Here is a 435,581-nt window from a genome sequence, read left to right on the forward strand (position 1 = left end):
AGTACACTTTACAAGTTCAGTGATTGATTGATTGATTGATTTATCCTTCTGTTGGCGAAACAAGTGTCGGCTGGCATATATTCAGAAGAAAAAAGCTACATAAACAACGTGTTTGTTATACTACCGGTGTCAACTTTAAATCTCTCAGTACCAATACTGTTTATTTTTACATGTGTGCCCAGTACCTGCTATATATTGTTCTAGTGACTAGGGTGCCCATCCTCAGCTCACTGAAGAGGTTTAGGGTTATTCCTCTGCACTGGTTGCACCGTGAAACTTGTTTCAATTACTACTCGATAACCACTTACACTACTGTTTGAGCCGACTTTCCTGCCCGCTTCCAAAAACCCCACGCAGGCCTTTCATATTGCTTACGTGTAACATTTCCATATTTTCAGTGTAATTATGAGTGACATTCAACAAATATGAGTGACACTTTCTCGCAAGCAAAATCAAGCAATAAAGAGAAGAAAAACTTACAAACATCAATAATTACAGCTATTTGACTAACGAAACTGCTCCAAAGCACAGGGCAGCTGTATCTCATTTTGGAGACACCCAGCCGAAAAACCTGGTAGTGGCTGGGTGTTAGCAACATGAGTTACAACTGCCCTGAAAGTTTGTCATTAACCAAAGACAGTTATTGTGGGAGGGTGGCTAGCAAGGCTTCAAAAATCATGGCCGTGCTATTCGCAGTAAATTCAAATCAGTGATGAAGGATTCAGAGGAGGCGGTGGCCGGCCGGCAGGGCCGGTCCTAGGCCTTCTGAGGCCCCGGGCGAAAGGGAAGATGTGAGGCCCCTCTAATTGCATATTGTGTCGCAAGAAGTGACATCACAGAAAGTGACTCCGCAGGACTTTTGATCTTAGTTATTTGGCATCACTGAAGCATATTTCCTTTTAAGTGCATTGATTTATCTTTTGCAGGCAGTGTTTACAGCATTGAAACATGATAGGCATTCAATTATGACAGCATATTTATCGGTTAAATAAATGTGGAAATATAGTAATTTCAGCTTCATTTTTCCACAAAACCAGAAACAAATATGGATAAATACAGATAAAATTGGCAACAAATAAATGTGGATAAATACAGACAGAAATGGCAAAAAAATAAATACCATAAAACCGGGAGCCCTATTCATAATGTACCACATCATACTGGAGAAAAACACATCTCACACCAAAACCCAAAACTAAAGCTCCTAGGCTCACTAGGTTACTATGTTATTTGGTTTCTGCAGTGATTTGCCATGGAAATATATATGTTCACAACAAATTAATTCGTGAGAATGTATGGCAAATCACCAACATACTCAAGCACCAGTGGCACACACTCATCTTTTTCCTCATGCACCAAAAGCTACAAGCAAAGAGGTGTATTTATGACATTAGTGGCCTTGGGACACCTGCTTAGCATTCATCATGTTCCACAGTCAACTTCATCTGCAAAGGATACACCATTCGAAACATACAGTTGGTATATCATGCTAATAAATCTATACATCATGAGCCTGCACTCTTTATGTCTAGGACACTGGGTATGTCCCCGAATCCCCCTTCCCTCAAACTGGTTTCCTGCATTCCATCCCCTCTTGCCTAGGCACGAGAAGCCAGAGACATTGATCCCTGGTCCCTGTCCCCCCCACGCGCTCACTCTGTGCAAGAAAAAGAGCAAAGAGGAGCATATGGCAGCCTATAAATGCCATGCCCTGCCTGGCTGAGCTGTGCCTCGCCAACGACGATGGCATCTGGGAGAAAGGCTGTATTTTTATGACACGCAAGCCACGAGCCATGCGACTTTCTTATTCATTTTGAAATGAATCAGCAATTAGATAATGGGTACAGGATGATGAATAAATAATCGGCGAATCCGGCGATGAGTGAATGCCTGGATGGATGCACGAAGAAACGCAGCAAGGATTTCAGGGCTTAATGTAGAAACTTATAGGACCTACACTGCATGCAGTAGTACCTCTTAAACTGCATCTTTACAGTATGCAGCACTGCCCCCTATACTGTCTTGACTATATACACCACTGCCTCCTGGGATTTGACAGCGTTTGTGAGCGTAGCCCTCAAAGCTAACACAAGCAAAACAACCCAGTCAAAAGCACGAAGCTAAATATCCAAACCCCAGAGAGGCCTGTGAGTAGGAGAATCGTTTTTTCTTCACTTCAGATAACCTATTTAAGGATTCCCCTGGAATGGATGAAACGTTTAGTATAGATTTTGAAGCAAGGTTCATTTTACTCCTCGAAGGAAGGGATTGGCTATGAAAGCTTAAAGAGCGCAATTGTGCTGACAGAACATTCCAGATCATTTAGTGGGCCCAAGACTCTCTTGGCTGGCCTATTTATTGTTAGTTCTCAGGAAGGTGAAACATGACACACATGCTATTTCGACAACTGAACAAAGCCTGTGGAGCATTTTAGTATTCATGCTTCAGGGTGGGTGACACATTTGATACCCTTCGAGGGCAGTCAGCGTAGCTGCTGTATCTAATAACCTCGACATGCGCCCCCTTGCATAAATAAGGCTTTTTTGTGTCTCAACCCTCTGTTTTGTCTGAAAATAATGGCTGAAAATAGGAGCGTATTTACAATGATGAATCAACGGTATGCGAGTGAAGGCGCTTTTAATGAATATTAGAGGGAAAACTGATTCCCGAAGGATTTTCAGCTTATTCGTAACAGACTGCGTTGCCTTTAGTAAATGGCTCCTTCGCAACGCGAGTCCTTTTCAATTTATCAAGGTCCCTTTTTAATGATGTCTAGCAATCAGAGGAAAAATATGGTCGCTCTTTGTACAGTGGTGAGACTCGCATCTTTGGCTGTGGATCCCAACTCGCACGGTGCCACAGGCTAACGCACAGTACCCCTCCCCCCACTCTCCCACTTCACAGCGTCTCTTGGAGAGGAGCAAAAAACACGTGGTGGCACAAAAGATGAGCTTGAAACCCCCCGAGCGGGGTTAAAGCTAGCCTTAAAAGGGCCTGCACAGCCCATATCTATTATATTACAGGGTGTGAAACTTAGTAAAATTATGAAACTTCCCCAGGGTATCTATAGCTTGGGGCTGATTAAAGTTGAATGACAAGCGATGGTGGTGGATCAGATCAGGAGTCTCTCTATCATCATGTATATATAATATAGCAGGACTGGAGGTCTCACTTCTTACTTTAAGACGTCACGTTAACCAACTTGTTATGCCAACGAACAACGAACGGGGCCCGTCCGGAACGACTCCCGACTCCACCCTCCTCCTGGCCAGGGAGCGCGCGCCCAGTACGGGGTGCATGCTGCGTCACAGACAGTGCTGTTAACTGCAGAGCGGGGCTGGCCAAAATGATGTCAAGGGCCGTCATTGGTAGCGCTTTCGCGCGCAACCAGATTGACGGCCCTGGGACCCACATGGCGCCCGCGCACTGCGCACGGCATCAGCCGCACCACCACCACTAAGGCACCACCACCACTAAGCTAGGTGGTCACTAAGCTAGGTGGTGGGGTGCGTGATGCGTGCACGGTGACTGACGGACTGCCTTACTGTAACTTATTGCCTCCGCTGCGCAAGTGCGCGCGGCGCTTTTTTACCTAATTTGACGGTCCGGCGGCGGCCGGCGGTGGGCCCCCTGTTCTGCGATCTACTGCGGGGCCGGCGGCGGGGGCCCCCAGGAGCGCGAGGCCCTGGGCAGCTGCCCATACCGCCCATGCCTAGGACCGGCCCTGAACTGTAGCTGCTGTACATCCCACGGAGCCTACATCTGACTGTGTCACTCAACATAAGTCAGTAAATTATTGCCTCGCACTCCTGCGCAGGCAGCAGTCAGCTTCACTCAGACTTGTGTTCCAGGGACGTGAGGTCACATCCCCCCACCAAGGCACCACAGAGCCCATAAAGGAATGACTCTGCTGAGGGCAGGCCCCGCCCGGGTCTCCCCGCAGCAGAGGGCAGATTGTAACATTGAAGCATGGCACTGAGAGATCTTTAACTCTTACCGAGCCAGTGCTGGCAAGTTAAGTCTGCTGCGGCCTGGGCTGGGCCCACGGCACACAGGTGTCAGAGGCGCCGGCGCCCGTGCCAGCACCTGGGGTAGCGTATGCAGCCACTTTCAGCGCTGTTAGCAGAGTGCTGTCAGTGGCAAAAATGCATGACAATGCATTTCAGTGCGGTGATGCGGAACACCACACTGAAATGCGTTATTGTCACACCTGATGCGTGATACTCGGCAGGCCTGGAGACAGCCTAGGAGACAGCCTGGATAGTGGCTCAGAGTGCTCACAGTGCCTAAAGAGCCGAGATTGAGGCATGTACGAAGTTTTGAGACACCAGCATCCTGACCAGATATTTCACCTGATACAAGCTGGAGTGATTACAGAAGCACCCTGCCATGATTGCAACAAGCCAAGCCAAGCCAGCTAAGAAGGACAGCAAGAGGTGAGTGGTGCCGCGGGGGAAAGGGTGAAGCTCGATTGCACCACGTTATCTCATAGTTCCGCAACTTTGAGCCATGAGTAGTTGCACTGTAGGTCTGTAGTTGGTCTGGAACATAGAGACTTGGTGCTTGCTTGCTTGCTGGCGTGTGTGGCTCCCACCAGTGAGTGACCGCCGAGTGCATACCTCCGAGGTGGCCCGGGCTAGACTGAGGTCTTCAAGTTGGTTCCACTTGCCCTAAGGGTATCTGGGGCACAACTCGGGGTCGCCCCTTTACTATCTACCCTTGTCCTCCGAATAAGGTGATGCAACAAGCTCACCTAATAACAGCATAAACACCAGCATACCATCACTTTGACCATTATTCAGCTCTCAGATTGGCAAAAAAACAGACATAAATTAGAAATTTCACCCATATCGACTTAAAATCATCAAAACACCTCAAACATTTTCAGGAATAAGGAATAGAACAAAGTATAAACTAAGGTTTGAGACTAATGTAACAATACCATCAACATTGTTAATAGGTAGCATGCACTCAGGAAAAGAAAGAGCCCCTGGTCCTCACATAAGAAGAGCAAAGAAAATGCAGGCTTCAAAAGCGAAAAAAAAAGTAAAAGCAAATACAGCTGGAGGGAACCAAGCGCTAATTTCACCAATTGCACGTATGTTCAAAATGTCTATGAAAATCCCACATAAGTTTTTTTAATGAAAAATCCCCTTGGAGCTATCAAGACAATGGAAACGGCGACAGAAGCAACCAACATTCAATCTCCGAACAAACCAATCAATAAGATGCAAGTTGCCTGTCAAGATCTAGGTTCACAGGGCCCGATTCACAGAACTAACTTTAGACAAAATCCTAAACTTACTACTTTTGGTATTCACAGAAGTTAACTTAAAACTTAAGACAGACTTAAGACAGACTTAAGTTTTGGATTTTCTCTTAAGTCTGTCTTAAGACAAACATAAGACAAAATCCTAACTTTTGTGAATACCAAAAGTAGTAAGTTTAGAATTTTGACTTAAGTTAGTTCTGTGAATCGGGCCCACAAAGTTTGAACACGTGTACTCAGTTTGGGGACAAGTAAAATGTAGGCATGACAGAGGGGAATATCACAGACCTTGAAATGCTAAGCATAGTACCAACAATGCAAGAGGAACAAGATGATATGGATGCATTAGAAATACTTCAGAAAATGTGGATAACAAGGGCTCCACCACCCCTGGAGGTCAAAGTAGAAATTAAGAAGAAACAAAATGAGATGGAGATGGAGTCTATACCTCCACTGCCGGTTGTCATCCAGGTAATTCAAGAACCATTAGTAGCTGGTTCCCAGGCAACACAGTCCGGAGCGAATAGAAGTAAGGCCTCCTTGGGTACAGAGTCAGAAATAAGACCGGATATGGAGAACAGCGTACCCTTCAACATCATACAGATGAATTAGATGACCATCAAGGAAAAAAAGGAGAATTAGGAATAAAAGAGGATAATATACAGCTCTGCAGTAATCTGAGCATCAGGAATATCTGTAGTGATAAAAATATCCCTAGCAACACTAAAAATGCAGATGAAGAGCAATTAAATCCCCTAGTGAGTTCTGTTAATATAACTCAATGTGATTACGAATTCCAGCAAAATCAGAAGTTCCCAGCCGCAGGCAATCAAGATTTGGGGTCAATATGGGACGTCTTCTATCGAACGTCATCACTGACAGTAGGAGCTCTGACATTTCAATTGAATAAAATGGAGATCCAAATTGACTTTCTTAATGTGATGGCAAATGCGGTGGCTGGAATAGATCAGAAATTGGCTAGGTTAAATAGCCTGATAATAAGAGCTCAAACCCAAGATACCGCAGCATACCTTGACTGTACATTTTCCCAAATAACTAATCAATTGGTAACAAAACTGAATGTAATGAACTCAATACTTGAAGATATAAAACTGAGTCTTCAAAACGGAAAACACAAGGAACAAAGGGAAAATAGAAAAATAAAGGACACTGGATCAATTAATAATATGATGCTGTCCAATTGAGAGCCCCAAATGAAATGGTAAGCACAGATAACCCAACAACGAGAGCAGGCCAGAACCAAAAACAAGAGGGAAGGCTGTCAAATAGTGCAAAAAAATGACTGATCAACGTACAGAAGAAATCACTGAAGACCAGGAGGCTAAGGAAGCTGTTTCTCCACTTTTTTTTTAATTTTCAAAAACCTTTATTGACAAGATTGCAATAGACAGGTTACATACTTGCACTGAATCAGAGCACCATATACATGAATACAATCGAATATGACGAGGTTGACCAATAGTACAAATCGTCAGAAAGCAACAACATGACAGATATAACGTAGGCGCACCAGGACAGTGAACAGGAATTGATGAGAGGCACCCAAGCTGCGGGATAAGAGACGGGCCAAGCTGAAGGGACGGGGGGAGCCAATCACTGACCTACAATGGCGGCCGCCGTGGGCGGAGCACCAGCGGGGAGCACAGGAGAGGCTGCTGGGTTTTGGGATGTACGACCCAGGAGGTAAGACATAAGAGGGCCCCATATGTCGAGTGGGCAAGATGTAGCTGGCATAAGATCCGAAAATTCGGACAGTAGAGTCTGGCAGCGCGATGCATCCTCGAGCCAATGGGCGAACTTAGGTGCAGGTTTGTGGCCCTGCACATGGAAACCCTATGCCACGTGAGGACAAGCAGCATGGCAATCAATCGGCAGGAAGCATCTGGGCAGAATTTAACAAAGCCAAGGAGGCAGAGAGGGGGGTCCGGCTGGACCGGCGATGAAATGATCTCAGAAATAGCAGCACAGACCTAACGCCAGTAAGCGGAGACCTTGGGGCACAGCCAGGCAAGGTGGGAGAAGTCGGTAGCAGGAGCAGAGCAGCGCAGGCATCTATCACTGGGGATGAGTCCCAACTGGTGCAGCTGAACGGGAGTATGATAGAGCATATGCAAATATTTCAAATGAATGAGGCGCAGGCGGTAGTTTGGGGACAATCGCTTAATCTGGTTGCAACAGTAAAGCCAATCAGCTTGTGAGATTTCCACACCAAGGTCCTCACCCCATGCTTTGCGTGCACGGTCAGTGGAGATTGAGGTGGCTGCCAGCGTAAAGGCGTAGAGTTTGGCCACTAACTCTAGAGGGGAGGAAGACGAATACAGGAAATCAAGAGCGGCCATCAAGGGGGGAGGTTGGGGGAACACAGGATGTAGCTCCCTGCAGATCGCCCTGAGTTGATAATAAAGTAAAGTGTCCATAGGACCAGAATTTTCACAGAGAGAGAACAATGTGTTCTCTGGTAGAGATCCGCTACTGTAGTCAACCTCAGACGAGTGGCGTGTTTAACCATTCCGGAGGACTGGAGAGGAGGGAAAGCCGGATGGTGAGCAATCGGCATCGTATTCGCCAAAAGCCTATGGGCACTGAAAAAACGGCAAAGTCCCTCCCAGGCCCAGCGTAGGGTCTCGACTGTGTCAATCTCAGTGCATGGGAGTTTGGCTGGGGCAAACAGGGCAGTAGTAAGCGGCCACGGGGCAGCAAGATCAGCCTCTACCGCCACATGTGGCTGGAAAGGAGTGGGAAAAAGCCAAAAATGCAGAAAAGTGGCCTCAGCACACAGAGCATAGAGCTTAAAGTCCTTAAATGCCTCCGCATGACATCGGAAGAGTGAGAGTGTCATACGCGATACTGGGCTGCCTACCAGCCCAGGCCAGAGAGATAAGCAATGAGCAGACCCTGCGAAAAAAAGTGGGCAGGGAGGGGAACAGGTACGTTCATGATTCGACCGGCTAACAACAGAGGCAACTGGCTCCATAGGGGAATCTTGGACTCAAAAAAGTCTACGGCACAACCTAAGTTAGCCCTCCAGAGTTCGTCCACGTCCCTGCTCAGCCAGATACATGAATAGCGAGTAGGGCCTGACGCCCACACAAAGGGGTAGTCTGGGGTGAAAGGCGTGGTGCTGTCCGTAAGAGGGAATAGGACAGACTTGTACCAGTTCACCTGTATACCTGAATAGCCACCAAACCATATAATCTTGCGTACCAGAGGGCTTAGATTTTCTTGGGGGTTGCAGACATATGAGGTGACATAGTCTGCGTACAAGGAGACCAAGAGGGCGCGAGCTGCCAATCTGATGCCCCTCTGGGTGTGATGTTGTCAGAGTCTAGCCGCCAGTGGTTCCATCGGGATAGGGAAGAGCATAGGAGACAGCAGGCACCCCTGACGTTTGCCTCGTCCGATGGTGATTGGATCAGATATTAGATATATATGAAAAGTAACAACCTAGGCAATTATATCAACTTGTCCGTACAATGACAACTGGGAGAAGTAACACAATATCAACTATGGTTCTGTTTTTTATTAGCACAAATTATATATAAAATACATATCTCATTAAAAATCTTTAGTCCATATCCAATATAGACCAAAATGCACGATATTAATAAAACTAAATCAAAAGCAATACAAAAGAAAAAGAAAAAACAGACACAATTAGTGGCACATACAATCAAAATTTTATGTGCCACTAATTGCGTCTGTTTTTTCTTTTGTTCCCCGCCCCATACTGACCATCATTGGAATCGGCGTGTTTAACCAAAGCATGAGCCAACTGCCCTAAATATCCACGAGCAGCTTTACAAGATAATATGCACTGCTTGCCTGGATAAAAGTTGTTGTAGTCCTTATTAAAACCAGTGTTTTAACCAGCTCATGCCGCAAGAAATTGAGAAGGGCAGGGACTCGGAGAAGAACTGTTTGCTCTTTAATTCCTTGTTAAAGGCCGCTGTTTACCTATAGCCACCTTGTTAACCTCAAATCTGGAACCTGTACTGCTTAACATACTTAAGGAGGAGCAGACAAGGTTAGTTTGATAACAGAGCAACCTTTCAGGTAAGAAGCTAAAACACCACTACAACTCAGATAAGCACTGCCAACCACACGGATTACCCATGTACCAGGACCCTGGTACCAGACACCACAATGTATGTGATGTTTCCCTGTTAATTATCTCAAAAGACTTCTGGGCCCCTACTACTCGTGGAGGCTCTTGGTGTGGACCCCTTGGTCCCACCAAGATCATTCGCTGTTTCCCTGGTAATTATCCCAAAAGACTTCTGGCCCCTTACACCCCAGCTTCCTACAGTGCCCCCTTCACCTAAGTGGTGATGGTTCTTATGTATTCGGGCATTCCCCTAGTCGAGGAGAGGCTGTGAAAGCTTGCTTAATCTCCACGGTATAAGCCCACACCAAGATAATATGTAGTGTGCAGGCAAGCATCTTGCGCCCCGGCACTGAAAGATATGCGTACCCTCCTGTATAAGGCATGAATTGTTGAGGAATAGCCAAAGTACTGTACTTTCTTATGGTATCTTGAGGGACCACTTCACGCCACCAGATCCTGTGCCCCTATAGCGTTCCTCTCGTTAGAACTTGTATAACCATTGACGCAATCTTTAACACCGAGTAGCAAATGTCATATGTATTCAAACGGAAGTAACACATCTATACCTAAGTTATAGGGCTTTCAACCACCCCAGTTATTCCTGGTGCTAATTACCCCCAGTAGTTGGCATTAAATTGACCTTGGAAGGATGAAAGGCTGAGTGATCCTAGAGCGGACTCTCCAGGCTGCCATCCCGGATCATGTACGACCCCGCTGCATCCTGCCTGGACCTGTGGCCGTGAGTCATCTCCTTGTAAATATACAGTGAACAACCGACGTGAATGCGGCCACCACTAAATGTAGACAGTTTATAAAACATTTACAATGTACCTGTGAAGCTCCCCTGCTGTATTTCCCCAGAATCACAGAATGTTGATGCCTCCTGGCTAGCACCTGGTTCCAACCGGCTTTGAAGTCAACAGCGCAGGCCGTCGTGCTACATCCACTCCCGTGGATAAGTAACTATTTCATACATTTAAACTGCCAATTTAACCATACCCTGTGCTGCCCATGCTAAGTTTACAGCCGTGCCCACTGGCACTTCACTGACACGCCCTAATACCTGTGAAAGTTGGGCGATCGTGCTGCTCGTTTCAGACCCTCCTGGCTGCATCGTCAAAAAATTGGACCATGTGATTATGAGTCACCTCTATTGAAACCCAGCAAGCACCCTGGCCCTACTTAGAGAGTGTCTACCACTGCCCAAGGGCGGTATAGCGCATTATGGAGAAACAGCTCAACATGCCTGCTTTATACCAACCGATACCCTAAGTGCACCTGATACCAGGTGTGCTGCTTTTGATGGACTTCAGAAACATTGCGTGTCTACCTCCGCCGGCTGGCCACACCCACTCCAAAAATGTTGGTCACTTTCTCTGGAACTTGCTGCTGCCATCTCAGCGAGGACCACATACTGGCAAGAGAAAATGTAAACAGTACTGTTAATTGGGGAAAACACCTACATTCCTATACAATGAAAAGCACAATAGTCCGCTGCACATTCCGTGCCACAATTCTCATACCCCAATTATTATTTTCCCTGCGCACGCTTAGCAGACATTGCACTGCTCTATTTTTTTTGACAAATGCAGAAATGCGTCTAATTTTGATACATTTCACCCAAGGTGTCTGCCATATGTTTCCAAACCAGACACTATTTTAATAAACAATATATCCCGAACACAACTTTTTAAACCATGTTTATGGGTAAATGGATTGTGCTAGCATTGTTTTAAACACAGGGAAAATCACCTACAAATCTGCCATGTATTTCTCCACCCACTACGATCCTGTACCTTAAGATGCCTGAAGAAGAGGTGTCATGCCTTGTTAGGATTGATGCAGGTGCTGCCGTAGAGCTTCAGAAACTGTAAACATGCCTATTTAAAAGTGGAATACTTTGCTAAACAGGTTCCATTGATTTAAGACTACTAAATTTCAATTTTTTTGTGCCGGCAAATTTGCAAATCTGTGCTGCAATCTCCTGGGGGGGGGTCTGCTTAATGGAGCTCCCAGAGACACTGCTCGGGCCACTCCCTTTCACCCCAACACACTCATGCCCCTCCCCCAGTACAAAATATACTCAGCGACATAATCGCAAAATTCATCGCAGCGCTCACTGTGCAGAGCCAGAACCAAAGACAGTGGCAGGCTTGTTTTTCGTTTTGCCTAGGCCTATTATTTGTTCCAGTCTAAGATGTCCAATATGCAAAGTCAAAGAATAGCTTTATTCGATTTCGATTAAAAAACCATAATAGCGCATTAAAAACACATCATACAATATAATTTAAAATAAAACAGAGAATATGCTACATATCTTATTACATACTGGAATGTAGTCTATACATAAAAAGTAATAGTTTCTAAACATCAATATACTTGAATGAACTACCACATTCTAAACTTAAGCCATCGTAGATCTACATCTAATGGCAAATTTTAGGAACTTGGAAACAGCGCATATAGTCATTTCATCCTGTAACAAGAGCAACTTAAATAGAGCTGGTCTACATTGCATCAAACTCCAGATTTTCAGCAAAGGTATTAAGTATCTCTTTCTTCCCCATACATAACATTTACAAAATAATATACAATGTATAGTGGATTGCATAGAAGAGACATCGCATGGGCATTTAGTTACATTTTTTGACCAGTCAATAGTAGTTGGAAAAGTCAATAGTCTAAAATAACTACCAGTTCTCAGACGTGCTAATAGCATTCTAGTATAACTAGATTTTTCTGGCGACAAGTAGGACTGTAAGCCCAGCCCTTGGATCAGTAATTGATGTTGAATCACAGTCGACTTCTTCCCCTCTGAGCGCCAACGTTGATCCTCAAGAAAAGCAAAACAACACTCTTTCAATGCCTTTCTAGAAATTGCAGATAGTGAGGATGGCGTATCATAAAATTCTAAGTGTCCTATGTTAGTTAGACATTTTTTTACATAGGAAAGCCATTGTATATTGCTAGACCCCTCATGTTTAATGCAGTCCATAATGATCGCCCTATTAAAATCAGTTGCAGTTGAGGTCTATACCTTGTGCCATAACAGCACAGGACTCATCTTAATTAAATCGACTATATAGACCACAGCAACTTCCTTATGACACACATAAGTGGAGGTAGATTTGGGGACGGCTAACAGATAGCGTAGGAAAGCGTTTTCCTTTACTTGAATTTCTTGGGAGTCTGCCACCCCCCAAATTCCTGCCCCATAAATAGCGGTTGATACGCATTTGGCTTTATAAATATCAATCAAAATGCGCACAGGTCTACCCCCCAGTTTGTTCGCGAACTGTTTCACAGCACCAATAGCACGTGAAAAAGCTAGGTTCCTAGTAGAAATAGCCGTAGTCCAAGAGCCTCTCTTATTAAAAACAATCCCTAAGTATGAAAAGGTGCAAGTTAGTCATATCTTTGACTTTCCTAAAAATGTTTTACAAGAAATGTTATTCTTTGATGTGCAGCACATGGTGAACGTTTTCCCAATGTTAATCTTAAGGCCCCTTGATCCCATAAACACTGAAAAGCTAGTTAGTGCCTTCTGCAGACCTACTTGGGTTCTCGCCATTATGACGGCATCATCAGCATAAAGTAAAATAGGCACTGCCGTACCATCAATTTGCGGGTAGTCCACATCTAGTTTAGTTAAATGGTCGTCTGCCACCCCATTAATATATAAATTAAAAAGAAACGGCGCCAAGATACAACCTTGGCGTACGCCTTTCTTTATAGGGAATTTGGAGGAGCATTCGCCTTTCTTTCCATAACGCACCATTGCCCCTGCCCCTCTATATAGCTCTTTCAAAAAGTTAAGAATATTGACATCTATAGCTAGGTCTTTCAGGGTATCCCACAATACATCATGACTCAAACAGTCAAAGGCTGAGGACAGGTCTACAAAGGTCAAGAAAATGTTACCCTTTTTTGCCACCGTATATTTACATGTTAATAAGGCCAAATTGAGGCCTTGTTCAACGGTGCCAAGACCTGATTCAAAACCATACTGAAATTTGGAGAGAATGCCCTCTTCCTCAGCCCAAATCTGCAGTCTGTTCAACACGACTCTGCCTGCTACTTTCATCAAAGAATCTAGTAGTGAGATGGGTCGATAGCATTTGGGGTCGTTTCGATCACCCTTTTTAAATATTGGCACTACTATCGCTTCCTGCCACGTAGATGGAAAACATATGATGTTACAACTATTAAGCATGTTGGTCAGGAGCGGTGCCCATAAAGCTACATTGTCTTTATAGATGTCTATTGGGATTCCATCTGGTCCTGGGGCTTTACTATTAGAGCTCTCATCTATTGCCAGTTCTACCTCTGCCATAGAGAATACTATCTCCAAATGGAAAAAACTTAAAGAGGCAGACTCTATGTTTATCAGATCAATAACACTCTAATCTGCCCAAATCATCTTTTTTATATAATTCCGTAAAGTAATTTACCCAGGTATTCTCCTCTATGGCAATCTCTACCAGATCAGATTTCCTCTCCACAAAAAAAGGGGCATTCACCACCCTCCAGAAAGCAGTGTTATCTTTCAGGGAGCAAGCCTTTAACAATGCTTCCCAGGCGGCTTTCTTCAGTTCTTTTCTCCGCTTTTGTAAAGTAGATTTGTAAGCTACTCTGGCGGACCTTATATCCAATTTATTTTTAGGTATCTTTTTTAAAGTTTGTTTTAAATGGTAATGCGCTTTACTGCACTCGGATTTAAACCAGCCCTCAGCCTTAAGCCTCCCACCTTCCCGTGTTGACCCTATCAGTTTTTCACAAATTTTTGCAGAGATCTTGTCAAATGCTGCAATTACCGCAGATGGATAAGCATTTTCCTTCTTCTTCTTCTTTTTTGCTTCTTTTTTGCTAAGCATTTTCCTCAAGGCAGGTCATGAATTGTTTAAGATGACCTGCTACTAGATTCTGTAGAAAATTTATAGGATTAACCCTGTTCCATTTTATTGCGTATCCGTTTGTTCTGGTCAGGGAAATCCCATGACGGTACAAGTTTTCTACAACATCTGGCATTTGTCTATCACTTAGACCCATGTCAAAAAGTTAACTAATCGGGAAGTGATCGCTGAGAGCGATATCCTCTGTTTTAAACCCCAAGACACTACAATAGTGGCAAGTTGTAACTAGGGTATAATCAATGACAGAACTAAAACCCCGCCCGTTAAAGGTGGTTTGAAAGTTAACCTGGGGATTACACAACTCGTTCGCAAAACTTAAATCCCACTCATGTATTAATTTATTGAACAAGTTCCCGGGCGTAGAATGCTCAAAATGGGTACAGGGTTCACCCTTGAGATTGACCAAGCCGCAAATGTCTAAACTACTGTGAGGGCATATGTGGCAGTTAAAATCACCCGTCAGGATAATGCGTCTTTCATTTTGTTCAGGTCCTGTTCCCCTGTGAAGAGCACTGCTTAAATCTTCAAAAACCTTTATTTGATCATCTTTTGGAATGTTGTTATACAAATTAATCAAGATGGTATATTGAGTGACTCCCCGCACTACCGGAGTTACCGGAGAAGGAAACAGGTCATACGCTTGCATCAGCGCTGTATTAAGACTGATTCTGCGAGTACACCTGCACAGTTTTCATGGACTGTTCGAGTGGAGAGACCGGAAGTGCTTTTGGAAGTGCACTGGAGCGCGGCGCAGTGAAGCGGCTGCAGGAGTGGTGCCGAAGAACTGGTGCCGTAGAAAAAAGCTAGAGCCGTAATCAGAGCGGCGGTGGCGGCGAGCTGGGGACCGAACCTCGGAGGCAGTGAGCTATTGGCATTTTGACAGCCTGAGCCTGAGTCGGAGTCGGAGCCAGAGCTGTAAGTGTTTTTCATCCTGTTCCCAACACTCCTGAAGGCAGATCACGTCAAAATTTCCAATAAATGACAGGAAAATAGGGTCCTTAGCTTTGTTAAATAGCCCAGCTATGTTCTAAGATAGGAGGGCCATTTTACCCCTATAGGCTGGCCGTTGGAGTCTTAGTTCGGAAGCAGTAGAATCAGGAACCCCTTTTGGCCAAACTTCAGAATCTACATACTTTCTATCCTCCCCAACCTCCTCAACTAAGAGCTTATGGCTCGTTAAGATATTTATTTCTCCGCCACTCAGATTATTAGTCTCTACCAACTCCAGATTTCCCACTCCTGGTGTTAGTGGGCATTGCATAAGAGGCGCTACAGCCATTTCTTCATCCCTATTCTGCATGTTAGATTTTACAAATGGGTGTTGAGTAGTATGTGCTACAGCTGATTCTTGCTTCATAGTCTCCAAAGTAGATTTAAGACAGCAGTAGGACCGCTCCTTTGCTCCACTATTGGGCTTGCTAAACCCCTCGTAGTCTCCACTTAAGAAACCGTTATCTGATGGCAGTCAATCAACCATCTCTAAACAACTAAAACTATTATAGGTCGGGATGCCCCTCCAGCCTTCCATGAATGCTGCTTCTCTATTTATAATTCCTCCCTTTTCCTAGTTTGACCCAACCACGGCACCCTGCGCACCATTAGGTTCCTACTAGTCCGATGAAATGGTAATGGTCGATTGGTGTTAAGCCAGTGTTGGACTTTATTCTTTAAGGACCAACTGGGTTCCTCTGTGTGATCATTCAATTCAGGTACCCCAGTCATAACCACCACAAATAGGCTTGCTTCCGGGGGCAAATTAACAGCATGTCTCCCCCCTGGGACACCCTTGTGTAAATCCCTTCTAGGGGGGTGGAGTTAAGGGCCTAGGTGTAATTACATCCTGTCTAGTTTGCACAGTAGTGTTTGTGGGTTTATCTATTATTTTCCTCACTATGGCAGAAGGAGTCTTTGGCTTTACATTTGCCGCTGGGGCAATAGCTTTTTTAATCGATTGTCCAACTAAGTTATTTTTGCTCTGATTAATACCCTCAACCTTTGAAGCTCCAAGAGAGGAAGGATTTTTAGAGACTGCACTCAGGGCCGCTAACTGTTTTTCAATATGCGTGAGTCTAGTCTCTATCGGGAGTAGGTGAGATTTAAGAAGCTCACCGAATCTTGTTAAAAGTTGGCTATTAAAGTCGCGATTGCCACAATCGCTACCCAGGATAGTCGAAGCCTCAACATTTTCTAAAAACAAAAGCTCAGTTGATGCGTCTAAATGTATGTTGCCCTGCCCTTTCTGTAAATTAGGGTTTACATTTTTGCCTTGCACACAGGACTCCTTGGCCCCTGGTCCTTTTGCTTTTTTCTTTTTCTTAGGTATAGCACCCTCTCTCCTACCCCTGGACTGCCTAGGACTTATATCATCTTGTGCATGAATCATAACTAGTTCCGGGGTCCATTTTAGAGACAGGTTTAAGTGAGAGTCAGTTAACAGTTGTGACGCTGACAAATCTACCTTATTTGGGATACTATGTACGTCAGCACGCACCTCTAGTAAGGGGCCTGACTCCTTAGCCTGCGCCGGAGTTTTTGCTAATGCAATAGGACCAAGAGATGATCTTTTAGCTAAAGCTAAATCTTGGGACACTCTATGTTCCATAAGAATGATGCCTTGATCTATAACTTCTTTGGCCCTTGTGATAAAATTGTCTAATGGGCCAATTATTTGTGCCCCAGTTGCCGCAGTTTTACTTCTGCTGCCTCTTGTAGTCATTTTCAGGGAAGGTTACAAAAAAATAATACAATTGATACAATGTATGCTGACGAGTACCTGCTGCTATATATACAATAAATCACAAACAGCAGAAAAGGTAAAATATAGATACAAAGAGGACCACTGCGGGAAAGAGGACTAAAGAGGATGGGCCCGGCCCGGCCTTAAGCGGTCTCTAACGGGCTTAAACGGGCCCGCCCTTGGCCCAGGCTTTGCCCGGCGCACGCCCGCACGCGTCCCACGTGAGCGGATGGGGTGGAGACTAAATAGCACAAGGTGGGGCGGGAAGAGGACCAGCTGCGGCAGATCACCAGCCGCTCTGCATGCTGGTCCTCGCAGTCCCGCAAAATGCGTTACACACAAGGGCACTTCCACTCCGACCCTTATGTTCAGGTTTCCGTCCCCTCAGCTGTTCCAAAGTGCTTCAAACACGAGTGGCGCCCGCGTAGCGGGATACACGAGAGGTGGTGGTTTTCACAGCGTGGGTAAAGGGTAAATCAACAGCAGGCCCTGCAAACTCCGGGCTCTCCCCTCCAAACAACGCGACAGCAGCACCAATATGCATGTCCAATATGCATTTATTCAAAAGTAAATTACATTTCTTAAATAAAGAAATTACCACATCCTGTTAGCCCTGAATAGTCAACTACTTCATTTCTGGCCCGTTTATACTCATTCATTTATTATTAGTTTTGCCCCGTTTTGTTAAGTCTTAAAGCCTTTTGTGCCTTATTGTGTAACAAGAAACAATCCATTAATTGGTCTCCGTTGCCCTCTCATAAAAATTGGATTAACTGAATAGCAGAATTTGTGTAAGGGTTTGCTTTATCTTTTGTACATGTATGATTGTTTTATGATTGAGTGTGTTCCAATAGCGCTGATGATGTTGCAAGCATATCTGCTCTGTATTTGGAAAATGTATTTTCCTATCTTACACGCAAATCCTTCACTGCACCTTGTCACTCTGCTCCCAGCACTTCCTGCAAGTCTGAGAACGCCCCCAATTCATTTCCTGAAGTCGCCACAAAGCCAAAAGAGAAATGCCCAAGAACAAACAACAGGTGCCAAGACGAGCCCAGGCTGTATGTAGTCAGAAGGGACAAAAAAACGGCCCTCAACAAAGTTCTCCTCCTCCAAAAACACCTCCTAAAGTAATTCACGCCCTCTTTTTTATCTGAAGGAAGACCTCCCATCACTGAAAACTATTCTCCATGACTATGGAAGTGCCTTTCCAGTGTGTTCTGTTAGTTTGAGCGTTTACCATTTATTGCAGTATTATCCTTGTACCTGTGTATGGTACCCTTTTGTAACTTGCACACGTCACTTTTTTCTTGTAACACACTGCTTGCTACCTCTCACATTTTGTTTGCTGTTGATACTTGCACAAGTGCCACCATTGCCTACGTAAAGTTTGTTCTTGTGCCTCTGGGTATAGCATATTTTGCAGTATAATACCTCTAATTGTACTTTGTTTTCTCTTATAACCTGCACACTTGTCACTTTTTCCTCCTGTATTGCGCTGTTTGCTACCTCATGTATTTTGTTTGCTCACAATTGTCACTTTTACCTCATGTAACTTATCGTCTGCTTTTGTAATTTTGTTTATTTGTAATTTTCTGTTCCTATTGTGAAGCGCTCTGACGCCTTCGGGTAAAGTTCGCGCTATATAAAAACGCATAAATAAATAAAATAAATAAACAAAAAGAAGAACCGACACCTCCCCCCCCCCCCCCCCCCCCACACACACACACACACACACACCTACAGCCTTAAATACCTGCTAGGTTTCGTTTCTGCTAAGTTTCATTTCTCCGGCCGTCACGATGACATCACCACCTCAGCTAGCCAACCCCCTTCCTTGCCAGGGGCCCCAGAGGAGGTTCAGCAGCCCCATGAAATAGCGGAGGAGGTTGGATACATATAGAAGAAGTATGTTCTATAGCTGCCTAGATGCCAAGACAAATTCCAAGAGAGAATAATACATTCAGCAAAGTAATGTTTCTTCTAGAGGAGTGAACGGGAGAAAGGGGAGAAGTCTAGCCTTTCTGCTTTCACTTTCGAGGACCTGATATTCAAGCTCATCGAGGGACAATTTCCAGTAATAGCTACGGAGGTGCAGCGGAGAGAAGGAGTGGGACTTTCTGATCGGCACTGAAGCCACCTCAGGCTCAGGGTACAGTGTTCCTCCCCCTCCCTTATCCACAAGCAATTTCAATTTGTAACCACTGGATTTGCACCGCATCCCCGCTCCACCACCTGCTCTCTCGAGCCATCTGTGTGCCCCGTCACCTCAGTGTGTCCATCTCCTTCACCCCTGTAAACACCGCGCCACTACGTCAGGGAACTTGCACACGTTGCCAGCATGGCAGAGCCTGGATTTTCTATTCTTGCTACAGCCGAGGCGGCTTTAGATGAACAGCAGGTGAAAGTTTTGTACAGACACCTGTCTGTGCGTAGGAATGGAGGAGGGGAGTGCGAGGTGACCCAGCTCAGCCCGACAGAGTGCAGGATCACCTACACCTCAAAAGACGGTAAGAAGTCCAACGACCCTAAAAATATGACATTTTACCTCTAGTTATCGTAAAAGTGAACTGCAATCACAAGAGCTGCCCTGGGGCGAGGGTGGCATTTATCGTACCTCGCATTCGAAATGTATTATTGCACTTGTTCTTAGTTTATGGGAAAAACATGCAGAGTTTGGTAGTAAGTGTACAAAAATCACTGTTACAACCAATATTGTACTTTTTTTCTCTGGTAAATCCCGGTACTTTGACCATCCGAAATTTACCGTCGGACGTGAAATTTAAAGCACCGAACTACTTTACCCTTAGATATACTCCTCGGAAATCCGGAAAAAATAGCGTACATAGGACAGAAAAGTGCTTTCCGGCTCTGCAATTTTCCCACCTATTTAAACCATGTTTGCACCTGCGGAGAAAGGGCATTTAACTTAGCCTCATGAAAATATTTTTTTGCAAGGAAGGTGGGGAAAAAGTGTGGCAAAATAGCGACTTTATCTTCCGCTTTTTTATCGTACTTTTTCTCTTACCTCTCATTTATACTTGACTTAGTATGATATGTATCAAGGTACCAATTTGCGATTCTGTAATTGCGATTTTTAAAAAATCGCAATTTCAGAATCGCAAATTGGTATGTATCAAGAAAATCGCATTTTATTAGCGATTTCCTAACATTCCTTATTTGCGAATTCGCAATTAAGGAATACTTTCCCATTCATTTCTATTGGCCAGGAGGCCCCTTGGAAGGAATGGGAAATTTGCGATTCGCAATTTGCTAATCGCAAATTGAGAAGAATTCCAAGGGTGCAGGGGTGTGTCAAAAACACCCTGCAGCACCCCTGAAAATGACATGTGTGCGCATATGGCGCACATATGAGCGTTACATGGCACCATTGGATTTTCAAAAAAAATGTTTTTTTACAAGAATTCGCAACTTACCACCAACTAGAAGTTGGTGGTAATTTGCGATTCCTTAAGGGCATTTTGGATTTTTTTTCCCTTGATACATTGCATTTAAGGAATCACAAAATGTGCGATTCCTTAAATGCAATCGCAAAATAAGGAATGGCAAATTTTGCGATTCCTTATTTTGCACACAAATTGTTTGATACATACCATTTTGCAAAAATGGGTTCGCAAACGCCGAAATTCTGCAAATTTCGGCGTTTGCGAACCCATTTGACCTTGATACATATGGCCCTTAGGGCCTTACTATGACTTAGGCGGTCTCGAAGCGGAGCCACCATGCTGCCGCTGCACTCCTAGACCGTCAAAGTCATTAAAGACCACCCCCCCAGAGTACAACTTATTTTTACTCCTACGGGTGGTTCTTTGGTGGTCCCACTGAGGTGCCTTTTTAAAAGGCACCCCAATGGGAGCATCAAAGGCAGTTCCTGCAATGCATAGACTGTCAAATCCATGCCCTGCAGGAACTGGGAGTGCATGCATACAGGGGGCACTGTGCCCCCTGAATGCACCCCATAGGGAAGAGGCAACAGGGGCCCTGTGGGGCCCCCTTTGTTTCCTCACCGCCACACTATTCATGGCGGTCGAACTGCCATGAAAAGCGTGGCGGTGAGGATACTCCTAATATGCTTGATGGTGCAGCTCTGGTGCCAGCATATTAGGGGCCTCAGACCACTGTGCCACCTCCAGGGATTGTGGATCCTTGGTGGCAGCAGCGGTCTTGTTGTGGTCCAACCGTCATAGTCCAAATGCGGCGGGCGGACCACCAGTCTGGAGATCCATAGACCCCATAAACAAACAACTAGAGAGTCAGGGTTAGGGTCACTCCTGTACCCCTTGGTTAACTTATTAACAACAACAAAAGAGTGACATAAATATTGAGAAATCAATCGTACATGATTCCTTCAATTAAATTGTCACTTTGAAGAAAACCATAATTGCCACAAAATAACTCGGGTGAAAAAGGAAAATAAATATTTTCTTTAAAAGAACCCTCACTCACCAACCTGGTTGGTGACATGCTTCATCATTGGGTTCGCACTGGGGAGACCGAATGTCCCCCCAGTGATTTACAGCGGAGCTGGTTCTTTTCGTTGTGAAAAAGTTAAAAAAAGTGATGATAATGTGAGTGATTTAAAACATGCCTGGTTGTAACCTGTATTCACTTTAATAGAGGGCCAACCAGCATCGGTTAAAAACAAGTGAAAAGGACTATTCAGAGTTTATAAATTGAAACCCCGTGTCCTACAAAGTGGTGGTCAACATGTTTCTGCTATGTAGAGCATGGTTCGCTCAGCATTCTTCAGGACCTCAATAATGATCCTCCGATGGAAGGTATGTAACTGTTACAACGCGTTTTTTACCACGCATACTGTTACCACGCATACCATTACAACGCAGGATCCTTTACAACTCATACCTTTACAACGCATAACATTACATCGCAGATACTATTACAACGCATGCCATTACAACGTAAGTATAGGTAAGTATATCATTTTATTTTACCTTTTTTTTAATTACCAAAATATTAAAAATAATTTAAATTAATTAATTTAAGTAATTTTATATATAGTTTGGGTTTTGGGGTACATGGGTATTTTTAGGGTTCAGGGCTGGGTTTGGGTTTTGGGGTACATGGGTATTTTTAAGGTTCAGGGCTGGGTTTGGGTTATGGGGTACAGGGGTGATTTTAGGGTTCAGGGCTGGGTTTGGGTTATGGGGCACAGGGGTATTTTTAGGGTTCAGGGCTGGGTTTGGGTTTTGGGGTACAGGGGTAATTTTAGGGTTCAGGGCTGGGTTTGGGTTATGGGGTACAGGGGTATTTTTAGGGTTCAGGGCTGGGTTTGGGTTTTGGGGTACAGGGGTATTTTTAGGGTTCAGGGCTGGGTTTGGGTTTTGGGGTACAGGGGTAATTTTAGGGTTCAGGGCTGGGTTTGTGTTTTGGGGTACAGGGGTATTTTTAGGGTTCAGGGCTGGGTTTGGGTTATGGGGTACAGGGGTAATTTTAGGGTTCAGGGCTGGGTTTGGGTTTTGGGGTACAGGGGTATTTTTAGGGTTCAGGGCTGTGTTTGGGCTATGGGGTACAGGGATATTTTTAGGGTTCAGGGCTGGGTTTGGGTTTTGGGGTACATGGGTATTTTTAGGGTTCAGGGCTGGGTTTGGGTTATGGGGTACAGGGGTATTTTTAGGGTTCAGGGCTGGGTTTGGGTTTTGGGGTACAGGGGTAATTTTAGGGTTCAGGGCTGGGTTTGGGTTATGGGGTACAGGGGTAATTTTAGAGTTCAGGGCTGGGTTTGGGTTTTGGGGTACAGGGGTATTTTAAGGGTTCAGTTTTTAAAAAATACTTAAATTAAATACATTTATTTTAGTAATTTTAATATTTATTTTAAAAAGTATATAGACCACTCTTCACACAGCTTTCCTTGCGGTGTCCCAATTACCAAAGGTAAAGAGAGACGGACTCCAAGAAATTTTCTTTTTACCGCAGTTGCAGGTAAAATTTATTAAGCATTTTTATCAAACGTGCATATTCCGAACAGGAAATCCAAACGCGTTTCGGCGTTCTCAGACGCCTTGCTCGCTGCTATATATATAATTTTAAAATTACAATGACATTAATGAATAATGTATTTAATAAATAAAAATAATTAAATATTTATTAATGTCCTTTTTAAAAAAAAATATAATAAAATTTAAAAATAATATACTTACCTATACTTACGTGGTAATGGCATGCGTTGTAATAGTATCTGCGATGTAATGTCATGCGTTGTAAAGGTATGCGTTATAAAGGGTCCTGCGTTGTAAATATTGCGTTGTAATGGTATGCGTGGTAAAAGTATGCGTTTTAACGTCATACATCCGCACGCTAAGGCGCACCTTACCGTGAGGATATGTATGTGAAAAAAACGATATTACTCACGGAATTACCCGTGGGGGCTCACCCAGACATCTCTAGGGCCCGCAATCTGTAGAGAGGAAGGAAGGAAAATGGTAATGCGCAGGACAATATAGCATGAAATATCAACGGTTCTCTTGCGAACATACTCTCATGTTCATCAATATGGTCCTGTTATCCGTAAGCACCCATTTAAACCATTCAGAAACACCCTTATGTGACAGAACAATAAAACAAATAAAACAACTGTCGGTCTGATTGTAACAGCAATTCATAACCCCATACATGCTGGGGTCCAATAGTGCCAAACACCTGAAACTCTCAATGTGTTTGTAAAGCGCATAACAACTGTTACTTTCGTTTTTGCGCTACCGTGTGCCTCTATGGCTAGGAGTACACAGATAGTAAATATCAAGTTTAGAATTTTCTAAGCAGTACATGCCCTTGTAAGGAACAATCAAACCCTCAGAAAGTGATTGTGAATGGAATGGAAGTTCATGGCCAAAGCTTAAAAGGACTCACTGTAATCAAACAGGTTCCCCGTTACATGGGCTCACACGGCAGGGGGGTAATCTTCATGCCGTGCTATGTCTAGGTAAAATAAGCACACCAGCAAGAAACGGTCTTAAATTAGATGTCTACGCCATTTTGTCAAAGTATACAGGTTAAGAAACTCGCACAAGCTCTTACTTGTAAGCCGACGACTCCCCGTGGACTACCTATTCCGTAGCACTTCTGTGGCCCGAATACAACTGGGACGCCAGCGCGATGCCGGAAAAATACCCAGCTGGCTCCGGTCACTTATGCACTCTACTGAGCAGCGTCCTTGCGTTGAAGGAAAATTTAAAGGGGAAGTGTTGTTTCTCGTGTAGGATGTCGACAAATTATTATTGGGGATAAGTGTGAGAGGTACCCCTTAACTGAAGTCAAGAGAAATAGGGTTAACTAACCAGTGAAACAAAAGGGATTCCCTTGTACTTAACTACATGGAATGAGCCAAAGGGTCAAAAAACAATTAAACAATACAAATGTATATTAAGAATTCTTACAATTTATTGAAAATACAAAAATTAAAAAAGAGTGGACCAATGAGAACCCACTCAACACAATTAAAACAATAAAAAAAATGTTGTCATAAACATTCAATATTGGCCAGCAAGATTGAAACACAAAGACAGAAAAGACTGTAAGACATAAAATGTGTACAATACTGATCGTATATTCGGACTCTGTTTTAGACATTATTAATACAATTCCTTGTGTCAATATGTAACATGATATAAAAGCTTAAAATGATTAATTGTTTTTTGACCCTTTGGCTCATTCCATGTAGTTACGTACAAGGGAATCCCTTTTGTTTCACTGACAAGTTATTATTGACATTAATTAAATACCAGTTCACAAGAAGTGTACTAATGTCATCTGATGGCTCTTCATATAGTCATGGTCGTTATGTACGGAGCACTAATAAACGCAGACCTTAGCCTTTATCGCAGGCTCATTCCACATTACGAACGTTTTTTTGTATATGTGTTAACTTTATTGATATGCGCGATCATAAGAGACAGACGGACTAACTAAAGGAATACTTATTCTGCCCCTCAGACCGCAATCCATACCATGAGCCGCCGTGGTCGAAAGTTATCTTAAGGACATATTGGGTGCACCTGAGATACAAAACACATGCTCCTTGCCCTAGTTGTTATGATAACGGGGCAGCTATAGTGTGTGTGAGCTCATCCTTGAATTGAGAGAGGTTCTCAGTGTATAACCATTAAGGTTCCTCCAAATGTGGTCTTAAATTCTAAGCAGGCACCAACGGACATTGATTTCAAGAAAGGCTTTCAGTACATTGTGCCAGGGGTAGCTAAATCCCTCCCATACTGCTCTGGGACAAAAGCAGAGATATATTGCACTAATTATGGCGGTAAGTCCAGGGCATCCACATGAGGGGTGATTTAGCGTCTCATTACTGACCCCCAGGGGATATCATCATTCAAGCCTGAAAGATGAGTGAGGGTTCTTTTAAAGAAAATATTTATTTTCCTTTTTCACCCGAGTTATTTTGTGGCACTTATGGTTTTCTTCAAAGTGACAATTTAATTGAAGGAATCATGTACGATTGATTTCTCAATATTCTTCCACTTAATGTCACTCTTTTGATGTTGTTAATAATGATCCATAGACCCCACCATGGGTTCATCGGTCCATTGGACTGCTGAGCTCGTAATAAGGGACGAAGACACCTACAGGATGGCGGGGAATGCCATTAAAATACTGCCTGGGTCAAGTTAGTAGTTTTGGCTTTTTTAAACACATTTCCCACTTACCTGCGGCTGACAGACTGGTGGTTGTGACCACGTGCCCACCTGTTGCCCCAGAATGCAAAATACGACACCCACCCCAGAATCAGGGGCGCAACTAGACCCAAACTTCAGCAGGGGGCTAAGACTTCCACCGAGTGCAAGTGATGATGGTGGCAGTTACAACAGTCTTTTTTGGTGCTCTCCTCCCCATATCCTCATTGTCCATGATTTCCCTCACTGGCACTCTCCATCTCTCCGTAGCCTTTCTCTGACGTACATTTTTTTTTATAATGCTGCTCAGTTTGCTCACACATCAGTTCTGTGATCTGCATGGTACATGTTCTTTGCAACAGACACATGAACCCCCCATGCTACTTTACGATGAGTCAAACTTGCAACTAGACAAAATTCTGAACTCTTACTGGTAGGAACATTAATCACCAGTTATTTTGATATTTTAATTGTTGCCTGAAAACTACCTTATGCACGAGCAAGCTTGTGCTTTTAAACCCAAAATATTTTTTTAAAACAGCATTCTACATCTAAGTCAACTCCAAGTGCAGCTGCACCAGTAGCACCTCCCTAAAGCCAGTGCTGCTCCCAGCAATGGGGCAGGACAAGCATTTCAAGAAATGTGGTGAGAGCTAACCTCGTACCAATTATATAAGGAAAAAGATCTATGTAAGTGTTTGGGTGTAATACTTCCCCAAATTCCGGTAAGCAAAACAAGTCAACAGATTTCTTGTAGATTATTTAAGGGAGAGTAGCCTCTCCCCTGAGAATGTTTTGAAACTTTTGGGATCAAATTTGCTAAAAGCCAGCAAACCCTTATGGACATTCATGAAATATTCCAGTACTTTCATGGTGAACCAGGGAACCTTGGCCTTTCCTAGGAGTGGTGCAAAAACAATAGTCAGAGCAAGACGCCGGTAATCTGAGTGGGGAGTACTCTCTGTTGCTCTAGTTTTGAAATACCTAGTGTGGTTATTCTATTGTCTTGGATAAGAGGACTCTAGAAGACTGTTGAACATACATCTGCTTAATACAAGTTTTTGAACATCTGGATTACAGTGGATTTATGAATGGAATTTGGATTAACTTCTATAAACCCTGTCGAAGTCAGAGATGCGGAGGCATCAGAACTGATTAAACACGTGTTGGATATGTGTGATCTGGAGAAGATTTTTATCATACCTCAAGAATAAAATCATTGTGAATAAGAAAGACTGATTGGACTTTGATTTCGTGATACACATGGTGTTGTGCTCAGAACAATCTATTCTTTTGCTATTCGACTGGTTTACTACTCCTTTTCTGGGGGTATGAGTGGCTGTCCCCTTCCTTGGAGCACACAGTAAAACTAGTTTGTACCAGTTTGAGGGGAACACTAGAAAATGTTTTGCGCCTAAGAATCCTTGCACTATCTGCATTGTTTTTCCAAAAACAATAGTTGAGGAACATAATGTAGCACTATGTCATACATTCACCCCAGTGCAGAGATCTGGGCCTAAATCATCGTTTTTTTGCTCACCATGCCATTCCAGTTTGAACCCAGCTTATGCAAATCAGTCTTGACCCGGTGCCTCATGGGAACAGTCTAGCTCGAACTTCCAAGCCAGTTCCTCCCTGGACTGGAAATAAGCATACTAGGACTGGTTTCGGGGTTTCACTCCTCTTCAGCCAGGATAGCTTGATTCCAGTGGCATGGAGGGCACGGGACCCACATCTGGGCCTACCCGTCCCACTCGGGGTGGCAAATGCAAAAACAATAGTTGATGGACAGAATGTAGGACAATGTCATACAATCACCCCAGTACAGGGATCTGGGCCTAAATCCATTGTTTGTTTGCTCACCATGCCATTCCAGTTTGAACCCAGCCATATGCAAATCAGTCTTGACCCTCTGCCTCATGGGAACAGTCCAGCCCGAAATGCCAAGCCAATTCCTCCCTGGACTGGAAACAAGCATCCTAGGACCGGGTTCGGGGTTTCACCCCTCTTCAGCCAGGATAGCTTGATTCCAGTGGCATGGAGAGCACGGGACCCACATCTGGGCCTACCCGTCCCACTCGGGGTGACAAATGCAAAAACAATAGTTGATGGACAGAATGTAGAACAATGTCATACAATCACCCCAGTACAGAGATCTGGGCCTAAATCCATCGTTTTTTGCTCACCATGCCATTCCAGTTTGAACCCAGCCATATGCAAATCAGTCTTGACCCTCTGCCTCATGGGAACAGTTCAGCCCAAAATGCCAAGCCAGTTCCTCCCTGGACTGGAAACAAGCATCCTAGGACTGGGTTCGGGGTTTCACCCCTCTTCAGCCAGGATAGCTTGATTCCAGTGACATGGAGAGCACGGGACCCACATCTGGGCCTACCAGTCCCACTTGGGGTGGCAAATGCAAAAACAATAGTTGATGGACAGAATGTAGAACAATGCCATACATTCATCCCAGTACAGAGATCTGGGCCTAAATCCATCGTTTTTTTGCTCACCATGCTATTCCAGTTTGAACCCAGCCATATGCTAATCAGTCTTGATCCTGTGCCTCATGGGAACAGTACAGTCTGAACTGCCAAGCCAGGATGTAGAAAAATGCAATACATTCACCCCAGTACAGAAATCTGGGCCTAAATCCATCGTTTTTTTGCTCACCATGCCATTCCAGTTTGAACCCAGCCATATGCAAATCACTCTTGACCCAGTGCCTCATGGGAACAGTCCAGCCAGAATTGCCAAGCCAGGTCCTCTCTGGACTGGAAAAAAGCATCCTAGGACCGGTTTCGGGGTTTCACCTCTCTTCAGCCAGGATAGCTTGATTCCAGTGGCATGGAGAGCACGGGACCCACGTCTGGCCATACCCGTCCCAATCGAGGTGGCAAATGCAAAACCAATAGTTGATGGACAGAATGAAGAACAATGGCATACATTCACCCCAGTACATCTGGGCCTAAAGTGGCCATGTCTGAACTGGGGTGGCGGAGTTAGCTAAAGAATGATGATGGATTAAACCCAGATCAGTTGAAGGTGGTGAGTGCTTGCAATTTTCAGCACTCTGTCCATCATCCCCTTTGGTTTTGCTTTGTTCGTCCTAAGTTGGCAGGGTATGCCCAGACGTGGGTCCCTTGCTCACTTTGCCACTGGATTCAAGATAGCTTGGCTGATGAGGGTTATGAACCCAAAACTGGTCCCGGGATGCTTGTTTCTGGTCCAGGGAAGACATGGCTTGGCAGTTCAGGCTGAACTGTTCCCATGAAGCACATGGTCAGACTGATTTGCATATGGCCTTGTCTGAACTGGGGTGGTGGAGTGAGCTAAAGAATGATGATGGATTAAACCCAGATCAGTTGACTGGGGTGAGTGCTTGCAATGTTCAACACTTTGTCCATCATCCCCTTTGGTTTTGCTTTGTTCGCCCTAAGTTGGCTGGGTATGCCCAGACGTGGGTCCCTCGCTCTCTTTGCCACTGGATTCAAGATAGCCTGGCTGATGAGGGTTATGATTGGAAACCGGTCCCAGGATGCTTGTTTCCGGCCAAGGAGAGACATGGCTTGGCAGTTCGGGCAGGATTGTTGCGATGAGGCACAGGGTCAGACTGATTTGCATATGGCCATGTCTGAACTGGGGTGGCAGATTGAGCCAAAGACTGATAATGGATTAAACCCAGATCAGTTGGCTGGGGTGAGTGTTTGCAATGTTTAACACTCCGTCCATCATTCCCTTTGGTTTTGCATTTTCGCCCTAAGTTGGCAGGGTATGCCCAGACGTGGGTCCCTTGCTAATTTTGTCATTGGATTCAAGATAGCCTGGCTGATGAGTGGTATGAACCCGAATCTGGTACCATGATGCTTGTTTCCGGTCCAGGAAAGACATGGCTTGGCAGTTCGGGCTGGACTGTTTCCATGAGGCACAGGGTCAAACTGATTTGCATATGGCCATGTCTGAACTATGGTGGTGGAGTGAGCTAAAGAATGATGATGGATTAAACCCAGATCAGTTGACTGGGGGTGGGTGCTTGCAATGTTCAACACTCCGTCCATCATCCACTTTGGTTTGGCTTTCCTAGGAGTAGATCTTATTTTTTCAAATATCTTAAGTCAAAAATTACTTCTACTATACCAAGGTAATCGTATTTAGGTCTTGGCTAGGCAGTGCATGTGCTGTCTTGTCGAGAGATGCTGTATACAGTATAGCGGGGGAAGCTCTGCCCACTTTCTACCTATCTTCTTGATTGGCTGAAATCCTAAATGCTGCAATCTGATTGGTTTTCGGCAACTTAATCCTGCCTCCTGACGGCCAAGTCGTAATTTTTCTCCTTCCATTGCTATCTGTCCCTTTACTTTTAAAACTCTTTTGTTCCCCTGCCTCCCCCCAGTCCCTCCCGCAGTCTATAAGTTCTCTGCTCACCACCACCAGAGAGGTCTTATACTTCTTATGAACTATGTTATTTCAAAGTTTGGTTGGGGGTGCACGTAATAAGAAAGAGTCCAGAAAGAGTGGTATTTGTATGCAAAAAGTATCTTATTTATTCAAATTTTTTCTTTTTTCAAAAAGTTCCACATTTGTCAACAAACATCAGCCAACGCGTTTCTCTCCCTCACAGGGAGCTTCCTCAGGGCAATTGAATTTATAACGAGCCTTCAGAATTGGAAATGCTTGTAGTATATTGAAAGTCTAACCGGACAAATTGTTCTTGGCCCAGAAGTGGATAGATGTCAACCAGCCGAAGTCTTGGCTTGGTGATTTACTTCTGCATTTAGACCGTGCAGAGATACGTATTCAATCTCAGGCAGCGGTTTGTCGATTCCTTTTGTTGAGGGTCAGTCTTCTATGAATTACTGACAGCAAAAGTGATTCAAAAGAGGTCAATCCTTGGTTACAAGGGATCCAACAGGATGCTACCTTGTAGTTCTTCCTATGCATGCGTAGGTTGTCTCCAACCCTGTCCCATATATACGAACCGAGTTTCAGGATCAAAAGTCTTCCGAGCGGCGTATCGTATGGTAACGTCTGGGTCCCGCGTTCATTCTTCTTATGAACTATGTTATTTATCAACGCAGAGCTGTGGGCGTTCTGTACTGCAAACGTATGAACATGACTGTTCAAATTACTGTAATCCAAAACTATGTGATATGAACCGTCCAGTTTCGGAAAAAGAGAATTATTCATTGATGAAACACAGGGTTCAATCACACCCTGATATTCCAGTTGGGTTAAAATGTCGTTTACGATTCTTTTACCTCACGCTTGATTGGATATTGCACTTGTAGCTGTGGCATGGATCGTAAAGGAATTTCATGCACCGGTGAATCTCTATCCCAGCCCTCTTGATTTCGATACACAGCTGGCACTAGGGCTAATGCCCTTTCTGATGCATAAGCTTGTTTCGCCTCCTTCGAGACGTAACGGGAAAAACTCAGGAGTATTACGCCCCCCCCCCCAGGAGGAAGCCAAAACTAATGGAGGAGGCCAATTCGCCTCCGCCAACAAAATGTCATAAGATGAGGTAAGGTTGTCCCAAAAGACTGCCTTAATTGTCCATTTCATATCACCTTCAATTTGGAGGACTATCTCATAAAGCCTATCCGGGTGTGCAACTCGTGTATCTGCTGTTTCCACTGTAATGAAAGTATCAGTTGCTCTCGCCTACAGACAAGGATGGAGTGCCTCCCGCACTATGGTAACTTCCGCTGCGCTGTTGAGGAGTGTCACCACCCATCTCCAATTGAGAAGTAGGTTTCTCACCGTCTGAGGCATACTTCACCATTAAAGCAGCAACTTTCTTCTTCTGAAACAGGGCACGATAAGGAGGTTGTCCCTCTGGTTTGACTTTTTGACTTTTACGTCAAACTGGTGTGGCGGATCACATCATTGTTGAGTGGCCTAGTTTTGTCTGCGATCCTGTTGCTCCCCTCCACTGAACTGTTGATCCGATGATTTGTGAAAGGAATGAGGAGAGCAAGGATCAGGAACCTGATACCTCTCCAGTGTCTTAATTTTAGAGCAATCACACAAATCCTATCTACGTTCAAAAGTTACAGGTGTCGGTGGGCATGCACGTGAACCTTGCTTCAGTTGCTGCCGCTGATTTCTATTCCAAGCCTTTTTAGGGAAGACTGGACGCCCCTCCTTATCAGGTGGGGGCTTATTCTGTGTCTGAGTAAAAGGTCTAATTCCCAGAGTATTACGTCCCAAGGATTTATATTCGTACGCAATCATCTTCGGCAATTCACATTGTTGATCTACATCAGGCACTGCCTCTAAATGCTGACGCACTTGAAAGCTAACTGCTTCCCTTTTGATGTTACCATGTATCATGTCGGAGACAATAGGGAACATGCCCACTAATCTCATCCCCAATTCCAGGGCAGCCTCTGCCCCATGTCCATCCTGAACCTTCCTGAGAACCATTGGAAGCACGGTCATGAAGGGGGTGCCAAAACATAGCAAATAAACCACCGCTAACACCTTCCCCCAAGTGGTGCAATCAGGCAAATTGGAAAGAAGTCCTTTCCAATTTATAATTGTGAGGATTCTGTGTTTATCCACAGGAGGAGTATGTGGAAAAACAGCTTCGAGTTGCTCAAAGTTTAGGCCAACATGAAAGGAAAATCATCTCTATTCTGAGGACGTTTCTCCGTCACTGAGTCAAAGATGTGTGCAATATGTGACGCTCTGCATGTGTAACACCAAGATAATTTGGATGAGGTGATAAAGGGGCGAGCTAGACCACTGCAACAGGGTGAGGAAGGGCACCATGAAACCATATGGTATGCTTCCAAGCTGACAACGGAACTTCAAGTAAACAATAAGGATGGTAAATTTGTGGAACCGCACCATGTTCATATTCATGAAAGAAATCATCCATTCCATCAACAGCTGAAAACTTAACCCAGGAGTAAAAAACTTTGAAGTGGAAAGCAGCATCCACCTCCATGACAAATATAAAATCTGCTTCAGCTACCGGGACTCCATATTGGGTCAAATGCACAGTCACTGAGGCGCAGTTTGATGCAGCAATGTTAATTGCCAATATAGATACTGTATTGTAACCACTGTTCCCTCTAGAGTGCACGCCTGGGCAACGCTCACATTACCATTTATCGCCGCGCAGGGGGCCCTTCAGAGCGCGCATTACAAAGGGTCCTAATGCTGATCAGCAGGAGAGATCTTTATGGGCGTCTGAAAACCAACAAAGATACGGGCGCCTGCAATAACAAGCATTGGAAATGCAATAGGGCTCGCATTAGGAAAGTTTGAGCTATTGGTCTTTAAAATAAATTTTTGTTTATTTATGTGTTATTTTTGAAAATAGCTAAATTAATAGCTTTGTCATTTACAATGCCAATAGTTATAACTTTCGTAAATGTGACACCTATAGCATTTCTAATGCAATATGTGTTGCATTTACGTGACTTAGATGTATTGATATTACAAATAACAATGGCTTTTAATTTTTTTAAATAATTAATACTTAACCCCATGCGCGCTATGCGTTTTCCCGCTGCGCGCGGACTTTTTTAAAATCCTGCGGTTCATGACGAGCTCAGCTCGTCATGAGCGTACGACAGGCGTAACTCATGACGAGCTGAGCTCGTCATGAGCGTCGAAGGGATTAAATAAAAGTTATTGTAATTTATAATGGCAATAGCTTAAACTTTTGTAAATAACTTTTGTGAAGATTATGTTCAGTGCATAATATTGTGACGAAAATCCAAGAACATAAGTGAAATAGTAACATCTTTTTGTGACATTTGTAATAAAGCTTGAAACATTGAGAGAACATATTTGAACCAGCTGTTGTTGAATGGTTGCACAGATTGATGGTGTGGTGGCGCGGAGTGATGTTGTGGTGGCGACGAGTGATGCTGTGGCGTTCAGTGATGCTGTGGTAGCGCATAGTGATGTTGAGGTGCCCCTGAGTGATGCTGCTGAGTGATGCTGTTGTGATGCGATAGATAGAGTGAGGGCGATAGATAGAGGGAGAGCGATAGATAGATAGAGGGAGGGCGATAGATAGATAGAGTGTGGGCGATAGCTAGACAGATAGATAGAGTGAGGGCAATAGATAGATATAGAGGGAGGGCAATAGACAGAGTGAGGGCGATAGATAGATAGAGTGAGGGCGATCGATAGAGTGGGTGTCACTTTTCTGAACTTCGCTTGAACCCCACTAGTGCGTGACTGGAACGCAGGAAAGACCCTGTATTTAGCTGGTGGAATAGAAACATGCGTCAGTATGCCTTACAGTGTGGTGACACCACTTCTATCCCACCTGCCCACCCCCTTATCTACTCTTTAAACCCATTGACTCAAGAGAAAGAAAGAAAGAAAGAGAGAAAGGGAAAGAAAGAAAGAAAGAAAGGGAAAGGGAAAGAAAGAGAGAAAGGGAAAGGGAAAAAGAGAGAAGGAAAGGGAAATAAAGACCGAGAAAGAAAGAGAAAGAAATAAAAGAAAGACATAGGGAAAGAGAAACTAAGAAATAGAGAAAGAAAGAGAAAGAAGAGAGAAAGTAAGAAAGAAATAAGGGAAAGAGAGAAACAAAGAGAAACAAAGAGAGAAAGAGAGAGGAAGAAAGAAAGAGAAAGAGAAAGAAATAAGGAAAAGAAAGAGAAAGGGAAAGAAAGAGAGAGAGAAAGAAAGAAAGACATAAAAAGAAAGAAAGAAAAACAGAGAGAAAGGGAAAGAAAGAAACAAATAGAAAGAAAGAAAAAGAAAGAAAGAGAAGAAAAGAAAAGAAAGGAAGGAATGAAGGAAGAAAGAAAAAGGAAGAAAGAAAGAAAGAAAGACATTGGTGTGGTAGCTAGTATGTGCTGAGTGACAGAGAACTTAGATGTCTGGTAAAACAGACACCCACGTGGGCAGCTGGGCCGACCTGGTTTCTGTACACAGAGCTCAGGGGAACAGCCTCAGCAGACTCCAGGTTTCACTGAGGGCATTTCAAAGTGCCAGACTGCATTTTAACTCGGGCTGACGTCATTTCAATTGAAAGGCAGACATTCGGGGAGGCGCTCGTCTCCTCGCTGTACAAATTACTATGTGACTCTACCAACAAGTCGAAACAAGCAAAAGAAGACCTCAAACACACTTACAGTCACATATCACATCCTAAACAAAAACACGAACACACACACCAACGGAGGTCACCACAGATACCTGAAAACAAACACTTTCAAAGAGAGACAAGTATACATATACGCATACACAAAAAGTTAGACCGGGATACATACTTATGAGCACAAGCTTGACCTAAAAAAACTGTAAATATGTTGTGTGTCGGCAGCATTGATGACGCTGTAAGTTCACAGTGCCTCTGCGCCACAAAATAAAATATCTCCTGTACTTCTAAGACTGTTTTAATTTTGCGCCTGGTGCACATGAAAGAGCGCACAAACACACATCAATAAACTTTTGTACACAGCAGAGTTGAACAGTTTCTAATTGTGTACTTTGATCCAACTGAATACTTTTTTCTGAAAAGAGGCCTTTGACGCTATGCAAAAGGGCTCCTGAAAAAGCATCTTTCACTAAAGTGCCCAAATTCTAAATCGGTCCCTCCGCTGCTCTAACCATGATCACCAGCCTGCACTGAGGCTTTAACTGCGTGCGTGAAGCACACTGTGTGATTCGTTTAACCTGTCATTCTTTCATGTACTTATTTATTTGTAGGTGTTTGTTAGTTGATTCACTCATGCATTCAAAACGCTTTTCTGTCAACAGCTTTGCGTGCACTGAAGCGCTTGAGTTGAGAGTCGTGCGCAATACAAGACCAGTGTTTTACAATCCTGGCAACCCCACTCGATCAAAGTGTGTGATCCCTGGTAAATCACTTCATGTCCTTGATTTCGCTTTTCTGTCAACAGCTTTGCGTGCACTGAAGCGCTTGAGTTGAGAGTCGTGCGGCTGTTGAACAGAGCATTTGCCATCCCCCTCAGCATGAAAATAATTTAAAAATACATTAAAGCTGTTGCTGTGCTTAAAGTTAAAGCGGCGACCATCAGTATGAAAATAATTAGAAAGAAGGGAAGAATAGGGAGAGTAAGGGGAGACGCACAAAATAATTTAAAAATACATTAAAGCTGTTGCTGTGCTTAAAGTTAAAGCGGTGGCCATCAGTATGAAAATAATTAGAAAGAAGGGAAGAATAGGGGAGAGTAAGGAGAGACGCACGGGGAGCAGCAGCCTTTGATGTGCCGGCCGGCCGTGGGCAGTGAATAATTAGGGGAGGAGAAATGCCAGAGCACACGCTGGGGAAAGCTTGTGGGAGGAAGGCTCGTGGCTTTGATGCTGTGCACGCGCTTTTTCACGGGCACACCATCAAATCGCCCCTTTGGGTAAGCTCTGGATAAGTCATAATATGTCTCGACATCTGCAATGCTTGCGCATTGGCAGAGGTCGAGCCCTAAAAAGGACAACCTGGGGCTGGTTTTAGTTAAAGCACAGCAGAGTGGGCAATATTTAACCCCTTTGGAGGCTGATTACTGTGGGTTGCCTTCAAATGCTGTGACATTTTTCTGTTGTGCTACAGAAAAGACTAGAATTTAATAAAAGAAAACACATTGAATCAAAGGTATTAACACATCACAAAGAGTAACTTATTTCGGCAGAGACTATACTCAGTTTCTACCTTTCTGTTCAGATGCGCTCTTAATTTTAGCTCTTACCCAGTGTTTCCTGAAACTTTATTTATGGTGCTACGTCCAAGCTGTACATAAAGATGCCTTTGAATTCTGTGTTTATTTTGTCAAGTTTGCTGCACGCTTCAAACATGTAGGTCAAAAACTCAGGTTATGTTGTTTGTTGCTTATGTTTTGTTTTGCTTTTACACAGAACCAGTGTTTTTAAACGTCTCTCACTATGCAGTGAGGAGAAAGAATAGCAAAGTGAATTATGTGCCAGTCGTACTGGGGTATATGAAGTGTAAAAAATGGAAAGGCTGTAGGGTGTTGTTTTTTCATAGCACAAACCAAGCATGTAAATACCTGTAAATAAACTATATAAATTCAGCAGCTATGAAACTAAAAATTTAAAGCACATTTCTGAATAATTCTGAAGTGTGATTGATACAGATTTTAATAGGATCAGAAGAAATTAAGACCCTCAAACAATATTCGCTGAACCCCGATTTCCACACATTATCATGTATGTGCAAAACAGTTTCAAACTGTATGTCTGTGTAAGTTTAGTTGACCATTTAAATGGAAATGCACTATCCGTAAATGAAAATGCGCTAACACACCATTCTTTAGTTAAATTAAAAAATTGCTTGCCTCATGTCCATTAAAGCAAGGTAGGTTGCAAAACTTTGTCCTACTAAAAAGTGGTCTGTGGTACTAAAAGGTTTGGGAAGCACTGTACTAAACACCAGTGATAGCAGTTAATTTACTTACAAAAAGTACTTTTACTAAATATCTTGGTCCACATGTATGAAGCACTTGTCACAAAATACTGGTCGCATTTTAAAACCAGTATTTTTGAACCATTGTGACATTTTGCAAACCAACCTATGTATTAATAGGCCAACATGATACCAACTATGATTCACAGCCATCACAGGGAGAGTGGCCTGCTTGGGTCAGCAGATCACCATGACTGTGATTGCTTTAAAAAAAAAAAGCAATAACATATATTTTTTCAATGCAGCCCATTGTCCTAAAATGAAAACGGTATGCATTTACAAGAAAACCTAATAAAAGAAAAGTTCAAATTTTTTTCAATAGTAAGGAGGGGACCACCGCATACTCTAAGAAATGTTTTTGTGTAGTAAGTAAAATATTAATATTTTGAACCTGATTTTGGCTGCAAAAATATTTCATCCCATTCAAAATTGGTATTTAAAAGAGCCGCCCTAAAAATATAATTTACAAATACTTATTTGGTATTTAGTAGCAAACCCAAATTGGGATTTGATCGCATCTTACTGTATTGAACTTTGGATTTGCTACATACCATAATTAATTTTTGAAGGTCCAACCAGTCCGATATTGCAAATCAGATCTTTTGTGAACACAAAATGTCTTTGCATAACTGGCCCTTGTTCTTGTTAGCCCTTTTTTCAATATCCACCGTTTTCAATTCCATTAATATGCTGAAAGTTGGATTTTCATTTAACAACCATGTGCAGTCTAGGAGGTTTGCTCTCAGTTTATATGGGCTTATCCATTTTAGCTAAGACACCAGGAAACAATCTTCTTCCCACAATTTTGTATAGTGCAACCCAGGTCCAAGAACCTTGGACGGCTTTATATGTGCACCAGAAAATATTACCCATTATTTAGGTTTTGCCTAGGACAGCTCATGCCAGACCTCTTTTTTATATACAGTGGACTTGGAGGCCACCTATTACTTACCATTGGTTGGCTTCGTTGTCACTTAGCCTTGGTTGCATCTTATTGGTCGGCTGCCATAAGTTTCCCTCATCTTCATTTGTTTGTCTCTCCCCTGGAGTTGTGATGCATTACTTGCATCCTTCAACTGCTCATTTTATTAGGTGCTACTTTTTTTTATAGGTTTAAGCACTCTACCAGAGGGGGTCTTCTACATCTGGCTCCCTCATCTACTTCTCCCCTTCCTGCTGTCTGTCTAATTGCTTTCTCCACCCACTGCTATCCGTGTTGTAGCTTGTCCCCTCCCACTTTATTCCAGCTCTCTGTGTTGTTGCTTGCTACCTCCCACTCTCCGTGCTGTTACGTGCTTGTCCCCAAATGCTGTCTGTGTTCTTGCTGGTGCCTTACCACTCTCTGTGTTCTTGCTTGCTCCCTCCCTCTCTCCTCTTGCTGTCCATGTTGAGCCTGTACCTGCCATAAACAAAAGAGAGAGATATGGTGCTGCCAATGATGGCTGCATCGTAGCACTTATTTAAAAAGAAAACTGCATCCCGCCTCCCATTTTATCCAAAAATTAAAGAGAGGTGTGCCTTTCAACTTTTTTAGAGGTAGCACTCTCACTGCGGTTATGACGCAGTTGGGCAGACAGCTCAGAAAAGTGTGCAAATAGACACACCATTGCCGCACGGAAAAAAAATGTATTAGAGGGAATATTGATTGTAAGCAATGAAAATGGTAGCGCAATACCGGGTTAAGAACAAAGAGAACGTAACCTTTTAAGATTCAAGCTTGAAAAACCTATAAAATCTCCTCCGCACAACAGACTTCTCCGAAAATGCTGAGAGGGTATTGTGGACAAGCACAAGCGCTACTGAGGGGACTTGCAAATAAGTACCTGACCAAATGTTGGTGGCTCCATGTTGCAGGGATTCTGCACATACACAGAACTATGCGCAGGATGATTGGACTTCGGTGTATAGGGACTGTGCCTTCCTACCACCTTAGTGTCCACACGCCCAGGACCGACTAGCTATAGTGTCTCACTCGCTCTCCTACACACTCAGAGAGAAGCAAATGCTTCGACATTCCAGAACAAAACACTCCTGGATCTTTCAGGAATTATGGTAACAAGACACACCTTTTCGCTCACACTCTCATACCTATCCACAATAAGATCTGACTGAGACACGAATATAGTTTAAAATGTTTATTTTAACTATCGTGCTCTAACATGCAGTATACATGCCACACAAGAAGAAACATGCATAACACACATATAGTTAGCATTGCAGCTAGGCCATACATCATAAAGGGAGATTTCATATTATAAAGACTATGGAGAAAGGACTATAGTGCCTAACCTCCCACCCCTTGGCCAGGTGAAGTATTGTTATACAACAGAAGATCTCTGGGCTTAGTCAGTAGAACCCCACCTTAGACCATGGGTACTCACATTCTTTATCTGGGGGCCAAAATTGCAGACTGGATTGTGGCCGAGGGCCGCACAGATGGGCCTGAGCGATAGGGATTGGGTCGGTAGGAGCGAAGGGATCAGTGGGGTCCGGGCTACTATGGTAAAAAAAAAAACCTTTTCAAAGCATCACAAGACAACGCTGTATTTCGAAATGTATGTTCCCCGAATAAATACAGTCAATATTTTTTACTTTTACTGGTATCTGTGTGTTTCTGAGCATAGTTTTCCATCTTTGACTTTTTTTGACAAGCACCCAGTTCCCTGCTCTTAGGCTCTCAGTTAGACACACCCTTCATTTGTCTCACAGAAGACACAACTCATACCCCTGTGCCTCTTAAAGTCATCCGAACACCTCTTAATGGCCCTGTTGAGAGTTTACAGTACCAAGCCCCAAGATCATCCAGCAAAACTCAGAAGCGTACATGCAAAGTACATTGACAGAGGTAGATTACCTGTCCTCTGTCCTGCCCGTTGTACAAACCCCAGCTCATGAAACTTACGACATGCATGTAACCCCAGGCAATAAAAGCATCAGTGACAGCAGGCTGCCATATTCTTAATGGACCTAGACAGTACATGCATAAATGGTCCCATGCTGTAATGTGAATGCATGTGTGGCCCACATAATACATACATTCATGTACTCAGGCTGTAATGGCTCAATGACCGGAACGATTGGCAAGAGACCTCTGCCTTCTCACACTGCCTTCTCCAAGTTAATGAGCTTGCCCAACAAATCAGCAGAGGTATTGTAGTGTCATCTCCTAAATGACTATCATCTCAAGTAGGTGCATTTCATTTCATAATAATGCATGTATCAGGCAGTATGTCTGCTACTAATCTTCCCTGAGCCCCACACTCAATGACTCTGCTCATAGGCTCTGCTCCTGAGGCCCACACTCAATGACTCATCTCCTAGGTTCTGCTCCTAAACCCTACACAACCGCCTGCACTCTAACTCTGACCCTACCATATGACTGTTTCATGCTTGCCATATTCCTGTACTTTACCTTATCATCCTACTTCTACCTACCACTTTGACCGTAATCATTATTTTTTCAACCTACGCCTAACCTCTCATTGCACGTTAATGCACTCCTCTACGCCCACCCTCTTGGTGTGCCCTATTGCGTCACTCGGCACCTACCCACTGATTGTGCCTGTACACCTTCGCTCTACTGAAGGATTACTCTACTGATAAGCCAGTCCCTTTGTCCTGCCTGCAGTTCTGCTTTACACCTTCACTTCACTGCTTCTCTTCAATATGCTTCTAGCTCATAGCTGTTGCTTCCATTATTGTGTTGTAATCCTCACTATTTCTTTGCCAATGTCCCTGACTTAGCACTCACCTTCCATCTATATTGCTCAATATAGTCCTTATGTGTAAAGCAGCCCACTCTTCCTGTCCTTACTCTGCTCCTGCCCCCTCACACTCCTCATAACCTGCAATATCTGAAAGAGACACATTATTGATAGATTCCTTACCTTAGAATAATCCCCAGGCGCAGACTGGATCCTGAAAGCTTTCGTCAGCAGTACCCCTGCACGTCGATAGGTGTCGTTGTACGACTCCACGTGCGTCATAGGCGTTGTATTCACAAAGATGACGTCACTGGAGCTACTTAGACGCGCCTATGCACGCTGACGTAAGTTCATTCTTTTTCCGCACCACCTTGCGCAGATCCAGAGAGGGCAGTACCCCGCCACATGTTGACTAAAGTATTTGTTTGATATAATTTGTAAGCAAAATTACTCTTGGTGCATAGGGATGCCCGGTTTCAAGCTTTGCGAGGCCTGTCTGCGCAGGACGGACCTGCACCGTGAGTGTCTCTTCTACCTGGGACGTGACCACGACACAGAGTCATGTTCCCACTGCCGGGCCATGGCCCCGAAAACTTTGCAGTAGCGGTTCCGAAAGTGGCTGGAGGCCTAGGATTCGGCCCCACATCATTCGCAGAGCAAGTACCACCATTTGAAGTCTTCGCACTCAGAGTCAGGTAAGGCTAAGCACAAAAATTCGAAGAAGCGTCGCAGCTGTTCGTCCTCCCTTCCCCTCGCCGGTCGTGGGACACGGCTGCGGGGGGCAGGTGGCACCGCCCCTGCGGCGCCTACAGTGCCTGAGCAGTTACCGTTGGCTTACCCAACTTTTCTGGGTCCATCGGCGACGCCGGCTGAATTGCAAGAGTTTGTGTCTGCAATGGCACGTATCTTCCCATGCAACCCCGTCGGATCACCTTCGGGCCGCACGGGCCCCACTGTTCCGCGTTCCCTGATGTCGCCAGCTCCGGCCCAGACGTCGATGCCCAGAGGCCTCCATGGCTCCAGCCAGGGCTCTCCGTTCTTGCCGGTGGAGCCCGTACGGCCCCCACCGATATCGAAGTCGCCGAAGCCGATTCCGGTGGCTCCGATACCGCCGGCGCCGGCGGCCGACGCCAGCATCGACTTCTATTCCGATGCTGAACTGGTGCTGGAGGGATGTCTCCCGATGCCGATCTCGATGCCAATGGCGGACTTTTACCCTATTCTTCACCCACGTCCTCGTCCACTTGTGGAGAAAGGGGAGGACTGGGAAGGGTTTGAAGACCCTCTCGCAGCACGGTGCGAGTCCATCCCCCACTGGGATGAGGAAGCTGAGGCCGGTGGTCCGGATTACACTCCGGTACCTGGTTCACTATTCCCTTCAGCTACAATGGAGGAGAGTGGTTCCTTTTCCACGGAGCTACGTAGGGCAGCCAAGGCTCTTGGCCTCGAGCTCCCTACAGTGGCTGTCAGGACCAACCTGTTGACTGAAGTGCTTAGGCCTGCTTCTTCTTCTATAGAACCACTGTTGCCATTTAATGATGCACTTACTGATGTGCTTCTGGGCACTTGGTCCCGGCCCAACACAGGGGCCCCTGTGGACAAGGGTGTGGGCCTACGCCATCACCAGGCTCCGGGCGACCCTGCCTTCCTCACCCAGCACCCTACACCTGAGAGATTGGTGGTTCAGGCCTCAACGTGATCGAGTGCGTTTCCTTCTGCTCCACCAGACAAGGAATCCAAGAAATTGGAGCAGTTTGGCAAGAAGATTTATTCTTCCACAAGTTCTGGACTGCGGTCTGTGAATACTGCCTGTTTCTTGGGCCGCTATTCCCAGTCTGTATGGGATGTGGTTGAGCAGGTGCTACCTCAGTGTCCAAAGGTGGCCCGGACAGTTATCACCCGAGGTCTTAAGGAGGGGAGAGATGCGGCCAAGTTCACTATACATTGTGGTCTTGATACCTCTGATTCGCTGGGTAGGGCGATTTCCACAAAGGTGGCGCTACGTCGTCATGCCTGGTTGAGGATGGCTGGCTTTTATGCTGATTTCCAGAATACTTTGATGGACATGCCCTTCAATAGCACCTGCCTCTTCGGTGATAAGGCGGATTCCACATTGGAGCGTTTTAAGGACTCTCGGGCCACGGGCAAGCCCTTAGGCCTTTCGGCTGCACGTACTCCTTCTGCGTCTAACTTTCGTTCCTTTCGAAGCTCCGGAAGAGGCGTGCAAACACGTTCATTTCATAACAAGCCTGCGCAGCAACAGTCTCAACGCAGCCGTGGACATGGGGCTTGCAGAGGCGGGTCACAGGGCCAGCGTGCAGGTCAGTCCACCAACACCCCCGCTACCAGTGCCTCCAAACCTTCCTAGTCTGGTGTTGCAGACCCACCAGACACCTATGGGGGGTAGGATTCATCATCACCTCCGCCACTGGCGCACCATTACATCAGACAGGTGGGTTCTAGAGATTGTTCGAAGGGGGTACCCCTTCCCCTTTGAGTCTACCCCCGAACTGCAGTTCCACCACTTGTCAGGGTATGATTTGGCACTTATCCAGCAGGAAGTTATGGCCCTCGTGGCCAAGGGGGCCATCGAGCGTGTTCCGACGCCAGAAGTAGGTCGTGGTTGTTACTCCCACTACTTCTTGGTTCGAAAGAAGGACAAGGGTCTACGTCCCATCTTAGACCTTCGCAACATCAATCGCTTCCTCCGGAAGGAGAAATTCAAAATGCTCACTCTGGCTCAGGTCTTGTCTGTTCTCGACCCACAAGACTGGATGGTGGCGCTGGACCTGCAGGACGCCTTTTTTCATATTCCCATCCTGCCGGCCCATCTGCGTTACCTGCGAATCATGGTGGACCAGGAGCTCCCCTTTGGCCTTACCAGCGCCACTCGGGTGTTCACAAAAGTGATGGCGGTGGTCGCAGCTCATCTGCGCAGATCAGGGGTTTCAGTCTTCCCCTATCTCAAAGACTGGTTGTTCAAAGCAGGCTCGTCCAAGACAGTCATCTCCTACCTCCAGACTAAGGCCGACCTCCTGCATTTGTTGGGGTTATCCATCAACGTTCCGAAGTCGCACCAGCTTCCCTCCCAGAAGCTCCTCTTCATCGGAGTGGTTCTGTACACCGGGCAGTTTCGGGTTTATCCTCCCGAACAGCAAGTCTAGGACATTTGGGCTATGATTTCAATCTTTCAGCCCTTGTCCTGGGTTTTCGTCAAGAAGACCATGAGGCTGCTGGGACTCATGGCCTCCTGCATCCTGCTGATCAACCATGCCAGGTAGCACATGCAGGCTCTGCAGTGGGACCTAAAGTTTCAATGGGCGCAGCATCAGAGGAAGCTGTCCAACTACGTCCAGATCTGGGAGGGCACTGCACTACAATTGCAGTGGTGGCACACGATTCAGCATTGGGTCAGTGGCAGATCCTCTCCCGTCCCCAACCGGAGCACACAGATCCGTCCCTCCTGGAATGTGGCGGCCACATGGGAGAGGCCTGTGGTCTCTGGCTGAGTACCGTCTCCATATCAACCTTCTGGAGCTTCGGGAGTTCCTCCTTGCGCTGAAGGCATTACTTCCCTCTGTCAGGGGAAGGATGTGCAGGTGTTCATGGACAACACCACCACCATGTGGTATTGTAACAAACAGGGCGGAGTGGGGTCGTGGACCCTATGTCAAGAGGCTCTGCGCCTCTGGACATGGCTGGAACGTCACAGCAGGAACGTCACGGCATTTCCTTGAAGGTTCAACACCTGTCAGTTTCTTTGAATGCCAGGGCAGACAAACTCAGCCGTCGGTGTCTGATGGATCAGGAATGGCGTCTTCACTCGGAGGTGGCGCAAGGACTCTTTCAACAGTGGGGAGAGACTTGGTTAGATCTATTCGCCACCGAAGAGAACTCGCAATGTCATCAGTTCTCTGCGTTGGAATTTACAAGGCAGCACTCGCTCAGCAAAGCTTTTCGTCGCGAGTGGAGTTGTGGTCTGTTGTACGCCTTTCCACCTATACCACTTCTGCCCAGAGTGCAGAAGAAGATCAGGCACGACCAGGCCCAAGTTATCCTTGTGACTCTGGACTGGGCTCGAAGAGTTTGGTATCCCGAGCTATTCAGTATGAGCTTGGATCCCCCGATCCGACTGCCTCTGTGGGAGGATTTTCTGTCACAGTAGCAGGGGACGGTTCTCCACCTGAACCTGCCCAGCCTCCACCTACATGTGTGGTGATTGAGCGGCGACAGTTGATTCCATTTGACTGGCCTCCCGAAGTCTGTGATGTCATTCTGGCAGCCAGGCGTCCCTCTACTAAATCGGTATACGCCTGCAGATGGAACAAATTTGTGGCATGGTGCACAGCCAAGACTGTGGATCCCCTTTCTGTCCCTCTTTCTGAGGTTCTTTTGTTGATTCTTTCTCTGGGCCGGCAGGGCTCTGCTCTGGGCACTATCAAGGGATACCTTTCAGCCATTTCAGCCTTTCTGAGGCTTCCAGATCAGCCTTCTCTTTTCAAGTCCCCTGTTGTACAGAGATTCTTAAAAGGCATTACTCATATGTTCCCTCCTGTTCCTTTCATAATGTCTCAGTGGGACTTGAATCTTGTTTTGACTTATCTCATGTGCGCTCCCTTTGAGCCGTTTCACAATTGTCCTTTATGTCTTCTGACTTTGAAAACTGCCTTCCTGGTGGCTATCACCTCTGCCAGGAGAGTGAGTGAGCCTCAGGCTCTTCCTTGTAAGCCTCCTTTTCTGTTGGTTCATCCGGACAAGGTTGTACTTCGCACTCGTCCTTCCTTCTTGCCAAAGGTTGTCACTGCCTTCCACATCGGGCAGACTATCACCTTGCCCACTTTCTTTCCGCCTCCCTATTCTTCCAGAGAGGAGGAGAGGCTCCACCATCTGGACCCTAAACATGCGCTCTCCTTTTACCTGAATCGCACACAAGCATTCCGGGTGGATGACCAGCTCTTTGTTGGCTACGCAGGTGCCAAGAAGGGCCGGACTGTACACAAGAGGACTATCTCCTGCTGGTTCGTCTTGTGTATCAAGGCCTGTTATTCTATGGCTAAAAAGGAACCTCCGGTGGGGCTGTGTGCCCATTCTACCAGGGCAACAGCAGCCACTACGGCTTTGGGAAGTGGTGTCCCCCTGTAATACATCCGTCAGGCTGCAACGTAAGCTTCACTGCGCACTTTTACAAAGCATTACTGTCTTGACAGTCAGGTCCGGAGGGACAGCTTTTTTGGCCGTTCCGTTCTCCGTGACTTTCTGGTGTAATCTTATTCGCAGACCCACCACCAGGGTTGGTATTGCTGGGATATCTATTCTAAGGTAAAGAATCTATCACTAACGTGTCTCTTTCAGATACTCAAGTTACTACTTGTGTAACTATACATCTATAAGAGACATTAGTTAGTGATAGATTCCTTACCGCCCCACCCATCCTCCCCGTTCTGCAAACTGATTTCTAGGGTTAAGGTCATCCTTTCGGGCCCTAGTTTCTATGCACCAGTGGTCAGTATCTTACATGGCTCTGCGTTCCTGTCACAGAAAGTTGTGTACAGAACTGACGTCAGCGCTCATGGGCACGTCTAAGTAGCTCCAGTGACATCATCTCAGCGAATACGACGCCAACAACGCACACAGAGCCGTATGACGATGCCTATCAGCGTGCAGGGGTACTACTGACAAAAGCTATCCGGATCCAGTCTGACGCCTGTGGATTATTCTAAGATAAGGAATCTATCACTAACTAATGTCTCTTACAGATATATCGTTACACAAGTATTAGCTTGTGCACCCTTACTCTGCGCTCATATTTCACATTGCTCCTACTCACTCTCTTCTGTTAACTCCTAACCTTTCCTTACCTCCTCACTGCGCTTCTCATTCTGCTTTTCTGCTTTACTCATACAGAGCATTGCCAATCCCTTTGTTTTTCCCTTCTCTGCTCCTTCCCTCTAACCTTTCATTCTATCTCTGCCCATTCATCTCTATGTACACACTGTGCCCCTGCCACCTCTGCTCTGACTCTACCTAATACATGCCATAACCAAATTGCTCCTACTCACTCTCTTCTGTTAACTCCTAACCTTTCCTTACCTCCTCACTGCGCTTCTCATTCTGCTTTTCTGCTTTACTCATACAGAGCATTGCCAATCCCTTTGTTTTTCCCTTCTCTGCTCCTTCCCTCTAACGTTTCATTCTATCTCTGCCCATTCATCTCTATGTACACACTGTGCCCCTGCCACCTCTGCTCTGACTCTACCTAATACATGCCATAACCAATAACTATTTGCTGTTAAATTCTGTAGCATAAAAAACCTGATGCCGCATCTGTACCACGACCTAGACGGGTAATGTTGGATGACTATAAATTCATACACATTCTTAAGTAAGGCACAAAGCAAGCAGAATTGCCTGTAATAAATGTTAGAAATATTGTCTGCACACACGCACATAAATGTTGCACTCGATATCGCACAATTTAATTCAGTAGGGAAACTGGGAAATACATTGGGATTAGACAACTTTTTTTTGTCATTAACCAAGCACTTTAAATTTGGAGTTTTTTGGGATCATCATGAACACGAATGGCAATGAGTTACAAAAAATCTCATTGGTAATTTCTTGAATAAAATAGATCTTGAAAACCTGAATATTCAAATTTGATTAACCTTCAAGAATAATACATAGAAGCCTACTGGTTAGGGTTCCAAGCAGTGCAAATAGGAGACGGACCCCAGAGGGGAATTCTTCATGAAGCTGGGATTTATACATAATAATCCTGTTGGGCTGCTTCAAGGCACTTACCTTTGTATATAAACTGCATCTCCCACAATTGCACCTGTAAACTTTCCATGGGCCATGACAGCCTGTAGCATCCTATGTACCTAAAGTCAAGCCATGCCATAAAACAAAAGGCTAGGCGCAGTCCACGGATCCACGTGAGGACATTGGTGGATCCCTATTTTATTTATTCTGTTTACACCACGTTAGTCCAGGCTCCGCTGAATCCCTAACCTGGGGCCTTAAAAAAATAAATGTCACTACAGAGACAGCTCTGTTTTAGCAGCATCAATTGAGAGATTGAAGAGGAAACACTGTGAGCAGCACGTACAGGCAACACAGTCAATACACTCAATAGCAGGGTAAACAAGTGACCCTAGAGAGGCAGGTGAGGGCGTGGGGCTACGGTTGAGCATACGAGACAATGGTTGTCATCACATGCCCGTTTCATGCTTTTCCCAGCAAATGCGGCCTGAGGAATTACAACAGTCAAAAATAGTGCAGATTATGTTCCTACTGATGTCCTTGGGGGCCGCATGGAATGGCCTGGCAGCCTTAGACTATAGATGATATTTCTACATCGTAGGTGCGTGTTCCTCTTCTCCCTGGAAAGCTCCCTCTCCAAGTGTGTGTCACCTAAACATGTATCCCCATAATATCAAAGTACGAGCTTCCAGCAGCAGCTGCGTTAGTGTGTTTTGTCTAGGTACTAGGGCCTGACCAGAACAGATGAACAAGGGGTTTATTGACATTGTTCACCATGTTCCGACAAAGCTCCATGAACAGGCAGAGAATGAACACAGCTGACTTTACTCATGTGAAAGGCATAAACAGAGTCTTGCAAAAATATAGCTATGTAATAATGTGCGCAAAAGTGGCATCATGGCTGCAGGGCTCATGCTAACTGAGTAATGTCAACAATGTACCCATCGGCCAATGGGACAAGATAGGAAAATAAAGTTTGATATGCCAGAACTCAGAATGTTAAAATTCATCTTTTAGTGAGAAATACCACTTTTAGAAAGTATGTATTTTCCTGCCTAACCATGCAGTGTGCCTCTGCTAGGTTTTGTATAGACTGTCTGGCTTTGGAATGATAGGGGTTGGGGATGTACATTTTGTTCCTACAGTCAATTGGGGTGTTAGGTCTGTCCTGCCTTAACAGGGTGAGTCAGGGCTGGGCTGAATGGACCTGGGCTGCATTATGAGTAGGGGGAGGAGATTTCTTTCACATCTGAGTAGGCCTGGTCTGCCTTAGACAATGACCACCTCCTGCCAGAGAGACAGAACTGGTTTTGGCTGGGTAAAGAGCTTCTCTGCCACAAAGAACAAATCATTTTGTATTATAAAAAGAGGGTGGCCCCAGACCCCAGACTTTTAGATTACTTTTGAGACTCAAGAGGAACCTTTGCCAAGGATGAGAGCTGGAGAAACTGAGGACGAGTACTGCCCCTTTGCTGTTTGCTAAATGGGGTTGGCCTGCAGTGGCTGTTTCTGCCAAGGAAAGTACAAGGACTTTGATGTGTGCTGTGTCCCCTGCTTGAGGAAGATCTCCAAGGGCTTGAAGTGGAGCTTGTCTCCTGTTCTGAAATCTCAGGAACACAAAGACATCACCACCAGATCCCCTGAACTTCCTCACTTGGAGTTCTGACCGGCTAAGAGGTGCCTGCTGCTGTTTTGGACCTCTGGAGGCTGTTTGCCGGTGCGAGCTGGAAAAGTAACGTGACTAGGAGAAACGCGGTGCTGACGCATCGCTGCAGAAATCAATGCAGCCCCTGCCCGCTGCTCAAGAAATTGCTGTACGCCGCATTGATTGCACCGATCCACAAAGGCCAAGATCACCACACCGAATCCGACGCAGGCCCTGTTGTGCGGCTGCAAGAACCAACTCATCGTGGGACCGCGGCTGTCGCTGCATCCCCATCGAGAACCGACGCCTCCCCGATCGTCACACATTGCATGGGGACACCACGTCTATATCAACGCTGAGGCCGCAGTAAGAAACTGGCGCATCACCTCCTCCCGCAGTAAGAAACCGACGCATCATCTTCCCTTCAGTAAGGAACTGACACATCCCCTCCCCTGCGTGGCAGTAAGGAACCAACACATCATCTCCCCTAGAGTAAGGAACCGATGCATCACCTTCCCTGTGGCTGTTGGTTCTTGATTTTGACTCGCACATCTTACAATTTGCTTTGAACAGAACTATTTCTACCTTTTAAAAGCCATATTCATAATACTCTATTGTGGATTTTTGTTGTTTTGGTCTTGTTTGGTTTAGATAAAGATTACTTATATTTTTTAACTGGTGTGGTGTCCATTTGTAGTATTTTTACTGTATTACTGTATGTGTTCACAAATGCTTTATACACTGCCTCTGAGATAAGCCTATCTGCTTGTGCCTAGCTACCAAGGGGGTGAGCAGGGATTATTTTCGAAGTGTATCCCCCTTACCCTGACTAGGAAGAAGGGTTCCTATTTGGAGAAAGGTGCAAACCTCTGCCAACTAGAGACCCCAATTTCTAACACCACTCATACACTGATACACACATTCTCTCAAACACATTCTTACTATGGGCCTGATTATGAGTCTGGCGGCGCGGCGGTCCAGCCCTCGGCACACTGGCAGTCCGACCGCCCTATTAGGACTTTGCCTGTCAGACCGCCATTGCACAGCAGCAACTGCCAGGGAACCGCATTCCCTGGTGGTCCCACAGCAGTCTGAGGGTCGCAATATGCTTACAACCAGACCTACAAATTACAACCTTCCTCACCGCCAGTGGTGTCATGGAGATCCTTCCTCCATGTAACTGCTGGTGGTGAGGAAAGAAAGGAGACCCTACAAGGCTCCCTCTTGCCCCTGTGCATGGGCGAACATGTTGTACCCCCTGTTGTTTTGCACCCCCAGTTCCTGTACAGGAGGAATGCATGACATGGTGCATTTCTTCCTGCGCAGGATCTTGCACTGGCGGTCCTGCAGCAGTGCTGTTTAAGGCTCACGATGAGCCTTTAACCAGCACTGCCTCTGGACTGCCATGCCTCCCACCCATCAGACCACAACATTTCTTGTAATTCGGTGAGCAGCAGTGACTCTTGGTGGTGCTGGGGTGCGACGGTGGCATGCCACCACTCCTGCACTGTTAAAAGTCAAAATCAGGTTCTATATCTCTTGCACTCTTTCGTACATTTGTTCTCTGTCACACTCACACACAGACACATTGTCACTCACACTTCCATTAGTCAATTAGCCTTTGTTGTGTTAGAAAAGCTTGCCTTGCTGCTTCTGATATACACTTGATAAAAAGTTGAAAAAAAGTTTTCTCTATACTCTATTAAAAAATGATAATATATTGCCTTGTCAACGTTTGTTGCAAGTATGATGTGAATGAAGAGTACACTTCCAAAAAATAGCTGTATGGGGCTTACATTTGGTACCAGATGTGTATCAAGCAGTTACAGTACTGGAAATGAACTAATCCACATTCTAACATGTAATATCACAGCATCCAATTGATCCTATGAAATGCTTGACTTTTTGTGCAACTATGGTAACACTTTGCATTTTGAGGTTTTTGAGATCCTACTTACAATGCAAAAAATAATGACACGTCCCGAAATGAAGCATTATGATGAATGGAAAGCCAGGAAATACTGAAGGTGTCACATGATCAACAATTCATCACCATACACCAAAGCTTCAGCCCTAATCTCCCTCCTTGCCCCATCCCACATTCTCAGTACACTCTCCCCTCTTGCAACAGCCCCATTTATGCAGATAGAATTAAGTAGCCATCTAGAACTACGGAAAAAGCAGGTATTCTTTGGGTGCCTGGATAGAAATATGTGAGTATTCATGAGAGTTGTGTAATTTCTATATGTAAAGAGTAAGAGGTGTGCTCATGTAAGTGCTGGGTGATGGTGAATAGTGTGAGTGAGTGCAGCATAAGTGGTGCGAGTGCAGGTAGAAAAGTTGGCGATGTGAGAATCGGGTGAGCTGCATGAATGCAATGTGAGAGGAGGGCCCATGGGAGTGTCAGATGAGAGGAGTGTGTGTAGAGTGAGAAGAGTGAGAGGAGTGAGTGCAGGGTGGCGTGAGCGGTATAAATGCAGGGTAAGTGGTGTGCTTGGTGTAGTGCAGGGTGAGCGGCAAGAGTGAAGGGTGATCTGTGAGAGTCACTGGTGAGTGCATGGTGAGAGGAGTTAGTGTAGAGTGAGTGGCAGCCTATTGTCCCTGTGTGCAAGCAGGTTGAACAGAGTCCCTGTATAACTGCAGGCTGAGAGGTTTGTCCATGTGAGTGCAAGGTGATAGGAGGAAGTGCAGGGTGAGTGTTGTGACTCCAGGGTGAGTGCTGTGCTTGTTTGTGTATTGTGAGTGTAGGGTGAGTGCTGTGCCCATGTGAGTGAAGGGTGAGCTGTGCCAGTTACAATAGTGCATTTGTGAGTGCGCAGTGAGCAATGTGACAGTGAGAGAGTAGGGTGAGATCAGTGGCTGCCAGGTGAGTGATGTGCATATATATGAGTTTGAGTGCAGGTGAAAGTGCTGAGTGGGAAGAATTAATGCATGCTGAGTGATGTGCTTGCAGAGTGAGCAGTGAGAGTGACAAGTGGGTGAAGTGTCACGTGAATGCAAGGTGAGTAGTGTGCTCGTGTAAGTGCAGGATGAAAAGTGTGAGTGCATGGTGAGTGCAGTGTGATCACTGTGAGCGAAGGGTGAGTGGTGTGCTCATGTGACCACAGGTTAAGTGGAGGCAGAATGCACCACACATAGAAAGAGGAAAAACACAGAGGAATAAAGGTATTTCTCCTCGTTAGGTCTCCCCTGAGGAAGCATACAGTTTTGACACATTCCCAGGTTTACAGAGCCTTGTAAATCTGGAAATGTGGCAACACCTGTGGTTGTTGGGTGGAAAGACCCACTGGAACACCCATGGAACATCCCTATGATGCAGTGTAATGTAATGTAGCAACTTGTGCTGCGTTGCCATACACTATATCTATGAGGCTATGAAAATCCATGCAAAGTGGTATTGGGTGGCGACATAGATAATGGGTCTGCACTCTGCGCTGCCAGAGCATCATTAAAAGGGACACACCGGCGGCCATAGGGGCTTGTAAATATACCCCACTGTTTATAACAAGCCTTATCTGACAGCTTTGGCATTGACCTCATGCTGGTCAAAGGTTGGTTGGTTTTCTCACTATAGGCCAGATGTAGGTAAGTTCCATTTACCGATTCTAAAATACAGAATTTTACTGATTCTGTATTTTAGAATCGGTAAATGGTATGTAGGTAAGTATTCGGTAAAGTTTACCGAATCGGTAATATTCGGTAATTACCGATTCGGTATATAACAAATTGGTAATTCCCATTCATTCCTATAGGCCTGGAGGCCTATAGGAATGAATGGGAATTACTGAATCGGTATTTACCATTTCGGTAATGGGGGAACACATTCAAGGGTGGCAGGGTGTCACATTGACACCCTGTTGCACCCCTGAATAGTGCATGGGTTCACATGTGGCACACATACATGTCAGCCACATAGCACTTTTGAAAAAGGCACAAATTTGCTTTTTTAAGGTTTTTGATATTTACCACCAACTTTTATTTGGTGGTAAATACCGAATCCTTAACCATGCAATGCACTCATTTGAGTGCTCCCTACATTTCAGATTCGGTAATTTACCGATTTGGTATTTTAAGGAATTTGTAATTTACTGATTCCTTAAATTACTGATTCAGTAAATTACCGAATCTGAAATGTAGCCACCTACATCTCAATAGCCTAATACCGGTCGGTATTTTCGGCTGTTACCGACCGGTATTGGGCTGCCTACATCTGGCCCTAAATCTCTAGGGTACCAACCACCACTGCTTAAAATTCTGACGCTTGTGGTGGAAAGTTCCCTCTCACTCACTCTCTCTCTCATAATTACAAGTGGTCTGGTCTTAGGCGTGATCTTTATTGCACCTGATAAACAATACTGAGCATGTTATTAATTGGGGTATGATTAATGGCCCCTATTATGAGTCCCCACTAAAATGGAGCATGACATGAGGATTTTGGTCCTTAGCACAACAAAAGCCACATATGCCAATAATTGCGGGCATTTTTCTCCCTTTTAAGTTTTAACAGCAGTAACCTGCCAAAATATAGCAAATGTGTGCGTTTTTTATCACATCTAATTTATACTAGCTGTGATAAATGAAAAACTCATAATTCCAATACCTGCAGTAACAGGAACTATTCCCCTTATAGGTAATTATCGGCCAAATCGTAATGGGGGGGCTTTTGAGTGTGCAGTTCATTTAAATTAGTATGGTTTTTTGAGAGGATCATTAACCTAAGACAGTTAAGCCAATGTTTTTAAGTGGAATAAAAAAGAAGCAGGTTTTGTGTAATATTTGGTATCCCCATCCGATCATTTACCCCCTGCTCCTCTGCATTTTCCAGAATCGAAACTCCATCCAAGCAGGTTCAGACAGAAGCAACCGATCGCAGCTAGGGCTGGATTAGGGGATACAGGATTCAACTGGTTGCCAAACTCAGCTCTGACTATAAACAGTGCTTTAAATGAACACCGGCACTGTCCGGTACGGATGTACTAGAACTATTTTATTTTGAGCGGGTGAGTACCAGCACTTCTCAAGAGAAATGTTATACTTTTAATTGGTGAATACCAGCACTTCTCAGAAACAAGAAGGTACTCTGTTACAGAGTACCTGCACTTCTATTTTTCCAATTCAAGCACTGGCTATAAATCACCTGTAACCTGTCATTGCAGCTTGACAATGCTGCGCGAGTAGAGACAGACAGAGAGTGTGATAAATACAAAGAATGAACCGTCATATAAAGGACATTTAAGTTAATATTTATAATGAAAGAAAAAGGAAAATATTTGCTGGGGTGTATGGCATCATAATGAAATAAACACAAGGGGAAGAGCATGAGAGAGGATAGAAACTACAGCAGGGGCTGAAATGAGAGGGAAACCAATATCAAAATGTGCGAAAGATTAAAGGGCGAAGGCAAAGAAAGGCAATGAGCAAAAGCAAGATAGTAAAACGGCGAAATAACGTTTTTTGTTGTTTGTATAATGTATATGTTACAAGGTGTTATTGACACATCTATAACTTGCACAGTAAGTTCAATAACAGTACATGCTTAATTAGATTCAGAAAATCTTGTTGTCATTTTAGCAGTCTGCCCTATATTTTTGTGTCCATGCTAACTGAAGAAGCATTGGCAAAGCCAAAAGGTTTTGCCTTTGAGAAATCTATTGGCTTTGTCATGGGTGATTTAACATATTTTTTACATCGCTTAAAGTAAAATGTAAAAAATGCTATAATGAGGCCAGCATTGACTGCGTCATAGCACTTTTATTTTATTTTAGCTTTAAGCCATGTTGCAAAGCTGCTCATCTGCTGTTCAACATGTAAAAAACCCTACCTGTGAGCTGCAGTGGAGTTGCGGTGTGTTGGGGAGCCTTTGCACGTCCCGTTGACCCAGGGACTGTCTTCTTGTTCCAGCCGCTGCCCCTCGCCGCACCCGCTCCGCGGGTGCCGCTTCGCGGATTCAGGAAGGTGAAAGCAGCTTCTAGGCGCTGGGCTCCAGGAGGCGCTGGGGGCAACATCGAACTGGCGTTGGCGTTGTAGCAGGGACTCAAAGATCCAGGAGTCCCTGCTCTCACAGGTGCGCGAGCGGACGCGCCCACCACCAGCCACGCCCCCCGCCTGGCCAGCCAGAAAAGGCGCGTGACTCCTGTGCTCCCCGGGACCCTACCTGTGAGCTGCAGTGGAGTTGCGGTGTGTTGGGGAGCCTTTGCACGTCCCGTTGACCCAGGGACTGTCTTCTTGTTCCAGCCGCTGCTCCTCGCCGCACCCGCTCCGCGGGTGCCGCTTCGCGGATTCAGGAAGGTGAAAGCAGCTTCTAGGCGCTGGGCTCCAGGAGGCGCTGGGGGCAACATCGAACTGGCGTTGGCGTTGTAGCAGGGACTCAAAGATCCAGGAGTCCCTGCACACACAGGTGCGCGAGCGGACGCGCCCACCACCAGCCACGCCCCCCGCCTGAAACGCTCTCTGATTAACGCTCTGTCAGGCGCTCCGCGGGACGCGAGCGGGACGCCGAGCGAAGCCCGAGCAAAGGGCGGGCAGTCTGTGGCAGTCAGGGGCTGTCAAGGCTGGGCTGGGCCACCTCCCTTTCCTTTCTATCAACAGTGAGAACATACGCCTGGTGTGTCTCCCTGTTCCGTTTCCCGAAACCATGTCTACTCGTTCTGGGAAGCTTCTTAGGAGCGAAGCCGAAAGGGGGTCAAATGCCGCGAGCCCTGTTATAGGAACTATGGACCGGTTCATCACCAGGGTGGCGGCGGTGATTGAAAAGGAGATTGCTATGTCTGAGCGGCGTTTATCTGAGGTTTACCTACCCTCAAGACGTTCATCCCTGGGGGCTGCCGCTCAGTCGCTTACACCGGCCAGTGTCCGGGTTCAATCTGTTTCCCCACCTAGTGTGCCTGGTGTTTTCACAGACCCCCCCCAGTTGGCTGGTATAGAGCAAAATATAGATAGGCTGGAAAACCTGGCCGCTCTTCTCCCTATAGCTACAGTGGAAGACGGTGGCCTTAGTAAGCTGTCCACATCATTATCACCCAATCTCCCAAGCGAAGCCACCAGTGACCCTGCGCCCCCAAACCCGCTCACTCCCTCCATAGTTATATTAGAAGGGGAGTCAGCTAGGGCTTCCCCCAACACTCAAACTCCCGTAACTAGGCAGGAGAACAGGCCCTTAAGCAAAAAGCCACGAAATCGCAAAAAGGGTAGGCTAGTGAGACAGGCCGCTCTTTACCAAAGAGTAAGAAATCCTTCTGGATCTGGTACGAGAACCATAAGGGGTATGCCTATAGTGAATGAAATTGACATAGAAGGGGATGTTTCGATCTCTCCCAAGGGGCTACACCCAGACTCTAACACTGCCAAGGTCTCGAAGCTCTCTGACTCAGTAACAGTTGAAAATATCTTTGAAAAGGTATACAGCCTCTTGAAACCGTTACTATCACAAGTCAAGGGTTTAGGGGAGAGGATAGACAAATTAGAGCAATCAACCCTTGATGGGTTTCACTCACTCAAAACAACATTTAAACAAATAACCAGAGTGACTGAAAATAAGGACTTGGGCGCAAAGGGGAACGAACCTCCATCTCATAGAGACCCTAAGCCCCCAACATGTCTAAACAAAGTTGTTCCTAAAAGCCCATTAATTCCAGCTCTTAAATCTCCTCCCCGTCCCAAAGCAGGGCCAAAACACAAGGGGCCATCAACAGACTTAGAGCCTGAGAAAAATAAGCCTAAGCCTCTTTCACAAAAACAGCCACGGATAGCTAGTGGCAAAACGGAAGACTCCCAAAAACCAGGGGCACGCAGCAAACCCAACGGGTTAGCGTCGGGGAAAGCCCTTAGGTCTGTATCCCAACCTACTGCCCCTTCTATCCCCTCACCGGTCCCCAGTATTCCAGTGCGATGGATCCCCCCAGTAAACCTCCCACCAGACTGTCAACCCTTTGTTGCTGTCATGGTTAACGTGCCCCCTTTAAAGGAAGGCCAGTTGGAAAACCACCAATCACTTAAGAATAAGTGTATCCACTGCCTGAAGGCAAACAAGCCAATCCCGATGGGTGTGGATGGTATTATTCTAAGTGTCCGCAGAGTGGGTTGGGTAGGGCAGGGGAAAAAAACGCAGGAGGGGGATTGTATAATTATAAATTTACAAGACCCAAGAGTAGTACCATCGATTTGTACTCCTATTAAAAGTATGGGGGCTCCGGGGGTTAAAGTGGTAGATCTTTCTTATTTCTACCCCAGGCAAATTGTTAGCCCAACTGGAGGAAGTTTAAGTTCCCCTATTTTTGGCCAAAACTGGGCTGGGGTCTCGGGGGGTACTAGGGAGAACCAATTGTGGGCATCAGGGCCTTACTGACTGGAAACTGGGAGCAGAGTAGAGCCAGCAGGAGCATCACCCACCCAAACAAACCCCGCAAATGGAATAGGAGTCTCTATAGCCACCCCACAAGATCCCTGTTCCCCTCAGATGCCTCCGAGGAGGCCCACTGATAGGGGCATTCTAGCGCCCAACGACACTTCAGCTGTGACGGACCTAGTCTTTAAGGTTTTCAGCTGGAATGTCGCAGGGATTGCAAGAAAACTGGCTCTACCGGATTTTACTGCCTGGGTTGATGAGCACTCCCTGTGTCTTTTTCAAGAGACATGGAGCTTGGTGCCGGTCCACAGGGTGGGATTTTCTTCCTATTCCTCCCCTGCGCAAGTCTCGGAAACAGGGAGAGGGCGACCTTCAGGTGGCCTTCTCATCTGGGTCGCGGCTTCTTTAGACTGCAGAGTAGTGGAGTTTCCCACAGGTTCCCCGGACATACAAAACATCACCCTAATAGATCAAAGGGGAAGAATTGTCTTAAATGTTTATAATGTTTATGCCCGGGGAACCAAGGGTGGGAGAAAGTCTCCTGTAATATCTCTCCTCGAGACCTTGCTAAATAATACCCCATATAAGACACGTACATTGGTTGCAGGTGATATGAACTGCACGTTCGAGCCCTTGGGCTCGGACATCTCCCTCGACCAAGACGAGGAGGATTCCAGGTTGGGGATCCCGGTACTGGAAATCCCACCGATCAGAAGGTGGACAGAAGTGGTGCTCCAGATATACTCCCTGAGCCTCGAATTCAACTTAAGGGCAGCTAATGGGAGGACACCCTCGGATAGGGGGGGTGCCCACACGTACAATAGACCAGGACACACCTCTAGGCTAGATTATTTACTAATAGATGTATCCTTATGGTCTTATGTAAGGGACATGCAGGTGGTCCCCTCGACTGAAAGTGACCACAATTCACTCTCCTTAAGTATGGTCCAGTGGTGGCGCCCCTTAAAGAAGGACAATATTAACCTGGTAGCCGCACCCCCGGATGAGACTGAAGTCTCCCCTTGTGGTAGACGGATAAAATGGGCGAAACTGGTTTTATCCGAGGCTAAGGTAGGGGAAATTCAATCCCTTTTAAACCAAGCGGTAACAACCCTCGGAACCTCCTTAGAAGGGGTGGGTACAGCGAGTGGGCTTTTTGTCTCCCTGGTAGAAGCCTTAACTAACGTGTTTACCTTATACCCAAACAAGTCGGGCAACAAAGAATTTAAAAAACCAGTCGATGGTTGGTATACCCAAACATGTAGGGTCCACAAGGCAAAGTTAGTTGAGGCCGTTAAACTCAAGTCCCAAAGTGTGATACAGGAAGCAAGGAAGGCCTATAATAAGTCCCTTAAACTTGCTAGGAGGGAGTGGGAAGACAAATTCTGGGAAGACCTGCTCCAGGCTAGTAAGACTAGGGATTCAAGGGCCTTTTGGAATCTCATAAGCACTCGGAATAAACCCGATGCATCTGTGAGACCCTGCAACATTCCGCCTCAAAGCTGGGTAAAACACTTTGGGACCCTATACCTCCCTCCAGATGGGGAACTGAACGTGGGGATGGACCTTACACGAGAAATTGAACCTCATGCCTATGATCTCTTCACTCCCTTAGAGATTGAGGGGGTTATAGGTTGGGTAGCGCCTCGCAAGGCAGCGGGCCCAGACGGCCTTCCGGGGGACCTTATGAGGGCATTCCCAGTGGAATGGGCAAGGGTCATAGCAGCTCTCCTAAACGATATCATGATGGGAGGGGCAGTGCCAGAATCCTGGAAAGGGGCGGTGGTGGTCCCGATTTACAAAAAAGGGTGCAGGGAAACACCGGGGAACTACCGCCCTATAAGTCTGATAGACTCCACCCAAAAGATAGCTGGTAAAGCTATCCTCGGAAGGATTCTCCATTGGGTGGAGGAGAATAAAATCTTATCAGACTTTCAGGCAGGTTTTCGGGCTGGTATGGGGACAATAGAGCAGGTGTTTAGGCTGGCACTACTGGGGTGGAAGGTGGTGGAACTAGGCAAGGGTAGTCTTTATTTGGCCTTTATAGACCTGAAGACTGCCTTTGACCTGGTCCCCCGGGAGGAGCTTTGGAGGGTGCTCTATTGTGGAAAATTAGTACAAGCTTGGTGAACATTATCTGCGCCATCTTGCCCCTTTTCGAGCCCATTCGTGCGCGTAAGCGGCAGCAATTTTGAGCACCATGGCCCCCCTGCCCCTCGCTGATAGCCAGCGCGTCTCTCTCTCTCTCTCTTAACCTTGCAAGCATCTCCCGCGCACTGACAACCCCCGCTCTCTCATGCCTTGGGTCATAAACCCCCCTTCAGCGCAGCTTCACCACTGAATCCCATCCTGTTCCCAGCGCGACACCTCCCCTCATTCCTCTCATGGCCTCAGATCCTTTTGATGCAAACCCCCTTTTTCCTGTGTCCCCGTTTGTCTTCCTTGTTCCCAGGCCGACACCTGGCCCTGCGGATACTGTTTATTACCCCGTACAGTAGGAAGCTTCCCCTCCCCATCAAAAGACCCACGAACCGATCAAAGCCCCCACCCTATGAGATCCGATCAACTCCACGCATTCCGTGAATCGGCGGAATGCCCTGCTGCGCGACAACCACCACCTGTTGTGACCGGGGTGGGGAATCCAACTGTAAATGTATGTGGGAACGGGCCTGAAGGGGAGATTCCGAGGATGTTCTTTCAACTATCAATGTGTTGCGAGAATGTGTTATGTGCAATAAAGGTCATAAACCCTAGTATAAGAGGCCAGGCCTCAGAGATGTGGCTAGAGCACCTCGTGACGATACTTGCTGTCTGAATTGATGTGTTCTCCTCCGGAGAGAATAAAATCCTCGTTTCCTGCCTTCCAGTCTCCAGCGCCTGCTTCTTCATTGATTAACATTGGTGGGTCATAGAGGCGATACCGCCGGGCAACATAAAAAGGGTCTTTGGTTACTGGTTGTCTTTGGAACCCTTTTTTTACAATTGGCGTCCCAAACGTGGTGCCCATCAGCGACTCGTGGATCCAGTGGGAGAGGTCCTGACGACAGAGTGAACGACTGCAACGATCGGAAGGTACCCTGTCCGATAGACCCTCGTCTGACAGCCGATCACCCGAACTTCACTGGTTCCGAACAGACCTCTCTCGAGTGATCTGCGGTCCTGACTGGGAACCATCAGGAGTGCCACGAGAAGTACGAAGAGAAGAGGACGATCGGGCGCTGGATTCGGAAGACAAGAAACTGTCCATGCGGTCCGGGTAAGGTCGTGTAAACACGACGAATTGCGAAAGTGATAGATAATTGAAAGTGATTGATAATTGTTGAGAAAATACTAGTATTACTTTTTGTTAATTTATTGGAGATTCACTGTCTACAAACGGAGAAACAACAGGCTCTCCCTTTATAAACAGCGAAGGATAGGTACGCACCCGTCGGACCTATCTTTCTCCCCCACTGAACAATTGCCCCTCCCCCCATTGATTAACTGTTATAGATTGTTTTCTGGAGATTCTCTGTCTGCAAACAGGGAAAAATAGGTCCCCTCTTTACAGATAGTGAAAGAGTAGGTGACGCGAACCTTTGCGAGCCTACTTATTCTCCCCATTGACCATATTGATTTTTTATTTTTGACCTAACATTGATTGATCAAAATTGATTCATGAGGTATTCACTACGTACAAACAACGTAGAATAGAAATATTCTGTCTAGTCTTTGCACGCAGTGATAAGATAGGTAGTGCTGACTATTATCCCATTGTGATCCGTCATGCCTGTCTTCTCCCCACTGGTTAATAGCCTGTTTAACCCGGACCGCTTATTAGAGATGAACCATCCGGCTCCGCTGGAAGGCACCCCTAATAAGGACATGTTCATGAAGCATGGATTGATCGCTATAGCCTATAGTGAGCTGTGGCATAAATATACGAAAAAGGATCGAGAAAGTCAGTGGCCACTGAGAGGATCCTTTGATCTTGACAAAATAGAAACGGTAGAAATAGCCCTTCGTAGGAATGAAACAACACCTATTATGCTCGATAGTCTCGGTATGTGGCGCAAAGAAGCCACACGACAAAGGGAAGGGCCAACGATGGCACAGTCCCGAGGAGTAGATATGAAAAGAGAACGGTGTAAAGGGGTGTGCCGACAAGTCAACCCCGGAACACAACGACCCGAAGGTAATCCCCCGACACTGCGCACAGGACGAATAGATTTAAAACAGAACCAATGTGCTTTCTGTAAATGCCTCGGGCACTGGAAAGCCCAATGCCCGACTTTGCAGAGCATAGGTAAGAACGGAGGGTCGACAGAAAGGACAGACCGACAGAAAGGGAAAAGGCGCGAAATAAAAACCAATCAGACTAGTGCGGACAGGACAGATAGAACCACCCCGTTTGATTATGCTCGATGGCACAGGTTTCGTCAGACCAATTTTAACGACATGTTAGAGTTCTGGGACTGATTGCTCTCTGTTGCCCCCCCCCCCCACTCTGAAAAACAAACACAACTGCAGGCCAGTGTAAACAACCCCCCGTTAGAGAAAGGACTCAAGGAAGCCAAGCGTCTATTATATAACTTAGGATTTAATTACGGAAAAGAAAAACACACAACCAACAGTAAATAGAATAACTAGTAGAACTCTCTAAAAAGCTAACTTGACTAATAGGGAAAATACAAAACATGTTATGCTCACTCCGGAAGTCCTCGAAATGTAACAGTTCGATGGTCCCGCCCATCCGAAACACATAGCACGTGTGGGGCGGGGCCTACCAGCAACCATGGGCCAAAAAGGAGATCGCTGGCGAGAAGGTCCTGGAGGCTCCACCAAGCAGGCAATGAAATGGTCTTCCCATACTACCCTTCCAGGGATGGCGTCCCCCGGGCCGCGAGTAGGGAGGGGGCGGCTGCAAATGACCCCCTCCCTCGTATCTCCTGGTCCGGCCATCACGAATTCCTCCAGCGAACGGATGCAGGGTGGGCAGGGAGGAAGAGGCGACGCGGACGAGCCCCTTCCACCTCCACAGGTAGGAGGCTTCCCTGCCCTGGTCCGGCGCCGATGTCCTCCAGCCGGGCGATGGCCATATACCTGCGCTGCACAGGACACATAATGCCCGACTGGTATATTTCCTTAGCACGGGACATACAAGACCCAACTGGTATACTTCCATAGCACAGGACACACAATGTCCGACGGGCATATTGCGGAGCACCGGATGTACAGTGGTCCCCCAAGAGTCGGAATCAGGGGTGTAGGGTGGTCATCATGTGCGCCCCTGATTCAAAGGGGCGGCGTAGGATGCGCCGGGAGAGGAAGGCGGCACGGACGAGCCTCTCTCACCTCCCCAGACGAAGGCTCCATTGCTGCACCCTGGCGCCCCGAACCAAAATGTCCTGCTCCAGCAGCATGATGCTCTGTCCTTCGCCATCACAAGAAGTTTCTTCCACTCCCGATGGATACGACAAAGGTGGCTGCCACAGGATCTCAAAATGACGTCTGGGCCCTCGAAAGGCGGGTCTAGGCCGCTGGAGTAACTTTGTCCGAAATTGCAACTCGGGCACTTGCCCACCTGGGCGCAAGCCCCCACCATCGACAAACATCCCCTCGACTTTGAAGATTCTACCAAAGTCCCAAGAGCCCTCAGCCCCTTCAGGCTTCCGGAGGGGAACAGCTGCATTGATCACTAATGAAATAACCACGGCACAGCAACAAGATGGCGGTGCTCTCGTGTCTGCATCAGCTTCCGTCTGAACCACCCAGGAACATTATGGGCTAACGAACTCGAGTAAGTTCCGGCTGAGCATCAACGTGACCCGGTAAGAAAGACTCTACCCCCTCCCTCTCTTGATTGACGGTCCACACCACCAGCCCCTCTGTTAGCACAGTTTTCTTTTGAACTGCCGAAAGGGATCCTGGTCCAACCGCCAATCGTCGAGGATATTTTTTCCTCTGGTGCTACTTCCGGACTAAACCGGCCTCGCCCAAAATGGCGCCGGTATCAATGGAAACTAACGGACGCCTCGTGGTGTTCCTTAACTAATGAAACTTGATGTACTAAGATATATACGAACCATTGTGCACTCGAGGGGAAAGGGAGGAGGGTTCACTTGGCGAACGTTTGAGAGGGGTTCCGTAAAAATGTTGATTTCAATGAACGATTTATTTTTTGATATTTATTGTAACTGGTACATAACGTCGCTTATGATGCACACCCACGGTTTACATCTAGGAAATACGATTCCTATGAGCTTGACTGTGTTTCCATTTATGAACTAAATTGCCCCTGATTCCCTCGTCACGCAATGAAATATTTTTAGTTACTTGCAAATAATAAATTAGGCCTTTTTACATGTTCTTGTGTTATAAAATAACCCCCTACTGTATGTGCCTCCATCGACGACATATCAGGCCAAATTATGATTGTGCTCTCACATTTTACGTACTGAATGATTATACAAATAAAGGTCTTAAAAACTATGAATAGGCATCGCATACTTTTGTAAATGTGGGTATCGGTGGGAGGGTTTTTCTGTGCGCAACCGTTCTGCTCTTTTTTTAAGGTTATCCGAGAAATGATTGTCCGGCCCCGGATTGATGATCGGATCCCAGGTATGATACGTTGCCTCCAAAATATGCGACTAAGCTCAGGGACTGACATATGAAGAAGGACCTCGACCTCTGAGAATGGGTAAAGTAAAGCGGGGTGATTGATAAAATGTTATAAAGATATGGTGGTCGAAGGTACTGAGGTACCGGGTTGAATGAAGAACTGATATGCCTTAGGACCTCACAGCTTTGGGAATGATTTAAGGATCCCGATGGCCGGATACATCTACAAAACCGGGTGCCTCACGCTAGGCACCTCTGATTCCTTTTTTAGCGTCCCCCTACACACGATCCTTCATGCCATCCTCGAACCCCCCCCCCATGAACCACCTATCACATTGCCCGCCCCCCTTGACTGCAGAGACAAAGACCCTAAGGATTATATCCCGAAGAGATAAGTACGAGTATGCAGTAAGTAAAGGACTTTCGTGCCCGTACATTTGATGTGTTCAAATGTTGTTCCCCCACCTCCCCCTTTTTCCCTCCTTTTCCCCTCTGCAGATTACATTGGGGTCCCGATTAGGGTACCGTAAAGGATCTGGAGCCACGTCACGCCCGATGCATGAAAACGGACTACCGCCGCAAGACGACACAAAAAGGACGCCCTACCCAATGCACGACCTTTTTGTACCAGATCTAATGCTCTTCTGTCCCAAAACTGCATGCTTTCTACATCCTAACACAGACCTGAAACGTCTAACGTTGGGTAACGCACTGAATAGCCCAAACAATACACGGTCATTCTCCATGTCCCATGTGTACCGTTTGGCCTATTGTCTCTCTCTCTCTCTCTCTCTCTCTCTCTCTCTCTCTCTCTCTCTTTCTCTCTCTCTCTCTCTCTCACTCTTTCACCCCTCCACACTTTCCCTCTTCCTAGCGACTGGCACCTAATTGACGAACCTGGTGCACCTCCTGATTGGCCCCAAATACCATAAGTATTTGCACAAATTTGTCCAAAATAAAATTGTATCGGTACCACGTTACTACCTCTCCTTTTCTGCTAAATATGGATGAAATTTAAATTGGCCAAAAGGAAAGGGACAGGTAAGACGACTGAGGTTCCCTAAATTTGACCCACAGCCAGGGAACCATTTGTCAGTGGCTTCTATGATAAAATATGTCTGTGGTAATGCGACCATCCCCATTCCAAATTGCCTCTACACCCCGAACAGTAAGAAATGATCGAGACACCTCCGTCTTCCCAAAATGCCCCCAGTTTGGTGTCAGCTGCCCTGAACGAGAGCCTGAAAAACGCCCCCTGCTCTAATTCACTGTGTCCCTAATTGTTTTCCATAAGATCCCTCCTTCCCCGAGGATAAGTTCAATAATTACTGCAAACCACCCCCCGAGTTTTTATAGTAACCAGGTTGCGAGGATTTATATAGAAAGTTAGAAAGATGTGTGCAAAGTTGAAATTTAGATCGAAAATCGAAAGAACTTGTTGCAGTAAGCCTTGTTGTAAATAAGATGTTTTTATGTAATGCAGACTTGTTTAGCCTATGTTCACCCCTCAGAAGGATGCCTATCAGACTATGGTGAATAGCACGTTGCACCTTTTTAAAATACAAGGCCCTGAAGACCAGCCTAGCCTTGCAAGACTCGTACTAGGGAAATGGGTCTCTACCAGAAGAACTGACATCTACTATAATAGACGTATGCAATAAATGAGTACCAGACCTCGTACCTATTACAAATGAACGTAATAACCATCAAAGCGCCAAAGAATTAGCCAGCAAAAGGAAGTTGTAAGGAATCCAGCAAACCCATCATCAATTGTTCATACGTTAGCCGCAAGAATCTCCAATGTAGCGAGTGCTTACCCCAGTTGCTTGGTGTTGGGAGAGAAATAGATTTATGTAATTACCTTCTTCTGCAATATCTCTAAAGACTGTTTTTTTCAAAACTCATTTAAGGGTATCACTGTCGGGGGAGAAAGAGACCGGATGTGGGAGCACGCGGCCTGACTGCGGATTGTGGAACATCAGCGACGGAGGCCGAGGCGAGATCACAGCAGTAAGGAGACGCAGGACGGGGCACTGTCTCAGACAAAGTTAAGGAAGGGGCTGACCTGAAGCCCCTGCTCTATGATCAACGTGTGCCAAAAAGTCCCCGCCCTCTGAACATGGTTACGGACCCGCCTGTCGCAAACTCTCCGTCCCCCTGATCTGTTCCCGACTTGGCCCTGCTCCATCCCCTCCTCCTCCGACCTACCATAAGGACTGTTCACACCCACACCTCTCCACCTGAACTTCCAAGTTCCTCCAAAATCCTACTGAGCTACCCAGAAAGGGGTATTTCCTGCGTCAAAAGGAAGGAAACTCCGACCGAGTAGACCACGAACTATGTTAATCTCAGAACGGTGATCTAGAACTCCACCAAGGATCACCCCTAAAGAGAAGATGAACGAAGTATGTGGTTCTACCCGCTACTGAACGCCTCGAAGGTGATGGAAGCAACAGGAAATACCCACCACAGAGACTCAAGAAACAAACAGATCTCACAATTCAGGAACAATCGCATTTTTATTGCAAATCTATGCTCTGCGTTACAAAAGAAGATGCACCTGCTCCAAAACCATAACACATTGCTCCTATGAGGTCTGGCGAAACAAGACAAAATGTACCCCTGCCCGCAGACCTCCAACGACTCAATCCACATGAACATTCCTATTGACAGACCGAATTGTAATCCAGGTGCTTAACAGTGCCAACAGAAGACGACAAAAGACAACGAGAACTCTGATATCTTCTCTATATCTCCTTTCTCTCCCAATCACCATTGGACTAACAATGCACCCGCCGAATGCAAAAAAAAAAAAAAAGGACTTACTTATATAATAACTTACCAGCTCCTATTTCGAATGACCATAAGTACCTATGATCTGTACCCAACGCCCTCGCTACGTAATTCTAGTCTGATATTGCATTTCGATGACTTTTTCTGCAACCAACTTAACGATGAACCCGACTACTAGATGATGAGATTTTTCAATATGATGTTTTTAATGTGATGTTTATGTACAGTTCTTTTGCCTAAGTCCACACTTCCTTACTTATGATCGCTGCATATAGGTATAGATAGGAAATAGGCCAGCAAGATGTCTTGGAAATGTTAAAGGGGGGACTGTGGAAAATTAGTACAAGCTTGGTGAACATTATCTGCGCCATCTTGCCCCTTTTCGAGCCCATTCGTGCGCGTAAGCGGCAGCCATTTTGAGCACCATGGCCCCCCTGCCCCTCGCTGATAGCCAGCGCGTCTCTCTCTCTCTCTCTCTCTCTTAACCTTGCAAGCATCTCCCGCGCACTGACAACCCCCGCTCTCTCATGCCTTGGGTCATAAACCCCCCTTCAGCGCAGCTTCACCACTGAATCCCATCCTGTTCCCAGCGCGACACCTCCCCTCATTCCTCTCATGGCCTCAGATCCTTTTGATGCAAACCCCCTTTTTCCTGTGTCCCCGTTTGTCTTCCTTGTTCCCAGGCCGACACCTGGCCCTGCGGATACTGTTTATTACCCCGTACAGTAGGAAGCTTCCCCTCCCCATCAAAAGACCCACGAACCGATCAAAGCCCCCACCCTATGAGATCCGATCAACTCCACGCATTCCGTGAATCGGCGGAATGCCCTGCTGCGCGACAACCACCACCTGTTGTGACCGGGGTGGGGAATCCAACTGTAAATGTATGTGGGAACGGGCCTGAAGGGGAGATTCCGAGGATGTTCTTTCAACTATCAATGTGTTGCGAGAATGTGTTATGTGCAATAAAGGTCATAAACCCTAGTATAAGAGGCCAGGCCTCAGAGATGTGGCTAGAGCACCTCGTGACGATACTTGCTGTCTGAATTGATGTGTTCTCCTCCGGAGAGAATAAAATCCTCGTTTCCTGCCTTCCAGTCTCCAGCGCCTGCTTCTTCATTGATTAACATTGGTGGGTCATAGAGGCGATACCGCCGGGCAACATAAAAAGGGTCTTTGGTTACTGGTTGTCTTTGGAACCCTTTTTTTACACTATGAGTTGGGATTACCCCCTTACATCTTGTCCCTTCTCATTAGCCTTCATGCCCATACCTTTGCACAGGTCCGTTGGGGTAAAAACGGAGAGCTCACTGAGAAGATACCAGTGTCCAGGGGCGTAAGACAGGGCTGTGTCTTGGCTCCCACCCTATTTTCACTATATGTGAACGGGGTGGTAAAACATCTTCAACAAGAACCAGCCGACGCCCCCTGTCTCGGAGGAGTCCGCATCCCCACCCTACTTTTTGCGGACGACATCCTCCTCATTTCGAAGACCCCACAAGGCCTGCAGAAATTGCTAACGCGATTCCAGGAGTTCTGTGCTGCAAAAGGCTTAATAATAAATGTGGACAAAACAAAATACCTAGTCCTAAATCCTCCTAAGAAACTGGGCCGCCCACCTACACTTAACTCGATTCCCTTAGAGAAAGTAGCCGAATTCGATTACCTCGGTATTCGGATTACGGATAGGATGTCTTGGGCAAATCATATTGACAAAATGGTCCTCAACCATAGGAGAGTAGGAGGAGCTCTCATGAGGGAGTTCAGGGCCTCACCTAGGAGATCACTTACCCCAGTAATTGATATCTACAAGGCCAAAGTAGTGACATCAGCCTTGTATGGGGCAGAACTGTGGGGCCACTGCCGAATGGACGCCCTAGTGTCAGCGGAGAGCAAGCTACTGAAATCCATTATCTCCATTCCACTGAGCACACCATCTGTACCAGTGTGGTTGGACACGGGCTGTAAAAACATCAAAGATCAGGCCCAGCTTCGCCCGCTCCTGCTATGGACACGAATCTGGAGGGGTGAAGAACTAAAATCCTATGCTGATGCACTGAGGGAAATAATGAGTCTGGGGGGTTGGGCTAAGATAAGATGGCTAAGAGAAACTAAAAAGCTCCTGGAGAAGATCGGACTAGGAGACTGTTGGTCATCACGTTCAGCCCCTCCAAAAGAAGTTGTCAAGGCGCTTTACTGGAAATGGACTGCGGAGCGTCTAATTACAAACTCTAACCACTGCAAGTCCACTGTCGCCTTTTTACAAATCAAAGATACTGTGGCCTTTGAACCCTACCTGGACCTGATCACCCTCCCCTTTGACCGAGCCCTTTATTTTAAATTTAGAGTTGGATCCCTCCCGCTAGGTGCTGTGGTATCGAATTGGACATCAGCGGCCCGTACATCTCCCAACTGTGCATGTTGCCCGAGTAGGGTTGAGTCCATTGCGCATGTCCTATGTGAATGCCCGGATTATGCAAGGCCTAGGAGTTCTTGGTTGAAACCTCTTTGTCGAAATATGGGCACACGTAGCCACCTAGTAGCCTTGCGTATCCTAACCACGGACACTTCCCCCCCTATAGTGTGTGGAACAGCAAAATTTTTAAAGCAGTCTTGGCTCATTCGTTGTAAGAGATTGTCAGTAGCTGTTTAATTCATTTTTTAGCTAATTTATTAACGGGCAGTTCATGTCCTTTTATCTTTTCTAATGAGTTTTATACTGGCTTCTTGTAGCAATGTTTTTTTTTTTGAACACTGTAATGATTGTATTTTTTAATGTGCTTATAAGATATCTTGCATATCGAATAAAAGCTTATGACTGATTGACTGACTGTAAAAAAAAACATTGTCAAAGCCAATAGATTTCTCAAAGGCCAAATCTATTGGCTGTGCCAATGCGTTTTGATTTCAAGCGCGGAGACATTAAAGTGTTTTGGTCAGAATCATAATATGATGAGTGGCTGCTTTGACTTGAACCTGGTTTTGTACTTCCATAGTCGGCAGCATTGGCCATTATTCCACATCATCTGTGGAAGCAATTTGCCCTTTCGAATACATGAGATGCTGTGGTATCCTGAGTGCATATGTGACAGCGTGCATAAATGGGCCTTTGTGGAGCTGTTTGTTTTCATTACTCTGGTAATGTCTTCGATGCCTTCTTCCCTAAAAGCATCCTAAGGCAGCATTGTTGTTTCGCATTTACCGGTTTCCGAGTCCGGACAAGGCGCTTTCTGGTTCTTCAAGAGACAGAGCATTAAGGGCAACTCCTTTTCTCACTGCTGTCACGTACAATATGACCCCCACTTCTTGTCAATTAAACGAAGTCACAGACCCACCAACCTTCCCCAAGATATGTCAATACAGCATATTTGCGTGAGGGACAGACAGTGAGTGTAAGTCAACGAGAGCCAGCAACATACCTGTATCACTGGTGTGATTATCTCCAGGGCAATTTGAGGTATCAGGAACTATTATTTTTTAAATAGGATTAAGTGCTTCGTCTTGCTACATTCCAATGCACAATTATCCGGCAGTTATTTTTCCGCTAGAGCAAATCATGAATATGCTGATATGAAAGTAAGCACTCAAGGGTATATGTAATCATCCCACATTGTCATGGAGCTATTTGTCAGTAATGTTAAACAAGAGGGGGTTGAAATTGTGCTGTGAGTCCACTCTCTTTAAACAATTTTTGGGGGGAGCGAGGTCTTGCTGCAGATGGGGTGAGACGCATGCGTTGGGAGCTCCGGCCGGCCGCTGCCTTCTCTAGCCTCTAAAGCGGTGCTGGGGCAACATTGCTGACTGCCTGGACTGCGGAACCGACGGGCCACTCCCTGGCACAAAGACACTTCTCTAGGCTGTTCCGCTGCGGGGCTGGTCCCAGCCTCCCTCTGTTGTGGCGGTCGAATCTCAGCAGCCGCCATCTTGTCCGCACAAAGCCCCGACTCTCCTTTGTCACCGGAGGCTGCTGAGGCCCCTGTTCATCGCCTCTGCCTGCTGGTCTTCACATCTGGGGCTTCGGAGCAGACGGCCGTTGTTGCTGCTGGACGGAGGACTCTGCTCCGGCGCCCCCCATTTTGGGCCTCCCGCCCACGACCCATGGGCTTGGGGCGGTCGATGGCCCATGTTGCTGTGGCAGCCCGCCTGAGACGCTCTGGCCGCTCAAAGCTGGAGGAGGCCCTGGGCAGCTTGTGGCACCCCCTCACCTCAACCGGAGACACTCTCTGCTAGATGGGACCGGCTGATGCTTGCCTGCGATGAGGCCTGAACCTGTGGGTGTTCCGTACCTGGTGAGTCCCCCATTGAGCAAGTCCCTCTCTCCTTTCTACTCACATTGTCTGGGTGCGCTCTGCTCTTTCCTGGGCTGGGGGATCCCGCCATTGGCCTGAGTTTCCATGACGCTATCCTCCGTTAGCGGACCCGCATGGTGGTGGTGAGCATCACGCTCTGGCATCTTGCGGGGGTGTCTGCTGGGATCTCTCAGCACCCCCTGGCACCCACTGTGGCGATCCTTCTTCCCAACCCGCCATCCTCCTGTTGAACATTCCCCACTGCACGCTGGTGCCGTCCTGTCCTTGGTGTGTGTGAGGAGGGCCTGCACACCCCTGCTCCTTTGGCAGCGGCATGGGGCACAAACTCTGCCTGATTCCCACTCCTGCACCCTACATCGTGGAATAATCTTGCATCTTGCCTGGGCCCCTGAACCTTCTTTTGCTCACCGCGGTGCTGGACCACACTGCTTTTTGGCCTGTGGATTTGGTCCTTGGTAGGGGCCATCTTACCTCCATCTACTTCAGCCGCATTCTCCCAAATGGACTTTGGCTTCTCCTCTCGGGGGGCTATTGCTGGCTGCTGAGGTGAGCCCGTGGGGTCATTGGATTCTGGGAGGACGGCTTCTGCACCTGGGGTATGGCAGCTTGTTGAGGGGCCTCTCATTGACCTAGTTGCACCCTGCCGGCCATCACTCCCCCTCTTGTTTGCTCTAGGTAGTCTCCTCGTGCGAGCTCACACCGGGGCACCCCCGCCACATCCCAGAGGATGGCCTCTCTTTATTCTCCTCCCCCGCCTCATGTTGTCTCACCTGCTGCAGCATGTGCCTGGCCTCATCCCTCACTAGTCATGACCAACACACCCTGCATGAAATTCCTGTCCCTAATGTGAAGGGGCTTAACTCCCTTAATAAGCAGCATCAGGTATGGCGCTATTTCCTACAGCTGAATCCTGATATAATTTTTCTTCAGGAGACTCACCTCGTTAAGGTGGATGTAGCCCGCATGGCCCACCCTTGCTACCCTCTCCAATTCTGGGCATCTGCTCCTTCTAAAGTTGCTAGAGTGGCAATCCAGTGCCGAGCTGGCATTGAACAGGGGGAACCCAAAGTACTTTGCACCCCTGATGGCAGGTTTCTCAAAGTGGCAGTCGGAATCGGTCGTAGGGCCATCACTCTCTGTAATGTTTACACTCTAATCAGGCTCAGGACCTATACCTCCGAGAGGGGCTGCAGGAACGAGTGTCATAGGGGGTGATTTTAACTTGGTGTGGGACGCTAACGTGGACCGGAGTGATAACTCCTTTCATGGGGCGGGGGCTATTTCTTCCTCCCGTAAAGAACAATAGACGGACTTAGGCTTAATTGATGCCTGGCACTACCACTCTCCTGACATGCGCGATTATTCGTATTACTCCCATATCCATTGCTCCTACTCGCGCATCGATTATTTCTTCATCTCACATTCTTTAATCGGAGAGACGCTCTTGGCCTCTAAGTCGGACATCTCGATCTCTGATCACGCTCACATTGAACTTCTCTGAAAAGTTCTGTCTACTCATACTAGCCTCCTGCCGTATTGGCGGCTCCCTCCTCACATTCTTCAGGACCCGGTTGATGTTGTGGAACTTAGAGCCGCCATTATCTCTTACTTCGAGACAAATGATTTGCCCGAGACTCCTTTCCCCGTGGTCTGGGATGCCTTCAAGGCCACTATCTGCGGGCACTTCACGTCCATAGCGAGTACTAGGGCGCGGGAGTCGCGCCTTTTTGAATCCACTCTCTCCCGCGACATAAAGGCGCTAGAGAAGCTTGATAAGGATCAGCCACAGGTTACTTACAAACGGCGATTGACCATGCTCCGAGGTCAGTCAGTGCACACCGCACCAACAAATCTGAGCGGGCTCTTTTAGCTCTTAAGCAGCGCTACTATGAAGGAGGGGACAAAGTGGGCACAGTTCTAGCTCGGCGATTACGGGTGCGAGCGGCCAAAGCACACATAGCCAATATTAAGTGCCCTGATGACACTCGAACCACCACTCAGGAGGCTAAACTTGAAGCCTTCCATGCGTATTACTCATCTCTGTACGCTAAAGAGACGCCCTTCCCGGAGCAGATTCAGACTGTCCTAGATACTGCCCCTGGTCTCCGATAATTCTGTACCATGCGCAGCTACTGGAGGATCCACTCTCTCAGAGCGAACTTGCTGGTGCTCTGAAGGATCTTCCTCTTTGAAAATCGCCGGGTCGGGACGGATTGCCACTTTTCTTCTATTGTGTCTTTCTTCCTCAGCTTCAACCCCATCATCTTCAACTTTTTAATTCTTTCACGGACATGATAGGTCCCTCTTCATCCATGGGACTGGCCGAAATAGCCCTCCTCCCTATGCCAGGCAAAGACCCCACACTCTGCTCCTCTTTTTGCCCTATTGCTTTTCTCAACACGGATCTCAAAATATATACTAAAATCCTATCCAGCTTTGTTCGGCAGCGACAGGGGGCAGACAATGTATGACGAGTTGCTCATCTTGTCTGGAAAGCCCAACATTGGAATATACCTGCTTGCCTATTATCCCTTGATTCGAAGAAAGCGTTCGACCGAGTGGACTGGACCTATCTCTGAGCGGTTCTTTGCAGAATTGGGCTAGCCCTTTGATGTTGTCTCTCCCCTACGACTCAGGTTCGGGTTAACAGTCAGCTCACCAACCCCATCTCAATATACAGAGGCACAACACAGGGTTTCCCCCTCTTCTTCCCCCTTATGGTGGAGCCTCTCGCCATTATGATTCGCCAGGTGCCAGACATACATGGCATCCACTTAGAGGCCACCAGCACAAGTATCATCTTTTGCGCTTATTCGAGCAAGCATCATGCCTTAAGGTTAACCATGAAAAATCCTGGGCCCTGAATCTCACCATTCCGGTAGAGGAGCTCCCGACGCTCCACGAGCTTGTCTCCTACAGGTGGACCCCTCACTCCATCAGATATCTTGGGCTTAATCTGACTCCTACCTTTACCACGTGGTCGCAAGCCAACTGGCAGGAAAGCAGATGGTCAGTGCTAGAGGACTTACAAACTTGAAAGCATCTTTCTCTCTCGTGGCTGGGCGTCTCCATGCCCTTAAAATGTCCATCTTACTGAAAATGTTGTATGTATTTCAATCACTCCCCACTCCTATCCCACAACACCAGACCAAAGCATGCAGCGTGAAATCACCAGGTTTATCTGGTGGGGGCCGCAGACCACGCTTTTCTAATAAAATCCTCATGTTGCCTCGGGATAGGGGAGGCCTGACTTGCCCCAACCTGATAGAATACTGCAGAGCATCGCACTTACGCTTCATTTCCGAATGGATGGCATGGAAAAGCGAGAAGGTGTGGTTCCATATGGACAGGGCGGTGACTGGGCACTCTATATGGGACCTACCATGGCAACACCAGGCCTCTCGCTCCCGCAGTGCGTACATATCCATTCCTACCAAGACTGTTCTTGACATCTGGGACAAGGTAGCCATGTCCAAAGGCCTTACTACCATTCCATCCCCCCACAATCCCATTACTGGCAACTCCCTCTTCCCACCTGCCCTACATCCCCCCGTTTTTGGCTGGATGGTGGGTGTAGAACGATTGGGGACCTTTACGTAGGGACCACCTTCAAGATTTTTGAACAATGTAAACTGGAGTTCCAACTCCCCGAAGGAGCTCGTCTAAAATATTTGCAACTTCGACACTGGCTACAAACCGAATCTCTGGCGCAGGCAGCAACACGTGCCCTTAATCCCTTTGAGCGGCTAGTTCGTTCGTTTGATAACTCTAGGGGCCTTATCTCTCGTACGTATCACATTTTCCAACACCCGCCGCGGATAGCCCTACATCCCTATCAATCTCGATGGCAATCCGACCTATCCACAGACATCATACCTGCACAATGGGATCGCCTTTGGCGCGACATTCCAAAGGTCTACAGTTGGGTCTCCCAGCGGAAAACTGCTGTTAAGGTGATGACCCAGTGGTACTACACCCCTCACAGGCTACATAAAATGTTCCCTACATCCTCTCCTCTTTGCTGGCTATGCTCGAATTCTCCCGGAGATTTCCTTCATATTTGGTGGACTTGTCCACTTCTGGCCAGCTACGGGAACGAGATCCTCACCCACATTAAATTGGTTCTTAGTTTCCCCCTGCCTGAAACCCCAGCTACGGTTCTCTTGGGTATCAAGCCTGACAATCTGCGCGCTCTGACACGTAGAGACTGGCACATCTGTCTTCATATGTTGGGAGTGGCTAAACAACTCATAGCCCTATACTGGAAAAAAGCGGAGACTCCCCCAGTCACTATTTGGTTCACTCGATTGTGGCATACCATGGCGATGGAATTACTCACTACGCGCTTACAGTCCCGAGACACCCATAACACCAAACTTTGGCAACCATTAATAGATCATTTCTGTAGGATAGAAAATGCTCGTCTTCAGGCCCCGAAACTCCATTCTGTATGCCTTTTTGAAGAAACAATATACCTTCCTATCTCCAACACACTCCCTTGACGACAACATCAATACTCAGCAATTTGTCCTCCCGGCCACGCTCTCTGCAATAACCACCCCTCATGCCCCACCCTCCCTTTCTCTTTTCTTTCTCTTCGTCTCTTTGTCTCTCTTTTTTTCTCTGTTTATTTTATTTCGTCTCACTCTATCAGGCACATGCATTAAAGCATTTTGCGATCGCAAACGGTGCGAATCGCAAAAATCAGCCGTTTGCGTTCGCAAAAATTGCTTTTGGAATGCATGAAACAAGAAGCCCCTCGCAATTTAAGAAATCGCAAAATTTGCGATTTCTTACATTGCGATTGCATTTAAGGAATTACAATTTGCGATTCCTTAAATGCAATGCAAGAAAGTAAAAAGATTTGCGGTTTTGCAAATAAGAATCGCAATTTACCATGACTTGTAAGGTGATGGTAAATTGCGATTTTCTTGAAAAAAGCATCAAAGTGCATTTTTAAAAGTCCCATGTTACGCACACACATGCCCCTAGGGCATGTGTGTGCGTAACATGGGTGCACATATCAATTTCAGGGGTTCAACAGGATGTCCTTTAGACACCCGTGCACCCTTGAAATCGCATTCTCCATTTGCGAATCGCTAATTGCGATTCGCAAAATGAGAATGTCTTCCCATTCATTTATATGGGCCTCCAGGCCCATAGGAATAAATGCGGAGGGATTCCTTAATTGCGACTTGCAATTTGCGAGTCGCAATTAAGGAATGTTTAGAAATAGCAAATTTTACAGCGATTTCTACATGCATAGGCATTTGCGATTTCTTAATTGCGATTCCTTAAAATCGCAATTAAGAAATCGCAAATGACTACAATGATGCATGTACCTGTATATTCTCTAAGAGTCTCGGGGGCTCATCCCCTCCTCCCACTTCTCTTCTTTGGTGTGCATATTGTTTTATGTTTGAGTCCATTTGTTTGTTATTGTCATCCCATTTGGAGAAGCCCTAAAACCTGCACCTACCACATATGATTGTCATGATAATGGCCGGCCCTGCTTGGGTTGTAGGGGACTTGCTGTGTAATCCAATTTCCGTGCATAGCCTCACAATGCCACAGCATTGCTCACTGCTTGTTCACCTCATCACGCGGCCGGCCCGCCTAAGGGTTGTAGGTGACATTCTGTGTACATGTTGATTCTTCTTCCCTTCCCTAATAAAGCAGATTGATATGAAACAATTTGAGGGAGGAGGGCAGAGGGCTGTAGTTGTGGAAAGAGCGCTTCTATAGAAACGCAGTCACAGAGCAACCTGCAAGATGACTGGCGCTGCTTTGGAACGCAAAATAGAAATGGTTATTAATTGTTTGTTCCAAAGGAGTGTCAGCCATCTTCTTTGGTGAGTTCAATGTCCACAGAGAGGAGAGATGATGTGGTTTTTGGACTGGAGCAGCTGATCTTGAAGCTGGGCAAGCAGGTTCAAGCCTGGGTGGGAGGATCAAAATCCTGTAATTCTTTGCAAATTAATTAATCTCTCTGTGAATTGGAATGCATGCTATTGCTGGGGTATTTGAGCAGTTTTATATGGTCCTCAACAAAGGTGAGAATTACATGGAGGAAACTATGCAGAAAAAAGAACATGGGGGCATTGCAAGTCCAAACTTAAATCAATAGTGTTGGGCTTTCTAGTTAAATAAAATAGGGTCTCTTCTTCTAGAAAACTCTGCCTTCACCCCACTTTTCAAAGCTATGACGAAGAGTTTGCCCATGGAGGGGGACTATTTTTTCCTTACACCCAAAGTATTTTAAAAGGGTTAGGTTGAGGGTATTGGAGGCAGCTTAAAAGCTTTGGTATCAAGTCAGATTAACATTAGGAATACCATATTACAGTAGCTCTGCACCAATATGGAACCCTGCGGGGACTCCCAAATGTCTTCAGGACAAGTTTGTCAACTCTTCTGATAGAAGAAGGAGTAAATAAATGGTATCCAATTATGGAGGATGTCGTCTAAGATTCTAACAAATTGGAGTATTATTTGCGGTGAACGACTGCCCATCTTAAGGAATAATCACAACTCAAGACAGGGTGAACCTTCACAGTCACCAATTAACCTGAGCGCCACCACCTGATAGCAATGGTGGAGAGCTGACAGGCTTAACTTAGGGCAATGCATGACATATGTATCCACTGTCAGAACAGTAATAACGTCAAAATACCAAACATTAAAAGTCCGATACCGAATTAGAAAAATAGAGTAAAATGTAATTAGTAAAATGACACCAAAACAAGAGCAATCTATTTAGGAGTCCCAAAGATATGAACTTCTAAAGATAAATGTGATAATAGCACCAACAACAGTTATGCACCAATCACAGTCAATGGTGGTATGACAAGTGCAGTTAGACACAGACCAGGTTTCAGGCCCAGAGGAACAGCACTTGGGAGTCAAGACTCACTCCAGCAGAGGTCATCAGCAGGTTCCAAGTCATTTTTAGTTCTTACTGCTCAGCTGGGCACCTAAAGGAAAAGTCCTCTTGCTGCTTGTTGTGGCCCTGCAGCTACACATATCAGCCAGCTGAATTTGGAGTCCCATTTTTTTGTCCTAGCTACAAGGGGAAGCAGGTCCAACCTCAAGGCTTCTCTCTGGTTACAAACATAGGTCAATTCCTCTTCTCTTCTTCCACGGGTCCATAAAGTGTTCAAAAAAGGATTTCTGGAGGTACCATATTTTTGCCTGGCAACAACTAGTGTATTACTCCTTGCTCCTCCCAAAGGGACTGGGTAAAAGTTCTCAGAGGTAACCCTACCCGATTTTGAAACTATTCCTGTTTGCCCTTCTGTAAACTATCCCACAGTTCCACCTCACTCTCAAAATCCAGGATGGGGGAAATCCTTTTCTTTTTATGATGAGCCTTTGTGCCCACCCGGATGTATGACCAGGTAAATAAACACTCTCATTCTCTGAGGTCACCCTATACCAGTTCTGGAGGTAGCTTTCCTGCCACTGCATTTGGGTTTTTAAAGAACAAGGGAACCCTTAAGGTTATCAAGGACCTGGGGTAATAGTTTAAACAAGCAACAGTGGTCCTTAATATATTACAATGCTTAAAGACACAATTAAATTAAAGACAATGATCTGTACTATAAGGAAGCATGTGTCCAGCCGGACACTAAGTTATTCAATGTAGAAGCATACATAAAATAAGGTGAACAATTATACAGTGAGATACAATCCTGTGTCCAGTACACATAACACATAAGAAACAAAACATAGGGTAGGAATTTGCAGGCAATTGGGAAGAAAGGAAGGCGCTAGTACCAGTTTAAAGTTTGTCTAGCTGACCTCATGTAGTATACACAATTAAAGTAACGGCATGGGAATGGTTGTGTCACTACATTAACTGTCAACAGTGTTTCGATCCTACAAACAATAAGGGATCATCATCAGGACTAACGATGAATTGCCTGAATGTGCAAGCCTGTTGAGAGGGAAGTAAAAAGAAAGGGGATATGGTTTACCCTATATCCTGCATAGCGTTGTATCACTGATAGACCATGCCAAACTTATTGTGAAACCTTCCATACATGTGGAATGATGCATCAGGTGTCACGCATTCTAAAACCATGGTGAAACTTGGTGAAACTGTGACATGCTTGTAGATGTGCCACAGTAAGTGGGAAGTGCAAGAATCGCGGTGAAGGTAAGGAATAAGGGAGTGCATATGGGATGGTGCCTAGGCAGTAGGGTATCCATTGCTCCTACTCGCGCATCGATTATTTCTTCATCTCACATTCTTTAATCGGAGAGACGCTCTTGGCCTCTAAGTCGGACATCTCGATCTCTGATCACGCTCACATTGAACTTCTCTGAAAAGTTCTGTCTACTCATACTAGCCTCTAGCCGTATTGGCGGCTCCCTCCTCACATTCTTCAGGACCCGGTTGATGTTGTGGAACTTAGAGCCGCCATTATCTCTTACTTCGAGACAAATGATTTGCCCGAGACTCCTTTCCCCGTGGTCTGGGATGCCTTCAAGGCCACTATCCGCAGGCACTTCACGTCCATAGCGAGTACTAGGGCGCGGGAGTCGCGCCTTTTTGAATCCACTCTCTCCCGCGACATAAAGGCGCTAGAGGAGCTTGATAAGGATCAGCCACAGGTTACTTACAAACGGCGATTGACCATGCTCCGAGGTCAGTCAGTGCACACCGCACCAACAAATCTGAGCGGGCTCTTTTAGCTCTTAAGCAGCGCTACTATGAAGGAGGGGACAAAGTGGGCACAGTTCTAGCTCGGCGATTACGGGTGCGAGCGGCCAAAGCACACATAGCCAATATTAAGTGCCCTGATGACACTCGAACCACCACTCAGGAGGCTAAACTTGAAGCCTTCCATGCGTATTACTCATCTCTGTACGCTAAAGAGACGCCCTTCCCGGAGCAGATTCAGACTGTCCTAGATACTGCCCCTGGTCTCCGATAATTCTGTACCATGCGCAGCTACTGGAGGATCCACTTTCTCAGAGCGAACTTGCTGGATGCTCTGAAGGATCTTCCTCTTTGAAAATCGCCGGGTCGGGACGGATTGCCACTTTTCTTCTATTGTGTCTTTCTTCCTCAGCTTCAACCCCATCATCTTCAACTTTTTAATTCTTTCACGGACATGATAGGTCCTTCTTCATCCATGGGACTGGCTGAAATAGCCCTCCTCCCTATGCCAGGCAAAGACCCCACACTCTGCTCCTCTTTTTGCCCTATTGCTTTTCTCAACACGGATCTCAAAATATATACTAAAATCCTATCCAGCTTTGTTCGGCAGCGACAGGGGGCAGACAATGTATGACGAGTTGCTCATCTTGTCTGGAAAGCCCAACATTGGAATATACCTGCTTGCCTATTATCCCTTGATTCGAAGAAAGCGTTCGACCGCGTGGACTGGACCTATCTCTGAGCGGTTCTTTGCAGAATTGGGCTAGCCCTTTGATGTTGTCTCTCCCCTACGACTCAGGTTCGGGTTAACAGTCAGCTCACCAACCCCATCTCAATATACAGAGGCACAACACAGGGTTTCCCCCTCTTCTTCCCCCTTATGGTGGAGCCTCTCGCCATTATGATTCGCCAGGTGCCAGACATACATGGCATCCACTTAGAGGCCACCAGCACAAGTATCATCTTTTGCGCTTATTCGAGCAAGCATCATGCCTTAAGGTTAACCATGAAAAATCTTGGGCCCTGAATCTCACCATTCCAGTAGAGGAGCTCCCGACGCTCCACGCGCTTGTCTCCTACAGGTGGACCCCTCACTCCATCAGATATCTTGGGCTTAATCTGACTCCTACCTTTACCACGTGGTCGCAAGCCAACTGGCAGGAAAGCAGATGGTCAGTGCTAGAGGACTTACAAACTTGAAAGCCTCTTTCTCTCTCGTGGCTGGGCGTCTCCATGCCCTTAAAATGTCCATCTTACTGAAAATGTTGTATGTATTTCAATCACTCCCCACTCCTATCCCACAACACCAGACCAAAGCATGCAGCGTGAAATCACCAGGTTTATCTGGTGGGGGCCGCAGACCACGCTTTTCTAATAAAATCCTCATGTTGCCTCGGGATAGGGGAGGCCTGACTTGCCCCAACCTGATAGAATACTGCAGAGCATCGCACTTACGCTTCATTTCCAAATGGATGGCATGGAAAAGCGAGAAGGTGTAGTTCCATATGGACAGGGCGGTGACTGGGCACTCTATATGGGACCTACCATGGCAACACCAGGCCTCTCGCTCCCGCAGTGCGTACATATCCATTCCTACCAAGACTGTTCTTGACATCTGGGACAAGGTAGCCATGTCCAAAGGCCTTACTACCATTCCATCCCCCCACAATCCCATTACTGGCAACTCCCTCTTCCCACCTGCCCTACATCCCCCCGTTTTTGGCTGGATGGTGGGTGTAGAACGATTGGGGACCTTTACGTAGGGACCACCTTCAAGATTTTTGAACAATGTAAACTGGAGTTCCAACTCCCCGAAGGAGCTCGTCTAAAATATTTGCAACTTCGACACTGGCTACAAACCGAATCTCTGGCGCAGGCAGCAACACGTGCCCTTAATCCCTTTGAGCGGCTAGTTCGTTCATTTGATAACTCTAGGGGCCCTATCTCTCGTACGTATCACATTCTCCAACACCCGCCGCGAATAGCCCTACATCCCTATCAATCTCGATGGCAATCCGACCTATCCACAGACATCATACCTGCACAATGGGATCGCCTTTGGCGCGACATTCCAAAGGTCTACAGTTGGGTCTCCCAGCGGAAAACTGCTGTTAAGGTGATGACCCAGTGGTACTACACCCCTCACAGGCTACATAAAATGTTCCCTACATCCTCTCCTCTTTGCTGGCTATGCTCGAATTCTCCCGGAGATTTCCTTCATATTTGGTGGACTTGTCCACTTCTGGCCAGCTACGGGAACGAGATCCTCACCCACATTAAATTGGTTCTTAGTTTCCCCCTGCCTGAAACCCCAGCTACGGTTCTCTTGGGTATCAAGCCTGACAATCTGCGCGCTCTGACACGTAGAGACTGGCACATCTGTCTTCATATGTTGGGAGTGGCTAAACAACTCATAGCCCTATACTGGAAAAAAGCGGAGACTCCCCCAGTCACTATTTGGTTCACTCGATTGTGGCATACCATGGCGATGGAATTACTCACTACGCGCTTACAGTCCCGAGACACCCATAACACCAAACTTTGGCAACCATTAATAGATCATTTCTGTAGGATAGAAAATGCTCGTCTTCAGGCCCCGAAACTCCATTCTGTATGCCTTTTTGAAGAAACAATATACCTTCCTATCTCCAACACACTCCCTTGACTCCAACATCAATACTCAGCAATTTGTCCTCCCGGCCACGCTCTCTGCAATAACCACCCCTCATGCCCCACCCTCCCTTTCTCTTCTCTTTCTCTTCGTCTCTTTGTCTCTCTTTTTTTCTCTGTTTATTTTATTTCGTCTCACTCTATCAGGCACATGCATTAAAGCATTTTGCGATCGCAAACGGTGCGAATCGCAAAAATCAGCCGTTTGCGTTCGCAAAAATTGCTTTTGGAATGCATGAAACAAGAAGCCCCTCGCAATTTAAGAAATCGCAAAATTTGCGATTTCTTACATTGCGATTGCATTTAAGGAATTACAATTTGCGATTCCTTAAATGCAATGCAAGAAAGTAAAAAGATTTGCGGTTTTGCAAATAAGAATCGCAATTTACCATGACTTGTAAGGTGATGGTAAATTGCGATTTTCTTGAAAAAAGCATCAAAGTGCATTTTTAAAAGTCCCATGTTACGCACACACATGCCCCTAGGGCATGTGTGTGCGTAACATGGGTGCACATATCAATTTCAGGGGTTCAACAGGATGTCCTTTAGACACCCGTGCACCCTTGAAATCGCATTCTCCATTTGCGAATCGCTAATTGCGATTCGCAAAATGAGAATGTCTTCCCATTCATTCATATGGGCCTCCAGGCCCATAGGAATGAATGCGGAGGGATTCCTTAATTGCGACTTGCAATTTGCGAGTCGCAATTAAGGAATGTTTAGAAATAGCACATTTTACAGCGATTTCTACATGCATAGGCATTTGCGATTTCTTAATTGCGATTCCTTAAAATCGCAATTAAGAAATCGCAAATGACTACAATGATGCATGTACCTGTATATTCTCTAAGAGTCTCGGGGGCTCATCCCCTCCTCCCACTTCTCTTCTTTGGTGTGCATATTGTTTTATGTTTGAGTCCATTTGTTTGTTATTGTCATCCCATTTGGAGAAGCCCTAAAACCTGCACCTACCACATTTGATTGTCATGATAATGGCCGGCCCTGCTTGGGTTGTAGGGGACTTGCTGTGTAATCCAATTTCCGTGCATAGCCTCACAATGCCACAGCATTGCTCACTGCTTGTTCACCTCATCACGCGGCCGGCCCGCCTAAGGGTTGTAGGTGACATTCTGTGTACATGTTGATTCTTCTTCCCTTTCCTAATAAAGCAGATTGATATCAAACAATTTGAGGGAGGAGGGCAGAGGGCTGTAGTTGTGGAAAGAGCGCTTCTATAGAAACACAGGCACAGAGCAACCTGCAAGATGGCTGGCGCTGCTTTGAAACGCAAAATAGAAATGGTTATTAATTGTTTGTTCCAAAGGAGTGTCAGCCATCTTCTATGGTGAGTTCAATGTCCACAGAGAGGAGAGATGATGTGGTTTTTGGACTGGAGCAGCTGATCTTGAAGCTGGGCAAGCAGGTTCAAGCCTGGGTGAGAGAATCAAAATCCTGTAATTCTTTGCAAATTAATTAATCTCTCTGTGAATTGGAATGCAGGCTATTGCTGGGGTATTTGAGCAGTTTTATATGGTCCTCAACAAAGGTGAGAATTACATGGAGGAAACTATGCAGAAAAAAGAACATGGGGGCATTGCAAGTCCAAACTTAAATCAATAGTGTTGGGCTTTCTAGTTAAATAAAATAGGGTCTCTTCTTCTAGAAAACTCTGCCTTCACCCCACTTTTCAAAGCTATGACGAAGAGTTTGCCCCTGGAGGGGGACTATTCTTTCCTTACACCCAAAGTATTTTAAAAGGGTTAGGTTGAGGGTATTGGAGGCAGCTTAAAAGCTTTGGTATCAAGTCAGATTAACATTAGGAATACCATATTACAGTAGTTCTGCACCAATATGGAACCCTCCGGGGACTCCCAAATGTCTTCAGGACAAGTTTGTCAACTCTTCTGATAGAAGAAGGAGTAAATAAATGGTATCCAATTATAGAGAATGTCTTCTAAGATTCTAACAAATTGGAGTATTATTTGCGGTGAACGACTGCCCATCTTAAGGAATAATCACAACTCAAGACAGGGTGAACCTTCACAGTCACCAATTAACCTGAGCGCCACCACCTGATAGCAATGGTGGAGAGCTGATAGGCTTAACTTAGGGCAATGCATGACATATGTATCCACTGTCAGAACAGTAATAACGTCAAAATACCAAACATTAAAAGTCCGATACCGAATTAGAAAAATAAAGTAAAATGTAATAAGTAAAATGACACCAAAACAAGAGCAATCTATTTAGGAGTCCCAAAGATATGATCTTCTAAAGATAAATGTGATAATAGCACCAACAACAGTTATGCACCAATCACAGTCAATGGTGGTATGACAAGTGCAGTTAGACACAGACCAGGTTTCAGGCCCAGAGGAACAGCACTTGGGAGTCAAGACTCACTCCAGCAGAGGTCATCAGCAGGTTCCAAGTCATTTTTAGTTCTTACTGCTCAGCTGGGCACCTAAAGGAAAAGTCCTCTTGCTGCTTGTTGTGGCCCTGCAGCTACACATATCAGCCAGCTGAATTTGGAGTAATTTCATTCATTTCAAATCTTTATTTCGGCATTACGCCATAAAAGAACAGTTTAAACATTACGTTTCATTAAAAGTTACATGTCAATAACATAAGCACAATCACTTAAAAAAATAAATAAAATGGAAATGAATTGCCTGAATGTGCAAGCCTGTTGAAAGGGAAGTAAAAAGAAAGGGGATATGGTTTACCCTATATCCTGCATAGCGTTGTATCACTGATAGACCATGCCACACTTATTGTGAAACCTTCCATACATGTGGAATGATGTATCAGGTGTCACGCATTCTAAAACCATGGTGAAACTTGGTGAAACTGTGACATGCTTGTAGATGTGCAAACACAACAGGTGATGGACCGAATGTGGATCAATGTCACACACTCAACCCAGTCCAAAGATCTGGGCCCAAATCCATCGTTTTATTGCACTCCACACCACCCTGGGTTAGACAATGGCGATATGCAAATCAGCTCTGACCCTGTGCCCCATGGGAACAGTCCAGTCCGAACTACAAAAGCCATGTCCTTCCCAGAACGGAATCAAGCATCCGAGGACCGGACCGGTTTCGAGGTAACACCTCTCATCAGCCCGGCTAGCTTGACTCCATGCTTGTAGATGTGCCACAGTAAGTGGGAAGTGCAAGAATCGCGGTGAAGGTAAGGAATAAGGGAGTGCATATGGGATGGTGCCTAGGCAGTAGGTAGGACTAATTCAAGAGCTCTCACCTAATGATGGCTTGGGGGCAAGTGTCTTAGAGTAGAAGACAAGGGGACTGGGAAGACGTCCGGGGAGCGGTGTTCCTGCGTCTAAGACAAGGATAAGTAATTTTAGTAAGGAGTGGCGAAATTGGCTGGTATGTTCCACTACGGGGAGGGGGCCGATTACCTGGGATTATCAATCAATCCACAGCAGGATGTGGAGTAACGGTGGATGAGGCTGGTCTTGCGTAGTCACACCGATGGGGGCACCAGGCTAAAGGGAACATGGAACTAATTCAAGTAAAGGAATAGGAACAGTGCATAAGGTTGGCCGTGTGTAAAGGAACCTTACCGGGTTGGCAATAATTAAGGTGTAGCAAGCGGATAAGTGGTCTGGATAGTAGTGGGGCGAATCCCACCAGTCACGGGTATTTTCACCTAGCAATCTACAATGCAGGGAGGGATGGGTTAAGATATGCCCACCCTAGTTGACCGGAGGAAGGTGGAGCGTGGCAGTTGCAAGAGTGCGGAGGCTTACCTTAGTGTCCAATATGGGACATCCTACAGCCCTGCCTGGCTCGATGGCGCATGAGGGGGAACTGATTAGGAAGCAACTCAGTAGTTATAACGTACGTTGCGGTAGCAGCCATCTTTGGTGTGGCAACCAATGCATGTAGGCTCCGTGCTGAACAAGGTCGGTGGCTATATTGAAGGTGGCAATTAAACTCTAGCCTTAGAATTGAATTAAAATAACCAAAAGACCCAATTTCTATGTGTCGAGGTAGCAACAGGGTTTGGGGGTTTATTTAACAAGGCGGGTTGTCTGACGCCACTCGGAGATCGCGGAGGGCGGCTGAAGAGCATGGCGGCCATCTTGGGACAGGAAAACGGACCCTAATCAGGCGGCAAGGAGGTGTGGAGGTGGAGGGGGTAAACAGAAGGGTAGAGCCAAACCACAGGGGTGCATGTGTGTTTATACGGTTAGGGTAATAAAATCGTATTTTAGGCTTTAAATGTATTATTTACAATAAAAGAGGACTCATAAAAATGTAAAACCATTAATACATTGCAGACAAGGACCTTACACATTATTACAACAGGGATGCCCAGTCCTCATTACGGTTGAGTCCATTCTTGATGCTATCCATGAGTATGATCATCTTTAGTTCCTCTTTTTTAAGTAAAAGAGACATGACACCTCCACGCTGGGTAATTTCAAGGCTTTTAGGACAGTCCATTTGATGTCATTTTCCGAATGGCCTTCTTGTGTGTAGTGCTCAACCAGAGGGGCGTTGGGGTTTTTACAGCGGACCCTGCTCCGATGCTGCCCAATCCTGGTTTTAATCTTTTGCTTGGTCTGTCCAATGTAAATGCGCAGACATGGGCATTGAATCAGGTAAATAACATCACTGGTGTTACAGTTTGTAAAGGATTGGCACTTAATCTGTACGTTGTTAAACATGAAGGATTTCCCGTCCATCATGTAGTCACAGACATTACATGAACCACATTTTACATGAACTACGAGTGGTATTTGGTTCCAATGTGAGTCAAGTGTAAGGCGCTGCGGGGAATTTGGGAGTGCTGCCCTCACTAGGTGATCTTTGAGGTTAGAGTTTTTACGAAAGGCAAAAACTGGGCGTTCCATCTTAAGGATGCCGGCATTATGTAGGGGCCAGTGTTTCAAGATGGATTTTCTCAGGGAGTTAGATACCGGTGAAAAGGTAGTCACACAAGCCATCTTAGAGCTTGGATCTTTTTGCTTGGGGCAAAGGAGGGCCTCTCTGGGGCAGTACCAGGCTCTTTTCGCAGCCCTACGGACTATTCTATTGGGATAACCTCTGTCTTTGAGTTTGTTGGATAGTACTGAAGCTTCCATAAAATAATCCTCTTTAGCAAAACAGTTCCTGTGAATCCTCATGAATTGGGAATACGGTAAGGAGTCCCTGAGTGCTCTGGGATGGTTGCTGGAATAGCTCAACGGGGTATTCCGTTCTTAACATATTTTATATAATTCATTCTTTGAATTTTAAAGTGTAATTCTTCCAATGGCATCTGCAGAACACAGTGACGACAACAAACTAAATTGAGCTCATTCCAGACATTTTCAAGAAGGGGGCCCCATACTCCTAACACACAACACAGCTTGCAAAGGCAAGCCACCCTTAAACAAAGAGCACAGTCGCTACTCACTCAAACAAGTACTTCACAAGCATCACCACCGGTGTCAGTCCACAAACCTCATATACTCTCAAACACACAATCAAACCACAAATCAACATTACGACAAAAACAAGAGGCAGCCCACAGACTGTACTCAGACCAAACCATTTCTAAGTCATATTTACAAACAAAAGAGCTCTCAAAAGCAATCCAGAGACTGCACCAAGACAAGTAAACAGCCCAAAGACTGTTCCATATTAAAGAAGACAGGCTCTAGCCCCAGACCTTTTCCAAAATATGCTGAATTACAAATTGGCCTGGGGGAACACTCAAAAGCACTCCGTATCACCACTTACGAATTTTACTAAGTGCGAAGATCAGGATCCTTTTACATATACTTGTTCCGCTGTGTACTATACATTATGGAAAAAATACCCTATTTAATATACATACACCTATTAGGTGACCCCTCTAGGGGAGCCGGCTGACTACTTTCTAGATCCTTATGGGTACCTCCAAGACAGCAACACTTTCTACAAAGTGTGCTAGGAGCAGGCAAGCCAAAAATATTATAGTAAATATAATATTATAACTAAAGTAGTACTTATCCCAAATATAGTACATATCCCAAATATTTTAGAATTAGAGACAAAACATCTCCTCAGTACCTCCCTTTGTACATTGCAATATACAAATCAAACAAAACCAGAATCTTGGCCAAGCAAATCCAAAACAAGAGTGCCAGTTTAGCGACCTTACCAAAGTCTCCAACCTCCACCTGCCAAGCTCTGGGTTGACCTAACGGTCTCTAGAAAAAAATTACAACAAAGGAGATCTCAGTCGAGATCGGCCATCACCTGGAGGGTCAGATCGGGAAAACTGGAAAACACCTCGGTCTGCAAAGACAAAGGGGTTCCTCGTGCAGGGTACCTCGTCAGTAGATTCCTGTCTTCCATCAAGATCTCATCCTCGGTTAGCTGCATCTCCAATGAGCCCCGCAAGTTGGGCGCTTATTTGTGGGAATGAGCCTTTTTAGAGGCCCACCAGTGGCTGAGTTCACCCTTATCTGTCCACTGGTTTTTAAACCAACAAAAAAGAGATTGGCATGGAAGGTGGAATATCAAATAACGCGGTTATCAATCTCTAATGAGTGGGACTACGTCAATACAATACCCTCAGGCCACTGTAGGAGGTAGTTCACAGAATACAGAAACCAAGGCTGTTATATACTCTGCTTACAGCTGAGTAAGCATGGAGACTCAAGGAGGAGGTATAGGCATTTACAGGAATAGTTATTGACTAACATGGGCATACATAAATTGGTTGGTAAACAAAGTGGGAGGGGAGATGTACTGCTTACTTAAGTTGGAATCGCCTGACAGTTACAGTCTAAGACAGGTGCTGTTGTATAGTGTTTTAGGACCCTAGTGTAATGTTCCCGATTCATGCCCTTATATAGGTTTAAAATACTGTATCCTTATATAGGCATAAAAATCACAACCATATTAAGACTTAGCTCGAGTAGTCCTAATACGGCTTGGCTACTTCCACTAGTTCCGAAAATCTACAACGATTTCTTGGAAAAACCTGCCTTCAGCAGTCAGGGACTTCCCCCTGCATGAATATTAAGTTATCCAAGAAATCATGGAGTTTTCAGAGAATTAAGTCTCTGGTGACGTTATTATGTCCAATCTTACATCAAACTCTGCACCTTCAAGGTATAAATATGCGCACACTTGTCCAAACAAACACATGGTGGTTTCGAGCAGTTCGACGATCTACTTGCCCGACGCGCCCTGCTGCTGCAAGTGCCGAAGGAAGCCGACCCTCCAGCTGACGCACTGAGAGACGCTGTACTTTCTCCAGCTGAGAAATCCAGCTCCAGTGTTTCCAGGCTACCCTTGCGGGTTGCTGGGAGATCGAGTCCTGAGAGAGAGATACCAGACCTCCTACATTCTAAAACCAAGGTACGGAGCTGATTAGACCCTAAGAGAATTCTTCGATTAGATTCTTGGCAAAGAATACTAAAACTAAGCTACACCTCACTTACTTCTTCCCTTGTACTAGACCTAGGTTAGGTACACCGGGGTAGGCGTATTTTAGAGGCACCAGCTGAGCATTTTTAGTCATTATTTATCACTGTATGTATTTTATGCATTTTAGGTATTCTATGGCTTAGAAACCATATCATGCTTTTACAATATTATTTTATAATACTCTTCGTACTGTACGCTCTGTACTTTACCGCAAGTATTACGATTGCAGCAGTTCGTTTCTTATGCTTGAGAAAGAAGACTGTTCAATGAATACCTTTTTATTGAAAACGCCGTCTCTCTATTTCTCTGGACCTCCGGTGAAACAAAGCATGCACGATTGACTGAGTGAAATAACTATCTAATGTTTCTGTGACTCTAGAGATTGATTTCTTATTCTTGGGAAACAAAGTTGTCATGTTTTAAGCGGTTGTCAGAAATTAATCCATCTTGTTTATTCGAGAAAGTTTCTAGTGACCTCTGAGCTAGCTGGCACACACACAATTAATTTAGTATATTTGGTAGAGACCTAGTTGGCTTCAGTCCTACGTCTAAACTACAGGATACACTATTCTAATGTGCAGAGCCTATTGGGAATATAGGAACTACACTACATGGCGCCCAACGTTTGGTAAGGCGATAATTTAACGCTAGATACTAGAGTAACTCAGTCCTGCTTTTCACACAGACCCCTTTGTCCCATAAAAATACTCCATTAAACGTCTGGAGTGGGTTAAAGGATAAAATATCCGCTTTAAACTGAGTAGGACGGAAAAATCCTATGTATTAGTTTTTAGTTTGTTCAACGTTGAAGGATACAGTGTTCCAAAATATTGTCCACCTAATCTTTGGCTCCTTGAAACTTGTTCTGCAAACACTTTATATCAACAAAATGACGGAAAGTGACGACAAGAGAGAAAGAGATAGAGCTGCAATAGCAGCACAGGCAGTTTTGGATGACACAAGTCTCAACAAAATGACCCGGATGCTATACTCATCCAGGCAAACATAAGGAAAACCATTACTATAAAACCTATAGAAAATGGAATATCATCAAGAGGTGGTAAAGTAATATTTGTTATAGAGGCACATGAATATCGGCAGACAGAGGTATTCTATTAATGGATTCTGATTCTGTTTCCTGCAGCAAATGCAGCAACACATGAGTTCCACTACTACAAATTAGAGGAGTCACCAGCGGAATACGTTCCTTTCGAGGGCGTTGAAATTCCACTAACTTACCAAGAGCATCAGCTCTGGTTTAATGGCACCCTACAACATCAAAATCACATTACCAAGCTCGGTCCACTTGGTAGACCAGGAGCAACATGGCCGGTACTAGCCAGCTATACACCACATCCTGACATTGAAAGAATGACAGGTCCTGAACTATTAGTTCAGCTAAAACAGCTGATTAAAATACACAGGCAGTTGGTTCAATATGTCATGCGGACTTTAACAGTCGAGCCAGCTGTAAAAATTCCACAGCACATCCCTTATCAAGGGAACGCAAAAGAAATTACACCACAGACTATACAGTCAGTCATTGGTAAATTGCCCGCAAAACAAATTCCGTTCTGGTTAGCAAAATAAATTACTCAAATAGAGGCAGTTTTCCCTGATAGTACAGCTCATGAGAAACACTGGACTTTGACAATCTGTTTACCAATGGGGATTACACCACACGTAGAGGACTGTGGCACTTGGGGTACAGTCTTTACTTCAATCTACACTAAAACACATGGTGTCCCATCTATGGCGGTAATACCAGACGTTCTGAGACAGATTAAAAAAGAACACGGTCCAGAACCGGCCTTAAATCTGGCAAAAACTAAAAGAAACCGATATTGCTGAGCAACCGTATGAGCTTGCCAGAATTATTGAAAACTCATATGAAGATCTAGGTAGAGATAGTTTGGGTGGGAAATCAGTAAAACCCCAACTTACTGAAAATCCTAAAAAAGTTTTTATTAAAAATAATCTCACTACTTCTAAATAGAAGTGGGAAAGCACTAAACAGTTCCTAAAGAGAAGCTTTCCCAGTCCAGAGGAAGGTCTCCTCAGCAGGAGCCCTCTGAAAAAAGGTACAACCTTAGAAATAGGGATAATTTGAGAAAACCTGAAGGATACCAAGATAATGAAACAGCCTTTCAGACTTCCTTCAGAAATCTGAAAGAAGAGGACGTTCAGAACAAAAAGAAGAATGAGTGAAATCCAAAGACGAACAGCACGTTCCAAAAAATAAGAAAAGCCAATTTCCGAAAAAGAAGGTTGCAAGTCTAAAAATCAGACATGCCGAGGATCTTGAGGACACAGCTCAAGAACGGGGAGTGGGTCCAAACAATGCTAGACAGCGCAGCAGAGGTAACCATAGCTCGCAAGATCCTGAAGGATCATCTGGAAACAGTGGACTTGAATGAAAGCATCCAAGTTGAAACTGCAGACACCAGGGTTAGTGTACCACATAAGTTATATGAAGTAACACTCCGGATGGAGGGTGACAAACCAAGAAAAATTAGAGCACTCTTTTGGGATAAGCTCTCTAAGGGTTATGCCATCCTACTAGCTGAACAAGACTGAAGCTCTCTAAGGGTTATGCCATCCTACTAGCTGAACAAGACTGGCCACCTGAATTTGTCAGGGAGTGCCCACATGGCGAAGAGATAATTATGCCAGCCTTCTCAAAACACATTCCAATTCATAAAGAATACACATATGCTAGGTAATAGGCTGTAGCCCAGGCTCCAGCTCTATACAAAAATCATGTAGGATATGATGAGGATTCCCCTCACCATAAAATCCAGTTGAAAACTCAACCAACAATGCAAAGGCAATATCCGGTAAAACAGGAAGCTAAAAAGCTGGTCAGTGAAATTTTAAATCAACTTGAATACCAAGGGGTGATTGAAACATGCACCTCATCAATGAACAATCCTTTGTTTCCTGTCTCCAAACCAGACAATTCATATTGTCTAGTTTTGGATGACAGACATTTAAATTCCTGTTGCAAAACTTTTGCAGTACAAAACGCACATAGTGCAGCACTGATGAATAACACTGTGCTCAAGAAATATAAAACTACATTAGATATCTCAAATGGTTTCTTTTGTCAAAACATTGTACCTGAAAGCAGGTATTTGACCGCTTTCTCCATAATGGGGGCACAGCGACAATTTTGCTGGTTCCCCCAGGGATTCAAGAATAGTCCAGGGTTATTTTCAGCCAGAGTAACGGAGTTACTACAAATGTATGACGATGAGGCATTATCATATGTCGATGACATCTATCTTACAGATGATGATTTGGATGTGCACTTGAAAAGAATGAACACCCTAATACTTGGGTTCGCCGCTGAAGGGTATAAATTCAATTTTGAGAAATCACGAATTGCCCACCTGAACGTCCTATTTTTGGGATATGAGTTATCAAGTGAAGGCAAAAGCCTGGCAGCGACCCTTGACCTTCTGGTAGGTGGCCCCCCCCTCCACTGCAGCGCCACCAACTCCTGTGCCAGCCTTGCCTTGCCGCCTCTTCTCTGCTGACTGCGGCTCCCCTCGCTGCCTCCACTGCCGCCTTCACTCCCTGAGTGCCTGGGCCCTTAACCCTTGCTTCTCTGTACCCCGTCTGCCTGTGACCCTTTTCTCCGTGTGCCCTGTCTGTCTGCCAGCCTTGCCTGCTGCCCCCTGCTGGGAACGGAAGCAGGGAGATGCGCCGGACGTTCTTGAGGTCGCTTGGGTCAGCCTTGGACTTCTTTAGTAGGGCGTTGATCTCGGCGTGCTTCTAGCTCTCAGGCAGAGTGAGAGGTTGATGAGTTTACTCAAGTGGGATGCGATGAGGATGTTGGCTTTGTGGGGGAGAGGGTCTGAAGGGTAGCCTGAGTGGATGGTGCTCAAGGTCTTGATTATGTCTTCGGTGCTCACGTTGGTCCAATTTCCGAAAAAGAAGGTAGCAAGTCTAAAAATCAGACATGCCGAGGATCTTGAGGACACAGCTCAAGAACGGGGAGTGGGCCCAAACAATGCTAGACAGCGCAGCAGAGGTAACCATAGCTCGCAAGATCCTGAAGGATCATCTGGAGACAGTGGACTTGAATGAAAGCATCCAAGTTGAAACTGCAGACACCAGGGTTAGTGTACCACATAAGTTATATGAAGTAACACTCCGGATGGAGGGTGACAAACCAAGACAAATTAGAGCACTCTTTTGGGAGAAGCTCTCTAAGGGTTCTGCCATCCTACTAGCTGAACAAGACTGAAGCTCTCTAAGGGTTATGCCATCCTACTAGCTGAACAAGACTGGCCACCTGAATTTGTCAGGGAGTGCCCACATGGCGAAGAGATAATTATGCCAGCCTTCTCAAAACACATTCCAATTCATAAAGAATACACATATGCTAGGTAATGGGCTGTAGCCCAGGCCCCAGCTCTATACAAAAATCATGTAGGATATGATCAGGATTCCCCTCACCATAAAATCCAGTTGAAAACTCAACCAACAATGCAAAGGCAATATCCGGTAAAACAGGAAGCTAAAAAGCAGGTCAGTGAGATTTTAAATCAACTTGAATACCAAGGGGTGATTGAAACATGCACCTCATCAATGAACAATCCTTTGTTTCCTGTCTCCAAACCAGACAATTCAGAGCAGGCCTGCCTGGTTCCCTGGCCTCACTCTTCCTCCGCCGTTTCTTTGCCGTTTTTCCCACTGTTTTCCTTCTCGCCGCTGCCTTCCACGCGGCCCCCCGTCCGGTGCCTATTCGCTGCCCTCTTTCCCACATCCCAGCTGACCCTCCCTCCCCACCTCGCCCATATATGGCGGCCGCGCCGCTGGCGTGCCGAAGTCATGCCTAAGGCAAGCCCGTCTGCGCCCGTCCGCTCCTGGACCGCGCCCAACGCCAAAATCCCTGGCCCCACACTAGCGACGAAGCAAGACTCCACTACGACACCAACACACTCGCCACACTCAACCATGGACGGGCCTCCAACTGCTACAAAGCCACCCCCAAGCGCACCCACGTCCCTTTCACCTGCCGAAACTGTTCCTTCACCTGCACTAACAACGGCAAAGTACCAACTGCAACGGGACCCAACCAACTGCGATGCATCCTGCTCAACACCCGCTCTGCACTCAAGCATGCCTTCGAGCTCTGGGACCTACTCACCACCACATCACCAGACATCGCCTTCCTGACCGAGACCTGGCTGAACGAAACCTCCGCCCCAGACATCGCAATGGCCATCCCCGACGGATACAAGATCTCCCGCAGAGACCGCGCCCACGGAGTCGGAGGAGGAATCGCCATCATCCACAAGAACACCATCAAGGTCTCCACTAACACCGACGACACCCTCACCACCGCCGAACACATGCACTTCAAGATCAACACGGACCCCAAGACCACCCTCAGAGGCACCGTCGTCTACAGACCACCTGGCCCACTCCCCCAATTCTGCAACTCCATTGCCGACTTCATCAGCACGCACGCACTGACCTCCGCCAACTACATCCTGCTCGGCGACCTGAACTTACACCTCGAAAACAACAACGACAGCAACTCCTCCACCCTGGTCGACAACCTCGCCACCTTCGGACTGAAACAGATCGTCACAACCCCGACCCACACCGCCGGCCACACGCTCAATGCCATCTTCTCCTCCAGCCCACATGTCGCCTTCCGCCACGCCTCCGAGCTCACCTGGACCGACCACCACTGCATCCACTTCACCTTCCAGAAACCCATCACTCACCACCGCACCCCACAGATCCCCGCCGACGCTGGGGCAAAGTAACCAAGGAATTGCTGGAAGATCACCTCGCAATCATCCCACCGACCAGCCCCACCGACCCAGAGGAGGGGGCCCACACCCTCAGACTCTGGATAGAAAACTGCGCCAACACCATAGCACCAGTGCGACTACCCGCCGACAGAGACACCAGCCAGAGAGCCAGCTGGTTCACTCCGGAGCTCCTGGCCTCCAAGCGCACCTGCCGGAAACTCAAAAACATCTGGCTCAGCGATAGAACACCCGCCAACCACGCAGCCCACAAAGACGCCAGTCGCAACCATCACCGCCTCATCAGGACCACCAAGAGAGCCTCATTCAAAGACCGCCTCAACAACAACGCACACAACAGCAAAGAGCTCTTCAACATCGTGAAGGAACTCTCCAGTCCCAGCTCCTGCACCAACGACATCCCGCCATCGCAAGCCCTGTGCGACACCCTCGCCGCCTTCTTCCACCACAAAATCACCATTATCCACAACAGCTTCAACCCCCAGATGAACCCAACGAACCCCACTACGACGAAACACCCAACCCCACCGACCACGACCTTCTGACCTCATGGACCAACGTGAGCACTGAAGACATAATCAAGACCATGAGCACCATCCACTCAGGCTCCCCTTCGGACCCTCTCCCCCACCACATCGCCAACAAAGCCAACAGCCTCATCGCACCCCACCTGAGTAAACTCATCAACCTCTCACTTTGCCTGAGAGCTGGAAGCACGCCGAGATCAACGCCCTACTAAAGAAGTCCAAGGCTGACCCGAGCGACCTCAAGAACTTCCGGCGCATCTCCCTGCTCCCGTTCCCAGCAAAAGTCATCGAAAAGACCGTCAACACTCAGCTCACCCGCTACCTAGAAGACAACAGTATCCTGGACCCCTCTCAGTCTGGCTTCCGCAGCAACCACAGCACAGAGACCACCCTCATCGCCATCACAGACGACATCAGAATCCTCCTCGACAACGGAGAGACAGCAGCCCTCATCCTCTTGGACCTCTCCACCGCCTTCAACACCGTCTGCCACCACACATTGTGCACACGCCTCTTCGACGCAGGGATCCAAGACAAAGCCCTGGATTGGACCACCTCCTTCCTCACCGACAGAACCCAGAGAGTCCTCCTCCCCCCGTTCCAATCCGGTACCACCAAAACCATCTGCCGCGTCCCGCAGGGATCCTCCCTCAGCCCGACGCTGTTCAACGTCTACATGGCTCCCCTCACTCGCATCGCCAGACTACACAACCTCAACATAATCTCCTACGCCGACGAGACCCAGCTGATCCTCTCCCTCACCAAGGGCCCCCTCATCACCAAATCCAACCTGCACCAGGGTATGAAGGCCGTCGCCGACTGGATGGTGGCAAGCAGGCTCAAGCTGAACACGGACAAGTCGGAGATCCTCATCCTCGGGCCCAACCCCCTCGGCGTGGGACGACTACTGGTAGCCTCCATACCTGGGAACCCCCCCAGCACCGACCAACCACGCACGCAACCAAGGGGTCATCCTCGACTCTACGCTCAGCATGACCAACCAAGTCAACACAGTCTCCTCCTCCTGCTTCCACACCCTCCGCATGCTCCGCAAGATCTACAGATGGATCCCAACAAACACACGGAAAACAGTCACCCACGTCCTCATCAGCAGCTGACTCGACTACGGAAACGCCCTCTACGCTGGAGCCCCGTCCAAACTCATCAGCAGACTCCAAAGAATCCAGAAGGCCTCTGCACGCTTGGTCCTAGACGTCCAATGCAGAGACCACATCACCCCTCGCCTGAGAGACCTACACTGGCTCCCCATCAACAAAAAAATAAATTTCAAACTCATGATCCACGCACACAAAGCACTCCACAAGACCAGCCCAGCCTATCTCAACAGCAGACTCTCCTTCTATGTACCCAACAGTATAATCCGCTCCTCCGACCTTTCCCTGGCCACCGTCCCACGCATCCACAAAACCAACTCCGGGGGCAGATCCTTCTCCCAACGCACCGCCAAGACCTGGAATGCCCTCTCCTTCCTCCTATGACAGACCACAGACCTCCCGGCATTCAGAAGACTGCTCAAGACCTGGCTCTTCGACCACTAGCTCCAGCTCCCCCCCCCCCTCCCCACCCAGCGCCTTGAGACCCTAGCGGGTAAGTAGCGCGCTTTACAAATTCCTTGATTGATTGATTGATTGATCAAGTGAAGGCAAAAGCCTGGCGGCAAACTTCTTAGAGAAATGTGCGCCGCTCCAACCTCCAAAAATGCTGAAAAACGTACAGTCAATTCTAGGTTTCCTGAATTTTGGAAGAACTTATGTTCTAAATTACGCATAAAGGGTTAAACCTCTCTATGGATTAATCAAACCTGATTTCAAACCTACTAATTGGACACAAAACTACACAGAAATTCTGCGTTCAGTGCAAACAGACATGTTAGCAAAAACACAGTTACAAACACGCGACAACGTACGTAACCTAGTGATCCGAATCATCCCTGGGAGATGCGGATTCACATACCTAACCTTTAACCAAGGTGAGACGGTACCAATAGCATTCAAATCACACTTGTACACACAAGCTGAAATGAAATTCACTTCAACAGAAAAAATACTGACAGCGGTTCAGACTGCTGTAGCAAAAGAGAGAGCCCTTGCACAGGGTAAACGCATTAAAATCGTTACACCTGTACCTGCCTTAGAGGCAGTAACAAAATTTCGCATTCCAAATGCTAAAGCTCTACATCTGAGATGGATACAATGGGTTAATTCTCTTGCTGCAACAGACGTTGAATACATTTTTGACCCCTATTTAAAAACACAAGATTTCCTACAATATGAATTAGAATGTCCTCTGTCAACTGAAATTCTGCCACTTGAACATTACGGCTGTATAATATATACAGACGGATCAGCACAACCCCCAATTGGGGTAAACAAGCTTACAGTGCTGCGTGCGCGATTGTTAAAGGTCGCTGGCGCGAAGGAAAATTTAGACCCATTTAGACCCATGGTCACCAAAACTCAATCACCCGGAGACTGTACAGCTCAGCGAGCTGAACTACAGGCTTTCAAAATGGTGCTTGAAAATACCGATCACGAATTTCCCACACTCATAGTGTACGATTCATATTACTGTGTCTAGTCGTACAACGAATATTTGCAGAACTGGGTTCAGAACGGCTTCAAAGACGCTAAAAGTGGCACAATTAAGCATAAATTGCTTTGGGAACAAGTAGTTCTTTCGCAAAAAGAACTACAAAAGACTCACCTGATTCATTCACTGAGTCATCAGCGTGATGGCGTTCACGTTGAAGGGAATTCATTGGCTGATGAGGCCGCAAAGGCAGCTGTGCAAACGGGTTCCGTAGCTGCACTCACTCATTAAAAAACGAAAATAGACGGTGAAACAATGCTAGCAGTCAAAGCCTCAATGGAAGGTAGCTATGCAGCGTTCCTTCTAAACTATCCACTCACGTATACATACATAATTGATGCAAACTCTGTTCCTTTTGCTCGAATCCCTGGAGTGGGGGACAGAGTAATCCCAAACAGGAACAAGAGAGGTGCTTTGGTTCACGAAGCACATATGGGAGAGGGTCTGAGACATCAAGGGATCTTACAATCCCTAATAGAATTAGAAGAGATGTACTGGTGGCCGGGAATGAGCGTCGAAGTTTCCAAAATTGGAATCAACTGTGATACCTGCTACAGGGATTATAACTTTGAAAGCTACCAGGTACCTGACTAAAGTGTAGCCAGCCCAGTACAGACACCACTGTTAGACAGCATTAGACTATCTACACGCAGACGTCGCAATAGACGTGCGCAGTCCCACAAATATTAAGACAAGATTCATTTGGATGTGGCCCCAGCGCTCGACTGACGCCAGAACTGCACGCTACATTCTGACCAGGGTCTTGTGTTTAGCTCTCGAGCTTACAAGGAGGCCATGGCCGGCTTGGGCGTTGCATTGCGGTTTTCGAGTCCCTTCCATCCTGAGGGAAATGCAGTAGTGGAAAGAATAAAACGTGACATAAAGCAATCTATAGCAGCTAGGGTATTAGGTTTGGGTGACGGTGGGTCAAACATCTAAATAGTGTCCAAAGAAGTCTTAATAATCTGCCAAGAAATTATCTGGGGGAATCACTCCAAATGCTTATCCAGGACCTTCATTGTCAAGCTTCAGTGGTGGAACAGAAACCCTTTGATATCAAAGACTATTTGGCTGTTTTACAGGACTTAAATGAAACAAGAAGAAGTCTGAGTAACACAACACAAAAGCCGACGACCACTGAAGAAAAACCACCTGTCCCAGCAAGACCTGTCTGGATTCCAAAGATTGGGGATCTAGTCAGGGAAAAGATCACAGTAAAGAAGGAATTTGGGCCTTCTAACAGAAAAGCAGTACCTGTCTTAGCAATTCTTGGAACAAGATCAGTGTTACTAACTCCGCTTACTGTAAAAAGGGAGAACAGAACAGTATCAATTGACCTGGTAAAACTACATCATGTGGCCGATAATAAGTAGTAGGCCCAGTGGACTCCCAAGATGTAGCAGACGACCTAATCTTGCTGCAATCCAAGAGGTTCAAACTGAAAAACTTATCACGTTTGATAAACCTGTAGTGAGAAAAGAAGGACTTTGCAACACAGCCATGGAACCTGCACCTCTTGAGACCCAAATAACAGTTTGTCAAGAAACTCCTGTCTACAATGATGTAGCATCTGAATATACAAACATGTCAAAGGAGGAAGCAACTCCAGTGATCTCAAAAAATCCGGATGCGATACCAACTATTGACAGAACTGCTTCTGGCTATTTTATCAACTTCGATGACTTTTCTGAGGATCCCAGTGAACCTGAAAATAAAACTTTCAAAGAAAAAATAACAGAACTATTTCATCAACTTGAAAAAACATATCTGGTTTCACCATGGGTTGAATTTTGGATTGTGTTACGTGTACTTTTTCTCCTGATCTGGCTCATTCTGGTGTTAAGTTTGGGTAAAATAATAGATGGAAAATACAGTACAATGGACTCAGCAAGTCAGAACATCAACTTGCTCCTGCAACCTTACAAATCATCTCATAGTGAACGAAGAGACCTGTCATCAGTGAACATCACAGCCGTTCCTATACCTGGTGGTATAGCATGGGACACAACTGACTATGACATTCTTGGCCCGGTGGAACTGTTGAAAATTCTACACCAGTTTAAGGTTTCTTTAAGTGATTTTGTTTCATCAAGCACCTTTTCAGATGATTGGGACTTTGAAACAGTTATTAATATGATGTCAGACTTAGAAATGTCAGCAAAATTTCAAAAACTTGAACACTTAGAAGGTTCAATAAGTTATGAAGAATTATATTGTTATAATCATTTTGGTCACCATTATTTGCACAAATCTGTAAATCCTAGAAATGTTTTTACTTCTAACCAATGGGAACATTGTCCGACGCCGCCAAAGGGCAGCTCAAAAACATTTTATGAAAAGTTTCCATACTTCTCAGGTTTTAATGTTACAAATCCAGAAACGTTTTATTTCAAAATTGTGAATAAGACAGGAATGAAAACAATGTTGACCAACACTAAACACATTTATTCTGCAAACTTTTAAGCTCAGCTGTCTACATTAGGGTTTAACTTTTGGAAAGACAACATTGAGACAAAAACTGCCTGGGGCACAAAAGAATGGCAGGTGCAGGGTTTAGAAGCCTTGTTCAGAGCCTGCGTTATACCAGAATAAACAATATTTTTGAACGACACCGTTCAACAAACGTCATGTTTTGGTTAGCTAAGATAAAAGATTTAAAGAAACCATCCATACCTAAGGCCACACCTGACAGTAATGGCACTGCAGATGAGGAGGTAGCCGTAAAACAGATTTTAAAACACAACAGAACCAATCCTGATTGGAAACAATGGTTAATCTGGCCCATAGACATGAATAACTGTCAAGATAGATTCATGAACAAAACAGAAGGGTTCAAAATGAATAGGCCAGATTCAAGATACTCCCAGAGACAACATCCAGGGATAGTCACCACATACAGTGTAGGTAAACTATGCCTTGATTGGCTACAAAAATCCACACTTCCAGAAATTAAACAACACTTAACTTTACTTAAAGAAGGCGTTGACTTACGAGACTTCTTACTTGGGCCTCGTAAACAACGCCAAAAACGTTTCATATACGCCGGTATATGCGCTGCGTACAACGGATGAACAACAAAGCTTGGAAAATAACGCAAATGGAAACTGCAGAAAAAATACGAGAAATTGATCATATTAATTTAGAGAAAGCACTCTCTGTAGTGGACAATGGGTTAACGACTCTGTCCTCCCGAATGTATTCTTTGGACAGCATTGTACCATCTTCCATTGACATAATAGAGCAGGACTTGCTAATGTTACAACATGGCCAGTCTCAATTACGTTCTATAATGCTGCTAGGCTGGACGTTACAAAATCTCTGTTCAGGCTACGTGCCATGGCGTCTAATCAAAACCACGTCATTGTTTTCTGTCTTTAACCTTACAGCTAAACAAATCTCTTTGGCATAAAGAGGAGCAGACTATACGGTGCTGAACATTGAAAAACTGAAAAGATCACCATTAACTGTTTCTGAGAAGCCTGTCGTTGAATGGATAATAAATGGCACCATCTCAATACCAGTGACAATTTTCCAATTTCAGTATTGTCTACAGCATATACCAGCATGCCTGTATGAAAGGTTGGGTAAAGGATACATTAAGTCGACCTGGACTTTACCATACACTCACAGATGTTGGAGTGGGGGAAAGGAGGTATTTCTTAGTACAAAAAATTGTAAAAACTCACTAAGGGGTACACTTTTATGTGAAGGTATTAATTTACATGCAGCCTGCAAAGGTTCTTTACACAACCTTTCTTGCCACATGCACGGTGCTCCAGCGCCCGTGATAGAACCAATTTTCAGGCAGCTTTCCAATGGGAGCTACGTTATGCTCAATGATCACAGCTGTTGTGGCATGTTGCCAGGGAAAGCCTATCTGGTTAGTGTGTCGGCCAGGGTCACTTGTTGTATGCAAGTATTGTATCCAAAGAGTAATACAGACAGGGAGACGGCGTTATGGCCTTCACTGAATATCTCTTCTATACGAATTGATACTTTAAGCAGAATGAAAGCCATTCTTTTGCAAAAAACTGTGCCACTGACCTCGTCTAGAGAAACGTATGATCTGCAAGTTGCAAGGACTTCTGCAGAGATACATGCATTATTATCAACATACGGCCAGTACATTTCGCAGAAATGTTAGGTCAAATCTTAAATATGTCTGATACCAGTGGCATCGCACATGTATTTAACATGATCTTTTCGGGACTGTTAACACCATTCGAAGCAGTCCTCTGCATTTTTCCAAATTTGGTGCACTCTTATCTTGGGACTCGTAGCAGGAATTCTATTTTTGTTCCTTCTGCTCCGAAATGGCAAGTCCAGTCACCAACGATACCCAGACTACCATGGAACAAGCCCTCCTAGCCATGGGGTATCGTCAAAGAATTACACAGATTCTTGGCTTGGCTTGTTTAAGAGATCTGACTACCACTTGGTTCCTTTCATTCAGACCAATCTGGCAATGATTGCATCTTACCTGTTCTATGATGCCTGCTTTGCGGAGAAGAATGCGTGTTAGACATCTGTCTTACACTTACATCAGTACTGCCATCAGATGTTGACGCCTTGCTAGGTTCGGTAACGACTCATGCATCGTGTTGCCCCCAACGGCTGCCACTCCTGATGACGGCATTCATTGAGATCTCACCAGCGAATCCAGCTATTGGTGAGGTACGTGGAACAACAGGCACACAGGTACCATCTACATTGAACATTGCTAATGCGATTAACGCTGACGGCGATGCTTCACATCTATGCACATTTGATCTACTTGATGAAGTAGTTCCATTTTCACCAGCTGTGGTAGACGGCTTCTTTGCCAGCCTAGAAGATTTGATTTTTTCTCCCGACACCGAGAATAACTTTTGAAAGTGCGCACAGCGTTCCATGAACTCTGAAATTCGGCCTTCAGTTTTTCAAAACAAACCCTCTAACTTAGGAACTCTGTTTCTACAATCTACATTTGAAAACTTTTTTTCTTCATCTCAGAATAGACACTTTTCACTTGGCACAAAGTAATCTGCTTAAAGTAGAACTATTCTTAATGAACAAGAGATTCATTAGATTTTTCCTATAGACATATATTTGGCATTCTCATGCAAGCTTTAACTGTTTATATAGAATGCTGTGAAATGCTCTCGTAATCCAAACAAAAGGGCTGCAGCAAGAACGCTCTTGGACGCCCAATATCAATTATATCAAAACAAATTAAGAGCGTCAGAACACACGAAAAATTACCCCCGTAACCCGCAGTCAAAAGTCTGAACCGTGGGGAAACAAGGCGAGGAAAAGACCAGTTGGAAGGACAGTGGGACAGGTAGAGGTGGGGTAAAGCTGGAAAAAATGAGCCCTCATACACCAAACAAGTAGGTGTTTGTTCTCATCATTAGACTCTTTTTTTAAGAAAGGAAAGGGCATAAACAATCAGCCCACAGCTAAAAAGTGCAAGTTAAAAGGAGTTATACCAGTTCCCTAACATCAATTTGATAAAGGGATAGCCAACTTCCATTAAAAACAAGTGCAACAACGGACATTACTAGGTAGTAACAATGAAAACATGGTGTCCTTCGTAAAGATAAATATAAATATGGTCAACATGTTTCTGCTTAATTGAGATTCATTCACTCAAGCATTCGTCAGGACCAGTGAAAAGAAGAAAGAAATGAACAAAGACAGACACGGTCAGGGACGCACTCTAACGTGTGCCCGTTCCATGCTGTCCACACGGGTGATTCACCCACTCACGGTACTTCTTCCTAGAGTGCTTGTATTTATCGATTGAGGTGGTTACTCCTCATGGGTGCATGGCGGGGGCAACCTTCATGCTCGATATTGGAATCTATCGAGCGGCTCCCCGCTCGTAACCTACGTGGTACACGTCCATGCCCGAATGAAATGGTCTCGACCTTTTTTCTTCTGTAAATTTTAGAGCCAATTCATGACTGTCATTTCATGTTTCATGTTTCATTTAGAAATCATTTGTTAAATGACAGCCATTGCTTGTAAAATGCGTACAAGACAAATACTCATGTATGTGCATAGGCCATGTTTAATGCATTTCATGTATTTTGGGTGGAATTATGAACACATGCTTTAGTTATGTTTTATGCTTATAGATTTAGTAATAATAGACATAAAACGTGGAGTGGGTGTTGTATAGCGTTTTAGGACCCTAGTGTAATTTTCCCGATTCATGCCCTTATATAGGTATAAAATACTGTATCCTTATATAGGCATAGAAATCACAACCATATTAAGACATAGCTCAAGTAGTCCTAATACGGCTTGGCTGCTTCCACTAGTTCCAAAAATCTACATCGATTTCTTGGAAAAACCCGCCTTCAGCAGTCAGGGACTTCCCCCTGCATGAATATTAAGTTATCCAAGAAATCATGGAGTTTTCAGAGAATTAAGTCTCTGGTGACGTTATTATGTCCAATCTTAGGTCAAACTCGGCACCTTCAAGGTATAAATATGCCCACACTTGTCCAAACAAACACACAGTGGTTTGGAGCAGTTTGACTATCTACTTGCCCGACGCGCCCTGCTGCTGCAAGTGCCGAAGGAAGCCGACCCTCCAGCTGACGCACTGAGAGACGCTGTACTTTCTCCAGCCGAGAAATCCAGCGCCAGTCTTTCCAGGCTACCCTTGTGGGTTGCTGGGAGATTGAGTCCTGAGAGAGAGATACCAGACCTCCTACATTCTAAAACCAAGGTACAGAGCTGATCAGACCCTAAGAGAATTCTTGGATTAGATTCCTGGCAAAGAAAACTAAAACTAAGCTACACCTCACTTACTTTTTCCCTTGTACTAGACCTTGTACTAGACCTAGGTTAAGTACACCGGGGTAGGCGTATTTTAGAAGCACCAGTTGAACATTTTTAGTCATTATTTATCACTGTATGTATTTTATGCATTTTAGGTATTCTATGGCTTAGAAACCATATCATGATTTTTACAATATTATTTTATGATACTCTTCGTACTGTATGCTCTGTACTTTACCGCAAGTATTACGATTGCAGCAGTTCATTTCTTATGCTTGAGAAAGAAGACTGTTTAATAAATACCTTTTTATTGAAAACGCCTGTCTCTCTATTTCTCTGCACCTCTGGTGAAATGAGGCATGCACGATTGACTGAGTGAAATAACTATCTATTGTTTCCGCGACTCTAGAGATTGAGTTGTTATTCTTGGGAAAAAAAGTTGTCATGCTTTAAGCGGTTGTCAGAAACTAATCCCTTCTTATTTATTCGAGAAAGTTTCTAGTGACCTCTGAGCTAGCTGGCACACACACAATTAAGTATAGTATATTCGGTAGAGACCTAGTTGACTTCAGTCCTACGTCTAAACTACAGGATACACTATTCCAATGCGCAGAGCCTATTGGGAATATAGGAACTACACTATAGTGCATTCTAGCAGCTACAGGCCTTTCTGAGCATACGCAGTGCTCAGGCTCAGTACTGAAGGAGTTAACTATAGTTGATGACTTAAGCAGAATAGAAAAGCAGGCAACAGTGAAGACGGAAGAAGCACATGGCTAACGAAAATGGATGCCACAAACAAAATGGCTTCAGCTTAAGCAATTGGTATTTCTGCAATTTCCACACTCTTGCCTCTGTCTGCAACCCGTTTCCCTCTTTCTTTACCTTTTTTGCCTGTTTCTGCAACTCTCTTGCCTCTCTCTGCACTTCTGTTCCCTCTTTCTACACACTTCTTCACCTCTCTTGTCTCTTTCTGCACCTCTGTTGCTTCTTACTCTACTTCTGTTGCTTCTTTCTGTACCTCTCTTGCTTCTTTCTGCTCCCCTCTTCTCTCTTTCTGCACCACTCTTCCTGTACCTCTCTTGCCTCTTTCTGCACCCTTGTTACCCTTTCCTGCACCTCTCTTGCTTTTTCTGCAACTCTCTTCCCTCTTTCTGCACTTTCCGCACCTCTCTTGCCTATTTCTGCACCAATTTTACCCTTTCCTGCACCTCTTGCCTTTTCTGCAACTCTCTTGCCTTTTTCTTCAGTTCTTTAGCCTCCTTTTGCACCTCTGTTGCTTCTTTCTGCACTTTATTTTACCTCTTTCTGCCCCCATCTTGTCTGTTTCTGTACCTCTGTTGCTTCTTTCTGCACCTTTCTTGATAATGTCTGCACCCCTCTTGCTTTTTTCTGTGCCCATCTTCCCTCCTTCTGCACGTCCGTTGGTTCTTTCTGCAACCCCGTTACCCTTCCCTGCACCTCTCTTGATTGTTTGCAACTCTTTCCCCTCTTTCTGTACCCCTCTTCCCTCTTTCTGCACCTCATTTGCCTCTTTCTGCACCCCTGTTCCCTTATTTATGCTCCTCCCTTGCCTGTTTCTGCAACTCTCTTGACTCTTTCTGCAGTTCTGTTGCATCCTTCTGCAATTCTCTTGGTTCTTTCTGCACCCCTCTTGCCTATGTATGCATCTCTGTAGCTTGTTTTTATACTTCTCTTGCTTCTTTCTACACCTGTCTTTGTTATTTATGTACTCCTCTTGCCTTATTCTGCATGCTTCTTCCCTCTTTCTGCACCTCTCTTCTTTCTTTCTGCTTCTCTCTTGGTTCTTTCTGTACTCCTCTTGCACCTTTCTGTACCTCTTTTGCTTCTTTCTGTACTTCTATTGCCTCCTTTTGCACCTCTGTTGGTTCTTTTTGCACCGTTCTTCCTTCTCTCTGTACCTTTTTTGATTATTTCTGCAACTCTCTCTGCACTTCTCTTGCCACCTTCTGCACCATTGTTGCTTCTTTATGTACTCCTCTTTCCTCTTTCTGCACCTCTGTTGCTTATCTCTGCACTTCTCTTGCTTCATTTGTCATTGGGAGGAGCCTTGCATTTACACTGTGTTATGTTAGCATGAGCTTATTAAAAGTTTAAACGCCATTTTTCCTTTCTGCTGCCTTTGCACACGGCACACATTATTATAAATGTTTAGAGTCTAGGAGAGTGTTTAGCTTCACACGAGAATAATATGTTTTTGTATACTAGCAGCCTTGCTTGGTAAGCTTTGTCTGAACAGTAAGTGCTGAGGCTTTCAAGGTTATTTCAACACAGTGGTTGTTGTTCGTATATGCAGCTGTGGCCACCTCTGATTTTGGCGTGTTTAATACTGCACTGCGTAGACATGCTTACACACTTAGAGAACATTTGCATTCAGAGGAGTTGGTGCAGAAACTGATGTGATCCATTTCTGTTAGGACCAGAAGTATGGGGCCGCCCTTGTAATCCCAAGAGACCTTCTATAGATATAAAATAACCTATTAGCAAGGGTGAGATATAGGTGTATTCTAACCTTTTTTTCCAGTTAGCATTTTAACATGCTTTCTCCCTTTGTATTTTATGAAATAGCAACTATGCAGATAATCTTGTTGCTTATAATATGTCTGATTGTATTAGCTAAGATATTGTGCCTGAGAACACGGTATTAGAAATAAATATTTCAAAGTTGCATGTGTCTCTATTTACTCCCCGTTTTGGACTGGTATGAGAGTATAACGAAAGAATGTTCATGTGTTCCACATTGCCTGAGGTATTCTAAGTTTTTTTTTCACATTTGTAAAGCGCACTGTTACCAGACGGTGTCCTGGCGCTGAGTTCCATGTTCTGGGTTGTCTAATCATTGGGATTATGGAAGAACCAATGAGACGCTGATTGCTAGTCTGATAGGGGATTTTGGATACTAGAGTGAGTTTTGGCACACCCTAATTCACTGAGTTTCCAAGTCTCTATGCACAGTTCTGTGTATGAGCAGAATCCCTGCTACATGGCGCCCATACGATGGTGGTCTTATTACATGATGCTTGAGTATATACTTCTATCAGTCCTTAACCCCTTCATTATTGTTTCCGGATAACAGTAGTGTCGGACAAACCTACCTATAGTTACATAGTTCTTTTCAAGCTTGAATCTTTCAAACGGTTTCCTTTTGAATTACTACCCAATTGTGCTACTTCGTTTTGCATTGTACCTTTTCTTCTCTGTGTCACTATGGCTAACATTTTTATACCGCAACATAGTCGCATTGCGGTTCGCAATCATTTGCAAGCTTACAATGTTGGTTTGGAGGTCATGGCTGTGATTTTGGTGGCGAGTGCTGAGGTTGCTTACCCGTTTGAGATATTCTACTCATGGGTGACGTTTCCGGCAGTAGATGCGGCTACTCAGGTGTTTCACACTTACACTCACTCAGCTGTGCCCACGGAATATGTCCCTTATAGGACAAAGGAGATTCGGATTTCTGCATGGCAGCACTGCGTTTGGTTAGAGGGCGCCCTTCCCCACACTGTAACGGCGGCTAGATTGGGTCCTTTGTCCATTCCAGGCGCTTCTTGGCCGGTCTTGGCTGGATTCATCCAGCATCCTCGTTCAGGCAAATTGCCGTTGCTGAATTATTGACCCTGCATGACTCTACTATTAGTGTTATTCGGGGCCTAGTTCAATATATTACCCGCAATTTCCAGGGCAGGGCCCCTGGTGTTGTGGCCCTTCCAGCTGGACCGAGCGGAATGAGAAGTTTGACCAGCTGGAAGCAGTGTTTCCTAATTCAACTCACGTTGAAAAAAACAGGATTCTTAGTTTATCCAAAGACTTAGAACCAGAAGCCGGTGACTGTGAGTCATGGGGAAGAATTTTTGCGGCAGTGTACATGAGGTGCTTCGGCACTCCGTCAATGGCTGTCCTTCCAACGGTCATTAAGCGTGTTCAGGACGAACACGGACCTGAGGCTGCGGTTGAATTGGGAATGAGACTCCTTGGCACATTTGATGTAGTAGTCGATCTCGTCCTTTCTAGTGTAAAGGGAGATGCAGTGATTTCAAGTGGCTAATGCCTACGAACACCGGCAGTTACCGAGAATTATTACGGCGGCGTATAAAACCATTGGCCTCAATAGTTTAGGTGTCAAGCCCTTTACTGCTAAAGATAAAAGGCAAACCCAGGGTGCGAAATCTGAAACAGACGTTCAAACCACAGCTCCAAAGAAAAATTGGAACAGAAATGAAAAACAGGGGAAACAACAACAGAAACAGGATTTCCATCTCCCATCACCCGTGCCTGCGTCTACTGAGCACGGATATGATTTGCGCGACCGCACTACGATTAAGTCACCTGATAGATTTCAGGTTCCTGATCAACGCTCTCCTCGTTTGATAGATTTCAGGTTCCTGATCAACTCTCTCCTCGTTCTTTACAAGACACATCGGCCTCATCGGCTCGTGGTAGAAGCGGCAGAAGAGGTAGAGGTGGCCCTCAGAGTCGTGACCAGACAGAAAAGGCAAGCAGGATGATTCTTCACAGAAAAGGCCCCAGTTTCAGGAAAAGAAGGTTGCCGCTTTAACAGCGAGATATGCCACAGATAGTGAGAATGCAGCTTCGGAATCAGACATGGGCGCTGACATTGTAAGACAGCGCGGCGGAGATTACCATAGTGCGAGAGGCCCTGCGTCCACTACTGAAGGTGACAGCGATGGACCAATATGTTGTTGTAGAGTCAGCTGATACCAGAGTAGCCCCCCATATAGACTTTATGAAATTGTCCTTTCAATTGAAGGTGACATACAACGTACCATAAAAGGGGTATTTTGGGAAAATCCTACAACTACCTATGACATTTTGTTAGCGGAGGCTGACTGGCCCCCACCATTTGTTATCGCAGCTCCAAGAGGGGAGGAGGTGATCCTCCCTAGTTTCGCGCTCACGGTCTCAAAGGAGCATGCACTGAATTTTGCAGAAGAGTGGGCTAATGCCCTTGCGCCGGCTCCTTACCATACACACTGTGGTTGGGATAAATTTTCCCCCGCACCACGAGATTCCCTTACGATCTATGCCACAGCCTCAACCTCAATATCTCATCCTGCGTGAAGCTAAGGCTTCCGTCGCGGAGGTCCTTGAACAATTAGAATGTCAAGGAGTGATTGAAACTTGTGTGTCACCGATGAATAACCCACTTTTTACTGTGACCAAGCCTGACGGTTCGTACCGTTTGGTATTGGATTACCGACATTTGAACTTGCATTTACGTACCTGTGCAGTACAGAATACCCACGGCTCTGCTCTAGTGGATGGTTTTGCGCGAAAACAGTTTAAAACCACACTTGACATATCAAACGTTTTTTTTGCTCACAATTTGGATGGCCTAAGTTCCCATTGGACCAGTTTTACCGGTGGCGGCAAACAACGCCAATTTAAACGCCTGGCCATGGGCTATAAAAATAGTCCAGGTGTGTTTGCTGCCCGCATCGTATCTCTCTTGGAGAGAGTTGACCCGGATGCAAGTTCGTATGTGGATGACATATATCTCACAGACAACGAAATTTGGGCGCATCTGTGTCACGTAGATCGCATAATTTGTAACTTTTCGGACTTCGGTTACAAATTCAACTTTGCAAAGTCTCACATTGCAGAGTACACAGTGTTGTTCCTGGGCTATGAGCTCAACAATGAAGGCCGAAGATTGGCTCCTCACTTCTTGGAAAAATGCGCACAGCTGCGCGCTCCTACAACACTGAAAAAGCTACAGTCCTTGCTGGCATTTTTGAATTTCGGCCATGCTTACATTCCCGAATATGCCCAGCTTATCAAGCCTTTGTATGCTTTGATACAGCCTACTTTCATCGAATCGTGCTGGCTGCCTGAACATTCAGCCATTTTGTAATCTTTGCAGGCTGATCTTCTAGTATCTACATTCTTACTGACTCATTATAACCACACTGACCTGGTGATAAGAATCATCCCTGGGGCGGTGGGTTTCACTTACCTTACTTTTAACGAAGGTGACACAGTACCTATCGCTTACAAGTCACACTTGTACACTTCGACTGAAATGCGGTTTTCCACTGTGGAAAAAGGTTTGACAAGCAGTGCAAATGGCGATTCTAAAGGAACGTACACTGTCGCTGGGAAAACACATGTTGGGCGTTACCCCGTATCCTGCTCTAGAGGCAGTGACGAAAGTCAGTGTACCAAATTCTAAAGCTTTGCACCCCCGGTGGATACAATGGGCTGCATCATTGACGTCTCCGGATGTCACGTTTATTTTTGATGCCTCCTTACAGTCACAGGAGTATTTGCAGTATGAGTTTGTTCATCCTGCGCCATTGACGATGCGACCTTTGGAGGATTTCCATTGTATCATTTACACTGATGGTTCAGCGCAAGTTGCGCATGCGTCTAAGCACGCATACGTCTCAGCTTGCGCCATTGTGGTAGGTACCATGGTGAATGATGAATACAAGTCCAAAGTCGTGCACACGCAGACTTTGGGGACTGTACCGCACAATTGGCAGAGCTCCGTGCTCTGATGCTTGCATTGGAGTACGCTGATCCTAGTGTGACGACTCTTATTATGAGCGATTCTTACTACTATGTCCAGTCTTACAATGAAAACCTGTTCTTTTGGATTCAGAATGATTTTCGTGATTCCAAGGGTAGCTCGATTAAACATAAAATGATTTGGGTTCGAGTAGCTGAGCTTAAAGAGCAGTTGCCACTCGTGTATGTAATTCACACTCTTGGTCTTCAGCGCATGGGAAATCATGCTGTTGGCAATTCTTTGGCCGATGAGGCCACAAAAACAGCAGTGTTGACATGTTTGGTTGCAGCAGTTACACGTTCCAAAAGTAAGATTGATGATGACATCTTGGCGGCTGTTGCCGTGACTGAGAAGGGAAGTAGGGGTTCCCTTCGAAGTATTCATATCACTTAAGTCCTGATAAAATTCCTTATGTGAAAATACCGGACGTTGGTGAAATATTGATTCCCAACGCGGACCGCAGGTCCACGCTGATTACTGCTGCCCATGAAGGTGTTGCGCCTGCGCATGCGGGCGTTTCGGCTACAGTATCTCAGTTACAACAACGATTCTGGTGGCGGGGACTGTGCAAACAGACGCGAGATTATGTCCTTCAATGGGACATTTGCCAGCAGATTAAGCCTTCCACGGCTGCGTGTTCGCCCCAGACACAGTTGTACTTTTCTAATAAACCACTTGGTTGTGTTTACTTAGATCACTGCGGTCCTTTTTCCTCTGATACTGCATATAAGTATATCTTAGTAGCAGTTGATTCGTGCACATGTTTTGTGTGGGTGTGGCCACACTGCAGCGCTGATTCGCGAACTGTCATAAGAGACTTGCGGATCACTGAAATAATATCGACTGACAAAATATCGACTTGCCAAAATATCGTGGACAAAATATCGACAGTCAAAATATCGAGTTTGTATCTACAAACAGGTAAGTACAAAAATATTGAGTACAAAATATCGTTAACAAAAATATAGATGTAAAAAATATCGACTTTATTAAAAACAGTGTTAAATTAAATTAATATTAAATTTTAATTACTAAAATATACTTAAAACGACTTAAATTAAATTATAATAATTAAATAATAAATGAAAATAATAAAAATAATTTTTTAAAATCTTATTTGTTGACCCTGAACCCTAAAAATACCCCTTTACCCAAAAACCCAAAACTGACCCTGAACCCTAAAAATACCCCTTTACCCAAAAACCCAAAACGGACCCTGAACCCTAAAAATACCCCTTTACCCAAAAACTGAAAACTGACCCTGAACCCTAAAAATGCCCCTTTACCCAAAAACTGAAAACTGACCCTGAACCCTAAAAATACCCCTTTACCCATGAACTGAAAACTGACCCTGAACCCTAAAAATACCCCTTTACCCATGAACTGAAAACTGACCCTGAACCCTAAAAATACCCCTTTACCCATGAACTGAAAACTGACCCTGAACCCTAAAAATACCCCTTTACCCATGAACTGAAAACTGACCCTGAACCCTAAAAATACCCCTTTACCCATGAACTGAAAACTGACCCTGAACCCTAAAAATACCCCTTTACCCATGAACTGAAAACTGACCCTGAACCCTAAAAATACCCCTTTCCCCAAAATGTATCAATATTATTTAATTACAATTAATTAATTAACAATTATTTACTAATACAAAATATGTTCAAAATTATATTAATTAATTAACTAATTAATATTAATTAATTATCAATTAATTATTAATTGAAAATATTAACAAACATATATTAATTAATTATTTATTATTAAATTACTTCCCACCCTATTCCCCTATAAACCCACAACCCGCTACAGAATTACATTACGCAATTATTATAAAAACAAAATTCATTTAATAAAATATTTTATAACATTAATACACACTATTCACACATATTATTACATAAAAATACACTATAAAATATTATATATTATTAAAAAATCGATATTTTTGCTATCTATATTTTATACAGTCGATATTACTTCACTTACCTGAAAAACGATATTTTTGTAGTCGATATTATGTCCAGTCGATATTTTGTCCAGTCTATATTTAAAACTCGATATTATGTCCAGTCGATATTTTGGAGTCGATATTTTGTCTCTATACCGAGACTTGCATGTCTTTGTAGGGATTTTTGCCTGTGGCACCTTCCATTCGGATCAGGATCCTGTTTTCGCCTCTAAGGCGTATAAGGATGCCATGATTTCATTGGGGCTCCAAGTCAAGTTTTCGTCTCCATACAGACCTAAGGGTAATAGTGTTGTGGAACGAATTAAATGAGATTTAAAGCAGCCTTAGACAGCTAGGGTTATAGGCACTGGCAGGAACTGGCTGGCCCTCCTAAATAGCGTGCAGCGTGCCCTTAATAATCTCCCTAGAAGGTCTCTGGGTGGGCGGACCCCATACAATATGCACTTTGGTACCATGATGTTCGTCCCAGACCTTGACGGTCTAGACCAGGCGGCGGTTGCTGCCTCCTTTGCTGCCTCCTTTGACGTAGATGAACATTGTAATGTTTTACAGGATCTACAAAAGACGAGAGACAGTCTTGCAAAGGAACATTTGCCCTCCAAATCTGATGCTGCGTTACAGATTCCGGTAGTTGGCTGGCTACCCCAAGTTGGAGAACTGGTTCGAGAGAAGATCGAGAGAAGATCGAAAACAAGAAAGAATTTGGTCCCTCATATCGATCTCCAGTTCCAGTGCTTGGCGTGAAGGGCACAAGAACAGTCATTTTACCACCACTTCCAGGTCGGTACATCTCCACTGACAATGTCAAAACTACACAGAGTGGCCGATTCTTCTTATTATGACTCCGGCAGGCTCATGTCCATCGATTTTAAGAAATTCTGTTTCGGCCCAGCTCGTGACCCCAGGCCTGATGTTGCCCTCGAGATGCCTGCAGTTTCAAGTCCTTTATTGAGTTCACTACCTGGTGCTCACCTTGATGAGACTGAATATACTTACCCCACTGACTTATTGATGCCTGATTTGCAAACTTGTTTGGCTACAGAATCCATATTTTCATTTGGCACTGACTCACACACGTCGAAGACCCCTTCAAACATTTATGTTGTAGCAAAATGGTTTAAAAAAATGTTTTAATTCCTCCTTGGACCTATATTTGGTTGGTGCTTTTTTCAATTTACCTGTTCATGTCAATTGGATTTGTGGTGTATTTTTTCCGCCTTGTCAACGGACACTATGTTGAAGAAAGAACATGCATTCAACATAATAATGGAACATTGGCTCCCCATTCCTCATCACACAAATTGAAGAGGGACCTGGCTTTTGTTAACATTACTGCTTGGCCAGTCTTAGATGGGATTGTGTGGGATGCTATTAGATTTCAAATCCATGGACCCACGGAGGTTATTAATGTCCCAAATGTCCTAAGGGTTTCTATGGGGGATGTGATTAAACAAAATATACGTTCTGATGATTGGGATGTTCAGGCCGTAGAAGCTTTGTTTTCTGATTTGAAATATTATGCTACCTTTGATGCTGAAGATCTGTATTTAGATTCCACAAATTGTGGTGATTTATTTTGCTATCAACCTTTTGCCAATCACTACCTGCATAAAGCAAATACTAGGAGGAATACTGTTAATTATACACAATGGGAACTTTGTCCCACTCCTATACAAGGCAGTTCCAATTCCCTTTTAAAGAGGTTCACTTACTTTACTGATTTTAATCAGTCAAATCCCAATGCATTTTATTTTAAAATGACTGAAATGTCCACTTCCAAGGTTAGACTTACCCACACAAAATTATTGTATTCGAAGTCCTTTTTAAACCAATTGGCTGTTGGGGGCTACGAGCTGTGGAAGATATTGATCTTAAATCTGTTTGGGATTCTAAAAGTTGGCAAGTCAGGGCACCGAGTCTTTGCATCGTGTATGCCTCATCCCGAACCATATGTAGTTTTTGAATTCTACAATTTTGCAAATGACTTGCTTTGGATTAGCTACTACTAAACCATTAAATGCTCCTTCTTTTCCTGAATTAGAAGAATTTTCCGGTTGGAATAATAATACTAAGTTTTCAATCAGAGAATTGCAGACTCTGTTACTGACTTCTTCCTTTAAAATATCCAGTTTGGATCCTAAGGGTTGGTTGCTATGGCACAAAAGTGCTGATTCTTGTCAGCATCGTTTTCTGGGTTTAGCTCCAGGCTACACACAGGTCAGGGTGGATACCCGTTTTGAAAGTGGCCATTCTGTGACTACCTATTCTGTAGGGAAATTATGTCAGAGTTGGCTAAAACATTCCACTTTGACGTCAGTTAAGCTGCATTTATCTAAATTGACTGGGGATGTTGATCTGAATGGTTTTGGGAAAGGCCCGGCTTCCGGCAGATCTAAAAGATGGATATATGCTATTTACAACGAGGTCTGGAAACTCCCAGATTGAAGCGGCTTCCCGCATTAGAGCTATAGATCAAGAAAATGTAGAAAAAGTGTTAGCAGTTGTAGATAACAGCATTAACACGATTTCTTCCCGCATTTACACATTAGATAATATTGTTTCATCTGTTGTTGATATTGTGCAAGATGATGTGTCTGTTTTGAACCATGGTCAAAATCAATTGCGTTCTATTATGCAGTTTGCATGGACCTTGCAAACCTTAAAAGGTGGAAAAGTGCCATGGCACTACATGAATACGTCATCATTATTTGCCCCGTTTAATTTGACTGAAAAGCAACGTTTTATGTCAATGAAAGATGCAACTTTTTCTATGTTACACATTGAGAAGTTAGAACCGTTACCATTCTCAGTGGCTGAGACGAATTCGGTAACGTGGCTTATCCACGGGTTAGTAACTTTACCTTTTCCCCTTTTCAAGTTCGAAGTCTGTATAAAGTACTATGCAATTGGCAGATATGAACCTCTGGGCACTGCTTATCTTCATGAAGCTTGGTCGCTACCATTTACCTATAGGTGCCTTAGGGAGGGAAAAGAGGTTTACTTGAATGGTGAAGATTGCACTACAACGCCAGATCACCCATTAATGTGTAGGAAAATATAATTACATGGCACTTGTAACCAGAACGATCCAAATTTAGCCTGTATTTTGAAAGGTACAACGGCTCCTGCTATCATACCCACATTCACATTACTGGCAAACGGGAGTTATCTACTTTTAAATAATGAAGATTGTTGTGGGATGGCAGCGGGAATTCCTTACGTGGTTACCGTTAGTGAGCGTGTGGTTTGCTGTAAAAATGTAATGTTCCCTCCTCCGCATGGGAAGCTTGATGTTTCCATCTGGCCAACGATTCCGACCTTGAAAGCAGAGTTCAACAAGATGAGTCGCATAAGAGCTCTATTGTCCCAGAAGGAAGTTGCCCTCACATTTGCTCGTGAAACATTTGTCCTTCATGTGGCAAACACCCGCACAGAGGTGCATGCTTTATTAAATACTGATTTGCCCTTGCATTTGGTTGAGTTAATTCACACTATCTTTAATGCATCCTCCACCACAGGGCTGGCTCACTTTTTTAAAGTTATAAGCAGTGGCCTTGTGACCTCTTTTCAAACTATATTTGGTGTGTTCCCGGCATTTTTAGGTCTCGACCTGCCAATGCTCTTGTGCATTGCTGTCGAGACATATAGAGGGCTACGAGCAAATCCTACCAAGAGGTTTTGGACTGCAGATTCTCCCCAATGCATGTGAGGCATTCAAGCGCGAAGCTTCACCAGCGCGCGCTCGGCCTCACTTCTCACTCACACCCCATATGCTTGTTCCCTCCCACTTGCTCGCTCCCCTGCTCCCTCGCTTCCCATCAAACTTGAAAGTAAGCCTCTTGCACACCACCATTCCACCATTTGTGCCTCGCATTACTTCAAAGGCTCCCCCCATCAGACTTCAAAGGAATGCCTCCCCCGTCCCCGCCACAGCAATGCCGAGAGCTTGTTTGTTGTTGCAGTGACTTCTCTAATCCCGAATTTAGTTTTGTGTGCACGTTCACTTCTGCTTTTCTGGGCCTCGTACTTATTTTTTTTTAAGTGACTCCCGTATAAATCCCACATTTGTGTTCACTTTTCATTGCCACTTTTCTGGGCCTCGACCTTTTTTTATATTTTTTTTGTTGCAGTGACTCTCACGTAATCTGCACGTTTGTGTGCATATTTCATTGTCGATTTTCTTGTTACATTTCTATGTGTAATCTTTGCAATAAACAGTGGCCCAATTTGTACAGCGTTTGCATCACATCGGACACTGCTGCGCTTTGTTCTGCAGTAGCTTTACCTTTTTGAGGTGCAGACACAAGCATATGTTTTTGAAATTGTTTAGGTGCCGCTGCACAGTGATTAGCTTTTACGGCGCTTCGTTTTTCAGTGCACAGCTGCAGCGGTATGCGATTGGGGCTGTATGTTTAAAGAGGTAATATATGTTGTGAGCGGCGATATATTCACCGGACAGTACAAAGCTATCCACAAAAATTTCTTTTCCGGTAGGTTTCCCCTTTTAAAAGCGTATACACAAGCATATGTTTTTTCACTTCCCAACTTTTTACAGCGCTTCGTTTTCTTTTTTTTTTTTTCGAAGAACTTTATTGTGCGATACCAATATCATTACAAGTATGGGCCTACAACCACAGGGACCGGCCGCTAAAACATATAAAGCAATCATAAAACCTCACAGAGCAGCGACTGATCCCCTAGAGGTCCAGCAAGATACAGGATACATTTCTCTGCAACACAGGATGGAATCAGGATATAGATATTTTTAATTTTTAAAAAGGAACAAAGAGAAAAAACAGAAAAACACAACTCAAGGCGGAAAGCATTATAGACAAGGTCGAGCTCCGACGGGGGGGACCTTCGGTACAGGATAGAGAATCAGGAAGGCGATAGAGATGACCATGGGGGGGAGGCAGTGAGGAAGCCAGACAATCAGGAAAAAGAGTAAATTCTTTCAGGAACTTCAGGATCAGGGAGACAGAGAAATGTCTGGATTGTCCTCAAACGGGGGCGTACAGATGTTCCCTCGGTAGGCGTTCCATTGACCCCAAATTTTATTCCACGCCCTAGGCTTGCCCCTAGCCAAATATACCGTCTTCTCTCTAAACATACACCAGTCCATATTCTCCTTCCATACTGACACGGTGGGAGGCCGTTGGGAACCCCACAGCTGCGCAATATCCCTCTTTGCGATCATGTTCCCAAGGGCCGCCCACCGGGCCTGAGCGACGTTGTAATCATTCGGTTTCCACACATTCAGCAAGCATCTCCGAACCTCAGGCAGCAAAGCGACCCCGGTGACACACTCCATTACCGCATGCACACGATTCCAATACGCCGCCTCCTCACGGCATTCCCAAATGATATGGAGAAAGGTGGCACTCAATCCACATCCGCGCTTGCATAACCCATCCGAGGAAAAACCCATAGCAACCAAACAAGGACCAGTAACATACACCCGATGAAGAATTTTGAGCTGGACGAGGCAGAGACGGGCGGGACTGGCGACCTCTTTCGGGGAGGATAGTGCTGACTGACAGTCTTCGTCATCCAACTCCAACCCGTCTCCGGTCCAGGCCTCCCTGAGACGCACAAGGAGATCTGCCCGATTGTTAATTAATTTCTTATAAATCAAGGAGATCGTACTATCGGGAAGATGACCATCAAGTATACGGTCCTCGAGTGGGGAAGACTCGGGAACATTAACATCGGCGGCGAAGACTGACATCAAAGCGTGGCGAACCTGCGCATACCTGAAGAACTCTCTATCACTCAACTCATACTCACTCTGAAGCACCGCAAAGGACTTCACCGCACCTTTCACCAAAAGATCACCCACTCTGCTTATACCGATCATATCCCAGTTCTCAAAACCTTTCGTTGTCCAGAGGCATCCCAGTCTTTCAGAAGCATACAAAGGGGTCGCTCGTGTCAATCGATCGTTCCATCCCATGGCCGCATTTGCATCCTTCCACACATGCACCGCAATCTTGGTGGGTCCCGTTAGGTTCCTCCCAGCCGTCCGAGAGTAGAGCGCTCTATTGAAGTTACCGCCGGGCAACCGATGTTTATCCATCTCGAAAGCCGGATTCGGACCGGGTGCATACATTGCGTGGTTGATTGCGGACATCTGGGAGGCCCAATAATACCTCCTGATGTCCGGGAGCGCGATGCCCCCATCATACCAGGGGAGAGTTAGCTTTGTAAGAGCGATACGTGCACGGCCATCCCAAACGAGCCTCCTCTGTAAACCTTCCACCTCCCGAAAGTAGCTTGCCGGAATAACGTCAAACGAGTTCTGGAGTTCATAGAGAAACCGAGGCAGGGACATCATTTTAAAGAGTGCCGCGCGACCAAGTGGCGACAACGGCAATCTACGCCACCGAACTACGTCCAATTTTAATCATCTGAGAGGAGGAAGGAGATTGTACTCATAGCGGGCAGCTGGGTCTAACGATATAAAGACCCCCAAATACTTGAAGCCGGATTGTGAGATTTGAATGGGAAACCTACTTGGTAACGGGGGAAGGCCGCCCGAGATGACGTACACACACGATTTAGACCAATTAATGATCAAACCAGAGTTCTTGCCGAACAAGGTGAGAACGTCAAACAGGACGTTAAGGGATTTACGAGGGGAGGTGAGGTACAAGAGGATATCGTCGGCGTACAACGAGACTCAGTCTTCAAAATCGGGGGCCCACTGAATGCCCTTTATAGACGGCTCCCATCGGAGCCAGGCTGCAAGCGGTTCTAAGTCAAAGCAAAGAGCAGGGGAGACAGCGGGCACCCCTGCCTATACCCCTCCCGAGAGCAAAGGACTGGGACACTCTACCATTGACGACCACCTGAGCCAGCGGTTCCGTATATAAAAGTTTCACCCATCTGACAAATTCCGAACCAAAACCAAATTTCGCAAGGGCGGCCCAGAGATACGGCCATTCTATCGTATCAAAGGCCATCGTGGTGTCCAAGGAAGCCAAGATGGCCGGCTCCGGAATAGACTCCGCCCTAGCGAGAACGCCATGTAAACGCCGCAAATTGAGAGCAGTGTTCTGGTGTGGAATAAAACCGGATTGATCCGGATGGATCAGGTCACAAAATATTGTGAGTACACGATTAGCGAGGACCTTGGCGAGAATCTTAGGCTCAGCATTCAATAGGGAGATAGACCTATATGATGCACAACGATCACGAGGCTTGCCCTCCTTGGGAATTACTACGATCGTTGCCAGACTCTGGTCACAAGGGAGGGTGCCAAGATCACGTGACTCCATAAACATATCGCGAAGATATGGTGCGACTTAATCCGGGCGCAGTTTGTACAGCTCAATAGGCAAGCCGTTTGGGCCCATAGCCTTGCCCGAACGGAGAGAATGAATTGTGGTCGCAATCTCGTCTACCGACAACGGAGCCGCTATGCACTCTCGATCCTCCTCAGAAAGGCCGGGCAGCGCAATGTCCCGCAGCAATAAACGGGAGTCATCCTCGTCTCTATCGGACACCGGGGAGTACACCACACGAAAATAGTCAGCAAAACACTCCACAATCTCGCCAGGGTCAGTCACACTCACACCATCTTGAGTCTGAATCACAGGGACCACACAATTCGCTCTTTCCTTCTTATACAGCCAAGCAATCAATTTACCCGCCTTATCCCCAACATCATACAGTCTACCCTGCTGTTCCCTGTACATTGTCTTGGCAGTATCCGTGACAAGGGATTTATAGTCAAACTGCTTCAAACCAAGGGCGTGGAGTCTATCCTGGGTAACGCCTGATTCTAGGTCAGCCTCCAACTCCAGTATTTCCGCCTCTAGACTCACAACCTCCTTATTCCTAGCTTTCTTGGTCTCAGCTATTAAAGATAGGGCCTGTCCACGAATAACAGTTTTAAAGGCTTCCCACAGGGACACAGAGGACAAAACTGACCCCTCGTTCTCCAGAAAATAGTGGTCTAGGGTCTTTATCAGACTATTACGGGTCTAGGGATTGCGCAGGTACCAAGGATTGATAAGGGCGATCCGCCCCGCAGCGCGCACCCCCGTATCCATACTAAGCCACAAAGGAGAATGATCCGAAATGCCCCGGGCCAAGTGTCTGATCTCCCCAACGAAGGAAGACTGGGCAGCTGGCATAAGGATGTAATCAAGCCTGGAGAGACTCCCATGAGCCCCAGAGTGAAAGGTGTACTGACATTGTGTCGGATGCATTAACCTTCAGCAATCCACCAGACTAAAGGTGTCCAAGAAGCCACTGAGCCATGATTGGAAAATTGGGAAGATCCCTGGGGGGGTGGCGGTCCATACCGCCAGAAAGCACAGAATTAAAATCCCCACCCATAAGGAGAAGACTATCAGGGAGCTCCAGCATCACCTGGCCAACATCCGAGAAGGTAGAGGTCTGGAGACCCGGGGAACGTATACAGTAAGCAATGAAAGAGTCTTACCCTCCCACCTACCAGTGAGGGCGGCGTAACGCCCTCTGTCGTCAAGGATTACGTTATCAATCTCTAGAGGGAGAGAAGACCGAACCAGAATACCAACCCCTCTGGAACCAGTGGTGAACCCGGAGTGTGCAACCAAGCGATAACCCCACCTATTCATAGCATGACACACATTTCCCACCAAATGCGTCTCCTGCAAGAGTACCACATCAGGAGACAAACGACGCAGTTACTGCAGTACAACACCCCGTTTTATGCGATCCCCCAATCCATTGACGTTCCAAGATAGCAACCTCAACCCACTACCCCCCATCCCCACAAGTGATGCATGAGTCACCCCACAAAGAGCAGGACACTTGAAGCAGAAAAGAAACCAATACGTCGCCTTGAGAAAGAAAAACACATACACAAACACCCCATCCCACCCCCTAACCAAAGCCTGTTACAACTCCCCCCTCCCTGCACCCCTGCAGTAGACTAAGAAGCCACCCCAACATGCAGTGTGCCTGTCGCCCTAACATTCCGATTCTACAAAAAGACCCCGGAGGAGGAAAGAGGCCCGTCACCACCCGCCAACCGGATGTGGACAACAATAAAACATAATATACAAGAAAAATAGCACCCAGCTGAGCAATGTCTGGTGTTCGGAAATCAGGGGCCGAAAGGTCACTTTTGTGTAGGCTCACCACCCTTGGCAGGGTGCTCCGTCCGGTCGTTTCGGCCAGGCAGGGAATCCAACCAGTCACTCACATTGTCCGGTCGATCAAAAAAGAAAGTCCGTTCCTCGAATTCCACATGAAGCCTAGTAGGGAAAAGCATTGCGTACTTCAATCCTAAGTCCCGGAGACGTTGTTTAACCCCCTGAAAGCCCATCCTTTGTCTCTGAACAAGCTGAGTAAAGTCCGGGTAAAAATTAACAGTGGAGTTTTCAAATTTCACTGGGCCGCTCACTCTTGATGCCTGCAGGATCGCATCACAGTCCCTGAAGTGAAAAAGTTTTGCGATGATAGGCCTCGGAGGAGCGCCCGGCTTAGGCTTACCACCCGGAACACGATGGGCACGCTCCACTGCGAAAAACTTGCTCAGACCAGAAGGGGCAAGATGGTTGAGGACAAGATCTTCAACCAGGAGGTCAACCGAGTGAGTCTCGGGATTTTCTGGAACACCTATGACGCGGCTGTTGTTGCGTCTTGCCCTGTTCTCAAAATCCTACAGCCGGTGGGACATCAAGTCATTAGCCGATTTCAAATTGCCAAGTTCGGTCTGAAGTTCTGACACATCGGCCGTGAGGCTGGAAGTCTTCAGATCCAATGACTTCACCTTCTCATTGGTCTTGGACATGTCGGCCCTGATCAGGGTGACATCAATGGCAACCGTGTCAATTTTATGAGCAAGAGTCTCATATTGCTGGCCGATGGTCTCCTTCATGTTGGTGATGGCGCCCATGATGTCCTGCAGGGACAAATCAACAGGAGCGGATGGGTCCTCTCTGGCGTCCTCCGGGGTACGACTGGAGAGCCCAGGGGATCCTTTGGCTTGAGTGTACCGGCCCATAACATTGGATTGGACCGGTCCCCCACGAAGGGGCGTCTTAGTCTTCCGCTCCACCCCTGGCTGCCATGCTGGAAGATGCGCCCCGGAGGGGCCCGCGAGACCTAGTGAAAATGGCCGCCTGCGGGCAGGGCACCAAAAAACCACAAAGCCTGGCTCGCGCGGCCAAGACAAAGTCACAACTTGACCCAAGAGGCTGTGATGGTGAAGTAGCGTTCGCACTAAATGGAGGCTGGACGGGTCCCCGACCAAGCGCAACAGTCTCGCAATCGGACCATGCCAGGACCCAGAAACAAAACCGAAAGTTGGAGTAGGGCTACTGAGGAGACCCCACTGCCGTTGTTGTTCAACTTCGTCCCGGATCCACAAGTCGCCAAGTCCCCGGCTCGCATAAAGGTGGGCCTCAAAAGTTCAAATAGCTGTAATTTCGGTTTCCCAAGTCTGAATTAAATTCTGAAAAGAGTTATGGACTCAGTCGAGGTTCATCTTCGAGAATCCGTCCAAGAATTCAGGATGTTATCAGGATCAGTTGCGAAGAGTGGCGAGGGTCCGGGGAGCCCTGTGCTCACGCGACCATCTTGGATGCGCGCTAAGCTCCTCCTCCGCGCTTCGTTTTCTTGTAGGTTTTTACAGATGGGTATGCATGAGCATATGTTTTTTGCACTGTTTAGGTGCCGTTGGACACTGCAGAGACACTTTGTTTTCAGGTAAGTTTTTCAAGGTCCGCACACACAAGCGTATGTTTACTTTACTATAGCATGCCGTTCAACATTACTCACATATACCTTCTAATAGCTCATGCATCCAACTCCTATACATCCCTTTTATCCTCACAACAAAGCATTCACAGCCCATTTGCATACGGCTGGACATCACCACACCATCTTCACGCACTTCACACAATCTCCACGCATTTCCGCAACACCACTTGTCATACTCCTTTACTCCACGCATTTCCGCAACACCACTTGTCGTACTCCTTTATTATTCCAAGTAGATAGCTATCTTTTTATTGCCTACTCGTCTACTTAACCAGAGAGAAAACCTTTTTTTTTTACAATGTTACATTCTTGAATACTACGCATTTAACAGACAAGAGTCACCAATGGGCCTGAAGCCAGACAGAAAATTACAAAAAACAATTTGATAGACAGAATGTAGATCAATGTCTTACATTCACCCCAGTACAATGATCTGGGCCTAAATCCATCGTTTTTTGCACTCCACACCACCCTGGGTTAGATAATGGCTTTATGCAAATCAGCTCTGACCCTGTGCCCCATGGGAACAGTCCAGTCCGAACTACACAGCCATATCTTTCCCAGACCGGAATCAAGCATCCGAGGACCGGACCGGTTTCGAGGTAACACCTCTCATCAGCCCGGCTAGCTTGACTCCAGTGGTGTGGAGGCTCTGGGACCCACGTCTGAGCTACCCCAGTACACTCAGGGAGAAAATTACAAAAAACAATTTGATAGACAGAATGTAGATCAATGTCTTACATTCACCCCAGTACAATGATCTGGGCCTAAATCCATCGTTTTTTGCACTCCACACCACCCTGGGTTAGATAATGGCTTTATGCAAATCAGCTCTGACCCTGTGCCCCATGGGAACAGTCCAGTCCGAACTACACAGCCATATCTTTCCCAGACCGGAATCAAGCATCCGAGGACCGGACCGGTTTCGAGGTAACACCTCTCATCAGCCCGGCTAGCTTGACTCCAGTGGTGTGGAGGCTCTGGGACCCACGTCTGAGCTACCCCAGTACACTCAGGGAGAAAATTACAAAAAACAATTTGATAGACAGAATGTAGATCAATGTCTTACATTCACCCCAGTACAATGATCTGGGCCTAAATCCATCGTTGTTTGCACTCCACACCACCCTGGGTTAGATAATGGCTTTATGCAAATCAGCTCTGACCCTGTGCCCCATGGGAACAGTCCAGTCCGAACTACACAGCCATATCTTTCCCAGACCGGAATCAAGCATCCGAGGACCGGACCGGTTTCGAGGTAACACCTCTCATCAGCCCGGCTAGCTTGACTCCAGTGGTGTGGAGGCTCTGGGACCCACGTCTGAGCTACCCCAGTACACTCAGGGAGAAAATTACAAAAAACAATTTGATAGACAGAATGTAGATCAATGTCTTACATTCACCCCAGTACAGCCAGACAGAGCCATCCTGCCATCCTGCTTGATTAATGGATTTGCATTTGCACGTGAAAACATTAAACATGCCTGAGGCGCCAGCAGAGCTCAAGCCACACAGAGACATCCAGACATCCTCCTTAAGTGTTGTTTTCTTTGGGAGCCGAGTTATTTTACACGTAACTCCTAACATACAAAAGGTTCTCTTTTTTAGAAATATATGGTATCTTAAACAGTAATGTGTTTGTGCTACAATTGGAACTGCACTATGGTGGGCGCATCTTAGTATTTCCCCCTGTTAGCATTATGTTAGGACTTTTAGCCAATGTAAGTTTTTTTTTCTTCCAAAAATACTTTATTTGTTAGTCACAGGCAACGCCAAGGAGGTTTTGTATTATTTTGCTTAAACGACATTTGTATCTTATTTTAAGTTTACACAGTACACTAGATGATTGTTTCTCTTCCTTCTCTCTTTTTTTTCTGTCACGTTAGCGCAAAACGTATATAACTTTCCATTATGTATCTTGAATGGAGATTAAAATTGCTCTCACATCCTTGGTCTCTTTGTCTCACACTCTACACTTTTATTTTACACTCATTTTTGTTTCACACTTTTTCTTTGGCACACACATTACCAGTCGTCAGTGCACACTTTCACCAGGCGTACACCACCAGCCGTCAGTACACGCTTCCACCAGGAAGACACACCACCAGCCGTTAGTGCACACTTTCACCAGGCATACACACCACCAGCCGTCAGTGCACGCTTTCACCAGGCAGACACACAACGGCAGCTGTCGGTGCATGTTTTAACCAACGCACTCCTCCAACCGTCAGTGTACACTTTCACCAAGCATACAAAACCACCAGCCATCAGTGCACCATTCCAACAGGCACACACACTACTAGCCATTAGTGCACGTTTCTTATAGACACACACCACCAGCTATCATCACCAGTCAGTGCATACTTCCATCATGCACACACACCACTAGCCGTTAGTGCACGCTTCCATCAGGCACACATCACCATCCATTAGTGCACGCTTTCACCAGACCGACACACAACGCCAGCTGTCATTGCACGTTTTAACAGGCACACTCCTCCAGCCATCAGTGTACATATTCACCAAACATACACACCACCAGCTATAATTGCATGCTTCCACCAAGCACACACACCACCAGCCGTCAGTGCACACTTTCACCAGGCACACACCACCAGCCGTTAGTGCACGCTTTCACTAGGCACACGCACACCACCAACTGTCAGTGCACCTTTTAACATGCACACTCCAGCCGTCAGTGCACGCTTTCACTAGGCAAACACACCACCAGCTATAATTGCATGCTTCCACCAGGCACACACACCGCCAGTTGTCAGTGCACGCTTCCACCAGGCACACACCATCATCCGTCACTGCATGCTTTCACCAGGCATACCCACCACCAGTTGTCAGTGCACGCTTCCACTAGATACACACACCACCTGCCATCCTCACCAGTCGTCAGTGCACGCTTCCACCATGCACACACATTACTAGCCGTCAGTGCACGCTTCCACCAGGCAGACACAAACAGCCGTCAGTGCACGTTTTATAGGCACACACACACACACACCATTAGCGTCAGGCATCCACAAGCGTCAGCCATTCACAAGCTTCAGGCATCCACAAGCATCAAAAATCCAAAAGTGTCAGACATTCACAAGCGTCAGACATCCACAAGCATCAGAAATCCACAAGCTTCAGACATCCACAAACATCAGACATCCACAAACTTCAGACATCCACAAGCATCAGGCATCCACAGGCATCAGACATCCACAGGCATCAGACATCCACAAGCATCAGGCATCAGACATCCACAAGCATCAGACATCCACAAGCATCACCCATCAGACATCCACAAGCGTCAGGCATCCAAAAAGGGTCTGGCATGCACAAGCGCCAGGCATTCACAAGCGTCAGGCATCCACAAGCGTCCGGCATCCACAAGCGTCAGGCCTCCACAAGCGTCAGGCATCCACAAGCGTTAGGCATCCACAAGAGTCAGGCACCCACAAGCATCAGGCATCAACAAGCATCAGACATCCACAAACATCAGAAATCAGTCATCCACAAGCATTAGGCATCCACAAGCATCAGACATCCACAGGCATCAGGCATCCACAAGCATCAGGCATCCACAAGCTTCAGGCATCCACAAGCTTCAGGCATCCACAAGCGTCAGACATCCACAAGCATCAGGCATCAGACATCCACAAACATCCGACATCCACAAGCGTCAGGCATCCACAAGCGTCCCTTTCATCAGCTCTCTGCCATCCTCGTTAGCTTCAAATGTTTCTGAATCCTCACAAGGCCCCTCCAGCTCTCGCCTTGCTACATTTTACATTGCCACAGCACCACTGAACACCACAGCACCACTTAGCATCACTCAACGCCACAGCATCACTCAACGCCACAGCATCACTCAGCACTACTCAACGCCACAGCATCACTCAGCACCACTGAATACCAGAGCATCACTCAGCACCACTGAACGCCACAGTATCACTTTGTGCAACCATTCAACAACTGGTTCAAATATGTTCTCTCAATGTTTCAAGCTTTATTACAAATGTCACAAAAAGATGTTAAAATTTCACTTCTGTTCTTGGATTTTCGTCACAATAAAATACACTGAACATTATCTTCACAAAAGTTATTTACAAAAGTTTAAGCCAGAGCTTTCCAAACTCTGTGTCGGGACATAGTACTGTGTCGCCTGCCATGTGTGTGTGTGTCGCCTAATGATGCATAGCTGCCAAGGTTGCAGATTGCCATGTGTGACGTTTTCATAATTTCATGGTTAAGATGAGTGACATTTCAACGAGTATGAGAGACACTTTCTCCCGAGGAAAGCAGCAGAAAAGCCGGACTTTTTGTTATCTTCGTTTCCTCAAGGTGTGCACTGCGAGCGAAGGCTAACAGAAAGAATTGCAGCCGCAGTTTAATTACCAGCTCACGCATCAGTTGAGCATGTGGCTCATCCTTCCTCTTGGCGGCGCAATTGCATACTACAACTGACAGTCTGCAAAACTAACAGATCGTCTGCTGAAGTAAATCCAGTCTGTGGGTGGAAATGTCCGCTCATCCGGATTCTGTGAATCAGTAGCATTTCTTCCTGCTGGTCAGTTTTTTGTGCACATAACCGCAACTTACATGTGAGGAAACATTATAAATGGACCCGAAGGGATTTGCCCAGGATCACACAATTTACTTCAATGAGAAGCTCAGATTAGAATGCAGAAACTATTGACCGCAGTCAAAAACGACTAAATGATTTACCCAATATGTACAATTTCAGAAATAGTGACAAAAAAGGGTGAAATTCTGTATTCGACTCATCAAGCCTTGATCTGAAGGAGCATTCGTCTGAAGGATGATGCTCCTAAGAGATGATTGTGTATCTGACAAAAGCGTCTGCAGAGAGTATATTTGGGTTACATGGAGCAACATCTGCAATGAGTACACAGAGATTTGATCACAGATTTATCGAGGATAGGTGCTAGTAAGTACAGGTGGCCCTGTGAGTTAGTGTGAGCCTGCTAGCACAGCTTTAGCTAGCAGTGCCAGAGGGAAATGTTTACTGAAAATCGTTAGTGAAATACTGCACTATGCCCTTTGGCTGCTTACAGCAAAATTAAGAGAGTAAGATTTAAGATTTTAAGTTAAAGGTGTAGAATAAAAAAAAATACATCCTAGCGTTATGGGAGCTATTGTTTATGATGCTGTCCTCAAGGTGCAGATAATAATTTTGAGGTTGTGTTAAACTTTCATGAATAGATTGTTAATTAAAAAAACGTACAAAGGTTAGGGCCAGTGGAAATATACGAGTATGTGGCTGCAGTGTTGAACAATAAGGCACGGTCCTACCTTCACCTTGTCCTTGTGTCCTGATATGCCTGTACAAAGCCATTCCAGTTACTACTAGAAAAACTTGAAAGTAGATGCATTTGATCTATTTATTGATTAGGGGGTTCAAATCACAAAGGTACCATAAACATGCATTTCCAGCCTAAAACTCAAGCCATGGTTAGCCTTTTAAATTTGGGAACGCCCAAGGCTTGTACATTTGTGGGCATTCTCAAACTCCAATCAAAAGCTCTCTCACCCTGGAAATGAAATAAATAAAGCAAGGAATAAATCAGGAGACAAAACATACCAAAACAAGAAGCGAAAGAAAATAAGTGAAAAACTGATTAACACCCAGTTTTGCCAGTCACCGTGTTTGTTAGAACAGATTCACAATTGCTTTATTAACCTTCCTGCTTTCTAAAATTTGCTTGAAAATGCACCATTTGCCCATTTTTTTTTTCAAAATTTCTTTAGGTGGTTCGGGCTCGCTCGCTACACTGCTTTACCATGTCGCGAAATTATGCATGTCTAGAAAGTGTGTCACTAACATCAAAAGTTTGGAAAGCTGTGGTTTAAGCTATTGACATAAATTACAATAACTTTTATTTAAGTATTAATTATTTAAAAAAATGAAAAGCCATTGTTATTTGTAATATCAATACATCTAAGTCACGTAAATACAACACATATTGCATTACAAATGCTATAGGTGTCACTTTTGCGAAAGTTAAAACTATTGGCATTGTAAATGACAAAGCTATTAATTTCGCTCTTTTCAAAACCAACACATAAATAAAAAATGTGTAATTTACAATACCAATAGCTCAAACCTTCCTAATGCGAGACCTATTGCATTGCAAATGCTTGTTCCATTTGATTTTTTCCAGCCTGTTTAGTGGATTTCCCTTAATGCTGGCTGTGGTTGCAGGGGTACTTCTGCTGTTTTGTTTATTTCAAAATGGATGCACGTCCTGTACTGCGAGGGGATTTGTCGAGACTGTTGCTGCTCCGCAACTGAATGCTTGAATATTATCGAGCGCTGCCTCTTGCTACATTGAGTGCAGTTTATGGATTATCGTTTTGATTTTCCATCGCCTGAGTTGCGATTTCGACTGGGCCCTGGATTTGTGTCTCTGCAATACGGTGTCCCCCAATGCAGATTATGATCATCTTATGAGCCCCTTAGTTGCTCATGAATTGCTTTGTTCTGGCGGCGGGATTATGGCCTTTGCAGCGATGCATGGAGTCCTGGGACGTTGGAATGTTTTCGCAGCGGCACAAGATTTCTTGGCACGCAGCTTCATTGAAGAAACACTGAGTTGCCCTCTGATAGTGCTAGAGGCTCCGGTAATGGAAGAACATGTATGTTCTTTCCCTTTGCTGAATTGGATGGCTGACTTGTTTTCAGATGAGAACAGTGACTTCCTTTTGGAGGCTGTTGCTACATATTTTGCATATACATTGTTGGATTGAGATCTGTCATCGCTTCTCTCTCTTTCATGACCGAGGTCACAAGTTGGACATCGGATATTTGTTATATTTTTTTTCTCAGCTTCATATTTTTTTCTACCCAGACCTATTGACTTCACTATGTCCATGGCTAGAATTACTTGATTTGAAGTACATTCAAATTATGGAGTTTTATTCCCGATTTTTTCCCTGTGGCAGTTTGACCTTGGTTCTTACTGTCGTTCTTTTACTCTGCTTTCCAAAGTTGCCCGTTGTCTTATCCGTGCTCGGATCAAGGGAGGGTGTCATGGGGATAAGCCTTGCATTTACACTGTGTTAAGTTAGCATGAGTTTATTAGAAGTTTAAACACCATTTTTCCTATCTGCTGCTTTTGCACACTGCACACATTATTATAAATATTTAGAGTCTAGCAGAGTGTTTTGCTTCACACGAGAATAATATGTTTTTCTATACTAGCAGCCTTGCTTGGTAAGCTTTGTCTGAACAGTGAGTGCCGAGGCCTTCAAGGTTATTTCAACACAGCGGTTGTTGTTCGGACTGATCAGCGCACGTTCTAGACATAAAATATATACAGCGGTGGCCACCTCTGAATTTGGCGCGTTTAATACTGCACTGCGTAGGCATGCTCACCTACTTGGAGAACATTTGCATGCAGAAGAGTTGGTGCAGAAACTGATGTGATCCATTTCTGTTAGGACCAAAGGTATGGGGCCACCGATGTAATCCCAAGAGACCTTCTGTAGATATAAAATAACCTATTAGCAAGGGAGGGTGAGATATAGGTGTATTTTAACCTTTTTTCCAGTTAGCATTTTAACATGCTTTCTCCCTTTGTATTTTATGGAATAGTAACTATGCTGATAATCTTGTTGCTTATAATATGTCTGCTTGTATTAGCTAAAATACTGCACCTGAGAACACAGCATTAGAAATAAATATTTCTTGTTACTATGTTCGACTCTGCAGGGGTCCTAGGGGATCCTGTCGCAGCACTCTTCTTAGACGCTGAGAAGGCATTCGACAGGGTCTCCTGGGACTACCTTTGGCAGGTTATGAGGTGGTGCGGGATGGGGGAGCCTTTCATAAAAGCCATACAGGCTCTTTACAGCAACCCAACTGCTAGAATTAGAGTGAATGGAGGGCTGTCAGCTGCAGTAAAAATTGCTAGGGGGACCAGGCAGGGATGTCCCTCCTCTCCCCTCCTTTTTGCGCTATATCTTGAACCGCTACTGCGGCGATTCGAAGCTAATCCGGAGATACCACCAATGAGGGTAAACAGCTGCATGGTGAAGACCTTAGCTTATGCAGTTGATGTAACTATACTAACCCCGAACCCCACTCTAGCTATAAAGGAAGTAGAAGAAGAGGCCCAAGTGTTTGGACAGATATCGGGGTACAGTCTAAACAGATCTAAAACGCAGATTATAAAGAATATATATACTATATGTAATGATAATAGGGTGGTTAATTCTGCAGTGTATTTAGGGGTCTCACTAATGGCGGACCTGGATATGGTTGTAGAAATGAATTTGACTCCACTGATCGCTAAGGTTAAGGGAGACCTGGAGAGGATGAACAATCTACATCTCTCTCTTATGGGGTGTACTAACGTGATTAAAATGCTGATCTTGCCCAAATTTTTATATTTTTTTCGTTCTATTCCCTTGGTTTTTGAAGTTAAGTGGTTTAATTTGCTAGAGAATGTACTGAACAGGTTTATTTGGGCACATGGGAAAACCAGGCGGGCCTATAGATAAATGTCTCTCCCAAGAGAGAGAGGGGGATGGGGGCCCCTGACTTTAGGCTGTATCAAATGGCTGCAGCATTACAGTATATGCAGGGGCTAATTGGGGGTGGGGGACTCGACGCAAGGGTTACGACCATGTCCACGGAAGTCTACTCTGTAGCAATGGGGGCAGAGGCAGAAAACAATTTCTTAAATAGAGTTGAGTTTGGATATCACAAAAGGACCAGATTCAAGACTGTAGTGGCAGCACACAGGATCTGGAATGCCTTCCTAAAAAAGGCGGGGCTGGGAAGATATCATAGGTATGTCGGGCTTTATAAGAATAAATCCTTCCCTGCGGAAGTATTTGCTGATTCAACAATGGCGAGATGGGCACAAAAAGGGATAATACAGATTGGAGATTTAATGGATGAGGAGGGGATAGTCCAGTTTGTAGACCTCACCCTCAAGTATGGTATTGAGAGAAAGGATTTTTTTAAATACCTACAGGTAAGGAGTTTTCTTTGTCGTAAGCAGGGTGGTAGCATGGGGTTTAACAGCAATGAAATTCTGGAGAAAGTAAAATTAGGAGTGGACTGTACAATTAGATCCTTCTATGCATGTCTTGTAAAAGGGAAGATAGATGATATGGATAAAGTTAGTAATAAGTGGGTTGAAAAACTGGGGGGGAGCCTGGAAGCTTCCAAGAATCCTTGGACATGGGTCGTACTATCTTGTGCTCGGGTCCCCTGCAATCGCAGCATTACAAGACTTTATTCTCACTGTATCACATCCCCGCTAGAATAGCTAAGTGGGGAGGTTCCACTGGTATTACCTGCCCTCGATGCAATGCAGTGGATGCAGATATAATTCATATGTTTGCTACCTGCCCCCAGTTGTACACCTTGATTAAAAAAGTAGAAGATTTTCTTGGTAGCACACTTGGAATACGAATACAATTGACACCTATGCGGATTCTGTTCGGGAGAGACAAACAGGATGGACCTGTCCACAAGGAATTTATGTTTATGGCCACCGCAGTGCTGAGATTGACAATAGCAAGAGCATGGTTAGATAAGATTTCCCCGGGAATGCAAATATGGTTGGCAAACTTATTAGCTAGCTACAACCTTGAGAAAGCAATCTATGCACGCAAGGGGAAAAAGGGAAGAAGGCTAGGGTTAAAAATCTGGGAACCAATAGCGAAATGGAAAGAGAACATGGCACTGCAGGATAATGTAATATAATATGAAATATAGGTTCTATCAAATTTTTCTTTTCTTTGCTGTTTAACTTGTGCTTTATTCTTTACTGTTCAATCTCAAACCAGATAATGTAAATTATGAATGTAAAGTTGTTTGGGCAATGTACAATGTATAATATGTAATACAATGTGTATATTGAGAAAAAAAGTAAAAAATAAAATATATTTAAAAAAAAAACATTTCAAACTTGCACGTGTCTCTATTTACTCCCGTTTTGGACTGGTATGAGAGTATAACGAAAGAGTGTTCATGTGTTCCACATTGCCTGAGGTATTCTAAGTTCCATGTTCTGGGTTGTCTAATCATTGGGGTAATGGAAGAACCAATGAGACACTGATTGCTAGTCTGGTAGGGGATTTTGGATACTAAGGTGAGTGTTGGCACACCCTAAATCCCTGAGGTTCCAAGTCTCTATGCACAGTTCTGTGTATGAGCAGAATCCCTGCTACACTTTGTGTACCTCTCTTGCTTCTTTCTGCACCTCTCTTGTCTCTTTCTGCACATCTCTTGTCTCTTTCTGCATCTCTGTTGCTTCTTTCTGAACTTCTCACGCTTCTCTCTGCACCTCTCTTGCTTCTCTCTGCACTTTTCTTGCCTCTTTCTGTACCCCTCTTCCCTCTTTCTGCACCTCTCTTACCTCTTTCTGCACCCCTGTTTCCCTTTGCCTGCACCTCTATTGCCTTATTCTGCAACTCTCTTGCCTCTTTCAGCACCTCCTTTGCTTCTTTCTGTACTTCTTTTGCCTTCTTCTGCACCCTTCTTGCCTCTTTCTACACCTCTGTTACTTCTTTCTCTACGTCTGTTGCTTCTTTCTGTACCTCTCTTGCTTCTTTCTGCTCCCCTCTTCCTGTATCTCTATTGCCTCTTTCTGCACCCCTGTTACCCTTTCCTGCACCTCTCTTGCTTTTTCTGCAACTCTCTTTCCTCTTTCTGCACCCCTCTTCCCTCTTCCCGCACCTCTCTTGCCTCTTTCTGCACCAATGTTACCCTTTCCTGCACCTCTTGCCTTTTCTGCAACTCTCTTGCCTTTTTCTTCAGTTTTTAGCCTCTTTTTGCACATCTGTTGCTTCTTTCTGCACTTTATGTTGCCTCTTTCTGCCCCGTCTTGTCTGTTTCTGTCCCTCTGTTGGTTCTGTCTGCACTGCTCTTGCTTCTTTCTGCACCTTTCTAGACAATGTCTGCACCCCTCTTGCTTCTTTCTGGGCACATCTTGCCTCCTTCTGCGTGTCCATTTGTTCTTTCTGCAACCCTGTTACCCTTTCCTGCACCTCTCATGCTTTTTTGCAACTCTCATCCGTCTTTCTGCACCCCTCTTTTTCTCTGTCTGCACCCCTCTTCCCTCTTTCTGCATCTCACTTGCCTCTTTCTCCACCCCTCTTCCCTTTTTTCTGCTCCTCTCTTGCCTGTTTCTGCAACTCTCTTGACTCTTTCTGCAGTTCTGTTGCCTCCTTCTGCAGTTTCCTTGGTTCTTTCTGCACCCCTCTTGCCTATGTCTGCATCTCAGTTGCTTGTTTATATACTTCTCTTGCTTCTTTCTACACCTCTCTTGCTTATTTATGTAGTCCTCTTGCCTTATTCTGCATGCTTCTTCCCTCTTTCTGCACCTCTCTTCTTTCTTTCTGCTTATCTCTTGGTTCTTTTTTGTACTCCTCTTGCCCCTTTCTGTACCTCTTTTGCTTCTTTCTGTACTTCTCTTGCCTCGCTTTGCACCTCTGTTGGTTCTTTTTGCACTGTTCTTCCTTCTCTCTGCACCTCTTTTGCCTGTTTCTGCAACTCTCTCTGCACTTCTCTTGCCTCCTTCTGCACAATTGTTACTTCTTCATGTACTTCTCTTACCCCTTTCTGGATTCCTCTTTCCTCTTCCTGCACCTCTGTTGCTTATCTCTGCACTTCTATTGCTTCTTTGTGTACCTCTCTTGGTTCTCTATGCACTTCTCTTGCCTCTTTATGCACCCCTCTTCCCTCTTTCTGCGCCTCTCTTGCCTCTTTCTGCATCCCTGTTTCCCTTTGTCTGCACCTCTCTTGCCTTATTCTGCCACTCTCTTGCCTCTCAGTACCTCCTTTGTTTCTTTCTGTACTTCTTTTGCCTCTTTCTGCACCCCTCTTGCCTCTTTCTGCACCTTTGTTGGTTCTTTCTGCACTGCTCTTGCTTCTTTCTGCACCCATCATGCCTCTTTCTACACATGTTGCTTGTTTCTGCGCTTTCCTTGCTTCTTTTTGCACCTCTTTTGCTTATTTTGGTAACCCTCTTGCCTTTTTTTTTCTATCCTCATACATGCCTTCAAACAAAAGTGCTCAAGTTGAAATACCTCTACTATCCTCCTATAGGCCATTATTGAAAGCCACCCAGGTGGAAAAGGCCCAAGAAGGTGGCAGAGCCCTCCTAGAGACACGGCTGTATCCTTGTCCCACTCCCGTTATCGATTCTCGAGAGGCCACCATATGTTAGGGAGGACCGGACCGACAAGCCTTGGCATAATCATTGGACTGATCTTACTTCTCTCTCCAAGTCTCCAATGCTGACCAGATCTTATTAATACTAGAATTATCACAGGCCATGTCCAGTTTGCTTACCATAATGATGTTTTTTAGACAGTCCGCAAAGGTAGGTGGTGTCTCAAGCTTCCAAACTCTACAGATTTCCCTCCTGGCTATAATCACCACATACTGTACAAACTTTGAAGCTGGAACGTTCAACCCTCTTGCCATTTGATGCACAATACTTCCCTCTTTGTGCATCTCTCTTCCATATTTCTGACCTCTCTTGCCTCTTTCTGTACCCCTTATGCCCCTTTTTGTGCCTTATTTGCTTCTTTCTGTATTTCTCTTGCTTCTTTCTTCACCCCTTGCCTCCTTCTGCACCTATTTTGCCTGTTTCTGCAACTCTCTTGCTTGTTTCTGCACCCCTGTTGCTTCTTTCTAAACTTGTCTTGCTTGTTTCTGCACCCTTCTTACCGCTTTCTGCATATCTGTTGCTTGTTTCTGCACCTCTCTTGCTTCTTTCTGAACCTTTCTTGCTTATTTCTGTACAACTCTTGCCTCTTTCGGCACGCTTCTTCCTTATTTGTGCACCTCTCTTGCCTCTGACTGCATCCCTGTTCCGTCTATCTGTCTCTCTTTTGCCTGTTTCTGCAACTCTCTTGCCTCTTTCTGTACCTCTGTTGCTTGTTTATGCACTTCTCTTACTCTTTTCTTCAACTCTCTTGCTTCTTTCTGTACCTCTCGTGTACATTTCTGCACCTCTCTTGTCTCTTTCTGCACATCTCTTGTCTCTTTCTACACCCTTGTTGCCTCTTTCTGCACCTCTTTTTTCTTATTTCAGCACTTCTCTTGCCTCTTTCTGTACCTGTCTTCCTTCTTTATGCACTTCTCTTGCTCCTTTCTGTACCTCTCTTTCTTCTTTCTGTACCTCTCTTGTACATTTCTGCACCTCTCTTGTCTCTTTCTGAACATCTCTTGTCTCTTTCCGCACCCCTGTTGCCTCTTTCTGCACCTCTTTTTTCTTCTTTCAGCACTTCTCTTGCCTCTTTCTATATCCCTCTTTACTCTTTCTACACCTATTTTGCTTCTTCCTGCACCTCTCTTGCCTCTTTCTGCACTGCTCTTACCTCTTTCTGCATTTTCGTTGCTTGTTTCTGGACTTCTCTTGCTTGTTTCTGCACCTTTCTTGCAAATTTCTGCACCCCTCTTGCTTCTTTCTGCACCCATTTTGCCTCCTTCTGCACCTCGGCTGGTTCTTTCTGCACTGCTCTTTCTTCTTTCTGCACCTCTCTTGCAGATTTCTGTACCTCTCTTGCCTCTTTCTGCAACCCGTTTCCCTCTTTCCTCACCTCTTTTGTCTGTTTCTGCAAATCTCTGGCCTCTCTCTGCAACTCTCTGGCCTTTCTCTGCACTTTTCTTGCCACTTTCCCTACCTCTCTTGCTTCTTTTGGCACCCCGCTTCCCTCTTTCTGCACATCTCTTGTCTCTTTATGCACCTCTGTTGCTTCTTTCTCTACTTCTCTTGCTTCTTTCTGCACCCCTCTTCCCTCTTTCTGCACCACTCTTGCCTTTATCTGCACCCCTGTTTCCCTTTTTTGCGCCTCTCGTGCCTTTTTCTGAAACTCTTGCCTCTTTCTGCAGTTCTTTTGCTTACTTCTGCACCTCTGTTGCTTCTTTCTACACTTTGTTTTGCCTCGTTATGAACCTCTCTTGTCTTTTTGCAATGCTCTTGCTTCTTTCTGCACCTCTCTTGCAAATGTATGCACCCCAATTGCCTCTTTCTGCACCTCCTTTGCTTCTTTCTGCGCTTCTCTTGCCTCTTTCTATACCCCCTTGCTTCTTTCTGCACATTTTTTGTTTTTTTGCACTGCTCTTGATTCTTTTTGCATTTCTCATGGAAATTTCTGCAATGCTCTTGCCTCCTTCAGCACTTCTTTTGGTTCTTTCTGTACTTCTCTTGCTTCTTTCTGCACCCCTCTTGCCTTCAGCATCTCTGTTGCTTGTTTCTGCACTTTCCTTGCTTCTTTCCTACCTCTCTTACTTATTTTAGTAACCCTCTTTCCTTTTGCTGCACGCTTCTTCCCTCTTTGTGCAATCATCTTCCGTATTTCTGCACCTCTCTTGCCTCTTTCTGTACCCCTTATGCCCCTTTCTGCGTTTTTTTGTTTCTTGCCTCTTTCTGCACCTTCTTGCATCCTTCTGCACCTCTTTTGTCTGTTTCAGCAACTCCCTTGCTTCTTTATGCACCTCTGTTGCTTCTTTCTACTCTTGTTTTGCATCTTTCTGCACCCTTTTTTCCTCTTTTTGCATCACTGTTGCTTGTTTCTGTACCTCTCTTGCTTCTTTTTGAACCTTTCTTGCTTATTTCTGTATCTCTTTTGGCATGCTTCTTCCTTCTTTGTGCACCTCCTTGCCTCTTTCTGCACCTTTCCTGCCTCTGTCTGCACCCATGTTGGTTCTTTCTGCACCTCTCTCGTCTTTTTAGAACCCTCATGTACTTTTCTGCACCCCTTATGCTTCTTTCTGCACTTCTCTTGCCTCTTTCTGCTCCCCTCTTGCCTCCTTCTGCACCTTTTGTGCCTGTTTCTGCAACTCACTTGCTTCTTTCTGGACCTCTCTTGCACATTTCTGCACCTCCCTTGCCCCTTTCTACACATCTCTTGCCTCTTTCCGCACCCCTGTTGCTGCTTTCTGCACCTCTTTTGCTTCTTTCTATACCCTACTTCCCTCTTTCTGCACCTCTATTGCTTCTTTCTGCCCCACTGTTCCCTTTTTTCTGCACCTCTCTTGCCTGTTTCTGCAACTCACTTGATTCTTTCTGCAGTTCTCCTGCCTCCTTCTGCACTTCTCTTGGTTCTTTCTGCACCCCTCCTGTCTATTTATGCATCTCTGTTGCTTGTTCCTTCACCTCTTTTGCTTCTTTCTGCACCCTACTTCCCTCTTTCTGCACCTCTCATGTCTCTTTCTGCCCCACTGTTCCCTTTTTTTGCACATCTTTTGCCTGTTTCTGCAACTCACTTGATTCTTTCTGCAGTTCTCTTGCCTCATTATGCATTTCTCTTGGTTCTTTCTGCACCCCTATTGTCTATTTCTGCATCTCTGTTGCTTGTTCCTGCACTTCTCTTGTGTCTTTCTGCACCTCTCTTGCTTATTTCTGTACCCCTCTTGTCTTAGTCTGCAAGCTTCTTCCCTCTTTCTGCACCTCTCTTGCTTCTTTTTGCATCTATTGTTGCTTCTTTCTGTACCCAACTTGCCCCATTATGTACCTCTTTTGCTTCTTTCTGCACTTCTCTTGCTTCCTTCGGCACCTCTGTTGGTTCTTTCTGCACTTTTCTTCCTTCTTTCTGCACATATTTTGCCTGTTTCCACAACTCCGCACTTCTTTTGCGTCCTTCTACACCATTGTTGCTTCTTTATGTACTTCTCTTACCTCTTTCTGAACCCCTCTTGCCCCTCTTGCCTCTTCCTGCACCTCTGTTATTTCTTTCTGTACTTCTCTTGCTTCTGTGTATACCTCTCTTGCTTTTTTCTCTACTCCTCTTACCTCTTTCTGCACTCTTCTTTCCTCTTTCTGGACCTCTCATGTCTCTTTCTGCTCTTCTGTTGCTTCTTTCTGAACTTCTCTTGCTTTTTTGCACCTCTCTTGCTTCCTTCTGTACTTCTCTTGACTCTTTCTGCACCCTTCTTGCCTTTTCTGCAACACTCTTGACTCTTTCTGAAGTTCTTTTGCCTCCTTCCGTACCTGTTCCTTCTATCTGCACTTTTTTCCTCTTTATGCACCTCTCTTGTCTATCTCTACTGTTGGTCCTATCTGCACAGCTATTGCTTTTTCTGCACCTCTCGTCTAAATTTCTGTACCCCCCTTGCCTCTTTCTGCACCCATCTTCCCTCTTTTGCACCACTCTTGCCTCTGTCTGTAACCCAGTTCCTTCTTTCTGCACCTCTTTTGCATGTTTCTGCGACTCTGTTGCCTCTCTCTGCACTTCTCTTGCCTCTTTCTGTACCGCTAGTGCTTCTTTCTGCACTTCTCTGGCCTCTTTCTGAACCCCTCTTGCCTCTTTCTGCATCTCTGTTGCTTGTTTCTAGACTTCTCTTGCTTCTTACTGAACCTCTCTTGCTTCTTTCTGTAGCCCTCTTTCCATTTCTGCACCCTCCTTCGCTTTCTCTATAGCCCTCTTGCCTCTTTCTGCACCTCTTTTTGCCTGTTTCTGCAACTCTCTTGCTTCTTTATGCACCTCTGTTGCTACTTCCTGCACTTCTCTTGCTTCATTCTGCACCTCTCACTTCTTTCTGTACCTCTCATGCCTCTTTCTGCACCTCTGTTGCTTCTTCTGCACTTGTCTTGCCTCTTTCTGCACCTATGTTGATTCTTTCTGCACTTCTCTTGCTTCTTTCTGTACCTCACTTGCTTCTTTCTGCACCTCTCTTGCACATTTCTGTGCCTCTCTTGCCTTCTTTTGCACACTTCTCCCCTCTTTGTTCACCTCTCTTGCCTTTTTCTCTACCTCTCTTGCCTCTCTCTGTACCCCTCTTGCCCCTTTCTGTACCTCTTTTGCTTCTTTATGCACTTCTCTTGCCTCTTTCTGCACCACTCCTGCCTCCTTCTGCACCTCTGTTGTTTTTTTCTGCACTGCTCTTCCTTCTTTCTGCACCTCTCTTGCAAATCTCTGCACCCCCTTTCCTCCTTCTACACTTCTGTTGGTTCTTTCTGCACTGTTCTGCACTGTTCTTCCTTCTTTCTGCACCCCTTTTGCCTGTTTCTGCAACTGTCTCTGCACTTATCTTGCCTCCTTCTGTACCTTTGTTGCTTCTTTCTGCACTTCTCTTGCCTCTTTCTAAACCCCTCATGCCTCTTCCTGCACCTCTGTTGTTTCTTTCTGTACTTCTCATGCTTCTTTATATGCCCCTCTTGCTTTTTCTCTGCACTCCTCTTACCTCTTTCTGCATGTTTCTTCCGTCACCTCTCGTGTCACTTTCTGCTCCTCTGTTGCTCCTTTCTGAACTTCTCTTGCTTCTTTTAGCACCTCTCTTGCTTCTTTCTGTACTTCTCTTGCCTCTTTCTGCACCCCTCTTGCCTTTTCTGCAACACTCTTGCCTCTTTCTGTAGTTCTTTTGCCTTCTTCCGTACCTCTGTTCCTTCTTCCTGCACTTTGTTTTCCTCTTTATGCTCCTCTCTTGTCTGTTTCTGCTGTTGGTTCTTTCTGCACTGCTCTTGCTTTTTTCTGCACCTCTCTTGCCTCTTTCTGCACCCATCTTCCCTCTTTTTCACCACTCTTGTCTCTGTCTGCACCCCAGTTCCCTCTTTCTGCGCCTCTTTTGCATGTTTCTGCAACTCTGTTGCCTCTCTCTGCACTTCTCTTGCCTCTTTCTGTACCGCTGTTGCTTCTTTCTGCGCCTCTAAGGCCTCTTTCTGCACCCCTCTTGCTTCTTTCTGCATCTCTGTTGCTTGTTTCTAGACTTCTCTTGCTTCTTACTGCACCTCTCTTGCCCTCTTTCCATTTCTGCACTCTCCTTCCCTCTTTCTATAGCCCTCTTGCCTCTTTCTGCACCTCTTTTTGCCGGTTTCTGCAACTCTCTCGCTTCTTTATGCACCTCTGTTTCTTCTTTCTGCACTTTTCTTGACTCTTTCTGCACCTATGTTGATTCTTTCTGCACTTCTCTTGCTTCTTTCTGTACCTCTCTTGTTTCTGCACCTCTCTTGCACATTTCTGTGCCTCTCTTGCCTTCTTTTGCACGCTTTGTACCTCTTTGTGCACCTCTCTTGCCTCTTTCTCCACCTCTGTTGCCTCTCTCTGTACCCCTCTTGCCCATTTCTGCACCTCTTTTGCTTCTTTCTGCATTTCTATTGCCTCTTTCTGCACCCCTCCTGCCTCCTTCTGCACCTCTGTTGTTTCTTTCTGCACTGCTCTTCCTTCTTTCTGCACCTCTTTTGCCTGTTTCTGCAACTGTCTCTGCCTCCTTCTGCACTTTTGTTGCTTCTTTCTGCACTTCTCTAACCTCTTTTTTAATCGCTCTTGCCTTTTCCTGCACCTATGGTGCTTCTTTCTGCACTTCTCTTGCTTCTTTTGCACCCCTCTTGCCTCTTTCTGCCCCCTTCTTCCCTCTTTCTTCACCTCTCTTGTCTCTTTTTGCAACGCTGTTGCTTCTTTCTGTGCTTCTGTTGCTTCTTTCTGTACCTCCCTTCCTTCTATCAGCTCCCCTCTTCCCTCTTTCTCCACCTCTTTTGCCTGTTTCTGCAACTCTCTTGCTTCCTTATGTACCACTCTCTCTGTACCTCACTTGCACATTTCTGTGCCTCTCTTGCCTCTTTATGCATACTTCTTCCAACTTTATGCACCCCTCTTGCCTCTTTCTGTACCTTCTGGCCCCTTTCTCTACCACTTTAGCTTTTTTCCCCCTTTCTTCCTTCTTTCTATACCTCTCTTGCTTCTTTCTGCGCCTCTCATGCCTCTTCCTGCACCGTTGTTGCTTCTTTCAGTACTTCTGTTGCTTCTTTCTGCATCACTCTTGCTTCTTTCTGCTCCCCTCTTCCCCATTTCTGCACCCCTCTTCCCTTTTTCTGTACCTCTCTTGCCTCTTTCTGCACCCCTGTTACCCTTTTCTGCACCTCTCTTGCCCTTTTCTGCAGTTCTTTAGCCTCCTTTTGCACCTCTGTTGCTTCTTTCTGCACTTTTTTTTGCCACTTTCTGCCTGCATCTTGTCCGTTTCTGTACCTCTGTTGGTTCTTTCTGCACTGCTCTTGCTTCTTTCTGCACCTTTCTTGAAAATGTCTGCACCCCTCTTGCTTCTTTCTGCACCTCTTTTGCCTGTTTCTACAACTCTCTTTGCTCTCTCTACACTTCTCTTGCCTCTTTCTTTACCTCTGTGTCTTCTTTCTGCAATTCTCTTGCCTCTTAATGCACTGTTCTTGCCTCTTTTTGCATCTCTGTTGCTTGTTTCTGGACTTCTCTTGTACCTTTCTTGCCAATTTCTGCAGCCCTCTTGCTTCTTTGTGCACCCATCTTGCCTCCTTCTGTACCTCTGATGGTTCTTTCTGCACCCTCTCATGCCTCTTTCTGCTCCTCTGTTGCTTCTTTCTGCACTTCGTGTGCCTCTTTCTGTACCCCTCTTGCTTCTTTCTGTACCTCTCTTGCTTCTTTCTGTACCTCTCTTCTTTCTGTATCTCTCTTGCATTTTTCTGCACCTCTCTTGCCCCTTTCTGCACATCTCTTGCCTCTTTCCGCACCCCTGTTTTCTCTTTATGCACCTCTTTTGCTTCTTTCTGTATTTCTCTTGTCTCTATCTGCACCCCTCTTGAGTCTTTCGGCTTCTCAGTAGGTTCTTTCTGCATGGCTCTTGCTTTTTTTCTCACCTCTCTTGCAAATTTCCTCACCCCTCTTGCATCTTTCTGCACCACTCTTCCCTCTTTCTGTCTCTGCATATTATTTATTTATGTATTTATTTATTATAAGTTTTGTATAGCGCTAGCTGGACCAAAGGGTATCAGCGCTTCACATCAGGTACAACAATGTGCCTTAACGGCGAAGGCAGAATCCACATCTGGTCAACTTATGAGCATTGTAAATAACATTACCATACAGATCATTAGGTCCACAGGGGGGTGCTATGTTCTTCCCGTTAAGTTCAGGTGCACTCAAGGAAGAGGGCATTGAGTAAAGTCTTGAATTTCGGGGAAATAGGAGGTCATTCTAATGTGGGGGATGGAGTTCCAGATCTTGGGTGCATTTCCCGCAAAGGATTTACTTGTAGTATTGCGTTTCCGAGATTTCAATGGAATGAGAGGGAACGTGTTGGAGCTTCTGAGATTCCTGGATTGGCCGGCCCTTTTGAGTTTTGCGGCCAGGTATTCTGGTTTGCCTGTGTGAAGGGCTTTGTGCGTAAGACATGCTGTTTGGAAGTTGGCTCGTTGTTCAATTGGGAGCCATTTCAGTTCCTTGAGAGCGGGAGAAATGTGATTACATTTCTTGGTTCCTGTGGCCATTCTAGCTGCGGCATTGAGGGTGGTTTTCAAGGGGCCTAGGTGCGATTTAGCTGACCCTGTCAGGGCTGCGATTCCATAGTCCATTCTGGAGAGCACCAGTGCTTGAGTGGCTGTTGGAGGTCTTTCGGAGGAAGGAAGGGTTTTATTTTGTAGAGAAGATCCAGATTGAGGAACGCGCTTTTGGCGGAACTAGCGATGTGTTTTTTCATGTCTAGTTTGGGGTCTAGGATGATACCTAGGGACTTTACCGAGTCCTTCGGCTTGAGGGTGCCATTGAGGGCATCGACGGCTTTGAGCCATTCTTCGATTTGGGGGTTTTCGTCTCTGTTGGAAATGAGTAGCACTTCAGTTTTCTCTTGATTAAGCTTCAGGTGGTTCTGTGAGAGCCATTGTTGAACTTCTTTGAGCGTGTCATTAAGTTTGAGCATGTCGTCCATGGAGGTGGTTTCCAGATAAAGCTGCGTGTCATCAGCGTAGAGGTGGAAGGGGATGTTGGAATTCCTGAGTAGTGTGGTGAGGTAACATCAAGCCCGGTGATGCCCGGGTTTTATTGTTTACCGAAAATACACAAGGCAGCTAGACCGCCACCAGGACATCCCATCAGTGCAGGGATAGGTTCCTTACTCGAACCATTGTCGACTTTTGTGGACTTTTTCCTCAAACCCCTTGTTTATGAAATGCCAACGTATCTGCAAGCTACTGCAGATGTTTTGAGACTCCTTCCCACCATTGGTTTTGATACCACAACTGACTTTCTCGTCAGTTTTGATGTGGAGTCTCTATATACCTGCATCCCACAGGAAGAGACTCTAGAGACAGTAAGACAACTTTTGTCCTCACGGGAATTTAACTGCATTACTCCCGTGTCATTCATCATGGAATGTGCCCGCTTGGCTATGATGCAGAATTTCTTCAAATTTGAAGACCAACTTTACCTCCAGGTCTCTGGAACATCAATGGGGAGCATTTTTGCTCCCAGCCTCGCCAACCTCTATGTACATCTCTTCGAGCAAAACATTGTACTCAACCATAGCAACCCATTCCACTCGCAGGTGTTGCTATGGAAAAGATACATAGATGACATCTTGGTGGTTTGGCGAGGCTCGTCTGAGGAAATTACCCAGTTCCATGAATGACTCAACATCCAAAACGAGTTCTTAAATTTCACCGTGGAATTTAGTAATGAGCTCCTGTCGTTCCTTGACATAGCCATCTTTCCACATGAAGGACATTTGGCTAGTGAGCTTTTAAAAAAACCCATGGCAAGGAACTCTCTACTCATGTATCAAAGTCATCACCCTCGAGCATTGCGGGATAATCTCCCAGTAGGACAGTTCCAACGTCTTAGGAGGAACTGTTCCACCCCAGAACTCTTCAACTGTCATGCAGGGGTTCTTTCTAAACAGCTACAGGCACGACATTATCCAAAACATCTAGTGAAGCAAGCTTGGAAGCGGGCCTCCAACATCAACAGAGAGGCCCTTTTAGAGAGACGCCCTACTAAACCTCCTTTGGATAGGCTCACTTTTGTGAGTACATTCAGCACTCTCTCAAATCGGATCCAAAAAACCATTAGACACCACTGGGGGATATTGAATATCGCCCAAACAAGGATCCCTTTACCACTCTTTTCGTTTAAAAGAGCGCCGAATATTCGAGACAGTTTGGTGCACACTCGTCCCAGGCTTACGACATCTTCTGATATCAGCAGACTGTGGGATCTGCCTCCAGTCCCGGGACATTTTCCTTGTGGGTCCTGCAGTGTCTGCCCTCAGACATGCAAAACGGATAGGATTGACATAGGCACTGGAAAACCATGGTTCCTAAAAACACATACGAATTGTAATTCTGAACGATTGATCTATTTGATCACATGTCCTTGTGCACTACAGTATGTAGGCCATACCACCAGAAAAATAAAACTAAGGATTAGTGAACATAAGAGCAAACAATCGACGAAAATGACCACTCACTTCATCACGAAAAATCACAAGGCAGATGATTTGAGATGGGTGGTAATTGAACAGCCCTTTATCCCACCCCATATCAGCGATATATCAAGATTCCTTTTTGTTAAAGAACAAAAATGGATTTACAGATTGAGGAGTCACAGTTGTGGGCTGAATGATGACATTCCCTGGACCATGATCTGAATGGGGGACCTTACACACCACACCATACATTCTGTTTGGTTTACTAATCTCTACCTGTGGGCTGTGCATGCATGCATGACAGGTTTTAGCCATGCTTACACCTCAGTGTATATTATGTGGTCTGTCATCACTGTTGGCATTACTATTGAGACACAATAAATACACTGTTTCAGAGTCTCCCTGGTAGTCTTGATTACTACCACGTGTGATTACTCTCTATGTTTTTGATAGCGCTGAGGGCGCATATGAGTAATATAGGATCTAACATTTGATGCTCCCGTTTGCCTTGACAACTATGATAGCTATTGGGATCCAGTATTTCTGGTCCCTGATGCCTTTACATCATACATACATTTATATGCTTAGGGTTTTTTGCCACCGCTGTACCCTCTTGTCACTTGTATGCCTTTTTTAATAACACCCATAATAGGCTAGATCATGTTTAGTGCTTATAACTGAGTTCTCCAGCTTTATGCTTTTTCATATAATCCACTTAAGTATAGGTAACGTTATAATTTAGCTGTTACTTGATCATTATTTACACGGGGTGAATAACTATTACCCCTCTGTGTTCATTCAATACCATCTTTCTCGCCTTAACATTTTTGCATATATATCGGCGATATCCTTGATTAGCTTGTTGTAACGCACGCAAGAGTCTAACAAGCACGCCTGCTCGCCGTCTGAGACACTGTTCCATCACAGTGTTACCTGGCCAGCGCATGCGCGTTTCGCGTTCTATATCGCCGAGTCCGGAGCATGCGCGATTAACAGGGTGATGCCTCACTGACGAGGGAGGTTTCTTAGCTGCTTCCTCTTACGCAGGTGTGGCGTATTAATGTCCCACTTTACTTGCTAATCATTAACAATTAACCAATCGGGGCATGTATAAAACTGACACGGGGCCCACCTACCGTCACCTCCACTTCCTCTCGGATGCCGGAGAGAGGTACCGACGGATAGGTGAGTCCCTGTGTCTGCCCATGCGCTACTTTGTTTAGACTCTCTTTTCTTCTAACCTATTTCTGACAGTCAATTCTCAAGGAAATAGATACATAGATTACATGCTGCATTTAACATTACAAGAGAGCTTTTAATCTAGGAGAGACATGTTCTCCTTAGCCAGCAAGAGTTGCCATTAATGGTTTGAGTCGAATTGAGGGGTCACTAACTAAGAGAAAACCAGGTTTTATATTTGTGCACATGTTGTAACAGATTTGGAAGTAGCACTATGTAATTATTATGTAGGATAGCTACAAATGTCCCTTTTCTGTTTATGCATATATAGAGCGGGGCCTCACATACCCGAGCGGTTGCCGGTAGAGGTGAGGTCTTCACCCACAGAAAGCTGGGTGAGTATATGATATGATATAATATATCCTTTTTGATACTCACGCCCCTGCTTTAATGTAGGAGTGCTAAAAGAGGAATATCATTTAGAATACATTAGGCTTGTGCCTTGGACAGGAGTTGGATCATTAGACTCCTGTTGTGTTTGGAGAGTGTGTGTTGGGTTATGGGACAGGTTTATAGTTTGATAACGAGTAGTTTGGTAATTTTCTCCCCCCTTATTTTCTAGGTGTGAATTCGTGGTCTACTCCACATGGATACATTGGGGCTCCAAGGTCCTGGTAGTAAGACTTTATGAATCTTTGGTTACACTATCACATATTCATTATTTTTCACGTATCATTAGTTGATTCCATGCAGTAGCAATCAATCCTACTAGGTCCTGACGAATGCCGGATAGCAAATCCTCATGGCAAAAACATGTTGACCTTCCTGCACCACGCAACGGGGCAGCTATAAATTCACAACTACCCCGCGTGCTCGTTTTAACTATTGACACTGGAACATCCCTATTAAACATATTTTTGTTCCATTGCTCAATTTTTATTTATCACTTCTTTATTGCACTGCACCTCATCAGAACCACCTTTGAATAACCTCTGGCTTGAGTACACCATTGGTATCCACCTCCATACCATCAATAGATGGTCAGGGCGATGGTTGGATCCTCTTACTAATCTCATGTGACGACACTCCACCACTAAGGGTGGCCTGATGAGAATTTTTCAAGCTTGGGTTATAACTACAAAAGGTGGCACTGTATGACCTGTTCCTTTCTAGCTCCCACTCCACGACACCACTCACTGGACCCTAGTGTCCCTCTTCTTGTTGTTTAGCTGAAGTAGGGGTCTGGGACACAGAGGTCCTTAAATATTCCCCTCTTTGACCCTCATTTAATGTTGTTTTTTTGTGTGGTGAGGAGTGCCATGTAGATATTGAAGAGTTGGGGAGAGAGTAGTCTTCTTTCTGCGCTTCTCTTGCTTAGTTCTGCACTGCTCCTGCCTCGTTCTGCCTCTCTGTTGCTTGATACTGGACTTCTCTTGCTTCTTTCTGCACCTTTTGTGCCAATTTATGCACCCCTCCTGCTTCTTTCTACACCCATCTTGCCTCTTTTGCACCTTTGTTGGTTCTTTCTGCACTGTTCTTGCTTCTTTATGCACCTCTCTTGCAACTTACTGCACCCCTCTTACCTCTTTCTGCATCCTCTTCCCTTTTTCTGTACCTCTCTTGCCTCTGTCTGCATCCCTGTTCCCTCTTTCCTTACCTCTTTTGCCTGTTTCTACAACTCTTGCCTCTCTCTGCACTTTTCTTGCCTCTTTCTGTACCGCTCTTGCTTCTTTCTACACTTCTATTGCTTCTTTATGCACCTCTCATGCCTTTTTCTGTACCTCTGTTGCTTCTTTCTGCACTTCTCTTGTCTCTTTCTGTACCCCTTTTACCTCTTTCTACTTTTCTGTTTGTTCTTTCTGCACTGCTATTGCTTTTTTCTGACCCTCTCTTGCAAATGTTTGCAACCCTCTTGCCTCTTTCTGCACTCTTCTTCACTCTTTCTGCACCTCTCTTGCCTCTGTCTGTACCACTCTTGCCTCTTTCTGCAGCCCTGTTGCCTCTTTCTGCACCTCTTTTGCTTCTTTCCTTGCTTTTCTTTCTTTTCATGTACCCCTCTTACCTCTTTCTGCTCCTCTGTTGGTTCTTACTGCACTGTTCTTGCTTCTCTCCGCACCTCTCTTGGAAATTTCTTCACCCCTCTTGTCTTCTTCTGCACCTATGTTGGTTCTTTCTGCTCTTTTCTTCCCTTTTTCTATACCCCTCTAGCCTCTGTAAGCATCTCTGTTGCTTGTTTCTGCTCTTCTCTTGCTTCTTTTTACACCTCTCTTGCTTATTTCTGTACCTCTCTATCCTCTTTCTGCACGCGTCTTCCCTCTTTCCTGCCTCTTTGTGCACTTCTCATGCTTCTTTTTGTACCCCCTTCTGCCCCTTTCTGCACCTCTTTTGCTTCCTTCTGCACTTCTTTTGCCTCTTTTATTACCCCTCTTGCCTCCTGATCCACCTCTGTTGTTTCTTTCTGCACTGCTCTTGCTTCTTTCTGTACCTCTCTTGCCTCTTTCTGCATCCTGTGCCCATCTTGCCTTTTCAGCAACTCTCTTGCCCTTTTCTTCAGTTCTTTAGCCTCCTTTTGCTCCTCTGTTGCTTCTTTCTGCACTTTATTTAGCCTCTTTCTGCCCCATATTGTCTGTTTCTGTACCTCAGTTGGTTCTTTCTGCACTGCTCTTGCTTCTTTCTGCACCTTTCTTGAAAATGTTTGTACCCCTCTTGCTTCTTTCTGCACCCATTTTGCCTATTTCTGCACCTCTGTTTGCTCTTTCTGCACTGTTCTTGCTTTTTTCTGCACCTCTCTTGCAAATTTCTACACCCCTCTTGCCTCTTTCTGTACCCCTCTTCACTCTTTCTGCACCTCTCTTGGCTCTGTCTGCACTCCTGTTCCCTCTTTCTGCACCTCTTTTGCCTGTTTTTGCAAGCTCTCACTGTGGAATTTTAGTTTGCGAGCTAAACATCATCTGCGCCAGCTTGTCACCCACGTACGACGTGCACGACAGCCATTTTAGGTATCATGGTCTCCCTGTCCACGATCGATCGCCAGCGCGCCCCTCTGACCCAGCAAGCATCCTCCGCGCGCCCTGGCTCCCCCTCCCTCCCCCTCATGAGCATAACCCTTCTGCCTGACCCTGTCCTTGGGAGTCACGCCTGCGCCTGACCAGCACCTCCTCTCCTCCCTGAATGCCCCTCTGTTGATGAACCTTCCCTCCGCGCTCAATTGTCCACGCGGCATGAATACCACTCCTTTGATGACCTCTTACCCCGTGTCCGACTGTCCACACAGGTCCGAGGCCATTGCCTAAGCCGGGAGATACCATTTACTGCCCCTCATTGTATGCAATCGCCCCTCTTCAAAGGACACACTGTTGATCAGGGCCTCCCCACCCCCTGGGATATGATCAGGCGCGCACATCCTAAGACTTGGCGAAACACTCAGCTGCGTGATGACCCCCTCCTCTTATCAGCAGGTTGAGGACCTCTATTGTGAAGGTATATGGGGGTGGGATTGACACAAGGATTATGGGGATGTCTTTTTCCTTACTTCACAATGTTCTGATTGTAATAAAGAAAGGTCACATGCCATAAACCAGTGTATAAGAGGCCAGGCCTCCGAGAGGCTGTTAGAGCACCTCGAGACGATACCTTGTTGTCTGATCTGATGTGTTCTGCTCCGTCGGAATAAAACTTCTGTTTCCTGCCTTCTGGTCTCCGGCGCCTGCCTCATTGCTTGGTAATTTGAATGGTACAAAGGCGGTTAGCGCCGGGCAAATCTTGAAAAAGGTCATAGCCCTACCTTTTTCCCACAATTGGGGTCCCAAAGCGTGGGGCCCATCAGCGACACGTGGATCCAGTGGGAGAGGTCCCGACGACAGAGTGAACAACTGCAACGATCGGGAGAGCTCGTGTCCGATAGACCCTCGTCTGACAGCCGATCATCCGACCTTCACTAGTTCCGAACAGACCTCTCTCGAGTGATCTACGGTCCTGACTGGGAACCATCAGGAGTGCCACGAACATCACGAAGAAGAGAGGACGATCGGGCGCTGGATTCAGAAGACAGGAAACCGTCCATGCGGTCCGGGTAAGGTCGTGTAGACACGACAAACTGAGAAATGATTGTTTGGTTTGGATAATACTAGTATTACGCTTTGTTGATACCTCTGGAGATTCACCGTCTGCAAACGGAGAAAACAACAGGCTCTCTCTTTGCAAACAGTGAAGGATAGGTAACGCAGACTTTTGTCCCCATTGTAATCCGTCGTGCCTATCTTCCTCCCCCACTGTTTTCCCGAACTGTCCTTCGTGGATTATTGTCTGGAGATTCTCTGTCTGCAAACAGGGAAGAACAAGGTCTCTCTTTGCAGGTAGAGAAAGAGTGGGTAACGCAAACCTTTTCGTGCCCACTTATTCTCCCCACTGATTGTTTGATTGACCGAACACCGATTGTTCGGTATTGGTTCTTTTGAGGTATTCACCGCCGGCAAACAACGGAGAATAGAAATATTCTGTCTAGTCTTTGCCCGCCGTGATAAGATAGGTAGTGCAGACCTTTGTCCCCGTTGTAACCCGTCATGCCTATCTTCTCCCCACTGATTGGTAGCCTGTACAGCCCGGACCGCTTATTAGAGATGAACCATCCAGCTCCACTGGAGGGCACCCCTAATAAGGACATGTTCACTAAGCATGGACTAGTCGCTATAGCTTATACTAAGCTATGGCATAAATATACAAAGAAGAACCCTGAAAGTCAGTGGCCACTGATAGGTTCCTTTGATGAAAATAAAATAAAAACATTGGAAATAGCGCTCCAGAAAAATAAGACCACGCCCACTATGCTCGATAGTACAGGCATGTGGCGCAAAGAAACGGAACAACGAAAGAAAAGAGAAGAAGCAAAAATAGGGAAAGAATTACGAAAGGTAGCCCACCTAGCCGCTAAGCAACTAGAAGAAGAAATAAAAGAAAGAAAGGAAGCTACACAAAACCAAGAATCAGGGTCGACAGGTCAATGTCCTGTTAGGACCCCCTCTGCGCTCTACCCTGAATTGCCCTTCAAACAGCGGGCGAACGATGAGTTACTGCTAGGTCCCCCGATCATCTACATGCCCCCTCCATATGCCCCCTGCCAACAAAGCTTGCAAGCCCCGAGTGCGAGCGAAGGTGACCTTAGTGCTAGTGCACCAGTCCTCACGGCCTCTGCACCAGCCTCATTAACAACATCGTCAGACGACCCCGAGGCTAGCAAACAACCACCAGCCAGACCAAATAGGTTGAGCAAAGATGAGCGGGATGGGATCGACAAAATAGCGAAGACATTAGTAGAACGAAGGGAGAGCGAAGAATACGCAAAGAACATATATAATTCGCATGCCGACAGCCACAGACGGCATTTCATTTTGCGATTCAGCTACCACACCCTAAACGCATATGAGGATAGGTATCAAAGTAAGGGCCCCGCTAAACTAACAACGCTGTATAGGAAGATTGATGTTGGAGATGGGACTGAATGTGAGGCGACGGAGCTCTTCATGCAGATGCTTGAGGTCTTCCGCCACCTCACGGAACAGAAACCAGAAGCCAAGGTTACAGTCCCTGAAACGACCTCAGTAGAAGTAGCCAATACTATGATGCCCATCAGAGAGGCGGCCCCTTACTGGATCCCGCCACGTGGCCAGGGAACAAGCGATGATATTAATCATGCAGATGCAAAAGGGAGGGTTGTGTACAATTGGGTTTACCAACCATGGGACCGACAAGATATCCTAACCTTTAAACAAACTCTGCCCGATTTAAGAAAGAACCCGACAGCATTCTATACCGAATTAGGCACAGCCTTGGGTTCGACGATAATGACTTTAGCGGAAATTGACTTGTTCTTCGGGTTATGCCTGCCAGCTGACGTGTGGAAGCAAATCCGGAAGGCTGACCACACGGATCTGTTTGGACATACCTGGGATCAACTCGGTAAACTAGATAGACAGCGAGAGCCTGGAAGGAAACCAGTAAAGGACATACTAGAACTCCCAGACAAATTAGTTCAGAAATTAAAGACACTGATCCCAGAGAAAAAGGTGGATTGGTCGATAGTCACGGCCTGTCGACAGAAACCCCAGGAAGATGTGTCAGAATACTTCTCCCGATTTGAGACAGTGTTCTCCGACTACAGTGGCCAAGACATGACCACCGCAACCGGACAGCACCTGTTCGTACAAAATTATGTAAAGGGCCTATCACAAGAGGTCTCCCAAAAACTGCAGACGAGTGAGAGTAGTTGGGGGGCCTCCAAACCCGCAGCTATCCTTCAGATGGCTCAGTATTACGAGCACCAAAAGAATGAGAATGATAGGGCGTCCGAGAAAAAGAAGAAAGATTTAAAAGAAAGGGTAATGATAGCCCAGATACAAGGTATAGCGGTAGGACGGGAACACCAAAGGGGGAACTACCAATCGACCACCCCCAGAAATCTACCTCCTAAAGATCACACCCCAACACCCCACACTGGACGTAGAGACATTATCAACGACCAATGCGCCTTCTGCAAAGGGTTTGGCCATTGGAAATCCCAGTGTCCGGTTCTGCTAGAGATGAATAGAAATAGGGACACCAGGGATGTGGCAGGTGGTCCGAGCAATAGAGGACAAGGACGAGGGCACACAAACACCACCAACAATGACAGATCAGGGAGATTAAACACATTGACCGCCCCCGACAGAACCAATATCAGCTATCCGATGGTGAGAATGCCCCCGATTTTGCATAGGACTGCCAGGGGCAAGGGAGGGATCCAGTCGAGCTCTGTGTTGACCAGCAAGGTCCTTATGTCACCGCTAAGGTCCTGGGTACAGAGTCTCCATTCTTGGTAGACACTGGGGCGACACGTAGTGTCTTATCAAAACGACTGATTCCAAGGGCACCCTTGTCTGGCTCACACATTACGTCGATAGGTTTTGATGGAACGCCCTCCACTAATCCCCTGTCCGTACCTATCACCTTTGACCTAGAAAACAACACCACTGACGCGACATTTCTGCTCTCCTCCAACTCCCCTGACGCCATTATGGGCATTGACTTACTGAAACATTTCCGAGCTACCATTAGGTGTTCCCCAGATGGGATCCGAGTCATCCTGTACGACAACCCAGACATACCTAAATCTTGCCCTGCACGACACATGTGCCCCATAACCGATGCTGACCTGTCCTTGCTTGATACACTGCCTCCGCACCTATGGGCCAAAAATGACTCTGATGTGGGACGAATGATGATTGACCCCATTCATATAACCGTAAGACAGGATGCTATGCTCCCGAAACTCCCACAATATCGGATATCTCCCGAAGGCGAGAAGGCACTGGTAGCGATCATTCAATCTCTGGTGAATGCGGGAGTGGTTGAAGAGGTGGTTAGCAACGTCTGCAACAGCCCAATCCTACCTATTGTTAAGAAGCAGGGCGAAGGAGATGAGAAAGCATACCGCTTCATCATCGACCTGCGAGAAATTAACAAAGTGGTTGTACCCCAATACCCTGTAGTCTCCGATATCACCACCATTCTGACCCTCATCCCGTCCACTGCCACCACCTTCACTGTTATCGGCCTTAAGAATGCGTTTTTCTCTATCCCCATCCATCCAGACAGCCGTTATCTCTTCGGCTTCACTTTAAAATCTCGCTCGTACCGATTTTGTAGAGCTCCCCAGGGGTACACTGAAAGTCCCAGCATTTACAGCCAGGCCCTCAAAAGACAGCTGGACGCCTTCCAGCTACCAGATGGAGTGGTGTTGATCCAATATGTCGATGATATCCTTTTGGCGGCCGACACCGCCCCACTTGCAATCACAGCCACTGTCCAACTCCTACACTTTCTTGCAGAGAATGGCCATAAAGTTTCCAAAAAGAAGTTACAGTTCTGCCAGCCACAAGTGACTTACCTAGGCCATCTCCTGTCCAAAGAAGGGAGGAAACTCACACCCGACCGGATCCAAACCATCCTAGACACCCCCGTCCCAAAAACACAAAAGCAAGTCCGCTCTTTGGTTGGCCTAACCTCTTTTTGCAGACAGTGGTTACCTAATTTCAGCCTCATTGTAAAACCCCTACTTGCCCTATTAACCAAAGATGCCTCCTTCCCGCTCCCTTGGACCCCTGAGTGTCAAGCATCCTTTAAAGAATTACGAGATGCCCTTTGTTCAGCACCCGTCCTAGGAACCCCGGATTACTCCAAACCCTTCTCCCTCTTCACCCACGAAAGGGAGGGGTGTGCATTGTCTGTCCTAACTCAATCTATTGGTCCTAAGCAGCGCCCTTGTGCCTACTTCTCCGCCACTCTTGATCCTGTAGCCAGAGCCTTGCCTGCCTGCCTTCGAGCGGTAGCTGCCGCTGCCGTCTCTATCCGTCAGAGCGAAGGAATCGTACTTTCAAACCCTCTGACCGTGTTAGTACCCCATGCTGTCGACACCCTTCTGAACCAAACCAAGACTCAACATTTGACTAGCGCACGACTGACAGGGTACGAACTGACGCTACTTGCACCCCACATCACACTAAAGAGGTGCACGACTTTGAATCCTGCCACATTGTTGCCCCTGCCTGAAAATGACCCCAACGTTCCTCCCATACACGACTGTGTGACCCTCACGGACGAACAAACTAGGAGTAGAGTTGACCTCCGAGACACTGCTTTCACTGACCCCGATGGAGAGCTATGGGTAGACGGCTCATGCATCAAACTCCCAGATGGGACCGCTTCAGCTGCCTATGCAGTAACGACTGCCCGAACAGTAGATGAGACAGCCTGCATCACACAACGATCTGCCCAGGCAGCGGAGCTGATAGCCCTCACACGAGCCTGCATCATAGCCACAGGGACCACCGCGAACGTATATACAGACAGCCAGTATGCCTTCGGGGTGGTCCACCATTTTGGACTCCTGTGGAGGGAGAGGGGATTCCTGACGTCCCACGGCACCCCTATCCTCCACGGAGATCTAGTCTCCACCCTGATTGAAGCAGTTCTCCTCTCCAAACGATTAGCTGTGATCAAATGTCAGGCACACAAAAGGGTGACAGACTTAGTCGGACAAGGGAATGCACTGGCCGACATCACTGCACGAACCACAGCTGAAAATAGGACGGTAACACGCATATATGTGACCAGGTCACAAGCAGAGAAATGGACTGACACAAGGGAAATGATCAGAGACATCCAGTCGGCCAGCACCCCTCACGAACTGACTAAGTGGGCAGGGGTGGGTTTGAAGGATGATGAGGGCTGCTGGCGAACAAAAGATGCAAACAAATGGTTGCTACCTGACTCATGCCTGATCCCCATACTGACAATGGCTCACTCCCCCGCACACATAGGATCTGCACCCATGATCGAACTCATTTCCAAAGTCTGGCACAACGACAAAATCCCCGACTCAGCCAGACGCCTAGTCCAGCAGTGCCTTATCTGTCTGCAACACAACCCCGGGAAAGGAACTGTGGTACCCCGGGGAGGGTTTGGGATCCCCAATCACCCCTTTGAGGTCCTTCGGATGGACTACATCCAACTAGAGAGATGCCGAAGCTTGAAGTATGTACTAGTCATCGTATGTGCCTTCAGCAAATGGGTAGAGGCCTATCCAACCCGTGACAACACTGCCATGACTACTGCCAAAGTACTACTGAAAGAATTCTTCCCCCGCTATGGCCTTTGTCGAATTTTATGGAGCGACAATGGCCCCCACTTCATAGCTGAGGTTATCCAACTAATCCTAAAGGGATTGGGGGTGAAACAGAGATTCCACGCAGTCTTCCACCCCCAATCCGCCGGCCTGGTGGAACGCCATAATGCCACACTGAAGTTGAAATTGTCAAAAATAGTGGCAACCACCGGACTTAAATGGCCAGACGCTCTCCCTCTGGCCCTGCTATCGATGCGCTCTACTCCCACCAAACACCACTTGACCCCCTACGAGGTTGTATTCGGGCGACCGATGAACCTCTGGACTGCTCCCAAGCCAACCTCCATTCGTGACGTCCCGGACGTCCTACTATCTGATTATTTGTGCAAGTTAACTAAAACGTTGTCTGTCATTCATCAACAGGTGCAGCAGGCCATCCCCGATGCTTCCAGGGGCCCCGGCCACGACATCCAACCGGGAGATTTCGTTCTAATACGAAATTTCCAACGGACCAAGAGTCTGGAACCCCGGTGGACGGGCCCCTGGCAAGTGCAGATTACCACACGGACGGCGCTTCGCGTGGAGGGGAAGAGGCACTGGCTGCACGCACATCACTGCCGGAAGGTCTCTGCAAACCTGGCCACGACAGAAAGCGTCAACACTCAAGAAGAACTCCTGAACAAAGACCGACCGACATTGAACTGTTATCCTGATACTGAGGCACTCGAACTTGCAAAATTCTCTGACTCCACTGTGCCATCCAGAGAAGGGTATTTCCTGCGTCGAAAGGAGGGAGCTTCGGCTAAGTAGGCCACGGACTAAGTTGAATCTCAGAACGGTGACCTAAGCACAACCAAGGGTTGCCGGGAGAGAAGCTAAACGAAGTCTGTGGTTCTGCCCGCTACCGAGCCCCCTTGAAGGTGATGGAAGCGCCAGATAAGAAGATGATGGAAGCGCCAAATAAGAAAATGATGGAAGCAACAGGAAATACCCACTATAGAAACCCAAAGACTGACAAATTGCACAAATCAAAGACAATCGCCCTCTTTATTGTCTTCCTCTTCTGCCTCCTCCTCATGATCTCCTTCTGGATTCTGGAGGAAAGCACACCGGCTCATGAGGCATTGCTACCTACTGCACAACCAACACCCCTGAAAGAGCATCACCTAATCTCCCTGTCGCCCCAGCTCCGAGAGAGGCGCAGGGAATTCTGGAACAATTCCTTCGTGCAACTGTTGCACCAACACAACCTTGCTGCAAATGCTACGAACTGCTGGATCTGCGGGTTGCTCCCGCATGCCACTGGACACTCCATCCCCTTCATCCCTTCTCCTTTCTCAGTTCACGGCTCCTGCCTCGCCTGGTTGATCCTCATGCAAGAGAGCCACAAGGACAACGCCACTTCCAGCCAGACAGTGTCGCACTTCTACTCTGGGTTCTGGCTGAACAAAACCGGAAAGACCTCTGCTCCCCTGTGCCCTGCGCTCACAGGCGCCACCTTCCTTAAAGACATTCCAGCCAAAGAATGTGTTGAAGTACAGGTACTCCACAATCCAGCTAGACCCACCTTCTCTCATCTGCAAAAACAAACCACCGCCACTCTGACTGTGGCTCTGTCTGTTATCAACGTCACAGGTCTTGTGTGCCTCGAAGGCCAGGGAACGCAGCTGGTGGGTCACAGTTCCTGCCGAATCACCAGAACATTGGACTCAGTTGACCCCCCTTCTTTTGTCGCCTCTCCAAATATGTACTTTGTGTGTGGCACCAAAGCTTACACCTGGCTCCCGAAAAGTTGGAAGGGTATCTGTTACATTGCCTTCGTTCTTCCCCCCACGTATGTAGCCCCTGCCAACCATCACCGGCAGAGGCGTGCAGATGACATTGAACAAGCCGACTCCACTGGAGCACAGTTCCTAGATGCAGCAAAGGGACTTGTTCCTCTGTGGGGCCCAATGGCAAACAGCCGCGCTATCCGACACCTGACCCAGGCAGTAGAAACAACGATCAACATCACGGCTGGCATCCTCGCCAACAACACGGCGGAGCTTCAGGCGGTCCGCCTTGTGACCCTTCAAAACCGCCTTGTCCTAGACGTGGTCCTAGCCGACCGAGGAGGAGCATGCCGCATCATCGGATCTAGCTGCTGCACCTACGTGCCAGATAACTCGCCTTCAGTCTACAAAGCCATTGAACACCTCCACAGACTTTCCTCAGAGGTTCACCAAGAGCAGGAAGGATGGTCGCTTGGGAGCTGGTTTTGGGACACTTTGAGGAACTGGGGTTGGAGGTTGTTTTCCTTCGTACTGGTACCTGTTGTGATATTATGTGGATGTTGCTTGGGTATTCAATGTCTACCCTCCTTGTGCAGCCTTGTTTCTAATTGTATGTGCCCAAAGACTTTGGACTTCCGAAATGAGCACATGAGTCCCCTCTATGAAGTAGAAATACGTGGCCTCATGGGGATAAATCCGAACTGACAAGTTGGCGAGACATGTTAAAAGGGAGGACTGTGGAATTTTAGTTTGCGAGCTAAACATCATCTGCGCCAGCTTGTCACCCACGTACGACGTGCACGACAGCCATTTTAGGTATCATGGTCTCCCTGTCCACGATCGATCGCCAGCGCGCCCCTCTGACCCAGCAAGCATCCTCCGCGCGCCCTGGCTCCCCCTCCCTCCCCCTCGTGAGCATAACCCTTCTGCCTGACCCTGTCCTTGGGAGTCACGCCTGCGCCTGACCAGCACCTCCTCTCCTCCCATGAATGCCCCTCTGTTGATGAACCTTCCCTCCGCGCTCAATTGTCCACGCGGCATGAATACCACTCCTTTGATGACCTCTTACCCCGTGTCCGACTGTCCACACAGGTCCGAGGCCATTGCCTAAGCCGGGAGATATCATTTACTGCCCCTCATTGTATGCAATCGCCCCTCTTCAAAGGACACACTGTTGATCAGGGCCTCCCCACCCCCTGGGATATGATCAGGCGCGCACATCCTAAGACTTGGCGAAACACTCAGCTGCGTGATGACCCCCTCCTCTTATCAGCAGGTTGAGAACCTCTATTGTGAAGGTATATGGGGGTGGGATTGACACGAGGATTATGGGGATGTCTTTTTCCTTACTTCACAATGTTCTGATTGTAATAAAGAAAGGTCACATGCCATAAACCAGTGTATAAGAGGCCAGGCCTCCGAGAGGCTGTTAGAGCACCTCGAGACGATACCTTGTTGTCTGATCTGATGTGTTCTGCTCCGTCGGAATAAAACTTCTGTTTCCTGCCTTCTGGTCTCTGGCGCCTGCCTCATTGCTTGGTAATTTGAATGGTACAAAGGCGGTTAGCGCCGGGCAAATCTTGAAAAAGGTCATAGCCCTACCTTTTTCCCACATCACTACACTTCTCTTGCCTCTTTCTTTACCTTTGTATCTTCTTTCTGCACTTCTCTTGCCTCTTACTGCACGGCTCTTGCCTCTTTCTGCATCTCTGTTGCTTGTTTCTGGACTTCTCTTGTTTCTTTCTGTACGCTTCTTACCAATTTCTGCAGCCCTCTTGCTCCTTTGTGCACCCATCTTGCCTCCTTTCTGCACCTCGCTTACAAATTTCTGCACCCTCTCACTTCTTTCTGCACCTTTCATGTCTCTTTCTGCTCCTCTGTTGCTTCTTTCTGTACTTTGCGTGCCTCTTTCTGCACCTCTCTTGCTTCTTTCTGTACATCTCTTGCATATTTCTGCACCTCTCTTGCCTCTTTCTGCACATCTCTTGCCTCTTTCCGCACCCCTGTTTTCTGTTTATACACCTCTTTTGCCTCTTTCTGCACTTCTCTTGTCACTTTCTGCACCCCACTTGCGCATTTCGGCTTCTCAGTAGGTTCTTTCTGCACGGTTGGCTTCTTTCTGCACCTCTCTTGCCTTTTTCTGTACCTCTGTTGCTTCTTTCTGCACTACTTGTGCCTCTTTCTGTACCTCGCTTGCTTCTTTCTGTACTTCTATTGTTTCTTTCTGTACCTCTCTTGCTTCTTTCTGTACCTCTCTTGCATATTTCTGCACCTCTCTTGCCTCTTTCTGCATACCTCTTGCCTCTTTCCCCACCCCTGTTTGCACATCTTTTGCTTTTTTCTGTACTTCTCTTGCCTCTTTCTGCTTCTCTGTTGGTTCTTTCTGCACCACACTTGCTTCTTTCTGACCCTCTCTTGCAAATGTCTGCAATCCTCTTGCCTCTTTCTGCACTATTCTTCCCTCTTTCTGCACCTCTCTTGCCTCTGTCTGTACCTCTCTTGCCTCTTTCTGCACCTTATTTGCTTCTTTCGGCACTTTTTGCCTTTTTTGCACCCCTCTTACCTCTTTCTGCTCCTCTGTTAGTTTTTTCTGCACAGCTCTTGCTTTGTTCCACACCTCTCTTGTAAATGTCTGCACCCCTTTTGCCTCCTTCTGCACCTATGTTGGTTCTTTCTGCTCTTCTCTTCCCTTTTTCTGCACCCCTCTTGCCTCTGTCTGCATCTCTGTTGCTTGTTTCTGCTCTTCCCTTGCTTCATTTTGCAATTTTCGTGCTTATTTCTGTACCTCTTTTTCCTCTTTTTGCACGCTTCTTCCCTCTTTGTGCAACTCTCTTGCCTCTTTCTGTACCTCTCTTTCCTCTTTCTGTACACCTCCAGCCCCTTTCTGCACCTCTTTTGCTTCCTTCTGCACTTCTCCTGCCTCTTTCTGCACCCTTCTTTCCTCCTTATGCACCTCTGTTGTTTGTTGCTGCACTGCTGTCGCTTTTTCTGCACTTCTCTTGCAAGTTTCTGCACCATTAATGCCTCCTTCTGCACCTCTGTTGGTTCTTTCTGCACTGTTGTTCCTTCTTTCTGCACCTCATTTGCCTGTTTCTGCAACTCTCTTGTCTCTTTTTGCACTTCTCTTGCTTCCTTCTGCACCTTTGTTGCATCTCTCTGTACTTCTCATATCTCTTTCTGAACCCCTCTTGCCTCTTCCTGAACCTCTGTTGCTTCTTTCTGTACTTCTCCTGCTTCTTTCTGTACCTCTATTGCTTCTTTCTGTATCCCCTTCCCTCTTCCTGCACCTCTTGCTTCTTTCTGCACCCAGTTACCTTTTTCTGTACCTCTCTTGCCTTTTCCTGTAGTTTGTTTGCCTCCTTCTGCACCTCTGTTGCTTCTTTCTATACTTCTCATGTCTCTTCCTGAACCTCTCTTGCCCTTCTCTGTACCTCTGTTGGTTCTTTCTGCACTGCTCTTGCTTTTTTATTCACCTCTCTTGCAAGTTTGTGCGCCCCTCTTGCTTTTTTCTGAACCCCTCTTCCTTATTTCTCTACTTTTCCTACCTCTGTCTGCACCCCTCCTTGCCTCTTTCTCCACCTCTTCTGCTTCTTTCTGCACTTCTTGCCTCTTTCTGCACCTCTGCTGGTTCTTTCTACACTGCTCTTGCTTCTTTCTGCACCTCTCTTGCCTCTTTCTGTACCCCTCTTGCCTCTTTCTGTACCCCTCTTCCTGTATCTCTCTTGCCTCTGTCTGCACCTCTTTTGCCTGTTTCTTTAACTCTCTTGCCTCTTTCTGCACTTCTCTCGCCTTTTTCTGTACTCAAATGGGAAGTCCAAGCTGTTAAGTTTAAGGTTGGCGTGCTCTTATGACTGAGGTATATGTCTACTTGTATATGCATTGTCAGTTGTGTTATGCATCTGAAGATGGTTGCTTACTTAAAAAGCGGGTAACTTCTCCTATAGGTGGTCAAAACCTCTCTTTTTCTTTTTTTTTAAATCTGTTTTTATTATATTTTTCATCACGCACATTATACATTCAATAGTTTGTTTGCTCCACAAACATCCTTATATCAATACAGTACATGCATTTCCAGCTTTAAACAAGTCCTGGATTATTACCACTATGTTGTAATTTGATTATTCTGACACCCCACAATATTGAACCAAAATCAAAATTAAACAAAATCCAAATCACAAACAAACTCTCCTATTACCCTATCCCATCCCTCCATCGAGCTAAAGGCTCCTATATTCTTACACCCCGAGCTCTCCCTACCCTACCCTTCCTAGCATATATAGGCTTCTCCAAATTATATGCAGCTATTAGATTCGCCAACCAAATTTGCATAAGCGGGGGAGTCTTATCAAGCCAAGCCCTGGCTAAAGTTAATCTATAGACTGCCATTACCATAAATATAAATTCATTCTGTATAATATTGCTTCCGTCTGGTCCAATTTTCAGCAGAATCCAAATGGGAGTTAGGATTATCTGTATCCCTAATGACCTATCCAAAACGCCCTCTATATCTTTAATTAAAGTGTGTAGTTGTGGACAGGTAGCTAAAATGTGGACAATATCTGCTTCAGGGGAATTACATCTAGGGCAAGTCGTACCCTCAGTGCCCCCCCATTTAGCGATCCTAGCTGGCGTTTGATAGTGTGAATATAAGGTTTTAAAGTGCTGGGATTGCAGGGGAGCTGAACACAGGATAGTGCGGCCCAAGTCCAATGACTCCTGGAAAGCTTCAGGTTCTACCCCTAATTTCTCTGCCCACTTACTCCTATGTTTATCCATATCGTCCGGTTTGCCTCTTGCTAAAAACGCATATGCTGATCTAATCGTAGGCTCCCCACCAGTAATTATACTCTCCATAAATTCATTGCAATTGTACCCTGCTGGGCCCCCCTGTTTGTTGCTCAGAAAGCTCCTAACCTGTAGATACTTAAAAAAATCCCTTCTGTCTACGTTATATCTACTTACAAGGTCTCCGAACTGTACTACTCCCTCAGAATTCCTTAGATCACCAATCTGCGTGATTCCTTTATCCTCCCAGGCAGCCATTAAAAGAGCACAACTGAGAAGTTTTGACCACCTGCCTGGGAGGTGGTCAAAACTTCTCAGTTGTGCTCTTTATTCAGTTGCACTGGCACACATTTTCTATGCCTATAGGTATTAGAGAGCTCCTCAAATATACTATTGAATACCCATGTGCCTTTTATTATGAGCAGAAAGAAATACATACACCTTTTTGCACACATATTTACTGAGTATGCTGATTGAAACACAGGTATTTAAGTATTTGTATGTTTATTTTTATGTAACATGTCACTAGGTAAAAGCAGAGACAACCATGCATACCTTCACAAACTTGGTCACACTTACAACAGTGATATGCTTAGGATTGCTGTTTTATATTTGGTAGGCCTAACATTCTGAGCAGTTGAATAATAGTGAACCTTGAAGAGAAAGTGGGGTTAAACACATCTTGGGAGAAGGATTAGTGATTAGGCTTCTTAATATGAGTCTGTTGTAAGGTACAGTTGAAACAGGCCTTTTTTGTACCTCTGTTGGTTCTTTCTGCACTTCTCTTGCTTCTTTCTGCACCTTTTTTTGTCTTTCTGGACTTCTGTTGCCTATTTCTGCATTTCTCTTGCTTCTTTCTATACCTTTCTTCCTTGTTCTGCACTTCTGTTTCTTCTTTCTGCATTCTCTGGCTTCTTTCTGCACCTTTCTTCCTCTTTCTGCACATGTCCTAGTTATGTAGGCATAGTTACAAATTAGCATTTAAAAAAAACCTTAGAAATTCAGTGAAAAAAACAGAGGTTTCAGGGACGTTATAGTTAGGAAATAGCATTTAAAAAACCTTAGAAATTCACTGATGTCATTTGGGATGTCATCAGTGATGTCACTGACCACGTCATGAGTGATGTAATATGTGACGTCATCAGCAGTGCATTGCAGGGATGCAAGTTTGCCAAATTTCTCTGGTTTTGTTCGAATGAAATATCAGCCTCACTATAACGTCCCTGAAACCTGTGGTTTTTCAGTCAATTTCTAAGGTTTTTTAAATGTGAATTCCTAACTATAATGTCCCTGAAACCTCTGTTATTTTTCACTGTGATTTGTTCCTAATTTGGCGTGGTTCAGTGACAGAAGCGCAGAATTTCATTGGGGAACTCAACAAAAACAGTTTGAATCTAGAATTTACTTCATGCATAAATGAAAAGGCAGTAGTTTTTCTAGATACGGAGGTTTATGTATCAGGTGACAGATTAGCATCCAGAATGCACAGGAAGCCCACAGCAGGTAATACAATTTTACATGCCTCTAGTCAGCACCCCCGTCACCTAACTGACAGCATTCCCTTCGAGGAAATGCTGCGAATTAGGCGGATATGTAGTTCGGAAGCAGAGTGCCATAAAATACAAGATGAAAGTAAAGATCGCTTCTTGGCCCGTGGTTACTCTGTCAAAACAATACAACGTGCTATAAATAGATCTCTTACAATATCTAGGGATGAAGCCTTGACTATAAAAGAGAAATCTAAAGAAGGGGTAACTGATAAGGACAAACTGATTGCGCCCAGAGTTATTGTAACTTTTAGCAAACAGCACAAAGAGATTAGACAAATCTTCTACAAAAACTGGAATCTAATAACGGGGGATCCCGTTATTGGCAAGTATGTAGTCAAGAAACCAGACATCACCTTCAGAAAGTCCATGTCTATGTCAGACAAACTAGTCAACAATTTTTTGGAGAAACCCATCTCTGATACCTGGGGTGCTCTGGGAGGCGGTTTTAAAAGGTGCGCTGTATGCAAAGCCTGTAAAAACGGGTGCAGTAAAACTCAGTATACAGTGCCTTTTTCTACCAAACCTGTACAAATAAAAAAGCGCATGACTTGCAAAACAGATTTTGCTGTATATGTGCTGCAGTGCCCGTGTGAGCTCCGATATATAGGCAGCACTCGCTTGCCTGTGCATAGACGGGTACTGCAGCACATCAGAGCAATAGTGGGTAAAGACCAAACTTACCCGGTGGCGCGCCACTTTGAAAAGGCCCACAATAGCGATCCTTCGGGCCTTCTGTATTATGCTATAGACTGTGTCTTGCCCTTAAAAAGAGGAGGGGACAGGGATGCCAAACTCCGCCTCCTGGAAACTAGGTATATTATTGAACTTGATAGTAAGGCCCCTAGGGGCCTGAACGCAAGTGAAGATTTATATACTTGTTTATAAGCACCTGTTAAAAGACTTCACAACAGCTCTAGGATTACCATTGTAACATCTCAGAGATTATAAATCCAATAAAATGTGGCTTCAGGTTCGACAAAAAATAAATGTGTCTGCACATGTGGGAATAGCAACCAGTTTACATCTTGGTTGTGGTGCTTATATGCTGCTGTAAATAAGAAAGAACATCTTATATAAATGAATTAGGAACTACTCACCTCCCACTCCATGAAAGTGAAAATGATCATGATATCATTTTCAAATATATTAAATATAAAAAAATAAAAAAAGAAAGAGAATTTGATTATATTATTATTTTCACATTTACATTATATATGCACTTTGGTCTTTCTTTTTCCTGGGGTCACGATGAATTTTGGTACTGAGGCACAAACGAATCAATAGTTTCTGTGAAACTTGGCTACAAGACTGTTCTGTACTCATTCTTTAGAATCTAGCAGTGCTTTTGTTTATATCTTATATTGACATTTCGTGTATATAAGTTCTAGAATATAGACGGTACTATAGAAATACACAGGTTAAAAAAGTGAATGATATTTTGCACTTTACCTGCTTGAATTTGCACAATTTTGTATTTTTGTAAATATGAATTACATAGAGGATCAGTAATTTAGACACTATGTCTTTTATTGTAAATAGTATGTATATATCATGAATTTTAATTATTTATGAGACTGTATATATATATATATTTTTCCTCACATATTGTAATTTCATATGTTTGTGCATTATTTCATATTCTATTTATCTATAGAACATTCAATGTATCATATATGAGTCCTATCTGAACTTGAAATGTGAAAATTATGGCACTGCGCCATTTATTTTTGTAAAAAATGAATTAAACACCACTGTTTAACCATGTATAGAATAAGAGACAACAAGGAGTTAAGGTGGGCGGATTATTTTTAGAAAGATCCGCCCTTTTGTGGTTCAGAAATGCCTTAAGTACCCTCTTTGAGATTTAGTAACGTATCATGTGATCAAGCCTCTGGCTAGAGGCGAAACGCGTCATGCAGGACTGCTTGGGTGTTATTTTTTAATGGAATAAAACACTTATCTTTGCACAAGATCTGGGTCTGGCTTGTTCGTTTTTCCAGTTGGAGCAGAGGAACTGGGATGCTGGCAGCATCGAGCGATACAGGAATTCATATATGGGGGAAGACTTATACACATATCTGGATTAGTGGGCAGTATATGGTCTAATGAAGCAACTAAAAAGAGATAATATACTACGTAATCAGTGTATTGGCCTACACACACAAGAAATTGTCCGTATACAAAAACGAATAAATGAATGTGAGACATATAAAAACTTGTTATATAAGGTGGATCTGCAAACTATGAAAATCTATGAAATTGTTTAAACATAATTTTAACATGTTGGGAATATTAATTGTTGAATTTTTTGTCTTATTTATATGATCTAACATTAAGTTTTACAATTTTAAATGGACCGGAATTTTTACTGTTCAAACATGAAATTGGTTTTTTAAGCATTTTTTAACAAAGGTGTTTTTTTTAAAACTAATTGTGGGAATCATGTTTTAGAATTCTAATCTAGTGAAGTCCTTTTCCATTTGTCCTGTATTCCTATTGGAGTGAAAATTGCCGACAGATACAAAATTTAATATGAAAAGAAAAAATATGCAACCGCACAATGGCAATAATGAAATACAATTTAGTCACACTTGCACTTTATTATTTTTAGCACTCGTAAGCACTTTTAGTTGTAATACACTGATAGGGCGATTCATGGGTTGTTCCTGGGGAGAAGCACAATGCTACAAGGTTTAGAAGAGAATTCAACACATGTAAATATAATTATAATACAGTAGCTGCAATCTATAAGTGAAAATGTAAAATAGGGCAATAAGGGTGTATACATACATATATATAAAGCGCAATTTTGAATGTATGTATTTATACAAATCATTGCAATAATGGAAAAATGTATTTTACATGTATTATTTCTAATTGCTTCTGAAGTATGAAATGTTTTTATTGCTGTAAATAACTATTTAACATTACCTACCGTATGCATTTTTGGTAGTGTCTTCTTAGGATTGCACAATGTATTTTACATATAATTTCCGTAAACAAAATAAGGAAACAAAGTTGGAAAGGAGCTGTCAGAAAGACAGAGAAAAAAAGAGAGACTCCGATAATGGGTGAATAACTCTTCTATTTTTATTAATGGGCACTTGCACTTTAGCCCTGGAGCACCGCCCTGACACGCCCCCCTCACCTGCCGATAATTGAGGAGGAGGCGCGCTGTACTGGGCTGTGTGCTGATCAATTTGCTGCTGTGTGTTCCTCGTTTTGCCGTCTGTGCTGGCAGAGCCCCTGTTTGAGGAAAAGGGCTGTTTAGCGCTCACGTTCTGAAGCGCCTGGAGTGCCTGAAGCGCCACGGAGCTGCGCCCTTCGTTTGCCTGGAGTGCACACACCGCCACAGCTCGCGTTTCCCGCTGCGCGGGAAACACTCGCATTCCCTGGACGGCGGACTGCGACAGCTAAAAGAACTCCAAGAACCACAAACCTCTTGGCCCTGGAGCACCGCCCTGACACGCCCCCCTCACCTGCCGATAATTGAGGAGGAGGCGCGCTGTACTGGGCTGTGTGCTGATCAATTTGCTGCTGTGTGTTCCTCGTTTTGCCGTCTGTGCTGGCAGAGCCCCTGTTTGAGGAAAAGGGCTGTTTAGCGCTCACGTTCTGAAGCGCCTGGAGTGCCTGAAGCGCCACGGAGCTGCGCCCTTCGTTTGCCTGGAGTGCACACACCGCCACAGCTCGCGTTTCCCGCTGCGCGGGAAACACTCGCATTCCCTGGACGGCGGACTGCGACAGCTAAAAGAACTCCAAGAACCACAAACCTCTTGGCCCTGGAGCACCGCCCTGACACGCCCCCCTCACCTGCCGATAATTGAGGAGGAGGCGCGCTGTACTGGGCTGTGTGCTGATCAATTTGCTGCTGTGTGTTCCTCGTTTTGCCGTCTGTGCTGGCAGAGCCCCTGTTTGAGGAAAAGGGCTGTTTAGCGCTCACGTTCTGAAGCGCCTGGAGTGCCTGAAGCGCCACGGAGCTGCGCCCTTCGTTTGCCTGGAGTGCACACACCGCCACAGCTCGCGTTTCCCGCTGCGCGGGAAACACTCGCATTCCCTGGACGGCGGACTGCGACAGCTAAAAGAACTCCAAGAACCACAAACCTCTTGGCCCTGGAGCACCGCCCTGACACGCCCCCCTCACCTGCCGATAATTGAGGAGGAGGAACGCGCATCGCGGGACGCGCGCGGGCGACGCCGGGCTAAGCCCGGGCAAAGGGCGGGCCCTCTGTGGCCCTCAGTGACCGAGGTAGGCCGGGCTGGGCCTGGACCCTTACATTTTCTTTTTCACACAGCTATTATCCATTTGCGTCTGTGCCCATTTGAGTAGGAGGGTAATTCGCCGCAAACACTGTGATAGATATACTGCACCCTGGTCCTACCTGTCCCGCTAGGGACCAACTTTATTCCAGACTTTTATCTATTTTATAGTGTTACATTTTTTCCTTTTTTGCTGTGAAAAATGTCTAAAATTTTACGTTCTGGAAGGGTAGTGGGAGAAAAATCCACCCGGAAATTACCTATCATCCGCACAAGAAATAAATCAGTAAATAATCCACCTCTGAAAGGTCAATGTCAGTTATCTGAACTGTGGGATCTAACCGCTATTAACAAACCTAAATGTGCGACCCTACTCAACTCAGATACTAAAGTCCTTGAGGTACAGGAAGTACACTTACCAACTACCTCTGAGCCTCGATCTCCCCAGGCCCAGCAGGGGGCCTCCCAACTCATGGTAGGAGGGTCTCCCTCACGGGACCCTACAGACGGGAAGCCGATGATTGTAAGTGAGCCTGTACATATAACATCGATCCCCCAGGCATCCACGAATGACAGGCCGGGAGATGATCTGTCCGCTTTATCTATTGACTTGGAACTATGGGGTCGCTACATAAGCCCTGCTAAAGTGGAATCCCTGGAGCAATTTAAAGTTCAGGGTGGAGCCACCCCATCAGGACTAATGTTGTATAGTAGCACTCCGTCACTAAACAGACACGAAATTTCTGACCTGTTAAACTCCTCCAAGAGTCCCAATCTCAATCTCCTGGATAATATTTCCATGGCGGAGGCACGAGAAAAGCCGATCTCTGAATCCATGATCGCGCTGGAACAACTTCTTGCTTCAATACTGATGCTTTTAGGAAAATTTGTAGGCAGCTCGGACTGTATCCTTGAATCAGTTACCCAAATCTTAAAGTTATTGCTGCAGAAAGTGCCGGATTTGGGTAAGGCCTCCTCCCCTCAACAGCCTGAACAACCTGCATCTGAGGGGAAAATCAAAGCCACTAGAAGCGAACTAGTTAAGAAAAATGAACCGCCTTCTCTGGTCCCTGATAAGGAGTTGCCTCATACTGCAGCTTCAAACTGCATCAAGAACATAGTCCTCGAGATAGAGGAGGTGGATAAAGTCTTCCCTGGCCCCAAAACGGCACAGGAGTTATTTCCTATCTTTGTCCCGGATGGTGGAAAAGAACTCTTGGCCGACAAACCCCAACTTAATGAAGAAAAGAAAAAATATGGTAAACAAAAAAATACCAAAGCCAGCAAGAGGAAACCAATTCGAAAATATAGAAAGAAGAAGCAACGGAGGATCATTTTCCAAAAATACACAGAGGCAAGGGAGAATGAAATAAGGAATGGGGAACCTTTATCTACTTCCTTAAAAGCGGATACGGATGTGAACTTAATCACTTCAACCTCAGTGGAGGAGGAAAATGAACAAGGCAGCTTGTCTTCCCAGGAAGACTTTCCACAAATTGGGAGCCCTCTCCCAGGCTCTCCGGTTCGGAGTGCAGTAGGAGGGCCACTTTCTTTTCCATCCGGGACTTTAAATCCTTTGGCTGCTCCCTTTGTGGTAACAATTGACTCCGAAAATGCTTGTCCTCTTGCTCGGCCTGTAAATATGCCTAAGGCCCCTGCGGATGTGCGTGTGCTAGAATTTGTTCCATTATTTGATACTGATCTCTTATTAAATAGAGCCTGGCTCCTTAAGCGCTTTAGCGAGGTTGAATGTCTCTATCATATTCAGTCTAGAGACATAGAATTGGTGTCTCTGTTAGGTGGCAGTCGGGTTCTGAGTATTCGGGTGAAATTTTATTCCCCGATTATAACAAATCTGATTCTTGAACAGGCTGAAAATTTCCAACGTTTAGGAATTGATATCCTTCCTATCTCTACCCCTGGCAAGCCAAACTCTTTCGATAAGCAGGGGTTGAGAGGTGGTGAGCAAAATTGGATAACCTCTCCTCTGAGAGACCTGAAAATCTGGGTTTCCAGGGGAAAACGCTCTGTATCGCACGTGAAGCCACTTCCACTAGTTGAGAATTCCACACTCAATGATGACAATAACCGGTGGAATTGGCTCCATAGTGCTTTATCAACAAAAAATAAGGATAACCCCAAATTGTTTCACCGCCTTTAACCCAACCTTAAACATAATTTCCTGGAACGCGGCCGGATTTCATAGTAGCCCGGAGAAACTGGCCTTCTTATCCACTCTGGAGGCCGATATATTGTGTATCCAGGAAACATGGTGCATAGATAGGTTAATGCCTTTAAAAGATTTCTATGTATTGGAAGTACCGGCTGCGCCCTCTAAAAAAGGGCATGCTAGGGGGGGGCTCGCCTGTTTACTGTCAAATAAGTTCCAATGGAGATTCTCCCATTATATTGATCCCACTAGACTTTTCCACACAATAACTTTGGAAAATATGTACCATGACAATACAAAATTTTCCATGGTTATTTTTAATGTGTACATTCCGCCTGAGGATGGTTTTAATGATAAACTGAAGCGGGTCCTCCAGTCTATGGAAAATATAAAAAATTCTCCTCCTTTTCCTGTAATTTTGTTAATCGGTGATCTGAATTGTAAAGTATCAAATGCTAGTCTAACACTTTTCAGGGATAAAGCTAAGGAGGAAGCATATTGCATCCCCCAGACGCTTTTCCCGGAAAACTTAAGAACAAATAAAAGGGGGAAGATTTTGTTAAAAGAACTTGCAATCGGGGATGGTATTATTTTAAATGGAAGATTTCCATCTGACGTCCCCGCAAATTATACCCACAATTCCCCCTTTGGATTATCAATTTTGGACTATGCTATCGCCAGTTACAGCCTGTTTCCCTTGATTCTTGACTTAAAGATTATACCCACGACTCTGAGTGACCATAGTATTTTAGCATTATCAATTTCGTTAAATTCTCTGAATACGGCATCCTGGGCTCTAAATGGTAAGGAGGCTACCTTCAACCCAACAGCTGGAAGATGCTTCTGGAATAATGCTGCCATTAATGGGGTCCAGGAGCTATTGTCCGATACTCTCAGGGAAATAGAAGTGTGGAACGGAAATGAAATAGTTTGCTTCGAGGCATTCATGTTAAAGATTCTATCGAATGTTAAAAAATCTGCCCCGCTTAGGAAAAAAGGAGAGGCAGTGCCTCTGCCCCTCCGTAATCTGAATAGGGAGTTAAACAAACTAATCCGTGCACAGTATGCTGAAAGGGTACCGGAACGTGGGAAAGTTATCGCTAGGTTAAGAAGAAAGAGAAGCAGACTTAAGAAAAAAATTAAAAGGGACAGGGAGGATGAGGCATGGATTAAATTAAGGGAATCTGCAGTACACGGCAACATTAAAGATTTTTGGGCAATAATTGGGAAAGGATGTGGTACTCGCCACTCCCCTATCCCGATAGCTATACCAGAAGATCTATGGCTCTCCCATATTAGTGAATTATATGCTGGAAATGGGACCATAGCTGTTGATAACTTTTCGTATCCTGCCCCTGATGACGCGGTTTTCTTTCCCTCTGAGAAGGAAATCGAGTTGGCTATAAAAAATATGCGATCCTCTGGGGCCATGGGACCGGACGAGCTTCCGATGACGGTCCTAAAACAAGACCCATTGACCTGGAGTAAAATCCTGTATCCCCTGTTTAAGGCGTGCCATTCTTCCAAATGTGTCCCTGCATCATGGAGAGGAAGCATTCTGGTTCCTATCTTTAAAAAGGGGGCAAGGGACAGTCCCAGTAACTATCGCATGATTGCGCTCCTCGACTCCATCGGAAAGGTCTTTGCGAAATGCCTCCTGAGTTCTCTTTCCGATTGGGTCGAGGAGCGCAACATCCTGCCTTTGGAACAGACTGGCTTCCGAAGGGAACATGGCACGTTGGACAACCTGACTGCCCTGCAGGTTATTACGGATAAATATGTACAGGTGAGAGGGGGAGTGGTATACGCCGCATTCATTGATTTCTCCACAGCGTTCGACAAAGTAGATCGGGGAACGCTGTGGAGAAAATTGGCGATGCTGGGCCTCCCTTCACATCTGTTGGAATTGGTGCGGGCTCTGCACACTGAGACCTGGTGCAGGGTCTTAATGGGGGGCGAAAGGGGGCTTTCGGCCAAAATTCCAGCTCAGAATGGCCTTAAGCAGGGCTGCCTATTGGCGCCCCTGTTATTCTCCTTATATACAACTGACCTCCCTGCTGTTGTGTCCCACAGCGAGGGGATCGCACCATTGATAGGAGGGGTGCCAATGGCCTGCCTGATGTATGCCGATGATGTGTTATTGCTTGATTTAACACCCGTGGGACTGGCAAATCGGCTTCAGGCTTTGCAGGGCTTCGCCAGGGAGCATTATATGAAGATCAATACCAATAAAAGTAAAGTGATGTGTATTGCTGGTCGAAAGAAATGCCGCTCGACAGATTTTCGTTGGGCCATTGGAGGGCACAGATTGGAGGTCGTTACTAGTTATACCTTTTTAGGGAAAATATTCTCGGCCAATATGAGCGAGAGTCTTCACATAGAGCATTGCTCCCGCAAAGCTCTTGCCCATGGCAACGGGTTAAAGTCCCTATATTTGGCAACGGGGAGAAGACATTTTTCTAGCCTCTTGGAAGTATTTAGAGCTAAAATCCCCGCAACCATTTTGTATGGTATAGAAATAATTGAGATAAAATATTGGGACTTCTGCCACAAGACTGAGGGAAAACTCCTTAGATCCCTCTCGACTCTTAATAATGCCTGTCCACTGGCCGCCTGCAGGCTGGATTTTGGACTCAGGAGTGCCTGGGTGCAGGGTCTATGCGCCTTAATAAGGTGGGTAGCCAGCTTGGCTAGAGCGAGAGAAGGAACCCTGCGAGCTTTGCTCAAAAAAGAACTTTTGGGCAACTTCAAGGAGTTCTCCAAACTCGTTGGCAATTTCAGAAGGGCTGTGAAAATCCTGGGGCTGGAGGAAAGCGCACTCTTCTCCTACACTCCCACGCAGTTAAAGCAGGTCCTTAAGGAGGCTTCGTGGGAGTACTGTTTTCTAACCGACAAAAAAACAGTTGGCGACAAAAGGAACGTGGAGCCGCTAATCTCCTCCTATAGGTTGAAACAGCCCCAACCGTACGCCCTGTGGAATTTACCACATGGCATACGTAGGTTCTGGTTTTTATTACGGTATGACCTAATCCCTCTTAATGTGCTGTTGTCCAAATGGCATGGCACCTCGCCGTTGTGCAATTTATGTAATTTGAATAACCAGGACTGTATGCATGTACTTTTGATTTGTCCTATGTTACGTAGCTTGCGCAACCGATGGCTTAAAGTAATCTGTCTACGCCTCAGCATTGTCACTTTTCAAGATTTTCTTCATGCACTTTATTGCCCACCAAATGAAATGTTTTGTGCCTATGTTTTTAACTTTTTTAAAGGATTTTTAGCTATTTATTAATTTTCTGGAAGGTGGTCCCGGCCTGGCCTTGTGGGACTGATGGTTTGCAGTGCACCTATCTCGGTTCGAATAGTATGTTTTTATAACTCTTGTATTTTTGATGATTGTGTTGTTTTGTATGTACATGTTTATGTGGCCCTCTTTTGAGAGCCAAAACATAATAAATAAATTTAAAAAAATTTAATTTGCACTTTAGAAGGAAATGTGCTTCACTGACGTGTTGTCATGTGATCAAGGCAGGGATCTGCCGAAACGCGTCGTGAGGACTGGTGAAAATAAACTAAAACTGCACCGAGATGGGTCTGCCTCGTTTTCTTTTCTAACCCTGCTGGAGTTGGTAGCTGGAGCGAGCAACATTGGATATATATATATATATATATATATATATATATATATATATATATATATATATATATATATATATATATATATATATATATTGTTTGTTTATTATGAGGAGGGCATGCTGCCTCCCTCTTCCAAGGTATTTTGTGACCCCCAACGACCGCATTCCCCGGTCCGACTTCTTTTATTGGAATGGGTAGAGAGGGGTGTACGGCCTCCCTCCTCAACCCTCCTGCATGCAAAAGAAACCCCATCCCTGAAGCCATTTGTTTTTTTGTAAAGAGAGGAGTGGTGTAGGGCCCATGTTCCGGACCCACTGGGCCAAATATTTTTTTTTTTTGGAAGGGGTAGTACTGCCTCCTCAAATAAGCTGTCTACTGCTCCATTCATCCTTCCCCTGGGGCTTATTTCTTTTTTTGGGAGGGGTCATGGTCCCTCCTCCCCAGGCCATCCAAGGGTCCTGGTAGGGAACCCCCATTCCCTGGGGTGGTCATCTTTGTTTTGGAGAGGGGTTCATGAGCCCCTGTCAGAGCGATCCAGTGTGCCCATGGACCCCATCCCGGTAGTGATGGAAACAATGTCTCAGTGATCCCAACCCCTGGGCACTTCAGTTCCCTGCCTGCAAAAGGCAGGGAAAACAGGTATCTTCGTTTCCAGCCTGACCGCAAAAAAGCTGCTCCCGCTGTGTCGTAGCAAATCAGTACATCCACCTCCTGTCACTGGCTGATAAGTTGGACAGGGGAGCCAACAGTGACAGCGGGGACCATGCAGTTCCCCTTGCAAACCGTGGACTGCCATTGCTGTGGGTGTCCTGGCTGGGCACTGGGTCACCTCGGCATTGTAATGTGTTTCAGCTCTGGGGGATGGGGCTAATGGCCTGTTAATGGCTTGAGGAGGTGGGCAACAAGCCTCCTCCCTTTTGATAATGGCGACCTCCCCTACAAGATGTAGTTCACAGGGCCCTGTTAATGGCCTAATAAGGGGGCCACAAACCCCCATCCCCTTTTAATGTGTAGCAGCCCAGGGGCATGGACTCCCTGGTCCTGCTAGTAGCCTGGGAAAGGGGGCAGCATGCCTCCCTCCACGTTATGTTGTAATGTTGCCCTGGAAGATAGGATCCCCTGGGACTCCAATGGTTCAGGGCGGGGGAACTGCATGACCCCCTTTCCCAAACAATTACATTGGTGCATCCCCTCTGGAGGTTTGGGCCACTCCCATTTCTTTTTTGCTTAAAGGCATTTTCTGTAAATTTGCGGTAAAAAAGTTCTAAAGGAGAGAAGATTGAGTTACTAAGTCCCAAAATGGCTGCTGCCACATCTTTGTTGATGTGGTGGCAGCCAAATGGATCTTATATTAAGATCCGTCGAAGGCCCTGATCCTCAGTGTCATACAATATACTTATTTGCACCTTAATTTCTTCAAAACTATCAAGTGGATTTACATTTACACCACATCATAAGGACACGGTTTCTGGACCAAGATCTAGCTACACCAAATTTGTTGCGATTCAGTTCAGCAGTTTTGGTTGTAGCTGTATATAATATTCCTGTGAGAAATTGCATGGGAAAAGTGCGTTTTGGGACCCCTTTTTTCTTGGTCCCCACTTGACGAATCACTCCGATTTATTAATTTATTGATCTATTTTGGAAAAGGTTAAGTAAGTTTGCAGCTTTTTAAAAAGTACTTATCTGCTAAGAAATGACTTCCAATGTGAATATTGCCAAACTTACCCGCAATTTAATGGCTCCTGTTGTACTTTCTGTGATGTAAAGGTGGGACACACCAGTAAGTAATCAGAGAACATATGGTAGGATAATGATCCTCAAACCTGCTACTTGCAAGACCAGAACCTACAGAGGGCATGAAGAACTGATGCCTTTTTGTGTTTTTTTGTACAGTCCAGGAGAAGGTGCTGCAGAGAAGGGAGCATAAAATTAAATCAACAAAATATACCTTCAATGTGGTGATAAGGAAGGAGAATGATGTCCTTTGTCCAGCATTTCCTTTACATGCTGCAGACTTGGTAAGAACCATATTTTGTCTTCTCTTATGCCTCTTGAAGCAACAGGCTTATTTACATCCCTCTCTATATCTGTACATTGTGTCTTCACCAGTGATCTTTCAGCTACCGCAATACCAATGCTGACAGACATAGAATATGAAACATCTAGTCCATCTATGCATCCAGCTTCATTTCTCTTTTTCTTTTTCTCTCTCTGTCTCTCTTGCTCTGATTTAAGCCCACACTGACTTACCTACACTGAAGTATGAACAAGCTTTCCTCTGTATCATTATAAAGCTGCACAGAACATGCATATATGCTAACTTCTCAGTTTCAATATTAACTGGGCTGTACTAAACAGGTATGTGGCACTAACCTTTCTTCACTTGTTCACTTTTAGTGCTATATCCCTAGATAAATTACCAGTTCACTGCAACCATTGGACGGGAAGGAGCTCAAATATATTTTAAACAGTATTCATTCAATATAGTGATGCCCAAGGAATACATGTACTGCGCTATGCCGTCATGCTTAAGAGCTCCAGGTAGGGAGAACTGGTCGAAATACTAGGATAATGACTCTCTGTTGCATTCACTTACTCGGCCTCTACAATAAGAAACACAAACAAATTCTGAAAGTATAAGGAAGCTATAGTAATACAAGAACAGTAGAAAAAAGGAAAATGGATGTTGCCTAAATGAAAATAAAACACATGAAAAATTGAAAATAGCATATGTTAATCATCTTGGAATTTTATTAAGTGAATTTTATAGTTGTTTTTATAGTCCAACAAGGCCAGCACCTATAGAAAGCAATGAAACTCCATGCACCATAATCGTCCACGTGCGAATTGCACTGGACAGCCATATTCGATTGGTATTAAGAATGGGGTATTGTTGTATTGATCCAACAAAGCAACCATGTTGCTTCTAAATATGGTGACCCACTTAGAAAGGTGGGACAATGATTCACCCACAAATCCATACAAGATGGCCAACCGGTTCAGACAGATTGGTCACACTGGATGTGACACACACAGTATAAATGAGTGGCAAGCAAGCTGTGCTACACTGGTGTGCCTTTAATATTAAATACACAACATTTTGAGCAAGAAAGAATGTAAGTAGGAGCTATACAAGAACGAAACAGTGAAGCAAACTCATTTCATTTCAAAATCTTTATTTCAGTAGTAAGACAAAGCCATTTAACACACATCCCTAATACAGAATATACCCACAATTAATCATTAGTTAAAAAGTCATAACTACACAATAAAATACTCACGGTAAAAACATGAGCAAAATGCCAGCAAAACACAGTAGCAAAACATCAAAAAGCCATTTGTTTTCTCCTACTGTGAGTACATTTTAAAAAGGAACAATTGGAGCAGAAAAGAGTGAGGGAATTCAGTGATTGCAGGTACAACAAGGCATCTGCACATCTTCTAACGCCACATTCTGTGATTTATTGGACTTTTTGGAGTAGGCCCTGTAATATTTAAAGAAAAAAGTTAAATGAAGCAAGCTCCGATGAGAGGACTCGTCACAAGGACATCTTAACACAATAGTGCAATTAAATTGACCATGTGGAAAGCTTAGTTGTCACCTTGATAGGCCCAGCCTAAACATAGTTAACAGCACTCTGTCACAGGTGGTGTCCATCCAGGACAAGTATGGTTCCATATGGGCAGTGGATTGCAAGCTAACATATTGCGTAACGAAAATGTTGATTGCTTCAAATAGCTTCCTATGCCATCTATAACTTTATGAATGCATTCTTGACCCAAGATAGAGCGGCTTTGGAATTACAGGAGGGGGCAACAAAAAATCTCGGGTCTCCCCAGATCGATCATTTCCTGTTTGATATAGGTCAGCCATGGAATAGCTAGGCCTTTAGCACAAGCAAGGCAATCTAGGGTCGCCTTCCTGTTCAGGCATGCATGCTGGTTGGCCCAGATGGCACACCAGAGTATCAAAAGGGCATATTTAATAGTCCTCAACAAACCCAACTCCAAGCTCCTGATGAACAATATACAAGGCACAAAATGGAGGAACACCCAGAAGCCTACACAGGGCCCTGTTCTCTTTGATCTGGAGAGCAGAATTGTTGGAGTACCCCCATATGCCAGCCCCATAAGTGAGGATGGGGAGGCATTTCCTTCTAGAAACTTCCAGCAAGGGGGCATGGGCTTTCTGCTGATGCATGAAGCTAAGCTATAGATGAAACCAATAGCACATATAAACCTTTGGGCTGTTTTGTTCTTATAAGGGCCCCAATTTCTCTTGGAATCAAGAACCACCACAGATAGCAGAACTCCTTGGTAGGGGCAACCTGATAGTCCTGGAGATAAACACTTCTTAATTTCATGGATTTGGGCCCACAAGACATGATATAGGTTTTAGAACATTTGGTGGTTAAGCCAGGGACCCTATGAAGCTCACACATTTCCAGAAGAGGGTGTTTAAGCTTATGTATGTTCTACCCATTAGGACAACGTCAACCACGTAAAGTGATGCAGGGACTCTTTTCCCGCCTATCATCTGTATGTCCACCACACAGGCGGAAAGAGTCTCCTCAATTCCACTGATATACAACAGGAAGAGTATGGGGCAAATACACACCCCTGTAGGATGAACCTTCCCCAGGGGGAAGCTGGGGGTGAGCTTGCCAACAGGACTGTCCCTAACAGATGTTGATAAGTAAAAGTGAAGTGCACGCAGGAATTGAAGAAGCCCAGGGTCCACCCCCAGATCACTGAGCATGTCCCACAACCTGGACCTAACCATATTGTCGAAGGCACTAGATGGGTCCATGAAGGCAAGGCAGATGGAACCCTGCTTAGTGATAGTATACTTGCTAATAAGCAGGCATACATTATGACTTTGCTCCACCATTCCCAGCCCCTCACAGAAATCATACTGAACATTTGACAGTTTGTTAGACTCAGTGACCCAAGAAAACAAATGGTTCAATACTACCATCCAAGCAATTTTGACCGTGGAGTCCAACAACGATATTGGAGGATAACAGCTGGGGGACTGCAGGTCGCCTTTATTAAAAATAGGGACAATGACGGTGGTATGCCATGAATCTTGAAGACCAAAGTAAGTAAAGGCATTAAAGCAATAACAAAGTAATGGTGCCCACAGTTCTGGGGCATATTTATACATCCCCACATCCAGCCTTATTAGAGAGGGACTTAGTGACAACCTCACAGATCTCTTCAATGATAAATCTATTAGGAACAGGGTAGGCCCCCTCGGGCTTCTGAGCATCCCATGGCATATCAGAATAATATAAAGCATAGAAGTGGCTCTCCCAAGCCTCTGGGCTGATGGTGGTAATGAGTGAATTGTCAGTGGATTCCAAGGAGCTAATATCTTTGAAGACCCTCCAGAAGGACTTAGAGTCATTTTTCTTGCAAGATTGTACCAACCTCCCTCAATGCTCCCTTTTTATTTCTTTACACCTTTTCAAAGCCCTTTTGTACACCTCTCTGTATTCTTTAATTTTTTTACAGTCTCACAGGGTTTATAAATGATTAGTACACTTGGCCCACATAGTGGTGATAGAGTTGCTGGTACCATATATCCAGGGTTTTTGGCTTGAACAGGACCTATCCCTGAAAACGCAAGCAAAAAAAACAGCTGGTACATGTGTGGGGCTACTGCGTTCCACCAGAAAGATCCTCCCATTACTTCCGGGACCCTCACAGAAATTGCTCGTCCAAGGTCTAGTGCTATCAAGACTGGACTATTGCAATGCTCTCTTTCTGGCTGCCCCAGAATCCACGATTAACATTCTTCAAAGAACACAGAATGCTGCGGCAAGGATCCTTACAGGAACCTCTCGTAGAGCCTCAGCCAAACCCGCCCTTAAGGCACTACATTGGCTGCCGATCCGCGAAAGGGTCAAATTTAAGGCCCTTTGTACCACTCATAAAGCTATGCAAAATCAAGGGCCCCCAATGCTAAAAGCTATGATCTTCCCATATAGACCCAACAGGCCCCTACGCTCAGCCCAAGGTCATCTGGCCACAGTCCACAGAACCAGAAAAGCCCGAACTGGAGGACGTCGCTTCTCGGTTACAGCGGCTACCACCTGGAACGCTTTGCCATCTCATCTTCGTTCCGAGACCAATCTTATGAAATTTCGGAAGCTTCTTAAAACGCATCTCTTTCCGCAATAACTTTCCTCCCTCCCTCCGGCTTTCACCCTCAGATGTTCTGCAATCTCAGCGCTGGGACGCTCACGGGCAGCCATGCGCTATATAAAACCTAAATTTCATTTCATTTCATTTCACATTCCACCAGACTAGGCAAAGCCCCTGGACCTTATCAGATAAAGAGGGGATACCACCCGGCCTAACCTTCTCCTTGAGGAAACCAAAACCTAACCATAAAGGATTGTGATCACCCAATGCAGTGACAATAGTGCCCTCACATGTGATCTGCTTCCTAAGGGACGTAGAGACAAAAATATGTTCAAAAATTGACCCATAGCTGCCCCTGACAAAGGTAGCTTTTGAACAGTGAGTTGGATCAACAGCTTCACAAGCATTGAGGAGGTCAAAACTGTTAACAACATTCAAGAGAGCCCAGGCTTTCGGGTCCCCCAACTTGAGGGATCCCCTTGTCTCATACAAGTTGTACTCAGGATGGCTGGCCCATCCCTCGCGAACAAATAACCAAGCTTGATGTTAAAATCTTCCTAACCCACAACAATGAACCCCAAATTCAGGTGTGCTAATTCTGATTCGAGCCCCAAAATAAACCTTGACAGCTTAAAGTTGTTATAACATTCCTCAGCAACAAAGAATCCATTGTAAAAATGAATGATGACCAAAAGGATACCAAAAGGATACCATTAGGCCAAGTTAACAGAGTAACTCACAAGTAAGCCATCAAACACCTCTTGGCCCGACCGCAGGTGATAGAGTTGCTGGTACCATATATTCAGCAAGCCCAGCTATTCTAACACGATCCAAGGGCCACGTTTCTTGTAAGAAAATTAGGTCATGGCTAGCAGTTACTGCAACCCAATTATCATCATCCATTTTCTGCAATATTCCAAAACAAGATTACAATCTGATATCTGGAATCATCTGGCGCCGTCATAACGCCCTTGGTGTTGGCCACCAAATGAGGATGGGAAATGGGAAAACTAACACAGGCTACAGTGTGCGCGGTGGCACTAAAATGGAGCCCGGGGCTGTCGGGCCTAGGCTGAAGCGCAATGGACCGGCCCGGCCCAATGCTCCTGGTGAGATCCCCGCGCTGGGCATAGTCTATCATAAAGTGGAGGACGGACACATTGCGGAGAGCCGCCCCACTGCTCCCAAGTAGAGGTGAAGCGGAGGGACAGCAGCGGTCACTGGCGCACAGGCCTCGGCATGGGTCCTTGGGTCCACAAACGTGGGTCATAGGGCCCTACGCGAGCGGCACACAAGGAGGGTGCCTGCTCCCACAAGCACCCCCAAGAGGAGTCAGGGTCCAGGCCCACCCCATGCCAGCTGGTGAACGAGGTGAGTCCACCCGGCACTGCCGCAGGAGGGCGAAGGCATGGGCCCCCAAGCTTTGGGGCACTCATCCACGGACTCGACTGGACCCACACCCCGCACCATTGCGCCTCACGTGGGGCCCCCTACGCTCATAACACCCAGACCACAGGCAGCTCTCATTTCAGTGGGGAGGAGTGCAATAGAGGTGAGCAGTTGGCCACGTGAGAGTGGGGCAGCGGCGGAGGGCTACACACTGGTCCCACTTCAGGGCAACAGGAGCAGCATAACACGACAAACCTCCCCAGGTCCTCTGTAGATGGCCACGACGATTCACAGCAGGCCATCGAAAATTGTTTAAGGGGGTGCTGTGGGAGGGGGCCGGTGAAGGTGATGAGACTCAGGGAGCACCAGTAGGATCTTTAACAGAGACGAGTGCGTCAGGGACGGGGCCTCCTGGACTCCCACCTTGCATCATTTGAGGGGGGGACCCCCAGTAGTGTGGTCCCACACGTTCTGAAATACAACAGTAGGAAAGGACATTGGTCACCTGTGGCTATTACCACCCCCACCCCAAAGGAACCAGGAGACTACAGGGCACTACTAACATCCACGCCTCAGGCTCGAGAAGTTGCGCTCCCGCCCCCTTCATCAAGTCCTAGAGGGAGGGCCCCTCCGGGGGCCTCAGCAACTAGCGAGAGCAAAGACTGACTGGGTGGCTGGCACTAGAAAGAAGGGGGAGCGCACGCTCACGGATATGCTCCTTAAAGGTCCCAACCAGGGAGACAGAGGGCTTCCCTCTCCCAGCCTGACAAAGCAACAGCAGCAAGAAAGTAAGGACGGGGAAGTGCCAATAACCCAGTCATTCCTGGAAACCCTATTTAACTCCCTACGCGAGGACTTCCACATGCTAAAACAAGAGGTGGACCGAGAAGTGAGAGAGATACGCAGCGATGTGGACGGGCTGGGTGAGCGAGTGGTGTCCCTTCGAAGACACTGACCATACCAGAAGCTAAGAAGTCGACCATCTTTAACAAGAAGTCATCCGCCTTAAAGACTAGCAACTGGACTTACAAGCACATGCTGAGGACTTGAAAATAGGTCAAGACGTAACAACATACCAGTCCGAGGCGTTCCATCGAAAGCAGAGGGAGCGGACGTCACACGATACCTGCAGGGCCTCTTTCGGGAGATACTCTGCGAACACTCCGACTTTGAAATTCGTATCGACCGAGCACATAGAGTAGGCCTGCCGCAGCGCGCGTGAGCTTCCCCGGACATCCTGGCCTTCCTGCCGAACTTTCCACTAAAGGAGAGGATACTCCGAGAAGCGCGACTGAAGCAGCCTTTTCAATATCACAGACAATCAGTGGTGCTGTTCCAGGACTTGTCGGCAATCACACTCCAAAAAAGGAAGGCGTTCAAAGTCGTCACTGCGTTTCTGAAGGACAAGGGAATACCTTACTCTTGGAGTCACCCCTTCCACCTGATTTTTACATGGAACAGTGTGTTGCAACAGTTGAGATCACTTCACGAGATCTGCGCCCTGTTGGGTCTCGTGCACGACGAGATGGACACTTCTCCAAGCAGCTCTCAAAAGCCCTCGAGGGACGCGTAGCAACGCGTCGGTCGCTGGCATCCACTTCTCGCAGATCTGAAGCCAGGCCAAGACACTATGTTCCAGGAACGGGCCTCGGCCCTCATCGCGGTGACAAGAGACACCTCTCCTACGGAATGATTTGACAGCATGAGGGGGACGCTTTTGCATTGAGCTACAGCTGGCCGGGGAGGGGGGAGCGGGGAGCCGGGGGTGCCAGGGCTGCACGCTCAACCAGGTAAACTCACCGCAGGCCTGCTGTTAAAGATTGCAGGGATAAGTTAGCATGAGCTGAAAGCCATTTTGCATTTCTGGCAGCCATCTTGTTTGCTGTGTGCTGCCTCGTGCTCGCCATGTGCTCTGTCCTCCCTCAGTGTTGACTGCTCTTGTATTCTGCCTAGAAACGAACTATATTTAGCATCTTCCACCTTCGCACATGCTCAGTTGAGCTTGCAGCTGTCCTTGCAGCTGATCCTAGTCTGTAAATGTCAGGATGTGTTCACCAGAATTAGCAACTGTTAGCTCCTCCCACTTTGTTGAGCAAGCTGATCTTGCATGCCCATATTAGTAATTTTGCATGCTTACATGAGCCAGGACTGCCCCTTGGTCTTATGCTGACTATGTAACCCTGAGCATATATAAGGCCCCAGTTTTCTGCTGACTATGTAACCCTAAGCATATATAAGGCCCCAGTTTTCTGTACTCCTTAGACTGCCTCATTCAGCTGCTAAGGCTTCTGTGTGACGTAGTCTCCCTCATCTGAGGTGAATAAATGCATTATTTTAATATTTCAGCTTCTGTGCCAATTTCTTCTTTGTTGGTTTAAAAGGACCAAGTATCAGTGAGACCCCTGAGAAGGTTTCTATGTTCTTCACTGGGAGACGATTGCACAGGCTTGGGACTATGGTAACTTGTTGGGGCACTTCAGTTGGGGTTAGGGTGGGGGGAGGCGGGGTAAGGTTCAGGAGTTTGGTAAAAGTTGGGGTAAGGGAGGGGGTGATTGAGGGGTTGGGAGGGAGGGAAGGGAGGGTTCCGGTGTGTCACACTTCAGAGGGGTTCAGGCATGGCAGCGGAGTGGGTCATTTTCCCTGAACATCTGTGTAGTCCACAGTGGAAACAAACATGGTTGACGCTACCTTGAAAGTTCTCACCCTAAACGTGAAACAGCTTAATAATCCTATAAAGCGGAGGGCCGTCATATCATTCCTGGAGAACTCGGGTGCTTTGATTTGCCTGCTACAGGAAATGCACCTGATATCCAGAGACTGGCATCGAATGCGTTCCAGGGCTTTCCCTCATCAATATTACTCCTCCACTATGGAAAAGAAGGCTGGGGTCGCTATTCTATTTGCCAGACACTTCACAGGCCTCGTGGGCGACAAGGTCACTGAAATTAAGGGTTCGAGGCATGTGGGCTGCTAAATTCATATCTTTGCATTAGATCGCCACCTAGTGTTGGGTCCGGATGATCGCACATTGTTGTCCTGGAAGAGTCTTCGAAGTATCCTGAGATGGGTGGCTCCTCCCCTGGACTACAGTGCGCATGGGCATCGGCTCCATCCCCAGATTGTTTTTTTCCGCCATTGGGTTCGGATGCGGTCTCGACGTCTCTCCGTCGGAACCGAATAAACATCATTTTTTACAGCCAAAGGGCTTTGGGTTTCTTTACGTCGGTATTGTTTGCGTTCGGTCTCGAGTTTCTTCCGTCTCTCGGAGCCGGAATCACCGGAGTTCAAACTACTCTTCGGACATCGAGGCCTTCTCATCGCGACTCGACACTAAGTTCCCAACATGGAGCGGAGTCCGTTTAAACTCTGTCCGCTCTGTGGGTCCAAATACCCACATATAGATGTACACCCGGTCTGTAATAAGTGCCTTTCACCAGACCATGACGAAGGAAGTTGCCGGGCCTGTGCGAAGTTCAGGTCGAAGAAAACTCTGACGATTCGGCGCGCGGTGCGCCTTGTGGCCAAACAAACGGCCCCGGATCCGGATAACATCTTCGGCGACCAAGAAGAAGAGGACCAGAGCCATCATCTTCAAATCTCCCCGCCTGAGACGGAGGTCGAGGCCGATCCGGAATATGACGACGACGGAGTCGTGGGTCAAGGCCTTGAATACGTCGACGAGGTAGGGGACGACGTGATGGTTTATGGGGCCGAGGAAGATAGCTCAGAGGACGAGCTATGCCCCGAAGTTGAAGAACATCAGGAGGGGGTCGCGGGATCGCCTGTCGGCCTTACCCAAGACCCTGTAGCGCAAGCCACGGCCCCGCCTGTCGGCCCGGCCACGGACATACTTGCTGCGCCTAGGGTTTCGAAACCGAAACTGAAAGCAACGGTCTCGACTGCACCTAAGATGGCCGACCCGAAACCGAAACCGAAAGTTAAGGACTCGAACGTCCCTAAGATGGCGGCCGTCACGGCGAAAACAAATAAACCGGCGGCCTTATCGACTCCGTCGACCTCCGGTCCGCAGAAGTCGAAGAAACACGGCGACTCCACGGGGTCGAAATCGGCGCCGGAGGAGAGATCCTCTAAGAAGGGGGGCACGCACAAGACAAGCGCGCCGGCGCCGGAGAAGCCAGCTAAGGCAACCGACACTGCCCCGGCTCCATCGGGGACATCGGCGCATCGCTCCAGGGACTCGGGGTCGGCGCCGTCCATCCCTCCAAAGGACCAACGGAACGTCGCATCCGAAGGCAAGGCCACCTCATCGGTGCCAAAGACATCGGTCACCGACGCATCTCTCGTGGCTGCTTCACTACAAAGAATTAAGGACAAGGCTCTTTCCTCGTCGACGCCAACGCCGTCGACGCAGAAGGCGGCAGACGTCCCGGTCAAGCCGGCAAGTAAGCTCCTTTTCCTTCTACCGCCGAAAGTGGTGCCAAAGGCCTTTTCCTCGAAATCGACGCCGAAGAAGTCGGATTCCTCTACGGCGGGGGCATCTTCGGGTCAAGTGCTCGACCCTGAAGAGGATTCGGAGTGTTTTATAGACGCGGACACGGGGAAGTTAACTCTTTATAAGAGAAAGATCACTTCGCAGCCGGTGGAATCCTACGTCATTCCCCTAAAGAAGAAGAAGTTTCCACAGGAGGCATCAGGCCTCATGGAACCTATCCAACCTCCTGTGGGAAGGAGCCCAACACCGTCTCCAGACCACTCTGACAGTGGGGACTATGGTGAAGATGAACAATACACGTTCCCAGCAAATGAACCTGATGCACAGCCAGATTCTTATTATGGCATTGGGGACCAAGGCAACCAAGATGTGGGGCAGGACCCACAGTCCTTCAGTACACGTGCATCCCCTACGGAGGATTCAGCAGGTTTTCATGCACTGATTGAGAGGGCAGCTGCTAATCACGACGTGGACATGCATGCTGACCCAGTTGAGGAAGACTTTCTATTCGACACCTTTTCAGTTTCGGAAAGAAATGTAAAGACACTGCCTATGCTCAAAGGGGTCCTCAAGCACGCTGCGGACATCTTTAAAGAGCCTACCAGGGCAAGGGTGGTCAACCCACGTATTGAAAAAAAATACAGACCAGCGCCTGCAGACCCTGCATACATTCGAGGACAGTTGCCGCTTGACTCCTTGGTGGTAGCGAACGCACGCAAGAGGGCCAACTCCCAAACAACGGGTGAAGCTCCTCCCCCGGATAAGGAGTCCAAAGTGCTAGAGGCAGGAGGCAAGAGAGTGGCTGCACAGGCTGCCAATTTCTGGCGTATTGCGAATACACAGGCACTACTGGCACGTTATGATCGATCACATTACGACACACTAGAGCAGATTGTAGAACACCTGCCTCCGCAGTTTCAAGAGGGCACCAAAATGCTTATACGGGAGGGACAACTGATCTCCAACGCGGCCATAAAGTGCGCACTTGATGTCGCGGACACAGCCGCTAGGGCCGTTAACACCAGCGTCATGCTCAGAAGACAGGCTTGGCTCCGCATATCGGGGTTCAAACCTGACATTCAAACAACCATACTTAATCAACCAGTCAATCCAGATAGACTGTTTGGTCCAGATGTTGACACCACCCTGGAAAAGATTAAAAAGGACACTGAAACTGCTAAATCGATGGGGGCCCTACAATCTCAGCAGTTTCGGGGCAATAATTTTCGTCGCTCAGGTGCCCGTGGAGTCACCAGAGGACAGATGGGTCAACAGTCACAGTTCCCTAAAGGTGGAGCACAGTCCTCGTACCCCAAACAAAACAAGAGGGGTTACAGGGGAAACAGCAACAAAGGACGTGGCAAAGGAGGCAACAATTCACGCTCCTCTGCCCCAAGCAACCAGTGACTCCCTGTCACTGCCCCCCGACCATTTAACACCTGTCGGGGGGAGAATACAACAGTTCCTGCCCGTCTGGACCAACATCACCACAGACAGGTGGGTGCGACAACTTATTCAGTACGGTTATTGTCTAGAGTTAAAGTCCACTCCACCCAACATTCCGCCAAGGCAAAGACCTATGTCCGCAGAGCACTTGCACTTATTGCAGCAGGAAGTATTGGTGATGCTGCAAAAAGGGGCAATCGAGCTCGTGCCAGTGGGGGAGGAAGGCACAGGAGTTTACTCGCTGTACTTCCTCATTCCAAAGAAGGACGGATCTCTCAGACCAATTCTGGATCTCCGTCCACTCAATCTGTACATACTGTCAGAGCATTTCCACATGCTTACACTGCAACAGATTCTTCCTATGTTAAACAAAGGAGACTTCTTAGCAACCTTGGATCTCAAGGATGCTTATTTCCACATTCCATTACATCCGTCCCACAGGAAGTACCTCAGGTTCACTATCCAGGGCACGCATTATCAGTTCAAAGTACTACCCTTCGGAGTCACAACTGCCCCAAGGGTCTTTACCAAGTGTCTGGCGACTGTAGCAGCGCACCTCAGGAGGCAGAACATCCATGTCTACCCCTACCTCGACGACTGGCTCGTTCAAGCCAGATCGGAACAGCAGTGCGCCGCGGACATGTCGACTACCATTCACCTCCTTCACGACCTGGGTTTCTCGTTGAATTACCCGAAGTCACACCTTCAGCCGGCACACGTCCGGCAGTTTCTGGGTGCGACAATCAATACCCTGACGGCCTCGGCACAACCAAACCAGGTCAGGATAGACGGCATGCAGTCCTTAATCCAGAAGTTCAGACCGGGACACTCGCTTCCAGCAAGAGTGTTCATGCAGTTGATAGGCATGATGGCCTCCTGCATCTTCATAGTCCCTCACGCACGGTTGCATATGCGCCCGCTCCAGGAGTGCTTAGCAAATCAGTGGACACAGGCTCAAGGGCAATTAACAGACCTAGTGTTGGTTACCAGTCGGGCATACAACTCTCTGCATTGGTGGACTCCACACAACCTTTGCAAGGGCCGACTGTTCCAGGAGCCAGTGCCACAGGTTACCCTAACAACGGACGCATCTCTCCAGGGATGGGGAGCACACCTGCTCACTTACACAGTGCAGGGACTATGGACGACGCAGCAACAGAAGATGCACATCAACTATCTGGAACTGATGGCGATCTTCATGGCGCTCAAGTCCTTCATTGTACATCTGTGCAACAAAGTGGTGTTAGTCCGGACGGACAACATGACCGCGATGTACTACATCCAAAAGCAGGGGGGCACCCACTCACCACAGCTGTCTCACCTGGCTCAGAGCATGTGGAAGTGGGCCATTCAGAGGAACATCTTCCTCATGGCGGAACACCTCCCGGGGAAGGACAATCAGATGGCGGATCTGCTCAGCAGATACAGTCATCAAATGCACGAGTGGGAGATACATCCATCGGTACTCCAGCCGTACTTCCAAAGGTGGGGGCGTCCAGACATAGACCTGTTCGCCACAAGGGAAAACGCAAAATGCCAAAGCTTCGCCGCCAGGTTCCCACACCCCCAATCGCAGGGCAATGCGATATGGATGAACTGGTCAGGCAAATTTGCTTACGCTTTTCCCCCGACACCCCTGATACCACTGGTGGCGAGGAAACTACGGCAACACTCCATGACACTCATCCTAGTTGCTCCAACGTGGGCGCGCCAAGCATGGTACACCACGTTCCTCGAGCTCTCAGTGGTCCCGCATCAAAGACTGCGCCTCACGCCCAGACTTCTGACGCAGAACCATGGAGAAATTCAGCATCCAGATCCGCAACAGCTCAACCTAGCGATCTGGCTCCTGAAGTCTTAGAGTTTGGGTACCTGAACCTCCCTCCCGAATGCATGAACATCATCAAGGAGGCGAGGAAGCCGTCAACCAGAGCATGCTATGCCGCAAAATGGAAGCGTTTTGTCATTTACTGTGCAAGCAATGACATAAACCCGCTAGATGCATCTATCCCTAACATCATTTGCTATCTGTTACACCTTTACAAGTGCAAACTAGCGTACACTTCTATTCGAATACATCTATCCGCCATCGCAGCTTACCTTCAAAATAGGCAGCATCTCTCAGTCTTCAGGGTGCCCGCCATTAAAGCGTTCCTTGAAGGACTGAAACGAGTCATTCCACCAAGAACACCGCCAGCTCCCGTGTGGAACCTCAATGTGGTCCTCACCAGGCTGATGGGACCACCGTTTGAGCCAATGCACTCGTGCGAACTGCAATTCCTAACGTGGAAAGTTGCTTTCCTCATTGCCATTACGTCACTAAGACGCGTAAGTGAGCTGCAAGCACTCACGATACAAGAGCCTTTCATCCAAATTCATCCAAATAGGGTGGTACTACGTACTAACCCCAAATTCCTCCCAAAGGTGGTGTCACATTTTCATCTCAACCAAACTATCGATCTGCCTGCATTTTTCCAAAACCCACAAACAGTGGCGGAAAGGATGCTCCATACCTTGGACGTACGGAGGGCATTGATGTACTACATAGACAGGACACAACACTTTAGGAAGACAAAACAACTCTTTGTTGCCTTCTCACCACAACACAAAGGCAACCCAATTTCCAAAGCAGGAATAGCCAGATGGATTGTTAAGTGCATCCAAATCTGTTATCATAAAGCCAAGCGCACTTTAACAATACCCCCAAAGGCACACTCTACACGCAAGTTGGGGGCATCCATGGCTTTCCTTGGTAACATTCCTCTAGAGGATATTTGCAGAGCAGCCACGTGGGTTACACCACATACCTTTACAAAACACTACTGTGTTGATGTACATTCCAAACAGCAAGCGGCTGTAGGGCAGGCTGTTCTCAAGACACTTTTTCAGGTTTCTGCAGCTGGCACGGGCAACCGCCGCTGATGGAGGGACTGCTATGTATTCTATGCAAAGATATGAATTTAGCAGCCCACATGCCTCGAACTGAATATGCTACTTACCAGTATGCATCTGTTCTTGGCATGTAGGGCTGCTAACATTCATATCGCCCGCCCTCCTCCCCGGTGCCTGTCGCAGCTGCAGATATACTATTGTATTCAATCATTAGCATGGACATCCTTTATACTTGTCACTCCATCCTCTGCCACAATGGCGAAAAACAATCTGGGGATGGAGCCGATGCCCATGCGCACTGTAGTCCAGGGGAGGAGCCACCCATCTCAGGATACTTCGAAGACTCTTCCAGGACAACAATGTGCGATCATCCGGACCCAACACTAGGTGGCGATCTAATGCAAAGATATGAATGTTAGCAGCCCTACATGCCAAGAACAGATGCATACTGGTAAGTAGCATATTCAGCAGGCTCCTCGCTTACACTGTACAGGTGGGAGGCAGGTCCTTGTTTATTGGATCGATATGTGCTCCCAACTCCAGGCAGGAGGCTTTCCTCACACACTGGTGGGCGGTGATATTAATCTGTTGATGGACCACGACATAGATAGATCAGGCCGCAGCTTTGGTGCCACAGGGGCAATTTCTCTGGAGGGTAAGCAGTGGTTGGCCAGCAGGGGCCTTTTAGACCTATGGCGGGAGGCGCACCCCAACTCCACTGGGTACACATTATACTCTCATGTGCACCATACATACGCTAGGTTGGATCACTTTCTGGGGTCCCCTGACCTGCTGCCTCAGGAACAGACACAGACATAGTTCTGGCTGCACTTTCCAAACCATGATGCAGTCACACTTACGATGACGGTCCCTCGCACGAAACCTCACAGAGGCCAATGGTGCTTACGGGAGGCCTTGCTACAACGCAACGGGGCCATGCAGCAATTGAACAAAAGCATCACGGACTGCCTTAACCTTAATGACGATTCAGAAAAGGGGGTGGTGATGGACAGAGTATCTGAATTAAGCAGAACACTCCTACCCAGTCAACAGATCAGGGCTTGATCCATCACCGTTTTTTAGCTCACTGCACCATCCCAGTTCAGAACCTGGCTACATGCAAATTAGTCTGTCCCTGGCCCAGTGCATCATGGGAACAGGGCAGACCAAACTACCAAGCCAATTCTTTACTGGAAAGGAAACAAGCTTCCGGGGACCGGTTTCTGGCATTTCAGCCGTCGTCGGCCCGGCTTGCTTGAATCCTGGTGGTGCAGTGAGCAAGGGACTCATGTCTGAGCATACCCTGCCACACCTGTAGTGTCCAAAAACGATTCAGAAAAGGGGGTGGTGATGGACAGAGTATCTGAATTAAGCAGAACACTCCTACCCAGTCAACAGATCAGGGCTTGATCCATCACCGTTTTTTAGCTCACTGCACCATCCCAGTTCAGAACCTGGCTACATGCAAATTAGTCTGTCCCTGGCCCAGTGCATCATGGGAACAGGGCAGACCAAGCTACCAAGCCAATTCTTTACTGGAAAGGAAACAAGCTTCCGGGGACCGGTTTCTGGCATTTCAGCCGTCATCGGCCCGGCTTGCTTGAATCCCGGTGGTGCAGTGAGCAAGGGACTCATGTCTGAGCATACCCTGCCACACCTGTAGTGGCCAAAAACGATTCAGAAAGTGGTTGGCCAGCAGGGACCTTTTAGACCTATGGCGGGAGGCACACCTCAACTCCACTGGGTACACATTCTACTCTCATGTGCACCATACATACGCTTGGTTGGATCACTTTCTGGGGTCCCCTGACCTGGCTGCCTCAGGAACAGACACAGACATAGTCCTGGCTGCACTTTCCAAACCATGATGCAGTCACACGTACGATGACGGTCCCTCGCACGAAACCTCACAGAGGCCAATGGTGCTTACGGGAGGCCTTGCTACAACGCAACGGGGTCATGCAGCAATTGCACAAACGCATCACGGACTGCCTTAACCTTAATGACAGCGCAGATGTGCCAGTGACGGTGGCGGTGGGGGGCACTCAAGGCCATAGTGCGTGGGGACCACATAGCAATAGTGGCAGCCGAGACCTAAGAACGCAAAGACAGAAGGCAGGCACTCTCAGCACAGGTGTCGGAATTAGAAAGGGTACACAGCCGCACCGGGCCCCTAGGATCTGGCGACAGCTAAAGGCAGCCAGGGCACAGCTTGTGGGCCTAGATCTAGATCACCCAGAATATGCAACCTTACACTTATGACACACATATTATGTGGGAGGTGATAAAACGGGGCGCCTGTTAGCGAGCAAGCTCAGGGCCCGGGTCCAAAGGTCTAATATTTCCGCTATTCAGAGTCAGGGGGGGCAAACGCTTTATGAGGATGAGAAGATAGCGGAAGCGTTTCGGACATTTTATGCCTCGCTTTACGCTGCAGACCCAGCTTTAGATCCAGGGGGGACACCTACCTCAACGAGGCGGCGGTCACAGCACTCAACAAGGCTGGTGGGACTTCCTTAGACACCCCAAAATGGATGGAGGAAGTGGTCTCCGCGATAGCGCGCCTCAAGCCTCTGAAAGCACCAGGGCCAGAAGGCTTCTCCGCCGGCTTTTACAAGGCCTTCTGTCCGCTACTGTCGCCTCTCCTCACCAAGCTATTTAACTCCTTCCAGGGGGCGGGCTCAATCCCTCCTGACATGCTCGCTGCAGATATCATTGTACTGCCCAAGCCCGGTAAGGACGCCTCACAGTGTGAAGCCTACAGGCCCATATCCCTGCTCAACTTGGACCTTAAACTCTTCAGGGGGATTCTGGCGGCTAGGCTCGGACCATGCTTGCTGGGCATCATAGAGCCCGACCAATCGGGTTTCATTCCCAATAGGCAGTGCAGTGACAACACCAAGCGTCTTCTACATATCATCGATAAAGCTCACTTTAACAATTCGGATGATGCTCTCTGTTGACGCTGAGAAGGCGTTCGACAGGGTGGACTAGGCTACCTGGACAAGACTCTGGTGCGCTTTGGTATTGGGGAGCGTTTCCGAGCATGGGTCGCCAGTTGCTATGACGCAACTCAGGCAACAATCCGCATTAATGACATTGGCTCGCAACCCTTTGATTTCCGGTGGGGCACCAGGCAAGGGTGCCTGCCCACTTTCGCCCCTACTGTTTGCGCTCTACATAGAGCCGATTGCGCAAAAAATACAGGACAACCCGGATATCACTGGCATCACCTTTGGAGGTGAGCCAAATATCCTCAGTCTATACGCCAATGACATACTGGCGGCAGTAGATAACCCTACATGATCCGTGCCAGCTTTTTTGACTGAAATGGAAGCCTTTAGGAAGATCTCTGGGTTCAAAATGAATATAGGGAAATCCTTGAGCCTCCCACTAGGCCGTAACGCCCTTACGTCCGTTGGCAGCCTCAAGTAGTTCGGGGGACTATCCTCACATGTCGCTTCCATACTTGGGGATCACCCTGACTCCAAGCACAACACAGATGGTCGATCAGAATTACGCGGCTTTGTTTGCCAAAATTCAGGGGGACCTGAAGAGATGGAGGCAACAACCACTATCCTGGTTGGGACGAGTGGCGGCGGTTCAAAGTTACCTGCAACCCAAGGTCCTCTATGTGTTCCAAACAATTCAGGTGACTCCACCGTTACGGATGCTTCAGAAAATTCAAGACGCGATACGGCAGTTCGTATGGGCCGGGAAACGCCCACGGATCTGTAGAGACTTGGCTCGACCGGCTCCATTAGAGGGTGGTCTAGGTATCCCTGATCTTTTTAGGTACTTCCAGGCAACGCAGCTCCGCTACCTCCTGGAATGGATTTGCCCAGAGGCAGAAAAGACGTGGTTTTTCCCAAGACAGAGTGATGGCCCAAATGTCGCTATGGAAGGTCACCTTTTTGAAGCGTTCGGATAGACCGTCTTACCATAAGAAGTCGCCTATCACCCGCTCGATACTCAAGGTGTGGGATGCGGTGGCAGTTAGGAGGGGCCTCACAACTTTCCCATCGCCTATTACCCCACTTTTTAACAACCCTGCGTTTCCCCCCGGGATGGAGCCACAGGCGTTCAGTCAGTGGAGAAACTCGGAATGCAGGTCAGCAGGTCACATGTTTGACTTAGACGGATTTAACTAACTTGATGCCCTGAGGGAGATGTATACTCTAACAACACTGCATTGGTTTCAATATTTCGAGATTAGACATTGGCTAACGCAAAAGGACATCAACCTCTGGTGGGCCGGCATGTCACGACGTTTGAGAAACGGCTCATCATGAAAAATACAGACAGGCAAGCGATTACAGACCTCTATAAAATGATAAGCCCACCCCTTTCCACCTCGCGCTCTGCTGGCCAGAAGCGGTGGGAATCTGAGCTCGGGAGGGCCCTTACAGATAAAGAGTGGCAAGATATCTACCATAGGGCCCATCATACCGCCAGGAACGTGGCAAGTAGGGAGCCTGCGGTTAAGATTGCGTCTTACTGGTACTTGACGTCGGTTTGGCTGCATCAAGGTAATCCGAACCACAGCCCCACATGCTGGAGGAAGTGTGGCAAGTTGGGGACCTTGACCCACCTGTTGTGGGAATGTGAGGAGGTGACGGACTACATACTTCGAGATGGAGATTCCCCGTTTTCCTGCCTACATACGACTAGGCCTCCCAAACGCCCTCACTTTTCCACTAAAATCAATTAAGGGGAAACAAATGGGGTTGGCGGTGGGGGCTGCGACACACCATATTCTCTCACTCTGGCGCACCACGAGAAGACCTACGCACACAGGATGGCTACACAGACTCTGGTACATACTGGGTATGGAGCAGATTCAGGCAACTCTCACGCAGACCACAGACTCCTTTACCGCCACTTGGCAACCCTTCCTTAAGTTGCTGTTCAGGGAATTTAACAAACTTACTTGCCCGAGATACCTTAGACTGCTGCGGCTTACTGATGCGTCCTCCAGGGGGGCCTCTTCCACCTGTTAGGGACAACGCAAGCAGGATATCAGTATGACTCCATGGGACGAAGAGGTGACACACCGGAGGGGGGATGGGGGAGAAGTTGGGGGGCGGGGGAGTTGGGGGAGAGCTTGTTGAGGACTACCCACAACTTGCTCTCATGGACACATCATGCCATCCAGTTGCATGCGCGGATCTACGTTTGTTGTCAGGTGGAGGTAATGCAACTGAGTATGGGGATGCCCTCGGAGACCTTGTTTGCCCTATTGTAATATGTCTGATGCACCAAAAAATTAATACAACTAATTTAAACAAAAAAATAAGAACATTTCCACTATTGTACTGTGAGCGAAGTATGCATGTCTAATTTGTTGACGCATTCAAATCCTTGGGGTATGAGGAGGCGTCCTGTGATGACCCATGATCTCCAGTATAGAGTGCGTGTTTACTGAGGTGGGGTTTCCGTTAGTACCATTTCCTTTATTTACTTTAGAGCAGTGCGGGGGGTATCGTAGTTCCTGTAGTGGTAGTGTGCTCCAGTAGGTATGTTTTTAAGGGGGCCCAGATATCCCTTGGGTGGGAGGAGGGGGGTTGGAGGTCCGCATAATTATGTAATTGCTCTTAGCAGGTAGCCAGTCCTTGAATTTGGCGCCCTCCCTCTTCCCCACCTACAGGCAATCCTTCTCTTGGCAAGAAGGAGTGCAAGAGAAGTGTATTTCCGCACTTTGGCGGCAAGTGGCTCAGTGAATCCAAATAGTGTCAGGGGTCTTCGGGGATATGTAGTCCCGTCATGTAGTCTAGTGCCTTCAGTATCTCCGACCAAAAGCATTGGATGGGCGGGCAGTCCCAGGCTACGTGATCAAAGTCAACACCTACTCCGCCGCAGCGATCAAATCTGTCATCATCCCGAAGTCGTAAGTGATGCAATCGTGCTCGTGTATAGTAGAGGCGGTGCACATATTTATAATGAATGATTCTAAATCTCCTGCTAGCGGAAATATGTCCCGTTTGACTGCAGCAAAATGACACTGCTCATCAGTTAGGGGGTGTCCTAGATCTTCCTCCCATCTGCGCCTGGCCAAAGGGGGGTAATATTCTCTGCCAGTTTGTACCGTTCGATATAGTAGTGAGATCACATGTGCAGGGGCAGTTTGCTGCAGGAGTGCATGTTGTGGGGGCATGATGAGGGGTTCTTGTGGGAAATCAGACGTGAGAGCTTTCACATTTTGGTGCATTCAAATATAGTAAAATCGCTCCATGGGGGTGGGATTGGTAGCGCCAAAAAATTATTTGCTTGTGCGGAATATCCCTCCGGTGTAAAGTTGTCCCCAGGTTTGTATGGATAGCTTACGAAGGAGTCGGCGGCATCCGCCTTCTTATGTCACCAGGATGTCGTTTCGCCCAGTGAGAGGCAGGAAAGGGGAGCACAGCAGTGTGCATTGTATGGAGTTAGCGAGGTCTTGCCAGGTGCTAGTGGTGCATTGGACAGTGGTGGAGGCGAGGCACCGCGGGACTGTAGGGGTGCTCAGGTAGTCTGTACAGGGAGTAGGGGTCATGTATCCATCTCTGGCACTCCGAAACCACCTGCGCAGAATGGTCGCTGCCTGGCGTGTTTCCCTCCCCAGGTGAGTCATATGAGCTGAGTCTTAATGGACGATAACAAAAGGGTGAATGGGGGCGTAGGGGATATTGACAAACAAATATAATAGCTTAGGCAATATAACCATCTTTATAAGGGCTACTCTGCCAGCCATAGATAGGGGCAATGCGATCCATTTTGTTATTTTATCGGTAATTGAATCCAGCGCGAGTCCGTAGTGGGCCATCATCAGCTCCTCACGATTGTGGGAGATGACTATATCAAGATAAGTGAGCGTGTTGTCACAGAAAGTCCGGTTCGAATTTAGGAGTAGAGTCAGTAGGAGGATATATTTGGGATTTTCCCCAGTTAATGTTGACTCCAGAGAGTTGTTCAAAGAGAATGAATAGTCTGAGAATGGGGTTTAGGCTTACGTTCTAATGTCGAAGGTAAAGGGTGAGGTCACCAGCATATAAAGAGATAAGTATCTGTCTTTCTGGAGAAATAATGGCATGCTCGCGATAGTGTTGTCGGACCTTGGCGGCGAGGAGCTCAATAGCCAGGGGAAATAGAAGGGGGGGATAGAGGGCACCCTTGTGTGGTGCCCCTGGCTATTGGGAAAGTGGAAGGCTGCATGCCATTGACCATCACCGTGGCTTGGAGTCCTGTGTATAATAACTTTATCCAGGCTAGGAATGGGAGAGAGAAGCCTATGCTCAGAAGCACAAACGACAAATAGTCCCATTCCAAAGAGTCAAATGCCGTAGTGGCATCAAGAAAAATAGCAGCCACATTCTCAACGGGGTCGATATCATGGAGTAAGGCAAATAGGGTACGTAAGTTATGGGACGTTCCTTTAGTTGGGACAAAACCCGACTGGTCAGGGAGGACCAATATTGGCATAAGAGGACTGATATGATTAGCGATTAGTTTAGCTAGGATCGTGGCGTCCACATGGATAAGGGACAAGGGCCTGTACGAATCAGCTTGTGTGGTCGATTTTCCTGGTTTGGGTAGGGAGATAAAGAGTGCTTCGCACATTGTTTGAGGCAAAATGCCTGATTCTCGAGCTTCCTCAAAATCCTGGTGCAGCATCGGGATGATCAGATGGCAAAAGGTTTTATAAAATTCGGCTGGGAGGCCGCCTGGTCCCGTGGCTTTGCCAGATTGTAGTTGCATTATAGCAGAGATAATCTCCTTGTCTTCGTGGTGTGCAAGAAGTAAGTCTCCTTGGCCATTTCCCAACCTGGAAATTGCAGTTTCATCAAAGAACACCGCAAAATCTACTGGAGCCTGTCTGTGGGTTTTGTTTAGTTTTTTGTAGAACCTTTTAAAGACATCTAGTATGTCCGAAGTGTTTTTATGTATTTGGCTGTCCTCATCTTCGATCTCCAATACAGTGTTAGCAAAGCGAGGGGGCCTGATTGAGGAAGCCAGTGCCCGCCCTGGTCTCTCCCCCTCTCCATAGTGACGTGCCTTATGGTATTTCCCCCTAAATTTACATTCTCGTTCAGCTGTTTCCTGGTAGTCTGTGAGCAGTGTACGGAGGTGCGTTTGCAGTGCAGGGGTGGGTGTGGATTGTATAGAGACCTTCATTTGTTTAATGTCTAGTTCTAGCTTCCGAAGTGTATTGCGGATATCTTTTAATACGCCCCTGCTTTTAGCGATGCAGACGCCTCGTATGGTGACTTTGAAGGCCTCCCATATTGTAGAATAGTGCTGGACTGAGCTATTATTACGGAGAAAGAAGTCTGATATTTCCTGCTCAAGTTCATCTTTAAAAATGGGATCCAATAATGTTTGTGGGTTTAGGCGCCAGGAGAGAAAGGGGGGATCTTCATGAGGTGGTTTAAGGGTGAGGAGTACAGGAGAATGGTCTGAGTATGTCCAGGAGAGGTGAAACGTTTGTAACATCCAGGTTGCTAATCCTTTATCGATTAGCCAGTTGTCTATGCGCGACGAGGAGGAGTGGACAGTGGAGTAGCAAGAGCCCTCTCTGGTTAGTGGGTGGAGGGTTCTCCAAGCATCTAGAAGGTCATGGTCCTCTACAATGTTTTTGAGGGTGTGTTGCGCATTAGTGTAATAATGAGCCTGTTGGTGCGACCTATCCAGAGTCGGGTTAATAGTAACATTTAAGTTTCCACCCCAAATCAAGTGTGTAGATCCTATGTCCAGTATCTTTCCCCTTAATACCTGGAAAAATTCCGGATCATCAGTGTTGGGCCTGTAGCAAGATACAAGTGTAATGGATTGTGTTGATAGCCAGCCCCATATAATGCTATATCGGCCCTGTGGGTCTCCGTAAGAGCCAATGGGGGTATAAGGGAGCATGTGTTTCACCAGGATGATGTTCCCCGGGCATATGAAGAATATGACAAGAAGCATCTGCTGCTTCCCCAGCAGGTTGTGAACGTGGGGGTTGTGGTGGGAGCAAGGTGTGTTTCCTGGAGCATGGCACAGTGGATGTTGTGGTGATACAGGTAAGATAGGATATGGCGACCTTTGCAGAGATTCCCCAATCCTCGTACGCTCCATGTCAAAAAGTTATATTGGAGGGTTCTGGGTCAGGACTCCATGGTGTATGCGGAAACTTGTAGTGGTGTAGAGTGTGAATCGTATGTTTATAGTGGACAGTGTCAACATATGTGCAGAAAGTGGTACAGTACATAGTGGTGTGTGAGGAACATTCCCCGATCCCTTCCCCCTCCAACAGCAGCATCCCAAACTTGCAGTGACTTTTCCCTCCCCCCTCCATAGCATTCCCATAGTCCACTGTCCCAACTGGGGCTAGTGGGGTAACTGTTTAACCATTTATAAAACACAAAGTTTTAGGGTTCACTGGTTGGGTGGAAGCTAAAGAGCAACCAGATTCACCTCGCGAGGGCAAGGGTGCTCGGGTGACGTGGTACAGTTCACCTTGTCGTGTTGCCTAGCACAGTTCTTCTACCAGTAGGCGCTGTCCAGTGGAGTGGAGCATGTTCGGCGACGCTGGCAGTCGGGTTCTGCTCCAGGATGACTGATATTGGATCTGGAGTGGAGGTCATCTATTGGGTTGTATGCAGCGCTATGCGCCGCTGAGGGTTAATAAACTTGTAATGCAGGGTGGTAAGTATGGTGTAAGTCAGAGCGCGGGTTATCCCCTACATCAGTCAGCTTTGATAAGAATAATATCTGATGCATCTCTGTGGGTTGTGTGGTCTGGCCTCTGCATCCCGTTAGTTCTGCGTTACATGGGCGGAGCAATATAGGCCAGGTTAAAGTTCGTCGCAGTCTGAAGGTGTGTTGGATATCGTTGTGGAGACTTGGCGTCTTCCTTTACTATTTCAGAGTCTGCCATTGAGGGTGCTACTCAATGTAGGAAGTGGCGCCATTATTCTCCGGGTGGCGCACAGGGGACACCCGGCCTGTGGTTTGCTTAGGCAAGGTCTTGAGGAAGTCCTGTGCATGTTGCGGAATAGTGAAGAAATGCTGTTTGCCTTGGTGTGTGACCTTGAGGGGGGCTGGGAACAGCATAGCGTACGGCATGTTGAGTTGTTGCAGTTTTTTCTTAACCTGGAGGAACTTCCGTCTCTGCTCTTGGACAGCCATGGTAAAATCGGGATAGATTGATATCTCCGTTCTCTCATATCTGAGTTGTCCTTTTTCACGAGAGAGACGGAGGGCAGTGTCCGGTCCCGATAATTGAGTAGTTTGGCTATGATGGAGCATGGAGAGATCCCAGGTGCGGGTCGGTTCGCCAGCGAGCGATGTGCTCTCTCTACAATGAGGACCAATGAAAATTACTCTCTGCCAAACGGCGCTATGAGGAGGCACTCCACGTATTCCTCCATTTTACCAGTGGCCTTCGATTTCGGTACCCCAAGAATACGTAAGGTTGTTTCTTCTTGAGCGAGATTCCAATTCTTCATTTTTAGTGGCTATTACTTTCAGGACTTTCTCCATCTCGAGCGTGTGACTGGTGGTAGCACTTGAAGTGTTCTCCAGGTCAGATATCCATCTCTCTGCCTCAGTTAAACAGTTGTCATGCTTCTCCACTCTGTGGGTTAGGCCTTCTCATCTAGCAGTCATAGAGTCCATTTTTGATTCTATGGAGGTCAGGCTCGACTGCATCACCAGCAATAGTGCCTTTAGGTCTGCAGTAGATGTGGTAGGGGCATCAACATGGTTATCATCAGGCTCCGTCTGTGATCGGTGAGTCTTATCAGTGTCAAAGTTGAGTTTCGGTTGTTTCCCGTCTGGTTTCCCCATGGCGGCGGGACGGGAGGTCCGGCGATGCGTTCGGGGTCCGAAGGGGTCCGTCACTCACTCTCGTTGTGAGCGCTTATGGACTGGTGGCGAAGGCTGCAGGTGTGATGAACAGTGAGTCAACGGTATGAGGAGCGGGGCTTCGCAGTGTGGACTCCTCATCAGAGGCAATCGATAGTTGCTGTCAGCTGGGGGAGGTAATGGAATCTCACCATGAAGCATGGGGTAGCAGTGTCTTCTCACCTTCAGCGACTGTCTGAGGGTCGGTAGGCGGCTCAGTCTTAATGGTCCGGTGCAGGGTATAGCAAATCCTCCCTGCGGGACCCGAGCTGGAGGCCAAGGCGGGGTACCAAGTGGGCAGTCTAGTGATTTTTGCAGTCTGGAGTTTCCCAGGCATGTAGAGTCGCAGCCCTCCGGGCCCAGCGTGTGGTAGGCGATGACCCTGAGTCCCAACGTGCGGCAATATCAGCAGCAGTGCTACCGGGTTCCCTGCAGGCGCAGTCCCAGCGAGAGGGCCTTTGTTCAAATCAGTAGGGTCAAAATAGGGTCAGCATATGTGTCCTTTAAGCAGTATCATTAGGATCTCAAGAGCTTGCGCATGGGCCCAGGCCCCATAAAATACTGGTATGCTGAAGCGTGGCACAGGGGCGTGAGGTCAGGCGGCGGAGCACAGAATCCTCTGGGGGATGTCCACCATCAAGGTCACTTGTCTCACCATTATATCAGGACCCGGGAATAGCAGATCTGTGGTACCGCACCCCGGCGTTGTTCCTGAGGGTTTAATGCAGGCAGGTTCCTCAAGGCATGGTGAGTGCACCGTTTTCCCTGAGGAGTGTTGTGAAAAGGTGCAGCAGAGGCTTCACCGCAGTTTCCCAGCAGTTGCGGTTGACTCAGAGGGTATCTCCGCAGTTACACCTCCCCTGTATCAGGGGAGAGAAGAGATCACAGCGGCAGTGCAGGCGCAGACCAGTCCCATGCAGCGCTGACAATCACCCAAGCTGCCCAGGCCCCACAGGGAGAAAGTATGCAATGATCAACCCCAGCGGCTAGGAGGGGGAGATCCGGGCTCCGTGAAGGGCGTTGATCGCCTCAGGTGGAGTGTGGCCTAGGCCACAGCATGCCACCCGCGCAGCCCCCCTGATCGTCCAAAGGGCCTCGTTGAGCCGCGGCCAAGTGTCCTAGAGGTGGAGAAGCAGCACCGGAGCAGACAGTGGGGGCAAGCGGCCCCATCCCCGTGGCACCGTCGGTGTCACAGCGGCTGCCCGGGAGGACACAGGGTGAAAATTGCAAAAAACACAGTTGATGGACAGAATGTAGAACAATGTCATACATTCACCCCAGTACAAGGATCTGGGTCTACATCCATCGTTTTTTTGCACTCCACACCACCCTGGGTTAGACACTGGCTATATGCAAATCAGCTCTGACCCTGTGCCTCATGGAAACAGTCCAGTCCGAACTACCAAGCCATGTCTTTCCCAGACCGGAATCAAGCATCCAAGGACCGGTTTCTGGCTATCAGCCTTCATCAGCCTGGATAGTTTGACTCCAGTGGTGTGGAGAGCCTGGGACTCACGTCTGAGCATACCCAGCACACTCGGGGTGAAAATTGCAAAAAACACAGTTGATGGACAGAATGTAGAACAATGTCATACATTCACCCCAGTACAAGGATCTGGGCCTACATCCATCGTTTTTTTGCACTCCACACCACCCTGGGTTAGACACTGGCTATATGCAAATCAGCTCTGACCCTGTGCCTCATGGGAACAGTCCAGTCCGAACTACCAAGCCATGTCTTTCCCAGACCGGAATCAAGCATCCAAGGACCGGTTTCTGGCTATCAGCCTTCATCAGCCTGGATAGCTTGACTCCAGTGGTGTGGAGAGCCTGGGACTCACGTCTGAGCATACCCAGCGCACTCGGGGTGAAAATTGCAAAAAACACAGTTGATGGACAGAATGTAGAACAATGTCATACATTCACCCCAGTACAAGGATCTGGGCCTACATCCATCGTTTTTTTGCACTCCACACCACCCTGGGTTAGACACTGGCTATATGCAAATCAGCTCTGACCCTGTGCCTCATGGGAACAGTCCAGTCCGAACTACCAAGCCATGTCTTTCCCAGACCGGAATCAACCATCCAAGGACCGGTTTCTGGCTATCAGCCTTCATCAGCCTGGATAGCTTGATTCCAGTGGTGTGGAGAGCCTGGGACTCACGTCTGAGCATACCCAGCACACTCAGGGTGAAAATTGCAAAAAACACAGTTGATGGACAGAATGTAGAACAATGTCATACATTCACCCCAGTACAATGATCTGGGCCTACATCCATCGTTTTTTTGCACTCCACACCACCCTGGGTTAGACACTGGCTATATGCAAATCAGCTCTGACCCTGTGCCTCATGGGAACAGTCCAGTCCGAACTACCAAGCCATGTCTTTCCCAGACCGGAATCAAGCATCCAAGGACCGGTTTCTGGCTATCAGCCTTCATCAGCCTGGATAGCTTGACTCCAGTGGTGTGGAGAGCCTGGGACTCACGTCTGAGCATACCCAGCACACTCGGGGTGAAAATTGCAAAAAACACAGTTGATGGACAGAATGTAGAACAATGTCATACATTCACCCCAGTACAAGGATCTGGGCCTACATCCATCGTTTTTTTGCACTCCACACCACCCTGGGTTAGACACTGGCTATATGCAAATCAGCTCTGACCCTGTGCCTCATGGGAACAGTCCAGTCCGAACTACCAAGCCATGTCTTTCCCAGACCGGAATCAAGGATCCAAGGACCGGTTTCTGGCTATCAGCCTTCATCAGCCTGGATAGCTTGACTCCAGTGGTGTGGAGAGCCTGGGACTCACGTCTGAGCATACCCAGCACACTCGGGGTGAAAATTGCAAAAAACACAGTTGATGGACAGAATGTAGAACAATGTCATACATTCACCCCAGTACAAGGATCTGGGCCTACATCCATCGTTTGTTTGCACTCCACACCACCCTGGGTTAGACACTGGCTATATGCAAATCAGCTCTGACCCTGTGCCTCATGGGAACAGTCCAGTTCGAACTACCAAGCCATGTCTTTCCCAGACCGGAATCAAGCATCCAAGGACCAGTTTCTGGCTATCAGCCTTCATCAGCCTGGATAGCTTGACTCCAGTGGTGTGGAGAGCCTGGGACTCACGTCTGAGCATACCCAGCACACTCGGGGTGAAAATTGCAAAAAACACAGTTGATGGACAGAATGTAGAACAATGTCATACATTCACCCCAGTACAAGGATCTGGGCCTACATCCATCGTTCGTTTGCACTCCACACCACCCTGGGTTAGACACTGGCTATATGCAAATCAGCTCTGACCCTGTGCCTCATGGGAACAGTCCAGTCCGAACTACCAAGCCATGTCTTTCCCAGACCGGAATCAAGCATCCAAGGACCGGTTTCTGGCTATCAGCCTTCATCAGCCTGGATAGCTTGACTCCAGTGGTGTGGAGAGCCTGGGACTCACGTCTGAGCATACCCAGCACACTCAGGGTGAAAATTGCAAAAAACACAGTTGATGGACAGAATGTAGAACAATGTCATACATTCACCCCAGTACAAGGATCTGGGCCTACATCCATCGTTTTTTTGCACTCCACACCACCCTGGGTTAGACACTGGCTATATGCAAATCAGCTCTGACCCTGTGCCTCATGGGAACAGTCCAGTCCGAACTACCAAGCCATGTCTTTCCCAGACTGGAATCAAGCATCCAAGGACCGGTTTCTGGCTATCAGCCTTCATCAGCCTGGATAGCTTGACTCCAGTGGTGTGGAGAGCCTGGGACTCACGTCTGAGCATACCCAGCACACTCGGGGTGAAAATTGCAAAAAACACAGTTGATGGACAGAATGTAGAACAATGTCATACATTCACCCCAGTACAAGGATCTGGGCCTACATCCATCGTTTTTTTGCACTCCACACCACCCTGGGTTAGACACTGGCTATATGCAAATCAGCTCTGACCCTGTGCCTCATGGGAACAGTCCAGTCCGAACTACCAAGCCATGTCTTTCCCAGACCGGAATCAAGCATCCAAGGACCGGTTTCTGGCTATCAGCCTTCATCAGCCTGGATAGCTTGACTCCAGTGGTGTGGAGAGCCTGGGACTCACGTCTGAGCATACCCAGCACACTCGGGGTGAAAATTGCAAAAAACTCAGTTGATGGACAGAATGTAGAACAATGTCATACATTCACCCCAGTACAAGGATCTGGGCCTACATCCATCGTTTTTTTGCACTCCACACCACCCTGGGTTAGACACTGGCTATATGCAAATCAGCTCTGACCCTGTGCCTCATGGGAACAGTCCAGTCCGAACTACCAAGCCATGTCTTTCCCAGACCGGAATCAAGCATCCAAGGACCGGTTTCTGGCTATCAGCCTTCATCAGCCTGGACAGCTTGACTCCAGTGGTGTGGAGAGCCTGGGACTCATGTCTGAGCATACCCAGCACACTCGGGGTGAAAATTGCAAAAAACACAGTTGATGGACAGAATGTAGAACAATGTCATACATTCACCCCAGTACAAGGATCTGGGCCTACATCCATCGTTTTTTTGCACTCCACACCACCCTGGGTTAGACACTGGCTATATGCAAATCAGCTCTGACCCTGTGCCTCATGGGAACAGTCCAGTCCGAACTACCAAGCCATGTCTTTCCCAGACCGGAATCAAGCATCCAAGGACCGGTTTCTGGCTATCAGCCTTCATCAGCCTGGATAGCTTGACTCCAGTGGTGTGCAGAGACTGGGACTCACGTCTGAGCATACCCAGCACACTCGGGGTGAAAATTGCAAAAAACACAGTTGATGGACAGAATGTAGAACAATGTCATACATTCACCCCAGTACAAGGATCTGGGCCTACATCCATCGTTTTTTTGCACTCCACACCACCCTGGGTTAGACACTGGCTATATGCAAATCAGCTCTGACCCTGTGCCTCATGGGAACAGTCCAGTCCGAACTACCAAGCCATGTCTTTCCCAGACCGGAATCAAGCATCCAAGGACCGGTTTCTGGCTATCAGCCTTCATCAGCCTGGATAACTTGACTCCAGTGGTGTGGAGAGCCTGGGACTCACGTCTGAGCATACCCAGCACACTCGGGGTGAAAATTGCACCCCGACACAGGGCAGAGAGGCGCACTCACCACCTCCACAGGGTATTGGTAAAACTGGGATTCACGCTACCCTTGTGGAGACCCAATATGGTGATGGTACATGCCTCACAAATGGCTACACCCAAAAGCCATTGAAAAGAGGAAAATCAGGTAGTTGGTGGAGGTTTGTAGCCCTTAATCCTGATATGATTGTGGAAGTTAATACCCCAGAAAATTGTGTTCCGGTAAACAGTGGTTGCTACTTTTTTATTTTCTTAATTGTACAAAGTATTGCTGAGGAAAGACAAAAACACCCAACACGTGTTTCTCCCAGTGGCCGGTTGGCCGAGGGCTTTCTCAAGGTTGATAGGTAATAGAACCCACAAATATAAGTGAAACATACATAATGAGTGCATAATACGGAAAATAGAGTGAACCCAAACCAGTAAATATGCAAGGGATGTAAATGAAGTGATTACAGCCACAAAAGCAAGAAAGGGCATAGATAGTAAACCAGAGACGGGGCAAAATATAGGAGGACAAAAAGATAAAGGGAAAGAAAGGAAAAACAAGAGGAAAAACAGAAAGAAAACAAACGTTAGGATTTGAATTGAAAATACATTTGAAATGGTATAAAGTACAGGCCGCAACTTTCATTTATACATGGTCATGGAATCATATCATTAAGCCAAGAATTCAGAAGTTAGACAGAGAAGTTCAGGGAGAGAGACACACCTAAAAATACATATGTCAATATAACAGAATGTCTTCCCATAGATCATCATGTGTGATATGTGCACATTAATTAAATGTAAAAAGCAGGTGCTTCTAAAAATAAAACGCCTGGCACCCTTCCCAGAGCATAAAAATATACATGTCGTGCTGCAAGTTGAGATATTAGGAAGAGTAACAAGAGCTTACCAAGAATCCTCAAGAAAGTTCATGAAAACTGTAATTAAAAGGATGTATGTCAGGAGCAGTAAATCAAAATATCCCAGTGGTAATAAACCGATCCTCCATGATAGTGTCAACGTTAAAATGCCCCCTGTATTAAGGTATGTAATTAGAGTGCAATTATAGCAAACTGGGACAGTCCATGTGGATGTTATCTCCCTGCCGTGGGACACCGAAATAGTCGTAAGCAAATCGCAGAGTCTGGCGGTTGTTCGTATGGTCTTGGGTAATTGGCAAATATACACAACTCCCCAGCGTGTGGGGGAGATCCCGGCTGAGGCGACAAAGAGGTGTGAAGCCGCCCCACAAGTTAAAGGTAAAACAAAAAGCCAATGCACAGTCCGTGTCTGATTAAATAAGATGTGCAAAAAAGGGACACAAGAGGTGTCCAAGCACTCACCACATTATTCAGGTTGACAAATGTGGTCTCTGCAGTCCAGGAAACAAAGTAACCCCTAAGCCGAGTCAGGCTGTAATGTATGGCCTCTAACCCGACGTGGGAAACGTGAAGTGTCATCTGACTGAAAGCAGTCAAAGAGCCATAGAGAAAATACTAGTATAAACACGGGTTGAGAGAAGTGAAATAATGGTATAAAAAAAGAGTGAATGAAACAGGGCTAAACTCGGGCTGCCCTAAGTAATAAAGAAAATTAATAAAAGTCATAGGGTATACATAGGCTCATCAAATGCCTGATCCAAGGGACATAGAAGAGTTACTAATATACATACTGGTTAAAGGAGGGTGACATAGGAAATATGTAGTTGGGGTGGGAAAAATGACTCCAATACCAAGAATTCAGAGGCCATAGAGTGGGTAGAATTCACAGATAATTCCCCAGAGGCAGCTGAGAACAGTGCAGGCAGGACAGATAAAACTGGCAACTAATCCAAAACAGAAAAAGGAGGACCTGTGCTTTTTGGAAAACATTTGTTTTTGCAATAAGCGTGATGCTTGTTTCTGTTCAATACCCTACTGTGACATGTTGGTGTACCTGATGTCCATGTCCCGAGTGTGGGTGCCTTTGTCTGAGTGGGCCTATTAGGGTGTGGGACCCCAACCCTGAAGTGACCACCTGATGGCACAGAATGACATTGTTGCTGACATCCTTTTGCTGAATCAACCAGATGAACTTATCTAGCAAAGACGGTTTCCACTGACAATGAACTGATACTGTTAAACTGTAGAACATTTTTTTTCAAAGATATAATTTCAAAGCAAGAAGGCTATGTTTAAGCAGGAGGATACTTTTAATGAAATCCAGAGAGTTTATTTTAAGCAAAATATATAAGTTTGGCTGCTTCAAGTGTAGACGTTCTAGAATTAGCCATTTATTACACTAGGAGCATCAATGAGTTAACATGTTTGATTTTATTTGTGCATTCATTTTGTGTATTCATCATACATTTATTCCTGAAGCTGAGTTATTCTCAAATTTTCATGAGCTATTTCAGATTAAGTATTATGTTACAGGCTTTTATAATGTAAATGTTTTAATGTGTGCTTCATTTTATATTTGTACTTTCACTTAAGAAGTTGATTTTTGATATGCATGTTATGATAGTCAAAGGTCATGGCGTGGAATGTAGTGCTAGAGGCACTCACATGTTTTGAAACCACGTGATGACCTTTGACTACCATCATTTTAATTGACTTTTGATGTTTTATTTTACCCTAGCCTGAATGTATGATCATTTCCCTGCATGTGCATGTTTTCCCTTGAAGATTTCTTTTGTATCTTGCAGTTTTAAAGTGTGAGCAGTCACAGTGTTGAACAGCCTTGCCAAGAACAGAACGTATGGGATGTGCATTTGAAAGCACGCGAGAGAGAGGTGTGGAATGTACTACTTAGTCTCAGAGTGCAGTGTTATGAGCAGTGGTACTCAAATGTGCATTGTGTTGTACATTGGGAGATGAAGTGTGTGATGCTATAGGCAGTAATGCACAAATGTGCACTGTGTTGTACATTGGAAAGTATTACAACATTCTTACTATTGACCTCATGTAATCTTGAATTCTGAATCTGTCTTGCTTGAGCTTCTTGCGCACACAGGCAGACCCCCAGATTACTCAAGTTGTTTAGGTTACTCACGTTCAAGGTTGCTTTTCTATTGTTGAATGTACGGCTGGAGACTTTTGTAAGGTTTGTTAAGATAAGGCTGGAATCCATGAAAATGTAGAAAGAACGTGGGAACTCCTTTGCCTTCGGAATGCTTGCATGGAAAGTGGCCAATACCAGTAATTTTTCTTGGTGCAGAGGGAAGGTCTCTCAGAACCTTCTAGTGTGTTTTGAGATTACAAAGCTGAAGCTTGTTGACTTAGAGACAGGGATTGTTTCGCCTGAACGGTGGACACATCATCAGTGCAGGCATCTGGTTGCTGAGTCTCTTGACCCCGGCTGTGAATCCCCCAGTCTGGAGTGGGCCAGGATGAAGTTTGTGCCAGGTGAAGTGCTTGATTCTTGATTGGTGCTATTGTGATGTGTGGCTGTTTGTGTGCATATTCAGTTTTCAGTGGCTATAACTGTCATTGTGATGGTTGGCTGTCTGTGGGCACATTCAATTTCCAGTGGCTATAATCATCTGAGGTGTTTTCTTCGAGTATTGACTTTATGATTTGTGAGAGTCTGTATGCATATCCAAGGAAATCATTTGATGTATTTAGTGTATATATCCTTCTGATTTCTTGCAGGACTTCCAGTATAACTTGCTTGTGTGTTATTCCTGCTTGTGTTTTATTATCCATGCATTTAACAGTTGCATTTGCCAAGTGTGCTATTATTGCTTGAATATAAATATATATATACATTTGAAAGTTGTTTATCTGGGAAAGCCTTTCTGTTAGAGAGCATTGCATAAAAAAACCACCAAGCCTTATTCTGAAAACAGTGAAATCCCTTTACAGGGGTGTTGTGTAATGTTTATTGCTTCGTCATGTTTGAGCCACTGTGTCGGAGAGGGATATTCTGTATTATCTGGAAGTGCGAAGCAAGACATGGCCATCCTGTTGATTCACATAATCACTCCATCTTCTATACCCTTAGATCCCCTAGAGCAATTGCTAGGAGATCCAGCTAACTTTGCAAGGCATCTTGTTTCCCCACTCAACAAGCGAAAGTTGCATTTGTCTTATCTTATTTTGGGGGAATGGCTGCCACTTGGTCTATTCCTTTAGTAGAACACAATGACCCCTTATTATATAATAACGCTGAGTTCAAAAAGAAATTGCGTTGATTATTTGACAGGTATTCATTTATGCAATCTGTAGACACAGAACTCTTGAACCTCAAACAAGGGACAAGGAATTTTATGACATATCTCCTGTTTTAACAGGTTAGTGGCTGAAGCAGGTTGGCCTGAAGCTAAATGAAGTGCTTTGTTTTGTAAAGGGCTGAAGGACGAGTTAAAAAACTTGTAGGCCCAAGTAGTAGACCCCACTGAATCATGTAATGCTCCAATAAACCTCATAGCTAAACTGGAACATTGATTACATGAGACACAACAAGAAAAAGGGCATTCTGAGACCAGGTTTGCCATGTTTAAAGAGAAGAAAACAGAACCAGAGAGAGCTGCTGAAGACCCTGAGCCTATGCAAATAGGTAGCATTAGAGGCCCCGTGAGTGATGAAGAGAGACAACGTTGCAGATGCAAGAAGTTGTGTCTCTATTGTGGGAAATCCAGACACTTTCTACAAGACTGTCCTGTTAAACATAAAATACATAAGTAGTCCAAAAACTGATATGCCCTAGGTCTAAGGAGAAGTGGTTTTCGGGTAGGTCAGGATTAAGAGTCTCCCAGTTATTGACTCAGAGCAATGCTTTCCCCCTTCTTTGTCATTTTATGGTCAAAGCAAAATTACTCTGTGGAGATCAGTCTGTGGACATCCAGTTCATGATTGACTTTGGAGCAACAGGTAACTTTATTGGCACCCAATGGGCCAAGCATATGGCCACTACTGTAATACCAAAAATGGTAGTGGATGAAGTAAAAACCAATGATGGGAGTAACATAAAATCAGGCCCGTCACTCATTCCCCTGCTGAAGTAGAACTCATTATGTATGAAGAATATACAGAGACAGTTAAATTTGATTTGATTTGTTCACCTCAATTCCAAGCAATATTGGGTATTCCTTGGCAAATGTGTCATAATCCAGACATCATTTGGAGAAATCCTTCCATATCTTTTACCTCTGAGTTTTGCATGACACATGCAATAAGAAAATTACACAATCAAAGGATGTAGCCGTTCTAGTAGAATCTAGTCTACCTGAACTACCTACCTGTTATCATGCCTTACGGGAGGTGTTTGATAAAGAAAAAGCTTCTGTACTACCACCACACCGCCTGTACGATTGCCGTATTGATTTGGTCACTAGAGCTAAAATCCTGTGTAGTCTGATCTATGCGTTAATAGAAAAGGAAAACATCTATTTAAGAGAATATCTGGATGAAATGCTGAAGATAGGGTTCATTCGTCCTTCAGGGGGTCACCTGCCTCTTCTCCTTACTTCATCAACCCTAAAGGAGAGTGAGGTCTCAGATGCTGCATCGATTATTGTGCCCTCAATGACATAACCATAAAGAATAGCTATCCTTTACCCCTCATCCAATCATTACTAGGTCAGGTAAAAGATGCCACAATCTTTACCAAATTGGATTTGAGATATAATATATAATAATATTCCACATTTGTAAAGCGCAAACAATCACCTGTAAGGGTCTCTAGGCGCTGGGGGCCGTCGAGAGGATTAAGCAAGCTATTGCCCAGAGTCACATGGTGCTGGGCTAATCTGCCACCGGCACCGAGGATCAAACCGTGATCTCCAGAGTCCAGTGTCAGTCGCCCTGGCCGAGGCGCCACACCTCTCCCCTATCATTTGGTGAGGGTACAAGACTGTGACGAGTGGAAGACGGTGTTTCACACAAAATTAAGGCTTTATGAATACCTGGTAATGCTCTTCAGCTTTTGTAATTTTCCTGTCGCCTTCCAGTTTTTTTTATTAATGAAGCCCTGAGAGACATGTTGGACATCAGTGCTATAACCTACATAGATGATATTTTGATCTATTCCTCTAATACCAAGGACCACATAGGGAGTGTGAAAAATGTATTAGAATGCCTGCGCGAGAATCATTTATATGTAAAATTGGATAAGTGTGAATTTCACACTACTAAAGTAACCTTTTTAGGGTGAGTGCTGTCCTCTGAGGGACTGATAATGGACCCACAAAAGATTACAGCTATCAACAGTTGGCCTTCCCGTGCTTTTGTAAAAGGAGTACAGAGTTTCCTAGGATTTGCCAATTTCTATAAATGTTCTATAGATGATTTTGCGTCTTTGGCTTCTCCCATTACAAAGCTATTGGAAAAAAGATGACCTTTTTCTGGACTTCTGAAGGTGACGATGCCTTCAATAAACTAAAAACTGCTTTTGTTACTGCCCCCATTTTGAAACATCCTGATTCCTCTCAACTGTTTATCATTGAAGCTGATCTGCCTCAAGTAGCCATCAGGAGAATTCTGTCACAAAGAGATAAAGAAACCATACAGTTACTTCCTGTGACATTTTATTCCCTTAAGTTAACACCACCTGAGAAAAACTATTCAATGGGAGACAGGGATCTTCTAGCTATTCAACATTCTTTCAAGGAGCAATGCTTGTTGGGTGCTCTACATACAGTTACCATTCTTACGGATCATAGGAATTTATAATTCCTAAAAACCACAAGGGCCCTATTGATGTGACAAATGTGTTGGACAACTTTGTTCAGTAATTTTGATTATGTGATACACTTCCAGGCAGGCCAGAAACATGGTAAGATGGATGCTCTATCACGTTATGGCTGTGATGAATCAGAAGCCTCCATTACTCAAAATCAGACCCTTATTATAGCACCCAAACGAATCTTGGGGGCTTTATGTTCAGAAGAGATCTTATTGAAGGAAGTGTTGCAAGCATAAAACAATAAAAAGGTAGAGGACTTAGAACAAAAACACATGGGAGTAAGAGTGCAGGGTCTTGAAGGGGGTTTGGTGGTTACTACCAAGTCCTTACAACAGTAGGCACTTACTTGGTGTCCTTCCCTTGTGTTATCAGTTCATCCAGTCTATAAGAAAACCATTGAATTGCTCAGACAATCCTTTTGGTGGTTACTATGGTTCAGGATATCACCTGTTTATACAGTTTCATGTCTGTGCTCAAAGCAAAAGTACACACCAAGTACTAGCGGGGTTGCTAACTCATATGCCAACATCCCCCTCAACCATGGCATTCCATTTCCATGGATTTTATTGTAGAGCTGCCACAAACCATTCAAGGATACACAGTCATTCCAGTGGTGGTGGATATGTTGACAAATATGTCACATTTTATCCCTCAGAAAGAGCTACCTACTTCCAGAGAACTAGCCACTGTATTCCCACAGCATATAGTACAATTACACAGCCTTCCATCTAACATTGTGTCAGACCGGGGACCCCAGTTTATATCCAAATTCTGGAAAGGGTTGGACTCCTTGTTACGTATAGATGTGAGTTTCCCATCTGCACATCATCCTTAGATAGACAGGCAAACAGATAGAATGAACCAATGTAGAGCAATACTTAAGATGCCATTTGCTTCTTTCCTCTGATGATTGGAATACATTTCTTTGGGCAGCTGAATTTGCTTACAATAACAGGAAACACTCTTCTATTGGCTATTCTCCTTTTGTTGTTGTAATTTTGGCTTTAATCCTCATTTCCAGCTTTTGCTTTCTCCTGTTACAACCCCTACCCCTGCAGGCTTAAACTTTGTAAGCAACACTCATGAAACACATAAAACAGCAAAACAGAATCTAAACAAACCAAGGGCATGTACAAACATAATGCAGATCTCCGTCAGCGACTGTCTCCTGATTATACACTTGGAGAGAGGGTATTGTTGTCAACACAAAGCATTACTGTGAAGGGTACACAGAAGTTCAAGCCTAGTTTTATTGGACCTTATACCATCTTAAAGTTGGGTAACCCTGTAGCCATGAAGTTGGACCTACCGTCCATCCGGTCTTTCATGTTTCTCTACTGAGACCAGTTGTCACAGACACTAAACTGGCTGTCAAATCCCTGTGTTAGTGGATGACGAGACAGAATATGAGGCAGATGCTACAGTTGATTCACGCAGAGTAAGACGCAGGTTGCAGTACCTGATCCACTGGGAAGGTTACGGGCCAGAAGATCGTTCATGGGAACCCGCTTGCCATGTACAAGCCCCTCAACTGTTACAAGTGTTCCATAGGTGATATCCTGATAAACCCAAACCAGTAGGGGGTTCTGGGGGGTGTAATGTCAGGCCTGTTCTGCTCCGGGTTACTAGTGTGAGCGGGGTCGAATCAGGCTAGCATTAAAAGGACCGAAACCTGCGAGAACCAGCTTCCCATTCAGGTGCAAACCCTGTATTCCTTGTGCCGTGCCCCCACTCCTTGCAGCACTTAACAGATTTTCTCAAGTCTTTGGGTGTGTCTGCGATTTGCGAGTTAGCCATCCACTCTGTGTTTCTGGTTCTTGTTGACCCCTGAATCTCAGACCTGCTTGCGTTTCCCTTGTCAGCCATCCGCTCTGTGGTTCAGGTTCTTGTTGCTCTGCGTCCTGGAGTTCTTCCGGGTCTGGGGTGCTCTGCTTATGCCATGTAGTGTGTTCTCCTCCCAGGTGGCTGACTCTATCATGTGCTGGTAACCACATGCTTCATGGTTGCAAAATACTTCCCGTTTTCTTCTGGCCTGCAAAAAAATTTAAAATAGCAGATTTGTTTTAAAGAACCTGCATATCTCAGTTTAAGTTGGTAACATTTATTTTGAACGCTGTATTCCCTCTGATTCCAATATTTGTCTAATGATCTTGTTTTTGATCAGTGAGTGGAACTCTTGTTTCTTTTTTAACTTTCTGTAATTGATAGCTGTAATGATAAAATATACATTTAATAGTTCCTAATTTCCTAAGGAGCTGATCAGTTATATTTTCCTAGCCCTGCTCCTTTTTGTGTGTTATTTTTCCCCTTTAATTATCCAATAAGGGAAAATATTTTTTTTTATTCCCCTAGTATTGTTGGATATGATTGAAAAGGGTTTGCTTGGATGTTTTTCTTGTTACGTTTTGAGGTCAGTCACACTACTTATTCTCACATATAATATTAAGCTGTTATACCGCCTACCTTCATTCAAACTTTTGGGTTTTCTGTTTCTAGATACACCAACCTATATCTGTTTCCTGATTTTTAATATACTGCTCAAGAGAAGAGGGATTCTTCCCAGGTAGTCATAATTAGGAAGAGTCAAATTATTAGTGGGTATAGGGGTTCAGCACATGGATATACATGATAACTCAAATATCTTGTTTCTATCACAGAAATTGCATACAAATCGTGGAGCCAGAATATATGAACAAGACCTATGGCGGTGACTCATCGCCTTCTTCCTTCCCTTGTTTTGTTTCCCTGAATTGCATACAAATCGTGGAGCCAGAATATATGAACAAGATCTATGGCAGTGACTCATCGCCTTCTTCCTTTCCTCGTTTTGTTTCCCCTCTTCCCCCATCCCACTGCATTGGCTTTGACCTTTTTGGGCTAGCTTTCAGCTCTCGGGCAACCAGAGCTATTTAATCAACCAAGAAAGCTGCACCCTGAGGATGTGAGAGCTATAAAAACTCAATTCTTAATAACGAGAACTCTGGCTAGGGAATTAAATGAACTTAAGAAACCTACATGCAGACCGTTTATGATTATAAGTCCTGGGATTTTAAACCAACCTTTTTGGTCTTTTGTTAATAATTTGCCTCATCGTTTTCTTTTATCCAGGTTTAGATTTAATTGTATCCACTGGTCCCTTACTGTACCTAACGGTTTCTCAAAGATAGGAACCCTACAACCATGCTCCAGGGAATATCTGCAACTCGGTCTAACTTCATGCAGTCCTCTAAAATAACTTGGTTTAGGTTTGGCTCATCTTTAGACCAAATTTGTTGTCACCATATCAAGGGTTCTGAAGCAATGTTATCTGTAATGTAGCCTGCCTTAGTTCCTCATGTCTCATAAAAGCTGGAATGCTTGAAGGAGCAGCTAAGAGTTTACGTAAGTGTTTGTTTTCAACTTCTTGTAGTTCATTGCATTCCTTATAGCCTCATACCACACTACCATACATTGTCATGGGAATACATTTCTCATTATAAATCTGCAGCAGTGATGGTATGGGTTTACTCCCTAATCTTCTAGCGAAATCTAGTGAGGCTCCAGCTGCTCTTGCCAAAATGTTTTTCTTTAATGCTCGCTGTGCCACACAAGTACAATTTTCATCGAATAACACACCTAGGTATGGGTATGTTGGTACATTGGTTAGCACTCCACCTTTAAATGTAAGAGATTTTTTCTCTCGCTTTAGATTACCAATTAACATTATATGAGATTTAGTCAAATTAACCGCAAGGGCAAGAGCTACCATAAAATCAATAAAAGTATTAACTAAACATTTCAAAGCAATCGGAGACCTGGCAAGTAAAACTGCATCATCTCTTGGGATATCTAAACATGAATCTGATAGCACTGCCCCAACTTATTTATGTAAAGTGTAAATAAAACCGGTGCAAGAATGCACCCCTGCCTCACTCCTCTTTACCTTTCAGGCACATCACTGATGACATCTCAAATGCGATATGAGAATGCTAAGCTCTCCTTTTTTCCCGACTTCACCCAGATGGTGCAGAGACATCAGAAGAGTTTTCTCCCGGTAAAAAAAAAACTCAGGGACAAGGGATTTAAATATTCCATGATGTTCCCGGCTCGCCTGCGTGTGGAGGTTGAGGGGAGAGTCGGGTTCCTTGATAATCCAGAGATTGCATTGGACTGGCTGGACAGTAGACATGCAGACGGTCCGGAGGGGTGTGATGGTGGAGGAAGTAGCGGACGGCAGGAGCGAGAGTGAGAGGATCCAACGTAACTTTCACGTTGGGTGGATACGTCAGGTAGCGGGGCAGATCCGCAGCTAGACTCACGCTAGAATCCTTGACTATAAGACAGCTGTGGGTGACCCCGGGTTCAGGGGATATGTTTTTGGGGATGGGGGGTGGGGCACTGGCCTCCTCCTCATTACTACCTTTAGTTAGTTGGGATGTTGGGCGACAGGCACACTGCTAGTTGGGGATGGGCGTCAGCCATGTGCAGGGGTGCAGGAAGGGGGGGTGGGGTTTGGGAGCAATGGGGTCTTTGGATTTTTCGATTGTACTGTTTGAAGGAAAGTTTGCAATGTGTTTTTTTCTCTTCTTCCTTTTTTTTCTTTTTTGACTTCAGGTGCAAATGCTATTACTGTATTGTTTCCATACTGATTCAATGTTGAAAGTTAGACAGGATTGGGGATTAGTGTGCTTAGTTGGAATGTGAACGGCCTGGGGGACAAAATCAAGAGGGGAATGGTCAGTCATTTGGTCAGGAGACACGCCCCGGACGTGGTGCTGCTACAGGAGACACATCTCATTGGGAATCATTGCATGGCCCTACACAGAGGGGGTTACACACTGGCAGCACACGTGGGATTTACCAAGGGGTCCAGATGGGTCGGAGTCTTGGTGAAAAAATCCTTTCCCTTAACGATGCAGGCCACTTGGTCTGATCAGCGTGGTAGGTACATCAGCATATCGGGGCAGTGGGAGGGGAGGATGGTCACGTTTGTTTCCGTCTATGTTTCGGCCGGACTCCAGTCTGATACTTTCCTCGGCTTGGGTTTTATTTTCCTGACTCTGCCGCGGGGCCTCCTTGTGATGGGGGAGACTTCAGTACCGTGGTGGATGGGGAGATTGACCGGCACCAGGCTCGGGCCTTGAGACCGATACAGAGGTGGCTTCCCGAATTTTTAGAAACAACTGGGCTTGTGGACGGTTCGAGGGTGCGAAATCCGCGGGAGGTGCACTATACACATGTGTCCGCCGCACACCACAGTCTGTCTAGGATAGACTATGTGCTTGTGCCAGCAGCGCAGGCGAGCGGGGTTAGGGAGGCTAAACACATGGGGAGGGGCATCTTGGACCACTCCCCAATCTGGCTCCGGCTGGCGTTTGACCAGTTTGGTGTAGGAAGGATTGCCCCTATTGGATCATGGTGCCTGAGACACCCCACTATTAAGAAGGAAATCGTTAAGATATCCGATAGATACTTTCAGGAGAATGCAGGCACGGTGGACTTAGTGCAGACCTTGTGGGAGGCATACAAGATTATTGTTTGGGGTGAGGCTTTATCCCTGATTGCGGGGAAAAAAGGAACGACAGGCGGAAATGGAGAGGGTAGAGGTGGAGGTGACAAGGCTGGAGGTGGAGGTGTCTGGGGCGGAGACCCTGGAGGGTTTGCATCAGCTTAAGTTACGGCAGGACAAGTATAGGGGCCTCGCTAGAGATAAAGCTAGAGTGCAGACAGAGGAGACTCATAGTCGGGTGTACGAACACGGCGATAAAGCCGGGAAGCTGATAGCGTGGCTTGAAAAGGGTGAGTGGGCATTGCAGCTAGTACCAGAACTACAGGGTGAGGACTCCAGTACACTCACTGAACCGCAGGCCATAGCGGATAGGTTTGCAGAGTGCTACAAAATGATATATACCTCGGCTGGGGTGTATACATAGGCGAATAACAGCGCAATGATAAAAGGCATTCAAACGCCCACGTTATCTGACGAAAATCAGGAGTATTTGGAGTCCCCCTTACAGACGACGAGGTGGCACAGGCCATCAGAGGCGTACATTCTGGGAATGCCACGGGCCCAAATGGGATTCCCATAGAACTGTATACATTGAGCACCAACAGGCTCACCCCATTCCTCTGTTCGATGTTTGTGGAGTGCAGAGAGGAGGGACAATTTCCATACGACCAGCGGGTGGCAAACATAGTGGTTATCCATAAGGCAGGTAAGTCTAAGACACTCTGTTCATCATACAGACCCATCTTGTTGTTGAATGCGGAGTCCAAAGTTCTTGCGAAGCTGCTGGCGACGAGATTGGCTAAGGTCATCACCACCTTTATTCATCCGGATCAGTCCGGCTTCATGCTGCGCCGAAATACGGCTCTTAATCTGCGTCGTTTGCATGGGGTGCTGGGTAAGACCCCAAAGATCCAGGAACCATTGGTACTGGTATCTTTAGATGCCACAATGGCATTTGATAGGGTTGAGTGGTCATATCCATTCGCAGTACTGGGGAAGCTGGGTTTCGGTCCAGAGTTTGTGAACTGGGTGCGCCTCCTGTATGCGCAGCCCCTGGCCATAGTAGTGGTGAACAATCGAAAGTCTACTGACTTTCTCCTTGGTAGGGGCACGAGACAGGGGTGTCCCCTATCTCCGCTCCTATCTGCCTTGGCCTTGGAGCCCTTGGCGGCGTGGGTCCGGTGGGATCGCGAGATCCATGGGCTACGATGGACGTTGAAATGGGAAGACAAAATCTCGTTATACGCTGACGATGTTTTGCTCTACCTCACCAATCCGCAGGGATCCCTTATCTGTTTTCTTGATATGCTTGCTATCTTTGGTAGATATTCTGGTTTTGCAATAAACTGGTCGAAGTCAGTGCTTTTCGTCCTTATGGGCGACCCACCGGTCGTCCCGTGGAACTGTCCGAGACAAATTGAGCCGATAGGGTTTAGGTACCTCGGCATTTATGTCACGCTTGACCCGAAACTTCGGTTTGCTAATAACCTCGCCCCCACGACTCGATTTAGAGGAGACGTGGCGCGCTGGAAGGCGCTTCCACTCTCCCTCCTGGGCAGGGCGGTGCTATTTAAGATGATGGCCTTTCCCCAGTTCTTGTACGCGCTCCAGAACACTATGGACTCCGTGCCTGCATCTTATTTCCGGGAAGTGGAGGCACTTCAGAGGCAGCTTCTCTGGGACGGTAAACCTCGCATTGCGTTCTCTAAACTCACCCTCCCCTGGTATGACGGGGATAGGACTGCCAGATTTAAGGAAATACTACTGGGCCTCCCAACTAGCAGGGGTGAACCATGCTATATACGGGCTCCCTGGGGATCCAGAGTATGCTATGGACCGTTGGCAGGTACCGGGCGGAGATTTCACTAGGGCGCTCTATGCCAGGCCTCGCCGGTTCCCCTTGCGGGCCCAACGGTGTATGCCGTCCAGGTGTGGCACGCAGCCAACAGGTATCTCAAGCGGGAGGGAAGGCTCACGCTTGAAACCCCACCATGGAGTTAGGAGAAACTGGGGAGCCTATGATAGTCTAAGGGGTTTGACAAGTGGGACCTAATTGGGATTACACAGATCAAAGATGTTTGGAGGAAATATACGGTAAACACATTTAACTCACTCAAGCAACAGTTTCACCTTCACAACCGTGAATACTTACGTTACCTCCAGAAAAGACATGCCCTGCTTGCAAACATCCCCAAGGACTCGTCACTTCCTGACGCCTCCCCCCTTGAAGTTCGGGTACTAGACGGCCACCTCCCCGAGAAGGCCATTTCCCTAATATACAAGAAGCTTATTAACCATACAGGGGACCCACTGATATCTCTCAGAAGGCAATGGGTTGAGGATGAGATTGAGTTGGATGATGAAGATTGTCAGGAGGTGGTCTCCTCCCCACGGGTGGCTGCGATACAGATGAGGTTTAGGCTGGTACAATCAAAGGTTCTCCATAGGTCTTACATTACAGGGCCCGACTGACCCACATGGGTCGCTCGGAGGACGGGGAGTGTAGGAGGGGATGTGGGGAGCTTGGAACATTCATGCAGATACTGTGGCATTGTGCCCGGGTACAGGAGTAATTGGGGAAGATCCATGGCACACTACGAGATGTCTTGCGGATGGTGATGCAGCCAGAGGCACGCAGGTGTATACTGAACATTTGGGAACCCACAGACCTGAATGCCTATAGGAAACAATGGGTCACTTTAGCGTGTATGATTGCCAAACGTAATATCGCACAGTTGTGGGGAGCCAGCCAGTCGCCCGACTCGAGAAGTGGGTGGAAGACTTGGATTGGTGCATGTTTAGGGAGAGGTCAGTATACATGGCATGGGGGTGCCCAGGGAAGTGGAGGAAGGTTTGGGGGGCGTGGAATTACTACAAAGGAGATTTATGTGTACCCCCGGCGTGTTCAGAAGAGGTGGAGGCGCATGTGTCCCCTTGATCCATTACCCATTTTACTTTGAATTCCTTTCTATTTGAATGTATGGAGATGTATTTATGAAACTGTAAGAACTGCTAACTGTCACCTGATGTTTTTAATAAAAAAGATTTAAAGAAAAAAAATGTATGTAACGTTTTATGTCTTCAAAAACAAAAACGTATATATTTTTCTTTTTTGTGAGAGAACTGGAGTCCCGTACCGGTAGTGTACCAAGCTCCATCAGCACGCAAATCCTATCCGCCATATTGCTAAACTCGCAAATGATGCACATTTCGTATCCAATGGGTGCGTGGCACCACGTCCCGCGTAACATCACAAACGTATGAGGTCGCGTCTGCTGCTACTTTGGTATGCGACGGGTACGCAGTACCAAGCCGCACATTATGTCATGTATGTATGGGGTCACGCCTGCTGCGCGTTGCGCATGCGACGAGTGCACGCTGCCAGGCCCTGTGTTACGTCATAGACGTATTGTGTTGTGCCGGGTATGCCATTCCCTCATTTTGTTTTATGTCTCAAAACTATATCTAAATAACTTTACAGAGTATATGAGAGAAAACGATAATCTAAAATATTTTAAACATTTATATATTTCTAACTGTAATAAACTTATATTATGGTAAATATATTTTCTCAAAATCGGGTCGGTTGCAGTCTCCTTGTGCGTTGGGTACGCGAGTGCCATGTGACCTTAAAATAAAGTATTTGATTAGTTTATAACATTTCCCATTGTAGCAGTTGGAGAACGCCACCCATGTTAGTCATTCTCTCTATAGCCTTTGATGAGACACACCTCTTCTGCGTAGAGAGCTTTTTTAAAAACGTTTTGCTATGTACACATATCTTACACTACACACAACATCAACCATCCTCTTCATCAATATTCATGGTCTGTAAAGTAGTATTCCACCTGTGACAGCCATGCACCTAAAAGTGACATAAACCGAGGTTTTCCACACTGCCAGGGGTAACATGGTTGCATACGTTGTCCACAGCACAATGTAATGTGGTACAGCCCAGGGGCATATCATGCACAGATAATGAACACACGGACACAGATAGATAGTGGAAGTGGGGACGGGCACATGCGCTCGACTCCTTTCTATTACCAGGGTCATATATCCAGTGACGTCTGTGCTGTATGCGTGTGGGGTGAGTGTAAACCAGCCCTCAGGGAATGTTTGTTGCTAGCATCAACTGCAACAATAATCATTGGATCACACACAGAGATTCAATAATAAAAGGGTCAATAGTTTGCACTGCAGTAAGGTAGGGACAGTAGATGTGAAATAATACACAAAATATTCTATCGTAAAAGAACCATAACTTGTGGTTTAGTGAGATACAGGCAATAGATCTGAATTAATACACAAAAAGATTGTATCATAAAGGGTTCGTCAGTTCTAGTGCACACAGATAGCCACATCAAAAGCATCCAGCATGTGCACAGCCAGCGAAGATGCGTTCTGCGGGCGGGCCCTCCTAGGAGCAATGTCTGTTGCCTACAGGACTGCATCATCTGCAATAGCGACTCGATCTGAATTGTGAACACTGCTGTCTGCAGTGTAGGCCAGAGAGAGTGGTCAGCAAGGGCTCACAGCCACGTGGGTTTACTTGATCTGCTCAGTTTGTAATACACAAAGCAACAAAAAGCGTGTGCGGAGACTACAATGATGCGAATGCATGGTGGGGACAGAGCACACTGGAGCAATGTCTTTTGCCTACAGGACTGCGTCATCTACAGTAGCAACTCGATCTGAATTGTGAACACTGCAGTCTGCAATGTAAATTGAAGGCAGTAGTCAGCACAGACATCCATAAATACTTTTTCTAACTTCCGCTTCACAAAATACAACAACATAAACTACAAAAAACTCTGCAATAAATAAACCAAAACAATTCGAATTGCGAGCTCTGCTGTCCACAGTGTAGACGGTTATTCAGTGTTCTTTTCCACTACCGAGAAGAATTTGGTCATTGTAGAAAACCTATAACTCATCTAAAACAAGTTCTTCAAGCAAGTATACTAAAAGGATATTGTGTATATTTCAATAGACGTTGTAGTTAGTTGCCTACTGGATTCTGTAATTAAACAATCACCTCTCGATCTGAATTGTGAGCCCTGCTGACCGTAGTGTAGGCCAGAGACAGTGGTCATTAACGCCTCACAGCCACGTGCCGTTGGATTCGGAAGCACGGAGTTGGTTGCACCTGATCGGAGGGGGTATACAGAAATCATCACAAACTTTAACTTCTGACATCCTCAATCATAGAATCAAGACTTCATTTCACTGTTTGGACCTGCTGTACCGCGGTGTAGTCCAGCGACTGCAGTCGGCCAAGCCCAATAATCATGTGTAGCAGTTAGCTACGGAAGCACAGAGTGTGATGCACCTCAACGGAGGGAGTTGTAAGAAAACCAAGCAGCAGGTAATATCAAACATTGTCCATTGTGGGATTAAGACACTGTTCCACTGTTGGGATCTAAAGTTGGTTCCACCTGGTCGCAGGGAGTACCTTCATCTCCACTCTCAGATGCAGTTCTAACATCGTCCATTGTGGGATCAAGACAACGTTCCACTCTTGGGACCTAGAGTTGGTTGCACCTGGTCGAAGGGAGTACCTTCATCTCCACTCTCAGATGCAGTTCTAACATCGTCCATTGTGGGATCAAGACGCCGTTCCACTGTTGGTACCTGTTGGACTACTGTGTTACTACAGAGCACTCCACGGTGTTGGTCCTTAGGCTGGGCGCTGTGTGCATGTGTCGCGGTAGCCAGCAATGATCTCAGGAGCCTTCCGAGCTTGCAAACCTCGGCCCAGGAGCTTCGCCGGCACGTGGTGGGTCCTCTTTCACATACGGCAGTGTTGAAAGGTAAACTGTGTGGCATATGTGTGTCGCAGCGGCCATGACGGTTTCTGGGTACCAGCAGGCTGAGAGCATCATTCACACAGCCACCTTCGCTCATGGTGTCAGCCTCGTGGCAGTGTAAGCTGCGCAGACCTAGCAGAAACATTCACCATCCAGAAGAGAACCACACCCAGAGAAACGTGCCTTTTATTCATACCCCTACGCTAGCCTTGCGAATGCCGTAATCGCTATGTTTTCGTAATCTTCCCTACTGACTGTACTCTCATGGTTGCGTCCACTGTCCACTTCACTCAATATACCATCAGTGTATGTTGACATGTACATGTCTGTGCTCTGCATACTCAAGTCTGTCCAGCACATCCCCTCAACACTTTGCATTGTATACTTTTATAATCGAGAATCACTTGCCACCTTTGCACATACTTTGCTCCCATCTTTCCCTGCATTCTGCATTGTGTGGCAGAGGTGCCATGCCATGTTTGGTTTGTGTACTTGGCTAGCCACGGTTCCCTCAGTACGTAGTGTCATTGTGTCTGCTAGGTGTACATGTTGTTTGTCATGTTGTATGTGAATATATAAGGTAGCAGTGGCGTGGCTTAGGAGCCGATGGGACAGGCTGCGTGAGCACTGAGCTCCGCGCCCGATCCCCCGAAATTATTCTGATTCTGGTACCTCTCGGTCCCCCAAGCGGAGCCGATGGAGCAGGGGGCGACCTGGAGCGGAAGGGCATTGTGATTTGCCCAAAATCGGGCATGAAATGTTCGCGGTGTCTGCTGGACTGAGCAAGGGTGCCGACCTCTGGAAGACTCAAGATGGCGCTGATCCCTGTCGCCTCCTCCGGCCGGAGCTGGCGCTGACTACTGTGACTGGGGGCAAAGTGCTGTGATCGGGGAAGCGCTGAGAAGAAGAGTGCTGTGCCCCCGAGGATGACTGCCGGGACTGCGGTGGCGCTGCAGGGCAGTGCAGCGCCCTAGGCAGAGGTGAGCAGGCGCCATGAGCACTGAGGACACGGAACGTTTGGAGCCGGCGATCGGGCCTTCCTGGATCGCGGAGGGCCCCGAGGGACGTCTGAGCTGGGCGGGAGGTGCGACCAGCCTGAGGACCGGACGGAGTCTCCCCCGCCTAGACTGGAGGAAAACGCGAGGTGGCTGATTCCTGTGGGGGGAACCACAACTGGGGGCCCGACTGCGGACAGGAAGCCGGCGGGGACTGGGGCTTCCCCCCCCTTTGGCCCCCCGCTCGCCGACGTGAAGCACGAGCTGGGGGCAAGATCGCCTTGGAGGGCACTGGAGGCCGGTGGAGGTGCCGCAGAGGTCGGCTATGAGGGGCCCCGGGCCTGCATTGATTGAGCAGGGGCGATTGGACTGACGGCGCGCTCCCCACAAGGAGAGACAGGGCGGAGACGCAGGTGGTGGCCTAGCAGCACGTGGTTGAGCGCACAACACCCTGAAGCAGGACCATAGGGAAGCTACAGCAAGACCACTGGATGGACTTGGGGCCGCTGAGTGTGTGCAGCAACACAGCGACGGGCGGCGGACCTGGTCTTACCCTTTGATATAGGATCAAAGCGAATCGGAGCCACCCTAGCCTGGGGAACTGAGAGAGGAGCCTTGTGGGGGCGGCGGCGAGCTGAGAGGACTGGCACCCTGCATGGTGGAATCTACATGACCACGTATGGCCCTGACTGGACGGCTCGTTGAAGCTAGGACGCTTCCTGAGCGGCGTGACTTCGGCGAGAGGCGGTCATTGGGACGATGAGAAGTGTGGGAGGTGCCGCCCATTAGAACTGATCGGAAGGCGTGGGGGCACTGCAACGCAGGATTGGAGTGCGCTACCAGTCGCAGCCATGGGCAAGCCTCGGGGACGGAAGGAAGGAGACCCACTGCCATCGGACGCCGAATCCCCACCTCAGGAGAATAGGGATGAGCAGGAAATGCCACAGGACTCAGGGATTCAACTACAACTGGATAAAATATTGACGGCCATAGCGGACACTCGAGCCGCTCTCCAGCAGGACATTGCGCAGGTTGCAACGGGACTGGGTTTGCTGCGAGCGGACCACTCAAAACATGCTAACTGGGTGAAGCAGACCGAAACTACACTTCAGGAGATTGGCCCTGCACAGACCGCACTAACTGCGTCAATGGTGGGCGTCCTGGACCGTCTCACGGTGCTGGAGCGGAGGGCTGAAGATGCGGAAGGCAGGAATAGACGCAATAACATCTGCGTGGTGGGTCTGCCGGAGAAAATTGAGGGATCGGACATGGTGGCCTACTTAGAAACTTGGCTTCGAACTGTTGTGGCCCCTGAGGGGTTGTCGAGCTTCTATACTTTGGAGCGGGTGCATCGAGTCCCGGCTAAGCCGCCGTTGCATGGGCGTCCTCCGCGACGGGTGGTGGCGCGGTTTCTACACTTTCGGGACCGCGACTTGCTTCTTCGGAAGGCCCGTAGCGATGGCCCTTTCCAAGTGGACAACAGTAGTGTTACTCTCTTCCCAGACTACTCGTTCGACACGCAGCGGCGCCGCATGTCCTTCAAAGCTGTGAAGAAAGGATTGCGCACAGAAGGGATTCAGTATTTTCTATTCTTCCCAGGCAAGTTGCGCATAGTACTCGACGGAAAGACCCACTTTCATGACACGCCGGAGGATGCCTGGGAGTGGCTGGAGTCCTACAGAGCGGGAAAGGATGGCCAGGAAGTGGAGGCACAGGAGCTGGCTGGTGACTCTCAACCTCTCAGGTCACAACGTTTGCCGGAAACCATCGACCTCGCAGACGGCCATAGAGCGCAAGGGAGCTCTGGAAGCGTTGTCGGCGATCTCCGGAGAACTGCTGAAGACCACACCGGAGGCATCAGAACTTGGCAGTGACAAGGGCCGATCGGAGGCGGAGCCCTCTGTGTCGGACGATCAGAGACTACCAACTGTCACCCCTGGAACGGCAGATGGACTGCTGGATGAGTAGATTTTGGGCTGTCTATGGGGCTGGGAGTTCTGCTCTGGAATGATGTGCTGCAGTGATTGTTTTGTTTTGTTTTTGAATGGGGGTTGTAGTGGTGCGTTGGAAACGAGGGGTGCTGGGAGCCTGAATCGGGAGTGACTAGGGTTGGGGTGGCGACGATGGTTGCGGGGGGATCTGGGAGACATTGCATCTTGGGGGATCTTGGGGCGGGCATTGGTTGTGTTATTGGCTTTACTGCAGATCGTCTCCTAGGCTCTATCCAACCCCCACCGGATGGTACTTGTTAGTTTGCCTTAACTTTGCATGGGGCACGTAGTTAGGGTAGTTTGGATGGGATTCACTATGTTGGTGCCTGTTCTTGGGGGGGAGGGAGATGTATTGGGTGGGAGGAGAGTTTGGGGATGGAACTGGTTTGTTTGGGGGAAATTGCCTGCTGATGAGCCTAATCGAGGAAGTAGTACTATCGAGTGTTGTGTATTTGAATAATGGTGACACCGCCTGGCAGCCGGGGGGGGGCTGCTTTGGGTGGTTTTTGCATTACTGTAACGGGTTCGTCGCCTGATGTGAAATGTATAACCTGGAATGTTCGGGGATTGCACTCCATGCAGCGTAGATATAAGGTAATAAGGTACACTCCTATTTGGTCCGTAGGGGCGCGCAGGTGGCTTTTTTACAGGAGACACATCTGACTAAAACTGAGGGGCTTGCTCTGCATCGCAGGTGGCGCGGACAGCTTTATTACACCACTTACTCGGCCTTTGCACGGGGGTCCTGATCTGGATTAGGGCTGGGGTCCCTTTTCAAATGTTAGACCAACTAATAGATCCTGATGGCCGATACGTCGCGGTTAGAGGTCGCCTTTATGGGCGTGAGGTGACCCTCTGCAGTGTCTATGCTCCTAATGTAGAACAGGCGTCCTTCTTGGAGACTTTTTCTTCTGTCCTCGTGGATTATTTCACGACACCGGTATTGATGGGCGGAGACTTTAACTCAGTTGTTGATGTAACCATGGACAGGTCCCATCCTCCACTACCCTCGGCCCCGATGAATAAGTTGGCTGGGGTTCGGGCCCACTGGCAAGAAAATTGGGGACTCCTTGACATTTGGCGAGCGCAGCATCCGACCGACAGAGATTACTCATATTATCGGCCTTGCATGACCTGCATGTTCGATTGCACGCCATTTTGTGTAGTTCCGGTTTGGCATCTCTGGTGGCCAGCAGTGAGTACTTAACACACACCATATCGGACCACAATCCGCTATTGGTGAACTTCTGTTGGATGGTGGAGCGCTCCATGATCCCTAACTGGAGGTTGCGCCCCGAGATGCTGGAGGATCAGGTCTTTCGTGCGGAGCTGAGAGATGGGGTGGAACACTACTTTGCGGAGAATGCGGGCACTGCCACGACAATGGCCCTAGAATGGGATGCCTTCAAAGTGGTGGTCCGCGGGATCTGTATCGCCAAGTGGATGGGAGTTAGGAAGCTGCTTTTGCAGGAAATCGAGACAGGTGAACTGGCCCTACGTGACGCTGAGAGGGCTCATTCGGATGGCTCTGGGACGCGTGACGAGGTTCTGTCCCGGAAGGAGGCGGTAGCGGCGGGGTAGAGCGCCTGCGGTGCTTTGATCACAAGGCTTTCATGGGTCGTGCGCATGCGGAGTGGGACAGGGTGGGCACATTACTGGCCTGGCTGGCTGACCCTGCCCCTAGATGCGTGCCTATTTTGGCGTTAGCTTCCTCTTCGGGATGGCTGGAATATGAGCAACATCTTATCAATGACCGATTCCGATCCTTTTATGCGAGTCTCTACACCAGCCAGTTGCAGACTGGCGAGGCTGATACTCGAGTTTTTCTGGAGGGCTTGGAGCTACCCACAATTGAGGAGGAAGAGGCAGAGGCTCTTGGTCAAGATATTACACTGGCTGAGATTCGCTGCGCCATTAAGCAATTGGCGCGCAACAAAACACTGGGCAGCGATTGTTTGCCTATCGAATTCTATCTGACGTATATTGACCTCCTGGCTCCCAGATTATTGGTGATGTACCAGGAGGCTAGGCAGACGGGGATACTACCGGCTTCTACTAAGGAGGCCATCATTGTTCTGCTCCTTAAGCCAGGTAGCCCTCCTACTGACCCAGCTGCGTATAGGCCTCTCTCTATGCTCACTACTGACTATAAAATACTGAGCCGAGTACTGGCCACCAGGCTCCTTCCCTTAATGACACGGCTGGTGCATTCAGATCAAGCTGGCTTCATCCCGACGCGCAATACCGCCAATAGCATACGTCGGTTGATAGGAATATTAGATGGAGGTTGTGGGAGGGAGAGGCAAGCGATAGTCCTCTCGGTTGACAGCCTGGAATGGCCCTATCTGTTTTCAGTTATGACGGCATTTGGGCTGGGTGCCGGATATGTCCGTTGGACTGAAATACTGTATTCGTCGGCAACAGCTAGGGTTCGCGTGGGTAGGGCTGGGCACTAGGCAGGGCTGCCCACTCTCCCCGCTGCTATTTGCCCTTGCGATAGAGCCATTAGCAGCGCGTGCTAGAATGGGGGGGGGGGGCGTACCATGGCCTACAGCTCCGAGGTCATGCGCATTATATCTCGATCTACGCGGACGACCTCCTAATGTTTCTGGAAGATGCGGGGGACGCCCTGGATGGGGCGCGCACTCTCCTTGACCGTTTCGGACACATCTCGGGCCTGCGGGTTAACTGGGCAAAGACCTGCGTATTCCCAGTGTCTACTACATGCGACCCGCCCACGTTACTGCCCGACCTGGCGTTGGAGCCGAGGTGCCTTCCCTATCTGGGAATGCAGGTGTATCATGTTCAGGAGGATCTCCTTGAGGGCAACATTGGGAGAGCGATGAGGGGCTTGAGGGGTAGCATGCGGTTTTGGGGGACCCTGCCATTGTCGGTTGCAGGTGACGTTGCGCTGCTGAAAAAGGTGGCGCTTCCTCGTCTTTTATATTTCTTCCGGACCCTACCGATAAGAATACCGGCTGCTTTTTTCCGACAACTCCGCTCCGCGGTGGGTAGCTTCATTTGGGGTGCAGGACGGCGCAGAGTGGCGCTGGATACACTGATGCGGTCGAGAGCTGAGGGGGGCCTTGCCACCCCAGATTTTGAATTGTACTATTTGGCTGCGCAATTCCAGATTCTTACTCAGGCGGTGGCGCTGGAGTTTCGGGGACCGGAGGGGTGGACTGTGCCGGAAGTGCCGAGGCATGTTCTGTCCTTTGTGATCTTGCAGCAGCGACTGAGGACTGCCGAATTATCGATGGTAGATGGCACCCTGAGGCATTGTTGGAAACGGTTCCACAATAGAATTGGGGTGCAGCGTCCTTATGCACCCGAGATACCGTTGGGCATGTGCACGGCATTACCACACGGTGGTGATTGGTCCGGCCTGGCGGAATGGGAGGAGCTGGGCCTGCAGATGGTGGGTGACCTGTATGCAGACGGCGTACTGTTGCCCTATAGCATGTTGCAGGAGACCTTCGGTCTTCCACGTGGCCATTTCCTGATACACGCAACATTGATTGCAGCCATACCGAAACATTGGGGTGGTGGCCTCTCTGAACCACCAATAAGCGGAGCATGTCAATACGTAGTGATGGCAGCGGGTACGTATAAGGCGGTTACCTGCCTGTATAAACAAATGCTAGGGGAAGGGCTTAACCCGTTACAAAAAACTGCGGGAGCAATGGGCGACGGACTTAGACAAAGCTATCCTGGATGCGGCCTGGTCACAGATAATTAAAAGAGCATGGAATAGTACCAGGAATGCTAGGTTCCAGCTAATCCAATTCTTTGTATTACATAGGGCATATCTCACGCCTGCTAAAATTAATCAGTATTTTCGGATCGATACTGCGACCTGCCCCCGATGCCGGTTGCAGGGCGCGGACCTGAGCCATATGCTGTGGGACTGTCTGTAAAAATGAGCCTTATAAAAATGCAGGAAATCAGTTGAGAAGTTTAATCAGCAGCACAGCATACATCTTGGCAGTTAGGCATCCAGGTTACAACTGCCTTCCAAACTAAGAATGCTACATTAGCAAAACTCTGTTTGGAATGTAAAGCCATGCAGGAAAAATAACAAGTCGCATGCCTTAAAGCAATATTATCATAATATATATAAAACTGAAACAACAAACTAAACATAAGATGTAACACTGTCCTCAGCTGGGAACATATTGGGAGGAGATAACCACGTCGCTCTGTAGGGTAACTGAGCGGCAGGTTGATATGGATAAAGGGGCGTGCCTATTACACTGGTTCCCGCACACTAGCAAAAATAAGATAACTAGCAAGTTTATGGACTTGGGACTCATTCTGGCTAAAAGAGAAATTACATCACACTGGAAGGCACCAGCTGGTCCTAGCTATGTTAGATGGAAAGTAGCGTTACTTATGTGGGTGGGCAGCGAGAGTTCTGTTCGAATGCAACAAGCCCATAGATCCCATAGCGATAGGGCGCTGGAGGTGGCGCGGGCATGGGAGGCCTTGGTGGTGGAGCTCCGGATGCTGGATGTGGATATTGATTCGGAGTCCGGCTCATCGATGGAGGAGGAGCAGGCACAGGCGGCTTCCTCTGGACTTGGGGAGATTAGCGCGGAGGGAGGTCCCCGACCTCCGGGTGATTACGATGATTCTTAATGTAGTGGATGAGATGGCCTGTATACATTTCACACACTAGGGTAGTACCTTGATGACACTCCTTATTTAGATAATAGCGCCGGCGGCAGGGGTGGGGTTTTGGGAGTTGATAGATCTTGAGGGTGGCCATGCATAGGGTACTGATTATTGACCTAGAGCCCTGGGTTCAGATACAATACTACGCTGATTGAGGGGATTGACATAGTAGCGCTAAACTTGGAATAGGGTTCATGTGCCTTGTTAAATTGTTGAATTACTGTTGAGTCTTCTCTCAATACGAAATGTCGGATTCTTTGTATTTATGATGGACCCTCCTCATGTCTTGTTTGTATTTTGAAACAAAAAGATTTAAAAAAAAATATATATATAAGGTAGCACGTTTATTCACGAGCAGTGGTTTCTCCCATTTACATATCGCTGTCTTAAAGAGGATACAGAAGTTTTTCTCACAGGTGAAAAATGCGACCACAATGGCAGCCATTCATTACTATGCAAGAATGTCCAACTGCACAACGCTTCTAAGCTTACAGCCCCCAATGTTGCGTGCTTTCTTAAAAGCATGCCATCTCCCACAATCAGACCAACATTCACACAGCTTTCTAACGGCAGTTATCTGCTTCTTAATATTATGGACAGCTATGGAATGTGAGCTGGCATACCGTATGGCCTTACTGTTTCAAACCAAGTAACTTCCTATGGCAATGTCTTTTCCCACCCACACAAAGTAACTCCCAAAGTTCAACTTGGCCTTGAACACCTACTTTGAAAACAGATTTCATTAAAGTGAGCAAACTGAAAGCGCTTTAGTTTCAACCAGAAGTGTCCCTCACTTCTGCAAAAGAAATTTATCGACTGCAGATAGCACGAACTTCAAGGAAAATACAGTCCTTTTAAATACAAACCTCCCATTACATTTTGTGAATTGTTACACAATTATCAACACCGCTGACACTCAAGGTCTGGCACACTTTTTTAACACTGTCTCCCCCGGCCTTGTCACAGGCTTTCAAACTGTTTTTGGTATAATACCAGACTTCATTTGTTCGATCATCTCTGGAATAACAGGAACAGTGCCCATAATTCTCGCTCTCTTTGCGGCCATCCCACTACTATTTTTGCTTGTAAAAAATGGCTGCACTCCCTGTGGTAACAAGCATGTCCGACAGAATACGCCGCTACGCAAAGCTACAAAAATGGAAAAACTTTTCGGCTGCCTGCCTCCATCTATTATCGGAGCCAACTAACATGACATTTATTTACACATATGCAATCTGCGTGCAACCATCTTTTTATTGCAAAACTTGCCCATTCGACTGGCAAATGGATCTATGCCTTGCCAACATCCCCACAATCGCTCCCGATATCCAGTAGGTAATGGAGTATCTTGAAATCCATGAACTTGATTGTTCGGGCAGTGGAGAAATGGCGGATGCAGCGCAAAAAAGGTATCCTGGCGGAATGGGATTTCTGTGCAGCCGCAAAAGATCTCCTGCAACGTACGACCTTTGACAACATCGCAGATTGCCTGCCAATTCAAATTGCCGTTCCAACATTCGAGAAACATTACTGTTCCTTCGAGGGTATGCATTGGGATTGCTTTGCTTTTCTCACACGATGGCAACAATCGCGTCTTGGAACATTACGCACCTCAAGCCACTGAAGAACTTCTGGACTACAATCTCCAAGACTTGTAAGAAATTCACGTTTTCTTGGATTGATTTTTTCCAACTTTTTTTTACTTTTTACTATAAAATGTTTTAATCCACTTCAATTGAACTATTTTCATATAATAACTTTCTAAGTATGTTCAGGCATTTGAACTCATCTGTGATGTCATCAGTGATGTCACTGACCATGTCATGAATGATGTAATATGTGACATCATCAGCAGTAGATTGCGGGCGAGCGAGTTATAGTTAGTACAACTAAGTATAACGGAGGAATTTCAATGGTTTTGTATGAGTGAAATGTCCAGCTAACTATAACACCCCTAAAACCTACATTTTTTTCAGTGAATTTCTAAGGGTTTTTAAATGCTAATCCCTAACTATAACATGTCTGAAACATATGTTTTTTTCAGTGAATTTCAAAGGTTTTTTAAATGATAATTCCTAACTATCACATGTCTGAAACCTATGTTTTTTTCAGTGAATTTCAAAGGTTTGGTAAATGACAATTTTTAAATGTATTAATTCTTATATTTATTTTTTTGATACTGATTTACTACATTTTTTTAACTATTTATTTGTAGATATTTTATTTTTTAAATTACATTATAATTACATTATACATTACTTTACAAAATATACATACTCAGAATGAATTACTTTAGTTTAAATACTTTGCAAATAGGCAATAGACTTTTAAGTACAGTCGTTACAGTTGTTGCAATAGGCAAAACAATTTCAAACACAATGCAACATTGAGCTCAATGGGTATTTCTAGTTAAATGAAATTAGTTACTTTATGGATTACTTTTCTAACCACAGGACTGGATCCTAGATTCAGTCCTGTGACATCTCCTGTAAACCCTTGAGTAGGTTACAGTAGTGATTTTTTAGGAATATTATTCTATTTTAAAAGTTGACACTTAAAAACATTTTCACATAGAATCACCTATGTTATCCTATGGGAGGAAATTCACTTAGCAGGTAAGTAGTGCTATCATCACTTTTTCTTACTCAGCGGTGGATCCTGGATCCAGCACTGGTGCATCTCCTGTAAACAGTTGAAAGAATGCGTTTAAGTCATACAGGCAATTTGTTAGGAATATTTTTAGTTTGTGAAAATGGACACTTAGAAACTTTTCTGGTGAAAACCAGACAATGGATTCCTATGGAAGGAAATACAAGTTACTGGCAAGTATGTTTCGAATTACTTTTCAGGGTCAGTGCTGGGCTAAAAGAAATTCTTTGTTCGGATGATTTTAGGTTCTCTCCTGATAACAGGTGAGTAAATTGGAATTAGTTGTTCGGATGATTTTAGGTGAATATTTTAAAGTTCCAAAACTCCACACTTAGAAGAATTTCCAAGTGAAACCAGTCAATGTTAGGCTATGGAAGGAAATTCAAGTTACTGGTAAGTATGGTTATTAATAATTTTCATGATTAGTACTAGGCTCAAAGATGCAGTACTAGTATTATTTCATTTCATTTACTGGGCTCAAAGATACAGCACTGAGGTCTCTCCTGATAACACGTGAGCAAATCAGAATTCGTAGTTCTACTGATTTTATAGGAATATTTTAAAGTTCCAAAACTCCACACAGAAGAATTACCAAGTGAAACCAGCCAATGTTACCCTATGGAAGGAAATTCACTTAGCAGGTAAGTAGTGTTATCGTTACCTTTTCTTACTCGGTGGTGGATCTTGGATCCAGCACTGCTGCATCTCCTGTAAACAGTTGAAAGAATGTGTTTAGGTCACACAGGCGATTTTTAAAGAATATTTTTAGTTTGTGAAAATAGACACTTAGAAACTTCTCTGGTGAAAACCAGACAGTGGATTCCTATGGAAGAAAGTACAAGTTACTGGTAAGTATGGTTACAATTACTTTTCAGGGTCAATGCTGGGCTAAAAGATGCAGCACTGGGTTCTCTCCTGATAACAGGTGAGTAAATTGGAATTAGTTGTTCGGATGATTTTAGGTGAATATTTTAAAGTTCCAAAACTCCACACTTAGAAGAATTTCCAAGTGAAACCAGTCAATGTTAGGCTATGGAAGGAAATTCAAGTTACTGGTAAGTATGGTTATTAATAATTTTCATGATTAGTACTAGGCTCAAAGATGCAGCACTGAGGTCTCTCCTGATATCAGGTGAGTAAATTGAAATTCGTAGTTCTGCTGATTTTATACGAATATTTTAAAGTTCCAAAACTCCACACTTAAAAGAATTTCCAAGTGAAACCAGTCAATGTTAGCCTATGGAAGGAAATTCAAGTTACTGGTAAGTTTGGTTAGAATTACTTTTCATGATTAGTACTAGTATTATTTCATTTCATTTACTGGGCTCAAAGATGCAGCACTGAGGTCTCGCCTGATAACAGGTGAGTAAATCGGAATTTGTAGTTCTACTGATTTTATAGGAATATTTTAAAGTTCCAAAATTCCACACAGAAGAACTACCAAGTGAAATCAGTCAATGCTACCCTGTGGAAGGAAATTCACTTAGCAGGTAAGTAGTGTTATCGTTACCTTTTCTTACACGGTGGTGGATCTTGGATCCAGCACTGCTGCATCTCCTGTAAACAGTTGAAAGAATGTGTTTAAGTCATACAGGCGATTTCTAAAGAATATTTTTAGTTTGTGAAATAGACACTTAGAAACTTTTCTGGTGAAAACCAGACAATGGATTCCTATCGAAGAAAATACAAGTTACTGGTAAGTATGGTTACAATTACTTTTCAGGGTCAGTGCTGGGCTAAAAGATGCAGCACTGGGTTCTCTCCTGATAACAGGTGAGTAAATCGGAATTCGTTGTTCGGATGATTTTAGGTGAATATTTTAAAGTTCCAAAACTCCACACTTAGAAGAATGTCCAAGTGAAACCAGTCAATTTTAGGCTATGGAAGGAAATTCAAGTTACTGGTAAGTATGGTTATTATTAATTTTCATGATTAGTACTAGGCTCAAAGATGCAGCACTGAGGTCTCTCCTGATAACAGGTGAGTAAATTGGAATTCATAGTTCTGCTGATTTTATACCAATATTTTAAAGTTCCAAAACTCCACACTTTTGGTTAGAATTACTTTTCATGATTAGTACTAGTATTATTTCATCTCATTTACTGGGCTCAAAGATGCAGCACTGAGGTCTCTCCTGATAACAGGTGAGTAAATCGGAATTCGTAGTTCTACTGATTTTATAGGAATATTTTAAAGTTCCAAAACTCCACACAGAAGAATTTCCAAGTGAAACCTGTCAATGTTACCCTATGGGAGGAAATTCAATTTGCAGGTAAGTAGAGTTATCGTTACCTTTCCTTACTCAGTGGTAGATCCTGGAACCAGCACTGCTGCATCTCCTGTAAACAGCTGAAAGAATGCGTTTAAGTCATACAGGCGATTTTTTGGGAATATTTTGAGTTTGTGAAAATAGACACTTAGAAACTTTTCTGGTGAAAACCAGACAATGGATTCCTATGGAATGAAATACAAGTTACTGGTAAGTATGGTTAGAATTACTTTTTAGGTTCAGCGCTGGGCTAAAAGATGCAGCACTGGGTTCTCTCCTGATAACAGGTGAATAAATCGGAATTCGTTGTTCGGATGATTTTAGGTGAATATTTTAACGTTCCAAAACTCCACACTTAGAAGAATTTCCAAGTGAAACAGGTCAATGTTAACTTTGGAAGGAAATTCAAGTTACTGGTAAGTATGGTTAGGATTACTTTTCAGAATCAGTACTGGGCTCAAAGATGCAGCACTGAGGTCTGTCCTGATAACAGGTGAGTAAATCGGAATTCATAGTACATCCAGTAAGCGCCAAAGAGCTGCGTAGCAGAGAGATGTAAAAAGGGGCACGGCCTGCACCACCTCTCTGCAACACAGCGCAGTGGCGCTTCCTGGAAGCACATGGTTGGCTACTTGGCCCCCATGGTCCCTCGGGTTTGATGTAGAATTTTCTCCCCAACTTAAAACACGCCACAGGGCGTGTTTGCACACCTCGGGTCATGCCCCGTCCCCTCTCTTCACAACTGAGTAAACGTGCCCTGTCACCGTTCTAAGTTGAGAGATTAAGTCCCCTTCAATCCTAAGGGTCCCTAGGTCAAACTAGCCCACTAGGTACCTCCAGTAAGCGCCACAGAGCTGCGTTGCATAGCGGTGTAAAAAGGGGCGTGGCTTCAGAACACCTGTCTGCAACGCAGCTCACTGGCGCCTATTGGAGATACCTGTTGGGCTATTTGACCCTCAGGGACCCTCAGTACTGAAAGAGAATCAATTCCACAACTTAAAATGAGCCACTGAGCTCGTTTGCACAGTGGTAAAGGAAGGGGGCGTGGCCTGAGGTGATATGTCTGCAAACATGCCCTGTGGCACGTTTTAAGTTAGATCATTAATTCCACCTCATTCCTGTGGGTCCCTGGGGGCCAACTAGGCCACCAGGTACCTCCAGTATGCGCCAGGAGGCTGTGTAGCAGAGAGGTGTTCAGAGGCCACGCAGCTCCGTGACGCTTACTGGAGGTAACTGGTGGGCTAGTTTTCCCCCAGGGTCCCTCAGTATTCAAAGGGGGTTAATCCCCCAACATAAAACGTGCCACAGGGTGTGTCTGCACACATATCACTTCAGCCCCCGCCTCCTACCTTCACCACTGTGCAAACGCGCCCCATGGCTCGTTTTAAGTTGGGGGATTAAGTCCCTTTGAATCCTGAGGGTCCCTGGGGTCCAACTAGCCCACCAGGTACCTCCAGTAAGTGCCACAAGGCTGCGTTGCAGAGAGGTGTAAAAAGGGGCGTGGCCAGTAGCACCTCTCTGCAACGGGCCCGCGCGTAATTTTTTTTTTATCTGCAGAATGCGCGAATCCTGCGTGCATCCTTTTTTTTGGCCTTGGGGGTCCTTTTGGGACCCCCTGAGCAGGCCTAGGGGGTCAGGGTGTTTCTACACTGCCCCCTTTTCACGTCTTGCCAGGTTTTTGGGGGGGTTTCTTGTGCCTCAGTTCTACCGAGGCACAAGATGGCTGCCAACAGTTCCTGATTTGGAGTGTTGACAGTCAATAAGAATACAGATTGCGCACAGCAGGGTGCGCTTAGGGTACGCTGAGCGGACCCTCCAAGGCCATAGATATATATGTACTTTTAAATGTCATTTTCTCAGGAAATACTGAACGGATTTACACCATTTAAGCAATAGGTACGAGTCTGAACTAAGGACTAACGCTTTGCCAAATTTGGTGCAATTCCGTTCAGTAGTTCGGGTTGTAGCTGTGGCTAAAGGTCCTATGGGCAATTGCATGGGGAAAACGCGTTTTGGGACCCCCCTTTTTTCTCGGCCCCCCGTGAAACTTTCAGGATAGGAGCGGACCAGAGCTGGCCGTAAGTTGTTTAAATTTCGCAAAGATTCATCAACCTGCGCTAAAGTTATTCCAAATAGAATGTTGCGGATTTCCTATGGAAAATAGGTCCTAACTATAACTATCTACTGGCGACCGCCATTAGATAATATATATATATATATATATATATATATATGTATATATTTTCCACCAAAATAAGCGGCACTCAGAGAATCTGGTCACTGCTTATTTTATTTTAAATTCAGACACTGATCAGAGTGCTGAATTTAAAATAAAATAAGCAGTAACCAGATTCTCAAAGTGCCGGGTATTTTGGTGGAAAATTTAAGGAAAATTTTAATTGTAAAACACAGTTGAAACCTACTATGAAAAATACAAATTAGTAGAAAAATAAAAGCATGCAGTATTAAACACCAATTCCAAAAATAATTGCAATAAAAGCTGTGTAAAAAAAAGTTGCATAAAATGTATTACTTATAAAAGCCTAATTTACAAATCTCACTCCACCCTTATAAGCAGTAAAGTGTTGTAGTACTTATTAGAGTTACTATTCACACTCCAGTCTATGCAACAGTACGGAAACTATTACATTCTGGAGGGGTTACATTTACTGTTCGCACTCCACTTTAAATATCAGTTCAATAAATGTTAGACTCCAGAGAGGTTACATTTACTATTCACACTTAATTCAGTTCAAGCAACAGTAGGGAAGGTGTTGAGCTCCGGAGGGCTTAGATCCACTATTCTGACTCCATTTTAAGCAACAGTAGGGAAAGTGTTGAAATTCAGAGGGATTAGATTGACTATTCCCACTCCATTTGTAACACATTAGGAAAAGTGCTGTAGTTTGGAGAAAATACAAATAGCATTCCACCTCGAAATCAGTTAATACAAAACATATAAATACCTAATATCGTAAAAAAGGGAAATCATGCTATAAACAATTACATATGATATAATGTAGAAAAACTTAGAGCCTGATTTAGACCTTCATGGATGAAATACTCCCTCACAAACGTGACGAATATCATGTCCGCCGTATTACAAGTAAATTACATCCTATTGCACTTGTAATAAGGGGGTGTGAATGTCTGTCACATTTGTGATGGAGTATCCCATCCGCCAACATCATTAATAAATTTAAAATAAAAAATTACATTGGAATAGAATCTATGTCTCTATCTACCAAAACTAAACAGTAATCACCCCAAAAACTTAAATAATAATTCCCAAAATATTTTTTGCAACAAATTAAATAAATTGAAAAAATAACTTAAAATACAACTGATAACATGTTTGTTTACAAACATTTTTAAAACACTTAAATCCAATTAAAGAAATGCATATGTCCACCATTAAAAATACATAAATAATTACCAACTAAATATGATTCAATAATATTAATAGTAAGTTAAAAAGCTATCGCATCAGCAACAGAAAAAGATGAGTTCTCCGTTAGTTGATGCAACCTTCTCCAATGGGGTGATTTGTTACGACAAAACCTCATGACATGCAAATCAAAAAAGCCGGGGGTTTGAAATGGCGCTGACCATTCTGTGTGCGTTTCTTCAAAATTATTATTTTGTTAGCTTCTGGGTGTTTCGTTTTTTTGGTTTGTCTTGTTCTTCATCTCCTTTGTTTGTCGTTGTGCACCATCTGGAGAGATGGCCTCCCTTCTCCACAGAGCCAGTGCCATGTCAGCTTAGTCATGATATTACACACTTGCAGTTCAGACACCCTTGGCCGCTCTCATCTGGAGGATTCAACTTGAGAAGCTTGTGCCTACGGATCTCCCATACTAATGTATAAAAGGCATCTTCAACCCCCTGTCTTGTTTTTGCAGATGTCTCGATGTAAGGAATGCCATAACTCCTGGCCAGGTCATGTGCTTGTCGTGTCTCCACTGTCCTTGCCTGGAGGTCACATTTGTTTCCCACTAACACCTTTGGTACGTCATCAGAGTTCTTCACCCGTTTGATTTGTTCTCTGTGCTGGTGAATGTCTTCAAAGGACTTCGTGTTGTTAATGGCAAAGACGCACAGGAAGCCCTCGCCTGTCCTCATGTACTGGTCTCTCATCGCACTGTACTCCTCTTGACCCGCAGTGTCCAAGATGTCCAACAAACATGTTTCCCCATCTATCATCACCTGCTTTCGGTAGGAGTCCTCTATTGTGGGGTCATATTAATTTACAAAGTGGTTTAGAATGAGTTGAATTGTCGGAACGCTCTTCCCAACACCAACTGCTCCCACCACCACCAGCTTGTACTCGTCATCTTCAAAGGCTGCCTTTGGGATCACTCCCGTGCTCCTCTGCGCGTACCTCTCGCAGCCAGGTCCAGGGGCTCAGGCTCGCACGCCCTGCCGCAGCCCCTGAGCGGCCTCGGCCCACTAAGTCCGTGCCGCATTGGCACCAGCCCCGGCCACTGAACAATGTGCAGCGGCGGGCACTGCATACACCCAACCAGGGCCCACGCTAACCGCCATACTATCTACATCATGGCAAGTACAAAATTATAGAGAAAAAAATATTGATTTCAAAAATATAGTTGTAAAAAATATTGTTTTTTAATGTAAAAAAAATGAACATCGTTAAAAATATTAAAACATGTTTAAAAATAATATATATATACTTACTACAATAGGGAAAGTGTTGGATAGAGTAGGGGTAAAAATTACTATTCCCACTCCGGTGAGTGCAACAGTAGGGAAAGTGTTGGATAGCGTAGAGGTTAAAATTACTATTCCCACTCCAGAGAGTGCAACAGTAGGGAAAATGTTGGATAGCGTAGGGTTAAAAATTACTATTCCAACTCCAGTGAGTGCAACAGTAAGAGTAAGGAAAGTGTTGGATAGCATAGAGGTAAAAATTACTATTCCCACTCCAAAGAGTGCAACAGTAGGGGAAGTGTTGGATAGTGTAGGGGTAAAAATTACTATTCCCACTCTAAAGAGTTCAACAGTAGGGAAAGTGTTGGATAGCGTAGGGATAAAAATTACTATTCCCACTCCAGTGAGTGCAACAGTGGGGAAAGTGTGGGATAGCATAGGGGTAAAAATTACTATTCCCACTCCAGTGAGTACAACAGTAGGGAAAGTGTTGGATAGCGTAGAGGTAAAAAATACTTTTCCCACTCCAAAGAGTGCCACAGTAGGGAAAGCGTTGGCTAGCGTAGGTGGTAAAAATAACATACTTATAAATTAAATCATTTTTGTAATTAAATAATGATTTATGAATAAATTAACAATGCATCAATTAAAAATACCAATAAATAAAAATGTATGAAATTAATTACCAATTAACAATTAATTAACAATACATTAATTATCAATACCAATAAATAATAATTAATAATGACCAATTAATAAAAAAATAACAATACATTAATTATCAATACCCAAATATAAAAATGTATAATTACTTAATTACAATTAAATTACTTCCCACCCTATTCCCCTATAAACCCACAACCCACTACAGAACTAGAACGCAAAATGTATTTAAAAATAATTAACAATTCCTAAAAATGATTATTTAATTTACAATAATTAAATTACTTCCCACCCTATTCCCCTATAAACCCACAACCCAATACAGTACTAAAAGGCATAATTTACTTTAAAAAAAATGTACTAACTTCTAAAAATGTTACATACATATTTAAAAAACCAGTACTATACTTAACAAAAAATATAGAACACATACATATAAAATACATACTAAAATACATAACCCTAATATAAACATCAATATCAGTAACATCAAATGTTTGCTATTGATATTAACAAAATCGATATTTCTTACCTTCAGGTCGATATTCTGGTCATTGATATTCTTTCCCTGCAATATTTAAAACTCGATATTATTGTAGGTCAATATTAAAAACTCAATATTGTGTTTGTTCACCTCTTAGCCCATCAGGGCCTGGGGCTTTGCATTGAGCCATCGATCGCACAGCCTCAATATTGCATCTAACTGAATCGCAGCCTCCAAGGTCTGTGCCTGTCCTCTCGTAATGCGAGTGAGAGCTATGCTCCTAAGGAATTCGAGATTGGTGGGCTCTATAGGTGTTCATACATGTGACTATTAATTCCTGTATGTGTGTTTATAATGCTCCTGTCTGGGTACATTAACTTGAGGATTAGCAGGGGTGGGAATTCTCTCTTCAATAACCATGCTAGGAGTCTTCCCAATTTGTCCCCCTCTTTTTGCAAAATCTGGCAATATTCCTGCCTGGTGGGACTGTCAAGTCTCTCCCATATTTCACTCATGTGGAGGTGGGCCTGCAGCATGAAGGCATTGTATGATGCCGTTGGTTGCAATCCATGTTGCAACCGGGAAAGCTTGTCTTCCGCTTCTTTTAGTTCCCTTTCTAGCTTGCGTCATGTCCCAACAACTTTAGCAAGACACTCTCTATGGATTACCACCTTAAGTGTATCCCATTCTATTCCTGTTGAGCTAGCGATGGACCAATTTGAGGTAAAGAATCCAGCAATCGACTCCTTAAGTTACGTAAGGACCATAGGTCGCTAAGCTCATCGGGTCTTAGCCGCTGAATAGACTGCTTCGGTCTAGCATGGGACCCATTCGAGTAGGACCAGGGCGTGGTTTGAAAGGAATCGTGTAAGGATACAAGTCTGTACAGTAGCTGGTATGGCTTTACTGGAGAGGAGGAATCTATCCAGTCTACTGTGGACCTCTCGTGCCAGTGTATAGCACGGGTTTCCCTGCACCTCTGTGTCTATCTCTCACCAGATAGCCACACACAGCAGGCAACACATCACGTTCCGCATTGTAGCAGTCATGTAAGGCTTGATGTGCATTCTTTGGGGGGGGGCTATCCATTCTGCCATCCGTTATGAAGTTGAAGTCTCCGGCCCAGATAATGGGTTTTGCTGCGTATGTAATGAGTAGATTTTCTAGCGCCAGGTAAAAGCTGCCATCATCTATGTGGGGGCGTATAGATGCGGGGGCGTATATGTTGATGAGGCATACTTCCATTCCATCTAGCGTGCCATGTATTATTATGTATCTGCCCTCAATGTCTGCTGTGTAATTGTGCATCTCAAAGGGAACTTTAGGTGCGACCCACACTAATAACCGACTTGCATATTTGGAATATGTAGAAGCATATAATTGCCCCCTCCAGCTTAAAATGTCTCATGTAACTGGCTTTCTGTCCCTGCCCCCGGCATTACCCATCTTTGGTCCGCCACTGTCACTGCTGCTAAAAAGCTTAATATTGCCCCTCTGTAACATTTTAACTTTTCCCTCCCCCGGGTAGACATTGCCCCAACAATTCCCAATTGCTTTAACCCCCGAGATACCCACCCCTCTTTCGAGATACCAACCAACATACAATAGCATTAAATCCACAGCAACATCTGTAGCATGTATGCCAGAGCACATAACATCCAATTGCTTTTATGTTCTGATAATATGTTATTAGCAACTTCAGCGCTATTCAATTCTCCCAACTATTACACATAAACTTATACTTCCAGTCATCCAATATCGAAATTACAGCCTGAGTGGGTTTAAGTGCATCAGGCCACAGCTGTGGATCGCTCAGCATGTCACCTTATCTCTTGACCTCCAGGCATACCACCAGACTCTCATCACTCAACTACCAATCATGTCATCCACCCATTTATATCGCAACCACACCACACACCCGTTAGCATCAAGGAAAAAGATAGAAGTGAGACTAGGTGAGATATAACACTGTAGAGGAGATAGAAAATAGTGGGAACATGGTAGGTAAGGTGGAAGGTAGATAAAGGGCGCGTCCCCGCCCGTCGTGTATTAGCTGCCAGCACAACCGTTTCACTTATCAGTCCTCACAGAAGCTTTGCGAGTTTACACAGTCATCTCCTTAGTCTCAGTCACGTGACACTCATTCTGACAATCATTACATTCAAAGTTCCCATTCTGGATTATACCTATATTGTACGGATTGTGGGCAGTTCAATGTTTATTGGGTTGTGGTGTGTTTCCACCATTTTGCCTGTGCTGGCATCGTATCTGGATGCCCTGACCACCTCCACCAGGGCCCTCGCCGCCTCTCGGTCTGCCTCCTGCTCGAGCAAAGCCACACGGGGTGGCCTCTAGCCACAGCCTCCGGCGTCTGCAGACTCCAGGTCCAGGGATCACTCTTGGTGGACCATTTTCTGAGATGACCTTGACGATTTTATGGATCTTCCCCCGCCAACAGTTCTTTTTGTTGATCCAGAACCTTGTATGTTCGATCTTTCTGTCACTTTGTAGATCACCCTGGCCTCTCCTCGCACTTCTAGCCAGTCCCAAGTTCCATCAGGCTTGGTAAAGAAATAAGCTGAATCATTTTGTATCACCTTCAGTTTGACTGGATAGAGTAGCGCATATTGCTGGCCCATCTCCCTGAGTTTCTGCTTTACACCACTGAAGGATGCACTTTGTTGTTGTGTTGATTTCGTATAATCCGGGAAGATACGGATGGCATGGTTCTCATATTTGGGGTTACCTCCTTGACATGCTGCTCTTAGTATGCAGTCCCTTTCCCTATAGTTAAGCACTATGGCGATGAGTGCCCTGGGAGGCGCACCTGCAGAAGGCTTTGGCATGAGGGCCCGGTGGGCCTGCTCGACTACAAAGAAGGCCTACTCTCAGCACCCTCCAGGACCCCACAAATCTGAGGTTGCCTCGTCTCGATCTCCCTTTCGCGTCTTAATCTCTGCGTTCCAGCGTGGCAGTTTTTTCATCTAACTCTGCAAGGGTTGATTTCAGTGTGGAGACTTCTTTTTCTAGCTCAGAAACATTCTGTTCTGGGGCCAGAGATCTCCCTGCCACTCTGCGGAGGTTGACTTTCAGTAACCCGATGTCTAGTGACATCACGGAAACTTTGGCCTGGACAACTGTGCATGGGGCCTCTATGGCTGCAAGGATTTGAGCCCCTGAGGGTCCCGACTGCAATGTTTCAGTGTTTGATGCGGGGGCTCACGCTGGTGGACCAGTTTTGCTGCCCTCCCTATGCAGTCTATTGGTTGAATTTTGTCTGGTGCACCCCTCTTTGTGGCCTGTCCTTGCCAATAGTGTGGTGTTGCATGGTACTTCAATTGGGGGGTATGGGAGGCACCAGGTGATGTCAAGTTAGGCCTCTCCCTCTAGTGGGCCAGAGTACTCAATCCGGGTTCGCGAGCGAATAGTAGATTGGTGGCCCCCAGTCCCCACGTGCAGGAAACAGTCAAGCTGGGTATTTTCCGTTCTTAATAAAGATTGAACAGTTTAAAGGCGATGTGTCACTCGCTGCTTTCACTGCCTCCTAATGGCGACAATAATCCCAGTGTCCTCAGATTATTAATATTTGGGCAATGGGGGCCTAATCAGGCAATCCTGCCAGCCTCAAGTTGGGCCTAAAAAATTGGTCGGCGTCTTGTGGTCCAGTACCTGTGGGTACTAATCACCCCTGCGATCTCTCTGGTTTTTCTCAGAAACTCCCTCAGGGGGTTCCAGCTGGACCTTTCCGTGGTGTGGGACTCGCTCTCTCACTTATGGTGTACCAGCTCCTATGCCGCTGAAGGCGCACAACCCTCCCTCTGCATTGCTTTACTTATGATTTGTCCTTGTGGGCCACAATAACCACAGCAGCATTGTCTCTGTGCTTTGTTTGCTGTAACAGGTATCGCCCTAAGTGGGATGGGTATGCCCAGACGTATGTCATTTGCTCACTGTGCCACTGGATTCAAGCTAGCCTGGCTGAAGAAAGGTGACAATACCCTGAAACTAGTCCCAGGATTCTTGTTGGAATGTATGACATTGTTCTGCATTCTGTCCATCAATTGTTGTTTTTGCATTTGTCACCCCGAGTGGGATGGGTATGCTCAGACGTGAGTCCCATGCTCTCCACACCACTGGAGTCAAGCTATCCTGGCTGAAGACAGCTGATAGCCAGAAACCGGTCCTAGGATGCTTGATTCCGGTCCAGGAAAGACATGGCTTGGCAGTTCGGGCTGGACTGTTCCCATGAGGCACAGGGTAAAGGCTGATTTGCATAAGGCCATGTCTGAACTGGAGTGTTGTGGAGTGCAAAAAAACGATGGATTTAGGCCCAGATCTCTGTACTGGGGGGAATGTATGACATTGTTCTACATTCTATCCATCAATTGTTGTTTTTGCATTTGTCACCCCGAGTGGGATGGGTATGCTCAGATGTGAGTCCCTTGCTCTCCACACCACTGGAGTCAAGCTATCCTGGCTGAAGACGGCTGATAGCCAGAAACCGGTCCTAGGATGCTTGATTCCGGTCCAGGAAAGACATGGCTTGGCAGTTCAGGCTGGACTGTTCCCATGAGGCACAGGGTCAAGGCTGATTTGCATATGGCCATGTCTGAACTGGGGTGGTGTGGAGTGCAAAAAAATGATGGATTTAGGCCCAGATCTCTGTACTGGGGGCAATGTATGACATTGTTCTGCATTCTGTCCATCAATTGTTGTTTTTGCACTGGATTCAAGCTAGCCTGGCTGAAGAAGGGTGACATACCGTGAAACCGGTCCCAGGATGCTTGTTTCCAGTCCAGGGAGGACCTGGCCTGGCAGTTCGGTCTGGACTGTTCCCATGAGGCACAGGGTCAAGACTGATTTGCATATGGCTGGGTCCAAACTGGGAGGGCGGAGTGGGCAAAAGAACAAAGGATTTAACCCAGATCTGTTGACTGGGGGAGAATGTTTGCATTGTCAGCATTCTGTCCATCATTTGTTTGCTATAACACTTTTGGCACTAAGTGCGATGGGTATGGCCAGATGTGGGTCCCTTGCTCACTGTGCCACTGGATTCAAGCTAGCCTGGCTGAAGAAGGGTGACATACCCTGAAACCGGTCCCATGATGCTTGTTTCCAATCAAGGGAGGACCTGGCCTGGTAGTTCGGTCCGGACTGTTCCCATGGAGCACAGGGTCAAGACTGATTTGCATATGGCTGGGTCCAAACTGGGGTGGCGTAGTGGGCAAAAGATCAATGGATTTAACCCAGATCTTTTGACTGGGGAGAAGGTTTGCATCGTCAGCATTCCGTCCATCATTTGTTTGCTGTTACAGTTTTCACGCTAAGTGGGATGGCTATGCCCTGACGAGGGTCACTTTCTCACTGTGCCACTGGATTTAAGCTAGTATGGCAGAAGAAGGGTGACAGACCCTGAAACCGGTCCCAGGATGCGTGTTTTCGGTCCAGGGAGGACCTGGCCTGGCATTTCGTTCTGGACTGTTCCCGTGAGGCACAGGGTCAAGACTGATTTGCATATGGCTGGGTCCAAACTGGGGTGGTGCAGTGGGCAAAAGAACAATGGATTTAACCCAGATCTTTTGACTGGGGGAGAATGTTTGCATTGTCAGCATTCCGTCCATCATTTGTTTCCTGTAACACATTTCGCCCAAAGTGGGATGGGTATGCCTAGATGTGGGTCCCTTACTCACTGTGCCACTGGATTCAAGCTAGCCTGGCTGAAGAAGGGTGACATACCCTGAAACCGGTCCCAAGATACTTGTTTCCAGTCCAGGGAGGACCTGGCCTGGCAGTTCGGTCTGGACTGTTCCCATGGGACACAGGGTCAAGACTGATCTGCATATGGCTTGGTCCAAACTGGGGTGGCGTAGTGGGCAAAAGAACAATGGATTTAACCCAGATCTTTTGACTGGGGAGAATGTTTGCATCATCAGCATTCCGTCCAACATTTGTTTGCTGTAACAGTTTTCACGCTAAGTGGGATGGCTATGCCCTGACGTGGGTCACTTTCTCACTGTGCCACTGGATTTAAGCTAGTACGGCTGAAGAAGGGTGACAAACCCTGAAACCGGTCCCAGGATGCGTGTTTCCGGTCCAGGGAGGACCTGGCCTGGCAGTTCGTTCTGGACTGTTCCCATGAGGCACAGGGTCAAGACTGATTTGCATATGGCTGGGTCCAAACTGGGGTGGCAGTGGGCAAAAGAAAGATAGATTTAACCACAAATCTTTCGACTGGGGGAGAATGTTTGCATTGTCAGCATGCCGTCAATCATTTGTTTGCTGTAACACTTTTCACCCGAAATGGGATGTGTATGCCCAGACGTGGGTCCCTTGCTCACTGTGCCACTGGATTCAAGCTAGCCTGGCTGAAGAAGGGAGACATACCCTGAAACCAGCCCCAGGATGCTTGTTTCTGGTCCAGAGAGGACCTGGCCTGGCAGTTCGGTCTGGAGTGTTCCAATAGGGCACAGGGTGAAGACTGATTTGCATATGGCTAGGTCCAAACTGGGGTGGCCTAGTGGGCAAAAGAACAATGGATTTAACCCAGATCTTTTGGCTGGGGGGGAATGTTTGCATTGCAGGATTATGTCCATCATTTGATTTCTGTGACACTGTTCGCCCTAAGTGGGATGGTTATGCCCAGACATGGGTCCTTTGCTCACTGTGCAACTGTATTCAAGCTAGCCTGGCTGAAGAAGGGTGACATACCCTGAAACCAGTCCCAGAATGCGTGTTTCCGGTCAAGGGAGTACCTGCCCTAGCAGTACGGTCTAGACTGTTCCCATGGGGCACAGGGTCATGACTGAATTACATATGGCTGGATCCAAACTGGGATGGCGTAGTGGGCAAAAGAATGATGGATTTAACCCAGATCTTTGACTGGGGGAGAATGTTTGCATTGTCAGCATTCCGTCCATCATTTGTTTGCTGTAACACTTTTCGCCCTAAGTGGGATGGGTATGCCCAGACGTGGGTCCCTTGCTCACTGTCCCATTGGATTCAGGCTAGCCTGGGTGAAGAAGGGTAACATACCCTGAAACCAGTCCCAGGATGCTTTTTTCCGGTCCAGGGAGGACCTGGGCTGGCAGTTTGGTCTGGAATGTTCCCATGGGGCACAGGGTCAAGACTGATTTGCATATGGCTGGGTCCAAACTGGGGTGGTGCAGTGGGGAAAAGAACAATGGATTTAACCCAGATCTTTTGACTGGGGGAGAATGTTTGCATTGTCATCATTCCGTCCATCATTTGTTTGCTGTAACACTTTTCACCCTAAATGGGATGAGTATTCCTAGACGTGGGTCCCTTGCTCACTGTGCCACAGGATTCAAGCTAGCCTGGCTGAAGAAGGTTGACATACCCTGAACCCGGTCCCAGGATGCTTGTTTCCGGTCCAGGAATGACCTGGCCCGGCAGTTCGGTCTGGACTGTTCCCATGGGGCACATGGTCAAGACTGATTTGCATATGGCTGGGTCCAAAGTGGGGTGGCGTAGTGGGCAAAAGAACAATGGATTTAACCCAGATCTTTTGACTGGGGGAGAATGTTTGCATTGTCAGCATTCTGTCCATCATTTGTTTGTGTTTGCTGTAACACTTTTCGCCCTAAGTGGTATGGGTATGCTCAGACGTGGGTTCCTTGCTCACTGTGGCACTGGATTCATGCTAGCCTGGCTGAAGAAGGGTGACATACCCTGAAACCGGTACCAGGATGCGTGTTTCCGGTCCAGGGAGGACCTGGCCTGGCAGTTTGGTCTGGACTGTTCCCATGGGGCACAGGGTCAAGACTGATTTGCATATGGCTGGGTCCAAACTGGGATGGCGTACTGGGCAAAAGAACAAAGGATTTAACCCAGATCTTTTGACTGGGGGAGAATGTTTGCATTGTCAGCATTCCGTCCATCATTTGTTTGCTGTAACACTGCAGGGCTGTGGGTGGCAGCAATGATTCAAGCGGGCCTCCAGCAGCCGCGGAGGCAATTCTCCCTCCAGGCCACGTCGTGGGCCTTGAGTCAGACACAGGTCCTCCTGTACGAGTAGGCCGTCTCCAGGGGCCAGGCACACAGCCGTCTGCGGTACTCTCCTGCTCGATCCCTCAGACCACCTTCAGTCTTTGAAAGAGGGGGGTATGAGAGCTGCACCGATTGTTTGCCTATGTACAGTTTGGGTTCTGGGTGGCCCCTGTGTCCACTATCAGCCCCCCTCACCACAGGACGATTCCACCAACCTCCAGAAGAGTCTCCACATAAGGCTCAGTTCCGGCGTTCCAGGCATGTCTGCAGGCAAAGCTACACGGTATTCACTAGCGACCTATTCTAGAGCGTCCTTACAGGCCTCGTTTTCCAGCCCTGCCTACAGCCTCCATGTCACTCTTGAGCAGCTGAAGTAGGCATCTGCAGGATGAACGCCCACCTCTTGCGGCTCCTGCAGGTGACACCCCTGATACTTTTGGGCAGTCAGCGACCGCTTCATCAACTGATCCCCCACATGAACAGGGGGACCAGGCTGCATGCAGTGACAGGCCCAAACTCCACGTCAATCATCAAGGCCAGCCTGCTCATCTACCCCGCACATCTCCCGAGCCTTCCCTTTCAGGGAGAGGTCAGAGTCACCACGGATAACAGGGATGCCACATCTGCAGTCACAACCATCCCCAACTTTGGCCAGCGGTCCAGATGAATCGGAGAACACCCTCCGGATCTTCGCTCAGGGCCCCAGTGCAGATCGCTGCTCCAACAGTAGGCCGTACCCAGAGGTGCAGTCAATCCGGTCTCACAGGGTCCGCTGGCTGTTCCTCAGTGTCACTGCTACTCCTTCCGTTTACCCACATTAGTGGAGTCAGGGTAGCAACTCTGGGATGTGTCGGCTGGGCTGGTAGTTCATTATGAAAGGATTAAGTGACGGGCGGGATATGGAGCTCCTTCTGTTGTGCCTGCTCCGCTCACCATCTTGGCCATGCCCAACAATAAAACAACAATTAAAAATCAATTTATATTGTTAAAAATAAATTACATCATTAATAGTTAAAATGTTATTATCACTAATATTATTTAATTCAATTCCCACCCCATTCACCTACAAATTCAATAACAGGCTTTTAAAAACAACATCATTAAAAAAAAGAAGTTTAAATTACATTAAAAATAACAAATGAAACTTTAATATATAAAAATACCTATTATTTTATGTACAACAATTTACATAATTATTAATCAATTAAATATTTATTTTACAATACAAAATTAATTACCAATATCATTAGAATATTTATAATTTTATTTACTTCCCAACATGTTCCTTTAAAAACCCAACCAACCACTACTTTATAAATTACTCATTTATCGTCAGAAAAATGTTAACATTTAAATTGTAAAATACACTTCACAAAATGAATAACAATTATACTTATAATACTAAAACCTAAAATCAATATTTAAAATATTTAATAAAGTAGTGCAAAAACAAGACTTTTTACTATATTAAAGTAAACAATATTAAATATCATTATATTATTTTAAATTATATTACTTACATAAAAAAGGTTATTTTTAAAGTGATATTCCTAGGTACAATTGTTTGTACTAATGATACTCTTGACATTAAATTTAGGTATCACAATATTAGAAACATGTTTTTTGTCTAAACACCGTGCAAAGGTAACTTTCCAACCAGGAAAAACCTAGTCCCTGTATCCTACCAATGTTTCATCAGGGTTGGGCTAAACATTTAATTTTGCTCCTGTCATGTGTTGTAGTGTAGTTCCTATATTCCCAATAGGCTCTGCGCATTGAAATAATATACACTGTAGATTTGACATAGGACTGAGGTCAGTATGTCTCTTTCGAGTATACTAAACTTAATTGTGTGTGCCAGCTAGCTCAGAGGTCACTGGAAACTTTCTCGAATAAACAAGAAGGGATACGTTTCTGACAACCGCATAAACATGACAACTTTGTTCCCCCAAGAATCGAAAAGTATCTTCAGAGTCGTGGAAACAATAGATAACTATTTCACTCAGTCAATCGTGCATGCTTTGTTTCTACAGAGTTTGCACAGAAATAGAGAGACGGGTGTTTCAATTAAAGGGGTTTATTGAACAGTCTTCTTTCTCATGCAAGAGAGGGGAAATGCTACATTCTTTAGACAGAATGCAAAGTTTAACGCGTACAGCGTAAACAGTAATATAAAATAATACTGTAATAGCATTGTCTGTTGCTATGGCATATAAAAATACATACATAAATAACACAGGCTAAAATACTCAACTGGTGCTTCTAAAATACGCCTACCCCAGTGTACCTAACCTAGGTCTAGTATGAGGTAAGAAGTAAGTGTTGTCTTTAGCATAGGTTTAGTTTTGCCAAGAATTGCCAAAGGTTTCTCTAGGTTCTAATCAGCTCCATACCTTAGAATGAGAGAGGTTGGTACCTCTGTCTCGGGACTCGATTTTCGAAAACCTCGCAAGGGGAGTCAGAAACACTGGAGCTGGATTTCTCGGCAGGAGGATGACAGCTTCTGATCAGTGCGTCAGCAGGAGACTTGGCTTCCTTCGGCACTTGCTGTAGCGAGCTGCGTCGTGCAAGTAGGTAGTTGAACTGCACCGAACCACACCGTGCTTTGCTATAGCAAGTAAAGATATATTTATACCTTGAATGTGTTTAGGAATGCCAGTATTGACGTAAAGTCGGGCATGTGAACATCATGAATGAACCCCTAAGGAATAGATGTTCATGCATAATAAATGTGTTCTTGGAAAAATCAATATTCAAGCAAGGGGAAGTCCCTAACGGCTTAAGAGTCTGGTTTTCCAAGAAATCGTTGTGACATAGATGAATGGATGGAAGTGGCCATGCCTGTATTTGGGTATTATGGGCTATGCCTAAATAAGGGCTGGTTTTCTATGCCTATATAAGGGCAACGAAAATTGTGCCTATATAAGGGCATGAATTGGGAATCTCATACGGAATCTAAAATCAATCAATCAATCAATCAGAGTACTTGTAGAGCGCACTACTTACCCGTGAGGCTCTCAAGGCGCTGGGGGGGTAATGCTACTGCTCGAAGAGCCAGGTCTTGAGGAGTCTTCTGAAGGCGATTAGGTCTTGGGTCTGCCGTATGTGGGCGGGGAGGGTGTTCCAGGTCTTGGCGGCGAGGTAGGAGAAGGATCTGCCACAGGAGGTTGTTTGTTGGAGGCGGGGGACAGCCGCGAGGGCGAGGCCGGCGGAGCAGAGCTGGTGGGGGTGTAGAAGCTGAGTCTGCTGTTCAGGTAGGCTGGTCGGGCGTTGTGGAGTGCTTTGTGTGCATGGGTGAGGAACTTGAAGGTGATCCTCTTGTCGACGGGGAGCCAGTGTAGGTATCTCAGGTGGGGGGTGATGTGGCTGTGGCGGGGGACGTTGACGATCAGTCGGGCAGAGGCGTTGTAGTCATCGTAGGTGTTTAGCTGGGATTCCTGCGTAGAGTGCGTTGCCATAGTTCAGCCTGCTGCTGACGAGGGCCTGTGTCACCGTTTTTCTTGTTTCGGCCGGGATCGACTTGTAGATCCTGCGGAGCATGCGGCGGGTGTTGTAGCAGGAGGAGGAGACGGCGTTGACCTGTTTAGACATGGAGAGGGAGGAGTCGAGGATGAATCATAGGTTGAGTGCGTTGCCGGTGGGTGTTGGTGCTGTTCCCAGTGTGGTCGGCCACCAGGAGTCGTCCCAGGCTGAGGGGGTCTACACAACACCCACTCCACTTTCTTATGTACGACGTTTACTAAATTCAAAGTTCTAAAAATGTTTAAACATATCTAAAAGCTATCTACACATGAAGTGTGAAAAGCCCACACGAAATACATAAAAATGCATTGGTAATGGTTGTACACATAAAAGAAGCATTGGTGCTGTACGCATTAAAAGCAATGTTTCATTCGAAGCATATTTCTTGACATTCAAATGCTAACTGAATGAATCATGAAAACATACAGTTATGAAATGGCTAGTAAATACAGAAGAAAAGGTGCCGAAACCAATTCATGTCAGATTACATAAAACTGTTTGTATGTGGACAAGGTCAAATATTGTCTCTGGAAGTGTTCAAAGAATTCTTGTTCTCTATGAATAGTTCTACTTTAAGCAGATTACTTGTGGCAAAAATGGAAAAATACAAAATTGGAGAAAAAAAATTACTCATAGGAAAAAGAGTTCCAAAGTTAGAACTTTGTTTTTGAAAAATTAAGGTCAAATTCAAAGTCTCTCAGAACACTGTGTGCCAAATCAAAAGTCAGTGTTGGGGCTTGGAGAAAACATGAAATCTTCTATGTCTGTTGACAAAAAGTCATCTACATTGTAGGCGAAAGTTGAGAAGATTAACCACATAGAGATGTGAAGCATCGCCGTCATCATTGGTCGCATTAGCAACGTTCGTACTGGATGGTGTCTGTTTCCTCTCGTACCTCAGCAGTTGCAATTTGCATCTGTGAGATCTCAATGAATGCCGTCATCAGAATTGGTAGCCGCTGGGGATAACACAGAGCATGGGACGTTACCGGTTCAGGCAAAGTATCAACATCCATTGGCATGACTGATGGGAGTGTGAGACGTGTTTCTAACACGCATTCTTCTCCGCATAGCAGGCAGCGTAGAACAGGTAAGATGCAATCTTGCCAAATTGGTCTGAATGACAGAAACCATGTGGTATTTAATTCTCGTAGATGAGGTAGTCCCAAAATGTGGACGATGCGCTCATGACACTTCATCGCCAGTAGAGTTGTCTCCATGGAGAACTGGGTCTCGCTGGTGAATTGGCTTGCAATATCGCAGCAGTAGGAGCAAAAATAGTATCCCTTCAAGGAGTCCCAAAAGGAGGGGCAGTCCGCCAAACACAGAGTGCACGAAGTTTGGAAATATTCCTAGGACTGCTTCAAAGTGTGCTAACAGTCCAGAAAATACGGTCTTAAATACATGTACAATACCACTCGTATCAGACATGTTTAACCCCTTCTGTGCTGATGACGAGCTCAGCTCGTCATGCAGCACAGTGCTCGTGTGCTGATGACGAGCTGAGCTCGTCATGACCACACCCATTTCTATTGTGGTCCAGCACAGGAGAGGAATATCGATAGCAGCCAAGGTGTTAAGATACGACTTAACATTTCTGAGAAATGTATAGGGCAGTTTGTAGTTAAGAGGGCATGTATTTCGGCAGAAGTCCTTGCGACTTGCAGATCATAAGCTTCTTTGGGCGAGGTCAGTGGCACAGTTTTTTGCAAAAGAATGGCATTCATTCTGCTTAGAGTATCAATTCGTATAGAAGAGATGTTCAGTGAAGGCCATAAAGGCGACGCCCTGTCTGTCTTGGTTTTAGGAAACAATACCTGCATACAGCAAGTGACCTTGGCTGACACAGTTACTAGATATGGGATACCTGGCAACATCCTTATCTTAAGTGTGTATAGCACTTAACCTTAGCGCACTGTTGCTATTTGCGGAAAACCGCTGAAAAAATGTAAATACTTAAACAATTCTGAGCTTTTCAAAAAGAATTTTTGTATTGACACATGTTATCACAGCACATGAATCAAATCATTTTACACTCATGTACAATCGCTATTTGTAAACTATAACTATTTACACAGTTCCATACAAATATATACACCATCAACACAAGTAGATGTAAAATCTTTGAATTTTGGCGACTTTCTCTGTGTTATGCCCAATGCATTTCGAGCTCAATAGGAGCCCTTTGTCGGGGGCCTGTAAAACGGAATTTAACATTCAATGAATAACTTGAAAATCTTCGTAACATTGCATACATGACAATAAAGCAACTTATTAGTTCTATAAAAAGGATGGTAACATTCCTATAGAGAAACCTCTCACCAACACCTCAGTGTATCAAAATTTATAACCCAAAATCAAACTTACGGAAATCGCACTGAACCAAGACTTTGTATTCTGTGAAGAAATAAAGGCACCATAATCTATCTAGTCCGTCAATATAGGGTCAAAGTCCTATCACAACTTCACGTTCAACCCGGAGTATCTCTTACCTTAATCACAGTGATCTCGGTGCTCAAACACAACTGTACTCGCATCCACTCGTCACTCTTCTCCTATAAATGCAAAGATGCCGTCAGCTCTCCACCAGGGTTGATACCCTTGAAACAAATTTAACCCAAACTGCCAAGTATTTGACGCTCACCTCACTTATCAATCCAATATTAGAATAACCGCCGTCTCTCTCTCCCTTTCACAAACGCTTTCGCTCTGGAAACAGCTCATTGAGTGAAACAAACTCTCCCGAGTATAAACGAGGTGCCGGTGACCAACACTAAAAACGGACTATACAAAACAAGCCACTACAAACCTAACTATGAGCGCCATGATGGAAAGGTGAATGCTACAACCCGGCGCATCTAGTGCATAAAGAAATACTAAACCCAAACGTGACAAATAGCAATGTAGAGATGTGAAGAAATACGAAGAAAATTAATAATGTGTGTTACCCATCCTTCTCATCTTATAACAAATAAACAGTGAAATACATATTAATACAGACATCAATCTGGCACAGTGTCCCGGTGAAGGGAAGTCATAGGAAACATGATAAATCAATGTTTTCGTTTAACCCCTTTGGTTCTTGTGTGGAAAGATATTTTATCCAATGAATTTCTCTCTGGAGGAGGGATCTGGTTAGATCAACCCCCTCGTATGTTTTAACTACCTCCAGAATGGAAAACCTGATTTGGGCTATGCTATGGTTATTCTCATTCCAATGTTTAGCTAGATTACTCTTTGTGTTCTTGTTTCTAATGGTGCTTTTGTGTTCAGATATCCTTGTATTTGAGTTTCCTCTCCGTTTTGCCTGTGTAGTTTTCCACAAGGACACTTTATGTAATAAATCAAATTTTTGGAGTTGCAATCCCCATTGTAATGTAAAGTCATTTCTTTTCCTGTTTGTGGATGGTTCAACATCTTTCCTTCTATCACATTAGAACAGTGAACACAATTCTGGTATTTTTTTATTCCTCTCTGGATTGTCTCTATATTTCTTGTCGGTGTCATCATTAACTCTTTTAGGTTTTTTGATCTTTTATAAGCGCAGATGGGCTTGCTATCGAATATCCCATTGAAGTCAGCTTCGTTCTTTAAAAGATCCCAATGTTTGTATATGATGGTTTTGAGCTTCTTTGATGAAGTAGAAAATTTTGATACAAACACTTGTCTATCATGAGATTTTTTTGGTTTCTGAATCAAGAGGTTATCCCTACTGTATGCTTCTATCCTGTCTCTTGCTTTCTTTAAAACCTCATCAGGGTATCCTCTGTCTTTGTATCGTTGTTGTTGCAAATTTAAATTCTCTTTGTACTCATCCTCATGTGAACAAATTCTTTTGATACGCATGTATTGGGATACAGGTAGATTGTTTTTAAGGTTCTGTGGGTGAAAACTTTGATAGATTAGCGAATTATTCACATCAGTCTCTTTTCTGTACACTGTCGTTTTGATTTGCAGCTCTTGAATGTTAACTAAAACATCCAAGAATGGTAGTTCCTTTTCACTGATTTCATAGGTAAATTCAATGTGCTCAGAACATTGGTTTAATCTTTCGATTTCTGATTCAAGACTTTGCTTAGTTCCAGACCACAGCAAGAAAATGTCATCTATGAACCTCCTGTATAGGGTAGCGTGATCATTCCAAGATTTGTTTTTGTAAATATGATCAGCCTCAAATTTAGCCATAAAGGTATTGGCATATGCCGGGGCCCCAGCAAATCCCATGGATGTTCCATGTTGTTGTAGAAAAAACTTTGATGACCATTGAAAGTAACTGTGATACAAACAGAAATGTAAGAGTTCTAAAATAAATACTTTCTCTGCTCTGACTGATGTTTGTTGTAACAGAGCCCACTCCACGGCTTCCAGTCCAGCTTGGTGAGAAATAGAAGTGTACAATGACTTCACGTCAATAGTACACAATAGTATGGGACTAGTGATGTTCACATTTTTTAGTGTCTGAAGAAAATCATTGGTATCCTTCGTGTACGATGGCCATTGTTGAACAAATGCTTGCAAAAATTTATCAATGTACTGACCGAGTGGTTAAAAAATGGTACCACATCCGGTCACGATAGGGCACATAGGTGGATCTAGAAGATTCTTGTGCACCTTCGGGAGCATATAGAGGGACGGCCTTCTCGGATTTTGTACTGTGAGGAATTGTTTGGTCGTGGCTGATATGTGACCTAGTTCAAGGGCTTTGGTTAAAATTTCATTAAGAGCAGATTGTAATTCAACTGTAGGGTCTCTCTCTAGTTCCAAATACGTCATGGTGTCTTCTACGTGTTCATTCACTTTAGTGTGATACATTGATCTGTCCATTACTATAATGGCACCTCCTTTATTTGCTTTTTGTATATGAATGTTCTGATTTTCTTGAAGACCCTTTATGATGGACCTGTCATAGATGGATACATTTTTCCTTTTCGATTTTCTCAAATTTAAACTCTCAAAATCATTGATGACAGAGTTTTCAAACGCATCCAAGATTTTATGGGATACTGGCGCTTGGAAATTGGATTTGGGTTTGAATTCTAAAAATTCCGGTTCTTCTTTGTCCGTTTGTGCTGGTACCACATTCGTGAAAAAATGTCTAAGTTTCAAAACACGCATGACCTTGTAAAATGCGACCTCGCTCTCAAGTTTGTTGGTATCGTACGTGGGGACAAATCCCAGGCCTTTGTTCAATACTCTCATTTCGTCGTTGGTTAAATGGGTTTTGGATATGTTGAGAACCAGATTTATTTTGTGCTTCTTGTTCGAACCCCTTCTACCTCCTCTCCTGGTTTTGATGGTTTTTTTTGTTGTTTCCCTGGAGGTTGACTCGCATCCCCTCCCTGGGCTAAAAAAGACTGACTAGTACCGGGTGTTTTTGATGAATCAGTTGAAGGTAGGCTTGGAATCGTTTCTGCCATTTGAGTCTGAGCTGCGGGTCTGTTGGTGTTCAGTTCACTGTCAGACACTAAACTTTCTTCAGATGTAACAACTATTTAAAATTGGAATAAATTGAACTCAAAACAGAAGAGTTTCAAGGTTAAACATAGAGTGCTCCTCTCATCCATTAATCATACCTGGCAACATGCCACAGCAGCTGTGATCGTTCAACGTGAGGTAACTTCCATTTGAAAGTTGTCCAAAAATTGGATCAATCACTGCAGCTGGTGAACCTTGCAGGTGGCAGGATAAGTTGTTAGAGGAACCATTGCAGGCCCTGTGTAGGTTTATGCCCTGACAAAGGAGAGAACCGCTTAGTGCGTTTTCACAGTTTTTCCCGCTAAGAAACACTTCATGTCTCCCACTCCAACATCTGTGTGTGTATGGAAATTCCCAGGATGTCTTGATGTATTCTTTAACCAACCTTTCATATGTGCCTGCTGGTATGTGTTTTAGGCAATATTGAAAACGGAAAATTGCAACAGGCATAGTGATTGTTCCATGTATTATCCATTCAATAGCTGTTTTTTCTGCTACCGTAAATGGCAATCTTTACAGTTTTTCAATGCGCAGCACCGTAGTCTTCTCCCCGTTGTGCCAATTTGATTGGTTTATCAGTTACATTGAATTCTGAAGACAGTGACATAGTATTGACTAAACGCCAAGACACATAGCCTGAACAAAGGTTTTGCAACGTCCAGCCTAATAGCATGATTGAACGTAGTTGCGACTGACCATGTTGAAACATGACCAAGTCCTGTTCCATGATGTCTATGGCAGAAGACACTATGCTGTCCAATGAATATTTCATGGATGACAGAGTCGATAACCCATTGCCAACCACAGAGAGAGTTTTCTCTAAATTAATACGATCAATTTCTAATATTCTTTCTGCAGTCTCTGCTTGCGTAATCTTCCATGCTTCATTATAAGCAGCATAGATACCAGCAAATACAAAACGTTTATGACGCGGTGTTCTGGGTCCTAGCAAGAATTACCTAAGATCAGCGCCATCTTTAAGTACAGATAAGTGTTGTTTTACATCCTTAAGTGTATATCTTTGTAGCCAATCAAGGCAGAGTTTCCCTACACTGTATGTTGTTACTATTCCAGTATGCTGTCTTTGAACATATCTTGAATCTGGCCTATTGAATGTGAAACCCTGTGTTTTGTTCAGGAATCTATCTTGACAGTTGTTTGTGTCTGTGGGCCAGATTAACCATTTATTCCAATCTGGATCTGTTCTGTTGTGAAACTAAATAGTATGTACATCGACCTCCCCCTCTGAAGTGTTATCATCCTCAGGTATAGGTGTAGGTATGGACGGATTGTTCATGTCTTTGATCTTGGCTAACCCAAGGCAAGACATCTGTTGAACATTGTCATTCAAAAACATAATATGCTCAGGGATTATACAGGCTCTAAACATAGCTTCTATACCCTGTACCTGCCAATCTTTTGTACCCCAGACAGTTTTTGTCTCAATGTTGCAGTTCGAAAAGTCAAAGCCTAGTTTAGACAGTTGGGCATAAAAGGCTGCAGAATAAATCTGTTTGGTATTTGTCAACATAATTTTCATTCCTGTTTTGTTTACATTTTTAAAGTAAAACGATTCAGCAGTGGATGCATTGAACCCTGAAAAGTACATAAATTTAATTGCAAATGTTTTTGAGCTTCCCTTTGGTAGCGTAGGACAATGTTCCCATTGGTTATAGATTAATACATTTCTAAGATTTGCAGATTTGTGCAAGAAATGATGTCCATAATGATTATAACAATACGTTTGTTCATAGTGAGATGAACCTTCTAAATATTCATGATTTGTAAATACTGCAGAAATTTCTAGGTCTGACATCATATTATTAACAGTTTTGTAGTCCCAATCATCAGAAAAGGTACTATATGAAACAAAGTCACTTAATGAAATCTTGAATAAGTGTGGAATCTTCACTTCCGACGGGCCAAAATGTCATATTCTGTTTTGTCCCAAGCTATACCACCAGGTATAGGAACGGCTGTGATATTCACTGATGACAAGTCTCTCTGTTCACAATGGGACAATTTGTATAGCTTGAGGAGTAAGTTGATGTTCTTACTTGCTGTGTCCAGTTTGACATCTCTTCCATTTACCAGCATACCCAGAGTGATCACCAGAGTCAACCAAAGTAGAAGAAAAAATACACCCAACACAATCCAAAGTTCAATCCATAGTGAAACCAGATAAGTATGTTCCAGGTGTTAAAAAAGGTAATTTGCTTGTTCTTTGAAAGTTCTTTTTACTGGCGTCGTTTCAGGTTCGCTCGGATCCTCAGAAAAGAATCAAAGTTAATGAAATAGCCGGAGGCAGTTCGGCAAATTGTTGGGATTGCATCAGGATTCGTTGAAATCGCTGGAACCACAGGATCACTTGTTTAGTTTGTGTAGACAGATGCTACTTCGTTGTAGACAAGTGTTTCTTGACGAACTGTTATTTGGGTCTCAAGAGGTACAAGTTCCATAGCTTTGTTGCTTAGTCCTTCTTGTCGCAGTGCAGATTCTTCAAAGGTGATAAGTCTCTCAGTTTGAACCTCTTGGATAGTAGCTAGAGCAGGGCGTCTGCTACTTGGTCGGAGTCCACTTGGCCTACTGCTTAGTATCGGCCACATAGTGTGGTTTAATCAGGTGGATAGACACAAACCTGTTCTCCTTTTTACCAGCAAGGAGTAGCAGTAAAACTGTCTTGATCCGTGGATTGCTAGGACAGGTACTGGTTGTCTGTAAGAAGGCCCAAATTGCTTCTTGTCCGCGATCTTTTCTCTGACTAGATCACCAAGCTTTGGGATCCAGACAGGCCTTGCTGGGACGGTCATTTTTTCCTCAGCAGTTGTTGGCTTCAGGATCACGTTACTTTGTTTCGTTCTTATTTCTTTTAAGTTCTGTAAAACAGCCAAACGATCTTTGATATCAAATGTCTTTTGGTCCACCACTGATGTCTGACAATCAAGTCTGCGACCAACATTCTAGTTCCAAAAAGTACTTCATATGGAGTGATACCCCCTAGAGAACTTCTTGGCATGTTATTAAGACTACGTTGGACACTTATTAGATGTTTGACCCACCCGTCACCCAAAGCTTATACCCTAGCTGTTATAGATTGCTTTATGTCCCGTTTTTTTCTCTCCACAACCGAATTTCCCTCAGGATAGAATGGACCAGAGTACCGCAATGCAACGCCCAAATTGGCCCTGGCCTCCTTGTAAGCTCGAGAGCTAAACGCAGGACCCTGGTCAAAATGTAGAGTGACGACTGCCTATGTGCAGTTAAGGACTCGCAAATATTTTATAACAGTTCGAGCGTCAGCCGAGCGCTGAGCCAACATCCAAATGAACCTAGTCTTAGTTTTTATGGGATTGCATTTGTCCACTGGGACGTTTGCATGTAGATAGTCTAATGCTGTCTAGCTGTCTAATAATGGTGTCTGTACTGGGCTTGCTATGCTATAGTGAGGTATCTGGCGACGTTCTGAGCTGCGATCTCTATTGCAGTCTAGGCAGTCAATGACAAACATATGGATGTGAGGGGCGTGGCCAAGCAGCATGGCCGACAGGACCTGAGCTCCTTCGGCTCCCGGCAGGCCGCCACCTTGATCCTGAAAAAAAGATCCTCATAGGGCTCGCTGGAATGGAAATAAGGTGTCCACGAGATCGGGCTACCCTGGGCTACATCCTGACCCATTTGGAGGCTGCTCACAGGCGGGACAGCGGAGAACATGGCCCGGACTGTCCGGAGACGGGCCGCAAGAACTCGAGGCCGGGGACTGAGGCCTACCCCCGTGTGCCGGAGGTATCCTGACGCGGGAGGACCCACTGCCATCGGGGCCTCCCTCAGTGAGTGGTGTGTCGGGGACGGATCGAGGCCCGCTGACAGCCGGGGCCCCGAGTTGGCGATCGTGACCGGTGATTGCCTGGACTGCGGAGGAGGAGCGGCCCGGCCGGTCTGGCGACAGGGCCGCCGCAAATCGAGACCGGGGTCTGAGGCCTGCAACCGCGAGACGGGCGGCTGGGAGGCCCTCTGCCATCGGGGCCTCCCGCGGTGAGTGAAGAGACGGTAGCGGACCGGGGCCCACTGTTGGTTGGGGCCTGCTGCGGAGAGTGTGGTCCGCCCTACCAGGAGGCGGGGTTGCTGGCACCCATAGCGGGAGATTGCGGCCTGCATACTTGAGGAGGCGGTAGCCGAGAGACGGGGGCCTGCTGCCATCGGGGCCCTCCGAAGAGAAGAGTGTGACTGCGGCGGACCGGAGCCCTGCAGGTTGGGGCCCTGTAGATGAGGGATTAGTGCGTGGATGCCCCTAAGTAATCAAGGAGGCCTGCTCTGAGCGGCGGCGCAGAGGCCGTGCATGGGGCTGAAGCAGCTGGCTCCTGTGTTTCGGGGGTAGCCTGACGCGGAGGGCCCTTTGCCATCGGAGCCCCCGGGAGAGGACGTGCGGAGAAGACCGGGGGCCCACTGTCGGCTGGGGTCCCGGCTTGGTGGAAACCCCCTGAAGCTGCCTGGCCCCAGAGGAGGGAGCCGGGCCCCATGAGAAGTGGGAGCCACGCGGGCCTGCCCCACACAGGGCGATTCATCCTGAGGGACACCGGTTTGTGTGGGAGCAGCGGCGATCAGCGGACAGCGGGTGGCCGGGCTGATGGACCCGTGGGCCAAGGTCGAAGCCCGGTAGTTGGGAAGTAGGTGTGCCCTCTGACCTCTCACTGCGGGTCTGGTTGAGTGCTGATCTGCCGGAAGGGACGCTCTGCGGTGGTGAGACTCCCTGAGGAGCCTGCATTTTAGAAGGGGGAGGCTGTGGACCGGTGTGCCATACAACTCCTGCTGGTGTGGCTGTGGAGTTCCCGAGAGCCGGCCTGACGTGGGGAGAGCACGGGAGGGCTGCAGAGAAGGCACAAGGGCTCCTGCGGATAACAGAGGATTGCTGGGAGATTCGCAGCCCCCCTTGTTGACCGACGCCTGAGATGAGAGGGCTGCCCTGGACGGGGCATCGGCGTGGACCCCCGTCGCTGTGGATGTTCCAGGACGGGCCTAGGTGACCGAGTAGTTGTGAGGGGCCCGCGGGACTTCCTGTCACCAAGGGAGCCTTAGGGGGACCTTCTTTTCCCGATGTCCACGATGCGTAAAGATAGAACCCCCGGGCTACACAGCCCAACACCATCACGCAGTATACTACGCAGCGGCTCCCCTCGCAGAGGATTATGCGCCAGTCGGGCCAGGATGAGGGGGACCCGGCCCCCGGAGAGCCCTCCCAGGCAGAACTGCTACAGGCGATACAGGGGTCCCACTCCGCCCTGGAGCGCCAAATTGAGATGGTGTCCATTGACGTGAATCTCTTACGGACTGACCTGCGCAAAGTGGCCGATAATGTGACAGATGCAGAGGGGAATATCACTCAATTGCACGGAGAGGTGGTGTCCCTCAAAAAACAGTCGTGCAGCTTACGACCACGACCACGACGGAGGCCCTGGAGCAGAGAGCAGAGGATGCGGTAGGGAGAGCGCGCCGCAGTAACATCCGAGTACTGGGTATTCCGGAACGGGCGGAGGCAGGCAAACCGGAACGTTTTCTGGAGCACTGGATTCGAACTGTACTGTGCCCAGAAGGACTGTCAAACTTATTTGTGGTTGAACGAGCCCATAGGGCGTTGTTACCGCCGCCGAAGCCCGGAGCCCCGCCCCGGGCCCTCATAGCCAAGATCCTTAATTATCGTGATAGGGACTGCATTCTTAGAGCAGCGAGGGAGTCTGTGGATCTCACGTTTGAAAATGCCAAGGTCTCCATTTTCCCAGGTTAATCCCCAATTGGTCCAGGAACAGCGGAAGTCCTTCCTGGCGGTTAAACAAAAACTCAGGGAGTTGCACCTACAGTATATACTGCTCTACCCGGCTAAACTTAAGGTTATTTCCCAGGGGAAGGCGCACTTCTTCGAAGGCCCGGAGGAAGTCTGGGAGTGGCTCGAGATCAGGGGGATTCCCTGCCGCCGGGAGAGCGGGGTGGAAACCGCAGCACATGGGGGACAAGACCGTGGAGGAGGCGTACCAACAGGCGAAGAAGATGGTCCCGTATGGATGAAGGAGAGGAGGGACGGCGGGTCTCGGTGGGGGAGGATTGAGCCCTCCGCCTGGATTTGACGGAGTCTGACCACTTGCCAACAGCATCAAAGTCTCCACTGCCGGGAGACGTACTTGTTCCGGATACGCTGCAGCCCACCACGGATATTATATCATCTACTAGTACAATGATTACAGAGACGGCTGGGGCGCAGGGGCCGCCATCGGAAGCTTTAGAGTGAGGAGCGGGACTGGTACTGTGTGCCTTGCTTGACTCTGAGACTGGTGGCGGGCTGACCGGGCGAGGGCTACTGCTTACAGGGAGGCTATTTTCTGTCTACTGTTCCTGGGAATGGGGCGGCTGGTTAAAGGGCGGAGGGGTGGACACACAGTGGAATCCATCACTGTAATGGCCCGAGTCCTGCCTTTCTTATCTGATGGCGGTCAAAGCTGGGAGCTGAGTGGGGGGGGGGGGAGTTGTTTCTTTCTTTGGTGGGAGGTTAAGCCAGTTAGGCAGATGGGGTGGCTGTGCACATCCTGGTACCAGCATGGGAAGGGCATATCAGCTGATTGTGCTGTTGCTAGTATATTGCTCGTGGGTGGGGGTGGGGTTGGGTGTGGGTTGTTGAGTGGGATTGTTGTAGGCATCGCATGTATGACACTTCGGGCACGGGACTGGAGGGAAACTGAGGATAGTGGTCTGTGGGGCGGAGGGGCATATAGCTGACAATGGGCTACTAATTTATGAGTTGGAATGTGAGAGGACTAGGAACATGCACTAAAAGATACAGAGTCCTTTCTTTGCTTCGGTGGCATGGGGTCTCCATTGCATGTCTCCAGGAGACCCATCTTACTGATGAGGGGGCACAGAAGTTGGGTAAACAGTGGCGGGGTCAGATATTCCACTCCTCTTATTCTACGTATGCTAGGGTGGTGTGGATTTGGGTGGCACCTGGGGTCCCAGTCACAGTCCAGTATGCAGAAGCAGACGTTCATTGTAGATACCTGCTTCTCAGGGCAAAGTTAGATGGTAGGACCATAGTCATTTTGAATACTTACGCACCTAATGTAGATGATCCGGGCTTTTTCCGGGCTCTCCATTACGTCCTGATTGACGATTTGGGGGCTCCGATACTTTGGATGTTGGATTTCAATTGTGTTTTGGACCCTGTCCTGGATAGGTCCCCGCCACGAGAGGGCACAAAAACCTGAATGACTGCGCAGCTTCAGGAGGTCATGGAGAATATTGGGGCCGTGGATGTTTGGCGTCAGACAAACCCGACATTGCAAGTCTATACCTGTTTTTCCCCCATGCATAATACATACAGTCGCCTCAATAGGGTTTTAGTTGCTAACCTGGAGATTAACATGACCATAAAAGTGACACACCAGGCGCGCTTTTTATCAGATCACTCCCCAGTGGCATGCCGGGTGCAGTGGGGGGACCCAGTTTTCCGCCCGCGCACTTGGAGGTTTCCCGTGGATATCCTCCGTGATCAGGTGGGAAAGGCGCATGTGGAGACGGCCCTTGGTGACTATGTAGATCTTAATTGGGTGGAGGGGGTCTATCGCTGGTCACCAAGTGGGAGACCCTAAAGGCGGTGGTGAGGGGAGCCTGCATGGGACTCACCTATGGGGTCCGGAAGAAGCTTCTACAGGAGCTGCAGTCGGCGGAAGACGCACTACTAAATCTCCAAGCCGCGACGTCCCCTGACGACCTGCAGAGGGAGGAGGAGCACATGGCTGCTACGGTCCATGATATTCTGGACCGCCTAGATAAGTATACTCTGGACCAATATAGGCAGCGTCTCCATAGGGAAGGGGACAAGTCGGGCGGCTCCTGGCTTGGATCCTCCGAAAAGAGAAGACCCCGGAACGTGTTTTGGCTCTCCGGAACTCTAGTGGGGACGTGTTACATTTGGAGGGTGCCATCCTTGAGGCCCTCAGATCCCATCTCCAGCAGGTGTACACTGCGGACCCAGGCGTATCTGCAGCTTCTTATTCTCCTTACCCGCAGGGACTGGCTCTGCCATCCTTCTCCACTAAGCACCAGGAGGACCTGGATTTGGCACTGACGTTGAGTGAGGTGCGGGCAGCTTTGGCTCGCCTTCTGCGCGCGAAGTCACCAGGGAATGATGGATTCCCACCGGAGTTTTATCACGAGTTCGGGGACACATTGTCGCGACTCCTTGTACAGGTCTTTGCTGAGGCCTTTGAGAGCGGTTCTCTCCCGCGGAGCATGTCCACTGGGGAGATTTGTATTATCCTTAAAGCGGGGGGGGCAAACTCAACCCTTCCACGTATCGCCCGATCACCATGATCAATACGGATGTAGAAATCTTGACTAAAGTATTGGCCACCCGTCTGGCACCACATATGGCGCATTTGGTCCACCCGGACCAATGCAGCTTTATTCTGGAGCGTAACACCGCCATGAACCTACGGCGCTTAAATCACATCACACACGAGGTCCGCGGGTCTGAAGAACAGACGGTACTCGTGTCCGTTGACCTCGACAAGGCGTTTGATACGGTGGACTGGGGTTACCTGCAAGAGGTCCTCCGAGAGATGGGTCTGGGCCCCAATTTTTGTCGATGGATCCAAATCCTATATCAGTCCCCCCGGGCTAGGGTACGACTGGGGGCTGCACGTTCGGAGGAGTGGCAATTGGGACGGGGTATGCGACAGGGGTGTCCCCTCTAGCCGCTACTCTTCGCCCTGGCTATAGAGCCTTTGGCCGTTCGGATCCGTTCGGAGATGACGCAATGGGGCATACGAGTGGGAGACACCTGTAATATTATATCCCTGTATGAAGGTAATGCCTTGTTTTACCTGAGGGCCCGAGAGAGGCGCTTCCAGTGTTGCTTCACCAGCTGGATAGGTTCGGAGATGCGTTGGGACTAAGACTCAATAGACACAAGTCCCTGATCTATCCGTTGCCGGGGCTGGATTTGGTGCCCCGGGAGGATTTGCCGGAGCTCGGTCTGCTATTTGGGTATTCATGTGGCCTCAACGGAGGCGCAATCACTGGCCTGCAATATTGATAGGGTGATTAAGTCCCTGCAGCGTTCGGTGTCCTTTTTGGAACACCCTGCTGTTATCACTGATGGGTCGGTTGGCCGTCGCTAAGATGGTGATGTTGCCTAGGACACTTTACATACTTCAGAACACACTGTGTCCTCTTCCCCCTAGGGTCTTCCAGACTCTGAATATGCTCCTTTCATCTCTACTCTGGGCGGGCAGGCGTAGTAGAGTGGCTCTTCATACAGTGGTGCGCTTATATGAGGAAGGAGGCCTAGAGGCCCCGCGCTTTGATTTGTATTATTATGCTTCGCAGCTGCTACTGGCTGCTAGATGGTTTGCGGACGCGGACGTCTGAGAGACTCAACTGTTGGCAGGTAGAGCAATGGTTCTGGAGCTATGGGAGGCTTTGATGCGAGGCAGGGGGGCAAGTGAGACTTTGCCCTACGCCGTGAGGCACACGGCGAGTATTTGGCACCGATTCGTAGAGAGGGTGTTGCGTACAGCACCCTTCCACAGGGACTTACCGATTTGGATCCTGGTGCCCATGGTGACTATGGAACAACATATGTTCTTTCGGGCCTGGCGGGAGAGGGGCTGTGAAACACTGGCCGACCTGTACCCCACCAAGACCTTTCTGACCTATGAACAAGCAGAGGAGGCCTTTGGTCCTCAAAGAGGGGAGTAACTGCATTATCAGGGGCTGCGCAAAGTAGTGTGGTCACTTTGGACTCAATATCCAGAGGCGCCACCAATGACTCACACCGTAAATAACCTGCTGTCTTGTGGCAGGGGCCGAAGACTTCTTTCCCTACTATATGATGCTATGTGTCGGGACTTGGCCCTGACGGTACCACTGACGTGGGCGGCCTGGGAAGCAGACTTAGGTACACCACTTAACGGGGGCAACGTAAGCGAATAAGGGCCCTTACTCGGAAGGTATCTTGTAACGCACGCTTCAAATGAATACATTTTAATTTCCTGCATCGCACCTACCTCACACCAATCTTGCTGAAGCGCTATTCCCCGGATAGGGGTGATGCTTGTCCCAGATGTGGCGCGGGAGGGGCAGGGTTCCTGTACTTGGCTTGGGACTGCCCGCTAATTCAGAGATTTTGGGCGAGCGTAGTAGAACACATAGTGGCCACGGCGGGACTACGTATCACACTGATGCCTTTGCACTGCCTGTTGGCGCTGTTCCCTAGGCCAAAGAAACGAAAGCTGTCCTATAGACTAATGCAATTGATGTTGGTACTAGCTAGACGCAGGGTGGCTATCACCTGGATGGGTCAGAGGGCCCCGGAGATACTTAGGTGGCTCAGGGATGTGAGGGAATGGTCCTTAGCTGAAGAAACTCATATGCAGAGCAGCAGGAGGGATGAAGAATTACAAGAGGACCTACTGGCCTGGCGGGTTATGTGTGCTACAGGATTGGGGGGACGGGGACACACTTCCCACAGCGATTCCGAAGGGGCGAGTGACAAGATATTCTTGCCGCAAGGATCGGGTACTGAGGAGGATGCCGAGGGAGTCCCCTAGGGTGAAGCTAGGATATTGCGTAGTGTATGGACTGGTTATGTACTCACAGTAATGCAACTCTTGTATGTTATTCTGCTATGCCTTTGGAGTGATCGTGTGGCTCAGTGGAGCCTCTAGCCAACAAAAGTGCCTTAATGAGTCAGACGATGTGAATATGTGCTGTTTTGATGCCATTTGGAGGGACTGTATGTTTGTACAGTATAAAACTGAAAAATAAAGTCTTTAAAAAAAAAACATATGGATGTGAGCATTCATTCCTGGCCACCAGTACGTCTCTTTTACAGTTAAGATTGTTTGTGAGATCCCTTGATGTAGCAGACCCTCTCCCAAATGTGCTTCGTATATCAAAGCTACTCTACGTTTCCTGTTTGGAATCACTCTATCCCCCACTCCAGGGATTCGAGCAAAAGGAACGCTGTTTGCATCAATTATATATGAGTATTTGATTGGAAACTTATTAGGTAACGCTGCAACGCTGCCTTTGGTTGTGGCATTGATAGCGAGCATTATTTTGCCGTCTATTTTCGTTTTTGAACGACTGATTGCAGCTATGGAAGCAGTTTGCACAGCTGCCTTTGCGGCTTTCAGCCAATGAATTCCCTTCAAAGTGAACGCCATCATGTTGATGACTCAGCGTGTGTATCACATGAATGTTTTGTAGTCCTTGTCGTAACTGAACTACTTGTTCCCATCGCATTTTATGCTTGTTTGTGCCACCTTTTGCAGCTTTGAATCCGTTTTGAAGCCAGTTCTGCAAGTATTCATTGTAATATTGAACACAATATTAAGAATCACACACTATGAGTTTGGGGACTTCGCGATCCGTATTTTCAAGTGCCATCTTGAATGCTTGTAGTTCAGCTCGCTGAGCTGTACAATCTCCTAAGGATTGAGTTTTAGTGGCCATTGATCTGAATTTGCCATCGCGCCAACGACCTTTAACGATCACGCACGCCGCACCATATGCTTGTTTACCCCCATAGCGGGTTGAGCTGATCCGTCAGTATAAATTATACATTCATACTGATTAAGAGGGAGAATTTCACTAGGCAGAAGACATTCTTGTTCATATTATAAAAATGCTTGTGTATTCAAATAAGGATCAAAAATGTATTCAACGTCAGTTACAGCAAGAGAATTAACCCACTGTATCCATCTAGGATGTAAAGCTTTATCATTTGGAATGCTCACTTTTGTCACTGCTTCTAAGACAGGTACAGGTGTTACGACCATAATGCGCTTTCCCCGTGCGAGGGCTCTCTCTTTTTTTACAGCAGTTTGAACAGCTATCAGAATTTTTTCTGTAGAAGTGAATTTCATTTCTGCTTGTGTGTACAAATGTAATTTGTAAGCTATTGGTACTTTTTCACCTTCGTTAAAGGTTAAGTACGTGAATCCGCATTGTCCTGGAATGATTCGGATCACTAATTTGCGTACGTTTACGCGTGTTTGTAAATGTTTAATTGCTAACATGTCTGTTTGGAGTGAACGCAACATTTCTGTGTGCTTTGTGTCCAATGTACTGTTTTAAATTCAGGATTGATTAATTCGTAGGGAGGTTTAACCCTTTCCGCGTAATTTAGAATGTACGTTTTTATTAAAAACTTTATTTTCAAGTTTTCAAGTTAATTTCACAATACATTATATTGAACAATGTCACAATGATACAATACCCAGCCACCACAAAGCTGTTCCACCAATAATTTCCCATGCTTAATATGTCAACCAGATAACATATAATGGAGATGCACAGTCATGTCTCTATAGCGCTCCCAATAAGGAATACGACACTAAGCAGTAAATAATATGTGACTCACATTTTATCAGAGGCCAGGGCCCATATTCTACTCATTCATAGAGAGGAAACTCATTAATCATCACAGAGGTCGTCATCTGTGTCCTCTAAGCATGGGCGAATTTTGCGAATTCGCGATCCGCGAAATTGCGGATTTGCGAATTCGCGATCCGCAAAATTCGCGAATTTGTGTGAATTTTCGGATTTTTGTTTTTTTGCGTGTTTGCGGGGTTTTTTGCGCGTTCGCAGGGTTTTTTGCGTGTTCGCGGGGCTTTTTGCATCTTCGCGGGCCGCTTGCATGGCGAAGTTACCCATGCAGTCGTTTATGGAGAGGGAGAGAGAGGGAGAAAGGGAGAGAGAGAGAGAGGGAGAGAGAAGAGGAGAGAGGGATCGAGAGAGAGAAAGAGAGGGAGAGAGAAAGAGAGAACGAGAGAGAAAGAAAGAGACAGAGAAAGAGCAAGAAAGTAAAAGAGAGAGAGAAAGAGAGAGAGACATGGAAAGAGAGAAAGAGAGAAAGACACACAGAGAGGGAGAGAGAGAGAGAGGATGAGAGAGAGAAAGAGAAAGAGAGAGAGAAAGAGGGAGAGTGAGAGAGAAAGAAAGAGAGAGAAAGAGAGAGCAAGAAAGAGAGGATGTGATAGAGAGACAGAAAGAGAGGGAGATAGAGAGAAAGAGAGAGAGAACAACGGAGAAAGAAAGAGATAAGCAGAGAAAGAGGAAGAACTTGAAAGAGAGAGAGAAAGAGATAAATAGAGCAAGAAAGGAGAGGGAGAGAGAGATAGATAGAGAGAAAGAGAGGGAGAGAGAGAACGAGAGAAAGAAAGAGAGGCCGGATCTCTGAGGGGCCAGATTCCTGAGTTGCCCCTACAGAACATACAGCTTTTTATTTTTAGCAAAATGCATATGAAAATTGTGCTGTAAAGGTCTCTTTTAGTTTAACCCCTCCTGACAACTCAAAATGGGTGTATTTGCCATCCTCTCCCTTCTTCTTGTTTTTAGGTCTCGTAGCGATACAGCGCGTCAGCGCTGTACTCGCCGAGATCTTTTGTCATGGACTGTGCTTCCCAGGAGACAGCCTCGGCCACGCGCATTGCCTCTTCAAGGAGGCGATTTCCGCTGGCCACGCGCTCGGCGAACGCGCTCAGCTGCTGTCTCCTGGGAAGCAGCAACACCACACTCGCATGCGCAGAAACAGCGACAGACACACACACGAGCGCTCATGCACGCACGCACGCACCCACACATACAGAGAACCCACCCCCGCCGTCGCATACACACACACACACACACACACACGTGCACCGAGCATTCCCCCCCACCCCTCCGCCGTCGCACACACAGACACACACACACGCACACATACAGGCATCCCCCCCTTCCCCGCTCACCGGTCATCTTGTGCAGCCTCCGACCGTGGGGCTCTCCCTCGGTGCTCCTCCAGGCACTCCGTGGGCGCGGGCTTCACAAAACGGAAGTCCCGCCCCACGATAGGTTTCGTTTTGTCAGTCCCGCCCCACAATAGGTTTCGTTTTGTCCTTTTGTTTGTAGAATCGTAGGGTTGTGACTGAATTAACACTCCAGTGTTTTGGTTGTATAGCCACATCTATCCTAGTTGAATTTTCAAAGTTTCTTTCCTGCTTGTTTTTTTTTGTGGCATGCCGGTGTGTCTGTCTCCAGGCTGCGCCCCAGCGCTCCCCAAGCCCTGTCTCGGCTTCAGGGGACATACTGCAGTTGACTGACACCTTGCATGCAGCTCGTCTGTCTGCTGGGCCGGTGTCAGCTCGGTTTGTATCCTCGTCACTCCTCGCTGTAGTCCGTGATGTGGCAGTAACTTGTACAGCTAGTGCATTGGTGAGTAAGTCAGTATTCAAAAGCAGAAAGAGCCGGAGGTCCGGGGTTGGGGGTCCAACTGGCCCGTGCACACACGCTCCCAGGCAGTCTGCACTTTCCCTGACAGTGAATACACGTAAGGAGGGCGCATGGGTACGCATGCATGTTTATATTGATGACAGATGGCTCTGGCATGGCCTAGTGCTGTGTACCACAAAAGTGACACTTCTGAGTCGATTTTGTGAGGATTGGGCGGAAATCGTGTTATGAAGTGTCAGTGAATGTTCTAAAAACGCATTTCCTAGAGATCGGTTGAAGGGACGTTGGTTGTTGTAAGTACCATAAACATGAATAGGCAATGATAATATTATTTATTTAGGAAGTTTGCAGAGAAAATTCTGGCTTTGTGCTTTAATTGTTGTAAATAGCACGCTGCGCGTAATTTTTTTCCCCTCCCTAATGTAAATATCTCCCGTGTTGTTCTCTGTCGCCTGTGCCCCCTTCCTGTAGTGATTCTCCTTGTGCTTCGCTCCACCACCTACACCCACCCTCCCCATGTTGCTTTCATGTTAATCTCCATACCCTCCCTCGTATTACTTGTATGTGAACTCCGCCCCCCTAACAACCCGCCGCCCTACCCCCAGTTATTCCCCTCCACCATTTAATCATTTTTGTTTTATTTACCGATCCATCTCGGATAGGTAAATAACAAGAAATAAACACCTACGTCATTTCGTAGGCATGCGCATTCATGCTGAAGACATGTGCCTACCTACAAAATGACACAGCAGCTGTGTCATGCTTTTTTTTCTTTTAAAATAGCCAATGCTGCACAGCATACGCGAAGCGGTGAAGCATGGCTAAAAAGGCTTGGCAAAGCCAATAGGATTATTAGTAAGGACCTAGTGTTTTTTTCAGTGTTCAATTTCATACATGCTAGTAACTTTTTAAAAACTTTTTATTTATTTGAATTTCTGTGCATCATTCAAAATGTGTGCATGGCATGATTAGTTTTTTTTTTTTTAAATTACACTAGCATTGTATTCTCGTGTTCAACGCTGATGCAATGTAAGTTTATGTATATAAAGCTTAATTAACGTATGATCACTATGAAGATAATTTTGTGACTTGAATTGTATATAAATTGTTGTTAAGCATGATTATTCACTTTAGAGTTTAAGTAGGATTTAATAAACCAAATAAGCTACACTTCTAATTCAGTATATACCATCTAATTTTTCTACGTTTAACTAGAGAAACTGGTTCGTCCCCCACTACAAAAGCGGACAATGACACTGGTACTAAAATCATACAACATGGTAGCTGCAGGAACCAACTGGCTCCGTGTAATTTTCCTCATCTATTGTTGACGTTTGCACCCTTACACCCCTGTGTCCTCACCTCTATGTGCAAGAACCTGCCCCTCCCGCTGCACCTCTTAGGCTCGCTTGTGTGCACTCCTCTCTGCCTCCCGCTCTGTGCACCTCTGCGCCTTCCTATGCATTCCTCTGTGCACCTGTACACTTCCTGTCTCTTTCGTGCTGTGCGCATCCATGTCCCTCCCCATCCCCGCTTGCACCTCTCGGCTTCTCTTGTGTGCATCCCTCTGCCTCCCCGTGCCCCGCGTTTATGCTTACCTCTGCACTTCCATTGTTTCATGTGTGCACGTCCCTGCTTCCTTGTGTGTGCACACCTCTATCCCTTCTCTCTTTGTGCATGCTTCTGTCATAAGAACGGACGTGGTACAGGTAGGCTGTTTTTTATTTATTTATTAGTTTTCACTTTTATATAGCGCAAACTTTACCCGCAGGTATCCGAGCGCTTTAAATCAGCATGCTTATAACAAGCAAGACTAGCACTCTATATTACTGCCAACTTAGCTTAGCATAAGCAACAGCTAACTACTCACAAACAATGTTTATATACCAATTGCAAATGTACAAAAAATTAATGCAAAGCATTGTCATTTACAATGCCAGTAACTCAAACTTTAATGCTGCGAGACCTATTGCATTGCAAATGCTTGTTTATATCTGTAAGTGCTTCCTGATGAGGTTTAATTCCTTGGACAGGTGCCTCGTTGCCTACTTGTAACTATTCTCTGACCCTGCTTCAAGGGTCAGAGCAGGGTCAGAGAATAGTTGCAAGTAGGCAACGAGGCGCCAGGAAGCACTTAGCAGCAGGTGCCCAAGTTGAAGTTAATTTCTTTGTAACCCTTTTGTAAAAGGTTACAAAGAAATTAGGTTCAACTTTTGCACCTGCTGCTGTAACCCTTGCTTGGCTGAAAATTCGTCCCCGCTGATTCGCGGATTTTACCGCGATTTCGCGAGATTCGCAGATCGCGAAATCGCGGAAAATCTGCAAATTCGCCCGCGAAACGGATTTTACGCCCACCCTTAGTGTCCTCAGCGTCCTGTAATCGGAGATAATCCTGCAACGGCCCCCAGATATCTTTGGGCTTGGAGGCCCGGGCAGTAATTCAGCATACGTGGTGTCTTGTTCTTGACAATAAGTTAGGTCAACTATCCACTCCTTAAATTTCAGGGCATGGCCCCGCCCCATCTGCAGGCCACCCTACATTTGGCAAGTAATAGTGAGAGAGCAACACATTTTCTATACTGTGTAGGTATCTGTGCCATATACCCCATTAATGCTAACAATGTATCCCGTTCCAAGACTTGGCCAATCATTGTGCCCAAAGCTGCTAGGACTTGCTCCCAGTACTCCTGTATAGACGGACATTCCCACGCTAAGTGAAGAAATCCTGCCCCTGTCTGCTTACACCGTAGGCACCTATCGGTATCTGCCATTTTGAACCGCAATTTCTTTGCCGGTGTATAATACAAACTATGCAGATACTTATAATGTATAACTCGCAACCTGCCGCTAGATGAAATTTGCGCCGTCTGCACACAACAGTATCACCATTGCTCGTCAGTAATCTCCCGCTCTAACTCTTCACCCCAATGTAGTCAGGACTTACTCTCTATTCCTGCCCTATGTGTACAGATGCTGTTGTATAATCTTGACACAAGATGTTTCCCATCTGAGGTGGCCAACATGTGGTGTAAATGGAGAAGGTATGCCGGTTCTTGTGGGAAATCAGGGAAAATAGACCGCAGCCCCTGTCTAAGCCGAAGATATAGGAATGTATCTAAGGGCGTAGGTTGCATCCCGGACAACAGATGGTCCAAGGAACGAAACACCCCATCATGAAAAAGATCTTCCCAGGTGGTTACATGTGCACGCGCACATAGGTTCTGAAAGCCTTTCTCGTGTAATAGCGATAATGATAGGACAATGGGAGCTGGGGGGAATAAAGTAGAGGCACGTCAAGCAGTGTAGCAATCAGATGCCAGGCATCCACTGTGCCAGTGACAGTCGTAGGTGGTGTTGCTCGTGTACTGGCAGGCCCATATATCACACCAGGTAATGGTATTGGAGCAGCAAGCCAGTCCTCTACTGCTACCTGTGGCACGTAACGAGGAGGGTAGATCCAGTAATAAGCATAGTGCGCCTGCGCACTTAAAAAAGAAATGTCAAAGTCCGGAACATCAAACCCCCCCTTGCTCATATGGCCTCGTTAGTGTTGACCAACTAAGTCTTGCCTGCCTCCCCCCTCATAAGAGCCTAAGCAATTCAGTGTGCAATGTTTTAAAGAAAAAACGCCCGGGTCGTAAGGGATATTAAGATATAAATAAAGAAACTGAGGTAATACAATCATTTTAATAAGAGAAGCTCTCCCGGCGAACGACAGAGGCAATGATATCTAACGAGTAACATTGGCATTAAGCCGTGTGATGGCTGTACCATAATTTGCACGTATAGTTTCGTCCTTATCTTGGTTTACCTGTATTCCGAGATACCGTAGCTCCGAGTCACACCACTCTATCGGAAAATCCAATGGGAATTGCTTTACCGCCGGGGTGGGAGGGAAAACCTGTGACTTCCCCCAGTTAATGCTGATGCCCGATAACCGACCAAATTTTATAAACTCACGTAAAATGGGGTTAATATTCTGTTGCGGATCTCTAATATAAAGGGTAATGTCATCCGCATACAGCAAGACTAGAATTTGTCGTAGACAGCATTGAAATGCCTTGTCTTGATGCAGCTGCTGCAGTCTACAAGCCAGGGGCTCCACCGCTAGGGCAAAAAGGAGCGGCGATAACGGACACCCCTGACGAGTGCCCCTAGAGACAGTAAGGGGTTGTGATAAATGGCCATTAACCAGCACTCAAGCCGTGGGGCGATTATATAATAGCGCAATCCAGGAAAGGTATATCTCGGGGAAACCCATTCTCCGTAGCACTCCAAATAGATAATCCCACTCCACCGAGTCTAATGCTTTAGTTGCATCCAAAAAAACTGCGGCAAGTGGGAAATCTGGCGCTACATTCTGGAGCAATGCGAACAAAGTCCTAAGGTTATGGGAGGTTGCCTTACCAGGCACGAATCCTGATTGATCAGGTAGTACCAGCTTATCAAGTAGGAGGGACAATCTATTAGCCAACACTTTTGCCATTATTTTAGTATCACAGTTCATCAGTGACAATGGCCTATAGGAGTCGCAAGACTCTGGTGGTTTTTCCGGTTTCAATAACGATGTAACTATCGCCTCTCTCATTGAAGCAGGGAGTATTCCTATCTCTAGGGACTCTTCATAAACTTCCTTCAATACTAGCACCATGACGTCAATATAGGCCTTGTAGAATTCAGCCGGAAGGCCGTCTGAACCCGGTGCCTCCCCATTCTGAAGCTGCATAATAGCTTCCTTAATCTTGTCTAATTCAAAAGGGATGCTAAGGAACCTCTGCTGTGTATCCCCAAGCCAACCTAGTGCAACATCCATTGTGAAGTCCTCCAGGTCAATGGCATCCCTCTCTGAGAGGTGTATAGTGTTGTGTAATGCTTGATAAATGCCTCCAGTATTTGTAGCAAATCCCTATGTGTAGCCCCTCCCGGTTCCTGTATTTCCAGCACATGGGTGTTGAAACAAGGGCCCCTCGCTAGTGCAGCTAGCACCTTCCATGGCCTGTCACCCTCCCCATATTTGTGCGCTGTTCAATACTTCCCCTGAACTTTACCTCTCCGTGTGCAGCATCTTCGTATTCAGTTAAAAGTGTGCGAAACTCATTTTGTACCTGCCCCACTTCACCCCGCCCCATCCGTCTCTCCAACCCCTTCAGATCTTGCTCCGGTTTACGTATTGTATTCTGAATATCCCTCAACACCCCAAAACTCTTAGACATGCAGTGCCCTTGTATCGTCACTTTAAACGCCTCCCATATCATCTCTACGTTGTCTACCGAGCCTTTGTTCCGGACAAAAAAGTCTTCGATCTCCTCACCCAATTCTGTCCTGAAAGCTGAATCCAACAGCGCCATAGGCTGGAGCCGCCAACTCGGTCGGGGTCTATCATACCCCGGAAGAGACCGCGAGACCTTAACGGGACAATGATCAGAAAACGTTCGGGCCAAATGTGTCACTTTTCCAATGGCCGGCCCCAGCCCCCTTGTAACCAGACAATAGTCTATGCGCGCCCAGGTTCCCCTATAGGACGTAAAGTGTGTACCCTCACGATGTGTGGCATGCAAATATCTCCAACTGTCGATCAACCCCCCTTCCAGTATTATGCCCTGCAGAACCTCCTGTGCTCTAGTATAATGCTGCGAACCCACATTTGACCTGTCTAGTTGTGGGTTTACTGCCACATTAAAATCACCCCCCCAAATAACATGAGTGGACCCAATTGATAGAATCTTACCCCATAAGTCAGTAAAAACTTCTGGGCAGTCTGAAATAGTGCCATAACAGTTAGCGATTGTTACGGTATCTCTAGCCAGTCGCCCCCAAAGGATGACATATCTGCCCTGTGAATCCTCCACCTCCCCCATCCGTTAAGGTAGCAACAAAAGTGGGGTACTCCCTGGTGGGAAATGCACCTGGGTAGCCCATTGACACCTCTTGTTAGCCCAGAAGCCACGTCGATGAATTGCGACTTTCAAGGTCCAACTCGAGGGTGATCAGTAGTTCAATTGGCTCTCACACCTTCTGCAATCTCTACAACCCAATGGCTACACAGCAGATGTGTAAATTATCTCAACCCACCATTCTATCATCGTTCAGGCTACTAGCCATTATAGCAAGGCATGAAATGTCCCTATACAGTGCAAGAGAGCCAAGCTCCAAGATCCTCATTCCTCCTCCGGGTACTGCGATCTAGGAGAGTCCTCCAGTTCCCGCTGCGATCGTTTCTGCTTCTTCAGTTGTTTCTAGTAATCCTCAACTTGTTGTGGATTAGTGAAAAATGTTTGTGTCCCCTGATGAGTAACACGAAGGCGAGCAGGGTATAATAAAGCATAGTCTATCTGAGCTTGCCTGAGCTTTTGTTTTACTCCCAAAAATTTACGGCGTTCCTCTTGTACATGAATTGTAAAATCCAGGTACATTGTGAAAGATATACCATCATACGTTAACTGTTTTTTCTCCCTAGCAATTCTTAAAGCAACGTCTCTGTCCCGATAATTTAATAGGTGAGCAATGATAGGCCTGGGTGGGCTAACAGGGGGGGGTCTCGCCCCCAGCGATCGATGCACCCTCTCCACCACAAATTGAGGAGACAACAGATCGGCACCCACCACAGCCTTGAGCAATTTTTCAATATACTCCTCCATTCGCCCTGTGCCTGTATTCTCTGGAATTCCAAGGACACGAATGTTGTTTCTATGACTGCGGGCTTCCTTTTCCTCATTCTTTGACGCTATTATCTTGAGTAGCCTGTCCATCCCGGTCGTCGCATTTTTGAGCTGGGCATTGGTGTCCTCTACATCTGAGACTCGTTGTTCCGCCTCCTTAATGCGCGTCTCATGCCCCTCTATCGTGCGCACTATGGCATCCATTCGGGTAGAGACCATATCAATTTTGTCCGCCATGGTCGCAAACCCTTGCCTGACTTCTGTGAGAAGCGATTTAAGATCGTCCCCTCCAGCACCCTCTGCTGCAGTCTGCTGTTTATTAGCCTTTTTAGCCTCAAACGTAAGCTTCGGCTGACGAGCATCCATCCGCCCCATCTTAATTCCGGGCCCAGCCGCACACCCGATAGATCCGGATCCTGCTATGTCTGCAGCACGGCGCACGTCACTGTCGCAACACCAATCCCCCAAGGTTCAGGCAGGACCAGGTAGCCACTCACCGTTATCCAGCAATGCCTATGACAAAGACGGTCAGGATCACAACGCCGTGTCCCCCTCCGGCAATAGTCGTTCACAGCTGCACTCCGTTGTGGCGACCCTGGGACCCAGGGTCAACCCTTCATGGTACCTCTCACTCTAGTGCTCAATCCGCGCCCCCAGTAGTGGACGGCTCTTCCTTCTGTCACCATTGCCAAATAGAAGTCGCGCCTGGTAGCTTCATCTATCCCAGTGTCCATATTTAAAGGGTCTACAGGCAACCAGCAAAGCAGACGGTCTCCAGCCACCTGTACCTTCCAACATGTTCTATAGCGCATAACCCCACACACCCAGGCGGTTGCCCAGCACACGAGTCCTCCGTGTTACTCTCCACTGGGGTAGTACGCCTTCAACGCTGCTCACCTCCTGTCCCTTAATCTCTGGCAGAGTATACCTGGAGTCAGGACCCAGCGCCTGTTGCACCGCCAGCCGAAGCGTCCCCTCTGCACTCCTCACCGCAGCTGATGCACCCTGAGAGTAGTGCAGAGTCTCGCATCCACAGACTTCACCGTGGGTAGGGGAAAATGGTGGCGCCTCTGCAGCTCATCCCCCGCCACAACCTAGTCCAGTCCAGCAGCCACCAAGCAATCTCCCAAGAGCCGCAGCCGTCACTCAGAATTAGCCCTCGCTGCACAGTCAGATATCACAGGCAGCAGCGGGAGGCATCTCAAGCAGCACGGAAACTGGGCATCAGCGTGAGCATGGGCCGCAGTGAACACTGCGAAAAAGGCCCCGTCTCACTCGCTGGAGGAGGACAAGTCGTCACTCTCAGATCCCCGGGCAGCCACTTATTGAACACAACTCAGAGACACCCATCAGTGAGTCTCTGCACGATGCACAGCGACAGCCATCCGTCTCAGCGCCGGCCTCCAACCATTAGAAATATCTAATGTGGTTTTATATTTTTTACGCACAATGTTATTCATTAATGCCGTACTGTGTGCATTTTGCACAGCAAATGTTTTGCAACAAGAATTTAGATGTCTGTATTCCAATACTAGACAATATGTATTGTCCGGTTTGGAGACAGGAGACAAAGGATTGTTCATTGCTGATTCATCAAAAAGACATGTGGTCCTGAGCATACGAAAATAGGGAAAACCGTAGATATATATAGATCACAATGGAGTTCTATATAGTTCAAAATTCCTTGACCAGCCGGCCAAAGAATATTTATTAGTTCAATAAATTTATAATCTCACAGATACAACAAATAACCCGAGAGTTACGGGTTACATTGGGGCACAGTCCTGTGCCATGCAAGGAGGGGAAAAGTGAAAAAGTAAAGGTAAGTGAAGAAAATTTATCAGGCAAACAGTGTGAGCTTGCAGGTCACTGGTATAAGATATACATTTAACAGTGTATCCTGGATTCATTCATACAACCAATAGTATCAGGGAAGTACATGTATGAACTACTCTAAGGTCGACGTTTCGATCCCCAGCTCGGGTATTACGGGATCATCATCAGGACAAGTAAAATAATATTGCCTGAACACAGTTATATAACACACCTGTTTTGAGAAAAATCAGAAAAGGAGAAAACAAAAAGATATATATACAGTCAATACTTATGCAGTCAAGGCTCACATTATTGCTACAGACTTTGCATTCGGAAACGCGGTGGTAGGTGTTGCCGTGAGGCGTGACTGTTCCATGCCCGGACTTTGATAGTCATGCAATCGGGCCCGCATTTAGGGTGGGCCAATCCTCAAGCATTGGCCCTCCCTAAATGCGGGCCCGATTCATTTAGAGAGGCCACTATTTGCTTTTAAGAAAAGCAAAAATCTAAGAGATCATTTGATAAGAGCGTCATTACCAGCCTCTACCCCGCCCACCACAATTGAAGCCAACTGGGGCCTTCCCCCTATCCTTGGGCACGTTAAGTGTGGCTGTTGCACGATGTGTGAATTCACTATTGAGGCAAGGAACTTCAGCCATAACAATGTGACATGGACAATGAAAAGCTTTACCAATTGCAACAGTCAAAATGTAATTTATGCCATCCTGTGTCCGTGCCCAAAAATGTACGTTGGCCAGACAACTCAGAAAATAAAAACTCGCATTGGCCAGCACAGAAGCCGGATACGCTGTGGGACTCCAAACGCACCGCTAGTTGAACATTACTCCGAATTGCAACACACAGTGGATGACATCAAATGGACAGTATTGAAGACAGTGAAACTCCCACAAAGAGGCGGAAACCTGGCCCAACTCCTCAACCGCGAGGAGCTCAAAACAATCATTCAATTTGATACTATCCACTCAGGGCTAAATAGAAGTGAGGACTGGACAACTTTGCTGTGAACTGCCCTTAAGTACTTGACACTCATTCTGAAAAACAATTGACTTTGGCCCCGAACTAATGTTATTCTGAAAAGACAATCTTTGGGCATATATCGGGCAAAGCACTACGTTTTTGGCCGTAATACTGAAATTGTATGTCACTAATTTTTCTTGAAAAATGCTGACCCAAAAATGTTCACTGTTTGAGCACTTTTATATGTCACTCTATTGTAATTAATCTCACACCCCACACTGTCACCAGCTCCACCCAATCGGCCGAAACTCATCCTCTAAAACTAACTCTCAGCTCCCCATGAGCCGCACCCCAGCCCAAAATGTCCGCCCTGTTTCCACTTGGAAGCGGTCATGGGTTCGTTGCTTCCCCCGTCACATGCCGCGTTGCAATCCAATCAGAGCGCGCGATGATTTTCCTTCCCCGACTCACGTGACCTCTGACAACTCCAATAACAAGGAAGTATGTCCGAGTCACCGTAGCGTTCCAGTGTGTTCAGCTCGTGAGACCGACGCCTTGGGGATCTTCTCCCTTACCGGTAAGCTCCGTGAAATCCCCCTGGGTTCACTACTGAATACCAACTCCCTCCCAGAAATGCCTAAACTACAGGCGTTTTCCTTTTTTATTCACAGCGGACCAGTCATTTGTCTGGCCGCGTGTCCAGATTCAGCGCTAATCCAAGACGCTGCAGGACGCCGATCCGGCACAAAAGGTAACCGGTAAATAAAGCGCGAAACGGCAGTGAGTCCCTTTCATCTTACTTCTCCCCACCCCGAGACAACTAACTAACTCGTGTCCTTTTCTCTACCGAGGTCCCCTCAAGCACACCAGCTTGGAGTTTTACCCTCAGAAACGGACCTCTTACAAACTCGTTACAGTCGGCAATATACCACGGTAACTCTAGCTGTACGACATCGTACACTCCCTGAATTAACTATGACAATATATTGAATTCAGCCCCTTTTTACCCCACAGTTAAATAAAGTCAGAGGACCAGTTGTCCCAGATCAGTCATTCACAAGACCAGCTATTGCGGTTTTAGACCACCGCGCATACCTTCCAGGTAACTGTTTACAGCTCCCCACCTTGTAACCATCAATAGCACGTAAAAAGAGCACAACCATTAATAGCAACTTTTATTTTAGATCGGGTTCCTCAAACCCAGCACCGATCGAGTGACCAACACCGAGGAGAAGTTGGTAATTGCAATCCCAGCACCAACGCAGAATCCATAACAACCTATGGAAATTTTTACCCCTTAAGGTAAATAATGGCCTGAATGATATAATTCTTCCGATCCTGGTGGGTGACGTCCCCTAACCCCATTTATTTGCCAACAGAACAACTTGGCTGACCTATCAAGTACTCCCTCATCTGAAGACAGGTCCGCTTTCAAGCCACCACTTTGGTAGGTCCACTCTGACAAGCCTCATGAGCCCCCCGAACCCGCGGCCCCTACCAACACACCTTAATTCTCACCGTCACAAGTGTCACCAATTGCACGACTCACTGAAAGATTCCAATAGCACCTTCACTCACAAGTCCAGTCAGTACCCCCCACACCAGAATGGATGACCCCTTTTTTAAAAAAAAAAATAAAAAATTTTAAATTTGTTTAAATTGCATGACTATCAAAGTCCGGGCATGGAACAGTCACGCCTCACGGCAACACCTACCACCGCGTTTCCGAATGCAAAGTCTGTAGCAATAATGTGAGCCTTGACTGCATAAGTATTGACTGTATATATATCTTTTTGTTTTCTCCATTTCTGATTTTTCTCAAAACAGGTGTGTTATATAACTGTGTTCAGGCAATATTATTTTACTTGTCCTGATGATGATCCCGTAATACCCGAGCTGGGGATCGAAACGTCGACCTTAGAGTAGTTCATACATGTACTTCCCTGATACTATTGGTTGTATGAATGAATCCAGGATACACTGTTAAATGTATAACTTATACCAGTGACCTGCAAGCTCACACTGTTTGCCTGATAAAGGACCACATGTCTTTTTGATGAATACTTGCTACCCATGGTCCCGAGCGATCCAATGGGTTCCCCTTGTCCCTTCTCAATGTTCATTGATGAGGTGCATGTTTCAATCACCCCTTGGTATTCAACTTGATCTAAAATCTCACTGACCTGTTTTTTAGCTTCTTGCTTAACTGGGTACTGCCTTTGTGCAGTTGGTTGATTTTTTTATTGGATTTTATGGTGAGGGGAGTCCTCATCCCAACCTACATGATTTTTATATAATGCTGGGACTTGGCCGACTGCCCATTTCCTGGCATAAGTATATTTCAAATGAATTGGAATGTGATTGGTCAACGCTCTTTCTTCTTGGATTTAAACTATCAAACTGTAATATAGAAGAAAAGCGTTTACAAAGAGTTACAATGAAGTTGTTTGATGTCTAATATATGCACTTCTTGTATTCTTGTTGATATACTTCCAGTACCCTATTTATGATTTACAATACGTATAAAATACAACTTTTTTACATACACCCGTTTTCTCTTCTTTTCTTATGTTTGGTTCACATAGTGTGACTATATCAAAATAATTTTTTATCAAAAATTGTTGAATTCATTTACAGACTGACATCTATGTGGGTCTTGGATTAAAATCATTTAAAATATCCAAATTCTGTAATCAAAATCCCTTGAAGGTATCTTTACCCTTTCACCTATTTGCCCAAACCCTCAAGGGTATATTGGGTTGCTCATTGTGTTATATATCAGCTAGCTCAGAGGTCAATAGAAACTTTCCCAAATAAACAAGAAGGGATTCGTTTCTGACAACCGCATAAACATGACAACTTTGTTTCCCCAAGAATCAAAACGTATCTTCAGAGTTGTGGAAACAATAGATAACTATTTTACTCAGTCAATCGTGCATGCTTTGTTTCAACAGAGTTTGCACAGAAATAGAGAGACGGGCGTTTCAATAAAAGGGTTTATTGAACAGTCTTCTTTCTCATGCAAGAGAGGTGAACTGCTACAATCGTTAGACAGAATGCAAAGTATAATGCGTACAGCGTAAACAGTAATATAAAATAATACTGTAATTGCATTGTCTGTTGCTATGACATATATAAAAATCCATACATATATAACACAGGCTAAAATACTCAACTAGTGCTTCTAAAATATTTTTACCCCAGTGTACCTAACCTAGGTCTAGTACGAGGGAAGAAGTAAGTGTTGTCTTTAGCATAGGTTTAGTTTTGCCAAGAATTGCCAAAGGTTTCTCTAGGTTCTAATCAGCTCCATACCTTAGAATGAGAGAGGTTGGTATCTCTGTCTCGGGACTAGATTTTCCAACACCCCGCAAGGGGAGTCAGAAACACTGGAGCTGGATTTCTCAGCCGGAGGATGACAGCTTCTGATCAGTGCGTCAGCTGGAGAGTTGGCTTCCTTAGGCACTTGCTGTAGTGTTGTGCATGTAGGTAGTCGATCTGCACCGAACCACACCGTGCTTTGCCATAGCAAGTGAAGGTATATTTATACCTTGAAGGTGTTTAGGAATGCCAGTATTGACGTAAAGTCAGGCATATGAACGTCATGAATGAACTCCTAAGGAATAGATGTTCATGCATAATAAATGAGTTCTTGGAGAAATCAATATTCAAGCAACGGGAAGTCCCTAACGGCTTAAGAGTCTGGTTTTCGAAGAAATCGTTGTGATGTAGATGAACGGATGGCTGTGGCCATGCCTGTATTTGGGTAGCATGTGCTACGCCTAAATAAGGGCTGGTTTTCTATGCCTATATAAGGGCAACGCAAATTGTACCTATATAAGGGCATGAATCGGGAATCTCATACGGAATCTAAAATCAAACACAACAGTGTAACCAGAAGACTGCCGTTGGCACTTAGCGCTTGGTGCGATTTTTTTAACTCAAACTTTAAAAATAAATACCTCTGGTTCTACTTATTGGATTTGTGTCATTCTGGTGTAATTGTATTCATTACATATTCTCTAGTTTGTTAAATTGGTTTTCACGTTATTACTATTTGACTAATGTCTAAATAATTTACACATAGCCTCTAAGTTAAGCCTGGTGGCTCTGTGTCATAGCTTATACGGGGTTGAGCACAGGTTTATTGGTGACTTTTATGGTACACCCTGACCAGAATTGTGATTATTATTTGAGGTGGGTTCTTACCCACACTGGTGAAAGCTATTGCGGAATGTCTTCACTGGATAAAATAAACCCCATGGTGAAACCTCAAAGGATGGCTGTGTTAGGTTTCTATATATTCCAAATGTAATCAAGTGAATGTGACATTTTTTTCAGATTGAAGATTTACAGTCAACAAGCTCTTCTCATAAACCTGGTAAGCAATACAGTTCATTCTGGCCAGTCATTTTGGTTATAAAAGTATATTGTTTTTCTGCTTTCTCAAATCCATTGTTCTGTATGAATGGCGTGTTTCTGACCCATAACTACACGGGTGTTGTCACATATATCATTGTAAATTAACAAACCTTTCCTGTTCCTCAGTAATTTGACTTGCCATGTTGCTTCGTCTTGCTTTACCTGTAACTCATAGACTTGTTGATGCATACACTTTACCATATACTTAGAGATGGATTTGGGTCTACCCCTTCATCATGATTCTATGGTTTTCTTTTCTATTTCTGCTTCTCTTTCCCCTTGTGTATCAGCATATTGTTACTCCTTCCAATGCCTCCCTTTTGGCTTGATTTTTTTCTCTTGCGTCCTCATTTTTCATGTTTCCCCAGTGTATCTCCCATCAATGTTATGGTTTTGAACTTTCTTTTCACATGTTGCTTTTAATTGCAGTTCAATTTCAAGCACATGTACCTTCACCAGGATTCTGCTGCTCTGCATTTTTGCCTATATTTGGGCTGTCAAGCAGCTGCGGCTTTACTGTGATGATGTGAAATTAAAAACATTAAGCAAACATTGGGCCCAATTCTCAAAGGTGAGTTTAATTGTAGACGTGAGTGTCTGACCAACTGCACCTTTTCACACCTGCTACATATACACCCACATACACGTACAATGACTTTGCCAATTCTTGTTGATCCTTGCCATTGCTTCTGGCAACATCAGGAAGGTTCAGGCTCTGAAGTGTACAGCAGGCGTTATACCATAGTAAAACCCCAGCAAACTTTGATCTTTGTTGATGTCCAAATCATCAATGGCTTTCAAATTCAGGGAGAACCCGGTAAGCTACAGGCATCTGGGTAAGTAAAGTCATACATAAAGCAAAATGGTGCCTGGGACACTATTAACAGAATATATCATAATAGGTGAGATAATTCAATTATCTACCCCTATGACAAATACATTGTCTGAAAAACTATTTTAGTATTTGTGAAATAAAATGTCCCACCTCCACAGAGAGAAACCCAATGTTAGTTTCCTTATCAGTATTTCACTTTAATTGAAAAAAGATTAGAATTAAATTGGGGCTTGTATAATTTGTAGGCCCACTTCAAACAAACGAACACAGAAATACATATATTTACACATTACTTTTTCATAAACATATTCAAAACACATATATATACACATACATAAATCAAAAAAATATATATTCAAAGTACTGTAGCCAAATTTTTCTTTCAACAGAGGATGCTCGCTATGTGTACAGACTTTGCATTCCTCTCGAAGTAAGTTCCACCAGACCTAAAACAAGGAGTATAAATAGTCCACTAAAACAAGGAGTATAAATAGTCCATATCTTTTTAGGCTATCTTCAATCCTTTTACTCCTTGTAAATAATGCTTTCCTTAAGTTCAAATAATTTGGCTGGGGTCTTCTTCAAACAAAATGTCGACGCGTTTCAGCCATCATAATTCTGGCCTCATCAGGACTAGGGCTAATAAATAATTCTGTCTAAAGGATCAAAAAAATGTGTGTATAACTATAATCCAATCCAATCCAAAAAATCTTTATTTCGGTCATTAAGACCATAAAAGATGCATGAAACAACATACAGCATTTTAAAATCAGCATTTAAGTACTTGTAAGTGCAAATGGATACAAATCCAGAAGTTAAAATTAAGTGAGATAAAATGGATAAAAAAGATACATCACAGTTCATATCAGTAAAAGTAAGATAGACATTTTGTAAAAACTTTTCCATAGGCAGCTAGAGATTATTTTGGCTGGAACTATCACCTATGTTGGTGTGACCTTAGTCAACTTGGACCTAATACGCCACATGGCGAACAAATATTTTGAGACTGCAAAGACAATGTGAGGGGAGGAGTCAGATTTCAATATTCTATACGATATTGAACAGTTTCTTATTGCCATGTTTCTGCATAAAGGCACCAACCAATACTTCCTTGGGGACCTGTAAGTGGGACAGAAAAACAAGACATGGATTTCCTCCTCATCACAGGAATTGCAGCCAGGGCATAATTTGTCCCCTCCATTGATCCATTTGTTCGTAAAGGATTTAAGGGGTAAGGTTCCAAACCGCCACTGAATAAAAAGCTTTCTTGCTGTGACCGGGTAAATAAAATCCAAAAAAGATTCAAATTTGTAGGTATTTTTGGATTGGGTGAAACAGTGGGTTAAAATGCCAATGCTTGGTGCAGTCATTTGGGATGCGAGATTTTGTTGCCTGTAGGCTTTCACTAGTCTTTTCCGAGGGACTTCATTGCAAGCAATTTCGGGGGCCAGCCACAGTTCATTGAAGCCTAGCCGGAACAGTTCTTTTTTGACAAAAGTTAGCCAGGGGATCTTGTCATTGTGGTTGAGGTTCATAACATGCACAAGATCTCGCCTGTAGTGGCTAAGCTCCTTAGTTGACCACGGTCTATGCCAGAATCTTATAGGATTAAGTTCAGCATCCTCCCTGATAGACGGTAAGCCCAGGTCAAGACGAAGGGGAAGCAAGGGGGTTGCAGCTGGGAGAGCCAAAAGGCGCCTCATGAAATTATTCTCAACACGTACCATCTCATTTGCAGCTTGGTGTCCCCAGAGTTCGCTGCCATATAGTTCAGCAGGTTTTGCTTGGGTTTTGTACATCTCAACTGCGGGAGCTATGGGTTTATATGTTGAGGTATTTACAATCTTCAAGATAGCCCCAGACAGTTGAGAGAGCCTTATTCTCGAGCTTGCAATCTGTGGACACCATGAAAGATTCTCTTGGAGGGTTACGCCCAGGTATTGAAATGTTTTTACCCTCTCTAGGACCGTGGAATTTAGGGATGGGTTAGGTCTAGTTGTGGAGGAGGGGTTAAAGATCATATACTTGGTCTTCCCGGCGTTGATCTCGAGGCCATACTGCCTGCAGAAGAGATCAAAGCCATCCAGAATTCTCTGAATTCCCATGGGCGATTTGGAAAGCAGGAGGGTATCATCAGCAAACATAATTGCCGGTACCCTCCTGCCTGCCAGGACCGGGGCGTCGTTGTCCCCAACATTGGCTAAATGCGAGATGACACTATTCACATAAAGGCAAAAAAGGGTTGGGGCAAGGACGCACCCCTGCCTGACCCCCCGGGAAACATGGAACCTTTGTGTCAAAACACCACCCCGCCCACAACGCACCTGGGCGAAGTTACCCTGATGGAGTCTTATAATTGCCTGGAGTAAGTTGGTGGGTACTCCCATCTCCCTCAGGACCTCCCAGAGTTTTTTCCGTGGTACAAGGTTGAACGCTGACCTCAGGTCTACGAACACCATGTATAATCTCCCGCCCTCAATGGTCACCGTTTTCCAATAAAGGAGAACGAGGCGGAAGATTTGGTCCATGGTGGACGTATTTTTCCTGAAGCCAGCCTGGAGGGGACTTAAAATTTCATGTTCCTCCATCCAATCCATGAGTTGGTCCAGTAAGAGTCGGGAATAAATCTTCTGGGGGACATCTATCAGGCTGATCGGCCTGTAGTTGGATGGGAGCAGAGGACAGCCCTTCTTGAAGATAGGGACTATCTCTGCCCCCAGCCAAGTGCAGGGGATCGCCATTCCACATGCTATTGAGTTGAAAAGAATGAGAAGGTAGGGCGCCCAGATCTCCGAATGCGACTTAAAAAGGTCACCAGGTAGTTTATCAAGGCCGGGGGCCTTGCCCATTGCTAGGCCATCTATTGCGCTGGCCACTTCCCCTAGCGTAAACTCCAGGGTATCTCCAGGGAGGGAGAGGAGTGTTGCAATAGTGGCTTCAGTGTTTTCTAGTTCATCTGCATAAAGTTTCCCAAAGTGGTCTTCCCATATATGTGCAGCTATATTGGGTTCGACCGCAGCTTTGGGTTCCCCTGAGCCAGTAGAGACTATGGACCAGAATCTTCTAGTATCCTTGGCTATTAATGCTGCCGAGAGATCGTGCCATCTATCCCAGTCCCAGTCTGACCTCGCACGGACCATAATGTCCTTATACAGTTGTCGCAAAGCGGACACCTTAGTACAGGAGGCACCCTCTTTGACTGCAGCAATAAGATCAGATTTGGCCTTTCTGCAGTCAGAGTTGTACCAAGTGGAGGTTCTGGTTTTGTGCTTGGGTTTGGGTACCTCTGGATAGAGGACCTCTCCCAAAGCTCCCACTAAGTCTTCGTGTATGGAGGGTAAAATTTTAAGTAGATCCTGAGCACTGGAGCGACTGATTACTTCATCCAAAGCCTCAAATCTTGGGAGAACGAGATTGTAAATTTTCCCAATATTTTCTTCCGACTTGGAGAATTTCTGCCATCTCACCCTACGTCTATTAGAGGTTAATACAAGGTTTCCCCGTTCATCTCCTTCCCCCGAGGAGGAAAGTCCGGTGGGCTCTGGGAGATAAGTCAGGGAAAGTGAAAGGGCATTATGATCACTATCAGTGCGGGGGATTACATTAAAATCCTCAACCTTTGGCCACAGACTGGTATCGACAAAAATGTAGTCCAGTCTTGACTCATGGTTTGGTCTATTAAATGTGCATTTAGAGGGGGTGTCTGAAGGTGTGCGACCATTACAAGCTCTCAACGCATAGTTGAGAGTTAGTGACATAATTTGAACCGCAAGTGGAGACCAGGATCTGGGATGGGGGGATTGGCACACTGGTATACCTTGAAGAACAAATTGATAGCCAGAGGCTATCCCAAAAGGGTAGTCAAAGTCACCTTAAAAAGGGCTTGGTTTACTCCAAGAGAGGTTCTTTTGGTACCACAAATCAAAGAAAAAGATACTCCACTTACATGTGTACTAACGTATGATCCTAAAGCGAACAAAGTTAAAAAAGTTATTCAAAAGCATTGGAAACTTATTGAACATTTAGGGATCAAATAAACCCTGTTCGCCTTTAAAAAAGGTAAAAATATAAGACAATCCTTCGAGAGAGCAACAAGAAAAGTAGAGTCTCCACCTCAAGATTTACGAAGACTCCTGAATTTGCCTCCAATAACAGGACACTTTAGGTGTCAAAATTGTGTAGCTTGTAATTTAACATCAGACAGCAAGGATTTTGAAATTAATGGACACAAACACTATCAAAAAAGTTTTTCCAATTGCAATACAAAAAATACTATATACTGTATCAAATGTCCGTGCAATAAATTTTATATCGGACAGACAACTCAAGCTGTAAAGAAACGTATCCTCTAACACAAATCAAGGATCAAATGTAAATTTCAGGGAGCACCTTTAGTGCACCATTATGAAAACCTACAGCATACAGAAAATGACATAGTATGGATTGTCTTATGTGTACTGGGAAAAATTAAACAGGAAGAAATCAAGTCTAAGCTAGACAGGTTGGAAGCACGACTCATCGAGAAATACAAGACTGCTTGCATTGGTCTAAATGATAGAGATGAAATCTGGGCGCTAATCTGAAATATTAACCTCATTAAAGAAGAGGTCGTTTCTGGTCTGTTGATGTAGTTTCTTTGATGTAACTTTGGATGCTATTGTCAATTTGAATGTATTTACTGTCAATCCAGGGCAATGTATTGATATATTGTACCAACAAGAATGTGAAGAATGGCAGACTGTTTATATGTATTTCTACTTATTCATTTATTTTTATTATTATTTTTTCCTTTACTGGTTTTTTCCTCACTGTTTATCCATAATAGAATGTGCACTCTATTTATTCATTATTTACCTTTCCTTTATCTTCCCTTAATATATCTCACGAAGGCTCATTATGCAGCTAGTTAGAACGGGTCAGCTCTTTATATAAGGAGTCCCCTCTTAGTGTTTACTAGAAAGCGAATCCCTGCTTCCAGCAGACACAGTGTATAGTAGTCCTTTCACTGTGTTTACAAAAGATAGTGTACTTCCGCGTCACGTGAGCGGTGGAAGTCCGACTTAATTAGGCTGCAGCGATCGGCCCGGTTTTATGAGGCTACGGCAAATGGACTGAGTACTTCATCGTGTTGCGCTGCTCCGAGCCTTCCAGTAAGTGGCAGTTCCCCTTATTACCTCGTCCTACCATAAATACGTTGCAGCTAGGGTGCAGCCTATCGACCTTCCCTCTTTTTCTTTGGTATTGTAGAATGGCGGCATATATTTGAGAACTCCCGGGATTCAATTGAAAGGTCCCGATTTAAAGTGGGCATATACACGCGTTCCTCTTCAATTGAGAAGGATGATATATAGTGGATTAATAGGAGTTTACCATCGTTAAAAATACAGGTGAGCCCACACGAAAGTGTTCTGCCACACAAATGTATTAATAGATATCTCCTCATTTGATGAGTGTCCCTGTTTCCTTTTTAGTCACCGAATTGATGGATTGTAGCGTTGTCCAGACTTGACTGGTTAAAGAGGATATATGCAATTGGGAGAGAGATATATATCTATGTATCTCTGAAGGTATTGTCGACTATGGCTATTTAGTTTCTTTGGCATTAGTTTACTCATAGGTATATAAAGGTTTTTTCTTCAGTATTTAGTCTTTCCTAACACGACACAGGGTGTTTCATCTTGATTCATATATACATTTAATTAGAAAGGGTTATAAGGAACTATTTTACAGTGTGCACAGACGGTTTACATACACACAGGGTGTTTGATGCAGTCTGACCATGTCCAGTTTTTAAACTATCGGATTTGTATAACTGTATATATGTATATTTTGTATGGAGACCTTTGACTGTTTAAACATATTTATTGAGTTTATATTGGATGTATAGTTATACACACATTTTTTTGATCCTTTAGACAGAATTATTTATTAGCCCTAGTCCTGATGAGGCCATAATTATGATGGCTGAAACGTGTCGACATTTTGTTTGAAGAAGACCCCAGCCAAATTATTTGAACTTATGGAAAGCATTATTTACAAGGAGTAAAAGGATTGAAGATAGCCTAAAAAGATATGGACTATTTATACTCCCTGTTTTAGGTCTGGTGGAACTTACTTCGAGAGGAATGCAAAGTCTGTACACATAGCGAGCATCCTCTGTTGAAAGAAGAATTGGGCTACAGTACTTTGAATATATATTTGTTTGATTTATGTATGTGTGTATATATATATATATGTGTTTTGTATATGTTTATGAAAAAGTAATGTGTAAATATATGTATTTCTCTGTTCGTTTGTTTGAAGTGGGCCTACAAATTATACAAGCCCCAATTTAATTCTAATCTTTTTTCAATTAAAGTGAAATACTGATAAGGAAACTAACATTGGGTTCCTCTCTGTGGAGGTGGGAAATTTTATTTCACAAATACTAAAATAGTTTTTCAGACAATTTATTTGTCATAGGGGTAGATAATTGAATTATCTCACCTATTACGATATATTCTGTTAATAGTGTTCCAGGCACCATTTTGCTTTATGTATGACAAATCATCAATGGATCAGTGCAAAGAGCAAGGGCTGCTGTGCTAATGAGTACTAAATGAGAGGGAATGGACTCTGCCCCAGTCATTTCGCATTCAATGTCCATGGAAAAAGTGTCCAGGAAAAAGAGCAGGAGTTTCGGGAACATGGAGGTTGAGTCATGCGCCACAACCTCAAACTCCTGAGTTAGATTTAGAGAGGTACTTCAGATTTGTGTCTCCTCAACTGACCCTATGATCAGCACCCCTATAGTATCCTGCGAGAGGAGCCGTAATGCTTCTCACATACAAACATTTCAGTGGTATTCTACAGTTGCCTGAAGAAAGAACAAAGAGCTAAAGTGATGAGCTGAGAATGTGACACCTGCTCTGTAAAAGGAGACACACTCAAGTCTCTTTCCCAGGCCTCCCTTGGTCCACTCACAGCATTGTCCCCCCCCCCCCCCCCCCCCCCCCACACTATATTACCCTCCACCTCCACTTTTTTTGGAATTGCCTCTTTGTCCTCTTGCTTGTTCTTCACTTTATATATGAAGTGTTTCATGCCTCTTTCATACAGGTTTATAAACACCAATTCTCTCGAAAACTTCGCAAAAACACACTCCTTAGTCCATCACGTTGATATATTGACTGACTATAACCTGGAACGTCCTGTTTTGTTTTGTATCAGTTCAGTCAAATGCAGAGAACATGCTGCAGTGATGTGATTTATTGTTGTTCTCATTGACTTCGCTAGGAATGTGCGTTGAGGAATTTATTCCTTGTGCTTGCTCCACTTTCTTTGTGATAGATTGAATTGATAGTATTTAGGTTTGTGGGGTATGTTAGATAGAGGAACTAACCCATGACCTAGACGAGATTACATATGTGTAGGTTAAAGGAGTACGACTTTCTAAGAAGGCGAAGTTGTGAGAAATTAGTTGTTGGAAATTTTCAGAAATACAATCCTAGCGATAAAGGCAAACATGCCTGTGCGGATCGAGAGGAGGCTTGCAGAGAATGGAAAGTAAAAAGAGGATCATTCAAAAGAAACATGGAGGGCAACAACTGGAAGGTGATTATGTTTTTCCTATTGGGCTTTAGTAATATGGGAGAGGGTTTCAGAGGTAGAATGCAACCTGAGAATACAAACCTGTAGAAAGGGACTACATTTTCTTGTGAGATAGTGCTATGTTAGGTACTTTTGATGTGCACTAGACGTAGGCGAACTGTTTGCCTACAGCTAGACCATCACTTCAGCATGCACAGCTGATCCGCTCATTGTCTGAAAGCGTAAATTAATGGTTTGATGCATATGTAGGGAAATTTCAAACGTTTTATGCTGAACTTGAAGGGAGCAGCAATCATGGGATCGTAGGAAGGATGAGAGAATATATGGGACAGATGCTGCTAACACTGAAAAGGGGAGTCTGCAAACGTTGGAGTGGACATATTCTGATGTTCACCCTTACAGTTTGTCTCACAGTCTTAATTGCAAAAGCTAAGTGTGATTTTGGATGCCCATGATTTAGCATTGTCTTAAATGTGGATGTGTAGGTAAATACAATGAGGGGGCCTGACAGACTAAAGAGACAAGGCTCTGTAAACAGCTTTCAAGGAAAAAATCGTTCCCTTTAGAATCTCTAGTCATTCAAAAATTCCATACATAGACACTCACACTGCAGCCATTCATCACCCCAATCCTGAATGAGCAGAATGTTACACAATTTGCTAAATATTCAAATCACAAAAAAATTCATAAAACATTTCTGATACCAAATATCATTACAATTTATCAAAGAATAAAAATACATTAAAAGACATACATCAATCAGTTAAAAATCCTGCATTTTTTTCAATACAAATTGCAAATTGAGTGATATGCAATTTGTATATAAAAAAGGATATTTTATGTCTTTTTTGCAAGGTTTTTAACCTATTTATATTTCATATGAGAGAATTGATAACTTTTGTCTTGAAGAAGGTAGTTGTAAATCATATTATCCACTGAAATGTGTTGAAGCATTTGTTGTGCCAAGTTTAAGGAGCAAACAAACATATTAGAAAAGGAGTTGGCTGTCATCATGTGTTGTTTCAATTGATTCCTACAAACGAGCCAAAATCAATGACAGATGTAATTGTATACTCTCTCCTTTAAAAAAAAAAAATAATTGTGTGTACTGTTGATGTATTCTTAGAATAACATCTGTCCTCAGTCCTCTGTTATTGAAAGTATTTTAATTATTTGATAAATTCTAATGTTATTTGGTATAAGAATTTTTGTATTACATTTTTTTTGTGCTTTGAATATTTAGCAAATTGTGTAACATTCTGCTCCTTCAGGATTGGGGTGAGGACCGGTTTCCATGTGAGGTTCTATGTATGGAATTTATAAATTATGTGTGACCCTAAAAATAACTATTTATGACTTAAATGTGGATATGACGGCTTTCAAGACATTGGAAGTGTATTACTTTTTTCCTTTAATAGGCCTGGAGAGTGAGACAGTTGGTAGGGGTCTGAAGTTGCTAATGGATGCCATCACCCTCTTGATGGACAGAGGACAATTGGTATGAGGAACTGGTGGATGCCAGTGGTTTGGACACCTCACCAGACACTGGCTTGGTCTCTCCTCTTACTGTGGCTATGGAGGAAGAAGCCTCTTCCACAATGGTGGCGCAGAGGGCAGATAAGGTCCTCAACCTTACACTGCCCTCAGTGTCAGTCAAGACAAACTTCTTGACAGAGATGCTTCAGGTAGGAGTCAAACCAACTGAAACTCTCCTCCCATTGTGCATAGGACAATAGCCTAACGCCATCGCCCAGCTCTTGGATGCCCCAGTTTCTTCACCCAGCAGCCTGCCCTAGAGAGCATGATGGTCCAAGCCTCCACACCACCAGTTAACCCTGGCACATTCTCTACTACACCACCCTATAGGGAATTCAAAAGGCTGTATAACTTTGGTGAGAGGATGTACTCTTCTGCCAACCTAGCAATGTGGTTGGTAAAAACCATCTGCCTTTTGACCCGATGCACCCACACTTGACCTGAAGTCCCACTGGGAGCAGCATGCAGCATCAGGGAAATCTCTCTAACCTGGTCCAGATCTCAAAGGGAACTGCAGAAGAGTGTCTGACAAACCCCGATTGGGTCAGCAGCAGACCCCTGTCCGTCCCCAACCAGACCTGATTGTAGTGACAGATGTGTCACTCCTGTACTGGGGTGGCCATCTAGGAGAGCTAAAATCGGTTTCTAGCGGAGTCTGGGCTCCACATCAACTTGTTGGAGTTCTGGGCAATCAGATTGGCATTGAAAGCCTTTCTTCCTTCAATCTAGGGAAGACTGGTGCAGGTGTTCAGGGACAACACCACCGCCATGTGGTACTGCAACAAACAGACAAGAGTGGTGTGTGGACCCTCTGTCAGGAGGCCCTGCCTTTCTGGAAAGGGCTGGAATGCCAAGGCATTTCCCTGGTGGTTCAAGACCTGGCAGGCTCTCTGAATACCAGAGTGTTCAATCTCCACTGTTGATGCCTAGCAGATTACGAATGGCGTCCCCATCTGGAGGTGGTGCAAGATCTCTTTCAAGATTAGGGAGAGTATTGGTGTCTTCGTCTCTTGCTTCACCTTTCAGATAATACAGAATCTCCCACACGGTGGCTCAACCCACGGCGAAGCAGGAGACATGAAACACAACTAACACCTTTAGAAAAGAGTTTTATTTTACAAAATGCAAAGACTCTCTTTTCAGAATAAGGCTTGGGGTTTTATTTTACACAATGCTATCTAACAGAAAGGCTTTCCCAGATGCCAAATGCATAACATTCAAAATACACAGAGACATATATATATTCATAGGCAAGCAACGATAACACTCCTGGTAGATGCAACAGTTAAATGCATGAATAATACTATAAATACACAAGCAGCAAATAATATGAGATAAGACTGTCAGGTTTACCTCCACGAGATCCAGCTGATGCACTAATGGTTCCACCTCCAAATGTCACCAACACCCTGATGTGAGTATACAAGGTGTTCGAGCCATTAGGCGAGGGAAAATAAGAAAACAAAAAAAAAGGAAGGGAAAGGAACGGGTCAGCAGGGAAGGGAAACCTGTAACGACAAAAGACACCTTCAGTAAACACTAGGTTTAAACATAAAGCACTCTCATAAATTCTCGCTACATATGCACCATGGTATACCTGCTTCAAAAAAGAATAAAGACCCTCGATAATGAGCCTCTCTTCGCACTCTACTACTGCCTTTGGATTTCCTATGAAAAAGCATTAAAAAATATGAACATGACTTTCACCAAGTAAGTACTACAAACAACACTTTGTTTCTAAATAAACCACCTATAACATACCACGTGGCAGCACAGAGGGCTTGATGTATTTGGGGTCCATATGATCAAAATAAAGAAAGAATTTCCATAAGATCCAAACCAATATCCCAGACGATGAGCTGAGGATACGGAAGTGTGTAGGAGTCAAGAACCACAACACTCCGCCCCTCACTGCCCCTGTCGAAGGTTCAACTTGGTAAGAATGAAAGCAAACCACAAACAATGCAATTTAAACAGTAACGCTTAGTTGCGTCCACCTCTGCGTTTTGTTCCCTCAATAACACTTGTCCCAACTCAAATACACGGTAACGCGTAGTTCCTTTACCACAGCGCTCCGCTAAACTGTTCAGGGTCTTTAGAAATTATAATGTGCCAGGAAAAAGACGCTAACGCGTAGGTTCGAGGCATGTGGGCTGCTGAATTCATATCTGTGCATAGATCGCCACCTAGTGTTGGGTCCGGATGATTGCACATTGTTGTCCTGGAAGAGTCTTCGAAGTATCACGAGATAGGTGGCTCCTCCCCTGGACTACAGTGCGCATGGGCATCGCCTCCATCCCCAGATTGTTTTTTTCCGCCATTGGGTTCGGATGTGTTTCGGTTCCCTCTGTCGGAACCGATAGTTGTTCAACTTCTACTCGAGACCAAAAGGTCTTTAGGCTGGGCGTCGGTATAGTTGCGTACGGGTTTCTTTCTGACTCTCAGCTCCGATCTCTTGCTGCCCTTCCACGTGCCTTCGGCGCGGACGGGCCTACACTACACCTCTTGCTATGGAGCGGACTCCATTTAAGAAGTGCCCGCTGTGTCACTCCAAATATTCACACCTCGACGTGCACCCTGTGTGCAATACCTGCTTGTCACCGGATCACCGCGAAGACACCTGCATGGCGTGTTCGAAATTCCGGAGCAAGAAGACTTTAAAGATTCGCCGGGCCAATAGGCTCCAGGCTCAATTATCGGCTTCGGCGCCCCCACCAGATGACATTTTCCAGGAATCTGTCGAGGGAGAAGACGATGTGCGAGGTTCGGACTCTGGTCCCGCGTCCGAGGAGGAGACCTACGACGCGGGTGAGGAGGACTTTGACGAAGTCTCCGACGAGGTAGGGGACGACGATCAGGCTTGTGCCACAATGGGAGATAGCTCGGAGGAGGAGCATCCCCAACCAGACTCAGGGGTTATTCCCCTTCATACGGCCCAGGTCGAGGGATCGCCTTCGGGCCTTACCCAAGATCTAACTATAAGTCCTACGTCCCGCCTCCGGGCCCGGTCACGGACATTTCTAAACCATCACTTACGTTGAAGAAACCGAAAGTGAAGCCAACTGGTCACGCACCATCGGATGCGAAACCGAAACTGAAAGTTGCGCTGGTGAAGAAGGTTCTGGAGGCGTCAACTTCCAAGAAAACCAAAATGGCCGACCTGAAGAGCCACGCCAAAATGGCCGACCCGAAGCCCTCTGGGTCGGCGCCGAAGGCGAAGTCCTCCGACGCGGCTGCGTCGGCGCCGAAAGGGGTCGTGGACCCGAAGACGGCTCCAAAGAAACGTCAGGGCGACGACGCGCATAGGCATGGGGCGTCGGCCCCGAAGAAAGTGCCTGCCGGCGATGAGGCTCTCGACGAGGAGGGGTCGCTCGAGACGGTCCAGCCTTCGCCAGCCTTTACGAACAAGGTGGCGGAATCCTTGCAGCGGATCCGAAAGACCACTGTGGTTCCCGCTCAGGACACTGTAGCGCCTAAGCTCACGCCTAAGCCTACTAAGGAGCAAACGCCTATTCGTTTCACCCTACCACCCAAGTCGACGCCGAAGGCCTTCGCGCCGAAACAGGGCGGACCCTCGAAGGAGTTATTGACGCCGAAAGCTGCCTTGGTGGTGTCGAAGCTTCGGCTCCAGCCGCTTGCGGTAGAGGAACGTCGTGAGGTAATCATCGACGCCAACACCGGGAAACTGTCACTCCTCAAAAGGAAAATCACGACGGAGCCGGCGTTGGAACCTTTTAAGATCCCGCTCAAAAACAAGAAGTGCTCTGCGGACTCTTCGGCCCTGGTGGAACCTCTGTCCCCACAAGCCCTGGGACACTCGCCGATGCATTCCGTCGCAGCCGATGCGGACGAGGAAGATGCCGAGTACAACTATCCGGCGTACTCGGATCCGGAGGAGGAGCATGTACCTTGGACCGCCGGAGGCGACACGGAGGACCCGCAGTCGGGTCAGGACACTCAACTTTTCGCCGCCAAGACGTCCCCGACAGAGGACTCGGCGGCCTTCAATGCTCTGCTAGAGAGAGCTGCGGCTAACCACGACGTCGAGCTCCACTCAGACCCCGTGGATGTGGACTTCCTATTCGACACCTTCTCGGTGGCTGAGAAATCGGTCAAAACGCTGCCGATGCTTAAGGGGGTGCTTAAACATGCCGCGGAGGTTTTCAAGGAGCCCACCCGGGCGCGTGTGGTCAAACCTCGCATCGACAGAAAATATAAGGCAGCTCCCACGGATCCGACATATATCAAGGGACACTTGCCATTGGACTCCTTGGTTGTTTCTAACGCTCGGAAGAGGGCGAACTCTCAAACTACTGGTGACGCTCCTCCCCCAGACAAAGAGTCCAAGATCTTTGAGGCCTCAGGCAAACGGATTGCTGCACAGGCAGCTAACATCTGGAGAATATCTAACACCCAAGCCCTGCTTGCACGTTATGATAGGGCCCATTATGACACATTAGAGGCCATTCTACAACACTTGCCTGACCAATACAAGGAGGCAGGAGAGATGCTAATTCAGGAGGGTAAACTCATTACGAATGCATCCATCAAATGTGCACTAGATGTGGCAGACACAGCCTCCAGAGCTATCAATACAAGTGTGTTACTTAGACGCCATGCCTGGCTTAGGATATCGGGGTTCAAACACGACATCCAAACTACTATTCTGAATCAAACAGTGAATCCTGACCATCTGTTTGGCCCTGAGGTGGATGCCTCCCTGGAAAAAATGAAAAAAGATACGGAAACTGCCAAGTCAATGGGGGCTTTACAAAGTCAGCAGTTTCGGAGTGGTTCCTTTCGCCGCTCAAATTCAAAAGGCACCTCAAGGGGACAGGCATCCCAGTCCACACAATATTACAAGGGTAACACCCAAGCCTCGTATAACAACAAGGGTAGAGGTGGTTACAGAGGCAATAATGCCAAGGGCAGGGGACGTGGAAACAATGGCTCCAGGTCCACCACCACCAACAAGCAGTGACGTCTTGTCACTGCCCCCCGACCACACAACACCGGTCGGGGGGAGACTCCAGCAGTTCCTGCCGGCGTGGAGGTCCATCACCACGGACAGGTGGGTGAGGTCTCTTATCCAGTACGGGTACTGTCTAGAGCTTACGTCCATTCCACCGGACATACCGCCAAGAAGCCGTCCTATGTCCGGCGAGCACTTGACCTTGTTGCAGCAAGAAGTTCTAGTCATGCTGCAAAAAGGGGCAATAGAGCTCGTTCCATTGCAAGAGCGGGGAACAGGGGTTTACTCCCTGTATTTTTTGATCCCCAAAAATGACGGATCCCTCAGACCGATCCTGGACCTCAGGCCCCTGAACTGGTACATCCTCTCGGAGCACTTCCATATGCTCACGTTGCAACAGGTGCTTCCCCTGCTTCAACAGGGGGACTTCCTGGCTACGCTGGATCTGAAGGATGCATATTTTCATATCCCCCTGCATCCTTCCCACAGGAAGTATCTCAGATTCACGATCTTAGACCAGCATTACCAGTTCAGAGTTCTGCCGTTCGGGGTCACCACGGCACCAAGGGTATTTACAAAATGCCTGGCGACGGTGGCGGCGCATCTCCGTCGCCAGCACGTCCACGTCTTTCCCTACCTGGACGACTGGCTCATTCAAGCAAGGACAGAACAGCAGTGCGTCGACCACGTGTCACGCACCATTCATCTCCTGCACGATCTGGGATTCTCTCTGAACTACCCAAAGTCCCATCTCCAGCCCGCCCACGTGCGACAGTATCTGGGCGCGACAATCGACACTCTGGCAGCCACTGCGCAGCCGAATTCAGTGAGAATCGCCAGTATCCAGGCGCTAATCCAACGATTCAGACCCCAACACTCGCTTCCAGCGAGGGTGTTCATGCAGTTGATAGGCATGATGGCCTCCTGCATCTCCATTGTCCCGCACGCGAGACTACATATGCGTCCGCTTCAGGAGTGCCTAGCACGTCAGTGGACTCAGGCTCATGGGCAACTGACAGACCTAGTGTTGGTGAGCGGTCGGGCATACAACTCTCTGCATTGGTGGAATCCACAAAACCTTTGCAAAGGCCGACCATTCCAAGAGCCTGTCCCACAGATTATCCTGACGACGGACGCCTCTCTCCAGGGATGGGGAGCGCATGTACTCCATTACACTGTGCAGGGACTATGGACACTACAGCAAAGGAAGATGCACATCAATGTGTTGGAACTGATGGCAATCTTCATGGCCTTAAAGGCGTTCAAAGTACATCTGTGCAACAAAGTCGTGTTGATCCGGACGGACAACATGACGGCCATGTACTACATTCAGAAGCAGGGAGGCACACACTCTCCACAGCTGTCTCATCTGGCTCAGAGCATGTGGAAGTGGGCCATTCAGAGGAATATCTTCCTCATGGCAGAGCATCTCCCGGGCAAGGACAATCAAATGGCGGATCTGCTCAGCAGGCACAGCCATCAGATGCACGAGTGGGAGATACATCCATCAGTACTCCAACCGTACTTCCAAAGGTGGGGTCATCCAGAGATAGACCTATTCGCCACAAAGGAGAACGCAAAATGCCAAAGCTTCGCCGCCAGGTTCCCACACCCGCAATCACAGGGCAATGCGATGTGGATGAACTGGTCAGGCAGATTTGCGTACGCTTTTCCCCCAGCACCTCTGATACCGCTGGTGGCACGCAAGCTCAGGCAGCACTCGATGACGCTCATCCTGGTTGCTCCAACGTGGGCTCGCCAACCATGGTACACCACGTTTCTGGAACTCTCCGTGGTACCGCATCAAAGGCTTCATCTCACTCCCAGCCTTCTGACGCAGAGCCATGGCGACATTCAGCACCCAGATCCGCAACAGCTCAACCTGGCGATCTGGCTCCTGAAGTCATAGAGTTTGGCTACCTCAATCTTCCTCCCGATTGCATGGACATCATTCGGGAGGCAAGGAAGCCCACTACTAGAGCTTGCTATGCGGCTAAATGGAAGAGGTTTGTCATCTACTGTGCTAACCACGATATTGACCCGCTAGATGCTTCCATTCAAAACATCATCTGTTACCTTTTTCACCTGTATCGATGCAATCTAGCGTACTCTTCCATCCGCATTCACCTGTCTGCTATGGCAGCATACCTCCAGAATAGGCAGCACCTGTCACTCTTTAAGGTCCCTGCTATCAAGGCCTTTCTGGAAGGACTCAAAAGGGTCATTCCACCAAGGACCCCACCAGCTCCAGAATGGAACCTCAATGTGGTTCTTACGAGGCTGATGGGTCCTCCCTTTGAGCCACTGCACTCTTGTGAGCTTCAGTTTCTGACTTGGAAGGTTGCGTTCTTAGTAGCAATTACATCGCTACGGAGGGTTAGCGAGCTGCAGGCGCTCACCATCCAAGAACCTTTCTTCCAAGTACATGCTAACAGGGTGGTGCTCCGCACTAACCCTAAATTCCTACCCAAAGTGGTATCACAATTCCACATAAACCAGACTATTGAATTGCCGGTGTTTTTCCAAAACCCAGAGACGCTGGCGGAGCGCATGCTCCACACCCTTGATGTTAAGAGGGCCTTGATGTACTATGTAGACAGGACGAAAGATTTCCGCAAAACCAAACAACTTTTTGTTGCTTTTGCCACACACCACAAGGGAAACGCTATCTCCAAAGCGGGGATTGCTAGATGGATAGTAAAGTGCATTCAGATCTGTTACGCTAAAGCTAAGCGCACTCTCACTATCCCACCGAGGGCCCACTCCACCAGGAAGTTGGGTGCCTCTATGGCTTTCCTAGGTAACATTCCCTTAGAGGATATCTGTAGAGCAGCCACATGGTCTACCACACATACTTTCACTAAGCACTACTGTGTAGACGTGCATTCCAAACAGCAGGCAGCTGTTGGTCAGGCTGTTCTAAAAACGCTTTTTCAGACTGCTGCAGCTGGCACGGGCGGCCGCCAATAATGGAGGGACTGCTATGTATTCTATGCACAGATATGAATTCAGCAGCCCACATGCCTCGAACTGCAAATGCTACTTACCAGTATGCATCTGTTCTTGGCATGTAGGGCTGCTGACATTCATATCGCCCACCCTCCTCACCGGCGCCTGTAGCAGCTGCAGTATTCATTCATATATACACATATGCTCATAGCATGGTCATCACTCACATTCTTCACTCCATCTCTGCCAATGGCTAAAAACAATCTGGGGATGGAGGCGATGCCCATGCGCACTGTAGTCCAGGGGAGGAGCCACCTATCTCGTGATACTTCGAAGACTCTTCCAGGACAACAATGTGCAATCATCCGGACCCAACACTAGGTGGCGATCTATGCACAGATATGAATGTCAGCAGCCCTACATGCCAAGAACAGATGCATACTGGTAAGTAGCATTTGCATTACTTCACCACAGCGCTCCGCTAAACTGTTCAGGGTCTTTAGAAAGTCTAATGTGCCAGGAAAGCACGGTAACGCGTAGTTTCGACCACCACTGCGCTCTGCAACTAAATCAACTGCCGCCAAACTTCTTGGTTTACAAACCGCAGTTCCGGTAAAGAATACTCGCCCCGTATCAACATAGGAGAAAGGCAAAAACCCGGAAACACGCAGCCGCCAGCCGCGGTAGAACGTGAACAGTTAACTGTACAGGGAAGCCGGGAGCAAAGTCTACCCGCTGCCGGGAAACAGCGCTTTAACAAAGGAACTCCTCAAACAAGTGAATCCTACCTTGGATCCATGTGTACCCCGAGAGCCCCGGGCCTAAGGACACAGGAACTGGCGTGCAGAGAGTCCGCTCTCACGCCAAGTGCGAAATCAGGAATAACACGCACCCGGAAGCGTGTCTCCTCCTCTGAAGTACTTCCTGAGGAGATTCGGGAGGGATCATGGGAAATGTAGTCTCGCGGCTAGGCAGGCGTAGCACGACGGAATTCTGACAAAGACGCAAGCAAATATAATATGCTGGACGTCTTGCAAGAGAACAGAAAAATTATATACAGACTAGATACATCAAAATATTACTTTGGATGTGCACCTCACTCAGTCACACATCACAAAGAAAACACCTCAAATGATCAAAGCCACTGGTCACACATCACAATGGCCATAATCAAAGCTCAAACACCTCAAATGACCACAGCCACTGGAACCACGCATCACAATGGCACTTGTCAGGTACAAATCACCTCACCCGATCGTTCACTCTACATTCTCGCTGGGGGGCCCGTTCACAGCTGGCTTGGACTCCTGACCGGGACTTAAGTTCCGTTTGTCTTACAGCAGTACGTCTACTCTGTAAGTGAGCACCTAAACTCAACTGTCAACAAACTCCAGCTTTATAGTCTCAAAACTCGCACTAGAAGGTTCGAGAAACCTTCCCTCTGTGCCAAAGGAATCTTACCTGGACTGGCCAGCTTCCAAGCAAGCATTCCATGTCAGGAAGGAATTCCCACATTCCCTCTACAGTCTCGCATGTTCAAGCCTTTATCTTCATGAATCTCACGAAAGCCTTCCAGGGTACATTAAACAATCTCTCACAAAAACAATCCTTAAGCGTGATTAACCCAAATAACTTGCAAGTGTGGCTGTGCACGCAGATAAAACTCAAGCCAAGCAGAGTCAGAATTCAGAATGACATCAGGCCATGTGAAAGCCAATAGTAAGAACTTCATAATACTTATCAATGTACAACACAATGCACATTTATGCACCACTGCCTATAGCATCACATACTTCATCTCTCAATGTACAACACAGTGCACATTTGTGCAATACTGCTCACAACACTGCACTTCAAGACCAAAAAGTACATTCCACACCTCTCTCTCCCTCTCATGCTTTCAAATGTACATCCCACATGTTCTATTCTTGGCAAGACTGGTCTACTCCATGACAGCTCCCACTGAAAGACAGCAAGAAATAAACCTTTAAGAGAAGCAAGGCATATGCAGGACGCTGTACGTTCAGGGTAGGATAAAATAGCACACCAAAGTCAAATCAAATAATGGTAGTGAAAGGTCACAGGGTGTCAGACCACAAGCGTGCCTCTAGCACTACACTTGGTTAGATCGGTTCGCCACTGCCGAGAATGCACAATATCATGCGTGCTGGAATTTCCAAGATGGCTCTCGCTCGGAGACGCATTTCATTTTGAGTGGAGCACTGGCCTCTTGTACGCCTTTCTGCCGATACCAATTCTACCCAAAGTTCTCAAGAAGATCAGGAATGGCCGGGCCCAAGTCAATCTTGTGGGTCTGGATTGGTCACTGAGAGTCTGGTATCCTGAGCTTCTAAGCATAAGCATCAGCTCTCTGATTGAGCTGTCTCCTTGGGGTGATCTTCTGTCGCAACTGTAGGGCATGGTCGTTTGGCTGTGGCACAGTGTGATGTTTTTTTCCCTACACTTTCTTAGTTCAAAAGAAAGTAATAGTAATACTAATAATAACAAGTAAAATAAAAAACAGATGTAACAAAAGAAATAATCTCAAAAGTGTCTTAGATGCCTGTAAAAATGTCCTTTTGTTCAGATAATGTTACTAAATGGAGAAGCTGTGCTTGCTAGAAAGGGGCTGGTGCCTTTAACATCCATCACACGACTCTCCACGGCCATTCAAAACTCCCTGCTAAGAACAACTTGCTGTGTGGAGTGCAGGGGCAAGACAGTTGAGCTACAAAGCACTTTACCTAGGAACTCACTGACCCCGAAGGCAGTGCTGTTCAGGGAAGTCTCTCAGTCTCAGTCTCAAGACCACCTACCCCTCCCTGCCTAGCTCAAGTCCATGGAACTGGCTCTGATTCCTGAACACACTGTTACACCCCTTGTTTGAGGGACTGGACATCTCACCCCTGGATCTAGGTCGCATTCAGACAGTAACCTCACTGAGCCAAATCAGAGACAGACACTGCATTCAGAAGCAGTTGAAAACAGCAAGTAGGCGCTTTATGAAACACAATACAATTAGACTGTGCATCCCTGCTGCCATGTTATATTCTCAACTGGAAACTTTGCCTAATACCTAAAGCTGCATTGTAATTTATTAAAGGCTTTGCACATGCAACCCAATGCTTCACTTTTATAACAACTGTATGGGTGTAAGAATTTACCAAGAACACCATTATTCAAAACCAAACAGAATACATCATCACAGTTCGCAATAACCTAAACAGCATACATTGCTGCAGGTTTTTCTGAACAAATTACATTTTTTCAGTGTGTGAGTTGCCCTGTAGTACTTCTTATCACCTCCTCACAGTTAATACTTAGGCAGAGTTTCTGCATCTCAAGTTATATCAAAACTCTGATGACTGCTGTATTAACAATTTATTCGTTTCATATCGCTCCATATGATACATAACACTTGATTTACCCTAATCTGAAGGTAACCAGCCTACTTGAAATCATCTGCTACCTCCCTTCACCAAAGTTTCAGGGTGCTCATCCTGTCTCTTTATCGCCCTCAACTTAACAGAGTGTTCTAGATAGAGATTTCTAGCCGCAGATTCCTCACCTTTTGAATATTTCCCCAGTGTTAGAAATGGGATCTCTGGTTGGCCTAGGCTTGAGCCAAAGCCAGTCAGAGACCACCACACTAGTGAGGACAAGGGAGTTGCACACCAAGATAATCCCTGCTCACCCCCTTGGTAGCTTGGTCCCAGCAGTCAGGCTTATCCCAGAGGCAATGTGTAAAGCGTTTGCGCAACACACACACAACAGCAGCAACACACTAGGCACACTACCAAAAGGAACTCCACATAAGGTTATATAAAAAAATAGCCTTTGCATTATCAGAAACACATTAGAGTAGTAATCGTACAATATACACTGTGCCAACTGGCACTAGGCAGTATATACAGGGGACTATTTACACATGACAGGGCCAATGGGGCCTCTGTCAAAACCATCACAAAGTGAAATTAGCAAATGTAAAACATTTACTAACTGTAGCACAAATTATAGAAGTCGAATACAACCAGTAATTTTAGCACAAAGAGTAAAGGTAGAGCACAACCAGTAACTACTGGTGCACTAATGACCTCAGCATTATCACATTAGGCATAAGCACATTAGGAGAACCTTATGCCCCACCCTCAAGCGTACATCATGTAGGAATCATGAGGCATAAAGCAGATTAGGGGAACGCATTGAGCAAAAGGCATCATAATCATAAATACATTAGGCAGTACCCAGCATAACACAGGGGCCCCAAGCGGGGGAGCAACACACTGAACTGGCCCTAGGCCAACTGGCCTTTTCTCTGGGGCTCAATTGTCCTATGTCCAGCAATGTCAGGCCTTGATGCTGCCAATGCAGCAATCTCCCAAAATATGCGCAAAGGATCAGGCCTAAACGTAGCAGCTGCCCACTACTTGCTGGGCAGCTGTAAGAAATGAGCAGGGGCACCGGCACCCTGAGCCCCTCTCTGGGACTCTAAATGAAAATGAATATGCCCAAGTGATGCATCTCCTTGCGGTCTTGCAGGACAGCTAGGAAAAGCAGAAAGAATGGCACCCACAAAGTGCCGTGAGAGCCCCTCCTTGCTGGGGCCCCTCCTGTGCAAAACAAGCACTGGCACAACAATGCCTCCTCAGCCCCCTTACCGTGACTCCTCAGAGGAAGCACCCCCACTTTGCAGTTGCCCGCAATCAGCGGCGCTGCTGTGTTCCAAGAAAACACTGGCACCAACAATGGGCAATTTGATCCCAACTCACCAGTCTTCACCAGTGCAGGAGACTCCTAGGCCACACTCACCGGGATCTCTTCTTCTGGGCCAGGCACGCGGGGCTCTGCACGGCTTCCCCACCAAGGGGAAATCCGAACTGAAACTCACCAGGCCCCGCCCACAGTCAGGCGGCGCGGGCCTGACTTCCTGGGTTGGTGGCAGTCTCCTTCTCTGTGGCTCGGTGCCACGGCAGTGATTTCCTTAATGGGAAGGCATTACAGGGTAGGCTCCCGTTCTGTGTCAATAACGCAGGGTGGGCACCCGGTATTACTTCAAGCCAAGATGCGGTCATAACGCGGGGTGGGCACCCGCTATGCATTAAATCCCAGAGGTGGCAATAATGCAGGGTGGCACCCGTAATTACTTAAAGTAAATCGCGGGTGGGCTCCCACCAACGAGCACCGCAATGCGTGGTGGGCACCCGCCTCCCAGGTACTGATGCGGGGTGGGCTCCCGCTCGGTTTTCAGCATAGATTAGCACGGTGGGCACCCGCTCAATTACCATAAGCAGAAGTGCGGCAGAAACGAGGGGTGGGCTCCCGCTCGCATTTTAAAGCGCACAGATGCAGGGTGTGCACCTGCTTGATGAATGACAATTGTGGGGGAATCCCTACATCGGGATTCCCTCTGTAGATGAGGCAGCTCAGCGCTGCAGAGCCCATGCACTCCTTGGATAAGAAAAGCGATCTGCACTAAAAATGAAGTGCTTTCAAGGCGCTAGGATTGAAAGCCCCATAAAGTCCAGGGAAAAGTCCTTTAGGAGGAAGGGGGCAAGGGCTGGGCCCAGGCAGGCCAGCTCACAGGGCACTCCAGCCGGGAGGCAGGCCCCAGTGGCCGTTCCTCCTGGAGCCCAGCAGCAGCAGCAGGCCCCCTCAAGTTAGAACAGCACACCAGAAAACACCTTCATGGGGCCACAGCCCCTATATTTATACTACTTTTCCCCTTTGTGTCACAGCACATGGTCAGGGGATACTAGTTAGAACTGGTATAGGGGAGCCTTAGAGCACTTTGTTTTGCTCAGCTCCTCTCTCCTTTGTTAGGTGGGGGCTCAGGGATCAGACGCACCACAGGGGGGCGGAGCCGACATTGTGGGGGGAAGGCACAGCCCTATTCAGGTCCCAGGTCCAACTCCTCCCTCCCGTCTACATGCAGATCTCCCTATACACCACTGGGCAGGCTCATCCTGGCTCCTGGAGCCACCCACACCATCCAGCACCTGTCAATCACAAGCCAGTCATGCAATTCACATCAGGCAGGAAGATACCGCACATAGAAATGCCAACTTCTAAAAGTGGCATTTCTCCACCAGTCCTCATACATCTGCGCACACCATTGCGCAGCATTTATTCTCACGAGTTCATACATAGTAAACTTGCCCCTGCACTCCTCTCATACCAGGAACACACATATCCCCCATGCATTCCTATGAGATGGCAGGCCAATCTCACCACACGCACTCAGAGCGCGCACGCACTTTACGCTGGCCCACAGTTCTAAAGTGCTCAGAGGCCAAAAACTACCAATATCAGGTCACAGAAAAGGCAAAATGTTTAGGGGTGAACCTGCCAAAAGGGCCAAGTCCAACCACCAGGCATCGGACAAGATCAAGAAACTTTTCCATTGTACCTTTGTGAGCCGGAAATGTGGCTCTGCACTGATGCCTTTCTGTCCCGGAAATGATTTGCAGGGCTATATAGGCACCACTTCCACTTGCTTATTTCAAACCTTTCTTTCCACTCCACCCGAAGCGGATTCAGAGCCTCCTCCTTGTCTCTCAGAGACACTTTTACCTTGATTTGTCTGAAATTCTTTCTTAGAGTTCAAGGGATGTCACCCCATAAAACAACAGGTTTTAAGCCCTGTGGAGACTGTTGCAAGCAGATGTCTGTGACTGATCCGCACCAGGTGTGCCTGTGGTATCTGGGGCCGAGCCAAATCTCCAAGACCTGTAAAGACTGCACGTCACTGAACCCGAAGGACATCAGGAAACGTGCTGGGCGTATTTTCAGGGGAGTGAATGGGGTGAAATAAATTCTTGTACATTTGCAATTTGTTTCCGTGTGTATCTTTTATGTAACGCATGTAATCCTAAGTCCTTATGTTTTGCAACTGGTTCTTATGTAAAGCGCTCTGACACCTTCGGGTAAAGTTTGCGCTATATAAAATCGCATTAAATAAATATAAAAAAATGTTCATGGCAGCGGTCTGATTAAGGAAGTTTTTCCGTCAGCCTTTCATCAGTCACATAGTCCCCTCTCTGACTCAAGTGTCATAACAATATGCAGCCATTGGAATTGGAAGGCAGTCTGACACTGTCTCTTTGTGGTCTTGCACTCTGCTCGTGGGTGAACAGCATACCAGGGAAAATGCCCACAGCACTGTCCTCTACTGGCTCCAGAAGCTGCCCTAATCATGGTGCACTCTTTCTTCCTTGCACTTGTTCTTCAGGCAGTGGCACTCTTTTAACCAGGAACCTTTATCTTAAAATATGTTGATATGTTGTCTTTTATTAGGGCTGTCACCATGATACTAAAGTGAGATGAATGATAGTTGTTTGCCTATGTTACTCAGTAACTCAAGTGGTTAATGCACATGCTGGAGAGTTGTGTGGGTAATCTCTTGTCACTCATTTAAATCCATCTTAAATAGTATGCCTGGTTATGTGCCTGTTTGTATTTATCAGTGTGTGTGTGTCTACATGCATTTGTCTCAACTTGTTTGTATAGGTGTGTCTGTGTGTTAGCTCAAAATGGTAAGACTTAGCAGCCATCGTAATTAAGTGTGAAGGCAAAACTAATAATTTGCTAGGGAGAAATGGATACCAATGATTTCGCCTGGTTGGGAGTTAAAAGCCTATAGTGTGTCAGGAGAGACGTTTGGCAAACCTCTTTGTGCACGACTAAAGAGAGGTGGGTGAGAAAAGGAGGGATAGAGACAGAGACAGCAATAGAGACAGAGAACTGGACCTGTTATATTATCAGAGCTCAAGAAGTTACATGTTTCCCAGGTCTATGTGTGACTGGCTGGTGCTATAGTTCAAATTTGTTTGGCATTGTGGGCCAAGTAGCCCTGGTTTCATAATGGGACAAACAAGACTATAAGTCCCAGAATGCAAAGAAAAAGCCTAGACTAGAGCAGCTAGTCACCTACACCTGACAAACTTAGCAGGGCGGAGGCTCTTTTTCGCACTCAACAGTGGGTCAGTGCGATGAAAAGGTTGTGACCATAGATCAGTAATGGACCCATCTTTCCATCAGGTATTGAACAGTACTTACAGCTGTTGACAGACATGAGTGTCTAAGCAGAACATTGTGCTTCTGTGTCAGGAATGAGAGAGGAAGAATGATGAGAGATGGGTCTGCTACACCTATCAAGCGAGCAGTGTGTCCTACACCCAGCACCGGCGTGAAATGGAGAGCTGCAGGTATGCAAACAGTTTACATGCAGAAATGTGTGTGGTTTTTATTGAGTGGCAGGGTGTGCTACATGTCAGAGAGTGCATCGACAGAAATGTGTGTGTCAACCGGGCATGAGATTGTGACAGAGGGAAACTTTGTGTGAGTGTGTGAGAGAGAAAGGGCTGTAACAAATGCAAGTCAGTACTGAGGGGCAATGGCACAATTGTGTGTGATTCAAAAGAATAGCAAAGTTTGCTGCAAGAAAGGGGTGTTGGTAGACCCTTTTGTTTGTGACTTTAGATTGGAAGGATATGAAGCACTGTAGATCAAGACCGAAGTGAATTTGATGCAGAGCTGTGTGCGACCCGACTGGAAAACAGACGTACTGAAAGTCAAAAGCAAAATGTATGAAACTCAGAAACATTGCTTAGATAGGCCAGTGTGATTTGGGGTTCAAGGGGGATCTTCCTACCTGCCACCGTAGAGTCAGCGCTCTAGTTTATGCACGTCGTGTAACGACGCGACGTGCCTGCGGCCATCTTGGGATGCGCGCGCATCCCATTACAGAAGGTGTGAGTGCCGGAGCCCGGGAAGTCACCGGCTCGGCGCTCTCTGAGAGTAATAACCTAAATAAACGGCGTACTCCTCATATCGTTGTCCTGTCATTATTGGGGGGACCACCCACACCTTTACAATGGCGACGAGGTCGGGATAAAGGAAAAAACGACACAACAAAGGAAAAAAAAACAAAATTTGTGTGAACAAGCCAGAACCCTCGAACCACGCAGGAGCTACAATCAATTGATTAAACAGCCTGCAAGTAGGTAAACAACCATACAGAGGCAGAGGGACATCAGAGAGCGCGGCTGAGCCCATAGTTCCACGGAGGAGCCACACTGAGCACTGGGAAGGAAGTGAAAGGACACGCAGAGGGGTAGACTGCTAAGGCACCCCACAGCACAGCACAACCACTGGCAGGAGCACTGGCGACCTCAGGGAAGAGCGAAGGGGCAGAGACAGTAGGCCCCCAGCTGCAAACTGAGAAACAAGAGGAACACGGTGCACCGGGCAGCCCCAGGAGCCACAGTGGGACCCCACCCCCTGGAAGGCGCGAAAATATGTGCGCACAGGCATCGTCTGCGATGGCCCCGTACAGTTCCTACCGAGGCCAGGGGAACCCCTCATGAGGTGGGAGGACTGGAGAGACTACATTGACAACTTCATTGAAGTACTTGAGGATGAAAATGAGGAAAAATTTACCAGCAAGAGGAAGAGGTGGATACTGCTACATAATCTAGGCCCGGAGGGGCTCAGGATTTTCAAAAACCTAGTGCCCAAACAACGAGGGAGTACAGATGACGACGTGTATGCTCACGCAATCGAAGAATTGAATGAACACTACAGACCCGCGGTTTGTGTCTCGATTGACAGATACAACTTCCAACAAAGGAAGCAGCAACCGGGGGAATCAGTGGAAGAGTACGTGGCAGCGTTAAGGAAATTGGCGTCCACATGCAGGTACGACACATTCCAAGATGAATTCATCAAGGATCAAATCGTAATGCACACCACAAGTACAGCCGTACAAGACAAACTGTGGGCCAGTGGGGACGCCACGCTGAAGGAAGTAATGGTAATAGTCAAGAAAGCGGAATTGGCGCGACGATGCGCAGAAGCGGCCAAGAAAGAGTCAGTAACCAGTCAGATGGTGAACAGGATAGAAGAAGAGGAGCCCCGGAAGGATAGTAGAAGCAAAGGGCCCACACCGAAGGGACCGACAAGGTGGCAAGGAAATCTAGGACCACCGGGAAAACAGATGGGGAACAATAAGAAGGCCTGCTATCGATGCGGAAGTTGGACACACGAAGCCTACGACAGGAAGTGTCCGGCGTTTCGCGCCAAATGCATGCACTGTGGGATCGTAGGGCACTACGAGAAAGTGTGCCGCAGGAAGTCAGCCAGGAGTATGGTTAGATACATTGACCAAGGACAAGAGGATCCGGAGGAGAATAACCAAGAAGAGGATGACACCATACTCTGCATCTACGACCAAGTGTTGAGCATAGACAATAAAAGATCGACCAAGCCGGTACTGGACATGACGATTGGTGGAGTGCCGATAAGTATAGTGGCAGGCACAGGATCGCCCTATACTATAGTCCAGAGGGCGGTGTGGAATGAAACCTTTAAACCACACTTGGGCCCAGAACTGGAGCGACTGGACATCAGGCCAGTCACGTACAACGGAGACCGCATACCCATGGTAGGGTTCAGGCCGTTAAAGTTCGAATTCAGAGGACGAAGCGCTAACTGAAAACTGTACATATCTGAAAAAGGACCATCGGTGCTGGGATGGCTAGACCAGGGCGACCTGGGCATCAAACTGGACCCGGGAGGTAAAGTCCAAATATTACTCACTGAACCGGATGGTTGGCCAGACCTGGACAAGTGGAAGAGAGAGTACCCCAAGGTATTTGGAGGCACAGTGGGGAAACTTGAGAAGTTTGCTCACAAAATAGTACTCAAGGAAGGTGCAGTACCAGTGTCGCACAAAGTGAGAAACGTACTCCTCGCGGTGAGAGAGGCGGTGCAGGAAGAACTGCAAGAGTTGGAGAGAAGAGGCATCATTGAACCGATCACGTGTGCTGAATGGTTGGCGCCATTGGTAGTGGTCATGAAACCCAGCGGAAAGGTCAGGCTATGCGTGGACCTGCGCGAACTGAATAAAAACCTCGTGGTGGAGAAGTTCCCCTTACCGAGGATTGAAGAGATGTTGGCCAAAACGAGAGGAATTAAGTGGTACTCTACCATTGACTTGACCTCAGCATATCATCAGATCGAATTGCACCCGGGGAGCAGAAGGTTGACGTCATTCATTACCCCCTTCGGGTGCTATCAGTTCCGTCGCATGCCGTTCGGACTGGCATCGGCGTTTCAGAAATTGATGCACCAACTGTTCAAGAATATGGACGGCATCCAGTACTTCCAGGATGACATCCTAGTGATGGCGCGAGACAGATTGGACCACGATGCAAAATTGACCAAAGCACTGAGAGTGCTGGAAGGAAAAGGCTTAACGGCAGAGTGGGAAAAGTGCCGCCTGGGCATGGAATCAGTGACCTACCTAGGGCATGAAATTGGAGTACGAGGAATTACACCCAAGACCGAGAACGTAAAGGCGATTTGTGATGCACCACCACCTACCAGCAAAGAAGATGTCAGGTCCTTTTTAGGAATGGCAGAATATTATAGCAAATTCGTGCAGCATTTCGGAACTAAGATGCACCACATGAGACAACTAACAAGGGAGAAGTCAGTGTTCTGCTGGACGGAGGAAGCACAAGGAGAGTTTGAAAGCATAAAGAAAGACGTTGTGGGAGCCATACCCCTGCAAGGGTACGATCCCCAAGGAAAGACTGTGCTCACGACAGACGCCAGCGATAAAGGATTGGACGCCGTGTTAATGCAGGACCGAGGACAAGGAGTGGTGGAGACACTGAGTTTCGCATCTCGCACACTGAGTGACACGGAAGGAAAATTCAGTGTCATTGAAAAAGAGATGTTAGCTGTAGTATGGGCAATGACAAGGTTCCGACAATTTCTGTGGGGCACACGGTTTCAGTTGAAGATGGATCATAAGCCATTGGTGAAGGTACTAACCTCCAGTGGGCACGCCAGTGCCACCCCCAGGATTTCGAAAATGACTTTGAAGCTTCTGGAATTCAGATATGATGTCGAATATATTCCGGGCAGCCGGAACAACGTGGCAGACTAGTTAAGTAGGGCGGCAGCCATGGAACCCGGAGAAGAGGACCAAGCAGACGGGGAAGAAATGGTAGCCCTGATGGATGACCAGGAGAAAGTCATCAGCAACCAGGAGTGGAATGAAGCCTACAGAGAGGATCAGGCCATGCAGGAGGTGAAGGAATGCATAGTAAACGGCTGGCCAGAAAAGAAACACCTCGGCGAAACTCTAAGAAAGTACTACGAGGTCAGAGAAGAGTTGTCAATGGACGATCAAGGAGTGTTTATTTACAGAGGGGACAAGGTCATTCCCCCAGCGGGCATAGTTCCAAAACTGTTGGCGATACTCCATGAAGGTCATTTGGGGATAGGAAAGACGAAGTTGCGGACCAAGCAAGGATACTGGTGGCCAGGCATGGACCTGCAAGCCGAACGGTATGTCAGGGAATGCAGACAGTGCCAAGAAGCGGACAAGACGCTCAAGCCACTACGACCGGCGCTGGGAAGATTTGACCCCCCAATGAACCCTTGGGATGAATTATCCACTGATATCTTGGGCCCGATCTTGGACGGACAAGGAACCCAAAAGTATGTGTGCGTCCTCATTGACAGGTACTCGAAATGGCCTGAAGTGAAGGTGAAGGAAATTATGGACACAGAGACAATCCTAAAGTTCCTGAGCGACACGTTTGTGAGAGAGGGCATACCCAAAGCCATCCTGAGCGACAATGGCCCTCAGTTCACCTCAGACAAATGGACCAGATTCATGGAAAGAAATGGCATCCTCTCCAAACACACCTCAATTTATCACCCGGCAGGAAATGGACTAGTAGAACGCTTCAATCGGGTGGTGATGGGGTCCGTGCAAGCCGCGATAACAAACAACAAGGACTGGGAGAAAGAAATATGGCACATGATATGGGCATACAGAATCACCCCCACAGGAACAGGATATAGCCCCTTCCAAATCTTGAGGGGCCGGGACCCCTTCACGAAGGACAATCGAGCGTGGAAGGAGAAAACAATGAATGTCTGACAAAATATCGAAGTCACAATTATCGATATACAAAAATATCGGAACAAAAATATCGATGCCAAAAATATCGGAATCCTATCCCTAACAAGGTAAGTACAAATATATCGAAAAAAAATATAGAATGACAAAAATATCGTTTTTTTAATATAAATTAATTATGTAATATTAACAAAAATATACTTATAAATGTAATAAACATATTTAAAAATTTACTATAATAGTTAAAATTAATACATAATTTAATACAAATTAATATTAATGAATATATAATACATAATATTTTTTTCATTAATTATAACTCTAAATTAATTATTTTCATAACTTATAAAGAAATAATAATATAATAAATTACTAATACATTTATATACATTAAATAATCATATAAATAACAATTAATAACAACATAAAAGTAATACAAAACCAAAATACTTTTTAGATAGCGTATGAGTAAAAATTACTATTCCCACTCCAGAGAGTGCAACAGTAGGGAAAGTGTTGGATAGCGTAGGGGTAACAATTACTATTCCAACTCCAGAGAGTGCAACAGTAGGGAAAGTGTTGGATAGCGTAGGGGTAACAATTACTATTCCAACTCCAGAGAGTGCAACAGTAGGGAAAGTGTTGGATAGCGTAGGGGTAAAAATTACTATTCCCACTCCAGAGAGTGCAACAGTAGGGAAAGTGTTGGATAGCGTAGGGGTAAAAATTACTATTCCCACTCCAGAGAGTGCAACAGTAGGGAAAGTGTTGGATAGTGTAGGGGTAAAAATTACTATTCCCACTCCAGAGAGTGCAACAGTAGGGAAAGTGTTGGATAGCGTAGGGGTAACAATTACTATTCCAACTCCAGAGAATGCAACAGTACACCCATAACCCACCACAGAACATATTTATCAATTATTCTATTAATTAAAATTAAATTAAAAAGTCTCAATTAATTAATTAATAAATCCTACTAATTAATAATTAATTTAACATAATTAAATTACTTCCCACCCTATTCCCCTATAAACCCATTACCCGCTACAGAACATATTTATCTATTAATCAATTAATTAAAATTAATAAAAGATTATTCTCAATTAATTAATTAATAATTCCTACTAATTAATAATCAATTTAACATAATTAAATTACTTCCCACCCTATTTCCCTATAAACCCACAACCCGCTACAGTACTAAAACACAACTTTTAATTAAATTACATTAAAAATACATGATAAAACATTATAAATACTATATAATATACACTAAATTTATTTAAAAATCGATATTAGTAACATCGAAATTATTTACTACGATATTACTGACATCGATATTTAAAACTTCGATATTACTAATATCGATATTAAAAGTGTCGATATTACTTACCTTCTATATTATGTCCCTTCGATATTTAAACTTCGATATAATTGTATATCGAAATTTAAAACTCGATATTTTGTCTGTGTACCGAAAACAATAACTAGCAAATGGTCCCCTGCAGTGGTTCAGGCGAACTTGGAGAAAGCACAGGCTGTCTACGCCAAAAACTACAATATGCGAAGGAATGTGAAAGACACTGGACTAGAAGAAGGTGAATGGGTGCGAGTTAAATTGGCGGTGATGCAGAGGAAGGGGGACAGCAAATACAGTAAACCCCTGCAAGTCAAGGAGGTGTATGACAGAGCTGCCTTGTTGAGTGATGGCAACGTATGGAGTCAGGACCGTATGGCGAGGTGCAATAAAGTATTACAGTGGAACCAAGGTGAGCGGGAACTGGAAGGTGCGGGGGAGCCCAATGCAGGAAATGGACAATTCGAGTTGGAGATGGACATGGGAAGAGGAGAAGTCAACGAGGAGCAAAGCAGCAGAGGTAGCCCCGGGACGGAGGAGATGAATACAAGGAGGTCAATGGAGAGCCCCACTGCACTGAATGATAGGGGAGGTGGCGCAGAGACTCACGAGAGAGAAGCCACGGCTACCCCGGTAAGACAGACCCGCAGGGGGAGAGCAGTGGTGAGACCATCCAGATTCCAAGACTTTGATATGAGCAGCGGACTGTAAGTTTTATGTTGTTCCATTGCTGCGGAAAAAAGGGAGATATGTAGAGTCAGCGCTCTAGTTTATGCACGTCGCATAACGACGCGACGTGCCTGCGGCCATCTTGGGATGCGCGCATCCCATTACAGAAGGCGCGAGTGCCGGAGCCCGGGAAGTCACCGGCTCGGTGCTCTCTGAGAGTAATAACCTAAATAAACGGCGTACTCCTCATATCGTTGTCCTGTCATTATTGGGGGGACCACCCACACCTTTACAGCCACCATCCTACTTTGGGCTGAGAACCTATGCATGGTGAGTTTTGAGAGTGTCCAGAAATGTCTGGAATTTTGAAAAGACTTTCAATGTTTCGAATTTTGTACACTGGTGACACCCTGCAAGACTTGAACAAGAGTTGTCTGATTCCCTTCTGGTGTGTCCAGGTACCCCAGTTTTGAGTCTCTTAACACATCAGATACTTGAGGTCACAAACCCATGGCCCCCTCTGTCTTTACAAAGTTGGCAAGCAGTGGCGTTGGGTCATAAAATATAGAGTTCGTCACACTCACCACATAATGTGGCATGCTTCATCATCGCAACCTCTCACACTGGGGTAGGAACAAAGCCATCCCAGTGGACTCAAATGATGTCTGCAGAGACTGGAGTTCTTATAAAATGTATTTCAGGACAAATACAATGGTCCAGAGCAAGTCATAAGAATGAAAAATACCTAGGGGTATACACAAAAAATGTCCTTTACTGTTGAGTACCCCTGGTAACGGTTTAAAACAAAGGGAATGGTCCATGGTTGAAATACAATAATTCATCTGACCACACAGAATCTGTCAACTTACAACGTTTCAACCTGTAATTGTGCCAAGGATGGTCAAAGGATTCGTCAGGATAATAGGACTCTCTAGGTACGCTATGCATTCATACCATGCAAAAAGAAATTCTTCTACCAGTTTCATGTCAGATTGGCCATAAACCTGTATGATAAAACAAAAACCAAGGCATATTAATAATCTGCTTCAGTATTATGACCCATAGGGGATAAGGAAATACAACAAAAAATTTCTGACTAGTATGATAGATATGTCAAAACCCCTGGAAAGAGGCCCTGCTCGAAGGGAACACTGTACTTTTAAAATCAAGTTAAAAACAAAACCACGCTACAAACAATCAATCCTTACTAAATATGCCGAGTAATATGTGTCTAACACCTACCCCAACGTTCATGCACTGGAACCCCTTAAGCTGAGTGCTGGCACTTCCATATCCTAATGATCTCTTTACGATATGGAGTGGTGCACTTATCCGAGTCAAACTAAACTTCAGGAGTCTTGGTTCAGTGTGACTGTAGGCAAACTCTAATCATGCATATAAATATATCATGCTGGACAAAGAAAGACTCATTAAAACAGCCACCGTCATTGGTTGGCACATTGTGTTACAATTGTTTTGCGTCATCCTCTGTTGTTTCATCACATTTAGCTTACATTAGATCATCCTTGATGGTCTGGCATATATCTACATGAAAATTGTAGTTATACTTTTCACAGCCTTTTCTCTATCTTGATGACATAAAACCATAGTGCTCATACGACATGCAAACGAATAAGACAGAGACAAACATGAAACATACTATTAGTTTGTTATTTGGTTCCAACTGTATCACCATCTGATTTCTAAGGGCTGTGGGATTTGAGTTTTCTGACTCAACCTAATACGTGTACACCATGTACTAGAGAAGACAAATGTTGTGAAGCTCACACTAATACCCCTTAATATTTAGCCTCATTAATGAAAACTATACAAGTTTGGTGTCAGGGCATAATGGCTCAACTGTAAATGCTGGCTCTCCTGTAACTCTTTCACTGCTGGTGATTCTCAACGTAGCGACACACACACGCTGACCAAAGAGTACTTCAATCTTATTACTACTCTTTATGGAAGTGCCGCCAACGAGCCTCCCACAGCCATATACTTCATCAAAAGGAAAGCGTTGCATCTGCACTTAGTCCACGCCCTTCTTCCACTGCCGTTTCGTGGAACTAGGTGCCCTCTTTGCGCTACTTTAACCATGCAGTGCCCCTGTCACGTGATGCACTCGGGCCATGTCAGACACGTCTCTCCATTGGCGCTGCTCATTGCTCAGCTGTGACGTGAGTGTTCAATGACTTGCGGTCCATGGAACATGTAGTCCATGTTGAAATCCTTTATGTAGTTTCTATTTAAAAAAAAAAAACAGGTTGTGAGATGAAATAGCGGTAAACATCTAGAGAAATATTATTAAGGAGCCGGTCAAATTTAATGCAGCCAGAGTGGGTGGACTCGAGTAACCAAGATTGCACCGGCCCCTCTTACACAGTCCTAGTTAATGAGGGTGCTGAGAATCATGGGATGGGTGGTCCATATGGACGCTCTGAATTAAAGAATAGCACGTCCATATTTGAAACCCAAACAATAGGGGTTCCTTAATTTATTCTTTATGAGAAATTTCACCCAAAGTCAAATACCAGGCAACTATTTATAATGGTACTGTTACTGTTGGTGCAGGCGGATAACACACTCTCCTAGTCTTTGATCATAGGGCCCAAATTGCCTATTCTAATTTATTATATACCTATGGCTCTTATTGGTTTATGTAAGCCAAAAACAGGTTCGTTCTACAGTCAATGCTTCAGTATACACTGAGGAAGACCCACAATGGTCTTATACTTAATACCACATTGTGTTACAGTGGATAAACTGATAGCCCCTGTCCAAGCCCCAATTATACCCAGATAGAACTGCCTAGTTGAAGCAACCAGTTGGATTCACTTTCGTTGGTTCCCAACTACTACATATCTGTTATATAGCAGGAGGGAGTAAACTGTATATGGTGTTCACCTGAAAGAGTAAGACAACCCCTTGCATCTTGCTTGGTCAGAGTGGTACAATACCGGACCAGATATTCCTCTTACGCTTTTTCCTCTTGTGAGTCAGAGTAGTACCTACACCTTGGTTGATCATAGGACAGACTCTAGCTGTCTCCATTGTACTTCATCGTTAAGGCCTCTTTTGGATGTACCCAAATGGTGTATCTATCTCTGTTTGCCGTAGAACAGTTTTTTGTTAGTGGTATGTCCATGTAAGGAGATTTGTTCTATAATGCTCCTTTCAAAGTTGTTCTCAGAATGGTTGTGTTCAAGGAAATGTCTCATTCGTTTTGTTGTACTCTTCGGACATCTAATGGTACATTTATACTCATTGAAGCATACTTTTTTTTGCGTTTGGCCATCCCCACATACCTCTCGCCACAGGGGCATGTGAGCATGTATATCACATTGGTTGATTTGCAATTAGTGAACCCTTCCAGGACCCAAGGAGTGGTGAGGCCCAAATACAGTTATTTCACCCTTTTTGTAAGTCTACAAATATTGCAATGGCAGCAAGGAACATGACCTACTACAGGTGGTATATTACAAGTGAAAGTTAAGTTAATTTAGTTTTTTTGAAACTTTGGGTGTGTGTGCCCAAACTTATCTTTTATGGATTTTCCTCGTTTGAAGGAGAACATCTTCTTTTCAAGCCCCACTGACCCAGATGTTAAAATGTTCCAGTGCTTTCTTACAATTTATTTAACCATATTCGAGTGCAGACCAAACGTGGTTACACACATCAGTCGTTCGGGGTGGTTCTCTGTGAGGGTTGTAATAGTGAATCCCTTGGTATTACAAGCCCTTTTATGAGCCCTGTGTATCACTTTTTCAGAGTATTTTTTTATCTACTTGTTTCTCTCCTAGACGTTGTGCATGTTGTTGAAAATCCTGTTCATGAGGGCACTTGCATCTGAGCCTGAGAAACTGACCTACTGGGAAGTTGTCCCTTAGGGGTCTTGGGTGGCTACTATCATATGGAAGTAAGGTGTTCCAATCATTAGGCATATAGCAGACCTTACTTTTCAGAGTGCAATCTTTAGGTCTTATCATGAGGGCCAAGCGACAAATTTCCACCTTGCTGTAAGAAATGGTAAACTTTCATTGATCCACAGTGCAAACTGGTTAGCCAAGTCCTCTGTACCTGACCATACCACAAATATTTTGTCAATCTATCGTTTCCATAATGTTATATTGTCAAGGTATAGGTTGCAACTATATGTAGATGTACTCTTTCTTGAAAGACTTTACTTATGGGCTTGCCACACTAGGGGCAAAGGTACTACCCATAGATGTCCCATGGATGTGTAGGTAGAAGTCAAATTCAATCCTGAAGTAACTTCTGTAATGGGTGGTATGTGTGCAGTCCAGTACAAACTCCCTTGCTGTTTTAGATGACCATTCAAATTTATATAGTTGGTCAACAAATATTCTCAAGGACTCCTCTTATGGTATGCTTGTGTAGAGGGTTCAGGGTCTGAGATCAAACTGTATGTTACGCAATACTTTGAGAATGCCCTTAGTGTCCTCGATGTATGATGGCATTCTCCTCACTAATGGTCTCAGGAAATGACCCATAAACTTCAATAGTGGTTCTAATGCTGATCCTATGCCTGCCATGATGGGACAGTCAGGAGGTGGAATTTTCCCTTTATGGATCTTCGATAAGATGCAGAAGTACGGCACTACCAGATTAGACTTCTTCATGAATTCTGCTTCATGCTTGGTAATACATCCATTCTCTTTCGCTCCTTTAATCATGTATGTGATATTAGCTACTATGTCCTGGTTTTTTAGGTCTGCACCTGCGAACGCATCGCGAAGCGATCGTCGCTGCGAGGCCTATTGTGAACAGTTCTGCTTACAAGGGGCCAAGGGAGACAAGAGATGGGCACGCGCGGAAACGGATAAGGTTGCGCGCGTGTTCTCCATCTCCTGTCTCCCTTGGCTCCTTCTAAGCAGACACACACGCACGCACACACACACACACACACATAGATAACCCCTCCCGCCGCCTCCGCCACCGCACACACACACGCGCATACATAGAGAACCCCCCGCCGCGTGCGCACACACACACATCCCCTCCCTCTCCCCCCCCACTCCCCCCTCACTCACCAGGGTCTTTTCGCATGTCCCTCTCCATCCGCAGCGGCTCACTCTCGGGGGCAGCAGGCTCCAATTCAGAGACGGTGCTCGGCGTGTCTTCTCCGCGATTACAGCTTGCGCAGGGACAGCCGATGTGCACGCTCACGGCGACGGCGTCTCGTGCGCGCCCACTGCGGTTTCGGTTTCGCGCCCGGCGATCCTCAGCTTGTCTTCCTTGTTTGCTTTGGCGTCAGCTGCAGACTGGATCTGAATATATTTATGAGTCGAGTCGAGCTAGCACATTGCACATTCTTGTAAATATTTGTTGCATACAGTCCTTAGGCATATACTGTAGAATACTCTTCTCTGCCAACCTATGCAATATGACTTGAAGCGGCTGATAAAATACAGTCTTTTTTGTTTACTTCAAATATGAAGTACTTCGCAGCATTCTTCTGTTACTGAGTCAAATGCTGGTAATATAAAAGGGTTCCTCTTACATTTATTTGTTTCTGCCTGAGGAGAGGGCAGAACCTGCCCCACGCGGGCCTGTGGTTCCTTCCGCCACGAGGACACACTGAAGAACTCAGCCGCCTCTGAAAGGGCACGCGCCCGCTGTGCCAGGTGAGCTCGCAAGCGCTTGCAGATGACCCTCGGCAACAGAGCGTTCTTGGCAAGCAGCCACTCGGCGGTCCAGTCTCCCGTCCCGCATTCCTGCTGCCAGCCACCGTCCAGGGTAGAAGAGAGCCTCCGGCCTCTATTCCACCCCCCACCGCCTCTCGCTGCCCAGCATCCCAGGTCACGGCTATGATGAGCAGACGTGGGCAGCGTAGCAGCGGCCTGTTTCAGTCCCAGGCTGTCCTGGGCCGTCTTTCCCTGATGAGAGAGAGAGATCACTACGAGGACATTCCTAGACACACATAGTACCTTCTCGCAGTTCATTTCATGCAATATCATATATACACTAACTCGCAGAGGCACTCTCCTTTACAAGTTCTAGCTTGATAATTAATGCACGAGAGGTAATCGAAGCAGCTGGGCAAACTGACTATGTAGAAAAGCAACATTCTCCCCCCTCCCGCCCCCAGGGTTCCGTATGGTTGCAGTATCCGCATTTATATAAAGACCAGAAAAACATATGAACAGTAAGCATTCTTTTTGCTGAAGCCTCACTCACACCGTCCAGGGTCAACCTAAGCAAGTGATTAACACGCATTAACCCCTTGCCGGCTTCTCACAAATACTAACGCTCTGTGTGTGTTGTGAAGCTCTCCTCTTTTAGGTCTGGTTTGACAATACTTCTGTGTATGATGATCGCCAGATAAAAAAGCTTTGAGAGTCAGTACAGAAAGAGGGTCAGCTTATGTGCAAGGCAGTATGCTCAGGCTCAGGAATACTAGAAACACATTTGATAAAGGCAATATGCCAAATTTGTTCACTGCGGTTGTAACCAAGGGTCAGGATTTCGTTTACCCCTCTGATAAACCCTCGTTTAATCTAGACAAGGGACTTTAAGACAATATCAGTTTGTTTGAACTGTCTGTAAAACCTTGGCACCACCACATCACTCAGGAACACCACCACATCACTCTGGGGACACCACCACATCACTCGGGGACACCACCACATCACTCAGGGACACCACCACATCACTCTGGGGACACCACCACATCACTCGGGAACACCACCACATCACTCGGGAACACCACCACATCACTCGGGGACACCACCACTTCACTCGGGGACACCACCAGATCACTCGGGGACACCACCACTTCACTCGGGGACACCACCACATCACTCGGGGTCACCACCACATCACTCAGGGGCACCACTCGTCACTCGGGGACACCAACACATCATTTGGGGGCACCACTCGGGGACACCACCACATCACTCAGGACACCACCACATCACTCGGGGACACGACCCACTTCACCCTTCCACCGACTCAATTAAAATAACTTTTATTTAAGTATTAACTATTTTAAAAAATGAGAAGCCATTGTTATTTGTAATATCAATACATCTAAGTCACGTAAATACAACTCATATTGCATTACAAATGCTATAGGTGTCACATTTGCAAAAGTTATAACTATTGGCATTGTCATACACAATGCCAATAACTCAAACTTTAATGCTGCGAGACCTATTACATTGTAAATGCTTGTCATTCTTGTCTATACATCTCAACTGGTATTACCAATACGGCTCCCGTTTTGTCCGTTGGGTTTATTATTACCCTGAGTTCTTGTGCCAGGTCTGTCAATGCTTGCATTTCTCTTTTAGAATTGTTGTGGAAATGCCTGTTGTTGTTTAGTGCATCAATCTTCTTGGTCACAGCATTTTCAAATGTTGTACCTCTCTTGGTAAGGTGTTAATCCATGGTTTAAACCATAACTTTTTTCACAAGCCCATATCGGTGTCTTTCTCTTGCATTGGTTTATCTCTGAAGAAGGCTTTCAGGCGAACTATTCGAAAGAATTCAGCCAATTCTTTCCTCAGTTGGAAGGTGTAGTGTCTCTGTGTGGGGACATATCCTAACTCTTTATTTAATACAATTGTTTGTCAGTCAGTATTTTCTTGACCACTACACCCTCTCTGCTTGTCCCTGGTTGTGGGGATTGCTCCATCTTTTGCTCTCCAATGCACTCTGAGATTACTTCTTCTTCCTCAGCCCCTCCCTTCGCCTCTCACTAAAAAAGGCATAGGGGGTTGGAACGTGGTAGGTTGCCAAACAAGTTTTGTTAAGGGGGTCCTTGATGAGAATTCCAACCCATCAGTCAGTGGCTGCTGGAATTTTGGTGGGCCAAAAATATTGCTTTTGAGATTGTCTCCTCCTATCTCTACCACCTCTAGTTCTGAGACTTAGGGAGTCTGTGTTGCTGTATTCTGAATTGAAAGTGAAAACATTTGCAGATAAGCTATCTGACTTCTCTGTCTTATTACTCTGGAAGTCTTGTTTGAAGTAAGGGAACACCCCTCCCATGAAGAATTTCTATAAGTCTGTCTGGAACTTCTTTATTTTAGATGTTTATAACATGCTCCTTAAGCTCATTAATTACACTATATGTTGCTTCAAGTTTATTTTTAAACACAGTGATAGACACCCGTGTTTTGAGTGCTGTTTCGCTGGGCATCAAGTGAGCCGGGTGCAGCACGCTTAAAGAAGCTCAGAAAGGATACCTAGTTCCACAATATAGCAGTAGAAGGGGGCTCAGACTAGGTGCATAGACAATGCATTCATTTTGATGAAGTAAGTGAGTGAGTGAGGCTCATTGGCGGCACTCCTGTCAAAAGTAGCAACAAAATTGAAGTACTCTTTGGTCAGCGTGTGTGTGTCGCTAAGTTGGGAACCGCCAGCAGTGAAAGAGTAACAGGTGGGCCAGCATATACAGGCAAGCCTTTAGGCCCTGACATGTAAGTTTATGGTTTTCATTATTGAGCCTTATTATAAGGGGGGCATCAGTGTGCACTTCGCGGCATTTGTGTTCTCTAGTACATGGTGCATATGTATTAAGTCGAGTCAGAAAACTCAAATCCCGCCACCTATAAGATCAGATGGTGATACAGTTGGAACCAAATGACGAACTAATAGTATATTGCAGGTTTGTGTCTGTCTTATTCGTTTGCATATTGCATGAGCACTATGGTGTTATGTCGCCAAGATCTTGAGAGAAGCCTGTGAATAATATAATTATGACTTTCATGTGAAAATACGCAAGACAAGCAAGGGTGATCTAATGTAAGCTTTGTGTGACAAAAGGACAGAGGATAACATGAAAGGTTTGTGCTAAGGAGGTCCATGTACCACAATATGTCAACCAATGCCGGTGGGCTGTTTTAATGTGTCTTTCTTTGTCCATCATGGTATTTTTATACACATGATTACAATGTGATTACAGAGGTTAATTTCCGCCACACTGAACCATGAGGCCTGTAATTTAGTATGACTCGGTAAGTGCGCAGCACCATATCTTAAGGAGATCATTAGTCTTTGGCAGTATTAGCACCAACTTAAGGGGTTCCAGTGCATAGCTGTTGGGGTAGGTGTCCTAAACACTTTTTGTAGAGATTGACTGTTTGCAGTGCCCACCAAGTGGTGGTGTTTTTAACTTGTTTTTAAAAGTAATGTGTTCCCTTTGAGCAGGGCAGTACAAAGGGGGCCGGGGATGGACGGAGCATCTGAACCACTCAAACACTCACACCCAGTCAACAGATCTGGGTTTAATCCATCACAGTTCTTTAGCCCGATCTGCCACCCCAGTTCAGACATGGCCATGTGCAAATCAGTCTGACCCTGTGCCTCATGGGAACATTCCAGCCCAAACTGCCAAGCCATGCCTTCCCTGGACCGGAAACAAGCTTCCTAGGACCAGTTTCTGGCATTACAGCTGTCTTGAGCCAGGCTTGCTTGAATCCAGTGGCAAAGTGAGCAAGGGACACACGTCTGAGCATACCCTGCCAACTTATGGTGAACAAAGTGGTTCAAAAGGGGGTGGTGATGGACAGAGCATCTGAACCAATCAAACACTCACACCCAGTCAACAGATCTGGGTTTAATCCATCACCGTTCTTTAGCCCACTCTGCCACCCCAGTTGAGACATGGCCATATGCAAATCAGTCTGACCCTGTGCCTCATGGGAACAGTCCAGCCCGAACTGCCAAGCCATACATTCCCTGGACCGGAAACAAGCTTCCTAGGAATGGTTTCTGGCATTACAGCCATCTTCAGCCAGGCTTGCTTGAATCCAGTGGCAAAGTGAGCAGAGGACTCATGTCTGAGCATACCCTGCCAACTTAAGGCGAACATAGCGGTACAAAAGGGGGTGGTGATGGACGGAGCATCTGAACCAATCAAACACTCACATCCAGTAAACAGATCTTAGTTTAATCCATCACCGTTCTTTAGCCCACTCTGCCACCCCAGTTCAGACATGGCCATATGCAAATCAGTCTGACCCTGTGCCTCATGGGAACAGTCCAGCCCGAACTTCCAAGCCATGCCTTCCCTGGACCGGAATCAAGCTTCCTAGGACCGGTTTCTGGCATTACAGCCATCTTCAGCCAGGCTTGCTTGAATCCAGTGGCAAAGTGAGCAAGGGACTCACGTCTGAGCATACCCTGCCAACTTATGGCAAACAAAGCGGTACAAAAGGGGGTGGTGATGGACGGAGCATCTGAACCAATCAAACACTCACACCCAGTCAACAGATCTGGGTTTAATCCATCACGTTCTTTAGCCCACTCTGCCACCCCAGTTCAGACATGGCCATATGGAAATCAGTTTGACCCTGTGCCTCATGGGAACAGTCCAATCCGAACTGCCAATCCATGCCTTCCCTGGACAGGAAACAAGCTTCCTAGGACCGGTTTCAGGCATTACAGCCGTCTTCAGCCAGGCTTGCTTGAATCCACTGGCAAAGTGAGCAAGGGACTCAGGCCTGTAGGCTCTGCGTGCTGCCTATTGCTTTTATTCTGTGTATTTTAAAATTATTGCTTAGGCTCTGTTACATTTTTAGCAAAATATTGTGTCTCACTGTACATACCTGTTTTTAGGCGCCCCGTTCTTTCTGCACTTTTCTTGGGGGCATAGTATGTTGTAGAGCCTTTGCACTTCCCGGGACCACCACAGCCATTAGCGGGCTGATTGTTTGGGAGGGAGTACTGCTCACGCACGGCCAGTGTGGTCTTTCCTCACTTCCGGTTGCCACCCCATGGCGGCCATCTTACTAGGGAGGTGTTCTAGTTGTTGTTTCTCCCTGTTCAGGACACCCTATTTAGAAAGCCCATGGCGCAGGAGCGCAGTGGACGCGCGCCAAAGGCAAGCCCATCTGCGCCCGTCTGTGCCTGGATGCCGCCAGACGCCAGACATGCTGCCAGTAGGATAGCACGGGCGCTTACCTACACCAGGGAGCAACTGATGTCTTTTGGCCAACAGGTCAGGCCTTGTGGTCAGCTCCAGGGGGACATGTTAGTCGGACCTTTGGCTGTCTTAACCGTGGCTTTAATTCCTGCCCCTTTTCTCCTCCTACTTCCCCCAAACCACTATGAATATTCTCCTTCTTAACATCCGGTCTCTAGTCAAACATTATATGGAGATCCATGATCTCACCGAGGACGAAGCCCCTGATATATTTTTTATAACTGAAACTTGGCTGACTAATGCCATGGTGGGTGAGCCGGGCCTCGCTCTCCCCCCAAGGTTCAGCATTCTGACGCTTAATAGGGAATCTAGAGGCGGGGGCCTAGCAGTCATTTTTAAAACTTGTTACCACTGTTCACTGGTAAGGGAGGATGTGGTCGGGTGCGAATGTGCTCGTTTTGCCATCTTGTTTAATGCCCGCTCCTCTTTCTCAGGTCTTTAAGTTTATCGCCCCCCCCAGACCTATATTGGAGTTTAAGTCAGCCATCATTCAGGCGGTAAGCTACTCCGCATTGACAGCTAAGAATTTCAGCCTCATTGGAGAACTTAATTTCCACTTTGATTGTCCTAATGACCCCGAAGTTGGCAGTTTGCTTGCAGACTTGGCCGCTTGTCAACTTAGCCAGTTGGTGGTGGGCCCCACCCACCTCTGCAGGGCATTTACTTGATTTGGTTTCTCTCAAACATCTCCTCTCTTATGATCCAGGCGCCCAGCCCAGTGTGTTGGACCGACCACTTCTTAGTTACTATTGTCTTTCCGCTTTCAGAGCCGACATTTAGAACTCATCCTAAGGCTACTCTTAGGCGCTGCTGGCACAAACTTATAATAGAGGACCTGCTCTCTATCCCCCTATCCCTCTTCTCCCCCTCTCCTAGTCACAGACCCTGATCAAGCGTACAAATCATTCTGTGACTGGATATCACAGGCCTTGGACACTCTGATCCCTGCCAAATGGTCCATAGGTCGATGCGCCAATTCCAACCCTAGGTATGACGATTAATTGGCAGCCCTGCGTAGTAGCTGTAAGAAATTAGAATGGGCCTGGAGAAAAGGCTATGATCTCGGGGGTAAAAAGATGTATCAGGATGCGATCAAATGCTACCATAAAGCCATACATAGGGCTCGGTCAGCCTACCTCACCAATGAGATTAAATCAAGTAAGTACCCGGTAAAAAGCATCTTTAAAATACTCAACAACTTTAAAACTAGGAAGGATCCCTCAATGCCGTGTATCACGTCTGAGCAACAATGCGAGGATTAGGCTACTTTTTTCTTGCAAAAAGTTGAAGCCATCTATAAATCATTTCCTATGATCTGCCCACTGGACCCCGAGTCCATGTTAGATCTTCGGTCCATCAACACCCCGGCTGTTATTTCCTCCATCTCCCAGGATGAGTTTCTCACCCTGAGTAAAAAGATTACATCAGGTTCTCCGATAGATCCCTTGAGGCCAGCCCAATTCAGGGATAGTTTACCGGTTCTTATGACACCTCTGCGGCAGATCATCAATGCCTCCTTCACTACGGCAGTGGTGCCTCTAGCATGGAAACAAGCCAGAGTTGTGCCATTGCTGAAAAAAGCATCACTCAACCCTACTAAATTGGAAAATTTTCGACCCATATCCCTTCTGCCCTGGGTCGCTAAAATTGCGGAAGCCCACACTAATACCATCCTTTCAGGTTGTCTGAACCACACGGGTGCCTTGGACCGCTCCCAGAATGGTTTCCGCCCCCGTCATAGTACCGAGACAGTGCTGCTAGCCGTGAGTGAACATCTGCAGACCATCCTGGATGAGGGTCAATCTACAGCCCTTATTTTACTCGACCGTAGCGCCGCGTTTGACACGGTCTCTCATCAGATCCTCCTGCGCCGGCTGGAGGAGGCAGGGGTGGTGGGCCTGGCCTTGGAGTGGTTTCACTATTTTTTATCTGACAGGTCATTCCAGGTTTCGGCCCCCCATCCTCTCTAAAGCCCATGTCATCAAGCAGGGGGATCCCCAGGGCTCTGCCCTAAGCCCCGTGTTGTTCAACCTTTATGTTCAACCCCTGTCGGTGGTGGTGAGGGATCGTGGTTTGACCATGATCTCGTACGCCGATGATACGCAATTAGCGGTGGCCCTTTCCGATTACCATACTCTGGGTGCTGTATGATTCCGAGTAGGCCTAGCAGCAGCTGCGCATTGGATGACGATAAACTGCATGCAACTCAATGCCAGCAAATCAGAAGTCCTACTTGTGGGGAAGGATGAAGGGCAGTGGAGCAAACAGTGGTAGCCGGTTTCTCTGGGGACTGCCCCTACCCCTAAGTCGGTAGTAAAAAATCTAAGTATCTGTTTTGACTCCACTCTTGGGTTCCAGGAACATTCAAAGAAGATCGCCGGTACTTGCTTCAGACTTCTGCGGTGTCTGAGGCCCCTACTGGGCTTCTTTGATCCTTCTACCCGACAGTTGATAGTCCAGGCGACCATCCTATCTAGATTAGATTACGCCAACTCACTGATGCTAGGCGCCAATAAGGCTGAAGTAACTCGCTTGCTGCAAGTACAGAACGCGGTCGCTCGAGTCCTGCTAAGGCTCCCTAGGACTAGCTCTGTGTCAGGTGCCTTACGGCCCCTTCACTGGTTACCCATGCCCGAAAGGATTCAATTTAAAGCTCTATGCCTTTAATTCAAGACTCTAAAGCTGTCTTCCCCTGAGATCCTGTCGAGTCTGCTAGTTCCTTATGTCCCTACTCGCCAGCTACGTTCGTCAGAGCAATCCCTTGTAGCGGTCCCCCAAGTGAAACGCTTCAGAGCGGGAGGCAAGTCATTTCGATATCTGGCTGCTAGACTATGGAATTCTCTTTCTGTTCAGATCTGGCGGTTAGATTGCCTGCTGTCCTTCCGCAAGGCTATCAAGACCTACCTATTCCATATAATCTAGCCCTTGCTTTCTACTGGCACTGCTGCAAACGCCGGGACGTCACTTTATTGAGACAGCTGTGCGCTATATAAAATTACCTAACATAACATAATAGGAGACAAGCCCACTGTCTAGCCTGCAAACACATCAGTGGCTAATATCATGTAGGAATGGATTCTTAGCTCAGTACTTAGCTTCTGTGCAGAGGGTGGCAAGTTTGCCTCTGAGCACATCTGAATCCCACAAATGCACTGTGCAATTGTTTGACCAATTGCATCAACATTTTTTTAAACTGGGACAAACTTTAATACCCCGTTTTAATATAGCACAATTCATTGAACCAAGTGCACAACATAGTGTCAAATGGCGCATTGCTTGTCTTGGGTGCATATGTAGTAGCGCCTATCATGTGAGTGTGGATATGGCACTGCATTATGGGACTTTGTAAACATGGCAATTTGAGGTGCTACTTTATAATATTTCTAGTGTTGATTCCACATACACTTGGGCCATCTGGCATGTGCGTAGATAAGATAGCTCGTGCAGCTTTTTTTTCATTGGCTGTAAAGGTGAATAGTTATGTTTTCATTAGCTTATGACTTTTATATGCATATGTTAATGTTACCAGAAATGATTCCACAGTTGCTTCCCACACAACCTGCGTTTCTGAGGCATTCAGGCATGCACTCCAGATCGGTGAGATCTGTGCAGCTATGGTCTGGCTCTTAGGATCTCCGCAGTCTCCATCTGGAGCGCCTCTAGGCTCTTTGGAGCTGAGAGGGCTTTACCACTGGCTTATCGCCAGTCCACTAAGACCCTTCTGCTCTGGCACCCACTACCACATCAGGCATGTCTACGCCAACGTCGCTGCCTGAACATGTGCCCTCCATTGTTCTTTCTAGAACCAACTCAACCCCAATGCCGATTTCACGGCCTGAACCGTAGGCCCACATTTTCCTTTACAACGCCGAACGCTGATCGGACTTCATCAGACGTTGCAACTAAATCGACCAAGGTTTCTGCACCAGCTTTACCACAAGGTAGACAGCATTCTCCACACTCCCTTTTTGGAATGGATTCTGATAATGATTGTGACCAGGGGGATGAGTTCACTTAGCCCTGCACAGACGACTGCTGGTATGAGGACATGCAAGACACTAGTGGGCTAGATACCTCGCCGGAAATAGCTTTTTCTTTCCTCCAGGACCAGCCACAGAAGAATCGGCCTCCTACGCTATGTTTATGCATTGGGTGGCAGAAGTCATTGACCAGTCCACATCTCCACAATGGAGATAAAAAGAAATGTACTTAACAGACGTTCTGCAGCTTAGCCAGACTGCTATTGAGCCACTCCTCCCATGGTGGAGCCTTGATAGATACCCCCTAGGGGTTTGGGCTAAACTCTATACCTTTATCGACTTCAGTGATTAAAGTCAAAAAGCATGTGTCTTCACTCCACAACTAAGAAACTTAAGATGGTGAGAAACTTTAAAGCAAACACTAAAGCGGAAGCATAAATTCAGACAAAACTTCGTCAATGCTGCCAGTTTTCTGTTTCTGAGGAAATAACACGTATTGATATTTCCAGTCAAACCGGTAGGATTGTACACACAAAAGTCCGGGATAATACCTTCAGTGTTCCAATGCTGCTTATATGCACAATGTAACTGAGACACTAAATACTGTGATATGCTCAGACGCTGCCCTCTGGCTTTGCACTCAGGTGACTGGATAGTGTACCTGAAAGTGGTTGACGTAGCAGCAGATGAAGGGCTTTTACAAAATGTACTAGCACCATTTGATTAACACCTAATGAATTTGAGATACTCTGTTGCAAAGTGTTTATTGTAACATTGGAAAATGTAGGCCTCGGTTTTAAAATGAGTGTTGCTGTCTGCAGCCATCTTTTTCAGCACACTCATCTTTCTGTCTTTTTTCATCATGCTCACAGTAGCCGTAGGCAACTTTGTAAACAATTTTTTGAAATACGATGCTTCTTTTCCTTGTACAACAAGATGTTTTGTTCTGAAGCTTCGTTGTTAAGCTGTGTTAGCATAGGGAATGGTTCATGAGGCCTCATCTAGTGAGAACTCAACCTTGATTTTGTAATGATATCTGTACTAACTACTGAGGTATCTAAGGGGCACTAGGGATGAGAACAGCACTATATGACTCTGTGAGATAGTGCTGACAACTGGGATTTCAAAGTGTATTGTTCTTTCTTGGATATGATGGATAAGATTGTGAGACCTCAGACCATTCCCACTAAATGTACGGTTTTTATGTGTAATTTGCTACAAAAGAGGCCACATCCTGAGGGTTGTGGGCATATTCTCCCCTGATCTTCAGAAGGTGACACTACGCCGGTCTGACCTCTGAATTATGACTGATTTATTTTAACTGAATTATGCCTTGGCCTGCTGTTTCATTATTTGCAATTTTAATCTGAGTATCATGCTTTTGTATGACAAATGACTGACGCCTTACCATTTATTGCGGTTTGTGTAATGCTTTTATGTTCAATTAACCTTCATAGTTTGATTTGAATATTTCTCAGTCTTTATTGTGAACCTTAAACAAGCTTTATAGCCCGCATCTCAGGCTCTACCAGCTACTAAAGGCCCGCTCCAGCCATAAAGGCCTGAGCTGAAGGCGGGGGCCTTTAACAAAGGTGAGTGCATTTAATGGCTGGTATACCCCAGCTGCAGTGGGCTATAAAGCTGTTAGAGCATTCCACCCACGAGGGCAGAATGTTCTAATTAAGATTACAAATGTCATTCGGAGCCCAAGGAGCAGTAGCTGTGAATATTCAACAGTTAGCAGCCGCATTCAGTGCCACTCCTATCACGGCTCCAGTAACACTGTGAGCTATGAAAGCAGTGAGGGGGAAGGCTGCTGTGTGCCCTGCTCAACAGGCTCTGCCTCTCGCGTATTTTCAGGAGGCAGGTAGAGTGACCAACCGTCCGTAAATTTCACGGACCGTCCGTCATTTTAGTATGATGTCACAAGGCGTCCCTAATTTGGGGATCTCAAATTACAGACATCATACTAAAATCGAAATGGGAAATCTCAGTAAGGAATGCTGTTTCCCATGCGAGAGGCCCCCTGAGTTTAAAAGATTTCACTCGGGCCTCTCGCTCTTATCTTTTAATCTGCAGAGGCACCTCCCGGACCTAGCGCAGACTGTGGAGGGGCCCATTGTCATTCTGAGACTGCAGCTGATTAGCACTTTAGAATGACAATGGGCCCAATTGTCCTGACAGCATGAGGGGTGCCTTCTCCTGCATGGGACTAGGAGGGCAAAGCATTCTGCATTTGTCTTGGTGCCATGCCGGAGAAAATAAAAATAAAAGAACTAGCACCCTTTTCACTGTACATTTAAAAGACAGATTTCAACATACAAATAAAAAAATACTTTATATTAATGTTTATTGTTACTAGCACAAATCTTGATTGCAGAAAGGGCCCAATGTCACTTTGCAAAGCTGCGGGCATACTGAAAAACCTTGAAGTGCACAATTGGCTCAACCTTATATAAACTTATTTTGACTTGTATTTATTTTGCTTGTCGACTTACTTACATATTATTGTGCCACCTTCTCTGATATGTCTGTAAAACTTATGTTTTGTCCCAAATTTTTGTCCTGAATTTTGACCTTCTGTCCTAATTTTTTGTCCTGAATTCTGACCCTTTGTCCTGAATTTTTACACTGACTGTCCTGAATTTGCAACCATGCCAGTTGGTAACCCTAGAGCAGCGGTTCTCAAACTTTTGGTTCCTGAGGATCCCATTGAGTCAGCACTGGAAGCCGAGGACCCCCAAGCAATCTGTATGATTTAAATAAAAAAACATTAAAACAGTAATTTGCAAAAAAACACAGGTGTGCACACAAAACAAATAGTCGAATTACTAAGGATTTTAGTATTTTATATTGAAAGAATCTGCAAAAAACAAAAAACTTAATTGGAAAGTTGATTCTGCATCTCCGTGACTAACTTTTAAATGGTTGGTTGTATTAAATGGCTGGTTTTATTTCACAGTACGAGGTTCCTTCTCCTGCCAGGGCCAGACTGGAAACCCAAAGCAGACCTGGCAAATGTTTTCAGACCACTCCCCATACGCTGCACACCAAGTGTAGTGAGTGAGTCTAACCACTACAAAGGGGGCTTTGGGAGGTTCTCCCCCCCAAGACAATTTAGGAAACAATAGTGCATTCTACAACACATTTATCATTATATATTGATTTGTATTAGCTTTTAAAGAATAGTAAAAGAGGACCTTACTATGCACCGGGATACGACAATCTTTGTTGGGGTTCTTCAACGATTCCCTTATTTTCACCCTCCAACAGTGCCGCTCATCTCTCCATAGTCCCTCTGTCACATGTATTTCATTTGTTTTATAGCATCTCTCATACCATTATAGGATGTCAGAACACTTTACAACACACACTCATATAGGGCAGATTTACAAGCCCCTTGCGCAACCGGTGCATCACAAAAAGTGACGCTCGGCTGGCGCATTTTAGTCCCCCATATTTACAAGGTCAGGAACAGCCACCCTGCGTGATTTTTCCTGTTCTTGTAAATATGGCCCCTTTCAACGCCGCATTTTGCGTGAAAGGTGCATTCCGAGGGTTTTGCTGTGAGTGTTCCCACGCAAAACCCATGAAACCAGACACATTTCCAGATTTACGAGAAATTGTGAATCTGGAAATGTGTCTGAATGCTACACCTCCTCAAGGAAGACGTAGGGAGGCACAACAAGAAGAAATGTATTCATTTCTCCTCATTTTTTAGGAGGATGAAATCCCCTCTAGTGATTGTTTATGTGCAGAAAGATAATCCTACCTGCACATAAACAATCTCCCCACAACGCAGGCATCCTTACACCATGGTGCAAGGGTGCCTGTGCCGGCGCATGGCAGCAGTTTGTGCACTAGCGCAGGGAGAGCATTGAGATGAAACATACTGTGGTAAATATGTTGCATCCCTGTGCTTTGAAAGTTACTAAGTGCGGCGCAGCCAAATGGCTTGCAGCACTCACTGAGTCACTTTCCTTTTAAATCTGCCCCATAGAGACAATGAATTATACATGTAAACCAGTGTATAGAAAATTTTACATAAGGCAAAGGCGACTACAAGTTGTAGGATTCGCATGTCATTCATACTGGTAGGCATAATACAGTGTTTAGCATTGACTTTAGCAATGAAACTTTGTTTCCATTCAAATAAACCTTTTTAGCAGCATCAGGATAATGAAAGACTTGGAAAAAAATAAGTTACTATCTTGTACCATGCAGTTTGCAAACATCTTTTTGATACCAGTTTATATGTCACTGTGCTAGATCACGATTGTCACTTATAAACTGCACAGTAACTAAAGAATCTCTGTGACAAAAGCAGTAACCCACTGACCTATGCAGATAAAACACAGTTGGTTTTTAAAAATTCAGGTACACTTTCTTTGCAAGAGGCATATTAACCCTCTGTGCTACATTAAATAAGCCACGCTGCCACTGGACAAAACTCATCTCTCTCCAGCAGGAACATTAATCACTGGTGTTATCTTGACACTTTTATTGTTGCTAGAAAACCTCTAATTATATTCGTAACTTTGCAGTGCTTTTAAAACTGCTGCCTGAGGATCCCCCTGGGAATGTGTCACGGACCCCTAGTGGTCCCCGGACCACAGTTTGGGAAACACAGACCTAGAGGCAGGGGAAAGAGAGCTGCATATTAGGACCAGTTCATACAGGTAGTTGCTCCTCCTTTGTCTTCAAAAGGAGCTCTCAATATTCCAATGTTCTACTTTGATTTACATTTAATTCTGAAATATTAATTGATATGGAATTGGTTTGAAAGACCACATCCAGCGAAAAGCAACAAAATCGCTAGATAAACACGGCTCCCAATTCATCAGAAGAGCTCTAATCTGATATTAGAGAAAAAACGCTACACCACCCCACTCTGATGTGCACAGATGACTCAACCTCCGGCAGCCTGATCATTGGTGCATGGATCGTATACCTCAAAGAGATCGAGACACTACCCACTGTGACATGCGTAGACTGTGCTATGCTCATTCTGATTCTGCTCATGCTGCTTGCATACTAAATGAGAACCACTCTTTCAGAGTTAGCAAACAACTTCTACTCTATCAAATCATGTACTCCTGGGTCCCAACACATGGGTGAAGCCAAAGCCCCTGGTGATTCTCACATAACTCTGGCGGCAGTTGTGCTGTCATGCCAGACCATCAATAAAGTACTCATTAAAAGGTCAACATTCAGATCAATACACATCTTCATTTCTTGTCCCTCTAAGATAAAATAGTGATTTTGTGTTATATGTACTAAAGGTGGTAGCTTCAGGAGTTCATGGCCCTTATCACTGGATATTTTCCATGTAGCTTTTGTCAGCAGCTTTGCCAGCAATGATGAAAACTGTCCCTCTTTAGCAAGGAGGAAAGCTCAATTGTGCCAAATGCTATTGGTATCTAAAATGCAAGATAACAAAATCAATTTTAGAAATTGTATTTCTGCAGGCAACCAGAATCTTTTCTGATTTACAATATGGCCACAACCACTGTATGACAATCATTTCAGCTGCAAGGTGATGAAGGGGGAGAACTGATACAATTGTGAATGTCTCTCACAATTATGCTGAGTTTGTGGTACAGGCAACAATTTGGATTTATGAAAGCCTATAGTACTTCTGCCGCATAGAGGAACTGACCCCATGCCATGATTCAGATGTACACATGTAGGAGCACAAGAACAGGACCTCTTTAAACAACTAGCTCTTCTGCCCCCCCCCCCTCACCCCTTTGATTATACGGGTAAAGAAAACAGCCATGCTGAACAGAAGGCTTAGCTAATTTCAACTCAACTCCATCTACACTGATGCTTAGCCATTCCTCCCTTGTTATAGCCTTACCTTCATTACCCGCCCCTTACTTTTATGACATGCCACACTATAATATTCTCATTCACCATCAACTTCTTTCATGGGGATTGGAAAACTACTACGGAAATCTGCATCCAAACTTTTCACTTCAGGCACATACTTCACTTTGTAAATGCAATCTTAAAATCACAAAGAATAGGTTACTCGTTGAAGCTCCCAATAAACATTCAGGAGTTAACAGTTTTATAAGAGGTGTGTGATCACGTATCAGCAATTTGCTCCCACAAATTAACTGGACATTTTTAAGAGACCATGCACAGGCAAAGGTTTCCCAATACCTGAATACCTCTCTTTTGTAGGAGGAAGTATCCTAGAAGCATATGCAATTACAAATTTCTTGACTGACCTGCCTGATGTTGTCAAAGGCTAGCTGACACATATCTGACTATTCAAATTTGGCCTCAGTTTTCAAACGTTCTCTCAAAATAAGTGTCCTAAATTTGCAACAAACTTAGGGCCCGATTCACAGAACTAACTTAAGACAAAATCCTAAACTTCCTACCATTTACTCATTTTGGGATTCACAGAAGGCACTTACTCATTTTGGGATTCACAGAAGACACTTACCCATTGATGAGTAAGTGCCTTCGGTGAGTACCAAAATGAGTAAGTGCACATACTCCTTTTGGTATTCACAGAAGGCACTTACTCATCATCGAGTAAGTGCCTTCTGTGAATACCAAAATGAGTAAGTGCCTTCTGTAAATACCAAAATGATAGTAAGTTTAGGATTTGTCTTAAGTTAGTTCTGTGAATTGGGCCCTTAGAGTAGGACTCTGCCACACTCAGGAAAGCTCTACAGTAATTTTTCCTTTGAGGTGGTTGTGCTCCTCTGACAACTGCAAGCAACTTCTCCTTTGATCTCGTTCCTTTTAAACTAACTTTATAAGATAAATAAGTTACTTTATTCTCTGAAAACTTCCATTTATCAACTTCAGCTAGCAGCCCTGTTTCCTAAATGTTGCAATACTTTATTTAAATATGTGTCTTGTTCTTCCTTATTCTTCCCCATCACAAGCAGATGACTATGTAAACAGACTACTCCACCAATTTGAACAAAGATGTCATCAAAAGCCTCAGGAAACTCGAAGAAGTGGATGCCAAGCCAAAAAACATACCACAGAACTGAAAACACCCAACTGGTGTAAAAAATGCCACAGGTGCTCTACTCTCACGGTGCAGTTTAACGTAGTGAAGGGAAGCCGACAAATCTAATTTTGAAAATCAGTTTTATTCCCTTAGTGGCAGCTAACCTTTTATTTCTTTTCAGTAAAGGAAACTGAGAAACCAGGATTTTGTTAAGTCCACAATGGTCAACACACAGTCTCACCCTGTCATTCGCCCGTCGAGCAATGAGAAGAAGTGAAATTCAGTGATGACTTGACTCGTTCAATTCTTAGCAGCAACCAACTTCCCAAGTTCTGCTTTGACCTTATCCCTCACTATCATGGGAATGTCTATTACTCTGTATATTTTGGGCACAATATCTGACTTCTGCCTAAATCTATGCATAAAGTACTTAACTTGTCAATCTTCCCACTCAATGCATTAGGAAAACTTTTTGATGCCCACGTCCTTGTTTTCTTACTACTTCAACAACAGGCAACTGTTCCACAATATGGGGTAGTGATCTTTAGTCTCTCTGCCCTCAAATAGGAGGGCCTTTCCTGGCCACATACATTTACAGATAACCTTTACATTCTTAAATGTAACTATCAACACTTTACATCACAATGTGTCTATGCCATCTAAGTATAGCTGTTTGGATTAATATTCACTGGTTCTATAACACAAACTATTTCCTGCACAAATTTGTCTTTCCACATGTTCTCAGATACAATCATATAAGGGAAAGCAATGCCAAGTCAGCTATGATTTGTATAGGTATATAAACTATTGTGGCGGTCTCCCCTTCATTTTGCTGTATGCCCGATGCTTTGGGAGTTCTAGAACCTCTGGAATCCAAGTGTGAATCAGTGACAAGTGATCCTGACTTGTGGATAGAGGAGCATTAAAAAGAGGTATGCTGCTTTACTTACTTGTTTGACGTGCTGACTTTTCAGTGGGAATGCAAGGATGGAATACTGATGCAGCCTGTCACCACCTCAACACGCTGATACTGAACGTTGTTTGGCTTTTCGAGCCCAGTTGCTTATTGACTTCAGCGTTTTTCTGAGAGTTCTCTGATATTCTTCTGGCCCAAGGTGAAGCTCCCCAGCTTACTGGGATTTCTTGGGGCTAGTTGGCTTAATTGGTCCACAAGGGGAAGGTGTTGTCTTGGTGGTCTGTCAAGGAGGTAATAAACCGGCCATACTCCAACCAAAATGTTCGCAATAGTCATGAGCGGCCGCCATATTGGATGAGTAGAAAAAAATGCAATCAGCCAGTTGGATGCGAGCCCAACTCACTTGAGAAACATATGTGATCGATGTGCGTGGTGGGCATTTTTTGAATGGCCAAGATTTTTCAACAACCCCACTTACCATGAAAACACACACAAATTGTATGTGTTTGAAGAGACAACTTTGCTGGTGACCAGGGAAGGCATCTTTGAAATTTCTTTTTTTCAAGTGTCATAAGTTTGAATTAGCATCTAGTTTGATGGAAATAGTTATTCCCAAGAAAGTTTTCATTCTTAATGGATGTTATTAGACTCTGGTTCTGATGATTAAGTGGCAAGTCGTGAAGTACCTCTCGTCATTGATGAATCCTCTTTCAAATATCAGTGAGGTTACAGTTTTGGATCCTTTAGGACACGCAGAATATCATGCCTCCTTAGTTTTTCCTTACGCATCCAGTTGAACCGCGTATGAATGGGTAAAGTGGGAAACAAAGCTTGATCAATTATGCAAGCATGTGTGGAAACAGTTTGAGTGCTGAGAGAAAATTGGCACTTCAAATGTATAGCTTAAGAGTGAAAGGGCAAGAGATTCTGCAACATTTGCCTGTTTCATCATGAGGAAATGAGCAAAACTTAAATGACTGTAAAGTGGCAATTAAGAAACTGGAGTTTGCATTTACCTCAAACTAGCGCTCTCTTACAAAGATAAGATTTTGGTGGCATAAGACAAAAAGCAAAGGAAACTATTGAAGATTTTGGCACTACTTTTCTGAAAAAAGGATAACAAGCAAGGGACTCAAGGTCGGGAAATATGTTCTGTTGGCAAATCCGGGGAAGTTAAAAATCTCTAGGGTCAATGTTTTAGATGTGGCATTACGGGGCCTTGCAAGACACATGCAAAAAATGTGGTCGCAGAGGTCATTGCATGAAATATGGCAGATCTATGAGCAATACTAGAGAGACAGGTGTGGTCAAGGAAATAAAGAGAAAATAGTGTTACAAATTGGCAACAAAAACCCAGGTAATCCTATTGAAAAAGTGTTCATCAAAAATGTGCTAATTTTAAATATATTCATTCTTGTTCCCATTTAAATATAATTTCACAGGAGTTGTTTGATAGTAAGTTCAAACAGAAATGTAAATCTTTGAATAATTGATATTACACTTAGGAGATTGTGCACTTGTGGCTGCATTATTGCGGCATTTTGTCATATTCGTAACATTTATTTCCAGCCTTTGTTAGACATGTCAGATTTAGGGTGGTCTTCACCCAACTTTTTGCCTTCCTAATTCACATTTTCTAACCTCGTTTTTGCTGGTATTAGGACTCTGCACACGTTAACAGTGATTGTGCTCTCTCACAAGTAGATATCCGTTGAAAATCAGCCCTTTCTCTTGAGAGTCCTTTGTGAGAAGTCCAAACAAAAATCTTTTAGGAATCTGGGAGAAGCACCCTGTATGGTCTCTCCTAGGAAAGTGGAAGTCCTAATGTGGACTAAAATAGTATTTAGATTTAAGAAGGTAGCAGTGTCTGTCTTTGAGGAAAGGGTTCAACTCATTGCGTAAATAATAGTATAAGGGAGCAATGTCCGCAGGTGTGAGCCCTTTTCAGTTGCAGACTAGTGGTAAGAAAACAAGTTACTTACCTGTAACTACAGTTATCCAGTATTGGTATCTTTCATAGATTCACATGCCTGAATCATTCCCCGTCGTCGAGGCGGGAGTCCCACGGTAAATTATATATATATAGCAGTGCCTAAAAACCATTAGTAGTAGGCTAGAAAAGGATATAGGCCCAACTAGGCCCAAAACTTAGCAGCCTATCTACCTCATTATGTAAAAAGAACTGAAAATGTAGCCTCAGCCAATCAGCTAACCTCACCCTCTAGAACCTTCCCAGCCCAGGCAGTTCTCCTCAGATTTTCCCAGCACAAGTGAGAAGTAGTATCCTATATAAGAACTGCCCAGCCGGGGAGGAGGGTGGGTGCATGTGAATCTATGAAAGATACCAATACTGGATAACTGTAGTTACAGGTAAGTAACTTGTTTTCTTATCCAGTATTGGGGTATCTTTCATAGATTCACATGCCTGAATCAGAATAGCAAGCAGTAACAACCATAACTGTCGGTAGAGGAAGGTGGGAGACAATCCAAACCATATATCCCCACACAACCTGGAAGGTACTAGAGCAATAACATATCTCAATACATATGCAAAATCATGACAATACCTTCATACAATATGTATCTATATATAGAACGTTAAAACAGTATATTATTAAACATTTAGCAATAGAGAAAAATAAAACCATAACAGTCTGACCTCAGTGAAGAAGATGCTGCAACACTGCTTCTCCCACTGACGTATCTCCATGTAGTACCGGCTGCAGGCAATAGTGCTTCGTAAAAGTATGCACACTTTTCCATGTAGCAGCACGGCAGATGTTTTCCAGGGACACCCCTGCAAATAGGGCTGTAGACGCTGACATCATCCTGGTGGAATGCGCCTTAACCGTTCTTGTCAGGGGCTTGTTCGCTTTCTCATGACAGAAGACGATGACAGAGGAAAGCCATCTGGCTATAGTTGCCTTCGTCACTGCCTGACCACGTGTAGCCTGTCCATAAGCCACAAACAGTTGGTTAGATTTGCGTAAATCTTTTGTCTTTTGCAAATAGAATTTGAGGCATCTTTGGACATCCAAGGAATGCAGCATCCTTTCAGCTGGAGTCTTGGGGTCTGGAAAGAAAGTTTTTAGTTTCACCGGTTGGTTGATGTGAAACTGAGTCGGAACTTTGGGAATAAATTTAGGATGAGTTCTAAGTGTCACATAATCTTTTGAAAAATGTAGGAAAGGTTCTGATATAGTGAACGCCTGTATCTCACTTACTCTCCGGGTTGAAGTGAGAGCTAACAGAATAGCCACTTTCCAAGTCAAGAATTTAAGTTTCGATTTATGAATTGGTTCAAAAGGCCTTTTCAGCAATTGAGATAACACAATATTGAGATCCCACTCAGGAGGAGGAGGCCGCACTGGAGGGAAAACTCGAAACAATCCTTTAAGGAACTGTTTAATCAAGGAAGAAGAGCACAAGGATGGTTTGTTGTAACTCTTCCTGAATCTGGATATGGCAGCAAGGTGAACTTTGATAGAAGAAAAAGCGAGACCTGATCTGGCTAGAGACAGCAGATAAGGCAGAATTTTCTCTGGAGGAGCCTGTAGTGGATGGACGTCATGCTCTCCGCACCATAAACAGAATCTCTTCCATTTGAAGCGATAGGTTCTGATGGTAGACTGTGCACGAGCCTGAGATAGAACAGCTCTACAGTCTGGAGAAATCTCCAGGTCCTTAAACTCTAAGAAATCAGGAGCCAGGCGTGCAAGTGTAGCGACTGAGGATCTGGATGAAGTATTTGTCCTTCCTCTCTTGTTAGCATTGAAAACGTCGGTTTGAGGCGCAGTGGAGGTTGATGGGAGAGCATCAGAAGCTCCTGGAACCAATACTGCCTCGGCCAGCGAGGAGCAATTAGGATTAGAGAGCAACGCTCTCTCTTCATTTTCTGTAGAACTTTTGGGATGAGAGGAATCGGTGGGAAGGCATATGCAAAGATTCCGGTCCACCTCATCAACAGGGCATTTCCCCTCGATCCTTGCTGGTGGAACCTGCTGGCAAAGTAAATGCATTTGCTGTTCTGTTGCGTGGCAAACAGGTCCAACGTTGGTGTGCCCCAGAGCTGGAAAATTGTTTCCACTTGGCGTTGTTCGAGTTCCCACTCGTGACATCCTGTGAACGATCTGCTGAGATCGTCGGCCAGAGAATTCTGAATTCCCTGAACATGTTCCGCTCTGAGGGAAATCTTGTGGTGGAGTAACCATTCCCACATTTCCTGCGCTTGAAGAGACAGGGCCAGAGATTTTGTGCCCCCTTGCTTGTTTACGTAAAACATGCTGGTGGTGTTGTCCGTGCGCACCAGTACTGCAGAGCCTGCAATTCTTGGCAGGAAGGCTCGCAAGGACAGGAAAATTGCCCTCAACTCGAGGCAGTTGATGTGTTTGTGCTTGTACTGATGGGACCACCGTCCCTGCACTTGAAGGTCCTGTAGATGACCTCCCCAACCTTCCATGGAGGCATCTGTCGTTAGAGTAAATTCCGGTAGGGTCTGAAGAAAAGTGAGCCCCGGAGACAAATTGTTCTTTGTCGCCCACCATAGAAGAGCTTGTTTCATCTTGGGCGTGACCTTGATACGGTCCTCGAAAGATCCGTCTACCTGCCGCCACTGTCGATGCAATTCCTCCTGGAGAGGCCTCATTCTGAGTCGAGCCAGTGGAACTAGATGGAGTGCGGAGGAACACATCCCTAGCAGGGAAACAAACTGTCGGACCGAAAGAGACTTTTTTGACCGTATTTGACTTGCCAGCTTTGTGATTTTGTCTTGACGAATTTGGGTTAAGAAGGCCTTGCACTGAGAAGTGTCTAGTATTGCTCCCAGGAACGTCAGAATTTGTTTGGGTTGAAGTTGAGATTTTTTGACGTTGAGGGTTAAACCCAGATTCGAGAACATTGACAGAGCACTCTTGACCGATTGTCTTGTTGAAGTCCTTGTCGGGCTCTTTATTAACCAATCGTCGAGGTACGGGAACACTTGGATTCCCTGTGACCTCAACGCAGCTGCAACTGGGACTAGAGTCTTGGTAAAAATTCTTGGTGCAGACTTCAGGCCGAAAGGGAGCACCTTGAATTGAAAATGGACACCAGCCACTGTGAATCTCAGATACTTGCGGTGTTTTGGATGAATTGGAATGTGAAAGTAGGCGTCTTCCATATCCAGGGAAGCCATGAAATCTCCCTCCATGAGGCAATTGAGGACATCCGTGAGTGTCACCATGCAGAAACTCTGCTTTTTCAGATATTTGTTTAAGTTTCGTAGATCCAAAATTGGACGCCACTCTCCTGAAACTTTTTCCACAAGGAAGAAGCGAGAATAAAACCCCTGATTTTTCTGGGATGTTGGGACTTTCTCTATCGCATTTTTGTGCAGCATTTTCATGGCTTCCATGTATAACAAATGAAGACGAGGAGGGGAGGGACCCCTGGGCGGTAATGTTGGAGGTTTCTGCAAGAACTCCAGAGTGTGTCCGTGTTTGACTATGTCCAGAACCCACTGATCTGAAGTTATCTTCCGCCACTGTTGATAAAAGGCGGAGATCTTGGCGCCCACGGGGAGGGAAGGAAGGGAGGATGGTGTCCGGCAAAACTCACTGGCGTTTATTTGAATCACGTCCCTGGTAGTTAGAACGTCTTTTCCCTCCTTGACGAGAGAAACCCGCTGACGATGACTGCCGATAGGACTGCTGGTAGTACGGCTTATTTTGAGGTTGATACTGGCGGTTTTGTTGATTTTGATAATGTCCTCTTGATGAAAAACCACGGCCTCTTGCTCCTCTGAAAAAACCTCGCTTATACTGTAGTGCACCAAGCGATTTGGCCGTATCAGTATCCGTTTTTATCGCAAGCAATGCATCATCTATGTGCTTGCCAAACAATAACTCGCCATTATAGGCCATATCAAGGATTTTGGTCTGGACCTCAGGTCTGAAGGAAGTCGCCTTGAGCCATCCTTGCCGTCTGAGAACTGCCGCTCCGGCCAATTGTCTAAAGGCTGTATTAGATACATCGAGGGCGCAATCGATAATCTCAGAAGCTGCCCGCTCGCCTTCCAAGACAACCTTCCTGACCTCTTCAACACGGTCATCGGGAACCAAATTGATGAACTCTGACAGATCTGACCACATTTGTCTGTCGTACCGTGCTAAAATTGCCAAAGAGTTAGCAATCTTGACAGTAGCAGCGGCACTAGCTGAGAACTTCTTCCCAATTGCATCCAATCTCCTGCCCTCTTTGTCTGGAGGCGTAGAAAGTGGTGCAACCGGATTCTTGGATCGTTGTTGAGCCGCTTGTGTAATCACTGAGTCAGGACGCGGATGACCAATCAAACATGAAGGAGTATCCGGTGGTGCTCGGTACTTCTTGTCGACTCTTGGAAGAACCGCCGGGATGGAAGCTGGCGTCTTCATAATATCAATCCCTTCTTTCCAGATATAGTCGATGATAGGGATAGATCTGGACACCCTTCTATACCCTTCCTTGAAATCATGAAGAAAGCAGTCGGTTTGTTCAACCGAAACTGTGATTGCGAATCGAGCAGCCGCCCGGTGCATGATGTTGTGAAAACCTCCTATGTCTTCTGGCGGAGAATCTGAAGGTTGTGGCAGATTAGGAGAGGGCATAGGAATGATGTAATCATTCCATGGTTCCGTAGGCGTGGAATCCGGAAGTTCCCCATCCTCTCTTTCATCCTCATCTGGAGAGGAGATGTCAACATCCTGACCTCCAGTTCCGGGGTCAACATCCTGCCTTGGAGAGTGTGAAGGATGTGGCGGTGGAGTTACTGGCATGTCCTCTGGCACAGGATTAGGAGTAGGCAGAGTTGGTGGAAACCTTTGACGATAATCGGCCAGCATGGCCTGCAAATCCTTCACCAGAACAGACGGAAGATGAGTCGTGTCTTCTGTGTGTTGTTGCTCCTGATGATAAGGAGTAGCTAAATTTTCCTGATAGTAATGAACCTCATCATCATCCTCATCCTCTTGATATTTTATGTGCAACTGGGAAGGGTGATGGGCCACTCCAAAAGGATCATCATCATCATCATCCTCTTCATTATCCGAATCTGCCTCCACGTAGTTTTCCAAGATATGCGAAGGCAAGAGGGGAGACAAATGAGAGTAACTCTGTCTCTGAAATGACTTCATCTGAAAATGGGTATACTGTACCCTAACCGGAGATGTGGGCAATAAATGCGTGGATGGCACATTCAAAGATGCCAGCGCTGCTGCCGATGGCAAAAGTGAGACAGATGTGTTAGTTGCCGATAGTGTCGTCGACGGTATCGTCATAGGCATTGGAACCATGGATGAAGACTTCTTGGAAGGCGTCCTAGTAGACGGATCCGTCGGCGGACTCCTCGTCGTCGAGCTAGTCGTCGACGGAGCTGAAATCTTCGTGGACGTGTTTGTCGTCGACGGGCCTGTCGTCGACCGAGTCTTCGTCGACGAGACTGTCGTCGACGGGCCCTTCGTCGACGGGTCCTTCGTCGACGGGCCCTCCGTCGACGGGGTCTTCGTCGACGGGATCTTCGTCGACGGGGTCTTCGTCGACGGGGTCTTCGTCGACGGGATAGTGGAAGTCTTCGTCGACGGGAGAGCCGTCGACGAGAGCGTCGACGGAAGCGATGATGAACGCTTCGAAGATGGTGATTTGGTCGTCGACGGCAGACTCGTCGACGACGCGCTTTTCTTTGACGATCTTGTCTCAGAAGAAGAAGCCATGACGGACATCACAGGAGAAGTAATTGCTGAGGTGGTAACAGTACTTGAAGAAGTAGAAGACGTAGAATAGGTGGTAACAGTGAGAGAAGACACTAAGGTGACAGCTTTAGTGCGGACTGTACTCACAGTTGAAGACTCTGTTGACGCAGCACTCCTTGTGGATTCAGAGGGTTTATGAGAGAACTTAGCTTTTTTCAATCTCTCAGGGGAACACCTCTCTTTGGAACTGGCTCTCTTACTTGAAGTAGAGGCTCTGTCCTCGTCATCTTTGACAGACGACTTCAGCCACAAAAGAACTCTCGCCTCTCTATCCCTTTTGGTCTTAGGAGGGAAGGTTCGACATATCCTGCAATCCTTCACAACATGTGAAGGATGCAAACAATAAATACAGTCCGAGTGCTCGTCGTCCACGTGAACTCTCTTCTTGAAGCATGAAGCACAGGCCTTGAATAAAGCCTTCTTTTCAGACATTTTGAAAGAAATTGAAGAAAAAACTGAGTAGGCACTAGGGAGACTCCCTTACACACGAAGTGCGGTGAAAATCTGAGGAGAACTGCCTGGGCTGGGAAGGTTCTAGAGGGTGAGGTTAGCTGATTGGCTGAGGCTACATTTTCAGTTCTTTTTACATAATGAGGTAGATAGGCTGCTAAGTTTTGGGCCTATATCCTTTTCTAGCCTACTACTAATGGTTTTTAGGCACTGCTATATATATATAATTTACCGTGGGACTCCCGCCTCGACGACGGGGAATGATTCAGGCATGTGAATCTATGAAAGATACCCCAATACTGGATAAATGCCTTTCCCAGAATGTCACTTTCTTACTAGGAGTTAATTGCATTTTATTTCTGATACTGTTCCAACAGCCTAACTTTCAATGTAAATAAAACTGAACTGTGAATAATAATGGGAACCTTGATTTTGTGTTTACAGATAACATAAATGAAGTTTTTCGCAAGATAAGTCTAAAGAGTCAAGAACTAAAAAGGCTAACCTTGAGAGATGTCCTTGAAACTGGTCCTGAAGATAGACCCATCTCTTTGTGCTTCACTTTGGAAGATGTGCTGCAGCGCTTCCTGAAGAAACTCCTGAGCCTGAATGTGACCGCAAGAGACACAAGTGTAACAATCGACTCGAACGAAAAGGACGCCGAAGGAGAGACTAATGACCAACTTGATGATGATGCAAGCAGTGATAAAAACGTCCCTGAACGCTGTCTCAATCCCTTGGATGTTCTCTGTATCTTATTGAATTGTTCAGACAGCTTTTTACAGCAAGAGATTTTGCTTAAAATGTCCATGTGTCAATTTGCTCTTCCCCTCCTGCTGCCCCCCAATGAAGACACTAAGTGCACACTCATGCTGTGGGCCATGAGGGACATTGTTAGAAAATGGAGGCCTCACTCTCTGAGAGACACCAGAGGGTTCAAGGAAGAGAGCCTGGTGCTCACACCGATGCCCACAGTTTCCTTTGTGCGTCTGGGGAGCTGCAGCTTATCCAAGTCCAAGATTCTGAATGAGGTTCTCAGCCCCCCTCAGCAGCACCATGAGTTCTTCATCCATAGAGAGATGGGATGTGGGAATGTGGCCCGGACCATCTCTGATGGATTAGTGGAGATTTCCTGGTATTTTCCAGGTGGTATAGTGAATTCCGATATTTTCCCAACACCAGTAGCTGTTACAAACCTCAGAGGGGATATTAAGAATCATTGGCAGCAGTTTAGCTTTTTAACAGCGATCTCATCCGATGTGTTCATATACGTTGAACATATTGGTGCCAGTGAATATGAACTACTTTCAAGTTTGAATTCTGAAACAAAATATTATTTCATTATTCCTTCTGAAACTGATAAATCCTTCGAAACCATCAATTTTATTAAAGAATTGGCTGGACATTTCAAAAGGCCTCAGTTTCAAACTATTAAGAAAGGTAAAAACATTAATGATGCAACATTTGCAAAGAAACTGTTATCTATAATGTATCCTATAGTAGAGAACCCCCTGAATAGTGTGTGTGTTGAAGGAATGGCTGTCATTGCACGTGAGCTTGGAATAAGAGTAGATGAGGATAATGAAGAATGCCAGAGAGCCAAGCAGTCTGTTCATGAGATCACTGGAGACATCAAAGATATTGCAAAGTACAAGGCAACAACGATGAAACTACAAGGGGAGCCTTGGAAAAAACTGGGTAAGATAGAGAAAGAACTTTGTAGACTAAAAAGACAGGGAAAAGCCCATACAGAAAACTATAAATCACAGCAAAGAGAGGAATTGCTGAAAATCCGCAAGCTGCAGAATGAAAATGATCTTACTGATGGAATGATTACATTTATCAGTGGTATAGGATGTATGAGTAAAGTGGAGAAACATTACTTTCTGAAATGGATGAAGTTTGAACTTGATTCCATTGCTAGACACAGTCTTTCCAATCTTAGAGATGAATACAAAGCAAAGTCTAAAGACGCCAATAGTGACCCCAGAGAGCTGGCAGAATTAGACAAAAGAATATCTGAAAGTTCCCTCGGGGTTGAGCACTTCATGCGTGAGATTGGGCAGTTTTATGAGGCTGAGTGTTCCATGGTTAAGGAAGGGAGAGTGCCAGAAGGGAATAGACAGTTTACTAAACTGCCGGGCATTGCGGCAGATCTCTTGATAGAAGGGTTTCCTCTGGAGCTCATTGATGGAGACGCCTCCAACATCCCCCTTAAGTGGGTCAGTGATGTCCTGACTGAGCTGAACTCTAAACTGCAAGGACACTGTCGCATGATTGTTGTCACTGTGTTGGGAGTGCAGAGCACTGGTAAATCCACCCTTCTGAACACCATGTTTGGGCTCCAGTTCTCTGTGAGCAGCGGGAGATGCACACGAGGAGCCTTCATGCTACTCATGAAAGTGAAAGAAGACAAGAGGGAAGAGCTGGGCTGTGACTTCATCCTTGTCATCGACACCGAAGGCTTGAAGGCCCCAGAACTGATGAATCTAGAGGACAGCCATGAGCATGACAATGAGCTTGCAACACTAGTGATTGGGCTAAGTGACATCACTATTGTTAACTTGGCCATGGAGAATGTCACAGAGATGAAGGATGTTCTACAGATTGTAGTCCACGCATTCCTGAGGATGGACAAAATAGGGAAAAAGCCGAACTGCCAGTTTGTGCACCAGAATGTGAGTGATATTTCAGCTCATGATCAAAACATGCGCGACAGAAAGCATCTCTTTGAGCAACTGAATGCAATGACAAAGGCCGCCGCCAGGATGGAGAAGCAGAACTTGGAAATGACATTTTCTGACATTATGGAGTATGACCCAGACAAACATAACTGGTACATTCCGGGGCTATGGCATGGTGTCCCCCCCAGGGCTTCAGTGAATCTGGGGTACAGTGAACATGTTCAGGACTTCAAGAGGTACTTGTTTCAGTTCATAAGAGAACGTCATATACAGGATAGAGCTGCTATGACTATACCACACTTTAAAGAATGGGTACAGAGTTTGTGGAACGCTGTCAAACATGAAAACTTTATCTTTAGTTTTAGAAACAGCCTGGTGGCCGAAGCCTACAACCAGCTGGCAATGAAATACAGTGAGTGGGAATGGGCCTTCCACAAGGAAATCCATTTGTGGGTTACAGAGAAGGAAAATGAAATACAGAATCAGTCCATGGAAGAACTTAACAATAATACATTTCAGAAATTCAAGAAGGAATCTTTAGAAAAACTTCAAACGGGAGAAAAAAAACTTTTAGATTCTTTACAAACATATTTTGAAAGTAAAGTAGAAAATCTCTGTCTAATCGAAAAGTACAGAGAGGATTTTATCAGGAACGCAAAAACTCTTGGGAGAGAACTTGAATATTATACATTCAGGAGATGGGAAGAAGCCATTGGCATCCAAAAAGGAAAACACAAGCTGAAAGACCTGCAGGGAGCCTACACTAAAACTATTGAGGAGAAAGTGGTCAAACTGTTAGAAGAGTGCAGGAAAAGAGATGATCCACTACAAGAACAAGAACTGGAAATAGAATTTGAAAACATGTGGGAAGATACTCTATCAGAGTTACATCTTAGCCCACTGGAGACAAGAGAGGTCCATGAAGACATGTTCTTGGTGCTTCAAAAGGATTTAGGTATCCTTGGAGCTGCAGCGAATAAAAGAGTACAAACCACTCCTAATCTGTTGAATCATGGAAAAGGAAAGTTCACTGTGATTAAGCCTCATTTTGATTTACACTTCTATGAATTGAAGGGCTTTAAAGAATTATTCACACATGAGTGCTGGTATAAAACGGAAGATCTCGTTAAGTCTTTAGAAGATGAGTGCAGAAGGCATATCACAAACAAGGTTGGTACCAAAGCGGATTATGATGAAACCTACTGCCGAGAATTACTGAACATCATAAATGAACGGCTCTGGCAAAAGGCAACTTCAAAACTTCGCACCAGTGCTCTTTTTGCTGTGGATTTGAAGCTTCACATTTTTGGGATAGCTGCTCCATGTTTTCAGAGGATGCATGAAGATTACTTACGGGAGAATGACCCCCTATTACGTCTGAGAACCTTCAGACCACATTACTTCTCTGTTTTTAAAGACTTGTACTTGCAGAAGGATGAAAGTCAGAAGAGAGCCTGGGATTTCTGTGTCCAGTGCCTGAAGCCGGCTCTGGTGGACTACGTTTATAAGAGGCTCGGTATAGAGATTGTGGACGACATCCTCAGCAGTGGGCGGTCTAAGGAATACAGCAGCCGGATGTTTTTTCAATTCACTGTACTGGACACGCTTCTGGAAAAAAATATTTTTACAAACTATGTTGAGTACATTAACAATTATGTTGCTTTTGTTAAAGGCTGGATTTGGACCCACATTTTCACTCAATACAAAAGAGGGAATCAACTGGAAACTTTGGAAGAAAATGTTCTCTCTGACATCACCAGGAAAATCAGAGAAATTTTTAGGGAAGTAAACCATTTAGCAACATTGTCTGACTTCTTAGAAAACTTCTGTCATCTTTTAAAGGAGCACCTGGTGATCTCCAAGGATAGTTTACAAGTTGTTCTTTTTCAAAACACAGCTGAGATTGACAAGTTTTCTGCTGATGTTCTGTTGTTTCTATCTGATATAGAACGTGAAATTCTGTCAGTGATTAAAGACTGTGACATAGAGACAAAATTCTCTAAACTAACCTTTAGGCCACAGGATGAGCTCTTCAACAAAGTGTTTGGATGTGGAGAGCAGTGTCCGTTCTGTAAAGTGCCCTGTGAGGCTGGAGGTCAGGCACACACCGAACACTTCGCAACCGTCCATCGACCGCAGGGATTAGGTACATACAGATACATACACTCCGAGAAACTTATGTATTCTTTGTGCTCTTCAAATGTAGCATCTGAAGGGACGTTTAGAAATTCCGACACTGAATGGAAAGATTATCCCTTTAAGGATTATCGAACATTTTATCCTGATTGGTCCATTCAGCCGGATCTCAGCATCACTGCCTCAGATTACTGGAAGTTTAATTTCAGTCTCTTTAATGAGGATTATGCAAAGAAATACTCAGCCCTCCCAGCTGACCTTCCAGAGGACTGGAGACAACTGACAGAAGCACAGGCGCGGGAAAGTCTGCAGGAAGTCTTCAGAACAAAAGCCAATTAGATAAACCAAAGACACTTTAAATTGCATTGAATTTAGATATATGAATTCTGCCATCATTCATAAGGATAACAATTTTTAAATGTGGACGTCTGTCAACAAAACCATTTATTTTTCTACAGAAAATGTCCTCAGTATTTTACATAATTATCCAAGGCGTTGAATGCTTGGAACAAAATGCAACATATCTAATAGAGACACCTTGTGTACTAAAATATTATTGACTATTTATAACGAGGACTATTAGGCTAAATGGATGGAGGGTTTTTGTTTTCACAGTAACCTTCTGAAACACAGTTGGAGCTGACAAACATGGCATGACTCCTAGTGGCTACCATATCAGATTAGGATTAGCTGAATTCAGGGTGTAGTGCTATATGCGTCATAATACCGTACTTCACCAAGCTGTGCATTTAGAAACTTAGTACACTTTTCCTCAGTAAACCAAATAGTGAAATATTTATCACACTCTTCTATTACTTATCATAGTGCAGTTTTTCTTGTGATCTCTTGAATCAATGGTAAAGACATGTGGGCTCTTAGACTGCAGAGTGTATTGAGAGCTGTCTTTTCCTAATACTAATAGTTTTTCTATTGTCTCTAACTCACAGTAGTGCTGTAATTCTGGCCACATTATTGACAATTGCTAAAATATAGCCACAGATGATTATGCATATCCTGAACCTTACTCTTCTGTGCCACCCCACCGCTGAAATGCAGCTCTCCATACATTTCTCGGGTTTAAGAGAGTGATTAAGGAAAACAAAGGTCTCCTTGCTGAGCTTTTATCATTTGTTAATAACGCCTCTGTAAAGAGATGCACTTATCCAAAGGAGATAAAACAGAGTGTTATTCTCTCAATTTACTAAAAAAGATAATTTGACCCCAGCAAACTTCAGGCCAATGTAAATACTGCTACAGGAGACCGAAGAAATGGGAGAGGATATTATACAGCGATCTCAACAACCTTACACGGATGAGAGTTCGTAGTGCATGTTCTTCCAGAAGGGAATCTTGGTGCTGAATAGCAGTTGTTTATTGTTACCCAATTCGATGGTATCCGTTTTATTGAACTCGCAGGGATGAAAGGCAGAGTGCACTTGCCAGAATTTGAACCAGTGACTTTGAGATCAAAAACATACAGTACCACCAAGCCATCAGACTCAGCTGGAGTTGGGCATTAGTAGTTGTCACTACATTGGATTGACTCTTTCCTACTAGTCTAAGGATAAGGTGCATGTGGGCAATTTACAGCTCTAGTGGTCACACTCAGTTGTTGAGTGTGTGAAGGTTCTAAACTTTCCCATTTCTTCTTCATGTTTAATTAGACTTGACTGATCACTGGCATGTTTTGTGTTATTACATGAACACTCCTAAAATGAAGCCTAGATCTTAGATTGGCAAACAGCCGCCAATGCTTGGGTGAAAGATCAGTAGTAAGTTAAGAGGACGTTCTAAAAGGATTTTGATGCCAGATTATGGAAGTACATAGTTTAATACTTGGGTAAATCACAAAATGTCTTCCTTTTTTCTAGGAAACTGAATGATCCATTTTGGTTCTATTATATAAAATGGGGGGATAAAGAGCTCAATATTTAAAGAGGTCCTACGCCTATGCTTCTCCCAGAAGTAAACTGACTAACCATCAAAGTAGGAGTAGTTCCTTTTAGCGTACGGGAACCTACTCCTACCTTGATGGTTAGTCATTTCGGTTCTATCCATTGTCATCAGTATATCATGGGTCATCGGGGTGTACAGCATTTACCTTTTTTACGTTATACCAATTGGTAATTTATTTTTGGATTTTGATAAGGTCTGCATTCTGAGGGGTGTAGATTTTAACCAAACACCTTTGAACTTTAGTTCCAGAGAGTTTATACATTTTATGTTCATGTACATTTATGACTACTTTGCATTTCTACACATAAACACTACTATATTGTGTAGCTTATACTTCAGTTGTTTGTTTTTATATAATGTCTTTAGCTGTTTGGTCTGGGTTATTATGTGTGATTTTTTTTGTACGTTGCTAGTTTATATGCTTTTACACTTGTACTGGCTGCCATTTATTCTCTACAAATAAAAATTATAAAAATAAAAATGTAACAGAATTAAGTCTTTTGAATGGTATTGGATTGATGCAAACGAACTATTAGTACAAAATATCAATTTTGTATCCCCTGCTAATTTATGTGAGAGAATGCATTTTGCCAAATGATGATCAGGTGTCAGTACTATCTATTTTGTTTTTGTATTTAAAGTATGCCTTTAATAAATGAAGTGGTATAGTCCCAGTGAAGATTCTTGTTCAAGAATAACATTAACATATGCTAAGTGAATATCAAAGATGTTATCGATTCACGATGTATGACATTTTCTACTTGTCTCTGCTTAATATTTCTGTGTGTTTAATATAACTTAAAACAAATATGGAATCAGAACACACATAGCGGCTTCACAAGTGTGATTATGTGTTCATTTGCACGTTATTGCACTATTTATCGGTATGTGTTTTGAATGGGTTTTTTTTTACACTATGCTCTTTGAAAATTAAATCTTCTACTTATTATGCTACAGGAACGCTGGTCTTACGATAATGTTTGAAAAATATACACACATTCGGCATCTTTAAGTGTTTGCACAGTCTCCATGGAGGTGAATGTCAACCACGTCAGAGCTCAACAACGGTTCTCAGTTCTTTATTCGCTCTCCTTACCTCAGGGGATTTCTCCCACTCCTCATCTGACGCTGTAAGAATTTGGGGGCTGCGCGTCATGTGTACAATAAAATGTTACTTTGAATGATGCGTTAGGGGCCAAGCCCTCTGTGCCTGTGCTTTGTCTTTCACTTTATAAACACATCTGTGAGACATGTACTGTAAGGAGGAAAGCAACACATTGCCAAAAGTAGGCTTTTCACAATATTGTAATCATCACTGGTGAGTGAAAAAAATAACTCAAATGCCCCACTGTTTTCACTGTTCTAAGTCTGAAGTGCTCAATGTATCCATGTGGTGGGTCTTTCAAGAAACCCTGGTGCTCAGAGTAGCTCCAGGCAGCAGAACTCAAGTTAGCAGTGTCAGGCAGAAGCTAGCAAAGGAATAAACTGTCAGGGTGTGTTGGAAAGGTCGCAGAGGGTGAAGAGATAAAGCTGGTGGTAGACAGGGAGGGGGAAGAGACAGAAGTGTACAATAATGTTAAGAGCACTGTGGCCCATCAAAGGAGACGGCCTCATTCAGCCATTAAAACGGAAGAGAGACTATTTCAGCAATGGCTGATGAACAGGGGTGGATTTATTCACAGACGAGGTAGAGGGGCACATCCAGCCATTGTGAGGGGCAGGCACTCAGTTACATCACAGCATAGGGTCTTCCAGTCATCACGGAGGCAAAAGGACACATGGAGTTATGAGGGAGGAGATGGAGCTCATTCAGTCACAGAAGAGGGAGATGTACTGCCTCAGTCAAGGGGAAGGGACACCTCCAGACATGGACAAGGGTCAGGGGATCATCCACTTATGGCTTATGTACCTGGGTTGTCCAGTCCTTGGCGAGGGAGGGGCTTGTGTCATCTATGGTCCATGGTGAGGAAGAATGAAAGATCTAGTCTTGGGCAATAGAGGGGGTTCGTCCAGTCAGGATTGAGGAGAGGGTCTAATCCAGTCATGGCTGCTAAATAAGGCCCTATCTAGTTCTGCATGAGGAAGATGGAACCATCCAGTGAAGAGTGAGGAATGCTTTGTGCAGTCATAAATAAATGAGTGAGGTCTCCCAGTCACAGCCTGGGGAAGAGGCTCATCCAGTCATGGGCAGTGTAGAGGAGTTAATTCAGAAACAGAGAGTAAAGGGGCTTAACCTAGGGATAGCCATGAGAAGCGGTACCGTACAGTCAAGTGAGGCGCTGATCCAGTAACCAGCAAGGGAGGGAGCATGTGTCTTTCTGTCATGGATGAGGGAGGTAAGATCGTCCTGTAATGGAGGGGGGAAATAGGGCACTGTGTCCTGCATGAGGGAAAGGGGCACATCCAGACATGTGAGATGAAGAGGGCCTGAGGGACTCATTGCAGGGATTAGAGATTCTCCAGTCAAAGGCAGAGGAGAGAGTTTATCTAATTATAAAGAAGGGAAGACGCTCCTTCAAGGGATGTTTAAACTAACACTACTTGAGTTTCTCTGTGTCATTGTCATCTCAGACTTGGGCTTCTTCTCTCACACACTAACACTCACACCACGTTAGGTACTATATGTGTTAGAACTGGCACCATTGGCGTGGGTCTCCCTTCCATTTTTGCTGTTGCCTCATGTATTTTTGCTGGTGTTAGATGCTTTGGGCACTGTGCCACTGCTGTCTAGTGCCACAGTGCAAGTCCTCCCTACTGTAAATTAATGTGTTAATCAGTGGTTCCATGATTGGCTGGTTTGGTGTACCTGTCAGACCCTGGTACAGTGCACCAGGAGTGCCCAGGGCTTTTAAACCAAATGCTGCTAGTGGGCTTGCAGCACTGGTTGTACCACCCACAGAAGCAGCCTGTAAAAGTGTGTCTAGGGTCTGCCATTGCAGAGCCTGCGTGCAGGCTGGTACTATCATGCTGACTGGGCAAGTGTACCCACTTGCCAGTCCCCTAAACCTTCCCTTTTCTTCATGTCAGACACCCCTATGGTAGGCCCAAGGGCAGGGTGCATTGTAAGTATAAGGTAGGACAAGCCCTGATGTGTGTGGCTGTCCTAATAGTGAATTATAGCCATTTTCGGTTTTCACTATTGCAAGGCTACCTGTTCTCCATAGGCCAGAATGGGCAGTTAGATTATTACATTTTATAATCCTAACTCACTCAGGGTACATGGTAGAAATTCAAGTTTAGTATGCCTGAACTCAGAATGATAATATACATCTTTTAGTGAAGTTGGTTTTAACATTCTGTGTTTGAAAATAAAACTTTTAGAAAGTAGGTATTTTCTTGTCTAACCTTCCAAGCCTGCCTCTGCTAGGTTGTGTATTCCTTGTCTGGAGTTTTTGAGTGACAGGGCTGGGGATTCCAGGAGACACAATGAGTCAGCCCAGTGGTGAATAGAGAGATCTGCATCCAAATGGGAGGGAGGAGTTACACCTGAACCTTGAATAGGGCTGTGCCTGCCTTTCACAATGCTGGCTCCATCTCCTGTGGTGCTGCTAATGTCTCTGCCCTGCACAGTGAAAGAAGAGAAGGAATCATGTCAACAAAGTGCTCCAGGGCTGTGCTTTCCCTCCACAATGCTGGCTCCACCTCCTGTGGAGTGTCTGATGTTTCTGCCCTGCACTGTGAAAGGAAAGGAGTCATGTAAAAGGCTCCAGAACTGGTTTGGAGTCGGCAAAGGCCCCTCTGCCCTCAGAGGACAAAGGATTTTGGGGTATAAATATTGGGGCCCTTATCCCAAGAAATTAGATCACTTTTGGACTACAAGAAGAAACCTTTGCTGAGGAGACCAACCTGAAGAAACTGAGGAGAGACTATCCGTAAGCTGAAGTGCTGCGTGGGGGATTGGCTTGCAGTGGTTGCCTGACTGAAAGGAGAAAGAACTTTGTGTGCTTTAATTTCAACTTGTGAAAGATCTCCACGGGCTTCGAAAAGAGCTTGCCTTCTGCTGAAGTCTCAGGGACAACAGACTTCAACCCCCGGCTCCCCAGAGTTCTTTGGAAGTACCTGCTGCTGTTTTAGGGCCTTCTGAGGGACTGTGTGTCGCAAGGAGCTGGAAACACTACTCAACAAAGAATAAGCATGTCGCTGTTGCTGCTGCTGCAGTCGCATCTTGAATGTCGGCACTGTAGCTGTCGTATTGCACCGCATCGAGAGAAGCATCACGCAATGAAGAGGAAGCGTATCGCTGGAGCTGCTGCTGCTGTCACATCATGGATGTCGCCGCTGTAGCTGTCGTATTACACCGCACCGAGAAAAGTGCCTCGCATCCACGCAGAAGCGAGCTGCCGTTGGAGCTGCTGTCATCGCTGTAGTTGTCGCATTGTGCGGAAGCTTCTCGCAACGTCGGAGAAGAGTGCCGCAGCCGAGGCTATGGCCGTCACATCGCTGAACAAGGGAGTCGCCGCTGCCATTGATGCATCAAACCGAGACTTTTCACATCATCGGAGAAGCATGCCGCATCTGGAAGATCTTCACGTCTTTATTTCTTTGCACCAGAACTTTTCCGCATTTCCATCGCTGCAACACTTTTGTTGTCGAAGCGCAACGCATCGTAATATACATTGACGCAAAGTGTTGCATCTTGAGAGCTGAACTGAACTAAGCTAAAACTACAATTTTTAAGTATAGTATTGTATCAAAGGTACTTTATTCGGTTAAAAATATTAACCATAAAATCATACAAAGTACAAAAAATCATTAACATTAGAATAACAATAACATTTTAAATAAAAGTACTTCAGTTTTCCTTACAATCAGACAATACAGAATTGGTAGGAGCGATATCCTTGTCCTATCAGGGTAACATATCTGAGCCTGGTAATTATAGGTGGGTACCTGCTGGTAACTAATTGATACAGGGCCCCTCCGACCCCCCGGTGGCATCCCTCTACACTCCACCTTGTGATTGGCGAATACGCAGTTCTAGGGTAAAAATCGCACAATTCAAGTGTTGTTATAGGCCCATCTCCTCTTTGTGGCTCCCAACTTCGCAAATAAGGGACGACCTGGTTATCCCGGAAGTTAACAATGACCAGGTCTCCCGCTGTGTTCTTGGTACGGGAGCCTATCCACCCCACCCTTCTCACATTTAGGATTGTCCCGTTAATATTGGATGAAAGCGGTCTGTTCTTTGTCAACCAAAACTGGACTTTGTTTTTAAGGTCCTGGTGACCTTCCATTTTTCCGGTGGTGAGCTCAGGGACTCCCGAGAGGACACACACGTAGGGTGCTGCCTCTGGTGGTAAGTTTATGCATTTATTACTCGCAGCTAGCCCCTCAGAACATTTGCCTACTTTCGACCACCCAGCTCTGGGGACATAGCTAAGGGCCATTGTCGGTTCTTTGACTACCTCCTTGTTTTTAGAAATTGATAGTACAGGATCTGGTGGCTTATTCTGGGCAATTTTGGAATTGGTTGTTTGGCTTGGTATTTTCATCTATTGTTGAGAGCTTTTCCCCAATTCTCTCTATCTTTCAATAAGCGGGGATAATAGGGTTTTTACCAACTCTTCAAAGTGGGCCAACAAAATAAATGGTAAAAGGGATATAGGGGTTTCCAGTATTTGACATTCTTTGGGTGTCTCGGGGGTGGTCGTGGCAGTAACCAAAGGGGGGCTTAAGTTTATTTTTTGGTATTTCGCTGGTTTCCCCTTGAGTTTACTACCTTTACGTTTTGTACTCTGGGTAGGGACCTGAGGATGTGCTATTCCCTGAGTGGTAAATTTATCTGTTAATACGACAGGAGTTTCCACTGGATTTTTATTAAGTTGATGTGAATTCCTGGGCTGGGGGCTTACAATACCCGTAGGGCATGTTGGGGAACCGGTTTGTTCAATTCCCTGTTCTACGGGAATATACCTGGTATTGCAAATAGCATTTAATTCCCTCTGTAGTAAAGAGTTCGGCGAGTCGGTTGAGATTGGAAGGGATCGTTCGCAACATATGGTGTCTTTAGAAAGGCTGTGTTCAATTGTCTCAAAAGCCGATGTCACCCTAGTTATATATAGGTCCAATGTCCCCTTAAGTGACCCTCCTTGAGAGGCGGATTGTTTGGCTGGCCTTTTAGTGGTCATGGTGCAACAAGCTTGTAACCCAGCTACACACACCTAGTACAGGACCAGTGGATATCTATGTAGAATAAGAGGCTACTGGATAACAGTAAACAAGGACAATCGTTGTTAGACTCTAGATGGTTAGGCTCTGATTGGGCATACCTTAGTTCGTGTCAATAGTCCCGAGAGACCGACCAAGATAGGTGTCCCTACCCGACCTCCTCTGGCCTCTGAGGGCCACAGAGGGCCCGCCCTTTGCCCGGGCTTAGCCCGGCGCAGACCGCACGCGTCCCACGTGGCGGGAAGAACTGGTCAGTTATATCTGCTCCTGGTGAGTGATTCCAGGTGAGGGTGGGAGGGGCGGCAGTCCGTGCGCGGCCCCCGCAGCAACCTTGGAGCTATGGGCGCTCTCTCCTGCCCAGCGATGCGTTTCCCGCGTCTCCCATTTTTAAGTATAGTATTGTGGATTTTTGTCGCTTGTGGGCTAGTATTAAGTCTATATAAAGAATACTTATTTTTTATATAAACATTGGGTGGTGTCCATTTGTAGTGTTGTCACTGGATTACTGTATGTGGTCACAAATGCCTTACACACTGCCTCTGAGATAAGCATGTCTGCTCGTGCCAAGCTACCAAGGGGGTGATCAGGGGTTATTTTAGGAGTGTACCCCCTTACCCTGACTAGAGGCAAGAGTCCCTATTTGTCACAAGTACCTACCTGTGCCAACTAGAGACCCCCAAATCTAACAATATGTATGCAGTTTGTGTGGCTTGTGCAATGGGCCTTTCCATTTGAGTTACTGGAGCATTAATATGGGGTCTCTCACACACAGCACTGGTGTATGATAAAAAACCTCTGTGTTTATTTACAGGCTATTGAAGTTCAAAGGTCCAAGACTCTGCTTGACTCAAAAGTATTTGTGTACCGAACAGATGTTCGCTATGGTTTCATTACTAAAATCCATCAGGCCACAAACAATTAAAGACAAGGACTGGCTTCAGAATCAGTCTCAGTATACTCATGGCATTCAAGGGAAAAAAGGAAAATTAAGATCTTTTTTTGGTCAGTGCTCAAAGTTTGTGTTGGCCAGAATCTGATTATTTTTTAAAGATTTAAATTAAAGAATTGTTTGGAAGAAACTCATTTGTGCCGATTGTTTTTACGTGTTTGAATTTGCATGTGATTTCCATATCAAGGAGAGCAGACTAGACTGGACTAGAGGGAGCACAGTCTAAAATGTACATTTGCCCATTGCAGTTCATAAGCCTGAACTACATAATTGGCTAGAATTTTCATAAAGAGTTTATAATCAATATTCAAGCGCATGAATGGACGGTGTGAACCACACAGCAGGGCATTCTTTATTGGTTTAAAAACGCAAATTTGCCTCTCTTTAAAGGTTTGAGTTTTCAGATCTTTGTAACTGAGCTACTAACATTTTAATGTGCTCACTGTTAATATAAGGGATGGGAATATGTCCTAAGAATAAATTGTTTGCACCTTTTCCATATAATTCCGAAAAATTAATCGGCGATGAAGAGGGGCTCTTTCTTGTTCTGGGGTTCTAGGAGGAGGATGTATTGGAGTTGCCCCGCGAGAACACGCTGAACCCCCATGACTGGAAAACATGTATGAAAGCTAAGAGTGCAAAAGGAAATTAGTACCAAATTGTCGACTCCATTAAAGAAAAACTGTGACAATAAATGAAGTCTGGTAAGTTTGGAGGCAATAGGGGACAAAGTGAACTAATCACTGAGCAATGCATTAACTCCAGGACCTGGCCCACCCATATCAAATGTACTCATTGAAATTACTTTGACCTCCTCTGTGAAAACGAATCACTCTAGTGGCACTAAAACTGCTATGAATGACAGGTTCTGTCATTTTAAACCACCTTTGCAATCTGTGAGAGGTTATGATTTTCAACCTCAATGCAACAGTGAAGGAAGCATAAGGTGTTCCCTGGCGGAGATCCTACACGAGGCTGCTAAAAAGCCCATGATGTTTAAGAAAGCCCTTTCATTGAAAAGGCTTTACACATCAAGTATTTCAAGAGAAGGCTTGTGGCTCCCAGGGCAAGGGAAAAATTGAAGGAAGCAATGATGCAGAGACGAAAGAATCGTCCTAAATAAATACATATGTAGGAGAATCAAATAGAAAGTACTGTAGATAGAGTCACCCAGACACACAGACCAGTCAACTTGAAAAAGATATTAACAGAGTTCCTAAGAACTCTCTCATAGTCCCAAACCACCCCCCAGAAGAGCAGAATCATACTCAAGGATATTCGTCTTTGGGGGGCGTGGCCAGCGGCATGGCCGGGTGAGACGTGCAACGTCGCAGCTCCCGGCGAGCTGATCAAGATCCGCCATAAAACGAGCACACATTAGCCCCGTTTTGACCATCACGGGACCGTGCAAGGTCCCGACATCGATTGGGGAACGAATTTGAATCCACCTCAGCCGGCATTTAACAATAGTGCGGCGCGGAAGTCTGAGCCGGGTTGGAAGGCGAACCCAAGATGGCGGCGCGGGCCTAGTGCAGGAAGGGGAGTCTGCAAAGAGATCGCCGACGCGGCAGGGACCACAGAAAGCGGCAGGCGGCATTGGCCGGAGCCCAGTGCCAGGCAGTACTAGACCCAGGAGGAAGGTGCGTAGGACGAAGGCTTCGGAGGCGGGCACCGGGATGTGGCAAGGCACGGAGCGCCGGAGGCAGGGAGACCAGCAGCGCGGAGACACGCCCAGTCAGGAGCGAGCACTGAGGACATCAGGGGCCCCGGACCCGGGAGTTGGAGCAGCAACATAGCAGAAAGCACCGACAGCAAAGAGGCCCGCGACATTGGGCGCCCCCATCCCCCAGCCAGAGATACTGGCGCAATCAGTCGGGGCCTCGGAGACCGGGCCCCGGGAACCCGGTGCAGATGCCAGACTCTGGGGCCATCACAAGCAGGAAGACGGCCTGAGCCCCGACCGGTGCCTGGCTTCTACGCCCCACTGGACTGCAGGAAGGCGGCCACATAGGCAGGGACCTGCGGCTTAAGCACCAGAGCCTACATCACTGAGGAGAGTACTGGGGTCCCCTGGGAGCGGCCCCTTCTAACGCTGGGGCGTGGAGCCTCGAAGAGCCGGGAAGACACCAAGCATAAGGCACGGGAGGACGGCTGGTGGCGGCCTGGCATAGCGGAACACCGGCGGGACCTGGAGAGTGAGACCTGGGACCCGAGGAGTGCGACTTACGGGCCCCCCCACACACACCAGTAGCCAATGTTGGTGGAGGGTCAGAGTCTACATCCGGGGTTAATCTTGCAGCTGACGCAGGGCGGGGAGCTGGGCCTATCTACTCTGCTGCCAGGCAGTTCAGTCCGTCGAATGTACGAGCAGGCGGTGAAGGCCCGTGCTGGGAGAGACACGGGGCAGGACCGAAGGACGTCCGACGGGAAGATTGAGAGTGAGTCCCTCCAGGAGGAGAGGAGGTGAGGTCCTGAGTGAGGAGATTGACTCTGTCAGTGGGCCTGCGGGAGTATCCAGAATGGGGAAAAAAGAAGCAACTGCCAGGACCCCGAGACAAGGAACCTTGGACCGGTACGCCTCGGCCCAGCCTCCCCCGGAAACAGTACCCCCTGGCCCACGGTCGGACACGTTACTCCTGATGGGAGTGATCCAAGCTTCAAGGGGGGACATACAGAAGTCCCGTGCTGCGCTGGAGGTTAAGATCGGGGAGGTGGGTTCAGAAGTCACGCTCCTGAAGCAGGACTTCCGCAACTTGACGGAGAGGGTGACTACAGCAGAGACAAGGTTGGGCGAGGCAGAGGACTCCATAACCACTCTGCGGAAAGATATGGTGGAACTCCAGGCCTCACACCGCCAACTCCTATGGAAGGTGGACGATGCGGAAAACAGGGCCCACCGCAACAACCTCCGCTTTGTGGGCTTTAGGGAAGGGATCGAGGGGGAGAACATGGCATCCTTCCTGCACACCTGGCTCCAGAAGACCTTCCCGGCGGCACAGTTCTCTAACTGCTTTGAGATTGAAAGCGCCCACAGGGCATTGCTGGCGAAGCCACAGAAGGTGGCGAGGCCGAGGCCAGTTATTGCAGGCTTCCTGAATTTCGCAGACCGAGACTTGATCCTGAGGGAAGCCAAGAAACTGGGGGGGATCCGACTAGAGAATGCGCAAATAATGATATTCCTGGACTATAGCCAAGAGGTGCAGAAGCAGAGGCGCTCCTTCGATCTGGTAAAAGCAAAACTGAGAGACTTACATTTACAATATATGCTGCTCTTCCCGGCGAAGTTGAAAGTGATCTATAAAGAGCAGACGCACTTTTTTACCCGCCCGGAGGACGTGTGGCAGTGGCTGGAGGAGCGCCCTCCACTCAGGAGACCAGAAGCGGACAGGAGATGGGAGGTGAATGGGATGGAGGCCAGCGGACTCCAGTGGGGACGGCCGAAATCCCAGAGACGGAGGAGGTCGAGAGGTAGAGGGAGAATGCAGACAACGCCGTATCCAAGCCACAGCGCGTCTGGAAGACGGAGGCGGAACTCGTCCTCACCTGGAGCGGGAGACATGGCAGGCTCCAGGTTTCGCTGTCTGGAAAGGAACTGAAGGACCAGGTTTCTCTAAGACCCAGCGGTGCCAGGGATAACACCTAAAACCTTTGTGGGTAACCTGTTCCGGCGTACAAATGACAGAGACAAGGGACACTTCCTTCGGCGTCAAAGATTCGAGGTTTATTACTGCAGGGAACACAGAAGTCACGAGAAGTACATAGCATGTAAGTTCACGGAGACTGCTTCAAATTGTATCTGTGGATCGCTCTTCTTATACAGTTTTGAAGCATAGGATAACATGGTGCACAAAGGTTTACAACTTGGTTCCCATCGTAAAGATCATAAGGGGTCGCTTTCATGTATTCAGGGCCCGGAACATAATTACAGTAACATTTGGCGGTTCCCAACTGTAAAAGTACATCTTCCCACCATTAGTACATTCCAATCAGCAGTAAACGAATCGAAGAAGAGACAGAAACAGGTGCAGAGGAAGACGAGAACAGTGAACAGACCGAAAGGGGTGTAAAAGGGGTGGCATCAAGAAACACGAGTTGCAGGCATCGAAGGGGACGTGCCTAATGCATGCACAACTGAGACAATAGAGCGGCACGGCAAGATGAGCCTCGAGCGGGGCCATCTGCCTTACAGTGTCATCCCCCTCATCATAAAGACACCTTCAAAGGAAACGTGTCTTCCGCAAGAGTTTGGGAATCCCAGGGTCGCGAAGCGGACAGCGTCTGTTCGCTGGCTACTTGAGGGCAAGAAACAAAATGGATGCCGTATCTAAGATGGAACCCGTGGGTTCAGATGAAGAAACCCACGAAACAAACGAACGGTTTAGGCTAGCACAGCGAAAACACGTACACCCACTAAACTCATCATTTGCGGTTCATAGATACCAGACTCGACCATATTCGTGCGAGTCGAAAACACCACTTACAATTGTCACGGAACCTCAGACGCTCCTTTTGCCCTCATGTAGGCAAGCACTAGTCGGAATCAAAATCGATCTCGATATTCATCAGACCATCTAGATGCTGCTGCAACATAGCTTTATCCAGCAGAGTTCCTTTGGTAACAGGCGGCTGCCTTATACACGTCGTAGCACAAAGGCCACATAAAGCAGGACCACACTGCACGCAAAGACAACACGTGAACAGGAATGCTACAACAACCCCGATGATCATCAGAATCTTCCAACCCCAAGTCGACATCAGGCCCCAAAACCACCCGAGTCGCGTCCAATCCCCTACGTCCACGTGTATGGACTCAGAGATCTTATGCAACTTCGAGATGGCTTGATAGACAGTCGGAGCATTGTCTGGAATGAAAATACAACAACTCGAATGGATCACCTTACATACTCCACCTCGATCTGCTAAGACAACGTCTAAAACCATACGATTTTGTAACGTCATCAGTCTATCTGCCTGAAGCTCTGCTGTAATATTACCACCCATTACCACCCATATTCCCAGGCACTCCACACCACTTGGAGTCAAGCTAGCCGGGCTGATGAGAGGTGTTACCTCGAAACCGGTCCGGTCCTCGGATGCTTGATTCCGTTCTGGGAAGGACATGGCTTTTGTAGTTCGGACTGGACTGTTCCCATGGGGCAACGGGGTCAGAGCTGATTTGCATATCGCCATTGTCTAACCCAGGGTGGTGTGGAGTGCAAAAAAACGATGGATTTGGGCCCAGATCTTTTGACTGGGGGAATGTGTGACATTGATCCACATTCGGTCCATCACTTGTTGTTTTTGTAATATTATCAAGGGCACTGGCAGTGATGTTAGCTGTCGATTCCACCACTCGAGTCAACTGTCTCAGGTTCCTACTATTGATCATAGGCCCCCAAAACGGCAAGAAACCCTTTAAAAAGTCTCCTGCCTCTTGACCGGCAGTGTCCTCTTTGCTAATCACGCCCCTCACAACTCTGGTCTTGTGGTAATCGGAGGCGACTGTAAAAGTCGGGGGCAACAAGTTTGCAATATAACAGGTGCCCGCAAAGTCAAGGGGCAACCATGTATATGCACTGTCGTAACAGACAAAGTACGTACCCTTGGCAGTCAGGAGAACAGGGGAAGAGAGCATTGGTAAGACATACGTCTCAGAGCAAGCACTCTCTCCAAGGTGAGCTCTCGGGCTTCGGCCACAACCTTTTAGACAGAAATTACCAAGGTGGGGTACGACCCATATCGGAGACGAGCTCCTAAGCTGTCTTTCGCCCACGAGCACACTATACTCGACCTCACTGAGATCCCTATAGGCTCGCACCTCTTCCTCTGGGATGAGCGACGGCTCATAGATATCCCTATCTAAATCAGCAATCGCTATTGCCAAAGGCTTATGGTACGGACCGGGACCAAAGTGTGGAGAACGTGGCTCTCGATTGGGGTAAGAATCTAGTGCACTTCGAAACATTGTTTGGAATGCTCGAGCTGAACCCTGGGAACTATAAGGAAGGACCAAGTACGGAATTCCCTTATCGGTGGTATGTGGCATCAACCCACACACCCAACAATTGGTAGTGTTCATCACCAATTGATGCTGATGAAGGAGCTGAATGAAGGAATTATTCATAAATTCCGCACGTCTGGCCTGCTCATGTTGGGGTAAGATGTGGAAGGAATGAGGAGAGACAGTGGAGGTAAGTTTAGGTTCAGAAGAAGGGGTAGGTGAGGCAGAAGGCAACAATGACTGTATCATGTAATACACCCCACCCACCAATAACGAGGAAACAGTTAAGAACAGAAGGAACACCTGAAACATGAAGCATTTTGTGTGTGCAATTCTGCGCAACTCGAATCTTTGGGCCTGAGCCTTTTCCATTTCCGACAGCTTCGAGAAAGCCACCCTCTAAAACCGTCCGCTACGTTCTTGACGCACTTCGTTCTGTGTAGCAGTAGTCAATCCCCAGGAGTTCCTAGGAATCGATGGTCTCTGACCTAGTGTCAAGACCTACTAACCAGAAGGAAGTACCTGCACGGCCCTACGGTTCACCCGGATGTAAGGTATCCTTAATCAACAATATATACAAAATCTGCTAGCTGTGGAAGCAAAAACACATACGTGGAAAAAGACTCAAAATTTACAAAATTACAATTATGCAAGTGTGTTCAGACTGGATAGTGGCAATGGGGTAACGTGGATGTCAGGGGAGAAAGCAAAGATATTTATTAGTCTCTGGTGTTGGAACGGAGAAAATATCGGCTTCTCCCAGGACGTGTCTGTTCGTCAAACAATTGATCCGATGATGAGACAGAGTTCTGTTGACCAGTCAATTGTTCAGATCTTGAGTTCTGTGATGACAAATGTTCACCAATATCGTTCTGCTGCACTGAGGTATCTCCGACAGGCTGAGCGTCGCTGAAAGGAACAAAGTTCGGCACAGTTTCGGCTTCAGACGAGGCGATGCCCTTCTTCACCCACGAGTCTGCTGGTAAAGGTATAGGTACCTTTTTGGTATGGGTGGCATGCACCCAGTTCTTACGACCTTCCAAACGAACAGCAATCCTCGTGGCAAGGAGCACTTGGTAGGGTCCGGTAAAACGAGGCTCAAGGTTGTGCTTCCGGCCAAAATTCCTCGTCACCACCCAGTCTCCAGGCTGGAGCTGGTGGCCTGGACCCTCCGTCTGCGTCGGCAGTGCTTCAAAGACCTGTTGGTGAATTAACCTCAGTTTAGCAGTCAGATCATGAAGATAATCGATCAACATTGGGTACTCAAGATCAGAAAACATACTGGGTCTAGGGACCCCCCAAACATTGGCAGGGCGGCCGAACACAATCTCATAGGGGCTGAGCCCTACTCGGGAGTGTACAGTCGCCCTTGTTGACAGAAGAGCTAAGGGCAAAGCGTCAGGCCACGAGAGACCAGTCGTAGCCTGAATCTTCGCTAGTTTCAACTTAAGGGTGCCATTATACCCTTCAACCAAACCTGCTGACTGGGGATGATTGGCACTGTGGAATTTCTGTGTAATTCCAAGGCCATTACATACATTCTTCATCACACTCCCCACAAACTCACTTCCGTTATCAGACCATACAATTTGTGGCATTCCATACCGAGGAAAGTATTCCTTCAGTAGGATTTTTGCAGTGGACAGAGCAGTGTTGTCTTTGAGAGGGTAGGCTTCGATCCATCGGGAGAATGCGCAAACCACCACTAACACGTACTTCAGGTTATTGCATCGCTCCATATGGATGAAGTCTAGCTGAATCACCTCAAAGGGACATGAAGGGGGAGCAAAATGGCCAAGGGGTGTAGGAGTTCCCTTACCAGGATTGTACATCATACATATCATACAATTCTTAACCAATCTCTCAGCACACTTAGTAATACCATCATTTTTCCATACAGGGGACAAGAACTTGCAGATACCTTTCGCACTAATATGTGCCAAACCGTGTGCCATCGTCACAACAGCTAGCACATACGGATCCGGCAACATCCACCTCTTATGTTCCGACAAATCAATCCAGCAGCCATTCGCATCCAACTTTCCCGTACTCTCTTTCCACTTCGTCTTTTCAGTCTCGGTGGCCTCGTTCTGAATCGCTTTCACACTCTCGATAGTGTCCTCACACATACCAGTTTCTGCAGGCCACCTTACCGAACTCGTCACATACATTCTAGTGCTAAGGTGCCGGGCAGTCTCCTTAGCAATCTCATCCGCAAACGCATTGCCACGACCAACATCATCCGTCACCTTACGGTGTGCACTACATTTAATAATCGCCACCTGCTTAGGCAATGTAAGTGCATCCAAAAGATCATTCACAAGCTGTCCATGCTGAATCTTCGTACCATGCGATGTCATAAAACCTCTCTCTCTCCACAAACGTCCAAAACTGTGCGCAACACCAAACGCATACTGGCTGTCCGTAAACACATTCACCCGTTTCCCTTTCAACAACACACACGCTCTAGTCAAGGCAATCAGCTCTGCCGCCTGTGCAGAATTCTGATTCAATCTCGCAGTCTCCACAACCGTACTCAACGTCACCACAGCATACGCAGTTGTCACATCACCATTCGGCAACTTAAAACACGACCCATCCACATACAGGGTCCCATCGGGATCTTCCACTGGAGTATTTTTCAAATCAACTCGACCTTTTGTTTCTTCCTCAGTTCGTAAGTAGCAGTCATGAGATGCCACTTCGTCTGATTCCATACTGATTGGCAACAAAGTCGCCGGGTTCAGGACATTACAGCGCCTTATTTGAATGTGACTTGCCAAAAGCGTCAACTCATACCCAGACAACCTTGCACTCGTCAGGTGTTGGGTTTTCGTACGATTCAAGAGAGTGTCAACTGCATGCGGAACCATCACCGTAAGCATATTATCCATGACCAATCCTGCAGATTGTCGGATGGACACCGCAGCTGCCGCTGTTGCTCTCAAACAACTCGGCAATGCTCTAGCTACTGGGTCCAAGGTCGAGGAAAAATATGCACATGGACGCTGCTTACCACCAAATTGTTGCGTTAGGACACTCAACGCACAACCTTCCCTCTCGTGAACGTATAGTGTAAACGGCTTACTGTAGTCAGGGGTACCTAACACAGGGGCCGAACACAACGCGTCACGCAGTTCAGAAAAACTTTTCTGACATTCTTCCGTCCATGGTAAAGGAGTTGGAACATCCTTGCACGTAAGAGCCACCAATGGTTTCGCTAGCAATTAAAAATTTGGAATCCATTGCCTGCAGTATGACGTGATACCTAAAAATATTTACAACAAGGGGTGGTGAGGGACAGAGTCTCTGAATTAAGCAGAAAGCTCTCACCCAGTCAAGAGATCAGGGCTAGATCCAACACCGTTTTTTAGCTCACTGCACCATCCCAGTTTCAGAACCTGGCTGTATGCAAATTAGTCTGTTCCTGTCCCAGTGCATGATGGGAACAGGGCAAACCAAACTACAAAAGCCAATTCTTACACTGGGAAGGAAACAAGCTCCCGGGGACCGGTTTCTGGCATTACAGCCGTCTTCGGTCCGGTTTGCTTGAATCCTGATGGTGCAATGAGCAAGGGTCTCACATCTGAGAATACCCTTCCACGCTTAGGGTGGACAAAAATATTTACAACAAGGGGTGGTGAGGGACAGAGTCTCTGAATTAGGCAGAAAGCTCTCACCCAGTCAAGAGATCAGGGCTAGATCCAACACCGTTTTTTAGCTCACTGCACCATCCCAGTTTCAGAACCTGGCTGTATGCAAATTAGTCTGTTCCTGTCCCAGTGCATGATGGGAACAGGGCAAACCAAACTACAAAAGCCAATTCTTACACTGGGAAGGAAACAAGCTCCCGGGGACCGGTTTCTGGCATTACAGCCGTCTTCGGCCCGGTTTGCTTGAATCCTGATGGTGCAATGAGCAAGGGTCTCACATCTGAGAATACCCTTCCACGCTTAGGGTGGACAAAAATATTTACAACAAGGGGTGGTGAGGGACAGAGTCTCTGAATTAAGCAGAAAGCTCTCACCCAGTCAACAGATCAGGGCTAGATCCAACACCGTTTTTTAGCTCACCTAAAAAGGCACGCACATCTCTCTGAGTTGTTGGCACAGTCATTCAAGCAATCGCTGCAATTCTCTCTGGGGTCAACCTTCTTCCCTCCTTTGACAATAAGTGACCTAGATAGGTTACTTCTTGGCAACAATATTGCAGTTTAGAAGGTGACACCTTGTGATGTAAGTCACAGAGATGCTGCAACAACGACACCGTGGCAATTCTGCAAATGTCCTGAGTATCCGCAGCCACCAATAAGTCATCAACATATTGGATCAAGGCCGCACCAGCCGGCAACATGAACGCATAAAGTTGGCTCTTCAAGGCTTGGCTGTATATCGATGGACTCTCACAGTAGCCCTGAGGAGCGCGTTTAAACCTAAAGCTGCGGCCACCAAGAGAGAAACCAAAAAGGTCCCTACTCTCCTCAGCAATCAGAATGCTGAAGAAAGCATTCTTCAGATCGATCACTGAGAACCAAGATGCAGAGGCTGGAATCAGAGTCAGTAGAGCCGTGATGTCAGGCACCACAGGGAACTGAGGAATCACAATTTTATTCACCTCCCGTAAATCGATAACAAAACGATAAACAGGGGGCTTCGATGGATAAGTGCGCTTCAGAATAGGCAGCACAGGGCTATTGCACACGTTTCCCCGAGTCTCCTCGATAACATCTTTCTCAATCAAATCGTAGATGATTGCTAGCAAAGCTCGCTCACCATCAAGAGAGATACGATACTGGGAATACGTGGCAAACGCACATTAGATTTCAGATGAACAACATAAGGGGAGATATCAAGCAGGCCCACGTCATTGGGACCCGTTGCCCACAAAGATGCAGGAAGAGAACTCCATTCCGGTGGGAGCTTGTCGATGGACAAATACATAGGAGAGATAACTTTCTCACCCAATGTAAGCTTTACTCCCGCAGGAGAACAATACAAAGTCGCATACAGGCGTTTCAGCAAATCCAGACCCAAGAGATTTTCACCACAACCAGTAGTCAAAATCAAAGGAGCTTTCAGCTCACGAGGCCCAATTGCAAGGGGCAAAGGGCGCGAAACCGGATTGCTAACAGGGGCGCCAGAGAATCCAACGGAAACATTTGTTAAGCCAGACAAAGGTGCGCCAGGGAGTTTCGAATGCATGATGGAACTTTTCGCTGCACCAGTGTCCAACAGAAAAGGCTCAACGACGCCCGACGTGGCAACTGCGACGTAAGGCCCTCTCTGATCAACCGGAACTGATACTACTCCCTCTCCTTGTCTATGGCTGTCCTAGTAATTACCGTCGTCAGTGTTCTGATCGACGTAATAATCGTCCATATTGTACTGTGCAGATCTGCCTTGCGACGACCCACGCTGATCGAAACAATTATTAGAATCGGAAGAATTATTGGAACGATCATTTTGAGCACCGCGACCTCTACCACGTGATGCTTGTTGAGGACCACTACGACCTCCTCTAGATGAATTACCACTATTTCGTTCACTCAAGACTGGACAATCGAATTTCAAATGACCCTCGTTCCTACAATAGGCACACTGATTGTACCCCAACGTAGATCTCTGCGAAGAGGAGTCATTTCGTGTTTGCGACCTATTCGACTGAGACTGCGATCGATTCCGCTGTTGCGAATCATTCTGATTCGAACGTGGAGGATACGCTTGTTGCAACAACACTTTAGTTTTGAGCTCTTTCGTCTTTTTATCAGCACGATCGTTCTCCTCTTTCTCTCTATTCTCATAATATTGGGCCGTAGCCAATATCTGAGCAGAAGTGGAAACAGCCCACGCACTTTCTGAATTCCTTAATTTGTTGCTTAAGTCCGGCAACAAATTTGATACAAACTTGTCCACAAACAATCTCTGACCTCCTTCAGTGCCCATGTCCTGACCACTATGATCAATGAATGCCTCCTCAAATCTTGTAAAGAAATCAGAGACACTCTCATCCTTCTTTTGCTTACAAGCGGACAACTTGTCCCAATTCACCTTCATAGCTGGCATAAGTGTTTTCATGAGAGTTATTATTCTCTGTGGGAGATTAGCAATCAGCTGTTCGAGCTTAACCCCACCACCTTGCAAGGCATCCGCAGCAAGAAGTGCAGCCCAGTCACCGCCTAATTCTGCAGCATGATCTTCCTGACGAATCTTTGCCCATACCGTTTGTGGTACGACATTGCCAAACAACATATCAATGTCGGCAAGATTCATTATCGTAGCATCCACGAGCTGCGACAATTCTTTATAGTACCCTGCAGGATTTTTGCGAGGGTCAGGCAAAGATTGCTTCACCTGCAAAACTTCTGACCGTTTCCACGGAAGATGTATCCACACTCTCCGGAAATGTGGCAAAATAGCAGGATTAACAGTAGCATCACCTGGCATCCACACTGGTGGAACTTCGCGCATGGGATACTGACCAGGCGCTGTTAGTGGTTCCTCAATGTCTTCTAAAAACAATGCCCGAGGCATTATACAAGGACGGAAAGATAGCAACTGCTCGACAGCACGTCGAACATTGCTACCCACTATCATTCCGCTCGCAAACTGAAGCTGAAGATTAGTTAGAGCAGTCAATACATCATCAGACGCATCAACCGATATTTGATTACGTAAAAGCTTGCACATCTCCTCAAACACGAACCTCTGTGTCGGTACGTTGAATTGAGAGAACGTATCAAGCACCACACGAGGAGGATTCCTAAGGGGGTATCTCATCCAAGCCATCTCCATATTATATAGCGAGTCACGTTCCCTACTACCAGGAAGCTGACTTCGTCTTTGGGGACCATCAGAACCAGCGGACTCAAGAATCGGTCCAAGAGAATTGAAAAAGTTAGCAGCAACAGAAGGGACACGACGTCCAGCAGATGGGGTATTAGGGTAACACAACGGGGTAACAAGAGAAGTGTCAGGAACAGAGGGACAGCAGGAGTAACCAGAACAGTAGAAGCAGCGGGAGCAGGAGTATGAGGAAGTACAAGCGGGGGAGCAGTAGGGACGGGAGCAGGTAGAGGAGCAGGAACAGGTTGGGGAACAGGAACAGGAGCAGGTGGAGGAACGGGGACAGGGGGAACCACAGGAACTGCGGTACCCTGTGCATACGGAGGTGGTGACTTCAAGAGATAAGACAACAAGGGGTCCTCTACTACTTCCTCCTTCTTATCCGTACCCGACGGTAAAGCGGGGTAGCACTTATCTATAGACATGCGCTGCAATCTATCGAAAACTTCCTTTTCCTCCTTATCTCGCTGGAACTGCTCTGCGTTTCTTACCGTAGTAACAATTCCTTCTCTCTTATTACGTTTAATTTGCTTGATTTCTTTCTGCTTGGCTTCTTTACGCCACAACCGAAAGGAATCAAACATGGCCGGCCTTGCTTTTCTTTGGAACAATTTAGCTTCAAGATTATCTAAAATCGGAGCCTCAAAACTACCATGAGGTGGCCAACTAAGGACACCGTCTTTCTTAGTATATCGAACCCAACACTCATTGAATGTAATTGGACCTAACCCGTGTCGGCTATACAACTCGTAAGTTGGAGTTCCAACCGGAGGTATCGGACACAAGTCCTCCAGTCGGGAATCCGCACCACAACTTCTAAAGCAACTGAACAAAGTACTACGGCCAGGCATCGTGCACACTAACCGAGTTTCACAAACGTCAAGGGTTACAGGAGTACAATGTCCCTGCAAAGAGCAAAAACCCTCGGTTTTTGGCGACTGCAGACGTCAAATATCACAACAAAGAACAAAGTACCAAGAACCACAAATGCAACAACCATGCAACCATGCAACAACTAAGCACCCACAACAAAGGACTCTGGGAGCGACCCACAAATACTTAACTCAAAGATCAATGGCGTCACCAGGAAGGCCCGTCAATCGTCTTGCTGTACCAAGGTCTACGCCAGGCGCCAAAACAGGTCTACAGTCAGGGCAGCAGTCCGTCGCAGCCGTCAGGAGGCGGGGATCTTTGCGGGAAAAGTCGTCGGGCCACTTGTTTCGACAACAGGATCGATGAAGCGGGGTGCACCTTCCCTCGGAGATTTCACACGAAGTTCCTCACGATCGTCGGGCTTTGGACCGGTACCACTGATGTAGTCCCATGTTGGGCGCCAACTGAAGGACCGGGTTTCTCTAAGACCCAGCGGTGCCAGGGATAACACCTAAAACCTTCGTGGGTAACCTGTTCCGGCGTACAAATGACAGAGAAACGGGACACTTCCTTCGGCGTCAAAGATTTGAGGTTTATTACTGCAGGGAACACAGAAGTCACGAGAAGTACATAGCATGTAAGTTCACGGAGACTGCTTCAAATTGTATCTGTGGATCGCTCTTCTTATACAGTTTTGAAGCATAGGATAACATGGTGCACAAAGGTTTACAACTTGGTTCCCATCGTAAAGATCATAAGGGGTCGCTTTCATGTATTCAGGGCCCGGAACATAATTACAGTAATATTTGGCGGTTCCCAACTGTAAAAGTACATCTTCCCACCATTAGTACATTCCAATCAGCAGTAAACGAATCGAGGAAGAGACAGAAACAGGTGCAGAGGAAGACGAGAACAGTGAACAGACCGAAAGGGGTGTAAAAGGGGTGGCATCAAGAAACACGAGTTGCAGGCATCAAAGGGGACGTGCCTAATGCATGCACAACTGAGACAATAGAGCGGCACGGCAAGATGAGCCTTGAGCGGGGCCATCTGCCTTACAGTGTCATCCCCCTCATCATAAAGACACCTTCAAAGGAAACATGTCTTCAGCAAGAGTTTGGGAATCCCAGGGTCGCGAAGCGGACAGCGTCCGTTCGCTGGCTACTTGAGGGCAAGAAACAAAATGGATGCCGTATCTAAGATGGAACCCGTGGGTTCAGATGAAGAAACCCACGAAACAAACGAACGGTTTAGGCTAGCACAGCGAAAACGCGTACACCCACTAAACTCATCATTTGCGGTTCATAGATACCAGACTCGACCATATTCGTGCGAGTCGAAAACACCACTTACAATTGTCACGGAACCTCAGAACGCCCGATCTGAGGGAGTGGAAGACACTGGGGGTCGCTCCTCCGGTGGGGAGGAAGAGGAGGTGCAGCTCCTGCACCATCTGGTAGCAGCAATCTAAGAGTTGGAGCAGGACACAGCCAGACAAACGGAGGACGGGCGGACTGATACCCAAGACTCACACTCTTGAGCAGGGACGATATGGGCGGAGAAGATTCGAGCTCTTTGCTGGGTGGCACGCAAGTAGACTCCACCCCTTTCCTTATTGTTGGACACACTACCTTTTTTTGATAGTTTATGCAGCTTTGGTGGGACTGGTTTACATGCTCACATCATAGTTTGTAAGTTTTTGTAGGTGGGGGGTGGACTGTGGGAGGGCGACAGACCTTCTCCGCTGACAGTCCTATATTCCGTGTTATGTGGAGGATGGGACTGAAGGGGTAGGGAGGTGGGGTGGGGAGTGAGGAGAGGAGTTGTCTTGTTTCTAAATTTTGGGTAGCTGATGGGGTGGGACGGAGGGGAGGAGATGGGAAGGTTGAGGGAGAACTGGGGGAGTTGAAGCATGTCACAAAGGTCGTTCATGTCAGCGTACTAGGCGCCAGACTCACTTTGAATCCAAGCATCCTATACCAGTAACCGGGAAATGATGTCAGGTAGTCACGCGGAGACACCTCAGGTCCGGAAGGGGCTTCGAGTGTTAACATGGAACGTCAATGGGCTAAGGAGTAAAACAAAGAGGGGGTTGGTCAATGCCTATATAAAGCGGATAGGCCCTGATATAATCATGCTCCAAGAAACCTATCTGCAGGGCACCAAGTGTGGGTTCCTAGCTAGAGGGAGATATAAGGTTCTGGCACACGCAGGGTTCTCCACAGGGTCCAAGGGGGGTGGCCATATTGAGTAAAAATAACCCACCCTTCCGAATAACACAAACATGGAGTGACCCCTTAGGGACATTTGTGGGAGTGAGAGGTACCTGGAGAAGGCAAGAGTACACCCTGGTTTCGGTTTATGCTCCCCCGAAATTACAGGGAGCTACTCTCAAAGGGATGACGGAGATCCTCCTTAACACATCAGATACGCTTCAAGTGATAGGGGAGGATTTTAATGACGTGATGGTCCCAACGCAGGACAGGACGGGGGACAGATCCAGAGACCAGACACCAACCTTACTCTCTACGACACTGACTACCTGGGGCCTGACCAACATCTGGAGGTGGCTACACCCGGACGATAGGGCATACTCCTTTTTTTCGGGGGCACACAAGATCCACTCGAGGCTAGACTATATCTTCATGGCATGCAATACACTGACGACGGACGACACGGCCGAATACCACGCGAGGGGGATCTCCGATCACGCCCGCTCCTGCTGTTGGGGGGGGGGGGGGGGGGGGGCCTGGATAGGGAAAGGGAAGACATGGAGGTTGACAGCATGGGATCTGCAAAATGCGACCGTACTGAGGGGAATCAGGGCAGACATTAAAGCATATGTTGCGGAAAATGAGGGCTCGGTCTCGTCTAATGTGGTCTTCTGGGAGGCCTTTAAGGAGGTAATGCGAGACAGAACGAAATGCAGGCTGGCAGAGGAGGCCCGGAAAGTGCGAACTGAAGTGGGGCTGCTGGAGGGACAAATACTGGATCTGGAAAAGGCATACCTATGCCATAGCACACCGGAGACCCTCAGAAGGTTAACTGATGTGCAAAGCCAATACAGAGAGGTACTGACGGGGGAGGCCAAAACACAGGCGCTGGCGACGCTGCATCGGCTGCATGGCATAGGGGACAAATCCGGGAAGCTACCAGAGTGGCTAAGCAGGAAAGAGAGGGATGCCAGATGGGTAGAGCAGGTCAGAGATGCCCAAGGGAACCTTGTGCGAAAGGACAAGTTGATTGCGGAAGCCTTTGCAACGTATTTTAAACTATTCTATGAAGCTAGGGAACTTGGGATGATGGAGGACGCCCTACAATATATGGCACAGGTTGATCTTCCGGTACTGACAGAAGAGGACCAGGGTGCATTAGAGGCAGATATTAGGCTAGACGACGTTAGGAAGGCCCTGACCAAATTTCGACCGGGGAAGTCCCCGGGCCCTAATGGTTTCCGGCGGAGTTTTTTAAACGCTCTTTGGACTTAGTGGCCGTCATATACTGGGACTCTTTGAGGGGGCAGTGCGGGTGGGGTGCTACCGCCGGACCTCGGATGGCTACGAACATTCCAATCTACAAAGAGGGTAAGCCGGCAGAGGAGTGCACATCGTACCACCCCATTTCCCTATTAAACATAGAAGTGAAGCTCCTGACAACTATCATGGCCCTTAGACTGAGGGGGTGATAACGGTGCTCGTCCACCTGGACCAGAAGGGTTTCGTCCCCGATAGGGCCACCAGGTTGAACCTTAGGCGGACACATAATTGGCTGCAAGAGGTGAGCGAGAGGCAGGATCCCCATTGGTTCCTGTCTCTAGATGCCGAAAAGGCATTAGATGCAGTCCACTGGCCCTTCCGGGAAGGCGTGTTGATAAAGTTTGGCTTTGGTCCCAAGTTCCGGAAATGGGTACAACTGTTATATACGGACCCTAGGGCGAAAGTCAGGTTAAACGGGGTCCTTTCCTGGGACTTCCCAGTACGGAGGGGCACCAGACTGGGGTGCCCGCTGTCCCCACTATTATTTGCACTAACGATTGAGGTGTTGGCGGGGGCGATACGGCAGAATGCGGATATACGGGGGTTTCGGCTGAGACCGTCTGATGCGGCAGAGGAAAAAATATTCCTGTACGCAGATGATGTCCTCCTATATATCACCTGCCCGGACACCACCATACCGACTTTGTATTGGAAAGATACGGAGCCCATGCCGGGTACCGGATCAACTGGCACAAGTCGGTAATATACGATCCCCGAGGCCTGGAACAGTGGTCGGGGTTGCCAGAACGGTTGCAAACGATGAAAGAAGGCTTTCAGTACTTGGGGATTTTCGTGACCCTGGACAGGGCCTGCTCCTACGAGCGGAACATTAGGAGAATTATGCATCCTTTTGTGGACGACGCAAACCGGTTGCTCCCGCTCACAATCCTGGGCCGGGCAGCGATGTTTAAAATGGTGACGCTGCTGCGGTTCCTCTATGCATTTCAAAATGAGTATTATCCTCTCCCTACTAGGATGTTCCGGGAACTAAATGCAGAGTTGAGAGCCTACCTCCGGTTGGGGAAATAGCCTTGAGTAGCATTATTGACCCTTAACAGGCATCAATATAGTGGGGGGATCTCGTTGCCCAATATGGAAGCTTACTACTGGGCAGAACATCTGGCCCCTATTAACGACTGGCTACATGCCCCCGCCGCGCACCCCACATACGTCTTGGAGAGGAGCGAAATGGTGGACCGTACTTGTACCCACTATTTGTATGGGGGCAAAGGGAAAGGGGCCCTGGTTCCGGCAACCAGACTCACCCTGACAGTTTGGAATAGGGCGTCAAAGAGAATAGGCTAGGAGAAGAAACCGACTAAGCAGATTCCATTGTGGCATTGTACATGGCTAAAAGAATTGAACAAACTAAAAGGGTTCCGGAGATGGGATGACATAGGGATATCGACGCTGGGAGACGTGATAGCGAGAGGGGAGCTGAAATTGTTTCAAGCACTACAGACAGAGTTTGGGCTACACCGCACCCAATACTTTAAATATGTACAGTTGAGACATGCCTAGCGAGCAGAGGAAGCCCAACTGGGAGCTCTCCCAGAATATGCACCCTTGGAGGGACACCTCCTCCAGAAACAAATCCCGGACAGAGCGGTTTCCCTAACATACAGAACACTGATGAATAATATGCCTGATAGCTTGATTACCCTTAGGAGGAAGTGGGAGGGGGACGTGGGAGAGATGGTCGATGTGGATTGGGATACGGTATATTTATATAATATATTTTTAAATTAGTTTTATGTCAACAGATAGTTATATATAGAATAATACAAAAAAAAAAGAACGAAACAGCAGTATACAAATACAAATCCGGCAGAACAATCACTCATTTCTCTTGTCCTCAAGCAACGATGAAAAAGGAAAGAATACAGAATAATGTATAAACAAAACGAAAATGTTATAAGCATTGACTGTGGGGAAGCTATCCATAGTTAGGGAGAACAATCATATCCAATTAGCAATAGGAGCCCAAAGTTTTTGACCAACCATCTTTCTTATCCGTCCCTTCCGTTTATACACTGCATTCTCGAGTTGATAAATGGATAATAATTTTGCCTGCCAATGATGAAAAGCTGGAGGATCAGCATCTAACCACCGGGAAGTTATACAAAACCGAAATACAGACATGCTGATAAATAGAAAGCCTTCTTCCTCCAATGATCTTTTACCAATTTGATCTGTCTGAATTCCAAGAATTGCTAATTCAGCAGATAGTGCGACTTGTATCCCTAAACTAGTATTTAAAAGAAAATTGTACATCCGTGATAAATTGAAGTAATTTAGGGCAGGTAAAAAACATATGAATAGAATCTGCAGCAGTAGAACTACACCGGTTATATTTTTCTCCGCTATTTACTTTCCATTTAGTTCGTTTAACAGGGAAATAATATAAACCAAAAATGGACATAAAATGTTGGCTTTTAAACTTTTTTAAATTTACTTTGCCATTTATCTGTATATACACACAAATCATCCTGCATCCTGTTTATCATCATCTAATATATTACACCGATTCTGCTTCCCTTTCTGCTAGATTCTAGCATGTCAATTTTATCAAATGCGCTTTGTCCTCGAAGGGCTTTTGCCTCCAAAAAACTTCGGATTCGGAGATATTTGAAGAAATCCGTTCTCAGTAAATTATAATTTTGTTGCAAATAGGAATAGGAAACCAATTGCCCGTCCTGATATAAATCTCCTAGTAAACGCACTCCGGCGGAGTGCCACCTCAACATTGGCGGGCCTCTAAAAATTTCAGGTAAAATCTGATTATGCAACAAAGGCGTGTAATAGTTCAAGTCAGGACAGCAATTCAATCTTTTTTTAAACTGCTTCCAAATTTGCAGTGCCGCTAACATAATTTAAAATTAGTTTTTTTTATAATAACTGGGCTCTATTACTTTCACCAAGCATTGTCGGACTTCCTTTCCCAGAACCATTTTATAGGTTGATGGCCTAATTGATTCATCCATAGAAACATCTTCAAAAATCAGAATTCCCATATATCATAGTACAGCCGCCCAATAATATAAACAAAAATTCGGTATCCCCCCAACCACTCCTAATCCTAGGTAATGTGCACCTTTTAAGAGCTCTCCTGGATCTCCGATAACCCCAAAGAAACCTAGAGACCATTCTATCTAGTTTACTGAAAAATTCAAAGGGAAACAGCAGAGGTATCGACCGAAACAGAAAAAAAAAATTGGGAAATATTACCATTTTAAGTACAGTACTACGACCAAACAAAGATAAATGTAAATTATTCAATCTCTCCAGAGTCCTATTAGCTGAATCTAATATAGGGGCTGTGTTAAGCCGTATAATGTCATCTATTTTAGCGGATATCGTTATGCCGAGATAAGAGGCTTCAGCAGAAAAAACCATATCATCCGGCCGGCCCTCAACCGAATGTATCAGCTGCGTTTTGGCGATGTTCAGTTTATACCCCAAGAGCTTGCCGAACTCCTGGGCCTCTTCTATTATTTTAGGTATCGCCATTTTGATATCAGAGGTGGCGATAGCGACATCGTCAGCAGACGCAAAAATCATTAAAACCAACTTGATGAATCTTTACAGGAGCAATATCAACTTCTTTTTGTAGTCTAATCAGATAGGGCTCAATATATAATGCGAACAATAGGGGGGAACAAGGACAACCTTGCCTTGTCCCCCTTGTTATTGGCAAAGAATCAGAAATCTCACTAGTGATCCGGATTGTGATACGGTATTGATGCACCCGAGGGAGGTGCCAATTAATTCCAGAGTACGACTGATCCAATACAACATCCTTCATAGAACATACTTTGATAGGGAGCGCATGCACAAGATAGGACGGGCGGTAGATCCAAGATGCTTGAGATGTGGTCCGATAGGGAATTTCTACCACACAATATGGTCCTGCTCCACACTCCAAATTTATTGGGGGGAGATTCTGGGGGAGCTGGGACAGGTACTAGAAACCACCCTGCTGATGGACCTTAAGCTGGTCTTACTGGGCGTGACCAACGATGTGGACCTAGCACGCCCGCTACTAATTTTCCTGGTCCTGGCCCTAGTGGTTGCCAAGAGAGATGGGGCAAGGAGGTGGGGGGGATGCGGCGCCGCCGCAATTGGAGGAATGGAGAAGAGGGCTGGATCTTTACATGGCAGCTGAGCGGGTCACCTATAAAGCGAGGGGGTGCCCTAAGAAATTTGGTAGGGTGTGGGGCAAGTGGAGGCAGTATCATGGGTTCGATGGAGGCCTTTAAGCAAAGAAGTATAGAGGGGTCTAGTTGTTGGAGCCTGCGGCTATATGAGTTGAGGTACTCCGATCATGATGGGAGGGCCCTTAGCACTGAGGAGGGGTGGCCGGAGCTGATGGGAAATGTACTTTTTTCTTTACTGAAGAGGCTTGGGAGGTGGGGGGCGAATGGGACGGATGTGGTGACCAATGCTGACACGCCTGTTTTGTTGTGGAATAATAAAATGCAAATAAAAATGTTTTATTTTTTATTTTTAAAAAGGATATTTGTCTTTGCCTAACAATGTTTCAGTCGGGATATCTTTTGAATTGTCAGACAAAGATGGTGGAAAGGTGAAAGAAGCATTAATATACACTGGCAAAATTAAAAGATCTCTGTAGACGTTTCTGTAAAGATTACTTGACATCAGTCTCCTGCTGATATCAGGATCAACAGGGGCTGATTCAGCAAAGTAGTGTTGTCTCAGCACGAAGAATGCTAGCAGCCAAGACAAACAAGCATTGATAAATGCATTAGGTTTTGCCTATGTGATTAATAATAAGATGTTTTTTGTTGTAAGTTGTAGCATGGTGAGCAGTTGTGCAGTATACGTTGTTGAAAGTGTGTTAAAGTGTTATGACTTGTTTTTTTATAAAAGCAATGCTTTGTTGCAAACTGTGTTCATGGAATCACAAATTTGCCATAATGCTGTTATAATAAAATAACGTGCTGCTGCGCATTGACACGCGTTCCGTACTTGTTTGCAATTACGTCCAATTGTCTCCATGGTGATGGATAAAAGAACAATTTGCTGAACAGTTAAAGGAATAAAGCAGTTTTCAATAGGTTTGTGTCATGAACTTGACTCGCCCTGAGCTGTTGTTTGTAGCACAAGCGCTGTGCAGGAGAGATTAAGTTGACAAGTACAGTATCGGTACAAAAGGGGGTGGTGATGGACGGAGCATCTGAATCAATCAAACACTCACACTCAGTCAACAGATCTGGGTTTAATCCATCACCGTTCTTTAGCCCACTCTGCCACCCCAGTTCAGACATGGCCATATGCAAATCAGTCTGACCCTCTGCCTCATGGGAACAGTCCAGCCCGAACTGCCAAGGCATGCCTTCCCAGGACCGGAAACAAGATTCCGAGGACCGGTTTCTGGTTTTTCAGCCGTCTTCAGCCCGGCTTGCTTGAATCCAGTGGCAAAGTGAGCAAGGGACTCACGTCTGAGCATACCCTGACAACTTATGGCAAACAAAGCGGTACAAAAGGGGGTGGTATGGACGGAGCATCTGAACCAATCAAACACTCACACCCAGTCAACAGATCTGGGCTTTATCCATGGTGGTGATGGACGGAGCATCTGAACCAATCAAACACTCACACCCAGTCAACAGATCTGGGCTTAATCCATCAAGTACAGTATCTGCTGCTGTTCAAAAAGCCAAAAGGAGAATGTGACCACAGAACCTTGTGAGTTGTAGACAACAAACCTGTGTCTTACATACCAGATGGCCATGTGACTCCAATACCCAGCATGCATCTTGTTTTAAACAAAGTGCTTATTGTACTTACACCACACGCTTTTATTTAAGGATGAAACACAAGAATCTGTCTAGCCCCGGGTAAAATGTGAAAAACAAACACTGTCATTAACAAACCTTCAATAATAAAAGTCAAGGTTAATTAAGCTATGCCCCCATGCTGCCACTTAAACCTCCCCACCAATATGTGCAGTGCAAGAAAACCAATACCTGCTACTGTTGGTCAAAACTCACTGATGTTGACAAGCAGCGGCCGTAGAGATTGTATCACCAGCTGACCAGCAAAATGATAGTGAAGCATAAGTATAATAACAAATACTCTATTACCACATTGCCCGTAGATAAAAGCCTGTAAAGTTAATTTGTGGAATGTAAACACGGATTACTTGAACGGAATTGATCGTTGCTGCAACAGTATAAGCATTATGCTTGAATCTGCATCTGTGCTTTAAATAAATGAGCCCACTCCCATGTGAAAGACGTCATTGTGATCAATATATAAGACAGACTTCGCCACCCAACCAATAGGTCTCGCTTTAGTGAGAGTTAAAGCTATTGACATTCTTAAATGACAATCTCTTTTGCTCATATGTTATGGAGTAGATGAATCTGGTGTGGAGTGGATTTATGTGGGTTGGATTGGATTTGTTAGTGGTTGAATTGTCTGGAGTGGAATTGTTTGGTGTGCAGTGGATTTGTGTACTGGGATTATGTAGCATGGTGTGCAATAGAATTTTGTGGATAGTAATTGTACGGTATTGAATGTTCTAGAATTATGTGGAGTTGAATTGTGTGTCATGGAGTGTAATTAAGCGGAGTGGTATTTTGTGTTGTGGAGTGGTATGTAGTGGATTTTTTTTTAAGTTTAAAAGCTTTATTTGAAAGAAGCACATATGCATCAGTAAACCAGTAATGCAGACAATCAATATATAACAAGTAATATACGATAGCAGAACTGGAATACAAAAAATAGAAGAAAAAGCTAATTAAATATTTTGGGAAGGATAATAGGGGGGGGGAGACAAAAGAGGGGGGAAATGCAGACTAACGAGCCTAGAACATAAGGCAAATAGTAAATGTAACATCAAGTAATGAAAGCGGCAATCTCAAACAACGTAATATAACTAGTAAAAAACAGAAAATTATAGAGATCAAAAGAACAAAGGATATATTCAAGGAGGTTTAAAATTTGCAACTTTAGATCGGGAATTGAATGTTGACGCCAAACTATCTAAATAAACAGTCAAAGGTAACCAGAAAAAATCCCTATTTAATTTGGGTGTGCAAGAAGAGGCAAAAGCTATGTCAAGACGGTGAAAGTGGCATATGGTGTTCCACCAATATTGGGTAGAGAGATCTTTGAGTGGTTTCAGTGAAGTGTAATATGTTAGAAAGCTAGAGCAATCATAAGATCAAAAAGACCTTTAGCGTGAGGGGAAAGATCTAAAGATTCAGACATGCTCCCAACAAAAACAAGAGGGATAGAATAAGGAATAGAAATATCAAATATGTGGGAAATATAGGACCAAACTTTGTCCCAGAAGGTGGAAACTAGAGGACAAAGAAAAAGAAGGTGTTTGAGGTCAGTGTTAGAGGAGTCACAAGACCAGCAATTAGTATCATTGGATAGAGAAAAACGAGCCAAAGAGAGAGGGGTAATATAGAGTCTATGATAGAGAAAAAACAGAGATTGAGTGAGAGAATAGAGCGTGAAATTTTAAGAGAACGAGACCAAAGTTGGTCCCAAACAGGAATAGCCCATTCACATCCAAGATCGGATTCCCATAAGAGTTCCAATTTGGTCTTAGCACTTTCTAGACTAGGAGTCGAAAAATATTTATAGATAAGAGAAGCCTTGCGGAGTAAAACAAGAATATGCAGAAGAGAAGATGGAGGAACAGGGCGAGAGAGAGATGGAAGAGAGTAAAAAGTGTCTAGTATTATCGACATTAAAAGAGAAAATTTTGGGAAAAGGGAGCAAGGACATTGAAATGTAGATTGAAATTGGGTGAAGGAAGAGGGAGACGTACCATCAAATATATGCTTAACCAAATGTATACCTTTCCGCTGCCATGTCATCCAAAAAATAGACCTATTATTTACAGTGCTAAGAGAATTAAACCATATAGATGATTCTAAAAATGTTTCTCTGGACATAGGTTTTGGGAACAGAATCGGCTTCAGTAAAAAACACGTCTGTCTAAACAAGGGAGAAGAAGTATAAGAAGATTTTGCAGAAAATATAAGTACTTCCTTAAAAGAGAAGGGCAACAAAAAATCATGCTTGATGGAAAGCCAAAGGGGAGGGTTCGGAACTAAGCTATCTGGAGGCTTGATGAAGGGTAAACGATTTATGATAAAGACGGAAATCGGGGAAATTAACACCTCCATTAGAGTCTGCTTTACGTAGTGCTGATAAGGATATCCTAGTTCTTTTCACCTTCCAAAGGAATTTGGATAAACAGGAATCAAACTTTTTAAAGTAGCAGTTAAATATACGAACAGGAACCACAGAAAGAGCATAAATTAAAAGAGGGGTAATCATCATCTTGATTGAATCCAGACGGCCCCACCAAGAAAGAAAAAGAGGATTCCAAGAAGAAAATAATTTGTCAACCCGAGAGAGAATCATAGACATAGTTAATTTTACAGTAGAAGCAATGGAATTAGAAAACCACATACCCAAATATTTGATTTTAGATCCACTCCAAGCAAAACCGGTAGAAGAGAACAAATGTGGGAAGCAAATGCTAGTAAGAGGTAGTATTTCTGTTTTATCCGAGTTAATTTTATATCAAGAGACAAGGGAAAAAGAAGTGATTTCATGTAGTAGTGGGGGAATAGAGGTATCCGGATCAGAAATAAAAAGCAAAATATCGTCTGCATAAGCGGAAACTTTTAATTGATAACCACTATAAGAAAAACCAGACATAGAGGTATTATTACGAATGGAAGAGAGGAAGGGTTAAAGAGCAAGAACAAAAAGTAAAGGTAAAGAGGACAAACTTGGCGAACCCCACGTCGGAGAGGAAAATAAGGAGAGGTATAACCGTTAATGAGCACTGACGCCCTGGGGCCTGAGTATAATAAGGAGATAAGCGAGATTATTTTAGGACCAAAACCATGCCATTTGAGAGCTGCAAATAAAAAAAACCAATCTACTCTATCAAATGCCTTTTCAGCATTGATAGAAATAGCCGCTAGAGAAATGGAAAGGGAGGGAACTTGGTTTAAAACATTAAGAAAGAGACATGAGTTATCCGAAGTCAGTCTGCCCTTAACAAAACCACATTGCTCTTTACCAACCAAGTGTGGCATAGGAGGGTTTAAACGTAGTGCAAGAGTTTTGGCGAAAAGTTTATAGTCTACATTAATCAAAGAGATCGGACGATAATTCTTACAGTACATGTGATCTCGTCCTTCTTTGGGGATAAGGCAAATGATAGCTTCCTGAAAGGTGCCCTCTCTTTTCCCAGAAAGATATAAGGAATGGAAGAGATTTAAAAGCTTAGGGAGTAATAGTGAGGAGAAATGCAAATAAAACTCAACAGAGAAACCATCAGAGTCTTCCCTTTCTTTAAAAGTTTTAGAGCAGAAGATAATTTGGATAAAGATAAGCCTGTCTCAAGATCTGATAAGTTAAGATGAGAAGTAGATGGTGGCGGTATATTATCTAAATAAGATTGAACAAGGGAATTAATGGGAGGAGACTCCGGGGTATAAAGATCCATATAAAACGACTTGAATGTGTCAAGGACATCTTGATCCTTGTGCAACAAGGAGCCATCTGGAGAGTAAATAGATTCAACCAGATTCCGCTTCTTCCTCACTTTTAAGTAGTTCGCCAAAAGTTTCCCAACTTTATTTCTACCTCCATAATTATGAGCGCTACTACGTAAGAGGATTGAAGAAGCATTGTCAGAATAAGTTTTGTTAAACGCTAATTTAGCACGTATCAAGGCTGGAGCACAGAGTCCTTTGATGACGTATAAAACTCATGCTCTAGAGATTTAATATGAGCCAGAGTCGCTTTATGTTGCTGGATAAAGCGTTTTTTCTTTTTTGAGACATAATCTATAATAAAACCTCTTGCAGTGACCTTGAAGGAGTCCCAAAGAACATAGGGAGAAGAAGATGTATTGCAGTTTAGGTCAAAGAATTCATTGATAAACGTTATAAAGGAGGAAGAAAAAGTATGATCAAGAAGAAGAGAATTATTAAAACGCCAAAGGGAGGACCTGGGATGTGGTGGAAGCAAGTCAAGGTCAGTTATAAGTGGAGCATGATCAGAAATAACAATAGGTTCCAGAGAGGAGGAAAGGAGATTTTGAGACTGGGATTGAGAAAGAAATATATAGTCTAAACGAGAGAGAGAATTATGAGAAGAAGAAAAGAATGAAAAGTCCAGAGAATCAGGGTGAGAGAGTCTCCAAGAATCTACAAGATGAGTTTGGGAAACTGTTTATGTGTCTTGTGAGGGGTGAAATGAACTTGGGATCGGCGATCAACAAAGGGGTCAGCAATTTGATTGCAATCACATCCTAGAATAAAATAATCATCTTTGAATTGAGTACATTTCGATGTAATTAAGGGCCAGAAAGAAGGGTCAGGATGTGTAGGCCCCTATACATTAAAAACTGTTAAGGAAATATTATCTATTAACAACTGAGCCAATACCAACGCCCTTCACAATCAGTCTCTTGTGAAACAAACTTACATTTTAACTTTTTATGTATCAAAATCACAACACCATTTTTTTTATTCAAAGAAGGGGAGCATAGAACTGAGCCCACCCAACTACGTTTTAACTTTAATGCCTCAGACTCTAGAAGATGGGCTCTTGTAAAAGGACAATTAGTAATGGGAGAGGCACTCCTTTTGTTACAACAAATTAATACTCAACATTAAGCTCATACACATCAATAAATTACGCGTGCTGTGGAGGAAGACGCAATGTCCATCTTGCGCCAATGAACTAGAACATGAAAACAATCAAGAGGAACCGCTTGCCCTCTATGCACTGTTGCGATTCCAACCTTGGATATTAACTTAATACATGAATATAAGTGTATATTTAGCGCATAAAAACACTTGAACCTTTTAGTTTTCAAATTAGTATTTTTACTAACATGTCAGTTTCATGAGACATGATATTCATTTGGTATGGGTAAATATCACAAATTCATCTTTTATCAAAAAATGCATACACAATGATGTTCACATCACATCAAGAATAGAAGAAATGTATCTAACAAGTTTGCCCTGCCCAATGCATTTCGGGCCACTTGGCCCTTCGTCAGGGGCAGTACCTGAAATGACACAAAAATAAAACTTTATCACTTAAATGAAACAGGTTCTTCAGTTGCAAAGTTCATAGATTGTCACATTCGTAAGTTCTTGATCAAATAACATTCTTTTCTTCAAAATTCCTGTTAACAATTTCTAACATGGTAAATGAACTTGTACTGTATGTCACACTCACTTGTATGTGTAGGGAAGAGAATGATACAAAAAAGACCGTTCTAGACTAGGCCAATGGGGAAGACTTGGTCAGTCGCTATGGAAAAAAGATATACATCCTCAATTATATAGTGAAAAAAAACCTGTGAAAAAAGTGATACAAACGGCGCGAACCGTGGCCACAACTTACTAGGAAAACGTGAAACTACTGCGTGGTATGATCCTAATTTAAATACGGGGATTTTCTTGAGCTGTTTATCTTGAACGCACTTTCGTCGCAATCTTAAATTGCAGAAACACGCCTGAGGTGACCCTGGTGAAAACAAAGGAACCACAAACCTGACTTGAATAAGCAGATATATGCGAGTGCAAAGCTTGTCTTACAACTCACTCGAACTCATATCAATGTCCTCTCAAAATAGTAACCAACAATGGAAACGTGGAACACACCTCGTTAGTCTGGCGGGATGCTATGATAGACGACGTTCTCTCTCGCTGTTTATTCTAGACGGCTGTCCAACATAACTGGAAAACAACACGAACACCACCATCATTATTCCAACTAAATACTGTCTATGGAGTCGATTGCTTGTCAACACACCTAGCGCTAATACCTTATGACGCTCTTAACGGTCGCTCCAAAGCTCCAAACTTCTCTCCCTCTATGTTCGCGATATCGGTCGTCTGGTGCACGGATAGATTCAAACGCCGGGCTAACTGCGACGGCCTGTTTTAATGACGCAGGGGTGTTTTAGGAGGCATAAAAATAAAAAATGGACTGAGTGCTTGGAAAGGATCGAGAAAGACCCAACTCAAGGGCGCCATATCTATGTGGTGTGGTGTGCATGATGAGGATATTAGAAAGAGATACATGATGCAATAAAGAAACAAGTATAAAAAACAATATAAGTAAATACAGTACTTTGATCTGAAACGGAATCACATTAGATAATGTTGCAAACAACAGGAATGAATGAACAATAACAGTCCTCCAGCGTTTTAGTCTGTGAATCTTTCCAAATACGAGAGGGAGACATTAAAAGAACTTGCGGAAAATCCTAAGATACATATCCAACAAGCTGACAAGGGTGGTGCTATTGTTGTAATGGATCAGACATTTTATGAGTCCAAAGTTCTTGAGCATATATCTGATATCCACACATATCTAAAATTGGAACATGATCCCATCAAGGAATTAAAGGATACTCTAGACAAAATACTTGATGTAGCTGAAAACATGAAATGGATAAATATCAAGACGCGACAATTCCTCACAGTTTCATTTCCAAAACAGCCAGAACTATACATGCTGCCAAAAGTCCACAAAAATCTTTCCAACCCACCATTTCGTCCCATAGTTACCGGGTGTGGCACCATTTTCGAGCCTCTGGGCCAATTCATTGACCAGTTCCTGCAACCTTTTGTCCAGTCATGGTATTCTTATACTAAAGACACTACACACTTTCTACAAAAACTCATGAAAGTTGCAGTAAAACCAGGTATGTTGTTATGTACTTTGGACGTCAAAGCCCTATACACCTCTATCCTGCACACTGCAGGAATAGAGGCAGTGGAATGGGCTTTGCTAAAACAAGAGAATTTACCTGTCAACAAAATTTTCTTATTGGAACTTTTGCATTTCAGTCTCCACCACAGTTACTTTAAATGGGACAATGCGTACTACTTGCAGAACAAGGGTACCTCAATGGGCTTTTCTGGGGCCCCAGCCTATGCTAATACCTACATGGCAAGGTTTGAAGACCAATATCTGACAGCAGACAAAGATTGGATTGACAACACAGTCCTTTACTGTCGCTATATAGACGACATTTTTCTAATTTGGCAGAACTCAAGAATTCTTTTGGAACACAAGATATCTCAGCTCAACTTGTATGATGAGAACATCCAATTTACGCACAGCATTGATGAGAAAGTTATTCCATTCTTAGATGTACTAGTGAAACTGGGAGATCATACTCTTGACACCGAAGTATATCACAAGGCAACAGACAAAAATACTGCTCTCTCATACAACAGTTTCCATTCAAAGAACCTTATTGACAATCTGCCATATTCTCTGATGTTAAGAGCTAAAAGAATTTGTTCTCAAGAGGAGAGTCTACAAACCAATCTCACTACTATTTTCACCAAGTATGCATCCAAAAAGTACCCAAGTACAGTATTGGAAACAGCCAAAGAAAAGACTGACAAAATTTCCAGGGAAAATCTGTTCCACAAAAAAACGAACCAGCAACATCAACGACAGGTATTTGTCTCAAAGTACTCTACCAGTTCTCAAGAGATAAAGAGGAGCATCATTCACCATTGGGAACTGCTCAGCAATGAAACTGACTTTAAAGAACTATTTGCCAACAAACCTATTTTTGCTTACAGAAGGTCTCGCAATATCAAAGAGCTACTGAAACCTAATCCGACAAAAACCACAGGGAACTACAAAGGAATGAAAAAGTGTCAAAACTGTGTACACTGCAATAATATAATAGTATCTGATACATTGACACACCCACATACGGGAGAAACCATTTCCACTAGGATCAACGCATATTGCAATACTATGAATGTTATATATGCCATCAAGTGTCCTTGTGGATTGTTGTATGTGGGCAAAACAGAAAGAAAAATCAAGATACGCATATCGGAGCACAAAAGCACCATTCGTAATAAAAACATCAACAGCAGCTTGGCAGTACACTGGGACAAAAACAGACACACAATAGCCCAGATGAAATTCCAGATCCTTGAGGTGGTCACCCCACTACCCGGCAAAAGCCTCACCAAAACTCTGCTACAGAGAGAGATATTTTGGATAAAAAAACTACAGACACAAGATCCCAAAGGGATCAATGATCGAGTTGATCTCATTTGTTTTCTCTGATACTTGCACAGACTAAAACGCTGGAGGACTGTTATTGTTCATTCCTGTTGTTTGCAACATTATCTAATGTGATTCCGTTTCAGATCAAAGTACTGTATTTACTTATATTGTTTTTTATACTTGTTTCTTTATTGCATCATGTATCTCTTTCTAATATCCTCATCATGCACACCACACCACATAGATATGGCGCCCTTGAGTTGGGTCTTTCTCGATCCTTTCCAAGCACTCAGTCCGTTTTTTATTTTTATGCCTCCTAAAACACCCCTGCGTCATTAAAACAGGCCGTCGCAGTTAGCCCGGCGTTTGAATCTATCCGTGCACCAGACGACCGATATCGCGAACAGAGAGGGAGAGAAGTTTGGAGCTTTGGAGCGACCGTTAAGAGCGTCATAAGGTATTAGCGCTAGGTGTGTTGACAAGCAATCGACTCCATAGACCGTATTTAGTTGGAATAATGATGGTGGTGTTCGTGTTGTTTTCCTGTTATGTTGGACAGCCGTCTAGAATAAGCAGCGAGAGAGAACGTCGTCTATCATAGCATCCCGCCAGACTAACGAGGTGTGTTCCACGTTTCCATTGTTGGTTACTATTTTGAGAGGACATTGATATGAGTTCGAGTGAGTTGTAAGACAAGCTTTGCACTCGCATATATCTGCTTATTCAAGTCAGGTTTGTGGTTCCTTTGTTTTCACCAGGGTCGCCTCAGGCGTGTTTCTGCAATTTAAGATTGCGACGAAAGTGCGTTCAAGATAAACAGCTCAAGAAAATCCCTGTATTTAAATTAGGATCGTACCACGCAGTAGTTTCACGTTTTCCTAGTAAGTTGTGGCCACGGTACGCGCCGTTTGTATCACTTTTTTCACAGGTTTTTTTTCACTATATAATTGAGGATGTATATCTTTTTTCCATAGCGACTGACCAAGTCTTCCCCATTGGCCTAGTCCAGAACGGTCTTTTTTGTATCATTCTCTTCCCTACACATACAAGTGAGTGTGACATACAGTACAAGTTCATTTACCATGTTAGAAATTGTTAACAGGAATTTTGAAGAAAAGAATGTTATTTGATCAAGAACTTACGAATGTGACAATCTATGAACTTTGCAACTGAAGAACCTGTTTCATTTAAGTGATAGAGTTTTATTTTTGTGTCATTTCAGGTACCGCCCCTGACGAAGGGCCAAGTGGCCCGAAATGCATTGGGCAGGGCAAACTTCTTAGATAAATTTCTTCTATTCTTGATGTGATGTGAACATCATTGTGTATGCATTTTTTGATAAAAGATGAATTTGTGATATTTACCCATACCAAATGAATATCATGTCTCATGAAACTGACATGTTAGTAAAAATACTAATTTGAAAACTAAAAGGTTCAAGTGTCTTTATGCGCTAAATATACACTTATATTCATGTATTAAGTTAATATCCAAGGTTGGAATCGCAACAGTGCGTAGAGGGCAAGCGGTTCTGCTTGATTGTTTACATCTCTTGTAAAAGGACCAAATCAGGATTATAAGAGGCAAGGTGAGACAATATTCTCTGCCTTTTGATGGGGTTAATAAAACCTTTTACGTTCCATGAAATAACTCTGAATTTAAAGCATCAAGAAAACATTATAAAACATACATGTGAGATAGACACATAAATAAATAAGAATCGGTAGAACACAGAACCAGAAAGTGCCAATAGGAAGCCAAAAAGTAGCAAAAGCATAAAGAATGCAAGGAAAATAGGAGAGAGAAAGGGGAAAAGGAGGAAGGGAAAGAGAATAGAAAAAAAAGAAAGACAGTACATGACAAATGATGACTGCAATACATACCTTAAGGAACCAAAGAGAATGGGAGGCGGCAAGGGACAATAAGACAGCACACCCAACAGAGGATGACACTACACGTCAGGACATCCAAAAGAGGGCTAGAAGAATACGTAGAAATACGAAATGCGAATGAAGGTCAGGGGAACATCAAACCTGTTAGATAAAGAGCGGAGCATATAAGAGATAAGAACGAAAAGAGTATCAACGCACCTGTAAAGAAGATAATGAATTAAACAAACATAAAGACATAATAAAACAATTAAAGAAAAGGTCACAAAGAGATAAGGCAAACATGAACTAAATAAACCGAGAAAATAGTGCAATCAAAATACATGATCAAAGTCAGGAGCCAGATGAAGAGTAGGATGTCTCCATTGATGTTGTAGAATGAGAGTGAATAAATTGTCGAAGTTCAGCAGGATCTTAAAAAGTAGAAGCCTTCTTGAGAAAAGTGACTTTAAAAGTACATGGGTGAAATAGAACATATCTCGCACCTAAGGATCGAAGAGAGGGACGAAGATCCAAAAATTCCTTACGACGTTTAACGGTCTGTGTAGAAACATCTTGGGAGATAAAGACTTTGGTACCAAGCCAGGAAAGGTTTGTTTTTGTTTTAGCTGCTTTGAGGACCAATATAAGGTCAGTGAATTGCAAAAATAGAATAATTACTCCAAGAGGTTTAGCAGGTGCCAGAGAGGAGGAAAGTCAGGGATCAAGTCTATGAGCACGTTGAATGTTCAATTTGGTGGTGGTAGGTAAGTCCAAAAACTTAGGCAAAAAAGACGTAAAGTATATAACAGGGTCTTCCCCCTCAAGGCCCTCAGGAAGATCATAAATACAGAGATTGTTATGACAATTTCAGTTTTCCAAGTCCTCAGAGGCTCTTTTCAGCTGGGAAACCTCTAGTTCCAAGGAGGAGACCTTAGAAGTTAAAGCTAGAACATCATCCATTTGACGCTCCACCGTCGTAATGCGAGAGTGTTGGACAGGCCTCGTGGAAGGCCCGCTCCCTCCCCGCATGATAGGGCCCGGACACCGGCTCTCCCTGTATCCCCAGAAAGAACCATCCCGGCAATCCACCGAGGCAACCCGCAACCCGTCCCAGAGGGGACGCCTGCTCCCGAACACCCCAATATCGGCTGGCCCGGGCCTCCGTCAGCACCATTGCCCCGGCCCAGCCGCCATCTTTGGACACTGCATCACGAGGCCGCGTGGCCTCGGCTCGACCCCAACCCTGGGCCTGGCTAGGCCCCGACATCGAGGCACCACCATCCACCCAGGAGGTGAAGAGACCACTTGGCAGGTCAATGGGAGAAAGGAGTGTCGATGGCTCTCCCCCGCCAGGTGTCGATCGCCCCCGGCCTCCCCGGGCGCTGGCTCCACCCCCCTGCTGGGTGTCTGGTCTCCCTCATCCCGACCTCCAAGCGCGAGGGTCCGGACATCAAAGGAGACCAGACATATAACTGGGGCAGCTCCAGAGCAGGAAGGCAGTTGTATCCTGGAGTCGAGAGACACCTAGAAGAACTCATCCTTGACGGACTGCTGGCGCTGCCGCAGCCCTGCCTTGTGAACCCATCTCTGAAGCCTGCTGGCGCTGCCGCGGCCCTCTGCAACGTGCACCTTCGTCTTGGCCTGCTGGCGCTGCCGTGGGCCTTCCTTGTGAACCATCGCCTCGGCCTGCGGGCACTGCCGCGGCCCCTCTGCAACGTGAACTATCATCCTAGCCTCCTGGCGCTGCCGCGGCCCTCTGCAACGTGCACCTTCGTCTTGGCCTGCTGGCGCTGCCGCGGCCCATCCTTGTGAACCATCGCCTTGGCCTGCTGGCGCTGCCGCGGCCCCTCTGCAACGTGAACTATCATCCTAGCCTGCTGGCGCTGCCGCGGCCCTCCTTGCCGAGAACGATCATCCTAGCCTGCTGCCGCGGCCCGACCTTGCAGACCCCTAAGCTCGAGGATTGTGAGCTCCTTCTTGCCGCCCCTGTACCAGACCGGTACCAAGACTGTCCCGCTACCCGGTTCCCTACAAAGACTAGAATTGGGGGGATCCTCGTGTCTTGACCCCACTGTATCGCTGATAACTTTGCCTCAAGAACCCTATATAAAGTGTGTAGATCTCATCCTTGTGTGGTGTCCATTTGTGGGGGGGGAGTTGCTTGTCTGTACGATCGCCGGAGACGGCCCTCACCGGAGGCCTCTCCCCCTGTACTCGGCGGACCCTCCGGGTCCCCGTCTAACATTGGTGGCCAGCGGCGCGATCCGAACCAACGCATAATCGTACAGAGAGTAACTCACCCCACGACACACAACCACCATGACAACAAAAGAGAGCGGAACAACGGAAAAATTCCAGATGGAAAAACTAGAAGAATACAACCACAGAGAACTAAAACAATTCTGCATAGAACTAGGCATTGCTACCACAGGACTGAGCACGAAAGAGGACTTCAAAAACGCCCTGGAATCTTGGGCGGAGACGGGTATGGCCGTACCCCGAAACCAAAGCCTCGAGGCACCCGAAACAAGCACCACGCCGACGGAAGAAAGAAGATCGGGTCTCTCCCCAGAGGAGGTCCGAGAACGGGAAAAAAGCAGGCTCCACGAATTGGAACTGGCTCGACTTCGTTTAGATGGAGAACTCAAATTGGCAGAACAAAAAATAACGTTGGAACACTTGCGGCTCCGAGAGGAGCGAGAAGAGAAACAAAGACAAAGAGAGTTAGAAGAGAAGAAGCTAGCCTATGAACATGAGCGCAACCTAAAAGAACTAGAGATTCGGAAACAGAACAAAGATCTCGCAATGGTTCAAAGCCTACGAGGTAGCCATGACCTCCCACCGGATTCCCCGGAGCGACTGGGGAGCCAGGTTATGGGGGAGGATTGTCAAGGAAGGGCGAGACGCCCTGCTGCAACTCCCGGACCATCAGATGACATCCTACGACCACATGAAAGCCGCCCTCCTCACTCGATACGGACTCACGCCCGAGATGTACCGCCCGAGATGTACCGCCAGCGGTTCCGCGACTGCAAGCGGGTCCCGGGTACAACCTGGGTTGAGTACGTGAACTTCTTTAGCCGAGCCTTCGAGGGGTGGATCAAGGGCAGCAAAGTGACCACTTACGAACAACTCTTTGACCTTATTGTGTGGGAGCACCTTTCTAACAACTGCTTCGTCGAGCTCAGGCAGCACCTCCTCGACAGTAAACTGATTGAACCTCGGCAACTCGCCGCCGAAGCTGACCGATTGGGAAAGCACCCGAGTTGCCCGAAACGGGCCCAGCGAACAGAACAGAGCCGCCCAAGGACCCCATCGCCCCCGAGGGGGAGGAGGAGGCCAGGGTCGGGGCAGAGACAGCGCCCGGTGACTCCCGCCAGCAACGCCCCGCCCCCGGCCGGCAGGGGAAACCCCCCGATGCGTCCAGGTTTCCGGGCCAACGTTACTTGCCACCGATGCCAGCGACCCGGCCACTACGCCAATGATCCCAATTGCCCGAAGAACCAGAACCCTATGCCCCGCCAGGTCGCTGCCGCCGCCCTGGGAGAAGAGCAAACCTCAGAGTACCCTGAGGAGTACGAGCCCGACCAGCCCGAGTGGGAACCAGCCGCCATGTCCCATGTCTGCCTAGGGGAAAGGGACATGATCCCGCGGGCCCCCCTGCCCGCCAACACGCAGAAATACAGCCAGTGGGTCAACATTAATGGGCGCCGGGCTGAAGCCCTCCGCGACACCGGGGCCAGTGTGACCGCAGTCCGCTGTCATCTGGTGACCCCGGACCAGATCTTGCCAAACATCCTTTGCCCCGTACGATATGCCGACAACTCAGAAAGCCTGTGTCGGATGGCCTGCGTCCCCTTCGAGTGGGGAGGAGTGTCCGGAATGCTGAAAGTAACTGTCCGCGATGATGCACCCGTGGACTGCCTCCTGGGGAACGACCTCGAAAGCTCCCCCTGGGCAGCCGTCGAAAGAAGAGAGCACCTGGGGATGTTGGGCCTCCCTGAATGGGCCTGCGTGACGACCCGGTCCATGGCCGCCCGCGCAATCCCCAGTCCCGAAGAACCCGAATGGCCAGAGCCTCCTCAACCGATCATCCCCGAGGGAGCCACCCTAGAAGCCAGTCCTCCAGAACAAAACGAAGAAGGGCTCGATCGGCTCTGGGACCTTCCCAAACTGGCCCAGTAGCGTCAAGAGGGTGGCCCCACCCAGGAACAATTCCGACAAGAGCAGAAGACATGTCCCTCCCTCGAGGGACTCCGGCAGCAAGCCCTCGCCCAGAGCGCAGGAGACACCTCGGGGGCCCACTGGATTTATTGGGACAATGACCTGCTCTACAGTGAGCAAAGGATTACTGAGCTGGGGGCCAGTCGGGTGCTGGTGGTACCCCTCCGCTTCAGAGACTTCCTTTTGAACTTGGCACACGATGTGCCTCTCGCCGGACACCTGGGGCAAGACAAAACATACAGCCGCCTGGCGACCCACTTCTACTGGCCCAAAATGCGAAACGATGTCTCCAACCACTGCCGAGCCTGCCCCACCTGCCAGGCCAGCGGGAAGAGCGGCCGAAAGACCAAAGCACCCTTGCAACCCTTTCCCGTCGTCACCACCCCGTTCGAACGGGTGGGAATAGACATTGTGGGGCCCCTGGACCCCCGAACAGCACAAGGGCACCGGTTCATCCTGGTCCTGGTGGACCACGCCACCCGCTATCCCGAGGCCATTCCTCTTCGGACCGTGACAGCGCCCGTGGTGGGCCGAGCCCTGATGGGGATCTTCTCTCGGGTGGGCTTCCCCCGGGAAGTCGTCAGCGACAGGGGCACGAACTTTATCTCGAAGTACATGAGGTCTCTCTGGCAACAGTGTGGGGTCACCTACAAATTCACGACCCCCTATCACCCGCAAGGAAATGGACTGGTCGAGCGGTTTAACCGCACTCTCAAGGGAATGATCATGGGCCTAGAAGAACCCCTACGCCGACAATGGGACGTGCTGCTCCCGTGCCTCCTGTTCGCCTATCGAGAAGTCCCCCAGAAATCCCTAGGCTTCAGCCCATTTGAGCTCCTGTACGGACACCCCGTCCGGGGTCCCCTCAGCCTGGTCAAGGAAGGGTGGGAGATGGCCCCCCAAAAGTCTCCTCCAGATATATATAAGTATCTTCTGACCCTTCGCAACCAGACCCGGCGATTCAGGGAGCTCGCCAAAGCCAACCTGGAAGCCAGCCAGGAGGACATGAAGAAATGGTATGATCAGCATGCCTCCTCCATCGAGTTCGAGCCAGGACAACAAGTCTGGGTGATGTCCCCGGTCGAACCCTGTGCCCTACAGGACAAATGGACAGGACCCTTCAAGGTGATAGAGCGCAAGGGTCCAGTCACCTACCTAATCGACATGGAGTCCTCCCGGAACCCCCTACGGGTCCTCCACGCCAACAGACTCAAACCCCACTTCGTACGCTCGGAACTCAGCCTCCTGATGGCTACCGATAGTGGGACTGAAGAAGACTCCGAGCCCCTCCCTGACCTACTGAGGACCCGTGACCAGGATGGCTCAGTGGAAGGGGTCAGACTCTCCGATGCTTTGTCCCCAGAGCAACGCCAAGACTGTCAAGCTCTCCTGCTACAATTTGCAGACCTGTTCTCCCTCACCCCCGGGGTCACCCCCTGGTGCCTTCACGACGTGGACACCGGTGATAGTCCACCTATTCGACACAGGGCGTACCGGGTGCCAGATCGGGTACGCGCCTGCATCCAGAACGAAGTCACCAAAATGCTGGCTCTGGGAGTGATCGAGCCATCTGACAGTCCCTGGGCCAGCCCAGTCGTACTGGTCCCCAAGGCTGCCGCCCCGGGCGTTGCCCCCGAGCTCCGGTTCTGTGTAGACTATCGGGGCCTGAACGCCGTTACCAGAACCGACGCTCACCCTATCCCCCGGGCGGATGAACTGGTTGACCGCATGGGAGCCGCCCGCTACCTGAGCATCTTCGATCTAACAGCGGACTACTGGCAAATCGGCCTCACCCCCGGGGCCCAAGAACGATCCGCCTTCTCTACCCCAGATGGCCACTACCACTTCAAGGTGATGCCATTCGGCATGAAAAACACTTCAGCTACCTTCCAACGGCTCGTGAACAAAGTACTGGCGGACCTCGAAGAATTCAGCGCCGCCTACCTGGACGATATTGCTGTGTACAGTCGCCACTGGGCAGACCACCTTCACCACCTCCGAGAAATCCTGCACGCCCTCCAGCAGGCCGGCCTCACCATCAAAGCCAGCAAATGCCAGATTGGCCAGGGGTCCGTGACCTACCTCGGACACCAAGTGGGGAGCGGTCTGGTGGCCCCCCTTCAGCTCAAGATCGCTGCCATCCAGGCCTGGCAACCCCCTACTACCCAAACCGAAGTCCGGGCCTTCCTGGGGCTCACTGGGTACTACCGGCGGTTTGTGAAGGACTATGGTAGCATTGTGGGGCCCCTCACAGAACTCACATCCAAGAAAAACCCCAAAACAATCCACTGGACTCCAGACTGTCAAGCGGCCTTCGAGAAGTTGAAGACCACCATGTGCACCGCCCCCGTGCTCCAGGCCCCGACTACAGCCGGGAGTTCATCGTACAGACGGACGCCTCCGATCATGGTGTTGGGGCGGTCCTCTCTCAACTCAACACCGAGGGAATCGATCAGCCAGTGGCATTCATCAGCCGACGCCTGCTGGCCCGCGAACAGCGCTGGAGCACCATCGAGCGGGAAGCCTTCGCCGTGGTATGGGCCCTCAAGAAACTCCGGCCCTACCTCTTCGGTACCCATTTCAGGGTACAGACAGACCACCGACCCCTGCAATGGCTGATGCAGAGGCGGGGGGAGAACCCAAAACTGTTGCGATGGTCCATCTCCTTGCAGGGGATGGACTTCACTGTGGAGCATCGTCCTGGCCAGGACCACGCCAACGCGGACGGCCTGTCACGCTTTTTCCGCCTCGGCGAGGAAAGTACCCAAGAGGATGGGTGACTCTCCTTACCTTCAGCTGGGGGGGACGCATGTTGGACAGGCCTCGTGGCAGGCCGCTCCCTCCCCGCATGATAGGGCCCGGACACCGGCTCTCCCTGTATCCCCAGAAAGAACCATCCCGGCAACCCACCGAGGCAACCCGCAACCCGTCCCAGACGGGACGCCTGCTCCCGAACACCCCAGTATCGGCTGGCCCGGGCCTCCGTCAGCACCATTGCCCCGGCCCAGCCGCCATCTTTGGACACTGCATCACGAGGCCGCGTGGCCTCGGCTCGTCCCCAACCCTGGGCCTGGCCAGGCCCCGACATCGAGGCACCACCATCCACCCAGGAGGTGAAGAGACCACTTGGCAGGTCAATGGGAGAAAGGAGTGTCGATGGCTCTCCCCCGCCAGGTGTCGATCGCCCCCGGCCTCCCCGGGCGCTGGCTCCACCCCCCTGCTGGGTGTCTGGTCTCCCTCATCCCGGACCTCCCGACCACCAAGCGCGAGGGTCCGGACATCAAAGGAGACCAGACCTATAACTGGGGCAGCTCCAGAGCAGGAAGGCAGTTGTATCCTGGAGTCCAGAGACACCTAGAAGAACTCATCCTTGACGGACTGCTGGCGCTGCCGCAGCCCTGCCTTGTGAACCCATCTCTGAAGCCTGCTGGCGCTGCCGCGGCCCTCTGCAACGTGCACCTTCGTCTTGGCCTGCTGGCGCTGCCGCGGTCCTTCCTTGTGAACCATCGCCTCGGCCTGCTGGCGCTGGCGCTGCCGCGGCCCCTCTGCAACGTGAACTATCATCCTAGCCTGCTGGCACTGCCGCCGCCCTCTGCAACGTGCACCTTCGTCTTGGCCTGCTGGCGCTGCCGCGGCCCATCCTTGTGAACCATCGCCTCGGCCTGCTGGCGCTGCCGCGGCCCCTCTGCAACGTGAACTATCATCCTAGCCTGCTGGCGCTGCCGCGGCCCTCCTTGCCGAGAACGATCATCCTAGCCTGCTGGCGCTGCCGCGGCCCGACCTTGCAGACCCCTAAGCTCGAGGATTGTGAGCTCCTTCTTGCCGCCCCTGTACCAGACCGGTACCAAGACTGTCCCGCTACCCGGTTCCCTACAAAGACTAGAATTGGGGGGATCCTCGTGTCCTGACCCCACTGTATCGCTGATAACTTTGCCTCAAGAACCCTATATAAAGTGTGTAGATCTCATCCTTGTGTGGTGTCCATTTGTGGGGGGGAAGTTGCTTGTCTGTACGATCGCCGGAGACGGCCCTCACCAGAGGCCTCTCCCCCTGTACTCGGCCGACCCTCCGGGTCCCCGTCTAACAGAGAGTCCATAAAAGACCATTTATCATCTAACATTTGCAGACGAGTGTTAGTTTCCTCAATGAATGGGTGATGGGCGCGTAACTCATCCCAGACCATCTCCAAAGACACTGGAGAAGCAGACGTAGGAGGAGAAGGTGGGCCTTGCTTGAGCCTTTTACCACTGGTGGAAGAAATTGATCCCTTAGATGACATGTTGGAGGGAATGTCTGAAGATTCAAGTGGGGCACAATCCGAAGACAGCTGCGATAAGCAAGAACATTTATTAAAAGTAGACACTCCAAATGTAGGAATGGTAGGAGCACTCTTTACCCCTTTATGCTGGTGTAAAAGACGTCTGCCCCTACCCATGAAGTGATAAGATAGATGTCTGAACGGTGGACGCGCCACACATGAAATGGTGAAGTAGACGAGGAAGAGTCAATCCACATAAACAAGGCGTTTGTCAAGGAAATTCAACATTCCAGAGAAAAAGGCATCCAAAAATTGTGCAGAGACATTCAACAGCGCAGAAGGTAGCGCAACATTGTAGAGTCATGAGGAGAAAGGTGGCAGAAAAATCCTTAGATTACAAAATCCTTTGATTACAAAATGGCGGCCGCCAAAGCCGTAGCACAAAAATCACCACAAAAGGGGCATCATTGAAAAACAAAATTAGTACTTCTCTGAGTTCATAGTAAATGTAAAAGTAGAAATAAATGGTGAATGGAGCTAGGAAAAACATTTGAAAACTAGGTACTGAGAAGCAGCTTCAAAAGTAAGGAGAAGCTGTGGTGACAGCATAACACGGCAAAATAACTCACAAAATGGCGGCCGCTAATAGGCATCAGAAGTCATCTGCACATATCTCCGGGACCGTGAAGAAATAATGGGCTCAAAATATAACACTTCAAAGCAGAAGTGTTCCGACGCCCGAATCTGTCATTTGCAGGAGGCAAGAAGCATCGGAGCCGCTTGGAAGGCGGTTGGAAGTCCCGCGACACACAGAGCCTCAGCGCCGGACGGCCATCTTGGGTCGCGGTGCACGCGCTCCATGTAGTGGATTTAAATTTTCGGTGTGCTGTTGAATTTGGTGGAGTGGATTTATGTGGTGTGTAATTGTGTTATTAAGTTGAATTATGTGGTTTGGTGTTGAATGATGTGGTCTGAAATGGAAATGTGTGGAGTAGAAATGTGAGGCATGGAACCGTGTGACCTTGAGTTGAATTATGATGATTAGAATTATGTGACATGATGTGGCGTGTATGTATGTGGATTGTTGCTATGTGATATAGACATAATTGATGCTCTTATATGTCTTAACAAATATCACCCTCCGCACCAGGAAACTGATAACAGAAGCACAGAGGAACTACACGAAGAAACAACAGGAAACAGTGTGCTATAGGCAATAGAAATGGAGGAAAAGTAAGTATTAAGCACAGGAACCAATGAAAATCACAAAAAAAAGGCGGGATGAAAGTCACTTATAATATTTACATGAAATGCAATGGATTTCACTAGCACAGTGCAAGCTGGCAAAATCTAAAAAAGGAATCAGCAACTTAACTTTGGTGTCTTATTGGTGGTAGGAAAAGGAAAGTGACTTAGCAATGGTGGTTCAGTGGATGGATTGAAAAGTCAGGGATAAGGTCGGTAATGGCACAGGGAGTATGTTACTCCATGGGGGAGTAATTTATTGGTCAGGGGATTCATTAATTAGATAGGATTGTACATAGGAAGTCATAAGACAGTTAATAAACGAAAGATTGCAAAGGGGTAGCAGTAACTAGAAAGAGGACGAATATGGCTACAAAGAAGTATTCATTATATATCAGAAAGAGTTTGTGCCTCTGAATTGGGATTGATGGATCAGCCATTTAGGATCAGTGACAGGACAAGCAAAGCCAGTGTTTGAGCAGAGAGATTCAGAAGCAGAAGAATGGTAAAATCATTAAGTGATTGATATACAGGTCAGTGGGTGAGGAGACGAGTTATCTGGGTGATACAGTAAAAGCTTTAACGCAGAGGTGGGAAAGTGAATGAATGGCTACACCGATTGGTCAGTGACTGTCCATGTATCCTTCAGTGACTGTTCTTAATAGTCTTTGTCTGTGTACTATTTTACTGAGTGCCTGTATTTGAACCTTGGTCAGCACAGGGGGTCAGTCTGTGGCTATGTAGTGTAAGTGTGAAAAGAACAAAAGAATGCACATGTGGTGCCACTGAGAAGGGATATGAGATAATCAGATAGGCAGTATTAGGACTAATTGGTCAAAGGGATCACTGGCCTAGTGCCAGACTCTTACACTAAATATCCTCAGAGGCAGCTCATATGATGCTGCTGAACTACCCCTGACAGGCTCCCTATGATGTGGTCAAAAGTGCAGACTTACCTCCTGCAAAAAAAGATCTTTCCAGCGCAGCCGCGGTCGGTAGTAGGAGTACCTGCCGGGCGGTGACGTGGGGAGGGGGAGGGGCATGGTGGGAGGAAGTAATTATGGATTTCGGAGGTTTACAGGTAAGTAAACAGATAAATAAATAAAACACATTTTGTTGTGCGCAGTGCATCGCATTTGGGGATGCAATGCACACAACAAAATTCGTTTTATTTATTTATATATTTACTTACCTGTTAACTGCCGAAATCCCTAGATTACTACATTCCACCCTGCCCCTTCCCCTCCCAACGTCACCGCCCGGCAGGTTCTCCTACTACCGACCGCGGCTGTTCCAGCGTCTTCACAATGGGATGCCCAGAACCAGTGTCAGTCAGAGAACTGCATATTAGGTTATTTGAACTGGTAGTATAGTATTAGCATAGGGAATATAAAGGGGTCCTTGGATTCAGTGTCACTTAGGGGAACCCAAGCACTGTAGGCAAAATAAGCTGTAGATCAAACAGGCTTAGTACAATCGACATGTAAATTAACAGAACGAATGCCAGTCACTTATAGGCATGGCACATGACTGGTGTCAGTTCTTTCCAGAACGGAAGTGCACTCAGCTGAGCTGTCACTCACAGGCATGGCCAACAATTGCAAATTGGAGCTGCATGTAAGGCTTTTCAGAAGATTTAGTGGCCAACGTTTGAAGCCATTGAAGTGTCTTATCATTTGATGCATTTCATCCTTCGCCACAAGGTGACCTCAAAGTTTTCTGTTTAGCTTATTTTTCTTCAAAACATACAAGATGATGGACAGAATGTTGCACAATGCCAAAACATTCACCCCCAGTCACAGTTCTGGGTTTAATCCATCGTTATTTTGCTCACCAAGCCACCCCAGTTCAGACATGGACATATGCAAATCAGTTTTGACCCTGTGCCTCATGGGAACAGTCCAGTCCGAACTGCCAAGCTGTGTCTTCCCTGGACCGGAATCAAGCATCCTAGGACCGGTTTCTGGCTATCAGCTGTCTTCAGCCAGGATAGCTTGACTCCAGTGGCGTAGTGAGCACGGGACCCACGTCTAGGCATACCCTTCCCACATAAGGTGAACAGCAAAACCCATAAGATGATGGGCAGAATGTTGCACAATGGCAAAACATTCACCCCCAGTCACAGATATGGGTTTAATCCATTGTTATTTTGCTCACCAAGTCACCCCAGTTCAGACATGGCCATATGCAAATCAGTCTTGACCCTGTGCCTCATGGGAACAGTCCAGACAGAACTGCCAAGCCATGTCTTCCCTGGACCGGAATCAAGCATGCTAGGACCGGTTTCTGGCTATCAGCCGTCTTCAGCCAGGATAGCTTGACTCCAGTGGCGTAGTGAGCATGGCACTGGAGTCAATCTATCATGGCTGAAGAGGGGTGAAACCCCGAAACCGGTCCTAGGAAGCTTGATTCTGTTCCAGGGAAGACGTGGCCTGGCAGTTCGGTCTGGACTGTTCCCATGAGGCACAGGGTCAAGACTGATTTGCATATGGCTATGTCTATACTGGAGTGGCGTGGTGAGCAAAATAACGATGGATTAAACCCAGATCTGTGACTGGGTGTGAATGTTTGACAATCTTCATCATTCCGTCCATCATCTTTTTGTATTGCATTTTCACCCTAAGTGGGAAGGGTATGGCCAGACGTGGGTCCCGTGCTCACTAGCCACTGGAGTCAAGCTATCCTGGGTGAAGAGGGGTGAAACCTCGAAACCGGTCCTAGGATGCTTGATTCTGGTCCAGGGAAGACGTGGCCTGGCAGTTCGGTCTGGACTGTTCCCATGAGGCACAGGGTCAAGACTGATTTGCATATGGCTATGTCTGAACTGGGGTGGCGTGGTGAGCAAAATAACGATGGATTAAACCCAGATCTGTTACTTTGGGTGAATGTTTGACAATGTTCAACATTCCATCCATCATCTTTTTGTGTTGCATTTTCACCCTAAGTGAGAAGGGTATGCCCAGACGTGGGTCCTGTGCTCATTACGCCACTGGAGTCAAGCTATCCTGGCTTGATTCTGGTCCAGGGAAGACGTTGCCTGGCAGTTCGGACTGGACTGTTCCCATGAGGCACAGGGTCAAGACTGATTTGCATATGGCCATGTCTGAACTGGGGAGGCGTGGTGAGCAAAATAACAATGGATTAAACCCAGATCTGTGACTGGGGGTGAATGTTTGACAATGTTCAACATTCCGTTCATCATCTTTTTGTATAGCTTATTTTTCTTAACAAATTGCAATATTTACTTTGTGCACCGCAGATTCGGCACATGTCGCTTTAAATATGTGAATGTGCAATGTTCTTAAAAATACAACTGAATATATTAATTTAAAAGTCGAGCAGTTGTCAGAAAGTGGTGCCAAATCTAGACAAGGGGATAATGGCATGTCCCATATAGTTCTGCTGATTATTTACATACGACGGACATGCGTTATACTTATCCCAAAGAAGGTTAACGAAATGTCTAAAGATAAATGAGCTTACAAACCCAGATCCCTGTCCTGTTGCTAGAGAGGATTTTGCTGCACAGCGAATTCATCTCGAACAACGAACTATGAAAGAGTGCCATAGATAGAGGTGTCGAAGGCGTACAAGATCAGCCTCGTTCACTGTGCTGATAACAGCGTCACTTTGGCGAGTTTAGTGTTTCCTTTCATGAAGCATACTTAAAATGAATTAGACACATTATAGCAGCCCCGGAATGACGCTTACCTTTCCTCACCTTTCCTTACATTTTACACCAACGCAGAGCCTACACTGATAAAATCAATAATTAAACAAAAAATATGTGTATTTCCAGTTGTAATATAGTTTTATAGCTTGCAGAAACTCTTTAGCAGGCTGCCGTAAATAAGGCCAAAGAACATTGTGTGCATACTTCTAATCTCATAAGGCACTCTTAGGATATTATTTATACAAAAAGAGGGACGAGGAGCGAATGAATGCCCAGCATACATGCCCCCTGGGTACAGGTAGATTCAGAGGTATGCAGTTCCTAAAGACATGGACAAGGGAGGTCGAACGTGCCGGATCTGTCATCGGGCAGCTCCTCATGGGCGCTCTTTGCCGGATTTCTTTTGATGCTGCCGAATTTGAAGTTTGAGGTGCAGTGTGAAGGTGCTGTTAGTGAATAGACGGGTTTGCAATGAGCCTAAAATGAACTAGCAGTAATCCAGAGAATTCATTTTAATGTTTGGATCAATCTGTTGAGATAAAAAGAGGTGGCGGTCCACGTTGGCTCAAAAATCAAGGGAAGGCCAATGTGTTTCTTGCCATTAATGTGTCAATAATGATCGCAGCAATTTTTCAGGACCATAAACATGTGAGAAAGCTCCTCAAGGGTAGGCTGGTCAAAAGTACAAGTGTTCTCGAAATCCGTACCTTACCCCAGCTGTAAAAGGTATATAGTATACCTTTAGGCAATCAGTGTATGAACTGACCGCCTTCATGGTGGGATGTGATCCCACAGTCAGTAGCGAGTTTCACTGAATAGTTTCAAACCAGGGTTGATTAACAAACGCTATTAGAGTGCCTCCTATGCCGATCTCTGCTACCACTCTCTGATGCCTGATGATGATGCAGGACACCCCTTGGGGTGTGTGAGGGCTCTTGCTCCTGATGGGTCGGATCCCCTGACTTGTTATATTGGGCACTTCCGACCTCCCTTTTCCTTGTCTTTAGCAACTGTATACCTCTGAATGTACCTGCTCTTAGGATATGCCCATTCTATAACTGCATAGCAGGACCTTGTGAGAGAATGGAGACTCAGCAACTGGCATCTGTAGTGCCCCAGCACAAGTCAGCATTCTAGTGCTGAGCCTGTAACTACAATGAACACCCACCCACCACTGATGTCACTGGTCAGGTGACACAGCTTGAATAAAAGAGGCCGATCCCACGTGCTCTGGGCCAGTTGCACCATACCTCCAGTGTGTCCTGTGTCTGCGTGTCACTGAGTGCGAGCATGAGGGCCTAGGGCCCATCAACAACCTTACAATGGTGACGAGGCTACGCTAGCCCATGCGTGCCAGCTAAAAGAAACTTCGATGAGAAAGGGGGAGAGAGAGCTGCCAGCAGCAATGGCACACCCCCTGGGAACGGAGCCGGCCGCCAAGAGGCCCGCGGGGCTTGTGACGAGCCCCTGGCCTAAAGGAGAATTAGAAGGTGACTGGGAGCCCATCCCGCACCTCTCCGACCTGCAAGCCGCCCTGCCGTGGCGGTGCCCAGAAGAAGACAACCAGCACCAAGAGCGGAGCCCACCCGCATCGCGTGCAAGGTCTGCCGGACCGGAGGTGAGCCCACGTGGGCGGCAAATGATCCCCAAGCGACAAGGCCAGCGGGAGTCCACCCCGTATGAATGGCCGACAGAACACTGCCTAAGGGAGTGATTGAACAGAAGCAGAGCCCACCCGCTATGAGCCATAAATATTAACTGTGCCCCCGAAAGTGCGAGCGGCGCCGGCTACTACTGCCCCGGTAAAAGCAAGGCCAGCGGAGCCCACCCGCAGGCTGCCTGCAGCGACCCCTGCCCCGCCGCGCAGCGTGACTGAACCCGTGGCCGTGGTGGGGTGAATGAGCCCGCAGCGTGTGCAGAGCTACCGGGCACTGCCAATAATAAAGCGGAGCCTACTCGCATCAAGGAAAACACAAGCCCCACATGCAACCTCACCCGCGAGAGTTTCTGCTGCCCAGGGCCGCATACATCACTGACCCGTGCAAGGACTGCCCACGTCCCCGTAAAGAACAAGCATCTATGCCCAATGCACACGAGAGGGTCAACAGCCTTCCCTCCGTGTAGCGCGGACCCCCCCCATGCGCAGCCTGGGAGAGAAGAGGCATGTTGAGAGGTGCGTGAAGGATCAACACAAAACTTACCGGGAGCTACGAGGAGGGTCAGCTGTTTCAGAGAGTGCCTCCCGTTGCGTTTAGGTCACTGGCGGCCATTTTAGCAAATTGTTCAGCAGCAGCAGGTCGATATCCAGGTGACCGAACCCCAACATGGTGTAGGAGAGAGAAGAAACAGATCGCATCAAAAGACGCGCGTTAAAGAAATAAGCATTTACAACGCAACGGTTTCGCCTTTGTAAAAGTTAGAGCTATTGGCATTGTAAATGACAATTTTTTTTATTTATGTGTTGGTTTTGAAAACAGATAAATTAATAGCATTGTCATTTAGAATGCCAATAGCTTAATCTCTCGCAAATGGACGATACCTTACACGTATTGTTTCAAAGCACTGTATTAAAGGTAGACCGATAACAACACATTTCACGAGCACTTAGATACATTTGATATATTGAAAACGGTTGCTAACATTTCTAAGACAACACGAAACATGTATTCACACAACTAACACACAATAGATCGTTTATAGTAATCAAATGGTACAGATACTGAGAAAATGAGGGCCAATGGGGATTCCGCAGCAGCAAGTGGCCCGGAGGAAGGGCCATGTGTGGTGGGTCTTTGTGTGTGTGTGTGGGGGGGGTGTTACTGTCTATTGTTCAGCACCCTCAATCCCAGGGGACCTTAACCCCAAAGGTGAGGAATTTACATCAACTGCACCTTGGGGTGCCGCCTCCTTATGGTTAAGAGTCTCCAGCCATGTTGTTGAGAGCACTACATAATATTCCTTGAAGTGGTAGATGAAAGCCCGGGGGGGGGGCACACTCCTCCCTTCTGACCTTTGCCACGAGGAGCTAAAGAAATAGCAAGGGCAGGGTCTCCCCTGGGAAAACGGACCAGGAGGGCAAAATCCCGTCCCGGAAAAGTGAGGAAATCGGAGGCCAGAAAGAGGACAACAGCAAGCGCCATTGGAAAGTGCCCACATTGCAGTGCCACTTAAAGGGGGGGGGGCGAAGGGAGGGGGTCCGGGGCAGCCTCTCGGCCTCCCCCCACTGAGCACAGCAAAGAATGCCGGGAAGTGACAGGGTACTACCAGCAGGGCCCCAGGTGCTATCAGTACTCCAATAACTAGTGCCTTGCCAAACAGCACTATACCGGGCCCTAGAAAGCCGCTCTGCCCCTGACCCACCCTGTCTATCCAGGTCATCTGACCCCACCCCGTGCAGACAGATGGTTTCATCCGGTGCTCCCGACTCGTGACTCCATAGTTCAGGCCCAGATGCAGGGGTCAAAGGTCGCGCACAGTAAACACCCGGTTAGTCACACCGACCCCTACACACAGCCTTACCCAGGCTGAGGTCAGCTGTTCCTCTGCTGGTCTCAGCCGTCTATCACAGGATGGGTCCTACATAACCTATCATCCAGCACCAGCTTCCCCCCCCCCCCCACTCAAGAAAAGAAAATAGACGCTTAGCAGGCTTGGAGTTGAGTTTTAAGCGCTATTAGGAGAGAGGGTGTGGCTAACGGCCAGACCTCCAGATTTTTCAACTGGAGAACCAGGTTCGAGTCTCGGCGCCCGCTCACCATCCTGTGATTGTGGAGGGCAAATCACTTCATCTCAACCTACCGGCCAAAAAACGCATGTGACCTAGTGCATGTAAAGCGCCCCAGTCCCTTATGGTGCAGCTCGCGCTATTTAAAATTGCAACAACAACAACAACAACAAAAAAATACAACGAAAATAGAAGTGTCTGAAGTTTAGGCATAGGTTCGCCACACTCCTCAAGAGTATGCCAGGGTAAATCCGTGGATCGTGAGCGCTTGGACAGACACAGAGTGTCAAACAAAGCACAGCAGACCACAACGCCTGTCGTGTCCTCATTGAACTCCGGATGTACCTTGGACAAACAGCCAGCCCAAACTATCACTGATTTTTTTGAGCATTGCAATTGGGTTTGTACAGCGTCTCCGACCACGGACGAGCCGTGTTTAATCCAATGGTTACCGACTACGGTTTGAAACTGGAATTCGTTTTTTTGTTCCCAACGGAATCATTCCAAGCATCCGTTCCGGTTTCTTTCTGATCGATAAGAGGGGGTGAGATAAGTCCTGGGGCCCCTGTGGGTTCTTATAAACGGATGATGAACTTAACAGATGGACGAGAGGAGGCCAGGTTCTGCTAAACTGCGTCAGTATGGTTCAAAAGAGGGTAGGTTGTGGCTAATGAAAGGGGATGTTGACAATTTACAACAAGCACAACGTACGCGGCCGGCACGGACAGCGGGAGGGGGGGTGGGAAAAGCACGGACAGCGGGAGGGGGGCGGGAAAGGCACGGACAGCGGGAGGGGGGCGGGAAAAGCACGGACAGCGGGAGGGGGGCGGGAAAAGCACGGACAGCGTAAGGGGGGCGGAAAAGGCACGGACAGCGGTAGGGGGGTGGCGGGAACGGCCAGCACTCACCTGGACCTGGACTTCCTCCGGCGGCGGTCGGCCGCAGAATGACCAAAAGAAACCTGGACGAACTAAAAAATAAACCCCCCCCACCACCGCACTGACGTGATAAAAGGGGCTGGATGAGAAAAAATCTCAGGAACGCCCACAAGTCGCCTCTCAGAATGACGGACGCCTATCTCTTCCAATGGCTAGCCTCCATTTATGGAGCTAGCGAATGGAACAGAGAGGCGGGACTTTTGTCCATACTGGTAAACAAAAGTTTTCGCCTGCACAAAACGCTGCTTGCGCAGCTGTTCGCCAGACAAAACCTAAAAACCAGAGGCCTAGATCGCAGTAGATAGAGCTTCAGCGCCACCCAGTGGGCATTCTGTGGAATCGCGAATTGGACAAAGGCAATTACTAGGCCTGCAATATAGGAACAAGCATTTGCAATGCAATAGGTCTCGCATTAGGAAAGTTTGAGCTATTGGTATTGTAAATGACAAATTTTTCATTTATGTGTTGGTTTTGAAAATAGCTAAATTAATAGCTTTGTCATTTACAATGCCAATAGTTTTAACTTTTGGAAATGTGACACCTATAGCATTTGTAATGAAATATGTGTTGTAGTTACGTGACTTAGATGTATTGATATTACAAATAACAATGGCTTTTATTTTTTTAATAATTAATATTTAAATAAAAGCTATTGTAATTTATAATGGCAATAGCTTTTTGTAAATAATTTTTGTGAAGATTATGTTCAATGTATTTTATTGTGACGAAAATCCAAGAACAGAAGTGAAATATTAACATCTTTTTGTGACATTTGTAATAAAGCTTGAAACATTGAGAGAACATATTTGAAGCACTTGTTGTTGAATGGCTGCACAGATTGATGCTGTGGTGGCGCCGAGTGATGTTGTGGTGGCGACGAGTGATGCTGTGGTGTTCAGTGATGCTGTGGTAGTGCATAGTGATGTTGTGGTGCCCCTGAGTGATGCTGTGGTGATGCGATAGATAGAGTAAGGGCGATAGATAGATAGACAGACAGATAGAGTAAGGGCGATAGATAGATAGACAGACAGATAGAGTAAGGGCGATAGATAGATAGACAGACAGATAGAGTAAGGGCGATAGATAGATAGACAGATAGATAGAGTAAGGGCGATAGATAGAGTAAGGGCGATAGATAGAGTAAGGGCGATAGATAGATAGACAGATAGATAGAGTAAGGGCGATAGAGTGAGGGCGATAGATAGATAGATAGAGCGAGGGTGATAGATAGATAGATAGAGTGAGGGCGATAGACAGATAGATAGATAGATAGAGTGAGGGCGATAGATAGATAGAGTGAGGGAGATAGATAGATAGATAGATAGATAGATAGATAGATAGAGTGAGGGCGATAGATAGATAGATAGATAGATAGATAGATAGATAGATAGATAGAGTGAGGGCGATAGATAGATAGATAGATAGATAGATAGATAGATAGATAGAGTGAGGGCGATAGATAGATAGATAGATAGATAGATAGATGAAGGGCAATAGATAGACAGATAGATAGATAGATAGATAGATAGATAGATAGATAGATAGATAGATAGATAGATAGATAGATAGAGTGAGGGGCGACACAGACTACCGTTCCTTACTGGCCACAGGCCCAGGCTAGCGCCCTAAAGGCACAGGCACCAGGACTTGCTCTCACCTCGCCATTCGTGCTGCCAGGTGTGAAATCCAAAACACTCCTGTGCACACTCCCCCTTGAAAAGAAGTCAAAAACAAGTGCAAACCCTACCATAAGAAATACAAAACAAAGCAGCCCACACAAATCACAAAAAGGCTTAAATGAGGATAGAGAACGTTAAAGTCTGATAATACAAAAAACAATGTCTTGCTATTTTATCACAAACACTCTTGAAACTATACTTGGAAAGCATTAAAAGCTCAAACAATCTCCATTTTTTGTTAAATGTGATGAAATGGCAGCAGCAAAGGACAAGCATTAAGGCTAGGGTAAACCACCGAAGAATGTCTTTGTTGCACAAATGCACTCCAGCTTCTTCCATAGTAAATTAATTGTCTCAAGGCACTTTATAATCATGCCTGTAGCGCTACACAAAGGCCGGTGACATAATCCAATACAACATGAAAAAAGGTGTATATCAAGATCATCACGCAATATACTTCAACACAATTTCTCAGCCTCACCAGGATTAGAACTCGTGACCTACAAATGCACACCTAAAACTTTTCAAGACGCTCCCACCACTGCGCCACGCGAAGAGTTAATGCATCGCTCCTGCACGTCTATCTGCCGCGTCGCTACGTTATGGCGAGTGTTTGACTCACAGCGGAAGGACCGTCAAGTAAATGAGATATCTGATAACTGATGTTCTCACATTCAATAATGTGACATTATTACAGGGGGTTAGGCACACCGTAACAGACTGCTATTGCAACACATAAACCCACTGAAAACCCTCACCCACCCTCCGTATCCCCGCCGAAAAACCTACATCCAGGCACTAAAGTGAGCGTGGGTGTCCTCAACTTGGGAGGGGGGAGGCTATGCGCGCTTAATGTGTGAGTGTAGAGGTGGCATGTGAGTGCAAGGGGCGCCAGTACGTGGTAAGTGTGGGGTGTCTGTTATGTGGCATTTGTCTGCTGCAAGGAGTGAATGAATGAATGAATGAAATATTATTTATAACGCGCAGCTATGCCCAGTGGGCGTCAAGGCGCCTAAACCAAAATATAAAGCTGATAGCAGACAGAAACAGAACCTACTGGTATGCCTTAATAAAGAGCCAGGTTTTCAATGACTGGAGTGGTTTTATGAATGCAGTGGCTGCTTGTGTGAGTATATAGTGTGCCTGTCGGAGGTCAGTGTAGGCGCTGCCCGCTAGGGATGAGTGCAAGGGTGATAACAGGAGGTGCTTGGGCGAGTGAAGAGGATAACTTAGTGCAAAAGTGTGCCAGCACGGGGGCAGGGTGTTCCGCTACAGGGTGAGTCCAGGGTGTGCTTGTATTTATTTTTTTATTTATTTTATGTAGCTTATAAAGCGCACAGCTACCCCCGAAGGGGTGTCCCGGCGCTGGAACCTGAGTCTCAGAAGGGAAAAAGGGAACAGACAGGGGAAATGACATGATGGATCAGAGTCTAGAAAAGAGCCAGGTTTTGAGTCTGGCCCGGAAGACAGATTCAGAGGAGCAGAATCTGAGGTCGACTGGCAGGGAGTTCCAAAGTTTTGCAGCAATGACGCTGAATCCTCTGCCACCCATTCTGGAAAGTCTAAAGCGGGGGGAGATCAGGAGGCATAGGTCATTGGATCTTAAAGATCTGATGGACCGGGATATTAATACTCGTTTTTTTAGATAGTTTGGTCCGCGATCATTAATGGCTCGATGAGTCAGAGTGAGGATCTTAAACTGAATTCGGCTAGCCACAGGAAGCCAGTGCAGTTCCCTACGATATGCGGCAACTGACTGACGATAAGAAATGTTACCAATCAGCCTCGCTGCCGCATTCTGGACAATCTGAAGCTGGTCAGTCAGGTATTGGGGGGCTCCGGCATAGAGACTATTAGCATAGTCCAGGTGGGACGTGATGAGAGCGTGGGTGACTGTCCGGCGGGAATCCAAAGGGAGATAGGGAAGGATTTTCCGGATCATGCGTAGCTTTAGGAAGCAAGCCGAGGTCACTTTTTGAATCTGGGTCTTACAAGATAGAGAGTCATTGAAATGGAAGCCCAGGTTGCGGGCCGAATGGACGGGAGAGGGAGCGGGATCCAATGCCGTGGGCCACCACCAGGAGGAGGGGATGGGATTTTTCTGGTTAAAAAACAACACCTCTGTTTTGTCAGCGTTGAGTCTAAGATGGTTTTCAGACATCCAATCACTGATGTTGTTAAGACACCGGCGGAAGTTGGAGAACGCGGAGTCAGAGTGGACCCTAAAGGAGAACACTAGCTGAGTGTCATCAGCATAGGAGACCACCCTGACTCCATAGGACTCCACCACGCCGGCCAGAGGGGCAAGATATATGTTAAAAAACAGAGGGCTGAGGGCCGAGCCCTGTGGCACACCGCAAGATAAGGGTTTTTTTTGTAGGGGTTTTTTTTGTAGGGGTGAGTGCCGAGTGTTTCTGTGGAGAGTGAGTGCAGGGAATGTCTGCATGAGTCCCTATTCCATTGTCCGTGTACATGTGCCTATGAGTGAGTGCAGAGATGAGTGCAGGGGGTGGCTTGGTGCAGGAGGGCTCTTATGCATGTGTGAGTAGTGGGTGAAAACGGTGTTGCCTAACTAACTGCAGGGAGTGCCTGTAGTGGGTGAGTGCCGAATGTTCTCCCACAAGAGGAGTGCAGAGGTTTCTTGTGTGAGTGCAGGCAGGGCCTGCAGTGTGTGAAAGGAGTGCCTGTAGTGGGTGAGTGCATCGGGACAGTTCAGAGGTGCCTGTGTTTGTGTGTGTGCTTGTCAGTGTAAAGGGTGCCTCCGGTGGTTGAATGCTGGGGGGCGCCTATAGGTGTTGAGTGCCCAAAGGAGTTGAGTGCCGAAGGTTCTCCCACAGGAGGAGTGCAGAGGTTTCTTGTGTGAGAGCAGGCGGTGCCTGCAGTGTGTGAAAGGAGTGCCTGTAGTTGGTGAGTGCATCGGGACAGTTCAGGGGTGCCTGTGTTTGTGTGTGTGCCTATCAGTGTAAAGGGTGCCTCCAGTGTTTGAATGCAGGGGGCGCCGATAGGTGTTGAGTGCCGAAAGGTTCTCACAAGAGGAGTGCAGAGGTTTCTTGTGTGAGTGCAGGCGGTGCGCCTGTAGTGTGTAAAAGGTGTAGATTTCTATAGTGACTGCAGAGGTGCCTGTGTGAGTGCTGGAAGAGAGAGTGTTCGCGCGCAGCATGAGAAGTGCGAGTGCAGTGGGGGATGTGCCTGGGTTGAGTGTAGAGTGCACCACACGGCGCAATCTCGCCACTGACTGGAATAACAAGTCCACCACGATCGGCCACGTCTTATTTTCCAACGACGTTTTTTGCTCTTATTGAATGAAATAGGTTTACGCCCTTTCACTGTTTACAAGCTTTCTTGCTCGGAATGTTCACCATACTTCTTTTCAAAGATTAGCGTGCGATACAATCAGCAACAAAAAAAAACTCGAGCAGGCGGACATCTGCTATCTGGCTGGCGCTAGAAAAGAGGAAGCGAGTGAGACGGAGCACTGATAAAAGAGGGATGAAAGATGAGCCAAATACACCAACGGGAATTTCTAGTTTTGTTCTATATAAAGGGCGCTGGAGGTTCCCCTTGAGACCATCCTGCCTGCTGAATGGATGGATGCGTTCTGTAACTAATACCTTCAACGAGGTGAAAGAAAAAAGTAAAACGTGCCCCTGGCGTTTTCAGGAACTAAGGCGGAGAACGTTCAAGTTCATCATCCAAGGAATCGTAACAGCGCTGGAGGTCCGCACTGGAAAGTCTTAAAAAGGCTGACAAATACACAGAACTCTAATTAAATATAATGAAATGAGAACAAACTCCAAGTTGTCGTCCTCCTGCTGGGCCCTCACCTCCTTATACCACGCAAACACCAAACTGCCCATCCCCCTGCTCAAGCCGCCGGCCTCTCCTTGGAACAAGCATGACAGCAGGATCTGTGAAGCGCGTGCTGCAGTCTGCCGCCGATCTGCGACCAGGAAGTCAGGCAGGCCGGGCGGGACAACCGGAAACAGGAAGTAGGAGGGCGGGAGCCTACCCCGCCTCCCACGGAAGAGCCGCGATTGTTTTGAGCACCGGAGCAGGCAGGAGCCTACCCTGCGCCCCGGTGCCGAAGAAGGGAGGAAGAGTCCTGCTGCCGGTGAGAGCCGAGGAAGCCGGTGAGTGGGGCTTCGCCTTGTTGCTGGGCTGCGAGGGCGGGGGGCATGTGTGTGCGCGCGTGCGTGCGGCGGCGGGCTGTGTATGTGTGTGAGCGTGCGTGTGTGTGTGTATGCGTCTTGGAGTCTGTGTGTATGCGTGTGTGTGTGTGTGTGTGACTGTGGGGTGGGGGGTGGGGGGTTGCCTGTCTGGGTGCCTGCGTGTCCGTGTAAGTGTAAATGCGTGTGCATGCATGCGCGTTAGGTTGACTTGCTGGGAGTATGGGAGGGAAGTGCACGGCGCGGCGCAGGACGGAACGTGCGCGTTCGCGCACCCAAATCTGCTCGTGACAGTTTCTTGTCCTCCATTCCCCCGTGTCCGATAGCTATAAGTCTCCGACCCTGGACGCATCCTTCGGATGCGAATTCCAGGGCGAGACCTAAAAAGGAGCAGCTGTGGCTTACGATCACCTCAGGGAGAAAGGCAGCTAAATAAATAAGTGCCATGTGGAAAAAAAATATATATCTAAAACAAGGAGTAGGCAACAAACCCAGGGGTGAGGCTTAGGGCTGAAAGTGAGGCTTGGAAAACAATGTGTTTCAAACCTTATGCATATATTAAAATTTACAGTGCAAGAAGAAACCAGATAAACTACGGATCAGATGGTGACTACTTTTGAAAAAGTAAATAAGCCTCGAAACAGAAATGCCGGCAGTTTAAAAATAGCAACAAGCAGAGAGCTAGTGCTGTGCAGGTAAACACCTTTAAAAAATAGTTCCAAAAAAGCAGATGTAAACACTACTTCAGCGCTGGAAAACTGATAAGAGGAGCAACATTAAGAAACAACAGGAAACAATGTGCTGCAGTCAATAGAAATGGAGGAAAAGTAAGTAGCAAGCACAGGAACCAATGAAAAGGCAAATAAGCAAAGGGTGCAGGATGAAAGCCCCTTTCAAGATTTATATTAAATACAATAGATTTCACAAGCACAGGCCAAGCGTATGCAAGCAAAAGCTAAAAAGAGCAAGAATTTAATCCTTCACACAGAGGGGGAGCCATGAAAAAGATCTGTCTGAAGGCTCAGAGAGAAAAAAAAGAATACGAAAAAAGAGTTACTAATGTCCAAAGAGCTTCTTTCCCAGTGAATCAAGCAGGCTGCTCCCAAACTCAGTATGCATTGCAGCAGCCTCCCTTTATTGAAACCTCAAATCACAGAGCAGAGCAATCTTAGTCGTTAAAATATGAGTTACTGACTTACTACTAAAGACAAAGAAGGCTCTAGCAAGGGCAACATGAGGGGAAGATGCTTATGTGGCAAAAAGGATGGCCATCCTTTAGACTACACCACATATATACTTCATGGGTGCTCTCATTATCTATACTAATATAATAAAGAGAGAGCCCAAACCTTTGAGGCGGGTAATCTCAGGAACCACAGTACCAATCACAACACCCAATACAGCGTTGGAAAGGGCAGTTGCAGCAGAAGGACATAGGCTATGCAGACGCCCACCATATACATTTAAAAGGTAAAAGAACTGTGCCAGCAAAGTTGTCCCTTGTGGGCGTGTCTGCGTTGTGCTCTGGGCGTATGCTGGGGGTGTAACAAATGCTGGGGACATGTGGTACGTTCCGCCCTTCATGCCATGTCTCATATTGTGTGCTGTGGGCGTGTGCTGGGGGCGTGGGCGTGTGCAGGGCGCGGGATTACGGGAGAAAAAAGCGAGCGTTGTGCCCAATATTTCATTTTCATCTTTATTATATTAGTATAGATATATAGATATATCTATACTAACATAATAAAGAGAGAGCCCAAACATTTGAGGCGGGTAATCTCAGGAACCACAGCACCAATCACAACACCCAATACAGCGTTGGAAAGGGCAGTTGCAGCAGAAGGACATAGGCTATGCAGACGCCCACCATATACATTTAAAAGGTAAAAGAACCGTGCCAGCAAAGTAGTCCCTTGTGGGCGTGTCTGCGTTGTGCTGTGGGCTGGTGCTGGGGGCGTGGCAAACACTGGGGCAATGTGGTACGTTCCGCCCTTCATGCCATGTCTCATATCGTGTGCTGGGGCGTGTGCGGGCGCGGGATTACGGGGAAAAAAGCGAGCGTTGTGCCCAATATTTCCTTGTTTTTTCTTCCCAGGTTCTGTACATTCCAGCTCCGGGTGTCCACCCTGCTCCCTTTAAATACCCCTGCACCCCATAATCATAACCCACTCTTACTCCTTAAAATACCCCAACACCCTTAAACTCTAACCCATCCTAACCCTATAAATATACCATGTAATCCAAAACCCAAACCTATCCCTAAACCCTAAAAATACCCCTGTACCCCAAAATCCCAAACCTACCCCTGAACCCTAAAAATACCCCTGTACCCCAAACCTACCCCTGAACCCTAAAATACCCCTGTACCCCAAAACCCAAACCTAGCCGTGAACCCAAAAAATACCCCTGTACCCCAAACCCCAAACCTAGCCCTAAACCCTTAAAATACCCCTGTACCCCAAAACCCAAACCTACCCCTGAACCCTAAAAATACCCCTGTACCCCAAAACCCATACCTATCCCTAAACCCTAAAACGACCCCTGTACCCCATAACCCAAAACTATATCTGAACCCTTAAAATACCCAAGCACCGCAAAACATATACCTCAGTACCCCAAACCATATACCCCTATACCCATACTTACCTTATCCTAACAATACAAAAACAACATTATTTTACCATTCATGCATTTACAACGAATTTTGTTGTAAATGTATGAGTGGTAAAAACATATAAAGTGTAATGCCATGTCTTATAATGGCAATGCGGAGTCATGGTACTTTCGTAATGAAAGTATGTGGAGTGATGGTATGCGGAAAGAAAGTTGCGGAATAATGGGTGTTTACCCTCCCCCGGTAAGTACATTGGTGGCAAGGCGGCCCACATCTCCAGCAACATACTCATATTTTTTCACCACCCATTTGAAAAATGCACAGGTCTCTCTCATTGATGGCCAGCACCGACATACACTTTTAGACACACCTCCCGCCACAAGTTCTAGAATTGCGAACTTTATAGCTGCTGAGCTACGTTTAAATCTCAGCATCAGCTCAACATCCTGTGATTTCAGGCAAATCGCTTTGTCTCCCCGTGCCTACCACAAATGAATGTGTTCTTCTGTAAGGTAAATTGTGCTCATGCCATGTTGTCGAGTTCGCGCTATACAATATTGCAATGAAAAATAAAGTAGGGAAACTCGAGTTCACACACTACTGAACGCGCACTCTTAAGTGCATCAGCAGTGCACTGTGAATCGGAGCGTTTCACAGGCCTGTCACAGATAAGAAATGCTATCAAAACGAAATCCTACAAAACAATATACTACTGGCCAGCAGCAATTCATACCCGGACAACGTCGGGACGGGCTGCTAGTCATGTTATATAATATTAATCTTCCATATCTGGGAAGACTGAAAATAAGAAGCTAGAGGGCATTGAAAGGTGTCTTTTCTTCCTAGTCTTGGCTAGGATATTTTCTTTGGGTAAGAAGCCCTGAAAATAGATTATGAAGGTCCTTGGTAGGGCATCCCTTTTTGGAGACACAGATGATACCCAGTAAGATCTTCCAATAGTTAGATCTTCTAGGAATAAAGTCTGATCTTCCCCAAATACATTTTTCCACAGTAATTTAGCAATTCTGCAATAATTATCCTGGCAACCGTCCTTTGGATTTTCCAGATTACTGACAATTCAAATATTTGCTCTCTGTTTTGTTATCAAGGTCTATACATTTTCTCTCTAAGATTTTGATTCACCTTTCAGATTAGGAACTTTCTATTTGGATGGCTCTTTCTAACTTAAAGAAAAGGTCATCCATTCGGCAGGAGGTTTTATTAAAACACCCTATCATGTCTAAAAGTTCATCCACAAATTAAACGGGCTATGGTACTGCAATACCTACGTAGACACTCTCCTGACCTGGTCCTTCTTCAGGAGACACACACCTGAAGGGCGATTCCTACTTGGCCCTCAACAAGTTTGGATACACCCTTTTGGTACATGTGAGGTTTACCGCTGGCTCTAGAGGGGTGGGTCTATTGGTGATAAAGTCAGTGCCCTTTATACCAGGAGGTATATGATATGATTCTCTAGGTAGATATGTGGCACTGACTGGGACTTGGGAAGGACATACTCTTAATGTATACTCTGTCTATGTGCCTTCTAGGCTTCACGCGGAGATGCTGCCCCTGCTAAGCAAACTAATACTGGACCTTACCCCAGGCATTCTATTGCCGGGGGGGGGGAGATATGTATGATCTTTTTAAAAACATATTTTATTGGATTGCTGGTTACAGTGGTGATGTTGGAAAGGCAACAAAAGCAATTAAAATTACTTAACAATAACAAAAGCAAATGTTTTAATTTACAGTTGCCCACTACTCCCAATTGTGGGATACTATAGAAGAAGGAATACTCAATCTGAGCAACCTTTTACATAGTACCGACAACATAGAGTATGTTATTGATCTACAAGGATCCCCTTTGGGGGCGAGATATGAATGATGTGATGTTCCAGGATCTAGATAGAGCCTAGTCATCTTCCCGGGCAGGGGCCCAAGCTATTGTGCACATTTGTGGAGGCAAAAGTTCCCATAGATCTGTGGAGAGAGCATAACCCACTAGGCAATACACACATAATTCAGCAACACATGGTAATGGATCAAGACAAGACTACATTTTCACGCAGTGTGTTCATGTTGGACAATTTTGGGATGCACATAGATCTGTGGAGAGAGCATAACCCACTAGGCAATACACACATAATTCAGCAACACATGGTAATGGATCAAGACAAGACTACATTTTCACGCAGTGTGTTCATGTTGGACAATTTTGGGATGCACAGCATAAAGCCAAGGGTATATCGGATCATTCCCCGGTGGAGGTTTCCCTGCGGGGCCCAATCCGGAACCAAGTTCTTCCACCATGAATGGATCCCTGGCTTTTTAGGGACCATGAATTTTAAGGTAAGTTTAGGGAATGCACTGAACAATATTTTATGGAAAAAAGGGTTTGGTTACTTCACAATGTGTGTTATGGGAGGGGTACACAGTGGTGGCGAGGGGCTTTGTCCTGGCAGAGATGGGGGTAGGAGAAAGGAGTGCCAGGCTCAGTGAGCTACAGTAGAACAAGAGATTGCAGCACTTGAAGAACAATTGGTGCAGCTGGGGGACTGACTTGACACTCAGACATATGCTAGGCCTCAAACAAAAAGAGCTTAGGGACCTGGAGGAAGATGCTACCCGCTTCCATACAGTGGCAACGTAAAGGAAATTATACGATGTAGGCGATAAAGCTAATAAGCTAATTGCCTGGCTGGAAAAGAGGGATTGGGTAAGGAACTGGGTGGCTGAAATCCGGGATTACACGCAATAGGGCAGGATCCAAAATAGCGGCATTTGCGCAACACTATGAAAAGGTATACCGGTCGGCCTCAGCCACGACGGAAGGGGACAGCACTGCATTCCTTCAGGATATTGCCCTACTGACACTCATTGTGGAACTCACTGTGGAAGATAGTGAGGCAATTGATCAAGACCTGGCAGTGGGGCTGGTGGCTAGTGCTGTAAGAGAGTTGCAATCTGGGAAAGCAGCGGACCCATATAGACTGCCTACAGAAATGTTAAAATGTGTGGCAGACACAGTGGCGCAGCCTATGCTTGATATGTTCAGTGATTTACAAAAGGGGGTGGTGATGAACAGAGTGTCTGAATTGAGCAGACCACTCTTACCCAGTCCAAAGATCAGGGCTTGATCCATCACCGTTATTTATCTCACTGCCCCATCCCAGCTCAGAACCTGGCTATATGCAAATCAGTCTGTCCCTGGCCCAGTGCATCATGGGAACAGGGCAGACTAAACTACCAAGCCAATTCTTTACCAGAAAGGAGACAAGCTACCGGGGACCGGTTTCTGGCATTTCAGCCTCTTCGGCCCGGCTTGCTTGAATCCTGATGGAGCAGTGAGAAAGGGACTCATGTCTGAGTATACCCTGCCACACCTATAGTGGCCAAAATCGATTTACAAAAGGGGGTGGTGATGAACAGAGTGTCTGAATTGAGCAGACCACTCTTACCCAGTCCAAAGATCAGGGCTTGATCCATCACCGTTATTTATCTCACTGCCCCATCCCAGCTCAGAACCTGGCTATATGCAAATCAGTCTGTCCCTGGCCCAGTGCATCATGGGAACAGGGCAGACTAAACTACCAAGCCAATTCTTTACCAGAAAGGAGACAAGCTACCGGGGACCGGTTTCTGGCATTTCAGCCTCTTCGGCCCGGCTTGCTTGAATCCTGATGGAGCAGTGAGAAAGGGACTCATGTCTGAGTATACCCTGCCACACCTATAGTGGCCAAAATCGATTTACAAAAGGGGGTGGTGATGAACAGAGTGTCTGAATTGAGCAGACCACTCTTACCCAGTCCAAAGATCAGGGCTTGATCCATCACCGTTATTTATCTCACTGCCCCATCCCAGCTCAGAACCTGGCTATATGCAAATCAGTCTGTCCCTGGCCCAGTGCATCATGGGAACAGGGCAGACTAAACTACCAAGCCAATATGTTCAGTGTGGCACGGGAGGTAGGACGTCTGCCAGAGGACCTTACGCTGGCTACAATAGTGGTCATTTCCAAACCGGGTAAATCCCCTGTGCTATGTGGTTCATATAGACTCATCTCCTTGCTCAATTTTGAGGCTAAGGTACTGGCAAAGGTGCTGGCCAATAGACTCCGGCCCATCATTTCCACTATAACTCACCTGGACCAATCAGGGTTTACGCCTCTGAGAAGCACGAGGCTGAACCTCCTCTACCTATATGGGGTAATGTATGAGGTGACTGCGCGCCCGACAGAGGATGTAGCAGTGGTGTCTTTGGATGCCCATATGGCATTCAAAAGTATCGAGTGGCCATATTTATACGTTTTGTCCTAGTTGGGCTTTGGGCTTGGGTTTTGTGCCTGGGTCCAGCTTTTATACTCCAATGGGAAGAGTTTGTGTCAATGAAGCGATATCTAGACCATGTGCGCTCTTTAGAGGCAGGCGCCAGGGATGTCCCCTATACCCTGTAACATTCACAATGGCTCTGGAGCCTCTAGAGCCACTTGCGGTATGGGTGTGTAAGGATCCCCTGGTGCAAGGAATAGATATTGGCGGTGGCTGGGAGGAATGTATCTCCATATATGCGTCGACGTCCTCCTCTACGCGCACAAACCACACCTCACAATCCATAGACTTATCCATATCTTTAGAACATACTGTAATTATTCTGGCTACCAAATAAATTGGAATAAATCATTGGTTATTCCCTTGGCATGCCACAAACTACACTTTACGTCTGCATGTGCAGCTTTGGAGCAGAAAGAGGAATTGAAATACTTGAGAATATGAGTCATTAAGTCAGCAGAGAGGTTTCTAGGACTGAATCTATATCCTCTGCTGGAGAGATTACGTAGAGATGTTGCAAACTGGCGGAATCTACTGGTCTCTCTCATGGGAAGGGCTGTCTTGTTCAAAATGATGGCCCTCCAACGGTTACTATATGTACTGCAGAATACCCCATATCAGATCCCAACCACAGTCTTTCACACAATTGATGCGGAAATACGCTCTCTGTTGTGGGCGGGGGTAAACCCCTGAATCGCACTGTGTAAGACAACTGACTTATTGTCAGTGACATTGCTCTCCCACCCTCGCAGATCCCCCATCAAGTGAGCCCCTGCACTCTCAAGTGTGTCCTCCACTCGCAGGCTATACCTCCGCCTCATCCCTGGTGGTCCAGCGGACCACTGACTCCTCTCACTCAGTTTATTCTGCTTGCCTTATCCTTTTACCTCTTTCCTTTCACCTTCGTTTTTCACCTTTTTACTCTCTTTCTATCACTTTCCATCCTCTTTTTCTACTATTACGCTGTTTTCAATCCTTTTCTGTGCACCTTTCTCCTGTTTTTCCAGCCGCTGTTTCCCACGTGGCCCCTCCCCCCTAGCACGACCAGCCCAAGCCAGTTTCCCCTCCCCACTCCCGCCCCCCAGCTGTCCAGCCCTCCCCGACCCCTACTTAATGGCAGCCGCGCCACCGGCGTGGCGAAGGTGCACCAAAGGCAAGCCCGCCTGCGCCCATCCATGTCCCGAACGTGACCAGCACCAGAAACACTGGACCTCCGAACCACCAAAGCTACAACCCAATGGCAATTAACCCAGGTCGCAACAACAACTGCAAGCTAGCATCAGCAGCCGACACCCATGGACCATTCAGTTGTCACCACTGTTCCACTCCTGCAGCACCGCTAAGACCACGGATCCAGCACCACCCACAAGCAACAATGCGACCGCACCAAAGACCTTGCAATGCATCCTCCTCAACGTCCGATGCCTCCACAAACACGCCACTGAAATCTGGGACCTCCTCAACAGCACAAACCCGGATGTTGCATTCTTCACTGAAACCAAGACCAAGACCACCTCGGGACCTGACATCGCCATCACCATCGCCATCCCCCAGGGATACAATATCTCCTAGAAGGACTGCCCCACCCGCCCTGTGGGAGGAATCCACAATGTCCAAAAATCCACCATCTGACTGAGCACACTTCCAGAAGAGCCCACAGACCTGATGGAACACCTACACTTCAAGGTACAGGCAAGCCCTACCACCACCCTTCAGGGAACCCTCATCTAGTGACCCCGTGGACCATTCACTAACTCCATCATGAACAGCATCATCCCACAGGCCATCGCATCCACCAACTACGCCATACTGGGAGACCTCAACTTCCACCTCGACAACCAACAAGACCCCAACACCACATCCCTCCTGGACAATCTCCACAACATAGGACCTTGACTCCATCTTCACAACAGGAAACTTCATCACTTTCAGCCACACCACCGAATTCCCGTGGACAGACCATCGCTGCATCCATTTCATCTTCAAAACACCCACCGTCCACAGAACCCAGCACCTGCTTCCATGAAGAATTTGGACTAAAGTCACCAACGACCAGCTCACCACTTCACTCTGCAACTCCACCCCAACCATCATGGACAATGACAACCCCAACACTGCAACCCAAACCCTACACAGATGGATTCTGACTGCGCCAACACCATAGCCCCCTCAAGAAGAACAATAACATACATGTCAGGAAAGCCAGCTGGTTCACCACCGAGCTCCGAGGGTCCAGACGCACATGCCACCACCTTGAAAAGGCCTGGAGAAACTCCAAATCTACAGAAGCCCACAACAACTTCAGAGCTGCCACCAACGCCCACCACCAACTCATCAGAAACACAAGAAAGGGTCGCAATCAAAGGCAGATTCTCCACGCATGCGCACAACAGCAAAGAACTCTTCAGTATCATCAAGGAGTTCACCTATCCCATCAGCGAGTCAACAGACATCCCTCCCTCACAAGACCTTTGCGACAAACTCAGCACCTTCTTCCACCACAAAATCACGAATATTTACAACATTTTTGACGAAGACAGCCAACACACAGAAACTTCACCAACCACCCGTCACCTTGAAGCCAACGATTGACAGCTGGACAGCCCTCACCACCGAAGATACAATGAAGATGATTAAGTCAATCCACTCCGGGGCCCAACACGGACCCCTGCCCCACCACATCTTCAACAGAGCCGCCAACACTAACGCCTCCATGTTCTGCCACACCATCAACTGCTCCCTCGTGAACTCCTCCTTCTCCGATGACTGGAAGCACAACGAGATCAACCCCCTCCTGAAAAACCCTTGGCGAACACCACTTACCTCAAGAACTGCAGACCTATCTCCCTGCTCACGTTCCCAGCGAATGTCATCGAGAAATCCATCAACAGCCAACTCGCCACCTTCATTGAAGAGCACAACCTCCTTGACTCCTCCTAATCCGGCTTCAGACAGAACCACAGAACAGAAACCACCCTTCTCGCTGCAACAGACAACATTCACTCCCTCCTGGACAGAGGAGAGCCAGTAGCCCTCATCCTCCTCAACCTCTCAGCTTCCTTCAACACAGTCTCTCACCGCACCCGCATGCAGAATTCGCGACTCAGGGATACGGGACAAGGCCCTCTACTGGATCCGCTCAGTCCTCTCTGGCAGAACGCAGCTGGTCAGACTCCCTCCCTATCTCTCGGACCCTACACCGACCACCTGTGGAGTCCCCCAAGGATCCTCCCTGAGCCCCACGCTGTTCAAAGTCTACATGGCTCCGCTCGCCCCATCGTCAGAACACAAGGACTCAACATTGTTTCATACGCAGACGACACCCAACTCATCCTCTCCTTATCCAACGAACCCAGCTCAGCCAAACACAACTTTCAGGAAGGCATGAAAGCAGTCGTCAAATGGATGAAGAACAGCTGTCTGCAACTCAACACAGACAAAACAGAAGTACTCATTATGGGCCCACACCCCGATGCCTGGAACGACACCTGGTGGCCCCCGGTCTTCTGAATCCCGCCCACCCCACGGACCACACACCCAACCTCAGAATCATCTTGGACTCCGAACTCAAAATTAACCGCCAGATCAACTACATTGCATCCTCCTGCTTCCACACCTTCTGCCTCCCACGTTAGACCTTCAAATGGATCCCCCTTAAACACAGAAAGACCGTCACTCAAGCACTCGTCACCAGCAGACTTTACTACGGCAAAGCACTCTATGCCGGAATCAACAAAAACCTCACCTGCAAGCT

At 46.2% G+C, this 435,581-nt stretch overlaps 1 protein-coding gene and 2 pseudogenes across 1 annotated transcript; 1 reads left to right on the plus strand and 2 right to left on the minus strand.

Annotated features, from left to right (window-relative positions):
- Positions 1 to 19,235: 19,235 nt before the first annotated feature.
- On the plus strand, positions 19,236 to 361,110 carry LOC147703420 (interferon-induced very large GTPase 1-like). The gene is made up of 4 exons (XM_086931863.1): positions 19,236 to 19,555; positions 178,090 to 178,214; positions 289,916 to 289,955; positions 354,328 to 361,110. The coding sequence occupies exons 1-4, from the start codon at positions 19,387 to 19,389 to the stop codon at positions 359,040 to 359,042; spliced, it is 5,049 nt and encodes a 1,682-aa protein (XP_086787989.1). The 5' UTR covers positions 19,236 to 19,386; the 3' UTR covers positions 359,043 to 361,110.
- Positions 144,786 to 145,552, minus strand: LOC147703421 (uncharacterized; annotated as a pseudogene).
- LOC147703422 (GTPase HRas pseudogene) lies at positions 242,810 to 261,587 on the minus strand (annotated as a pseudogene).
- Positions 361,111 to 435,581: the final 74,471 nt, after the last annotated feature.

The sequence above is a fragment of the Lissotriton vulgaris genome, chromosome 7, assembly GCF_964263255.1.
Source record: "Lissotriton vulgaris chromosome 7, aLisVul1.2, whole genome shotgun sequence".
NCBI classification, from domain to species: Eukaryota; Metazoa; Chordata; class Amphibia; order Caudata; family Salamandridae; genus Lissotriton; species Lissotriton vulgaris.

What these genes read in the sequence shown, in the direction of transcription:
- LOC147703420 (XM_086931863.1), top strand. Translation starts at nt 19,387, where the DNA reads ATGGCAGAGCCTGGATTTTCTATTCTTGCTACAGCCGAGGCGGCTTTA. An exon ending in CTTTACATGCTGCAGACTTG is followed by an intron (nt 178,215 to 289,915) that starts GTAAGAACCATA and finishes CATTTTTTTCAG; the next exon opens with ATTGAAGATTTACAGTCAAC. An exon ending in AAGCTCTTCTCATAAACCTG is followed by an intron (nt 289,956 to 354,327) that starts GTAAGCAATACA and finishes TTGTGTTTACAG; the next exon opens with ATAACATAAATGAAGTTTTT.